General features: G+C 30.1%; 5 protein-coding genes and 1 pseudogene across 9 annotated transcripts; 2 read left to right on the top strand and 4 right to left on the bottom strand.

The window, feature by feature from the left end:
- Positions 1-220: 220 nt before the first annotated feature.
- On the bottom strand, positions 221-58,222 carry Cdc5 (cell division cycle protein 21). Its single transcript, XM_075360735.1, has 16 exons — positions 58,072-58,222; positions 53,020-53,285; positions 43,938-44,068; positions 43,427-43,542; positions 40,787-40,999; positions 38,508-38,642; positions 34,581-34,757; positions 30,481-30,649; positions 21,892-22,040; positions 20,389-20,563; positions 12,971-13,089; positions 7,302-7,475; positions 5,751-5,858; positions 3,350-3,523; positions 2,367-2,495; positions 221-394 (listed from the first exon to the last, which is right to left on the bottom strand). The coding sequence occupies exons 1-16, from the start codon at positions 58,114-58,116 to the stop codon at positions 299-301; spliced, it is 2,376 nt and encodes a 791-aa protein (XP_075216850.1). The 5' UTR covers positions 58,117-58,222; the 3' UTR covers positions 221-298.
- A 20,271-nt stretch (positions 58,223-78,493) lies between these two features.
- Positions 78,494-242,380, bottom strand: LOC142322079 (uncharacterized). 5 transcript variants are annotated; one of them, XM_075360731.1, is made up of 7 exons: positions 242,229-242,380; positions 189,894-190,022; positions 148,030-148,124; positions 128,236-128,400; positions 88,631-88,710; positions 87,607-87,868; positions 78,494-79,432 (listed from the first exon to the last, which is right to left on the bottom strand). In XM_075360731.1, exons 2-7 carry the CDS (start codon positions 190,001-190,003, stop codon positions 79,293-79,295), a joined length of 852 nt encoding a protein of 283 aa, XP_075216846.1. In that variant the 5' UTR covers positions 190,004-190,022; positions 242,229-242,380; the 3' UTR covers positions 78,494-79,292. The 5 variants fall into 5 exon arrangements, with proteins under 5 accessions (XP_075216846.1, XP_075216847.1, XP_075216845.1 ...); XM_075360732.1 differs by having other exon boundaries at positions 189,894-190,017; positions 242,229-242,365; XM_075360730.1 differs by lacking the exon at positions 242,229-242,380 and adding an exon at positions 214,562-214,598 and having other exon boundaries at positions 189,894-190,017.
- On the top strand, positions 199,290-203,937 carry LOC142320761 (putative tricarboxylate transport protein, mitochondrial). Its single transcript, XM_075358752.1, has 2 exons — positions 199,290-199,312; positions 202,983-203,937. Exons 1-2 carry the CDS (start codon positions 199,290-199,292, stop codon positions 203,935-203,937), a joined length of 978 nt encoding a protein of 325 aa, XP_075214867.1.
- A 31,943-nt stretch (positions 242,381-274,323) lies between the features above and the next one.
- On the bottom strand, positions 274,324-275,569 carry LOC142321222 (uncharacterized; annotated as a pseudogene).
- Positions 275,570-277,667: 2,098 nt separating this feature from the next.
- LOC142322078 (lipase maturation factor 2-like) lies at positions 277,668-351,619 on the top strand. Its single transcript, XM_075360729.1, has 13 exons — positions 277,668-277,875; positions 292,002-292,185; positions 297,899-298,000; positions 304,802-305,007; positions 310,144-310,322; positions 316,970-317,075; positions 320,829-320,972; positions 323,634-323,839; positions 328,501-328,741; positions 332,240-332,456; positions 333,928-334,076; positions 336,472-336,643; positions 347,288-351,619. Exons 1-12 carry the CDS (start codon positions 277,782-277,784, stop codon positions 336,621-336,623), a joined length of 1,980 nt encoding a protein of 659 aa, XP_075216844.1. The 5' UTR covers positions 277,668-277,781; the 3' UTR covers positions 336,624-336,643; positions 347,288-351,619.
- Positions 351,620-360,081: 8,462 nt separating this feature from the next.
- LOC142322077 (peroxiredoxin 2-like) lies at positions 360,082-395,265 on the bottom strand. Its single transcript, XM_075360728.1, has 5 exons — positions 395,026-395,265; positions 387,063-387,180; positions 381,196-381,435; positions 372,075-372,240; positions 360,082-361,742 (listed from the first exon to the last, which is right to left on the bottom strand). The coding sequence occupies exons 1-5, from the start codon at positions 395,183-395,185 to the stop codon at positions 361,671-361,673; spliced, it is 756 nt and encodes a 251-aa protein (XP_075216843.1). The 5' UTR covers positions 395,186-395,265; the 3' UTR covers positions 360,082-361,670.
- Positions 395,266-441,276: the final 46,011 nt, after the last annotated feature.

Raw genomic sequence — 441,276 nt, 5'->3', positions numbered from 1 at the left:
ACCACATTAAGGTTTTTTTAGTATTAACTCACGGCATAAACTGAGGGCATTTGCAAGGTAAATAATACTTGAAGCATAAAAATTATCAGGAAATCATCCCCTAAATTTTAGATGAAAAATTAAAAAAAAATTACACACCCCTTGCATTTTAATAAAATTATTTAATAGAAAAACTCTTAGAAAGAAGGTATGGTAAAAAAACACTTGCCAAGGATTTCTTTACAATATATTTTATTAAATACGTAAAATATGTTTTAAACTATGATACATTAATTTTTATATAATGGTCGTCTATTTATTACTTTTTCTCTGATACAGCTAACTGAAGCTCACCAAATTTCTTTTGAAGTTGTTTTTCACGTTCCATTTGTCTGTTAACATCTTCTGTCAGAGACTGTAAATAAAAAAAAAACCACAACTAGAGTAAAAATTATTAATTTTTTTTTATACATTTAAGTAATCAGTCAGAACAAAACAGGAGATATAATACTTACTTTAAGATATATAATTACTTTTGAAATGCATTTTTGGATAGACTGTTGTACAAAGAAAAAAAATAGCAGCGTTATAATAAAGAATTCTGAGGATTAAAGTAATACAATTTTCTTTTCTTATCTCCATCTTGAACCTTTATTATGAGCTCACTTTCTGTATTTTTGAAAATTGTTAATTTAATTCATAAAATAATACCCATTCTCTTTTCCCTGTACAATATTAATAATGAACTTATTTTCACATTATATTTTTAAATATTGAAACAGCTTATATGATAATAGCAATGGCTCAAAATCTGATATTTGATGATACTACATAAGTGTGTAATATACAATTTCCAAGATCTAGATCTAAATAATCATGAAAAAAATTATTCTCAAGTCTGTAAAGATGCGTTATATGCATATTGATATAGTTCTAAACAACCAAGATTAAAAAACAAATAATCAAATTTACGTTTTAGTTCAGAACTTGTCAGTCATTAATATTCTTGAAAAAACAAATGACAAAGTGGTGATGAAAAAGCCTAAGTTTATATGGCACAAGTGTTTCTGAATGAATCATGTTAGTGTTGATGATATAATCATAGTAGGTGTCCAATTACTGTGACAAAGAATGAACATATTGAGCGTATCTAAGAAATAGGAGGAGGTTGTTGATGAAATAACATTAGTTGCAAGAATATCAGTGAGAAGTAAACACACTTTTCTCCACAATAATGTGAAGGAACATTGATAATATCTAGTTCCAAAAATATTGTCGATAGATCATAAGCAAACATAAATGAAACTGACAAAATTTTGCGTGACTTTCGCACAAATCAGCTTGAATTTCTATCAATATGGTTGAACCACATAAACATTTTCTGAACAATTTGCAAAACACATTTTTTTAGAAGTAATAATTAAATTATCTATCCTTGTCAAAACAACAACTCAAGGGACATTTGACTACATGTTTTTTATTCATTGATTTTTTACTTCATAAGTGAGCACTAACAAAAAATTAAGCACAGCCTAGTTAGTGGCTTCCTGTGAGAAACTGAGCAGTCATTAGCAAATTCCTAACTTACTCTTAAATAGAAACAATTTGATATGAAACTGACAAAACTTAATTAATGGTCTGCTGAAAAACTTTAATTTCTGTTATGTCAACCTTATACAGTACAAAACATCTTTAAAATAAATCACATGATTAAAATAACTATCCATATAAATTAAAAATTAGTATTAAATTGTTCTCAACTGGTTAATTATTAACATAAGAAAGAACTATGGAGTACTGAAAGCATAGAGTCTTTAATTTTCAGCAGAAAACGTAAAATTGCAATAAAACAAAAAGTATGTGTAATACCAACCAATTTTTTTTTTTTGTTGAAACTTATACCATTACATTATATTAAAAAAAAACAATATCATTCATATTGCCTCTATGGCTTTGCTTGACATGCCAAGTCTATCAACAAAATTTTGCGTGACTTTTTCGTACAAATAAACTTGAATTCCATTAGTAATGTGTTAAATATTTCCTTTCTCAAGTCATCAATTGTTCGTGTTCTGTTGCTACATACTTGTGACTGAACATAACCATGGAGAAAAAAATCTAAGGAAGTCAAATCACATGATCTTGGCGGCAATAGATGGTTCCAGTTGCCATCATCCTGTTGAAACTACATCTCATTCAAATTAGAATTTTTCAAATTTGCAAACAAAAAATCACAAATCATAGTGTGATAGTATTCACCATTTACTGAAACAGCAAATCCTTGCTCATTTTCATTACATAGTTTGTAATATATACATATATGTTCTGTAAACCTTTTAAAGTTCCCTCATAAACAAAATTAGGTGTAAAGACACAAATGAACTTACTTCAATTCTTCGAGGTATAGCTGCTTCTTCTTGTTGTTGCAAGAATTTAAATGTTGAAAGTTCCATATGAGCTTGTTCAATCTGATCCATTAAGTCTTGCAGTTGTTTAACAAGTGCCTGTGCTCGGGTCTACAAAAAAATAGATTTTGCATTATTACAAAAACATTATTAATCATAAAACAATATTTCCATAAAATAATCCATGTAAAAATATAAAATAAACATCACAATAATTTACTTTTTTGACTCAAATATATGTGACATAACATAAGTTAATAAAATAATTAAGATATTTATTAATTATCTTAACATATTTATTATTACATGTGGAAGTGACGATGTTACTGATTCTACTGACTTACAAGGGACAGCAAATTTGAAGTGCTTTTTTTGTAAGAAATGCACCTGGAATTATTAACAATAGATTATAGATCAATCCAATACTATTTAGTTATATATTTTTGGTAGATCCAACGACTTAACTATCCGGCTTGGAGTACCATGGAACGTGGTAGATTTTAGAGTGAGTATGGACTGTATTTGATGATGAAGAAATGAATCAACTCCTTGTTGCTTTCAATTGTTATGTTTAATATGCTGTTACTCTTGACATGATAACTAACATGACAAACTAAATTAACAATAATAAATGCTAACATAACTAGACTTGAACATTATCAAGTATACATACTACTAGTAAAACTAATTGTCCATCCGGACGAAATGAAAAATACGACTGCTCTTTGCAGGATTTGGGCACCGAATGAAATGTATGAAACAGACTTGCTAGCGAGCACTAGTACATACTAGAGTTCAGCACCAGACAACACATCATGGAATGAAACAATTTTTTTATTCTATGAATTTATTGTTTGGTCAACAGTTCTCTACCAGGTTAAGTGTTTTCTGAATTATTTCTTGATTATTTAAGATTTACATTTAACATTAATTAATATTTAATGATACAATAAATTACAAAATACCTGATAACCTCCAGTGACAATTTTAATCTTTTTTTCCATTTTCGCAGCTCTTCTGGCTTCTCTAGTCATATGAACTCTGTTTTGTTCTAATCTTTTTTCTAGTGATTCCAAACGATCTTTTTTGCTAGCTAAACTGGCTCTCGTGTATCGATTTTGGTTGGCTAAAAACAATACCTTTAAAAACAAAGGGGAAAACAATTATATATTTATTTATAAAAATACTCTTGAAATAAAAGTTTAAGAAGTGATAGTTTCTTAAAAATGGAAAAATGATATTAACACACACACACACACACAATCTTAAATAATTAATTCTGAGTGAAAAAAATACCAGTGGAGGAAACTGACAAGAATTTTAACAGAAAAAATTGTAAAAAATAAATAAATAACAAGTAATTTTCAGCTATCCATGATTTCTGTTTTATTCATACTAAATACTTATACAGGTTTTCTATTCAACTGCACAGTATTTGAAATAACATTCAGATTCTTTTAACTTTCACCAATCCAGAAGTGTAAGTAGATCATTAGTGAAATAAAAATGTGGTACACTTATTTCCCATCCACTTTGATTAGTGACCTTTGATTTATGAAGTACAAACAAATGTAACATACACATTTCACACATATACAAAACATAATGATGAATTATAAACTTGTTTTTTTTTTTTAAATGTTTTATCAAATAATATTAGAGCTGGATTATATAATAATGTATAAAACTGATTTCATAAATAATAACTACCTCTGAGTAGTCATTAAATCATACGGTACGACTATGATGAACTTGCATACATTTATATGTACAAGATAGATTCAAAAAGTTTCTGGAATTAGTTTACTTTTCAAAAACTGCTTACATGAAAAAACTGTAAATTTCCTTCAAAGTAGTTTCCTTTAGCAATTACACAGTTTTGCTAAAATCTATATAGTTGTTGAAAATATTCCAGAACTCATTTCTAATATAATCCTCAGCTGCTCTGTTGTATTGATTGATCATCAGTAACATTTTTCCCTTAAGAGCATTTTTCAAGGGAGGAGACAAGTAAAAATCAGCTGGTACCAAGCTGGGAGAGTATAGTGGGTGCACCAGAATTGTTACATTGTTGTGCCAGGTACTTTTTAACAAATGCAGATTGTGTGTGCATTGTCATGCAATCCACCAAACATTAAAATAAACACTGCAAAGAATTCAATTTTTTTTTCAGGACACTTCCTTTAAAAAAAAGGAAATCAACAAACATTTTCTTGTTCATTGTTCAGCCATTAGGAATAAATTCATAATGAACTATGAACTTTTTTCACTATGAATTAATCCTGTGAAACAAAATCGACTTCTAACATAACATCTCCTTTGCCCCTATATTATCAGAACAAAACTTCTGTGATGATGAAGGAAATGATTTCTACTCCGAAAACAGGCATTTTTTCTTCAGATTATACAAAAATCATCACATCTCTTTTCTTGTTATGATCTACAGAAAATTACATCTTGATCAGATGTGATGAGATCTCCTGCCTGCATCAGTGAGTTTTTCTGATATGGAGACAAGGTTTGTGGAACAATGTGTTGAAAATGCAATGGATATTCAGATCTTTATGGAAAATACTGGAGGAACTTTAGACTGATTTCCCAATTACTGATACTATTTCCTTGAGAGTTTTTTTCTGTCACTAGTCAGAATATTGTGTCTTCTATCTTTGAACATTTTCAATGAGCTGGATATTTTTTTCATTTCTCAAGGTAGATAACCATTCACTACAAACATCATCTTCAATACTAAAACAGAGATCACTAAAACCCTTCTACCAATCGCAAGCTGTTGTGTTTTTCATTACTAATTCTTCATATGCTTGTTTAATCAGCATTAATGTCTCGGATGGTAAACTTGATCAAAATTCAACATTTTATATATGTGCAATGTTCAATTCTGATATTTTTCACTGCAACATACACAGTACAAAAAAACAGCTTTTGTGTTGTAAATAAAACAGGAAAAATGTGATATAGTTTCAATGTGATATGAATTCTGCCAACATAAAAACCAAAAATTCTCTCATTATGATTGCTATTTTGTACTGTATAAGATAACTTTAGGAACTTTTTCAATTACCTTCAACTTAAATATATATGTTGGTAACACTGGATGCAACTTAGCAGATGCAATAAACCCAAAATTGCCATTTATTACGCAAGTCGTTCCTCCCTGGCTACTGAAAGCATGTACTATCAACTAATGATATTGCATCACCTAAATAAAAAACATGACTAACAAAATTAACATTTTGAATAAAAATTAGTCAGCTTTTAAATGTTTATGAAGGAACATAACTATATAGCGACAATAATTACTATATGAATTACAACTCTTACAACTCTATCTGAATTACAACTCATTACCTGGCCTAGACATTCATCCCAAACTTGAGAAAAGGCCTCTAGTGACAGCTCACCATGTCCCATTCCTAATTTAACAACATCCATTTCTTTAGTAAGAAGTTCTTTAGCCTGAAACAATTTTAAGATAATAATATTTACAAATAAAATTTATACTATAACAATAAATAGAAAATATAACAGTTTCAAAGTAACTTCTAAAATTACATAGTAATGCTTTATGTTAATTATTGTTATTACAATTATTTTCTTCTGTAATATAGTCTTTTTCAAACTGGCTGTTGGATGCTATTTGTGGTGGCAGGTATAATGTCATCAACTTCTAAATTAAGCTACATTTATCACCCCAGCTCAGAATTTCCGATTATGATTTTAGAATTAAGATATTTTATAATAAATAAAAAATCTTCTAGTGATGAACTGTGCACTTTACACTGTTGATTTCCAAACATTCATAACATAAATTATATGAAAAACTGGTTTATCAATAGAGAGAATGATTTTTTGTGAATTAAATTTAAATAAGTTAAATGTATAATTAACACTAATACTTTCAAATAAAAAAATTGAAACGTAACAATTATTTTTACATAACTATTTTTATATATTCATCTTTAATTTATTACTTCTTAATCAACATTTACACTTTAGCAAAGGTAGGTTTTTAAGAAGATATGTTAAAACTTCATAAATAATGAAGAAAAAAACTATCACTGATAAACCAATCATTAATAAATTAAAATCAAACTGATCACTGATATAAATTTAATGGCTCTTTATCACTCAATAAGCATATTTATTTTTACTCAGTCAGATTCTTGACTGATTCATTGTTACTTGTTTGCTTAATCGTTATTCTTGTCTATCTTTTTTTAATAAGTTCTTTTTAATTCTGTTCCTTTTTTATTTCAAAACATTAATGTGAGTATAAACTGAACATCACAATTTTTCACAAGTAATTTCTGGTTTTGATCAATATTTCCATGAAACCAATTTTAGTTTATTTAACCAAATCCTGATTAATTCAGTCACAGAATTTATGGTGTTAAAACAGTTTTAGCGCACGGGTCCTGTTAATACCTTCAATTTACTGCTCAGTTAATTACAACCTGCAAAAATCTGCAGCTGATGACAGAAACATTTGTTATATCACTATAACGACTTGCATGAAAAACATTAGAAATAAAAATATAGATAAAGTTTAAGTCTTAGATAAAGTCCTAAATATTTTAAATTAAAAAAAATATTCAGATCCAAATCCATACAAGCCTGTAACACTACAAGCTCTACACAAAGATGATCTGACCCACAGACTCGATTTCATTTCTCTGAAAAGTATACAATTGATTCCTTGAAATCCTTAAATGTAATTATTAAATTAACTGAAAATATATCACATTAAACACAGTAAGCTAATTCATGAACTAGTAGTATAGATTTAATGATAATTCAGACTTAAGTGTTGCTGCTTTCTAACAAATTCTGGCACCAAAGGAATGCAAATATTCAAAATTTAAATATTCACTTTAGAAACAGCATCAAAAAATGTCCAACCTTTTCAATTTCTTGAGAATCATAGTTTTCATATGGATGTTGTTCAAGATATGCCAAATGTTGAGCCTGGCTAACCACACTTATTTGTTTTTTACCTTTTTCACCAATATCAGGTGAATGTACTGCATCATAATGTAACATAGTTATCATTTCCTGTTTTATTAATTCTTCTGCCTGTAAAAAAAGTACATGTGTTAAAATTTTGCTTAAATATAAAATAATAATATATGCATACATATATTGTCAAGATTCATATTATATAATAAAAAATAATAATAATTAAAAAACAACTGTGTCCAGATGTTCACCATGAGTATTCACATAGTTCAAAGTATGAATATATACGCAGTTTACTAGTATAACAATTTACACCAGTTGTTACAAACTTCCATTATATATAAAACTATTTGCTACTTAATTTTTTATCAAAATTTAAATGACTAAGATTTATTTTTTTACCAACATAATAAGTCCAGAAATGAGGGATTACAATGTTTCATTACTTCCAGAAGAATTTCCATTTACACCATGTAATTAGAATGACATGTGCTTCCTACCTTGATGGTTGCTTATATAAAAGTTAAAGAATTAAAACTAATAATAAAACTATTCTTTTGTTTAAATATAATAATGAAAATATGTCCTAAAATCTTTATGGTTTCTTAGAGTGAAGCTCATTGATTTATCAGTGGTTCCTGTTCAATTGTAAATAAAAAAAGTAAATGAAAATAAGGTAAAAGTATGCTTACCAGTTTAATTTAAAGAAAAAATTTGTTGAAATTAATCACCTTATCATGGATAATATAAAATAAAATAAAAAATCTTTATAATATGTTATTACATTTAAAGTTTGTATTACCTATTTAAAATTTGATTTAGGAGCAAAAGGCAGGAGGAAATGCTCCAGAAAACTTTAAGATGTAATTTTATTTCTTTCAAATTATAAAAAAAAAATATGAAATTTTCTTATATAGACATTTTGGATAATCTAGGGAATATTAAACTTGGGGTATTCCATTTTAATCTGACAAATGATCAGTAGATCACTATTTTTGATTTTGATGAACTTTGGTATATGATAACTACCACCTTGTAGTGGCCAAAAAATACTATTTTATATTTAAAAGTTTTTTCTCTTGAGTAATAGACTACTTTCTAACTGGCCAACAGGAAAAACAGCCATTTTCATCACTTTTTCTATGAGCTGTAGCATTCTTATTTTACATCATGTAGAGGATCAAAAAGGCCTTTTTGGAAAGAGTAAACATGGAACTTCATCTTAGTGTACTCAAAATTCATTTTATTACATAAACAAATCTTGTAATGTTAACTGAAGTTACGTTTACAAATTGTTTTTTCAAATTTTGGGACCAAAATAAATAATGAAGGTGTAGGGTAACAAGCCTGTTTTTTACCTTTTAACTCTTAGGTACTAGTAGTATTATAAAAAAAAAAATTGGACTGTTATCGAGTGTCCTTCATTAAAAAAAAAAAAAATGACCACAAATCATATGACTTTGAAAATGTCTCGTTTTTGGGGCCCAAAAACCACATCTGGGACAGGTGGCAAAATCTGAAATGTTACAGCAAGTACTTTTTATGTACTTTAAAACTATAAAATTTATTTTGTTACTCAAAGTGGTTGATGAGTAACGAAGCCAACAAATCTGCTAAAATCACTGTTCCTTTTAACTGTAAACATCATCTAAAAATACTTATGTTATGTATTTTTTTCGGATTGTAAAAATTAAAACTAAACTCATTAGAATGAATCAATTCATAATTAACAGTCAATTACAAAATGATTAATAGTCAATTACAGAATTATAAATAATAATTACATAATGATAATTCAAATACATTAACAAGTTCAATTCACTTTTACCTTATTTTACTCCTACTAATGGAAGTTATGAATAAATCTTGGACTATTTGATAACAAACTTAACACACACATATACAGAGTGTCCCATATAAAATGCAACCTATCAATCAGTCATCCATGAAATTTCAAAAGTCAAGCTTACTCCCCTACTTGTTACTGAAATGGACTCGTCCAACATCTGAACATCGCGGTGACGTCAGTAGAGACTATCAGTAGAACACTACCGATAGTAACAACAATGCAATCATAATGTTCAGTGTATTGCTAAAGACAAGATGGTGTTTTTGCTAGATGAATGTGTTTTCATTGTTGAGTCGTACTTCAGTACGAAATCAGTGGTTGCAGTGCAAGATTTGTTTCGCCATAAGTACTCAGATAAACCAGCTCCTAACAAAACGTCAGTATTAAGGTTAGTTGCAAAATTTAGAGAGACTGGTTCTGTTAATAACAAGGAACACCAAAAGATCTGCGTCAGTGTTGAATACAGATACAGTCACTGAAATCAAAGACCGATTACTCGCCTCGCCAAATAAATTGATCAGACGTTTGTCTGCTGAAATTAATTTGTCTAAATCAACTGTTCATCGAGCGACCAAACAATTACAATTACGACCTTATCGCATTCAAACGGTTCATCAACTTCTTGAGCCCGACAAAGAAAAACGGCTACAATATTGTCAATGGTTCCGTCGATTTCTGCGTGAGGGAATTAATGTTATGGATTCGTTGTTTTTCACAGATGAAGTATGGTTTCATTTGGATGGCTACGTAAACAGCCAAAACAGTAGAATTTGGACTGCTGAAAATCCCCATGTTTATCATGAAAAACAATTACACCCGCAGAAGTTGGGAGTGTGATGCGCGATATTGTGGAAGAAAATAATCGGTCCTATTTTTTTCGAGTACCCCATTAATGCAGAACGATATCAGGATATTTTATTTCAGTTCATTGCACTCTTGGAAGAGGAAGACAGACACTGCTGGCTACAACATGACGGTGCGACATCACACTACGCAGGTTCAACTTCTGATTTCGTTGAGGAATTCTTTGGTAATCGTGTTATCGGTCGAGGCTTGTGGCCACCAAGATCTCCAGATTTGACTGCGGCGGATCTTTTTCTATGGGGTTACCTCAAAGAAAAAGCCTACAGCAACAAACCACGAACACTTGAACAATTGAAAGTCAATATTGAACAAGCTGTATTAAATATCCAGCCACTAACTTTGAAAAAAGTTGCAAGAAACACTGTAAAAAGAATTGAAGCTTGTATTCAAGAAGATGGTGGCCGCTTCCAACATTTACTCTAAATGTAAGGTAATGGATGGTAATAATAAAAATTATATTTACATTTACACATGCCTTTTTATTATTTCAATACCTACCTATATAAGGTTGGGTTGCGTTTTATATGAGACACCCTATATATATATATATATATATATATATATAGAGAGAGAGAGAGAGAGAGAGAGAGAATATTAATTTTCTTCCCATCAGCTTGACTTACAGAGACGCAATCCTTCTTGCCTGGCATCATTCGGCTGTGCTCATCATTCTGGTAAAAATCTTGGGACACATTTAACAACATTTTCACCAATTACATGACAGGTTTCAATTGTTTTAACTAATTGTTTGGACTGACAGGCTAAATACTGAATAACACTAAACTCATTTTGAATTATTTGAATGCTCCAGCTGCTTGATAATAAACTTAATGTATTAGTTTTTCCTGGATTGATGTGTAACTGTTTTCATTTTATCCTTTATTTTAATGATTAATTCTTCATATTCCCTACATAAATCAGCATAATTTTGTGGTACTAAACTGGTTTCTTCTGTAGAAATATTTAAATCAAAGGAATTGTTTGAATTACTGGTAGCTGACTCAGCTATTTTTGTAACTTTAATTTTTTTAATTGGTTTCTTTGTGCTGCTTGATAATTTTTGAATCTTAACGGTGGAAATGCCAAGTGCTGAACAAGCTTTATTTACCGACATGACTATAACACATTGAGGCTAAAATATATTTTGGCATTTTGGTTCGCTTCCTATATCATCTTGTGGTTTTTGTATTTTGTACACAGTACTCTGCCTGGAACTAATTTTAAATTTGGATTGCTTGTTGAAAGTGTTAAAGATATTTCTTGAAGAGATTTCTTAACCGGTTTAGTGTGACAGCTAATGAGTCAGAGCAGCTTTTCCCATTAATATGAAAATATTTATCTAAATATTTAGTTTTATGAAATGAACAGATATTTTTTGTTTCAGTACATCTACTTCTTAAATATATCAATGTTATTTGCTATTAAGTAAACTCTAAAATGTTGTGCAATACTGAAGATCTATTGTAAGTCAATTTGTGACATATTGTTTCAGTGTTAATACCAACTGAACACTCCAAAATCTGTTTTTATAAAATACACAGGTTCTTACAATAACAATGCAGTTAGTATAAATTAATAAACTACCAATTGCACCACACTTTATCTTAACCCAGTTTCTCTACAGCTAAAATAAAAATTTCTCTAATTAATAAAATTAAAAATAAAAGATATCGCATAAAAGAGAAGTTCACTGCTAATAAAACTACTTTATAAACAAGTGTACATTACCTAACGACAGTATTAACACTAGCAACAATACAACATATCACATTGAAATCAAAACAGTAACTGAGTCTTCTGCAATGTTAACATTCAGGATTACACACACATTCATCCATGCATGTTTATTCACTTTTGTGTTTAAACATGAGTTTGTAACATGAGTTTGTTACTTTAAGTAACAAACTACCTAGAAAATAAGTTATCTCATTATAGACATATCAAAATATTTTGTATAGTAAGCTTACATTATTATCTGAAAAAATATATACTGAAAATCTTTTGGATATATTGTTCATGGTTAGAAGGAATGGTGTTTTAGCAGTTTTGATGGCTTCATTACTTGTCAACCCTTTTGAGTAATAAAATAAATTTTATATGGTTTTAAAGTACATAAAAGTACTTGCTGCTGTAAAAATTTCAGATTTTTGCCACCTGTCTCACATGTGGTTTTTGGGCCCCAAAAATAAGACATTTTCAAAATCGAACGATTTGGTGGCCATTGATTTTAATGAAGGACACTCGGTAACAGTTCAATTTTTTGGTAAGTACTAATAGTACCTAAGAGTTAAAAGGTAAAAAACAGGCCTGTTACAATCTGTAAACATAACTTCAGTAAAAATTACAAGATTTGGTTATGTAACAAAATGAATTTTGAGTACACTAAGATGAAGAAGTTCCATCTTTACTCTTTCCAAAAAGCACTTTTTGACCTCTGTAGGATGTAAAATAAGAATGCTACAGCTCATGGAAAAAGTGATGAAAATGGCTGTTTTTACCTGTTGGCCAGTTAGAAAATAGTCTATTACTCAAAAAAAGATTTTGTTAAAAACATTAAAAAAAAATAATTTTTGGCCACTACAAAGTGGGTAGTTATCATATACCAAATATCATCAAAATAAAAAAGTGATGAAATAATATTTTTGAAAATTTATTGAATTAAAATGGAACACCCCCAATTCCTAAATAAATATCGAGTGGCTGAACACCTAGAAATAAATTAGTGTGCAAGAACTGTCAAGCAACAGAATTCAATTTTTGTTCATCCACTAATGATTTGAAATTATTTTTGAACTTAACTACTAAAATATGAACATTAAAATTAAAATTGCAATAATTAAATCTTCTATTCAGCAGATAAATCATCAAAATTTATTTTACTTAGAAAAATGTAAATTACCCTTTGAAGATCAGTCAAAGGAGGATCAGTGTTGGGAGGTCTTAATACAATGTTAATATCTGGAGGTCTAGGCAGATTCCTTTGAACAACTTGGGAGCGACTTTTCATCTCTTTCTCTCCTATTTTAAGACATATAACAAATATTAATTTAATTATAATAAAATAAAGCACAAATTGAAATTTGATCAATATGAAATGTAAATACATAGTGATACATACTCAAATGTAAAAGAACGTAATGATGTTCACAAATAACACACCAAATCATACACTCAAAGAATTACAAATTATTTCATGTTAGTCTCTCATTATTAAATACCAATTATGTAATCAGCTAGCTACTATTTTCCAAAACAATTCCATAAAAAAAGTACAATCTCTACATTGGAAATCAATACTAACAAGGTACATCCAAAATTTAACTTAAAATTCTATTAATGCCAAAATCTATTAGATTAGATTGAAGTAGTTTTTTTTTTGTAAAATAACAAATTTTCTAGAATCTACTTTCTACAGGGTCCGGCATATAAACCTGACGATTTTTGAGGGAAAATAATTAAACTGTGTTTCGTACTATTAAAACATTTATATATCAAATTAAGATCAATTTTTGCAATTTATAGTGAATTACTTAAATAGATTTTTTTTTATTTGAATATTATGTCATCCAAATGCTTTCCATTACTCCTCACACACTCACTTAACCTCAATCTAAAATTTGACATTGCTCGCTGAATCATCACTTGTGGAACTGCTTCAATTTCTCATTGAATGGCCTCCTTGAGTTCTGCAATTGACTGTGGTCGACTACTGAAGACTTAGATACCCCACAGAAAAAAATTACAAACAGCCAGATCAGGTGAACAGGCCAACAAATGTCGCCAAATCGGGAAATCAAACGTCCAGGGAAGGTTTCTTGCAAAACATCCATTGCGATTCTTGCCGTATGGGCACCATCCTGTTGAAACCAATTTCATGTCCATGAAAGTCATTCAGTTTCGGTTGCAGAAATTCATTCAACATGTTTACGTATCGATGAGATGTTACTGTTACTCTGCGATTTAACTCCTCAAAAAAATATGGGACAATTATGTCCATATAACTTTGAAACCTCACACCACACAGTAACATTTTGACTGTGAAGTGGTTTTTCAAGAATTTGCCGTGGATTATGCGAAGTCCAATAATGGTAATTTTGTTTATTCACAAATCCTGACAGATGAAAATGTGCCACGTCACTTAAAAGAATAATGGCATTCTGGTGGACATTTTGGAGGATGACCTCGCAAGCTGATTTGCGAGACGCCCAATCATTTGCATTAAGTTGCTGCACTAACATCATCTTGTACGGATGGAATTTCAGGTCGACATGAAGAATTCATCGTACACTTCCATCAGAAATGGCTAGCGCAGCAGCATGAACGTCGTGGAGACTGCGTAACAGCTAACCTTACAGCGTTACTGTTTTCAGGCGTTCTCACAGTCTGTTTTCGTCCTGTTTGTTTCATTTTTAAAGCAGATGATGTGTTCCTAAAATTCTTAACCCACAAAAATATTGTATTCCTACTAGAAACAGATGCGTGTCAATTTAAATTGAAATGTTTGTGAAATAAACATTGTGTTACAATAACCAAGTCATTATTTTTAAAATAGGCTTCAATCAAAAACGCTCATTGTTCACCCAACCACGACATACTGGCTACTGAAATAGCATGAATAGATCTGTCGATGTACAACACTCACGCCTTCTCATTGACAGTGGTGCCAATTTAACAATTACTACAAAATCGTCAAATTTATATGCTAGACCCTATACATATTATAAATATGCTTCCAAAAGATCTTTCAGAATGATAATGTACTTCCTTCCTCAATGATGTTTGAGGAATGATGAGGAATGGTGTATGTACTGATAACATCACTGCTGCAGCAGCAAAAGATTTTTCAGGAGAATATTATAAAAAGCAAGAGTAAGCAAACCATAATAAATTTATTGTTTTATAAAAATTTAAATCTAATTTTATTTTAACAAATAAACAAAAATATCAACAAATAAACAAGAATATTTTCTGTAATTATTTTCTCAAAGTTTATTTAAATATTTTAAATTCTATATTTCAATTTAGTTGAATGTCAACTTACTATATTTGACTAGTCACTAAGAGTTGCATTTCTTAACTGTACTGCTTGATTTTAATCTGATAATATCTATTTTTTAATCTAAACGAATCTTCCAATTTTTCCACATTTCATAGAGGAAAAAGCTATTTTAATTATATAGCAAAAGAATTAAAACAAAAAAAAGAAGTGTGGTTATCTAAATTTAAATTATAAACTTCAGTTATATAATCAATAATCTGTTAAATTGTATAAGGTCATGTTTCCTACACAATAAATTCATTTAAAATCTGAATTTGAAATCACAGAAATTGTTTTGGATGTTGAATAATTAAATTTATCTCAAGATGTATTAATGGGTTACTTTGGAATAATTTGTTAGAATATAGTCAAAAGATAACCTTGAAAAAATATTAAGTAATTATAAACTATTCTTTGTGTTAAGAAAATTTCATTAGCATTTGTGTATGCTCTTTTTTCAAAGAAATTAAAAAATGTTTAGATAAAAATTAATTTTCTTGTAATTAGTTTTCACTGTTAAAATGAACCTTCCTACATTTATACTTAATTGAAGACAATTAAACTTAACAATCAAAAAATTTCAGTAATTTTAGAAGTTAATACATGAATGATCTGGAATTAACAATATTAAACTGTATTTTCAATGACTGTAATATATTATTACATATAAATTATCAATTACCAATTAATGCGTAAAGTTGTTTTATTCCAATAAATTCAAGGTTATGGTTGAGTCTTATAGTTTACAGGCTTGGTATAATATAGGTTGTTTGGGTTTGTTTTCGATATCAATTTCTCTCAGGCTCCAGTTTGACTTACTGTTGCATCATCATATTGGTGTCAGCTTATTTCTATCACGCATTATTTATTGCTGTTTAGTCTTAATATATATATTATTCTTAAGTGTTTTTTATTCTCACCAATTTCAATATTGTCATAGTTCCTAGAAGTCTATTTTCTTTGTCTGCGATCACGTCATTTCCTCTACTTGTTCGTTTTCAGCTATTATTTTATCAGTCTTACGTAACTCTTTTAATGGTCTGCTTGCTTATAAACTTAATCGTTGATATGTTCTTTCGTACCCAAACTTCCCGTTTATGCTAATTTCTTTATCTTACCAATACCAGCACACAACCTCTTGTTGCCCACACACTCTCTTCGGTCTATTGCCTACTCCCTCTTCTCATCACGCCACTATTTCTTCAGTCCAGAATAGACTTTCATAGTGTGTGGACCTAGGAGTTGGTCACTTCTCTATCTCGTACAGTTTTAGTTGAGATCTGACTTTCATTTTGTGAAGATCGTTCTATCTCTCTCTCTCTCTCTCGTTCAGTGTAGTCCAGAATAGACTTTCATGGTGTGTGGACCTAGGACTCGGCCACTTCTCTTTGGTTAGTTCAGATATGACTTTCACTAGGTGTGGATCGTTCTCCTTTCTCTCTCTCTCTCATACAGAGTAGTCTCTGATGTGTAAGACTTTCGTAAGACTCTCATGGTGTGTGGACCTGTGACTCGGTCACGTCTCTCTCTCTCTCTCTCTCTCTCTCTCTCGTATAGCTTGGCTATTCTCGTCTCCTTCGTGCACTCTTAACTGTGGTAATACTCCGTCTCCATATCATCTTGTACTCTGTTAAAAGTGGTTCTGTTAAAAAACAAACCAGCCAAAATAATCGATGCAGTATTTTCTCCAAACTCATTACTACAAATCTGAGACGCCACGTCTTGTTCAACTTCTAAACAACGTTTCACCTCTGTGTTCTTGATACGCCATTGTAGACTACGCCAAGGATAAACTGTATGTATTTATGTGTACTTCATTTTCATGAGTTCATTTTTTACAAATATTCATGTGTAATTAAGGCAAGTACAAATTAGTCATTATATTAAACAGTTATGTTATTAATAAAATCAGTGAAATACACTACTAATTGTACTTTATGAATTTGAAATTCAAGATTGACTTATACAACCATTGCTTCATTCAAGTATAGTCATGCAAGGTGGCTTAGATAAAGGTTATGTCATTATTTTTCATGTGTAACATATTCTACGTGCTATCAATGCCAACTTTCGTTATTATCAAATCGACTTGTAATTAAATAGTAGCTCAGAATTTACAAGAAACTTAAATATTTTCAAGATAGCTTACTTACTAAAATGAACTCTATTTATGATTACTTATTTCAATTTGATTATATTGTGATTAACTCTTTTTTATACTGGAATATTATCATGACCTTTTTTCTACAACTAACTGAATGCCAGTTTTAATTATTTAATGATAAGTTTCATGTTGTTCATAAATCAGAAAAGGCTAGTGCCATTGATAAGAATTATTGTAATTTATTTTTCTAAGTTAATGATGTTTGTTCATTGCTAATTTTCATTATTACAGAATTTGTCAGTAATGCTACAGTTTTCCAGTTACACTATGTTTATTGATGTTGTGTTCATAAGTATATAATTGTAACAAAAGGTGTTTTTTGTTCTTTCGTTTTCAGACTTTGTTAATTGTAGATTTTCAAAATTATTATTTGAAAAATGTATGTTTATATATTTTCTCATTTAATATTATAATTTGATATGTTAATTTTAGTTGATATTCCTTGTATAAATTCTGTATAGAATTAAGTTATGTTTACTCTGTAATTTCATTTAATTTTTTAAGGTTATGATTTAAGAAAAGGTTAAGTTGTTTTTGCTCTAATTAAAGTCCAATTTCTTTTGGCAAATACGAGCTGTGTGTCATTTTATTTTTGTGAACTTTCCCCAACATAGTCGTTGTGTTTGGTCCTCCGAGCCGAATGTATAATTCCGGATTAAAAGTCTGGGCTATATTTCTTAAAGTAATAAATATTTGTCATAAAATCTCTTTCAAATAATATTATTCTGATCTAAACTTTTCTATTATAAATAATTAAATTGTTCTGTCAAATTTAGAATATCTTTATTTTGGATTGTTTTTAAGCATGTTGTTACTGAAAGTAGTGATGTTTTGAAAGTTGTAATTGACAACTACGAGTTACAGTAATTATATAATTACTTATTGTTGATGATAGTTGAATATAACAAATATCTTATGTATTAATTTTCTGATAAAAGATTCTTTTAGATTTTATATTATTATTGTTGCATAAATTAAGTTGTTATTTAAAAGTAGTACTTGAAATCATATAGCATCTAATCTTATACTATTTGAATATTAATTGTAATTTTAATTCAAAAAAATGACAACTCGTAAGACAGCTTCAAGCAAGTTAATTCTTGATTTTTGTGACGCTTCATCAATTGGATTTGCCGCAGCTTTGTATCTGCACACGTCTACTCCAGAAAAGTTTATTTCTCTTCAGCTTGTTGCCACATTCTTCTTCAGTCCAGTTCAGATCTGACTTTCACGATATGTGGACAGCCCTCGTCTCTCTCTCTCTCTCTCTCTCTTGTATAGGTTCAATTGTCACGATGTGTGGATGCTTGCGACTCACTCTTGTCTCTCTCTCTCGCCTTTGTGCATTCTCATTTGTCGCCCATGACCATTCTCTCTCTCGCCTTTGTGCATTCTCATTTGTCGCCTTTGTGCTGAAACTATTCGTCAGACCTATTCTTTCCACTCCGCATCTTCATCTCTGGAAAACTCTCCTTTTGACACAAATCACTCCTCTCCCAACTCTTTATTGTCTAATTCTCCTCCTGCTGGATCGAAATCCATGTTTTTCTCTTGTCCTTGATAAATTTTCATCCTTACTTCTTCTGTTAATTGTCATTGTTCATATTTTCAAATTCCTTTCTGAAATTTACAAAAAGACCCTTTTCCCTTGACACTTTCTCATTGGGTCTCCAATCCTTGAACTTCCCGAAAACCCTTTGATTCAAATCTCTCTCTCTCTTTGTGTTTGCTGGACTCTTCTACAGCAAAATTCAACATTTCTGGAATCGATAGTCCAAAGAATACCTACATAAGCTCACTTCTTGTTCAAAATGGAACAAATCCCAACCCAACCTTGCTGTTGGTGATCTAGTCTTGTTGAAATCTTCTAGTACTCTTCCACTTTGTTGGCCCATTGGTGTTTTCTCTGAAACTTTTCCTGGTATAAATGGTATTTGTCATGTTGTTCACATCAAACTTTCTTCTGGTTTTGTCACTCGTCCTGTGAATAAGATTCACCCTCTGGTCTTCTCTGCTTGATTTTGCTCGCTCGCCCCCCAGATAATATTGCAGATAATGAAAGATGGGCACCACATGTCTTCACAAAATGAATGTCAGTAATTGAAGCAAATCAGTCTTTACTACATTCAACCATTGCTTTTGAAATCCCATTCTGAAGGTAAAATTTGTTATTTTCTTAGAACCAAGGTAACATTGTCTTTAACCTTTATGTAAATTATTCTAGCACAATATTTTGATGTTTTTAATCCTTTTGATATTTATGTGATCAAAGGTAATGTTATTTTGTACCTGTGCCCTTATATTCATAAGATGGATAAAATTTTCATCAGATGGATGAATTCAATGATTGTGCAATTAAATAAAACTGATGAAGCTAATTGATTAAACAACGTAGGAGAGTTTGATTTGAAAAGTCTGAGTCCAAACAAAAGTGATGAAGAAGGAAAGTGTAGGAATAACTTAACAAGTGGATATGGAATGTTGAAATTAATAATAATAATATTATTAAAAATAATCAAACTTTTCCTTTTACATACAATATCTAATGTATTATGTAATATGAATTTAAATAATTATTTTATTTCTGTAATTTTTCTTCAAAATTAGTATATTTAATCTAATATTGTGTGATAATTTTTTTGTCACAAGATTACAGATAAATGTTTCATGCACAAAATACAGTTGTACGAAACTTGAAACTAAATTAATATATATGAAACCAAAAATAAACTGCTTATTATTAACTATGGTTAATCTATGGTAAATCTGGTAACTTATTATCTTCAAATACTGGAGTAACACTCAAGAGCACAACATCTGACACCAAGCAACAGAGCTAATAATTTTTTTTATCATTACACCATTCATATGAAATTACAATGAAAAAACCTGTATGAAATTCACACGGAATAAATTTATGTATATGAATTTATTTGTTTTCAATACAAAAAGCTGTCAGAGCATACTTCATACATTCTTCTCAGTATTAGAGTTTAAAAGATATTATAAAAAAAACTTTCTTCAAGAAAAAATAGTTGTACAAAATAGAAAGTAATTTTACATTACCAAATTATTATAATTATTATTATTACTAAAATGTAATATTAAAACATACTTTGTGCGACCACAGCGGCTACAGCACGTGCATCAACATCAGCTTGGTCTTCAACACTCAACTGATCTGCTTGTTTATTATCAGATGAATCCATTTCCTCTTCCGGAACAACAATTTCATAATCATTTCGAGGTAGGGGTAGTGCACTCAATCCAACTCTGAGCTGCTCTTTTACCTAACAGAGATTAAAATATAAAATTAAATAAAAATTAAAAGAATTAAATAAAAAATAAAACAACATTAAAAAAATTATCTCGTGCCAATAAAAAAAAAAAAATTAAAAAAACAAGATAATGAATTTATCTTTAAATAATGAGTATCAAAACCTCAGCTTGCAAACATCAAGAACTTAATAACCAATGAATCAGTTAGGGCTTGCTTTGCTCATCCTTCCTGTCTATCAAGAGGGCAACATCTCCTGGATCCCACTGTGTTCGTAATGCTCATGGTTGTACGAATAATACTGATAAATAAGATTAAAGCTTTAAAAGCTATCTTTCCCCCATTCTTTACATAGAATCTCTGACAACCCCCCGAGGGAACTAGGACCTTAATCTATGGTTTAAAACTTCCCTGGGATAATACAAATGTGTCCTGAAAATCTGAAAGCTACCAGTGAGTTGGTTCTTGCGTAATGCAATGATATCCCTTCATAACCCCCAAGGGCTAGGGCCTTAATCTATGGCTTAAAACCTTTCCTAGGATAACATGAATATATCCTGAAAATCTGAAATCACACAGTTCGTTGGTTCTAGCATGATGCTTTGATACCCTCTCATACTCACCCCCCTCCACAAATTACCTAAAAAACTATCAAGTGTGATGCAAAGTGCCAATTGGTATCATCAGGTCATTTTTGAATCTCTATTAAAATATAACATTCATTTTGCTCAATTTCATATTAACATTACATGCATGTGCAGACACACACACACACTCACTCACTCTCTCTATTTTAATTAGTTTAATTTTAAGATAAAGAAAGATTACATAATGTTATTAGTAATAACATTTATAAAATTAGTAATTCACAAATAAATAAGAAACCACTTTTCAACAAAAATGTGCCTATAACTAATGTTATACTACTATTAATATTTATTTTTTAATTATAATCTTCAAGAATGAATAAGTATTTTACTATCAGCCAATCCAAGTAAAATGAAATGACTTGTTGAGTTTTTATAAAATTTTATTTTATTCTTGGGTAGCTGACTAAGTCATACGAAGAACAGCAGCTTTTAACAGTGCTAACATAATAATTCTCATCAATTTACTTAAGTTTATTGATCTTTATTTTCAGTATACAGTACTCTTAAGACAAATAAATAATCATGTTTAAGATCTTCTAAATTATCACTATGGTGTAAATCTGTTTACAGCAATTATGAAATTACACATCTTTTTATCTGTTTAATCAGTTGTTATACAAATTTAATTTTAACTTAACACATTGAAGACAACTTTTTGACATATTTATTGAATGAAAGAACAATAACAAACCTGATGTTGGTAGTTACGCATTGCTAAAGGTGTATCTGGCACATCAAGCATATTATCTTCAGGATTTATATTCAATTTATCCCTTAATGGAGTTGGATTAGCACCAGATGTTGCATCTCCTTTAGGTGTCTGAAATCCTGGTGTACGTCCTAATAAACACAGTAAAGAAAAATAGATTTATTAAACAATTCTTCTAACACAGAAAATGTAATTTTAATACTTAGGGCATTTGAGGCATAATTTATAATTCTTTTACCACAAAACGTTAATGTATGTTATGCAGTCTTAATAACCAACCACACATTTGTAAACCTTCCTGCATGATTTTTTTCTCAATTCCCACTGTTACTTCTTCATTTTTAGTATGTCTGAATAATTATTCTGTTAAATATGAAGAGATAAAGTTATTTTAATAAGATCAAGAAAATCATCGGACAGAAAAAAATCATTACCTTAATCATTTTTGCCTGTCATATTTTAAAAGTTTGGTCAAACTGTATGTTGTCAATAATTATACAAGGAATCTGCCAATCAAGTGTATTTAAGATATATGAAGGTATAAATTTAAAACACTGTTTTACTTTACAATTTAAGCTTACAATGGATTTTCAAACATACATTTCCAACTTTAATTGATATACTTCAATGTATGTTTTTTTAAGTAAGTACTGTTCTGATATATGTCCACTGGAGCATGGATTTCACCATTTTGCAGATATGTACTCAAGTAACTACATCTACTAGCTTGCTGCAGACATGATTACATTATTGTTAATCTTTGTAAACAATTTCCTGTGTGTGTTTAAAATGGCAATGACTGTAGACAGTACTGTTGACTGTGAAATGCATAGTGTTATTGTTTCTTAAATGCAAGAGATACGAAGTGGCTGAAATTCATCAACAGATTAGTGCATTTAAACACTGTACAAACATACAAAATGTGGCACAGAGTGGATGACCACCTGTCATTATTTATGATCTGGTACAGAGTTAATGGAAAAGTCTGAGAAAATAGACGGTTTATGATTTCATCATTATCTAATGAATTTCCTTTAATTTCTTGAAAGGTTCTCTAAAAAACTGTCTCTTATCTGCTAAAACACTGCCCAACAATGAAAATGTTTCAGACTCAAAAATAACTCATTCTTATGTACTTCTACTGGCTGAATTTAAAAATTACCATAAAAATTGCCGATTACTTCTTGGTTTTGAGATATAATAACATGTCATTTTTTTACTAAATCTTTATTTTTAGTTTGGGGTTAATTTTTTTTGGAGTTGTCACACCTGTTAAATGATAAAACACAACGTTCTCCAGCTGTTTGTGTAGGTTATAAACATTATTACTGTTGCTGTGACTGTGAGTTTCAAATTGTTTGTGTTGTAATTAGTGCAGAATTTCTGGTTTTCGAGTGCTTTTGATGTGAAAAATTTGTTAAATCAAAATTTCACAAAAATGTGTAAATTTAGTGAATAATTTTTGTTACATTTGTGGTGAAATAACATTTTCGTAACAGAAACGCAATCTGACACCTCTTGTGAAGACTGCCTATCAGCATTATTTTGGTATGAAGGTAGGGGACCAGGATAAGTCATGGGCTCCACATATACGTACCAACTCTTGTTCAGTTATACTATGAGAATGGCTGAAAAATAAAAAAAAATCGATCTATGGCTTTTGCTGTGCCTATGGTTTAGTGGGGGAGCCTACAAATGATACAGATAACTGCTATTTCTGTTTGACTCCACCTATAAAGGCAGGATTGTCAATGAAGAAAAGAGGAACAGTTCAGTACCATAATCTTCCATCTCCTATTAGACTTATTTCACATTCAGATAGTTTATCAGTTCCTACTCCACCCCAAAATTATGAGCTTGAAGTAGAAATGAAGATAGTGGGGAAGAAGAACCCAACAAGCCTTCCACATCTCATGACTCTGATTTTGAAAAAGATGATAAACTGCACAAAGTCAAGTGGAATTGAGTGATCTCATTCGAGACCTTGATTTGTCGAAGAAGACAGAACTTCTAGGCTCAAGACTACAGCAATTCTATCTTCTTCAACGTAATGTCAGGGTCTAACAATACAGACATCGTCATAGGGATCTGCTTTCTTCTTTTGAGAAAAAAACAATCTTGTGGTTTGCTGCGACATTAATTGCTTGATGAAATGTTTGAATTTGAATCATGATCCAACTGATTGGAGGCTACTCTTAGACTCTTCCAAGCTTAGTTTGAAACCTGTATTACTTCACAACAGCAACCGTCTGCCTTCCTTCTATTCCTGCTGGTCATACAGTTCACATAAAGGAATGCCAACATAGCAGTCTTCCTAGACTGACATCAAATATGTCAATCAAATCTGCTGAACACAAGTGGAAAATATGTGGCGATCTAAAGTCATCACTGTACTCTTAGAAATACAACTGGGATACACTAAATACTGCTGCTTTTTATGTACATGGGACAGTAGGGATAGGAAATCACATTATATTCAAGCAGACTGATGTGCAAGAAATCTTAACTCTAGTGAGAAAAATGTCATTGTCAAACCTCTTGTGAACCCAACGACGTTCTTTTTCCACCTCTTCATATAAAGCTGGGTTTGAAGAAAAATTCTGTCAAAATTATGAACCAAGAAAGACAGGCCTTTAAGTACTAAAGACACAAATTTCCTACATTAAGTGATGTAAAAGTTAAGAAAGTTATTTTTGTTGGGCCACAAATTTGATAACTTGTAAAGGATGCTGCATTTGGAAAAATTTTGGAGGAGAAAGAAAGGCTCGGGAAGTCTTAAAGGGAGTCATTCATGGCTTTTTAGGCAACAAAAGAGATGTAAACTACAGTCAGTTGGTGACAGTACTTCTGCAAAAATACCATCAACTGGGATGCAACTTTCCCTTAAAATCCATTTTTTCCGCTCACAAACTTTTTCCCTCCTAGTTGTGGAGCTGTCAGTGATGAACACAGAGAAAGATTACATCAGGATATTTCTATAATGGAACAAAGATATCAGGGCCAATCGAATAAACCAATGTTTCTGTATTACAGAAACATGGCTGGTCTTTGTGTAGGGATGCTCTGAAACTCACAAGAGGAAAGCCAAAAGACAATGATCTCATGAAGCCAGCATATGATTCTTTTCAGGCTCAACCAACTGCCAGGTAATCTTCCATCAATTAAGAACTCTTAGAATATAACTGTCAATAAAAAAATGTCAAATGGACTTTCTAAGTTGTTGGAATATGTAATTTAAATGCAATGTTTTCTCTTAATCCGTTAAAATAAAATACTTCCACCTATTAAATACCACAGAAACTAGTGCTATTAAAAAATTTCTTAATCATATTCATTTTTCTCAACCTAAAATTAATAATATTTGATTTATGAAGGGAAGGAAACATTAAAAACAAATTCTTTGTTGAGTAGTTATCAGAAATTGTGCACATGCTGAGTACCGAAAATGCTGACCAAGTTACACAAAAACAAACATTTAGCCAGTGCTTTGAATTTTTTCACGAGATACAGCAATGAAGGTAATTTGTATTTAAGCCAAATTGTTACTGGTGACGATACATAAATTGTTTCATATTATACCAGAACCAAAATAACAATCCATGGAAATGAAACAATCAATACCTCAAAAGGAAGTGAAGTTCAAGCAAACAATGTCAGCCCAGAAAATCATGTGCACTGTTTTGGGATAGACAAGGGCTGTTTGATGACTTTTGTCTTGGGGTGAAACAACAAATGCCGAGTCATATTGTTAGACTTGACTAAACTGCAATCAGGCATGTGCAATTTAGATTAATGAAACTACTTCAAAAGTATACATTAGAAAGTGAAAATGTTTGTTTCTTTATAAGCAAAAGGATGTCTTGCAAAGAATGTTAAAAAGAAAATTCTTCTTGTTTGTAGTGAGAAATGTTTATTTCAAAAAAGTAGAAAACTGGATAAATAAACTGGCAAGGCTGTGATGAAGACAACCTAGAAACCTTGTTCAGATTACCAAATCTACAAGAGGAGATGTTGCAAGCCAACAATCAAATAATCATAACATAAAAACTTCAATAGTGTTTACATAGTTTAGCTATACTACATTTGCATCATTTATTGTAACATTTAAATTTCAAATAATGTGGTTAATGTGGTTATTTCAAAAAATGTGGTATTCAGATAACTGACAGAAATATTAAAGAATCGAATAAGCCTATGTGACAGCACATCTCTCTCAAAGATGAACATGATAGCTTGTTGCTGAGAATGAATCATGGTGCATCAATATCAACAATTAAAACTAAATTCAATGCAATGATATCTCTCCTCACCTCTACAGAAGAAATAGAAAATCTCAAGGCATGTTATTATCCCATTTCCATAAGCACATTGATAATGTGAATGATGATTTGGGCTGCAATTCAAAGAAACATATGGAGCAATACAGTCTTTGGCAGTATTGCTCCATCATGATAATGCTGGATGGTTTGACCAGAAGAAAATTGGTCTTATTACCTACATAACTGAAGATTATAGAAATTAAAAATTATAAATTTATATTTTATTTATTTCTACACTTAATATAAAATACTGCAAGGGGTTTTAAAATTAAAATTAAAAATGACAAAACTAAAATTTATAAATTTAACCTTTTTTTTAATTTTAGCATTAACATCTATCTCTATACTGTAATTAACTTGCATTGTAAAGAAAAAAAGTAGTCTTCTGTAAAAGCAGAGCCCATGCATAGGTGTGGAAGATCAAAGTGGAAATGACAAAATGTAATATAACATAGATGAATTAATATTACTAATTTAATTTACATTTGAATTTTGTATATAATTATAAATACAAAATATAACGCTTTTTGAGATTTTGCAATTATTACCACTACCTGGACATTCCTTTATACAAATTTTACTTTATTGCATAAATTTTCTTTATGTTTGATATAAATAAGCCAGCCATTCATGATTTTATCTTCTGTTGAGTCTGTACATGAGGATATGGTATGTGTGGAAGAATGTATATGATTTTGAGAAGTATCAATAAATGTATTAACATCCAAGATACTCAGTGTACCAGCAGTACCCTTTTCAAGATTTTGGATTTATTTATAATAATTGAACAATTCTTTAAGAGTTGTTCACTAATTTGATTTGAAATTGGAATATTAGTATCAAGTATTATACTACACTACAGTTAAAGACCAATTATTTACAAACAACAAAGATCACATCCTGGAGACTTTGATATAACCTCACAGAAAGACATGACCAAAACAAATTTCCTTCAAATTAAAGTTCCCATAGATTACCTAAGTTACGAACATTGGGTGTAGTTTACTGCATACTAGCATTTATTACTGGATAATGACCACAGCAGTTCACGGTATGACACTTTTGGATCATTCTTGATTAATAGTTTTGAATAGATATGTAATAACTCCCAAATTACATTCCATCAACTATTTAAGACAATCTGAAAGAATTCTAAAAGCAATTAAGTTCTAAAAATAGGTATAAAAATAAATTATCTGTAGATTTTATATGGTGACAAATTTTTTTTTTATTCTGTGCGAAAAATGCTTTCATGTTACCATCACTCGGACATTAAATATTTATTGTAATAAACAAACATATATCACATTTTATATATGAATTAAAATAACAATATTTCCAACTGCTATATAGCAATTGGCATGAATAATTGAAACAAACTACAGTAATTTAAATGTTTGAGTATTAACAGATGCCCCTAAGAAACCGTAAAATATAAGATAAAAAGATTTAATTATTTTTGAATAGTTCAAATGTTAGCACCTAGTTTAAACTTGCAACGCAGTCACAGCGAGCACAAACTGGTGGATCTGTTTGAGTCATCATCCATGAGTGAGCCTAGTGTTTCCTATTTGCAAACAGTAGATAACCTCCTCTCAAAAATTATTTCTGCATGAGGAGCTTCACAGTGAGACACTGTTCTTAACTGAGTTCATGGTAGCATTCCAATCACTTTGCACTTATCATGAAGCACCCTCTTCAGGAAACAGTTCGAAGCAATGTGATCAGACAAAGTAGGCTGAAAACAAACCTTCTTTGCCACAATATCAGCATACTCATTGCCTGAAATCCCAATATGACTGGGGATTCAGCAGAAGCTCACAGTTGTATTATAGTGGTTCATTTGTGAAATAACATGCTGAATCTTACAGATAACAGGATGTCTGGAGTATATATCACTAATTGCCTATAAGTACTCATGGAATCAGAGCAAACAAGTCAAAATGTTGAGTTAATAATATTTAAGGCCTTATTAACAACAATGAGCTCGGCGATATAAATGCTGGTGATGCTGGGGAGGCCAAACATGTATGTTTGTTGACAACCACAAAAGCACAATCCACAGAGTTAATATTTTTAGAGCCATACATATAAACTGTAGCAACAGGATTAAGGATATTTAAAATTTGTTTTGCAAAATAACCAGATTTGGGCTCTGTTTATTACATTGACAAAGATCAAAGCAGAAATTAAGGAGAGAAGGCTGCGAAGAGGTGTAATAATATGGAACAACAGTAAGGACTGGAGGTAATTATATATTTAGAGCTGAGTTTCGATGCCTAGCAAAGCAGTACATCTAGGCTGTTCTTGGTAACAATTAACATGCTGGTTAGAGAATACTGCATCAAAGGTTAGATGAGTAGGTTGCACTTTCATCCAGCCAACAAGGAGCATAAGAGGTCTGTAAATAAAGTAATGAGACTGGTTCAGAAAAATTTTTATTTACTATTCAATTATACATGGATCACCTTTAAAATAGTTCCCTTGGGAAGCCACGCAATAGTTTCAAACGGTTTTCCTACTCTTCATAGCAGTGTTGGAACTCAGAAACCAGAGTATCCTTCAGATGGTCAGTTACATTTTTTTAAATGTTTTCTACTGTTCCAAAATGGTGTCCTTTTAAGGTTGGGAACAGGAAAAAGTCGCAGGTACTCAAGTCAGGTGAATAAGTTGGTTGAGGAACTATAGGAATGTTTTTCTTTGGCAAAATTCATTAACTGAGAGTGCAGTGTGACAAGGTGCACTGTCATGATGCAACATCCAGTTGTCTTTGATAGCTGGTCTCACACAGGCAACTCTTTTCCGCAGCCTTTTAAGAATCTCTTGGTAAACATACTGATTTACAGTCTATTCTGAACACAAAAACTCCTTATGGAAAATGTCATTAATATCGAAGAAACAAATTAGCATGGTTTTGATTTGCTCATTTTTGCTTTTTTGAGACATGGTGAGTTTGAAGTATGCCACTCCTTGCTTTGGCGTTTTGTTTCTGGGTCGTACTCAAATATCCAAGATTCATCACCAGTAATAACATTTTTTTAGAAAGTCAGGATCAGTTTTAATTCACCCTAGAAGATCGTGGCACACTTCCTCCTTGTTGTTTTTCTGTTCATTAAGGTTTTTTGAGACTAATTTTGCATAAACTTTTTTCATGTCCAATTCGTTTGCTAAAATTTGATGGACAACCAACTTGATGAACAATTCAATTATTCTGCAATCATTCTTACAGTTAATCACCAGTTGTACTATATCAAGTCTCTGATTCGCTTAACATTGTTGTCACGTTTTGACGTTAATAGTCTTCCAGAACATGGATTGTCCGCAACTGATTCCTGGCCGTCTGAAAATGCTTTAAACCACCTAAAAACTTGGGCTCATGACAAAGCGCCATCTCCATATGCCCTTTTCAATTTTAAAAAAGTTTCCGTAGCATTCTCACTGAATTTAACACAAAACTTGATTGCACAACATTGCTCATAATTAGCATCACTCATTTTAAAAAAATTAGATAATGTATAACAAAACCTCATTTCATGAAAAGTTTGTTTATGTCTCACATGGCAACAATAGACTAAAAATATTAATACCTTATAAAATCAGCTACTCATTTAACCATGTGTTTACTAGTAACTTTATAGTGTTGCCACTTTGGCTGTCAAAAAACTAATCTCATTACTTTATTTACAAACCTCACATCATTTCCTTCTGTCTAATCCAAAGAGATGGCTCACCACTGTCTATCAACAAACCTACCACAGAGCTTGAGCGAAAAGCACCTGCGGCAAGATGGATGAATGAATGATGGACTGCTTTCAGTATCTTTACAGTGGTGGCCTGTGCCAAGGAATAAGCCATGCAGCTGCAGTCTAAATGGGAACGGATTAGAGTTCGGTAGAAGTGCAACATGCACATATGATTGGCTCCCCAACAGATATTAGATAGAACTCTCAGCATGTCTAAGATGGTGAACTGGTCCAGTCTCTATTTTTAAAATCTAAAATTACATACGTCCATGTTCCAATCCAAAACACTTGTAAATATATATATATATATATATATATATTAGTGTTGGTAGAATTCATGGGAAATGAACTGAGGGAAAAATAGTAGCTTACAAATTTTGTGATCAATAAAAAATCTTAATTCATTTTATAAATTAATTCTTTGATAAAAGAACACATTGAATGAAATTTTTTGATTAAAAAAAAAAAAAGAAGGTATTAGAATAGGAAAATTAATTAATACAACTTACCATCTTGAATGCTGCGTTGAGAGAATGGTGTTGAGAGCACTGTATTAGGAGTTTGTATTACTTCTCTTTGTGGTGTGATTCCACTAAAATCTGAATTATGTAATGGTGTATTCAGACCTCCTTTTAAAGGTGTGTCTACGTGACTCAAAGCCATCATATTTTGTGCTTCCTAAAACAATTTTAGAAAAAGCATTTATAAAAATTAAGTAGAAGAGGGGGCCGAAATGTAATGTAGACTATAAAGTAATGGAAGAATAAAATTTTGAATAATGGGTAATGCAATCTTCAGTTTTTATTTCCCTAGTACTAACATTCCAAAACTTGACTCTCATCCAATCATTTTCTGTCAGTAGCCATTGTTTTGGAGTCGAGTATACCTGCTGTCAATGCATCTATAAAAACATGCAATGATTGAATTTTTAATAGTGGAAAAAGTGAACTGTCTGCTGACAGTCATCACTGTCTAAAAGCTGTTTATGGTGATGAAACTGTTGATTGAAGTACTGTGCATGGACAGGCAATAAAATTTGGTGCAACAGAAGCTTGTAAAGTGAATACTGAGGATGAACTTTGTAGTAGTTCTTTGTTACTGATGAGAACCACCAAATAGAGGTGAATAAATTTATTTAAAATAAACATTACATCACACAACAATGCATTCTCATCCACATTTTCATCGACAGTTGCATAGTACTGTCGCATATCAAAAGAACAAGTATAACAGATTATTGGACAACTGGGCTGCTATCACAAAATCTGTTCACAGTGGGTACCATGCAAACTCACAGAAAAGAACAAAGGGAATGTTGTGAACATTCTGAAATATTATAGTTACAAGTAAAATGAATTCATTTTCAATATTGTGATGGGAGATGAAACTTGGGTGTATCATTAAGACTCAGAAGAAGAATAGTGAGTGTGGAATACTGGCACACTATGGATCACTACAATAAAAAATATTTTGTATTTTTCTGATTGAAAAACAAAATTTTGAAAATTATACTTAATTCTTAGCAAAAACAATTCTCTTGACAGTGTTCTAGGATTCCAAATACACGCACATAACTGAAAACAGGGTCAACTGTAAATTTTATGCAATGCAATACAATACAGGTTGTTAAAATACCTAAGAAAGTGTGTGTGTGTGTGTGTGTGTGTGTGTGTGTGTGTGTGTGTGTGTGTGTGTGTGTACATGTTAGAAACACTACAAACTAATTCAATTAATTACAATATGCTGGAAAAAATTACTTCTTAAGAAACAGATTTGCCTTAAGAAAAATCCTTGTACAACCCAGATTCCATTTAACAGAACTATAAACTGTTCACCCAGATCTCCACTGTTAGATAAAAGCCTTTTTTAATGCTTAATCATATAATATTTAAATAATAATTTACTCATTGTTTTTCAGGCAGAAGGTAGTATTGAATTAGCATTTTGTTAGAAGAAAAATGTTTTGCCTACTAAGCAATAAAATATTACATAATACCTATTCACTAATTTCTACATTGTAAGAGTGACATGTCAGTGATTCTGTGACCATATTTTCTCTGTTAATACATGTAAGTTATATATGAGGGTAAGTCAATTATTATCTGCAATTTAGTTATATTTTTGTTTATGTTGGTAGTACTGTCGTGTTGAATAGATTAATTGTTGTTATTTAATTAATAATATTAATAAGTTAGTTCTATTATCGTTGCCGTGCTGTTAACCATGCCTGCTCCGCTTTCTGTTTGCACCAAAGAAGAGCAACGTTCAGTGATCCATTTTTTTGTGATTAGAAGGTGTATCAGGGGCCAAAATTCATCAAAGACTTTCGGTACAGTATGGGAACAGTGTGTTGCTGCAACGGTGTGTCTATAAATGGATTGAAAAATTAAAAAATGATCGCACAAGTGTTAAGCACGACGAAGAAGGCAGACGACTGTTTACCGCCACAAATGAGGAAAACCTCTGACGAAACAATGCATTCCTGGCTCGCAGCTCAACCGAAAACCTTCTTTTATGAGGGCATCAGGAAGCTTGTGCAAGGATGACCAACTGCGTTGAAATGCAAGGGGACTATGCTGAAAAATGATGTACATGTAAGTTTCCTATTTGTATTACAATAAAATTTATAACTACATTGCGGATAATAATTGACTTACCCTCGTATAATCAAAAACAAAGTTTAAATCAAAGTTCAGAGAAAAAATTTTGGTATGTTTTAAACTTTTACTTTTCCTTTTTTGCCTTTCCTACTAAAATCTTTCATAAGCATTTATTACAGACATGTTTTAACAAAGAATATCAAATGAATGGAATGATTAATGAAAAAAATTCCAGTCCTCGCAAAAGACTAAAATCAAAACCAGCTAAATTAGAAGTCAGTATTGATCATTAGATCAACTGGCTGGTGTAAGATAAAAAGTAATATATTGCCAAATAAAAATAGCTTTCATAATCTGATAACATTTATTGTTGAACTATAAAGTGAAATATGTGTGTGTCATGTTTGAACACAATAATTCTCAGCCACACACATCATGTGTAACCACCAACACTCTTGTGAAATTGAAATTTAAACCTATTCCACACATTCCATTCTTAGCAGATTTGGTTTTCTGCAATTTCCACTTCTTTCTGCAATTAAACAAGGATAATATGGGTTAGAAAGCCCACCAGCATTCTTTACTGGCAGAATGAGAAAACTAGTTCACTCTTGGAAGAGATATGTAGCTTTAAATGATTACTGCATGGAAAAATAAATGAAAGTTTTAACCGCAAATAAAATGTACTTTTGTGACATATTTGTTTCATTTGCCTGTCTCTTTTCATTTGTGAGTTATGAGTGACTGTGCATTACATTTCAGCTATTCATTGCATTTTCATAATCTTGTCATTAAGAAAACAAAAGTAAAATTCTTTACAAATCTTGACTGTGTGTATTGTTTTTCATGACTTCATGTTAATAATTAAAATCTTAGAATTAAATTTTATGCTTTGTTTAGCATCTTAAATTCATAATTTATCTTATACATATACTTGATCTTAAGTTCATTTCTCATTGAAAAATATTAATAAACTGTTAATGTTTACAAAAATAAATTTACAGAATATTACAAAAATCAGTCCAGGAAAACCTATACAATTTAAAGAATTCTCCCATTTTAAATAAGCTTATTTCAGCATTTGTTAACCAAATACTGATACTACATACCAAATAAAAAGAGAATTATTAAAATTTCAGAAGGACTAGTTAGATGTCTACACGTAATCTCATGCAGTCCTTACATTTAGACTACAAGAAAATGACAACTACACAGTAAAAGGCCTTTTTGCATGCTGAAGTTCTGCAAGATGATCTGATAGCAACCATGTAGTTTTTGTTTTATGTTTTTTTTTTTATGTTTCCACACTGTGGAACTGATCTACTGAGTGCTCGAATTATCTGGTAGTGAAATAGGAAGTTGAAGGAAACATAATGTTTCCTAACAGAATGCCATTACTGATGTTTTGAGTAATGGTAAAAACAGAGGATGGTGAAACATTCTAAGAATAATATAAGAATTACAATTTTGCATAGCCACTGTGAGTTATTGACTTATGAAGGCTACATTTTAACTGTTGCATCAACTACAAGAGCACTAGTTAAAATGAGTCAATTTTGTCCTTTATATGAGCAATAATGCTCATATCATTTCAATAACATTTTTCAAAAATATGGGGCGTCATCTCACTTATCCTCTTATTATAAAGGAGAATATTCATATTACATCCTTTATTGGACTGATTACAGCATATCCTATGACTTGGTGCACTAGAACTGGTCTACCATCAGCAGATCTTCTTATTAACTACTTTTCTTGTTCCATATTAAGTATGCTACGTAGCTACCAAAGTTGCCCACAACTCCGTACTAGCTTAATAAGCATTTAGTATTATGATCAAAACAGGGGATATAAATACATTAATGATTAAATAAATAGATCTAAAAAAAAGAAAATAGTACTATAACGAATGTTGCAAAATAAAGTGGAAATCACAATAAATTTACGGAAAAAATAAATCAAAGAATTTAAAGTGTAAAAATATTTAATAAAAGAATAATTCCAAATACCTGTAATATCCTATCAGTAGTTGGTGCAGGTGTACGAGGTGTTCTCCCAGCTCCAACTGCTGGAGTTACAGTATAATCTGATAGTAATGCATCAGATGCACCAGGTGTACCACTTTCAGTTACAGCCCCTCGCGCTGCCTCACTTGCTCTACCAAGCTTAACTACTTGTTGAAGCTCCTAAAAATAATATTCTTAAATATATTAAATGCTGCATAGAAAAATTATTTATAACATTTAATCAGTGAAACGCATAAAAAGGTTCTAAACAAAATAGAAAAAGTACAATTTCAAATCGAAAAGTACAATTTCAGATATATAGAAATAGTATAGCTTAATAAAGAAATAGCTTCAGCTTCCTAATGCATCTCAAACAATTTTTAAACCATCAATAATCAAGACTTTTTACTTAAGGCTTCTTCTAATTAATGAATTCATTCCTTAGTTTTATCTTCTCTGAAATTAAAAAAAAGAAAAAAAATTGTAAAGAGAATTCCTTGACACATTCCAGTTTGGAATCTCAATCCCACACCCAACTTTCTCTAACAATAATATGCAAAGGCTATGATTAAAAAGCCTGACTTTACCTAATAGTAGTTTACATTCCCAGGTTGTTTTTCTGTACAATGAACAAAGTCAAAGTTCTCAGACAAACCCTATTACTGTTACTAATAGGTAGATAGTTATCTATTGTACCTATAGATAAGTACAAAATTCATGAAGGTCCCATGTATCTAAGAACTCAATCTGACAAAAGCAGAGCTCCTTTGCGAGCTTACTTCCAAATTAAAAAAAAAAGAAAATTTAATTTGAAAAGCTCATTGTAGAATCAATATAAAATAAAAACTCACATCACAAAACAATTCAAATTAAGGGGAGAACAACGAAAAAATGTTCTAGGGCTATGTTGTCTGATCACATGTATATTATTAAAATTAAAAAAAATAATTAACATTAACAATACGAAAAATAATTTTTAACATAAATTGAACATATTAAGCATATCAAAATTATTTTGAATCATATATATGGAGTCATAGAAAACACATTTCCACACTACTCGTCTGTCATATTTAAAAAAAAAATAAAATAAAGTAATTAACGTTAACAATACAAGAAGATATTTTTTTAACATTAGTTAAACATATTATTTATATCAGAATTATTTTTTTTTTTTTTGTCTTCAGTCATTTGACTGGTTTGATGCAGCTCTCCAAGATTCCCTATCTAGTGCTAGTCGTTTCATTTCAGTATACCCTTTACATCCTACATCCCTAACAATTTGTTTTACATATTCCAAACGTGGCCTGCCTACACAATTTTTCCCTTCTACCTGTCCTTCCAAAATTAAAGCGACTATTCCAGGATGCCTTAGTATGTGGCCTATAAGTCTGTCTCTTCTTTTAACTATATTTTTCCAAATGCTTCTTTCTTCATCTATTTGCCGCAATACCTCCTCATTTGTCACTTTATCCACCCATCTGATTTTTAACATTCTCCTATAGCACCACATTTCAAAAGCTTCTAACCTTTTCTTCTCAGATACTCCGATTGTCCAAGTTTCACTTCCATATAAAGCGACACTCCAAACATACACTTTCAAAAATCTTTTCCTGACATTTAAATTAATTTTTGATGTAAACAACTTATATTTCTTACTGAAGGCTCGTTTAGCTTGTGCTATTCGGCATTTTATATCGCTCCTGCTTCGTCCATCTTTAGTAATTCTACTTCCCAAATAACAAAATTCTTCTACCTCCATAATCTTTTCTCCTCCTATTTTCACATTCAGTGGTCCATCTTTGTTATTTCTACTACATTTCATTACTTTTGTTTTGTTCTTGTTTATTTTCATGCGATAGTTCTTGCGTAGGACTTCATCTATGCCGTTCATTGTTTCTTCTAAATCCTTTTTATTCTCGGCTAGAATTACTATATCATCAGCAAATCGTAGCATCTTTATCTTTTCACCTTGTACTGTTACTCCGAATCTAAATTGTTCTTTAACATCATTAACTGCTAGTTCCATGTAAAGATTAAAAAGTAACGGAGATAGAGAACATCCTTGTCGGACTCCCTTTCTTATTATGGCTTCTTTCTTATGTTCTTCAATTGCTACTGTTGCTGTTTGGTTCCTGTACATGTTAGCAATTGTTCTTCTATCTCTGTATTTGAACCCTAATTTTTTTAAAATGCTGAACATTTTATTCCAGTCTACGTTATCGAATGCCTTTTCTAGGTCTATAAACGCCAAGTATGTTGGTTTGTTTTTCTTTAATCTTCCTTCTACTATCAGAATTATATGGAATCATATATTTTTGAATCATATCATTAATTTTTCTCTTCATATACATAAGGATACTTTCCTGCACATATAAAAATAATGATGACCTCGCATCGAATACACCTATTTACCCAGTCTCACTGTCCTGTCTCATTGAACAAAGAACACATCACCACTTCCGTGCGAGCCAACTCAAAACACGTCTCCACTCCATGACTGCTAAATTCACACTAGCCCCGAAACAAAGAATGTCAGTCTGGCTGCCCCCGCCAGACGCCCGTTCGTATTTATGCACGTACACACTTTTTTCTGAGAATGTATATGCTCACACCAGTCCACGATGACATCACCGTCTGGCTATCCAGACCATGTCAGACATCAAAAAACAAAGTTATGTAATACAATTTCTTATCAAACTAATTACGTTTTTTTAACTATTAAAATAATATAATACTATTGCCTATTTTCTGTTTTTAATATCAGCTAAGCCAAATGAATATTAACTACCTTTCAAAATATTGAAACTTTTTTCTTTATGACAGAATATATATTGTTCGTAACCAACAAAATTTAGAATGGTTACACCTTCCAACAAACCTGACATGTTCAAAGAATGCATCACTCTAAATATCCAATCGGCAGTATGGATGTAGCAGGTATGTAACCAGTAGAACACTACTGAGAAGATATCAAGAATGATACAGAATAATAGATAGTGAGATGAACAAACTACACACAAAAGGATAAAGAAACTAGAAAAAGAACCCCACCTGAAGAAGTGATGAAGGAAATTCCCAAAAAATTACTAGATACAGAAGCACAAATTACTGATCAATTTTGCATTGACTGGGAAAACAATATTATAAAATAATTCAACTAATTACAATATGCTGGAAAAACTTACTTCTTAAGATAAAGATTTACCTTAAGAAAAATCCTTGTCCAACCCAGATTCCATTTAACAGAACTATAAACTGTTCACCCAGATCTCCACTGTTAGATAAAAGCCTTTTTTAATTCTTAATCATATAATATTTAAATAATAATTTACTCATTTTTTTCAGGCAGAAAGTAGTTTTGAATTAGCATTTTGTTAAAAATTTTACCTACTAAGCAATAAAATATTACTTAATATTATTCTTTAATTTCTACATTGTAAGAGTGACATGTCAGTCATTCTGTGACCATTTTTTTCTCTGTACATATTTGTAAGTTATATATAATCAAAAACAAAGTTTAAATCAAAGTTCACAGAGAAAAAACTTTGGATTTTTAAAATTTTTACTTTTCTTTTTTACCTTTCCTACTCAATATCAATCATTAGTCTAACTGGTTGGTGCAAAATAGAAAGTAATATATTGTCAAATAAAAATAGCTCTCATAAACTGATAACATTTATTGTTAAACTATATTTTATCTAGATATTTTTTTAATACCTAACTATTCCTCATAATTATCCTATACATTTTTACATGAGTTACATAAAATCAGCTCTAACAGCTATATATTCATGGCTGTACAACAGTCACTAGCAGTGATATTTCACTTTTAGACTAACTGAAAACAATTTAATTGATTCTCACTGAAAAAAATCACAACACAAAAATTTATTTATAAAATTAAAAAAAAACGATAAATTATCTTACAGTATCTGATATTTGAGGTTCTGGAAGGACAAGTTTACTCCTTTTCTTTGCTGGTTCTTGATTTTGTAACATCGCCATTGGAACATCATTCTCTTTTCTTTGCTTTAATTTTTGTTTATCTTTTCTTCTCTCTTTCTGTGATAAAATAACAATAAATTAAATGTTAATAAATTTTAAATAGTTTCAAACAATTCAACTTCTAAAAATTTAAAAGTAGAGCTACTTCTGAGGTTAACCTATTTCAGAATTCTCCAGAACGTGCACCTTGAGTATGCTGAATGATAATAACTGCAACATCTAGAAATTTTCCATTAAATTACCAACATCTAAAAAGCAGAAGCACAAGTATGGGTAAATAAAAGAATTAATTAAACATTTTTTTCTAAATTCACTAATGGTGCTGTGTACAATTTTATAAGAAAATAACATATTTGCTAAAATGCCCAAAAAACTGTGAGGGTAATTATTTAGTTTAAAATGTTTTAGTTTTTATCAACTCAAATTAACTCAACTCAAATCAACTCAAATTAGCAAGTTTTGAAAGCTTTGTTTTAAAAAAAAAATTACTCAAGACCATTTTTAGAGTAAAATTTCTCTCTGGTTTTCTTTCATTACATGTTTTTTTAAAGGTTCTGATTTTAGTTAATATTTCTTTAACATTTAAGTCTGTTTTTATAATTCTAAAAATCTTATAATTAAATTAGATTATCTTTAATTAAATATTGTGAAATTTTTAATTCTAAAACAAAATTCAACTACATTTGTGGATTTATTCTTGATAAATGCTTTATCTTTACATTTTCAACTACTTTGTAAATGAAGAGAAAAAGTTCTGTAAATACTCATACATTACAAAAACATTTACTTACTTTTTTCAAAAGATAACATAATAATACAATTGAAAAATTAAATCTCAATAATAATTATGGATATATGTATATATTACTTACAGCCAAAATAAATTTTTGATAGCCTACATAGATTTGTACATAAACTCTTCTTTTTTTTTTTTTAAATAAAGTTACCACTTATCCATCTATATTATAATTCTTGTTATTTACATGCAGCAATGAAATCTTATAAATGGTATCATATACTGTTCTATTTTAAAATGAATCCTGGTGAGTGCATTGGTTATTGTTATTTTTTAATAATATCTATAAAAACATTTACATCTTTGCTTAATTTCAAAAGTGGGTCAAAATAATTTTGAATAAGTAGGGTGAAATAAGGAACATCTCATATTTGTTTACTTCATTAGGATAAGTGATTTTTCAATAGAAATGTTTATTGATATCAATTTTTACTGAAAAAATTATTTTACTGTTTTATATATTATGATTATTGTTAGGCTATTTTGGAATTTTTTCTTCATTTGACAAGAAAGCACTAACTTGCTCTTAATAAGAATAAGGGATGTAGGTGAAGGTCATTAAAGTATTAACGTTTTTTCTTCCAATTTGATAACCTGTGTGATATGATTTTTATTATTAGTTTTATGAAATAAATAATCTAATATTTCAGCATTTACAGAAATTCAAAAAAGTATAGTAGATACCGATTTTTGAAAATATAGACATTTTTAAAATGAAGGAAAACTGATGTTTACTAACTTGGAATTCAAAATAATACGAACTGCTTGCTATAAAAAAAATGTTAATTTGTTATGATATAAAATTGATAAAAACAAAAATATTATGAAATTGATTGCAAAAACTATGCTACAAAAAAAATTCTTAAGTCCATGAACACCTCATCAATTCATATATTGCAAAACAGAAAACTAAATTTTTGTATATTTGTACTAAGAAATTCACAATTTTTTGTATTATTTCAAAGATTACATTACTGGTAGCCATTTTAAAAAGATTTATTGGAGAGTTTATATAAATATAATGTTGACTTTTTACTTTAATCCAATAAAAAAAATTATTCATTAGTTTTTGTCTGTAGACATATATTATAAAAAGGTATGTTAGGATATCATTATTACAAGAGAGAGTATTGTATATCATTCACACACATATACATAAACTTTCCTTAGCCTATCAGAGGAAGGTTCTGAATTAGTTGTTATTGTATTTTTATTTTTTTAATCTGTACTGGCCATTGTCAAATATGCTCTACTCTGTATTTGCTGTTTATGCTCATTATTTTGGTGGAAAAGCACACTTGGGCAAGCATTCCAAATAAGTTAATTATAAAAATAAATTAAATGGAAATTACATATTACACTAAAAATTACAATAAAATGAATAGAGAAAAAGGTTTTAGCACACCTCTTCTTTTTCACTACGAAGTTCTCCATCTAAATGCTGTTGTCTAAGTCGCCCAAAGTCTGGAGCAAGAGGATCAATTGTTTCATTTGATGTATCATAAAATCCAGCCATTGGTCTTTTTTCAAATGGTATTTCAGCATTATAATCAACACCCCTTTTCTTCTTTTGTCTAGGTGCTATTTCAATTCCTGCTGCTCGTAATTCCCGCCTTTTCTACAAAATTACAAAACATTACTAAACCAACTAAAAATTTAAAAAAGTATGAAAATAAACAAACATATTTTTAAAATTAAATCTTTAATTATTTTTTTAAAATTAAGGTCCATTTTGAATTTGCTCCCTATATACACAATGTGAACAGATGGCACTACTGTAGCTAAATTATTTCAATGAATATTGAAATATTAGCTGTTAACAACAACAGTTAAATCATTTTGTTGTTTATATATTCATCCATTTATAATGAGTGACCCAATAAATGAAAGTATGAGAAGTAATCAGATTTCTGATGGCAAAAAACAATTTTGCAGCTGAAACTCACAGGAAAATTTGTAATGTTTACAAGCCGAATATTATGAGTGACACTAAACTAACACAGTGGTATTGTTCATTTCAAGGATGAATGTTCATGATGAAGAACATACTGGCTCGCCATCAGTGATAACAGATGATTTGACTGAAAAATCTGGGAAAAAAACCAACATTTCAATATGTTGCAATTGTCTGTGATGTTTCCTGATATCTTTTGATCTTTAATTTATGAGGTTTTGGCTGAAAAATTGGGCTATAAAAAATTATATGCCAGATGGATGCCAAAGAAGTTAACCATCATACACAAGGAAAATGTATGGCTGCAGCACATGAATTTTTGCAGCATTACAAAACTGAAGATGATGAATTATTTGATCACATTGTTACCAGAGATGAAATTGGATTTCTTACTCAAACATCAAGAAAAAGCAGTAGTCGATACAATGTCAACATTTATCATCTCTTAGACCAAAGAAGTTTAAACAAGAACATTCAGTAAAGAAGCTTTGGCTAGTGTTTTTTGGGACAAAAAGGGTCTTGCTAGTCAAATTTAGTGATATAAAACTACTGTGAATGCCGATATGTATTGTAAAACATTACAAAATTTCAGAAGAGCTATAAAAACCAAACAATGTGGGATACTACTACTCATGGGATTTTGGTTTTGTACAGCAATACCTGGCCATACATGTCAAATTCAGAGTTTCTTGAAGAGGGTATGAAAAAGCTAATGAAACATTAAGAAAAATGTGCTCAAGTTGAAGGTAATATATAAGCTATATATAAAAGTAGTAAATAAAAATAGTTTTTATGGTAATAAAGTTTGTTCATAATATTTTTTTTAGTATTGTTTTTATTTAAAACAGACTTTTTATAAGAGCACACTTTGTATTATTAATCAGTGTTTTTTGTCTATAAATCATGATAAAAATTAACTAAAATGTTAGATCAAATGTAATAGAAAAAGGTGCCCAAAAATAGCAGCATGCATATTTGGTATGAATATTCATTCAACTTAAAAAAGGAAATAATATATAATACGTGGTAAAAAACGATTTTAAAACAAATTTTACCAAAAAGAATCAGTATGCAATTAATCAGATGTTAAAAACACTGATTTTCTTCTTCTTTTTTTTCAATCAATATTAGTAGGCCATTTAAGTCTTTAAAAGATAATTGGCAGGTACCACTAGTTCTGTGGCAAATAGTATTTGTAGCGTCAATTTCTATTTACCGTTTTGTTTATTTTGTAATTTTTTTTGCAGCTAGAAGTGGGCAGTAAGAATTGTCTTATAATGCTTTAATTTCCATTTTTTTTAAATATAGCATTAAATTTTCATGAGACAAATAAGTAATTTTAACATATATTTTAAATCTATAAATATTTTATTGTTGAGTGCTGTTCACATTCATGCATATTATTATAATTTTTATAAATCAATTACTCATAGATAGTTTAAGTTAACATACAAATAAAAAACAATGGCACAATAAAATCTAATAAATGCTTCTTTTAAAATAAAATATTGTGCATTTGGTTAAAATTTAGTGCTCTTCTCAGTTATATCTAACTTATCAATCTAAATATAATTATTTTTTTAAACTTAAACCTATGGTATAATTTAAAGACCTTTTTTCAAATAATTAAATGTCATTAATCATATTAATATATAAAAACAAAAACTTGTAATGTTTAAAATTAAATGCATTTAATGATATAATGAACAAAATTCATTTTCTTTTCAATGAAATAGAATAAATAAGCAAAATGTCCAGTAGCGTTTAAATATGATTTTTTTTCAATGTAAACTTAGAAAATCTCACTACTACTAGATCCTGAAGGCTAAAGCAAACATGTCTGCAATTTCCCAAAAAAGTTAAAAACAGAATGAGTACCAAATAAGAATCTTGAACAACAGTCCACATTATAAGCCAGACATATTTTTGAAATCTACGTATAATAAATCATAATAATCTGTAAATTCAAATAATACTAATAAATAAGCAAAAAAGGAAAGAAATTGTAATTTTATACATACAAAAAACAGGCAAAGAAATTAGAAAATTTAATGGTTTACTTAATTATAATTAGATAAAAATAATATGAACCTGTAATGCCGCTAATCGTCTTGCTTCTTCTAACTGTTTTTCTCTTGCTTTACGCTTTGCTTTTTTTCCTTGTGTATTTGCAAGACGTGCTCTAGCTTCAGATAACATCTCAAGTTCTGAAAGTGAAAAAAGTGAGACGTTATAACCAACAATTTACCAAAACTATAAAAGTTTTACTAATTTCACAGCACACTACACTAATAGAACAACCCACATATTTAGAGTAGCTGTAATTTAGAACTAACTTACAAGAACCATGTTTTATACATTTATTTATTATTTATTTTTTTTAATCTGAAATATACTTACAATGGGCTGCAAACCAGTTACAATTTAGTAATTTGTATAGTCTAGTCACATACCAATTACTGAGATAGTGATCTTGATTTAATCACAATAACCAAAGTAGTGTGTATGTTGTATTACACACATTACTTCAACATTTTGAATCTATTCTAGTTAAGTTAAATAACTTTTTTAAATTTTAAATAACATCCAGTACAATACATACCATCTTCATCCATATCTTTTGGATCGGGACGAGCTGGTTTTGTTTCTGGATTTGGATCAATTTCTCCAGGTTTAAGTTTACGAGGATCATCAGCAGCATCTTCACCTTCTTCTTTTTTTTGTGCCTGATCTCTACAAAAAAAGAAATGGAATTGCTTATCAAAAATTAACAAAGAGAATCTGTGGACATGAGTAAATAAGTGTAAAATATCAAATACAGTTGAGGAATCTGAAAAGGAAAAGAAAGTAGAAATGACCTCCAAGAAGACTAGTAACTTTGTGAGGAAAATTATAATCTATGTATAATGTTTTATAAAAATTATATCCATTTACTACTTAATACCAAACAAAATTTGATAAAACTTTCACATTTTATAATTAACTATATCAACTTACTTACCCATAATAAAAACTTTTAAAATAAAACTTTTAAACATTAAAACATTTCCTCATAATAAAAGGCTTAAGAGTTGTTCTTAAATAGTTTTAAAAGGTACTTACGTATTAACGACACCGCAGCTACAGCTTTATTTAAAATTGAGTATTTATTTTATTGAGTCTCTTTATTAATTTTAAGAAATGGTTATTTATTTTATAAACATAATTTAACCAAACTTAACCTACGCTCGCTAACCTTGATTAATTAACACCGTAATTTTTTGAGTATTTATTTAATAATTACTGAAGTTATTAAATAAATACTCAAAAAATTATGGTATTAATTAGTCAAGGTTAGCGAGCGAAGCGAGTATAGGTTAAATTTGGTTAAATTATATTTATAAAATAAATAAAAGTTATTTTTATTGAATCTATGTTAAACTCTATATCGACCCATTTTCCACCGAAATCCGATTGACTACTTTGTTTTTAAATAAAGCTGTAGCTGCGGTGGCGTTAATACGTAAGTACCTTTTAAAATGTTTTAATAATATATATAACACTATCTGCCAACATAATTTATTTCACATTTTAAATAAATACAGTAGAACCAGCTTGTATAATTGGAGGCCAGAAAATATGTTGATAACATTTTATTACAGTTCTAGTTAATGACACACTGAATTTGGATCATATTTATTATAATGTTATACTTTCTGCAAATTCATAAATATGATGAATCAGACCAAATAGTATGTATATTTATGGATAATATACAGTTCTGCTATACAGTACAACAAAATTGTCTACTTACTGTGAATTTCATATAAATATCAGCTCCAACTATATTATTTAAAATAATAAAATTTTGTGAATAAAGTCAATAATGTGAATAAAAAGTTTAAAAGTTAAAATGGTTAACAAAACACAAATTAAAAACATATTAATTGTATTACATACATTCAATAAATATTTTAAAAAATTAAAAAAAAAAGAAATAACAAAGTAGTTGTAAAAAAAAAATTAAACAATGTATCACCCCAAAATTGATTTTTTTCAAATCTCAGAAATTAAATTAAATTCTTTACTTAAATGACAATTTCAGAACATGATGTAATCTTTGTTGGATATTTTTCTACCATGCAATATTATTCAAGCTTTTTTATTTAATTAAAAAAAAATTTAATTAGTGAATTCATAAGCAATTTATTCCTTTCTTTCACATGTTTGTTATAACAGGTGAATTCAATTTTTATGTAAAACTTATAGGTAAACAGTAAAAAAGAACCTTTACAGACTGACCAACATCTGAGTACAAATGATAGTATAATTAGTTTTAAAGAACTGTTTTAGCAGTTTATAACAACCAAAAGCCAATAAAATTGAGCCTTCATCTTTGTAATATATTTTCAAATTAGGTTATGAATGTATTTATACTCTTTAGTCAATTTGGTTCTACAACTGATCATTAGGCAAGGCTCAACTATAGTACCTAAAACTAACATTCTTCTATTAATTTTACTAATAAAAATTTATTTCTACTAAACAGTAAAGGTTTAGAAGTATTTCTCAACATACAGCTGCAATATAAAGTTTACAAAATGGTAATTCACTTCTACTAAACCCTCCTTCTACAAACATTGATCATCAAGAGATCACAAAAAAATTATTATTTATTTATTAACATATGATGTTTATTAACTACAAAACTGAAATATAATTTTTTTTAAAGTGCTTTGCTAGTATTTTCACATACAGAATAATATTAAAGTATGGAAACGACTTAATATTTCAAAATTGAGATAGTAGGAGATAGAAACAAGTGTGGGTCTACATAAGTTACAAAATAACTATCTTATGGTGTGAAATTTTTGTCCGCTATCTTAGATCTGCCATATTAAATCAAGTATTTTTTTTAAGTAGGAAAGTGAACATGTAATACATGATTTTAATGTAAAGTTTTATTTGGAAAACAATGATGAAAGCCATTTCTTGATAAATTAATTAATTTTTCAGGTATAAGAAAAACTCAAAAAAGTTGCAAAAACAGAAAAATCATGATTCTAATAAAATGAGGTAAAACGTCCTGCAATAACTTTTTTATTTTGTATTATTTTCAGAATTACATCCAGTAACAAACTTTGTACAGTTAATGTTGGAATTATGGAATTAATGGCCCAAACTGTAATAATAACAGCATTCGTACTAATAACATTAATACACAATAGCTAACAATTTGGAATATTACTACAAATTAAATGGATAGGTCAACTGATATTATTTACTTTAATTATCCACAACATTTAATTTTAAAATTTAGTAATGTTTTCTAAAAACGTACTTGACTGAAGACTTCAAGAGCATTTAGACTTATTTAAATGCTCTTAAACGTAATTCGGTTGAGTTTCTTCCATGTTTTATTACAATAACTGAAACACGGATTCACCATTACAAATAAAGACCAAGAGCAGTCCAAACAGTTGATGGAAGCAAGTGAAATGTACCATAGATAGTGAAGAGGTTCCATCTGCAAGAAAAGTCATGGTTACAGTTTTTCTGTGATTCTTGTGGTGGGGTGTTTATAGATTACCTAGAAAAGGTAGGGCCATCACCAGAGAGTATTATGGTTCACTATTGGACCAACTGAAGAGTGCTATTCAGGCTAAATGTCTACATCTGGCCAAAAATAAAGTGCTCTTTCACCACAATAATACACCTGTCTCAGGTAGTTGCAGCAAAACTCTATAACCTAAACTTTGAAGTATTTTCATATGCACCATATTCACTGGATTTGGCTTCCAGTGATTATTACTTCATCTTCCCAAACCTGAAGAAACGGCTCTCTGGACAAACATTCATTTCAAATGATTAGGTCAAAGCTGAAATAACCACTTATTTTGAAAGAGTTGGACAGATTACATTATACTGAGGGTATTAAATATTTGAAAGTGGCTGGTCTAAATGTATCAAATTGCAAAGTGACTACTTTGAAAAGAAGGAAAATTTATGGAAAATCTTGTGTTTTCTTTTACTGGCCAAAAACTTTTCAAACAACCCTCATATTATATAACTTAACTAAATATGTTTATCTTTAACACATGATCAATTTATTTAGCTTATTTGTAATTGATGAATAAAGTCACTTGATGAAAAACCATCATAATAAAAATAAAGAATAATAAACAATTATTTATTACTAAAATTAACAAAGAAATGATTAAAATTAAAAAATTTTGTGAAAATTATTTGATTTTTTTGGTAGTTTTGAATTTGGTTGTTAGAATTTTGGTAGTTTTTTTTTGTTGATTTGAATTTGGTAGTTTTATAACTTTCCTGCATTCATTGGTATAAACTAGTTTCAATAATTTATTTCAATTTATTCTAGACTATACTAGAATAGATACCATAAAATGACATTAACTTTATTTTGAAATGTTAAATATAAAGATAAATGATCATAACATTTATTGAGAATGAATGTCAGATGCTTAAAGGTACATTACAGCATTGGTATAAAGAAAGGCTAATAAAATGACAGAATTTTGAAAATTATGTGACTTAATATAGTAAATAAGTAGAATTGATAAATTTTGAAAGAGACAATTTTACAGAAGTATTTAATAACAAAAAACAAAAGTAATAAAAGAATGGGGAAAAAACATGAAAAAAATTGGAGCGCAGTACATAATAAAACTGGGTCCAAAATTGAAAGGAATTTGAATTAACTGCCAAGTTTTTGTTAATGTTATTGCAATTTTTTTGGATACTCTCAAAATGGTAGTGGTACAAGTAAATCACATAAATGAAATCAAAAGAAAAAGTAGGGCTAAAAATTTCCTCCAAAAAGACAGAATTCATTACAAACATCATCCCTAAATACAAAAAATCAAAAAAAAATCAATAAACTTAAATATCTGGAAGAAATAATCCAAATGAATGGTTTAGATAAAGAAGCCAATATAAAAAAATGAGAAAAATGGAACTGGCTCACAAACTAACAAAAATATTTATAACAAAAACAAAAAAAAAAAAACATTTCAATAAATCCCAAAATCAGTCATTACAATAGAGTTAACAAACTAAGAATGTATCTTCAGCTTGAAATTGGGTGAAATAATTATAATATAAAAAAAGAAAGGAAAATCTTGAGACAATCCAAACCAATAAAGATAGATGAAAATGAATACAAATTCAAAAAATAGTAAAGATTTTCACCAATACTATGAAAATGAGAAAATAAATTATCATTAATCAGAAAAAGAAGAGCCAAATTCTTCGACCAACTTATGAAAATGAATGATAACAACATCGTCACAAAACAAATCTTCAACCACATTTACAACAAAAATTACAGAAATCAACAGTCCTCAGTGGTTCAAAAAGACCTAAAAGAAATAGCTGAAGACATAGTACAAGGCACAACAATATTCAGAAAGCAGATACAAAATTTACGCGTTTCAAAGGGAAGAAGAAAAAACCAACATCTGGTCAGAAGACAAAGGCAAAAAACAAAGCAAAAGAATAAACTATTGGAACACCAGGAAAGAAAACACCCAGAAGAAAAAAAAATAAATAAAAAATTCTGCTTCACATGCTCCTCAATCAGCAAATTCAAAAAAATAAAAACCAGAACCAAGTTGATATATTAAGTTACAGAAAACAAAAAAATTGAGGATTTAAAATTCTGTGAAAAATATTTTCAGATTAAAAAAAATGAAGATTTTTTAAATAAAATGATGACAAATGAAAAGTTATTAAAATTAGCTTGAAATCATTCATTTCAATGTAGTAAAAATTAGAATAAAACTTATTTTCTTTGAAAAATGTATAGTACAAAAACTGAGAAATAAAATAATGTATTTTTCTGAAAATTTCTGTAATAAAAAAAGAACAGTATTAGGTTAAGTCATACTGGCATATATAAGTGTTCAGTCTATTAGGTCATATGATCAGATTCACATTTACATATTCTACTTATTTAATGTTTTCATCATTAAATATCACTTTTTATTTTTGAAGTAGATATATGACAGTTCTTATACAAAACATAAATAAATAATAATAATACTGAAATCAATTGACCTACCACTTTTTACTTTAATGAATGAACCAACAGAAATATTATAATCACCCAAACAGACAAAAATATGCAGCAAAGGTTGCATATAACTTTCCTGTGTTTGCGCCCAACAGATTTTTATTTCAAACATGCGATAGGGTTTAAGTATTAATGACTTAACGATGCACTATTTAGAGTACAATTGAGAAAAATATCAAAATTTTCAATAAAAAGTTTTGGGTACCATTTGACGCACTTGCCTGACAGCTATCTCATCAATTAATAACAGCCAAGTTCAACCAATTATGTTCCAGCAAAGTTCCTTGTTAAAAAAAAAAATTGTCTTTTACATTTGTACATGTCTTCTATATTTCTAAATTTATACTAGATGCAGTTGAATTTTCAATCATGAAAATTAAAGTTTAAAATTTCAAGTATGTTTTTCAGTTCTCGTTTTTAGAGACCTAAAAGGCTATTTATTGGAGTAATTATCTGCTTCAATAAGTCAGCCCAATTTAGTTCAATGTTTTTTAATAAGACTAAAAAAAAAATTATAGTATATTAAAAAATATAAATGTGGGTATCAAGATGTCCCCTTGTCTGATGGGATCGAACATTCGGCCAAAGGTAAGATTGTTATTTATACATATATAAATAAAAATATATATGTGTGTGTGTGTGTGTGTGTGTGTGGTGTGTGTGTGTGTGTGTGTGCACATGTGCCAAATTTTATCTGTTTTTTCAATGAGTTTTCCAGATGAGGTAAAAACTGTTGAATATTGCTGCCTTAATATGATCAACTTAAAAGTTTGGAATTTAAATGGACTTTCTTCGAACTAAAGTTTAATTTTTTACAACCACTATAAAAAAATGAAAATTCAAAATGACAAAAATTCCCCTCTCCTATTTTAATTATATTCAAAATTTAATTTCCCTTAGCTAGAAATTTTTTAGGCCATTTTCAAATAATTTATGTAGAGCCAGTGGGGAGATATTAATCAAAATTCATGCCAACACACACATAGTATACATGTATGTCTACTGGAAATTTCTATTAATTTTGTTTGTGTTTTTTTCAGTTAAGGAAATACCCAAAATGCCTAAAATTGTGGCTGATTGCTATACTTCTCCCTAATAGCTATCCTGCTATAGCAGCGACAGAACTATAAAAATGCTGCTATGTTGATTAACTAACATAGATAATTAATTCTGAAAAATTATCAAAAATGAAATTTGTAAAAAAAAAATACAGATATAAACAGTGTAAGAAGTAGCATAACAGGGTAACTCAGAAACAGCAAAGGGAAATAATTTGGGAACTGATTATAGAGCTTAAAATAAAGAAAAACATTTATATAAACATATACTCAAAAACACTTTGTTATTGAAATACAGCTAACAAAACATTTTGCCCAGATTTCAATTACTTTGATGAAAGTGGTTATACTGAAATTTGTAATGCATTATATGTCTCGGGTAAACTAGTTGGTTTCTTATGTTTTTTTATCTAAAAATCGAAAAAAAACAGGTCCCACAAGTATCTCCTTAGTTTTCATGATATCCCATATAAAACAGAAAAATTCACTGACAAAAATATGTTTTTTTTTTAGGTTTAAAGTACAATAACTTTGTTACATGATTAACAAATGCATAAATTTTATTATCAAAACTTGTACAGAATTTAATTCTAAGAAGATTGTTGTAATAAAGTCTATGAAAAACAAAAAACTCATTTTTTATTGTTAAAATAAAACAAAAAACGTTTAGTTACATTTCAACATTTTGAGAATGCTGAAATTCATATTACATTGTCTGAAGTTATTACATCAAGAGCCTTAAACTTTTTTGCACCCCCAGGCCAATATTTCTAATTCGAAATTGCTTAGGGATGTAATTCAATACAAACAATATTTTAATCGAATATAAAAATATTTATGTTTATTTACAGGCCTATATTGCCACTCTAATAAAAAAAAGGCATACCGTAATATACAAATACTTTTAAGTACATTATCGAAAATGTTTGTACAGCATTTTTTCTTAGGTTGTTAAAAGTTTTATTTAAGAAGAAAACAGAGATACAACCATTTGATTTACAAACATCCTAAAACTGTTATGTATTGACTAAATTCAGTACTATGGCATTTACTACTGTAGTTTATTGATTACAAATTCAAGAAATTATGAATAAAATTAAATACGACCTGACATTCAACATTTTTTTAATACTTTAATTATTTCACATTAATTATAAGTATTTAATAAAATAAGATAAATCTTTATAATTATTTTTCTTTAAGTCTGTAGGCTACAAAACATCTTTGAGGCAGGCCGCACATTTAGGATTTGAGTATTACATCAATTAACAGTACTGGTTTCTTCAAATCACTATATATTGTCTTGGTCATAGTTAATTAACTTATTGGTTCTTTATTTTGAAATCTATTATTAAATAAATCACATCCCTCTTATAAAGCGATTCTTTCAGTTTTACTTAAAGGATGCATTATTATTTGACAGAACTAAATGAATAAACAAAAGTAATAATAATAATAATAATAATAAAATCTGTATTAAAGGTTTGCATTAATGATTTTAAATGTTTTGAGCTATTATAACTTAATTCACAGATACGTAATTAATTTAAAGACAATCGAATACTATATTTGTATGTTGAAGTAAGATGCCAAAATGAGAATTTAATAACTTGTAATATAATACAAATTTCCTTACTGTAAAGTTACAGCTGATTTACTACACTAAATTTCCAAATTTTTTGTTTAAATTATGAATTTTTTTTCCAAAAATTATTGTATTATGTAATTTAGGAACAAAAACATTTAACTACATCATAAAATTAAATAATGTAATAATTAAAGTATATAGTATCAGTTGACCAAACCATTAATTTGTAGTAATGTTCCAAATCATTAGTTATTGTGTATTATGGTTATTAATTATTAGTGTTATTTAGTATTTTGAAGGCTGTTATTATATGTGTTTGGGTCATTAATTAAATTCCAACATCAACTGCTTAAAGTTTGTTATTGGATGTACTTCAGAAGATAATGCAACATTTAAAGTTAATATGGAGTGTTTTACCTTGTTTTATTACTACTGTGATTTCTCCATTTTTGAAACTTCTTTTAAGCTTTTCTTATAATTTTAAACAAAGGCATTTATCAAGAAATAGTTTTTGCAATCATTTTTATCGTAAATTTTACTTTAAACTCATGCACATCATATCTCCAACTTCCTATTTAAAAAAAAAAGAAGGTTTTATTCAATGTGGGAGATCCAAGATGGCAGACAAAAATTTCAGAATAATATTAAATCAAACTACCATACAGTAATAATTTTGTAACAATGTAGATCCACTCTTATTTCTACCACCTAGTAACCCTCAATTTTTAAATATGAACCCATTTTCAAACTTTAAATCAAACTGTATGTAATAAATAATAAAAAAGAGCTCTCCTAAATAATTATTGAAATAAAATAATAAGAAAATGCTCAAAAATATTCATAGGAAAAATTTTACTTAAAATCTAAAACTAGATGACCATTTTGATTTTTGAACAATCACCTTAGTAGATGCTAATAATAAAAATAATAATGAGCTGAATTTTAATTTTGTAATACTTACAATAAATATTCATATCTTTCAAGACATTGTGCTGCAGTTCGCCCAATAATAGGTGCAATAGTACGCCACTGAGTTGGCATTAACTTTGCTAAATGAAGCAACTTTTCATCTTCTTCACGGCTCCATTCCGTTTTCTTTATACTAGGATCAAGCCATTCAAACCACCTTGCTTTACACTGTTTAGCTGACTTCCTATGAAGCAATGAAGCAATACGAGACCATTGGTTTTTCCCATATTTCATCACAGCTGCTTTAAGGATTTCATCCTAAAAATTAAAAATACAAATTAAGGGATATAAATGATATAAATAGTCAACATGTAATTCTTTTTTTGGTAATTGTGAGCCTTTCTTTCTTTTTCCTGTTTAGCCTCCGGTAACTACCGTTTAGATAATTCTTCAGAGGATGAATGAGGATGATATGTATGAGTGTAAATGAAGTGTAGTCTTGTACATTCTCAGTTCGACCGTACCTGAGATGTGTGGTTAATTGAAACCCAACCACCAAAGAACACCGGTATCCACGATCTAGTATTCAAATCCATGTAAAAATATCTGGCTTTACTAGGACTTGAACGCTGTAACTCTCGACTTCCAAATCAGCTGATTTGAGAAGACGCGTTAACCACTAGACCAACCAGGTGGGTTGGTAATTGTGAGCCTGAACATCCTCAACCTTAATCTTTTCCAAATTGAAGTATGTTGAAAAATATGTTATATAATTAATAAAAGTAAAAGTTTCAAAAGTCAGAAGAGTGAAATTACCTTAGTATTCTTCCTCAGAATCTGTAATGGCAGTAGCGTTGTTAGCTGTTTTTGGCAACTCCAGCATATAGTCAGAATACAATGAACCAAGACAGATCACAAATGATGAACTTCGGTCTTCTAGTCCCTGTATTTTCTTTTGAAAAAGAACTCCGTGCGATGCCTGTGAAAATGGTGCTTACAATATCCAGGAATATTTGAATGTACTTCTCGCCACATACGCTAGATTGTTTCTGTATGGGCTCCCGTGTCTGGATGTATGAAATTATATTTAACCTAACCTAACCTCTCTTTTTCTGTTTAGCCTCCAAAATCACTGTAAGGTAATACTTCAGAGGATGATATGTATGAATGTAAATGAAGTGTAGTTTTGTACTATCTCAGGTCGACAGTTCCTGAGATGTGTGGTTAATTAAAACCCAACCACCAAAGAACACCGCTATCCATGATCTACTATTCAAATCTGTATAAAGGTAACTGCCTTTACTAGGGTTTGAAACTTAGAACTCTCGACTTCAAAATCAGCTGAAAATCTAAACCAACCTATTAGGTTAACTGACTAACAACCTTTGAGAGCTTTATCAGCTATGATGCCTACATAGATAAAGACTACTTTCCAACAACTAATATATGTTTTTCTGTTTTGTATTAGTTTGATTGCCCATCATATTCCAATAAAAGAGATACTTAATTGAGGATGTTCAGGCTCACAATACCCTTTTTTATTCTGAGTTATACTACCACAGTTCAGCAACCTATCTTCTCCAACAAGACAAGTGCTACAACCACTTGTCTGGTGCTCCAAGTCCAACCAAACAGTGTTGGTGAAACTTAAAACCTATTAACAAGAATAAATCAGCCCTGCTTTATATCAGAGTACAACACTGTACAGACCTGATGTACTGCTGATGAGCGATGTGAAGTTTTACATAGCAAATCACAATCATATTAGTAGGCTGAATAACAGTTTACATTCAAATTTATCTTAAACCTACAAAATATTTTTGGTAATTGGTTTACATTAATATAGCTTTAGTTTTCCCAGCAACAAACTTTTTGCCTTGTTTGAGAAAGAAATAATTTTTTTTAATTTAGATTGAGAAAGAAACAATTCATCACAGAAGAAGCTGTATAAATGAGGGCAAGTAAAAAATTATCTACACTTTCAATATAACACACCTTCAAGGTTGTCATACCACCTACACAAGTGTGCTTAGAGTACGACTGCAGTCACATGTGCAAAATTTGATCCCGATCACATCATTTGCCTTCCAAATATTGCAGTGTAAACACATCTGTTTCACTAGCAGTTTGCACCAAGCACTGATCTGATTTGTGTGGTTTGAGGGAGTGAAAGGGGATGAAAATCACTGTAGACATTTATCACAATACGGGGTCAGTGCTTTATCATACAAAAGTGTTTTTTTGTGGATCAAGAAACTTACAAGTAGGTGGATGAGTATGACAACCATTAACCTTCACCACGGATGACAAGATTCAGCAAATTTAAGAGATGGTTCTGGTGAATAAGCAAATTAATGAGATAGTGTCTTTTCTGAACTTCAGTCATGATTCTCAGCAAATCATCCACAAGTTCAGCTTTCATGACATCTATGGTTGAAGAAAGAATTGTTATTACATGAAAATGCCTGCCCACACACAGCTTACCATATCGCTCAAACCATCAACAAGTTGAATTTTGTGGTACTCCAAGACCCTCCCACAGATCTATCCTCTTACAGCCTAGATCTTGTTCCCTCTGACTTTCATCTGTTTGGGCTAATCAAGGATGCTTTGTGAGGTCATTGACTTTCCACAGACTTAGATATGCAGGAAGTGGTGCAAAGTGGCTTCATGACGAATCAAAAATCTTCTTCATGGAAGGAATATGCAATATTGTAGACCACTGGACCAAATGCAATGACAAAGGAGTAACAAAGTAGAAAAATAATGTGCAGTTTTTATTTACGCATTTACCTTTGCGTAAATAAATCGTAGAACAAAAAGTGTACATAATTTTTGATTATCCCTCATATAACTTGCATAAATAAACCTCAAATTCTCATCAGTTACAAATAGAAAAATGAACAAACTGAAACAATGTAAAATGTAATCTTTTGTGTATAATTTTCATACGTTATTAGTTAAAAAGGGCATACATTATTAAAATAAAAAAGGGAAAGGGCATACATTATTAAAATAAAAAAGGGAAAGGGCAGAATATCAGGCTAGTTACTATGTTCATATATGGGCATATATGTACAGTTTTTTCTGCAGCAGAAGTTCATAAAGACTTAAAAGAGTTTTGTAGTACATGCTACAAATGTTAAAATCCAATCATATGTACCAGCATGTTTAATTTAGTTACACACTTGGTCTTTGGATTAAAAATGATTGATTGAAATTAAATGGAAAATATTTTAGAATTAAGCACCCACCTACAAATATGTATATTTGCTGATTTCATCTTTGATAAGGGATACTTTCAAAAAGCTGTCTAAATACAGCCATCTAACAACTTAAGAAGAAATGAGGAAGTTGTAAATAAAATGGCAAAAAGAGAAATTTTGTTTTACAATAAAGAGAATTAAAATAACAAATAAGATCCCTTCATCTTAAATTACCACAAACGTTAAAAATATAGTATGTAATAATTTTAGACTATCTAAATTGATATTTCAAATGATTTGAAAATTTAAGAATATGGCTAAACATAATATTAATATTTTTTTAACAATTTGGGTGTTATTGATCTATTCAATAGAAATTGCACAGTAGAATTTCTGTAAAAATATATAAAATTTGGTAGTATCACAACCTGATTGAACAGATGTGAAATGACCACATCTGAACTACTGGAGTTGGTTTTATATAAAAGATTCAACAACACTATCAACAAAAGGTTCTTTCAGCAGGTAGTAAATGACATTTTCAATGCAAGAAAACTTCTAAATACACACTTAAGAACCTATTCAAAAATATTCTAGTGTACAAAACTGAATATCTTAACCATGAATAAAATAGAAAAAGTGAAGTCATATACTTCTTTAACTGTGCTCAAATTAATTCTTTTTATTTAAATCCATTTGACATGACAATACACTTAATAGTGCTGGGGCAAATTACTGTCTCTAGATATAAAAATTTTTATCTGTTCTGCTCCTTCACATATAAATTAACTCATACGGTTTATCATTAAAAATTATTCTATTTAAACCTAACCTTAAAGCAAAATTATCATATAATAGCGATAAAATGGGAATAAACACTAGAAAACACTTAAATGTACATATTAGAGATTATGGAAACTAAACTGCAAAAAGTAACATTAAATTTACAGAATTAATAAAGAAAATTTAGCAATAAATAACACTTTAGTAACTGTACAATAAATTTAACAATTAGTTTTAAAAGTAAAGCAAAAAAATACATTTGAATAATTACATATTCACAATAGGAAAATAGACATTACCAGCTGCTAGCCTAAAGGACTTTATCCTAATTATATGAAAATATTTTTATTTTATTTTTTACTGTTAATGTTTTTGTGATTTATTTAGGCCTATACCTATTTAATTAATTAATGATTTCATTAAGTAACTGAGTAAGTAATGTAAAATAAATGAACAGAAGGTAAATCATACAATGCAAGTGAATCATACATTTAAAGTAAAATAAAGGGCCTATTACTATGGCATCACACAACCATCTCCATGTTCTTGTTTTCTCAAATTCATATGTCCTTTAAAAGAAAATTACACCTATATTTAAATGAAATAAGGAGTGTTGAGTATTAGCCTTTGTATAGATGAACTCAAAATCTACTGAATGCAATACAATGATATGGATCTGACAAACACTAATACTTCATACACCAGCCACATTATCTAAAGCAATAAAAAAAATCAACTTATTCGACAGGAAATGTAGGTTAAAAGGATCTTGTTAAGAAATGAGGTAGCAATTTATAAACAAAAATATATAAGGCTGCATATTTTACGACTATAATAATCCCAGATATTCAATCTTTTTCTATCTAATATCAGATTCCCATAAACTTTTACTGAGAGCTACAATCATCTAGTAGATGTACGATGTAGAAACAGTACAAACGGTTTTAAATTAAAATGAAGAAATGGAAATTTTTTTAAAAAACTAAAACAGAAAATAACATAATTCTCAGTGGAATTGGGAAGGGTAATGGATTAAAACTTCGTAACTATAAACAATTCACACTAACATAACCTAATAAAATTAAAAAAAACATCAATAAGAGTAAAACTATTACCTCTGTATTTCTCCAAACGCCACCTTTTATCATAATTCGCGGCATCTTGACGATTTATAATCACACTTAACAACGTAAATATAAAAAAACCTATCAATTAAACGAAACTCCCATTACAACAATACAGCTACTTAAAAAACCAATACAGTAGACACAGTGTTACCAATAGAAAAACAAAAATGTATGGGCTGGAATTACTACTAAAAATGTTAAATTACTTGCAAGTTTCTCATTCTTTAAACAATAAATTCACCAAATATACATGTAAGTGAATTTTATAAGTTTAATTATGTGATAAACGGATATGTATTGATGGTAAGAGTAATTATTTGAATTTCATGCGAGAGCAAGATAAGATGTATCAAGAAAAGGAACCGTGAGGAAGGGTAAATAAGATAGTTCTTTAATATTTTTCGATAAACAAGTAATAAAACATGTAAAAAGGTATCCGAGAGGAATAAAACTACATAGTAGTTTTGGAAATTTTCGAGCCACTAGATTCTATAAATAGGTATATACATATATATATTATTTATATAAATAAGGAAACCCTATTTTAAGTGAATGGTATTTTCGTATTTCTCCTACCTTGTCAGAAACTTAGATTTTAAAAGTAAGTTTGACACGTCACATGAAATATTAAAAAAACTAAATATTTTACCCATAACAATTTTATTTATATGTATACAAATTTCTTAATAATTAATTGTGAATTAATTTCTTCAACCACAATGGCCAGTTTCACATTCTTAGTATTTATATACTAAGGCTATTTTTCAATGGTTGTAAAGATCTCAAAGTAAATAATACATATTATACAAAACGTACGGAAGCAGAAAATACACAAATCCCGACAGTATTTAGTGAGTTATTTAGAAAGTCCTATGCTTATATGGGACTTAAAGTTATATAAAATATTTGATAAAAAAAAAAATGAAACTTAAACTATTGAAAGGAGATTCATTAAGGAAATGAAGAAATGGAATAACTATCAATATTTTCTCAAAATTAGTATAAATCAATTAAATTTATAGATCAATCAATTAAACCAAAACAAATCAATGTTAAAAGAAAAATTAAATTCAAAATCTTATTCTATTAGGCCGATTCATATCTTTACACCATACAATGCTGCAAATGTATAAAATTTGTCACATAGAACTAGATAAGACTCAACAGGATAAGCATTAGATTAGTAAAATTAGAGTAGATAATAAAGTGTAATTAATTATTGTATTAATAATTCAGAAACTAGAGCACTGATATTGTTCTAGGTATTCCAGAGAATAAGAATATGAAAGTTTATTTCTAAAAATATTATTGAAAATAAGTTTATTATTGTTATTAAAATTAATCAGAAGCTTCATGAAAGTTGTCTAAGAACAAGTATCCTCCATGACAAAATCAGCTAGTTCATTAAGTAGTGAAGGTAGCTTACTTGGCTAAGAAACCAGCAGAAGGTTTCTTAGCCAAGAAGGTTAGAAAGTTTCTTTCATGGAATTGAACTCTATGTATTACCAAGAATAGAATCATACGCATGTATGTTCTATATTGTAGAATCTGTAGTCAACATATTATATAATGATAATGCTCTTTTATCCAGTCACAGTCATCTTTTTACATTATGTGAATCTATGTACTCAAAAGATTAACTTAAAATGAATGTATTATAGCTGTTTTTCATGGAAGGTAATTTGGTTAACTGGCATTTCTCCCACCACCACCCCATTCGGTCGCCCTAGAGCATAGACCAAATGTTCCGTGCCAAGAACGGCTACTGTGCCTCAAATCGGTTTAGCGACCCAATATCCTAAAAGCTCCTAGTGAGCTACCTAACATGCGTGAGCGAATCAAGCAAGGTGCCGTACAGCACCCGCTTAAGTGTCCCAATCGCTCACTTGTCCAACATAAAACTAGATCGGGGAGGCGCACCCCTTGTAACAATTTAAAACTATATATCTATCAATAAAAAGACAAAAATTTTGGCTGCCACGCCTCGGTCGCTGTATGCCAGCTATTACCTGTCCACCATTTAACAGCGCTTGGAGCTGATTTGGCTGATGGCCAGCCCTATTCCCAAGGTTGGTTTCCAGCAGCAGAGCTATAGGAGTCCAATTGCATTTACATTTAATAATCCCTTAAAGTTACCGATGATGGTTGAACATAGCAACCTCATCGAGGAACTCTCACACGGTCCGACAGTGCGGCTCTCCCCACACTGCCTCGCCGCTTGTGAGCGGCCAGGTTTCCCCCTGACCTCTAAGTTCCAGGGTGGCTCGGTCTCTGGCCCCCCCAAGAGCAGGGCAGTCGTACATCATATGTGCATTTGACTGGACCTCCCCGCAGGCGCACAACTCATCAGCCACCAGGCGAAACGGAAACAGATATTGGTTTAGATTCACATGGTTGGTGAGCACCTGGGCACCCGACGCCCTTAAAAAAGAACTCGAGGCATACCATCCCCCCAAATCCTGTATAAAACTATACAAGGATATAGTTATAGGATATAGGACCCTTAGTCGTGGTGTGCCATTCAAGCTGCCATGCCTCCATCGCGAGGCTTTGTAGCCTTTTCCGCAGACGGGAGATGGGCAACTGGACAAAATTTTGCTCCGGTCCATTGTGATCACCGTTCCGCTCCAGTTCTGGCCCGGCTCGAAACCACATCCCAAATGCCTCCGCCTCCCGACCTCTTCGCAACTTCCACATGACTGCCCGAATTTTCACCACTAAATCGATTGGGAGAGCCTTTCCCAATACAGTAGTAGCCTCGTAGGAGGTTGTTTTAAATACACCAGTGCATACTATCATGGCTCTGCGCTGGGCACTCCTTAAATTTTGAAGTAGTGCTCTATTCATATCCAACCTATGCGCCCAAACTGGCGCCGCGTATGACACCATACTTTCGAAGACGCCTCGGTACACCAAGTACATTTGGCGGCCCGACAGCCCGTAATCTTTCCGAGCAATCCTTCTAAGTTTGTGCATCACAGAGACAACGTCCGCCGCAACTTGTTTAATATGGTTACTAAAAAGCAACTTGTCATCAAACAAAACACCTAGGTACTTATAAACCCTTACTCGGCTGATTACACAGCCTTTATACTTAGTGTGGGGGTTTCGACTGCATGATAATTTGTCTGCGCCCTTTAGAAGCATAAACTTCGTTTTGGGCACAGAAATCTTTAAATTTTGCATGTCCATCCAGCCTTCGGCGGTTGACAAGACCGCCTGCGCTCTGCTTTCTAGCTGTGGTCGTGAATCTCCACGAACTAAAAGGAGACAGTCATCGGCGAAAGCCTGGGCCGTGACTCCTTCTGGGAAAGTTCACACCAGGTTCCACAGCAGGGGAACGGATCCCTGCGGGCTTCCCCTGGTGACGGATTTTTCCACAACTAGGTGCGCATCTTTAAACAGAGCCGTACGGTCAGACAAATAGTCTCTTACCACGGCCTGTGTGGCTTCGGGAACATTGCGGCGTTCCAAAGCATAGAGGACAGAACTCCAACACAAGGAAGGAAATTCTGCCTCTATATCAATAAAAATAGCCAAAACGTATTTGCAGTCGGCGCTTTCCACCTCGGTAAGAGCATTTAAGATGCAATCCTCGGTGCCAACCCCTTTCATGAAGCCGTACTGGCCTCGATTTAGAATACAGTTCATATCGATGCTTTCTTCGAGCCGTTCCACAACCAGCCTTTCAAGCAACTTGCCGATAACCGGCAAGAGGCTGATGGGTCGATAACTGCCGACCTCACCAGGATCCTTTCCACGTTTCAGGAGTACCCTTACCAAAGCCACCTTCCAGCAACCCGGAAAGCAGCCCCAGCTTAGGCATCCCGTGAACAGTCTGCCGAGAGGCTCCCTTATGACAGGCAATAAATGATGGAAAATATCCGGGTCAAGTTGGTCAATCCCTGGTGCCTTCTTTAATGCCATTCGAGAAACCACTCGATCTATATCTTCGGGTTCCACGGTCCGAACGCCAGGGAATGGTGTTTTACCCGCCCTAACGCCGATTTCCGCTTCACCCTCCGGAGCATCTGGAAACAGAGTATCCAGGAACGCCCGGTAAGTCGCCACAGATATTAATGTGTGGTCACGACCACCTAACCCGCACCGAACACTGGACAACACGTGCAATGGCTTTGACTTGTAACAAGTCTTTGCGGGCTGCCAGGGATCGCGCTGCAATTCGCGCATGGAGTCTCTCCAAAACTTGAGTTTGGCTTCCTTGATGGCGTGAAAATATGTATTACGGGCACGCCGGTAGATCCGAAGATGCTCAGCGTGCACGTGGTTAACGATAATCCCCGTTGGGGGGCAACGCTGGTACCTTATTCGCGCGGACCTCACTCTTGCGCGCAGTACGCTAAGGTCAGAGGACCACCATTTCTTGCCGGGCCACCGTCTGCCTTCCACAGACGACCCCCCGGAAAATGGGGTCATGACGGCTCCAGGCACGCTCAGATCAGCGGACTGGCTGCTTGTGACGGGTCCGTCCATTGGCCTAGGCCGCCGTAGGACCGCGTCGCAGCCAGTCTTGATGGCCCGGCCGATTAGCTCCGCCATCAATTCCACCTCCTCCCTAGACTCCATGCTCCACTGCAATCCCTGCAATGCAGCATCGCATACCCGCCTCAGCCTGCGCTGATCCAGGCCCCTTAGGTTGTAGCGACCTGGATTTGGTGCCCTTAGACCGCCTCCGTAAGCAATATCATAGGTTATAAGCCTATGATCGCTCACACTAGCCTCGGGCCAGACAGTCCAACTACCTATCCTCTGAAGCAAGTCACCCGTCACCAAAGTGACGTCGATGTAACTTTCTCCCAGTTCGCTGGAGAAAGTTGGTGGCTGCTCCGCATCATTAATAAGGTAGAGGTTCCTGGCTTCTGCGAACTGTTCGAGACCAGCGCCTCTGGGGTCTGTGAGTGGTGAACCCCAGGCGGTAGACTTGGCGTTAGCATCCAGGGCAACCAATACTCTGGTGCCCAGGAGACTGTCCAGAATCCCGCCCAACTTCGCCAGCAAGTCATCGATACTCCATCCAAGCTGGAAGTATCCCGACACGAGTACGACATCGAGTGTACCCCTCGTGATTCGCACCACGGTGAATCGCTCATCAGACCACTGGGGCATCCAGAACACACCCAGAGCGTCTGAGCCCACCACGACCGCAGAGAGCGGCCGTCCCCCACGAGAATGAATAACTTTCACCCCGTGGAAGCCGACCACCCTATCCGCGACCGTGTATGGCTCCTGGACCAAAAGGACCTCGAGGTCGTACTCCTCAAGGAGCCTCATGGCCTCGCTCGTGGCCGCCCGGGAATGGTGCAGATTAATCTGCCCCAGGCGCAGGCGTTCGAGTGGGTGGAGGCCGTCCCCAAGGGTTTCTTGCCGTTCAGGCGTCGCCATAGGCTGTGTTCTTTACAGCTCTAGCCCGTGCCATCTCGTACGCCCTACACTGCCTACTCCCGACCCGGTGTCCAGCATCACTGCCTTTCACCTGGGCACAGGCGGCGCACTTAGCCGGGGACGATTTGTGAGGGCAGCTGGCTGCCCTGTGCCCCGGAGCGGCACAGTGGCCACACATCTCCTTTTGCGCTCTGCAACGGAGAGAGGTGTGTCCATAGCCCTGACACTTAAAGCAACGGGCTACCTCAATATGGTCGACTACCCTACAGGCAGTCCACCCTAAAAACAGCCTTCCACCGGCCACTAAGACCTGCCGGATCTTAGGCGAGGTCTCGAGTACCGAGTGACTACTCCGGGAGTCCTTTCTCCCCAACTGCCGGACAACCTTGGCTTCCCTAAGGAAGTCCTCGACAGCCATATCCAACACAGGATTTTGGCTGTGAATCGCCTTGAGGATTTCGGGCTCCTCTACCCTTGTTGCCCTCGGCATATCGTAGACCAATATCTGCGGTCTACGCTCGGCCAGCAGCTGAGCCTTTAGCCCGTTCTTTGCAAGAACAGTGGCCTCCAGCAGTTGTTGAGCCTGCTGCCCATTTACCACCTCCAGGACCACTCCATGATCCCTTGTTTTGGTGACCCGGGAAATTTTGAACTTTTCTTTCCGCGGGTCCATGATCTTTTTAAGGGTTAGCTCCGTCATTGCTGACGAAGCCCCATGATCAGGCTTTATTGGGACCACCTTAACAGTGGCCCGCTTAATTTTATTTGCCGGCGCCTGGGCTGGCGGCGGCGGACCTACTCGCCTAGGCGCAGGCGCGGCCGTTACTGCGGCGAAGGATGCAGGTTTCTTAACCTTCTCCTCCACCCTATTAATAGATTTCTGGAGTTCACCCAGAATTTGGCCGTTGACCGGTTTAAAGCTCCGGACTCCCTCCACAACCTGATTTACCTTGCCCGATAGTCGTGTGACGACTTTGTCTAGGGCAAGGTTAGCACCCTGGAGGCCTTCACACTTAATCGCCAGTCCCGTAACCAATAATCCACATTCACCTAAATATGCATCGACGAGCTGCCTCAACTCGAGAGCAACTCTCGACTCCTTTTTAGAGGAAATCTTGGACCATTCGGCTCTCATTTCCTCGATCCTCCCTAAGCCTTCCGCCCCGGAGGTCACCTGCTTTGACACAGGCTTTCCCCCAGTGACTTCCCGCTCAGGGACAGAATCCGCCCTGCTGCCTTCTGCCTTTCCTTGCTTCGCAAGTCGGCGTCCTTCAGACTTGGCGCCCCCCTCTACGCCGTGCTCTCGCTGTACGGTTCCAGCCTTAGCTTTCTCCGCACAGCTCGAAACAGAGGTATCCCGTAGGGTTTTGGTGCAAACCGCTACGCTCGGGCGCTCCACTACCCGAGGGGCTTCCGAGACCTCCTTATCGGAGGACCGGGGCCGCGGCGGTGACCTACCGATTGACCTCCTCGGCATGAAGGGGTCACCGGCTACCAGGTCCTTGGCCAAACCGACCAAGTCCTCCAGACAACCTCCTCCGGGTTGCTCCATCGCTTGAATACCTGACACTACACCAGCTGTGTTGCCAGGCACTACAAACCACAGCTTGTTCAATCTATCACCTACCACAAAACTAAGGTGAGTGTCTAAACCTCTTATACCTCGACGGACCGTCTGTTCGGCAGCCCAGTCGAGGAGTTGAAGAATAAAGCACTCCTACCACCGGCTAGGTTGGAGCGGAAAACCGCTTCTTGAACCTGCCAGAGGATCTGAAAAAGTTTATGGCCTCACCAACTACGAACGGGGACACGTTGTATACAAAGGAAACGTCCTTATTTAGCCGACAGCAGCACTCCTGCAACACACTACGCCGCCGCTCGGTTAAAACTTCACAGCAACGCAGGTTGACTAACCGCTGCTGATCGTTGTCAACCCCGATGACGAGAACGTAGAACGCTGTACTTGCAGAATCAAATTATGCACCGGTTGCAAAAAACACAAGCTTTACAGCACGGGGCCAGAGGCCGAGAAGCGATTCATGGAAGGTAATTGTTGGTTAGCTGGCATTTCTCCCACCACCACCCCATTCGGTCGCCCTAGAGCATAGACCAAATGTACCGTGCCAAGAAACGGCTACTGAGCCTCGTTTACCTAATTGCTCCTAATGAACTCCTATCTTGCGTGAGCGGTTAAGCTGAGCGCCATACAGCACCCGCCTATGTGTCCCTACCGCTCACTTGTCACATTAAAACTAAATCGGGGAGGCGCACCCCTTGTTACAATTAAAACTATAAAAGTTACACAATAAAAGACGGTAATTTAAACCGCCACGCCTCGGTCGCTGTTTGCCAGCTAATGTCTGTCCACCATTTCAAGCGCTTGGAGCTTTATTGGCTGATGGCAGCCATTATTTCCAGAAAGGTTTTCCACCGACACGCCACAGGAATCAGTAAATCCCCATTAAAATTAAACTACCGATGACGGTTGAACATCGCAACCTCATCGAGGAACTCCCACACGGTCCGACAATGCGGCTCACGCCACATTGACTCGCCGTTTATGAGCGGCCAGTTTTCCCCCTGACCTCTAAGTTCCAGGGTGGCCCGGTCTCTGGCCCCCCCAAGAGCAGGGCAGTCGAACATTAGATGTTCGTTCGACTGGACCTCCCCACAGACGCACAACTCATCAGCCGCTAGGCGAAACCTGAACAGATATTGCATCAAATTCACGTGGTTGGTGAGCACTTGGGCACCCGCCGCCCTTAAAAATGAACTTGAGGCATACCATCCCCCCAGATCCTGTATAAATCTATACAGAGATCTTCCCTTAGACGTGGTGTGCCATTCATGCTGCCATGCCTCCATCGCGAGGCCCCAAAGCCTCTTCCGCAGGCGGGAAATGGGCAACTGTTCGAAATTTAGACCCGGTGCATTGTGATAGCCGTTCCGTTCCGGTTCTAGCCCGGCCCGAAACCGCATCCCAAATACCTCGGTTTCCCGACCTCTTCGCAACTTCCACATGGCTGCTCGAACTTTCACCACTAAATCGATTGGGAGAGCCTTTCCCAATACGGTAGTAGCCTCATAGGAGGTTGTTTTAAAAACACCAGTGCATACAATTAAGGCTCTGCGCAGGGCACTCCTTAAATTTAGAAGCAGTGCTCTATTTCTGTCCAACCTATGCGCCCAAACTGGCGCCGCGTATGCGATCATACTCTCGAAGACACCTCGGTACACCAAGTACATTTGGCGACCAGACAGCCCGTAGTCTTACTACGGGCTGTCTGGTCGCCAAGTAGCAGCGTCCACCGCAACTTGTTTGATGTGGTTGCTAAAAAGCAACTTATCATCAAACAAAACACCTAGGTACTTATGAACCCTTACTCGGCTGATTACACAGCCTTTATACTTAATGTGGGGGTTTCGACTGCATGATAATTTGTCTGCGCCCTTTAGAAGCATAAACTTCGTCTTGGGCACAGAAATCTTTAAATTTTGCATGTCCATCCAGCCTTCGGCGGTTGACAAGGCCGCCTGCGCTCTACTTTCCAGCTGTGGTCGTGAATTTCCACGAACTAAAAGGAGACAGTCATCGGCGAAAGCCTGGGCCGTGACTCCTTCTGGGAATGTCAACCCCAGAAATCCATCGAACACCAGGTTCCACAGCAGGGGACCGAGAACGGAACCCTGCGGGCTTCCCCTGGTGACGGATTTTTCCACAACTAGGTGCGTATCTTTAAACAGGGCCGTACGGTTAGACAAATAGTCTCGTACCACGGCCTGTATGGCTTCGGGAACATCGCGGCGTTCCAAAGCATAGAGGACAGAACTCCAACACAAGGAAGGAAATGCTGCCTCTATATCAATAAAAATAGCCAAAACATATTTGCAGTCGGCTATATTTTTATATGTCGGCAGTTGCATATATGCAATGAGCTTGCATAGCATACGAGTTACGTGGTCAGCATGACAACAAAATGGTCATGAAACCCAATATTAAAAAAAAAAAATTTTAAACAATGTTGAGGTTGCATTTTTTTGTTAGACAAATGTAGATCAGTATAAGCTAATCTTTCTGTTACTAGTAGCAGTTGTGAAAAGTACCCAACATCCTAAGAATTGTTCTTCTGGCAGAAGAGTTAACAAAAGATTTTGAGATATCAAAAACAATCTAATCAAGTTATCGTTAATTAATGCCTTGTAGAATGTTCCTAAGCATGTTAAATCTGCACCAAAATAACATACATAAAACACAATGTATCTAAAATTTAAACAAATTTTGACTTTTTTAAATACTTCTTCATACACATCATCCAAGTGAAGACCTAACACTAGTTTAATAATATAAGGTGATTCAAGTTTCAAATATAACAGATTTTGAGTATATGAATTTCAATGGAGACATCAGTCCAAATCTGAAAAAAGAAAAATGGAATGAAAATTAAAATATAATAAAGATACTGATTACTTTTATTCTTTGAAGTGGGTGATCAAAAAGGATTCAGCTGGAATTTTAGAATCTTACTGTCAGAAACAAATTAGAAAATAATAACAAAATGAGTTGTGATCAAAAATTTGATTAATAACTAAACAATTTTCTTAACTTTTTCAGAAAACTTTCTTTTGTGTTCGTATATTTATTATTAAAGGAATTGTAAAATATATTGCTGCTCTAAAAATTTATGTGAAATGGTGAAATATAATTGTCTTAACTAAAAGAATTATTTGAAAAATCACAAGAAATATATACAAATGTTATTGATTTTCCCAAAATATTCTATAATGATAATTTAATATGTAATTCAAACAATAAGTAAAAACTACCTGGGAAGTTGTTAAAAGTATTGAAGTAGATTTGGAAATAAAACATGTCAGATATCATCACCAAAAATATAAAAGGACTCAAATTTCATTATCTTTCACACCCCCCCCCCCCACCCCACCATTCTTGTTAAAGAGAAATTTAATAAATTTTTTTCTAATATTTCAAACAACAATTTTGTTGATTGATTTCAAATAAAGTGATTCACTTTGAGTAGTTTTGTTAACGAATCAGTATTCTTATTTCCCATTGATACCAAGGAAGTTAAAAATATAGTTTACTTATAGAGTAAGTATACAGTAGGTATTAATGTTACTCCAGTACTTTAAGAGAAATCTTAGATGATATTATTATCTTGCTTAAGATTTAATTAATGAACATTTTAACAGTGGCATGTTTCCCAACTTTCTTAAGATTTCTATAGTTATTTCCCTCATCAAGGAAGTTTCTGCAGTTAATTTACAAAACTTAATTTACACATTTTGTTGCCGTTTGTATTTCTAATTTGAAAATGATTATGAAAAAAAAATGATTTTTTAAATTTCTCAAAAATTTTTTTTTAGGAAAGAATTGACTACTGACATGGTCATTTTTCACTTTTTAAAAAATAGTTAACTATTTAAAAAATAGATTTTCTGATTAGTATAGCATCAAAAGAGCTATTTACAGTGGTAAACTCATACTTCACCCACTGAACAGTTGAAATTTTATCTATCCATTAGAATAAATGAGTGTTAAGTAACATATTAATGGTTATAATCATTATACCTGTTCTAAATACTGGGACGTATAAGCAACCAGCAGACCTGAAGGAATGTGATCTTCAGTTCCACTCCTGAAGAGATTGTATCATACTCTTAAAATTATTTTCTGTTAGCATTTTTCCCAGGTTTAGGAAAGTGAGTTGGCTTTTTATTACTATGCAAGTGATTTTATAAGTAACATCATTTCATTAAGATTATCTATGAACCTGAATGTCCTATGTTCCTCTTTCTTAATCAGTAGATTAGCCTACATCTTTTGTCACTCTTTCCAAACAGCCACTTACTTTTCTTGGTATTCAACACTAATCACAGGTATCTAATTTTTTTATACAATTTCTGTTCTATTTCTTTTAAAATTTTAAACATTTCTTTCAGCTCATCAACAATATTGAGAATGTCTTCTCAAGATATAAAAATGATGTACAATAGTTTTGCTTTTCCAAGATTTATGTGGCTCAAAAGATTTTTTTTTTGTACCCATGTTCTATCTAATGCTCAGTTGGCCTTCACTGAGAATGTTTTCTATATGTCTATTTATTTATTAAAAATTAATTTAATTAATATTTTGAAGGGGATGACCCCTATGCATCATGGAATAATAATATTATTTAGTAGTATGGAAAACAAAAAACAAGTGTAACTGCAAGAGAATGCTAATAATGAAGATAAATCATGGATTTGATTGGGAAATTAATGTAAATGGATATTCATTTTTATATTAATGTTGTTTTTGATTGTAGTGATTTTTTTATACAGTATGTATGTGAATTTTGGATTGGAGAAAACATTAGCATTGAGGAGATTCTCAAACAATAATATTATGGCTACATGAGTTTCAAACTGTTAGCAGAACATACGTTGTCCATCATTCATCTATTCCTGCTGTGCTTAGGATTCCAAGTATTATATTTTTATTAAAAATACTTCCCAATTATCATATATTTCTACCCACAACAGAACGGAGATGGTATGTGCGTTTGGGGTAAGAGGTTGTGAATGTGTATGTCTGTTACCATTTTCCTCGAAAACTACTGGAACGATTTCATTGCAGTTTTTTGCATTACATAGGTATCACTTCAGAACAGGTTCTTAGACATGTTTTATAGTTATAGGCCCACCAGGGGGCGCTGCAGTAGATGTATTTATCTAAAACAGTTGGACCGATTTTGATGCGGTTTTTTGCATTACATAGGTATCACCTCAGAGCAGGTTCTTAGATTAGTTTTATCATTATAAGCTGCCAGGGGGCGCTGGAGTAGATATTTTTCTTCAAAACGGCTTTGTGGGTTTTTTAACATTTTTAATTTTATCTCTTTTGCATACTAATATGAACAGCTTTATCAGTTGTTCTTTTTCCTCAATCCTGCTTCGTTTGAACAGAGTAGCAATTCTGAAAATATAGAAGTATTTTTACTGATATTGTTCCATTTTTACGTAAATCATTCAAAGATCTAGAAATTGTTATCTTCATGAATAATTTCTTCTGAGCTCAGTGATATCTTTCTCTTCTTGTAACTCATCATCAGATAGATTTACTCTTGGTATAGTTTTTTTTTTTTTGGTTACCAGTTGCCCCTTTCTTTATTTTCCAACAATATTGTTAAGTTTTCCATTATCCACACTTCAGATAATACTTTTTGGTAAAAAAACAGAAAGTATCATCTTACTGAAAAAAACTTTTGACCTTTTGTTACAAATTGTAAATTTTTTTGTCACTATATGAGGTTAATTTATTTCTTTTTTTAATTATTTTATCAAGAAATTCTTGAAAAAACAAGAAACCTGAAACTTTGAGAACGATTTGGAAAAATACAATTTTATGTTGTTTTTATGTGTGATTTCTAAATTCTATAACTTTAATAAAATATCTCCAAAAAAATCTTACTAAAATGCATTAAGATATATACTAGTAATTTAATCTACAGCTGAACAATTTTCAGGATTTTTCATCTGTTATTCATCAGAACAGTTAGTTATTTATCTAGCAATGGAAGGGCTTTTAAAATAGTTCATATCTATTTCCAGTTGTATCAAAATATCATTTCATAGTAATAAAAAGTTTTGATTCTTTATAGAAACTTGGAACTTGAAATGCCAAAACTTTGTTACAGTGAAGAAAGTTGAGAATCTCAAGATGGAAATGAAGATAAATAAAATGGATAAATTAGGACTAAATGAAGTAATGTGGAAAGGACAGGGGGAAATGAAGAGTGGAGAAGTTACTTATTCTATTCTGAAAGAAATAAAGTAAAACCATTGTGGGGGTTAGTAATTATGAGGAATGAAGTTGCAAAATAAAAAAAAGTATATTATATAAGTGATAGATTATAAAGGATATCACTCATTAAGGATTGTGATTTTACCAAAAGATTTAATTATAGTGCAAGTATTTGTTCTAACATCAAATTATGGAAAAGAAGATATTGAAGAAACGCATGAGAGTTTTGAAGATGTAATAAAATCAGAAAAGGACAGCTGTAATGTACTGATGGGAGACTGGAATGCTGTAGTTGGAGAGGGTGAGGAAGAAAGTGTGGTAGAAATTTAGCTTAGAAATAAGCTAAATTTTGCTTAGCTTAGTAGAATTGGTTAGTAGAATTTGTCAAGAGAGAAAATTATTCGTAATCAACATTTTGTTCAAAAACCGTAGAAGAAGGAGATATACTTGGGTATCCTCTGGGGACAAAGCAAATAGACCATATCTTAGTAGATGAAAGATATGGAAATACTGTTAAGCAAGTCAGTAGATTACGAGGTATAAATATCAATGGTGATCATGTGCAAATTGTGATAGAAATGAGAATAGCTTAAAAGAAGGTTGAAAAAGTGAAGGTTTTTCAGTTTAAAAAAGTTGAAGATATTGGTTGATGAAACAATGGAAGAAAAATTAGTTCAGAGAATTAAAAAAAGTAAAGAGGAAAATGATAACAGTGAGGAGAACAGAATTAAAAATAAAAAGTCCTATAGTAAGAACAGCAGAGGAAAAATATGCTCTTGTAAGGGAAATACAGCCAAGAAAGCATTGGTAACAACAAAAATTCTAAAGAAAATGTAAGAAAGAAGACAGTAAAGAATAAGGTAGGAGAAAATGAAGGAGTGATGAATCATAAATTAAATAATGAGTTAAGGAGGGAAGTACAAAATGCTAGGGATAAGTGAGTGAAGGAAGGATACAATAATATTGAGGAGCTAGAAAAGAAAGGAAAATATGATATGATGTTTAGGAAGGTGAAGAGCTTTACTTATAATAAATGGAAAGGGAATGATAAAATGAAAGGAAACTGAGGGTAAGGTTGGTACAAGTGGCACAACCAATCTTGATGCTTGGTGCCATTATGACAACAGCAGCATTTGAAATCATTCTATTTTCTTTTTAGCATAACATGCTACCTTTTCATTACCTTTTATATATATAAAAGAGAGTGTCCTGACTGACTGACTCATAGTCAACATACAGCCAAAACTATTATAGGTAGAGACTTGAAATTTTTAGGGTACCTTTGTATCTTTAAGTAGGCATGCACTAAGGAAGGAGTTTGCAAAATTTTGTTTTTAAGGGGTTAAAATGAATAATCTATAGTATTTTCAGTATCAATTTATTAGTGTCAAAAATATTTGTGTTTTAAGATCAATCGATATTGAATAAATGGATTACAGTAGTAAAATTTATTAATAATTTAATTTAAATTTATTATTAATGTTGTTATTTATTGTTTATAAACATTTAAGAAAAAAATCTTATGATTTTTTGACAGGCATCATCATGTAAGCATATTCTCTCTTCTGGCTCTTATTTGTTGGTGCTGCTTCTTCCTACCGATCGTTTATAAACATTTAAGAAAAAAGAAGTCATATGATTTTTTATGAGTCAACAGGTTAGTGTAGTGTTTCAAAAAGTGAATAAACATGTCAATTGAAAAGATAACTGTCATCAACGCATTAATAACCCAAACAGTTAAACCTTTCAAAGGAGATGGTGCATACGTGTTCTGAGCACTTGCTTTTCACTTATTCGTTGATGAAGAATGATGCCAGGAGGTACAAAACACAATTGTTTTGTACGTGGCTGATCATTGGATTGACTTTGCTCATATTTAACAAATCTTCAAATGGTGACAACTTTCCAACTTGTGAGGAATATGTACGCGAAATGTCACATTTCGCGTACATATTCCTCCTAAAAAAGGTAAAGACCTATAAGGAGAACTTTTTGGAAGTGTGAAATGCTTTATGCATTTAATTGAATGGCAGAAACGAGGTCTGCCACATTTTCATATACTATTCTGGTTACAAAATAAAATTACAGCAGATATGATAGATAAATTCATGTGTGCTGAAATTCCAAATCCAGATACGGATCCACTACTACATGAGATAGTGAAAGCCAACATGATGCATGGACCATGTGGGCTTTTGTATAAAAATTCGCCTTGCATGAAAGATGGTGTCTGTACCAAGCGTTATCCAGCAAAGCTACTTCAGGAAACTCAGAAAGGCGAGGATGGTTATCCAAAATATAGAAGACGATCAACAGATGACAAAGGTTTTAAAGTAAATATTAATTCATTGGATTTAGACAACAGATGGGTTGTCCCATACAACCCTCTATTATTACAAACTTCTAACGCACACATCAATGTTGAAATAACCAGTTCAGTTAAATAAAGTACAGTACATATGTAAGTACATCAATAAGGGCAGTGATCAAGCAGCTTTTGGTGTGGAGAAAAATACTGACATTGATGAAATAAAAATATACGAATGTGTTCGATACATCAGTAGTTCAGAAGCAGTCTGGAGAATTTTAGGATTTCCAATTCATGATAGTTATCCAACCATAACTCACCTAGACGTTCACCTGGAAAATGGACAATGTGTGTACTTTACAACAGATAACATGATGCAGCGGCTATCTAATCCACCTAAAACAACTCTTCAGGTGTTTGTTGAATTATGTGAAACAGATAATTTTGTGAAAACCCTTCTTTATTCTCAAGTACCTTCTTACTATACTTGGCAGAACAATAAATTTGTTCACTGTAAATGGGGAGAGGATGTAGAAGGTTGGCAAGGAATCAAAAAGGACCCAGCTTTGGGAAGAGTATATACTTTTCACCCTAATAATGTAGAATGTTGTCATTTTCATCAACTCCTATATCACGAGGACCAACATCGTACAAACACTTAAAAACTGTAAATAATATTGAGTATCCAACATTTAAAGCTGCATGCAAGGCACATTCCTTATTAGAAGATGACTGACAATAGGACTTTACCTTAGCAGAAGCTGCACTGTGCCGTTCACCTTACAAAATGTGAGAACTGTTTTGTGTAATGTTGATATTTTGTCATTTATCAGATGCATTAAGTATTTGGAATAAGTACAATCTTTCAGAGGATATTAAGCACCAGTACTTTAGACAGCATATGGAAAATAATGTAACAGAAGATGAAATATATAATAATAAATGTTTAATATTACTTGAAAATTTTGTTTTAAATTTAGGTGGTCAAAGTTTAAAAGAATATAGTTTACCAGTACCATTAAGACTTGGTGGAATTTTGACAAACAAAGAATATTTGAGGGAAACCAATAATGATGTTGTTTGCTTTCAACTCCTCTCCTATAAAACCATGAAGCCATAAAAATTAAATCGACACTTGAAAACTAAACATCCAGATCATAAAAGAAACCTTCAAATTTTTTGAAAGAAAATTATGTACTTTGAGAAATCAACAAGCTATTTTGTAAATTCTATTTGTAAATCAAGCCATACTGATAAAAGTACACTTGAAGTATTTTATCTGTAGCTTTAAGAGTAGCTAAGTTGTCCAAACCCCATACAATCACAGAAAACCTCATATTGCTTGCTGCAATTGATGTAGCCAGTGTTTTAATAGTAGTGGAAGAAGAAAAAAATTGAAAAAAATTCTGCTTCCTAATGATACAGTATCAAGTCAGTGATATGGCTGCCAATGTTTGCGATCAAATAATTAAGCAAATGGGTGCAAGTGATTTTTTTATTATTCAATTTGATGAATCAGCAGATGTAGCAAATATTTTTCACTTATGATTTTTGAGATATGAATGCATTAGGGACAGATCAGTCAAAGAAAATACGTTGGTTTGCAAATCAATATATGGTCATGCAACAAGACAATGTCTTTTTGATGGTTTTTATGAAGCTACTAAAACCCATAACATAGGCTGGACAAATGTATTGTACTATGAAGTAAGTGATGGTGTAATGGCAATAACAGAAAAGAACAGTGGAATTCTGAAAAAATTAAAAGATCATCTTATACCAAGGACAGAATGGACATATATCACTTTCTTCACAGACATGCTCTTGCCATAGAAAGATTGCCAGAAAATCTCAAAAAAATTCTTTGTAAAGCTGTAAAAATGGTTAATTTTAGTAAAAGTCGATCATTACAGAATAGGCTGTTTGCTAACTATGCTGTGAATTGGTGAAAAGAAAAAAATTTCTACTTTTCCATACAGAAGTCAGATGGTTATGGTGAAGGAAAGTGTTAACCAGGTTATTGGAATTGCGAGTTGAATTAATAATATTTTTCCAGGATAAACAAATGCCATTCTTAATGGCATATATGTATAGAATAATAGAATAATGTGTATATGTATGTTGCTGTTGACTTACTTAGCTGATGTGTTTTTGCATTTAAACAACTTGGATTTGAATTTTCAAGGACATAATAAAAACATTTTGTTAATGATAGACAGAGTTCATGCTTTCATTAAGAAGCTTGATAGCTGGATTATTTACCTTCAAATCAAAAATTTTTATATGTTTCTGCTCACATCTGATCATATTGAGAAAAATTTGGATAAAGAAGAGACTATTATTCAGTATGGATAGCATGAAGATGCATTTGTGTGAATTAAAAATTTACTTGGCAAAGTATTGCCCGGAAGATAAAAATGACTTCTTGAAGGGTACTTAATCCAGTTAGTGAAAAGATTGTCGCAGCTGCTAAGTTACCAATTGAGATTCATGACTTAACTCATTGAAATGTCTACCAACAAAATGTTACATCTACAATTCACATCTGAAGATTTATATGTTTTGGCTTGCTCGTCGAACTAATATAGAAATTTAGTCATAGAAGTATTGAAAATATTAATCCCTTTCACACGTCTTACTTCTGTGAAAAGGTTTTTTTTCTATGGTTGTGCTAAAAAGTAAATATAGGAATAGTCTTTTTTCGCTTGAAAAAAATTTGCTTTTATGTGTTTCTAACATAGGTCTATGAAACTTTTAAATGGAAAACAAACCCAACTACCTTATTAATTTATTTTCTTTATATGTGTACTTATAAATGAAAGTAAAATGCTAATGATAAATGATTTTTTTTCTCATAAAGTGATTTCATTATTGTTTACATGTAAAGTTGCAGGCTAATTTCACAACCCCTTTCTAATCACCCCTTTCCAATCACCCCTTTCCAATCACCATGACCCTCATTGGGGTCACAATCTCCAGGTTAAGAAACACTGTATTAGAAGAAAGGGAAGAAGGAATATGTACAGGAGGATGAAAATTCAGATGCATAATGTTTGCTGATGATATCGTAATTCTAGCTGATGACACATATGCACTTCAAAGATTAAAATAATTGAAGTAAACAATGAAGATGGTTTAGTGGTAAGGACAAGAAAGGAAGAATAGAAAAAGTAAAAAAAATATAAATGTTTGAGTATTATGGAAACAGAACACTGGAAGAGTGCAATTGAAGTAAAAGGGAAGATAGTATTGATAAAGGAAGCCTTCAGTAACAAGAGGTTATTTCTTTGTAGTAAAAGTCTGCATTTAAGTTAGGAAGAGCTTAGGCTAATGCTATGTATGGTATGGAGTATCTTGTATGGGAATGAAGCATGAATAATAAGGGAGAGACTGAGGGACTGAATTGAGGCTTTTGAGATGTCTCTATGTAGAAGGATGGAGAAAATAAGGTGGATGGATAAAGTAGGGAATGAGAAGGTTTAAAGAAGAAAGAGCACTTATACAGCAAGTACATGAAAGAAAAGGAAACTGATTAAGACATGTAAATAGAGGAACTGGAATCTTGACAGCTGCATTGGAAGGATCAGCAGAAGAAAGGAAGAAAAGAAAGAAAGGAAGGATCAGTAGAGAAAGAAGAAGGACGTACCTAATAGATTAAGTGAAGTTTGGAAACTACAAGGGGATGAAGGAGAAGGCTTGGAACAGAAATAGATGGAGACAGTGGTGGCATAAGGGACCTGTTGTAAAGCAGAACATGATGATGATAAAAAGGTTTTACACAGAAGCTATAATGATCTTTAATATAATAATGTAGAAAAGAACAGGTTTTAATTTGGTATGATCTTGATCTTTGATACAATGGTAAAAAAATTGTTCAAATGTGGGTGTTTTTTTTAATTTTTCCAAAATGTTCTCTTATAGCACTCCAGCCTTCCATTATTATTATTAATATATCATCTCTTCTTGCATAGTATAAACCAAATTTGTGATAATCTTTAGAATATTTTATCTAGGAAGTTACCATTTTATTTTAATAGGAGTAAGAAGAATCAGGAAAGACATTTTCTTAGAATTTATACATAAAGTTTTCCATTACTTTCACTTGTTTTGTAATTGACCATTAGTCAGTTTACACTCTCAGACCTACTGAAAATTTCAGAGCTCCCTTATTAGAACCATTTATAAAGCATCGTAATTCCTACAGTAAGTTATCATATCTGACAGGCACTTCTATAAAATGAAAGATTATAACTGACAATAAACACAAAAAAAAATTCCATTAACCAATACACTGTTGGGCTATTCATATTTATTATTTGCTTTGTTAAAATATGGCTATGTTTATGGTCAGGAATAAATAAAGTATATTTATTTAATTGAAGTAGATGAGTAAATTTTTAACTAAGGAGTTGATAAAGGAGATGCTATACCCATGGAAATGTTTTACATGAGTTAAAGTATACTCCTATTCCCTTTCTCTGCTGCTACTAAAACTAGTCAACTCAAAACAATAACAATTTTTTGTTTTATGATAGTGATATTCAATATGGAAATTTTAAGTATAAATTTTCAAACTTTCACATCTCATTTTTCCTGATTTGTTTAATGACTGGCTATTTATCTGAGAATTTTCCACAAAAATTATGAACTTTTCTTTTATCTTTTATGAAAAATTGTTTAGTTCAATAACAAAAGAAAGATACATATTGTCAAATTTGAACTTATCTGATATTTGCTACTTTGAAAGCAGGCCATCTGTCATTATATCATTTGTCATCTTAGGCCATTTACTTTTGATCTATCATTATGTGTAGGATAACTGTTAAATAGAGAGATTTCTGGATACCTGCAAAAAATTGCTATGTTTGTGTACTATAATAAAAACATCTGTGAGATTACTTTATTAAGCATTTATTTATTTATAACATGTACAAAAGCATTGCATTATATTACTCCTAAAGCATGGCAAATTAAATTATATATTTATATATTATTTTAAAACATAATATTTAGTCTTTAATTTCATTTTATCTTAATAAAATACTCCAACCTGAGAATTTATTGGTTTTATAATAAATTTATTTTATGATGGAATAGCACTACATATCTTGTATTACATATCTTGTATACATATGAAAAGAAATAAAAACAATAATAGATATTTAAATTAAAGTTACTGATTTTGGTTACTTAATGAATAATGCACTATGATAATGTCATGAAATAAAGTACTGTTTCAGATGTTGTAGCTGACTGGTACATAATTGCAAAATTTGAGCATTTTTAATCTAAGTTGGACTTATTTATTTTTACATTAAATTAATATACAGTACATACAAATATCACACATTAAATAACTATTCTAACATTTTAATGATGATTTATATTTACAATTTATTACTTTGTTGTCATTATTTTTATCACTTACTTTTTAATATCATTTCTACTTGTTATGTTTTATGTGTGTATTTGCTTATGTAGTTTTTCTTGTTAAAATATATATATATATTTTTTTTATGATTTACTTATAAGTAGTGTAAATGCTCTTTGTATTTTATGTACTATTAAACTTTTACACAATCTCATTGTAATTACATTATTATAATATTATATATATATATATATTTTTAATATTACATATATAATTATTTCTTGCAAAAGATTTATTCATGAATTTTTATTGGTTAAAAGTGATCAAAGATTCGATGTTCCTTCTTCTATGTAATGCTGTGTGCCAGGTGGTGCTCTGTATCCAGGATATGTTGAATTAAGGGCATTTTGAGCAAAAAATGATGAGTAATCCTTTTGTATTTTTCTTGGCCTAAAGGCTGGACCTGAAAAAATAATAAATATTCACAATTACTCTTTATTTTTACTCGTAATGTATTAAAAAGTTAAATTGTCTCAAAATTGCTTATCAATGCCAGAAATTTCTCATCTATCAACCAGAAAGTGGGCTAATGAGATACTTTATTAATAATGTTTGAGCAGATACTCATCTTACGTGCCTCCCAACTCCAAATAATGCGTAGAAAATATAAATATAAAAGTAATTAAGATATTTTTTTTTCACTCTCCTGAGTAAAAGATATATTTCATCAAAATGACATAAACTGCATTATTAGTAGTAGCAAACACTTCTCCAATGACTTCCTCTGAGTATATTACACTTGTAATTTTCTGTAAAAAAAATTACAAAAAAACTTATTTTTGTAAATCTTTAAGAAATGTTCATGCTATAACTCATTCTTTTCATAATGTGTGTGCTCTTTCATGATCATTTTTATGTTGTAATCCATATCTAGAATTTTAATTAAAGTCATAGTTTCACCAGTAATATATTTCTTTTCCTGATAGTAACCTAATTCTTATTTAGCATATTTTATGTAATCTATGATCATGTGATAAATTTTATAATTTATTTTCTTTTTATAAGTTTAAATGAACCATGTATATAATATTGCTGTAATGTAAACTGTTAAATTGTTGTTATGCCTATGGATCTACTTTAGAAGATATTTGTAATAAATATAGCAATAAATGATTTATTAGAATGGAAACCCTTCTTTTTTCTATATATGAACCAAATAATTGGTGTCTTCCCCAAAATATAGGGGTCTTACCACATTTATGAGAGGTGTGCTTGTCACTTTCACTATGACCTACCAGAGTGGTATGGGTGGCACTGAATGTATGTATTTTAAATTAGGATGCTACTTTTCTAAATAAGTATTATATATCAATAATATAATGTAAAAATATTTCTTTTCTTTAGAAAAAAAATTCTTACGCAGTCCTGTGCAAAAAAATGACTTTTTGTTATTTTATTTTGTATAATTTTTTATGCAAGAAATATACAAAACATAAATCAAATGAGAAAACTAAAATAGGTTAATTTTTTTATTATTTAGTACTAAAATATATTTTGTGTTTATAAGAAAATTAAATTATTATAGCCATAATTTGATGAAATAATTAAAGATAATGAGCAAACCCTACACACAAGTGTCAAGTTTAAACTCATTCACTGCTGTGACTCATTACACAATCGCATAAGAAAAGTATAACAAAAAAGTAAATTTGAGATAAAATTTTATACATGAATGGTTTTTTCGTAATCCTCTTATAAAAACTTAAAGAAAATTGATTTTCACCCACCGGTTCCACTGTGCGACCAAAGAACTACTCAAATTGAGGGTTATGATGTCTGTTGTCTACCTTAAATTGGGCGTAACTCAGGAATGAATCAATCAATCTTAATAAAATTTTTACATGCACAACTTAAGACCTCTGAAATACTCTGATAGTTACACTACAGCATATTTGATTTGAATCTCAATGAATTTAATTTAGTAGTTTTGGATATTTTCAAGCCAAAAATTTTATACATAGGTCTACATATATAAAAGGAAAGTACATTTTAAGTGAAAGGTACTCCTCCTCCTCTTTACTCCTCTTTTCTCAAAATGTAAAGCAAATTCAATTTCACCTTGCAATCCCACCGTGCAACTGAAAGTAATACTGTACTTTTCTTTGAAAAGTTGGTAAAAACTTTGTACTTTATATATGTGGGTGAATTACATACAGTATGTCCAATAAGAAATTAGTTTTCCTTAATGAAAGAATTTTTTGATCATATAATTTTATCATTAATAATAGTATAAAGGATTATTTCAATTATAAAGTTTGATTAAAATTGTCAACAAAGCAATTCAGTACAGCATTAGCAAAATCTTTTTAATATGCATTTTTTTTAATTTTTGACAATATACAGTAAATACAAATATTGAGAATATTTTTAATGGATATTGATAATGGATATTGATATGAGAATAATGAATTAATATCACTTGTGTGGAGTGAAAATCACCTGTAAAAGAGTAAAAAAAAAAAATGTATCTGTTTTATTCTGATTGCTGTTATTTATTTGTTTATATTTTATTATTATAATTATTAACCAACAGAAGTTAATTCATTAGGATTTTACCACTTTTATAGATGTTTTATTAAACTGATTTTAAATTCCTTTCATAAAATTTATATGAAATTTTGTGAGAGAATGATTAGGATGTAACTACTACCTTTACACCACAAGTTAATTTTCAATTATATAAAAGTTTAAATAATAAGATATTAATATATTTATTGCTGAAATTAGAGCTTAAGTTTTCTATTGATGATTACTTTCATGTAAATAATATTCTCAGAAATTTATTTGTATAACTAAACATTTATCTGATTTCAGTATATTTAATATTACTACACGAGTAGTATACATTAGAATAGATAGAATTTCATTAATAATTCATACAGGTACTGTATTATAGATTTATATACGTGTATTTATTCTTTACAGTGTATTCAGAAAATCCCTGTGAACTTGATTTTATAGTGATATTTATTAAAAGATTAGTTACATTTATTTTAGAACAGAAGTAATAAAAGATATAAACCCTTTGTATGGATTTATATTCGTGGACATGACTCAGTTTATTTTCTAATTTAATTTAATTTTGATTTTTTGGGTTGCTATCATGCTTTGTATCTAATAATTTATTTATTTCAGCCTGCTAGGTCAGTTGAGATTTGCTGATCCAGAAAGTGATCAGAAAGTAATCTGGTCATCATTGGGGCTAAAAGGCATCTTTGGGAATATTATTGGAATCATGCATAAGTCATCTCTAGTTGTCAGTAAATCAGTGAAGTTGATCACAAAGTAAAAAAAAGCACTGATCACTTAGTTTAGATTGAATAGAATCTTATATGCACACCATAACACATTTGAGACAATTACATTTTGAAAATTCACACATTCTTCAAATGAATCAATATTATAAAATAAAAGACATCTCCGATATCTTATAAAATAAAAAAACAAAATACTATCAGTTTTCTAAAAATAAACACTGCGTTATTGGTATTTAAAATAATGTACAATTATTTTTAAAATGAACTTCATTAGAAAACAATTTTATTTGCAGAATTTGTTTTTGTTATAGGCAGCACAGTGCCTTTGTGTTATATTCTTTTTATTCATTTAAGGCAATTAAAATATGTGATGGTAACTCCCATACAGGTTTTTTCCCAGGAGTACCTAATTTCTCTTCCCTTAAAAATAAACTTTAACAACAAAATTGTGTCAGAAATAGATATATTGACAACTTTAATAATACTAATAGTTTTTAAGTACAATTAAGTTGATATAAAAATTTTTTGTGTAATAGTATAATGTAGCTCTCTCTTTTCTGTTTAGTTTCCAGAACCACTGTAAGGTGGTTCATCCTCATTCATCCTTCAGAGGATAATGAGGATGAAATGTATGAATGTAAATGAAGTGTAGTTTTGTACAGTCTCAGGTCAACCATTTCTGAGATGCGTGGTTAATTTATAAAATTATTTAAAAAAGAGGAGAGGAGAAATAATGAATAAGATAAATAAATAAATTTTAGTTAAATTAATGAACTTTAAATACTCAGTTATTAAATTATATAACAAAAAAATAGTAGAAAATACTGAACATTTTTTTTTTTTTGTTTTAAAAAACTAAAAAAATATTTCAAGTTATAAAATTTGGACATGAAGTAATAGTGAGGTTGAAAAGAACATAACCTATGAAGGTCTTCCTTTATACTCCATTATTCTTTATTTTTCCTTTATACCCTACATAATTCTAATATACGGTTGTCCAGTGTTTCTTACTTGTTTGTCCAGCAACCACAGATGTAAGTAGAACTAAATGTTCAAAAAGTTGCATTCATTACACTGGCCCTGTTATGGTAAGTAATGGAGAATTTTTAATTAAGACTAAGAGTGAGTATATTGTAATGGAGCCCACCTATAAAGAATTATTTAAAAAAAATAAATTGGCAGGTCTTACTTAACAAAATACTGTATAAACATTCACGTTAAAGTAAAAACGTATTTAAATTTACCTGCTCAGTTAAATGTAGCCCCCATTTACTTTTTTCCTTACCCCTTGGAGCTGGATTCACGACCAAGTATAATCTCAACTCCAAGGGGTGCCATCATCTCAATCTACCACAGAAGGGCACAAGGCCCCACCCTTGACTTGACCCTTGGTAGCCGGGACTTGATCCTCCTTGCTTGCCATGCCTCAAATGAGGGGATCCCAAAGGGTTCCCTCACCAGGACTCCAGTCTTAACACCTTGCCTCTAATGAGGAACCCCAAAGGGATTCCCCGCCGGGACTACGGTCTTACTTTCCCCCAATGGCACTGCAAGAGAGTTCCCACCCGATCATCGAAGATGAGACGCCGGAGCCTCCCACCCCTTCTGGATGAGGCTGTCCCTTGCAGATACCACAGTGCTTCTGTATGTATATTCATGGTGCTGGCACAGATGGGTCCACCTTACATCCTCAACCTTCAGATGCGTGTTCGTGCGATCCACATGACAGATAGCGAGGTTCCTGTGTACAGTCCCTCCTTACGTGGCCGGCCATACCGCAGACCGCAAGCAAACAATGACTACTTCGGTCTGGACCAAGACAAAACTTGGCCCTATGTCCCATACCCCAACACCGAAAACAAAGGTCATCTGAGGCACGTCGAGTCACCCAGCCAGTGCATATGCACCCATTGGATAGTAATTTCTCCGCAAGAAGAGGTGGCACGGCCAAAGTGACCACCTGTGTTGATCCGTAGGCCGGCCGCATAGACAGAATTTCCACAGACACTGACTCCCCATGACCTTACAAAGCTTCTTCATGAACTCATCCCTCATTGAAGTACTTCTGTCCTTGACAACAACATGAGTGCTCCTGTCAACCTTTCCAGTTTGCCGCAGTGGTGCCCTCGACCTTCTCCACAATGTCTCTGCTGAGTTGTTCTGCAACACCACTGTCAGCATGCACCCGTAGATGCAAGTCTTCTCCCTGACCCTGCCTTGTGGATAAAACTCCTGGTGACACAGCACACTTTATGGCGTGGAGGAGGTCCGATAGATTTTACTCTCTTAACTACAACCGATAGATTTTACTTCCCAGAACTGTGGTGGTCGGTGGACCTGGGGGTATCTTCTTGCCTTTAGATGGCTACGCTGATGTCAAACTGAAGAGATGAACAAAGTGCTTCGTCCCCATCCGCCTGGACATGTACTCTACAGTGCACCGTAAAATCTAACTGGAACATCCCGAAGATCCAGAAAAGCAAACCGAGTGATCTTGAACTTCCTGCAGTAGACGTGGAACTGATCTGCATAGGACCGAAGCTACTCCATGATCACCAACTGCCGTATCAATCATAATAGTGTAGTCCGTCTGGTCACGATCAATTGTACCGCCGCTGTCTTCTCCAGATATATCACGGGCAGAAGACTGCACAGCTAGGACCTGCCCTGCCTTCAGTCTTCCCGCGCGAGCCAAGTTCTAGATCCACGGGGCCTTGCGATAAATCGGCACATGTGACGAATGATCGACGCCAGCAGCTACATTCATTTGGATGTAGCTGCTGGCGTCGATCCATTCCCTCTCTGCTGGCGGGACCCCATTCCCTCCTCCAAATCAGTAATGTCCTATATTAGCGTACAGAATTGGAAAACGTGTTCCGGCTAGCCTCTCAAGACTAGCCGCTCAATATCCGCGTCCACCACCCCACTGTCAACCGCCCGGCAAAGTTCATCATCAGACCAGGACAGGGACGCTTCAAGCCTCCGTCCGGGGTCTGTGATGCCATATCACTGATTATATGGTACACTTGAGTAGCCTTCTCGTCAGACGGGCAAAAAGTCCTGCCTGTGATTCCCGAGGTACCGCATCCAAAACACCCTCAAATAGTTCAACATACGAGCACTCTTCTTTCTTTTTCCTGTCCTGTTTAGCCTGTAATTACCGTTCAGATAATACTTCAGAGGATGAATGAGGATGATATGTATGAGTGTAAATGAAGTGTAATCTTGTACAGTCTCAGGTCGACCATTCCTGAGATGTCCGGTTAATTGAAACTCAACCACTTAAGAACACCAGTGTCCACAATCTAGTATTCAAATTCGTGTAAAAATAATACAAGCACTCCTGTCCATTTGGTAAGAGCACTCTTTTATTTCTGCCTGGGTAGTTGTATGTTGCTTAACCAAAGTACTCAACTCTTTAACATCATGCAAGAGAAGCATCAGATTATGTTGTTCCGTGACGAAAGCGTTCCTGCGGGTCGTACAGTACCAATTTCCTTTTCTGTTACATCCTCCTCCATGTGAGAGAGGTCCATGAAGGATTCACACCCTTCCAAGTCAAAGGGTCACCCCAACAAACAAAGATCACTCCAACACCAGGCTTAGATTTTTTTCATCTCTTCACCAGTAGGCAGGGAGCCACGCAGCTGTCGCTTCCCTGAAGTTGTAAAGGAACGTCGCTGTTCATCCATACTATAGCATCATATGTAGTTGGAAGAAATGGAAAACCTTCCCCAAGGTCTCCAATGGTCGAGACTACTGGATTGACAGTCTTCCACCGCCACTGACATCCCCCACCTTCTTCCCAGAACACCTGAGAATAAACAATCGACATGTCATAACTCTTCCACAACTATGTCAGCAAAACTCTCAGCTCCACTGCTATCAGAGATAGCAGTGAACCCCTCTTCTTCTGGTGGTGCCATCTCCTTGGACCCATGGGGGCCGGCCAAGTTGACAACAGTAAAATTTTCTGTGTACAAATATAAATAAACCCATGTAAATAAACCTACAAATTTTAACAGACTTACGATCCCCCCTTCACTTAGTGCAATTCTCACTGTAAAATTTAATCAATGACAGTAGTTTTGTTCAAAAAATGAAAACAAATCAGCAACTGAAACCTATTATGTTGATGAGAAAACTTACTTATTTTTACAAAACCAAAATACAAATGCGTTTCAAATGAGATAACTATATTTTATAGTCATCAGTTACATTTTTTAGTTGATTTTGTCAGAGAGTAATTTTTTTTTTTGTTAATATGCTTGTTTATTTGCACCTCTGTAACTTGAAAAGTTGTACAGTTTTTCATGAAATATATTTATGTAACAATTTATGTAAGTATCAATAAATTGTACATAAAACTGCATATACAGTAATTTAAAAAAAAAACAATTGGTATATTATGATGCTATTTTCCTCAAAATTAATAACCATAACTGTTTGAAATTTATCCAGTGAGATATCAAATAAAAGCATATGCAATTAGAATTTCTTAACCTACATTATAGAGTTTTATAAACAAATGCATGCAAAATTATTAAAAATAACATATAGTTTCATCCACAATCAAGTTTTTTGTTAATATTGACATTAAATTTGTTTGTTAGCTTGAATAGTAAGTATTTAATGCTGGGTATTAAAAAGCTTTAATTAAATTTAAATCTTGTAAGTGCAGAAATCTCTTACAGGTAATAAACAAAATAAATATATCTGCATTGCTTATTTTTCAAAAGATTTTGTTCTGATAAGGGCAAACATTTTAAAATAAACTAAATAATTTTAGTAATAATCAACACACAAATAATACTGGTGATTTTATTTTATTTTATTTATTCTTACAGCAACAACAGGTTGAAGCCTAATAACAGTTACTATGGTGGATCATAATGAACTGGGGTAGCAGAGATGCTATCGCTCTACTACTAAAATTGACTGAGTAGTGATTTATTTTTTAATAAAAATAAATTTTAATTAAGAATAAAAGTTTGTTTTAAATATTTTTTCTTGGTATAATAATTTTATAACTGGTCTTTAAAATGATATAATTCAACAAAATCCAAAATATTTTGTAAAGACAGAAGATGTTTGTGTTTTCTGTCCAGAAAGAATGGTGAATAATATTTTATAAAAAAACAATGACAAACTATCCTACTGAATCATCACTAATTACCACTTAATTTTCAGGGTTCTTTTCAGTCTGTTAGGTAAAAATATATTAATAATTTATAAATGTTAGGTTTTCTTTGTAGCTTTAGCCAATATATAACTATTTTGACTTAATTTTTATTCAGAGAAATTCAATGTGTATCTTTACCTTTTGCTATTGCCAGCCTTGCTTCATTTTCTGCTGCTGCTTGTTGTTTATAGTCTTCTGGAGGCCATTTGTCATCTCCGCGCATTCTGTGCCCTCCCTGGTGAGTTGCTGTGGCTGGTTGTGACATGAAGACTGGTGGTGGTGCTTGATTAAATGGTGCTGAAGATCGAAGTGTTATTGTTGATGGAGGAGGCTCAAACTGATGAGGTGGATGATATTGACTTGGTCGAGCAAGTGTTTGCCCTTGGCCTCTTGGTGGTCCCTAGAAAATGTTGAAATTACTTAGATAAAAAGACAGTTTTTTAAACTTTGTTTATCAGTGTTGCTGTTACTGTTTTTTTTTTTTTTTTATTTAGTTATATTGTCAGTTATGCACTTATTTTACAGTAATTATAATCATGCATGTTTGATTGAAGTTGATTCATATTCTGATTTCAGTTCTTCATTTTAAATGCATTGTTATTTTTGTAAGATAAGATTATTTATAGCATTAAATTAAGCATTTTTAACACTGATTGATTTATTATTATTTTTCTTTCATAGTAAATAGGCTCAAAATTTAAAAATGTTTTTTAAATTGTATTACAAATTTTCACACTTAAATACATGTAAATCAATAATTTAAACAATGAAATAGTTGCCATGAGTAAATATGTATTGCTGTCGCATTAAAATTTATAATCCAAATGACACAATTAAGTCAAGAAAATAGAAAAAAAAATTTTTTCTGTCTATTAATGTATATATTAATGTTGAAGTAGCCCTCTTTATGCATTATTAACGCATTGCTTCAAATAAATAAAGATTACATTGATCTTATGTGAGCATAAAAATTTTATTAAAAGAATATATTTTAAGAGGAGTAAGTAGATGGTGCAGGATGCAATTTTCATTTTTAATGATATTTAGTACTGTTATTCAATAAATATTAATAATAATTCTTACTCTTATTGAAGTAATTTTTTCATACAGTAATTTGAAGAATAAAGTGTGTTATTTGTTAAATGTTATATTAAAAACTCACTTGAGAATATACAGGTCCTTCCTCTGTGATTACCTCTGAATCTTCAGGAGGTGGAGGTGGCCACGCTACTAATTTCACGCCTGAAACAATAAAAATATAATTTAAATGGTTTATTTTGTTTTATTATTCTAAATTACTTTATAAAGTACTGTTTGTATGAGTATTTCAGAATGTGGAATTCAGAATAATCTAATTTTTCTTTTTTTTTCTCAATAACCTCAAACATGAATCTTCAGAATCTTGCAAAGTATTTTACTTTTATCTTTTGAGTTAAGTTTTCAAATTAATATATTCTTTCTAATCTATCATACGCTGATTTCTGTTTCTCATTTTATAAAAAGAAAGAACATTATTCAAATTCATAGAAAATAGTTTGCAGTTTTTCTGTGTCTTTTTCCTGTTGTCAAAGATAAATTTTGGATTGGAATGAAGATTAAAAACTTTAATGACTCTCTGTCAAAAGACAGAGATTGACTATTGTTTTTCTATATAGAATTTTTGCTAAAATATTTTTTAAACGTTTCATTTTTCTCTTTAGGTATACCTTTAGTAATTTGGCCTCCTCTTATTCTTGATTATGTTTTTTTTATCTTAAAACCAAATACTACATTATTTATCTATATAAACTGCCACCCTTCTACCCTCAGCGGATGGCTGAAACATTCTTTATATACAATTTTCATGTATTTTTGTTTTCTTCTTCTTTCTTGATTTCTTTCTTATATCACATAATTTTATAGCTCAACATACCGTATTCTTCAGTACCATTTCTTAAGGAATTTATTTTATACATTTACTGCATATTAAGAATATAAAATTAAAATCATGTATTTATTTTTATGGTTGAATCATCATGTTTTGCATGTTTTATGCTGTTTTAGGTTTTCTTAATTTTTTCTTAGTTATTTAACAAAAAAAATCCCTTTTAGAGTTGGAAGAATAAAATATTCTTTCAAATTATAAAAAAAAAGAATTATCTGTAATTTTATTCTGTAAGTTATAGCTTATTACTCAAGGCTCATTACTAAACATGTAATTCATTTCAATCCAAATTTTTAATGAATAAAGGGTGATTTTTTATGTTGATATGCACAATATTTTAAGAGATATTAAAAAAAAAATCATTGGTCAATGTTGTTTAACTCTATAAGTGAACTATCATTTTTATATTAATTATTTTTGTAGCAAACATTATTGGAAGGTGACTTTTGGACAGTGGACTTTAGAGTAATTAACTCAGCGTCAAATTATGGGCAGGCAGGAGTAGGTTTCGTGATGAACAAGAAGATAGGGAGGAGAGTGGAGTATTTCAAAACGCATAGCGATAGAATCATTGTAATAAGGATAAAATCAAAACCTAAACCGACAACGATTGTTAACATCTATATGCCTACAAGCGCCCATGATGATGATGAGGTAGAGTGTGTATACGAAGAGATTGATGAAGCAATTAAACACGTAAAAGGAGATGAAAATTTAATAATAGTTGGAGATTGGAATGCAAGCATTGGAAAAGGCAAGGAAGGAAATATAGTGGGTGAATACGGGCTGGGCAAAAGGAATGAAAGAGGGGACCGACTTATAGAATTTTGCACGAAGTATAATTTAGTAATTGCCAACACCCAATTTAAAAATCATAATAGAAGAATATACACTTGGAAAAAGCCAGGCGATAATCAGAAGGATTATATCATGGTTAAGCAAAGATTTAGAAATCAACTCGTTGACTGCAAAACTTATCCTGCAGCAGACATTGATAGCGACCATAATTTGGTGATAATGAAATGTAGATTGGGGTTTAAAAACCTGAAGAAAAGGTGTCAGATGAGTCGGTGGAATTTAGAGAAGCTTGAGGAAGAGGAGGTAAAGAAGATTTTTGAGGAGGACATCGCAAGAGGTCTGAGTAAAAAAGATAAGGTATTAAATGTAGAAGAGGAATGGGAGAATGTTAAAAAGGAAATTCTTAAATCAGCAGAAGTAAACTTAGGCGGAATAAAGAGAACTGGTAGAAAACCTTGGGTTTCAGACGATATATTGCAGCTGATAGATGAACGTAGAAAATATAAGAATGCTAGTGATGAAGAAAGTAAAAGGAACTATCGGCAATTAAGAAATACTATAAACAGGAAATGCAAACTGGCGAAAAAAGAGTGGATTAAAGAAAAGTGTTCAGAAGTGGAAAGAGAAATGAACATTGGTAAAATAGACGGAGAATACAGGAAAGTTAAGGAAAATTTTGGGGTACATAAATTAAAATCTAATAATGTGTTAAACAAGATGGTACACCAATATATAATACGAAAGGTAAAGTCGATAGATGGGTGGAATATATTGAAGAGTTATACGGAGGAAATGAATTAGAAAATGGTGTTATAGAGGAAGAAGAGGAACTTGAGGAGGATGAAATGGGAGAAACAATACTGAGATCTGAATTTAAGAGAGCATTAAAAGATCTAAATGGCAGAAAGGGTCCTGGAATAGACGGAATACCTGTAAAATTACTGCGCAGTGCAGGTGAGGAAGCGATTGATAGATTATACAAACTGGTGTGTAATATTTATGAAAAAGGGGAATTTCCGTCAGACTTCAAAAAAAGTGTTATAGTAATGATACCAAAGAAAGCAGGGGCAGATAAATGTGAAGAATACAGAACAATTAGTTTAACTAGTCATGCATCAAAAATCTTAACTAGAATTCTATACAGAAGAATTGAGAGGAGAGTGGAGGAAGTGTTAGGAGAAGACCAATTTGGTTTCAGGAAAAGTATAGGGACAAGGGAAGCAATTTTAGGCCTCAGATTAATAGTAGAAGGAAGATTAAAGAAAAACAAACCAACATACTTGGCGTTTATAGACCTAGAAAAGGCATTCGATAACGTAGAGTGGAATAAAATGTTCAGCATTTAAAAAAAAATAAAGGTTCAAATACAGAGATAGAAGAACAATTGCTAACATGTACAGGAACCAAACAGCAACAGTAACAATTGAAGAACATAAGAAAGAAGCCGTAATAAGAAAGGGAGTCCGACAAGAATGTTCCCTATCTCCGTTACATTTTAATCTTTACATGGAACTAGCAGTTAATGATGTTAAAGAACAATTTAGATTCGGAGTAACAGTACAAGGTGAAAAGATAAAGATGCTACGATTTGCTGATGATATAGTAATTCTAACCGAGAGTAAAAAGGATTTAGAAGAAACAATGAATGGCATAGATGAAGTCCTACGCAAGAACTATCGCATGAAAATAAACAAGAACAAAACAAAAGTAATGAAATGTAGTAGAAATAATAAAGATGGACCACTGAATGTGAAAATAGGAGGAGAAAAGATTATGGAGGTAGAAGAATTTTGTTATTTGGGAAGTAGAATTACTAAAGATGGACGAAGCAGGAGCGATATAAAATGCTGAATAGCACAAGCGAAATGAGCCTTCAGTCAGAAATATAATTTGTTTACATCAAAAATTAATTTAAATGTCAGGAAAAGATTTTTGAAAGTGTATGTTTGGAGTGTCGCTTTATATGGAAGTGAAACTTAGACAATCGGAGTGTCTGAGAAGAAAAGGTTAGAAGCTTTTGAAATGTGGTGCTATAGGAGAATGTTAAAAATCAAATGGGTGGATAAAGTGACAAATGAAGAGGTATTGCGGCAAATAGATGAATTAAGAAGCATTTGGAAAAATATAGTTAAAAGAAGAGACAGACTTATAGGCCACATACTAAGGCATCCTGAAATAGTCGCTTTAGTATTGGAAGGACAGGTAGAAGGGAAAAATTGTGTAGGCAGGCCACGTTTGGAATATGTAAAACAAATTGTTAGGGATGTAGGATGTAGAGGGTATACTGAAATGAAACGACTAGCACTAGGTAGGGAATCTTGGAGAGCTGCATCAAACCAGTCAAATGACTGAAGACAACAAAAAAAAAAGCAAACATATTTGCTGAATATATATTATTTAATACTTTTGTTTACATGCTATTAAATTAAAAATTAAGTGTATTTTGTTCGTTGTCTGAGCTGGTTTTTGGTCTTGAATGTATTACAAATTTTACATTTTTCTAATGTCTTGTTTTTAGTAGGTTTGTACTTCAAAATGCTTTGAAGAATGATTAATGGTAATTGTCAATGTACATCTGTATTAATTAACATCACAAAAATACTCAAAATGCTTTGGATGGTTTTTAATGCTTTGAAAAATAATTAATGGTAATAATTGTCAATGTGCAACTGTATTAATTAGTATCACAAACATACTCAACCAGCCAACTGGTTTAAGGGTCAGAATTTATCACCCTTATGATGGTATCTAATCATTAGATTTTTTTTAAATTACTATTAATTGACAAATGGAATTTGGTTAGATTTACTGAATGAATTAACTGAAAAATCAGATGAAATTGGAAGTCCCCTAGATAAACTTTTATGTTATTAAATATGGATAAAAATTTTCATAGAAACTCATAAATAAAAAGATGTCTGTTCACAATTAGATCTGATTCTAGCTAATCACCCTGTCATCTTCAACAACGTCATCACTTAACATTTTTAGGTAAGGAATTACACTTCTGAGTGCACTGTATTCATTTAATGTTCTAATAAAGAAAATCTTCTTGAAAGCTTTGAAAATGATACTGAAAAATACAAAGTAATTTTCAACAAAAAAATATTTTTAAATAAAACTATTCTGTTTTTAAAAAACAAATTTGAACAACTCATTTTTTAAGTGTGGGAAAATTGTTTCTAGAAGATAAACAGTGCAGTGAATAGTGCTGTTATTCAGTAAATTTACTAAATGAATTAATTGACAAATAAGACAAAAGCTCATTTATTTATTTGAAAGCTCATTTATGATACTTAGAATAAAAATTATAGATATCAACTATAATATTTTATTTTTTAATAATAATTATTGTTATTTATTGTCTTAGAGATGGTTTAGTCTAAATATTCATAAGACCAATTACCAATTGCATTCAGGCTTTCCAATTTGTTTAGAGATAGTAATTCACATAAAAATAAATTACCATTAAATGGTAGCAGCAGTAAAAATGAAAAATTTACTTCTCAGTACTTAATTTGTTTGCATAATAGTGGAATTTGAAAATATCAATAAACAGATTGTTACACTAATATTTTTATAAGTAAGATTGGTTAAACTAATTAATTATTTATTTTAAAATATAAATAATTGATATAGATTATACTGATTATGAAAGGTATTAGCTGCAGCAATTATTGATTGTATTTAAGTGGATATCCACAATTTTTACATGCATAAATATTTGTGCAATTTTTACATTTTATTTACAAATAATATAATTTACATTTATTAAAATTAATAAATGAATTGCCTGTTACAGTAATAAAACAGCTAGCAAAAAGATTTATTTTAGTTCATAGACCATCTTCAGTCTTGAAAACCTTAATTATAAATTAAAGAAAAATTAAATGATTAAAGTAGTAATCAAACATAATGTAAAAAAAAATGTGAAATAACTAAACACAGTTTAAGGCTAAACAATATCTTAATTAATTGATGAGTTCTGTTTTTATTGAATTAGGAGATTAATTTATTAATATTGATACTGATAACCAATAAAAGAGTAAGATTCTTTTTTATAAATTATGTCTAAATTTTGTATGATAGCAAAGAAGTCTGCCATCAGGTTCTGTTGTACAGAACCTGATGGCATTTATATTACAACAAAAATGATATACTTTAGTAAAATTTTATTTCAATTTATGTTGTAATTTTTTACATTTTTGGTTGTTTAATAGCCATTGTATATAACTCTATTTAGATACGTAAATTTCCCTTTCATTTCTACCCAACTGTGAAAGACAGAATATGCATAGAAATCCATACTTGTTAACCGTAATTCTAAAAGAAAGTAGCACTGATTTAAAAAAATTATATTCCAAACTCTTTGTCTCAGTTTTACACTTGAGACTGAATATGTGCCAGTTTAAAAAACATAAAAGGGTTGATTTTAGTCATCATATAAGCAATTTCTTTAAAAACTCTCTCCATTAGTAATCATAAAATTTCTTTCTTTTCTTTTATAAGTTTTTCCTTATGTTCAGTTAGTAAATAATAATTGTAGGAGAATTCCTAAGCCTTTAATAAAGATTAACTACAATGTAAGTTTTTTCTGTAGTCAAGTACTTAAAAAGTCTCAAATCAGAAAGAAGAAATCAAAAGAAAAGGTGTTGAAAGTTACAAAAAATTTGCAGCTAAATTTTCATTATTTTAAAAATTAGTCTTCTTCTTCCATCACGGTATAGGCGATTCACCTGTTCTGGTTTCAAAGGGTTACCAGTGCTTTCTTGGCTGTCCCACACTTCTTTTGCCTTTCGGTCGATAGTGTATTATTTCCTTGGGGAACCTTCTGTCTACCATCCTATTAACATAGTCCTTTCACCTCTCCTTGTTCTCTTCTATTGTGTCACACAAGGGTAGAACATGTAACTCCTTTCTGATATCCTTGTTCCTAAAACGATCTTGTCTAGTGCATCCCTTATTGAACTCAGGTATCTCATATCCTATATTCTGTATATTCAAAATTAGTTTTTTGCATTAATATATTTTTAGCAAGAGTGTTTTAAAACTATTCAATGATTTATTTAATATGATATATACATGAATATAATGTTGTCTAATAAAGAGATAATGTTCAATTTTTAATGACCAAACAAACCAAATATTTGTGTGCATATGTTAAATCCACGCACATTCCACTGTATTGTAATACTAGCAATTTTTATTACAGTTGTAGGTATTTCTTTTATATTTTTGATTTTAATTTCTCTATTTCACTTTCTTTAATGTATATTCAGACAGAATATTAAAATAGTACTTGGTATAATCATATGTACAGTGAATATACACAGTGAATTTTACTACGGGATTGGATTATTTTAAATTGTATAATGTCTTTTAATCCTGATGTGATTGTTTTCTGTATACTTTATACTTAAAAAATTGGATTCAGTTAGTTATACCATTTTAAAACAAATCTTATCTATATGCATTTTGATTTTTTGTTTGTTTAAGACAATATATATCTAAATATTGTACACACACACACACACGCACGCGTGCGCGCGCGCGCGCGCACACACACACACACACACACACACACACAGACAATGAGTATATTTAAAAACAAAAAAATAACAACTTAACCACCAAAACACAGTAACAGAAAAACCTAAAAAAAAAACTAATATCAATAATTAATTTTCACAGGATCCCGATTCATCTAAAATTAAATAAAAAAAAAATGTTTTCTGTAATTTTAGTTTTCCTTTTTTTCTAAAAATTTTAGATTTTATTTACTTATTTATTGTTTGTAATTTGTTTGCTGTAATTGTAGATTTGTGTACCGACTGATGATGCAAGAAAAGTCGACTTCTGGTATTAGTTTTCTTTAAGTTTTTCTGTTATTATGTTTTGGTGGTCAAGTTGCTATTTTTAGTTCCTTGTACAAAGTAAAGGAATTATTGTAATCGCGAAAAATTTCTGTTTTCAGTTTCAACAAAAATATCCATTTTGACCATCCCTGAATCCATTTTGACTAGCTTTGGCGTGACGTCTGTACATATGTATCTTGCATAACTCGAAAATGATTAGCCATAGAATGTTGAACTTTCGTATTTAGAACTGTTGTAACATCTAGTTGTGCACCTCCCCTTTTGATTGCGATCGACTGGACCAAAAGTGTCCAAAAAAGCCCAAAATCCAAAGTAAATTGGATTTTTGATTTTTTGTTAACTGTAATAATAAGCCCTCATTGAGAGCTTTTCAACAATATATCATAAGTGGCATATATTTTCAGAGGCTCCAGAGTTGTAGCCAAATAAAATTTTAATTAATGAAATATTTGGATCTTACAAGGGGATGGCACATTGGCTCGAATTCAGCTTCATATACATATATTTTTTTTAAATTTCTTTTTTTTAAATTTAAATATATTGATTTATTAATAATTATTAACCGATGTAAAATAATCTTTAACAATAAATAATAATTCAATAATAACAATACAAAAAAAAATATATGAAAACAAATCAGATTATTAGTGAAATAAAATTTTACTTAATTAAAAATTTTAACAATCAAAGGCTAATAATTATTAATAAATCAATATATTTAAATTAAAAAAGTATTTAAAAAGAAGTTAAAAATATATATATATATATATATATATATATAATATTACAATATTACAATAAAGTAATGAGACTGATTTTTCTTTGCAAGATGTGGCAACCCTGCAGCTTGTGTAGGCACACCATCTTTGACCTTGGTCTATAAGCTACTTCTAGTCCAAGCGGCACATTGATGCAACTGCTCAGTCGTGAGTTGTGCTGTAATAAGTGAACACGTGTTTGTGTCTCTCGTTACAGAAATGTAACCGCAAAATATTGCGCAACGGTATGCCATTTCTTTTTGCGTTAAATTGGGTGAAAACGTGACGACAACTTATGGTAAGCTTCAGAAGGCTTTTGGAGAGTAGGTTATGTCAAGAGCTCAAGTTTTTCGGTGGCATAAAATTTTTAGTGAAGGCAGAACGAATGTTGAAGATGAAGACCGCAGTGGACACCATCAACCTCACGGACAGATGTCAACTTGACCAAGGTGCGTGAAATCGTACGATTTGATCGAAGATTATCCGTGAGAATGATTGCAGAAGAACTCAACATCAATCGAGAAGCGGTTCGTCTAATATTAACTGAAGATCTTGGTATGAGAAAGATTTGTGCAAAAATGATCCCCAAAAATCTCACATAACAGCGAGAAACACGGAAAATGTGGCAGCCAATCTATTAGAGCAAACGGAAATCAATCCAGATTTGTTGAGCCGTGTTATCACTGGTGATGAAGGTTGTTTTTTTCAATACGTTCCAGAGACAAAACGCCAGAGTTCGCAATGGTGCTCAAAGGGATCACCCAGACCAAAGAAAGCTCGCATGTCAAAGTCAAAAGTGAAATGCATGCTTGTGTGCTTCTTCGATTCCAAGGGAATTGTTCATAAAGAGTGGGTGCCTCCTGGACAAACAGTTAACCAATATTTCTACAAAGAAATTTTAGAAAGACTTCGTAAACGAGTCCGTGTCAACATTGCTGATAATTGGATTCTGCATCACGATAATGCGCCATCCCATACTGCTCTGTCAGTACAGCAATTTTTAACCTCAAAACAAATTTCAGTACTACCACAGCCACCTTATTCACCAGATATCGCTTCGTACGACTTTTTTCTATTTCCAAGAGTCAAAATGGCGGTCAAGGGACACCATTTTGAAACAACACAAGATGTCCAAAAAGCTGTGACGGGGGTCTTGGAGGATATTACAGAAGATGAGTTCCAGAAATTTTACCATCAATGGCAGAAGCGCTAGAATAAGTGTGTGCAATCAGAGGGGAACTACTTTGAAGGAGACAACACTAAACATGACTAAAACGGTAAGCAACTTTTTTTTTCACATCAGTCTCATTACTTTATTGTCGCACCTCGTATGAAATCGGATTTGAACCGATTTGTGCATGGTTACAGATCTGACACCTTCTCACTTAGACCAGATATCAAATTGACCAATGGAAACAAAATTAATATATAAACTAATATAAATGCTAAGGAAATTTTTAGCAGCAAAATAATGTATATATGTAATTTAATACAAGGAATATATGGGTTTTAATACAAGGAAGTCATGTGGAACACATCAGATTGTTTGAATTTAATTAGCAGAGTCGTCAATATGTTGATGAATTATTTGAATTTCAAAATAATTATATATATTTAATATTATATGGAATATAAACGATCAAAACACAGTAATTAAATAAGTTAAACTTACCATATTAATTTCCAGTTATTAGTTTTCATTGTATCCTGTATCTTCAGTTTGTATTAAATTCTCCATCTATTATACTAAAACATATATTTTTAATGGTTTGTCATTTAATTTGAAATTATGTTTTATAATTTAAAATTTTGAATAATATTATCATTGTACTTGTAAATTTTGCTGTCCACTACAGGAATAAAATCTATTAATGTAATAGATATAGAATTTTATACCATCTGAAGATAAGGGAGGGATCTGCGAAAACTAGTTATTGGAAATTAATATGGTAAGTTTAACTATATAATTACTGTGTTTTGGTGGTTTTACTTTATAAAATATTAAATTTTATTAAAGCAGTGTTCAATATGTTAATGAATTATTTGTGTATATATATATATATATATATATATATATATATATATATATATATATATATATAAAATATTGAATAAATATCTATAGCATATTACAGTTACATATTACAATTATTTTTGCAGTATATTACAATTATATTTTTTTTATTAATAAAATTTATTTTGGTCACTTAAAAAATATTAAGGTATAGAGCAAAGAATGAATTCCAGACCTGAAGGAATGTTTGTATGCACATTTAGAACTTTTTGCTTTTACTATTTTTAGGCCTACACCTGTATCAGTATCATGCTTGCTAGCTTTAGTTTTGGTTAAATGCCAAGGATTATTTACAATAATTATTCTCACTGTAATAAATAGTACAGTTTGTTCGTATTTGTTGGCATTTGATTTAGATTTTTCCATGTAAATTAATCTGTTGTAATTAATTTAACTTAACTATTTTCTATTAAGTGTTTTTTTTATTTATTATTTATTTCTGTAATACTTTCTTTTTTATTGTGTGTGTGTGTATATATATATATATATATGTATATATATATATATATATATACACACACACACACACACACACAATATATATAAAATAATAATATAGAATAATAAATAAAAATAATAAATGTAGTATAGAATAAATAAATATATACATAAAAAATAAAGTATAACTTTATAAATATATTATTAATGTTTAAAAAAATTAATAGAAAATAGTAACGTTAATTAATTGCAATGGAATAATTTACAGGGAAAATGTAAATTATTTTACATAGAGAATATATATATATATATATATATATAATAAATATATATTTATTATATAATAAATTATATATAATTTATAGTGATTAACTGATAAATAACCATAGTTAATAACTAGTTTTCTACGAATGATTCCAAGAAATAAATTATGATTTTTCAGTATGCTCATTATTTTTATTTTAACCATATTAAAAAGAATAACTGATTATGTTGTTTTTGCCTTAAAGGTAACACTGATAAACATAATTTTTGTTTCCTAACATGCGATACATAATTTTTTTAACCTGTTTTCGGACACTGAAAATGAATATGACCTCAGAATCTTTCTATCACCCACCATTTTTGAAAAAAATTGAGTTCCTTTTTCAAAAATGAAATGAGTCAATTCAAAAATTGAATTCATTTTCCAATGTATAGTTAACATTTTAAGCTCCTATATTGTATTTTGTTAGCTCATTCTTTATTGTGTAACTTTGTTAACATAATTTGTAAGCTACAAATAAACAATACTAGACAAAGAATTAAATCATATCATAGTCACATATTATGGCATCATATCTAATAATGAAGAGAGCCTTCATGGACAAGATTAATCATGTCTCTGCAGGTCAAAACATGTAGCCAAAAACACAGCTGTCATTTGTATTAAGCACTGGATTTAGGAATGAATTAATTTTGTTCAGTCTTATTGCTGCCTTAAGTTTGTTAACAGTGCAGTGTCATAATGACTCAAAATTGTGTAAATTATGTGAATGCCTTTTGTTATGTATGTGATGAGTTTACTGTAAAATCAAATAGAAAAAACATTACACCTTTAATTAAAAAAGCATCATTTGTACTTAAGTGTAAAATTGGTGATCAGGATAAGATGTGGGCTCCTCATATGGTATGCACTAATTATTCTGTATATTTAAGAGGATGGCTGAAAGGTACATGGAAGGCCATGTAGCGTACCTATGGTTGGGCATGACCCAAAGGATCATGTAACAGATTGTTACTTTTGTTTAACAAGTGTATCTGGAATTTCTAAAAAATCTAAGCATACTGTAAAATATCCTTCATTGCAATCTGCAATCGGGCCTGTACCTCACAGTGAAATTATTCTAGTTCCCGAGCCAGCTGTGAATGAATGTTTCGAAAGCAGCGATGAAAAATCAGGCAGTACTGACAATGATTTTGATTTTGAATTATCTTCCAATAAGCCACATCTTATATCACAAGGTGAATTAAATGACTTGGTTAGGGATTTAAATTTATCAAAAAATCAAGCTGAACTGTTACGATCAAGACTGCAAGGTTGAAATTTTCTTTAAAAAAAATACAAAATTTTGGGCTTTTGAACCTGGCAAGAAGAACTTTCTCAGTACTTTATTGATGAAAATAACTTGGTTTTTGCACAAATATTGGTGAGCTTATGTTGCACTTAGGACAAGTTCATAAACCTGAGGACTGGTGCCTTTTCATAGATTCGTCCAAATATAGTTTAAAAGTGGTTCTGCTACATAATGGTAACAAATGTCCTTCAATACCAATCGCTTATGGTATTAATTTGAAAGAGACATACGATGTGATGAAAGACGTTCTTGAAAAAATAAATTGTAAAAAACAGTTGAAACGTATGTGGCGATTTGAAAGTTACAGCTATTTTGTTAGGTATGCAGTTAGGCTATAATAAGTACATGTGTTTTCTTTGTGAATGGGATAGCCAGGCTAGGGATAAACATTATATTACCAAAGGTGGAACAAAGAAGACAACTATACCAAATGGAAAAAAATATTATTCATGAGCTCTTAGTTGAACCCAAAAAAATATTTTTACTTCCTCACCATATCAAGCTAGGAATAATGAAAAATGTTATAAAAGCAATGAAGAAGGATAGTCCTGGATTTTTGTACATCAGGCAGAAATTTCTGAATGTAAGTGAAGGAAAAATTAAAGAAGGAATATTTGTTGGTCCTCAAATAAGAGAATTGGTCAAAGATGATGTATTTAACTCAATGTTAAATATTATAGAAAGTGCAGCTTGGGCTTCATTTAAAGATGTTTACAAAAGTTTTCTCAGCAAACAAAATTCCAACAATTACCACAATATTGTTAATCAACTTCTTACTTCAGACAGAGCGTTAGGATCTAATTTGTCTTTGAAAATACATTTCCTCCACTCACATCTGGATTTTTTCCCAGACAACCTCGGAGACATAAGTGACGAACACAGTTAATGTTTCCAACAAGACATTTCAGTGATGGAAAGCCGTTATAAAGGGAAATGGAATACTAACATGCTAGCTGATTACTGTTGGGCATTAATTTGGGATGTGCCTGAGACTATTTATAAAAGAAAAGCATCAGTGAAATCATTCTAACACAGGTATGTCCATGCAAAATTATAAATTTTACAGATTTTAACCATGTTTTCCCTTAATTTTTTTTTAAGCATAATTTATTTAAAACTAAGGGTGATAGAAAAATTGTATTTACAGATCATTAATGTACGTAAAAAAGTAACTGAAGAAATGGTTATCACACTTGGAGAAACATAAAAAAATTTTTTTTTGTGTATCAGTGTAATTTGTTATATTTGTCATATTTGTTATCTTTTGGTTGTTGCTTTTTAAGAACTTTTCTCCTAAAATACTCATGTTGAATGACTTAAGTTGTAAATTTAAATAATCCAACTGCATTAAGCATTGGTTAAATTTATAAGTTGAAAGATATTTGTACATGTGTACAAATATCAGCCCATAAATTTATCATTATTAATAAATTATGGCTGTCAGATTATAAGTAATATTAGTTCTAAAATGTTCATTTATAAAGAAGTGCTTTTGTGAGTTGCTTTCATCATCTTTTTCATCTTTTTTATCTATCCTTTACTTACTTTACTGCATCACATTATCAATAAACTTCTTAATTTATTACCCGTGTATGTTAACTATTGCCAGTAATTTATATTTTTTCTTCCTACACTACCCATCTGTTTATCCTCCTCCATCCTTAGCTACATCTGGTCTTACTTCAAAGATATGCTTCAAATTGTCTTCATTATCCCTTCTGATCAAATATCCAAATCATATCTTTGTTTTTTTTTTTTAATAATTGGATCTGATCTATTCTTCTTATTTTTATAGTTCTGTATGTTCCATAAAACAATGTTTCATTATTATTTTTATTAGATTTTTTTCAAACTGATTGTTTTTATTTTTATTAGAAGAAAAACTTTAACAAACAATTAATAATTGCTACATTTTCTTTTCAGTATATTAAAATTATTTATTTAAATATTATATATTATCATTTATATTAAATTATTTATTTTCATTGTTAACATATAATGTGATATGTTTAAAATATTCTACTGGAAATATTATTGTATCATTTGAAATGAGAATAAATAAATAGTTTAACAAAATATAAAACTGGGTGATTCTTTATCACACTTCTACATCAATATTACAGCAGGGATTATTGTATTCTTAACATAGATGTTTGTTTATTAATAATGTACATGCAGTTCTACAAATGATATCTGTTATTTTTTTGGTTGATACTTATACTGATTTTCACCAGTTAATAAATAAAAAGTACATTTTCAGAGTTACAGATATATTATGTTAAGAATTATTAAATAGTTTGGCCAATTCCTTTTCTTATTAAAAGTTTGCATTATTTTAATAATTATCTGTTGCTACTGCAAAAATTACTTTTGTTTTGGTAGTATAATTGATTATTGAAGTAACTTTTAAAAATCATCTGGTTATTCATAAAAAACTGACAGTGGAACATCCACTCTGACACTAATGTAGTACATGACATGGATGGTATGTAAGTTTAGTTGTGCGATAAAAAAGTAGAGATGCGGAAGTAATTACATCTGAAGTGAAGTAATTTGTTTTTAGTATTCTTAAGAATGTTTTTGAGTAGGAGTATCAGATGCTATAGTAGAGAGAAGAATATTTATAAAAATTTTATAAGGAATAAGTTGAATAAAGTGATTGAAGCCTGTAATAAAATTCAAACATGGCTTTTCTGTATATGTATTTATTTATCAATGAGCATCAGAAATGGCTTCTTTATTCCTTTAACTAGAATATTTTTTATAGTGGACTTCATAATTTTAAACTTATTATTTGACATTGATATTTAAACAAAAAAAAGAAGATTTTTAAATAAAGTACAAAATTTGGTAAAATTTTTTAAGATTAAAAATAGCTTATTTTTTATTACTTTTTTTTGTATTTAAAAAGGAACAATTTGTTTTGATTAGTATTTGTTAGAAAGGTGAAATAATTTTTCAACATGAATTATTTTAAATATATAATTAAGGTTTTTGTTTAATTTTAATTTTTCTTTATTTTGGTAGAAAATATTGCATCTCACTACAGAATCTTTCATAATAAACTTACAAAATAAAGTGGAAAAAACTTTAAATTGTTCTTATATAACAAGAAAATATCTCTTTTTAAAAATGATTTGCAGTATAAAATTAAGCAAAATTAAAATGAATTACTGAATTTATTTAACTTATAAACAACCTTTGTTCACTGCCTTCAACTTTTTTTTTTGAAAGTAACTTTATTTTATGGTAAATAGACATTTAAATTTTGTCTTCACTAATCTCAAATGGAGTAGCCTTTTATCCGGAGGTCCTGGGTTCAAATCCTGGTCAGGTATGGCATTTTTTATTTTATAAAAATCTCCATTTCATATTCCCATGCACAAGTTTCAATCTTTAATTGTCTACATTTATAAGTTATTAATTATAAAAATAACTTGGTGATTTTTTGCGAAACATTTTTCTATTTTAAACTTAAGAAGTCATTCATATGTTATTGTATTTTCTGAATAAGTTAATATAAAGAAAATAATAATATAGTGTCTTTTGAGCCATATTAAACAAAGAAACCAACTATATGAATTGAAATCTTTGATTCTTTGCCAGTTAAAAAAAAAATAATGTGACTCAGCTTAGACAGACATACACTAATGACTAGCTATTAAGATATGAACAGTCCACAAATGGGTGTGAATAAATGATGAAGAGGTGTAAGCTAGCGAAAAATAGATATATTATTGTGCATTAATGTTATAATCTTGTAACCTAATGCACTTTTTTTAACAGTTGAAAAGCCAAGAATGTTTGCATTACCTTGAGTTATATTTCCAAGTCATGTGATGTTTATTATTTACAGATGTCATCTTTTTATGTTTATATGAATATTTTTCATAGCAAGTAAATGAAATTATGTTCTTATGTATCATTTAAAAACTACACACATAAAGGATTTATTGGTAATAAATTCACAGTGATTGTAGAATTTATTACTACGTTGTTTAATTTATATATAATTTTGATCAAAATTAACAAAATCTGAGAAGACACTGAATATTCACACTAGTCTCTCTTAAATTTAAACTACTTTACTGTATAAGTAATAAGTGCTAAACAGTTGAATTATGGTTTTTACTGGATGCTAACTGTACTTGCTGAGCTTTAGATTATGAATACAAGAATGTTAGTCTTGAAAATGAATGTTAAATCTTAATGAAAACTGTTCTTTTTTTTGATAAAGAAGTATTTTATGTTTATCTTATTAAAAAAAAATTGTATAATAATCTGATATGATATTTACTTGTCTTAGTTATTTTGGTATAAAAAGGTGGTGTCACTAACACACTCGTACGTGTGCTGGTATATTATTTTGTAAGCATGTTTGTTGCTGGCGATATTTATGTTTTGTCTACACTGCAGAAAAATTTCTTCTATGATGATTGAGATAGGGATGTTATAAAAAGGCCATTAGATTGCATTATTTGTTATGGAATGTTAAGCAACAATGCTGTTTTTTAATCATTTTTAGTATGTTTATTCTTTACTGGGATATTTTCTTCTGATTTTTTAAGTATTTTTTAAGAATGGAGAGTGTTTTTGATATTAGGATGTCAGTTTATAAGTTTGTTTTTCAAATGATGCTAATGCTGAGTTATGAGGTGTGTTGATGTTTTTTATTTCTATTTATGAACTCTGTATTGTTTTTTTATAAATGTGTTAGAATTTATTTTAAATAATTTTTTGAAAACCTTGTTTTTGTATCAAGTAAGTTTATTGGCAGGTGTTTTAATAATTTATAACAAAAATGCTAAATTGTCAAACTAAACTGTCAAATATAAAAAAATCTTTTATAAAAATAAAATTTCTTGATATGGTTGTTTTACTGAATGAAATTAGTTACTTGGTGTAGATTTCTGTATGGGGATGTTTGTTCAGTCTTCTTGCAATAAAGTAGTGATCTAATTTATTCTTAATCTCTCATTTTCAATGCATTTCAATAGATTGAAATTCAAATGGAAATCCCTTTGTGAGGACATCCAATTTATACAATTTTGCAATTTATACAGTTGGTCATTAAAAAAAATATATTTGGGGTAATACATCTAATTTTTCTCTTTTTTTACAAATGTACTTCACATATCAATACAATGATATTAAGACTGTATTGTTAGTTCCTTCTGAAAATGATTTCTTATAGTCAGTCTTGCTATAAGTTTGTCTGTTGTGTCATAATTACAGTAATTGCAAGTTTGGTTTAATTAATATTTTCATTAATTAAGATTCTAATAAGAAACATTATCAGAAACCACTAACCATTGCCAAATTCATTTTCTTTCTGGCAATCATTACATTTAGAGATGATTTCAATTATCCTCATTTAGTTTAGCAGAAAACTTTATGATAAAAATTTTGTTAACTTTACGTCATTATTTACATGACCAGCTTTGGCTATCAATAATGTTATTAATTATTAAACCAGAGAATAGATTCGATTCCTATTAAAGGTTCTAGTGAACCTTTTTTAATGATTAAAAAAAAAATCATTAAAAGCCTGAAACACTGGATAAATCTAACTTTATAGATAAAAACTATAATGTGAGGTTTTTCTTCAATTTGAGCACTATCAATAAGCTTCTAATGTTTTAAGAGGGTTAACAATGGCGCATGTGATAGATGGAGATTTTTTTCTATTGATAACTTAATTTTAATACCATTTCATTTTAATAATATATAAGATGAAATACATTTATTTTAATGCAGAAAATGAAATGGATGAAATGACAATATATTATACATTCCTTACCAGGAATAGAACCCAGCCAGTCTTGAAGACTGCATGTTAATTATTGCACCAAATGGCCAGTGGTTGTGATGTTTATAAATAATATTTTATATATATATATATAATATATTTTTTCAGCCTCCGCAAAGTACAGAATTAGAGAATGCTCTTACCTTTACTTTTTCATGTTCAAAACGTTTTTGGGACTAAGCCTTCAGTGATGTTTTTTTAATAATTCTTATTTTTTATATTTACCTATTAATTTATAGCTTTTTACTTTTATTTTGTAAAAATTGTTTATTGATAAAAAAATTTAAAAACAATTTTTAAAATTTTTTAAATCAGAACAAATGTTTGTTTAATCAAGAGAATGAAAACATATTACACTAACTATTAATTTATCAATATCTTATCTTTGTATGCCAACTTAAATAATTTTAATAAGAATGTCCCCATAAAATTCTGTTTGCAGATTTACAAGGCTGAATTTATGTTTATATCTATATATATATTATTTATTTCTATTTTTTATTACTATTTTCATGTTCAATATTTCTAAATTAGTTATATTATGATTATTATTTATTAAGTGATCAGCTACATTTCAGAAACACATTTTTTTATTTTTAAATGATCTAAAATGTTCATTAATTCTGTCTTTAAAGGATCTATTTGTTTTACCAATATATATTTTTTCGCAATTGTTCATTTTATTTTATAAATACTGGAAGAATCATATTAATTTACTTTTTTGTCATTATAATGTTTTAAATGTTTTATTATACGATTATCAGGTTTACAATCATAATTATGGGTCAGATACGTGGATGATATTTTAGATATATATGATCCAGTTATAAATAATGAGTATGAAGTAATTTTAAATAAATTAAATTCGTACTATAAAGCATTAAAATTTACATATGAAATGGAACATAATAGAAAAATAAATTATTTATACGTAAATATTAAAATAAATAAAAACAATCAAATAATAAATGGAATATATAAAAAACCTACCTCAAATGCAATTATAAACAAGAATTCTAGTCATCTTTGGGCCAAAAAATTAATATTTTTAAGAACATGATAAATAGAGCAATAAAATACATAAACAATAAACAGGAATTGTATAATGAAATAAATAAATGCAATAATTGAGAAAAAGTACATATTGATAAAACGAATAGATCCTTTAAAGATAGATTTAATGAACATTTTAGATCATTTAAAAATACAAAAAATAGGTTTCTCAAATGTAGCTTTTTTTTGTTTTTGTTATAGATGAGTCTGAGAAATGCCATTTACTCAACCCCCCCCCCCCCCCGGTCAAAAGTAAATCCAAGAATAACAATCCAATGATCTATTTACAAGGAATTTAAGTATTTTCCTTGTAAATAGATCATTGTCTTCATGAAATTTTTGTTTTTAAATATAATACTGATACTGATCCCTAATAAAATATACAGGACAAAAACATATACAAATATAATTAAATCATACTCTAGCTGTAACAACAGCTGACCAACAGTCACAATCAACCAACCAAATGGTTTTGGAAATTAAAACACTTTGGTATGGAAAAATGAATATTATTAACTATACTTAATAATAAATATGGTTTCAAAGCAATCGAAAGGGTAATGGCTAACATACTATTTTGATTTTGTTAGAGGGAGAATTTACAGAAAAGTTTGTATCCAAATTTAACTCTGGAAGAACACACATGATATACAGTGTTCATTAACAGAGAAATATTTAAAAATTGGTGAGATTTCATACATTAACTGTTGAAATGATGATGTAATCAACTACATACCTGCATCATTATTTGTAGGTATGTAGTTGAAACTGATTTTATTAGTGAGGTCTATGAAAGGAGGCCTGATTACTGAACGTAATGAATTTATTTATTGATTCGATTTTTTCAAGTGCCGATTAGAAATTCTATTGAGGTTTCAATTGCCTCCATTGCTATTCTTTCTGCCTAATAGTGGCAATGAATTTTATGGTTTACCTAGTTATGGGGTCAGGGAATATCTATAATCAGTATATGTGAGTCAGCGTTTTAATGATAACAAATTTTTTATGAATAAAAGATGATGAATAAAAGAACTGTGCATTGTTGCCAGTAAACTAGCAGTTGACATTTAATTGAAACTATTGCCTACAATGGAATTTTTCTAATTTTTGGTCATAGATAGACAGTGAAGTACATCTGTCTTTTATTCATTGTTATCTATAGTACAGTTTTCATCTCATTTTCAAGATTATGAAATTAATAATTGTAAAACATTAAACTTTTTTGAGAAAATTGATCTGACTGTAGCTAGTCAGCTCAGAAATTTATTATCAAAAAACAGATGACCTCTTGTTATTATTTTTAAACCTATATTTTATAATTTTTTTTTCATACAAATTTCACTATATATAATAATTTTATTTTAGTCTTATAATTTCATTCGTTAATAATAATTTCATCCATTAGTAAAAATCTTTCCATTATTAGATCCATTCGCACATGTATCTGTATCACATAACTTATTATGTATTTCAACCACAACTGTTAACAGAAATTTTATATAGAGGTTACTTTTTTTATTAGAAATTACTGTAAACAAATTTATATGTGGGTGTTTTTATGAATATCTTACTAATAAAGTCTCTTCTAGAGCATATGTCTTGAGAATAATTGCTAGGTCAATAAAATATAAAATACAGCAGTTAATTTTGGTTTCATAAATTTATTTTGTTAAATATAAACTCTCTGCATAGACAGACAGTCCAAATTTGAGTTTAAGCATTTTGGACTGTTTTTAAGCTTTCTGTTTTGAACTTGAACTTGAACTGTCTAAAACATATTGTATAGATTTTAGTAAAGGATTTTTTTAAATTTTATTTTATAATCATAGATAGAAGTACTGTTTTTGTAGTGCTTCATACAAAAACAGTATTTTCTGATTAATTATTATCGTTAATTTTTCTTTTATATGATTTGTTTTTTGTATTTATATTTACATTTACTATGGGTAATTGCTATCAACTTATTGTTGTTTAACAATCAAAATCCGTTACTTCAATTTAAAAAAATCTTTTATCGTAGTTTTGATCTTTTTTCTATTAATTTCATTAGTTGTTCTCTCTTAATTTTTTGTTCTTTCTTTGTTCAGTCTCATTATGGCTTACTTTTTATTTTGATATGGGATTTTCATTACATACTAGTTGAGAAAGATTTTTAAAATTCAGAAAATTTTCATTTGATTCCAGTTAAATATGAAATAAATAAGAATCATTATTATGGAGAATTTTGTACTGCTAAGTTTACTGACAGTTCTAAGTTTTTGCTTATATGAAAATTTAAATGCATGTAATCTATGAAAAAAAAAATTGATCACAATATAAGAAATAAGGGCAATATTAACATTAAATAACATTATTTAAAATTTATTTTTTCAAAATACCCTATTATACATGGATGAATGAATACTAATGCTTTCAGAGTAAATGGTTTTAGAAATGAAAAATCATCAAAAGAACGTTAAAGATATTTTTCATTTATAATTTTTTTATTCAACTAATAAATTCCTTTCCTCATAAAAAGGACGTTTGCTTTTATTATTAATCATTTATTATAGTAATAATAACAATAGTAATCTTTGTTGAATTATGTGTTAAATATTTATGACTCTTGCTTTTTTGAAGCCCCCAGAATTTTCTTTTGTATAAAACATTCCTGGTTTTTTGTAACTGGGATTTAAATATCCATATTCTATAAAGAGGAACATCTCTCAAAAGTAAAGAAAGCGCAATTCATCAAAATTTATTTAATCAATTTAAGTTTTTTTGAAATTTAGTAAATTATTAGTTAGTAGAATTTTAAAATATTTATCTGATGATATATTTTAATTAATAAACATAGCTTATTTATTCTCTTTTTCTTTAAATACATTTTTTATAATATGAATACTTGTGAGAAAATATAATAAATGTTTAAATAATTTGAAGTTATTCATTCCAATAATAAATCTAATTAAAAAAAAAAAAAAAAAAAAATAGGTACTTCACTAAGAACTAATGATTTAAAAATAGTTGAGGTTTAAAAAAAGTGTCATCTTGTCAACATAAATATTGCTCTCAATTTAATAATAAAAATTACATTTAAAAGAAAAAAATAATTTTTAATTTATTTATTTTTATTTTTTTTATTTCATAGTTAAAATATATATTTTCGTTTAAAACCATTTTGTTAAAAGTATTGTAATAGATTATTCAAAACAAAACTCATGGATTGCTTTTAGTTCATGTCAATTAAATATGTATTAGTTTTAATATTAATGACAATGATTCAGCAAATAAAATTTAAAAGAAATAATAATAACAGCAACAAGAATAATGATCAAAAATGAATCGTCGATTAAAATCAAAATAATAGAAAACTAATAAAATAACACGATAGAAAGAACATTGTACTTAACGCTTCATTAGACGCTATAATATTTACCTTTAGGAAGATTAAATAACAATCAGCGATTGTTAAAGTTATCCGGGCGTGCAGTACTAAGTACTTACTGGTGATCGTTACATAAAACTAAACTGGCACGATCTTGTATATTCACTGTTCTGCAAATAATCCAAAAAATAAATTTCTCGCCTTTGAGGATGTTCCAAAAAAGAAATAAAACTTTGCTTATTTTAAATAAAGGTTCTATATGAGGTGGGGATAATTAGGCTCCGCCTATTACTGTACCCTCTCCATTTCAGCCTTGAGATTAAACCTAAAATATAAATAAAATATATTCATCCCCTCCGTAAATGATACAATTTTACGTTGTAGGCCAAAATTACTAATATTTTAACCGTTTAATAGTATTAAGCTAGTTTTATATTTCAGAAAATCATGTTGTTCTAAATACCGTAACTTCGTCACCAATTATTATTACTACCGTGTAATTTAGTTAAAAGTTATTTCGTTAGTCAGTATTGAAATTAAATTTATTTGGTAATTTAAATTAAAATTATATGACTGTCGTCGAATTTACTTCAGAATTTACTGTTTCGGTTCGATTCCTAAAATGAATCTGGCACTATAACATTATATAATATGTAATAATAGAAACTAAAATTAGCCGAACAAAACATGCGAAGTTCCAATTTAATGGGCTGAATTATTTAGTTTAAAAAATATTTACTTTAGTTGAGAAATATAAAATCTTATTTTGTTTTCCAGGAAAAACATTTTAAGGAGTTTTTTTTTCAAAAAAAATATTTCTTAATTTTATCTAATTTGTTAAAAATATAGTGGGAAAAAAGCACTTCCAAAACCTTTATTTGTAAAGTAAAATTAAATTCTTTATTTTCTCTTTCAAAAAAGAAAACATTGTGAAATAAGTGCTCTGTGAAAATTTTTTAGTATTACTAAAAAGATAATTTAAAAACTGCGATAAAGATATCTTATCATGAATAAAGATTCATGATAGTTCAACATTCTGACTTCAAATATCACAAAACATGTAGCTCAGTGGTATTTGTCAGTGACATATGTTTACTTATTTAAGTGAAAGAAATTTTCATAATGCCACCAACCTGCTACTGCTGTACCAGTTTGCTATAGAATAAGAATTATGGCAATGTTCTTGTGCACGATAAAGTACAAGTCGATTGGTGCAGGAGGTGAACGGACAGTATGTATGACTTTTAATGCTTTAATACCGCAATTAATGTGTTAAAACCTCCATTCTTGATAAGAGATATCTGATGGCTTCATCCATTTGTGAATAGAACGTCCACAAAGCCATGGAACCATTTTGTTTCCAGTAGGAATAGAACGGATTGTAAAGATTTCAAGGTCGAAGTAATTAACTACAAGTGCTCTTTGTTCTTTATAACCGGTTCCAGGGAAACAATTCTAATCTTTATCTGATTCGGTTAGTGGGTGTTTGAGGAAGGTGCTATTTTTTATTACTGCACCCGGTAATTCCAAAAGCACCTCTGTATTGTAGATACTAATCAGTATTATTTATACCTGTTTACTTAAGGAACAGTTTTTCAACAATGCAAATTTTCTTCGAGTTCTCTATTACATGTTCTTTTGCAAACTCTTTTATATTTAATTTGTGATTGTTATTATGGTTTTAGCAGAAGGTTATCGATTATAGTGAAATATATTTAATCTCTACAAATTAACTCAAAATGTAAGAATATCAATTTAAACTGCGAATGAAATAAAAAAAAGACCGAGCAGAAAGAGAGTAAAATATGATAAAAAACTAAAAAAAAAGAAAAGATATTAAGGAAGTAGAAGTACAACAATAGCAATGCCTTAATCTTGATGTCTTCATTTTGATCTTCATATAACTAGAAAATGATTTTTAACCAGAAAATTGATTCCCTTGCAAGCCTGGCACGATAGCTTATTATTCTTGTTATTTAAGATTTTTAGGAGTGACTGATGATTTATGATAGGTCATCTACTACCGTAGTTCTAAAATAGAATAAGAACTACGGTAAAATACACATAGTTCTAAAATACACATTGTACAAAGATCTTTTTCAGATATATTGGGACCAATCTGCCTTAGAATGCAATTCTATTCATACATTAAATCATAGAATTAATTATTAGAAAAATATTACGGATTGTTTGCCATAAACTTTCTGCTATAGGCAGCCTGACTTGAAGAATCACTCCCGAAGATGGCTTATTATTTTCAGTTATTAGAAGAATCTAAGACTTAATATGAATGGGATCTCTCAACGAGTGAAATTTATAGCAGCTCATCAGTCTGAGTTCAACACACAACGTCGAAGCAATAAGTTCGCTTTGTGTGAGCTCCGGAGTATGGAATTTTAGTATTGGTATATTATTTTATACCAATATTTTTGTTTGTTGGATAGACTGTATAAGTGTTTGTTGTTTGTTTTCTCGTTCTGTTTACTGAGTATATTACCATTTTATTAGTTATTTATAAATTTTGTTGCTTGGGTGCCCAATAGGCTATCTAGGCCATGTTTTTAGGTGGGTAGTTTATTTATTTAGACTGCCCTACTGGGTTGGTAATTTATCAGGACTGACTTCCTGGTTCTTGTTTATTGTTTACGAGATAATTAATTTAATTATTCTAGTTTATTTAGTTTAATTTTGTAATAGCTGTTTGTTTTAGCCAGTTGTTTGTAATAGCTGCTTTTGATTGGCAGATGAGATCCCGTAGCATACGGCTGTTTCTCCTCTCGTTCTGATTTGCACTGCCGTGTTTGTTGCTTTTCTTTACTTGTTTTGTTTCGTTAGTGTTTGTTCGTTATTTTAGTTGTGATCGGTTTCGTTTATGTTTGTTTCGTTTTATTTAGTTAGCTTTATAGTTTTATAGTGTCGTTTTATCTAGTTTTAGCTATTTAGATTCCAGCCACTGGTCATGACCGGACTACGTCCGGTTTGGTCCATCTAGTCAGATGCAGAGCTCCGTCGAATGATTGATGATGTTGTTGACGAAGACCTTGGAAGACTGGTCGTTCGGGACTGACCTGAGGATGTTTTCCAATCTTCAGTCCTGGTGGAGGACACCGCTGGGGTAGAACAAGGTACTGGATTTGCATGGATAATTGATCTGGCGGATGGGGTTCGACCACCCAAATCATACTCCGTTATTTCGTAAAGCACCATGAACTGGCTACTTGGCTCGTTCGGGTAAATTGACGGCGGGCAATTTAGCCGATTTATAAAAATAAATTTATTTTTAGCTGCTAAGCCGGCTGAGACTCGGGAGTCTCAGCCGGCTTTATATTAAGGAAACAAAGTAGGGGTTAGTCGTCATTGCTGACGACAAAGAAACCATTAAGGTTATTTATGAATTTCTAAAGGTCGGTGAGTCTGATATGAAAGTCTACCCTAAGAACAAAAGGCGCCCAAGAACCATAGTGTATGATAGAGATCGGCGACTATCTGAGGATGAGTTGATGATTCTCATCAGATGAACGAGGCTTCTTTCAAGTATGAATGTCGGTTATTCTTTAAATTGGGTTTCTACCTCGGGCGCAAGGTAGAGCGCTATCACGGTATCTCCGAAGTAAGTAATACTTTATTTAACAGCTTCACTAAGGAGGGAAGGTTGTTTATAGATTTATCTTTTAGTCGAGTTAAGGAATATTTAGATGTCCAGGGTTGTTTTAAGTGCTGCATGTATGCTCATAGGGCTAAGTTCTGAAATCATCCTGCAGTATATGCTCATTTGAAGACGAGGGGCACAAGCATGACAAGGCTCCTAAGACGTCAGAAAATTCTACTTGTATTAATTGCAAGCGTTCTCGAAAATATCACAAGCACCCTGTCAACAATAAAGAATGTGAACATTTTCTAAGAGCAATTGAAATGTATTACAACTCGATATTTAATGGTTAGATTTGGTCAGTTAAATGCACAGGATGCCTAAGTTGTTCAACTTGAGTTTGGTGAGGTAACGCTACGTCGAGGGTTGGATGTTGTTCTGTTACAGCATCTATACATTGTATCTGGTGAATTTCCAGATTTTTTCGTTGGAAGAGGTTTTATTTTGGGTCAGATAGTATGTCCGCTATTTTGTGCAGAAGAGAGATTGATTGCGTCTTTATTTGACAGCTCTCAAATAATCATCACGTTGTGGTCCGTGTGGATGTTCTGAACTTGCATTTGTATGTTGCAAGTTCATATTTTCAATATAAAGATCCTGCTGGTCGTTATCTTGAGTTCTGAGATAGTATCCTTCGATTCTCTGGTACTAGTTCTATCCTTACCGGTGCGGATGTAAACGCTAAGTCACTTTTGTGACATAGCTGTTTCACCGATGATGGTGGCGAATTAGATTAGGCTTCTTAGCCCAGCATGGTCTTTAGATATTTAATGTACCTGGGGAGTTGCCCACCTACAGAGGTAATGTAGATGAGCGACGGTTGTTTGGAGGAACGAACATCGACGTTACCGTTGGTAGGTATATCCCTGCCAATGTTTGTTTGGAAGGTAGTTGATTGCTCAAGCGATCATCGATTGATTCTTTAAGAGATTGCTAGTGGTTTGGGTGAGCGCTACCAATGTAACGTTCCGGTTCAGCCGGGTCGTTTCTGCACAGGACTGTAAAAAGTTTGTTGATTTTCTTTCGGCCAGGCTTCGAGTTTTGGATCGGAGTCTGGAGGTTCTGGATACGAAGGACCTGGCAGTGAGTCTGTCAGCGGCCAAAAATTCAAATTTTGACGCCGCCAAAAATTCAATTCCTTGCAGTTATGGTTGAGAGAGGCTTGCTCAATTGTGGAGCAGGAAATTATTAGCTTTGAAACAGGCCGTCAGTCGTTTGCAGAGAGCTTCTCTATGTAAGGGAGATCCGGAACGGCGGGCAGTTCTTGTGACTGATTACAAAGATGATAGATTACAATATTTTCACAAAGTTCGAACGGCCAAAAAAGAATTCCTAGAGTTCCTTTGTGCATGAGCAGAGGAAAAAGGATCCCTGGGGAGTTGTTTATAGGGTATTGGGACATAAACGACATTCCTCTGTCTGCCCTCTCGACCTGGTTACTGTCGAGAGTTGAGTTCAGTTCAAGAAGCACCTTAATTACTTTACAGGGCTTCCCCTGTAAGTAGGTCTGTCGTGCCTTCTTTGGTATTCGACGAGTGATCATTCCTGATTGGGGTCTTAATTTTAACACTATGCGTATCCTGTATAAGGGCGTGTGCTCGGCAATTATGCTATATGCGGCACCTATTTGGGCGGATAGGCTAACATTTAAAAACTATAGGGATATATTATTTTAAGAGCTCTACGCCTTATATTATAAATGGTAACGGGAGGTTACCGTACTATTTCACGGGAGGTAATCTTGGTGATTGCAGGAGTGAAAAATTCGCGAGATAGAACGGCATGGTAATGCTTTATGGCAGGCCAGATGGGTGAGGCAGAAGGTAGGCGTTGTACGGATGATCTCTTCCCCAAACATTGTTGGTTTGCGGTGCGCCCCTTGGATTCACCCTAACAAGTATGTGGCGCAATTTCTTTCTGGTTATGGCACCTTCCGAGACAGACTCCAGCGATTTGATCCTGTGGATTCAGGCGTGTGTCCAGGTTGTGAACAACTAGTTGACGCATTCCATGTAATTTACGAATGCGCTAAATACGAACCTTCGCACACGGAGACTATTTGTCGGTTCGAAATTATATCGGGTCAACATTAGATTTCCGTGAGAATTGGAAAAACCGGACCGAATGGGTAATCGTTCAAAATTTCATCAAGTACCTGGCAAGAGAACGGATTGCCGAGGGAATTTAGGGTTCCGTCTGGTCTTTCCTGTGTCCTGGTATTGTTGTTCTTGTGTTATAAGGTTTGATATTTTTGTAGTTTTTTGTTAATTTAGTTTTTTTTTAAGTTTATTTTTATTTCTTGTTTTGTATTGTGTTATGTTATGGTTGCGTGTTGAACTCTACTTCTAACCTATCGGGTAGGTAGTTTCGTTTTTAATTTCAGTTCCTTCATATCACTCAGTCTTGTTAACGACTCGACATAGATGTGTTTTGCTTTACATTTCCTAGTAATACACCAATGGGAATATCACATGTGGTATTCGCATCGATGGCATTCTGACTGAGGCAAGAACAAGTCTGAGAGATGCCTTTTGCCGGGGTTCTGAAGATGACCTCCGATAAATCCCATAAGGGCTAGGTATCGGCGTGGGATAGGGCTAGAAGGGTGGCGTGGCGATCGAAACTGCCACATGTCTTCCCCTATGGGTCAGCTCATCAGTCTAGCACAACTGGCTGGTCTGGTGATTAATTCTTCATTGCAAATCAGCTGATGTTGACAGTTCTAAGGTTAAAATCCTAGTAAAGGCAGTTACTTATATACGTATTTCATTACTATATTGTGGTTACCGGTGTTCTTTGGTGGTTGGGTTTCAATTAATCACACATCTTAGGAACGGTAGACCTGAAATTGTACAAGACTTCACTTCATTTACATTCGTACGTATCATCCTTATTCATCCTCTGAAGTAATAGCTTATTGTTATTCCGGAGGCTAAACAGAAAAAAAGAGAGCTCATCAGTATTTTAATTTATTTAGAAATAGGTGATATTCAGTTCTACAAATGACACCTTCACTTTGCATATCACAGGGACTGCTTTTTAAGGCACACAAGGCTCTTCGAAAAAAGAACACTGATTGCTCATCAAAGATTCGGACAGATAGTGGAAAGCAACACACTAATGTACTTTTTTCTATTTGAAAACAGCTTTGTAATTCGCTGCCACTCTTCACTTAAAAAAATTGAAATTTATTCCAAAACGATCATGGTTTATCTATTACGATTTATATTGGAAAAAGACAATTAGTAAATGTTTATTTATAAAGCTTTGTTTTATTTTAAGAAATAAATTTCATTTACAAAAATAAAAAAACAAAATGATAAAATTCCTTCTCTACAAATTAAAAAAAATGAAATTATACAATTTACTTTTCTTAATAAATGAATATTTTACGCTCTAACTATTCATGAAAGAATTTTTTTTGTTTTCTTCTGTGTAATAAATAACTTAAACATAATACTGGAAGTTTCGTAAAAAGTTTGCAAAAAGATAAATGGAAAGAATTAAAAATATATTATTATAAGAAATAGTTATAGAGATTACAGTCAGATTAATTACAGAGTGTATCATTAAAATATTTAACTATTTTAAATATTTAAAAATCTTTTAATAATCTAATTTATTAAAATTAGCAACTAATAACAGTGTACTCAGAAAATAAAACATATCTGCCTTGTCAAATTTATTTTACCCTCTCATGTGAAGAAGCTATAGGACATTAAAATTAGAATATTGAGAAACCGTGATTTTTTTTACCGGTCGTTGAATACGGATGCCAGAAGTGGTCATTCACATTTACCGATAAAAATAGATTTACAGTCTTTGAAAATATATTACTTCTAAAAATATTCTTATAAAAGAAGCGATTCGAAGTGCAGGTTACACAATAACAAATATCTCACAACAGCTTTTTCTTAGGTTATCGAGAGCATTGTAAAGTAAAACTATTATTCGCAGTTTGCTTGTAATATAAAATAACTTTTTTCTTAAGGTTTTTAGTGAGATAAACCAGATTTATCTTATTTTCTTCCGGTAAATGTAAACGGATGATTAGTTTTTCATGTAGAACTCTACCGAATGCATAAAGGTGTTGATCATGGGAAAATGTTTAAATATAATTAAGTTTATATTTTAATCAATTGGGATGTACAGGAAGAAAATTATTACTTCATTTTTAATTTGCACATTTTATCTTTGAAACTAAATACTTCTTCCTTTGAATGCATTATGATTTTAAATGTATGATACGATATCAAATATTTAAAAAATGTGCACTAGATAAAATCAGTTAAGGGTTGTGTGGCTACGTTTTTAAACATTTTTTAATTAAATACATCAATGATTGTATTTTTGAATTGAATTAAAAAATGCTATAAATATAAAATTGATTTATCTTGTCATCAAAAGTTTCTTTATCATTTCTAAGAAATCTATTAAGCAGATTTCATACGAAAGCTACTTATTGTATTGGGTACCATTATTCGACTTCCGGAAATTTTTTTTGATAACGCGATTATATATCTTCGCGTTATCAGCGTCCAGAACCCAAAACCACCGTCAGTTTTAAAGTTTATATATGTATATATATATATATATATATATATATATATATATATATATACACATCACTTTCTTGTGGACATGATAACTATCGTAATTTTTCGCCAATCACTTTCAAATTGAATTGATTTTTGATTGAACTGACCCAAAATCTCGGTCGAGTTTGTTAATGGGCAAAATTGGACCATGGGGTGGTAATGGGGGGGGGGGCTTTTTAAAAAAAAATGTATCGCCATAATTTTCTTATTAAGTTAAATATCGAATTCGTTTAAAGTTCTTACTATTCTTTGGATAAGGACCTAAAACCTATCTTTTGAAAGTTTTTTGATATCACCAACCACTGGCCCAGGGGATGGAAAAAAAATGGGGTCGCGAAGACAAAATATATCATATCTCCTTTAATAGGTATAGAATGGAATCGGTTAAAAGTGATCGTTAGTCCTCTAAACATTACCTAAAAGTTTCGTCCGAAACAATTTTTGATATGACCAACCCTTAGGGCAAGGGATGACCAAAATATTGCTGGAATTGTAAGATGGGGCTTGTCGTATGCTAAACATGTGAAACATTTTTTCACATGCAACCATTTTTGTATTGAGTACATTTGTAGTTTATCTTAACTTTAAGGTCGAAATCTTTTTCATCCCCTACTTAGCACCGGTGAAATCTACCTCCGCCTACCAAGGTGCCGAAAGGGATTTTTTTTTTAAATCATAAGTTTAAGCACGCTCCATTAAAATGATCATGAAAAATGTTGTTAGTAATGAGTTAATTTTTAATATTTTCTTAATAAATCTATATTATGTGAGATTGAGGTTCGATTTAAATGAAAAATTTATATATGTTTCATTTGTTATAAAAAAAAGTGAATCCGATTGATTGGGAAATCTCTTTTTGTATATTTCATCTACAAAAATCACAGTTATAACAATCAAGTATTTCAACTATTTTTTTAAGTTGTTTGTTTAAAGCGATCAGCGATTGATTAAAAAAAAAAAAAACATTTTAGGTGTCAACTGATAAGATTAAAGTAGTAGGTTTTGTACCAACATCGATAGCGTAGATTAAAGGATTTATATTTATCAACTGATCTTGATTTATCCCTCTACAGTAACTCACGATTAAAATATAGTTTATAAAGGAAAGTAGGAGGACAAAACTTTATTTTTTTTTCCTGTTTAGCCTCCGGTAACTACCGTTTAGATAATACTTCAGAGGATGAATGAGGATGATATGTATGAGTGTGAATGAAGTGTAGTCTTGTACATTCTCAGTTCGACCATTCCTGAGATGTGTGGTTAATTGAAACCCAACCACCAAAGAACACCGGGTATCCACGATCTAGTATTCAAGTCCGTGTAAAAATAGCTGGCTCTACTAGGACTTGAACGCTGGAAATCTCGACTTCCAAATCAGCTGATTTGGGAAGACGCGTTCACCACTAGACCAACCCGGTGGGTTAGGAGGACAAAACTAATTTTATTTATATATATATATATACCATATACCATTTATATATATATATACCATACATATATATATATATATATATAATATTATATATATAATATATACATAAACATGTATATATATACATGTATGTATATATATATATATATATATATATATTGGTGACATAATATTTTTGAATTAATAAATACTGTATAAATAAAATTAGAGGATTCCAGTCACAATTAAAAATTTACCAGACACATAATTGATATTTAAACTCAAACTACCAAACAAAATAAAATTATGTCGAATTTAATTAAATAAAAAAACATTTCTTTTACATTTTTTTCTTACTTAAAATGATTAATTTGTCAATACGAATGAATTTAATAAGCTGAAACCAGAACATAAGTGTCTGATACCATTGAAAACCTGGCAATTTTCTCGACAATTCTGTCTATCGAAGAGACGGAGATGGTTAGCACTTATTTTCTTGTACAGGAGATAGAAAGTTCCAGGCCCAGTTTTATTTCAAGACTCTCAAATCTTCGATAAATCGTCTGGGCACCATTCTGTCGTTAAATTCTAGTAAACAACAGATCTGGCAAGGCAATTACGATTAACTAGCTTGGCAAACCATGAATGCAGCAAACTGTAGATAAACTCATTTACATTACGGAAAATGGTGGGATGGTCTCTATTTCGTATCAGTCAATTATTCAATGAATAAAAAACGATATAGAATTTAATTACACACGATTATTAGATCGATTTTTACGTATAAGTCATCTACATATATTGTACGAATTATTTATAGATATATTTATTTACATCTTTGCTCACGTATTAATAGTCAAAAGATTCCGCAAATCCAATGATATTTTTACGATTAAACAAATATTAATCTTATCTACATAAGCTACATCTAAATTAGTAGATAAATAAATACATAAGGTTGATTTGAATGAAAATTTTAATTAGGCTGGTATTTCTTACCAGAAAGGTATTGGGTAAATTGAATCTTTAAGCTTCGTTTAAAGGTGCTACAATGAAGTTATTGAATAAATTTTTTAAATTGTTTTACTTAACCGATTATTACTAATTAAATCAGTTACTGAAAAATAAGAAAAAACTAAAACATTTTTACAGAAAATAAGTTACTGGAGATTGTAATTTAAAAAAAAAAAAAAAAACTAGAAAATTTTGTAGGATTTGTCCCGTGCTGCTGAAACATTCAATCAAACCGTTTTGGAACGACTTTAAGTTAAAAATAAAGTAAATTATGATAGAAACATATAAAATAACAAATTCCTGATTAAACATTTAAAAAAAAATAATAATATAAATCTTTTAAACAATAATTTACTGACTGTTTCGAAGAAAAGTACGGTACCACTTTCGATCGGACGGTGGGATTGCGGGTTGAAATTGAATTTTTTTACATTTTGAGGTTTGAGGAAAAGAAAATACCGTTCACTTAAAATGTAATTTCCTCATATATAAATAGGCCTATATATAAAATTTATGGCTCGAAAATTTCCAGAACTACTAGATCAATTTCACTAAAAATTAATTATGCAGTAGTAGTGATCTGAAGTTGGTGGGTGTAAAATTTGATCAAGATTGGTTGAGTCGTTTTTCAGTTTGCTCAATTTAACGTCAATAACAGACAACTTAACCTCAATCTGAGGTTATGCTTTACATTTTTATATAATATAATATATGGGTGTGTTTTTCATACCCATTTTAGCAGTGAGTCACAGTAGTGAGCGAATTTAAACTTGATGCTTTTGTGAAGGATCTACTCGTTATTTTTAATTATTTCATGAAATTACGGTAATAATAATTTAGTTTTCTATAAACTAAAAATATATTTCAATACTAAATAAAAATAAAAATTATATCTCTTTTACTTTACTTATTTAATTTATGTTTTGTGCATTTCTTACGTCAAAAATTATACAAAAAAAAGAAACGAAAAGTCGGTCTTCTTGTGCGGAACTGCTCAAGAACCTTTTACGTTGTTATTGAAATAATAATTACTACTATCTTTTCTGCTAAGATCACTATAGTTTCTATATTGAGTACTGTTTACCTCTCTTAGCTTCATGGTTTTATGACACGTTGACGCGTTTCGGAACCACTTCACTGTCAAAACTTATTGTAGTACTTTGATAAAAGAATGAAGTTAAGATAGGAAAACAGTACTCAACATAAAAACTTTTTATGTTTTTACATGACTTATAAATTCTCCAAATGTCGAAATTATGTTCTAATATACGAGAGAACTGTCAATAGAGCAACCATTTAAACAACGCTTAAATCATCTGATTTGTACACCACATGACTTCCTTGTAAGCCTATTAAATTATATATACACTTTTTCTTTTAAATGAAAAGTACATAAAATTTTATTTCATTAATAACTTCTGATTATTTATTGTTATTAACTTTATTTTTTTATTATTATTGATTTATTATTAATCGTAAATTGTTCTTACTATCAGAGGTTAATAATTATTAATAGATCAATATATTTAAATTAAAAAAAAGATGAAGTCTGATTTGAACCGATGTGCCTTTCCCTTGTAAGATCCAAATATTTCATTAATTAAAATTTTATTTAGCTATAACTCTAGAACCAATGAAAATAAGTACCACTTATGATAGCGTTGAAAAGCTCCCAATGAGAGCTTATTACCGCAGTTAAGAAAAATACCAAAATTAAAATGTTTCTGGATTTTGGGCTTTTTTGGATACTTTTGGTTCAGTCGATTGAAATCAAAATGAGAGCTGCACAATTAAATGTTACAACAGACCAAAATTCAAAATTTCAACATCCTTGGCTAATCGTATTTGAGCTATGCAAGATACATACGTACAGACTGCACACCGAAACTAATCAAAATGGATTCAGAGATGGTCAAAATGGATATTTCTGTTTAAATCTCAAAACCGAAATTTTTAGCGATCACAATACTTCCTTTACTTCGTACAAGAAAGTAATAAAAGTCACCAATTAATATTGTATATTTTTATATTCAGTCAGCAATTTTGTATTGTGCCATTATCAAATACTGTCAGAGATATTGAAAAGGAAGTTAGAAAATGAAAATTTTTATCTTAGTTACTTGTTCAGAGGCTTGCGCTAAAATCTTCTTGCTTATAACACAATCGTGTTAAAATATTTAGTAAAAAAACAAAAAAAATATCTTTGCCAAAATAGTTTTAAATAATTGTACTAGTATAAAAGTTTAACGTGACAATATTCTAAGTGAGTTTATGATAAATGAATGGAAAGTTAAGGACAGGGTTGTTGAACCAAACTTTTCTCTACAAAGATATATTCAAGTATTTTACTTGACCTATTGATAGATTGATTTATTATATTTGACTGTAGTATATGAATTGAAATGCTACTGTATTTTCGGTGTTTTTTCATAAGATTTATTTTTGTTTTAAAGTAAAATACTGTTTAAACAAAACATACACGAAACAAAAAAGTTCAGTACTTTGACACAAAAGACTTATCGATACATAGATAATAAATAGACTAATATAATAAATTTAATAAATAGACAAATAAACTTATTGATATATATTATAGACATATAGACTGAAATGCAGTATTAAAAAATGTTTCTCAATTTTTAATTTTTAACCAGTAATTCGATTAAGAATTTCATTTAACTTTAATACAATTTAATTACCAGGTTATATAATGGAACATACCAACAAGAAAATTTCACTCAAATTTAAATTTTAACGTGAAGATATATACGATTTAGAAAACCCTCATATTATATTATGCCATATATTTGTTCTGTCTTTATTAGTATATAGATCTAATTGTATTTATGAAATATATTTGGAAAATTATTTTGGTTAAATTATGGTTTAGAGTTTTAAACGAAATTTCGTTTAAAACCGGATTTACCTCATAGTTTAATATACTGATTACTTATGCGTTTTATATTTATGCAACCAAAGAATGGATATTAGTAAAGGTTATTATTTGTTATTTATCATATAGATTAATTTTTTCAACCCCTAATATCCAATTTTATAAAAAAAAAGTAATTACAAGAGAAAATTAGTTATTTTAAGGATGTATAGTTTATGGAGGTTACTGTAGGTATATAAAACGGGATCTCGTGAAAACCTTAGAAGTTCGAGATCTTTCACTTTGATTAGAACGGTTTGGTCCAATGATATATATAAAATTACAACCGCTTTTAAAATTATAAAATAAAAGTGCATATATTCTATTAAAATGTAGAACACGTAGGTATCATCATTGGTTATGAGAAAAAAACTAGCAAGTTAAAGGTTCACTTAATATAACTTCTTACTTTAAAAATATATATTTTTCCAGTTCATCAGTTCAGACTGAATTGCATTTTTTTTTGTACGTTTAATCTACATATTAAAATAAAACAATATTTGCTAAATACTATAATTTGTGTCACTCATAAAAAAATTAATAAAATTTAAACGAATATAACCTACATTTGTGTAAACATTTTTACAAAATTGGGTAACAAACTAATTGTGAAATTTGTTTGGTAGGGTTGTAAAACACAAATTTTAATATAGTTTACGACCTTGCAAACATTCAATTCCTCTTGTTGAGTCATGCGTTAAAAATAGTGGGTTAACATTAATTATTACAGTCTTAATTTAACATGACCAAAGCACCTGTTTTATTATGGATCTTTTTTTTTAAGTGACCTCTTCTTTACACATAAAATTTTTTGTAGCTCTTTATATACTTTTAATTAGGGTATCGCAATTTTTAAATAATGAGGTGGTAATTTTGGGATTTATAAAAATAAAATGTTACTTTAAAGTTTGGGTATAAAATGATAAGTATATAACATCCTGTTTGTGTCATATTTATTTGTTTTTTCTTACATTTTATTTTATTTTTCTAGTAATTACTTGTTTTCTACGACGTAATGAAACCTTCGTGTGTCTTAAAAAAAACATTCTGAGATCATTTATACAATTTATACAGTTTTTAACCGACAAGATTTTCTAGTAATACATAAAATAATTTTAATTTTTAATTATTGTCTATAATCATATTCTTATTTATTTTAATAATTAACTACATAACTTTGATGTAAACTTAATTCTTAAATTTCTTTAGAATAAGACACTTTTCAATGTCTTAGGGAAATAAAAAAATTATATTCATAATATTATAATTGTGAGGAAATTTGATTTATTGTTCAAAATAGAAAAAACGATATTATACTGAATCGTACAAAAGGTATTCAAAAATATCAGAAGATTCGAAAATTCTTAAACCCATGCTAAAATATTTTTAAAAATGAGGAATTGCTGAGAATAAATTAATTTAATCTAATAAGTTGTATTTTAATTGATTGTAATGTTCTGAATTATCCGAAGCTAATTACAGTCTGGGAGTTTTTTTATTACATAAGAATAATACGGGATTGAAAACTTGCCCGAACTCAGATAATTCCTGTTTAACATTTAAGTCACACCGACATCCAAATCTTATTAAAGTAACGACAAGCAAATTTTCATTGGGATTTGAATATTTCAATCCTAAAGGATAAAAACGTACATCTGTTATTATAACTGATTTGTGAAAACGCTAATCGCTTATCCAGTGGGTGAGTTAAAATCAGATTTATTTTTAAGAGAGAATGTTTCTACACCATTTGTTTGTTTATTCTACTTTTTTTAAATATCTATTTATATTAGTTTATACACAATGAAAGATATTCTTGGCAAAATATATATCAGACGTTCAGACGTTATAACACAGAACACAAAGTTCTAATTTTAATTAAGAAAGCAAAAACTCTTTTGACCTTTTCGATCAGATTATAATAGAATTAAAATTATGTTTCTTTGTTAATAAAATTTCCTATAAATTTAAATATTTTTTAATAATATGATGACATATTTGTATTTTTATTTATTCTTATTTTTACTTGGTTTATTTTAATTTCTTCATCCATTCTTAGTTTTCTTTACTAATATTCTAATAGATTTGTTAAATGGCGTATTTTTTTCTATTTCCTATGTTGTTGATTGTTTTATTTCTTCTTATGAAAAAGAATAATTTTATGGTTTTATTTATTTTCATTCCATTTGATATATATTTTTCTTAATAATGACTTACTATAGCAGTAACAGTATTCTATAAACTGTGTTTCCTCTTAATTATTGTACTTTACCTTAGGTAATATATTATATAAAACATCCCTAAATTAGCAAAATATTGCTAGAGGATGTAGCGTAATTGCTATTGAGTACTGTATTTTGTAATTAATCTTAGTTGAATAAATAAATTTACATTAAGTGAGCTGAAGGTTTGTCCCTGTCTTTGTCGACCGAAATGTAGGCTGGCTTTGGCGGGACGATCGAGCGGGGTTTGTTGTACTATCTAACCGGATGACATCAACCAATTACCAATAACATGACACATTTGTACATAAAATGTAAACACAGCAGACTAGTACAATATAGTACTGGTTCAATAGACACAGCAGTTGGCGAGGGGCAAACTTTCAGCTAACTAATTGTACTTTTAGTTAAAAACGTATTAATTATCTGTGTATTTGAGAAAAATTTAATTATTTATTAATTAGACTTATCAAAACTTTCATTACATTTTCATCTGATTGTACACATATTTTGTTTCTTCTTCATTGAATTAATTGATTAATAATAAATTTCACTTAGCGGGAAATGTCTAACTTCATAAATTATATGCAAACAGGAGATTTTTTGCTGTGGAATACGCATTTATACAAATAAATAAATATAATTAAAATACGTTAATTAAAATTCAAAATGTAAATTCTTTCTTACTTTATTACGTAATACAATGCAGATAAAAAAATGTGTGCAAAAATACACTTAAAACAACTGTGCAACTTTTCAACCTAAAATTTTATAAATAATGAAAATAGACATACCTGTTATAAATAAGTATATTTTCAACAAATTACAGTGGGAAAATATAATGTAATTTACTGTGACTACGAATTACTGTACGATACAAAAATAAAACATCTCGTACCAAAATTGTGCGTATTTAAATAATAACGTTGGAACATAACATTATTTATTACAAAAATAAATTAATAGAATTAGCATTTAATATATATATATATATATATATACGTATATACGTACTTATGTAATGTTAGATACTTTATACATTTTTACACTACGAGTTTGGAATAAATTTCAGTACCCCAAGACAATGTTCCAACGTCATTTTTACGGACAAATACCTCACATGCAGTGCTAAAAAGTGAACTATACAATTAGAGTAGTATAATTTCGTGCATCGTGCTCCGAGCCTCGTGCCATAGGTGATTCATTCTTTATATAACTTAAAAACTACCTGGTTTCATAATACATTCTGTCTTGTAGATAGTTTTTCTTTGACTGTAATTATGTTCAGCGTCAGGTGGTGGCCACTTAAATTTCCCTTTTGGTTTCCGTCGTAGTTCTCGTAGATCGAAATTCAGTTCGTCGATAGAATTGAGCACATCGTATATTCTTTTATCTAATTTATTAACATTTTATATTAGTGATGTAAATAATTTATTACTAAAAAGAAGTTGTAAGCTTATGCAATTAAATCTTAATTTATTACGTTTAGTTACTAAATTCTTGTAATAAGAGTCGATCATTGATCTATAGAGTTCATGAAATTATTTATTAAAACCTCTGATTAATTAAAGTAGATATAAATTGATTTCTATCTAATTTGGTTTGGATGAATTTATGTTAAATTAGTTCATCGATAAAACGATGATTGTCGTTTTGTATACTTACCTTTTAAATAACACAACTATATGTTGTGTACTTTCCAAGCTACATTTTAAACTACTTAAAAACATTTTGCTCGACTCCAGTGTATTTTTTTTTTTTTACTGCTTGCAAAATATATAAACGTAACGTTTAGATTTAAAGAAATAATAATAAATATTTAAGACATTTCGTATGTGAGTGTAATAAATTATATTTAGAAATAAATAATTTTAATTAACAGAATATTTATTTTATTTTGAGGTATATTATAATTTTTTTTTTTTATTTACGTGTTATTCTGGTAATAAAGACTGATCGTGATAAATCTTAATATCACAATCATTAATGATATTGCTTCTTCTAACAATTGGTATAAATAAAATTATACTCCTTGCCTATGTGACAATGAGCCAGGCTCAATGAGTCACGTAGGCTTTACGATACAGCCGTAATAACCAATTCCGTTCTTTTTATTCCTTTAATCTTATTTTTTTATGATTTCTGTTCAGTATAGTTAAAATTACGATATAACAATTTATTATTATTGTTGTATAAATTCTTCTTAACAATTTATTATTAATTATAATTATACGCTCTCAGTCTTATATTTACTTCTTAAAACTCCACCGTTTCTTTGGCATAAAAGAGCGGATAGCTCAAAACATAAAATTTTAAATGTTAAATATATTCAGGAAAATATAAAAAAGAATATTAGAGCACGGCGAAACATAAAAGATATCTAAAAAAATACTTAGAACCCATGCAGCCTTATTTAAATACAACATTTTTTATACTGATGATAATAATCACGATTCTAATCTTGACGAATGAACGAATAGATTAAATAGATCAGATTTGAACATTTTTCGTTAATTTTTTAAGACTACCTTTATAATTTATTGAGAGATATTCTCATCATTTTAATGAAATTAATATTTTTTTTTACAATTTCTAATAAACCTAATTAGGGTTTTGACATTTTATAATTATATAATAGATGCTTTCAAATTTTGTTTTGCATATAGATCCTGCAAATTTAAAAATAAATTATTGTACTTATAATATTACAATTTTATTTACAGGTGTATTGCTTTAAATAATCTGAAAAAATTATTTTATGTAAGTACAACAAAAATAAGCAACATTGGAAGGAAAAAGTAGACTTTATTTAATTAGAAGTAGCACAAAAGATTCACATAAATTAATAAGCAAAGATTTATATGATTTTTATGTACAATAATAAGCCAGTTCCTATTTGCGTCTTTTGCTAAACATATAACATTTCCTATATATTTCGGGTGTTATAAAATATTCTAAATAATCGCTGAACCGTACGATTCAGTTTTAATATAGTTATTTGAACAATCATTAATAAAACTAAATAGATAACTAAACGGGAACAATTCAACCGTTGAAAACAGAAAGGGTAATATTCAATTAACTAGGCATTCTTTATAGAAGCTATCGATGCAGTACATATGTTACTTCCATAACATCAATATGAAAACTACAAAAATGAAATTTACCTATTATAACCAGAAGATAAATTCAGGACGTGTTTTAATATAATGATTAATGCTTCTAAAAAAGATAGTCTAATATTATATAATTGCCTGGCTAAAAATTAACATTACTCGTTTAATATTATGGTAGCAGTAGGGATAATAATAATAGTTATAATAGTGACATCAATGTAAGATAACGGTATAATATTTAATCAAAGGAGGAGTATGACTTGAAAATTAGATTGATATGTTTGTTTACATCTAGTTTAACTATTACGGGTATTATTTCAAACATCAAATAATATTTAATACGATTGTTTGATTAAAAACCGCCTTGGTGCCATACCTTGGCTACGTGTATTTATTCTGTTTATTAATCTTGGTGGTTCATATTTAGTAGTAAATAAAATACATTGTTCAGTTACGTTTAAAGAATATATTTTCATAAGTTATATCATTATATGTTTCACATTTTAATTTAATTTTTATTACGTTATTGAAGAATGTATGTAATTTACTGTATGTAAATGTTAACTGCATGATGTGTAAATTTGGACTAAACAATATTAGAATTAGGTACATTGTTACATTATTAATATAAAATACAATGGTGGATCGCGTATAGACACTGTGGAACTCTGAACACTGTGCACTGTGGCACCCTGCTTCCAGTTGATATTATCGGTAACATTTAATATGAGTAATTTTTTCTTTAATTCTTCTTTATACTTGTACAATACATGATCCTTAAGCTTAATATCAGTAGCTTATGAAAAAGATTATAAAAAAGATACAAAACTGTTTGTATGAAACTGTGAGCTTCACAGTTTTTAGCTGTTGTGGGCATCCGTACATAGGAAGCTGCACGCGAGGCTGCGAGGGAGAGAGAGCACTGTCACTCCCGCAGTGCCGACCCTGGCGTGCTGGTGTAAGGTAGTTTTTTTTACTCCGCGTGTGTTTGGAACGTTCCTTGTTCGTTCCCTTTTCTAGTTTAGTAGGTGGAAGGAATATGAAAGTGGTTTAGTTATTTTTTCAGTAGCGGTCAGAAAATGGCGGAAAGGAAGGGCTCTTTGATTGCCAAATCTGTCCAAAAACACGCTGAAAGGGCGAAAGAGAAGGTAACTAATAAAAACTAAATTATGTACTTGTTTCTGTGTACATAGAAATTTAAATTAAGAACCATGGGACTATAGTGTTTTTAAGCAGACATTTTCCGAAATGAAACTACTAGCACTTGATAGGGAATCTTGGAGAACTGCATCAAACCGGTCAATGACTGAAGAAAAAAAGCAGACATTTTATTAAGTTATTATCTAATAATACTAAAAAATATTATCTGTATTGACACTTTATTATTTATTCGGTTAAACCGAATACCGTGTACCATATTTTTGAATGTGATAAAGTATATAATTAAATTATTACCCTGCTTCAAGCTATTCTATTTGATTCATTCTTTTTTCGGTTCTATTATTTTACAGAAAACTTTAACCACGGCCTTGAAAAGGCTCAGAAAAAATTTTCTGGAGCAGCACCTCCACTAATTTTAGCTACGAGCCGCCACTGATAAAATATCAGCTATTAACAAGGCCAACTGAACTGTAACAACTTACATACTTTTCATAAATAAGAGGGCAGTTAGTTACTTTCCTTATTTATAGAATAATAAGGAGAAAATAGTGCATGAATTTGAACAACGATAGCTTCTTATTAAAAAAAATCTGCCTCATATTATAAAATATTTCGGTGATTTGTGTAGGTATAGATTGTTTAATATTTTTTAAACTTTATTTTTTTATGCTTTTTAGATGTAAAAAGTACCGATAGAAATATTAAAAATAACGGGTTTTTTTTGCCTTTACATGAATTAACACCAGGCAATTACAGAATTATTTTCATATTATTAAATTTGAAATAATCTAGAATTTTTCATTTAAAAATAAATTCCATTTTTATTTTAATAAATGTAATAATGCAAGTGTAATTACAGTTAACTAATAAACCGTCATAAAAGTAATCTCTGTTTACCAAAATTACTATTAAACTGAATTTGTAAATGATAATAAACATCACCTAATTAAATAATTTAGGAACTACATCTTTTATCAAAATATTTTTATAACTTTTCGGTTATTGTAAGTTTTTTTTTTTATTATTAGAATAGCATCTGGGATATAAATATTCCTATTATCATACATCCTAATGTGAGTTATAATGAAAATGTTCTTAATTTTTTAAACAAATGTATTATTTTTATTTAATTACACTTTTTGACGTAACACAGGTAGATTAATTGATACACATACATTTATGTATTTACAAATTTAAAAGTACAATTATTTGTCCTACCGTAATTAGGAAAAAATAAATTAAGGACCTAAAAGTATAAATAAAATCTACTTTGAACCTAATTAAGCTTATAGATGTGAAACAAAGATCCTAAGATAGGAGGAAAGTTAAGGTGATGAATTTGTGAAGAAAAATAAAATTTCGTTGGCAAGTTAATTTAAAAGGATAAATGTTAATTAAAAACATTTCCGTGTCGGGTTGATAGCGTCTCTGCCTTTTATCTTGAGTTCCGGGTTTGAGTCTTGGATAGGTTGGGTATTTTTCACTCACAACAAAAAAAAAAATAATTTCATTATCATCCACCCGCAGTTGTTACAGAATGCTAACCAGAATAAACGGAATAGAGTTAAGTTAATCGCTGTTGAGTTTTCTCTCTCCTTCAAGTAATTATAGACATTCAACCCATCTCCCCTCAATCCGAGAGAAACAGATTGTAGATAAATAATTGTTTCAAAAAAAGAATAACTATACGGAAAGATCAGCGGCGTTCGAAAGTAAAAACATCGAAATTACTCATATATTATTTAAAAATAAATAAATGTAAAATTAAGTAAAATTTTATAAAAATTATAAGGAACAGAAGAATAGATTTAATTACCGGTGTTTACACTTATACAGAATGTTGCAGAATGAATATCGGGGTTTTAAAGCTATGTAATATTTCTAAATTTTCACGTGGATTCATTAATTATACATGGAATAAAAGAGCAACTCAAACAGTTTTAGTTGCAAGCTCATAAACTGTTTAATGAACCTTTGCTTGAAAGCGCTAGTAGCAAAGATGGTGATCCCCCAACAGAAAACGTTCTGTGTTTTGCAGTTTGCAAAGTGTGAATCTGTAATTATCGTTCAAGTTTCGTTGTGATCCCCGAGTGATAATAACATTCGTAGATTATATAAACAATTTGAAACCGCTGGTGATATTTGTAAAGGGAAGAGTATAGGACAACAGAATGTATCCGAAGACAATGTTGAACGTGTAAGAGAGTCTTCTGTCCGTAATCCTAGGAGATTCATTAGGAAGGCTAACAGCGAATTTTTCTCAACTGCAGTACAAACCGCAGGACTTTATTTGGCAATAAGATGAGTGCGCCTCCTCACTGGCATAATGCCGTATGTGATCGGGTCAATGAAATACTCCCCGACCGCTGGATCGGTCGTCAGGGACCAGATGACAGAGCATGTTTGCTATAGCCTCCATATTCGCCCGATCTGACCCCGCGTAATTTTTTTTTCTTTGGGGTTTATAAAGGATCGTGTATGTATCACCGTTACCAGCTGACATACCCGACTTCAGACGCAAGATTGTAGTAGTTGTCGCATCAATTACTCTAGACTTGCTGGTTAAAGTAGGGGGTGAACTCTCCTATCGGCTGGATGTGTGCCGTGTGTCGAATGGTGCTCACATTAAACACTTACAGGTGAAACTGTTTGAAGTGCTCTTTCATTTCATGTATAATTTATCAATATAAGTAAAACTTAATAAATATTGCAAAACTTTAAAATCCCATTTTAACACATTTCATTTTGAAACACGAGGTACGACTTTAAACGTACACTTAGCTAGGAGTAAATTAATTACTTTTAACTAAAAGAGCCTAAGTAGTGAGAAAACGAATTTTACGGACTTCCTTAATCATTCGGTGATGATAATGAATAAATAGAATTCGTTAAATATTATAATTTTTGTTTATATATGTGCATTTTTAACCAAATCATAAACGAGTACATACTTCTTAACGAGGTTCATTCCTCCGTAAATATTTATGGCAATTATCAGATTGGCAGACTTAAAAACTTTTACGAGTTTAAAGAGATCGATGTCTGGTTTTAAATTATGACTTTTTAAATTAAATGTAATTTATGTTGAAATTGTAAACAGTATTTCACAATAAGCTTCCTGTTATTTTCTATTATTATTATTATTTTTTTTTTTTACTTTAAATTCGTTGCAATAACGTCTTCATATTAAAATCTGATTAGAAAACTTTTGACTTAAATATAAAGAATACCAGTTTTTAAACACAGATGTTTTAAGCAAAAGAAAAAGAAAAACGTTAACTGGACTGGAAAAAAGCCAACAGTCTATATTTTAACGGGAGTGTAACAGTAATCATCCAATTTGATTTATATTTTTAAGTTTTTAAATAAATTTGGCTACTACTGGGAAAATAGAAGACCTTGGAAATTAAATCAAATTAAATTAATAAATAAATTAACGCATCCGTGAAAATGACCTTCCTGAAATGATATAAAAATTATTTGTTTTAATTTAAGTAAGTTATTTATATTTATTTTTTTAAATTGTAATGATATATATCGGATATTAAAAAATGGTACATAAATATACATTTTTTTACATAAATTTATTTTTTATTTATTTGTTTGTTTTACAATAATAATATGTGTATATTTATATATTTTTTATTCATGTTTTTCTACAGAAAATTAAAAGTATAAAGGAGTTGTTACCGTTTGTAAGATCAATACTTATATAACCACTGACTACTAGCGAATTCTTATTCACTCCATCAAAATACCGAAAACAAAATGTAAGGATAAATTTTTACTTGTAAGGAAATATTAAATTTTATAATGAATAACGGCCTATCTGTCTGTTCTATTATACATTTCATGGATTACGAGCTCTGAAAGAGAATATACTATTCAGCCGGTTTACCGTTGTCAAACGTTTACTTACCATGTTGTCAATACTTCTGCTTCGTTCCTCAGTTTTGTATCAAGTTTCTCTATTCTTTTTCCTTGACTGCTCCAAGAGATTATTCATTATTAATAAACTTAATACGTAAAGTTATATTAGGTATAAAAAAGGATTAAAAAAAAATTACATATGAAATGAAAGTATAAAACCTAATGCATAGTTTGTAATAAGAAATACTATAATATTTTTAATTATTAATATTACTACTACTACTACTACTACTACTACTACTACTATTATTATTATTATTATTATTATTATATTATTATATTTTGTTTGCATTTTGCAATGGTAAAGAAATTTAAGTACAAATTATTTGTTTAGATTTTTTTTATCGACTTTTTATTTAGAATGAAGATTATGGATTATTGTTTGTTTTAAAGAAATTAAATTTAAAAAATGACTGCTGTTATAGCTACTAATTATTTTTCATCGATAAAATTTATAACTTTTATTAGAGTAGAAATTTGCTACACTATAAAAAAAAATCAACAAATCGAAATTGGTATAAAAAATTGTAATTCATAAAAATGAAAATACCACATAATAAGAATGAATAATTGAGTACATAAAGAGAATAAAAATATAAGTTCAACAAAAAAATATCCAGACCCAAAAATGTAAATTTTTTAATGTAATTTTTTAAATAATTTTTAAACTTTCATTGATTTTTGATACAAAATTAAGTAATTGTTAAAGATTGCATAAAGATTCTTAAATTCTTAAATTCTAATGCTGCCTAGGCAAAATGAAATTGCTGTTATAAAACAAGCGCCATTGGACAACACGCATAAATAGGAATACTGTTTTGTAGCTTTAACCTTTTCTTTTTTTATAACTTTCTTTTTCCTGTTTAGCCTCCGGTAACTACCGTTTAGATAATTCTTCAGAGGATGAATGAGGATGATATGTATGAGTGTAAATGAAGTGTAGTCTTGTACATTCTCAGTTCGACCATTCCTGAGATGTGTGGTTAATTGAAACCCAACCACCAAAGAACACCGGTATCCACGATCTAGGATTCAAATCTGTGTAAAAATAACTGGCTTTACTAGAACTTGAACGCTGAAACTCTCGACTTCCAAATTAGCTGATTTGGGAAGACGCGTTAACCACTAGACCAACCCGGTGGGTTATAGCTTTAACCTTAATTCAGTCTAACTGCACTGGGATCGTTTTTTACTTAATGGACTAATTTATTATTACAAGCGAATTAGACTTTTTTATCCTATTTTTTTATTTATTTTATTTATTCTTTTTTTATTTTTCAGATTTGCATGGTTATTATGTAACAATAATATCTTAATAAATATCAGTACAGAAAAATAAGTGAAACATAAGAAAACTACACTAGTTACGTTAACTACATAGCTAAACCCACCCGGTCGGTCTAGTGGTGAACTCGTCACCACAAATCAGCTTAGAAGTCGAGAGTTCTAAGGTTCATATCCTAGTAAAGGCAGTTAACTACTTTTACACGGATTTGAATTCTAGATCGTGGTTACCGGTGTTCTTTGATGGTCGGTTTTCAATTAACCACACATATACATCTCAAGAAAGGTCGACCTGAGACTGCACAAGACTACACTTCATTTACATTCATACATATCAACGTCATTCATCCTGTGAAGTACTTTACGGTGGTTCAGGAGGCTAAAACAGAAAAAGAGAGCTACGTAACTAATCAAGTCATTTATATTCAGTAATTGAAGTGAGAAAGAATAATTTACTTTGTCGTATCCTACGACGACATAATATTATCTGTATCCCAAACCCAACTCAATAAAAAAGTTGTTTCATTAGTTCTAGAGACCGTGTTTACTTAGCCAAGGAAAAATGATTAAAAAGTTTATTTTAGTTTCGATACCAACATATACCAGGTCATAAGTAATATATATGATCTCGTTTTAACATTGGGAAATAAACAATTTATCATACTTTTATTGTTGATCCCTTAATTTTACCGAGAAGGATGCTTGATTAAATTTACATTAACTACAAAACATATCCAATTTTAATTTGGAATCTACCTCAATAAAATAATAACAATAATTTAACATCCGGTGTTAGATTTCACAATTTCAGTTATATTACTTTTTTTGGCAATGATTGAAACAGGTTAAAACTAAATACTGAACTAAAGATTATTTCAGTTTAGGTATTTTATAACCAAAATAAAGAGCAAATAAGGTCGTTATGGTCAACAATATAGATGTGTGTTATAATAGAGATTAAATAAAAAGTAGTAAGCTGACCTATCTGGCTAAAGAACCACAAAGCCATATTTTATATAATGTCAGTGACCGTTTTTATCTTAAAAAAAGAGTTACCAAAACTTTACCAGTTGGAATAAACAAAGGTAATTTTTAAATACAATGAAAGAGGTTGGAGATTTATAGTGAGATTTATTTTGGTCAGCTTAGTTTTGTATTCTGTTTTTTGTTTAAGTTAAATAAAGACGATTTTGTTACACACAATTTGGCAATGTTCGTTTGTTTTTATAGTAACCTTTTTATCCTACTAATTTTTTACATTAATGAATGTTTTTGTATTTCTTAATTTAAAATCTGCATTCGAAAGTATTTAGTACAAAAAGTTTAACTTTTGACCTACAAAAAAAAAAAAGAAAAGAGTAACCGTATATAATTTTTGGAATACGCTCAGACAATTATTTCTCACCTTCTAAAAAATGTTTCTACAATTCTAAAATTTCTTAAATAAGTTAGTAATAATTCAATTTTATTAATTTTTATTCTTTATCGTTACTCTTTCATGACCATTTTATTAATAACTAGCAGACCCGGCAATGCTTCGCTATTGCTAAATTTGAGTATATATATATATAGATTAAATGAACACAATCATTATCCTTTCCCATTATCATTTTTACCAATTCTCCTTTCCTTTTTTCCATTTTCCCCTTCTTCCCTTTGTACCTTCTTTTCTTTTAGCTTTTTTTGATTTTTCCCTTTCTCCCCTTTTCCCCGCGAGTAAATCGGTCCAGTAGCTTTTTAGTCTATAGCGGACACACATATCGGAAATACTGAAATGCAATCGCAAAATATTTAATATAGCGTGTGTTGCTTTTACGTCCAACAGATAGCGCTGTTTTTAAAAAAAAGCATTTTCTTCTACCTGTCACAGGTGTGAAATCTTAGGTATATAAAAACACGCGCGTATTCGAATGCAACGTTGTGTCAAAATTGCAAAGTAATCGGTAAAGATCTAACGGAGATTTAAGATTTTTAACAAACGAACATTTAAAATTTTATTTATATAGATAAAGTATAAATAAATAAATAAATTATTTTTAAACTATTCTGTAATACATTATATGTTAAAATAATATTAATAAGTCAAAATTAGTTTAATGCAATAATTAATTAGTTGAATTACAGTAAGGATTATTAATCATAAATCTATTAATGCTTAATCTATACAATCTATTATAAGGTTGAGAATCCAAAGTAACTACCTACTGGTAGTTAACGGAGTTATACTGGGTACCTATTGGATGTCCAGGAAAATATCTAGTTGAATTATCTTTTTTATACAGTATATATTCAACCGAAAAATAATTCTCGGGTAATGGGAGATAGGTAAAGAATTTTTAAGAAAAGATAATGGAGGAGATTGTGCCAAGAATGTATATTTGGCGATGTAAAAGAAATTCACTTAAGTGCTGTTGTTAAACTACGTTTTAAGTAAATGAAAAAAAATATTTAAACATTTATTAAACATGTGTCACGTCTTTGTGACATAATTAGCACAAAAAATGGACGCTGGACTGAACGAAATAAGGTATCATTTAAAATAGTTATATAATATTAATATTTTCATTTTAACAATTTCTGTTTCGTGGTCATTTTTTGCTAACGTTAATTTTAATTAATTTTCAAACTCAATTATAAATAGTATTTAAATACAAATATTACTCGTTATTTTACTAGTTAGAATTTATATTTTCTTCCTACTTGTCAAAATAAAAAAAATGTATATATATATATATATTTATTACTGCACACAAAATTTACTGCAACTTACTTAGTAAACGTTAGAATACAAATAGGAATACAACCATTTGGTTAATTAATCTAATGATTAAGTAAATAAATTTGATAATTTAAATAATTACAATGTATTTTAAATTTAAAGCTTTAAAATTACACTTATTAATGCAAATACAATTTAAATCTGCATGTTATCATGGCAGTAATGAATCTATTAACTATGACTATTAATTTTTTAGTTGAAGAGCAACCTTTCCATTATTAAGTGTGTTAATGGTAATGATATTTTTGTTACAAACTTTGTTTAAGACAATGATACTTCTCCTCGTGCCAGAGGAGAAAGGAACGAAAGGAGTTCCTTTTGTAATTAAACTTTTGACATTTCTTCTGTTTATGTGTTTGTGGCACTTGCGACCAAATACAGTTTTCAAATTTTATAAAATTTTGTAGTAAGTTTTTTTTCTATAGGAGAAATGACATACGTATAAAAAATGTTGGATAAATTTTCCCTCTTCGAAATGGTAATATATATTTTTTGTAGACGGTTAATGAAAAGGTGTATTGGAGAAAAGTTTCCATCTTCGGCTCACCAACTGATCACCTCTCTACTCCTGATATCACCAAAAATTTCCAGACTTCCAGACTAGTTCTTAACCACTTCGTGATAGATACTTTACTATTTACGTTTTTCTCAAATCTTAAATATAACCTTTGTCTCTTTTATACCGTTCTTCTACCACTGCACAGCACACTGCCTTTCTTAGTACATTATTAAATACTTAATATGTTCTTTGATAAACTTATTTTTTATCGTTTTCTCCTAGAACTTAAAAAAAAAAATTAAAAAAAGAACAAAAGTATTTAAATTCATTTCGAGGAAGTACCTTCTCAACAGTCATCTATTAATGATGTCACTAGTCTCTACTTTAAAATACACCAGTCTCTGGAAAATAATTCTTGTTTTGTATCTAATACATTAAAATATCTTTGTACTGATTAACTCTTCCATATTCAATTACGATCGATAATATGGCTCTGTACCTTATCTAAATTTCCACTTTATTAATTGAATTTCGTTGTGGAGTTCAACTTGCTAAATTCAGTATGAAATGAGTGAGACATACCGTTCACATTACTACTTGTGCGTAATTCCTGAGCGTGATATATTGAATAGTTTTTTCACATTCATATGTTTTTTGAAAAATATTAATCTTCTTGCACGTGAACGTGATGGTATTGCACAAAGCCTGACTATAATTTCCTCACTGATAAACGTGAATACTTATTAATGTCGCACGTCATTAGATTATGTATTCTCAATAGATTCGTACCTACATCTTTATATAGAAAACAGAATGCTTCTGTAACTTTAAAAAATTAATCTCTAAAACTATTTTAAATAAATTTTAATGTTTGTATTCGAGTTTTTCTTTCTAAAAACAATCAATTGTTTATAAAAAAAAATATTTGTTATCTTGGTATTACTACGTTTTAACTTCAAAATAGCTGCTTTTCTTAATTCTATCATGTTCCAAAGAACAAGAATAAACATGATATTTCACAGTGTGATACTTTGTTGCTACTTTGAAACTTTCTTGTTATCCTTTAAGGTAAATTTATAAACAAACAAATGAACTCAAATTGAAATGTTAATGCAATTGAATTAAATGTAAGCAAAATCCCATATCTATTTCTTTGATCTGAAAACTTTTCAAACACTGTTATTTAAGTCACCTATAATCTAGTAATACATTCGCCTAAAAATAACTTACAAAAAGTTTATATGTACAAATTAGCTTACATGTATTATTTGGTTTCATCTTTATTTATTATTTTTTTAATGTAGAAAATTTAGAAATAAAAACATATTTTTATAATATGAAGGAACATATATATATATATATATATATATATATATATATATATATTTTTTTTTTTTAGATTATATAATTAGTAGTATTTTTATCATGGAAATTATTATTATAATTATTTCTATTTTAAATAGCAGGTTAGAAAGTTTCGGTTGATAGGCACAGACGCTACCATTTCACCTTAAAGACATTATTGAAATAATCTAAAAATTAATCTGATTATTCCACAGAGAAGGTCAGTTGGTATTTGTTTATATACTTATTATGCCAGAATGAATAAAGTAACTTTTATGAAATAGGAAAGAGATAATCTGTTTGAATATCTTGAGTGATATCGCGTATTAACGATTTGAAATAAATAACATTTTTCCCAAATTGAAAAACCAAAGTAGTTTGAAACTCAACAAGTGAAGTTTAATTTTTGGTTATTTTGCAATCATAATTATTACAAATATAATTTTTTATTGCTTAACAGGAATAGAAAATATTTTTAATATTGAAAGAAATTCTCGCATATTCTCAGACCACGCTCACAGTTGCAAAAATATAACTGATTCACAGCGCATCTTATTCGTGTTAAATTAGAACTTATTAATCTGTGTATAATTTATTTAAGTTAAAGTTGTAAAAACAGTAACTTATATCTTTCAGATTACTGGTAAAAATTATTTAAAATTAATTTTTTTCTGTTTTTCTTTACTATTAATAATATAAGCGTTTGTAAATTAATAAACCTATATTTAAAAGATAAAAAATATTAAATGACTCTTTTTAGGGTAGTGGTACTCATATGTATCACTTTTCTTTTCCTGTTCACTATTGTGTTTCTTGGTAAATTCATATATATCTTGTTCACAGCAATTCGGCAATTCATTCCCCATAAAGCACACTTCACAATACTGTCACTAACTGAGACACCTCCTGCCATCTACCAGCTAACTTTCCAACTAAAAATAAACTCTGAACCATTGGTCATTCGGGTTCTGCCGTTATAATGCCGTTTTGCCGTTTATCATGCAGAAAGAAAAGAGGTAACGTTTTTGTAATTATAGAGTAGAAGCACATACTAAAAATTTCAATGGAATGTTAATATTTTTAAGCATATAAATTAAGTTTAACTTATTTTGTATGTTTTAAAAATGTTATTTAAAAAAATATAGCGTAGATTGAACTTCCGAGTAACATCAGTTTACAAGCAATTCTTTAACATAATGTAATTTTTTTTAAATTATTGTGTTTTATTTTAGGAAAACGGGATTATATTCAATTTTTTTTTTAAAGTAACTGTCAGCATAATTGTGTGTATGTTGAGGCATATTTATGTTGCAGTAAGATGATATCCCCAGAGAATATTGTTAATTTTATACAAGATTTCTTATTTCATTATTCTACTCATATATATATATATATATATATATATTTCTCCTACCAGTTTTCTAGCTACTGCTGGGTGTGTATAGGCAACAGCAATTATTGCTACTGGCTTTCCAGGCCAATTGTAGTTGCAGACACAGTGCAATATAAGTGTAAATATACCGGTTAACATGTAGTATTGAATAGACTCAGGTTGATCACTCCTGAGAAGTATGATTAACTGAAACCCAACCACCAAAGAACACTAGTATCCATAGTCTAGCATTCATATCCATATAAAAGCAACTGCCTTTACAAGGACTCAAACCTTAGAATTCTCTACTTCAAAATCAGTTGATTTTGAAATTTAAATGTGATAGTCATGTTATTTTGGAACAAATATTACATTCCATAATCAATTTCACTTATTTCATAAACTTACTGGAAGTGTTAGAAAAAACTTTAGTTGAAAATATTCATTTTCAGTGACATAAAAAAAATTTTGGCTTACAATGGTAGTGTACTTAACCTGTTTTAAGATTATCAAGAAGTTGAGTGATAAAATAATAATATTTCATTTCTTTTGCTGAAAATTAAGTTTTTATGATACAGAGCAGTTGATGATGATAGTAATGATGGAGCAGATGATTTAAATTTAAGAATAACAGTTCCTATCATTCAAAATACTATCATTTCAGTCTGAAGATGACCATAATTCATTAAACTATTAGCAACTTATTCTTGTATAAATTTATTTCAAATCCAACTTAACAATCCAATCTAATCTGAGGAAATAATTAAGGTTTTTTTAATGATGACTACAGAAAACCAAATTATTGCCAGATTGTTGGACTTAGTTATGTTGTCTATAATTCACCCCAACCAGCAACCATTGTTTCTCCTGCCAGCAGCTCTGATTCAGAAAATGAATCTGATAGTAATTTAGCATTACATGATATTACTAAATATCTGCTACGGTAAAACAACAAGTATTAATGCTTAGAGAACAAGGAACGAGGTAAGTTAATCAGTATATCAAAATTTCAGTAAAACTGTAATTCTTAAGCAGGTGGAAGTAATAAATTTCTATCAGGAATATTCACATTGTTTTTCTCTAATATAGTATTGCAGTGTATTGCTAAAACAATCTGTATTTCGAAAGAGCTTTCAGTAAATTTTGATAAACTGTTTTAATAGTGTTTACATTTTACTACAATAGAAGAACGTTTGTGTTGGTTTTAGTTTCCTGGTATCATAGCCCTAAAGCTACACTGCAATGGTAATCAGTCAAAAACCGGGGTATAGAATTTTTCATTTTTTGATGTTTCATGACCCAGGGACCCTAAAAAACATAAAAAAGGGGATATTATTTGCCCCCAAATTTTCCCCCTTCTTTCAAAAAAACGATCTTTTTATTTATTGCACATCTTTTAAGTGAATTTTTTTATATCTTCCAAGGCATAGCAATAGTAAAAATAACCCACAAAAAATACTTTTGAGTTAATTTTGAGGCTAGAAGAGCCGATCAAAGTTTGAAATCATTGATTTTGAATTTTTAAAAAGTTTTTTTACTTTATTAAACTTTTAATAATAATATTACAATAAAATTTCACCATAATTCACCCCCATTCTAGAAAAAGAAATCTTAGGTAACTTTATAATGGTGAACATTTTTTAGTAGAATTTGTTTTTAGGTTCTTCCATTTAACATAGTCAATATAGACTAATTAAAAAATTTTCTTTGGAGTTCGTTTTGGTGATGGGGGAGCAGAAAAAAGTGATTTTTTTTGGATTTTCTTAAACTCTTTTCATATATCATTATCTTTCCATTATATAAGAATAAACAATTGATTCCAGGAAACTTAACAGTGGGTAATGATTATATGTACAAATATATTATGTACTTGTGTTTGCTGTTTGAAGCCTAATAACTTTTGACTGGATAAACTGATTTTTGACAAAATTTTGTATAGATACTTATGTGTATGGGTCAATAGCTCCAGGGGTTGGATAGATTTTTTTGGACTTAATTTTCTCAAAATTTTGGAAACATAACCCACTTTATATTAAGCTCAGTGAATATGTGCCTTATCTTACCATTTTTTAAAAACTTTTGTCCCAAACACAACTTAGTTCTTACAAAGTATTAGTATTATAATGAGGCTAAATGGATATCTTTCATTTTATAAAATTGAATGTATTTTATTTTTATTATATTACTGTGATTTATTATAATAACAATTATTATTGTTTAATAAATTTGTAATTGATAAATCATCTTTTAAGAATAATTTTTTTCAAATATGTAAACATTTGTTTAACATTTATGTTTATGTTAATATTTTCTTTTTATAAAATATCCCTGCTTTATTAAAACACCCTTTACTTTAGTGAAACTTATCGCAACATAAATGCGAATTGTAAATGAAGCAAATTTGTTTACAAATTATAATACCTATTTGTACCACTGCCAAATTATAAAAATCTGCTTATGTTATAGATATTTGGTACAGCTGTATACCATCACATATGAAGGTCTCAAAAGTATAAAAAAAGATTTTCAAAACCCCTGTTTTAAAATTAAAAAAAAACCTCTTTTGAGTAGAGATAATGTAAAACTGAGAAGAAATTAAGGTTTGAATTTACCACTGCGTAAAGAGTAAGTATTAATTTATTTTATTATAATCTTTTACTTAATAAACAATATAATTAGAAATATCTATCCTAAACAATAAGCATGTTCAAGAAGAGAGATGTGTAGACAAGTTAAATGCAAAAACATTAGGAAGATACATCTACATGTTTAAATAACTAGAGAAACGAGCAATTTAGTACAAATAGACTCAGAAAAAAAGGAATATTATGTGGAAGGGGTGAAATGGGATTCATAGTACTGAAAACAATTGAAATAATACCACAGACTTATTCAAGATAATTTTGTTGATTTAAAAAAAAAAGCAAATAATAATAACCACATTATATAAAGTTAATATTAAGTTAACATTTTATGGAGATTAATTTTACTGAATGATTACTCAACGACTTTAAATAAGCATTAACAAGTAGGGGATAAAGCCTGAATGGAATTTCTCATCTGATATGAACCCAACAATAAAACAATACAGTAGATATAATTTGTGCATCTAAATCGACCATTAACTACTTATAAATCTAAAGATAAATTATGATTTGTTAAAGTTGCAAACGTTATTAAATTTGTATAGCCTCTAATGAATGTATTCAGCTAGATAGATTCTCCTTTAACCCATTGTTAAATATTCTCTTGCATGTAGCTACATATTCAGCTAAGCAAGTCGTGCAATAATTGATAAAAAAAAGGAAGTGGAAGAAGTATATTAAAAAAAAAAAATAATAATTAACGGTAGTTATAAAATTACTTTGGTGAAAACAACACTCTTAAAATAATTGCATGAAAACAATAAAATTTTCTTTGCCAAGTAATTCAGGAAAGCTAATTGGCATGCATATATAAATTTATGATATTTTTAAATAAGCTCAATGTTAAAATTAGAATGGTCATTTTAATATTAATTATTTCTTTTCTTGTGAAATCACTCAGCATAAATATGTGTATATGCACGTGTGTCAAGCGAGTGATCTTTTTAAAAAATATGTTTTTAATAAATGAATTATAATTTATGTTTAATTCATAAATACCTCTCTCATTATGTTCTATTTCTGTTTATTAGAAAAATAATTTCAGATTAAATGTTTCAAGAATAAAATATTATATTACATATTTCCCCTTAGATCCTTGAAATTAGTTGTGTAGGATATTATTTTGACTTTAAAAAGATATAAAAAAACCTGTCAAAAAATTAAACAGACAAGATAATGATCAATTTAGTAAGCTTATATTAGATCAATATCTTAGTGTATCCCCAACCTTATCACCTGTGTTTTTGTTTAAGCACTGAAACTTAAGGTTTTTTTTCCTTTTTGTACAGATGATCTTTTAACCAGACTATTTTTTTCTGTACAAATAATTAAATTTTACAAGGATACTGAATGATATTACAATTCCTATTTAATTAGATCTATATATATATATATGTATATTTTTTTTTTTAGTACTTCAATTTTAGGTTAGAAAATGTTTATGAACTAATTTTTTATTCTCCTGGGATCATAGCTCTAGAGGTTTGATACAAGAAGAAAAGTATGACAATCAGTCAAAAAATGGGGTATAAGTTATTTGTATTTCTTGATGTTTAATGACTAGGGAACTCCAAAAGAAAAATAGTGGTAAGTAATTATTATACGTACATACATGTTATGTACGTATGTTTGCTGTTTAAAGCTGTTTAAACTTTTAACCAATTTTGATGAAATATTGTATAGATACTTGTGTGTATTGGTGAATAGCTTCAGTGGGTTGGATAGATATTTTTTTGGAGTCAATTTTCTCAAAATTATGCAAGCATAAACAAACTTTATATTAAGCTCAGTACATGCGTGTCTTATCTTACCATTTTTTTTTAATTTTGCCCCAAAATTCTCTTCTTCAAAAATAAAAAAATCTGTCTTTTTATTTACTACTTATTTTTTAAATATATTTTTTGTCTTCTTAGAAATAGTAGTAGTACAAGTGACTCCCAAAAAATACTTTTGGGGTAATACTGTGGGTGAGGGAGCCGATAAAAGTTTACAAATATAATTTTTTTTCTTTTTTTAAAAACTTTTTTGGTTTATTTTCATGTACATTATTTTACCGTTACATAAATATAAATAGTCAATCCCAGAAAATTTTACAACTTTATTTTTCACTTTTTTTATTGTCAATTAGACTTGTCAAATATGGCGATGTTGTCCATTTTTCGTTTACTTTTATTTGTGAAATAAAATGTTATTATTTTTATTATTGTTTTTTTTTATTTTTATTTTTACTAGTGGATGATATGAATGTGTTATTTAAATTTAATAAATTAAATATTTTAGAAAGTTAAAATTTTCACGACTATGTCATGAGTTGATTTTTGTACGAAGCAGATTACAGTACAAATATCTTAAAAAGTAAAAAATTCACAAGGAATTTTTAGGTTCTTCTTATCTTTTTAACCAAAAAATAATAAAGTGGTAAGTAAGTTACTTTATTATGCGTAACGGAATATTTATGTTATATCACCGATACCCATAATACAAATTAAAAATTGAGTTAAGCAATATTAAATAAAAACCTAATTTTATGGCTACAATTGAGCCCTATTTTTCATTGATTGAGTGTAGCCCAAAATATATTTATAATTTTTTCAGAATTAGGAATGTATAAAAATGAAATCAATTTCTTTTTCGATTTCAATGATAGTATTATATCATATATAAAATGTAAATAATATATTACAGTAAATAAATGTAAAAAAATTAAAGTTGCGTAATTTGATGCAATACATTATTTAAATAAGTTAAGAGGTTATTAAAAGAAAGAATCAAATTTGAATAAGATTACTATTTGTAATCTTTGTGATGAGAATTCTTTAAAAACAATAATTGATGAGTCTAATTTGTGCTTGATCACGTATTGTAAAAAAAATAAATTATGACGTAACTTACCGGAGCCCCTCCCGCTCCGCTCCTCCTCCTCAAGCATCCTTAACACAGCCGAGTTCGCCAGGTTGGTTGGTTTCGCTAACTGGTGAAAATCAATTCTGTAACACATTAAAAAATTATAATTTATTTTCTATAATTTACGTAAATTACCATGTAGATTAAATTTATAACTTTTTTGTTCGACTATAGGTTATTTCTCATTGCGTGAAATATAATGAGGAAACAGCATTTGTGTGAATTAAATCTAATAAGTAAAATTAAAGTGATATATTTAGTCATATAAACTAAATATATATTTAGTCGAAATTTCGTCTGATCAGTCCTGAAAAAACGTTAAATAAATCCTTCGACAAAAGTATACCTGTAACATATTCGAGTAGAGCTAATTAAAATAAATGTCTGGTTGAATTTGAACAAAAATGTTATAAAAGCCAAAACTGTTAAACCGACCGGAAAATACTGCGTATCTTGATTACTTTATTATCGTCGATTATTCTAAAATAGTTTCTAAAATAATAGAATCTGTCAGGAAAAATATTTTTCTTTGAAGAATACGATCTAGTATATGAAACAATTGAATTAATACGGCATTTATATCTGTTGTTTTTACTTGTTTTTATTGTTGATAATATTTGTTTGAAGAAAATCGGCAAAAATTATGAAAAATTATGCATAATAAATTTTCCGCTTTTCTCAGTAGTTTACTCAGCAGTGTTCCATAACTTCATTAAGAAATGGTATCAAGAAGTTCGTTAGAACTTCGCCGGTAAGAGTCCGCAGAACTGGACGGCACGGTGAAGTCGACGAGCTATGTTTACAGTTCTAAACGTGACCAAACCTAAAAGTAAAATGAAAATGAGAAAAAAAATTAAAAAAATAAGCGTGAAAACATTATACTTCAGTTCAATTAGATTTGTAATAAAGAATACTTTCAAAAAATACCTCGAATTTTGTTAGACAATGATTTTTTCTTCCATTTGATGAACCACGGGACTTGAATATGTAACTTTTTCCTCAAAAAGGTGGGTTTACGAATCGCGCCGCTAGGTAGCAGTACCTAATAGTACTAGGTAGCGTACAAAAGCTTGATAATGTACTTGAAATAATAAAATTTAAAAGAAAATATACTACAACTGTAATGCTTTTACGTAAATGAAAGTACTGAAGATGAAACTATTTTTTTAATTCTTGAGCGGAAGAAATGATATCTGCGAGACTCTTACTGTAGGTTTACAATTTCATTGTAATTTTTTTTTTGGATTAAAATATTAATATTTAAGAGCACAGCTTTAGCTATATTTTAAAAGTTAAAAAAAATTATTATCTTTTTTTTTTTAATTTTACCTCGAGTTTTAATTGTGATATTACGTTAGTACATATTGTTAATGATCCCATTTGACGGCAATGTGGAAAAAGGTTAGTGAAGAAAATATGATTTCATTTATATCAAAGTGAATCATCTCTGCCGACTATTAAAAATGAGACATCTGTGGATGAAAAATGACGTGTGTTGGAAAAAGTTTTACAGTTGCTTTACGTAAGCGTTGAATAAATCACAGTCTTGGTACTTCTTCAACTATTTAGTTTTTCTTGAAGTGAAAAGTATAGTAGATTATTATGAATAATAAAGTTTATATGCTCTTATAAAAAGGAACATCTGTCATTTTCAAGAATGTAACTTAGTCGACTGCAGTTTTTACTCTCCCTTGGCTCTTCTATCCATTGCACGCATTCTACAACTACTCTAACAAAAATAAATAAAATTGATTATAAAGTAATATATTTCTTTGAAATATATAAACCTTTAAAAAATATATATATATCTTAAAAAGTAACTGCTAAAAAAAAATGTCAGTTATGTTTACAAGTTTTTCGTTAAAGGAATGTTCTAGGATGAAAACTGTGTTCTTTTTAAATGTAAACCTACATCGCTAAAAAAATTGTGCACAAAGTTTAAAATCTATGATTTCTATTTATCTAAATAAAATTAGATGTAATCTCGATTACCATCGAGATTACGTTTACACAAAGAAAAGAGCTGTAGTTATAAAACGTAACACGAGTAATTAGAAATATGTACTGATATGTTTGAGACTACTCACCAGGTGTAGTGCTCTAGTATTACTGCAGTCATGGATTCGTAACTTCCTTTTACAAAGCACAAAGAAAGGTTTATGCTAAACGGTTATTGAAATAAAAACAGCAAAGAGAAACGCTTAGGGACCGTTTACAGGTTCTATTAAGCAGCTGCGCATTTCGATTACTCAACAGTCATTATCAGTTGACGGAAAGAATTAATCTTTGTTTTAAATACAAAAAAAAAATATAAAAAAAAATTACATTAATAAAAGAAAATATTTTAGGAAGTGCCACAAAAAAAAGGTATTTGTATTTATGAAATAAAATAAATTAGATGATCGATTCATAAATAATAGAAAAAACCTATATACGGAAGTGCGTATTTTGTTCTGTGCAGAAATGCGTATTTTGTTCTACATATTTAAATGTATGTATATATATATATATATATATATATATATATATATATATATATATATATATATATAAATAACCTATTGGTATGTATATATATATATATATATATATATATATACATACATACAGGTGGTTTTACTTTTTTATTTTATTATTTTTATAGATTTATTATTTTCCTAATGTGTACGTTGCGATCATTTCAACTAGTGAATAATAAGCAACCCCCTCCCACTATCCAATGAAATAAGGGAGATGATATATAAGACATGTAAATGAGCTTTACACAGAATCAAGCGAAAATCCCTGAGACGTGTAATTAATTGAACCCTAACCACCAAAGTATATCGGTATCCACTCTCTAGTATTCAAATCCGTATAAAAGTAACTACTTCTACTAGGATTTGAACCTCGGAACCTTCGACTTTGAAAATCAGCTGTTAAACAACTGATTTGCGACAATGAGCTGACCATTAGATCTGCGCGATAGGCTAATTTCTATAAATTTTGTATTAATTTTTAGTTACTCTTTTACAGCTGATCACATTATTTACCGGTCGAAAGGCTTATCTAACTATTTTTACTTGCCATAGCTCTAGAGCTATACTGCAAGAAGATAAGCGTAGTAATCAGTAGAAAAATTGAGTATGGCTTTTATTTGCATTTCTTGATGCTTCATGACCCAGGGATCCAAAACATACCAAAAAATTGGGGGTAATATTCGTACGTATATACGTATGTATGTATGGCGTGTTTGATGCTTAATTACTTTTAACAAGATAAACCGATTTTATGAAATTTTGCACAGAGAATCGTATAAATGGGGCAAATTGTTGGTATAGTTTTGGGGTAAATATATTTGGAGGGAGTGGAGGGGATTTCTTCGGGCCAATTTTTTCAAAAGTTTGCAAATTAACCATACTTTAATTAAGTTCAGTACATGGGTACATTCCCATCTTCCCATTTAAAAAAAAATTGCCCCAGAATTTCCCATTCTCCAAAAATCGAAAAAGCTATCTTTTTATTTATTGCATACATATTTTTAACAGAATTTTTTTATGTTTTCCTAGGGATTATAGAGGTGCAAGAGACACAAAAAAAATACTTTGGCAACTCATTAGGGTGGGGGAGCCGATCAAAGTTTAAAAATATAAATTGTTTGAATTTTTTCAAATCTATTTTTTAGATTTATTTTTTTATAAATTTTTGAGTCTATTTAAACTTTCAATAGTATTAAAAGTTTAAATAACAAAACTGTTAGTAATAATACTACTATAAAATCTCATCGTAATTCACCTCTAAAAAAGAAATCTTAGGTAACTTTTTATTGGTTGTACATTTTTTAGTAGATTTTTTTTTAGTTTGTTCGTTTAAAATAGTATATGTAAAAAGATTAAAAAGTTTTATTGAAAGGTGACTTTGAGGGAGGGGGGAGCAGATAGAATTAAAAATAAGGATTTTTTCCAATTTATAGGGTTTTAAACATTCGAGTATAATAATAATAATTTTACAATAAAACTTCATCGTAAATTACACCCCATCGTAAAAAAACAATCTTAGGTAACTTCTTTCATTTAAAATCATTTTTCCAGTACATAAGAATAAATAACCAATGACAGGAAAGTATTACAACTTTGTTTTCAGATTTTTTTTCCAACTCGATCATATTGTAAGAGATAAGGAATGTAGTTTTCTCAAACAGTTTTAATGGACAACTTCGTTTCTTTAATATTTTAATTAGACTTTTTCATAAAATTTGAAAGTATGGTTTTTTTTGATAACGATTTTCTGTCATCTTTTAGCTTTAATGTAATTTAGATAAAATAAAAATTAATAACCAAGAATTTAGAAAATTTTGGCCACTATTTTATACAATAGTGGCTTAAGGAAAAATCTTTGATAAATTTTCTTCAAATATTTTTCATGAAATTTGAAAAAAATATAAAATATAAGTTTGCTTTACTTAAATGATTCATTTGGCTTTCTAAACGTATTTCTAAACGATTCGTTATACGTGAAGAACACTTAAGATTATCTGAATAGAGATAATTTTACTTTTTATGTGACTTTTTTTCCGGTAAACTTAATTGCGTATGTTTCCTAAACTTCCGTATACGCTTCTTTAAAATTTTAAGTTTTACACAATTTAGTTTTGACTATACAGTCAATTAGTCAATTCTTAACCATACATACAGGTTCATAGATTAAATACATTAAAAAAATGACTAGAATCAGATGATAAAAACTTATAACACTTAAAAAATCTTTACCGGTTGAAGAAAATGTATAAATTAATTTTTTTCTTGACATTTACAAATTAAAATTTCATATGAGCAAATGCGTTCATATTACGTTTATTAAACATTTATAATACAAATTGTGTTCACCCACCCTTGTTACTTTCAGGGTGGCTTATGGGAAAAACCATGGACTCGAGTTAACAATAATTTCTTCAATTTTGACATTATCTTATCATTAATATTATATTCAGTTATCAAAAACTAAGCAAAAATTCTTTTTTTTCAGATCAGATTATTTTAACTTTTTAGCTCAAATTGTACATATATCCAACCTGCGGTGCAAATAAATTTTTATTTAAAAATATATACTACTTGATAAATTTGCAAAAACAGCTACTTTGATAACGCTAAATACTACTATGATAACCGTTAATAATTAAAGCGCTTAAATTAAGTTTTTGTAGTGTTTTTTTTTAATAAAAATGTAGGTAAGTACATGCAAAAGATTTATGAAACAGATTGATATAAAGTATTTTTGAATTAAGGTTTCTTGAGAAGCCATGTATCCATATCTGGCCCAGTTCGGATACTTGTAGTTAAATATACTGAATAATTTTACCTTAAATTGTTTGATTTTAGATTTCTATATTCTTTTTAGATATAAAAAACTAAACAATCACTGATTTAGACGAGTGAAATATGACATTTCTAACACTCACTGTACGTGAACAGAATTAATAACTCACCTTGTTATGTTATTCAATAAACAACAATGTAAAATAATTATTATAACCTTTATCTGAACATTTTTCTTCATCGTATATTTCTAGCTATTTTATCAATTCTTCACTTCCCTCAACCCACTGTAACTATTTTTAAAATTTTAGTTGTAGTAGTATTTCAAAATTGATCTATATTTTGAAGATTCATTTTTAATTCTAGAAAAATAAATATGGAGATGCTATAAACAAAACTTCAAAAAGATTTCATTTTGTATACAAAAATACAATTTGAAGTTTTATATTGGTGCAATATATTTATTGCTACATTATATATATATATATGTTAAAAATTAATAAAAACAATATTACGTAGTTTTGCGCAAGAAAACCGACTTTTCGTTAATTTAATTAGGTTTTAATATTTTACTATCTTTTTAATTTGGCTTAATATTCCTAACAATAGATACTCTATTTTTCTGTTTAGCCTCCAAAACCACCGCAAGGTATTACTTCAAAGGATGAATGAGAATGATAAATATGAATGTAAATGAAGTGTAGTTTTGCACATTCTCAGGACGACCGTTCCGGAGATTGTGGTTAATTAAAACCCAACCACCAAAGAACACCGGTATCCACGATCTAGTATTCAAATCCGTATAAAAGCCTTTACTACACTTTGAACCTTAGACTCTCGTGCGATGCGAGTTCACCACTAGACCGACCCGTTGAGTTTAACAATAGATACTGCAGATAAAGAAATGACAACGTTCCAACTTGCAGGATCATATCGAATTACGCTTCTAACTTGTCCCGTTTAAATTTTTCAAAATTAAATTGAGCGCAACTCAAGAACAACTCACCAATGTTTATCAAATTTTTACATGCACAACTTCAGATATATTACTACAGCGTATCTAAATTTCAATGAAATTGATTTAGTAGTTTAGGAGATTATCAAGCCACAAAATATTTTATGCCTATAGATAAATAAATATATAAGGAAACCACAATTTAAGTGAATGATATTTTTGTACCCCTCATACCTCAAAATGTAAAGAAAATTAATTTTCACTCTTCCCATTCCCACCACGTGATTGAAGTAATAGCGTACTTCGAAGAGTCAGTAAATAAAAAGGTATATATATAAATTTAATTATACTGATGTACCAATTTACTTATATCTTTTTTTTTTTAATTTCGTTTATTTTTTAGAATTTCTTTGTAATAAAGTATGAATGTAAGTTTTACTTAAAAAATTTACTCCAGTGATGTTACATTTTTCTACAATAAATCAACACATATTTTCTGTTTTTAATGGATCTATATATATTTATCTGATAATTCAAATTAATATTGTTAGTTCTTTTTATTGCAGGGAAATTTAAGTTCATAAGAATAAGTAATAATTATATTTATGTTATATATTATAACTAAACAAATATTAAATGAAATTAAGAAATAAACGAATATAAAAAAAGTTTAAATATAAGGAATCATATAAGTTATGAATAAATAAATTTCTAAATAATCCTTTCTTTCATCAATCACTTGATATTTTTTTTCTAAATCCAGTACTTATGATGTTAATTCTAAATGAAATAAACATTTTTCTGAAAGTTAGATATAATTAAGTTTAATCTTTTTAAATATATATATATATATATATATATATATATATATATATATATATATATATATATATATATATATATATATATATATTATTCACCAAAGGATTGCAATTTTAGTTCATTGGGTAAGATTTTAAACTTAGAACGTCTTTAAAACACGACATGTTTCACTGGAAATAATTTAAAAAATTTCAAACGGGATTGCTTTCCCGTCTGGTGAAAATAACTTTTTGTGATTTACCCACTTTACTGACTGGATATTCATTTTAGCAAAACATTAAAGTAAATAAAGATTGAAATTACTATCTTATGATTTTTTAAGAAATTTTAACCCAGCGGTTCTATTCTGGATAACAGGTAAGATAAAATATTCAACATAACGGTCAGTAATTCAGGAATTTTCTGGCTATAACATAGTTATAGCCAGAAAGTTATAATGTTAACCCATCCCTATTTATCCTATATTATAGTTGTTTATTTATTTTAAAAACTAATTTAAATTACAACTCATTTTCCACACAACGTCTACTTTCTATACATAAAATTACGCTACGGAAGAACTTTCTTTAACTACTATCCATTTCCGTATTTCCATTTATATATTTTCCAACTTTAATTTAAAATGTATAATAATTCCTGTTAATATTACTCGTAACTGATTATTTACCGAAACTTTCCTTTAAAATAAGACAGTCTGTAATTAAAAATAGATTCTTTATCAACAGCGCACTAGAAAAGCTTGATTTTAATTAGAGCTATCTACTTGGACATAAAAATATTGGCTATAGAAATATAAATATTCTTTTTTTTTAATTCTTAATATAAATCGCAATAATGAAATATCAGTCTACTAAAAAAATGTTTCATCGATATTATCTCAGAATAAAAAATAAAAACAAATAAAAAAAAATGTATTTATTTATTAAACTCATAAATAATAATTGCATTTAACAATCTAATTTCTTCAAGACTTAATAATACATTAGTAATCTAAAACGTAAGGTGAGAAGGGTATATTTAACAAAAACAGAATCTCTTCTCGGAACTTATCTAAGAGGAACAAGGAAAAATCGTGATAAAAACTTATTTTGAAAACCCAACAGTGATCTATAATTACAATAATAAAAAGGTGTAAAACTAATATATTTATAAAATCAAACAAATTAATAATGAAATTAAATCAAAGTTAAAGGATATTAAAATATTTCAATAGGTCTTATTGAATTTATGTACAGAATTAATCATTTCAAAAGTTTAAAAGAATCTTTTACGAGAAAAAATATTTTTGATTGAACTTCAGGATTTACGGGTAAGTAGTTCATGAATGTTCTATGAGGTAATTTTGCTGAAAACTATACATTGAAATGAAAATGATTAAAATATATAAATAAAAACAGTAGACTCACCCTGGTCTTTCGAACTGCATGATTAAATATCAACTGAACAAATGAGCGTCTAACTGGACAGGTGAAAGTCTAATACACTTCTGGCTTTTGCTTTCTTTCCAGAGTAGACGCGTCGGTAACAAAGAAGGTAAAAGTTTTAAAGCGAGGGACCTGTGTGAATTGCGCACTGAATGAAGCGTGCTCGGGAACACACTCCGGAGTATATTTAGCCTATATCCTCCCAACAGTTTAACTATGAGTGCTTCACATCACTTCCATTCCACGCACTCCCTTTTTTATTCGCTTATCCTCTCATTACTCTCTTTCTTTCTAACACTCTTTCACACTCAATTTCTAAATCTATCTTATTCTATATGTTTCTTTCCTTTTTTTACTGTTGACTCAACTCGCATACTTCGTATGTTTGGCATCCTTTAATAAAAACTACTAATTTTCTTTGCACCTCTTGACAGATAGATATTCATTTGTGATTAAAAAAAAATTCTCAAATGAATTCCTTCACACCATTTAATTTCTTGAACCCATATTAATAATTTTTTTGCTTAAGTGTTTATACATAAAAAACCATATGCTATAATAATTTTTAGTAATCAAAAACAGTAAAAATGGAATGTACAAATACGGTATACAAGTATATTTACACATTTCTATTTTTATTTAAATGGATTAAAAACTCAAGGCTTAATATTATAAAGTGTAAAATATTTAATTTTAGAGCTAAATAATAATTATTCTGTTTTAACTTATTTATTGAACTGGAACTGGATGTAACTGATACTTATTTTATGTAAACATCTCATTTATAATAATGATTTCAACTAGACCATGTTTTTAATGTAATTATTAATTATATATATCATGGAAGTAGATAAAAAAAACATACTTTTATACACTTTTCAACAATTAATATTTCACATCTTATGCTACAGTGTACTCTCTTTAGACACAATTGAACAGTAGACGAAACATATACATAGTTTACTGCCCAGACATTTAAACAAAAATGGACGAAATGATTATTTACTCATTAATTAAAAAGAAGAAATTAATTGTACGGTAGTGTTATAAATATTCTAATCAGTTAAAATTTCAATTCGTTTATTATAACCTATAAATTTAATGTAGGATGTAGGGGGTATACCGAAATGAAACGACTGGCACTAGATAGGGAATCTTGGAGAGCTACATCAAACCAGTCAAATGACAAGACAAAAAAATAAATAAATTTGATTTACTACAGGAACAAGAATATTTTGTGAAGAAATGAACGGCCTTGTCTATTTAAATTTTAAAGTAAAAGACACAATATTTTATAAAATTTATAAATAGCAAACAAGGGAACAAATTTTATACATTCATGTTCTACTCCTACATTCTTGAAAAATGGTTAAGAAAAAAATTATAAAAAACATTTTGTAACTTATACTGAAAAAATTTATTTCCCAAATTTGAAATTAAAGTCATTTTTCAAGTAAGACTCATTATTCATAAACTTATAATAATTAATTATAATTCAAAATCCTTTTTTTTACAATAAAAATATGTTTAAATTATTTTCCTTCGAAATTCCAATTGATAATCAAACATTTTTGAGATCGGGAGACGAGCTTGAAGATCTCCTCGTTTAAGAATTCTGCTACTTGTTCCTTACAGTTTTGTTTTGTTCCTTATGCAGTTTTCGTTTAGAAATTATTCTAATTTTGTGGAAAGATGAAAATCCGGACGTACGGAGGTTGGTTCAACAACTGTCATAGAATCTTTCGATGTCTGCTATATTTTGAAAAACTTGACGCGCACTATCGTGGAGCAGACATATCGTTATTAAACAGGTTTCTTCAACCGTTTTGTATAACTCTTTGTAAATCTTATAATATTTCGCATTACTTATATGCATAGATAATTTTTTTCCCGGATAATCGGTTAGAAGAATACTTTCTAATCCCCAGAAATGTCAGTGAAAACAGGTAGGCTCGCCGATCTTACTTTAGAAAATTGAATCATTTATAGGTATAATGCAACGATCCTCCTAAATGTGACTATTACGCTGGCAACCACTTAAGAGGTACGAATTCAAAAAAACTTCCTGCAACGAGTGTTCTCTCGTTTCAGCTTCACACAGCTCCATATTGTGGGTACACAGCATACGAGGTCTGTAAATAAAGTAATGATACTGGTTCAGAAAAACTTTTTATTTACAATCCAATTATACATGGACTCTACCACCTTCCAAATAGTTCCCTTGGAAAGCCACGTAACGCTTCAAACGGTTTTCGCACTCTTCATAGCAGTGTTGGAACTCAGAAATCGGAATATCCTTCAGATGGTCGGTTACATTTTTTATGTTTTCTACTGTCCCAAAGTAGTATCCTTTGTGTTTTTTTTTTTAAAGTTGGCAACAGGAAAAGGTTGCAGGGACTCAAATCAGGTGAATAAACTGGTTGAGGAACTACATGAATAATTTTCTTTGCCAAAAACTCATTAATTGAGAGTGCAGTGTGACAAGGTGCATTGTCATGATGCAGCATCCAGTTGTCTTTGATAGCTGGTCTCACACAGGCAACTCTTTTCCGCAGTCTTTCAAGAATTTCTCGGTAAACATATTGATTTACAGTCAGTCCTGTAGGCAAAAACTCCTAATGGACAATGCCATTACTATCGTAGAAATAAATTAACATGGTTTTAATTTTTGATTTGCTCATTTTTGCTTTTTTGGACGTAGTGAGGTTGAAGTGTACCGCTCCTTCCTCTGGTGTTTTATTTCTGGGTCGTACTCAAATACCAAAGATTCATCGCCAGTAACAACATTTTTTAGAAAATCAAGATCTGTTTCAATTCACTCTAGAAGATCTCGGCACACTTCCACCTTGTTTTTCTGTTCAATAATGAGGTTTTTCGGACCAATTTTGCACAAACTTTTTTCATGTTCAATTCGTTTGTCAAAATTTGATGGACTGTGTTAGAGTTCAAATTCAGTTGTTCTGCAATCATTCTGACAGCTAATTGCCGGTCGTACCGTATCAAGTCTCTGATTCGCTCAACTTGGTCGTCACTTTTTGACGTTAACGGTCTTCCAGAACGTGGATCGTTCGCAACTGATTCCCAGCCATTTGAAAATGCTTTAAATCACCTAAAACCTTGAGCTTGTGATAAATCGTCATCTCCATACGGCCTTTTCCAAATTTTGAAAAACCTTCAGTAGCATTTTCACCGAATTTAACACAAAACTTTATTGTACAACGTTGCTCGTAATTAGTATCACTCAGTTTTGTAACACACAACAAAAACTCGTTTCACGAAGTTTGTTTACGTCTCACGTAGCAACAATAGACTAAAAATATTAATATCTAATAAAAATCAGCTGTTCATGTTTACTAGTAACTTTACATTGTTGCCACTTTGGCTGCCAAAAAAAAAAAAACTAGTTTTATTACTTTATTTACAGGCCTCATATAAAGATTTTCAAAGATAGCCTACTCATTCAAATCTACAACTGGTAACCTCCTGAAATCGGATGCAACTGCAGCAATGTATGACACACAATAATTTCTACCTTTGCAGTCTTCAAATTCACAAAATAATACTAATAAATCTTTCGAAATAAGCAGAGACCATAATATTAAAAATAGTAAATCTACTGATGTCTTTAACGAAGAAAATATTGTAAATAAGCTAACTTAATTAACAGTGATTAATAATTTGATAATCACATTTCAGATCATTCACGATTCATTCGTTTCTAAAATACGATAAGAACAATCGTCTCTCGTTGGTGCCAGTAACTCGCTGTTCACGTTATTCAAAATTTCTTAAACAATATTAAAAATACAATAATGTCAATGTTTAATAAAAAATGGACCTTAAGCAACTTCTACTTCATTCCTTATTGATAGTTCAATTTAATACATTTTAAACGATAGATGTAATTTTCCTTTCTGAAACACACTTTATTCACAACACAGGTTTTTCCTTCATTGCAACACAATTTATCGTTCGTATCACCTAATCACTGCTAACGGTAGTCCAATTATTTCATTTGTTCTTGTATTTTTCAAAAACTGCCTCTTGATCACCATAACTATTTATAGGTCACTGTTGTGCACCAGTTTTCTCCTTTTTTAATTAATTTAGCGTCTGTATAATGTCCTCCTAATTTTGCCGTGTCTTCTCAAACTTTTTATCGTTCTTTCTTTTTCTTGGTTCTAAATTTGTAGCAGAAGGAGATTTCAATTCCAAACATCTCCAATTGGGCTCTCGATTAAACAATCCTAAGGGCAGAAATTTATTTAATTCAATGACTTCTAATAATTATGTTTTAATTTCTTCTCCTAAAACAGAATACTGAACGACTATTCTGAATGAATGACCGGACATTCTAGATTTTTTTGTTTAATACGTAAGTATTAGTTAATACTCTCACTTCTATGACTTGAAAAATTACTCTCAGATCATTCCTTTTTACTGCTCATTTTTTTGCACCTATTCATGTTCAGAGGTCGAATTTTTGAAATGTCTTCACGAATATATGTTTATAACAGCATTGCTTTAAATCTTTTAAAATCAGTTTCTGATACTGAAGCTAGAGTGGAAATTTTACCAAATCTATTCAACAATACTTATTTGACTGCTTGTTCTGAAAGCCTTGGGACTTTTTACACTACTCGATTTCCATACTATCCGATTTTATCCGATCACTCATTCGTGAAAAGAGGATGGTACGCCGACTATCAAGACGAGCTGCTGATAAAACGAAATGCAATAGCCTTAAGACAAATTACAATAGATTAAAACTTGTACTTTTAATAATGAAGTATTCTCTTTAACTACTGACAAGACCCTATGAATGAAAACAAAAAGCCTTCCTGAATATCATTTTTCTGCTTTCTTCTTCTCTTTTCGAATGTTATGTCAATGGTTTCAGATGAGGATGAAGTTTCTGGATTTGGCTCACACTTTCTATCGTTTTCTCACCTCCATTCTAATACTCTTAATCTAATTATTCTCTCCCAACTCGAATCACTATTAGTTTCACCATTTAGGAGATTTACCTACTAAATTCTTTACTTTTTATAAAGTCCAGGTCCAAATTCTAACCTTCTCTTCCAAACAGAAATTCCCCAGGATACGATCTTATTACAGCAGAGATTCTACAAACCTTCCTAAGAAACCAATAGCCCTGCTCAATTATATATTTAATATTCTTCAAACAAAGTATCGATTCATTGGAAGTCCACTATTATAGAAATGGTCCGTAAGCATGAAAAATCAGTTCAAGTCTATATAATCCTATAAGCCTCCTTCTTTTATGCCCTAAAGTTTTTGAAAAACTTTACTTCACAGACTTCTCCATCAATTCATAACTCAGGCATTCTCCCAAACTAGCAATTTGGCTTCCATTCTGGGAATCTTACCGTCCACCAACTTCATCGTGTTGTTGACATTCTTGTCACTGCTTTTGAAAAAATGTACTCTGCTACCGGCATTTTTGTAGACTGACATTTTACGTTAAGACTAAAAGTTTTTTATTAAATTTTTTCCTTTTTCTCTTTTGATAAGACGAACTATCTACAAATAAAAACAAGTTTCAATGAAGTTGTAGACTTTATATCTTATAATTATATTTTTTTGATTGTTTCCTACAAAGATTTAAATCTTTGTATGAAACAATTTAAACAAATTTAAAATGAATTTTATTAAAAAAAATGAAAAATAAAACTTAATAAAATGGGCATTCTTATCTTAGATTATTCTTATGACTCGAATTACTCAAAGTATTATCTTTTAATAAAAAAATAATAAATTAGTAAAACTTTATAAAAGGGGGTTTCTTCAGAATTAAATTATTTCATACAGTTAAAACAACCGCACGCATTACAGGAACACTCAAGTCATTACTCTACCGTAGTGCTTTAATTAAATTTCAGTTCTAAATAATAATTATAAAAATAAAAGTATTTTTATAATCTACGGGTGAAGATTCTCATACCTTGATGTAAACAGGAATCTTTAAGTCTAATCCGACTCAGATAAAATTTATGAATAATAAAATTTATAATACAGGGAAAAATACGTTTTTCCACTATTCCGTAAGGCTATTCGACTCTAGCCTTCTTTGATCTCTATTCCCTTCAAACAGCCTAAAAATGTCTTTGGTCTAAAGAGACTTTTTTGCATCAAAATTACAAGCTAAATAACATCAAATGGTATCAACATTTTTTTATAAATATTTGGCCCATCGTACCACTAAAACAAACAGATTTGCTGACAGGTGTTGGTATTCATGAAATATGTTTATAGATTTAACGAGAAAATATTAACAATATTTACGTGTATTATTTACGTTCATGTTTCTATCTCATGTAAAATAAAGAATAATAATTTATGTAAGAAACAAACACATGCTATTGAAATATGTTTAAACATTAGTTTCTAAGGAAAGAGTTATAAAAATTAGTTGATTTTTTCTTGTTAATGCGACTATAAAATAAAACATATTTACTCTTTGTAAATCGAATACTTTCAGGTTTATTTTTTTTTTTTGTAGTAATTTTAAATATATTTAAAGAAACGTAATTTTTTTAAATTATGTACGTAAATTTCTGAATATTTTGTGTTTTTTTAATCTATTAATTACTTTATGTTGAAGTTTTTAACTTAAAATTTTAATGTTACTAGTGTTTACCGGCTGTTGTTCTTAGATTATTTTATAGGTTAGTTTCAGTAATACTCGTACGTACAATTTACGTATTTTTTAATAATCTAATCAATCAATAATTTACGCAATAGAATTAAAATTAATTATTAATATTAAAGTTTATTAACTAAAAATGAAAGCTATTTGAGATGTTATTTAATATAACAACTACTATTGTGGAAAAATAATTCTAGAAATATTGATGACTTTAACATGATTCCCAGCTGGAATTCTTAAGAATTAAAGAGATGTAGCTGAAATTTTGACGGGTGGTAAGAAAGTAACTGCACATAATTGTGAAGAAGAAATTAAATGATTTTTCTTTAACTATTTCAAAAAAATTCATGTGGACACTACATGATTTCCTTGTACACCTATTAAATTACATATACACTTTTTTTAAAATGAAAAGTACATAAAATTTTGTTTCATAACATCTGATATTTTTTCATATTTCTTTTTAATTGTTATTATTGAATTATTATTTATCGTAAATTTTTTTACAATCAGAGGTTAATAATTATTAATAAATAAATAAGTATAATTAAATTTAAAAAAAAGAGTTAAAAAAAAATAAAAAAGGAGATGAAATCTGATTCGAACCTATATGTCTTCCTCGTCTTATTTCAGGGGAGGAAAGATCCAAATATTTCATTAACATTTTATTTGGGTATAACTCTGGAACCAATGAAAATAAGTACCACTTATGATATATCGTTGAAAAGCTTTCAATTAGAGCTTATTACTGCAGTTAAGAAAAAGTTCAAAATTAAAATGTTTTGGAGTTTGGGCCTTTTTGGACACTTTTGGTCCAATCGATTTCAATCGAAAGAGGAGGTGAACTAGTAGATGTTTCAACAATTTTGAATCCAAAATTTCAATATCCTATATCATTTTTAATGATATATCAAACGCGATACTTATTTTCATTGGTTCCAGAGTTATAGCCAAATAAAATATTAATTAATGAAATATTGGATCTTACAAGGGGAAGGCACATCGGTTCGAATCCGACTTCTTCTTCTTTTTTTTTAACTTTCTCTTTAAATAAATATATTGATTTATTAATAATTATTAACCTTTGATTGTAAAAATATTTTTAACAATAAATAATAATTCAATAATAACAATACAAAAATAATATGGAAAAAATAAGAAGTTATTAATGAAATAAAGTTCTATGTTCTTTTCTTTTTTTGTTATTTAATAGGCTATGTGGTATCCTTATCAGATTTTTTTCACTAGACTTTACAGACAATCATAAATAGAATTCAAATGAAACTTATTACACAACTAAAAACTTATATAAAAGCTTTGAGGAGACTATTGTCCAATGACAATACTCCAGTGGAGTGTTAAGTTTAATACTTAATGGAAATTAAGTTTAATTAAGAGTATTATGTTAAAGATTAAGTTAATTTAGATAAATGAACATATATTTTAATTACGCAGGGGTTAATAATATCTCTCCTCCAATATTTTAGTCTTCGTACTGTATTAGCTGATGATAAGTTTGAAAATTCTAGTCGATAATTAGCCGGTTTTGATTGCGATTTGATTTATCCTTAATAAGTAAGTTTGTATAGTTAAATTCATCGTTTGGCGTAAGTATGAATATAGTGTTGTATTTCTTACTAAGGTGAATTATTTTACTTGTCTTAATAGTTTCAATCGAAAATATTATATTTTAGATATGGCAAATTGTTTTGAATAAAAGGATGGGCAAACGTATTCACAAATGGGTTTTTAAAAAATTTATAAATATGGAGTTTCAGATAAGGTGGAAGTTCTGAGGATTTGAAAATCAAGAAGTGGAGTGCCTTCCATCTAGTGCCCAAAGTTTTACGTTTCGTTGAATATATTGATTCATCGGTTGTCTTTATGGATGTAGAGTCCGAGATGTAACAGTTACAAATAAACTATGTTACGTTCAACTAAACAGGCAAACAATCTTGAAGTCGTAAAGTAAAACAAGCAGTAATGTTTTTAATTAGCTCCCAGTAATTAACAGTATTAATTTTTCTACGCTCCTATAAAAATCAGGTTTCAAGATAATTATTTTGTTAATTGAGGCAAAATCATGCTGTGTTTCGGAAGCAGATAAAAAGGCCGCATCGTCTGCGTAAGAGGATGTAGGCGGTGACGTAGAGTGACATAGAGGGGAAAAAATTAATTTTTAAAAGTATTATTTAGTAAAAATTTGCGAAGCGCTAATAAATATTTTTCAGTTAGAAAATCCAGCATCAGAAACCATACGATTTTTCTTCTTACCACTTTTTTAAAATAAAACGGTTTGTTTATTCTTTCGGTGATTTGTATTCCCATTTTATTTTAGTTCGATTGTAATGAAGTTTTTTTTTTAGTCGGTTATCTTTAAATTTTTAATTAACTAATAGTTAGCAATTATTGTAAAAAATATAAATTGTTCTTTTTAATAACAACACGTGTGAGGTATGCTACTATAAGAACGTATATATTTATTTAAATTTTTTTAGGTTTCTTTATTTTTAGATAAAAGAATTTTCAATAACCTCGTTAGAAATTTCTTTTCATGTTTTTAAGTGCTGAAATTCAGTAAAAGAAATAAACACCGAGAAGAAAAACAAAAGCTAATGGTATTATCTACGAAAAACATAACAAATTTACACACACACGTTGTAAATGCATATAAAAGCTGTTTTATGAGTCACACATTTGGCACAACTTAACTAACTGTATTTCTGTCTTATTCTAAGAAGCGATAGGTATAATGATTAAATGTTCTTCGTTTACACATGATGATGACAAAGGTTCTATAATAATATTATTAGTAAATAAAAAATTAAAATAAATAAATAAAATAAAACTCTTAAAAAATATTACATTTAGTTATTATTAAGAAATTTATTTTGATTCGAGAAGATGTTTAGTTTTAAATTTGAATCTGAATGTAGGATCTGAATTCATTTTTAGTAATTTGATTCATTGTATAATATATCAGCTGACTAATGGAGAATTATGATACAATTAGTCAAAATTGTTTAATGAACAAAATATCGGTAGAATAAGGTTCTGCGACTGTTTTGAACACTGAAATTTCAGTGGTTTTTGAAGCAACTAGAACCCTATAAAAAATAATAATATATTTTTATAAATATTAAACTGGAAATAACTGCAAACAGTAAACTTCAATTGAAAAGAGTACAATGACAGTAAAAAGGTTGGTTTATACTCGTATATAGTTCGGATAATTTTTATCTTTACATATAAGTTACGGCTAAATCTAAAAATTGAGGTATGTTTTCTACATCATAACTTCGAAAACTACTAGTTGAAGGAATTTTTATTGTTAATATATTTTTTAAATATATCTGAATTTGATTTTTTCTTTGGAAAAATTATATTTTAATCACCAAACCTCTTAATTATAATGAGTATTTTCTCTGAAGTGGTAAAATTAAATATATTTGTGTGAGATGACAGCTATATCACCCCCATACGTTTTGGCGTATGCTTACCACCCTTTTCTCTTCCATTCTAATTTCTCCCTATAGTTTAGTGTGAGGTATTTTTAATTTGTGATTCATTTTATCTATGAAAATTTTGTAATAATCTTTTACTTTTTAAATAATGTTCCCACTCATACTCTTTTTGTGGTTTTCGCCTACATTATAAAATTTCATAAACTATTTCAGAGGTGGTTTTAATAAAGTACATATATTACGTAAGTGAAGTCAAAGTTAATAATCTGAAACTCTAGAACCTTAGTTTATATTTTTTTTAATTTTGAAGTTATACATATTTCATAATTTCAGATAAACAAACAATTTGGTTGTTGTTAATTTTCAAATATCGAATGGTGTATTAATAATGATGATGTATTAATAATAATTTGTTTAACACAAATTGTTAAATATTTGTAGCGTGTAGTTTTTTATGCAAAAAGTAGGTGTATTTTCTGTAATTTAGATTAGATGATCTATGATAACCACTCTCTTATATTGACTTTTGAACTTTCCTTAATTCATATCTTTTTTATTTTGTAAAATTCTACTTTTTCTAAATTCTTAACTACTGTGAAACAACCTGGTCATAAAGAGTTCTTTTTTGAAAACCCAAATCTTTTTTCAAATGGTTTAAATTTTTAAACGTTTAAAATAACAGAAAATATTTTAATTTTATTCTTATTTATTACTTTGATATATTTGTTAATTAGAAGTAAATATACAAGTTTAATTTTTTAATTAAACATTTTTTCACTCATTGGTAATTTATTGTAACTTCAAATTCCTCGTTTTTACGATGAAAATATGATTAAATTATTTACTTCCTTGTATGAGGTAAATATAGTATTGTGATTGCGAAAAATTTCAGATTTCAACGGAAATCAATTTTGGACGTATTTTAATTACGCGAGATACATACGTACCTCGCGTAATTAAAAAATTATCAGCCATAGGATTTTGTAATTTTGGATTTAGGGCTGTTGTAACATCTAGTTGTGCACCTCCCCTTTTGATTGCAATCGACTGAACCAAAAGTATCCAAAAAAGCCCAAAATCCAAAAACATTCGATTTTGGACTTTTTCTTAACTGCAGTAATAAAACCCTTATTGAGAGATTTTCAAGGATATATCGTAAGTGGTACTTATTTTCATTGGTTCCAGAGTTAAAGCCAAATAAAATGTTAATTAATTAAATATTTGGATCTTATAAAAGGAAGGCACATAGGTGCGAATCAGACTTCACCTCCTTTTTTATTTTTTAACACTTTTTTTAATTTAAATATATTGATTTATTAATAATAAATCAAATAATAAAATTATTAACCTCTGATTGTAAAATAATTTTTACAATAAATAATAATTCAATAATAACAATAAAAAAATTGAAAAAAATCAGAAGTTATTAATGAAATAATATTTTATGTACTTTTCATTTTAAAAATTGTGTATGTGTAATTTAATAGGCGTATAAGGAAGTCATGTGATGTCCACATCAGATTTTTTTTTATTTAATCCTCATTAACATTCAAACATTTTTGAATTTGAAAGATGATTCTCTCTTTCAAGATCCCTGTTCCTTGCGTTAATTGAAGGATTCTTGGATTAAAATTAAAATTAATACATACGCATAAAAATGTTATTTTCTACGAAATTGAGAAGTTTCATTTCTTGTATAGAGAGAAAGTAGAAGATATGGAAGTAATTTTTCTTTTAATATAAAAACCAGAATTCAATTTATATTTTTGTAGAAAATAAATATATAATTTTTTTTATTTTCTATTCTTTAAAACCTTAAATCTTATCTTTAATCTAATAAAAGTTTCAGAATAAGTAACGTAAAATTTTGAAAATCAAAATAGTGTTGTTTTTCTTATAATGTAATTAAATTATTCTAAATCAGCTAGCAGTAATAATAATAATAATAAAATAATAACAATAAAAATAATATCAATAACAACAATAATAAAAGGAATAAGTTCTAAACTGATTCATAAAGTAATAAAATAAATTATTATTAATTATTTGTTTAGAATATTAATATAAATTACTATATTTTATTATGGAACAAGAAGACATATGATTCAAAGTATGAATTGAGTAATTTTTTTTATTTTATATAAAGAAAAAAAGTTATCCCTAAATATCAGTGACTTGATTCAAAATAAAATGCTAAAAATTGAAAGGATTAAAAATTAGTGATCATCAAAGGAACAACTAAGACCTAAGTAATGATTCCATTGCTCCCTCTTTAATATCTAATTCATTTGCATTACTAAAAGGATATCATAGCCTGTGAACTTGTTTATTTAAAAAAATTGAAGAACAACATCAAATTATTATAATTCAAACAAGAATTTCACTGCCCAAGCTCTAATATACGCATCAATATTGTTGATCCAGGAATAAGAGCTCTCGAAAAAGTCATTTAAGTTATAAAATAATATTATGTATCATTGTGCAGCAATAGCTTATATAAATATTTCAATTATAAATCTATGTCCTAATACTACAGCTTAACTTACCTATCGTAATCTTTTGAAATTAGAGAAGTCAATGTCACATACTTATTAGTATTTTACCAAGCCGCTCTACAAAGATATTAATGAAAAACAGAATATTACTATGTTAACGTGACTCGTGACAAAGCATAGATAAGTATGTATGTAAATACTTATTTATAAAACACGCCGTAGAAATATTATTAAGTATTACAATCTAAACGTGTTAAGGCATCACGTTGGCACGGATCAGAAAATTATATTTTATGTGGTTTTATTTTGTTTTGTTTACGAAATATTTATTTTACAAAGTATTTTTTAAAGAGTTTTATTCATTGTGTAACATTCATTTTTAGATAAAGTTGTATATTATTTTCTTTACCCTGATATAATTTAAGCCTATAATAATATCACCCAATTAATGGTCCGTCTGTCGATGCCAATTTTGTTCTGAATGTAATATTAATATTCTGTTCCGATTTTAAGAAAGACGTTAAAATCTGGCTTACTGGGGCACAGCAAAATAAATTTCAAATCTGATCTCACATGAGATTACCTCAAACATGATGAACCATGTTTGGCAAGCAGATTTAGGGGAATGATAGATCTCTATAATTTATATAATTTGAAAGGTTATTTATTTGAACTGTCTGATCGTAGTAACTTCGCTTTTTACTTAAGAGGTGTACAATGGATGGTTTTATTTTCAATTGTGTAGCTGCAAAGAACGAGGAAAATTGATATTTGATATTTACTATTTTTGACGTTATACACCATACTGTTCTGAAACTGAAACTGGCCTATTGGAAATTTTCTTGTTAATGGAAAAAATTTATGAAATCGATCCGCATTGGGCTAAAAGTCACTCACTGAGGTTATGTTTAGTCTCCATTTTTTAAATGCTAAGAGAAGATTTTCGAACTAAGAGACGGGCTTGTAATCATACTTATAGACGGGCATAGATCATACTTATCTTTCTCTCATCTATATTTTTCATCAATATTTTAGATTTTGTAGTTGTTACAAATTTTAGAAGTACTAGTTGAACTGGTGCAGGTTTGACACGGCGATTGTAGGAAGCACATTTGATTTAGCCAAGATACATAATCAGTGAAGTCGCTATTCTCGAATTAAACTTGTTTTGAGATAATAAACAAAGGTTTATTGCATCCAAACTTAATAAACTTTATTAGATGAATAAATTTTGCGCATTTACAGTAATACGCAAAGTATTTTTTTGGAAAATAGTACGATCTATTAAGAGAAAGAAGGCTGCGGCTAATATAGTAGTAAACTGAATCATTAATCATTAATAATTGCCAATACAAAAAGATAAAAATGTTTAAGAAGAAAAGACCCTTAAAAATCTGCTTCAAAACACGCGTTAAAAGTAAAATGGAATATATTTTTAATTCTGTAAATTTTGAATCGTTCCTAAATTAAAAAACAATCAACAACCAAGAAACTCTTCATTTTGTGCAGATTCAAAATGCCCGATATTTAAAGAACTGAAAAAGTTTTATTTATTATTATTTTCACTGAATTTTATAAGTCGGATTTCACTTTTTTTTGTTAAGATCATTTTACTTTATATTTTTTAATTTTATTTTAAATGTGATCAATTTTTCAAATGAATTCAGAAAATCGATGTAAAAAGATTACAATCGGTCATAAAATAAGACTATCTGGAATGCAAGATAATCTATTATTTTTAGCCAAACCTTTTCAAACCATCTTTTTTTTTAATCTTTGAGTGAAAAATTTGAATATCAGGATTAAATTAGTTTATATATAATATTATTATAAATATGAGAATTGTTTATAACTTAAGCTGAAAAGTAATCAAAATAACAAAATAAATTGAAAAAATTACTATAAACAAAAGTTACACACATATTTATAATACTTCTCGACATCTCCGCCCAAATTCAAGACTTGTGTCGTGACTACAGCTTGTGTATTCCCTCTTTAAGGACAGCGCAGCAAAAGTACCCATCCATTCGTTGATTCCATCCATAATTTCATCATTACTTTTGAAGTACTGAGTAGCCAGCTATTTCTTCAGCTTTGGAAACAGACTGTTATACCAAATCAAGGCTTTACAGTGGATGGTACAAAATCTGCCACTTAAAACTCAACCTATCTTTTTTATTTTCGTCTGTAATCTCCCCGCTCCCCGGAGCCGGAATAGCAATTAGGCGTAAACTCAGTTCCGAGTGGTACCGTCGGTAGGGCGCTAGGCCCCACCCTGGTAGCCTGGACTCAGTCTTGTTGTATATGCCCTGCCTCTCGCGGGGGGAACCCCAAGGGATTCCCCGACGGGACTCCACTCTTGACGCCCTGCCTCTAATGGAGAACCCCGAAGGGATCCCCCCACCGGGAATACGGACTTGCATTCTCCTCCAATGGCGTCTGCAAGGAAGTTCTCAACCGATCATTGGTAGTGGGACGCCGGAGCCTTCCACCCCTCGTTAATGGGGCTGTCCCCTACAGACACCGCAGCTTTGTTGTGCAAACTCCAGCGGATTCATGACGTGGGCGATCCAACCTATCCTAACCTAACCCAACCTTTTTTTTTGTTTGTTTAACCTCCGGGATCACCGTGTTAGGTATTGCTTCAGAGGATGAGATGAATAATTTGTAGCGTGTGTGAATATGCCATGCCTGACCGGAATTCGTATCCGGGAACTCCGGATGAAAGACCGAGAAGCTACCTAATCCAACCCAATCTAAATCTTTTTTTGTACATAGGCAGTGTACTAACGGCGGTATGAAGCCGCATTTATCTGCATTTATGCAAATAAATTTTCATTTGCATTTATGTTTATCTGCATGAAAATGAAGATAATCATCCCCTACTTTAGCATCCCTCGTCGTTTATTCTGTATTTTTCTCCTAAGCTTAATCAATGTTTTACAATAAATGTCTGCGATTATTGCCGTACGAGCGGCTTCATAAAGTTTGCCAATAAAATTCCTTTACGTTTCCAAAGCACATTAACCATCATTTTTTTTGTTCGAATTGGTCTGTTTGAATTTCTAGGTTTCTTTAGCGAATGCGTCCGCTGGTTGGACTGTTCTTTTGTCACATTATTGTACCGCGTCTTGTCCCTAGTAAAATACTGTCAAAAAATTCACTATCTTTATTATAGTACAGCTGAAGAAAAGTCGCTACCATTCTTTTTGTTTTGTGAGAATCTGTAAGTTGTTTCAATATCCATCATGCACAGTACTTACGAAAATCTCTGTTTGTTACAATTCAGTAAAGAGTTGATCTTGAAATCTAAGGAAAATTTCCACTAAGCTCAATAATTGTGAACATTTTCTACAGTTTCAAGAAGTTCATCACTTACAATGAAATATTACCTTCTTCTTTCCTCATCGTGCACTTTAGTTCGTCCTTCCCTGAATTTCTTGCACCATTTTCTCACAAAACTATCATTTATTACATTATTATCGTAAACTATGCACACCTGACGGTGAATCTCGTGTGCAAATGTTCCTTTTGCTTCCAAAATACGAATCGCGTTACATATATATATATATACACACACACATGATAAATTTTATATGCATATATAAAATATACCATTAAACTATAACAATCTAATAGGAAGAATAAGAAACATTCAGGGTCAGTCTTGGTAGAAAAATGAGGAGTGTAGTAGTTTTCAATTTCTTTCTTCATAGAGCTAAGTATGCCTCATGTATTAGTAGCCAAGCTCACCGAATTGCAGGATATTTACACTGTAAAAGTGATACATTCACTATAGAGAATAGCTGTATAATGAATCATCACTCTCAGACAAAAAACTCTGGTACTTCCACACCCCAGGCACATTAAATATTTTACAGTCATAAAGAATAAATAGTGTAAACCAACAAATTATCATACCCTTCTATGTTGTAAAATTCAAAATTAAGCAATGAAAATCGTAAAAAATACCTTCAATTATTTATGTAGATATTGTATTTTTTCATTGAAACGAAATCTTTCATTAATATGAAAAACTTAAAACAGGCCTGTCAGAACAATTTCCTTTACAAAATAAGAAAAGAATCCTCAAAATTTTGTAAAATTTAAGCCTTTATGTAGAAAAGTGTTTGGTAAGATTTAAGCCATGATAAAAAACATATAGATCAAAATGAGAACCTCTACCTTTTTGCATTTTGGTTAAAAATCTTACAAAAAATGATAAGTTTTAAACTATGCTCAGATTATAGTATTTCTCAGGTGTGTGTAAGAAATTAGGTCACTTCAATGGGCTGGCTTAAATTCAATATACAAAAATACTTTTAAATGTTAGTGAAATAGATTAAAGGAATACCTTACCGTTTCATTTACCTTTTTTTTTAAAGATATTCTTGAATTGTTTTCTTAACAATAAGTACCATATTTTATATTATGATTATTATTAATCTTATTTGTTAATTTTTACAAAAACTATTTATTTTTTAAAATTAGACAACATAATGCACACTGGCATAAAATTTAATCTGTTGTTCATAAAGCGTGCCAGTTACAAGTAATACTTGGCAAGCGTTCTATTTGAATACTATACACCTGTTCTTCATTTGTGTTGTCATATCTATCATAAAAGATAATGGCAATTGCTGTTACCTACCAACCTTAATGTATTTAAAAAAAAAAATCCATTACATTTATGAAAGGTTTATTACTTTTTTTTGTTTGTATTTGCTATAAATGTAAAATAAATTTACTATCTTAATGCTGAAAAAAAGAATTGTATATATTTTTTCTAAATTAAAATTTATTTTTTATAAATTTTAACAAAAATAATTTTTTATAGATTTGATAAAGAAAGAATAATACATACATACATTTTACCTGGGCCAATGTTATTCACCAGGTAAATGATTTTATAAGTCATCCTTGTGAAGGGAAAAAATCCTATTTTCTTGTAAAAAAAATTATGAAATTAAGTGTTTTTTTAACCAACTAATAACCATTACTGCTAATAACTAACATAATTATGAGCGTGATAATTCCTATGAGAGGGTAAAATATCAGATAAAGACAGTTAGTGACTTTCTTTGTAGCATTAAAAAACTAATAAGCTTAAAAACTTGTTTATATTTTTCTCCTTGTTTTTTCATACAATTATTTCTTATAAATTTCTTTAACATTTATTCCCTTCAGTAGTTATCAAATCTAGAAATACATTCATTAATCATATAAAAACTTGACTTAAGTAACTAGACCAAAGTCATCTATGTAAAATTTTACTGTAGTGAACCTTTCATATTTTAATGTGACAATTAATATACAAATATAATATGAGTATAATCCCACTTCTTTTACTGGAGTACAAACCATCAGCAGATAAACTTAGGTTTGTCACAAATTTTTCATATTAAAATGCATGCACATAAATTACATTGTTATAATCACGACCATTTTATGTATAAGGTAACAAAAATAATACAATCACTATATTAATCAGGTATGTGGGAAATAATATATGTTATAAAACTGTTAAGTGAAAAAATGAAAACATTGTACAAAATAGTAATTATTCACTTTGTAACTATAGTACAAAGAAGAGAAAATGCCTCTAATTAACTTTAAAAAATTACAGCATAAACATACACTGGATCAGTAAATTTCCATCAGAAATTTACGAAGCTCTTAAAAAGAGCCTATGGTTCATCTAAGTACAAAAACAAAAATTTTAATTTAATATTTATTACTTTTAGCCCATTGAACTGATCTAGTGATTAACTTATTGTTGTAAATCAGTTATTTAACAGCTGATTTTCAAAGTCGTAGGTTCTGATGTTCAAATTCTAGTAAAAGTTTTTGTATAGATTTGAATACTAGACAGTGGATTCTGGTGTACTTTGATGAGTGGGGTTAAATTACCAACATATTTCAGGAATGGTTGGCCTGAGTCAGTACAAGACTACACCTCATTTACATGTCATACATACCTCATCTCATTGAGTCATAGGGGGGCTGCTTATTATTTATTTGTTGAACAGCTTGCACATACACGTTAGGAAAATAAAAAAAATATTACTTTAAATTAAATTCAATCTATTTTAAACTTTACAATGAATTGTTTACTTATGAATTGTTTTTATGAAATATATTCTTTTAAGATTTTATACATTCATTTATTGTTGTCTAGTTTATTGAGCTTTTTAATTTTTGTAAATACTGGTACTATTTTACATTTTTCCCCTACCAAAAATCTATTAAAACAGTTTATACTTAAGCTAGATTCTTAGCTCTTGCCACAAAGTCACATATAGGGATGACGTTCTTTTATATAGCCTATAAATAATTAATGATGGCTCTTTAATTTCTAGTGAAAAACAATTTATATTGCTACATATAAATCTATAAATACCCATTAGTTAGTCTACACAAACATTTTATTATCATTAGTCTACTTCTCCTACCCTGCATTAAAATTATCTCTTAATTTACGGTGGGGAAGATGGCTGCCTAGCAAAGGATTTTCCTCTACTCTCTATTACCTTAATCTATCCACTAATTGAATTATCTAATTTATCAAATCATATCGTATCTAACTTATCAATCCTCTTTTACCTATATATAGATCTCAGGAGGATCCTCTTATGAGTGGATTTTTTGTTTTGTACTCCAGTTACTCCCTGAATAGATCATTAATTCTCACTATCCTTTCTATTTCCTTTTCCTTGATCTCTTACTCCCCATTTTCAGTTCTGTGCAGGATTCTCTTAGGTAGTCCACATTAAGGATGTTGGGACCTGTACAGACAGTGTAATTTTGATGATAAACCAAGGAGGGAATGCCATGTTGGTGACCTTGTTTCTTATTGGGTGGCTTCACAATAAGCCTAATGGCTGAATTGCCTATAAGATAAAGTCATATCTACTAATTTTTTATGTGTTTATAATTTGATATTTGTGTATTTAGCACAATAAAAACATGTTTGGTGGTTAAAAGTTAAGATGGAAGTTGTGTTAGAGAAAAATGATCACTATCAAAGACTATTAGAATGAAAAATGAAAACTTCAATGGATACAAATTCAACATTAAAAATTATAAGAAGAATAGTAATCAAAGGAAAGAATAACAGAGAAATAAAAATAATGAATATTTTCAACAGTCACTATCAATGACATAAAAAAGATACTGAAATGAATAGACAAGCTATTAATAAAAAGCAGTAGAGAACACTGATAAATTTGGCTAATGGTTGTAATTTTTGTTTGTTAGTTTTAATATTATAGTCAAAAAAAATGGAATTGACTTTGTGTGATAATTGGATCCCATGCCTAGACAATTGCAAAGAATTTTTTGGCTACACTATAAATATTTGAAACACAGATTAACAGTACTGTTTTCCAAGATATTTTTAGTCAGATTATCTTACACCAGCTTTTGATATTTTGTTCACTGTATTTTTGATACTGAATTGAAATTGTTGATCTGATGTTGGCAACATTTTCTAGTCAATATTTAAAATCTAAACAAGTTTTACCTTTGGTAGAAATAATTATTATTCACTTAACATTTTTTCAAATTGAAATTTTTTTTACAAGCTATCATTTTCATGAATTTAGTATCGTATAATATGCCCAGGTTTTTAAGTATGGAAAGGACATACAAAGGTTATCTGTAAACATTTTTGAAAGGATTAAGAAATTTAAAGCGATATTAGGTGGTTCACTGTTTCATTATTATAGATTAGAATATGGATATTTCTTACTCTGAGTACTACTTCAGCTGACATAAAATATTTTACCATTACAGTAGATTTATCTTGGCAGGGTTTACATTTGGCCTGTAGAATAACTTAGATAGAAATATAAAAGTAATAATACTGGATATCTTATGTGATGCGCTAAAATACAGCAGTAAACCTTTTACTACAGTAAGAATTATAGAAAAATTATGTGGTAAATATAACAAGTGATCATTAAACAAAGTATGTTGTTTAAGACAGTACATTTGCCAACAATTTAGTCTGGTATGACACTGCATTCTATACATATTTTTGTCAGAGGTAAATGTTCTCTCAGTCTAACAATAAACAATTCAATTTATAATCAACAATGACAACAATCATCATAGAAGAAAAAATAGGTTTATTTTTTCATTAATTGATTCTCTACAATTAAATTTTTTTGATAAGGGATTTCATCATCTCTTTAAAATAAAAGGGGATCTATCTCTAAAATATATAACAAAGTGAAATAAAAATAATTTTAAATGAATTATGATCCTATATTTCCACTTCAGTACAAAAAACTATGAAATAAATCATATTTCTAAAGAAAAAAAATTATTAGCAGCTAATGTGAATGAGGCTGAGAATACGAAACAGGTATTTGTAAATGAGTTATCTCATCATATCAAAAAGACTAGCACATATGATATTATATTTAACTTGTGCTGCAGTGTAATTGGTATGATTGATTTATATAAAATTTACTCTTTGTAAATATGAATTATAGTATTTTTTTTTTCATTATATTTACCTTGAAATTTTGTATAAACTACGTCCCTGAAAGATTAACTGATTTAATTAATAATTCCTGTATTATCTGCACTAATTTTCCAAAATTAGTTACATCCTGTATTCTCAGTTGTCTACGAGCATTTAAATATCCTAATCTTTCCATACACGTTTCTAAATTTAAATTTCTTTGTTTATATATATATATCTGTGTGTGTATGTGTTCATGTGTGTTTTACAATGCATGTTTATAACTGATAGATAACTTAGTTATTAATATTATTATCATACTTATTTATTATTCCATACAAAATATTTTATTACATCTTTAAGTTAGTTCAAAATTAGGAAAAGTCTTCAGGATACAAAAATGAGCTAAAAAATCCTTAATGATGACAATTATTAATCATGTTGACCAATATTATTTAGTAAATTAGAAATTTTAATATTATTATGAAAAAAAGGTCATTTAATCCTGGAAAAGACAACAATAGTCGCTTTCATCAAAGCAGACCAAAACAAGTTCTTTTACACTACACAGCATTTTTCAGTTTCCCAAAAAAAGAAAAAGGAAAAAGCATTAATTCCATTGCTATTTTTAATAAAATAACCTAAATATCAGAAGTATCTTCTTTTAAAATTAAACTAAAAAATTTCCTTTTATAAAAACCAATATTATTCTGTCGATTTTTAAACAAAATTACTAACAAACTAGAATTTTCTGCATAATTTTAGTTAAATTAAAATTTAATAAATTTTCTGCACCAAATTTTTATTATTCTGCACCAATTATATCTATATTATTGTCATTATTGTACTGCCATATTATTTTATATAGTGCATTAATATGGGTCACAATTACTTCTGATTTTTAATTACAAATTTGTACTTCCTTTTGTTTTCCATGAGACAATTATATCAAGAGTAGTAGCCCAATCATTATTCCTGACATGGGTGTTCATTCTTTATTAATATTTTTTAAGATGCTCTATTTACTTTATTTATTTATTAGATTTGTTGGTTTTTTAATTATTTATGATTTATAATTAATTTACGAGTTTTATTAATATTTTTGTTTTATATATACACATATATATTTTACTTTAAAAATTTTATTTATTTGTATCATTTTCTGATCGTTTTGAAAATAATAAATCTATTATTCTTATTATTATAATGGTTTTATTGTAAAAAAAATCTTTCATTTTATTCACATAGTATAAAAAAAACCTCCTCTATGAATCATGAGACCTTGCCGTTGGTGAGGGGGCTTGGGTGCTCAGGGATACAGAGTAGCTGGACCGAAGGTGCAACCATATCGGAGAGGTATCTGTTGAGAGCCAGACTAAGGAATGATTCCTGAAAGAGGGCAGCAGCTCTTTCAGTAGTTATTAGGGGCGTGAGTCAGGACGACTTAAACGGCCGTATCAACATCACTCAGTCCTCTGAGTACTGCGCAGCTGAAAGCAATGGAAAACTACAGCTGCTTTTTTTCCAAGAAAATGTGGCTCTCTGCATTTTCACATAGCAATAATGGAGGCGTCTTCCTTGGTAAAATATTCCGGAGGTAAAATAGTCCCCCGTTCGGATCTCCGGGTGGGGACTACTAAGGAAGGGGTCACCAGAAAATTAAAAAATAACATTCTACTAGTCGGAGCGTGGAATGTTAGAAGCTTGAAAAAGGTTGGTAGGCTAGAAAATTTAAAAAGGGAAATGGGTAGGACAAATGTGGATATAGTAGGAATTAGTGAGGTTCGGTGGGAAGAGGAAGGCGACTTTTGGTCAGGTGATTTTAGAGTAACTAACTCAGCGTCAAATAATGGGCAGGCAGGAGTAGGTTTCGTGATGAACAAGAAGATAGGGAGGAGAGTGGAGTATTTCAAAACGCATAGCGATAGAATCATTGTAATAAGGATAAAATCAAAACCTAAACCGACAACGATTGTTAACGTCTATATGCCTACAAGCGCCCATGATGATGATGAGGTAGAGTGTGTATACGAAGAGATTGATGAAGCAATTAAACACGTAAAGGAGATGAAAATTTAATAATAGTTGGAGATTGGAATGCAAGCATTGGAAAAGGCAAGGAAGGAAATATAGTGGGTGAATACGGGCTGGGCAAAAGGAATGAAAGAGGGGACCGACTTATAGAATTTTGCACGAAGTATAATTTAGTAATTGCCAACACCCAATTTAAAAATCATAATAGAAGAATATACACTTGGAAAAAGCCAGGCGATACTGGAAGGTATCAGATAGATTATATCATGGTTAAGCAAAGATTTAGAAATCAACTCGTTGACTGCAAAACTTACCCTGGAGCAGACATTGATAGCGACCATAATTTGGTGATAATGAAATGTAGATTGGGGTTTAAAAAACTGAAGAAAAGGTGTCAGATGAATCGGTGGAATTTAGAGAAGCTTGAGGAAGAGGAGGTAAAGAAGATTTTTGAGGAGGACATCGCAAGAGGTCTGAGTAAAAAAGATAAGGTAGAAAATGTAGAAGAAGAATGGGAGAATGTTAAAAAGGAAATTCTTAAATCAGCAGAAGCAAACTTAGGCGGAATAAAGAGAACCGGTAGAAAACCTTGGGTTTCAGACGATATATTGCAGCTGATGGATGAACGTAGAAAATATAAGAATGCTAGTGATGAAGAAAGTAAAAGGAACTATCGGAAATTAAGAAATGCTATAAACAGGAAGTGCAAACTGGCGAAAGAAGAGTGGATTAAAGAAAAGTGTTCAGAAGTGGAAAGAGAAATGAACATTGGTAAAATAGACGGAGCATACAGGAAAGTTAAGGAAAATTTTGGGGTACATAAATTAAAATCTAATAATGTGTTAAACAAAGATGGTACACCAATATATAATACGAAAGGTAAAGTCGATAGATGGGTGGAATATATTGAAGAGTTATACGGAGGAAATGAATTAGAAAATGGTGTTATAGAGGAAGAAGAGGAAGTTGAGGAGGATGAAATGGGAGAAACAATACTGAGATCTGAATTTAAGAGAGCATTAAAAGATTTAAATGGCAGAAAGGCTCCTGGAATAGACGGAATACCTGTAGAATTACTGCGCAGTGCAGGTGAGGAAACGATTGATAGATTATACAAACTGGTGTGTAATATTTATGAAAATGGGGAATTTCCATCAGACTTCAAAGAAAGTGTTATAGTTATGATACCAAAGAAAGCAGGGGCAGATAAATGTGAAGAATACAGAACAATTAGCTTAACTAGTCATGGATCAAAAATCTTAACTAGAATTTTATACAGAAGAATTGAGAGGAGAGTGGAAGAAGTGTTAGGAGAAGACCAATTTGGTTTCAGGAAAAGTATAGGGACAAGGGAAGCAATTTTAGGCCTCAGATTAATAGTAGAAGGAAGATTAAAGAAAAACAAACCAACATACTTGGCGTTTATAGACCTAGAAAAGGCTTTCGATAACGTAGACTGGAATAAAATGTTCAGCATTTTAAAAAAATTAGGGTTCAAATACAGAGATAGAAGAACAATTGCTAACATGTACAGGAACCAAACAGCAACAATAACAATTGAAGAACATAAGAAAGAAGCCCTAATAAGAAAGGGAGTCCGACAAGGATGTTCCCTATCTCCGTTACTTTTTAATCTTTACATGGAACTAGCAGTTAATGATGTTAAAGAACAATTTAAATTCGGAGTAACAGTACAAGGTGAAAAGATAAAGATGCTACGATTTGCTGATGATATAGTAATTCTAGCCGAGAGTAAAAAGGATTTAGAAGAAACAATGAACGGCATAGATGAAGTCCTACGCAAGAACTATCGCATGAAAATAAACAAGAACAAAACAAAAGTAATGAAATGTAGTAGAAATAACAAAGATGGACCGCTGAATGTGAAAATAGGAGGAGAAAAGATTATGGAAGTAGAAGAATTTTGTTATTTGGGAAGTAAAATTACAAAAGATGGACGAAGCAGGAGCGATATAAAATGCCGAATAGCACAAGCTAAACGAGCCTTCAGTAAGAAATATAATTTGTTTACATCAAAAATTAATTTAAATGTCAGGAAAAGATTTTTGAAAGTGTATGTTTGGAGTGTCGCTTTATATGAAACTTGGACAATCGGAGTATCTGAGAAGAAAAGATTAGAAGCTTTTGAAATGTGGTGCTATAGGAGAATGTTAAAAATCAGATGGGTGGATAAAGTGACAAATGAAGAGGTATTGCGGCAAATAGATGAAGAAAGAAGCATTTGGAAAAATATAGTTAAAAGAAGAGACAGACTTATAGACCACATACTAAGGCATCCTGGAATAGTCGCTTTAATATTGGAAGGACAGGTAGAAGGGAAAAATTGTGTAGGCAGGCCACGTTTGGAGTATGTAAAACAAATTGTTGGGGATGTAGGATGTAGAGGGTATACTGAAATGAAACGACTAGCACTAGATAGGGAATCTTGGAGAGCTGCATCAAACCAGTCAAATGACTGAAGACAAAAAAAAAAGTATAATAAAAATCGCTGGGCTGTAGATTAAATAGTTTCATTAATGTATGATCATTAGTTTTTAACATAATTCAAGAATATTTTTTTCCTTAGGTTAATATTTTAAGATAAAAAATAATTCAATTTTTATGTAGGAAACGTGCAATATATAAATAATAATAGCACGGTTTGTTAAAAAAACAACACGTTTAAAAAGTAACGGAAACTGATTTTATCCAAATCTGATCACGGACTCTGGAAAGAAATCACCTTGTGTTTAATAATTATATTTATTTTTTTTTAACAATCAGTTTTAATATTCCGTATTAAAAGTGAAATTCATAAGTACACCGTAGGTTTCTTTTGGAAGCATTATAGTTCTTTTTATCACAGGCTTCTTATCTGAAGCACCATCAATAATTTTAAAAAAATATATAATAACAATACCAAAGGAGAAAGTGACGCCTCATTTTCATTCAACCGTATTGAAGAAAACTGTAATGAATAAAGCTTATAATATACAAAATCAAAATTAATTTATAAAACTTTCCCACTATTGTTGATGGGAAGTCATATAAAAGAATATCATGTAATTACAAATATTAATAATAACAGGCCTATTATAGATGTGTAAATTTTATCGTATGTGAATGAAACCTAATTAGTCTGGTTTATATTTTATTCCTTTATTTTTATTATTTTATTATGAAGGAGAAACTACAGAATAACCTCTGATAAATGATTACTAGTTCCGTATTAATGTTTTTTTTTTTTTTATTTTACTGCAGGTTGTTCAACCAAAAGTAGACTTTTAACTTACTAAGGTTAAAACTCTATTAAAGTTTATACGTGGGGCTACGAATTAAAAAGGCCAGAACAAAAATAATAAACCCATGAAAAAAATGTTTTTTTTTTAACTCTTCTTTAAATTTTTACTATTAAAGTCGGTACCAAATTAAAAACAAACAACTAATGAAAATTGCTTTCAAAAAGTAGAAATTTAAAGAAAATCTGAAAACAATTTTACTTTCAGGTTTTTTTACTGTTTTTACAGTTTTACTTTAAACAATTTTAATTTTTATTTTCAATGATTTTTTTAATTTATTTATTAGTATTTTCCTTTAAAGTTCATTTTCGTTGCATGATTTTTTTTTTTGAATTATGGGTAGGTATATAATAAATTCTAATCGAATTAAATAGTCTTTCGTAAGAAACGCAAAAGGAAAGAAAAAGTTTTTATTATAAAAAAATTAGAAAAGAAATTATAATGAGAATACCGTCGAGCGTAATTCAGGATCTTTGGAATGCGTAAATTTATTTTATTACTGCAATCATTTTTTTAAAGTTTTTTTTATTTAAATATTCTGATTATCAGGAAGGATGTCATCTGGCTATATTATCACTCCCTACATCAGTGCTACAAAATTTAAAACGTAATATTTTAAAAGTAATTATGTCGTCAAATAAAAAATGTTTTCAGATTGTAATTATACTAGTTGTTGAACAAAAGAAAAAAAATCGTTTATGGAAACTATTAAATTTTTATTTAAATAATTTTTAGTTTAAATAGCCTCCTATTTAAATTATTTAGGTGAAATTTATTATGGTACTATCACAAGATTTTCTTCTACAGAATAAAAAATAATAATCGAAATTGATGCTTTTAATAACGAGTAAACTGTAAACATATACAAAAAATAGGTCCCAGTCCAATTGATAACCTTAAACTCTGCGATAAAATTTGGAAAAAGATAATAGCACTGATAAATTTATCTATAAAAAAATTACGGTTCTAGATCTAAGTTGATGACCGAACCTGGTAGGAAATATTTTAAAGATTTAAAAAAATAAAGTTTCCCATTTCAATATGTTACCTCTATAATAATAATAAAAAAAAATTGTAATTCGTACTAAAGAGTTCCATACTTTTTTATTTAGTTATACATTATTTTAACCGGCTGGAAGAAGATAAACAGACCTTATTTAATATTAATAATATATATTTTTTTATAATTGATATCTGCAATAACTCTTCCTAATTTATTAAACGGATAATCGAATGGGTATAGATTGTATGCGATTTTTATATATTTATTATTTTCTTAGTAATTGTATTATTAAGATCAATGTGGTATTGTAAAGAATGACTCGTAACCTTTGTTTAGAGTTTTAAGGAAATATTTCATTAATTAATTCAATAATATTTTTGATAATAATTATTTTTGCAAAACAATTATTTCGACTAAATTTATTTAGTCATAATTAAAATTGTGTCTGATTCAGAGAAGTACAAACACCTCCTAATACCTGCCAGATTATCTGTGAAGCTTAAAAATGACGTCAGCAGACTGTTGGGCACTAGTTAAATATTTTTGCTTGAGTCATTAGAACGTTTAACTAAAGCCAACATTTAAAACTAAGGTACAGTCATCGCTGCAATTAAACAAAAGATAATAATAAAACTGTTATGCTGTAGTTCTTTTACAAAGATAATCCATTGTTGTTTATTATCACAACGTACTGTAATTTTTTTACAAATAGCAGAACAGCCAAAAATATAACTTATGTTTTGTACCAGATTTAAATTTTAAATTACTTAATAAAATTATGTATTGTTAAACAATTTCATTTTTTATGATTATTTCGCTACATACGATCAAAGCTTATAAGTGCAAATATAGAATAAAAATGTTATAGCGTATGAAAAATTCACAACCGGGATTCTAACCCGGTATTAATTGGTTCTAATTGTGTAGGTTTAATTTTACCTAAGTTTAGGTGCAAATTGTCCAGTTAACACCTGTAAATATTCTTATGAATAAAATAAATCTAAAATAAAGTAAAATTTCTACCTAAAAAGTAAGTAATATTTTTTCAATTTTTTAAATTTCGATTTAATTTTTAAATGATTAAAACCCAACTAAATAGTTAGTACCCTTAATAATTCAGCAAATAATTACGGAATCTAGAACAGTGGTAATAAGATAATTATCAAAATATTTTAATTCGTTGATGAATAAGGCTTGAAGAACTTTACAGTTCTCAATAAAAAAACACCTCAATTTTTTTAAGTCGGCCAGAAAATGATTAAATCTAAATAAATCTTTATATCAAACAATATGTGAAATTTTCCTAGCAAAATTAAAAAAAAAATTTCCTGCAGAGGTTTTTTATTTATTTCTTTTTTGAATTGTTTTCATCAATTTTTTATCAATAGGGGCCATTCATAAATACTTCAGTCAGAACATAATTTATACTTAAATCAAGGAAACGGGAGACTTCATTCTGCAAATTTCTTTCAAATTATTCTGCCACACTTTTGTTATCCCCAAAAAGAATGACAGAATGCAGAAAAAAAATCGGTATAATTGATTAATTTACTTTCTTTTAGTATTAAATATAATTGTGAAAAGAGACATATGGAAAATATTACAGTTATATATTTAGTCTAAAAATTTATAATTAAACTTTTTTATAAGTTATTTTTCATTGATAAGTATAAAATTTAATTTCAATCCCAGATAGTGAAAATTATATGAGTTTTAGAAATTTCTCCCAACTACTGATTTCCTAAATTTGTAGGAGTTTGCTCTAAAATTTTGTTGTAGGTTTGGCTCCACATATGTTTATGAACAGTTATTCACAATTATGAATATGATAAAAATAAATTCCGATCAAAGCTCAATCTCATTTTAAAAAAAACTTGTTATTGGTGGCTTCTTCAAATATCAACCCGCACATGGATGAAATTGTAAAGACCTTGCAAATTCAAAAACCTCATTAGAGACAGTTATTGACATAGTGTGACCCTTAAAAACAATTTCATAGAAAATTTAATTTTTTGTAGAATGTTATTATTTCTGAACAATTCTCATTATTAGTTTTATTGTAATTTACATATGTAATAATTGGGCATTTTGAATTATTTTTTTACAATTTATAATTATATTTTGTGATACAGTAACAATGTTAATATTCGACAGTCAATAATTCATTGTAAAATTAAATATTTTGACTCATTATTGTTAAATCAACATATCTATATATATATTTTTATTAATATTACATTATCATCATAAACCTGTACAGTACCTAATTAAATTAAAAAATATCTAATATAAAATATGTTTCTTTAGTATCCGTAACTATCTGAATAAAAGTTATTTTGAACGGAGAAGTATTATGTTTAATCTTTGCTGTCTGATGTGATATTAAGGGTAATTTTTAAAAAATAAGTCTGCTAAGAAAATTTATAACGTAAGTGAAGTCATAATCTTAAAGATAAAGGAAAGATAGAGGATAGAAAGAACTTGGTCATGAAAGTGGCACTCTTAAGATTCAACATTCAAAAAGTACCTTATTGAAAAAGGTTGACCACGAATGCTCTAGAATAATTCAAATTCATAAATATTGCTCTCCGTCTGGATAAACTGTTTTGAACTGTCTTTGAATATCATCTATCTATGTTGGGCCCATCATTAACTGACCATTTTCTCATGTTCAACGAAGCCTTACTCTTAAAATTAAACTAGAAATGAAAACATATATATTTAAATTATATATAGCTTGAAAAAAAATAAATAAAAAATGGATCATTAATAATATTATGATGTGTGTATTTCTTTTGGCAAACTTTTTCTGAGTAATTTAATTTAAACGATCTGGAACATTTTATTTGCAATAATTAACTACTTACCAGTGTATACTAAGTAGTTTTTGTTAAATAATTGTAAATATTGCAATATAACTTAAAAAAAGAAAAATTAAATAACTTATAAATCAAAGTAAATTATTAGATTATTTCTAGTAGGATAAACTAAAATAAATATTTAGTTTTATAATTTTATTTAAGAATGTGAATTTATTTAATGTCTAATATTTTACAAATAAATAGTTTTTTTTAATTTTTATTCTGTTTTGCTTCTTTAATATTTAGTTAAGATATATCGTGGGTACAAATTTCTTCACTATATAAAAATGTTTAATTACATATTACAAGTAATTACTATTATTTTTATTATTATTAAATAAACAAAATATAAATTTATTGTACGCCCCGATTCAATCAGGGGTATGAACTCTCCATGGAGTATTTGGTTCGTTATCAACAAACTCAAATTACTTTTTTACATAGTTAAATTATTTACGTAAATATAATTTATATATATTATTTATACATTACAATTTAATGCTTAATTATTTTTAATTAATCATTTACAAGAATGTTTGTAGTAAGACATCATTATGTAGCATTCTTCTTACGTATACATAGCATGGTGGTCGTTTCGAAACTTATTAATATTAACATATTCAAATTCAGTAATGGATGAAAATAATAAATAAGAAAAAACTAGGAAAACATATCTTCTTTCCGTGATTGTAAACGGACATAAAAAAGGGAAAGTTATCAATTTAACTAGTATGTTTTTTATTTGTAAAATCAATATTTACTTTTTTATGATTGTTTTGTAATTTTTAAAGACATGGCCTTTGGTGTTTCCTTAGAATGTTTTTCAGATATTTTAACTGAAAAATTTTAAAGTAAAAAATTTACATGTTTACACTAATAACTTTTTTCTCTCCTGCTCTCCTGGGCCGGATCGGCATTCAAGCATCTCTCGCTTGAATCGGGGTAAATATTCAACAAATTCTCCATGACCGGGGAGAAGCTGTGCAGTGCAACATAATAACACATCACCGTTGCCTCTCCCCAGCCACGGCTCTAATCGCGGTATCATACACTAATAACTATGGAGATTTATCTCCATAGTTACACACACACGCGCACGCGCGCAAACACAGTCTGATATCATTCTGATACTCATAGTATTTTCCCGGGAAATCTTCAAGAAAATTGATAGGAAAACTTAAAATAAAAAATAATACATATTCCTGTAACTTCAAAATTTTAGCCAGTAGGCTATAGGCCTTCATATTTCCTTAACCAGAATCTGTAATTGTTTCTTTACATCGATATTTTGCATACTTTTCTTATTTTTATTAAAACGCCGGTTTTTATCTTTACCTTTCTTGATTCTTATAGCTGGTCATATAAGCAGTTTTTTTGTGAAGATATTTATGTTTTAAAAAAAATTTTGATAAAAAAATCTTTAAAAAAGTTTAATTATTTTTTAAAATTTCTAATTTTAAGTCAACACCGAATCAACATTTTTAAATTTGTTTTTAATTTAGTGCCTATTTCAATATATCAACATTTAAAGAATAATTGGGTTATTTAATTTTTTTATTTCTTTTTTTTAATAGAATTTTAGAATGAAAATAAAGACATTCATAGCTCAGTTAAAAGAAAAAAGGTTTAATCTCATCTGAAGAAAATATTAACCCCCTTTATTCTTGAAAATAGTATTTTTTTTTATAAATAGATATTTATTATTTTATTATACCTGAATTCTCTATTGTAATAGGGACTAGAGAGCCGAGTAAAAAATAAAACTATTCCGATTCATTTATAAACCATGAAATTCCATACCAAAGAAAACATCTTTTCTATAACACGAATTTATAAAAATTAAATTTAGTTTAGAACTAGATACAGAAATTGTCTTGTCATGGTAATCTACTAATCATGTTTATGCATTATATATTCATAGCGAGAGAAAGAGTGCTAAATGTAGTCTTAGCAATAAATTTTAAATAAACTATTTTTAGATTTAGAAAAATGGCGAATTACAAAGCAAAATGTGGTATGTACTCTATTAGAGATATATTTAATTCCTGCAGTAAAATATTATGAAGAAATTTTATTTGTTGTTAACTGTTAAAATTAAATTCTTACAAAGCACAATATCATAAATTTTAAATTATTTTAATTCGAAATTTTCTCTTTACTCTTCGGTTTCTTTCCTAGCTTTGAAAAATTTTCTTTAAAAATTTGGGTTTTATCTTTGAAAAATAGATTAGGTCACTATAGTTGAAAGATAATTCTTTATTCGTAATTTTACTCATTAGAAACCATAAATTCTATGAATTACAAAAAAAAAGATTTCATCATTATGTGAGTCATACTGCCTCAGAATAGACTTAATTACAATTCCACAAAAAACCCTTCTGTGACATTTTTTGTAACTGACCCCTAACTAAAAAAATTTCCGTTAAATAAGTTGGTTAACAACTTAGGTTAAATAAGTTGGTATGCACTAGATCGCTTTACCGCAGTAAATAAAGTAAGCGTTGAGAAGAAGTTGTAATGATCTACCGACGAAGTTACCTTAACCTTTAAATTCGAGTTAACTCCTCAGATATGATTGAAGAATTGAACCAAATAAATATTAATTTATAAATAAATTTAAAAAAAAAATTAATTTATAAATTAGTTAAAAAAGTTCCTTAAATAGATTAAAAAAAATTTATTTGTAAAACTACAGGTTGCAATTTTATTTTTATAGATCTAATTCAGAAAAATAAAATTACTATTGAATGTATTTCAGAACGAAATTTTCAGTAACCGTATCCTTGACCCAGTTTCGAAAAACTGGAATATTTTGTAATTTTATTTTAATATCAATAAACACTGTTTCTGTAATTTTAATAAACAATGTACTTCTAACTAGAGTAATGTTTTTCAATTTACCATAACCCAAAAACAAATTTCCAAAACTTTACACGATAATCTTATACTTTAATCGCAACGTATATATATATTTTTTTAATTTTATTTATTAATACAGTGGCAATAAAAATTACTTAAATTTAATTCAAATAACTTCTAAAAAAATATGTTTTCTACTTACCCCACAGCTCCGTTTCTCAGTTTACGCGTCTGCTTGTTAAGCGCTTCGGAAACGTTCTCCGGTGAATAAAGCCGCACAGGAGAATTGTATTGCGTGGGTCGAAACGACATGTTTTCAAAATAGCCTGCACTGACCCAAAAAAATAAATTACTTTTAGTGTTAATTTTTTTTTTAATTCATGTCATCAAATATTTTACTAATTTGTTAACACAATTTGCTATTTTAAAACAAGATTTAAGATAACGTAGAATATACTTGAAAGTTGATTTAATTTATTTATCCCTCATTATTATTTCATCATAGAACTAGTTAAATATGAATAAATTACTTTGTTAAAATATGTGTTATTAAATAAAATAACCTGTATCGGATGTTAGCTTACCATTTCTTCGTAAAATTAGTAACTAAAAAATATTCTTGCGCATTTCTGCGCAACAAGTTCTACTTTTTGTTATTTTATTCTGTGTAATATTTTTTTGTAATTATTTTGTATAATTTTTTATGCAAGAAATATACAAAAAATAAATAAAAGGGAAAAACTAGAAGAGATGTATAATCTTTATCTTTATTTAATATTAATATATTTTTTTCTGTTTATAAGAAAATTAAATTATTATAACCGTAATTTGATGAAATAATTAAAACCCCTACACAAAATTATCAAGTTTAAACTCGCCCACCATTGTGAGTCATTGCATTGAAAAATACACCAATACAAAGTCAACATAACCTCAAATTTAGGTTATGTTTTCTATTATCGACCATAAATTGATCGTAACTGAGGAACGACTCCACCAATCTTGATCAAATTATCTCACATGTTCAACCTCATATACATTACTACAGCATATCTAAATTTAAGTGAAATTGATCTAGTAATTTTCAAGCGACAAATTTTATATATATATATATATATATATATACAATGACATTTTAATTGAATAGTATTTTTGAATTTCACATACCAAAAAACGTAAAGAAAATTCAATTTAACCCCTCAATCCCACTGTGCGACCTAAAGTAATACCGTAATTTTCTTCATAAAATCCGTAAAAAGTATTAGGTTGATATAAACATCAAGCATCATTTCCTTTTTCTCATTTACTTTAAAAAATACCTTTTATAGTGATATGAAATACGTGAAAAAGATAGTAATTTGTTTTTATTTTGTAGCAGTTTATTTTAGTTTTAATTCCTTATTGCTTATAATTATTTACTCATTCAAAATGATTACACGCTTAAATTTTTAATAAATGATGTAATTTCACTATATAGAAAAAGGTAAACAGAATGTTTAACATTTGCAATAAACTTACATTATGTTTAGTTGAAATCAGCTGCAAAATAAATGTAATATAAATTACTCTCATTCAGCATAATTTACTGGCTGCTGCATATAGACTGCTGTTCGTGCTGATGTTTACATATTACTTCAGTGGTTAATGGTGTTCTATAACTATATGTGAGAATTAATGTAGAATTAGAGAGAACTGGCTTATGAATACCGGGATAATAAAACAGAAATAAGATATTTGAATTATTATTAAAAAGATCATTTAATTATCAAATTACATTTTCTAAGTAGAATATCGAACGTTGTGTTTAACTTGTGCGTTAAAGTCGTATGAGTGCGTTGTGTCTAAAATAAAGTATATTAAATGTTTATACTCTCATATTTCATGCCTTAGAATGTGTTTATTTTTTTATTTTTTATAAAATGTGTAGTGTTTCTAAATCTGTTGTTTGTATGAAATGATTGGTTGTTATTGGGTCATTAGAGAAATACAAATATTATGGTGAAAATAACCTTTATCAATTTAATAATTATTGTATCTATTTAACAGAAAGATTCTTAACCCCATATAACCAAAGTTTTGATTAAAATAATATGAACATATGTTTTTTTTTATATTAGTATTTTCAATTTAGTTTTATTTATTTAAATAATGTATTTAATTATTTCTATCTAAATTAGTCTACATCAGTACACGAGGATCGTTCAAAAACTTCTCGGCCTGACGAATAAAACACAAGATTTTTCAGAATGTTTTTTTATTTTATTATTTAACTTAGTCACTTGCAATTTAACACATTTAAATTGATGACTTTTCAACTTTTAATACCCTCAGTATAATACGAATTCTCCACCTTTGTAAAATAAGCAGTTGTTTCAGCTTTGACCTCATCATTTGAAATGAATCTTCGACTAGCAAGCCATTTCTTGAAAGAAGTTTATTGATGGAAATTATATAATTATATTGTCTTTATGTTATAAGAATTAAAATAAATAAATTTGGTTCATTTTTTTCGATTAGAGTTTAACGGATCATAATTTTAACATAATTGCTTTTATTGATTTTAAGTACATGAATAATTTTATAAAACAAACCAGTTTGTTTCATCATAATATCTGACTCAACTTTCATATGGCTCTGACGAAACCTGCCAAGGAAGCAGACTGACTTCATATGGCGTGAAGTCAGTCGGCTAAAAGAAGTAGGCTAAAAGAAGCACTAGTCAAAGTTATTTTCTCTAAGAAAAATGATATTCACTATTATCTCTGTGGTGAACAAACTTGAAGGGGTCGCTTTTATAGAGTGAATATTAACCTCCGTTTCGATTTTCCCGGTAAGTTTATGTGCTGGGATCCCTTTTATGGTGTACAGTGTACGATGAAGTACTGAGACTGAATTACCCAGAAGCTGTAACACCACTGATATTTGCAGATGACTTGGCCTTAGTTGTTAGAGCCAGGAAAGAAGAAGAGGTGGCAGTTGCCACCTCTAATACAGCTGCAAACTGTGTTTAGCAGATGATTAAACTGTGTTTAGGATGATTAGCGAATAGATGGCCGAGAAAGGATTACAATTATCAGCCGGAAATTCACGAATGATATTGATGACGGCTAACGAAGAATAAGACCAGTGCTGATTAATTTCCAATGCCACAGGTGGACGGTTCAGAGGAGAAAGATAGAAGGCATAATGGGCCTGATAGATGCAGACAATGTTGTGGACAGGATTGTGACCGGTGAAAAAGAGTTCCAGGCAATAACCAAATACATCTCGGCGGTATTTCGGAGAAAGAGAAGAGGGTGAGGGGGTGAGGGATAGCCCCTTATGGAGTCGTGGTCCGTCTGGGCTTGCTTTGGGGGTGAAGGTGAGGAAGTAGGAGAACTCCGGATCCTTTCTCGTCCTAAAACTTCGGAGAAACAACACCTGGGTAGAAATAAAATGACCCGTACCGGCAGGGGGCCAGAAATGGTAACCCCTGTTATAGAGGGCTATGAAAAGACCCTAACCGGCGAGGGGGGGGGGCATATATATTATAAATGTAAATATATAAATAATAAAAATAATATATTAAAATGCGTCCATCTGAATATATATTTATATCTGTATTTACTTAACGTAGAAAACTGTGAAAAATTAATTTATTTTGATAGGCTGTTCGCATAATATTGCGAAAAAATTATTTTGTACAGTGATTTTAAATTTAAATGTATATTATTGGAAACTTATCTATTTTATACATCCTAAATTAACATTTTAACAAAAAAAATTACAATTTAAACCTTGAATAAATTTTTATTTTTTATTTTTTTTAAATGATTTTTTTTAAAATACATTTGACAAAACAAATTAATAGAACAAAGCAATAAACTAACAGTACTATGCACAACAAAATGATAAACATTCTTCATAAGGGTGAAGGTCCAATTTGGCTGCAATCACAGACTTGCTAATGAGTGTTCCAAGATTTGTAAAATTTGCTTGACAGTTGAAACTGACGCTTGACAGACCACTAATCAACTAATCAAAGAAAGCCAGCCAATCAAGCTGCTTTTTTTACGCGGTAGTTATTAGTTTGTGTTTTTTACTGATGTAAGTTGTTTTGACTTGAATTTTTTTATTTTGTAAACAAACACCAATTTACATGTTATCCATTAGCAAAAAAAATTACTGTATTTTTTATTAATTATATACGCAATCTTTTCAAAGTGAGGAAAGCTTTTGATAAAAGAACATTTAATATTGAGAAGAAAAGATTATTTTAAGAATTAGTTGCAAAAAGCGAAATTTATCCCGTGCATACATATATATATATATATATGCACGGGATAAATTTTGCGCTTTATTCATTTATATATATATATATATATATATATATATATATATATATATATATATATATAAAAGAATGTTTGTTTTTCCCGTATGCATTCCTATACCATTCATCCGATTGCGATGAAACTTTGGTGAGTTGCTCACGACCGCGAAGGTTTCTGAATTAGTTTGGACCCGCTAACTGGCGCTGGGGTTGAGATATTTAGAAAATTTGTATTTATGGACCGATTTGTCTCATATTCAAAATATATATTAGTTACGCGAAATGAAAAACTTTTGCAAAAATTATATCCGCGAGGTGGTGCTGGTATCGAGATATTTACGAAATAAATATACAAACAGACTTTCTTCTTCTACATATGCAAAACGCAATGTTCGTGTGTGTGTCCGGTATAGACCAAAAATCTATTGGACCGATTTACGGGCGGGAAAAGGGGATAAAGTGAAAGGTTAAATTTTGTGAAGTTCCGTAATGTTTGGTTTTTTAATTCGGCCAGAATAGTGAGAGACTAACAAACTAAAATTTCTTACTAATACAATTTATTATGCTATAGACATATAAACAAAATAAATAAAAATAATAATAACAATTACAATAATAATAATAATTAATATATGACATACAAAATAGTAATTCAAATAAGGAAAAGATTTGTTTAAGGCAGTTAAATTATAAAAATCAGAATACAGTCCAGTTTACTAAAAACCGCCAATTTATAATGTCCGTTAATATTAATAATATCTAATATTGCATTAACGACAAGATAACGCTAGAAAGTCTATAGTTTATGCAATTCAATTTCTATGAATATTGAATAATACTATTCTAATATTGTTATTGTATACTAATATTGTTTACAAAAGAACTACCCTACACTTCATGAACGAATATAATACTGTCACTTTCACTACTGTTTACTAATAACTCATCGAACAACTTCCTGCATCCACCCACTGCCCACAATGGAAAACTCTTGTCGTAGTCTCCACTCGATGTTACCGCACGCTTACTGATATTGATGTTACCGCAACCGTGTCGGCTTGCAAAACTACTTTGTCATCGCTTATTATCACGACTACGCCGAGCACGACCTCGCTGAACTACTGACTCTCTCTGCTGGTTACTGGCAGTATTATATCACCTGACCTGCAAAACCAGTACCCACCTTACCCCTTTAATTGTTGAAGCGAAATAACGTTCATTATCCTTGCTGTTGTGTTTTTCTATAAGTTCTTATTCCGGCCCGGTAACCCTCCTAGTAGAACAACAGCTTTTGGAAGTGCCATTGTTTGTATTACAAACAACAGACTGTTAAACAAACCTGTTACTCTAAGAAAAGAATCCATTTTAATTCAGATTATTCTTTTCATTATTATTTTCTCACCCTTTCTTCTTAATTGAAAGAAATCCTTTATACTGGTCCTGTTACAATTTATTGATAAATATTATATAAGATATTGCGGGAAGATATCACATCTTAGTGCAATATCAGGATGCACTGATAACAATTAAGGATTTGAATTAAGGAAGGAATTAAGGATGATGATCAAGAATTTTCAAGCACAAGCTTTATAAGCTTACGTGCCAAATTAATGATTTACTTCTATATTCTTAAAAAAATTCCACTGTTATTTGAAGACTGGTTCAGTAGTAATCACGATTAAACTGAAAATTCTTTCGGTTTTTAACAAAACAAAAACGCTTATAAATTTTCAAAATATGTTTATCGATTAAATTTATATTCATTTTATTGTACTTTAGAAATGAAAACTGAAAGAAGGGTTTCCAGTTTAATAAGTTTTAAGGAAATTACAGATAAATTAAAAAAAAAAAAATTTTAATATTTGTTAAAATGGTAATACAGATAGATTTATCGCACTACCGTGCACTTTGATTCTCCCAGAAGCACTAGGTCTACCAGTTTGTTTTTTTTTAAACTAATATTTCAATAGAGAGAGGTACTATAGTAAAATTTGGAAAGATGACATCAATACAACCTACAAAAGTACATAGTTGCGGAAACATTATGTTTTTTTAAAATTGGCAATGTGAATTCTTAAATCTCTGATATATCTCATTAATTATCATTTAAAAAAATTATATAGTTTAAGTTAATACCTTAAGGATTTTATTTTGATAAAAATTTTAATTTATAGCTTTTTCAAATATAATTTCAAACAATGGAGTTTCGGCGGAAATTACCTTAGTTTAAACAGAATTGGAGCATTTATCTCTACTTAAAATAAGGATATTAGATTACACATTCCGACATGCATTAATTCCCTAAGTGGAATGAATTCTTCCTTAATAAAGTTTTTTTTTTTATTAAAAAGGTAAACTGAATTTAGAATAGAAAGCGTGAAAATAAAAGTACAAAGAGGGAGAGAGAAGAGATTTACTATTCTACCTCTAGGTATATTGAGGAGTAGCCCGAGGAAAATCTTCGTGCATCGGTTGCGTGTCGAATAGCCAATACTTTTTAAGTTTTAAAATTTCTGCCTGTTTACGGAAAAGAACCAATTCTTTATTTTAGAATTAATTGCACTATGTATATAAGTTACAGACTTAACCTAAAGCATTTTTGCTTATAAGTACTAACACTTTAACTGAGGTCAACACTAATTATTATGAAGAGATTGGCTCTGTTATTACTGCGTTAGAATTGTAGTTTAAAGTTATCTCATTTATTAATTAGCCCAGAACTATCAAGTTGTCTAGAATTTAGTACAAAATTTATTAAGAATTCTTTCTTATGTACATTTAAAATTATACAGAATAGCATATCAGAATGAGAGCATCACAATAACTTGCAACTGTTAATTATTTATTATTGTGTAATAATTTGGGAATATTATGTAGATTCTATATATTTCACAATTTCCGAACCGTTTATTTAGGTTAAAGAAACGATAGTTGGACAAATAAATGAATACTTGTATGCCTGCTTCGAATTATATATGTAAAATATTTGTTCCAGTTTTAGTCCCTCGAGTAATTTTATTAAGCACTGAAAAATTAAAAAAAATTATGCAATATCAATAAATTTTGTTCACAGAAATTTAAAATAAAAAAAAATAAAAGATTATAAACAATAAGTAATTATATTGCGATACAGGAAACACGTGAACATAAAAATAACTCATTTTACTCGCATCGAAGTATTTGCAAATGGCTCCCGCAACAAATCACTCATGGCTAAAATGACTAGATCACACACACACAAAACACTAAGAAATATATATATTATTACGAATACCTAAATACGCTTCCACTTTTCATTTGTTTGTATGTTATATATATACATAGTGTATATGTGTAAATAAGTGCTTGTGTATCCATCTTTTACGTAAAATTATGGTCATATGTCTAACCAGAGAATCATCATTTCTTTGATGGACAAATGCACAACAGCTGTTCTCTTTTTAAAAGTATATTTTATAGAAACCAAATGTTTTCGGTGTAAAGTATTTCAGTATTAAATTTAGTTTTTTTTAAGAATTCGGAGGAAATTATTCTTAAAAGAGACAGTGGTAGATCTACACTCTTAATTAACTGTCATCTTTAAAAAAAGAATCTGTGAATCAGAAGCAGCATTTATTTCAAATACTAGACGAAAGTTTTTATTCGGTGTACTGTTTACATGAATTGACAATAGGTATTCAACTTTTATTATTAAATAATAACATTCGCTGTTCTTTCGAATAATTAAAGCTATACAGTTTCAGAATAAATAAGATGTATTTGATTTATATCAACAAAATAATTAGAGAAAAGTCATGAATTTACAACGAACAGTAATTTTATATTGTAGAAATTTTTTATGGCAAAGTGCCATAACAAACCTGTGTTTTACGCAATGGCATGTAACTGATGGTGGTATGACTAACTGTAAGGCGTCATTTTTTTCCGTTAAGCAAGGACAAAAGGCCTACTCCGGCCTCAGTAAGTCGTCTTTAGCAACATTTGGATTCATGTACTGCATCTACTTGGATGATATTCTGGGTTGATTTGGATACTACCTACATTCTGCAATACAACTTTTGAATGCGTTCCTAATGCCAACCTTATATTCTAAACCCCAGTCATTCCAGTCCTGTTTCCACTTTGTCCCCGCCGGACATTTTTTCACTGGCTTAGAAAATTCACTTCAGATTCCTTCATCCTTGATGATCCCCTTTTCTTACACCACCAGATTTTTAAATCATTCAATGATACCGAAACAACAACTTCATAAAATATCAACTGAGTTGAAATAAGTTTTAGCGTGCATTTCTTACATGATAGTTCTCCACAAATGGTTTGAAAATTAACCCAAGTTAATTTTTTTTTTTTTTTTATCTTGTAAAAGCTGTCTTTTATGCTAAAACGAGAGGATTTCATGCACCACACTTTGCAATCTGTGATATAGAATACTACTTTGGAATGATTTGCATTTGAATGTGTTCATGTTTTCTGTGTCAGAGTTTTATAATCCTCTAAATATTTCGGAACCGTATGCGTAACTTCCTGGCAACCTTTTAAAAATAACAAAACATTATCGTTAACATGTTTCTATATAATAAAGAAAAAAAAAGAAAAAAGTAAAGATATTGCAGCACAAGTAAAAGAGGCAATTATAAAAACTTGCTAAAGGACCCCCCCCCCCTTCACCACAATAGGTAATTATAACACCGGAGGTAAATGTTTCAATCGTTTGTAGAATCACATCACATTTAGTGTTTCTACAAACCCTATGCATCTCAAAATTTTGCTGGTATAAATATCTCTAAAATTTATCCGCAGGGATTAGAATTGAAAAGAGTTAATTAAAAAATAAACTTTTACGAATGATTTGAAATCAAATTGTTTTTATAATTTTGATAAAATTCTAAAATATTGTAAAGATCCTAATATCTAAGTGTTAAGTAGTATCTAAGTACTTACTTGTGTAGATGTTTAAACATTTATTTTTCAAGTATAAATTTTATGTAATGTAAATCATTTTTACTTGTTAAGATTGAAATTTGATGTAAATATATGTACAATGAACATTAATAATGCATTCAATTCAGGAAATAAATTTCAACAAGAGCTCGGTATATTTTTCACAGATAATGATTCACTTGGCATCTGTTATGTTATGTTTGGCAGAAAGTCTCATTTTAATGCATTTACAAGTGTAATTTGGCTAAATTTTTATTGTTGCCTAAATTATAAAATTTTTTAACTGCAGTTTTTATAATTCATTATAATACTGATGAAGTATTGTCGCCTGTTCGCGGTTCGAAAATGAGATTAAGAGATTATGAGACGTAAAGATTTCTTATAAATACAATTTATTACTCTAAAGACATATAATGGACGTACGAGCTCATCGGAGATATCAGAAGTTGGGCAGAGAGGAGCCATGGAGACACGAACTTCGAGTTTACCCAATTCCTGTCTGGCCATGGTGTTTTCGTGATTACTTACAACGGATGGGTAGGAGAATCAGCAACCAATGCCATGATTGCGGGGAACAGGACACCGCGGAACATGTGGTGTTCTCCTTCCCAAGATGAACGAGATTTGAGAGTCGGACTGGTGGAACAAGGAATAGTGGACGCGAGAAATATAATAAGAGTAATGCTTAGCGGCAAGGACAAGTGGGATAAACTAATGACAGTGGTCTCCACCATGGTACCTGGAAAGACGCATGAGGAGAGAATCGACAGGATATGGCTCAACGGATGAACCGAAGCACGGAATCCGAAGATGAATGATCGTGGGGCCAGCCTCTGGGGGTGGGCGGCGGAAGCTCCCCGCAATCGCCCTCATGGGATGCCACGGGGTCGTTTCGAATCGGATAGAAGAGGGCCCGAGTGAACATGCGGGGGCTAAGTACATGCCATAGGGATTGGTTCCGGCCCCTGCGTGACTAGAAAGGGAGGTTTTTTAGCGGGTGAGAGCCCCAAACTGCCATCAGATCGGGCCTGGGGGCGGCTGGAAGAGCTTTTTCCTCCCCCTATGGAAAACAAAAAAAAGACATAAACAAATAAATAAAAACAATAATAATAAAATAATAATGAAAATATGATATACAAAATAGTAATTCAAATAAAAAGACCATGATTTGTTTAATGACAGTTAAATTATAAAAACCAGATACAGTCCAATTTACTAAAAATGTTATAATGACCGCTAGATTTTAATATTGCATTAACAAGATAACACTAGAAAAGTTTTAAGTTCATACTACTCAATTTTTGCAAGGTATTATTTATTACATTTACTGTTTACAAAATAACTACCGTTTACGAATGAATATGATACTGTCACTTTCACTAGTGTTTATTAATAATTCACCGAACAACTTCTTGCATTCACCCAGTGCCCACGATGGAAAGTTCTTGTCGTACTCTCCACTCGATGTTACCACACGCTTACTGATATTGATGTCACCACAACCGCGTCGAATTCGGGCTTGCAAAACTACTTTGTCATCGCTTATTATCACGACTACGTCGAGCACGACCTCACTGAACTACTGAGTCTTTCTGCTGGTTACTGGTAGTATTTCCATCCCCCTGACATGCAGAACCAGTACCCACATCACCCCTTTAATTGTTGAAGCGTACTAATTTTCATTATCCGCGCCGTTACGTTTTTCTATAAGTTCTTATTCCGGTCCGGTAACCCTTCTCATCGAACAACAGCTTTTAGAGTTGCCATTGTTTGTATTACAAACAACAGACTGTTAAACGAACCCGTTACTCTAAGAAAAGAATCCCTTTTAGTTCGGATTCTTCTTTTCAATATCATTTTCTCTTTCTTTCTTCTTAATTGTAAGAAATCCTTATCCTGGTCCGTTATACTGGTCTTGTTACAATATTTTCCCAATAAAATCGACAAATTTAATGGTGTCATGGAAAATAATTTAGAATGCGGTACTTAACGTTTAAAAATATTCTAATGCATATCTGTTTATGACCTTTTTAAATTCGTGATAGCTTTTTGTGGTAACTTCACTAAAACTTTGTAGTTCTCATACTCTAAATAAAACTGCAGTTAAATTCATTTTTACACAAATGGTAGATTTATTATAGACGACATAATTTAGTATTAGGGTTTAGTTTCAATAAGAATTACTTCATTTTGGATTTTTAACGTTCAAATATTAGTAAAGATAGTTTACAAACTTTACTAGGACAGCAAGTTGTGTGCTTGCAACGAGAATAGCAGTTGTGAGCTACTTTTATACGAATTTGGTTACTAGACCGTGGTATTTTTGGAGTTCTTTGGTGGTTGGGTTTAAATTACCTGGTGTAACAGATTATATATTTTATGCATTGTTACTATTTATTTAGTTTGATGGATATTTCCATTATTTTTCTAGCTGATATTTCAACCGACAAATATTAACTAACATTACGTTAGTATTAATTTTATTTTAAATAATTTTTTATAAAAACCACAACGTCAAAAGAAAAGAATAGAACAGCATAACGAAGGTGTCTGTCGATCGGGTTTAATGTTTCTTTTGGCTGGTTTGCCTTATTTTCGTATTCATTTTTAGTTTCGAGTTTGATATTTTATAAACATCTGCATGATGAACTATTATTACTCATTAATTTCTTAAATTAAAAGTCAATAACAGTAATAAAACGAATTGCTCTTCAAATATTATTTTTATAATTGCATTTAACTATAAATGAAAAAGTAAATAAATTAAATAAATAAGAAACGGTTCATTTATTTAATACTTACTACTCAGTTGATCACGATTACTTGTTCTGTGAAATATTAAGCTACTATTCGTTTATTATAAGAATAATATAATACTTATTTTTCATCTTAAATATTTCGCTGATGCTGCATTTTTAGAAAACGTTCGTTAGATTTATATTTTAAAACTTAGATTTATTTAAACATGAAAGAAACATGAAACATTTTTATTCAAATAGATTAGAAAAAAGTAAATTTTTAGAAACCCACTGGATTATTCTAGTGATGAACTCGTCATCGCAAATCAGCTGATTTCGAAGTGGAGATTTTTAAGGTTCAAATGTTATTAAAGATAGTTTATAAACTTTACTAGGACAGCAAGTTGTGTGCTTGCAACGAGAATAGCAATTGTGAGCTACTTTTATACAAATTTGATTACAAGATCGTGGATATTTTCGGAGTTCTTTGGTGGTTGGGTTTTAATTAAACACACATCACAGGAACGGTCGCCTTTTTTTCTGTTTAGCCTCCAGAAGCACCATAAGGTATTACTTCAGAGGATAAATGAGGATGATATGTATGCATGTAAATAAAGTGTAGTCTTGTACAGTTTCAGTTTCACAAGACTACAACCCATTTACATTTACACATATCATCCTAATTCATCCGCTGAAGTAATATCTTACGGTGGTTTCGGAGGTTAAAAAGAAAAAGAGTAGATTTTTTGATTAACGGGTTATCTCTAAGCAAACATTTAAATAAAAATAATATACAGGTTGATTTAAAAACCTCCCTTTTCTTAAAAATATAAATTGTTAAAAAATTGTTAAGCAGATAATATTTTCTTATTGTATATTATTTTGAATAATAGTACATAGTAATTTTGAATAATATAAATTTGTTAAAATAATTAATTAACGTAAAAATTTGTTTTATTATATTTGTTTGAATGAAAGGTTTTTTTTTAATTTTAGAATTAAAACCCGGTAACATTATAAAATGTTATTACATTTATTTACCATATGATTTAATTATAAATATTGTAACGAGTAACAGTATGTAATGTTAAAAATTAAACACTGTATGATGTAACTTCCTTTAAGATATACTCAAGGAAGAATTTTCAACATAAAATGGAATATGTTTACAAATAATACGTAACATTACGTAAGCAACAAAATGCTTGTAAGTATATAAATTAATAAATGCTGTTTGTTTTACGTTAGCGTTGAATAATATAGGTTATGATTCTTGAATTGTGAAATATTTTAAAAACAGAAACAAAATGGTAAATTCGGAATCCAAAAACCCATTTATTCGACCATGGATGTATAATAATTGTGCTGCTGCAGAAGGTAGTAAAACCGGAGGACCGTTAAGGGGTATTGTAGCAGGTGCAATAACTGGTGGTACAGAAGTGTGTATTTCGTATCCCACAGAGTTTGTAAAGACTCAATTACAGTTAGATGAAAAAACCGGTAAAGCAAGGCAGTATACTGGTTTTATGGATGTAGTAAAACAAACAGTAAAAAATAAAGGTGTACTCGGTTTATATCGCGGTCTCAGTGTTCTTATTACGTTTTCAATGCCAAAAACCGGTATAAGATTCGGCACGTTTGAAACTTTAAAATCATATGCTATCGACGAGAAAGGGAATCTAAACGCAAAAAACAGAGTACTTTGTGGTCTTGGAGCCGGAATAAGCGAAGCGATATTTGCTGTAACACCGATGGAAACTATTAAAGTTAAATTTATTCACGATCAACGACAACCGAATCCGAAGTACAAAGGATTGATCAATGGAATCTCAACCATTTTGAAAGAAGAAGGGTTTAAAGGGGTTTACCAAGGTGTATCTGCAACTATAATAAAACAAGGTAGCAATCAAGCTATAAGATTTTACGTTGTTGAGACGTGCAAAAACGCTTACAGAGGTGGAGATCCTACTGTTCCTATTCCGAAATTATTCGTCGGCTTGTTTGGTTTCGCAGCGGCTATCGCATCAGTTTATGGTAATAATCCCGTAGACGTTGTTAAAACACGAATGCAAAGTCTTGAAGCGGCTCAATATACAAGTACATGGGACTGTTTTAAAAAAATATTTAAAAATGAAGGTGTAACTGCATTTTACAAAGGATGTACCGCTCGATTAGCAAGGGTAGGTGTCGATGTTGCTTATACATTTATGGCTTATGATACTATTATGGATATATTTAAAAAAGCGTGGCCGTAATGTTATCGCCTAATTATTATGAGACCAGTTTTGTTACACTTTGTATTGTAATATTTTCGTTTAATAAAAATAAATCGCAGTACGTCTAATTAACACACCTGTTTTATTTATTTTTTTATTCAACATCTAAGTATTTATTTTAAAATGATGATTCTTTCTATACATAGTAAATATTTAGAAAATGTTAAACAATCTCCTGGTTGTAATAAATGTTTCTTGGACATAGTTGTTACGGAAAAAAAAATTGCTTACCCATGATGTCATGTTTTCTGGAATGTAATGAGCCCTGATCCTCCATTATACCCTTAGCCTCCATTAGACAAAATTAGGACTCAATCAGACGCATTCCTGCAAGACCAAAAGATAATAGCACCGGTCTACAGTAGTCGGACTGAAGGGGAATCTCGTCTGGAGAAGAACGCAAATCTTGCTAATCTCCCAAAGAATAACCCGAGTAAAAATAATTTTACAACACAATCTACGAAAACACGTAATCCCAGTAATTTGTTATTTCTATATTTTTTTATGACTCTCATAAAAAAATTAAATATCTGCCAGATAAATAGAAAGAACCAACAACAAAGGACTGATTTCCAGACTCTGCAATAAATAGAATAAATCACCCTCTAGATTGCGTTTCACTTTTTGAGCAACTTAACATTAATACAAGCTCCTGACCACTAGTTACTAAAACAGAAAGCGAAATAAAATATATGTTATAATTTCAGAACATTTTTTTAATTTTATAAAATAAAAAATAAATCGTAATAATCCATAAAAAATATTAATGAAAAATGTTAGAGATTTACAGCCCATAATGCTAGATAAATTTGACAGTTTGAAAATAAATAACGGTAAACTATTGTTTCATTCTAGTTTATTCTATAACCTATTCTGTAACATTTAATTTTTTTTTTAAATTTATCCCTAGGTATATTATTCATCCATCAATGTACAAGTTTTATACTCTTCAATTAAGAATTCTTTAACCTGAAGTCTAAGTCGGTTTTTTGAATTTGCATTTACATCTTTGTTGATACAAAAGTTTACGTACAATTATTCCTCGAGAAACTGAACCAAAAAAAAATCTCTGATGAACAGCGAGGTATAATATAACTAGAATGTAGTAAAATCTCTCAGCTTAATTTGTCTTTGATCTAAACAATTTATTGTATACACTACCGACGAACATCATTCTAAAGAATCATTTTTAAATTCTATAAACTCATTTTTTTTGCGATATTGTAGGCTTGTCTATTTTCAAGCATATCTTTATAGTAATGAGTATTACGTCTCATTAAATATATATACACACATACACACAGAAAGTCGAACTTCAACTGATGGTTGGTTATTGAATTTTTTCTTGACAAGAGAATTCTTCTGATTTCTGCTCATTTCTTTGCCGCTTAGATCCGGCTCATAACAATCGATCCAGGTCTCATAAGAACTATTATTTTCCGAAATACCCAATTGAATAGTGTTGTTTGAGGTTGCTACACGTGCGAAGTTTAATTTCTTTAAAATGAGCAGTAAGCAGTCTAGAAATCCATCCTGCACATGTTTTAGAATAATTCAGTTTTCGGAATGAATGTTTGTGATGATTTGTGAAAGGCTGAATGAATTGAACCAGTAATTATGTTATAACTTTTGGCAATTCTTTTCTTAACTTTTTGTGTCCTTAATTAATGAGAAATTCGAAAGCTTTAGATAAAACTTTATTTTTCGGCTTTTCCATTAATTATAAGTAACTCTTTTTTGACCAATTTCGACTTACACGTATACTATTCATTTTCATCGCATTATTTCAACAATAAATTCATTTAAAAGGTCAATTTCCAATTAATGTAACTTTTGTAAGTAAAATACCTGAATCTATATAATTATTACAAAGGATCTGAAGGATGTACTTAAAACTGAACTGTCCGTTATTGGAAAATCATAACTATGAGAGGAACTAGTTTTTGAGGCAAGACAAAACCATTTGGTTCAAGAGTTTATTTTTAGCGGGTGAATAATGTTATCCTATAAGTGTCATTCTTCCAAAACATAAGTGACATAAGCGCAATACGCTTATGTCACGCTTATGTCCTGTAGTATAACAGATTATTTTTATTCTTTGTTATTATTAATTTGGTTTCATGGATATTTCCATTTTTGTTTTTTCCTAATATTTCAACCAAAAAATATTAACTACCATTACGTTTAATATTAATTTTATTTTAAATAAAGTTTTTTATAAAAATATTTTAGTTTTGCTTTTATTTAAAATTAGAATCTTTTTATTTTAAATCAAGTCACATCTCTTTGGCCACAAAGTGCAAAAACAGATTCTTCGTATTCAAGTGGCGTAGGAACTAAAAGTAAAATATTTATGTTTTTACATTCATTATTACAAGCAATCTGACGCAGACGCTGAAATAAATATCATATAACAACAACATTAGTTCAAAATACGGCAATAATCCTTCATCAATTAATTCAAAACATTTCATGAAATTGCATCACAACTTTAGAAGAAAAGAATAGAACAGCATAACGAAAGTGTCTGTCGATCGGAGTTTCTTTTGACTGGTTTGTCTTGATCCTTATTTTCGTATTCATTTTTAATTTCGAGTTTCATATTTTATAAACGTCTGAATGATGAACTATTATTACTCATTAATTTCTTAAATTAAAAGACAATAACAGTAATAAGCCGAATTGCTCTTCAAATATTATTTTTATAACTACATTAAACAATAAATGAAAAAGTAAATAAATAAAAAATGGTCCATTTATTTAATACCTACCACTCAATTGATCACGGTTACTTGTTCTAACTAATTTTAAGCTATTATTCGTTTATTATAAGAATAATATAATATGTATTTTTCATCTTAAATATTTCGTTGATGCTACACTTTCAGAAGACAATTGTTTGATTTATAATTTTAAAATATAGATTTATTTCGCATGAAACATTTTTATTAAAATAGATAGAGTAGATTTTTAAATTAAGGGTAATCTCTTAAGCATAGATATAAATAAAAATAATATACAGGCCAATTTAATAACCTCCCTTTTCTTAAAAAATTCTTTGCTGGTAATATTTTCTTATTGTTTATTATTTTGAATAATAGTATATAGAAATATTGAATACTGAAAAATTTGTTAAAATAATTAATTCAATTAAAGAATCTTTTTTATTGTATTTGTTTGTATGAAAGGATTTTAAAATTTTGGAATTAAAACCCGGTAACAATATAAAATATTATTACATTTATTTACCAGATGATTTCATAATAAATATTGTAAATGAATGACAGTTTGTAGTTAAAAATAAATCACTGTATAATTTAAAATTATTAAGATATACTCAAGGAAGAATTTTCAACATAAAATGATACCCAAATAATATGCTTACAAATAATACGTTAGATTATATAAGCAATAATATACTTGTAAGTATGTAAATTATTAGATTCTGTTTATTTTTTTTTAGTGTTGATAATATAACTTATGATTCTTGAATAGTAAAATACTTTAAGAAACAAAATTAATATTGTAAATTTGGTATCTAAAACCCCATTTATTTGATCATGGATGTATAATAATTATGCTGCTGCAGAAGATAGTAAAACCGGAGGACCGTTAGGGGTATTGTAGCAGGTGTAATAACTGGTGGTACAGAAGTGTGTATTTCGTATCCCACAGAGTTTGTAAAAACTCAATTACAGTTAGATGAAAAAACCGGTAAAGTAAGGCAGTATACTGGTTTTATGGATGTAGTAAAACAAACAGTAAAAAATAAAGGTGTACTCGGTTTATATCGCGGTCTCAGTGTTCTTATTACGTTTTCAATGCCAAAAACCGGAATAAGATTCGGCACGTTCGAAACTTTAAAATCATATGCTATCGACGAGAAAGGGAATCTAAACGCAAAAAACAGAGTACTTTGTGGTCTTGGAGCCGGAATAAGCGAAGCGATATTTGCTGTAACACCGATGGAAACTATTAAAGTTAAATTTATTCACGATCAACGACAACCGAATCCGAAGTACAAAGGAATGATCAGAGGAATCGCTACCATTTTTAACTTAACATTAATAAAAGCTCCTGACAAATAGTTACTAAAAAAGAAAGCAAAATAAAATATATGTTATAATTTTAGAACATTTTTTTAATTTTATAAAATAAAAAATTAAATCCTAATAATCCATAAAAAATATTCAGAGATCCACAGTCCGTAATGCCAGATAAATTTGACAGTTTGTAAATAAATAGCAGTAAATTATTTTCATTCTAGTTTATTCAATAGGTTTAACCAATTAGTTTTTTTTTTTTTTTAATGTATGCCTAGCTACAGTTATATTATTCATCCATCAATGTACTTGTTTTTATTTGCTTTAATTAAGACTTTAAAAACAGAGTCGGTTTTTTAAATCTGCTTTTACATATTTGTTGATACAAATGTTGGAATTTTTACAATTATTTCTCGAGAAGCCGAAATACGGCTTCTGGATGTCAAAACATACGATTCATTTACAACACGTTATTTCAACAAGAAATTCATTCAAAAGGTTAATTTGCAATTAATATCGCCCTTTATAAGTAAAATAACTGAGTTTATATAATTATTACAAAGCATCTGAAAGATGTACCTAAAACTGAACCGTTCGTTATTGGTAAATCTAACTAAGAAAGGAATTCGTTTTTGTGGCTGTACAAAAGCACTTTGTTTGAGAGTTTATTTTTAACGGATTTTGTAAGTCTTATTCTTCCAAAATATGGTTTTTATGCTAAAACATGTAGAGATACCAAGATGAAAATTCTTTTTCATCTTTAAGTACATTAACGTGTTTTTTTAGGGGGAATGAAAATACAAAAATTCAACGTTGTGGAAGAATGACTTATAAAATAACACTCTTCATCCACATAAAATAAACTCTCAAAGTGCTCTTGTATAGCCTCAAAAACGAGTTCCTCTCATATTTATGTTTTTTCCTATAAAGAAACCCTCAGTTTTAATTATTTTCATCCTTCATATGCTTTGTAATATTTAATATATATTCAGTTATTTTACTTATAAAACCAGGTTCTGCTAACACAATCAAAATTATAGGTATTTTGGCATTGAATCCTGTATCAAATACTTGAGGTTTTAGTTATTAACACTATTCAGAACCGATCAGCGTAGTCTGTGAACAAGCATCTATCTTAAAGTAGATGGAATGTTTTTTTTTTATTTTTTGTGAAAGAGTATTATAGCAATGAAAAAGGAATAATGAATAAAATCAATTTCTGTTAAATTCCTCCTGCAACATTTTTGACGTTCTTCGAACTGCATTTAATAAAATACTCTTATAAATATGTAATTAAAGAAAGCAAACTAAATAAGAATGTAGCCTATTTTTAATTATTTAAATTTAAAAAAATAAATAATAGTTTTGAATATAAGTGGTAAGGAAGTAAAATAAATTGATCTTTGAATTTTTGGCTTAAGTAAAACATTTATGACGTCAGCTCTATTTCGAGTAGCGTGACTCCCACGCGACTATGTACATGTCCACTGCCCCCTTCTGTTCGAGACATTCTTCACAAGACATAGTTCCTGTTCTAGTCTACATTTCTAATAAAACAGCTTTGAAAATATTTAAAATAGAAAATAAATTTACAAACTGATAAAATACATAAGAATATATTATAGTGCAAAGCTAAACAATATAATTTTACTGCACTTGCTTTAAAATTAAAATTAAAAAGGTGTTATATTATTTTATTTTTATTACTAAAAATAATACATTTTTCCATTTTTTTTATAGTATAAAATAATCTTTCATATAAACGTTTTAATTTATATAAAATTTTATTTATAAATAAACTTACTGTAAAGTATAAAATTTCAAAATTATTACTACAGGAACTGAACACAATTCCTTCATAAGAGTAAATAATTTATATTTGATTATTTAATTTGTCAATGAGGGACCTGATTATTTATAACTACAGTAATTTTAGTGATATTCTTGTTTGAGGTTGTACGATCTCACAGTAAGCTGAAAACCATACTACAGTTTAGCAGTTGCAATTAACTGCTGAAATTAGTGGTATTTAATTCTGTATTACAAGTATTAGGCTCATAATTTGTGAGACATTATTTATAATATAATTCCAACTACGAAGATAATGAACGTAATCACAAGCACTCAAATTGACTCATATGTAAACAATATCCCACACTCATACATGTTTTTTTGTGATCTAAAACCGGCTAAAATGTTAATTTAGTATGAGTCTGTGTTCTCTGTCTCCAATGAAGAAAACTATATCGACGACTACACTCTTTAGACTAAACTTTTTATTTCTCAGCTCTCCTGAGTTGGTCCTGCAATCAAGTATGTGGATGATAACTCAACCCAGGGAAGTGTCCTGTGACTCTAATGAGCCTTCCCTCCGCCGGCAGCATGTCCGGCACGGCAGATCGGCCTACCAACTCCGGATCTTTTACTACGTCTTGCCTGCCTCTAACTGGCAGGACAGGGGGAAACCTAGCCCGGCTATGATGTTCGGGGCCTCCACCCCGGCAGCCAGGACTCGGTCTTTAATTAACTTTATTTGCCTGACTTAAGCTTTGAGACGGGAGGGCCGGGCCCGGCTATACCGTTCCCGGATCCCGCCCCAATCACCGGATCTTACTATTTTTTTTCAGACCATTCGCCATGGTCGGTATTCAATTTCCTTCTTCTCCATTATTTCTGTTACCAGTGATTCAATTGTTTCCCATTCTTCGATACCTTGTATCATGTATTCCACAGTGGTTTCAGGCATAATCCACCCCAGGCCGTGGCTTTGCTTGATTCTTTCCCATCTGTGGCACTCATAATAGATATGGTGAGGCGAGATTATCAATCCACGATGTATACAATTGGGCAGTTCTCGTCGCCCAAATCGATGCAGATACACTCCGTATTTCCCATGACCAGAGAGAAGCTGCGGGTAACGTAATAACCCGTGGCCTCTCTCCAACCATTTTCTAATCTGGGAATTACCCGGCGCGTCCATCCTCCTGAGCATGCTGCGTCCCATGCCTCCTGCTATTCTTGATAAAAAATTGTCTTTGCATCCTCCTTCATTATTCCTTCGTTTTCTTTGTCAATCCATCAGTCGGATAGGAGGAATTCTCGCCAATACCTCCGCCGCCACCGCCGACACCGTTTTGTATGCCGCCGTAATCTTTATAGCAATCCGACGCTGTAATGAGGTCAACCATCGCTAATTTTTTTCTTTTCAAAAGCGGAGTACCATGTTGGCACCGCATACAGAATCACAGCTATGGCAGCTGCCATCAATAGTCTACGTTTTTCTGCTCTTGACCCCCATTCGGAGACCATCAAACGACTGAGGGAGTTGACAGCCTTCTCTGCTTTACTTGTAACTTCTTGAAAGTGTTTAATGAACAGACCATTCTGCGCAAACCAAACGCCTAAATACTTAACACGCATCATGCTCACTTTGACTTCATCCACGTTGATATTAATACAGCGTATTTTCCTTCGGCCCACCACTGCCATCACTTGAGTTTTTTTAGGAGAAAGCTGGTCCCCTGGATCGGAGCCAGATTCTTCAAATCGATAAGTTGGCAGCTGTTTCAACTTCTTCCTCTGTCGATCCAGAGGTCAAAAGAGCCAAATCGTCAGCTTACCCGATTAAGGATACGTTGCCCGGAAGTCCAAGTCTCAACATCAAATGTGATTTTCCAGAGCAAGGGGCGTAACACGAAACCTTGGGGTACGCCCCCTTGCATTAGGAACCGTACCTCTCCATCTTCAGTTTCTGTCAATACCTCCCTCTCACGCAAATAACTATTTATCGCAGCTCTGAGATAGGGACTAATGTCTCTTCTTTTTGATTCATTAATAATGGCCACTCCAGGAATCTTCCTGGTCCTACTTGTGCTGGCCCTACACGAGTCAATCCAGTTTTTTATCTTGCATAGTGCATCAATCGTTGATTTACCTTTAACAAAACCGAATTGCAAAGGGAAAGGCCACCGGATGTCTCTAGCTCCATCAATACTCTTTTCAGCAAGGGTCGTTCCTATAATCTGCCAAGTGTAGATAACAAACATATCGATCGATAAGTCTTAGCTTGGCCGGCCGGAATCGGCTTCGGAATTAGTAGAAGCCGTCCTTGTTTCCAATAAAACCGGTAAATCGCCACTCCCCAGGGCCTTGTTGAGAGCTGTCAAGACGAGCCAGGGGTGCGTCACAGTCAGTCTCTTTAGGAAGCTTCCCGGAACTATATCAGGTCCCAGGCTTTTATTAATGCTCATCCGAGAGATCGCCCATAGGAGTTTACTCATACTAAATCGTCTCATTACTTACGATGTTCACCTAATTGACTTTTTCAGTTATAAAGAGCTCCTGGATGGCTCTTTGCGTCTGCCCTCTAGTTAGCAGAGGAAGGGGCGCACCAAATCTTTTCTTCAACACCCAGTACGCTCTTCTCCAAGGGCTATCATTTAACTCTTTAATCAATTTTTTTCATGCTTCGCGCTTGGCGGTTTTAATCGTTGAGCAAAGAGTGTTTCTGGCATTTTTATATGCGAGTTCCGCTTCTTTCACATCTTCTGGCCTTCGTCTTTTCACTCGCTGTAGTTTACGCCGGGCCGAAAGTGTTGCTTTTCGTAAGTCTGCGATATCACGAGACCACCAATATACTTTTCGCCGTCTTGGATTAAGTTGCGGCCGTAGTTTATCGTTTTCTTCTTTTAGACTACATAAAAAGTCTTCTGGGCTCCAGTCTTGTCTAGTCAACTTGATTTTCACTGCTTTCGAGAAGGCTGCAATCTGTGTCTACGTTGGCTTCCAATTATATCATTTTATCTGCCATATAGGGTCTCCAAGACGGATACTAAACTGAATCGCACAATGGTCACTGGAAAAATCCTCCTCAAGCACCTTCCAGTAGATCAGTCTTGGCAGGAGCCTCTCTGGTATCGCCGTTATGTCCACCGTTGAACCCGCTCTTCTACCGACAAATGTCATAATGCCCAGTGTATTTATAATAACCATGTCCAATGTGCCCAGCATCGCTGCCATCTTCAGACTAAACTAGTAAAATTTTTCTGTTATAGCTTTGAACTTTCCTTTGAATTTTATTTCATTGTATTTTCTTTATTGTAGCACTTATATATTCATAACATGAGTAAAGAACTAATATTTTCTAATGGAACTACTTTTTGTGCAACTGGGACAATAGGGAAAAAACTAATTATTATATAAAGAAGAAATGGCCAAAGATAAGTTAGTGGCCTGCCTGCATGTAGGAAATTCTCACTTTCCTTCATAGATTACCCTTTTTATCACAAAAAAATTGTGGTTGATGGAGAAAATCTATTCACATATTTGAATTCAGCATGAAAAGTTCTAGTAAGATCATATAGTTTGTTCTTTGTACAAAAAATAAGTTTGTTCTCATTCTTCAATGTTACTATTTATTATTAACTGCAAACTTTCCTCGAAATAATTGTTGTATTAAGATGTTTCTATAGATTATTGCAATACCACTGCTTCTGAGGCAGTTTATACAGACACTTGAACTCTTACAAATTTTTGGGAATAAATGGAATACTTATCCGTATTTTTTAAGTTATAACTAATCAATTCAGTAATGTTAATCTATGTTTATTTCACCAATCAATAATCTTAGAATTCAGTTTAAGGTACTGTCCAAAGAAATGGGTTAACTTAAAAAGATTCCCATGCCTTATAAAATTTCATTTATAATTTTCTAACTCATCACTTAATAAAGTGGTTAAAATTTAAAAATATATCAAATATTTAGTAAAAATATCATGTACATGCTTTCAAAATATATGAAAATCATGGTTCCAGATGTTATTTTCAGAATTAATTTTGTAGTTTATGATTAACAGTGAAGTTTATGATGACACTATTGTCTTTATTTATTTAATAAATAAACAAGCAGATAAAGAAACTTGCTGATTTAAGAAATTCAATGTTTCATCTTCCTTAAAATTTTAATACAAAATATTATAAATATTTTTAATATTAAGTCGCATTATGGTGCTTGTTGTCTTCTTCAAAATAATATTTCTTGGAACAATTTCTCTATCAAAGAGCTTGTTCAGTAAGAATTTTTTCATTTTTTATTGGGAAGTAGCTAGAACCAAAAGGTGAAGTTAAGCATAATGCAGTAGTTAAACTTACTGAAGGTACTTGAGTTATTTTTTGGCCATATCATAAATTTAGCTATTGCCAAACTACCTCACATTCAAAAGCTATCTTTGAAATTATTCTGTATATAATGGCTGAATATGTTGAACATCGCCACCATTGAATTAATTTTCTCCGAAAGATGAAGTTACTTGAGTTGATATAAGTCTGATTCAAGCCTTTGCTAATGCTGCTTTGTGCAATCTCATACAAATAAAACTAGTATTTAAAATGAATACACTACAAAGACCTTACCTTAAAGCAAAATGGTGAATTTTTTTTCTACTAGTACATTTTATATCATACCTTGCCAATATATCAATACCTTATAAAAGAAAATTGTTAGTAGTCTTTATGATTGTGTTCACAGCAAAACACTTTTAGAAATCCTGCTGGAAACTTACTCTTGGCAACACTCCAGTCCATTCCTTTCAACTAGAAGAAAAAGTTTTTTAATAAACTTGTGATTTCCCAGTTACTAGTACTTCCCCATATTTGACTCCTTGTAATTTTTTATTACAGCCTAAACAGAAAATGCTGTTTAACATGTTGCAATTAGAGAGCTGAGAGAATATTATAATAAATAATGACAATACTGAATGTAATTAACATGTTGCAATTAGAGAGCTGAGAGAATATTATAATAAATAATGACAATACTGAATGTAATATACAGTAACAAGACTTAAGAAAGTTGGAAGAAAGGCTGATTTTTAATATGTTGAATAAAAAAGTGTAGTGTCTTAAAAATGACTGGAGATACTATTACTGATACTTGTAAAGGTCAATCTTTATATCAGACCTCATGCTTTAGTTGCTATCTGCAAATTGTAATTTTTTAAGGTTTATAAAATATAAAGATAATACATCTCATAAAAACTCAATTAAAAATGTGTAGTTTACACATGAATTGCCTACTCAATAAATATGCAGCCTACTTAAGTGAATTTTAAAAAACAATTATTTCAAATTCAATCGAAACAACTCTTTCAAGAAATTATTCTTTAACGACATTTTGTTTAAAAACATTCATTTTGAAAAATTTTAGGTATCATCTAAGTATGTATTTAAACTTAAGTCATAAAAACTGGTGTGTAGGGCTACTTTAAAGATAATAAGAACATTTTATGAAATCTCCCTTTAAAAAAAAAATTTAAGCAGATATATAGAATTTTTTTGTATTTGATTTTCTAGGTAAGTTCTTTTTAAATTTGCATTTTAAAAAAAGGAAATGTTTTTTTAATAATTAAAGTAGAATCCTACTTCTTTCACTAAGTAACCATTACAGAAAAAAAATTATTTTTGTACAGTGAATGTATACATTTTAATGGCAACATTAATCAAGGAGGATAAAATAAAGTAAAATTACTTAATATAAATTCTGAATAATTCTGTATAAAATTTAAAATATTGAATTAAATTTAAATTAAATTGACTGATTGACAATGAATATAAAAGTATTTCTTAAATATTATTTGATGTTTATTAGGTAGGGAGAAATTAAAAATTTCATCACCCAGATCGTGTAAGTATTTTTCTTACATTGTAAAACTTCTTAAAAATCTCATTATTCAAGAAATGAATTTTGTGTAGAGATTAAATGCTTTATTTTAAGATTACTTTTAAAATGTTTTTTGAATTACATATAATATGATACAGTGAACCAGAGGAGATAGTAGAGCAGGTTCTCTACTAATATTGTGCTAGAGATAAGCAGTCTATTTTAAGAATAATGCAGCACTGTTGCTGAATGCATACAATAATGTTACGTCCTCCTAATCGTTAATATATACTACAAATTACCAAAATTATTACTGTAAGTGAAATATTTTTCTTCTAAATTGACTTATATGCTTATAAATATATAGTATATAATTGACTTATATACTCTATTTATTCTCACTGATAATTACAAGGTTATGGTTCCACATCCTAATATAACTAACTATCCCCATCCTATATTTTATGATAAGAAGTGAATTTCATAGTATATGAAAAATGCCATGTCTGATCATATTTGAATCCAGAACCTTTTGGATGAAAAGCAGATGTTTTCACTCCACCTCAAAGTATTAATAGTAGGTATCTACACTAGATTATATAAGTGATAGCTAATTAACATTCAACATAAAATAGCAGTATATATATATATATATATTAAAAATATCAATAAATATTCAATAATAGATAATATTTAGACAATAATATTCTGTAAAAAAAATAAACAATAATATAAAAGTTCCTCAATAAGTAATTAAACTTGTATGACTGGTAGTATTAAAAAATATCATGTGCAAAATATTTTGTAATATTCTATTTATAAATTGAAGACAGTGTACTAGTATAGTCAGGTGCATGCAAATAAATTTAGTTGAGTAAACAATTACGTTATCACTTGAATGTATCACATAATAGCAGGGTCAAATATTGTTAGATTTGTAACTATTAACATAAGGAAAAGTAAAATACTAAAAAACTATAAAGGCCATTTTCATTGGAAACATTTACTACTAATAAATTTAAACCCATTGTTACTTTGCCTGCTAATTTGTAATATGTATCATAAGATAAACGTTATTACTTCATCATTTTTTATAAAATACTAGCTCTACCCGCCACGCTTCGCTGTGGCACATTGTGGTTGCATGAATGAGAAATGAGAAACAAAACAAAGCATACGTTTCATAGAAGTTTAATTTTGCAATACTTGTGGATATACAATATTTTTTTATTTTTCCACTGTCAGCGTAGATATAAAGGCTATCTGGTTTGCCGACTCGGGAACACGCAACATACAGTTGCCCATATGAGAAGCAATCCGCATCTAAATCTAAACACACAGATCTAAAGATTGACCTTGAGCTTTATTGATTGTGATTGCAAATGCCAATCGAATTGGGAATTGCAATCTTTTAAATTAAACTGGTGTATCGGTCGGGATTATGGGTATTCGAGGAATGAGGACATCTTCACATTTGAAAGGCTCCGTTAAAATCGTTGCTTCCACTACGTTATTTATCAATTTCTTAACTGCAAGTCGCGTGCCGTTGCAGAGTTTTGGCTGATTAATATTCCGCAACAGGATAATTGTCATTATTTGATCGAACCGTTGCTAGAATCAATCTAATGAGGAATGTTTTCCCAGTTCCTCCTGGCGCATCCAAGAAGAAGGTCCCCCCAACAGCGTCATTTATCATTTGCATTATGGGATCATAAATGCCTTTCTGTTCACGCGTTAATTTGGGAATGTTTGATTGGACATATGACTGAAGATCACCAATGTTGTAACTCTGTTCACGGCGTAAATCCACATCAAATGAAGCAATCGAAGCTCGGGTGGGTGCTGGGATTCCCAATTCACTAAGAACATTATTTGCAATAGCTAAACACTTGTCTTCAACATTTATCAATGCTTCGTTGTAAATGCCTTCTGTAAATTCCATGGTCATATTGGTATTTTCTAGGCGTACTCTATGCAAAATATCCTCAACCATATGCGATCGATATCTTTCCCATAACTCTGTGGGCGATGAAGGGAAGCAAGCGGTCAATATAATTGCGAATAATGCGCGAATTTGGTTTGGATGTGCAGTGTTGCACGCGTCATTAATACAAATATCCCACTGTTGGTCGTTTTCTAATAAATTCAGAGCTTGGTGAAAGGCGCAGCTCAATCACGACACGATCACACAAACGTACCTCGATTAAAGTGAATATTTAATTCCGATTGTATAATAATCTGAATCAGATGCAAGTGGATACGTTTTTTGTTTTTTTTTTTTTTTTTTTTTTTTTTGTTAATAAACAATGTAATTGGGAGCAGGTATTGTTTCACATGTGACTGCGGTTGTCGTTAGCTAGTATGGCGAGTGTTCCCCTCGCTTCCGGCAGATGGCGCGGTCACTGGTACACAGCTGACCGTTAAAAAACTGTTTTTTCGCGGTCGCGGGTATGTGACTGATGCGAAAAATAGATAAAAACAATCTTTGATACGGGTTATATAACGTGCTAAAATTTGAGCTCAATCGGTGCAGAACATTTTGAGTTCTTGAAGCGTACACAAACGAACTTAAAACATTATTATATATAAAGATTTGTGGGCTGCGAAAAAAAGGCCTTAAGTCGTGTGAAAAAACATCATTTTAAATGCTTACAAAAGCAGAGTAATGCTTACAAATTACAGAATAATCAAACGGCGTTGATTTCAGATGTTAATAAACTGCTAACGTAAGTAGAAGTTGTGCTGCTTCAGTGTACAACGTGATTCTCGAGTATGAATCTACTAATGAGTTACGGTCTCCAAAGAAAACAAAACCCCGCAGGTCAATTGAAAAAAGATGAGATTTTGATAAAAACGCGATTCGTAAAAAAATTACACGAATTTGAATTATTTCGAAATAGTTTTGCGGTGTATTATGTCCTTTGGAAGAGAATTCGGTTATTGTCTTCGACACACAACGCCAAATTGGTAAGTCGTGTTTTTATTCGGCTCCTAACGAATATGTTTGCCGGCCTCCGTGGCGCGAGTGGTAACGTCTCGGACTTTAATCCGGTGGTTCCGAGTTGGAATCCCGGTCAGGCATGGCATTTTCATACGCTATAAATCATTCATATCATCAAACAAAAAAAAAAACGAATACTTAGTTGTGTGGTTTCAGTGTTACTATTTGTGAATTTTGTTCTTTGCTTTTACATAGCAAAGAACGCTAAATGACCAAAAAACGATTGTTTGGTCATATATATGTAAAAAAATAACCTAATATGGATTTTTTGGTCATTATGTAGGGATATTATTTTCTGTGTATTTGGTTATTTCGACTTTTCTTGTTTGCATAGTCTTAAGTCTATCTGGGCTATAAGAAAGTTGGGTATTTTAATTTGTTTACTGGAAGTCATCCTTCTTGGTGGCTTTTCTTTTTGTTTTGGTGTTTTTTTAATAAAATACAGATGTTTTAGCTGTTAAATATAATTCAAAGAAATTTGTTACTTAATGAGTTGTGATTTTGTTTACATTGGCAACGGCCATACGGGCTCTTTGTGATTGGTCGTTGTGTTTGACAGTGACCATCTTGCATTGATCTGATTGGTTTTCCTTTGTTTACATTTCCATCTGATTTATTAGCCTCTTATTTATTAAAAAAACTGTACAAATTAAAAATAGATAGATAGATTTATTAAAAATAGATGAAAACAATCTTTGATGCGGGTTATATATCATGCTTAAATTTTTTTTTCGTGTTTTTTTTTTTTTTAATAAATTACAAATGTTTTAGCTATTAAATATAATTCAAAGAAATTTGGTCGTTGTGTTTGACAGCGGCCATCTTGCATTGATCTGATTGGTTTTCCTTTGTTTAAATTTCCAAATTAAAAATGTACAAATTAAAAATGGATAGATAGATTTATTAAAAATAGATGAAAACAATCTTTGATGCGGGTTATATATCGTGCTAAAATTTGAGCTCAATCGGTGCAGAACATTTTGATTTTTTGAAGCCGTACACAAACGAACTTAACATTTTTATATATATAGATAAATTGATAAAAGTAAACTTCATCAAATGTTAACATTGAATTTTTTGTTACTCAAACTCCTGATATTTATCTTACATCAGGGTTATTTGGAATTAATTAATCCTATGTTAGCAACTGTAATGCAAACATTATAAATACTTTTGTTTTCTCTTAATCGTTCCAAACATTTAAAAGAAAATGAGGTGGAACAACATTTTTTTTCTCCCTCTGGCATATCTCCATAATTATCATTTTTAACATTACATCAAAGAAGACTTTATAACAATATGATAGAGTAACTCCTTAGTTTTAAATTTTGTTATTGATGTGAGTTATTGTAACATAAACGTTTAAATCTTTAAGAATATGTAAAAAAAATAAAATTATACTGTTTACAGAAATTAGCAGTTAAAACAAAATTCATTTGAATTGTCGAATAACTTTTTATTTATGAAATATGAAGATACAACATATTTATAACTTTAACAAATGATTAGTGTTTAAAACTAAACTTAAAACTTTGTCAAAAGATAACCAAAACATTTGATTAGATACAATGTGGTACTGTTTTAAATTGCATATAAATGAATTGATTATAGCTTCGGCCTCTGACAATATTAATGTTATTGTTTTTTAATTAAAAAATAAAATAACTATAAATATCCATAATTTAATTTGTATTTCTTTAATTTCATATCAATATTTCAAATAAAGTGGCTGCTAGTACCGCCACACCCCGTTGAATGAAATACAATATGCACTCGCGCTTTAGTTAGAACCATTGAATTAAATAAACAAAAAATATTATATTTAAATAAAATGATAAATATTTTAAATTAAGTTGTGTGTGTAAAAGCTGTGCATCAGAAAAAAGCCACAGGACGGGAAAGTCCTACAACTGTGTTGTCAGCTTCGTTAGTTGGATCACGTAGGCATGCAATTAATAAATAAAATATTTTACATTGCATAAATTTTAAAATCAGTTTAACTTAAAATGTAAATTCTTACTTCGACAGTAACAGCGTCTGTTAAACATGATTTCAAGGGTTCCTATTTTTTTTTTTTTTTTTTATCACAAAACTTATTAATAGTATATATATATATATATATATATATATATATATATATATATATATATATATATTAGTTTTTTTAAAAATTATTTTAAAACTTTCATCTAATTTATTAATTTCCATATTTTAATCAATATCAACATTCCAAATAATTTACTAATAATTTGTCAATTATGGACAATTTTTTTAAATGAGAAATAATTACATGTTTTATGTAAACAATTTGAATTTCCTTGTATAAATTTCTATTGTAGTACACTGAAGCATAAAGATAAACAGCATGAAGTCATTCTGGCATTTTCAAATTATTTTAACATGAAACTTAGACAACTATTTGAAAAGCATGAGATAAAAAATAATACACATGCTGGCATTTCAAACAGTTTAGTTCTTGTTTGATAGTCGTTACTTAATATCGTCCCTTTTCATACCTTTCTTAAATTTATAAAGATTCAGGTTTCTCTCAGATGTGTTTCTTGTGTATGCTTTTTTGCTGGTTTACCAATAAAAATTACATTTTATAAATTATGTAAACTGAAATGTAATAACAAAACCAGCTTTAAAAACATACTAAAAAGGAAAAAAATTATTTGAATTTTATTTTAATTTCAACTTTTTGAAGTTGTCACCAAATTAAAAAAGTAAGCCAGATGTTGACTGTTTTTGTTTTTAAATTAACTCTGATTTAAAAAAAAATTGTAATTTAAAGACGCATTGAATAATAGACCTGTTGTTTTTTAGTGAGTTTCTACAAGTGTTTAATTTGTTTAAGTTTATCTTCTATCTTATGAATAGTGATAAGCCTGGGCTCAACATTTAATCTCCCGGATGTAAGACGAAGAGTCTACCTCTCTGCCAAGGAAGTTAGTGAATTTAGGCCTAAGTATTATTAGTTTTTTTATTCAGTTTAATTGCTTGAACACATAAACATTTTCATTTTCTTATTAATTTTTTCTTCTTAATTAGTTTACTTTTATCAATAAATATAAGATAGATACTGTTTACAGTTCTAGTTCCTTCCCAAATGATTATGGAGACCAGCTTAGCTAAGAAGTCTGTCTTGGAAAATAACAAATTCCCAGTTTCTGATAATTTCAACAATCAGTCGTGAAAAACAAAAAGATACTGGGCCTGTGAAGATATAAGGAAGAAAAGTACAATGGTAAATGCATAAGAATGTAATAAGGAAAATGTCAGTCTTGTAAGGCAAAAAGAAAAGCATTGTTCAGCATCCACTTTGCCTCACAGTTCATATTCACATTATTGTGATTCACAGAGAATCTGGCAAACATCTAAAGAAACAATTATTAAAATTAAGTTTAAAAGTTTCTACAATGCTCTTAAAATTTGTTACTTATAAAACAGGCCAGTATTATCTAATACAATTTTGTTAGGCTGAGACATCTAAGCAGTGGTGCAATCACCATAATTTTAATAATTTAAAATATTAAAATTATAATTTCTAACATCATGCCCATGTGCTCTCAGACCACTGTTCATAAATATAATGCTATCGCTACCCAAAAGATTTTGAAAAATTATAACTTCATTAAAACATTCTTCACTTTTACCTCCAGATCTACCAGGTCACATTTTCTTTCTAGGGAGGTATTTGTAAACTCAAATATTCAGGCACTGTAATGTTGACTTAAAAAGAAATTAAATGAATTACTGTGGTTATGCTGCAAAGGGTGATGTGTTAACAATTCAACAGACTTAGTGCGTAAGCAAAATGATCAACTAAAGAATGTTTTTTTTATGAAATTGGATGTTGCCTGCATAATTTAGATACTTTTGTATATAAAATTTGTTTATATTCTGTTTTTCAAAAGTTCATGAGTATAATATTCATTAAGTTTTTTTTTAAATTACCCATTTCACTGACATACTAATTATAACATTACAACATTACTAATTATAGTACAAATAATAAAAGTCAAGTTATTAAACAAATGATTTTTTATTTATTTTTAGTACATATAACTTAAATAGAAAATTTAGTATTCAATCTCATTAGTTTATTTTTTTACCATTTAAAATGTTTAAATAAAAAATATCCAAAAGTACAACCAATTTTTAGAATGGGGGCCTCCACCCCAACCCACTCCACTTATCCCTCCCCACCCATATTGTTATGGGTCTGCCATTTTTTCTGTTTTCTCTTTTATTTACTTATATTATGTTAGCATCTTTTAGTTTATAAATATTTCTTAAAATTATAGTTCTTGTTGTTGCTTTAAATTTATTGTGATCTTTCCCTTTTGTTTAGTTTCTTCTAGATGATAAAGTTAAATTTTCTCTCGCTTTTGGTTTTTATTTAAGATTTTTTCTTCTGAAATTTCTTTTTTTCTGTAAAAATAAAGTCTTTCACAGTTTTCTTCTTAGAAGTCTTTGTTTATAGGAAAAGTGCACTTGTTTATCTGCAATCTTTATTTGACTGAGTCTTGATAGAAATGATTTAAAAATATTGTACAGTATTTAATAATATTGACAGTTGTTACTGAATAAGCATAATATTTTGTTACTGATTAAGCATTATTACTTTTTATTTGTTAAATTTCTTTAATTTAATCCTTACCACATCAACACCAAATATTTAATATGTATATTTTTATTTACATATGCAATACAATATTGTATATACATTATTGTAATACAATTATTCAAACTGGTAATTATAGGAAACTGCTTGCCCACTTATTTCAATATATAGATTACTTCACTATACAAATTACTTTAACACTTGTTTACACTCCTAGGGTTCAAACATAAGGAAGCAGCACATGGAGTGTAGCTCATTGGATTGAAACAATTAAAAAACAAAAAAAAGACATGTTTGATACTTGGATTCACTAATTGTAAACTGTGCTACATGCTTAAGTGCTCTTATTATGTTTTGACCCATTACTATTAACATGTTTTAGTATTAACCTTGATCACATGAAAAGATACTCTGTTTTTAGGTAACAAAGCATGTGAATATGTGTTAGTTTTTATGTTGCTGTTTCATTATCTATTTACAAGTGTTTATAAATAAACATTAAAAATCATCTTTTATGCCATCTGTCAATTAACTTTATTGATAGATACTCTTTACGTGTTGAAACTCACTTAATTTTAATACTACTTTTCTCTCTGTTCTGTACTGATATTTTAATCTCAACATATATTAACTACCACATACATCTGTTGAAGTGTATAAAAAAGGTTTTCTTGACACATTTTAAGTCAGTGTTTACTAAGGTTTACAAACTCTAGTGAATATGATGCTACAACAGAAGCCACAGAATGGCAGAGGCCACAGAAGTCAAGGAAATAAGTTGACATTTTGGGCATTATTTACCATATTAAATCATTTCTATGCCATAAAAGCTAGCATATTGCACAGACAATCCTACTAGACATATTTCATTTAAGAATAACAAGTGTACTAAAGAAAAAAAAAATTCATTACTAAGTATTTGAAGAACTTGTCATAACTTGTTAAGAACAAGTTATGTTTCAAACCATCTGCTGAAAATGAATACCAGAAGTACGATATAAAATAAAATGAAATTTTCATAATTGAAAGGTATCACTAAAAAGGAGTTTCATTTGTGAAAAGTTAGTTTTAAGTTCAATGAACAAAGATAAATTTCAATTTGATTAGAACTTGTTTGTTTTCATAATCAATTTGCAAAAGATACTTATTTCAGTTATTCTATAGCTTATTATAAAACAAACATAAAAGTTTGTAATTTTGGGTGTCAGTTTTAATATTAATACTTCTACATATGATGAAGCACAAAGCTCACAAGGATCCCTATTAGATTTCTTTACCATTTTCACTTGAGATAAAATTCAGTTAATCACAGATCAATAGTATCTGATAATATTTTATTGTTTATTACTGTGTATTCATAAAATCTTATACTGTAAAATCATATGCTTTCAAACAATTTAATTATTTCTTTCCATTAAAATGTAATGAAAAATGTTTTATAAAATGTAATAATTTACTGGTAAAAATGAACTTAATAGTAAATAAATTTAAATTTTAAAAATTACGAATAAAGGAAATATTAGCGGACAAAAAGGTAATCATAATTTTTTACTTGGATACAAGTTTAATAATAATTTTATATTTTCATTTACTATATTTGAGAACATAAAACATAAATTTTGTTTTTATGTAGTTACTTAGAGATTATCTCATAGAAATTCTAATTACAACAACACCACGCCTTATAAGACTACATCTCTATAACATAATGTAAATAGAACAAGTACTAATTTTACTTTTGATTAAACAATAATCTTTGTCTTATAAATACGTATACGAGTAGAATTATAAATAAAAATAAAAATTATAAAGAAAGGAAAGAAGAAAAGAATGTAGAATTAGTTTTAAACCTTTTCTAGGAAGATCGGCTGATAAATGTTGCACACTAGCGTCCTACACGGAGACAAAAGGTACTATTTAGTTGGGCGTGGGAACTCATTATAGCTAAAATCCCCCTCTATAAACATGTAATAACGCGTTGAAATCCGTTTACCGGTTTGTTTTCAGTAGCAGATAAAATAGAGTCGAGTACGGTCAATATGTTAACACGGTTAAAACAGCGCGCAATGATCGAATTTTAACAACAAAAAATGTGAATCTTACGAATATTTTTCATCGTTTAAAAGCGGTTTACGGTAGTGAAACCGTTGACAGAATTACTGTGAATAGGTGAGCGTTGAAATTTCGCAAATGTGAAACTGGTAAAGCGACAATTGAGGACGCACCTCGCAGCGGACTACCAATTTTTTGTGACTGACGAAAAACATCGAAAGGAGATAGACGATTTGCTTCGAAGTGACCGGCGAATCACAGCAAGACATCGCTATTCAGTTGAGGCATATCTAAAGAACGATTAGGCCATATTATAGAGCAAATGGGTTATCGTAAAATCTGTGCACGATGGGTACCGCGCAAACTGACGGACGAACACAAGCAGCATCGTGTCGAATGTTTTGAGAACTTTTACAGCGCTATCGTGCCGAAGTGTACGACTTTCTTTTCAATATTGTGACCGGGGTATATCATAACGACCCAGAAGTAGAAAGGGAAAGCACGGAATACAGACGTTACGAATCGCTAAAACCCAAAAAATTTAAAACTCAAGCCTCAACGAAAAAACTCCTGTTGACGGTATTTTGGGACGCCAAACACGTTTATATGACTGAGTATCTGGAACATGGGACGACTATGAACTCCGAACGGTACATTGAGATGTTAAGACACCTCAGACGACAAGTATGTCGCGTTCAAAAGACCACCATGCCTATAATCTTGCAACATAACAATGCGCGGCCTCACACATCGCACGCCACTACAGAGGCTCTTCGCAAGATGAAATTTGAGCTTATTCCGCATCCGCCATACTCGTCAGATTTGGCTCCGTGCGACTTCCACTTCTTCCCTCATCACAAGAGAGATCTCAAAGGTGATCATTACACCACTGACGATGAGGTGAAGAAAGCTGTGGCCACTTGGATCCGAGAAAAACCGCCAGAACGTTTCAGTGATGGAATGCAAAAACTTGTCAAACGTTGGGAAAAGTCTAGCAATGTAAACTGAGATTATATTGAAAAATAAGTTCTGCATTTTGTAGCTAAGGTATTGTACAAAATGAATAAATGAAATTTATTCATTTCTTATTTCATTCCCTACTTATATATGTGCAAACTTTTTCAGCCAATTCTCGTATAAAATGGCTTTTGAGCCTTTCCTATTTACGATTTTATTTCAGTAATCGTTTGATAGCTGTTTCTTCGAATGAAAAATTTAATCGCGCTGACTTTGTAGTAAGTCAGCATAAATACTTAATAGTTTGCTAATAATATATGAATATATTATGTACATAATACATACATTTTTCAATTGTTTTGTCATTAATTATTTGTTTTATTAATGACACGTGTTATACGTTGTTACAGTTTTCTTAGTACATTGTCAGTGCTTAGCTATGTTTTTAGATTAAAAATATAATCTTATAATCGAAATTTAAATTTAAAAAAATGTTAAACTTAAAACCATTAAAAAACATTATTTAAAAATAATTAACTGACTTTATTTTTACTGTTTCATTTTCACAATTCACAGTTTGATAGGTATCGCACCGGCATGAAATAATGTAAATTTCTTTTTAGTGAGCAAATGGCGTAACATTCATACATCCCAACCCCTTAGGGGAAGACACCTTCCTTGTGTCGCTTCCGGTCGCCCTCCCCCCTTGTTGCTAGCCCTGATGGGCTTTAACGGGAACATGATCGGGGTAAACCTGCTTTAATTAACAGATTTGCATGAACTGCCTAAAAATATTTTTAAATTTTGTATTTAATGACGCCGACAGAGGCTGATTGTAATTAAAATTAGATCCGATTTAATTACTTTACTTAAATACATTAAAGTGGTCGAATGATTTGTCAAAAATAAAAATATTTTATACGTAAAAGTTTAAGTACATTTTTCTACTGTGTTTAACAAATTAACATCTATTATATTTGAACCCAAAATTTAATATCAAATCGAAAAATTCTCTCATATTAAGTTATTTTATCTTTAGCCCTTTATACTCTGACTATAACCATCAGTAAATGTCATAATAGCATTAAGTTAAAATGAACAAAGATTATCTAATAAGAATTTTTTTATTCTCATCGGTACATAGTAGTACTGTAATGAATAGAGAAGCTTCCAGAAAAAGGAAGAGAGAGAAAATGAACAAATAACACAGAAGAAACAACAAACAAATCCTTTGTAGAACAAATATGTAGAAAAGCGACAACAGAAAACGTTACGTTTGAACAAGTAAAAGGATGGGTCGGCTGCTGTTACTATCATTCACAAACAGTTCGAGTAACTTGTATATGTATAAATACAATCAGGTCAAGCCCTAGGAACGGAGATATAAATACAGTGAATTACAGTTCAGAATGTATGCGATAAATACGAGTTAACGATATGCGATAAACACAATCGCACTATGCGAAAGCATTCGGAGTGAGTGTGCGGTATCAAACGAGAGAAGAGTGAGTCACGTGTATTCCAATTTTGGACAGTGGTTAAGTATGAGAAGCTGCTCGATGAGTTTCTTTTTTGTGAACAGAGGTCAAAGTGGCATTATTCATTTAAAAAAGTGTAAGCTTGTTTCCTTTTGTAAACAAAAGGTTAATTTTTGCAACAAGTGAATTGTTGATTTTGTGATTATTATCTTACTGTTAGCTATTGTAAGGTGTATAATAAAATCGGAATTATGTTTTGCTAGTTGTAACTGACCTATTTTATACATTTTTGAGAGTAAATAAATTATATTTGTAACAATTCTTTACATGTGTATCTCTCAATATCCTTGTCTAACTGCGAACACGCGATGATACAACACATAGATTATGTCAAGAATTAATACAATTAATTATAAGGAAAAAGTAGATGTGATTAAAATCCAAATAGACCAGTAAAAATATATATCGCGTGAAATAATGTTAAGGTAAAAATAGATTAAATGTAAAAAAATTTACAAAATAATTCACAATTGAGAAGGCGTAATTGGAAACATTTATTTATGTACACTTTGAATCGCATGCAGAAAATTCAGTTTTTTTATGTTTTAATTTGTATTATTTAAAAACTCATCAACAGAGTAATATTTTTTCTACAAAAGAAAATTTATTAATTGCATTTTAAATAAATTGGGGAAGATTTTTTAAATGGTTCAGTAATTTATTAAAAATGGCAACGGAAGCATAACAATATCCTTTCTCGTAAGCTGACGTATCATGTTGAGTTAGTAGAGCTTGTTGCAAACCACAATAACTAAGAGGAAGTAATTGACATAGGAGAAGGAAGAAAGAATAAAGAAGAAGTGGCGCGAGAAGTACTATACTATGTACGAACATTGATCTGAACTGCTATTTACTAAATCAAGTCATAATGTTCCAATAACTCATCATCACTTATAACGCACCTCTAATATTTAAATTATAGTCATCATTTAAATCAATTCCTTCGCTACCCCCATTTTTAGCTGCCGCAATGAATCTCGAAACATGGACTACGACGGCTAGCACGGTGCTTGTTATCCAAATTGAAAACATTCAGCTCAGTTTTCACGCGCAAAAGCAAATTGTTTTCTTGTAAATAAACTTATTTTTTTATGTTATTGGGTGGTATTATGAATTACTTTTAAATATTTTCTAATTCTGCTGTTTATACTTTATAAATGATTTTATCTTTAAATGTAATAAAAATGTTTGCATATTCTCAACAAGTATAATTGCGACAGCAGGCAAACACCAAATGATAAATAATATTTATTATACTACTTTTATATTATAGTCGTATTGTCATGACTAACATAAGTTATCTGACATATATAAATGTAGTTTATAATCTATCGTGATTTTATTTATTGTAAAAATAAACACGGATAAGCTAAGTATTACAACTCAGGAAATAAGTCACCTTTCTTAGAATTATATCAAGAAACCATATAGCTAGGAGCGGAGAATAAGGAGGCAATCTCAAAACATTGCGACCTTTCTATTTTTTTTTTTTTTTTGCGAAAAACGCTTTCGCATTATCATCACCCGATATAAAACTATAATAAAAATATCCCCTTCTCGGATATCAAAGATATTAATAATATAAGCTGAAAACTATGATAATAACAAGATTAACTAAAATAATATAAAAGAAACGTAATCAGTAGGATAAAATATAGTGGACGAATTAAAAAATACCAACTTTAATGATTGGTTAAGATTAAATTTTATGAAGTAGGAGATATATTGATACTTCTTAGAAGTAATAATACTCGGTTTAGCACACACTTATCATTGCCTAGGTTGTGGCGAATGTCCCTCGGTAATTTAAATTTAGAAGGTAAGGCTGCATATCGTATGCAATCTACAAGAATGTGGCCCCCAGTCAAGCGGCAGTTGCATTGCAAGCATAGCGGTGAGTTTTCTGCTGATATCAGGTACCCGTGAGTATCTGTGGTACGTCCTAATCGCAATTGGCAGAGGGACCATTTCCTCTCGGCGAATTTTTCTACATGAAGAGTCCCAAGGCAACACAGTATCTTTGATGTGTCTGAGTTTATTATCCACTGTAGCAATCCAGTCACCTTGCCACCTTCTTTGAAGAATATGTTTAATAGAATTAGTAAAATTAATAGAAGTAACACGAGTGATGAAAGACGGTTGTCTACATGTTTGTTTAGCAGCATCTTTCTCGGCTAAACCTGATTCGATTTTACATAATGTAACACGGTTTATGCAGTTTCATTAAACTGTACAGTTCTGGTTTCAACATTGTACTCTTAAATGACAGATCATTTTGTATAAGTCAATCGATAATGTCTGCTTTTTGCGTGTTCGAATTCGGAGCGCGGTTCAGATGCACATTATGGTACGAAGCATTATCTATAACGATAAACTGAGTTAGAGGGAAGATAGGAATTAATTGTTGTTTTACCCACCGCTCGTAATTAACACAATTCATATCTTTATAGTAATCACCTGTTTTTACACCAGATTTAAATATATGAAGCGTGTTCTTGACAAAACATTTTCGGAACCGGCGTGAAAGATGTATGTACGCTTGCCTTTATCCGAAGGTCCCGGGTTAGGCATGGTATTTTCACACACGCATTCCCTAATGGTGGTCCCGGAGGTTAAAAACAAAAAAAAATTGTTAAAAAATACGCTTGCCTTTAGAAATCGGAGCAGCAAGGTTGCGGTTAGAGCCGTTACTCCACGATATTGAATGAAATGACTGGCATGTACACAGGATTCGTTCGTCTAAATTATTGGTCTGTTTTAGTAACGATACTCTTTAATAGCTCTTGAGTAACGTAGCCTCAGTTCCCGATTTTCCAATTTTTCTATTAAAATTTGTCTTATGTATAGTTTATTCCATTTGAACCATATGTCTTCGATAATCCGCCGTAAATACCAAAGGCTCCTTAAAAATTGACGAAGCCTTAAAAACTGATCCTCTTTTAGGATTGGTATTAGCGATAGAAGAGTAACGCATTCACCTTTATCAGTGTGAAAATTATAAATTGTTTCACGAATGATACTTTTATCGAAGTTATCCACGGACGTTTTAGTTTTATAGTGTTAAATGTTTTTTTAAGAGTGCTAAAATCGTTATTGAGATTAGTTGAAAGTGGAATTATAATTCTATGCTACGTTACACTTATTGTAATCTAAAGAAGCAATATTCGTTAACAACACAAAATGTAAAAATTAAAAAGTTGTTACAACGCGGATAATTTTCGTAAACAAACCACAACACCATGTTTTCACAAAACTAATAATACACTCACATAGACACATACTCGTACAGATAAAGTAACAAACACACTACGACAGCGAAGAAGCAACAGGACAAATGCACACCCCCACCGTCGAAAATATACTGTCTGGAGATGTTTCAAGGACAAACTTATTGTAATTTACAACAAGCTTACAACAGTTTTTTTGTAATGTTTTTACAGAAGTGGATATTTTTATTTTTTAAGCATAAGTTTTTTTTTCAAAAATTGCACATTCATTGACAGTCGCAAGATATATATAATTTAATTTTCTAAATATAAGTCTATACGATTCATATTCAAGGACAGTAAATAATAATCTGACAGCCCATTTTTTTTTTTATCTTGAGAATTCGTTTTGATTCTTTAAGGGAGCTCCAAGATGACAATATGCTTTAGACGGAAATATACGATTTAATAAATGATAAGATTAGAGTTTTATTAAAGCGCTTCAAAGCAAAACAGTGTAGTTTGATTTTATTGCAAACGAAGTAAATTTGATCATCTTAAGAGAATTTGTTATTTACTAGTTATTAAATACTCACAAATTTCGTTTTATAGGCTACAAAAATATTATTGTTATCATTAATGGTAATTCTTCCCAGCGATCAGCAATGTTACGACTACCTGAGAAACACAATGTAGCCGTTTTATCCAAAATTTTCAATTCCTTTTAAATAATTATCTTCAAATGTAGACACAGTTGTAACATCTGCGAAGAGGGTAACAATTACTAGTTCAGGACTTTGATGCTAGTAATTAATAAACAATAAGAAGAGCAAGGGATCAAGGATAATTTTCTGACACTACGCGTTCTACAGCTTGGAGAGAAGTCATACCTTTTGTTTCTTTTCAAAAGATTTAATTTCATCTTTTTGGGTTAGCTATGTATGACTTAAACCAATTGTAAGCATCTCTTCTTTGATATCATAACTATTTTTTCATCAGTAAAAAATATAGAAAAAATCGGATGCTTTTAATGAGGTCACAAAAAATTGGAAATGGAATTTTTTTTTATCTATGGAATTTTAAATATTTTCTAAAATCAGAAATGATCTGGTCATTAAACAATTTTTTCCTAAAACCATGCTAGAAATATGATAAAATTATGTTTTCAAGAATTGTTAAAGGTAGATTTTTCACCATTTTTGTAATTTTTTTAGAAAAATACAGACGGTAAAAAACTTTTCCTATAATTTTGTAAATTATGTGTTATTATATATACATTATTTATATTAAGAATCTGTTATAGATTATGAATGTTTACACAGTCAACGTTTTTAAACGTTTTGAATTTTAGCTAACATTTCTTTCCATTTGTCTTTAGTTAGACCTAATTCTCGGATTTTTCATAGACCGATATAGGTTAAAAGACGTATTTTTTTTAAATGTTGACTTTCTAATACATCAATAATGATCCATTCTAGCTTGAAACAAGCAACTTCTTATAACTAGCCAATAAAATGAATCTTAATCTTATGGAATAATTACAGAAATCTTTTTAATAACGGTTCTAAAAGGTAGTATTAAATGAGTCCTGATACAATTACATATAATTAATTGCAACAAATATCTAAATGAAGAACAAACGAATCGATGATTTTATTTCATATAGTATAAAGTTTGTTTGAAATGAAGCCAGATTACATCACTAGTAGCGTTCATTAACCCCAATAAAGGATGGGGTTTCCCCTTTTTCTTATCTTCTCGTCCATTTTTCTAATATAATAATCTAATCTAATACAACTTATAAATTAGGCTGAAGTAAAACGCCTGTTCCGTTTTCAAAAAGCAAACTAAATAGTACAAATGGTTTATATTTGTACTATAGTAAAAATCAAATATTTGAATATGAACGGACGGCCCTAAGAAATCGTAAAACATTCGATAATGTCGCCTCATTGTTTCCTAAAACTAGAAAGTGAAATATTTCCCTTTCGTATTTATTAACAATTAATGCCTGCCTATCTTTTTTAAATACTGTTATTTTTCTTTTATTATGGTAAAATAATTTTCATTTTACAATCTTACAACAGTGGTAAGATTTATATTATTTAAAAGAAGAATAATAGAATGCAAATAAATTTAAATGATTGATCGGGTACAACCAGATGAAAACTTAATTTGACTTTCAATTAATAAATGGAATAAGTTTTAAATCTAATAAGAATTTTAAAAAAACATGACTGCCAAAAAAAAAAAAGAAATAGAATGTCCGACCAGTGCAGATCATTACACAACAGTGTAATCTAGAAGTGCGGAGCCCCTAAATTTCGGACCATTGCCATTAGATCATCCGTGAAGCTTTAAATCAATATGACTTATTTAAAATATTTAACTTTGTTAAAATACTCACGTACTATGAATTTCCCGTTGCTATATCTTGGAAATGACATGTTCATTTCGTTCGACGTATTGATTTTGCTGCGTTGTTTATGTAGCATAATTTTTTTTTGTATATATATACAAAAACGTAACAAAACATAATATTATATTATTATTACATTATATTAAACATAATGTCATACCTTTCCCGGTAACGTAAGGATTCGAAAGTGGAATCATACATCTAAATCGGTTCAGCTGTTGAGCTGCTACAGAGGAACAAACATACATGCACCCTAAATTAATTACACTTGCATTGATTTTGTTGTGTTATTTTTATATAGTGTAATTTTTATCAATTTTTTTAAAATTTATTTAAAGATATATATGTATGTATGTATATATTCATATAGCCTACCACACTTCGGGTAACATAAGGATTTCATACATCTTAATCGATTCAGCCGTTGTACTGCTACGGTGGAACAATGTTACATATAAACACCCTAAATACATTACACTTCTTTTTGTGCAATCATGTAAAAACATTTTTGAAAATAATTTAAAAATATAGTTATCTACAAAAAATTAAAATTAACAAAAAATATGTCAATTTTGAAAACTGAAAATATTTTTTCGCGATTATTGCAGCTGATAAAATTTAATTTCCACAATATTCTGTATAAACCCTTTTATATATATATATATATATATATACTAGCTCTACCCACCACGCTTCGCTGTGGCACATTGTGGTTGTATAGATGAGAAATGAGAATACGGTGTTCTTTGGTGGTTGGGTTTCAATTAACCACACATCTCAGGAATGGTCGAAGTGAGAATCTACAAGACTACACTTCATTTACACTCATACATATCATCCTCACTCATCCTATGAAGAATCATCTAAACGGTAGTTACCGGAGGCTAAACAGGAAAAAGAAAAAGATGAGAAATGAGAAACAAAACAAAGCATACGTTTCATAGAAGTTTAATTTTGTAATACTTGTGGATATACAATATTTTTTATTTTTCCACTGTCAGCGTAGATATAAAGGCTATCTGGTTTGCCGACTCGGGAATACGCAACATACAGTTGCCCATGTGAGAAGCAATCCGCATCTAAATCTAAACACCACACAATTCTAAAGATTGACCTTGAGCTTTATTGATTGTGATTGCAAATGCCAATCGAATTGGGAATTGCAATCTTTTAAATTAAACTGGTGTATCGGTCGGGATTATGGGTATTCGAGGAATGAGGACATCTTCACATTTGAAAGGCCCCGTTAAAATCGTTGCTTCCACAACGTTATTCATCAATTTCTTAACTGCAAGTCGCGTGCCGTTGCAGAGTTTTGGCTGATTAATATTCCGCAACAGGATAATTGTCATTTTTTGATCGAACCGTTGCCAGAATCAATCTAATGAGGAATGTTTTCCCAGTTCCTCCTGGCGCATCCAAGAAGAAGGTCCCCCCAACTCCGTCATTTATCATTTGCATTATGCGATCATAAATGCATTTCTGTTCACTCGTTAATTTGGGAATGTTTGATTGGACATATGACTGAAGATCACCAATGTTGTAACTCTGTTCACGGCGTAAATCCACATCAAATACAGCAATCGAAGCTCGGGTGGGTGCTGGCATTCCCAATTGACTAAGAACATTATTTGCAATAGCTAAGCACTTGTCTTCAACATTTATCAATGCTTCGTTGTAAATGCCTTCTGTAAATTCCATGGTCATATTGGTATTTTCTAGGCGTACTCTATGCAAAATATCCTCAGCCATACGCGATCGATATCTTTCCCATAACTCTGTGGGCGATGAAGGGAAGCAAGCGGTCAATATAATTGCGAATAATGCGCGAATTTGGTTTGGATGTGCAGTGTTGCACGCGTCATTAATACATATATCCCATTGTATACATATATCCCACTGGGATACATATATCCCACTGTTGGTCGTTTTCTAATAAATTTAGAGCTTGGTGAAAGGCGCAGCTCAATCACGATACGATCACACAAACGTACCTCGGTTAAAGTGAATATATAATTCCGATGGTATAATAATCTGAATCAGATGCAAGTAGATACGTTTTTTTTTTTTTTTTGTTAATAAACAATGTAATTGGGAACTTTTCCTAATTACATTGTTTCACAAGTGACTGCGGTTGTCGTTAGCTAGTATGGCGAGTGTTCCCCTCGTTTCCGGCAGATGGCGCGGTCACAGGTACACAGCTGACCGTTAAAAAAACAGTTTTCTCGCGGTCGCGGGAATGTGACTGATGCGAAAAATAGATAAAAATAATCTTTGATGCGGGTTATATATCGTGCTAAAATTTTAGCTCAATCGGTGCAGAACATTTTGAGTTTTTGAAGCGTACACAAACGAACTTAAAACATTTTTATATATAAAGATTTATGGGCTGCGAAAAAAAGGCCTTAAGTCGTGCGAAAAAACACATCATTTTAAATGCTTACAAAAGCAGAGTAATGCTTAAAATTACAGAATAATCAAACGGCGTTGATTTCAGATGTTAATAAACTGCTAACGTAAGTAGAAGTTGTGCTGCTTCAGTATACAACGTGATTCTCGAGTATGAATCTACTAATGAATTACGGTCTCCAAAGAAAACAAAACCCCGCAGGTCAATTGAAAAAAGATGAGATTTTGATAAAAACGCGATTCGTAAAAAAATTACACGAATTTGAATTATTTAGAAATAGTTTAGCGGTGTATTATGTCCTTTGAAAGAGAATTCGGTTATTGTCTTCGACAACGCTTCTTATCATTAAACGAAAAGAATTCCAGCCGTGTTATAGAAAAGCAATGATATCAAAATGTGGCTTAGTTCAAAAGGAATAATTTTTGAAGAGGTTTAAGTTAATGTTCAATCATTGCAAAGGGGTTCGCGTATTAAAAGTAATTATAGTCCGTATAAAATTGGTTTGACACTCAACACCATATTGGTAAGTCGTGTTTTTATTCGGCTCCTAACGAATATGTTTGCCGGCCTCCGTGGAGCGAGTGGTAACGTCTTGGACTTTAATCCGGTGGTTCCGAGTTGGAATCCCGGTCAGGCATGGCATTTTCATACGCTATAAATCATTCATATCATCATCTGAAGCAATACATAACGGTGGTTCCGGAGGTTAGAAAAAACAAAAAAAAAACGAATACTTAGTTGTGTGGTTTCAGTGTTCCTATTTGTGAATTTTGTTCTTTGCTTTTACATAGCAAAGAACGCTTAATGACCAAAAAAACGATTGTTTGGGCATATATATGTAAAAAAATAACCTAACAAAGGATTTGTTGGTCATTATGTAGGGATATTTTCTGTGAATTTGGTTATTTCGACTTCTTTTGTTTTCATAGTCTTAAGTCTATATGAGCTATAAGAAAGTTGGGTGTTTTAATTTATTTACTGTAAGTCATCCTTCTTGGTGGCTTTTCTTTTTGTTTTTTTTTTTAATAAAATACATATGTTTTAGCTGTTAAATATAATTCAAAGAAATTTGTTACTTAATCAGTTGTGATTTTGTTTACATTTTTATTTCTTTCTTTTTCCTGTTCAGCCTCCGGTAACTACCGTTTAGATAATTCTTCAGAGGATGAATGAGGATGATATGTATGAGTGTAAATGAAGTGTAGTCTTGTACATTCTCAGTTCGACCATTCTTGAGATGTGTGGTTAATTGAAACCCAACGACCAAAGAACACCGGTATCCACGATCTAGTATTCGATTTTGTTTACATTGGCAACGGCCATACGGGCTCTTTGTGATTGGTCGTTGTGTTTGACAGCGGCCATCTTGCTTTGATCTGATTGGTTTTCCTTTGTTTACATTTCCAAATTAAAAATGTACAAATTAAAAAGAGATAGATATATTTATTAAAAATAGATGAAAACAATCTTTGATGAGGGTTATAGTTATTGTTAAAATTTGAGCTCAATCGGTGCAGAGCATTTTTCAGTTTTTGAAGCCGTACACAAACGAACTTAACATTTTTATATATATAGATATAGCGACTTAGTCCGCTCTATATGGTTTCTTGCTTTTCCCGCCAAAATCATTATTTTTTATTTTTGTTTTTTAGTCAAGTAACGGGAGGCAGGTGCAGTCAGTCGCGTCGCTTATACAGTACCAGTGGCAGTAGCTATTTTAGTTGAGCCGCTGCGCTGTACACCGTCGCACTCCTTAAAAAAAAAATCGAAATTCAAAAAATCCCAAAAATTATTTTTACATATCGATGAATATTTGCAAGCTCAATTCTACTGAATATCTCGTTTCATATAGATGGAAATGGGAAAAATTTGCAATCATTGTTAAAAAGTTTTTACTTTTCTTTCAAGATCGAATTTCAGAAAATCTAGAAATTGATTTTTACATATTCATATGAAGATTACATACATAAAAATTCAAGCTGATATTACATCTGTTCACGAGAAATTCAAAAAATAATAAATTTCATTGTTACTCCATTTTAACTCTTTAAACTTGGAATTTAAAAAAATACTTTTTTAGTATATACTACAACGTAAGAAGAACGTGTATAAAAATTTTCATCGATTTATTTTCGGTAGCTTTGGCTGGGCGTTGATTATGAATGACTCGCGACATGTTATTTTATATAAATAGATAATAGATATATATATAAAATAAATTTTTTAATCTAACCCTCATTTATTATTTTATGGCAAATAATATGTACGTACTGAAACATAACATGCTTCTACATTGATTTTTTTTTCAAGTTCATTCGAGAATAGTAAACAAAATTCGAAGTAGTATAGAAAACAGTATTACGAGAAGAGATGCCGGTGACAGTGGTGACAAAGTAGAATGACCAAATCACGAAGCAGTCCTAAGGTCGAGGCGTCGAAAACGATCAAAATCGAAAACATTGAAAATCCTTCCTAAAATGTACCAAAATTAGAAGAATAGTTTATGAAAGAATTGTAATATTTAGTTTTTAAAAAATTAATATTTCTAGAGATCTGCTGATCCCATTCGTCTAGCTAGACGGAAATACAAATACGGTTGGTTTGACTAAATAAATTTTAAAAATTCAATTTTTGTAATTGTAAATAATACTGTACTTTTTGAGTATTATTTACAATTATTCAGTATGTTACTGGAGATAAAGATAGATTTATACGAAAAAAGAAACTGTAATTCAGTGAAATACATACAACAAAGCTGGAATGATTTTATTTTTTTGAGAAATTATTTTTTTATTTTAACGAAATAGTAATTACGATTATTAAAATGTGTACTATAATATTGTATCTATAAAAATTAAGCTTTTCATAAATCTTCTAGTCCCTTATCGACTCATAATATTTATTAACTTTTACACAAAATGCAATATACAATTAAATATAAAAAAACATAATAAAGCCGTCTTCCAAAATCGCGATAAAAATTAACATTAACAATCCTTCTTTAAATTTTGACTTTTTGAAGTCAGGCCAAATTAAAACAAACACTATCCCTCCGACTTACCAACTTTTAATTTGGACAGACTTCAAAAAAAGTCGACATTAAAATACTGTAATTGAATTGAATAATAGACTTATTACATTTTAAAATAACAGGCATATAACATTTTACTTCATATTACGTTTTGTAAAGTCGGTTTTGATACGAATATTTTTAATCTTTATTTCATTAAATAATATTTTACCTTCATTTTTATCTAAAATATAGATAAAAAATCTGATTTGAACGCCTATTAAATTACATTCACACGTTTTTTAAAAATGAAAAGTATATAAAATTATATTTCACTTATAACTTAACTTCTGATTTTTTTCATATTTTTTTTTATACTTTTATTGTTATTATTGTATTATTATTTATTGAAAAGATTTTTTACAATCAGAGGTTAATAAATCAATATATTTAAATTTAAAAAAAAAGTTAAAAAAGGAAATGAAGTATGATTCAAACCGATGTGCCTTCCTCTTGTAAGATCCAGATGTTTCATTATTAAAAATTTTATTTAACTCTAATTCTGAAACCAATGAAAATAAGTACCACTTATGATATATCGTTGAAAAACTCTAAATGAGAGCTTATTACTGGAGATAAGAAAAAGTCCAAAATCCAAATGTTTTGGATTTTGGGATTTAAGGAAATGGATTCAGGGATGGTCAAAATGGATATTTCCGTTGAAATCTGAAAACCGAAATTATTCGCGATTACAATACTTCTTTTACTTCGTATATGGAAGTAAAAAGGTTTGTCATATGGAAATATCTTTACAAGAAAACAATAAACGCCGTTTTGATGAGAATTAAAAAAAAAAATTATGTTAAATAACTATTACTGAATTTGGGCTGACTCTTTGTTATGAGAGGATATACTACTGCATATCCTATAGGCCTATAATAAATCCTATATATCCCTTTATATCCTGTAATATAGGCCTACCATACTTGTTAGGTCTATATTTTTAAATCACGCTTTCCCATTTAATTTTTCTAAATTGAATCAATTGAGAATAACTTCAAATTATATATTATTAAATTAATAATAATAATAATAATAATTTATAATTATTATTATAAATTCAGTTCCACGTAATGAAGATAAATAAAACCAACTTTAAACGGTGTACATGATCATATAATTTTCTCATTTAAAAAGTATTTCGCAACTGCATAATCTGGAACGATTTTATTACAGTTCAATCAGAGGGATTTATACAAACTGAAAAATTATCTTCAAAATCGTATTAGGTAAATAGGAAAGTTTGAACGTGTATACGGCTTGAACTGAGTACTTCCTCCTTCTTAAAGCGGGTTAAGAATAGATATTTTATTGAAATTAAAAATTCGATCCCTGTAAATAAAAATAAAAATAAGAATCTGCTTACCGAAAGATTTGAAATCTGCTTGATTTTCTTACTATTTAACTTATAGAATTCTAAATGGATGATTCTAAGAAGTTAAAAATTGTTCAAACCCTAAAAATTAAACTAGTCATTGCAGTTTTACGGATAGGTTGAATTCATCTGTTACGCAAGATTTCGTTAAATGAGCCAATGTTTAACAAATTGAATCCATGAACTACTTCAAAAAGTAGATTAACAGCAAGTGTATAATATACAGACTATCTTCAAAACTTATGATCCTAGAAAACTGAACAAGTGATTTCATTTAAGTTCTAACCACTTTTAAACAAACGTTTTGTAAGATTCCACCATTAAATGGTGAGATCTGATGGTCAACCAATTTAAACACAGTCTAATTAAAGATTCTACGACTTTAGATATTAGTTTTATTTTCTAATTACAATATTAATTATATGCTAGAAAAACACATCGTATACTATAGTTTATTTATAATGCAATAATTAAATGTTTTATCTAATTTATTTTGATTTTGTCTTATCGTTTACCGGAATCATTTTAATGTTACTTGAATAAATTAGAAAACTAAAGGTTTTTTTAGAAATAATCTTTGCCTAATTTAAATATTATGATATATAATATATGACTTAAATATTATAAAATTGATATATTATTATATTTAATTAGAATTGCAAATTTATTTAATATTATTATTCTGTACATAGTACTGTACTTTTAAAGTATTAAAAAAAATTTTCACTTTAGAAAGAGCGGTTGGATTTAAATTACTGAAGGCCGTCTTCTTCGGGTAAATTGTAAAGAACTTCAGCAAAGTTTAAAACTTATTTTTTTCTTGTCACCGTAAAGATACTAAAAATCTTTTTTTTAGATTAAATACTATAATTACTTAATTTTTAAACTGAATAGTCATAGTAAATCAACTTAAGTTAAATATTACAATTCGTCATAATTTTTGTGATCTTTTATTTATTAATTTTAAGATTACAGTTTATAAGAATAAGCGTGATTCTATTTTTAATCTTGTTCCTTTTCCTGCTACTCCTGAAACAGTTTTATTAATTTACTCTTAACAATAAGGATATTCGTAATTAAATGAAGGTAACTTAAACTACATAATAGATTTAAAACCAACAGTATCAAAGCAGTTAAAATACTAGTTGATCGATTGGATGTTATGATGTTGCTTACGATTCATCCAATCAATCTGTTGGATAATTAAATCTTATTATTACAAAAATATAGTTCCTAATTAATTAGTTTAAGACAGAATAATATTTTAGCGTGCGATCTTTCTCCGTAAAAATTATATTTATGAGTAATTCATTTAATACTAGAATTTACTCTTTCAGAAAAAAATACGAGTCCACTCTGAATTGCGTACATTTTAATAAAACTAAAAATTAATTAAATAATTATTTTAATTATAAAAAAATAAATTCATTAATCTCAAGAATCATTTGTCTAACATTTTTCAGACTTGTTACTGTTTTAGAGATGCTTCTTTTCCTAGATTTAATTTTATTATTTCCCCAATTATATCAAGTAAAAAATTGATCGGTTAAAATTATTTACTTGTTCGAAATATGTTAATCGGTTTCATTAAAATGCTGTAGTTTGATTATTTATGTAATTAATTTTTGCCAGGAAAATTGGTTTATTCGTGGTAATTGTATATTTTGTAAAATCAAATAAATCCAAAAATGTATGTTTCGGTGAAGAAAAAAAGATTTAACAGTATTGTTGTGTTTATCATCTTTGATTTATAGTAGTTATTCATTCATACAAGATTGTTTGCTGTAAAACATGTGCGCATGCAATAAAAATTATAATCTAATTGTGTTTATTTGACGGTGTTATTGTTTTGTTTTTATGAAGAATTAATCTACTTGATTATGATATAAATACAACACTACAATATTGTACTTACAAAATACTGAAGTGTCGTGTTTTGATAAGTTAGTTGTTTGAGTCGAGTTGCGGTAGTGAGGTTTAAGCTGAAGTGTTCTCTATTTCTGGCTAGGTCTCGCATTTCCCAGCATATAATTTTTTTTAACTGTTCTTGGCACTGTGTACTTTAATTTATATAATAAATATTATTTAAATATTAAATCGCTTATGTTTGTATAAATATTTTAATCTAATTTAAATCATTTTATAAATGGTGAATGGAGTCAAAATTAATTTCTAACATTATTACTTAGTTGTTGCTTTTCTTAATTAACAGAAATAAATTAATTTTACTTATATTATGGGCTCCAATCTTTCCTCTAAATTACTTCAAATGACATTCCTTTAAATTACTTAAAGGACGTTTAAGTAATTACTTCATATTTAATTTCATAAACTATAAAACCATACCGTTATAGAATAAAACCCTGGTTAAAATTAAAAAATGGAAGTTTTTTTTATGTAAACTGTAAATGCTGATTATCCTTATTATTTTGAAGAAAAATATGAAAACCAATTTTTTTTAAATATGATTTTCTGGTAAACACTTTGCAAAATGTTTTTATTATTTCTTTTGGGCCATCTATGGATTGTATTTATCTTTACTTTCCATTTGGTTTCCTTTTATGCCATTACTCATTCATCTTTAACTATCTTCGTCTCTCTTTATTAGGGAAAATTTTCTTTCCTTTTTTGCTTAATAGTTTTCCTGAAAATTCTTTAAGCTTTTTATACTATTTCTGAAATTATTTCGATCCAAAATTTCTTCTTCTTCTTCTTCAGTATTTAATAACTTTAAATCTTTTTCGATTTCTCGAAACCTATTACTTTTAGTTTTTAATTTAGAAAGATAATGAAAAATTCTTTTTATCTGTAAAAATTCTTTAGTGTCTGTAAAAACCTGATATTTTTTTTACTCTGTTTTTTTCTCGATAAATGTCTCCATTTCATCTTAAGATATTTCGATTATTTTTACATTTTCGTAGTATGAGGGTAAGTCAATTATTATCCGCAATTTAATTTTTTTTTGTTTATGTCGGTAGTACTGTCGTGTTGCGTAGATGACGCATGCGTGATTTAATTGTTGTTATGTCTGTGCAGGATTGATGCTGCTAGGTTAGTTCCATTATCGCTGCCCTGCCGTTCACCGTAGCTGCTCCGCTTTCTGTTTACACCAAAGAAGAGCAACGTTCAACGATCCGTTTTTTGTGGTCGGAAGGTGTATCAGGGGCCGAAATTCATCGAAGACTTTCGGTACAGTACGAAAACAGTGTTACCGCAACGCAGCGTCTACGAATGGATTGAAAAATTCAAAAACGGTCGCACAAGTGTTACGCACGGCAAAGGAGCCAGATGACCGTTTACCGCCACAAATGAGGAAAACATTGAGCGTGCATGTGACATGGTTTTCTTAGACAGACGAATAACTATCGATGAAGTGGCACATCGTCTGCAAATTAGTCACGGTTCTGCCTACGAAATCATCCACAACAGACTTGGGTTTCATAAAGTCTGTGCAAGATGGGTCCCAGAACAACTTACACAGTTATATAAACAAACGCGCTTGGACATCTGCCAAAAACATTTGGATCGCTATGGTAAAAAATACAACGGGACATCTTCTTAAACAGAATCATCACTGGTGACAAAACGTGGATCCACATTACGAGCCGGAGAATAAATAGTATGGAATGGAAACATCCAAATTCACCCTGCAAAAAAAGACCCAACCGTCCGCAAGAAAACTGATGCTTACGGTATTTTGGGACTCACAAGGCCCAGTACTGGAACATTATGAGGAAAGAGGCATGACAATAAATAGTGCGCGTTACAGTGAGATGCTTACTGCCAAGCTGAAGCCTGCAATTCGAAGCAAACGCCGAGGACTGCTGTCGAAAGATGTGGTGTTATTGCACGACAATGCCCGTCCACATACTGCTGCCCACACTGCCGAAACGCTCCAGAAACTCAACTTTGAAGTACTGGCTCATCCTCCGTATAGTCCTGATCTTGCCTCTTCTGACTACTACTTGTTTGGTCCACTCAAAGAGGCATTAAGAGGCCGTTGATTTACCTCTGACGAAACAGTGAAAGAAGCAGCGCATTCCTTTACTTTTCCCTTTATTTTTTTAATTACTTTTTCCAATTTCGATTCGTTGACTGTTATCGTTTCTGCAGCATTTGATTGTGCGAGGCTAGGCTGATAAATTTTGCATATTAGCGTGCTGCACGGAGACAAAAGGTACTATCGAGTTGGACGTGGCAGCACTTGCGATAATGCGTTGAAATCCGTTTACCTGTTGGTTTTCAGTAACAGTTAAAATGGAATCGAGTACGGCCAATATGTCAATAGGGTTAAAACAACGCGCAGTGATCGAATTTTTAACAGCAGGAAATGTGAAACCTATGAATATTTTTCATCGTTTGAAAGCGGTTTCAGGTAGTGAAACTGTTGACAGAAGTACTGTGAATAGCCACCTATTCACAGTACTCCTGTCAACAGGAAATTTCAACGCCTAAATGTTGAAATTTCGTGAATGTGAAGCTGGTAAAGCGACAATTGAAGACGCACCCCGCAGCGGACGACCAGTTTCTGTGTCTGACGAGAAACATCGAAAGGAGGTGGACGATTTGCTTCAAAGTGACCGGCGAATCACCCAGCAACGCATCACTATTCAGTTAGGTATATCTATATAACGAGTAGACCATATTATCAAGCAATTGGGTTACCGTAAAATCTGTGCACGATGGGTACCGCGCAAACTCTCTGACGGCTCTCCGCAAGGTGAAGTTTGAGCCTATTCCGTATTCGCCATACATGCCGGATTTGACTCTGTGTGACTTCAACTTTTCTCATCTCAAGAGGAAAATCAAAGATAATCACTACACCACCGCCGATGAGGTGAAGGAAGCTGTGGCCACTTGATCCGAGAAAGACCGCCAGAATTTTTTAGTGACGGAATGCAAAAATCGTCACACTTTAGGAAAAGTGTATCAGTATAAACGGGGATTATATTGAAAAATAAATACTGCATTTTGTAGCTAAGGTATATTTACTTTTATTAATTTTTTATTTCATTCCAATATCTCTTTTAATTCCCATGCTACGCATACATGGACAAAAATTTATCAGCCGATCCTCGTATATATTATATAAATTTTACGTTAGAAGAAAGGAATAGTTTGTTATACACATTTTTTGTAAGTTAATAAACTAATTCCATTTTATTTGCTTTCATTTCTGAGTTGGATCTTTTTAGGATGTTATACTTGTATTAATACTCAGAGGTATTTAAATTTTTCAACCATTTTAATTTTACCGTAATTAATTTTTAGAGATTTTAATTTATTTTTAATATTAGTCATAAATTTCGGTGTTTTTCATAGAAAATTTTGTAATCAAATATTTGTACTATGTGTTTTGTAGACTTCAAACTATTATTGTAGATTTTTTTATTTCAATTCAATCTGATGTAGAAAATAAAAATCTACTAACCGAACAGTAGAGCGTCTGGTAATTTTATTTTAAAACCTTGAGATAAAATTCTATAAGTTTAAACTTTGTTCTAATGACTTTTTTAAATTTATTCTGAGTAAGAAAATATAAGTAAATAATTTTGTTACCGACAGGCTCATAAAGCCCTACAAGAAGACTGTTCAGAATGTATTTCAAAGCATTACAATTAAAATATATTATTTATTATAGTCATTGTAAATATAAACGCAAATAAGATGAGGTGAGTAAATGTAGTACAAATAAGGCAAAGCTTGGCTAATATTACTACAATTAAAATCGAGCTTAACGACGACATTTCAGAGGTAATTCAAAAGATATCATTAGTTCACTTATTTTGATTTGATCGTTAGAAATTTCTTTTTTGATAATAATGTAACGTAATTTCTGTTTAGATATTTTCTTCGTTTTTTTTTTTAATTTTCTACGAAAAATGACCTCTAAATTATTAATGTAAACATATTTTTTATAGTCAATTTTTTAATAGATGAATAGGTATATTAAAAAAAAAACATAAAAAAAATTATTGCTTTTTCAATTCTTTAAATTATGACTTTTTGTAGTGGGGATCAAATTGAGGATTAGGAAGTTGCTAGTAGCCGTTTTTAATTTGGAGCAGAGTTCAAAAATTTAAATTTAAAGAAAAATTGAAAAAGTTTTTGTAATATTTAGTATAGTTTATTTTTAGAACAGTTTTATTTTTACATTCCCGGTTATAGTAATATACAGAGTATTCCGAGACGTATTCGCCGAACTTCAGGAACTGATTCAGGACACCAAAATGAGCAAAATGTTCATGTCGACCTAAATCCTATTTTGGTTTGTTTTCCTTCTGGACGCCATTTTGTGATTTTCAACAAAAAAATTATTTCTCAGGAATGGGTAAACCTACTTTAATTAAATTTGGTGAATCTAAGACTAGTGTTTTGTTCTACAAAATAAAAAATTTTTAAAACGTCACCTTAAAAAAATTTAAAATAGCGGTCATTTTAATTTTTTAATCTTCAATATCTTTGTAATTATTTGTTTGATCATATTTCTTTTTTTACAAAATTTATTAAGCATTCTATTTTGAACAAAATGACACCTAATTTGTAAAAAACCGTTGGCAAACAATCGAGTTATTGCAGACAATAAACTCGGCAGTACGCTTGCGCATCGTAATGAGTGAGAGTAGATAATTTTTATTAATTTACTATTAATAATTTTTATTACATTTAGTGGAGGAAATAAAAACAGGCAAAAAATTATCAGCTTGCATTACGGTGCGCAAGCGAACTGCCGGGTTAATTATCTGCAATAACTCGGATTGTTTGTCAACTGACTTTTACAAATGAGGTCATTTTATTCAAAATAAAATGCTTCATACATTTTTTAGAAGTAAAAATTTCAAACAAATTATTATAAACATATATGAAGATTAAAAAATTAATATGGCCGCCATTTTGAGATTTTTAAAGGTGACGTTTTCAAATTTTTTTATTTTGTACAAGACACTACACTTAGATAAGAACAAGAAACCACTAGACCAACCCGGTGGGTTTCCAGTGATCATCATACATCCCTTCAACCATACCTGTATAACTACTCATATGTTTTGGAGTCCATCATATCTTCAAACACGATAATCTGTTATTAGTTATATTAATTTGTTGACTTCTTCATTTTTATTAATGCAGAAATAAAATTAAAAAGATTATTTACACCGTGTAAAAGAGAAAATCTGTTTGATAAAGTTTTACTCACATCTTACACATCTTAACCATGATGAAACTCAAAGATAAATTTATTCGAATCTGACTCAAATTTAAATGTAGCGCTTTAAGAATATGCTAAGGACACTTATAACTGATAGTAATAGCTCAAGTTAAACAATAAATTTCAAAATGTATTCAAACAAAAAGTTGAAATATGAATTTTTTTAATGAAATTACAATTTTCTTGGTTTAAACTTTTGCTAAGTTTTATCAGAAAATTTTGAAAAAACAGTCCTCTTGCAGGTATGTTGCATGAACCAGATAAAAACAGATAGTAAAAATAAAATTTAAAAAAATCTGATGTGAACACTATATGAGACTACCTTGTATGCCTATTAAATTTCATATACACATATTTGCTGCACTTCACTTTAACTTATTTCATTTGAAAGTGAGATATGATCTTCCAATTCTTTAATAAAGTGGACAGTTACACAATTACTAAAATATTAGTTATTAACATCAAATATTCATACAATTATTAATTCAACAATTTTACCTGAAATATTAGAGTAGAGTAAAACTCCTTTTATTACTTTTTAAATAAATTATGTTTTATATCTATCTAATATTATGTTTTTTTAGATTATTATGATTTAACCATCAACAAAATGAAAACGAAAACGAATAATCAGATGTTTCACCAAAACTGATGTGGGCACCACATAACTTATTTGTATGCCTATTAAATTACATACGCACATTTTTTTTTTACATGAAAACTACATAAAATTTTATTTCATTAATAACTTGATATTTTTTTATTCTTATTATTTATTGTAAAAATCTTTTTACAATCAAAGGTTAATAATTATTAAAAAATCAATATATTTAAATTTAAAAAAAAGGAGATGAAGTGTGATTCGAACTGATGTGCATTCCCTGTATAAGATCCAAATATTTTATTAATTAAAATTTCATTTGGGTATAACTCTGCAGTTAAGAAAAGTCCAAAATTAAAATTCTTTTGGATTTTGGGCCTTTTTGGACACTTTTGGTTCAGTTGAATACAATCAAAAGGAAAGATGCACAACTAGATATTGCAACAGTCCTAAATTCTAAATTTCAACATCCTATGGCTATAGTTTTTGAGTTATGCGAGATATGTACATGCGTACATACAGACATCACACTGAAACTAATTGAAATGGATCCAGGAATGGTCAAAATTGATACTTTCGAGTTGAAATCTGAAAACCAAAATTTTTGCAGTCACAATGCTTCATTTACTTTGTACAAGAAAGTAAAAATAATAATATTAAATAAATAAATTTTATGAAAATTCAGTTTATTTTAAACTAAGTTTTGCTTACATAAATAAACGTAGTTGAATCATTTTATTGTAACTAAAAATACTTCTTTACATATGTTATTTACATTTCAAAAAATTAAGCAATGAAATAATTAGTTAACATTTTGTCAGGACTTGCTGTTGCTGGCAAGTACCATTATGTTTATAATTATAGCACACATAACATTTCATTAATGTTATGTATAAAACAAAATATTTAGATTGGTTTTATTTTCTACGTACTCATACTATAAATAATTTTATCTTTTATGAAGTTTATCATGGCAGTGAAAATAGTACAAAATGATTTATTTACATAGTATTCTAATATTAAGTAATTTCAAAATTATTTATAACATTTAGAAAAATACTTTTAAATTGATATCCCACTGAGTAAAAATGGTATATATTTGATTTCATTACTTCCTAAAGAAAGGGTAATTAATTTATTTTTATCACTTACATTCTTTCTATGGTTATCACACATAAAGTATCTAGGACACAAGCAGCACTAACCAGACCTGCTTTCTCTAAGAGTAATGGTGTTCACTATTCAGCCAGTGGTGAACAGAAGGAGATATCTTACAATAACTATAATAATAAAAATTAAATTAGTTTTGCCAATTAATTTACTTAATAAATAATTGTTATTAATGATTTATTTAATTATTGAAAAACCACTAAGTGTTATTTAATTATCTTGCTGATAATCCAAATAATCAATTTTTATGGCATAATTTTTGCCTACTTAAGTGGGCATGACATACTTATATGCAACAATACATCCAACTTGATGAAAAAGGCAAACCTCACATAATTAGGACAATAAGGAGGATGATAAGCACTTCACTTTCTAATCAGCTTCGCTTGGTAACTTGTTATTCTTGAAAATTGTTTTCCCAATTTTGGGAATGAACAGTGTCATAATGAACATTGTTCATTCTATAATGGATTTATAAGATTTAAATTCGATAATTAAGGTAGGACTTCTCTTTTTCTGTTTAGCCTCCGGAACCACTGAAAGGTATTACTTCAGAGGATGAATGAGGATGATATGTATGAATGTAAATGAAGTGTAGTCTTGTACAGTCTCAGGTTGACCATTCCTACCCATCGGGTTGGTCTAGTGGTTAATGCGTCTTCCCAAATCAGCTGATTTAGAAAGTCGAGAGTTACAGCGTTCAAGTCCTAGTAAAGCCAGTTATTTTTACACAGATTTGAATACTAGATCGTGGATACCGATGTTCTTTGGTGGTTGGGTTTCAATTAACCACACATCTCAGGAATGGTCGAACTGAGAAAGTACAAGACTACACTTCATTTACACTCATAATATATCCTCATTCATCCTCTGAAGAATTATCTAAACGGTAGTTACCGGAGGCTAAACAGGAAAAAGAGAGAGGTTGACCATTCCTGAGATGTGTGGTTAATTGAAACCCAACCACCAAAGAATACCAGTATCCACGATCTAATATTAAAATCCTAATAAAAGTAACTACCTTCACTAGGATTTGAACCTTTGCAATGACATGTTAACCACTAGACCAGCTCGGTGGCTGGGGGTAGGAACTACATCCATTATAGCTCTGATGTTTAGTATACAAAATAATTAAAATAAAGGTATAAAATATTTTTGTAAATCATACAATATTATAATTATATGTAATAAAATATTTCAAATCAAGGGTAGCAAAGATTTTAAGTCAACACTGATTGTAATGGACTTATTTATTTTTTATTTTTTTCTATAATCACAGAATTGAGAGAGGAGCAGTTAAATAAAGCATTTTAACAAAATAGTTTAATTTTGTGATACAAAAAGTGTTAAATTATGGTAAACTGAAATATAAGCCAAAAAGCTAATGACTGAAGGTAAGAGTGGTCCAAAAATTAAATAAAAGAATTAAGATTGTCACCATGCTAAATTTTTAATTTATTTTAAACAGTCCTTAATTTTTAAGATTTAAATTCACTATATAAATATAAAATAATAATATTTTTAAATAGATTAATTGTTAAATTTTTGATAAACAAGAGCAGATTAAAAATAATAATTTTAAAAATGTACTAATTAAAATTAGTGATACTCCAAAATATATTTATTATTACACAATATTAAATTGTAATATAAACTTAAATAAAATGATAAAAACTTATTTTTTTTTAAATTATTGAATAAATCATGTACTTTACTTCGCGGTAAGATTAAAAAAAATGTACAAAAGTAATTCAAATCAAAATATGACAGTAAAATGTTACAATTTTTTGTTTTTTAATTTTTTATTTAAAGTCGCATCAACAATTAAAGTCATTAGCGACTTATCACTGTATCGTAAGTGTATAGGTAAATGTGTAGCTTGAACAAACTCAGGCCAATCATTCTTGAGATGTGTGGTTAATTGAAACCCAACCACCAAAGAACACCATTATCACAGTCTAGTGTTCAATGATTGATTCTGAGTTAAAACAACTACCTCTATTAGGATTTGAACTTGAGAACTCTTCACTTCAACATTAGCTGATTTATGACAACAAGTTTATTATTAGACCAACTCGGTAGGTTTTTATAATTTTAAACAGAACAAAAATCTAAATAATAATAAATAACAACAAAAAATTATAATTTCTAAAACAAATTAAATTGAAAAATGTTTTTATTTCTTGAGTAAGCTATTTCATAACAGTTGATCAACAATTATTTTTTTTGTTTTGTATGTAAATAATTTTATGAGTAACTTTATGTTGCTTTCATCATCAGTCATTGGTATTGTAAGGTAACAAAAATCTCTTTACATCTGGAGTTGAACATGCCTTAATTTATGTTGAAGTAATGGTTTGGCTGCACTTCAAGAATACCGTGTCAAATATTCAGATTGAAGCAAAGTTTTCATTATTACAAATTTTAATATTCCAGTATAATTATTAATTTTATATATACAAGACTTTGTTATAACTGTTTCATAAGATATTTTATATTTTAAGTTCTAAATAATTTGTAAATAATAATAATAATAATAATACACTAAAAATATGTTAAAAGCCAACAACAAACTTGCTAACCCTGTTTAGACAAATGCAACTGGCATTTTAGAGTGGTTAAATATAGAAATTAAAAGAATAAATAGGAAGATTAGAAACAAACTTACATATAATAGACTGCATCATCCCAAGAGCTGTTTAGAGTTAATTACAGTTACATTACATGAGATGGAAGTGATCTTGTAAACATATAATTGATGAAAAGAATCAAACTCAATCACTGAAAGAATTTTTCTACTGTAAATAGGTAACATACCATTTACACAAATCATGATAGTAATAGATTAAAAGCTTTCGCCTTTAAACCTGGGTGATAGGAATCTCATAATAGTGCGAATCAATATTGCAGTACAGAAATAGGCTAAAAAGAAACTCTACAGTTGATATAGGATGACATCAATCAAGAAAAATGCATCAAACAAATGATGTTGGGAGATCTCTATGAAGAGACTGCTAAGGGCTTCGTCTGCAATTCAGGATCATTTCATTCTTACTAGGAGCTACAGGAAATACGAGTTTATAATAAAGAATTTAACAATAAACAGACACTTATTGTAGATGCCATTCAAAACCTGAAACCATGCAACATATTTTGACATTGTTTCATAACATTGTAATTATAATATTTGATTTAAATATTTCATTTGATGTAATTCTTTATCAGTGATGGGCTGGAAAATATCAGAGAATTTGACTAAACTGTTCTTTTTATCAGAAAATAAACGAACTGTTGTTTTTCTTCAGTACAAACAGTTTTTTTCCACCCAATAGTAATATAGCATAGCAAACATGTTAATCATCTGACACATGTTAGCTGTCAGCTCACACTAATGAATGATAAGTAATAAAAATAGATAAAGTGAATTAATTGTTTGTTGTTTGCTGAGAACAGGTCATTTGCCCAGCAAATTGTTATTTTACAATATCAAATTTATTATAAACTAATGGCTAAGATAACAATTTCAAAAACCAAAACCCTAGTCATGAAAATACTGTAATATTAGCACTAATAGTATTAATATTAATACTAATGCTAATAATAATATTAATACTAATTATAATTGTACATACAAATGTTGACTGATTGTTCTTTCTTTTAAAATTTTGTTTATACTGATAAGCAAATTTGTTTGTTAATGATGAATGATTTAAACACAAATTTTAAAAACAATTTACCTACTAGATCATTGATTCTCAAACTTTTTTGCCCACCGCCCACATTGAGAATCAAAACTTTTCTAGCGCCACCCCAAAATTTTTAAACTTAGCATTTGTTAAAAATAACTGCAATTGGTGTTTCTAAGATGCACTTTTAAAAACAGTTATGCAATTATTGTTTTTAAATGTGTCGTATTCTATTGCTGAATTACATTTACTTAATGTTTACTTTACATTTTGGTTTGAAATATCAGGAAAACATCATTTTTGCCTTTTTTTTTTTTTTTTATCAGCCATTACCTTTCTAAACCGCCTGAACGCCCCCAGTTTTCTGTAGGCCTTCAACCACCACCCCTGAAGGCCTACAGCTCACAAGGCAGCTGAAGGCTCACGGGGGCGTTATCGCCCACTTTGAGAATGAATGCTTTAGAGCCACTGAAACTAATAATTTTTAAATTTGAAAATGTACTTTGATGTATACTTTTTATTACACATTATTAAGTTATAAACATAAAAAATATAAAAAATTATAAACATATTTATCTTTATTTAAGGTTCCCTTTTTAAAGTGTTGATATGAAGATGAAAATAAAAGATTAGTGAATTTTCCCAATGTTTATTTAAGGCAATTCGATGACCTTCAGTACACCATTTTGAAGAGATATTTCCGTTCTGTATGTTCTGAACTTTTTTCAGTATCAGTATACATAACGGCCGTCATCAGTGAACATAACATAGTCTTCACATGATCCACAAAATTAACTTTTGTAGATATGTGAGTTACAGCTTGTTTGTTCAATGATGGCGGATAGAAAATGGATGCACCATAGCATCTCGGCAATGGTTTGTGGTGGGAGTAAACAACTTGTCAGTTAATACCAGAACTCCAAGGGTAAAACATTGTGTTTGCGTAATTTTCAGAAAACGTTGTATACGTATTTTATAACCAATAACTGGATTTAACACTTACATAATCGACCTTTATTCGCAGATGTGATTTCATAGTAACTTTTTATTAATAGTCTTGCTGTCGTTAAAGAAAAGTTATTTTTTAATTAACTTTATTTGAATTGTTTGTAAATTTAATTTATTGTAGTTAAACATAACCCAATAACGACAGCAAAAACCGGTAAAACTGGGGAGAAGAGGATAATGAAAAGTCATCTAAAACAAAATCAAATTCGTGTTTTTAAGGCGACCGGTAGATTTTTTTCAGCGCATTTTAAAGCAACAAAACCAACACGAAACAAGTGGAAGTGAATTCAGTACTCCTCGTAAAAAACGTCCAGGAAGAAGTTGAAAACTGACCTAGACCTGGAGGTGTTATTCAGAGGACGGTGAATAAGTTTCATTTACTGTATGGAGATCGCCCCTCTCTGAGGAAACTTTGACATTAGTAAAAAAACAAATATGGGCTCTTCGAGTAGTCATGAAAAATTTAGGCTTCCGGTGGAAAAAAGCTGAAAACAACAGAAAAATTTAGTCGAAAAGATATACGAGATAAAAGGTTACATTATCTGCACTTCAAACGCGGTACAGAGAAGAAAGAAAATCCTCCATTTATATACATAGATGAAACCTACATACATTCTTCCCACACGAAGGGTCATGGACCGATGATTCTTTATAAGGGTTGAACGTTTCCATTTCTAAAGGAAATCGAACAATATTAGTTAATTCGGGAGGAAAAGGTGGTTTTATCGAAAATGCTCTCCTAATACTTAATTCGGATCAAAAAACGGTCGATTACCATGACCATATGAATTTTAATCATTTTCAAAAATACGTTGTGTTTCAATTGCTACCGAATTTGTCACTGAGATCTGTAATAGTCTTGTACAACGCACCGTACCACAATGCTTAAATAAATCCAGCCCCTAATTCATATTCAGAAAAACAAGGCATGATCGACTGGCTAACTAAAAACAAGATACCATTTTTACAAACGTTTAAACCTGAACGTAAATGTTCAAACCTGAATTGTACGAGGGTATTTTTTTTTCAATGTCCGATTGGTCGCGAAATAAAAACCCGCGTAAAAATCGGATGAACCTTTGCGCATATGTATTGCGCAGCTTCTCTAGTATGGCCTTCAATCACGCCGCGTCACTTCGTTTAGTTCTGAACATGCAGCTAGCACGTAAACATGTCTACAACAATAGCATCTCCCACCAAGTGTGAAATGCGTGCGGTAATTCGATTTCTTCAGGCTGAGAGGTGTAATGCAGCTGAAATTCATCGACGAATAAGTAATGTGTACGGTGAAACTTCAATGAGTGACAGCAAAGTGCGACAATGGTGCAGGAACTTTAAAGCAGGACATGCAGGCTGTCAGGAAAGGAAGCAAGTGTCAACCGATGATCTCGTTGAGCGAGTGGATGAGGCAATTCGAGAAAATCGTCGGTTCACAATTTCTACGAAGGGCAATTCAGAATAAGTGGAGAGGAATGTTGTCATCAGGCATTGTCTTTCTCCATGACAATGTTCGGCCGCACACTGCAGTTGTAACAAAGAAGCTCCTGCAGCGTTTTCGTTGGGAAGTGTTTGATCACCCACCATACAGCTCGGACTTGGCTCCATCAGATTTTCACCTCTTTGCTCACATGAAACGCTGGCTAGAAGGACAAAATTTTGGCACAGACATCGAGCTGCCAAACAGCGTAGAAACATGGCTAAAACACAGGCGGCTACGTTCTATGACGAGGGTATAGGAAAGTTGGTAACGCTACGACAAATGTCTAAATCGGAGTGGCGACTATGTAGAGCAATAGCGTAACTATGTAAGTACTTGTTACAAATAAAAAAATTTTTATTTTCACTGTGGTTTTAATTTCGTGACTGATCGGACCTTGAAAAAAAAATAACCCTCGTATACGCTGATAAAACTACATAAACCGCGACTTAAATCGTACAAAATAGATTCTGTGTTTACTGAAAAAGGATATATTATTGTCAGATTACCACCTTATTATCCCGACATAAATGCTACTAAAAACTTCTGGGCATGTGTTAAAAATTGCATTGCCCAAAATTATGTAACATTCGATTTAGAAGACACAATAGAATTGAAATGTTTTTGCGGGAAAAAAATTTAGAGAAATAAATGTAAACTTCTGGAAGGCAGTTTGTAAAACTGTCGAAAATTGTACGTACACAAATTATTTAAAACCTGAACCGACGTTAGACGAAATTTCGTAGCGTTTTACTGTAAAATTACATGAAACTGATTTCAGTTCCGACAGTTTCATAGACGACAATGATGAACGAGTGGAGTTGAAGAAATAAGGTAACCTAGAAAGAAATTAAATATGTTTTGCGTTAAGTAATGTATTAATTTAGTGAATTTAGTAAAAATTATTTATGGAACCAACTTGGAAATGGTCTAATTATATGGTAATATAATGTGATTAATTTTGGAATTAGTTGAATCGTTGATTTTTTAATAATTGAATTTTTTATGTTATTATTAGCATTATGATCATAATATTTTGTAGTTATTATTTTATTGACAGATTAGATTCTATCGAAATCAAATGAATTAACATTTATGAGGTAATTTACAGCGTATTTAATATGTTTGATTTGGGTATAGTGTTGTTAATTGTGTACGTTGTACATATGGTAATGATTCTTTGGAATAAAAATAATCATAAATTAATGTCACCATTCACGATCACATAGAACTAAAACTATGCATAGATAATACAAGATCAAAGACAAGCTTTGTTTTACTGGCGTAGATTTATAATTAGCTACTGAAGTGTAATATATTAGAGACATAAGGAACTTTGACGAAGGCGTAATTATGGAGCCGAGTGTTCGTAACTACGATTGTAAATGATGATTTGCTCCTTGTATTCCTGTCTGCCAAACATTCTGTACATTTAGTTAAACAATGACAGCCATCTTATAATCACATAGCTCCTGATCAAACGAACTACTGAAACATGCTTTTTTCCCCTTCACCCCTGGGCCGGACATACATACTGAAACAAATTGCTAATAAAGTTAATTCTACACACAAAAAAAAATGCATAGAACATCCAGACTAACAATTTTTGGTCGTAAGGTTAGCATATTTACGATAATCAGAAAATTAATTGATAAAAATAAAGAAATCGCTGCTTAAAAGAAAAAAATGTCTTTCACGGGTATCACGGTGGATAACGGCCAGGCCAGTCTACTAACTTAGTGATGCCAAATAGTTTATAAATATAATTTCAGTTTGACTACTTCGATTCTGAGTCAGCAGAAATTCATTTCACACAATCTAAAAAAAAAAATCTCCTTGGTCGGTTTGGTATGTAATACCAAAAATACCATATAACAAAAGTCCCAATCGGTGCTTTTTGGTAATACTAGGCTGAAGACAAGCAAATTCTGTCTCTCATTTATAAATCAATCGCTTTCATCTCTTAGTAAACACTCTACGGAGCAACCACTGGGTTTTAACAATTTCATTTTGTATACTTTATTCTTTATGTTATCATGTAACGTGTGTTATTATTGACAATACTCTAATTTTCTCATTTTGTCGTATGGATACTAAACAACGTAAATAAGTTTCCCCAGTGCACTTTTTCAGTTTCAGCTGTCGATGTTGTTTAACCCACCGGGTTGGTCTAGTGGTGAACGCGTTTTCCCAAATCAGACATATCATCCTCATTCATCCTCTGAAGTATTATCTGGAAACGTAATTACCGGAGGCTACACAGAAAAAAGAAAGAAAAGCTGTCGATGTTGACCCTTCGGGTTGGTCTAGTGGTGAAGTCGTCATCGCAAATCAGCTGATTTCGAAGTTAAGAGTTCTAAGGTTCAAATCCTAGTAAAGGCATACAGATAACTTTTATAAAGATTTGAATAGAAGATCGTGGGTAGCGGTGTTCTTTGGTGGTTGGATTTCAATTAACCACAGATTAGGAACGGTCGATCTGAGAATGAACAATACTATATTTCATTTACATTCATACATATCTTCCTTATTCATCCTCTTAAGTAATACCTTACGGTGGTTCCGGAAGCTAAACAGAAAAATAAACGAAGTGTCGATGTCGATGGCAATGATTTTGCAAAACAAAAGGATTTTAACAGACATCATTCATGTTACGCTAATGTAATTTTGGAGCATTCTTCAACAAATAAAAACAAGCATTTGCACCATGTGCAAACGCTTTACTATCTGTAAACAGATATATAAAATTATTATTAAATTCGATATTAGGTATTTCTTGAATTTTTTTTTTTTTAATTTTACAGTGAGCAAAAAGGAACAGGGATGTGATTTTATCAAAGATTTTTCTTCATAAAAGTTGTAAACTAGTACAGCACCTGCAACAACTGTCGAAAAATCAAGATGGAACTGTCGGAATCTAACGATAAAAAAATAAGTTAAATTTCTATTTAATTTCATAATTATATTGATTAAACATTAAAGGAATACAGTAATATCTTAACTTTTTAACAAAAAAACCTTCATCTCATTATAGTTTAATCCAAATAACGTAGTTTTATGAATTGATAGCTAGACATATTTTCCGTTACCGAAAGCAGTAACTTTCGTTTTCGAAATCATCAATCAGAACAAAAATAATAGTTTCCAAAAAATAGTAAAAAAAAATAGTTTTCAATAACTAAAATTTTTTGTATAATCCTGGATCTCCTTTTACATTCAATGAGCAGTAAATGTTATAAAGAAGATAAATAAATACACACACACACACACACATATATATATATATATATAAAATGTGTTTTGTCCATGTATACCAAAAGAAGTATCTGTTAGATACGATGCAATGAAATGTAGATATAATGAAGCCTAAGTAATTTAATAATGTAAGATAATTACAGATGTTGACTAGAAAGAATGCATATAACTATACCCTTAACATTTTTCTGAACAGATGGAAAAATGAAGAACTGAAACAAAAACATGTCTTTTGTACCACCTGCTGGGTCAAAAATCATGTCAGTTTTCTTTCATAATCCTCAGATATGTTGTAACAACCCACAAAAATTACTAGTAAATAAATTAATAAAGATATTTTTAATGTTAATATTTTATGAAACTGAGTATTAGAAGCTTCAAAATTTCAAGAAATTATAAACTAAACTAAACATTAAAAAATACAATATTTCATTTATTTAACTTCTAACTTCAAATAAATAGTTTACAATATTGAACAACTTAATTAATTTACAATCATTTCAAACTAACTGAAATTTCTTCAAAAAAAAAATGAAAGATAAGTTAAAATTGTGAGTAAATAACAAAAATATGAAAAATGAATAAAAGCCGATCAAATTAATTTGTCTGTGTAGTTAACTTCTGTCATTCAACTTTTTTTTACAGAAAATTACTTCTTGGAAAAAAAGAAGAATGTGGATGGAAGTTGGAAATGTATTAAAGATTATCTAAAATGCATAATTTTATCAGTAATTTTTAGTACAAGCTGGGACCTAGATGCAAAATTAAATTTCGTAACTAATTTACCTAATGTATATAATTATCAAAATTACCATAATATTGAAAGCTGATGGTAGTATTGAAAAGTGAAACAGTAACAATTTTGACATGAGGCAAGAGACAATTGAATAAAACGCAAAAGAGACAAGAAAAAACTAATTAATATTTAAAAAAGCAATAAATTACAATGGAATACATCCAATAGAAATGAAGAACATAATACTATTGTTGGTAGAATGAGACTTAGATAATTAATAGAATCCTAAATAATTTTTCCATTGTAAAGTCAGTTGACCCTGTGACAATATAAACACTGATAATTTTTGCTTAGTAATTATTTTAGCTGACATTAGGTAGCGTACAACCTTTAAGGTAATGTTACTTCTTTCTTTCTTTTTGTGTTTAACCTCCAGAACCACCATAAGGTATTGCTTCAGGGGATGATATGTATGAATGTGAATGAAATGCAGTTTTGTATAGTCTCAGATTGATCATAATTGAAACTCAACCACCAAAGAACACAGGTATCCACAATCTAGTATTCAAATCTGTATAAAAGTAACTGTCTTTACTAGGATTTGAACCTTAGAACTCTCGACTTGGAAATCAGCTAATTTGTGATGAGGAGTTCACCACTAGACCAACACGGTGGGTCAAATGTTACTTAATATACATTCATCTCCACAACAGCATCTCAGCATTTCGTGCAGAGGTCCTGAGTTTGAATCCGGGTTAGGCATGACATCTTCACCACAATCATCTTCATCTTCAATTTCCACCAGTATTAAAAAACACATCATTAATAAATGATTAATTCTTAATAAATTTACATGAAAATTATTAATAAATTATAGTGAATAGTATTCAAATGATTGTATATCTGTTTTTATTAATCTTTATTGATAATTTTATTATTTATAGACATCAACATGTTTTACAAGGAAGATTACAGAGTATTACAGTTTCTTCATCCTGCAAATATATAATTCACTCAGACTTTCATTAATAATTGAGGTAAGTTTATTTATAATAAAATTGTTGACTGTGTACAGTTGAAGTATAACAGTTTTGTTAGCGTCAAAGCATTTTAATAACTACTGTCATGTGTAATACTAAAATATTCCAAGATTTGATGATTTGGGCTGTTGTGAAATTGGTTATCTTAATTCAATGTTTTATTTTCTCCTAACACCATCTTGTTCTAACATTCTTTTCATTCTCATTCTCTATATTCTAACTAAATATCGTTTAATTATAGTTGAACAATGTTACAAAGATTATATTATATCATGAAAAGTGCATTATAATTACATTCAATGATAGGCTGAATTTTTATATATTTTAAATTCACTTTCTCTGTTTTAGAGACGTAAGCATCTCATGCTTACATACATTATACTACACATTATAAAATGGTTAGGATTTTTCATTTTCAAAAGTACCAACAATTAGATCAATTTAAGGTTTCTGATTTTCACACTATTCTTAAGTGAGTGTACAATAAATTATTTCTGCAAATTTACAATATTGAAGTAATACTAATTGTAGCAAACTCATGATACAAAACAATTCAACTTGAATTATGTGTATTTTACCAATTTTACTCATTGGTCTCGCACTACGATTAAAAACAGAAAACATTGTACGATAATTCAGTTAAACTGTATATTAGCCTTTAGTCATTTTGATATTTATTATCAAGTAATTTTTAGAACTTTTGAGCATTATAGATTTTTTTTTCCTGACATTTTTAATTTACAGTTCAAGGAAGTGTGTTTTTTACGCATGCGTTTGCTTCTTTTTGATGTCATACATCACAAATGATTTAATCTAATATCATGAAATTTGATCTGGTATTTTGTGTCTTAGAGAGATTAATTTTATTACATTTCTGAATAAAATATAATAATGAGAAAATATTGAAGGGCTACTGTAACCTGCAGGATATTAGAATTTATGAAAATTTTACTCGTACTTATATTTTTCACATATTGTAAAATAATATCCGAAATATACTAAAACTAATAGTATTCATACATTTTTTTTTATTTGTTTCAGCCTGTTGATGGAAATTTTTTTAGTATTTTGTTTTTCTAAAAGAGTCATTAAAAGATCTGAAATAGTTTTAATCCTTACCAGATTGTTCGATGTTTTTAATCCTTACAAATATGAGTTACATAAAATTTTTTTTAATCCTATAAATTGTAAATGCTTTTTTATCTTATTGACTTAAAAACATTTAAATTATTTTTCTAAATTAGGCATTATCAGACGAGAAATAATTCTTTACATTTACCTTAACCCTACATCTCTGACTATTTTAATTGTGGCCGTAAAAATAATATCTTAGTTGAAATGTTAGCTGCAATCTTGATTCAACAGATTATTTTTTTTAACTCGCTGCAGTCTACAGCTAATGGCAGCTCTAGCACAAAATACTAAGCAAATCGTATCAATATTTATAAAAATATAGTTAGAAAATTATCTTCTTTAACTTATCGTATTGTAAAACAAATCTTCCTGTTTAATGACAATACAAATATGAGTTACATAAAATTTTTTTTAATCCTATAAATTGTAAATGCTTTTTTATCTTATTGACTTAAAAACATTTAAATTATTTTTCTAAATTAGGCATTATCAGACGAGAAATAATTCTTTACATTTACCTTAACCCTACATCTCTGACTATTTTAATTGTGGCCGTAAAAATAATATCTTAGTTGAAATGTTAGCTGCAATCTTGATTCAACAGATTATTTTTTTTAACTCGCTGCAGTCTACAGCTAATGGCAGCTCTAGCACAAAATACTAAGCAAATCGTATCAATATTTATAAAAATATAGTTAGAAAATTATCTTCTTTAACTTATCGTATTGTAAAACAAATCTTCCTGTTTAATGAAAAAAAATAATTTTGTCAGAATTGTTTAAAGTTAACTTTTTCCACTTTTTCTCAATTAATTTTTTCAAATTGAACAAAAAATGAAATTCACATTTAGACACATAATGTTTATACTCAATAATTGAAAATAAAGTTATAAATTTGTATAGCCTTTATTGCTGCTTTCTGTGATGGAGTGGTAGGATCTTTTCCTTTCATCCTGAGCTTCCAGTTTCAAGTCCCAGTCAGATATGGCATTTTTCACACCAAAATTCATCATCTATTGGCAGCTGTTAATGGGCATCAGCCTATGTTGGCTGACAAAACAAAAGTTTTTTGTTTGGTGTAATTTGATTTAATATGGAATCCATTAAAACATTCAATATTTCATCAGAATCACTGTTTATCTCTGAACCAGAATTATTTAGAATAGATTATAATTCTTTTAAATTTAGTAACATGGTATATTGCTTGTTCTATGTTAATAAACACACAATAAAAAAAGAAGTTCCAGAAATAGAATAAAAAATTCTAATGTGGACACCACATAACTTCCTTGTACGCCTATTAAATTACATAAACACATTTTTTGCTGCACTTCATTTAAACTTATTTCATTTGAAAGTGAGATATGTCCTCCAATTCTACATTAAAGTGGACAGTTACACAATTGCTGAAATATTAGTTTTTATTTATATCAAACATTTATATAGTTATTAATTCAACAATCTTACATGAAATATTAGGATGAAGTAAAAGTCCCTTTATTACTCATATTACTAGATCAGTATTACTCATATCTTCATGAGTTACTGACTAACAAAAGTTTCAGATTTCTGGTGCGTTGTATAAATAAAAGTTAATAATTAAACTATTCCGTTTAGTGAACTCTTGTATACTGGTTATAAATGTTAATTTCGACCTTAAGGTGTAAAATGTTCAGTTTTTATTATTGGATTATTTGGTGAATAATTAAAAATGAAAAAGAAACAATCATACAGGAAAAAGAAAGATAACATGAAGAAATATATTTTAAAAGAATGACAAGAAAATGAATATGAAGCAGAAGAAAATTTTAAGAACAAGGAAAGAATAAAAAAATTAAGAGAAGATGATAAATATAAAGAGGAAGAAAGTGTTAAACCAAAGAAAGTATAAAAATATTAAGAGATGATAAATATAAAAAGGAAGAAAATGTTAGGACCAAGGAAAGAATAAAAAGATTAAGAGAGGATCATGGATATAAAGAGAGAAAAAATTTGAAAACTAGAGAATGTGTACACAGATTAAGATCAGAAGAATTACATCAAACCAAAGAATGATTAAATGATTGGCAACAAAAAACAAATAAACAAAATTATGATCTACTCCGACTTAGGGAGAATATTGTCTGACGTTATCAGAGGCGTAATGAACTAAAAGATAAGAATTTTTTGCAATTTATTAAAGATCGGACATGTATGCCTTAGTGTATATGTTGTTCTTGTGAGGGTCTATTTTTCAGTCACTCTGTAGTTAACTTTAATGTAGATAAAATTAAACATAAATTTCAGAATAATTAAATAAAATTAAACTATAAAATCCAAAAATAATACAATTCTAAATTATAATTTTCAATTAATATTAAATAATCAGATGTTTCACCAAATCATCAACCAAAAGAACATAAAATTTTATTTCACTAATAACTTCTGATTTCTTCATATATTTATTATATATATATATATTTTTTTTTTATTGTTATGGAATTATTATTTATTGCAACTTTTGTTACTTTACATGTAATTATATTGCCTTCATTGAAACACCCAACAGCATCATATACACCATGTTTAAAACTTTCTATTCTAATGAATATTAGAATCTTTGGCAGCCTTGTCCACTCAATACTGTATACACTTTCATTAGAATATTGGTAAAATTAGTATAAATTTGTAAAATTCTATTTTAGTTTTGCTTTAATGTCAAATTAAAATTAATTATGTAGTAACTGTGATTAAGAAATAAAGAGTTTTTGGACACAGAAATCCATTGATGATTATGTTGCTTTAAGGTTCCTCAAAACCTTAAATTGTTGTTGCTCAAAAAACAAAAATTTCTGTAATATAAATAAAACAGTTTTTAACAAAATGATACTGATATCAAAAAAAGTAAGACACCACTTCTATTATCAAAATCAGTTATTAATTTAGAATTATGTTTTAAAAAAATACATTAAATAATGATGACTTATTGCACATTTAGTAACTTCTCGTATTTAACTAACTTGTATCTGTAATCTTATAGCAACTAGGATTTCTTTAAATATGTTGTGCGTGATGTAGTAGAAGATGTGTCCATTGGTCTGAATTACCATGATGCCAATAGATTTATAGTATAAATAATTATGACTTATTGCACATTTCGTGACTTATTGCATCTAACATATATACGATGTCTGTGTGTGTGTTTATGTTGTGTTATGTTATGTGTTGTCTGCATATGTGTTTGTGTGTAGAATATATGTACATGTAAATGTAGTATAATAATTAGTCTGTAGAGTAGAATATTAGAAGAGCATATGAGTAAGATATAAATATACAGAATATTACATTAATAATAAGTAACATTTATGACCATAACATAAATCACAATTTAAAGCACATTAATAAAATACAATAAATAAATTACAATAATAAGTATAATGTTAATTAACAAAATGATTTTAACAATGTTGTCAATTAGTAACAAGTGAAAGAATTTTTTTATTTTAAATAAATAATATTCAATTAATTATCAGACACTGGCAGCAAACAACTTATGCACAGGTCTTCAGAGCTGACCATCAGCAGTCTTTAAATCAACGGCTCAAACTTATTGGTCAGGCAGGACCTGGATAAACCTTAGTGGTAATTCTGAATTTCCATTGCATTGGTGAACAGTTTTCCTTACAGATTAATACCAAATCTCCAACAGATTATGCGAAAGGAAACGCTACTTATTTCTCTGCTGGAATGAAGATAGTCCTTAGACCATCCTTTCCACATGGATTGGATGAATTTTTGGAGTAAATACCAATGACCTTTTTTTTTATCCCTTACTGACCTGCTCCCCTGGGCCGGACATACAATCAAGTAAAGCTCAGCCCAGGAGATTGTCCTTCATCAGTACGTCCGTCATGACAGTTCAGCTCCCCCCACTCGGTGGATTTTTTTTTTGCCTGTGGCAATAAGTTAATTTGAATTTCCTTGTAATTGAGTTCAGGTAAAGACGTAAGTGGACAACCAATAAGAAAATGTCCAGGCGATAGTGGTTCTGGGTCCCTATGATTTGTAGAAACAGTAAAAATGGAATGAGAGAATTAAGACAGGCTTCAACCTATGTTAAAACCATATAAATTCTTCAAAGATTGTTTGTCCTACAACACGATGTAGATATTTCATACTTTTATATGCGCTCTCCCATAAGCCACCAAAATGGGGCAAAGAGGGTGGAATGAATAACCATGATATGTTTTGTTTGGATGACGATTTGAATGTTTGATTTTAGATTTTCCAAATTTAAATAGGTCATACAAAATATTCTTGGCAGAACGGAAGTTGGAACCATTATCGGAAAAGATTTGGGTAGAAATACCTCTTCATGAAATAAATCTCTTGAGTGTTGCTATGAATGACTGTAATCAAATCAGAGACTAATTCTAAATTAACTGCCTTAGTATGCTTAGAGGCATATAAAAAGTTGTGTTTTGAATATTTTCAAAACACGACATTTGCGTACTACATCAATTATTCGGACAAGAAGGTAGTTTTTTTTTTAAATCTGATACAAGATTTACTTATGGCTTTGGACCGCTGCTCACCATGATGAATTATAAATGAACCTTGATACTCTATTCTATTTCACAGATAGAATGGACGGGAAGCTACTACTCTGAAAGGTGGTAACTGGCCTAATTGTTGCACTTAAGTTTTTGCATTAAAATGAAAACAATTCAAACATTTTTTAATGATTGATTTAGCACTTAAGATCCAGTATTTTTGGCATAATGATTGATGTGTTAATTGTATACCAGAATGCTCAGACGTAAATGCTCAGCAATAATAATTAATTTAGTTATATTTGCCTTTGAGTGTAGGATAATAGGATTGAAAATATAATAAAGAGTGTTGTAATCTACCTCCAACTCATAATAATCCTGTCATCCAGAAATGGGTCAAGTGAAAAGATTTTACTTTGGTTTTCATTTGATATTTGGATTAGACATCTAGTGGCTAAGTATGGAGCAGAAGCGGTTCCATATGTTATAGTTCTCTTGCAAAATGTTGTTGTTGATCTGGAGATTCATGCCACAAAATGCGTTGTAAATTAATGTCACTCAGGTTTAACTAGTATTTGACGATACATTTTTCCTATATCAGATGTAATGACACAGTTATGGATTCTAAATCTAAGTATTATTGAGAATAAATCCTGTTGTCCAACAGGCCCAACTAATAGTGTATCATTAAGAGACAAACCATTAGAGGTTTTAGCTGAGCCATTGAAGACAACTCACATTTTAGTAATTAGACTTGTGGGCTTAAATATTGGATGGTGAGGTAAGTAATGTACATCTGATTCATTAGTTAATAAATCTTCAGAATTAAGTAATGACGTATGACCTAATCTTAAGTATTCTTGCATAAAGGCAGAATATTTCGCTTAAGATTAGAATTGCTGCATAATCTTCGTTAAGATAAAAGAACCTATTTTTAGCATTAATGAAATAATCACCTATCCGGAGTTTAAAGATTTATGTGGTAATGAGACAATAAATCTGCCTTGATTGTTCCTAGTGGTATGAAGTTGGAAGTGTGTTTCACATGTAGAAGTTTCATTAACTGAAACATCAGAATCAAGTATAGTTGAAAGATGTAAGTTACTTTTGCTTGTAAAAAGTAATGTAACAGCATTCTTATGTTTAAATTTAGCAGGAAGACAACCACTAAGAATATATCCTAGCTTAGTTTCTTGAATAATAGGATATTTTGAATCTCGAATAAGTTTACGAGGTAAGTAAAATTTAAATAAAATTGGACTCCAATTAAAATATCAATATTATTTGATATATTAAATTTGGGATCTGCAAAGAATAGATTTTGAGATAGATTAAGATGAGAAGTTTCAAATGTATGTAATGGAAGGTTATTAGTTATGTCTGGCAAAACAGCACAGTGCACTTTGAATGAAAAGTTTTTGTTTCGCGAATGCAATGTAAGTACTACACTACAATCAGATTTGACTAATGCATTATTTATGCCTGAAATAGGCAAATCTTCTTTATCAAGTTGAAGTCCCAATTTTCAAGCAAACTTATATGTGCAAAAATTTAATTGATTGCATGAGTGTAATAAGACTACACAAATGAGTGTGACCAAAAACATCATCTACATTACATACAAAGAGAAATTATACTTTTGTTTAATTGTGAACAATAGTCATTATTAAAAAGAATAAGTAGAAAGCTACCTATTATAATGTGTACCATGATTTGACTTTCGGAAAATTTTGACACGTCTTCGTGTTTCACATCCGTCAGACAAAATCACAGTCAGTTCAACAGTTTATATATATTTCACTTTTTGTGGACACAATAACTGCCGTAATTTTGCGCCACTCACCTTCAAATTAACAAAATATAACGACCCAAAATCTCGGTTGAGTTCATTAATGGGCAAAATCAGACCATAGGGTTGGAAATGGGGGGCTTTTTAAAAAAAAACACATTTTATTCATAATTTTACCGATCGAACTTATTTCTGTTTTATGTGACAAATCTTTGTTGCTGCATTTGCAACACTTTCCTACTGTTCGTGTATTTTGTGTTTTATTAGCATCTATAATCTCTTGTAAATTGATGTTTTTATTTATTTAATTTTATTTATTTTTTTATGAAGTGATAAGAATTAAAAAATAAGAGCATTTACTACTAAAATAAGCTGTAGTATATTTTCTTTCAAATTTTAATATTTCAAGTACATTATCAAGTTTACTTGATCTACTGATACCTCTCTCTCTTTTCCTGTTTAGCCTCCGGTAACTACCGTTAAGATAATTCTTCAGAGGATGAATGAGGATGATATGTAATGAGTGTAAATGAAGTGTAGTCTTGTACATTGATCTACTGATACCTAGCGGCACGATTCGTAAACCCACCTTTTTGAGAAAAAAGTGACATATTCGATTCCCCCGGTTCATCAAATGGAAGAAAAAAAAACGTTGCCTAACAAAATTCAAGGTTTTTAAAAAATTTTCTTTATTACAAATCAAATTCGACTTATATATAATGTTTTCATGCTTATTATTTAATTGTTTTCCCCATTTTCATTTCACATTTTTTAGGTTAGGTCATATGTAGAACTGCTGTAAACGTAGTTCATTGACTTCGTCGTGCCGTCCAGTTCTGCGGACTCTTACTGGCGAAATTCTAACGACTCTTAACAGTGAAGTTCTTGATTCTGAAGAAGCTATGGAGCTATATTCCAAATAAACAATGCAGGATTCTTATTAAGGATGTTCTTATGTATGAAAAAGCATGGATACAGGTCATACTGAAAATTGAACAATTCAAACAAAAGATTTTCACCCAATCTCTATAGCTCAGGTTTGATGTCACAAGGAACTACTATCTCATTAGATGCGATTGACTAAAGTTGTAAATATTCAGGATAAGGAATTCTTTTTATACAGGTTCACAAGAGTTGATGTTGCCTTATATTTTGGTATTATGCTGGTTTAAGTGTTGTAACTTTAGTAGATGTGTAGGTAACATGTGTTTAATAAAATATTTTTCTTTTTTTTAACAGCTGAATGGAAGTCAGTTTTCAAATGGCTTGGCGTTTAAGTATATTGATTACTCAAATATAATGGAAGCTGCAAAATCACAAAGCCAAGAGACTGACAGGCAGACAGGTATAAGAACCTTATCCATAATGCACTGTTGAATATTTATTTCAAGTAGAATTTAAAGGTCGTCCTTTATTAATTTTTTTCTCATTTTTCAGAATATAGAACGAAGTGTTCTTCCAGATATAATTGGTGATCTGTTATTAGTTGTTGCAACTGATGAACAATTATCTAATTTTTTGAAAATTAATTTAGTTTGTTTTCTTTCTTCATTTCTAATTTTTTTTTATTTTTGTAAAAATATCTTTATTGGTCTATTATGTTTTTTTTTTTATTTTGTAATGTAGATATAGTATTATTAAAATACAACACTGCACTACTTCAAATTGAATATATATCTGAAAATTCAAAAATTACTTTTGAAGTTTTTTTTTATCACCGTTCATTTAATACAATTGTTAGTTTTTATGTTCTGGTTATTGTTATGTTACAAAGACTTAGCTAATTACTATTTTTTTCTGCCCTGAAATGATTATCACTTAAAATTTCTTTTACTTTTGGATCAAACAGAAATAAATGGCAACTGACAATAACATGTATTGTTTTTTGTAATCTTCCAATGGAACCTGTTAAGTACTTTCAAAGTAAGTCAGTGCATTTATTCTGCTTGACATAAAATCAATTAGAAACAACTCTTTCAGATTCACAAAATAATCATTCACTTATCGCATGCTAAGAATTTCCTTTTGTTTTGAAATATTTCTTAATTGATTCTAGATTTTTTTTTTGTCTTCAGTCATTTGACTGGTTTGATGCAGCTCTCCAAGATTCCCTATCTAGTGCTAGTTGTTTCATTTCAGTATACCCTCTACATCCTACATCCCTAACAATTTGTTTTACATATTCCAAACGTGGCCTGCCTACACAATTTTTTCCTTCTACCTGTCCTTCCAATATTAAAGCGACTATTCCAGGATGCCTTAGTATGTGGCCTATAAGTCTGTCTCTTCTTTTAACTATATTTTTCCAAATGCTTCTTTCTTCATCTATTTGCCGCAATACCTCTTCATTTGTCACTTTATCTACCCATTTGATTTTTAACATTCTCTTATAGCACCAAATTTCAAAAGCTTCTAATCTTTTCTTCTCAGATACTCCGATTGTCCAAGTTTCACTTCCATATAAAGTGACACTCTAAACATATACTTTCAAAAATCTTTTCCTGACATTTAAATTAATTTTTGACGTAAACAAATTATATTTCTTACTGAAGGCTCGTTTCGCTTGTGCTATTCGGCATTTTATATCGCTCCTGCTTCGTCCATCTTTAGTAATTCTACTTCCCAAATAACAAAATTCTTCTACCTCCATAATCTTTTCTCCTCCTATTTTCACATTCAGTGGTCCATCTTTGTTATTTCTACTACATTTCATTACTTTTGTTTTGTTCTTGTTTATTTTCATGCGATAGTTCTTGCGTAGGACTTCATCTATGCCGTTCATTGTTTCTTCTAAATCCTTTTTACTCTCGGCTAGAATTACTATATCATCAGCAAATCGTAGCATCTTTATCTTTTCACCTTGTACTGTTACTCCGAATCTAAATTGTTCTTTAACATCATTAACTGCTAGTTCCATGTAAAGATTAAAAAGTAACGGAGATAGGGAACATCCTTGTCAGACTCCCTTTCTTATTACAGCTTCTTTCTTATGTTCTTCAATTATTACTGTTGCTGTTTGGTTCCTGTACATGTTAGCTATTGTTCTTCTATCTCTGTATTTAAACCCTAATTTTTTTAAAATGCTGAACATTTTATTCCAGTCTACGTTATTGAATGCCTTTTCTAGGTCTATAAATGCCAAGTATGTTGGTTTGTTTTTCTTTAATCTTCCTTCTACTATTAATCTAAAGCCTAAAATTGCTTCCCTTGTCCCTATACTTTTCCTGAAACCAAATTGGTCTTCTCCTAACACTTCTTCCACTCTCTTCTCAATTCTTCTGTATAGAATTCTAGTTAAGATTTTTGATGCACGACTAGTTAAACTAATTGTTCTGTATTCTTCACATTTATCTGCCCCTGCTTTCTTTGGTATCATGACTATAACACTTTTTTTGAAGTCTGACAGAAATTCCCCTTTTTCATAAATATTACACACCAGTTTGTATAATCTATCAATCGCTTCCTCACCTGCACTGCTCAGTAATTCTACAGGTATTCCGTCTATTCCAGGAGCCTTTCTGCCATTTAAATCTTTTAATGCTCTCTTAAATTCAGATCTCAGTATTGTTTCTCCCATTTCATCCTACTCAACTTCCTCTTCTTCCTCTATAACACCATTTTCTAATTCATTTTCTCCGTATAACTCTTCAATACATTCCACCCATCTATCGACTTTACCTTTCGTATTATATATTGGTGTACCATCTTTGTTTGACACATTATTAGATTTTAATTTATTTACCCCAAAATTTTCCTTAACTTTCCTGTATGCTCCGTCTATTTCACCAATGTTCATTTCTCTTTCCACTTCTGAACACTTCTTTAATCCACTCTTCTTTCGCCAGTTTGCACTTCCTGTTTACAGCATTTCTTAATTTCCGATAGTTCCTTTTACTTTCTTCATCACTAGCATTCTTATATTTTCTACGTTCATCCATCAGCTGCAATATATCGTCTGAAACCCAAGGTTTTCTACCAGTTCTCTTTATTCCGCCTAAGTTTGCTTCTGCTGATTTAATAATTTCCTTTTTAACATTCTCCCATTCTTCTTCTACATTTTCTACCTTATCTTTTTTACTCAGACCTCTTGCGATGTCCTCCTCAAAAATCTTCTTTACCTCCTCTTCCTCAAGCTTCTCTAAATTCCACCAATTCATCTGACACCTTTTCTTCAGGTTTTTAAACCCCAATCTACATTTCATTATCACCAAATTATGGTCGCTATCAATGTCTGCTCCAGGGTAAGTTTTGCAGTCAACGAGTTGATTTCTAAATCTTTGCTTAACCATGATATAATCTATCTGATACCTTGCAGTATCGCCTGGCTTTTTCCAAGTGTATATTCTTCTATTATGATTTTTAAATTGGGTGTTGGCAATTACTAAATTATTTCGTGCAAAACTCTATAAGTCGGTCCCCTCTTTCATTCCTTTTGCCCAGCCCATATTCACCCACTATATTTCCTTCCTTGCCTTTTCCAATGCTTGCATTCCAATCTCCAACTATTATTAAATTTTCATCTCCTTTTACGTGTTTAATTGCTTCATCAATCTCTTCGTATGCACACTCTACCTCATCATCATCATGGGCGCTTGTAGGCATATAGACGTTAACAATCGTTGTCGGTTTAGGTTTTGATTTTATCCTTATTACAATGATTCTATTACTATGCGTTTTGAAATACTCTACTCTCTTCCCTATCTTCTTGTTCATTATGAAACCTACTCCTGCCTGCCCATTATTTGAAGCTGAGTTAATTATTCTAAAGATCTACATTACAGATCGGAATTAATTTTAGTAGTTTTACAATAAACCCTTATTTCATTAGTTACAAAATAATAAAGAAATTGATTTACTTCTCGCTTACATTAGTCAAGAAATGTCAAGTCTATTTTCTTGTCTTCACACAGTAATAAAAAAACCCATCTGGCACAAACCTTTTTTTTTACCCAAATTATTCACTGAAAATTTCATTTAGGATATTCTATGAAAACTACTGAAATGTGCTACATTATTCATAAGTAAAGAATTATTTTATTCTTATGAATTTCATTGTCAACATTTTTCTCTCTCCAATAAAAAAAGAGTGTCGCTTTGGGTACAAATCACATTTTTTTTTGTGAATAAAATTTTCCATCATAGAAGGATTATTATTTTCTTGAATCTGATTTATTCATAACCTTCACCACCATATATTTACATTATCTGCATATAAATTATTATCGGCCGAAAATTTTCTTGAATTAAAAAACCATACCACACTTAGAATTACAAATTCAAAGTAATACTACAGAGAAATAACCGACTATCATCGATGATAGAAAATCGACTGTGTGAGTATTACATTAACATACCGTATCATTGACAAATTTGATTAAAAGGTTTTAAAATTTTTAAGCATATTAAATCAAATAATAAAATAAAAATAAACAGAAACATACAGTACCTTATTGGTGAAAGGTTTTACACTTAACTTGTTTCATCATTTATATGGTTTATCAGTAGTAATGGTTTTATTTTTGTTTTACTCTTTGTTAAGTTTTACCCATTCCATGACTTATGAAAATAGACTGTTATATTTATGGAATTTTTTTATTTATTTTAATATACATCAAATTAATATGTGAATTATTATATACAAGTTTATCAGATGTTTCTGAAGATGGAAAAATAACTTCCGAAAGCGCTAAAACATAATTACATTGGTTGGTAAGTGGGATTATAATTTATATATTTTTATAAGGTTTAGTTAGTTAATAACTTTGCCTCTTGTTTCAGACTTAGGTTTTATTTTGTTTTGGGGTTTTTCTTATTTTTTATCAATTTTTACTTTGTTTCCATGGACTTTTCTTCAGAAGATATGTTCTCTTTTTTTTGTTTCCAGTTGTTTGGAAGGTCTGTTGCTGTTCTCCATTACATTCTGTTACATCGTACACTCTAGTTCTAGAGCTCTAGTACATTCCAGTTGTCTTTATGTATTGTTCTTATTCTGTTAATTAAATAAATCTAGATGTCCTGGCCTAGTTTTCTTTTACTAGGTTCTGTCAAATACCTCTCCCCGACTGTTGTTTCTAAAATACCGATATGGCATTGTAAAAATTCCACTTTCATTGAAAGAGTGTTTAACTCTGGAACCCTACACTTATTTTCTAAGAACACTAACCCTACATTGGGCTAAAGAGTGCCCAAGAATAAAAAGACAAATCAATACATATAATATTACATATTTCAAATCAATATTTATTGAATATAAAAACTATTTAGTTGGTTTGCTTAAAGTTACTTAATAGTTATTTTACATCCCACTTTAACATTTTGTAGTAAAGAAAAAATAATACTGAAGAATTTACATATGTTTAAAAACTTTAACGATGTCTTACTTTTTAACATTTTTTTTACTAATTTTCATCTCTATAATTGATACTATAACTGATATAGTATGTCTTTTGCATACAAACATCTTACATTCAGCACACCGAATAGTGGTTTTCATGTCCTTGGATTGCGGACAGATGCAGCACCTTCCGGCCCTCCGATCCTGCTTCTGGCTGCATTAACAATTGGTGGCCAAGTAGTTTCTCTATGGCAAGGTGGATTCCTCTTTTAAGTGTAGGCATTTCTAATTGCTGAATCAACCAAGGTCCTCATTAGGTCCTCTATATGAGTAAAAATAAATTCCACTCTGGGTTCTGGAGTTTGTATAATAAACAAAAAATAATTGTCCTTGTAGATTATGTATGCAATCAGACAAGCACTGCTCAACATCTCATATAAAGGCACAGTGGCCATCTTCTTGTCTTTCTGCTACAAGAGTACTGAGCAGACATTTGGTCCAATAAATCAACTCCACCTTTTGATTTGATTATAGGAGTGGATGACCTCCGATAGCTTAGAATTCTTTTGAATGGAGTAACCCTGGTGCATGTTGGACAGGAGGATTATGTTCTTATTTTTCTTTGAATGCAAAAGATACTATTATCAAAAGCAAACATTGTTATGCATGCTGGTTTCAATTGTAACATTTCTGCTGGAATTTGAGGTTTGTTTTTTCGCAGTGTTCCAACCATTGTTAAGTTATGCTTACTGAGCATATTGTTGAAAAGTGGCTCAGAGCTGAACTACTGCAATATTTCTGTAACTGCCATGGATACGTTATGATAATTTCTAAAAAAAAAAAAATGGTTCTAGGTTGTCCTCCAATGTTGGAATATACATCTGAAATTAGCAGTTCCCTCGGAATGCCAGGAGCTGTTCATCAATACAACAGTAGGCACCAGGTATGTAATACACTTGGCAGTGTTTAATAAACTGATTCCAGATGTCACAAATCAGTGCTAGAGAATCAATGTCTTTTCAAGCAGCCACATTAACTTGTCATCAAATCTTAATGTACTAATCAAAAATTCAAACCTTGCTGACAACATTACAATTATGGTAAATTTTTTATCAGATGTATCTTTAGTAAAAGTCTGACCATTGTATTTTTCTTTTTGAAGTGCTGTTTCTTGATTTGTATAACTCACAGTAGCTTAAATTGTGGTATCATTTCTAAACAATCCAAAAAAATTTGCAGCATTTGTAACACCAATAATATCTCCAGCAGATTGGGACCTCATCAAAACTATGCTCTTGTATTAAGCTGGCTTTTTTTAAAGGTTTTGTTAATAATGTATTGTTGTTTTTAGTTAAATCAGCTGTTAGCTGATTCATAAGAGCTCTCAAAGAGAGCAAGTATAGTTAGCTAGGTAAAAGTAATCAGCACTGGCAGCTCATGTATGGACACTGTGGAACTGCTGCACCCCCTATTTCCACTTGATATTATCAATAACACAAAATGTAATGAGTCCTTTTTTCTTTAAATCTTTCTTTATACTTGTGCAATGTATAATCCTTAAGATTAATGTCATCCCCCAGATTATGAAAAAGATACAAAACTCTCTGTATGGAAATGTGCACTTCACAGTTCCAGCGGTATGGTGTTTGGTTGTTGTGCACATGCTCACATAGGAAGCTGTAGGTGAGGCTGCGAGGAAGAGAAAGCACTGTCACTCTCACAGTTCTAATCCTGGTGTGCTGGTGGAAGGTAGTTTTTTTTTACTCTGCATGTGTATGGAACATTCCTTGTTCGTTCCCTTTTCTAGTTTATTTGGTGGAAGGTATATGAAAGTGATTTAGTTGTTTTTTCAGTAGTGATCAGAAGGTGATGGAAAGCAAGGGCTGATTGCCAAATCTGTTCAAAAACAAACTGGAAGAGTGAAAGAGAAAGTAATTAGTAAAAAATAATTATGTATTTGTTTCTGTGTACATAAAAATTTTAATTAAGCACCATTGGACTATAGTATTTTTAAGCGGACATTTTATTAAGTTATCTGATAATACTAAAAAATATAAATCTTTCAAACTTTTCAGTCCCAACTTTATTTAGTCCTTTGTGATTGTTAATTGAAATCATTTTTCCTTACTTTTCACAGACACCTTCCTGGAAAAACTACATGAAAAAAACAACTTTATATCTGTACTGGAGGTAGAATCTATCTGCACTGGGTGAATTGTAATGACTGAATCAATGAGGGGCTTTCAAGAATACAAAAACTTTTACAAAAAATGATTTAGAACTTTTTTTATTAAATTTATTTATTTTTCTTGCAATTTTTTACATCCCCAACTAATTAAATAAAAAAAAAAAAAAAAAAAAATGATGTGAGACTGAAATACAGGTGGCTTCTAATCACAGTCAGTTTTGAAGTTTTTCTTTTGCTACAAAATTCACCTTCTATAAAAATAGTAGCAACTGTAATTAATTAGTGTCCTGTGATTGCCAAAATTTTCCAATAGCACCCTTTTCTCAGTATACCATTTGTTTTATTACTTTGGAGATAAAAACAGTTTTTATTGTGGTCATCTTTCTTGCATTAAAATGACATTGCTTCGAATAGATGGTGATGCCATCTATTTTAATATCACACTGGGATAAGATTATTTGAGCTAATAGTAAAATAACAAAGCTTTATGAATATTTTTGATAACTAGAGTACTGTTCAGATAAGAAATGCTTGTTTTAAAAGAATTACATCTTACTAGCAACTTGATACAAATAGAATCTTTACAATTTAAAGTTGCTGTTTATATAAAAACACCCACTGTTATTATGGTAAATAAAATATAAAAAGTAACTCATTTTTCACAGTGAAAATCTTAACTGTCCCCTACTTCGATAATGGATTACTATATGTAGAAAATTGTTTTTATTTATGTAAATATAATTCACAATATAGTTTTATCTTACGTTTAAATATTATTCCTTTTTTAATTCTTCCAATAATCGCCTGTAATATGGCGGATATTAAAAAAACGAATTTCTGGTTATAATAAAAGATTTCAGAGATGAAACCCGATTAAAAAAGATTATCTTTAATTCACAAAGACTTTTATACATCTGATGGATGCCTCCACCCATAAAACTAATTTTTTTATATTAATCTGTATTATGTTTAAAATAAATTTATATTACGTTGTTTATTTGTATAGTTTGCGCCAACAACCTTTTTCTGTATTCGGGATATAAAGAATAGAAGAAACAATTGTAATACAGAAAGAAAAATAATAATAACTGTAATACACATTGTTTTAAAGAATATAAGTTGTCAGTTTTGTTTACTAAATCGATTGATATTTATTTTAGGTGATTGTTGGTAGCCCTACCTTAGCGTGGGTCTAGTAGTGGGGGTGTTGCTTGTACGTGTGTGTTGCTTCTTGTTAATTTGTTAGTTGCGTCTATGTTATTTTTGCGATTGTGAAGTTATTTTGCTCTTATGTAATTCATTTTCTTTGAAAATGACGGACATAAGATATACGCGTAATTTATTTTTAAGGTGTATGAATATTGTTTACCTTTTTGCATTTACATCCCTGTACGTGCAAATTCCCGGTAAGTAAACTGTTTTAGGTGTGTTTTGAGTTTACTAGAATAATATATTTATGTCTAGAGTTTCTGTTTTTGACTACATTTTAGTTAGTACTAAAATTGTGAATATAATTATTATTTTTATGGCTTAATCTCTCGAGACAGTTGTGCAGTTATTCTTAAATGGAGCATCTAAGTATTACTGTAAAATTTATAATGGTGTGATTAATTTAATTGGAGTTCAATTTATTTGAACTTAATTTGTATTAACTGCTACATTCTTATTTAATCTGATGCCTTTCTTATTTTAAAATTAAAACTAGTAAATATTTAATTGTTGGTTATTGGTTTATTTGTCAGTTGTAAAATAACATCTTTTAACTAACCTGGATATTCAGTTAATATTTTGTTGGTGAATCTTGAGATATTTCACCGAGATCTAAAATGTTAATTCCTCATTATATCTGTTATAGAGATTTAGTTGAAAGAAATTCTTTTTATTGGAAATGTATTAGTTGATTTGATATTGGTTGGTTGGTTTTGAAATATATTTACAAATATTTTGAAAACAGCAGCAGGATTAGTGTGTGTACAGATGCCAGACCAATTTCAGGTTATAAACACCTAATTTATTTCAGTTGTCATTCATGATTTTAAAATTGCTTATATACTAAATTGTTTAACTAGTAGAGTTAGGTATGTAGGTAGTGGTATGCATTGTTTAACATTACATTGAAATGTTTATTATATTGTGCTCATCTTCTTGGTCTGTCATATTCTGTATGATATTCCTGGACAATATTTATATTATAAGTTGTATTAAAAATTTTCTTTAATTTGTCAATTTTTAAGTTAGAGTTATGCTGTATCAAATGCATATTACAGTTTCTTGTATTTTATGTTAATTTTATTCATACATATGGTCAAAATCCATTATGTGCCCACAACGCATATTAAAATGCTATATTGAAATAAGAAAATAAATAAAATTATAAATATCTAATCAAACTAACCTACGCTTGCTAATCTTGACCAGTGTAAAGTTTGTTTGGTTAAGTTAATTTTGGTTAGATTATATTTATTTTTATATTTCAATATAGTATTTTAGTACTGCCATCTAATGACCAACTACAGTTTGAACCTGTTGGAAAAGAAAAATATGTGGCAGGTGGATAACTGAAAAGTAAGAACTTGAAACATTTACTCCATAGTCATTTTTAGAGCAGTAACTAAAAAAACTTTGTTTAACAAACTATCTAGTCCACAGAAGAATGTTTAAGCATTGTGAGCATATAATGGATTTTGACCATAAATATTTCACTTTTAATGAATGAGTTGTAAATAGTGATTACTGGAATTTTTATTTTTTGCAAATAAAACATCAAAATATAATTTAACATCAAAATATAATTTAACATCAAAATATAAATAATTTTTTTAACAGTAAATTATGCTTATTGTATACCAAACTTAACAAATTGAACTGTATAATAAATGGTTTTAAGATTTTATTCTGTATCAGTTGTGGAAAATTGTTTAATTTTTTTTGTAAGATTTCTGATTTGGGTCTTATTTTTATATAGCTACCACGGTACTTACGTATTAACGCTACCGCAGCTACAGCTTTATTTAAAAATTATAATCTAACCAAACTTAACCTACATTTGCTTCACTCGCTAATCTTGACTAGCAAGTGTAGGTTAAGTTTGGTTAATTATATTTATTTATTATATAAATTTATATATATATATATATATATTTATTATACAGTGCACCTTCAACTTACACGGGTGTTGAACTTACACAGCATCAGGTGAAAGAAAATAGAGACTTTTGAATCTATGTTAAACTCTATATCGGCCCATTTTCCACCGAAATCCGATTGACGACTTTCTTTTTAAATAAAGCTGTAGCTGTGGTGTGTAGTTGCGATGTGACTAAAAACAACCCTGTTGTTTTTAGTCCTGCGAGTGAAGCGAATGTAGGTTAAGTTTGGTTTATTATTATCATTTTTAAATAAAGCTGTTGCTGCGGTGGCATTTATACGTAAGTACTGCTATCACTTCTGCTGCTATAACTTAAATTTTCACATATTTAAACTGATACATCGTGAATATACAGAATTTGCATATATGTATTTTAAAAAATGAACAAAATTTGTTACTTTCAAATTTATTAAGGTAAAGTATTAAGAAAAATATAAATATATGAAAATTAAAAAGAAAATGGAACAAAAATTATAATTTATTATAGCCCTTTTGAAACAAATGATAAAAGATGTATGGAAGTCAGTTGGTAAAAATTAACTGGAAGTAGTGGAGACAACTTCATAAAGGTGTGTACACTATTTCTTTGAATGTAAATTTAATTACAGTTCTATTAAAACACAAATAATATTAAATGAAGTGAATTGAGTGGGTCAATCAAAATATGCCCAGTGTACAGTCACTTAATAAATAGTTCACAATGTCTTTAGGAAAGAAAATCATAAAATATACTTTTTTTCATCAAGTATCGAGGATATCTAAACTTTTATTAAAATCAGGTGAAATATCAAAGATAAAGTTAAAGACCTTGCCTTACTCTGTCAAAAATTATTTATAAAAGGGAGGCTGTATAAATATACTTTACAGTTACAGTAGATTGCAAGGTAATCTTCATTGGTAATAAGAGAAATGAGAAATTTTTCAGTATCATGATTTTATGTATGATTTTTATCTAACCACGCTTAAAACTTCCTCATCTTTCTGCTAAGCTGAGGATGTAATACATATTATTAACAATGGTTGTCATTTTGAATAATGAGAAGTATCTATTGTTCAGGTTGCCACAACAGTCTTATTTTCTGTCCCATATACATAGATTAGATTAAATTTGTGTTACGTTTAAAAAACTCATTTCAAAATTGTATATCTTCTCTCTTCTTAATAGATGTAATAATTTATCTTATGGAACATGTTATCAATTTTACTTTAACCATGGTAACATTAACCATAAGATTTATAGATGGGCAATCCATTTGAAGTATCTCAAAAAACATAAGCTGGTCGCTTGACCAATTCGAAAAAAAATGCAACTTACCCACTTGTTAACTATATGTTTCAGGACCTTAAAACAATTTTTTTTTTTAAGCAGTTTACCTGTGGCGGTCATTTCGGTTACAGTGTGCACACCTATTTTTGTGATTGTAAGGTTTTACGTAAAAAATCATAACTAAAAAAACTATTGGTCCTAGAAGTATGAAACAAAAAGGCAATTTATTCATATTTTATCAGGGTAAAAGAATGGCCCAGTGATTTATTTTTCTTTCTATTAGAAAATTACCAAAGTTGAACATGAAATTTCACTTTTGGCAATTTTTTTAATAAGAGGCAGGGATGGCATGCACAGTTTGAATTATTTTTTTGTATTTAGGTATATGTTAGTAGTTTTACCATAAATAATATTAATGGTGATATACTTACCCCTAAATTATTAGAATTAAAAAAAATTCAAATATTGGCTTTAAATAACTCTGATGGGGCTGGTGATAAAAATCTAAAATTTGCACATCTTGCAATGTTTTTGTAGATGTTTATGGCAAATAAAAAAATTTCATCTGTATTGTATTAATAAAAAAGTTATAACCTCTCAAAAATCATGAAAAACCTGTTAAAAGCAATACCATTTTGACTCGCTAAATAAGAACTCCAAGGGGCGATTTCTTGTCTTCTTTGCGCCTTACATTTTTTTATATTTAGTCCCTATGTTGTTGAAGTTAACGTTTTCAATATTTTAAAAATTATTAATGATAGGTTGTAGTTTAATAACTTAACCAATACCAATACTCTAATACAATTTTGATTCAAAAATGCTTGTAAAACTTACCCAAACTGAGATTTCAATGAGTAGCTTACATCTTTTTTCAATTCATTTTTATTTTTATATTGGTTTATTTTTGTAAACACTTTAATTTAAAATGAGATCATCATATTCATGTGAAGATAAGATGGGCTGGATTTTAATTTTCAGAAACTTTTGAGTCAAAACACAATTCAAGACTCTTTTTTAATTTTTCAGATACCTCATTTATTTTAAATTTTAATGCTGATGATCTTTGATCCATGCCCAATTGTTCAGTATTGTGATGTGGAGTAATGTATTGCTCTTGATCTTCACATTCATATAGTTCTTTGTTCTGCTGAGAAAAAATACTTTGAAAACGGTTAATATAAAGAAAGAGACTTTCCAGGAACTAAATTTTAATTTGGAAAATTTTGTTAAAAAGAGCTTGCTCTAATGTTATTTGTCTTAAGTTTTTTGTAACTACTTTTTTATGAGTTCTCAAAGGGTCACAAAACTGCCCATACAGGTGACTGAATTTTGACAGAAACCTTTTTCCATGATGTTTACAAACACATAAAAAAGTAAGTTGTTGGTTTTATCACAAAATTGACAAATTTTAGTTAGTTCTTTTGTCACTGTAACATTCACTGTTTTATGACACTCTTCATTCACATAAATTCCTATGGAACATAGTTCTTCCATTGTTTTGTGTGAATTACTTGAAAATAATGTAAAAATTAACTGATTTAAAAATTTGCAAATATAATATTATTAACTAAAACTTAGTTATTCCAAACACGGATGAAATTTGAGACACTCAAGATGTGAACAGGTCACCGACTAATCTCATTCTGACCAGTCTAAAATAACTGACTTTACTAGGACTTGAATGCTAGAACTCTTGACTTGCAAATCAGCTGATTAGGAAAGACGCGTTCACCACTAGACCAACCTGGTGGGTTAAAGAAAGCTACTCTATCTAGAAATTTGTAATTTATGATGTAAGAAGTATAATATTATTGTAGGAAAAACATGTGCTTGTAAGAATTTACACAAAACAACTATTTTTTAACAGATAATAATATTAATTCACAGTTTATAAATATATAACAAAGTTTACAGTTACTCCTCTTCAGGCTGCTAGACTTAATTACATAAAGAAATTATATTACCTTCCCTCATTTTTCTTTATTGTTAGCCGTAGGAAAACCTCAGACTTTCCAACATTCCACACACCTTGGATACCAGCAAGGTGTTTGCTGATTGCACTTGCTGGGTTTAGTACTACTTTTGGGAGGGGTATGCATGTGATATTAATAATTATAAGCATTAATGGTGAGGTGGTGTGCAATTGGCTTGATGATTAAGTGAACCCTCAAGGTGCAAGCTCATCATTCATTCCATTCATTCATTCAACATGCTGTCGGTTAGAAGGATGAATGTTTTGGATAAAATGAAACCTTCTCTATTGAACTGTAGCAAGCTGTGGTGAAAAATAATTTGATCTGAAGAAATCATTTTGCAAGATCTCAGCTTCTTGCTTGAGGGAGAGGGATCTTTCTAATTGTAATTTTATTATTGTATCCTGAGATGTGCTTCTGCATGCAATTTAACAAGGAAGAAATGATTGATGAAAAAATATTAGGCCTATGTTGGGAATTGATCCTGAGACCTTTGATATAGAAACCAGCATGTTAATCACAACAGCCACTGGCCAGTGAGTTTAATAGGTAATCATGTTTAGTGTATGTTATTCTTTATTAGCTTATATGCTTAGAATTTCAATATTAACCAAATGTTACTGTATTACAAAATAAAAGTTAACGATAATTTAAAACAAATTAATTTAATAATGAAAATGAGCTATACCTTAATAATTGTGAAATGTAATCATATTATATAATGTACTCCTTCATTTCTATTTAATAAAGTTTCATAGTGAACTCGCACAAAAGTAAGGGTGTCTTTGTTGTAACCCAAGTCTTATTTCAGTTCAGTCAACACAACACCGGGTTGGTCTAGTGGTGAACGCGTCTTCCCAAATCAGCTGATTTGGAAGTCGAGAGTTCCAGTGTTCAAGTCCTAGTAAAGCCAGCTATTTTTACACGGACTTGAATACTAGATCGTGGATACCGGTGTTTTTGGTGGTTGGGTTTCAATTAACCACACATCTCAGGTATGGTCGAACTGAGAATGTACAAGACTACACTTCATTCACACTCATACATATCATCTTCTGAAGTATTATCTAAATGGTAGTTACCGGAGGCTAAACAGGAAAAAAAAGTTTTATTCCAGTTATCATAAGTGCTGCAGCTTGATTGATCTTGATTTGGTTTTCGTGAATAATATCCTACTTCCATTTTGGTGAAGTACTTTTACAATTTTTAAAACTTGGCTTTTGTATCAACCAAATTGAATTGGTTTGTTTAAATACACTACTTAAAAAAGTGCTCATTAATACTTACAAAAAAATTTTTAATTTATTTACTGGTAGTATTTATCAATGGTAGTTTGAATTGTAGAATGGAATTTGCTATGAAAATATACAATTTGATTATTGTTTGGTCTTATAACAACAGGTGGTAGGGGTTATCATGAAAGTTATTCACCTACTTATCAATGGTAGTTTGAATTGTAGAATGGAATTTGCTATGAAAATATACAATTTGATTATTGTTTGGTCTTATAACAACAGGTGGTAGGGGTTATCATGAAAATTATTCACCTATTATTTCACCCATCTCATCTTCCTTAAAATATGTAAAATGAGGAAAAGCCTCAATAACACAACCACTTAAATTTAATTCAAGATATTAATTAGTACCCCTTACCTAAAAAGATTTAAATTTTGTTAAAAATATATCATTTTTCTTAATTCTTTTGTTAAGAACATTATTTTGTAACTTTGTTTTCAATGAAAAGTATTGATTCTTTTTTTAAATAATAAATCCCAAACCAAATGAACAATAATTTAACTTTTAAAAATTATTTTCAAACTAATGAAATATTTATTTTCTTAAATCCTATTTTTTGTTTTCCCCTTTTTGAGAGTCCGCATTTTAAGTTCTAGATAAATTTTACTTGACAAAATAAATTTTAAATCTTTATATTAAATCGTTATTCATTATATGTTAATTATAAAACTATTATGAATAATTTCCTTATTCTATTCATAATAGTTTTAAATATATGAACTTTTCATATCACAATAAATATTATAAAAATTATTTGGGTAGTGTGAGTTAACCATTGTGTTTCCAAATGTTCAATTTAATTTTACTTTTTATTTACTTTTGATATTTTAGAAGTTGTCTTATTAACCTTTGTATTGGTTTGATTAATTTAATTCTTGAGTAATCTCTGAACTTGTTTAATCTCATATATATTGTTTCTAATGCTTGTACTTTTAACTCTTTTTGAACTCTATCAAAGTTTATCATTTTATAAAGTATTTTTCATTAACTTGGAATGCCTAGAATTTTTTATCCTATTTCTTGAACATTTTTTTTTATAATGTACACTGATTGTATTGTGCAGTTTGTTTTGTTATTTCAATTGTACTCTTAATAATATTTATTTTGTGTTTTATTTTTTTGGTTCGTTTTGTTCTTTTTATAGATATATTATCTAATAATGATAATGTATCTTCCTCTTTTAATGTTATTAAATGTTGTGAATGGATTGTATATAGATACTTTTACAGAATAATCTGCTGTAGACCTTAGTTATTAACATGTCATCACATGGTTTTATTTAATACATGTGATACTGGGAGTTATTACTATAATCTGATACTGATTATTATATTATTTATTGATTGGTGGTGATACGAATTATTGTTTTTTTATTCTGTTTCACAAAGTGTTTTACATTGCACGAAATCTGTATATATTTTTTTACACTGACTGCTATAGCTATTTGAATCAAAATGTCAACAGTGTGCAGAGATTGTATGCAGTGCTCATAAAACCAAAATTTAAGAGAAACATTTCATTGAACATGGCTTGACCCATTTTTAATTTACACCCTTCAGTATCCTTAGGATACCGGAAAAAGGATGTTTAAAGGATTCCTTTAACAATCAGAACCACCAGATATTTTAATTCATTTTTATTTCTGAGAGATAGAATCAGTATTATTTGTGCAAGTGGAGTTTCACCTCTAAGATTAGTTTGAACAAAATTGTGTTTGTGGTAATAATGACATGGATGACTGTGCTGTGAGAGATTGAGATCAGATATGTTAAAAAGCATGGAGATATGAATGACAAGATTGGTAAAAATTCAAACAGATACTATTGAACTACAAATGGTAATTAGAGTTTAATAGGCATGGTTTTAATTGCAATCAAATTTTGAATTATAGTGACAATGTTAATGCAAATTCTAATTTTCTAAGTAACATACTTTTTAACAATGAGGCTGTGTTCATATTAAATTGCAAGGTAAGACAACACAAACTATTTGTCATCATATTGGTCAGATTTAAATCCAAATTGGATCATTAAATCCATACTCAGTATCTGCCAAAGTTAGTGAATGTGAACAGCTATGTTTGTCCATAAGTGATTGGGCCTGTTTTCTTTAATGGAATTTGCAGCCAAATATGAAATTATGCTATAACTTACCATTCTAGAAATTCAAAACATTTTTAACAGTGATTTTCTAATGTGTGGTTTCAACATGATTGGACTTCATCTAATTTTGCCCTCCAAGTGCACCGTATTTTAACAGTGGAGTGTTATCCTTTTATACTTAGTTGGCACACAGTAGAAAGAATACATTTTGGACATTTGTAAGATTTTAAATAAAATAAACTTTTCTAAAATCATTTACACCTTTGGAAGAAAATTTTGGTACAGACTACATTCTATATAATCTCTCATTAGATGAATCCCAACCTTTCCATAACTCTTGGATTGGAACATCATAGTGACTATTCTTGCCAGTTTTTCTCATCTTGATGAGGCTTTTAAATGAGGTGTCATAAAGGGTGCTGCTGCTTAAAAATTTTTGATTTTCCCTCTGGAGCCTTTCAAGGATATACAGTTCCACCTCTATTAGGAAAAGTTAATTGACTCTTACAATATGTTGTAAGTTTTACCTTCCTACCTGAAACAGTTTTAATATTAACAGGGGTTACAGTACTTAGATTCCACACTGTTTGTCACCAATGCAGAATTATTGATTATTACAAATAACTGAACCAAAGTAATAAATAAATATTTTTAATATTGCTTTTATTAACAAACAACCAGTTTCAAACAATAGGTAAAGATTCCTTCTCTTCAAATTACAAATGATTTGATTATGAATCACCCTGCTTGAACAATATATAAATGTGAATTAATTAGAAATGCTGTTCATTAAAGATTTAAATTGCTATCTTATTGACAATATCTATAAAGTGGTTTAAAATAAATTTAATATTTCCAACAAACAATTTATTACAAAATTATAAACTAAAAATCGATGCTTGCTTGTTTTTTATCACATAACTATTATTATATTATGCATTATTACAAGTGCATTATTGTACTTTCCTGAACTTAAAAAGAAACATAAAACTAAACAAGTTTAAAATTTTACTATTAAAATATGATTAATTTTTTTAAGTTAAAAAATATTTACCTTATGTATTGGGCCACAAAAAGCTGATGAAACAGATCAAAACTGAAGTTGATACATTAATTCAAGTCTTTAAATAATTAAAACTGTTTTCAGTTGTCTTCTGACCCAACCAAAAATGTTGCATAGCAGCATTTTCAAGACCAGTGAAATGCAGGTGATATTTCATGTTGTTTAAAATATGCACATGCTGTATAGTGAACGTCATTAAAGCATCCTGGAGCACCATTAATTGGACCATGTGATGTTCACAAGCATCCCTGCCTTAAAACTGTTTGGGACAAATAATGTAAAGTATCAGATTAATCTAGTTTGAACTTAAAACTACATTAATCTTATAAAACTACATTAATCTTATTTTATGAAAATAATGCATTAAATACTGCTTTATCTCCTTCTATGAATCATTAGACCTTGCCATTGGTGAGGGGGCTTAATTGCTCAGTAATACAGAATAACTGGATTGAAGGTGCAACCATATCGGAGAGGTATCTGTTGAGAGCCAGGCTAAGGAATGATTCCTGAAAAAGAGCAGCAGCTCTTTCAGTAGTTGTTAAGGGTGAACGTGAGGACGACTTAAAATTACATCACTCAATCCTCTGGTTACTGCACTGCTGAAAGCAATGGAAAACAACTGCTTTTTTTCCAAGAAAATATGGCTCTGCATTTTCATATAAAAATGATGGAGATGCCTTCCTTGATAAAATATTTCGGAGGTATAGTCCCCATTCGGATATCCGGGTGGGGACTACTAAGGAAGAGGTCACCAGAAAATTAAAAAATAACATTCTACGAGTCGGAGCGTGGAATGTTAGAAGTCTAAAAAAGGTTGGTAGGATAGAAAATTGAAAGAGGGGAATGGATAGGATAAATGTAGATGTAGTAGGAATTAGCAAGGTTCGGTGGGAAGAGGAAAACGACTTTTGGTTAGGTGATTTTAGAATAATTAACTCAGCTTCAAATAATGGGCAGGCAGGAGTAGGTTTTGTAATGAACAAGAAGATAGGGAAGAGAGTATAGTATTTCAAAATGGATAGTGATAGAATCATTGTAATAAGGATCAAATCGAAACCTAAACCGACGATTGTTAATGTCTAAATACCTACAAGCACCCATGGTGATGATGAGGTAGAGTGTATATTCGAAGAAATTGATGAAGCAATTAAACACATAAAAGGAGATGAAAATTTAATAATAACTGGAGATTGGAATTCAAGGAAGGGAAATATAGTGGGTGAATACAGGCTGGGCAAAAGGATTGAAAGAGGGGGCCGACTTACAGAGTTTTGCAAGAAGTATAATTTAGTAATGGCCAACACCCAGATTGAAAATCATAATAGAAGAATAATATACACATGGAAAAAGCCAGGTGATACTGCAAGTTATCATATAGATTATATCATGGTTAAGCAAAGATTTAGAAATCAACTCGTCAACTGCAAAACTTACCCTGGAGCAGACATTGATAGTGACCATAATTTAGTGTTAATGAAATGTAGATTGGGGTTTAAAAACCTAAAGAAAAGGTGTCGGATGAATCAGTGGAATTTCAAGAAACTTGAGGAAAAGGAGGTAAAGAAGATTTTTGAAGAGGTCTGAGTAAAAACGATAAGTAGAAAATGTAGAAGAAGAATGGGAGAATGTTAAAAAGGAAATTCTCAAATCAGCAGAAGCAAACTTAGGTGGAACAAGAACTGGTAGAAAACCTTGGATTTCAAACGATATACTGCAGGTGATGGATGAGCTTAGAAAATATAAGAATGCTAGTGATGAAGAAAGTAAAAGGAACTATCGACAATTATGAAATACTGTAAACAGGAAGTGCAAACTAGCGAAAGAAAAATAGATTAAAGAAAAGTTTCAGAAGTAAAAAGAGAAATGAACATTAGTAAAATAGACAGAGCATACAGGAAAGTTAAGGAAAATTTTGGGGTACATAAATTAGATCTAATAATGTGTTAAACAAAGATGGTACACCGATATGTAATACCAAAGGCAAAGTCGATAGGTGGGTGGATATATTGAAGAGTTATACAGAGGAAATGAATTAGAAAATGGTGTTATAGAGGAAGAAGAGGATGAAAGGGGAGAAACAATACTGAGATCTGAATTTAAGAGAGCATTAAAAGATTTGAATGGCAGAAAGACTTCTGGAATACACGGAATACCTGTAGAATTACTGCACAATGCAGGTGAGGAAGCGATTGATAGATTATATAAATTGGTGTGTAATATTTATGAAAAAGGGGAAATTCCATCTGACTTCAAAAAGAGTGTTTTAGTCATGATACCAAAGAAAGCAGGAGCAGATAAATGGGAAGAATACAGAACAATTAGCTTAACTAGCCATGCATCAAAATTCTTAACTAGAATTCTGCACCGAAGAATTGAGAGGAGAGTGGAAGAAGTGTTAGGAGAAAACCAATTTGGTTTCAGGAAAAGTATAGGGGCAAAGGAAGCAATTTTAGTGCTCTTTAATGTTTTTCTTTAATCTTCCTTCTAATAGTAGAAGGAATAGTAGTAGTAATAGGGAATCTTAGAGAGTTGCATCAAACCAGTCAAATGACAACAAAAAAAAACTGCTTTAAATCAATATGAGAACCTTAGGTAAAAATAAATAAATAAATATACAGTATATTGATACTCTTTTCTATCAGTAATTTGTAATAATTAATTTTATCATCTCAACTGCCCCTCAGGACGCCGTTTTAATCGTAATTATCAATTTTAATTGGTTATTTCCTGTTTATCTATTAATATTCATAATTTATTGTCTGCAAAATGGGATGCAGTATAAAATATTTATCTTAAAGAAAAAAATCATAAAATGTTTAATAAAAAGAAAAAAATATTGAAAATTTTTTCATAACTAAATTTGATGATAACTTGTTTCTTTTTTTATCATATAACTTGGTAGTTTTATTAATATAATTATAAGGAGTGAAAGAACGTATATTTTAATAATGAATGATATCATCTAATAATATACATATGTGAACTCTTGTAAAATTATTCATTTTAAAAGTTCCTTTTCCCAGAAAGTCCACTTGTCATTTAACAAATACATTGCTAGAAATAAATTATGTAATCAAGGTATTGCAAAGTAAATATGAAAAATATGCTGATAGAATTGTTTTTTAACATTTGTGGTTATTTAGAACCCCATGAAAATAAAAATTTTTCTAAGCCAGTCACAGTGTAATTGTTGATCCATTGTGCAGAGTAAAAATAGTAGCTAAAAATAAATTTTATTTTTATCCTTGAAATCAAAATTCTGTTCTGTCTAATAAGCAGCCATTTTCAAATATATATACATCTTTGCAGAAGATATTTTGATTCAACTATGAATTTTTCTATTGTACAAGATTTTTTCCTTTTTTTTTTAATTGACAAAAAAAATTGTACTCAGTTTGAAGTGAATATTTTATTTTGTTGTGAATTTTTACGCTTTAATTCTTACTAAATACATGTTTGATGACAACTTTTTTTTTCTGTTGAGGAATCTCCTTTGATGGTCCTGTTGTAAATTTCTTCCAGAGACTGAATTGAAAGACTGGCAGGATTTTTTTTAGTAAAAAAAAAACCTGTACAACTACATTGTTCGTATAAATAATTTGAATTTTTTTTTTAATGTTATAGTGATATGATGTAAGGCTTATTACTGATATTCCCATAAATATATGGCCTGTTGTGTATATTTTTTTATGAAAAAAAAATTGTTTTAACAATTTTAATAAAAAAGTAATGCCCATTTTAAATTCCTTATTTCATGCTTGTTTTATTTCATTTTCAATTACTTGTGGGTGGTGTTCCTTTTTACCAGCATTATTTTTGTAGATCTTTCTATATTTTAAATAAAACTAAAAGATTTAAACTAAAATTAATGTTTTACAAATTAAATGAACAGAAAACTAAAAAAAAAAATAGTACTCTTACTCTTTAAATTTTGTTTTCAGAAATCACCGCCAAATTAAAAACAGTCTTGGTAAACTTTAATCTGTCAATCACAAAGGTTAGATTTTAAAGAAATGGAAAAGTATGACTTTTTGAAAACTTTTTGTTGTCTTTTTTTATAAGCATTTTAATTTTTAGAAGTGTGTATTTGATTTTTTTTTTTTTTTAATAAAAAGGGTCATAAGTAAGAATCTTACCTGGTATAATAATAAAATCACTTCCAAGAAATGCGAAGGCAATAAACCTTATAATAAAGATGCAGTGAAATAGCATGAGCAGATTGCTAATGAACATGAACAGCTAAAACTGGAAGCAGGAATATTATTTATTATTTTTATTCAAGGTTTTCCATTAAATTGTTATTATAAAATAGTTTGAATAACAGAATAATTTAAAATTATACATTATTTTGCATAAAAATTCAGTATAAAGTAAATGATTATAAAAAAAATGAAATTATTTTTTGCTAAAAAAATTTTTTGAGTTATTGAACTCTGTTGCAATTTAAGTTTTTGTGTTTACTTAAGAAACTCAAAATTTAAAGAACTAATTAAAATTTTCACTTTAAAGTCATATTTTTTAAATTTCATTTATCTGGAGAATTTTCAGACCATGTAGATCATATCATTGGAGTATTTTTGTTTTTCATACTGTCTCTGTCTCAGAGGGTAGGAGAGTGGCCTAATAATCAAATTTAATTTACATGTTATAGATTTAATAATGTTGTTTGTGCTTTTGCAGGCCTTTATGGCAATAATGGAGTATTACCTGCTCGAACTCAGTTGGATGCTAAGGAAGGAACAACTTTAGCTGCAAAAATGCATATGAAACCAACATTATTATGGTTGGCTCCATATATAGGTCTTGATACTGAGTACATGATGGATGTTTTATCACTTATTGGAATTTTTCTGTCATTTACAGGGTATGAATGAGATAAATCATTACAGCTTAAAATGTGATATTTTTTATTTTATGTAAACATGTTTAATGTTGTAATCCTCTTTTAAGCCCTCTATTTTATTTAATAAAATCAAAAATTTCACTTTATTTTATTTTTAAGTCAAAAAAGTTAAGATCTTTGAGATGTGTCTTTACTTTCTCAGAGATTCCTAGAAATTTTATTTTACACTCGTACTTCAGTATGCAGCAGACAAAATCTGGAGCAGCTGACTCGATTTAAAAGTCTCACGCGCTATGGTTGGAGCTGTTGCAACACTGGGCCTGAGCTGCTGCTTCGAAAACTGACCACTAGTTGGCAGGCAGTTGCGTTGTTTTCATCAGTGTAACAACATGGTAGCTCATTGCTCCATGAATTTTGCCCCTTTTTTTAATGTACTCTGAATTATAATTTTCTATAACGCTGTCTGGAGGAAAAGGGTGAATTTAACAGTAGCACAGAAGCTTAGTTGATAAAAAAATTAGAAAGTTGGGTGTGTGAGGAATATGGTGTAAAATAAAAGTTTCAGATGTTCATGCTATGAAGTATTTTGTTTATGGATATTCAAGTAAGTCTGGTTCTGTAGCAGCCAACAAGCATATGAAGGTTGATAATCAGAAGGAGTTAGATGAAGCTGTGTATAAGTAATTTGTGCAGCAAAATGTATTGGCTGTGGCATTTCTGTAACAGGTGTGGACTGCCTAATGTACAGGTGAGGGGTGAGGCTGACAGTGCAGATTCAGCAGGTGCGTAGGTTTAATGAATTAAACTTAATGAACTGATTAAGAAAGGTCTTCAAATGTGACATTTATGCAATGCTGATGAAACTTGCCTTATTTTGATGCTCCCTGCCTAATAATACTCAGGCGTGTAAGGGAAAGAGAATTTGTAAGGAAAGGATTTTGACACTGTTGTGCTCACACTATGTACCAACATAAGTTGGTAGTTGATAAATCAACTTGCTCCCATGCATTAAAAGATCATTATTTTCACACCAAGAAAGCTTAGTTTAATGCTTCCATTATCTCTTGAGTGGTTTTATAAGCATTTTGTACTAGAAGTGTGAAGGTACCAGGTGGAATTGTTGTAAGTTTCACTCGTGATACAAAAGCTCTTCTCCTTTTAGATAATGCACCTGCTCATTCCAATGCTGACAAGTTTGTAAGTGCTGATGGCAGAATTCTTGTTATGTATTTGCCTGTAGATAACACATCATTCATCCAACCAATTGATCAAGGCAACATCATCAGTGCCTATAAAAGAAGATATAAACGATGCTGATTAAATGAAGTTTTAATTGTTACTGAGGAGAATGAGTGAGATGTAGAAAACGACACCAAGAAACTAGGCACATTTCAAATATATGAAATTACACCATTAAGTCTGTCATATTTAACTTTGCTAATTCATGGAAAAATCTGAAAATATCTACCTTAGTAAATAACTGGAAGAAACTCCTAATTGATGCTGAGCCTGATTATGACCTCAAGGGTTTTGAAGCCACTGACTTTCACAGTGTGCTACAGCATGCAGGTGGAAAACATATAACCTTGGACAGGATGTTCAAGATTACTTGGATGAAAATGAGAGTGATCGGGATACTAGATACTTTCAGATAAGAGATTGTTGTGGAGGTGGTTGGTACCCAGGAGAGTAGCAGCAGTGACACGGAAGACGAGATGCTGGTGACATTGCCAAAACTATCAGAGGTGCGTAGCTGTATGGACACTGTGTTACAGTTTGTCGAATACATCAGGAATAGAGATATTAGTGTTCATTATGGAAAACTCAAAATTCTTAGAGAAGCCATAATTAAAAAACAATTTCAAAGTGGTACACAGTTAAAATTAGCTTTTTCAAACTACCCAGCACAGCCTACAACCAGTAGTATATCTTGAGCAGCTGCAAAGCTTCGGTGACTAACAATAAATTTTTGAGGCCCCACTATATGAAAACAACATATCAACACCTCCTCTTTACCATCCTTGGTAAATATGATTTTAAATAAAAAATAAATGTTGAATTTACTGTATTATAGTGTATATTTAAAAGTGTACAGGTACTTTACATTGTTGGATTGAATAGTGTGCTTGATTAAAAGTACAGTACTGTATTTTTGCCTCCATCTTTCGTAATGTAATTGTTGATACTGTATTATAGACATTCGGCTTTATTGGACCGATGTTTCCCCTGTTTAGTCCATAGTACCAACGTTATGAGTGTACTTGCAAAATTATTTTACTGTAGGTGTAATAAAGATAATCTTGCAGGATTATATAATTACAGAGTGTGTAAAAGAAGGCCTTTATTACATTCTTTTACACAATTTTTATTTTCTAATTTTAGTAAAACAAGTAATGAATTAATATGTCATTAAAGCCATTCTTATATATATATTTTACTTTCCTAATAAAATGAATCTTAACTTTGTTGTTGTTCCTAATAATTTGTTCAGTTTTTACTCTTGTCTCTTCATTTTCTCCTACCTCTTCATGTTTTTCCTTCAAATGGCTCCAACCTTTCTTTTTCCCATTTTTTTTAGTGCTCATGTTCCGTATCCACGCAGATGTACACTAGTTTTTATTTCATTTTTACTTATACAGTTTTTTGTTAACATCATGCCTAACTATCTAAACTATTTTGCTTGTTCAATTATTCTTACTTTTGTAGAGCTATTGGCTTATTGTCTCTCCTATTCTTATCTTCATTACTGTATTTGCTTAACATTCATTCTCATTCCATATGCTTATGAGTAATCTAATTTTGAAATCATCTATTGAATATCAACTTCATCTCAACCTATCAACCATAACTTCTCCTAGGTCAAACCATTCATTTTGTGGATTCCTTGTTTTCTATTTTCCGATTCAGATATAATTGTTTAATTAATCTTTTGTCTTTCCATTCTATCTAGTTTTGTAATATTTGCATTTGTTTAACCATTATGATATGATCAAATAATTTTCTAATTTATATATTTATTTTTTTAACACTTTGTATACATCATGCGCCAATATTCCTTATTACATTCCGATGCTTGTTTTTTCTTTCTAAATCCATTTTATTTTTCTTAAATATTTGCTAATTTTTTTATTCATTCTTTTGAAGAATCTTTGCTGATTGCATAATCAATCATTTTTCTGTAACCTGGGCACTTGCTGCATCACCAATCTCTTTGGGGATTAGAATAATTTTTTTAAAAAAATCTTAGTTCAACATCCCACTATTGTAGATTGTATTGGTATTTCAGTGTCTTATAATTCTTCTTCACCACAACATTTAATCAATTCTGTTGGCAGCACATTTCTGTTCTCACAGCTTTTTGATTTTTGCTGTTTTACTTTGTCTTCTTTTTCAATCATAATTTCATTTAGACTATCATATATTGGAAATACTACTTAATATAATGCTGACAAATTTTACTCTTGTATCTAATAGATAAAATTTTATTTGAATTTTTCGCTTGGAAAAATGTTGATTAATTTTCATTTTTATGTATTCACTGTATGTAAACATCCAAAACATACTAATAGAATAACTAATAGAATATATTTTCTATTCATTATTTATTTTTATGAAAAAATATATTTATGTATTTTTTTTATGAAGATATGCATCATAACTCACCACATTTTTATGATAATGATTTTTATAAGTAGCACTCTTGTCAGAAGTTAAAATCAATAATTAGTGTTGACAAAAGAACATTGCTATTTTTAAATAATCAATTATTCATTTCAGTTCCTGATACATGTAATTTTTAAAATTAATTATTATAAAAAACAGAAACTGATTGCAAAGCTTCCTCAGAAAATAAATTCTATTTAAAAATATGAATTAAGTGTAATAACATCTATTTTATATTTTACTGCTTAAATGTTTTTTTATCAATTTAAATATTAAAACGTAAATGTACACATTCACGCACAGAGTGTTCAAACTAAAAGAGGCTCCATCCATTAATTTAGTCTGTAAATAATTGTTTATTAACACTTACTTAATAATTTACAGAAGTTTTTGAGAATGATGTCTCCACTTTTGTGCACTTGTCAACATGTTTGACCATGTTCTTGCCTTCTTTGATGTCTATACCCTATTTCCTGAATGGTATTGGTAATGTTTGTCATCAGTTTCTGCAGAGTGTGTGGATTGCTCCTATTGACAATTTCTTTGGTAACTCCAGAGAAAGAAGTTTGGACTAGTCAGATCAGGAGATCTTCGTGGCCACAATCCGTTAAGAATGATTCTTCCACTAAAAATAATCCTGTAGCATCTCCATAGTAAAGCAAGCTGTAAGGAAACTGGTACTGTCCTGTAATAACAAAAAGTCATGATCATCCTCTTGCAGTAAGGTTATGAGCTGCTGGATAATTTCTTGGTAGGAAGCAGCATCCCAGTTTTTTTTTTTTTAAAAGGGCCTGTTATTTGTCGCCTTGAAACTACACACCAAACACTGTTTTTTGTGGGTGTAGGGGAAATCCAAAGAAAATGTGCAGGTCTGGTATTTCTGATTAGCATACCCACTGGCTTTACTAGGACTTGAACGCTGTAACTCTCGACTTTCCAAATCAGCTGATTTGGGAAGACGCGTTAACCACTAGACCAACCCAATGGGTGTTGATTAACATACCCAACCCAGGTGAAACCACACTTCATCTGTGAAAAGTACTTGATCTAAAATGCCAATGTTGTCTCTAATGAAGTTCTTGAACCTTTTACAGTAGTGAACCCTTTTAGCATAATCAGCAGTAGTTAGTTCATAGAAAACCTCCATTCAGTATGGATAACATTTCAGAATTCTCACTGCAGTGTTGGCTGAATGTAGTCAAATGTCCATTTTTCAGCTTAGTCTTTGTAAAGATTTATGAAGAGATATGTAACTGCCGCTTTAATATCCTGTACAACCTGCATCGTTAAAATTGACTTGATTGTGCATGTTTTTGATCTAACACAGAATCTGTTTCACAAAATGTTTTAACTAACCTCTGAATGACACTTTTTACTGATGCTACCTTATCAGGTTCACCCTGAATGTTTGCCAACACATAAACATGAGATTTCATCTCTTAAGTTTCCATCATGAATATACATTCAACAGTTGATTGCATTTTAACAAACAACAACACATGATTATGCAACTTTGTTCAAAAACCAATGCTAGACACGTACTGGTAGTACTGAAATGTGCAGGCACACTTCTCCCCATTCCAGTTCCAGTTGTACCAACATCTTTCAGATTATTTTACCCATCTCACACCAGTATATGCAAACAAAAATATGCATTTAATATAAACTGCTGAGTGATGGGGCTTCTTCTAAGATGAACACCTTTTATTTATATATAATTAGTTATTATTCATAATCATTTCATGTAATAATTTTTTTTTTTGCAAAATTAAAACCATTTAAATGTGTGTTGTGAGATATTGATAATTTTCAGTATTTATATTTTTTGTTAATTCAACCATTGATTTGTATTACTAAAGTAGTTAACTCAGCTTATTCAGATCATTGTTAAAGGAGTAGGTACTATTTGTAAATGGTTATTCACAAACTGTCTTAACTGAATGGTTAAAAATAGTAATACAGTATATCTTTTTTTTTATGGAACAGTTACTGCCGGTTTTTTTTTATGTACTATTAGTATGTATTTTTAAACTGTAGTCTATTTCTTATTTTCATGTATAATTTTTTCCAGGTTTATTTCACAAAAATTTTGTTGTAAACCTATTTTTGCTGCTTTATGGTCTTTATATTATTCACTTTATCAAGTAGGACAAACCTTCATGTGGTTTCAGTGGTAAGGAAGTACTACTATTTTTATAAAATTTTATCTTGTATTATTTTACTTAGTTATATTGAGTTATTAATATATATGTATGTATACTTTTTTATATATTGAAGTAGATTAAGTGATATTAAATTACATTTTATTTTTATTACTTTTCATTATACATTTATTTTTTCTAATCCGGGTTTATATTTATTTTATATTCTTATTGTTAATTATATACATCACTTTAAATTTTAAATATTTTTATGGAGGTAATGTTTGAAATATTTTTTATTTTTATATTTTTAGTTCATTTATATAAAATGAAATGTTCTTTTGAATTTTATTGCATTGCTAACCTTTATTTTGTTGTATCCTTTTTTAAAGTATTACAGCTTTCCATTATATTTATTCTAATATTTTGAATAAATACTTAAGAATTAATTTATTTTGATAAATTAAACCATTTTTTTTTTAATTATTAAAATCAAACTTAGCATTTAAAAGTATACTTCTTTCAATTACAGTTGCAATCCACAGTCACTGTAGAAATATAATTTCATGATAAATTTATCCAAGAATTTGCCATTCTAACAAAAAAAAACATTTTATAGTTACTACTCCATACATTAGTAAAATATTTAATAGAAATATTGTTGTACTTTTCCGTTTTTCATGATTTTCATACCATCTGATTTTTCCATATCTTCTTGATGTGCACAATCATCTATTCTAATTCTTTCCAATGTGTAATGTTTATTTTCTGTTCAATCCATGCTGATTTTATTAACTGGGGATTCCAGTGAAAAATGTAATTTTTGTTCTTATTGTGTAGGACCAAATGTATAAGTTACACCTTAAATTTTGATCAGCAAAAATATTAAATTATTAATGTGGTTACACTAATTTTTCAGTGACTATTATGTTATTTAAACCCATTTCACTAGTAAAATTAGTGTTTGTAATTATTAGTAATTCAGTTAAATTATCATATTTTCATTATCATTTAGTTAGTATTTGGTCAGCTGTTTTGTCTCTGTCTAGTTTAATTTGTTGACAATTACTGTAATTAATTTGATTAATATATATATATATATATATATATATATATATATATATATATATATATTTTTTTTTTACAGTGTTTATTACTGTAATTAAGTGGGTTTTTTAGCTGTGGTTGAAATTCTTTTAGAAGTTTACATTTTTTTATTCATGCACTCATGTTATTAGGGCTGCACACAGTTCTGACTCAGGAATGGAGGACCTCAGCTCGGACTAGACCAATTATTGAATTGTGTCTGGGTTTTTTTTTTGTTTTAAGAGACAATAAATTTTCAGTTTTGTAAATTTTCTTTTAATCTCATAATTAATCATTTTAGTAGTAAAAATTGATTTGTTATATAAAACAGACTGAAACTGAAACATAATATTTATTACCAAGGTCTGGTTTGTTGAGTAATAAAATGATATATAAAGCTGTTTTTTTACTTGACATACTCAGTTTACACTTGTTTAACTGGTTGTTTCCTTTTTTTATTCTATTGAAATAGCATAAAAATTCTTTATTTATACTTCTCTCCTACCTTTCTTCATTATCTCCCCCTCTCATGTGTGTTTCTTCAGATTGTTTTGTATTTTTTGCTATTTTTGGTAATTTTTCAGTATTTTCTGTTAAAAAGTTAAGTTTTGTGCTTAAGAACATTGAATACTGTTTCTAATATAATATTATAAACTGTGCTAGTTTTATACAATAAATTCCAAACATAACTCAGCCCAACATTTTTCTCTTCTATTTAAAAAGCACCAGTATCATTATATAAAAATAAGACACAAATATATAGGTGCTTAACTTTTTCTTATTTTAGATTAACTATTTTTCATTTAAAAAAAATTCATGAAGGAATATTACATTTTTTGCAGCATTTTGAAGAGTTCCCTTAGTTCATTGTCATAATCAGTATTTGTAAGACACACCTTTCATTTTAGCATCTGTGTCCGACCAAGACATTTTTTTGAACATTACTTGTTTATTAGGATTTCTTGCCAATTTTTTGAGGTTGACACAAAATCTGATGCAAACTTGCTACTTTTTTTTTATACAGACGCTATTTGGAAAGTAACTTCCAATTTCTTATTAAAAAGACAATTGTTATATACGTCTTTTAGCTACTTTTCTACATAATTACCATCCAAATTAAGGCACTTGTCATATCTGTAAACAAATTTTTGAATATTTTCATAATAAAACTCTGCCACCTGTGAATTAAGCTAGGTAGTAACACAGTTTTTCAACTCCTCATTTTCAAAACACTATGTCGCTAACCATTTCTTCATTTTTGGGAAAAAATGATAGTCATTGGAAGCCAAATTAGGGCTGTATAGAGGATGGTTAAACTACTCCCATTTGAAACTGTCAATTTGGCATTGAGTGCATACTGCAGTATGCAGAGGAGTTTTGTCATGAAGAAAAACAATACTTGAACTCAGCATGCCACATTGACTGTTTTTTGTGACCTTGTCAATTTCTTCAATGTCTCGCAGTAAGCTTCAGCGTTAATTATTGTGCCTCTTTCCATAAAATCAACCATTTCCATAAAATCAACCTTTACGGTCCCAAAAAACTGATGCCAACAGTTTTTCTGAAGAAAGTATTTGATGGGTTTTGAGGTGAATTGGTTTGACTCCACTGCATTGTTTGAGCTTTTGTTTCCACTTTAACAAATTTAACCCATGTGTCATTACATCTTACAATATAGTCAAGGAATTCATCCTTCTTGTTATGGTTACAGTGAAGGAAGGTTAGTGCTGACGCATCCTCTTTTTTGTGTGTTCATCAGAAAAAAGCTTAGGCACCTAGTGAGCACAAAGTTTATTGAAGCCTAACCTATCGGTTACTATTTCATTCAGAACTATTCGCATGTGAAGAAAAAGATTTGGATAATTCTGTTATCGTTAATCAATTATTTTCTCAAATTTTCACATTAATACTTGCAACAAATGACAATTGAAGGTCGACCACTTCTTTCGTTGTCATGAATGTTTGTTTGACCTTCCTGAAGCATATGGCACCATTTGCACTGTCACTGATAATGATAGTACAGTATATGGAGGGCCATATACTGTACAAAGTACTTAATGAATTTCAGCAGCTGACATATTTTTTATGTGAAGGAAACTGATGATTCCGCACACTTCACAGACTGCAGAATTTTCTATGACATCAGCCATTTTAAATGAGTTTTACAGGAACAAACAAACGAGTGATATTTGCAGTAACACTATTAGAATCGCACTGGACCGGGCTATTTAATTCAACTGTGCAAAGATAGAATTGTTACCCGCCGCTCCTTTCATGTACAGAAGTCTGGAAGTTAATTTCTGAATAGCCCTCATATTTACCTAAAAATTAAAAACCAAATTTTAGATAACTGTACATTGAACAATAACCTACAGCTGTAAGACATATTGCATAAAAGTTTTTAACATACTACTTCTATCATTCCTAAAATCTAGTATTACAACTTTTTTAAGTCACACAATTCTTATTTTTTGTGATTTTGGACATCACATTCATTATACGATACTTAATGTAATATGATGGTATAATGTGATGCAATATTGTAAATAACAATAAGTATGTAAGAATTATGTATGTTTATACTTATTGTAATATTTTTTCATTACCTCAGTAGATGAAATTGATGTTAATGTCTTTATATTGTTACCATTTTCTAATTTAAAAAAAGTTGTAATTTTCAGCTTTAAGTGTATAAAATTTGGAGAAATTTTCATATAAACCTTTTTTTATTTTCTTATTGAGATTTGTCCCTCTCCTGGTGAAGAAAAATTTCCTTACAGTTGCAATAAGAATGATTTCAGTTAGGTTGGTCATTAACAATAATAATGAACTCTTAACTTATTTCAAGAAGCAAAACCTTTACACAAACATTATCTTGTCTCTTCTCCTAGCCAAATCTGTTTGTCATATATGAAATTTAATTGATTAGTTCTAAAATAACCAATTTTTCTTTTCATGATAATTTCTTTTTTTAGTTAGGTGAATTAAATAACTTTTTAATAAAAATTATACTCATAATTTTCTGCTTGCTAAAACATTTCCTTTGAACAGGTTTTGATTAAGGACTCTGCTTTGCTATTTTTATTGTATTTTATTCTTAATAGTCTGAAATATGCATAATCTAAGTTATTACAACATTTTAATGAGAGTTATTAAAATAAGATTCAGCCTGATCCAAAGCTCTTTAGTTTTTTAATTATTTATCATGCCTTTGTGAAGAAATGTGTAATATGGTCATTGTATTCATCAACCAGGAGAATATTGTTACAACTAGTACTTTAACAATTTGAATTCAAATAACCTTCATTACTTGTTTGATGGGAAAATAATGACAAATCACATCTGCTGTATTCAATCTTTTTTCCATCAAAATGAAGAGTTTTCACTTCAATTTAATTGCGCTTAATTTTTATTTAGGTAATTACTTTCATTATTATGTAAATATAACTCTTTTTCTTTGTTTTTATTTTATAAACTGTTTTATGTCTAAAATAATATACATGCATTTTTTACTTTTAACCAATATACCTTTTGTTTTGCAGTTTTTGCCTTATGTATTGTAATTTAAACATAATTTTACTTCACAAATTTTTTTTAATGTACTAATTTTGAACAGAAATCACAAATACCCAAAAAATAATTCAATGAGCAGTGTAAAACATTAGCTTATTACAGCACTTATTTTTGAAGATACTTAATAAAGAAATATAATAAATATCGGATTTAACATATTTTTCATTTTGACATTTAAAAGATTTTGCATTTTTAGTGCCTTTTACTATTAGTACATTGTGAAGGTAAACAAAAATTTTTACATGTTATTGTTTCTATATTAAGATATCAGAGTTATGATCAATCATACTTGTTGGTTCGTTGTGGTATTTGTAATGCATTTAATTTAGGTTTGGAACTGACGTTAACAAACAATATCAGTGCAAGGTTGGGTTGCAACCTTGGCTGGTTAGACTTTAGTATATATCGTCTTCTGTTACAACCAGTTTTCAACAGTTATAATAAAAATAAACCAATTTATAGACAGTTTAATATTATACATTATTTTAATATTACATGCATAATTTAAAAATATTTTCTTGAGCCACACTAAGCATTTTCTGTGAACAATGAACATAAGTGTAGTATGGCAATAAACAAATTGAATAAAAATGTTAATAGTTTGGACTGAGGGTGTATGTTATGTTTAGTAAACAATCAAAATGACAGAGGGGAAGTTTTGTAGGACAGGGTTGTTGAATTACCATAAATATTCAGTTACAGTAATTAAAAAATGTAAGTATTTGGCCAAGTTGGAAGACAATGTTGTAGAGGTGAAGCTTGCATTCTTCGAATAACTTCCTGTGTAGTGAATTGGGTTTTGTAGTATAGGTCTTATTGAAAAACAAAATCTGTATCTTAAAATTATATCTGATTCTGATTAATGCTGAATAAAGTATGCTTATGCCAAGTTATGCTGTTTATACATTTGTGCTCAACTTTATAGTTTAAAAAAAAAAATTGTATTTACAATAATTTTAAAAGCTAATAAATAGATGTGGAGGAAATTAAAAATATATTGCCAGCTAAGACACATCTACCACTGTGGTCTAAAAGTGGTCTTTAGTTATGAATACTTATATTTTTGTTAAACTGTTTTTTTTTTTCTTTTAAAGCCTGCAATGTTAATTTGAAAGAAAAGTGGTATGAATGTTTAAATGATTCCTTGACCTCACCACATTCAAAATAAATAACACACTTAAAGTTTATAGTAAACCCCCTACACTTATCTATGACACATTTAATCATCTGCATTTACCAGAAATATGGAGCTGTTCTACCCATGTTACATCACCCTTGAAAAGTGGACATACATACATACATGTTTAGCTAACTACCCTGAGGAATTCTTAATATAAAACACGTAACGCTTGTTTAGAAAGCCTACTTAAAATACATACTAAAGAAAAGTTATAACAAAAATAATGACAGAAAATGCATAACACAGACATTTAACAATCATTCATTATTGAACATTTTCAGAAAAGAAAGCTTTTTATTTTCCTTTCAAAACTATAAACAGAATACACAATAGCAGGCTGATAAAACACATGCTATTAAACACAGTAACCCTAGCATATTCAATTTAAACTACTATGATTCTGCCAAATACTTATCTCCCAGTCTGAATGCACATTCACTCATAGATACAAAGAACACATTAAAGTAGAATCAGCCTTGTTAATAGCTCATGAATACAGAACACGCTGAAGCATTAGCTGTAATGTGCTAATTATATACATACCATATTGAAATTGGATCACAATTCTGTTTGACTAATATAAATTTTTTAAAAACTACAAAATTTGACAAAAACAACATAGTTAAGTACAACATATATTGGATATATTATTTGATAAATTAGTAAATTTGTTTCCTTTGAAAATTGACCCAATTGTGCTACTAGTAACTCTGATGAAAAAGTTGGCGCTAAATTACTCTAAAAGACCCATTAGATGGATAACTTCCTTGTGATTTGAAAGTGATTAATTTATCATTTTTCATTAAACCTAAACTGTTAACTGTTTAATGAAGAAGTAATAATTTGAAAATGAACTAGTGGTGCATATATAATTTTACGATCGCTCTGTATTGATTTTGTGATTTGTTAGATAAGTTTTTTTTTAAATTGAATTTTTACTTTTATTTGGTACAGGAAATCAAGATTTAAAATAAATTGTGTTAATTGTTTAAAGGGATGTACTCCTACTTGAAGCTGGATTTCTGTGCATTTTGGTAGCACCTTTCAGATACCGCCCAGGAACTAGAAGACGTCCAACACCTTCAGCACCTAGTGAAAAAGTATCATTTTGGTTGGTCCGTTGGTTGTTATTTAGATTGATATTTTCTTCTGGTATAATTAAATTAATTAGTGGATGTCCTTCATGGTGGGGCCTTACTGGTCAGTAAATCTGTTATTTTACTTCTAATTAAAAATACAAGTCCTTGTGATCTCTAAAATCACAAGGAAGACTATTTTCCTTACAATGAAAAAAAACCTGTTTGTTTAATCATTTTAATCTTACTTGTTTAAGATGCTACTGAAAAATTGACTGTTAACTAAGAATTTTAAAAATACTTTATTTACAATACATATACAATGATTTTAAAATAGTATAAAAAAAATATTTAGTTCCAAAGTTGTTGTAATTCATAACTTTAATTTTTTTAGATATTACCTTCAGTATTTGCTGAAATATGTTCTGGACATAAAGTAAATTATATTTTGTGCAGATTGTATTTTTTTTTTAATTTGATAATTGAAAAACAGATATGTTAATTAAGTTTGCACTAACTTTCAAAGAGTGCAAATTACCAAAACATCTGTCCAAATAGCACTTGAAAAAAAAATGAAGCATCTGATAAATAATATAACCACTGTTTTCAACTCTATGAATGCGATAAAATTGTTAAAGAAAAAATAACAATAAAAAGCTTTACCAGTAACATTTGAATTTTATATTGGGTAATTTGGTATAGTTTGAATCAAAATATATTTACATATACAGTCAAATTCCTATAACTCGAAAATTTCTAAACTCAAAATTTATTCTAATTCCTGGCATATTACATTATACAGAAATATAATTCCTTTAATTCAAACTAAAAAATTTGATTAGTTTATTACAAAAAATCAAAAAAATCTGATGTTGACACTACATGACGTCCTTGTACAGCTATTAAATTACATTTACATATTTTTTTAAAACGAAGGTACATAAAATTTTATTTCATTAAAACTTCTGATATTTTTTCATATTTTTTTTTGTTTTAAATGTTACTGAGTTATTATTTATTGTAATTTTTTTATAATCGGAGGTTAATAATTATTAATAAATCAATATATTTAAAGTAAAAAAAAGATGATGAAGTCTGATTCAAACCAGTGTGCCTTCCCCTTATAAGATCCAAATATTTCATTAATTAAAATTCTATTTGGTTATAACTCTGGAACCAATGAAAATGTTCCACTTATGATATCGTTGAAAAGATCTTGATGAGGGCTTATTACTGAAGTTAAGAAAGAGTCCAAAATCCAAATTTTTTTGATTTTTGGACACTGGACACTTTTGGTCCAGTCCAGTTGATTGCAATCAAAAGGTGATGTCTACAAGTAGATATTACAACAGTCATAAATCCAAAATTTCACCATCCTGCGGCTAATTGTTTTTGAGTTATGCGAGATACATGTGTACAAACGTCATGCTGAAACTAGTAAAAATGAATATTTCCGTTGAAATTTGAAACCAAAAGTTCTCACAATCACAATACTTCCTTTACTTCGTACAAGGAAGTAAAAAACTTAAATTTAACATTAGGCCTATAATACTGATCATTTTTTCAGTTCAGAAATATGAAACAATCATGATTCACTTCCTGTATTGTGCGATAACAAAAAAGAAAGACTCAACATACAGTTAAAGAAGGAAGCAAAATCTTATACATCAGGCGTCAGTATTCACCAGAACTTGTTTGTCGTAAGAAGTTTCAGTCAATGTGTCTTTATAACCATCTCAGCTCGTATGCATAGTTTTCGTGTGTCTGTTTTGAGTTTATTTGCTACTGAAAACAAGGGCGTTCTTATTCTGTTTTAGAGAGGTTTAAAAACAGTCGTAATCAAGATTTATCTATCTGTGGACCAAATTTACATGAAAAAGCTGAGTACTTTGTGAGACTGTTTAATTGTATGGATTTCAAAGCTAGTGTGGGTTGGCTTAATAAGTTTAGTTAGGCATGGAATAATTTTTTAAATGTGTGGTGAAAGTGCTAGTGTAATTGAAGAAGTTTGTTATACGTGGATAAACAGTATGCTAAAAGAAAAATTATGAGCACATACAACGAATCAGACATTTTTAACACTGATGAAACTGGACTGCGATAAATTCTGTGGTGGGAAACGAAGTAAAGACCGCATCACAGTTCTTTTAGATGCAAAGTTGTTGGGGACAGAAAATTTGAAAACTCTCTTAATTGGTAAATCGAAAATTCCATGTTATTTTGCTAACTTTAAATCTTTGCCTATTCAGTACGAACCCAATAAAAAATTGTGGGTTTTAGAGTGAAATCTTTGAAAAATGGTTATTCAAATCAGATCATTATTAATATCATTCGAAAAATAGAAAGATTGTTCTATTTATTGACAACTGCCTGGCACATCTAAAATCATTTCCTCAGGAATTGTTATCGATAAAATGAGTTTTCTTTCCACTAAATGTTACCTCTAAACTCTAATCAAATGGTTCAGGACATCATACAAAATTTTAAACAAATTTATTGAAAAAGGATTATAATGAAAATGTTACCAGAAATTAATCTTCTTCATTGTCTATGGGAAGTTAAAAAATCTTGGAATGATGTAACTGAACTAACAATTTTTAACTTTTAAAAAAGCTGGATTTAAAAGCCCATAACAACCCGTTATTTTGTCAGAAAGTGAACAAACTAGTTGTGAAAACCTTTGGTATAAGCAACAATAATAGTGATGACTGTGATAATGAATGGCAGTCAGTTAGCAATGTTTTCCAAGTACCCATTGACATAACTTTTCAGGATTATGTTTACTATTGAAGATTTGGTAGTAGCCGAATACTCTGTTGACAAAGATATTGTAATCAATACGATTAACGCAAAGGCAAATGAAAATGACACCATACAGACTGATTCGGATAACGACAATGATGAAACTATCCTGCATACCACCTCAGATTTAATGGGAGTTACAGATAACGGTGATTCTGTTGAATAATTTGTTGTGTCAAAAGATGACCAGAATCAGTTTTTGCCACGGTGGCAGATATAGAAAAATGGTTGGCTACACTGCATCAGAATAAACATCAGACAACTATCAACAATTTTTTTAATCAGTTCTTCAGTTTTTATTTTATTTTTTATAATTTTAATTTTGATTTTATTTTAACTGAAAAACTTGAAAACACAATCCTTGAACTTAAAACTGAACCATGTTTTATATACAACAATTATATATTTTACTCTTCATAATAAGTTATAGCCTTTTGTATTCTTCATTCATTAGTAATTTTTGTGCAATAAATTGATTATCAGTGAGAAAAAATGTGGTTAATGGTACATTATTTTTGTGTACATTTATTAGCCTACATTTTGTTTAGTGTGTGTCTTCTGTGGTAATGAATACTCTTCAGGTAAGTTAACTAACTACAGACATACTATATATAAGTACTAACCAGTAGTACGTACTGTATACTGTATTTATAATGTTGAATCATTTTCTATGACAATATTGCTGTGATATAATAAGACTATATGGAAAAAATGTAATATTTTCTTAAATAGTGCCATACATTTTATGTGAGTGAATTTACAGTGGGTAGTAATTTCAAAACATGTATGTTTCTCTAACTCATATTTTCCCAAGTTTTTTTTTTTTACTCCCTTGAATATTTGAGTTATGGGAATTCCCCTGTATGTATAAATGGTTATAAAAGTTTCTTCAAGGTACATATTATTTCAAATAACTTCATCTCTTGTAATTGGATTATTATTGTCAAATATAAAATAATGTTTGTTTTCATGTTTGCTATATATATATATATATATACGTAAATCTATGCTAGTTTTAAAATATATCTTATTATGTGATTTTTGTTTTTATCTTGTTTTTATTCAGGGTATTGACTTTTGCAACTTTTTTTCCTGTTTTTTGACTCCAGGAGTCACTGTCAGGTATTACTTCAGAAGATAATAGGTATGAGTGTAAGTGAAATGTCTTGTACAGTCTCAGGTTGACCATTTATGAGATATGTGGTTAATTGAAACGCAACCACCAAAGAACACCAGCATCCATGAGCTAGTATTCAAATCCATATAAAAGTAACTGCCTTTACTTTGAATGTTGGAACTCTTGACTTTGAAATCAGCTGATCTGCGAACACGCATTCTCCACTAGACCAACCCAGTGGGTTGACTTGTGCAGCTTAGTTGAACTTAGGTGTCTGCAGTGTGTCCCTTATTCATATAATATTGTTACCTAGAACTTGTTTCATCACATGTTATAATATTCTGTCAGATTTTTAAATTTGTTAAAATTTTAATTAACTACTACCTAGAAGTAAGTACTACCTAGAAGTTTTACATAAAATACATTAGGCAATCCAGAGAAAGTGACCTGAACTTTGGAGAGACAACTGGTGAATTTTACACCACAATATAGCAGCGCACACCGCTTTGCTTATCTATCAAACTGTTCTTGGTGAAACATAACACCATTGTGATGCCACAACCACCCTATTCTCCAGACATGGCTCCCTGTGACTTTTTCTTATTTCCCAAACTTAAAAGGACTCTCAAGGGACAATGTTTTTCAACAATAAATGAGATAAAGGTGAAATCGCAAATTGATCTCAAGGCGGTATCAAAGAGGCATTTCAGCAGTAGTTTTCAATCTGGAAACTGCTAGAAAAAGTATATAAATTTATCCTTTTTGTTCAAACATTTGTGTGTGTGTGTGTGTGTATATATATTATTATCAAATAAGCGTAATAAAAATAGCACATACTGCTAATTACTTCAAAAATTCCACTTGATGATTTCATGGTACATAAATACTAAAGAAAAACATTTTTCTTTAAAATTTAGAAAAGAAGGATGTTACTCCTTCCTGGTCAGATTGTTAACTACCTGTTAGTCAAATTTAACTATCAGATTAAGGATAAAAAAGATTAATCCTTTTATAAATTTTAAAGAAAAATATTTTATATATCTGATGAAGCAGTACACTGTGAACACTAATGTAAGAGAATTTTAAAAATAATAAGTAGTAGCGATATTTTATATTTTATTTGATAATCATTCTATACTGCTAAGATGCTAAATTACAAATTTTATGATGTGTATATGAATATCTCAATCAGAACATGAAGTAATATCCAAAATATAACTGCATATGTGTTTTCTATATTAAATTATTTTATTTATTGTTTGGCAATTTTACTTGTGAAATTTTTTTAGTTAAATAATTATTATTTTTTTATAAAATGTATATTATTTTCTTTTTTTTCAGCATTAAATATTCATTTTGAGTCTATGGTTCTTCCGAGTCCTTTGGCATATTATTGTCACTATTTACCACCTTGGTTCTTGAAACTAAATACAGTATTTGCAAATTTCGCTGAGCTATTTCTTCCAGTATTATTCTTTTTCCCTCTACAATCTATTAAAACAATAGCATTTTATATTCAGGTAATTTGAGCAATATTTAATTATTACAGAAATAAAAATATTTTTATTTGATGTATATGTGCATGAAGGCATCACACACGTACCAGAAGTAAGTGGTATATTATGGTAATGGTATTACCATGGTTAATGATACTGTTGCATTGTTGTCATATTTTTATATCGTACCCTACTAAAGGGCATTTGTATGTGTGTGCATCTTCCTTAGCTTAGCACTGGAATACATTAATAGCAGAAAATCCTGATTCGTTAGTACATATCTCGTGGTGGTCAGGTGTATACTTGTATTATTATATATCGATATATATGCGAAATATATATTAATAATATATATTATCATTCGAATATTAACTCGTTCTTTGACTATGTATATGAGATGGACTAAGTTGCTAAGTGAAAAAAATGCCCCTTGAACTTATGCAACCTTGTTTACATTCATATTTTCATAGTGAAAGATAACCTAGCCTGTTTCGGTAAGTTTGGCTCTAAAATTTGCGCATGTTTGAAATACATAGTTTTACCAAAGTGTAGGGTCTACCTACTATAACAATGGACTGGAACTAAATGATAACACACTATTAGTTTTATAAACAAGTGAGATACATATTCGAGTATACAGTTGCTCCTAGAAGTTCTGTACAAGTAGCAACCAAAGTTTTGGGAAAATTTAGTACTTCTTAACCGGATCTGAATTTTCAGATGAAAATTGCAAATATCTCAGAATGGATTTCACAACAAGCTTTGGTGGTGATATGTAAGAATGTCAAAGCCATAACTTCAAATCGTTATATCAATTTTCATCATTAAAAAAAAGAAATTTTTACACAAGAGGTAATCAGTTTTGGACACCTAGTAATCCCATTCCAAGATACCACCCGCCAGGGCAACCTGCCCGGAGTGCCTAGGTGCGGAGGTGTGCCACCTTGTAGCTAGTTAATTTTTAATCTGTTTAGGCATTATTGTGGTTCATTAACAGTTATGTAGACTAAACAGTTAAACGTCCACTGATGGTCACTTAGTAGGTATTATATGACAATCTTTTATGTACTTGTATTTACTATAATATATAACTATAATATTCATAGTATCAGTATTATTCTTCTACAATAAAGATGTCTTCACAACAAATAATATATAGAATATTGGCTCATCCTCTTCATTTAAAAGAAAAAAAATAATTATAACATTTAAAATAATTACAATTTTGAAAACTTACTTACTGGAAATGAACAAAGAAACTGTGATGGTGTTTTATCCCTTTTCATTACAGTCGGTGAATAATTAATGTATAAAATAATGTGAGTGATATTAGCAATAATTAGAAATAATAAAAATTAGGAAAATACTTTTTAGTTGGTAGTAATTAGCATGGTCTATTATTTGCATGTTTGTATTATATTTTAAATATGAGGCACATTCATAAAGTAAGGGCTGTCTGTTTATATTTAAATATTAATGTGATGGTGTTTTATCCCTTTTCATTACAGTCGGTGAATAATTAATGTATAAAATAATGTGAGTGATATTAGCAATAATTAGAAATAATAAAAATTAGGAAAATACTTTTTAGTTGGTGGTAATTAGCATGGTCTATTATTTGCATGTTTGTATTATATTTTAAATATGAGGCACATTCATAAAGTAAGGGCTGTCTGTTTATATTTAAATATTAATGTGTCTGAATGCAGTTTCACGCATGCAGGGCCATCGGTTATTTACAAAGCCACTGCAGTTGTTTTGATTCAGTAGTCATTGCCTGTTGGTGAATGCAGATTGCAATATAAGTGACAGTCATTTCTCCCACCAGTTGTGAAGTGCGCACTGATTTGATATTTTTATGCAAAAGGATCTTCAACTGTTGAAATTCATCAGGAGTTGTGCCTAATGTATGGACTTACAGTAATGAGTGAAGGAAAGGTTAGACAATGGTGTCGAGACTAAAAATGGCCGCACAGATGGGCATGACGAAGAACGAAGTGCCAGGCCCAGTTTTCAGACTAATGAAATCGTTGAAGAAGTGAACCGAAAACTGCAGTGTGATTGGAGATTGTTGATTAATGCTCTGGCTGATGAATTTCTTCATGTTGGACACACCTCCATCTACACGATTGTCGCAGGAAAGCTCAGATATAACAAACTATGTGCAAGATGAGTACCAAAAATACTCACCGACTGCCACAAAGAGCAAAGAATTTGCAGTGGACGAGCATTTTTGGATTGCTATTGACAAGATGGAAATGAGTTGTTTTCCCACATTGTTATGGGTTACAAGATGTGGATTTCCTACATCAACACAGAATTGAAACAACAGTCAATGCAGTGGCGCCATTCAAGTTCCCTAAACCAAAAAAGTTTAAGCAATCTCTGTACTCACATCGAAAAATGTTGGCTAATGTTTTTTGGGATGAAAAGGGTGTCATTTTGGTTGATGTCATGGAATGTGGATCAACAATTACAGCTGACGTGTACTGTAAAATGCTCACCAAACTGAGACATTTGATCTAAAATCAACAATGCGGGAAACTGTTGTTCGGCGTAAACCTCCTTCATGACAATGCGTGTCCCCACACTGCTACCTTAACCAAGAAGAAGATTCAAGATGTTCGTTGGGAACTTTTTAACCACCCTCCATATAGGTTATTTTTTAATGAATATTATTAGTTTACAATCTAAATTATTATTATTATTACTTTAGAAAAAAAAAACATTTTTCAAAGGTAAATGTTCGTTACAACAATAGTGAAATTTTAGAAACTTAATGTTTGAAAAATGTTAGTGTTTTCACAAGATTATATTCTTAGATGAAATTGTCTTTATACACTATCAAAAAACACAATAAAATAAAAATATTTCTTCAATCAAGAACTAAAAAATATACTCAGTTAGGCCTATATAGGTTGTGAAATTAAGTCATTTTTTCTCTTGAATCAGTTAGAATAGAGAATGAATCCTGACAATCGTTCAGATAAATCAGAAATTGGCCGGTGGATGTGTTGAGGATGGTCAGTACGATCTTCAAAATGAAAATGCGATAATAAATTTTCAAATCTGTTTACACTCATAACGCAACAAAAAATATCATATCCTCTTCCATCAGTAGCCCACATTGCTCGTGTGCCTTCATGATTAGATTTAAAAATTGTGTAGTAAAAAAGCAAACCAACAGAGGCCTTCATTTCAGTAAGGTCTATATTGTGCTTATCTGCAACGTTTGGGTTTTTTTGAGAATTCTTTAACTATTTGAAGTTATACATTAGTAAGGTCTATGATTCTGCATAATAGGTCATTGTCAATAATTAGACCCCAAGTTTCAATTTGTTCTGGTTTCGAACCTAAAGCATTGTTTTAGTCCTGGAAGCTTCACCATGATATTGTGCTGTTGAGTTCTGGTATTTCCTTTGTGAAGACATTCAGCTGACCATTTTAAGCCCATTTTTACAGTAATAAAAACAATGTAGTGTCCCAAAGATCAGAAGTTATTTCACCATCCGAATTATCTTTACTTTGTTCAGATGAAATGTTGTGATCACTTTCAATAACATAGTCTTTACGTCTGGATCATCTACATTACCAAGGTTTTCATAAAATAAATTTTCAGTCAAACTATTTATGACTTCAGGATCATCAGTTGAAATATTACTAACACTAGAATCGCTATTCATCATATACAGTTCAGATAGTTCCAAAATACATAACGAAAAATGTAATTACCTTTAACAGAATAATAAAGTTTTTTACCTCTAAGAAAATGTATAACAATTATATCGAAAAAAGACTCGTAACTTAAAAATAATGAAAAAAGAATGAATTAATTAAAAAATAGACTACAAAAAGAAGTACACTCACTACGAGGTGCAGCACACAAAACCGACAAACATTAGAATATAGCAGCGTACAACAACTACTGTTACAAAGGACCGCATTATGACAACATTATACTAACAAGCACTGAAGGTCACAACTTAGAATGGTGATTGAAAGAAGAGAACATGTGCGAAAGGTACTTGTGTGGTGAGGGTGTTGAGAGACTTTCTTCATGTGTGAGGGACACCATTTCAAAATATTCGAGCAATATGATATAACTCAGTTAGTGAGTTAAGGGTTAATAGAATTTAAAATATAATTTAACTGTACAGAAGAATAATATGAATCTTAAAAAGAATAATTCCAGTAAAATAATATATATATATATACATCAAGCAGAAAGAAATAGGGTTCTATATATTTTTAAAAGATCAGCATTATGGTAGGTTTTTCATTTTTATCCGTCATATTGAATCTTAATAATTTTTTTAAATAGGAAGGTGGACATATGATGTATGATTTCTATTAAATATTTTAAAGAAAAACAACGGTGAAATCGGTTTTTCTGTTAATGTCTTTGTTATAAAGTTATAAGAATTCAAATTTGCAATGACAGAAAAATCATGTTAACAATAAAATGAGGTAAAATGCACTGCATGAACAATTTTATTGCATTTTACATTCATAATGCATACAATAACGAACTTCAAAGACTGCTAATGTATTGATGATAATAAACATTGGGCATGATAATAGCAAAATCATGTTGTAAGATACTTACCCTTATAAATATGTTGAAATAAAAAGGTGAAATAGAGTTAATAAGTTGCATTGTTGTAAATTAACAGTCTGATTTGTTTCATTTATGATAAGTAACAAATATCAGCTGATATTAATGCTGGGAGTTAATTTTATTTATAAAATAATATAATTTTCTATAGCTACTTAATTTGTTGTTGTGTTGTTAGTTATTATCATTTATAATTATCAGTATTATAGTACTGTTTAAAATTCATTATTATATGCTTTATGTTTTTTATTATTATTATTATACATTGTCAAGTTACTGATAAAGTATTGCATAAAGTACTGATAAAGTATTTACCAGAAGTATCATTCCCTAAATAACTAACTACAAAGCAGAGTGATCAAGAGCTAAAGATATTTCTGATAAATTTATAAATAAAGAGTAAGGAAAATTAACATTTAAATTAAAATTTTACCCAAATAAACTTTGAGAGTGTCTTTTCTGTTATTCTTTCCTATTATAAGTATGAAACTAATAGACTTAGCCAACATAGAGTTGCATGAAACCAGTTATGCAATTCTTGTCTCTATTACTTTGGTGGAAAATTAAGTGGAAGATTTAAGTATATAGGTGTGCAAGTAAAGAAGTATTTTAAAAAAATGTTGATATTCGCTCCAACCCTAAACTTTTTATATTAAAAGTTTGTACTAATATTTAGAAGTCATACAAAATTTTTAAATTTAGTTCGGTTATCAAGCAGATAACAGACAGCAAAAAAAAAAAAAAGTTATTATATTCCTCATGAATGAAATTGCCCAAATACATAATAAGTAACATACTAATGTAGTGGAATCATCTAATGGAGGATAAGAATGTAACCTCTCTACCTGCTCCCCTTAATCAATTTTTGCCAAAAATATATGTTATCAGTATTTTGTTCGCAGAAATCATTGTGCCATGTTTCATCCAAATTGGCTCATCCAGTTTGGAGATATCAAGTAAAAAACAGGCCAGTACTAAAATTGTGCTTTTTTCCCCCTTTCAAGATCAACCCTTATACTTTGAAATACTTTTCTTTACTTTACTTTAAATACTTTTATTTAAAAACTCACTAATCCTGATGAAACAAACAAGAAAATAAAAATTCATGTCATAGAAAGGGAAAACCCTGTATTTCAAAGTTAACAAACGTAGATATAAAAATTGTCATGAATACACCCAAGAACCATTATTTTTTCTTATGCCATCTAATTTTAAAAGTCTTCAAGTTATAATATGTAATAATAGAGAATCCCTATGACAATATTTCAGTGATGTCACTTATTTCATTAAGAGAATTTAGCATTGTCAATAAATTGTGGGAGAAGGAAATACATCTAATGTGAATAATTAAACAGATATGACATTAAATTTAACTGCTAAATAATTAAAAATTATTTTTAATAAAACTACTCCAATAATTTAGCAGTGCCTGCATTCGTCGCCAAGATGAAAAAACGCTGCATAAAAACTGTGCTATACTGAAATTGGGGCTTTCAGAACACTATCTGTACTATAATGGTGAATGCACTAACTTGCTCTACTCTACCAGAGTAAAGTGAAAAGCCTTACCTTGTGGATTGTAGCCTTACCTGAGGATTGTTAATAAAATTATAATAAAACCTAACCTTTCAAAATTGTGTTTTCTAATTGGGAAACCTGGTTTGATATTTTTCACTCTTTATGTAACATAGAAGAAATACTTTATTATACATAGGGCATTGCAAAGGGTGCTATGAAAATTTCTTCGGTGTTACAGTGTCGTGACCGATCATAAGTTTATCTTTTCATTAGTAGCATGTATTACAAGGTAATTATCTAGTTATTGCCTAATTATGTATACCATTCAACAGGTTTGCTGAAAAATTGAAGTGCTTGTCTACCACTAATTGTACTGTCTACCAATAAATAGGAGAGTAACTAGTTGAAATTACTTCTTATAAGTATGGAAATCTAATAATATATACACATTGAACATATGCAGTTTTAGTATGTGTTTTATTTTAACAGTATTTTTATTCAATATTGAATTTATTCGATTTGTTTTATTCTTTTGCAGTTATTCCTACAGATATGCATTATTATCACTGGTAATTTCAATTTCTTTAACTTCCTTACTATCACATTACTTATTTCATTATTAGATGACAGAGTATTTTATAAATGTAAGTATAAATTTTAAATTAATTCAGTAGTTAACGTTTATATTTCTTTCTATTGCATTCTTGAAATGTTCTATTTAATTGTTAAATGTTAAGTGTTTGCAATATTATTATGATATGCAATTTATTTATAAATGCTTAATATTATTTACATTTACCAGTTAAATATAAATAAAGTATGTATAAATATTATAATGATATAATTGTTTATATAATGTACCGTATTTACTAAACATCCATCTACCACGACATTTGTTGTTAGGACACGTTTGAACTGTTTGCTTTTACCCAAATAGGAAATGATAATAACATTTATCAGAGTGGTATTTTTTTTTGTATTAAAACTCTGTTCATAATTTTCTCAATGAGAAATTATCCCAATGATAGGTAGTGGTAAACAGAGACCTTTACAGACCCTTGACTTACTTCTTTAATTTTATGTCTGGAATTTTGTGAAGCATAACTCCAGCAAACGTGCACCATACCTGTCAGTAACATGATGTATGATGAAACAGCACACAATGAAGCTAATTGGAGCTGTTGTTTCTGATGTATTTGGCGTAGTATATCAGGAATTGGATTACCTCATTGATCTGTATAGGGTAACTTGCAAAACTCAAAATGAACTTCATTGACCATAAGTTACAATCATTTAATGTTAGTTTATCTTTGTAAAAATTTGGTATGTTCTTCTCCATTATTTTTACTTTCAAAGTTACAATAATTTAAAACTACACAATGACTTTATAGACACGCTATTAGTTTGTTAACTAAGAAGATATTAAAAAAACTTGAAGTATATATGTGAATGTTATCAACTAACAATTTTTTCATTATTTCCTTAAAAGAAATCTTTGTTTAAAAAATATATTTTAATATGCACATTTTCAAAATCAGAAAATTGTGAGAAAAATTTCTGATATACATTTTGTTTTTCATTAATTCTATACAGTCCTATTTTACAGACACCTAGGCACCAAGTTACACCTAGGCACCAAGTTTGTAACAGTAACTTGTACAGTCATTATCTCATGTGAAGGTTCTTCAAACCTTCTCCTGTGAAGGTTTATAATAAATATTACCTCTTCACTGTGATACAAAAACACTAAAATAAATTTAATTTAAGTAATCATGCAACTGTAAAAAAATAATAAAAACAATTGTAAAAATTAAAAAAACACGACCCAAAAAATAAATAAATTGAACTAAAAAAACAAGGTATGGAAATAAAGGACTAAACATCATTTTGCAATATTTAATTAAATAAAATAATGGGAGACTGATCAACTTTCAAATAGTTTTAATTTGTTTAAATATATTTTTCATGTTGTATAAATAGTTGGCATTTAAGGTTGTATAAGTTCTCACCAGGTTTTACATCGATTTGAATGCTAGATCGTGAATATCGGTGTTCTTTGGTGGTTGGGTTTCAATTAACCACACATCTCAGGAATGGTCGAACTGAGACTGTACAAGGCTAAACTTCATTTACACTCATACATATCATCCTCATTCATCCTATGAAGAAATACCTGATCAGTAATTCCCGAAGGCTAAACAGGAAAAGGAAAGAAAGGTTTTATATCGATAAGAAAATCTTCTCCTTAAATGAAAATATATAAATGCAGTCGGGGGACTCTAATGTAGAATAATTACTATTTAATATAGGACAATTACTATTCAGGACCCCCTAACTTCATTTAAATATTTTCTTTAAAGGAAAAAATTTTCTTAACAGTATAAGATCTTTTGAGAATTTAATCATTAGACAAATTTCTAGAATTTATTTCTACGACATGAAAAATATATTTAAACAAATTAAAACTGTCTGAAAGTTGATTGATCGCCCATTTTATTTAATTAAATACTGCATAACAACGTTTTTATACCATTTTCCATACCTTTTCTTTTTTTAGTTCTTTTTTTTTATTTTTTGGGAGTCGTTTTTTAATTTTTATAATTGTTTTTATTACTTAATACTTCTTAGTCATCATTGAGCAAAATTCACAATTCGAAAATTTATGATATAACATATTTAATATACTGAGCTAAATGAGGAAACTAAACATTTCAATTTATTTATTTAGTTAGCACAAACCAATCTAAACTTACAGATATCTCCGATTGAATTCCTTGAGAGAATTTTTATCGTGCGGATTGTACAGCAATTTTCTGGGATCAAAACAACTAATGGCTAAACTCCCTGTTGTCTCACATGACTTATTGCTCTGTAGGCCTGGCCATTGGCAAAGATGTGACTGCTCAGATTTATGACAGCTCTATCTATCTAGGATGGTCCCTTGCAGTTTACGCACAGCCTAACACAATATTAATGGCAGCATACACCATTCCACTTTGCTGCCCTGTCCCCCTAAAGCATCAAATTCAGCAATAGTGGACTCAATCCCCCATCCAATGTGGACAGCATTACCTCTAATCATACTGTCATCAAACTCTACAAAGTCAGTTTGTGGGAGCTAGCCAGGCTCAAGGTGGTCTCGGCATAGCTCAGGTCACATGATTTTTCTGAGTATATCAGTTAATTTTTTTTCTGGTTTGATTCCATCATGATTTTGTATTATACTAGCAAATACTCCATTTGAATTTTTAAAATCGGAAGATTAGTTGCGAAGATATAACATTTCTGAATAACCGTGATCTGTTAGATTAAGAGTGGTGTACCTGATGCATGAAAAAGTTAGCCTTCAATCTGCTAACAAATACACCGTTTGAATTTTGAAAATCAGATGATTGTTTGCAGAGATTTATAAGATCCCCACTTGTACCTTCCAAAACAGTGCCCCAGGGGCACCCCGCTTGTTACCAGTGGCTGATGACAATTGGTCTAGCCTCGCATGACGTGCTCACATCACCTCACCATTCTAGCTTCATACACAGTACCCATGGGAAGCCCATTATTATTATTAAACAGACATTGTTTAAATTTATTTGATGTTATTTTATTTAACCTGAATTTATTCTGTTATTTTTGTAATAATATTCATTCAACTGATTTGAATCGTTCAGTTCAAACCCAGCTAACACAATGATAGAGGCTCATAATTCACACAGTTCATTAAAGTTTATGCTTCCGCTGGCAAATCTCCACTACTACATATATATTTATACGACACTCCCAATAACGTAAGGATTCCAACGCAGGGTCATATATCTAAATCGGTTCAGCCATAGTGCTGCTACGGTGGAACAAACATACATACATTCACCCTAAATACATTACACTCCTTTTTGGGCATTCTTGTAATAATCACAATGTAAAAGAACTTAACTTTTAATAAAAATCTGTATAAAATTACAGACACATGGTCAGAGCTTTTCTTAATTTTACGTTAATTTTTCTGTTGTGATTTTTATTTTCTAGAGTACATTTTAATTGTAAATAAAACAACAGATTTTACTTTTTATAAAACTTTTAATTTTTTAAATGATGATGGACATATACAATTGTCTTAGAATTTTTTTTTTTCTGAAGCTGATAACTACAGACTTATACCCAGTATAAGTCGTTATACTTAGTATAAGCATTTATGTATATGCTTCTTTTTTGTGAATAAAAGTAAATTTTACAGTATATAAAACCTTGACCAAGATTTAAGCTTAGAATTTTGAGGTTGAAAGGTAGAGTCACTATCATGCCATGTAATTAGCCGAAGTGGTGGGTTTATTGTGTCACATTTCTTTATAGATATTTAATGATTAGATGGATTTTAATTATCTACATTTATTTTATTTCAGCTGTTACAAAAACAAGTTCAAGTAAGCTTTTCACAATATTTAATTTTATAACAACGACTGCTGTTTATGGAATACTATTTTATGCTGTTTATGAACTATATACTTTAAGAATCCTACCTGGTGGTATTATAGATTCAAAAATAGGTATGTGTAATAATAATAATTATATTGTTTTACTTTCATTGTTTCACTGTTTTATGTATGTAACTCAATCGTCATTTGTACATCTTTATATCAAAAACATAACTGTTGAATCATGTTGCAGTATCTGCTAATATCTTAATTCATCTTTATTGAAGGTTTTACCTTGTCTGAAAATAGATAATTTTTATGTATTTCAGATATAAATATATATTGTTATTTCATTTTTATATATATTTCAACTATATTGTTTGTATACAAACAATACAGTCACTGAATTCATTGAATCAAGTATAGTGTTTCGTAAAATTTATTTTTTTAATATTACTTTTTACTTTTATCCTAATATGTTTTTTTTCTTATTATTTTCATTAATGGTATGTATGTATAGCTATGACCTCCATTATTTTTAATTTTATAGGAGGGGAAAAATTGAGGTATCTTCTATAGATTTCTGATTAATTAGCATTTCCTGTTGTAAATTCTACTTTAAAAATTATTAATATCCCATACACATGCATTTTATACAGTTAAAAATAATCAGTTAGAATTTTGTGAATTTATTTTTTTATACCATGTTAGTAACTAGCTTCTGAAATTAAAATTCAACTTTGAAATTAGACAGTTACTTTTAAGAAATGTTTAAAAAAGCATAAGATTCTTTAAAACATAATTTTTGGATACACAAGGACTGAATATAGGGTAGAAATAAAGATTGTTAAATAGCAAACTAACCCATGGATGACACAACAGGAGCTGGTTTGAAGCTCTTGCTTAAAGGGTTAAAGTTATGTAATTAAAAATGTTTTCAGAACTTTAACTTATCATATATATGTATTAAATTAATAATAAACTTCCTTTATGAGGGTAAGTCAAAAGGAAAGTGAAATTTTAAGATAATTTTTTTATGTGCCCTTACATAAATAAGACATGCTTATTTTTCAACCCCCTCCTCATTAAGTTGGTGCACTTAATCCATCTTTTAACTAGCTTGTGAATTTCTTTCTGCAAGAAGCATTTTGGTCTAGTTCTTAGCTAATTTTACACTTCTTTCTGACCTCTTCATCAGAATAAAAATGATTCCCGGAAGCTCTTCTTTTAGCAAGTCTGTTCAGTCCCAACTTCATTTCCTCTTTATTTGTAATATCAAGGTGTTTATTTCTTTCTATTGATGTAAACAAACTTTTTATTTTGTTACTGACATGGTTACTAGCTGTTTGTACTTATTATGTTAATATCCATTATTAAAAGTAGTATTTCTTTATATATCAAACAAAACACATCACACTCACAATAACACTTATACATATAAAGTTTAATAAAGAATTTACTCAAAATATAGCTACTTGCGAATTTAATTGATATCCGTGAATTAGTGCTATGGTGAAAAATAATGTAAAGAAATTCTGTTATGTGAATCTAGAGTCAAAAAGATGAAAATTGCTGAGAGTCAAATCAGTATTGTGTAGTGGGTCCCAAGTCTCATAAACAGTTATTTTACACTTCGGAAATTAGTCTCCTTCATCTTCATTATGTTTCAATAACTTCTAGAAATTTAAAAAAACTCATATATATCAGACAGTTGTCATGGAACTCAGAGAGGATAGACATTAAAAAGTTTTAAATAATTAAAAATGCCAAGCCATTGCTTATATTCAACTCACTTACAACTTTAATCTATTGATTATTGCGAATCAGTTGTTTAATCACTGATATTGTCATTATTCTTTAAGTTGAAAGGTTACCATTATTCATCATTAAGAGAAATCTTACCTTTTCTAAAACAATCCATTCATACACCTCTCTCCATATTGCTGCCGCATTCTACAAATAATCTCTTGTTAGTATTTTACCCCTTCTGAATTGAGAAAACATTACTGCTGACATTTCTTCCTTTGTGCAGTCCGACAAAGAAGCACTCATTTTTAATTGACTTTTAAACACAATCAAAAACAGTTAAAAATGAAACAATGTTCCAATGAGCATATGATATGATTTTATGATTTGTAACAGAACAGTCAATGTTGTGAGAAATGCTATTGGCAGGGAATATATCATGCTTTCTTTATTTTTTGTTTTCCTTCACATAATATAGTATATTGCATTGAAAGAATAAGAGTTAAGTTTAATTACAAATTTGAATCTTGTTTATGAAATTATTATCATTAAGCCATATTCCTCTGTAATGATATAAATGTGAACATAGTTAAAATAACAACAAAACATAAATGGGATCTGAAACTACAATGTTTGTGTAAGTATGAATCATATGATAAATTAATTTTATTTTGTATTTATTTATTTGACATATTTTGTTGAAGAAAAAGTTAGAATATTGAACATAATAATAATTTTATTTTTATTTATGACATATACAAAAAAAATACGGTAAGATGAATTAGGTTAATTTCAAAGTTGAATTTAGAAATATAACAAAAGTTGATTCAAACTAATTTATTTTATTTATTACTTTTTTGCAAGACAAATTTGATAATTTTTTATTTTATGCTAAACTTTAATTGTCACTTTTTGCTAGTGCCAGCTGTAAGAAAAAATGCTCTTAAAAGTTTAGATATTTTTATTTTATCTAACCCTAAAATGCCTAGAGATGAAAATGAAATTAGACCAAAATTTTAATATATTTATTGTGTTTTTCTGTTACAGCATTTAGCAAAAAGGAATTTGATAATACTCTGGGTAAAGCATTCCCTATACTTGTTTCTATAGGATTAATTTCATTGGTTTTAACTTCATTAAAGGCTTTTTTTAATTCTTTTACACAACCATCAACTACACTCAACAAAGTCACTGCCTTTATTTCAACTTTGCTGTATACTGTAGCTGCTTTTTTTATATTTGCTGACAGTTTGGTATGTATAACAACTATTTCTATTTATAATTTTCATCTATATTGTTAATTTTGTAAATATTTGATGATGTGAGCAATTGCTGAAAAAGTAAGAAAGTGATTAAACAAAAGCAAGTTATTAAACATTCATGCTCTTATACATACATATACTCTCATAATTTAATTTATTTAGAATATTGTATTTTAATTTCTGTAATGTTTTCTGGAAAAAAACTGGTATCTAATCACTGAAATATTGCTTTTCTGATATTATTTCCATGAATTTTAACATATCGTGAACAATTTTTAATCATTAAAAGCATTTCCTCTCTTTCATAAGTTCTTTTGAGGTTTAAAAATTGGATGTAGATGGAGCAAGACCTTGTTATGAAGGTTGGTGCATATGTAATCAAACCTTTAAATCTTTAGAATATTCATTGCCATACAGCTTTGTGTACAATGTGTAGTTCTGCAGATGTACATCTTTCTATAGCCTCTTACCATTTTTTTTCTAACCTTTAATCATCAATTTGAATTAACAGTTATATCCCAATTAGTATGGCGTTTCTTACTAGTCTTAAGATCTGGAATTTACAGAGAACCCTAAGTGCCATCCCTGAAAGGAAATTTCTTTTGTGTGTAAATTGTAGTAACGTTTTTTTCCAGCAACAGTTATAATTCACTCCAAAAAAATTAACTCCAGATCACTTTTGAAAAGATTTGTAAAAACCATTGGGAATTTTCCACCATCATCATTTAAACGTTTCACCATTGGTGACAAGTTTGCCTACTTTCCAAAAATTATAAAACAAATTTATTTCCTGAATCCTAGTTTTTCATCCTTGGTTCTAACTAAGGTTCTTCAATTTCTCAAATAGTAACTGTATTCAACTTTGGTCTCCCAAATCTAGCTGCCTATTTTGTTACAAAATCTGTATGCTGAAATTTAATGTATTTCTTAAATTAACACACTAGAAAAAGACACACTTTCTGTTATAATAGTCATTTGAAAAACCTGAAATACATGCAAAAATAGCACCCTGAAAATTTTATTTTTAATAAAATCTTTTTAACTAGAAAACACATTGGATCAAAACAAAAATTATTCAGCTCCATGTATTTGATTTTGATCTTTTTATAATTTTTTCCAAGTTATTTACTAAATTCTTGATAAGAAATATTTTCATGATTTCTATGTTTATTAACTTCCATTATAATTTTAACTTTTAATTAGTGTAATATGTCATCAACTTGATGTCAAAAAATCGTAATTAGTCTTAAATAGCAGATACAGTAATTGTATTTTTAAAGAAAATATAACATAAATAGTCTTATATACATTATTCTAAACTTCTTTTCTTTTTTTTCTTTTTATCTTTGATTTTTTTAATTAATGATTTACAGTGTGAAAAGCTTACTATGTTTGAAAAACTGATTAAACAGCCAAATAATATATACAACAAAAAATTATTAATTTCCATAAACTGTTAAAACTATATAAATAAAGTTGTAAAATTCCAACAGCATTTGTGATGCTGTTGCACATTGTTAGAATTACAAATCACAATTTGCGATTACTGCTAATATAATAAAGATTTTATAACCAGTAAGTAATTCATAGTGTTTATTTTCTGCTGTTGTAGTTTGTACTTTTTATAAATTTGCCAGAATTTTTTTTATACTGAATTTCACCAGAAATTTTGAATTTTTTTTAATTTAAATAAAGTGTTTCCTCTGAGGTTTATATATTTTTTTAATAATTCTCAAATGTTTTTGACTAATGGAATCATTAGGTTGGAAGAGATTCATCTAATTGTCTTATCTGATAACTGCTATTACTTATTAGGTATTCCTTTAATAATATATGAAAAAACTATATCCCAAATGAAATAAAATTCATATTCAATTATCATATTGTGTTCAATAAAAAAAAAAAAATGAAGCACTTGTTCACTTTTTTAAGTTGTAAGTATGAAGGGATCCCATTTTCATGCTCCAAAATTTCTTTTTGATGTAATTCCTAATATAAGAAAAAGATTACAACAAAATAACTTCTTCTTTTCTGCTGAAATAGTTTCAAAATTATGTTCATTGAAAAAAAAACCAACAGTCAAATCTATCAAGGGTTAGCATCAAGTTTGTAGCTACGTTTTGTTAATCACTAAGCTTTTTATTTTTAAAAATTGAAAGCTAAGATAAACTGACAGTTATTTAGTATAATTTTTATGTGCATCCATGAAAGTATTTCTTGCAGTAAAGAATTTTTTTAAATCAGTCTAATAGATGAACAAGAAGATAGGGAGGAGAGTGGAGTATTTCAAGACGCATAGCGATAGAGTCATTGTAATGATAAAATCAAAACTTAAACCGACAACGATTGTTAACGTCTATATGCCTACAAGCGCCCATGATGATGATGAGGTAGAGCGTGTATACGAAGAGATTGATGAAGCAATTAAACACGTAAAAGGAGATGAAAATTTAATAATAGTTACAGATTGGAATGCAAGCATTGGAAAAGGCAAGGAAGGAAATATAGTGGGTGAATACAGGCTGGGCAAAAGGAATGAAAGAGGGGACCGACTTATAGAGTTTTGCAAGAAGTATAATTTAGTAATTGCCAACACCCAATTTAAAAATCATAATAGAAGAATATACACTTGGAAAAAGCCAGGCGATACTGCAAGGTATCAGATAGATTATATCATGGTTAAGCAAAGATTTAGAAATCAACTCGTTGACTGCAAAACTTACCCTGGAGCAGACATTGATAGCAACCATAATTTGGTGATAATGAAATGTAGATTGGGGTTTAAAAACCTGAAGAAAAGGTGTCAGATGAATCGGTGGAATTTAGAGAAGCTTGAGGAAGAGCAGGTAAAGAAGATTTTTGAGGAGGACATCGCAAGAGGTCTGAGTAAAAAAGATAAGGTAGAAAATGTAGAAGAAGAATGGGAGAATGTTAATAAGGAAATTATTAAATCAGCAGAAGCAAACTTAGGCGGAATAAAGGGAACTGGTAGAAAACCTTGGGTTTCAGACGATATATTGCAGCTGATGGATGAACGTAGAAAATATAAGAATGCTAGTGATGAAGAAAGTAAAAGGAACTATCGGAAATTAAGAAATGCTATAAACAGGAAGTGCAAACTGGCGAAAGAAGAGTGGATTAAAGAAGTGTTCAGAAGTGGAAAGAGAAATGAACATTGGTAAAATAGACGGAGCATACAGGAAAGTTAAGGAAAATTTTGGGGTACATAAATTAAAATCTAATAATGTGTCAAACAAAGATGGTACACCAATATATAATACGAAAGGTAAAGTCGATAGATGGGTGGAATATATTGAAGAGTTATACGGAGGAAACGAATTAGAAAATGGTGTTATATAGGAAGAAGAGGAAGTTGAGGAGGATGAAATGGGAGAAACAATACTGAGATCTGAATTTAAGAGAGCATTAAAAGATTTAAATGGCAGAAAGGCTCCTGGAATAGACGGAATACCTGTAGAATTACTGTGCAGTGCAGGTGAGGAAGCGATTGATAGATTATACAAACTGGTGTGTAATATTTATGAAAAAGGGGAATTTCAGTCAGACTTCAAAAAAAGTGTTATAGTAATGATACCAAAGAAAGCAGGGACAGATAAATGTGAAGAATACAGAACAATTAGTTTAACTAGTCATGCATCAAAAATCTTAACTAGAATTCTATACAGAAGAATTGAGAGGAGAGTGGAGGAAGTGTTAGGAGAAGACCAATTTGGTTTCAGGAAAAGTATAGGGACATGTGAAAATAGGAGGAGAAAAGATTATGGAGGTAGAAGAATTTTGTTATTTGTGAAGTAGAATTACTAAAGATGGACGAAGCAGGAGCGATATAAAATGCCGAATAGCACAAGCTAAACGAGCCTTCAGTAAGAAATATAATTTGTTTACATCAAAAATTAATCTAAATGTCAGGAAAAGATTTTTGAAAGTGTATGTTTGGAGTGTCACTTTATATGGAAGTGAAACTTGGACAATCGGAGTATCTGAGAAGAAAGATTAGAAGCTTTTGAAATGTGGTGCTATAGGAGAATGTTAAAAATCAGATGGGTGGATAAAGTGACAAATGAAGAGGTATTGTGGCAAACAGATGAAGAAACAAGCATTTGGAAAAATATAGTTAAAAGAAGTGACAGACTTATAGGCCACATACTAAGGCATCCTGGAATAGTCGCTTTAATATTGGAAGGACAGGTAGAAGGGAAAAATTGTGTAGGCAGGCCACGTTTGGAACAAATTGTTAGGGATGTAGGATGTAGAGGGTATACTGAAATGAAACGACTAGCACTAGATAGGGAATCTTGGAGAGCTGCATCAAACCAGTCAAATGACTGAAGACAACAAAAAAAAAACAGTCTAATAGAAAGCCAGATTTGAAATATGTATTGAAATGTAGTAGCTTTGAAATCTGTAGATTGTATTAACATTGTAGTTTGTTATTGTATGAATCTTATCTTATAAAAGAAATAGATATAGAAGTGGAGTATGATTTGAATTGTTTAGTTTACATACCTGTACAATGTATCTGTAATGGAAACCTGAATTTTTAAGGTTATGAGTTATAATAAGCTTTGATATTTTGGCAGTTTGTTGTATTGTTATATTTTTTTTATGTAGAAAAATGATTTTTTTTATAGGTCCCATTTTCATCTCTTCACCCAGCTGGAAATTCAACAGTTTTACCACCTATCAGACAGTTCCATGCAAAGTTATCTCATCTGCATTTAACTAATAGCTATGGCTTATTCCGCCGAATGACAGGTGTTGGTGGTAGACCAGAAGTAATTATTGAAGGTGCAAATAATTTAGAGGGACCCTGGCAAGAATATTATTTCCTTTATAAACCAGGAAATGTAAATACTAGTCTTCCTTTTGTTGGTTAGTATCAGATTTAATTTTATTGATTATAAATTTAAGACTTTGAAGACCAAAGAATATTTTCTCTTATTTTATTCGTTAAATAAAAAATATTTTAGAAACTAAATTTTTTCAGTCAGTTTGATGATTGATATCTTATGAATCAACCCTCTTTACACTTCTAATGTCAATATAGTACCAGATATTCCATCATTGCTTTATGTAATGTAATTTTCACTTAGATGGTAGCAAATTGTGTCTAGCTCTTATTTTATACATTTTTTTCATTTCGTAGTACAGGTCATATTTTTTCATACAGTAAATAAAATGATTTTACAACTATGCATGAAAATCGTTTTTTTTAAATGTTACAGTGATCAGGATAGAATCTACTTTATTTTACTGAATAAATATTGTATAATTCAGTTTTTCATATACTATCTTATACACATACAAAACGTATTCCCTTTGTTATTACATTCAGCATGGTCACAGTCACATACAACCTGACGCCATGAAGCTATACTTTTATAAATTAACATCATAGTGAAGACAGCATGACATAATTTATGTCAACCATCCCTACCAAATTATGTTGTTTTGAGAAAAATCAAATTTGATCAAAAGTAATGCCACTTACTTTACTTAACCCTTCCAAAGGGTTTCCAAATTTTAACCCTTCCAAATATAGTAGCTGTCTTTCTCCACAAAATAGGCGTTTATGTATGCAATAACCTCCTCGTCCAATGAAAATCTCTTTCCTCCAAGTGAAACTTTAAGGTTAGGAAACAAGAAAAAGTCGCTTGGGGCCTGATCTGGTGAATACAGTGAGTGGTTATCCAATTCAAAGTGCAATTTGTGAATTTTAGCCATGGCGATTGTCAAAGTGTGCAAAGCAGGTGCATTGTCCTGATGGAAAAGCACTTCTTCAAATGTGGTCATTTTTTTGCAATTTCTGCCTTCAGCTTGTCAAGCAATGATGCGTAATACTGTCCCATTATTGTTTTATCTTTCTGAAGATAATCACGAATCAAAACTATTTTTGTAGTAACTTGGTTGTATTCCACTAACATGTAACAGTACATTAATTATTATGGATTAAAGTGAAATATTCCTAATAAGGTTTTTTCAATAGATTATATAAAGTTCCTAATTTCAACCTTTGAACAATTAATTTATAACATAAAACATTTTCCCATGTAAATGCATCTGTATTGAGAAAATATATTTTTCATAAGGTGGGAAATGGAACCTTCCAAATTAAAAATTAAGTTTTGCCGTAATATATAGTAATCCATCATCGCATCAATTTTTAAGTATAATTCAAGTGATATCAGACCTGTACACTTTTTCCATTGGCACATTGTGACAAAGTGAATTTCTTTACACCACTGGCTCATCTACAATGAGTTGCATATAGGAATTATAATTGAGATATTACGTTTTGATTTTCATCGTAAATTACTTCTGATACTGATTTTATTCATTTTTTTCATGGCAAATATAGTGAGATCATTTTATCGTGCAGATGATACTATAATTCCGTTATGGACCATAATACAGAGATACTTACATTTGATTTGATTCATGGAATGTGGTTATGTCTTAGTGTTGAAATGTCAATATTTCTTGAAGCCAGGTCTGAACCCGTTGTACCAAATTTTTTTTGATGAATTCCATTAGCCCTGATGTTCCTACAAAGGCTGTCAAAAAATATAGTGTATATTATCATAATGTGCACAATAAAATGATCTCGCTGTAGATATTAGATGAATGTCGAGTAAAGGAAATTGACTGGTAAGCAGTATGTTTTCATGTACAGGTGAAAAGTAAGTCATGGACTCTAGTACTTCACATTTATTATAAAAATAAAAAATTATCTATAAGTAAATCATTGTTGGTAAGTTATTATAAGTTTAAAATTAAAGAGTGCTATAGTAAGGAAGATTTATTTTACTGGTACTATTAAATATGTTTGAACTGTGTTTTGTTAACCTCTACATAAATGGTTTTTACTGCCTATTTGAAGAATGAAGAAGTTTTATTTTAGGTCATTACAATAAATTAATGTTGAATTGGAACAAAATAATGTTTTGTATTGCCTGTATTAGTTATTTTGATTTAGAAACTGTAATTACAAACAACTAAACAAACCTAGCAGAAAAAATGCTTCTACTAAAATAGCAAAGGTCTCTGAGCATACATGCACCTGGCTAATTTATACTTCTCTGACAAGGTCTTAAATTATTAATGGAGCAACCTAGCAGTATGTTACATACTATTTTTCCTTTGAATTTTATAAAGTATATATTTGCATGTAAATTTTTATTTTTATTTTGTTTTTTCCTTAAATTTAATTTCTTGACATTTTTAAATTTTCCTTAACATTTTTATTTTACTAATACTGAAAAGAGTAGCACTTGCAGGTAAGTCTATAATCTTAGTGTCTCGGATGTAATTGCTACTCATTTATTATAGACTGTAATAACCAAGAAAGACTTTTCCGAATAAAATATTTTCATCTTAAATTTGATTTTCTTGATTAATTACTGAAAATTACTTTAGATTTTTATAATCCAGGAAATAACTTGTGTATGCGCACGCGCTCATATACACATACATATATAGTATAGGTCGAGGTTAGTGAAAATTTATGATGAATCAAATTTAGTAATTCTTTTATTTATTTTGTGATAAGCTATTTAATATTGATTATAATATACTACATCATAGACCAACCTCATTTGTTTTTCTACTTTAGTGTCTGTTTATATTGGAGAAATTAAAAAAAATAATAAATTACATTATTATATCCATATTAAATATGAACTTGCTAATTTAAGGGTCATTTATTTGATCCTAGATCCTCTTCTCCCTTAAATTTTAATTAAAACTTTAATACTTAATGATAAAAATATACTCTGGTGTATCAAAAAATGTGTACATGACTATTCATTTTTGGATTCTACATCTAAAAATTAACAAATGATATCCTATAAAAAAATGGTGATGAAGGAAAATCACTGTTTTTTTTTTTTTTGTTCATCCTGTTAAGTATAAATATTGGAGAATGAAAAGTTGATAAACTTTTGAAAATTTCTCTAAATATTGCACCATTTTAAATAAATTGCCTGTTGCAATCACTTTGATATTTCATTTTATGTTTAAATTGAAACTTGCGATTATAATATTTTATTTAATTCTTAATAATATATTATTTTTATTATCATTATTGCTAGCAATATCAAATATTTTAAAATTATTTTTTAGTTTTGTTGTTTTGTGTAAAAGATTGCCAAAATTTCTAATTCAATTTTTTTGTGTTAATCTGATAGATTACTTGAATAAACATAACATTTTTTTGTCTGTTTTACAGCTTGTTTATTTTTTCTTAGTTCATTATTCAGAGTTAAAATAACAGTAACTGTTCATTTCTTTGAATGTTTAGAAGAAAAAAAAATAATTATTCTTCATTGTTTTGTTTTTATGCTGAGTGTTTTGTTAATTTTATTTTTTCAGCTCCTCATCAACCAAGACTGGATTGGCAAATGTGGTTTGCAGCTCTTGGAACTTATCATCAAAACCCATGGTTGATGTCACTTGCTTACCGCTTGCTGACCAATCAACCAGAAGTATTATCTTTATTAGATAAAGCTCACAATCCATTTGCTGATAAACCACCAAAATATGTTCGTGCCAACTTATTTCACTATCACTATGTTCCATGGTCCCAAAGGTAATATAAGGTTTATATTTTACTATAATTATTTTTTTTTTTTTATATTAACTGAAATTGCATAATTAAAAGCTGGAAATAATAAACATTAAAAATTTGCACTGTTTACAAATAATTATTTAAATGTATTACTTTTACAATAATTTCTTTATTTGAATAACTGTAAAAAAAAAAAAAAAACACTTCACAAAATAATAGCCAAAAACAATTACATTTTTATAAGTAACCATATGATATGATTAACTTGGTTAAGCAAAGTTATGCATGAGTAGTTTGGTTAAAAATGATTATTTCATTTCAACTTCATTTTTGATGGATTGAACTATACTGAAAATATAATTTTTATTAAATGTTACCATTTTTTAAGCTTTTGATGTGGTGTACTATTAGTTCAGCAGTATAATGTGCTATTCAATTATTCTATTAAGAGTTCATAAGATTTCCAGGTGTTGCATAGTTTGAACTATTTTTACTATAAACATTAATTAAAGCGATTTCTGTATAAAATTAAAAAAGAGAGAAAAAAATGAAAAAATTTGTGACAATTGTATCAGTGTAAAAATAAGTTAGTGATAGTAAAAATTGTGAATGGCAAGGTACAAAGTAAATTAAATATTAAATCAATGTACAAATAGCTTATCAAATAGCATCTTGAAGAAGAATATAATTATTTTGTGGAAACTAATTAACCACTCCGCTTACTGGGTATTCTTTCCATTTAGAGCTTTATTATTTTATACCAAAGTATCTTTTCTGAAGAAGGAAGTTTCTCAATTATAAAGAGATTTAAACAAGATGGTGATTACTTTTTACATTGGTTTCAACAAAACATGATCACCTTTTCGTTGTAGAAAGAAGTAGTTGTAGGACCATAAATAGGTAATATTGAGAAAGAATTGGAGAAAATTGTTCTGAATGTTTATTATTATGTTCAAATTAAGATTAGATTAGAGTACAAGCAGTGTAGATGCCTGTAACAGGAAAGATGAATAATAGTAACATTGAGTTAAACTTACTGACTGTTAAGAATAGAATTGTTTATTATAAATACATTTATTAGATTTTTTTAAATTAAAAAACCTTTGGAACTAAGTTGATTAAAAGAAAACACTGTAGATTGGTTAATGATGAAAAATTTGTGAATTGAGTAAGTAATGGAATTAGTAACCATTTCAAAATTGTCTTTTTAATTAAATGAAAGATTATGTCAAATTAATTGGTTTGAAATTCCTTAAATTGAACAGAAAATATTGACAAAATTGCTTTGGACAGTTATGGTGATGTTCTTGTAAAACCAATCGCTTTTTAGTTAGCTTTTTACTGATATAAGTTTTGAAGATGACAATTATATAAACTCAAATATTTATGTAATTTACCTATATAAAACATAATTATACATTAGAGAACATTTTCACCAATAAAAAGGTGATTTCAGGTCTTAATTTTTTTATGTTTTTATTAAAATTTTTAGGTGGTCTAAAACATGGTGGAAACGTGAAAAAGTTGGTGAATATTTTCCAGTGTTCTCCAAGGGTCATCCACCTTTATTAGATTATTTGCGTAATTTGAATATCATTGCTCCAGATCAAAAAGAGCCTCCAGTTACACCATGGATTAAGGGTTGGTATAATGTATATCTTGTTTCCAATTAAAAGAATAAAGGTTTGGTGCAGATAGTTAGCATTTACCTTCTTGTATAGGATATTTTGGTTCACGTTAATGATTCATTTTGGCCAGGAGTCCAGGCTTGTTTCAACTTATGTACGCACCAACTGCTTAAACATTTAACAAAGCTTCAACTGTTAACCTAAGATTTTTGAGTATTATATGAATCTGTTAAATTGAATGTAAACTGTTATGACTTAAAATTTGTGTTCCATTTATTGCAGCATAGTTTTAATTACATTATGTCTATTAATGGTAAATAATTATTAAACAGCATGATTACAAATGAAATAGACACTTGCGATAGTTTATGAACAACTAACTTTTACACCTAAAGACAGTAACTAATATGGTTTTACAGGGAATGTTTTTAAATAGGTACTGCTGTACCTATCTCAACACAAACTGCTGTTGTGTTGATATCAATATTAACTATTACATCATTTAAGCAGTATGGTAAATGGGCACTACTTCCATGGAGGAAGCTTTTTGTACACTCAAATTAGCCAAAACAAGCTCTCTTACTATCTAGCACATCACGTGCAGTGATGTCTTAGAACAAAATATGGTAAATGACCATCGACAACTGGAAAAAGCAATTAGAAAACATGGGTGTCTGTAAAAAGAAAATTTCTTGAAGACCTTTTATGTCAAAGAACAAGTTGATTGTGTTCAGGTTATGAATCAACCTAGTCCAGGTAAATCAATTAGATCAGCAAATTTAGAACTACAAATACTATAACTAATTTTATAGAAAATTTAATAATGCCTTAAAAATGACAGTTAATGATAAAGTTTTACATTAAGATTTCTGTGTGGATATGCAGGAATGTGTTGATGAAGAAGATAGTTTTTCATTTTCTAATTTTTTTGACAAGTGTACACTTTACATTACTTAAAAAGTCAGTAGACACAACATATAAAAATAAAAAAACAGAAACCTCCTAGAGATACTACAGAATAAATGTGATTCACCTAAAATTAAGATGTTTTGCGCTATTTCCTGTGAAAGGTATACAGACTTACTTTGACAACCATATAGTAACAGTAGGAATCTATGCTGGCATGTTAAGTGAATGTCTAATAGTTCTACTCAAAGAATACCCTGAAAACTTCATTTTCATGTAAGATGGGAAATGATGCACCTCACTGGCACATAGAGGTTAAAATTATCTGGAGAACACCTTCCAAGATTGGATTTAGCGGTGCAGTGAGAAAAACATGATGTTGATACATTAGCTAAAAGAAGTTCAGACTTGCTGACTCCTTTTTGTGGAGTTTTATAAAAGATCCCTTCCCTGCTTGTTGGTATTTATGACTAAGAAATAAAAACTTTAAGAAATTTCATATAAGACCATGTAAGTAACCTCTATATTTGGAAAATATTTTTTTTATAAATCATCAAAAGTATCTATTCAATTTGCAATGATTCTGTATTACTTGGTTACTTTATTCATAAACATGTCAGAAGCCAGACAGCTGAGGTTAGTTAGTAGATCAAAATAATTAAGGTGGAAAGAAAGCTTTGCTGTATCTTTAAATTCTTACAAAGAATCTTACATACCTTCTGAACTTCTACCTCATGTCAGCTCCAGCAACAGAGATTGTTGTTCAGTCAGCAGAATTTGGGATTTAAAAAAATTTACTATTTGATATTTATCTACATTTATATTTTATCTTGGTGGGATATGTGTTGAGTTGTCAACCTGAACTGCTGTTTGACTTGCTCAACATGACCATCAGCTGCTATATGTGTATCAACTATTTTACAGAATAGTTGTTCTCATCTAAGAGCCCAAGGATGTAGTACACTTCCTTTTATCCTCAAACTGTAAATAACCAGCTAATGGTACTTGTTAACCTTGAGTAACTATAAAACTGATTTATCCACCTTCTTTAACAACTATCTGAAAATCTGGTTTATAACTGAGGAAATAATCTAATAAACTGATGACCCAGCTGCATACAGTAGTAAACTTATTCCTGAAAATAAGATAGTTCAGTAATCCTTGAATGTCTCAAGAAGTAGCAGCCTTAAAGAAAGATATGAATGAACAATGCACAGAATTTCTATAGTCAATGCCTCATTTAATAGACTAAACTTCAAATGGTTAACCAAATGTCAATATTGCTAGAGTTTATCCTTTCAACCAAATAACATTTTATACTTTTAGTGAATTTGGTTTTTTAACCATAGTAGTCAGTGTCTTGATTTGATAAAATTCATCCAGCTAGCCTTATTTACTGGTTATAAAGTAGTAATAAATATAGTCCTCTTATTTATATGAAATTCTATGATGTAATCAGTTTTTAAGATGCATTTTAATGAATAAATCAAATTTTTTTTCAGCAATTTTGGATCAGTTGAGATCAGTATTCAGTACCATAGAATCTGGTCTGTTATTATGGTCTGTATTTACGGCAGGATTCGCTATTACTATTTTACAGGGATCGTTTTCACCTCTGCACAGCTCTACACCTACTCCTCGGCCTAAGAAATAAATGAAAATTTATTAATTCTGGTAATTCATTGTGTTTTAATTCTCAGTTATTTTTTATATAATATTTAAAAGTTTAATATTAAAGTAAATTCATGAATAGTGCTTATATCCTAATTTAAAATTTTATTTCTGTTTACTAAGCACTATATATGTTTTTATTTACACATTACTTATTGTTATGTGAATTTCTTGTTTTATGTAAATTGTTAACAAAAAATTTAAATTAGCAAATTATAAGTGAAATGAACTTTGTGAATATGGTAGTTCTAATTGATGAATTCTATTTTGTAGTAGTTTATGACCAACAGTAATAATCATTATGAATATGTAAATATTTACAAATATAACTTGCTCTTAAAGGGTTGAATTCTTTAGTATGTAATATACAGTATGAATAAAATTAATTAAAACATCACTGTTCAGTAGAGAATAAAATTACAGACTTGCTAGTATATGATGTAATGTTCATAGTCTTTTTTATATATGTATATCTTTCTTCTTGGTTGGTTGTGGTATTCTTTTAGTTTTATATTACTTTGGTGTAAAACATTTTAGATCACAGCAGTGTAAATATCATCTTTAATCGCATTAAGTATTCATGGAAATTGGCAAAAATCCTTCATATGAATTTACTATTTGTCCTGTGAAATAACTTTGCACCAATAAAAACTATTCATTTCCCTAAAAAAAAAGGTGATATTTGTGTTCTAATATGTAAAATTAATACAGTTTTTTAAATTTTAAAACTTGCTGGCTAAACAAGCAATTTGTTAACATCAGTGTATGATGCCCAAGTTATATCTTATTATATGATCTAGGCTAGATAATATCTAGTTTGGTGCTTGGAGGTATAGAGTTGTACAGCTTTATAAACGTAAATATAGAAATATTATAATAAAATGTTTATTGAAATAATATTTTATTATAGTTCAGATCTCGCTTCATCCTAAAACTATTGAAATTTCAGTGCATTCAGTATCATGGTTGTTTATTCTCAAGTACTGGAAATTTTTATTCAATTTTCAAATATATTTAGAAAATAATTCCATGAACACCATAAAAGTAAATACAATATAATCATTAAGTGGTTTATATGAGAGGAAAGTGTAGATGAATTTAACCTTACATTACAAGTGCAGACTGCTATGTTAAGATAAAATATTGTAATTTCCTTTAAAATAAACATTTTATTTATATTCTTGTATTCCCTATATTTTGTGGATTCCTAGAAAGCACTTATTTTGAGAAATCATGTTCATAATTGAACAATTTTGTGTGTTAGAAGAAATTGAAAAAGAACAAATTGCAATGTAGTTTTATATCAATTTAGTTCTAAAGATCATCAAGAAAATACAATAACTCATATAAATTACTCCTTACATTAAAATGATTACATTATTGATTTTGAATAAATACATTTAGTTTATTGGGAAATAGAAGTGTAGGAAATTATACATTGTACAATGGAGTGTACTTGAATTTTTTTCCTAATGTGTACATTGCAATCTGTTCAATTAGTGAGCAATAAGCAACCCTCTCCCACAGCCCATTGAGTTGAGGATGTGTATGTATGACATGTAAATGAGGTGTAGTCTTGTGCTGATCAGGCCGACCATTCCTTAGATGTCTAGTTAACTGAACCCCAACCACCAAAGTACACCAGTATATGTTCTTGATTGTGATGTGAAAAGTGTTAAAAAAGCATGTTTGTTTTTTTGGCAGCACTAGCATATACCAGATGTTTTACATCTTTAATGAAGCTCTTATAAAACTTATAATCTTATTTTATCCATGACAATTTTTCCTTTCATTTTTTTTAATTATTTGAATTTATCATATGCTCTCTTTTCCTTTTAAATGTCGTAATCTTTTTGACAATCAAGCTATAGAAATGTAACATCAGTGGATGCCTCATTTTAGGACATTCCCTTATTTTTATTTTTTATATGTATTATTTCATTTTTGTAATATGACTTCAACTGAAATGCTCATGGTTTCCTAAATGAATTGTAACACTACTATACTTTATAAAAATCATCAGTTAAAATATTTTTAGCTTATATATATCAATTTCATCTTGAATTTTTTTTTATTATAAGATTTTTCCCAGATTCATCATGTCATTATTACAGTTCATTAATTGCTTACAAAACAATATAATTACAGTAAGTTTAAGTTTTATATGCTTAGTTTTTGTGCAGGTTGGAATTGGGATTTATTGGTTGTATGTTAGAGTTCCAGTTGAAGGAACTGTTGTACTGTTGCAACACCAGGGTGGGGCAAAGTGCACATGTGCTGACCTGAGTGTATGCATATGTCTTTCTGCAGGCTGTCTATCAGTCAGTGCAGGCCTTTAAATGAACAGTTCATTTCCCTCCCCACCTATTACTTCCATTTCACCAAACAACACCAACATACAACACATACCTCTGGATGTGTTTTATATTTTTGTAGAGAAAGTCACTTATATAAAATTACTTTATTTTATTAGTTTTATGTTTTAATTAAATCTGTAAAAGGTAATTCTTTATTTACTTTGAAGTCTGATTAGGTTAGAGAATCTTGAATGGTAAAATATATAAAATAAAATAGAATTTTTCTTTTATTTTGTTCCAGTTTCAAAGTTGTCAGTGGAATGAGGTTTTTTATTATTTGCAGTCTGAATTTTTTGATGAGTTTTTCATCCTTATTAATTCTTTCAGTACCAGACCTTTTTTGGAGATGGTTTAATTGCATGCTTATATTACTGTTGCTTAAAAAACTGTACAGTGCCTTATGGTGACTATTTATAAGATTGTGCTAAAAAATTTATAAAATTTATGCAATATCAACTAGAAATGTTTCTGTGATCATATCTTATTCAAAACCTTTTTCTAAATATTAAAGAACCCAAAAACAGGAATAAAAAAGCAAAAAAACTGAGTTTAAAAAACTTAATTTAAACTTGCATAATAAAATTAAATACTTACATCAGTTTAGCAGAACCTTCCATAAAAGCAACAGGAACATTAAAGAACAGTTCATGTTTACACATTTAACACTTTTAGGTACACTTTTTACACATTTTCTAATTTACTACTTGCACATCCTGACCCCCATAGGGGAAGACACCCTCCATGTGAGAGTTTCGGTCGCCACACCATCCCCTTCATACCTAACCCTTATGGGCTTTACTGGAAAGCTCTCCTGTATCTTCTTCTTTTACCTTTAGTGGAACAAACAATACAAGTTTTTTCTTGATTTCATGGTAATCTTATTGTTTTAGCCTCGCCACAGTTATCTTAATCATCTCCTATAGGCAGAGTAAAAGTTACTCTGCACATAGCTGTTCTTGAAACCAACATGTTGCCACTTCCTCAACTATAGATACAATAAACTGTTATCTTGACATAGATTTTAAATTTTCTTTGGCACAATTTTCATTGTATAAAGTATTTAAAACATCATTCTTACAAATACATTAAAAGTAACTTTTTTCCAATATTTGACAGTTCTACACTCTTCCAGGTAGCAGTACAGCATCATATCAAACTGATCTATACCATGCATATATTTGTTGTACTCTAACTTAGTGCAGGGTTTTTATGGTCTCCTTTCTATATCTTCTGGATTTAACTACTTCATCCTCAAGTTTTGTATTAGTGGATAATAGCAGGACAGGCTGTTTCTGCAACATTTTCTGTTTATATGCCATACCAACAATATTATTTTTTGTGTATTAAATTTTGCTTGCTTTAACTCCTGGGATAAACTTTTTTCGTTCCTTCTAATGATTCTGATAAAAAACATTTTCCTTGCATATAGAAATTCTACTAAGGAATATTAGAAAAAAAGTTATCATAAAACAAATGATACCTTTTTCAGTAAATTACAAAAAGACAGCACTTTTTTATTACGTGAAAATTAAGGTGATTTTCTTAATTTCACTTTACTGCCTTCAATTTTAGATCCTTTGTAAGAAAAAATGCTCATGCAATATTAAGAAATGAAATCGCAAATCACCCAGAGCTTGATCCTCTACCTGTGATGATACTTGTTTGGTAGGTATTGCATCAACTATGAGTCATTCTTAGTACCAGTTAAACTCTCACCTATAGACATCTGCTGTGGAATGCACAAATTTTTTGAAGTATTATTAGCATGGTCCAGTACATAATGAAATTTTTGACAAGAATCATATCAATTTGAAACAAATTGAGAATTGATTCAAAAAGTGTTTGAACAAACATTTTACAGAACCATGGTGTGCTGCAAGAAGACCGTAGGATTTTAATGTTGGGTTTTTGTTTTGTTTATGAGACCCATGTTTAGAGTAACAACAATAAAGGCAAGGATTTCATTAGCTGTCACTGGTTTCCAAGAACCAGTGTATATAGTATCTAGTATAATTATACTAGAAGGGGAGATAATCTCTTTCTTCTTTTGATTTTTAGTATCATGCATTAAGATTTAGCAAAGGGACAGTAAAAAAAAGTTTGAAATAGTCTTATCGACTTAGCGCCTGTTGGAAGGCAATTTTTAGGACCAGATCTTTCATCAAAACTAATATGGTCAAATGTGAAGTTATCTTCAACTTTCTTCCACACATTTGGTACGTTATTAGTACCATCAAAATTAGGTTAGAACTGTCTATACACAAATCACTATCAAATTAAACATTCCTAAGTTTCCGATCAATTTCACTCTGTTTGAATACATCTCTCATTTTGTTTATTATAGCAACTTGGAGATAAAATAAGTGTAGTGTTACAATCCAAACATCACAAACTAAAAACAATGATACACACAATGTTCTCAGCTAATCTATGTATTGTGAAAAACACACAAATTGATACAGTATTGTAAAAAAACTAAATGAATAAAATAAACCATTTCTTTTTACTCCAAATGAGCTATTATTTCATAGTCAACTCAAACCAATAACAAACAAAATGATATTTAGGTATTATGCAAAGAATACGATTAATTGTTCTGTAAAAATAAAAAAATATTCATTAAGTTCAAAATAATAATTATTTTTGTTTGTCATCCGAATATTAATAACAGTGTCATGTATGACTTTAAAAAATAGTAAACATAACCTCTATCATAAGCGGACTCCCATGACAACCAAACATTTGATCAGTACCAACCTCATTTTGACACTGATGAAATTTCACCAAATCGTCTTTCTTGCATAAAATGAAAGTGACGAAAAATCGTCAGTTTGTCTTTAGCATAAAACTGAACCTGATGAAAATCACCAAGTGGTTAAAAAGTTAATGGTTCATTGTTTTATAATCTTGCTTTATTTTATATTGTTTTGTCATGCTACTTTATTTTTATTTTTTTAGTCTCCAAAAGTCATATTTCTTATCTATTTTCCTCTAAGAACTCTTGACTATTTCTTTACTGTCTGATTCTTATCAATACCTCTTATCTTTTCTATGCTTAGTTCATCTCATAGTTTTTTTCTTAAACATTTATTGTCAATAATTTTACTAGTTGAAATCTTTCTTATTTTGTCAGCTACCTACAGATTATCTAAATTTTAGTTAAGAACTAATGTTTTTGTATAGTTTCCCTGTAATAGTATATTATGGTTTATAAATATTGTTAATGTTATTTTCAGCATTGATAGAAGTGTATGATAATATACTCACCAGATATTAGAAAGCACATTTGTTGTTTTCAGGTAACATATTAATAATAATAACAATAAAAAAATAAATACATACATTCATGTGTATATTTAAATAAATATAAGTATGGCCTGATACAGATCAAATTATTTCCAGATAAACCAATTTTGCACTAAATGGTTCAGTATTGTTCAACCAATTCATTTATATTTTGATGCGATAATGGGAAAAATTATTTCTTTTTTTTCTAATTTTTAAATTTGATTGAATTTATTAAAAGAAAATATCAAAAGTGTTTTCTGATATATCATAAACAAAGCATCCAGGTTACTGTTGTGGTGATATTAATATATGGTTAATTAAGATATATTGAGAATATAAATTTGAAAAAAGCTGAATGTGTTAATGTAAATAAAATAGTAAGTTGATTAGTTTGTAACTTCTGTAATGTTAATAAATTTTATTCAATGGTAATATATCACAATTTTTATATAAAGTAATATTAATGAATTTGATAGTTTTATGAATAAATGATTGTTTATTATTACTTAATGAAAAATTTCATCCATATTATATATATTAATGATTTATGAAGTTATTAAAGAGTATCAAAAATATATTTTATTTAATAACAGTATGTTGTTAAAAGACATACATTAATTTCAGAAATATCTTGCTTAGATTAATAGAATTCATCAATGCAATTTTAAAAATTGACAGTTTTTTATCCATTTTAGAAAATTCAAATACTAGATGGAGTTATAATCTAATAGTGCTAAATATTTTTAAGAATCTATTTCTTCAACCCCATTTGGATGATGTAAATTATAATTATAATTTGAAGATTTTGAAAAATCTTGAAATTATAAAATTAAATATACTTATTAAAACTAAATTGTTAGAAATTATGATCTCCGCCTTTCTTGTAATATGAAATATGTAATTATTTTATACATATTTTTTTGTAACATCTTTAGCAGAATATATGTAATGTATTATTTTTTATGTAATAGAAATGTTTAACAAAAAGTCTTTTTACTGCCAAGTGTCATCCATCTTTTATATAAAATATTATTTTTTAAATAATGTAGAATTTTTAAAAATATATCCAAACCTTTTTTTTGTTACATAATTATAAAAGAGGATGAATTTATTTATTTTATAAAAACCAATTAAAGCAGGTTTTGATGAATTATTAGACAAGATAAACTTACATATTATAATTATTAATACTTAAATATAACATTTTTCCCATTTCATATTGTTTTCTGTATTCAGGGATTTTAATAATCATGTAGAAATTTTTATTTTACATATTTATATTTTATTAAAGCTGCTTATAAATTTCTTTTCCTTCTTTTCTTTTTATTCACTGGATTTTTAAAGTAAATTAATAAAGCTTGAGCAAAGGGTGCCAGTGACAAAAATAAAGTGTATTTTGCTACTATTAAATAATTTTTTCCATTCACTTAACTGATTTGTTACAATCCTTCATCCTTTAAATCATAAATTGAAGTCTTTCTTTATATATATATTTATATCTTTAACCCATTTAGTGACCAGAATTTTTTCCCAATTTAGTATTGTTATAATTTTTTCTTTCCTTATATTTTACATTTACATTTCATTATCAGGTTATTAAATGTTAAATCTCTAGTTTTCAGTCCATCTTATTTCTGCATATTCTTTTTGCTTCATAATTTAAATATTTGTATTTTTTTGTTATTTCATTAATCATTGCTTGTTGTTTCACTGCCATCTTCAATTACATTTTTTTTATTTTTCATTGTTTAAAAATAAGTACTTATGAATAGTATAATATAAATTTGAGTGTATTGATAAAAAAAGAAAGCCTTTGTGTAGGCAGGCCTAGTTCACTAAAACATTAATATCGTGTTGGATGTTTATGAAAGTTATATTTTCTAAAAATAGATCTGAATCTCATGTAGTTAATTTTATTTGAATATACAGTTTTTCCTCACTATTAATATCTGTTATTAAATAGTTGGTGATATATGTGTGACTCTTTTTAGTGTCATTTTTTTATACGTTGTAATTTACTATGAATAAAATTTATTTCATACTACATTCATAAAACAAACTTTTTTCTCCTTTCTGTTTTAATGTACACTACTTGCTAATCGATATGAACTGCTGTTTTTCTGTGTATTTTATATTTTTAAAATATGTCCTTTTGTTATTTTATGGAGAAAATAGCTATAAAAAATTATGCAACCTATGAATTTTTATTGCTTGATTAATTTAATTAGCCACAATGTTTTAAAATAAAATTCCCTTGGACTTAGTAGTGTTTTTAAATTTATACATTTATTTTTAATAGTGTACATTGGTGGTAATGTGATTTTTGATCCCTTTGTACTCATAATTAATTTAATGTAATTTGATCACTTTATGTACTCAGAATGGATTTGAAAAAAGGGATATTCTTAACTTATTTTGCATGTATCTATAATTTATATTTATTTATAATCAATCCAGCTATTGTTATTTTATTATTCTTATTTCTATCTTTATTTAATTGAATATTTTCTATTAAAATAAGTGTGGATTTTTTCTATCCAGGATATTTGAATTATTGTAATATATCACTATTATTAAATCTTGCTCTGTCAAAATGTTATTTTTATAATTCTCTATTATGTAGTTTACTTAGCTAATAAATAGCAAAATATTTTGAAACTGTTCATTTGTTATCCATTATTAATTATTTGAATAAATTGTCATTATTAAGATAATTTTTGTGATGCTCAGTTCTTTTTTATAAAAGGAAAAATTGATTGTTAGTTCTTACATACAATTTTAAAATATTTATTTGAAGATAAATTTGAATGAATACTAAAAATTAATTAGTAGTATTAATTTTTATATATTTATATAAGTACCTAGTTTCAGCTCTACGATACACATCTTGCTTATTGTTATTCATAAAAATAATCATTTGAAAGACTAAATATTATAGTTTTTTTTTTTTTTAAAGTGGCATTTATTATTACAACCATTTTCTGGTGAAGAGTACTTATTTGTTAATTTTGATAACTGCAGACTAAAGCCAAATTATAGTTACTTTTATATGTGATGATAAATGAGTTTTGGACAGTGTATGGTGTGAAGGGATTTGAAGCCAAAGCCTTCAGACACTACCAGGTCAGAAGCAGATATATAGGATGCAGGTAATGAGGATGTTTTGAGAGTAATTGAAAGAAGAGCATTATTTAAAATTATAAACAAGAAAGTATAATGATTGTGGATACCTGTTATACCATTCAGTTTGGTTCATTGCCGTGCAGGATGGAAATTTTGTAAAGAAAGATGAGATTGTCTGGACAGTATTAAGATGGTAGGACTTGCTAAGAAGTAATAATATTGGCTACAGAAAGTATGAAATTGTAAGGCCACCACCAACCTTCGAGTTTGAGAAGATGTTGAGAAATTAATAATTAAATATATTATTAATTGCTTATCCTAAGGGAAATACCCATGTTAGCTGATGTACTAGATGCTTAAAACATTGGCAGTTAAAAACAATGTTTTCTGTTGGAAAATATATTACTGTAAACAGTGACAGATTAGTAAACATAAGTAAAATAACCTAAGTATAGTAACATAAGTATACCATTAGTAACATAAGTATAGATCGTGGATACCGGTGTTCTTTGGTGGTTGGGTTTCAATTAACCACACATCTCAGGAATGGTCGAACTGAGAATGTACAAGACTACACTTCATTTACACTCATACATATCATCCTCTGAAGAATTATCTAAATGGTAGTTACCAGAGGCTAAACAGGAAAAAGAGAGAGAAGTAAAGTAACTAAACATAATGTATTAGAATTAATGCATATATGTAAAATCACCAAGGTATATAGAAAATATATTAAAGAAGATGGCTTAATGTGTTAAGGTAAAGTTTATTTTTTAAATAAATGTCATTTGGTTGCATGTGACCATGATCATAGCGAGATCCCAATTTATGGATCACTATGAAAAATTAAACTACCTTTTTAGTGTAATTGTTATTTGTTATTTTATTAATTTAATATGCAAAAATAAATTCTTGTTTCTTGAAGTATTATTATTTATGGACAGTAATTCATTTATTCGTATTAGATAGTTGACATTAAATATCTTAAATAAATTAAATTAAATATCTATCTACAATTTAGAAACTGTTTTCATTTGTTATATTACCTCACAGTATTATTTATAATTATTGTATAATTTATACAATAATTATTATATTATATAATTATTATTTGTATTATTTATTATTATTAAACCAAGGATTTGGAAGTTTGGCAACAGTTGAAATAAATTTTTGTTCTGCTGACAGGAAGAAGACACTTTCATACTGCTGTCATGGTATTTTGAATTGTGTTCAATTTAATTTTCAGCACAGAAGATAGACATTTATTTAAGCTTCTATATATGTTTGGGTTTAAAATGTATTTAATTAGTGTATGCTGCTGCTACTATATTGGCGTACCTGGTGAAAATTATTGGTTTTTTTTTTTAAATAATGGGGTAATATTTCCTAGATGATGAAGTTTTAATGTAGACTGTCAGAATGGTGATACAAGAATGCATTTTTTACATAGGAGATGAATTTACAAACATTTTTGTGAAAATATCAGGCACTATACAGTGCTTTTTCTTTATTTTTTTTATTTTAACCAAACCATGGCATGTATTTCTGAATTTTTAAATATGCATGTTGAGTAATTTTAGTGATTAATAAAATTAAATAACTCTTCAAATAACACAGATCAGAATACATAAAAACAATGCAGTTTGATCTTAATGTGTGCTTGTTTAACAATTCATAACGTTGTTATGTTTTGACATATGTAAGATATATGTAAGTAATAGTTTTTAGTTGCATATTTCATTCATGTAATAGTTACACAATTAATTTTCATATAATTTCCTACTACCAATTGTGTAGATTTTTACAGCAGGTACACTACAACTTTGTAACTAATTAATAATGATGCAGTATAAGTAAATTGTTGCTTTTTTTCTAGGATGAATGGAGTTACACAACAAACATTTTAAGATTAATCCTTTCTACCCAATGAGAGTGCTTGTTGTTCGTTTACATCTACTTTATTTACGTATTTATACTGGTAATGGATATTATAAAACTACTAACAGGTTTTTTTTAATGAAAATATAACACAAAAAGTAACTTATTGAATAGAATTTGTAGAATTGTTAAGATTATTGTATATAAAATACATAAAATGTTTTTCAAGGTTAAGAGCTGAAACTAGTTTTGAGTTTTATATTTAGTGGTATAAGGAACTACAAATTACACATCACTGATAAATAACCCATTGCACTATTAATTGGTAATATTATGTTTTTTATGTAACATTCAGTGTTTTTGATTTTTTTTAAATTAAGTATGTAAGAATTAATTTTTTTAAGTAAATAGTTGTGGCATTTTAAATAGTGATTCAACATTTTAATTACTTTTACTCTTTTTTTTGTGTATTTACTAGTTTTAAAAGAATGATAATATTAATTACACTAACTATAAATTTTGCTTTTATATTAAATTGTAATATTCATTTTATATGATTGATTTATCAGTCAGGATTAAAAAGTAATTTCTTTAAGTTGTTCCTCTCACTCATTAGTTTTTTAATCATTTAACAATATCCCCCTTTTTTAGACATGAATAAATATATCACTGTAAATGAAGGCAGCAATTAGTACTTAAAAATGTTGTATGCTGTACCAGTTGCGTTCTTGAGTGAAGGTAAGAAATTATTTCAACTCTTCAATAATACATATTTTATTTTAGATTGTATTAAATCACTCTAGAATAAAAATCAAATTACATTGTCTAGTTAAAACAATTGCAAAAAATATTTACTGAAATTTTAAGAACATTGTTATCCCAAAGTCGGAGTATGATCTAAATATTTAAAAGTTTTATTTAAGTTGAATATAAATTTTTAGTAGTAATTAAACATACATTAGTACTTTGAATGCCGAAGAATTCTGTCTAGTAATAAAGCATAAAAAAAGTATTTTTATTGAATATTTATGTTCTATTAAGAACTTTGAAAGAATGAAAATTCCAACCATTCTTTATAACATTTATCTCCCATAATCCAGTTCTTAGTTAAACAATTATTTTTTTGAGTAAAACAGTTTCTACCGTATTAAAAAAGATGAGTCTTTAAAATAGAACATACTCCTCTTACATACACAAGATAGGTACAGTTAGTTATTTAATATAACCAAACAACTTATTATGAAAGCTTTAGATTTAATTATTTATGTATTAATAATAATCCTTTATTCTTAGTGTATGATAGATTTAATAAAATTTTATTTATAAACTATTAAACTTGTGCTAAATTGTTAACACCAATATTAACAAAAGGAGGTTGTATAAATAAGAAAAAGACAGCTATGAAATGAGTATTTATTTTGGATAATGATTTAATGAAAAATTACATAAGCTGATGCAGTTGAAAATTTTGCCTACATAAAGTGTCTTTAAAAATGCCAGTTAAATAAAATCTATAAGTAAATAAATAAAAGAATCTATTTTCAAATGTACAGGAAAAATCCCATTAACTAAAACAACAAAACTAACAATGCAAAATAAACCATACATATCGCAAAACATTTTTTGAAATTAAATGTAGAATGTAGGTGATAATTAGAAATATCTAATGATAGACTGCTAATAGTGAGTGCCAAATTACATCCCTAAACAAGGTAAGATAATAATTATTACCTCATAATAAACGACCAGTTACGTAAAAACTGAACAATCGTAGCAATTCAGGACAATTATAACAATTTATTAGTAAATTTATACATAAAGAAGATTAATTATTTTCAGTTTTAATGCTAGGTATCTTTAATAAATTAGAAATTTTAGTAAAATCTTTGATCAGAATAATGCTTCGGAGAATCAAATCTAAATGCCGAGTAACATAAAAAAGAATCGCAAGGTTTTTCAAGTAGTTTTTTTGGACTGCACTCTGTAGACACCATATAACAAAACAATAACTAAAAATGGGATAAACTAAATAAAAATAAAGTGTCTAAATGTATCGATGTTTTTAAAATTTCATTTTTATTTTATTAAAAATATAATTTATGGGTTAAAATGTTGAGGAACCAAAATAAGTTTGACCAAATAAATGTGATTGTTATCAATTGTGATTTTTTCATAAATGCACAAATAATTATCTTACTTTAATTATTTGAAAGACTGTAACTTTTTTATTTGCTTGTTCTATTTTGATTTTTTAATGTATGTATTTTTTTAACATTACAATTTTGTATTTTTATATTGTTAATTATGAATAATTTAAGTGAAGAAACATTAATTAAGATTATGTTTAAGCAATTTAGTAATTTTTAAGTGTTGTTAAAATAATATTAGGATATATATTTATGTATTGTTTTTATTTTACCAAACATAAATTAAATTTCATCATACAAATGTTTAAATTTAAATATTTTATCATAATGTTCATGTTAAATTCGTTAAAATTATTTGTATTTGACTCTGTAAGAGTACTGCACTCTTACAGAGTGCTAATGAAATTTATATTCTCATTAAAATTTCAAAAAATTAAAAACTGAAGCTTGGTTATAACTGCTACTGACAAACTAGATTTGAGAACTGTTACATCTAAAAATTTTATGTAATTGGCAAAGCATGTATGATTTATCTGAAACTGTTTAATTTACAAATTAATTTAATTCTTTTGATGCTGTGACAATAAAATTATTTAAAATTTTGATATCAGTTAAAGGTTCTTAATGATGTACTTCTACAGTGATCATTTTAATATAATACATTTACTTTTAATCTTTTCTCAAAAAAAAAGGCTGTTAGGCTTGTATACTCGCCAAAAGGGAAACAGACTCAACAAGTCAGTCACCAATGGTAACTCCCTCTTACCAAATACTAAGAATGCATTGCCTTTTCAGATCCTGCCATCCTCAGCATTAAAAAGTTCCAGTAGGATCATTCTTGCAGTAGCCGCAAAATCAGTAACAGAAAAGAAGGAATCACGGATTTAGAAATGAAATGGATGGTGAAAAGGGCATTGCAAGGTAAAATATTTTTTTTACTCTGCAATGCCCTGATGAATGAATAAAAGTTATAATTAGTGCATGATGCTTCTAAAAGGAAGGAGAAACTGTCCTCATCCATTTGATTGTCTTAAACCTCATTGGACCTTCATAACCTTTATAGCTGACTACCAATAATGATTCTAAACTCATTATAATATAATACCATATAAGTAGTTTATTTTTACTATGAAACTGTATAAAATCATTAATATAGAACATCAGTAAATAGAATAATTGCATACCAAACACGCTATTTCACTATTCATTAATGAAAAAAAAAAAAGTAGTGAAGTATAAAGCATTTTCTTTTTGTAAAAAACTCTAAGTGTTGGATGCTGTGTTATAGAAACATCACATTTACTGATTTATTATTCTCAGTAAAAATTGTTTATAATTTGTTGTAACCAAGTTTAAACATTCAAAAAGAAGTATATTAGTAACTATTTGGTATAATGTATGATGATAAAATTTTCTTATCACTAATTTTGATTCTGTTTTTAACATTTTTATAAAAGAATGTTCTTAACTTTTTTTGTTCTATAATTATATTTTAATTTAGGTCTTGTATTTAAACATAGCTTGTATGAAAATAAAGTGTGGAGTCACAATTTCTACTTTTATGATTGGTTTCTAAGATGAATTTCCATGAATCTTATATTTTTTTCTGAATTACATACAGAAATCCCATACGTATGTATATTACAGTAGAAGTTTTAGTAGGACACTTCACCAGCAACTGGTAAAATCAGCACTTTTTATTGTGTTTTTCCAATAATCCAAATAAACTAATAAGGACAAAGTTTCTAATACTGCAGTCTTGATAATCAAACTGATCATCCACCATGCAAGTGCAGACCTGAAACCTGTTGCATATTGATGTCTCTCCCCTTCCCACTAAGATATATCCTTTAGGACAGAGTTATCTGGTGTTTTGACATGTAATTCTGTCATTTAGATATGTTTCTATGATTTGTATATTTCCTAAGGTATGGGTGCAATAATAGTTAGCATTGAGGTAACTTAAAATTAATGACTGTAAGAACTCCATATTTATAAATGAGTTCAGTATAATTCTGATAAAGTTATATTTTTTTGATTTCAGATAGCAGTTTCTACCTGAAATTGATTACATGAAAGTAAAGTTAAGAATTCTAAATCAAATTCTATGTAAAGTTATTTTAATAATTATACAGCTGAAAACTGTTGTAATAGTTAATAAATCACTTGTCACAGAAACTTTATTTAATAAGTTTAGTCATGTTTGGTTTAGATTTTGTTTTGGAATATCACAGCACATGTTATAAGAAAATTGATGCTATCCTAGAACATAAGAAAAAAGATGTAATATCTGCAAAAGCTTGGAAATATAACCCCATCACAGCAAAAATCCCAGATACTGAAAGTATTCCAATAATTTTCTTCTAGTAACTGTTTTTTTACAGTTGAGTGTACTATTTTCAAAACTGATTTGTTGTTAAATATATTGCTCTTCTAATGGCTTGCTGGCCTTCAAAAATTGCTATTGTAAGTTTCAATGCAATCAAATTCACATCTGATTGATAAAAAAGGATATTGAAAAAATTCCAAAACTTTATCATTAGTTGGTAATTTATTACTTCAGATTACACTATTTGACTGTGGATTTCACTCATAATGCCTTATTTTCATCAAATCTTAATAATGAAATCACTTTCTTCAATCAGCTGCTCAAGAGGTAGTTTGCTGATAGGTCTCTTAACATAATATGTTTCCTGCCTTATCTTTTCTAAGTACTTAGTAAGTATTCTGCAAATCAAGAAAACAGCTTCAGTCATGGTAAGTATACCAGTCAGTAAACTATTTCTTCAGAAATAGTGGCTTATATGCAGTAGATACAATTCAAGTTAGTCAAACTTTGACATTTTGTACTAATCACCATGAAAACCCTTCACTCTTGACTCACCTTTGTTTCTTGACAAAAGCATCACTGCAATATACATCTAACTAATGCATGGGCTCAACAGATGACTTGTTCTTCCATATCAGTTATCAAATTATGTTTGTCTCAATTTTGTTGTGCTATGTTTGTCAGTCTGTAACTTTCTGTGTAGCTAAATTTAAGTACACCCAATGATAAGTTTGCAGTTTGTGTTCCAATTTCATGCCCATATTCCTGTATTTTTGTTCCGAAATCTTACGTTAATATTCAAAACTTATATTGTTTGTACATAGACGTAATAAATTAAAATTATTTGCACAACTTGAAAGAGAATCAGCACAACAGAAAAACATTAAAACTCCTTGGAGTTTTAGTAATAATATTGTTAAATGTTTGTTTTCTGATTTTTTTTTTTAAGTAATGATAATCGACGGCATGAATTACATTTATCTACATAGTTCAGTTAAATGTTCCACAGCTAAAGTGATAATTATTTTAAAAACAATATTATTTTTCAACAAACTTATAGCAAATCAACAAATCAACTCTACATAAAAATCAGTCCTACATTCTATTAAATTATGAATATTTTGCCCATAAAAATTTAAGAACTGCTTATAAAATTAACAGTGATAGAATTCTAAAATGTACATTTTTATTTTCCTAATTGTAAATTTAAGCCTTCGGGTTTAACTTTACCATCATTAGTATCATATCACAGTGACTATATTTTTTTTTATCTATTTACTTTCACTTCTGTGGTTAATCAAGGAACTTTATTTACTAACTTTTCCAGGACTCTTAGTTTAAAAACATTGTTTATCAATTACCCGCCTTTAATGACTACCATTCAACCTTTTTTAAATATATTTAAAAGAAAAAAAAAACATTTTTTTAATTTTAATTGCTGTAAAATCCATTGATTACTGTAAAATCTATTTCTGTAAATGATCCTGATTAACCCAGGCCTTATCGAGATTAAAAGTAAGATATCTGGTTTCTGCTTGCCTAAATGCATGCATTTGGCAAGTACACATGAAAATGAATACAAGATCAGATTTCTCCCACAGAAATTTTCTATCATTAGTTTGTGGACAGTATGTTTTTTACCACATCAAACTTTAGAATCTGGCAACCCTGTTTTCTTGCCAACTTTTTTTATATACATAGAAATTCTTGTTTGGGCAATTTTTCTAACATATTTTGGATATGCTTTAGCATCATTGCAAATTTTAACATTTGATTCACTACAGTCATTGATGTTAATTTACAATTTAATTAAAATTTATTTTATCCTAAAATTACAGTGAAAAAATTATACATATCTGGTAGACAAATAATAAAGAGCTTAAGGTGTAGTATTTTTTTTTGGTGCTGAAAATTGGGAAAATATTAAAATAAATTCCATCAAAAGGTTTTTTCACAATTTGTAGTTTTTTTGTTCTAATCCATAGATGTTATCCTGCAAATGATCCATAGATGGATCATTTTTTTAAAACCGTTGTTTCAATCAAATTTACATATGAAAATGCAAGAAGTTGATATTCTGGAAAAAATATAATGGATTTATAATAAAGATGTTACAAACAGTAAACAATCTACAACATAACTGTACATACAGCAAATTTTGTGTTTCTACATGTCAGATCATTTTCTTGTTACTGTATATCTGCTTTCCCACCACCACCACCATCTGCTATTCTAAATAAAAAATTAATTTTTTAGTACCTTTGTTATGACTAGTATGTATTTATGCTATTAGTTTGACAACTTCATTCATTTAACTTTTTGTTATTATTATTGTTTGATTTTTTAACTTTGCAAGTAATTTATGTATCTTGTATTTCACAAGTTTTTACTAAATTAAATTTCAGTGGTGTCAAGAGGCTGTATCAATGCACCTGACTTTTTGTTATATTCCTGGAAACTTTACTGTCAAAAAACATTACAAAATTCTTTTAAAAAAAGTACATTTTGGTGTGAAATTTTTTAGACCAAAACAAATCTTTGGCTCCACATAAGGTTTGTCGAGTGTCTGGAAGAGCTTCACCAATGGTCTTTTAAAAAAAAAAAAAATTTTCTGCTTTGGAGAGAACCAACCAACCATAGTGATGATTGTTACTTTGTTCATGTATAATATAAGGATTCAATTTATAACACAGAAAGGGCACTTTTTACCCAAACTTCGATCAGCAATATGCCCTGTAACTCATTGACCAAAAATACCTGTTCCTTCACCACCAAATGAATTAGATCTATTAGATGAAGAAATTGTATCATAGACCTTTCTTAATGAACTGGATGATGAAAATGATTATGAATCTGAAAGTGATGAATCAAAACTCTTCGAACAATCTGAATTAAGTGATTTGGTGAGGGACTTAAACCTTCCTAAGGACTCCACTGAATCTTTAGGCTCAAGGTTGTAGGAAAAAAATTGTTAGCTCCTGGCACTACTTTTTATTGGTTTAGAAACAGAGAAAAAACTTTGTTCAATATTTTTTTCAAGAAGATGGATTAGTTTACTGTAATAATGTACCTGAACTTAAGGAGTCTTAAGGCAGTTCTGCACAATGGAGTTTGGTTCTTTACTATTGGGACATTCTGTTCATTTGAAAGAGTGTTATGAAAATCTTAAGTTACTTTTGATTAAACTTCATTATAATGATCAAGGTTAGACAGTGTGTGGCAGTTTAAAAGTATTTTGTTTCTTGGACATCAAAGCAGTTTTACCAAATATTCATGTTATTTGTGCAAGTGGGATAGTCATGATAGAAAGCAGCACTATAGTAAAAAGAATAACCATCAAGACAAACCTTAAAAAATGGTATTAAAAACATTGAAAGAGAAAGTTTACTAGAGCTAAGCAAAAGTTTAGTAGAGCCGTTACATATTAAAGTAGGGTTAATAAAGTCATTAAAAAAAGATGGAGTGTTTCAAGTATCTTGCATTCAGTTTCCAGGTTTATCAGAAACAAAGATAAGGAAGGTATTTTTGTTTGGTTAGATATAAGGAAGCTTATGAAAGATGAAATATTTTAAGAAATGAAGGAAACGGAAAAACAAGCTTGAAAAGCTTTCAAGAATATAGTTACAAAGTTTCTTAGCAATAAAAAACATACAGATTATAAAAATATGTAAAAAAATCAAGGCTGTAAAATGAGCCTAAATGTACATTTTTTTAATTTTTGCACCTAGACTACTTATCCAAAAATCGTGATGCAGTGAGGGCAGGGAAAAAGATTCCACAAAGATGTGGAATAGATAGAAGATACCAAGAAAGATAGATCATGAGCACGATTGCTGACTACTGTTGGATGTTAAAAAGTGACGACCCACTGCGAGATCACAGAAGAAAAAGCACCAAAATAAACATAATAAGAAGAAAAAGATTTTATAAAAACATAAGTACACAAATAGTATTTTACTGTGTTTTCAAAGTTTTAATGATATTTTAAAATATTTTTTTTTCATATCACTTGTAAATAAAATTCTAAACTTAATTAACAATTGGTTTTTATATTTTAAAAAAAATTCTGAAGTCTTTTTTATAAATTCTTATGCGATTGAGAAAAATTGAGGTCAATACTCAGAAATATAAGAATCGGCTATCAAATTGAAAACAATTTTTTGTTTTTTATCATTAAAAAATGCGGGTCCTATATTGCTTTATGGCAGTACTACAATAATTTTGTTCTTGTATTTCATTGTCGTAATATAACCATTATTAATTAGTTATAAAACTGCCCTGAATGTCATGAAAAAAATAATTTGACTATATTTTTTTGTTGAAAGCTAGTAAGTAAAAATCAATTAATGATTGAAGTAAAGATTTATTTAGCACTTAATAACATTGTATACAAATGATTTGATTGCAATAAAATGGTAAGTCCTATTTCCAGAGCTCAATAAAAGAAAAGTTTAACACATATAAGGTATGAGATGTACTCGTTGAAGCAAGATGCTCTTGTATCATGAATAACTTTGATGGTTGTAAAACGTGTTGACACAAAAAATTGTTTGATTTTGCTTGTAGTTGGTTATAAAAGAAGCACATTTGAAGACAATTGGGAATAACATTAATCTCAAATTGCTGATAAGTGTTAGAAACTGCTGCAGCAGACATATAGAGATGTTATATTATATGCACAAGTGATTGAATGGTACAAATGTTTTACTGAAAATTGAGAAACTAGGCTGCCATGTGTCACAGCAGCAACTGAATAAAAGTTGTGAAAATTAATGTCATTGTATACAATAATGATTGAATAAGCATTAATAAAATAGCAAACATGGTGCATTTATAAGGAGACTATGACCAAAGTCTGTTACAAATTAATCCCCTAAACCTTTAGTCTTTTGGAGTAGAAAAACATCTGGAGATAAATTCGTACTGATATCTGGAACAACTAGTCAATTAGAGCCACAGTTTTGCAATAAGAATTCTATCTTTCAACACAATCCAGAAACAGAGACAACTGATGTACTGAAGAGTGGACAAGGCAGTACTGACAGTTTTATGTTAACGGTTACATAGGTCCCTTAGGATCAAACAGTTAATATCATACCCTGATGTTCTGAGAATTAGTGAGTAAGAATAACCCCCAATCTGTGGGAGAATGACAACTGGATGCTCCCAGTATCCTGGAGTATCAAGCTGGATAAGATCCCAGTATTGTACACCCATCTTGCTCACCAAAATTAATTCCTTGCAACTTTCTTTATTTTCTAAAGCTGAAATTCACATTGAAGAAATCCAGTTTCTGATAGTGGCTGGGTTAAAGAAAAAATAGAGCTACTGAAGCACGTAACACCTGATGACTTGCAGTGCTGCTTTAAGTAATGTAAGATTTGTATGGAGGGGAAGATATTGGAGCCAGCAGAGTCTCGTAGAATTTTTCCTGCTTAGGTTCTGAAGAATCATGATCCCTGTTAAATATTCAGGTTCTGAGCAGTTGCTTTAACATGTTGCCCTAAACTTACTGCATACTGTAATGACTTGTGTATTACTAACTAGGTCTTCATCCAGCAATTTTTTTAGTGCTTCAGATTATAGTAATTTATACACTGCACATTTATCCATACCCCCTTTTATGATTTCCTTTCATTGATCAAATTCTGTTAATATAGTTTTAATTTATATGTTCATACAAGCCTCTACAGACCTATTTCAACAGTTACATTGTTGTGTATGCTAATAAACCTTTGAGGTTTTCATTTTCCAAAATCAGTGCTAAGACAACCATTTGGATGTCAAAATAACAGAAAAACTTAAACTGTGCCTCTTTCCTGGATGATGACACCTTATTTTCATCTCTCTTCTATTCTAAAGGTATCTGTCTTCAGTTAAGATTAAGAGGCGTCTCCTGTTAAGATTAACAAGTATTTGCCTGGGCATTTATCTTATGCTGCTAGTACCAACTTTGAATCATTATGTTTGATATTTGTTCTTCAGATCATCCATTTCAATCTTGATTCAGTCTTCTGAACTAGAAAGTTCTATAGCTTATCAGGATGTTCAATTATTTAATGGTTACTTAGTCAATATATTTGGACCATTCAAGAGATTATTTCTAAAGAAGCTCACAATGTTGCTTTTTGTGTTAACAGTGTATAAGAACTACCTATCTCATGAAGACAATGTGATAATTAAATGAATAAAAGTATAAAATTTAAACCAGTATGCAAGGTCTGGTTATAAAGTTCTGAGATTGGGCATGTAAAATACCATAAAGTAAAAATCTATCCTTCAATGTACTCTTTGCCAACATACCACTGCTTCCAGATCTTACATTGTTTGAAACTTAGTTTTTGATTTTGCATCTTCTTCGGGCAAACTTTTTATTTTTTGTAATGAATAAAATTTGCAGGTGTTTGATTTGGTAAAGAATTCAATACTTAGTTTTTAGCAAACACAAACATTTTCTTATCACTTTTGTGAAGTCTTACTAGCACCTAAAGATAATACTGTTGTCATGAGATAACAAGAGTATTATTTTTACCATGAGGTTCTGAAGCAGTCATGATCATAACTTTGGTAAGAAGAAAAATTTTGGACTATTCAAATTATCTATTGGCACATAAGTTCTTGATTACATTGAAATGCCTTATCACATAAGACTTTTTTTTTCAAGAGGTTCACTTGCTGTTACACTCATTTCTGGTGTCAGAAAAAATATACTTTTGATCCACCTCAAAGGTGTTCACTATTTTTCTGCACCCCTTAGATTCTATTTTAAGCGAATAACACTTGAGCATTGAAATAAATTTTACATAGTAATTGAGAATCTAAGGTGTGCAGAAGATTACTATGTAAAATTTGTTTCAATGTCTCCTTGTTTTTTACTATATCTGTTACTATTCTAATGCTCAGATGTTATTCGCTTAAATTAATTTCATCAATTTATTTAACTGTTTTTGAAGTGATAAAATATATGAAGGAACATTTGTTCCTTATTTTCTTTTTAGCTCTTAATAAGATCTGTGTGTTTGTCCATCACTAAAACACAAATTGTGTGACTGCCACCACCATAATTTTTAAGAGATCTCATGTTTAGTGAGAAACTGAAATCTATGCATTGTACGGTTGCAAACTAGTAATGAATTTAATTGTAATCTGAAAATTAATTATGAAAATACTACCAAAGTTAGTATGTCAAAATAAGACAAATCTAGTCATTCATTAAGAATATCCTTATAAAATTTAATGAGACTTAAGTTACCCAGTCAATTCAGATGAGTCAGTTTCAAAAAGCTCTGAACTACTGTTTAATTCAAGGGATGTTTACTCAAATCTGCTAGACTAGGTAGAAATATATGTTTTTTTTGTAAATATGGATACTTTAAATATGTTCTGTCTGATTAATTGTACCATAAATAGCCATCTGCAACTCTATATAACACTGATGGCTTAGTAGAAACAGAAAAATTGATCCTTACAGTCTTGTGTGTAACTCATAATCAAAAAGATGTGCAGTTCCTAGTAAACTGCATAGAACCAGTGACAGAATCAGTTGAAAATTTTAGCTTTTTTCTTTAAAATACAAATTAGTTTTGCAGGGTTGGTGGAATATTAACTTTTTAGGGAATTTTTTTTAAAATGTGCAAATCAGCTTTTAAGCCTAAAATTACAATATATGTTCAATTTTCAAAATGCTTAATTAAATTGTGCATATTATTATAAGAACGAGTGCTAGTAGCAAAATGTATAGTTAAATTAACATATGAATAAAAATTTTATGTAAAAATTTGCACATGCATTGAAATGTCACTGTAATAAATAGCTTAATTATATGAACACAGGATGTGTAGTTTTTATAACTCCAATTCACTTCAATACAATGGTTTGTGCTTATTTGTAATATTTTCAAAGATAATGCAGCAATTAAAAGGAAAGGAAAGACCCCGAGGGTTTAATTAATAAAATCAATGATAAATAACCAAGGGACATTATCCATCAAACAGAAAGCTTCTTGTTGGTAAGAAGAACTGGATAAATGCACATTAATGCAATCTAAGCATAAGTTTGTGTAATGTATTAAAAACAATAAATTTCAAAGTAGTATCTGTATTACCAAAGAAAACAAAAAAGTATCAAATGTTAGTAATCAAAGCAAAATAAAGATGTAGTGGATGTGAGAACACAAGAAAAATAATCATTTTACTGAATAAATTCAGTCTTGGAACATAATCATCATTTTCAGAGGTTAAATGAAGCAATCAATTTTGACATTCTCTATTTAGCAATTACAATGATAAAAAAATGAATGAAAATAATTAACACATATAATGTCTGAATTATTTATTCATGCTGATCAGTAAATAAAACAATCTTATCTTACAATTTCAATTAAAAAATAAATATGATTTGGCTAAATATACAGTATTTAATTAACACACTCTTACTTTCTACTCTTCACATCAATTAACTGGTTTTTCTTCTTTAATGATCTTCAACTAATGAAATTATTTATAATTTCATAAATGTAAAGAGTACACATACGTTTAATTTACTCTTTCTGGAATTTGTTTCTTGACAGAGTCGGTAATTAAAACGGTCATTAATTATACATTATTAATAATATTATTTAACAGCATCAAGTATGTTAAACTAAAATGAAATTAACTCAATGATTATTACAGATCGAGAAACATCAACTGTGTAACGGAAAATAAATCAAAAAATTCAAAAGAGTATACAATTTAAGTTCACTTACACAGAAGGTGCCGTCAGTGACAGCATGAAAATTTCAAACAGTGGTGTGAATGTAAAATGAATAAGTATATGTAAAATGGCTTTTCAGCAGTTTAACAGACTAACTTTCAATCTAACTAAGAATAACAAAGATGGGTTAAAACAAGAAAGTTAAAAAGTCTTTTAAAGAAATTTTTACATTAAATTACCATATCATCATAAATTGAAAATCTTTATAATAATTTACCAGACAAAATCAAATGGAATTTCAAATTTCTAAGCAAATAATATAAGTAGCTAGTAATAAATACACAATCCCTGGCGTTGAAAGTGTTAAAGAAAATATTTCTAAAAATGTGTGATGTCATTTGAATAATACTACCAGTCTTTTTAAACTTAAGAAAAGGTTTTAACAGGCTGTGCATAAAACTGTTTACAAATGAGAATGTTCACAAAAAGTAAACAGAAGAAAACATCTTTCATTAACTTTATAATAACTTGTTTATACTTGCAATTTTAATGCTAATTTCTGAATAATTTAATTATGAATAAAAAAACTATACAAAATTCAAATTGAAGTTAGTTTTTTTACAATGCTTATTCCAACTGGACAACAAAAGAGGTAATTATTTTTAATACAAAATATAAAAAAAACAGTTCCATGTGAATGTAATCACAAATACACTTACTTCTCACACTTTTTAAGTTATAAATCTGAAACAAGTAACTAAAACTTAGTGACAAACAAAAAGCAAAAGCCAGAGCAATAGAAATTAAATAGAATGAATGAATAAAAATTTTCACTATCTACTGTTTTAATAAATTATCACTAATCTCTCATCATTATTTTTTAATAAATGAAAACTTATTTTCTAACAAAATATAGGCATATAAAAATTCAAAATGTTTGCATAAGAAAAAATATAAATATTGTAGATTTATATATAAATATATATACACTTATACAAATGAATAACTTAAAAAATTACTTTAAAATAAGTTAAATATCAGTCTTAGAATTTGAATATAAAAAGTGATGTTAATATAGTACTACTTATAAAATGTTCATGAAAATAATCACATAAAAGTTGTTCTAATACATAAAAAAAAATCATTCCATTTTTAAATTAATTTGTTAAACAAGTAATGGGAAATTTTATAGAGGAAATGCAATTTGTTCATTATTCTTCATGTGCAGTTGTAGTTGTGGTCTTTTCAAAGAAATCCTTCTTTTTTATAGGATCTGGAACTATCTGTAAAAACAAAAAAATTTAGTCAAGAACAAATAAATAATATAAAAAATGTTTACTATTAAAACTGAATCTGGAATTAGTTGGTAAAACCTATCAAAAATTAGCAGATGTAATTTTCAGCTATAAAAATTGTACTTTGATATACAACAAACTTATCAATGTTAATAACTTATTCAGAGTTACCAACTAACTCCCATAAATTTAGGCTAGTTAGGAATGAACCTGACCCAATTTACACGCTTTAACGTATCAGAATATCAGTTAATTAATCTTACTTAAAATTAAATTTAAATCTTTAAAAATTAAATTCAGTTTATCTCCAGAAAAAATAACTCAAGATTTTGGGAAAAATAAATTATAAACTATAAAAACTACTTCAATTAATTTGAAATAAAAGTATTAATGAGAAATGGTCAGGAGTTCATAAAAAATAAAAATTTAAAACTAAATGCCACTTTCATTGTTAAATAATCATTATCTGTAGATTCAAAGGAATTAAGTAATTTTAATAACAAGATATTCAATATTTTCATTTCACTTACATCCATGTAACCAAGGTACACTCTGTCAAATAGGTTTGTGGTTTAAGATATCAAAAGCATCTTTTTGTTTTATATGAAGATATACAAATTAACTATCATCTGTCACTACTTACCACTTGTAAGTAGTACTTTAAAATAATTAGTGAAACCACGAAACCACTAATTGGTTTCACAAACAAACCATAACAGAGTTACAATCATATTCAGCTGATGAAGATAACATGATACATAATTCATCACAGTGTAGAAAATCTCTACTAAGAAGATAAAAAAATGTAGTCTGAGCTGTAGCATGAAAGCAAATATCAAAGTTCTTACAATTTTCAAATGTTAACTGAAGTGGAGAGCATTCAAACACATAATCAATTCAATGAGACTGCTAATTATCGTTTACTAGAATATGAGGGAGGAGCTTCAGTATAAAAATAATTTTATTTTTGGAACTACCTTCCTTTCAGGTGAAGGATCCAAGCTACTACGTCAAATTCTATATTTTTCTAAAAAACTCAAACATTTTTACAACAAATTTTTAATTTGGTTTTTCAATTTAATAATTAATATCCAAAAAATAAACTTCAGAATGTTAGAACATAAATTATCATAACTCCCAATAAAGAATAATATGTTGTTTTTAATTTTTTAATATATTAATATAGTTTTAATCGTGCTGAAACTTTTTAATGTTGATGTACGAGGTGTGATCAAAAAATACGGTCAATAATTTTTTATTAAAAAAAGTAATAATCTCCTTCAAAGTACTGCTCTTGGCTAGCAATGCACTTATTCCAACGTAGACTCCATGACTGGAGGCGTCTTTCGGAAGAGCTTTCAGATGCTCGGTCATGGCCCTCTCAATGTCAGTAATGGTGTCAAAACGTTTTCCTTTATGCACAGTTTTAATTTTTGAGAAGAGCCAAAAGTCACATGGTGCTAAATCCGGTGAGTGTGGTGGATGTGGACAGACAGGAACACTTTTTTCGGCCAAAAACTCACGAATGAGAAGCGAGATATGACACGGCGCGTTGTCGTGGTGAAGAAGGAAGCCATTGGTTCATTTTGCACTCACTTGTCTCATTTGCAATTCATTAGTTAAAATGCTTTGAACGGATCCGTACGAGATGTTAAGGTCTTCCAATAGCTCTCAAATAGTCATTCGCCTGTTTGAACGAACCATTGTTTCCACTTTTTGCACATTTTCAACTGTTTTTGAGGTTACTGGACGTCCCACATACTGCTCGTCTTCAACAGGCTCATTTCCGTTTTTAAATCGGTCATACCACTTGTACACAGTCTTCAAAGTTACCTCATTATCGCCGTACACTGATTCTAAAATTTCATGAGCTTCTTTGGCACTCTTTTGCAACTTAAAACAAAATTTAATGTTAATGCATTGTTCAAAATCCATGTTGCACGACAGACACGATAAATACAACCTCACTCTAGCGGCTCTGGCAGCTGACTGGCAAGCTTGAACATGTTACAACTTGTCCCTGCCTGTCTCAGTTGATCACGCTATTGGACAAATTACAGCATATGGATGTAGTGTCGGCAGTTGCCGCTATAAAAATTCATTCACCGTATTTTTTGATCACACCTCATATTATGTAAGAACAAATTGATCCAGTTATGGAAAATTATTATAGTATCTGATTGTTTACTTTCCAAGATATGCTTTGCACAGGTATTTTGAATTAACAGTCTAAAGTATTTATTTTTATTAAAACCTACCAAAAGGTTTATAAATTTGAGGTTATAATTAATATACCTAATATTTAATTTAGGACATTTTATGTCAAAAAAACTATAAAATGTACTCTGAAGTAATATTACTTCTTTATGCTGATGGCATATAAGACAAGACAAGAAGCACACCAACTTCAATATCAAGTTAACAGAGTTTTTTGACAGTCGATTATAATATAAATTTTTAAATTATAATATAACAGTCGAAACAATATATAAATTTTTATAACATACATTTATACGTTCATTAATTATAAACAATTCAATGTTTCCAGACTATCTTTGGAAACCCACTGGGTTGGTCTAGTGATGAACTCATCATCACAAATCGGCTGATTTTGAAGTCGAGTTCTAAGGTTCAAATCCCAATAAAAGCAATTACTGTTACATGGATTTGAATAATTGGTTTATTAAAACAATGTTCTTTAACACCAAAGAACAGTGTTCTTCGGTGGTTGGGTTTCAATTAACCACACATTTCAGGAATGGTCAATGTGAGATTGTACAAGACTACACTTAATTTACATTTATACATATCATCCTCTGAAGTAATACCTTATGGTGGTTTCGGAGGCTAAACAGAAAAAAGAAAGATTATCGTTGACTGCATTTAAACTGCATTTTAATGGTGAAGAATTTTTTAACATAAATTTGGGTGCTAAACTAAGTTTACTTTAACAAACAAATATGAATTTTGTATTACATTAGATGGCCAAAAATAATTACAATACTAAGGTAATGATTAAAACAACCACATTATATTTAATCTAAAGATTACTAAAAAAAAATAATACAAATATTAAGCTCTATTCCTCTTTTATAGCATAAACATTTTTTTTAAATTTTAAGCATATAAAATTATTTAAGATCTTAACATAGATAAAACAGTCTGATTTTTATCTTTAAAAAACTCTTATTATATATTATTAAAACAAAACATACCTGAATTATACACCATTTATATGTTATATATTATTACATATATATATATATATATATATATATATTATAAAACTGTAAAAACAAAATTTTGACCTCCAAATCTTATCAACAATTATTTTATAAAGATCACTTACATACCAGGGAAAAGAATTCTTTTGCAGTTTTTTTTTTTTGTTAGATCATTTTACTGGTTTGATGCAGCTCTCCAAGATTCCCTATCCAGGGCCAGTCGTTTCATTTCTGTATACTCCCTACATTCTACGTCCCGAACAATTTGTTTACATATTCCAAATGTTACCTTCCTGCACAATTTATCCCATCTACCTGTCCTTCCAATAACAAAGTGACTATTCCAGGATACCTTAAGATGTGACCTATAATTCTCTCCTCTTCTTTTAGCTATATTTTTTCAAATGCTTCTTTCTTCATCGACTTGCCACGACACCTCTCCATTTGACACTTTTTCCACCCATCTGACTTTTAACATTCTCCTATAGCACCACATTTAAAAAGCTTCTAATCTTTTCTTCTCAGGTACTCTGATCGTCCAAGTTTTATTTCCATATAAAGCTGCGCTCAAAACATTGTAACCATTCTAAATTTTGTTGGTTACGAACGATATATATATATATTATGTCATAAAGAAAAAAGTTTCAATATTTTCAAAAGTAGTTAATATTCATTTGGCTTAGCTGATATTAAAAACAGAAAATAGGCAATAGTATTATATGATTTTAATAGTTAAATAAACGTAATTAGTTTGATAAGAAATTGTATTACATAACTTTGTTTTTTGATGTATGACATGGTCTGGACAGCCAGACGGTGATGTCATCGTGGACTGGTGTGAGCATATACATTCTGAGAAAAAAGTGTGTACGTGTACGAACGGGCGTCTGGCGGGGGAAGCGAGACTGACATTCTTTGTTTTCGGGGCTAGTGTGAATTTAGCAATCATGGAGTGGAGACGTGATTTGAATTGGCTTGCACAGAAGTGGTGATGTGTTCTTTGTTCGATGAGACAGGACAGTGAGACTGGGTAAATAGGTGTATTCGATGCGAGGTCATCATTATTTTTATATGTGCACGAAAGTATCCGTATGTATATGAAGAGAAAAATTAATAATATTATTCCATACAACTCTTATATAAATAATATGTTTAACGTTAATTACGTTATTATATATATATTTTTTAAATATGACAGATGAGTAGTGTGGAAATGTGTTTTCTATGATTCCATATATATGATTCAAAATAATTTTGATATGCTTAATATGTTCAATTTATGTTAAAAAATTATTTTTCGTATTGTTAATGTTAATATTTTTTTTAATTTTAATAATATACATGTGATCAGACTACATAGCCCTAGTACATTTTTTCGTTCTTCCCCCCTTAATTTGAATTGTTTTGTAATTGAGCTTTTATTTGATATTGATTCTACAATGAGCTTTTCAAATTAAATTTTCTTTTTTTTTTAATTTGGAAGTAAGCTCGCAACATATACTTTCAAAAACGCTTTCCTGATGTTTAAATTAATTTTTGATGTAAACAAATTATATTTCTGACTGAAAGCTCGTTTTGCCTGTGCTATTCAGCACTTCATCGCTCTTGCTTCATCCATCTTTAGTAATTCTACTTCCCAAATAAAAAAAATTCTCCTACCTCCATAATCTTTTCTCGTCCTACTTTTATATTCAGTGGTACATCTACTTTATTTCTACTTTCATTTTCTTGTTTATTTTCATATTGTAGTTCTTGCATAGGACTTCATCTATGCCATTCATTGTTTCTTCTAAATCTTTTTTACTCTCAGCTCAAATTACTATATCATCAGCAAATCATAACATCTTTATCTTTTCACCTTGCACTGTTACTCTGGATATAAACAGTTCTTTAACATCATCAACTGGTAGTTCCAAGTAGATTAAAAAGTAATGGGGATAGGGAACATCCTTATCTGACTCCCTTTTTTATTACTGCTTCTTTCTTATGCTCTTCTATTACTGTTGTAGTTTAGTTCCTGTAGGTGTCAGCAATTGTTCTCCCTATACTTGAACCCTAATTTTTTTTAAATGTTGAACATTTATTCCAGTCCACATTATCAAATGCCTTTTCTAAGTCTATAAATGCCATGTATGTTGTTTCTTTTTCTTTAATCTTCCTTCTATTAATCTGAGTGCTAAACTTGCTTCCCTCATCCCTATAAGTTTCCTGAAACCAAATTGGTCTTCTTGTAACACTTCTTCCACTCTTTTCTCAATTCTTCTGAAGAGAATTCTAGTTAAGATTTTTGATGTATGAGTAGTTAAGCTAACTGTTCTGAATTCTTCACATTTATTTGCTCCTGCTTTCTTTATCATCTTGACAATAACACTCTTTTTGAAGTCTGACAGAACTTCACCTTTTTTGTAAATAATACACACCAGTTTGTACAATCTACTTATTGCCTCCTCACCTGCTGAACAGTAATTCTGCAGGTATCCTGTCTATCCCAGGAGCCTTTCTGCCAATCAGATCTTTTAATGCTATCTTAAGTTCAGACCTCAGTATTGTATCTCCCTTTTCATCCTCTTCAACTTCCTCTTCTTCCTCTATAACACCATTTTCTAATTCATTTCCTCTGTATAATTTTTCAATATATTCCACCCACCTATCAATCTTCTCTTTCATATTATAAATTGGTGTATCATCTTTATTTAACAGATTATTAGAGTTTAACTTTCCTTATGCTCCATCTATTTTACCAATGATCATTTTTCTTTCCACTTTTCTTTAATCCACTCTTATTTTGCTAATTTGCACTTCCTGTTTACAGTATTGCTTAATTGTCTATAAGCCCTTTTACCTTCTTCATCATTAGCATCACTTTCTACACTCATCCATCAGCTGCAATATATCCTTTGAGATCCAAGATTTTCTACCAGTTCTCTTTACTTCCCCTAAGTTCACTCCTGCTGATTTAAGAATTTCCTTTTTAACATTCTCCCATTCTTCTTCTATATTTTCTATCTTATCTTTTTTCTCAGACCTCTTGCAATGTTCTCCTCAAAAATCTTCTTTACCACTCCTCCCTCAAGCTTCTCTAAATTCCAAAGATTCATCTGGCACCTTTACTAAAGGTTTTTAAACCCCAATCTACATTCATTATCACTAAATTATGGTCGCTATTGATGTCTGCTCCTTTGATATGCTTTGCAGTCGATGAGTTGATTTCTAAATCTTTGCTTAACCATGATATAATTTATCTGATACCTTCCAGTATCGCCCGGCTTTTTCCATTTGTATATTATTCTATTATCATTTTTAAAATTGGAATAGGCAATTACTAAATTATACTTCATGCAAACTCAATAAGCCTGTATTCACCCACAATATTTCCTTCCTTGCCTTTTCCCATTCTTGCATTCCAACCTAACTATTCTCATTGCCTTTTATGTGTTTAATTGCTTTGTCAATTTCTTCATATACATACTTACCTCATCATCATCATCATGGGCACTTGTAAGCATATAGACGTTAACAATCATTGTCGGCTTAGGTTTTGATTTTATCCTGATTACAATGATTCTATCCCTGTGCTTTTTGAAATACTCTACTCTTTCCTATCTTCTTGTTCATTACAAAACCTACTTCTGCCTGCCCTTTATTTGACGCTGAGTTAATTATTCTAAAATCACCTGACCAAAAGTTATTTTCCTTTTTCCACCGAACCTTCGCTAATTCCTACTATATCTACATTTAATCTACCCATTTCCCTCTTTAAAATTTTCTAAACTACCAACCAATTTAGGCTTCTAACATTCCACGCTCTGACTTGTAGAATATTATGTTTTAATTTTCTGGTGACCTTAATTTTCCTTAGTAGTCCCCACCTGGAGATTTGAATGGGGGGACTAGTTTACCTCAGAATATTTTACAAAGGCAGGTGCCTCCATCTTTATTACATGAAAATGGAAAGAGAGCTACATTTTCATGAAAAAAAAAATAGCTGTAGTTTTCCACTGCTTTCAGCTGCGCAGTACTGAGAAGATTGAGTGATGCTGATGTGGCCATTTAAGTCTTTCTGACCTACGCCCTTAACAGCCCTCTTTCAGTAATCATTCTTTATTCTGGCTCTCAACAGATACCACTCTGATATGGTTGCACCTTAGGTCCAGATACTCTGTATCACTGAGCACTCGATCCTCCTCACAATCGCCAAGGTTTCATAATTCATAGCAGTCTTTTGCAGTAAAAAAAATATATATATATTCATAAAATATAATTCATATATAAAATAAATTGATTATTATCAATGATAAATCAAGTTAGCATATTAGAGTAGATATTATGTTATTAAACATATTTTTCTTTAAGTATTGAAAAAAATTATGAAATACTGATTTTTAACCTTTCTTGAAAAACACATGGATAATCTATCTTTCAGCATAGTTTTAGGGAAAAAAATTGTCTAGTGACATACCCAATACTAATGTTTTGGAAAATATTTTGAAGTCTATAGAAAAGAAAAGGATTCCATTTTCAATTTTTTACAATCTAGTTTTTTCAATTTAGTTTAAACTTTTTACTGATGAAAATTCTTACTACCTGGTTACAACTGGTTAAAGACAAAACTTTTCACCATAAACATTAGTTGAAATTTTATCTTTTAATAAAAACAGCCACAAAAAATTTAGATCCACACTTCAAGATGTAGAAAATAGAGTGCCTCAGAGAAATGTTCTCACTCTTGCTTTTTTTAATTTTATTAATGACATTTATTAAGATCTTGAGACATTCATTGTACCCCTTTTTACAAACGACATAAATGTGTCTACATCTGAAGACAATAATTTAAAAGGAATTGAAAATTATACATAGCAAGTCAAAGAATTATTCATATTCATACTCAATAGTTATATCAAAAGGAAATGGGTTTAATATTTTGTCATATATATATATAGATTTAAAGTACACCCTGAGTAAATAATGCAAAAAATATATTTTTTGGTGTAGTTACTTTCCTATCTTTTTGTTCATTACAAAACCTACTCCTGCCTGCCCTTTATTTGACGCTGAGATAAAATTAAGACATAAGGGTTAAGCAATAGCAAATATTGGCAAAATTTTAATCTGATAAACTACTGTATATGGTTAAAATTTGTTAATTATTCACATTTTGTTAAAATGGCTAAAATTGTTCATATGTAATCATAAACAAATAATATAACAACTCACAGAAAGAGGTAATGGGCACAAATAAAAATAAATCCATCTTAACCAAATCTTTTTGTTTAGTTTTGTAAGGAAATCAATGATGAAAATAAAAAATATAATAAATGTATGAAGATAAAAAAATTCATCTTATGAATTTATACAAGATGTAGCTGAAATGTAATGGAAGAACAAAATTTCACACAAAACAACAGGTGAAGCCACCTTGTAGTTTTATTCCCCTACTACTAGCATCAAAAAACCTTTTGAACCATGCCCTATCGTTTTCCATCAGTCACTATTTTATGCAGTTGAGTATGCTACACATCTCAAACAACAGCGAGTGAATTTTTAACAATGGAAAGTGGTAGTGACATTCATCATTGTCTAAAAGCCATTTATGGTGATGAAACTATTGTTGAAGTGCTGTTATGTAGTGGACATAAAACGTTGTGCATCAGAAGCTAATAAAGCAAATATTGAGGATGAACCCTGCAGAGCATCACACCATAAATGAACCACCAGATCACACCACCACCCGGTAGGTATATTGAAAGAACATGTAGGACATATTATTACACAACTAGAATATAAAATCTGTTAGTGGAAGGGGTGTCAAAAAATCACAAACAACAACAGAGGAATGTTGTGAACAGCTTTTGAAACCTATCATGATGAGAGATGAGGGAAATGATTTCCTTTTCAATATTGTGACAAGAAGCAAAACTTGGGTGCATCATTACTACCCAGAAGAAAAATGGCAGATCATGGAATACCACTATAGTTTATAGTGGTTTGCCAAGATCAAAAAAATTCAATAAACAACCCTCTGCAAATAATTCTCATGACAATGTTCTGGGATTCCAAAAACTGTATGTGACTGGAACCTGGATCCACTGTAAAGCCAGTATGATACATAAAAACATTAAAACACCTTACAAGACGTGTGTGTCATGTTTGACAACCTACAGAGCTTATAATTCTGCAACACAATATTGCTCAGCTAAACACATAAAGTATAACCACCAAGTCTCCTGTGAAGTTGAAATATGAACCTATTCCACACCCTCCATACTCACCAGACTGTAATAAATAATATTCACCAGATGATGTAATTTTAATTGATAACACTCCTATGAAACATTACATCAAACTCCAATAATCATGGACGATAAAATTTTCTACTAAATAATTGATATTTCAAAAATTGTTTATCCAATTTTGATAAATCACCAAAACAAAATTCAGCTTATTTTAAAAATTTTATTCAAAAAAGTGCTCTGACCTAGCTCTAGTGTATCATTTATTTACCAAAATGAAAGACTTTTTGGGTGGAAAGTGATTTAAGAGAGAAGATTTGAAGAAAAAGTCACTATCTCAATGTAAATATAAGAAATAGGAATACAAAAACTCATCAGGTACATGCTTAAAAGTACGCTGTGGCTATGTGGAAAAGAAGCTTAAGTTTAATTTATATTAAATAAAAAGATCTGTTCAGAAATTTTTGTCAGTTATTTTTTTATTGCAAGATGGGTACTACTTTCTAAACATACTTTGTATTATTAGACCATGAAAAACAATTTTACATTGCAACATGCTCTCTAAGCTTTACTGCTTACTAAATAATGGGATTATCTGGAAAAATCTGTGCCTAAAACTCTTCTCAAATTTCAATAATTGGTAAAAGAATTCAGATTGGCCTTGTTGTTTTAAATGATCATACAAACATACAAATACATAATAAATACAAACATTCTGATTACGGTTGTTTAGTGGCTGAAATGAATAAAATTATAAATGTAATAACAGGTAAATGAAGCTAAAGGAAGTTTATTTTTACAGTTACTGTTTTAGAACAAATTAAATAACTAACAATTATAGGAAAATTAGACATAAATATACTTACTGTAGCCTGACCAGGTTTCCATTCAGCTGGACATACTTCACCATGTGAATCTGTATATTGGAATGCTTGAACCAGCCGTAAAGTTTCATCAACACTACGACCAACAGGTAAATCATTCATTGTTATCTGTCTCAAGATACCTTTACTATCAATAATGAAAAGGCCCCTGAAAAAAATAAAACTATAAGATGAAAAAAAAATAAAAAAGAAGAATATGATTGGTAAAAAATATTAACGATTAAAATTTAAATTAAAAAAAAAAAATTCTTATTTAGAAATGATATTCAGTAAATATCCTTTGTTTTTTCTAGTTTTATTCAGTGGTGATATTACACCATCAATTATTAACCTTTAACTGCAGAATCTAAAGATATCCAAATCTGTGCATCTGACTATACCCACCACTAGTTCTTTAAAATTACTTTGTTCCCACCAACTGTTTTCTGTCATTCGATACTTATGTTAGCAGTTTTATTAATGATATTTGAAATCAATGCCTTTTATTAATATTTGAAATCAACACTGTTGGATTAAATTGTAATACACTTTTGTAAGCACTTAAAGTGATGTGTTTTTCCGCGCAGCTTAAAGAATAATAAAAGCATGGCTAAAGGGATAAATAATCATGCACTATTTATCAGCTGAATCTGTATCAGACATGGTGTCAAAATAATGGTATAACCAAGTTGTACAGACACAAGTCTAGGAATACACTCACATTATAGTAAATTTAAAAAAATTTAAATAACATTAAAGTACATAAATAACAGAAACTCAAAAACTGAACACAAGAACAAAAGAATGATTATATGAAAACATCAAGGGTTTTAATAGAACTGAGAAAACATATTATGTTTTCTCAGTTCTATTAAATCAATGCATATTTATTGGAAATCAATGTATAACTAAAGTATATTACGGATCTGAGCAGACTGACAGTTTTGTTGGTAGAGAGACTAGGTACAACAAATGGAAAGGTGCCATTTTTCCAGAGACCCTATCCATCAATGTGGTGCTTGAAAATTTTTACAATGAATGTTAATAATACTAAACCTAAGTTCAAAAGGACTTGTCAGGTACATTGTGACAAAGGGGTTGGCAGACAGGAGTAAAGTTGGCCGAAATTTCTGCAAAAAATTTCATTGCGGATATGTCTGCCAATTGATCCACTTTTTTCTTAACATTTAACAATGCATGTGTCAAAATGGCTGACAGCTTGGTTGATACATAAGCTGTAAGCAGTAAAACAGTGTTATATTGCTGCATGCCCATGTATGCACTATGCACACAGATACGCACTGTATGTTGCAAATAACTTAAGGAAATGCATATTTTATGCTTTATTTGTTCATTAATGTTTAACAATTTAATTTTGTGAAAAATTTATATCTTAAACAATAATTTAGAGCCCTATCTATATCTCATTTTACAAGAGAATACTCACCGTGCAAGGAAATGTTGTATGGTTTACTATTTATATATGAAAATAGTACATACACAGTAGGTCTAAAAAGTTCCTAAATTTCTGTAGTTGATACAAGTAGCGCCATCTCTTGGACAACCAAAGAACTATGTAGTACGATGTCTGACAAATGTGTGTACTAAATTTCAACACGTTTCATCACTCCAGTCTCAAGTTATATTTGGCTGCGTACATTGTGTTCACGTAACCTAGTGCAAGCTCGTGACATGGAACAGAGAAGGGCGATAAAATTTTATGTTTGACTTCAAACATTTTTTGTTGAAACTTATTCTGATACAGCAAGCAATCAGTGATGAAGCCGCATCTCATACTAATTTATACGTGTGGTGGAAGTGGTTTAAAGGCGATAGAGAGTTGTTAGATGATGGCAAAGAAAGCGGGAGGCTGTGAACAGCTGTTCATAATGAAAACATTGCGAAAGTGCATGTGCTCCTGCTCTAAAAACCTCTTCTTACCCTTTGGGCTATAGCAGAAGAGCTAAACATCGGTAAAGAAACAGTATGTATAATTCTAACAGAAAAAAACAAACCGCCAAAAGGTGTTCTCTCATTTTGTTCCACACTTCTTGATCAAAGAACAAAAACAGATCTGTCTTTCTTGTGCTCAAGATTTGTGGAAACTGCCAAATAGCAACCTGAATTTTTTGCAAACTATTCTAACTGGGGATGAAAGTTGGTGCTTCATGTATGAACTGCAAATGACGCATCAATATGCTGCTTGGTTGAGTCCTGGAGCACAAAGCCCAATAAAAGTCAAGCAGCAAAAATCAAGAGTGAAAACGATGATTTCATTCTTCAACTCAAAGAGCCTGCTGATTCATCATGAATTTGTCCCAACTGGTCAAACCGTGAATATTAAATTCCACTTGGAAGTAATGAAATGCCTGATGCATTGCATTAGTTGAATCCGGCGCAAGTACTGGGATCTGGCACGAGTACCGGGATCCAGGCAGTTGGACTCTCTCTTGCACGACAATGTCCCAGCACACATGGTAACAGTTACTCTAATTACTCGACTTGGTTCCAGCAGACTATGTTGTGTTCCCAAAACTCAAGTTGAAGATGAAGGCTGCTTTTTCAACATTCCGGCCTTCCAAAGGGCTTGTACTGAGCAGTTGAAGGTGATCCCACAAAGTGATTTCTCCAAAGCATTTGACAGGCTCTACCAGCACTGCAACGAGTGTATAACTAGAGAAGGGTTCTATGTAGATGGCTGATTGAATAAATTCATTTATCTTTAAATCTGTATTTTTATTTAATTTAGTTCAGGAACTTTTCAGACATACTGTGTAATGAGCTATTTAGTTAGCAACAATCCATGAACTAAACAAATCAACAAATAAACAGATTTTTGATTTGTTTATATTTAAATTAATTTTTTTTCAATAAGACAATTTTGGCTTATACAATTTTGATACTTCTATATGTTACAGTATAGGATACACATACAGTTAGTTATACAAGTATATAGTTTCAATGAATCACAAGCATTATTTGAAAGAGAATGAGAAGATAAATTTGGTGACTTTCTTTTGATCCCCAACAAAACATTTGCTATTTATCACCGATCAATCTTTTTCCTAGACAAATCAGTAGTTTAAGCCACACTGGTACAAACATTAGAAATAGCTAAAGAATGTGGGAAAATTTAAATACAATCAGCATATGAATTGGCTATACAATCAGCATATGAAGTGGCTTTACAAAGAAAGTTTGAAGAATAGCCACTTTTTGATCGCATTTCTATTCATCTAGGCAAATTTCATTTGTTTATGGCTTTAAAGAAGGCCCACAGGAAATATATTGATGGCTGCAGCCTTTCTACTCTTATGGTTTTGTCTGGGCTTTTGGCCAGTAGCTTGTTAAAAAGATTTCTTTCTGGTAAACATTATAACAGATGCAAGTGTCTATATGCAATAATATTTGCAACCCTACAAATTCTGCGTTTCAAGCAATCTTTAATAGATAATCAACTTTTAATAATAATAAAATACAGCAAATAATTCACAAACTGCAAACTGAAAAGGTATCGCCAGAAACATTTGAAAATACATAATTAGCAGACCTTTGTTTAAATATTCAGCCTATAAATGCATACTTTAGATGGCAAATGCGATACTTTATCACAAACATGATACTTCAGATGGCAAACATGCAAGTCTGCAAAGTTTTATTTGACTTTGGGGAATTGATAAAAAACTATTTAATATTTTCTCTAGGCATTCGCATGAGTGATTTTGATACTTATAAATTTATAATACCAAAACTAACTAATTTGTTCTTTATATTCATTCAGCAAAATTGGGCTTGATGATTTGCACGATATCAGAATAATTTATTGAAAATGGAAATTTCGCATCTACAACTCTACAGAGAATTCGAGAGAGGGATGTTTGGTATTAAAAGAACAGTAACTGCAGATGTCGAAAAATATTTAACTGTTATTACCCACATTACCAACTCAATTTCAGCTTGTTAACGATGACCAAAAGTAGCAGTATTCGTACCATATTTTCCCAAGTAAATGACGTAGCTGGCCTAAAAAAACATCAAGACAAAACTGTAGATTTAGAAAAAAATAGTATAATTATGTCAAACAAATAAATAGAAACTTTGAAAAATATTATAAATCAGAACATGAGCCCTTTTAAGCATAATGAAGTCAATCATAATCAATTGTATAATGTAGCCACTAGTAAAGCCACTTTAGATGCTGTGGCTGATTTCCTTTTGAACATTGAAAATAAAGGAAATAATTTGAGAGAATCATTAATTAATAAATGTGCTAAATCTGTGAATCGTTTTGAAAACCCAATTTACCAAAATACTTAATTTTGCATCAACAAAAGCCAAAAAAATTTTTGTACATGATAAAGTACAGGAAGTTCGGCTGCAAAGAATCTTTTTGGGTGTTTACTTGCTATCTCAATGACAGACAATCCAGATATCACAAAAATTCTAGCTTATTCCATTACATCTGTAACATCTTAATGGAGCCATTTTCACTACCCCAAAATGAAAATTAATTGAATGTTTACGAATAGAAAACAGTACAATATAACCACGTTTTACTACCTTACATACCAACCAAGCCTGTCAGCCATTTTTATACATGCATTGTTAAATGTTAAGAAACAAGTGGATCAATTGGCACACATATCCACGATCAAATTTTTTGCAGAAATTTTGGCCAACTTTACCCCAGTCTGCTAACCTTCTTTGCCCCAACGTACCTGCCAGTCCTTTCAAACTTAGGTTTAGTTTTTTAACATTCATTGTACAAATTTTCAAGCAGCACATCAATGGATTGGGTTTCCGGAAAAATGGCACCTTTGCATCTGTCCTACCTGGTACCACCAACAAAACTGTCAGCCCGCTCAGATCCGTAGCATGCCATAGTAATACACTGATTTCCAATAAATTTTGTTCACCGCCAAAATCAAACCACTTTTTCAGCTCTAGCTCTTGAACTAATAGGTAACATATCTTTTTGTGTATATTTGTTATTAATTCAAAATAATTTTGTTGACATATATTTCTAATAATAGTGATGACATCTTTAATAAATTTTGGATCTTCTAGGTTACTTAGAAATATTTTTTTTTACTATTTTTATAGTATAGTCTGCAGGTATGCTAAGATACATGTTAGTTATGTCATAACTAAAGCCATTCCAGTGTTTTTATTTACATTAAAGCTATTTAATTTATTTACTAATTCATAACCATTTTTTATATTAAATGTATTAGGTTACATTTTTTAATTTAATGTATTCAATTTCTTCATCGTTATTTTTAATATCGACTAAATTATAGTGTTTGGTTTCATGACTATTTTATTATTTTAAACATAGTATAACAGAGAGCAGATTTAAAATTATTAAAGGTTACATTGGGATGTTTAATTTATGAATTTTTGGTAGTCTAGTTAATTTAGGAGCAATTGGTTCAAAAGGATATAACCTAGAATGGTATTTCAAATTATTATTATAATTAAAGATTGATCTGAATTTTGTTATTAAACTTTTTGTTACTTTTAGAAATTTCTTAATTGGGTCATAATCTCCTCAAATTTATTATCAACAAGATATTGTTTCAATATGTTATATTTTCCAACAGTCATGATAATAACAAATGTATCAGATTTTACTATTAAAACACTGTTTCTATTTAATTTTTCTCTTAACTGGTAAATTATCTGTATATTGATAAATGGTTTATTAATAATTTTTGTATTTTTAATTTTTGGGTATTGCAGCTGATAACTGCTTTGATATAGTAGCTACAATTGTAGCTGATACGATTCATTTTGTAGGAATTTATTTCAGAATCTATAACAATGTTCTTAATAAAATTAATTTTATTATCTATTAAGTTTATTAATTTAAATACATTAGTGATTATTAATTTTTCATTATCATTAAAATTAATACTTATTACTTTTAAAAATTTATTACATATTATTATCCATATTTTTTTGAGAATGTTTAAATTAGGTTTAATTTATTTGAATTATTATTAACATACTGTTTCTGATTAAAAAATCTGTTATCATAATTACTTTTATTATTTTTAATATCGATTAAATTATAAATTTTGGTTTCATGAATCTTTTTTACATTATATTTATGTTTTTCTATATTACTTTCAACTAAATTTTTATATGGTCAAAAATGAATGGTCCTAAGCTTTTTGTAATTTTAAATGTTTATTATATAATTCAATATTTATACAATTTCTATTATGGCATCCTTGTTTAATCTATTATTTTATTTGGAAACATATTCTCTCTCTGTGTGTGTGCGCATGCACGCGTGTACATGAGGACTGTTTTTTCAACCTCCGATGGGCTATAAAAAGAAGGCACACTGACATAACAAAATGATTTTATTACTAAAAGTTAAGTAGTATCTAACTTATCTTTCTACATAATCACCAAAATGATTGAGCCATTTGTTGTATCATCACATCAGGTTTCCGATGCCATCTTCAAAGATATTTGCCACCAGTGAAGCGTCCTGAAGATTTACATCTTGACAGCGTCCTGAAGTTCTTCGTTGGTGGCAAAGTGTTGTCTGCCCAACCATGCCTTCAATTCTTGAAAGAGGTGAAAATCGCTAGGTGCTAAGTCTGAACTATACAGTGGATGGTCAAAAACTTCCCATTTGAATTGTTTGAGAAGGTCTTGTGTCATATTGGCAGAGTGCGATCATGCATTGTCTTGGATCAAAACCATACCATATGAGAGCATGCCTCTTCATTTGTTCTGGATCGTTCTGTGAAGGTGACGTAAAGATTTACAATAAATTTTCTTTGTTATTGTTGTCCTCTGCTCCAAAACTTCACTAACAAGACACCTTTATGGTCTCAAAAAACTGTAGCTGTAGCCATTATCTTTCTGTTGCTCAGTGTGTGCTTGAACTTTTTCAGCTTGTTTAGAGAAGTGTGCATCCACTGCTTAGACTGTTCTTTGGTTTCTAGATTGTCTTACTAGATCCAAGTCTCATCGCCGTTAATGATAGACTTTAAAAACTCTTCCCCCCTCATTATCTTAACGCATGAGAAATATTAAGGCTGATGCCATTCGCTGTATTTTGTGATTGACACTCAACAGTTTCGGGTATCCTTGGCCCTTAGTCACAAATGTGTAAAGAGAAGTGAAAAAAGCAGAAATTTCTGGGTTTTCTGCAGAAAGTTCACTTAAGGTAAACCTCTGTTTGTCAAACAAAATCATCAACATGCTCAACCAGGCGTACAGTAACAACAGTCTTGCATCCTTGCCCAGCTTCATCATGAATGTCCATTTGCCCTTAAAATTTCCTACACCACTCCCATCACTCATAAAGTTTTCACCATATACTAGGCTCATTCTGCGATGGATTTCAGCAGTGCTACATCCTTCTGCTTGCAGAAAACGTATCACACTTCGTAACTTACACTTGGCGACAGCATCAATTGTAGCAGCCATGTTCAAGTGCCCGTAGCTTGGCTCAGACAATGCAGTGGAGCCAGCAATCACAGTGATTGTGATTTTTGGTGGGGGGGGGGGGCGACTCAATTGCACAACGCACAGACCTGGCTCCATTTCTTCCATTTCATCTCTTGTTTACTTAAATGCAGATCAAAAAAAAAAACAGTTCTTGTATATATACATATAAAAATAATAGCAAATAAATTATTCACACTAAATGTTGACTCTTTAATGTAATTCATTCTTGTGATATTAAAATTTCAATATAAAACAAACAAAAAACAGACCAATTAACAGAAACAAGATATTTCTGGAGAGGAGTTTTTATTTACTTTATCCATTCCTACAGTTTTGCACTGTACTATGAGGTATAGTAGGGATTCTTTTAACTGAGATTTCAAAAACCAATATCACCTTTAACTGAACTATCAATCTTGTAGAGTGCATTTTTCCTTTTTTTAAAGTTATTAAAAGATGAAAATAATATGCTGTGAACTGCATCCAGCACTCTCAATTTAATGATTTATGTAAACCGATTCACTGAAAATGGCTTTGGTCACTGTCATTTTATTCTTCATATCCTTCAATTTCCAGGAAAAGCTATCCCTAAGACATTTCAAATTTTGTGGGTTCATCAGATTGTAAGGGGATATATGTTATATTGTGAACAAGATGAATGAGATCAGTGCTAAGTAGACAAAACCAGTCACTACTTACAAGATTCAGTAATTTTTTTAAATTACTAACATACATGCAAATAATAATTAATAATCATTGAATAATCCATATATTATTTGAAGTCAATTAATTACAAAGAGAATAGATTTAATACTTTAACATTTTGAGTTTTAAGTTTTCTTATATCTCTTTAACGTTTTACACTTGTAAATACTTCTGACACTTGTCAAACCATTACAAAACCTCAATCACCCATTTAAAAGTAGCAAAAGTAATATTTATGAAAGCAGAGCCTACCAAGGAACAGACATATTTGAATGCTACAAGGTACTGATGTGAGAGTCCTGGAGCTGATCATCACAAAGAAATATTTACTAGCGTTTACTACCTTAAAAAAAACATTCAAAAAGTAAATTACTATTAAGCATAATTGTGCAATAATGTAACTGTATTTTAACTCTATGAACTGTATTTTAATTATTTAACTGTATTTTCAAGAAGTGTTTAAATAAAATAAAAAATAAAAAAAAATTATGCAATATAAAACATAACTCTTTTATTAATAATATAGTTTAATTGAAATTGGCGCGTTTTAATGTTAGAACTCCCCTATTCTGACTTTTTTTTCTAGTTCAATAAAGAACTGTTGCAGAATAGGGTTGAAGATCTCTTAGAATAACATATTTCCAGTTAGCCTGGCTGAGAGAATCCCTAATGTATTGCACTTTTTTAAAGAAGCAACATATCCAAAATGAAGAGAAAGTATGTATGCTAAATTGCAAATTATTTATTAAAAATGTTTTTCAATATTTCTATACATTAAAAATATTTTAAAAAGTGTTTTACAATATATACATACTTAAAATTATAAAACATGAATTACACACATTACAGTTGCATATATTTTATAAACAAGTAGTTACATCTGAGAATTAACACGTTAAGTATAATAGATAATACTAAATTACAATTTTCATAAAAGAAATAATACCTGAGAGTGTGACCCATATCATCAAGATACACACCATAATCTTTAGCTATTTTATGAGTCAGATCTGATAAGAGAGGAATTTTTAATGGACCCAATCCTCCATCCTTACGCGGCGTATTCATCCATGCAAGATGAGAAAAGTGTGAATCAACAGAGCACCCAACAACTTCAGTATTTAATTTATGAAACTCCTTAATTCTATCATTAAATGCCAAAATCTCCGTAGGACAAACAAATGTACTGAAAAATAGAATAATTCTTGTATGTTACTAAAAGGCAGATATTAACAAACATTTCAAGGTGAAATTTTACGACGTTTTCCTAATGATTATGTGAATAAAAAAATAAAAATTTGTACTTGAAAATCTAAAACTCATGCTTAAAATTCAATAACAAGAGAAACTTACTTCTGACATAATGTAACTATATCAGCCAACAGAAACAACTATTTTATACTCATGATATAGAACTTGTTTAAAGAGCATAAAATTCATAATAAAATTATTATTAATCATATTTTAATAATTGACACCTTTCTGTTTTTCAATTAATTTATTATGTATGTTCATAAAAAATTTCATAATGATCATTACTACATCAGTTGTATGTTTATTAAAATAACATTTACTTTGAAATACAGGAAACTGTCATCTTTTTCCTGTAATTTGATATTATTGAACTTGAGAAATTTTATCAACTGCTTAGAATCAAATAGATACCTCTTTCTGAAATTTTAAAGTTAATCTTTTAATAATTTTTAATACACATATAACTTATCTGATGAAGTAAAAATCACTACAAAAGCATGCATACGAAATTAAAAAGCAATAAGATGAGTGAAAAAATCTAATAATTTTAATATTACTCTACTGGAATTAAGCTTCACTACATTAATAAAACGTTATTCATAAATAATATTTTAAATCACTTATTTCAGAACCGACTGATGTTTCTTTTAAAATCCTGAAAAATCATCCAAGAATTCACAAACTACTTTCATAAAATTTCTATTATGACTGAAATTTAAGTATCAAGAGGACGTCCTGTTGCAACCAGATATCACTAAAAATAATTGCACTAATTAAAAAATAAATAAGAAATATTTATTATCTTTATTTTTAGAACAGCAAGTAATGCAACTATTATGGGCACATCTGAAAAAAATTCTAACATATCTTAACTTTTATTTGTTAATTATTGTTTAACAATATTAATAAACCACCAAAACAGAATGTATATGTTCAATTTAGCAAATTACCACAGACAATAGAACAGTGCATTCGAAGGTAACATTGTCTTTAGCTGTGTAAATGAACAGCTAATACACAGCTGTGTAAATAAAATTAGAAAACAAAGTTATTGAAAACTACAAGTAATATACATGTAACTTATTAACAACTGTTTCATGTTTCTTAAAACAGTTGTATGGGTAAGTTGTTCCAGAAGACAACTAATATTGTCATTTTCAGAGATTCGTCAATTACTATTCCACTTGACAGTTCATTAACTAATTTTCTTTTTATATTCATTCATACTGTAAAGTAATAAAAATGAGTAATCTATTTTTATAATCTCAACCTTATAGTATTTCTGCATTATTGTTTTTATTTGCATAGGTGTGGGAATTTTTAATAAAATAGTTTTCCACATTTATAAGTTTTATTGGAACTATTTTTTAATGCTTTATTCATTGAGTAAATAAATTATTGGAGCCCCTTAAATAAATTTCCAACAATTTAACATAGAAAATTAAATTTACCAATTGTTCCTATTTTGAAACATTCTATTTTTCACTATAAAACCACCACATCACCATGAGAGGATGAACTCTTTTTTTTTGTCTTCAGTCATTTGACTGGTTTGATGCAGCTCTCCAAGATTCCCTATCTAGTGCTAGTCGTTTCATTTCAGTATACCCTCTACATCCTACATCCCTAACAATTTGTTCCAAACGTGGCCTGCCTACACAATTTTTCCCTTCTACCTGTCCTTCCAATATTAAAGCAACTATTCCAGGATGCCTTAGTATGTGGCCTATAAGTCTGTCACTTCTTTTAACTATATTTTTCCAAATGCTTGTTTCTTCATCTGTTTGCCACAATACCTCTTCATTTGTCACTTTATCCACCCATCTGATTTTTAACATTCTCCTATAGCACCACATTTCAAAAGCTTCTAATCTTTCTTCTCAGATACTCCGATTGTCCAAGTTTCACTTCCATATAAAGTGACACTCCAAACATACACTTTCAAAAATCTTTTCCTGACATTTAGATTAATTTTTGATGTAAACAAATTATATTTCTTACTGAAGGCTCGTTTAGCTTGTGCTATTCGGCATTTTATATCGCTCCTGCTTCGTCCATCTTTAGTAATTTTACTTCACAAATAACAAAATTCTTCTACCTCCATAATCTTTTCTCCTCCTATTTTCACATGTCCCTATACTTTTCCTGAAACCAAATTGGTCTTCTCCTAACACTTCCTCCACTCTCCTCTCAATTCTTCTGTATAGAATTCTAGTTAAGATTTTTGATGCATGACTAGTTAAACTAATTGTTCTGTATTATTCACATTTTTCTGTCCCTGCTTTCTTTGGTATCATTACTATAACACTTTTTTTGAAGTCTGACTGAAATTCCCCTTTTTCATAAATATTACACACCAGTTTGTATAATCTATCAATCGCTTCCTCACCTGCACTGCACAGTAATTCTACAGGTATTCCGTCTATTCCAGGAGCCTTTCTGCCATTTAAATCTTTTAATGCTCTCTTAAATTCAGATCTCAGTATTGTTTCTCCCATTTCATCCTCCTCAACTTCCTCTTCTTCCTATATAACACCATTTTCTAATTCATTTCCGCCATATAACTCTTCAATATATTCCACCCATCTATCGACTTTACCTTTCGTATTATATATTGGTGTACCATCTTTGTTTGACACATTATTAGATTTTAATTTATGTACCCCAAAATTTTCCTTAACTTTCCTGTATGCTCCGTCTATTTTACCAATGTTCATTTCTCTTTCCACTTCTGAACACTTCTTTAATCCACTCTTCTTTCGCCAGTTTGCACTTCCTGTTTATAGCATTTCTTAATTGCTGATAGTTCCTTTTACTTTCTTCATCACTAGCATTCTTATATTTTCTACGTTCATCCATCAGCTGCAATATATCGTCTGAAACCCAAGGTTTTCTACCAGTTCTCTTTATTCCGCCTAAGTTTGCTTCTGCTGATTTAATAATTTCCTTATTAACATTCTCCCATTCTTCTTCTACATTTTCTACCTTATCTTTTTTACTCAGACCTCTTGCGATGTCCTCCTCAAAAATCTTCTTTACCTCCTCTTCCTCAAGCTTCTCTAAATTCCACCGATTCATCTGACACCTTTTCTTCAGGTTTTTAAACCCAAATCTACATTTCATTATCACCAAATTATGGTTGCTATCAATGTCTGCTCCAGGGTAAGTTTTGCAGTCAACGAGTTGATTTCTAAATCTTTGCTTAACCATGATATAATCTATCTGATACCTTGCAGTATCGCCTGGCTTTTTCCAAGTGTATATTCTTCTATTATGATTTTTAAATTGGGTGTTGGCAATTACTAAATTATACTTCTTGCAAAACTCTATAAGTCGGTCCCCTCTTTCATTCGTTTTGCCCAGCCTGTATTCACCCACTATATTTCCTTCCTTGCCTTTTCCAATGCTTGCATTCCAATCTCCAACTATTATTAAATTTTCATCTCCTTTTACGTGTTTAATTGCTTCATCAATCTCTTCGTATACACGCTCTACCTCATCATCATCATGGGCGCTTGTAGGCATATATACGTTAACAATTGTTGTCGGTTTAGGTTTTGATTTTATCCTTATTACAATGATTCTATCGCTATGCGTCTTGAAATACTCCACTCTCCTCCCTATCTTCTTTTTCATCACGAAACCTACTCCTGCCTGCCCATTATTTGACGCTGAGTTAATTACTCTAAAATCACCTGGATGAACTCAAAACTTTGAAATGGAGAAGATGAAACTGTAAGACATAATTTAAAGGGCATTGAAATTCAGAAATTCATAAAATTTATATTGTATTTTACATTTCCATGAATACTACTAATATTAGAGATACACAATCCAAAAAATTTCTATTCTTTTCTGTGCATTGATGTTAGTTGTAGTGTAATTGGGATAATGTATTTAATTATCAGCAGATTTTTGTTAGAAATGTCTGCTAATATCTATTAAATATATCTCTCTCTACTAATTTTTAATTTAGTTTTTTCTAGGTCTTGTATATTATATACGTATATTATTAACTAATAATTTTACAAATCTGAGACTTCAATATAAAAAAAAAAGCTGTAGGACTTTCCTGTCACATGGCACACAAAACTTAATTTAAAATATTTATAATTTTATTTAAATACAATATTTTTTGTTTATTTAATTCAATGATTATAATTAAAGCACGCACACCATATTTCATTCGCTCAGGTGTGGCGGTACTAGCAGCCACTTCAAATAAATTTTTGCAAATTAAATATTATTCATTTATTTAATTCTACTGCTCACCTGCGACGTCACAACATAGCAGGCGACTACAGCAGTAGTCCGGCTGCTAAGTGAGATGTGGGATGAGTAAGAGGGGGGTTGCTGGGTTAAAACCCCACTTTGATGGGGAACAAATTTGTGATCCAATGCTAATACAAAAAACTGCAATGAAATACTCACAGTACTGCCTTCTACTTTTTTTAAAGTAAAAATTTTTTTTTTCCAAAAATTGTAATTAACGTTCACAAAATTATCAAAAAATATATAACCTTCATTATGCAAAATCTGGAGGCAATTTTGTTTCTCCCTGAATCCCCCACCCCCTGACCTTCAGAATTGAAAATTTAATACCATCAATGCTCATACTATAGAAATATTATAGCCAAGTTTGGTGAAAATAGGTAAAATAGTTCTAGAAATATAAGGCGATTTACACGCCAACTAAAATACGCACATTTTGTCACAGAAATTTTGATGTGATTTTTCGGTTTTCTGGGGTTGTTAGGGGTCAATTCATCAAGATTTGGTGAAAACCAGATATGCCCAATTTTGATTATCATCATACTTTCCCTTCTGTATAGCTAACGCTGCTATATAGATGGGAAGTAAAAGTACCTTGTACGTTTTTGCTTTAAGCTACACCAACCGAACCAAAATAGTAACCATTTAATATTTTTCATAGCTAGTTTCAAAAATTGCATGCAATACACTGTAAGTAGTAGTCTAATACAAAAAATATATCATTTTAGGTGGGACATTTGCTAAATTTTAATTTTTTTAATGTTACATTATAGAACAACTATTTAAAAGTTACATTGAGGCATAAATACACTGTGCTAATTTTGTGTATTTATGTATAATAGTAAATATATTATAGTCCAAAAACTTACTACATTCTTTTTTTGTACTGAGGTCCCAAATTTATAAAATGATTATTTAGTAATATATAGCATCAACAATCAGAAAAATCTAAAGATTACTAGAGATATGTAATGGATATTAACAAGTATTTCTAAGACAAAAATCTACTGGCAGTATGAAATCTGCTGATAACAAGATACATTATCCCAATTACATTAAAACTGACATCAACACATACAAAAGAATAGAAATTTTATGGAATGCATATCTCTAACATCACTAGTTTCATCACTATGTATTCATGGGAATACAAAATAAAATAGTACAACAGTAACACATTGTATCAACTTACAGAAAGCTGTAATCTCAAAAATAAAAAAATTATTGAAAAATATAAACGCATTAAAAAACAAAAACCAGTCACTGAATACCATCCACTACACTTACAAATCCAATGGATAAAAAAATAAAACTAGATATTTTCCTTTAAAATCAGTAAGTTTTAGGTCTTTTAACTCTCCATTAACAACTGCTGTTCCTTCCCAATAAGGTGCAAGCTTTGAAACTGAAACACAAATATTTATAAATAAATTAATTGAATGCATAAACACATTTTATTTTTATATATATAGTATCTATGTGCTCATATACTTAATTATGTACTTATTGACTGTATGCCTGAATATCATTTGCTTTCAATGAACTTAGCTAGTTGATGTGCTACAATACATTTAACTTGATAAAAAAGGTAATAAAACTCCACATCAAACCTCACTTACTGTAATAAGTCTGGCAAGGAATTCTTTTTCACAAGATCACAAACAATAAGCTATACTAATGGTGTTTTGTTTAAATTTACCAAGTGCTGTAGAACTTCATTCCAAAACTGGTCACTGTCTCGGTGAGAGAATGGGTCAACATTTCTAAGAAAATCCTGATCTAGATATAATACCAGGATACAAACAAATTTAAATAATATTACTTAATTTTTTACTACGTATCATTAAGATCAAAATGGATGTTCACCTTTTATACGTAAGAACTGAATGTATTAGATTTTTTTAATAATAACTTACAAATCACTTCATTACTTCTCAAGTCACTTCTCCATCATTTCTTATGTTGTGCTATTCTTGTATTTTCAACATAGTCAAATCCTAAATCTCCAATTATTTATTTATGTACTCTAATTTGTGGCTCTCCTATAGGTTATAGGTTCTAGTCTTCCCTCAATTATACCTACTTAATCCCTCAATTACTCAAGATTATTTACCTTGAATGCCAAACTCAATAACTTGTTTTTCTTTGTGAGAATGTGGTATAAACTTCTTTCTTCATTATTTTTTTTTATTAAATCTCATTTGAAACTTTAAAAACTAAATTTTTAAATTGCGCCAGTATAACTACATTTCAAACACTACACTACTTTCCGACTTTTTTTCCACCCTAACTCCCGGGCTGGATCCACAACAAAGCAAAGCACAGCCCAGGGAGTTGTCTACTCAAACAGGCCTCCCCCCCTCCATCCGCGATCGCCGGCCATAAGTCTAGTATAATAGGTCTGCCCACCGGTTAGATCCTTTCAACTATGCCGTCTGGCCGAGGATCTACTGATAGACGTGATACTGTTGTCTGAGACGTGGTTGAACCCAACCAAGCAACTGACCCTTCGGAACTATTTTACATATAGGACGGATAGGCCAGTTCGACCCGGATCTCGCACCTCTGGTGGAACTGCGGTTTTAGTCCACAGACGCCACATGCATACGCGCGTTGTTCTTCATACAAACGTGATGGAGCAAACGTGTGTGCATGTGGAGCATCTGGGCACGGTGTATCGGCTGGTTTCGGCTTATAGCAAGCCGAACGACGCGGTAACCGGCGCAGATCTGGATGCCGTGCTGGAAAATTGGGATGGGCCCATGATACTCATGGGCGACCTCAATGCCAAACACGTGTCATGGAACAGCATTCTGACAAATCCGAATGGCAGATTGCTGTACGAAAGGGCGAGAGCCCGCCGCTTGGTCGTCGTAGGCCCTGAGGTGCCCACGTTCGTGCATCGCTCAGGCAGATCTAGGCCTGACGTGCTGGATATCGCAGTCATGAAGGGGGGTACCCTCCCATTCATGATTGAAACGATAGAAGACCTCAGCTCGGACCATTCCCCTGTCCTGTTGGAACTAGGTCAGGCAGGGGGTGGCCGAGATCCCCCGCCTATACCCCGAAGGTCAGTCAACTGGAAAAGGTTCTACGAGACCCTCCAGCGGGAGTACAGGCCGGTAAATCCTGAGCTCCTGAACACCCCGGAGGAAATCGACGACACTGTCGGGCGCGTCACGTCGTCAATGACTGAGGCCCTGGCAGGCAGCTCATCGGCCAAAACTCGAGCAGTTGTTCGAAACGACCTCCCTCCTCATATCTCCGAAGCCATAACGGAGAAACGACGACTGAGGAGGAGATATCGAATCACCCTGTCCCCCGCTGATAAGCGGGCCTTTTATAATCAAACGGACAGGGTAAAACAACTGCTGACAAGCCATCGAGAGGATTCGTGGAACGAATACCTCGCCTCGGTCTCTGACGACATCTCCTCGGTGTTCAGGTTGAACAGGAGACTGCGAGAAGGGAAGAAGCCTCGCCATCCGGTTGTGGGGCAGCGAGGTTTTCTTGCATACTCGGAGGCGGAGAGGGCCGAGGTATTCGCCGATACCTTGGAGGAGCAGTTCACTCCAAACCCCCCTCCCTCCCCGAACGACGAGCACACAACCGAGGTGGAATCCTTTCTTGTAGATTATTTCTCACAGGTGGAGGATGCCCCTCAAGAGATTGACCAAGTCACTGAAGCGGAAGTTTCCGCAGCCATTAAGGCCACAAGCCCCGACAAGGCCCCGGGTGTCGACGGGATCAGCGCCCGTGCATTCCGGAACATACCGGCCTCCGTGATTACAGCAATTTCGGTGATATTCACGTCCATTTTGTACGTTGGATATTTCCCGAATTGTTGGAAAACGGCCAAAGTCGTATGTTTACCCAAACCGGGGAAAAGTTTACTTTTCCCACGGAATTATAGGCCAATCTCCCTGTTACCGGTATTGTCTAAGTTGTTCGAGAGGATTTTTCTTGAAAAACTGAGGCGATACATGGAGGGAGAAGTGCGGCCCGAGCAATTTGGGTTCAGGGAGGGTCACTCAACCACCCTCCAACTGGTAAAAATAATAGACGACCTTGTCGGAGGCCTGAACAGGAAACGGGTGACTGCAGCCGTTTTTCTGGATGTGGCCAAGGCCTTTGACAAAGTTTGGCATAGCGGGCTGCTTTATAAGCTAGCGCGATCGGCGATCCCCTACCGCTATGTCAGACTGATGCGGTCATATCTGCTAGACCGACATTTTGTCGTGCGCGTAGGGGAAACGATTTCCTCCACCAGAGAAATAGCCGCTGGGGTTCCCCAAGGAGCAGTACTTTCCCCGTTCTTGTACACTTTGTACGTGAACGATATGCCGCTGTCGGAAGGGGTCAAAACGGCCCTTTACGCAGACGACACGGCATATTTCTACGAATCCGCAAATGTGGATTACGCGGTCCGGAGGCTCCAAAGGCAGCTGGACTTAGTGGAACCGTGGCTCGACATGTGGAGAATCAGGGTCAACGGTGAAAAATCGGTGGCCGTGATGTTCACATGCAAGACACGAAAACCGACCAGAGAGCTGGAAATCTCAGGGGAGAAAATCCCTTTTGAGAAAACAGTTAAGTACCTGGGGGTGGTGTTGGACAGGCGGCTTACCTTCGGCGAACATGTAAATTATGCGACCCGGAGGGCTAAGGCCGCCAGAGCCTCACTATACCCAGTGCTGAACAGTGCCAGCCCATACCCACTGGCAACTAAGCTTCTCATTTTTCGGCTGTACGTACTGCCGATTCTAACATATGCTTACCCGGCATGGGGGGCAATGTTGAGCTCCTCGCTTCAAAAGAAGATCGAGGCCGTCCAAAACATCGCGTTGCGGACGATCTTTGGAGCTCCGTGGTTCGTCAGGAACGCCACTCTCCGATCTGATGCGAGATTTCAATCCGTGTCCGAGGTGGGGGTGGCGCAGGCGCGCAGACTGTTCGGGAGAGCGGCTGTGTCCGAACACAGTCATCTTCGGGACATCTGCAGAGAGGACCCAACTCCGACAGTTGTAAGGAAGCGGCCTCACGCCGTACTGGACGAACCACCGTGATGGTGCGGTGCGGTAGCCGAAAATCGACAAACCAGGCTTAGGGGCCTCCATATCGCATGAGCCATAAACGGAATAGTGCGTCAGACGCGTTTCCGGGGTCGCGAGTGAATAGTTTTTTTTTTTTTTTTTTTTTTCGCGAGTTATATAGTTTGAAGACTTCAAATACGGTAAGTCGCGCACAAAACAAAAACGCGGTCTAAAAAGGAAAAAAAAGGGGAAAAAACGCGGTTTTTTTTTTTTTTTTTTTTTTTCTTTTTCTCGCGTGTGTTTTGTTCTGTTTCTCTAGTTTCAGAAACGGGAGAAACGTGGATGTGGAACGACGCGTCGTGCCGTCTCATCCTGCCAGTCGAAAGGAAAGTAAAAATTAAATTTTTTTTTTTTTTTTTTTTTTTTTTTTTTTTTTTTTTTTCTTTTTCTCGCGTGTGTTTTGTTCTGTTACTCTAGTTTCAGAAACGGGAGAAACGTGGATGTGGAACGACGCGTCGTGCCGTCTCATCCTGCCAGTCGAAAGGAAAGTAAAAATTAAATTTTTTTTTTTTTTTTTTTTTTTTTTTTTTTTTTTTTTTTTTTTTTTTTTTTTTTTCTCGTGTAGGTGTTCTGCTTCTTTTGTTGCAGATGCCAACAGCCACCACAAAAACAAATGGTTTCTTCACTGCAGCCACGCGGCCCCCCCAACCCCTTCTCAGACACACGCGTGTCTGAAGGTTAATAAATTACGTGGAAAGAATAATTACTGTTTACTTCTTTCCAGAAAATCGCCGCCCCAAAACCGCGATCGCGAATAGGTATCATCATCTGTAAGTTACACTTACAGTAAGATAAAATAACCCAGCAATTGCGACTCCTCCGGAAAAGGGGACACATTGCTCCCTCCTTATAGCTAGTGCCCCGTTGTGGCGTATTCCTGCTAGCCTATTAAAGAGTTAGCACCGAAAGGACTTCAGTGGACGGTCTGAAGGGGAATTACGTCGGGAGGACAGGCTTTATAAGCCTAGCCTTCCGCGGTCGGCCCATGAAATGGGTTCGATAACGCTGGTTTAACAACGGATTGGAATGCAATTAAATCCGTCTTAAATTCACTAAAATAATAATAGACAAAACTTGAAAAATTAGATCCGAGATTAAAAAAAATAACCCTTTTAAAAACAAGCCCGATTAGAAAGATCCAGCAGCAAGGGACTCTGTCCAGGTTCTGCGATAAAGTAGGGAGTAATAGACTCCTGCCAACTTTGCATTCCATTCCAGATCCTTTCAATGCCTGCCTCTAACCCCTACTTTCTGACTTCAGCTTGTTTTACTCTCATTAAGTACTATGTCCTACATAGATAATTTGAATTATTTCTTCAAAAGTTTTTCTTCAGTATTATACAGCCAACAACTGATTAGCATCAAATTATTAGTAGTAAATATAGTCTTCATGTACAGAACAGGCTTTCTTATTATTCAATATGCTTCATTACACATGACAAAAAAATCTTAACCTACTTTTTTATGTCACTGATGCCAATGTAGTAAACACTATAAAAAAATGTTAGTATTAAACTGATGTAAAAGAGGCACTTGGTGAAAGTGATTAGTTTTTATATACTTGAACAAGTTTTTACATACTTGTATAACACTAATAATGGACATAAGTATGATCCTATAATGACTATTATTAGTAAATAAAGGCTGAAGGAATTAACAAGTAAAAATTATTAGTAAGTAAAAAAAGTAGAAACCCTATTTATGGTAATAATGCCAAATCAAACAAAAATCAGTATTGCAATAACATGCTATATTAGAAATATAAAGAAAGAAAGAAAAATAAACACTAAGTACAATCAACAATCCAGTTTTGTTTTATCAAATAATTAAAAATGACATAGTTAATGTTATGTCTAGTATTAATTTTATAATGTATGGTCTTTCTGTATACAGAAATGAATATGAATTGTTTGTTAGTAGTATATTTAATACCTTTACGTATAAAACCAACTATAAATTACACTTACATATGTTCCTTTATTGTCCGCACATAGTTTTATCAGTTGCCAAGTGCATTTAGACATTCTCTTCCATGTTGAAAGATAAAAATTGTAAAACCAGTCTCGTAAGGGCAGTTTACAATCCATCAACATTCCTTAAGTCACAAATGAGAGGTTTTTTCTTTGATTATGCCCGAAAGGGAATTGTCACAGTTTGTCTAAATTTCTAGATGGCCTATAAATTTTGGAGTGCCTGCTGATCCACTGACCTTTAAAATGTTCATTTAAAAAGTCCCTTACTGACTAAGCATAATGAGCTGGAACACCATCTTGCTGTAAAATGGCAATTACTTCCACATCAAACAGTCAAAGATGAGAAATAAAATAATTTTCAAGATTGTTAAGGTACAAAATATTAACACTTTTTTTTAAAAAGTAAGGTTTTATCAAATTCAATTCATCACTAATGTGGTGAATGATCTATGATTTCCTCATAAAAGTGAGAATATTCTTTTCACTAAAAATACACACTCCAAAGTTTATTACTCAGATAAATGATGCACTCATCAGAGAAGAAACCTGAACAAAATAAGAACTAGAATATTGGTGAGTGAATAGTGGAAAATTCCTTAGAAGATTTCTTCAAGTTTCCCTTAAAGCCATCTCCTGATCAGAAAGCTCATTAACAAAAGCAAACTTACAGTTTAATTCCACAATTCTTTTTCATTACTGAAGGGTATAATAGGGAATATTTGCCAGGTTAACTTAAGAGATCATAAAGATGATTCCTCAACAACATCAGAGCTTTTAAATCGACTAAAAGGATATTCAGGTTGTTTTAAATCAAAAGCTGACATTAGTGGAAATGGTTTTTTCCCCACTTTCAGAGGCTGATTACTGATGAAACTTCCTTACCAAAACACTGAATGAATCTGTCTCTTATATTTTCATTTGCATTTATAGTCATGCTCCCAGAACTTAGCAATAAGTCTTTCTTCAATTAAATACTTGCTTGTTTCTGCCACTTTAATTTAACGCTGCACAATTCAAAATTCTCAAAGAATACGTGAAAATAACAACTTCAACCAAACCTGGCACTTTGTTAAATAAATGAAAGCATCTGATCAACATTTAGAATCACCTGATTACATACAGTATTATCAAACTCTATATTATGTCATGGAAAAGGACTTTGTGGCCATTCAACAGATGCATGCCACTGATTTTAAGTTTTTGATTATTTATAAATATAAACAATTATTTTATCACAATAAAGTACAGTAAAATGATTTAGTTTGTTTATAGTTTTTATACCAGAGTATGCTGTTAATAAATAAATAAATAAACATCATTTCGTCTTATAGTTTCAGTATGGTTATTTACTGATATATTATATACCATTTTAACAACAAAAAAAAAGTAAGAAAGTCCTAGCTAAGATGATAAAACAAATCTTACAGAAACTGATTATTCTACAGCAACAGAAGAGTGTCAGAAAATTGGTACGCTCATAATTAAGAGGTATCAAGTAATAGAAATATGCTACTGGTTAAACACATTTAATAAACTAATTTCCACACAGCACCAATGAGAGATACAATTATCTTGCATGTTGTTTGAAACTGTCAGTGGCTATTGTCCATTATATTCAACTTCACTTACAATGCATTTACATATAATTTTAACAGTGAATGCTAGCTAGGTTTTTATCTTCTTAGTCTTTGTCTTTAAGTACTTTATAATTAAAAATAATGCCGGTAAATATACGTAATATAGAATTTAACAAGAAAAAACTTAAAGCTGTTCACATCCTCATCAACAATACTATAAACTGCTACGTGCATCAGTATGGAGGTATCCTTATTAATGAACTGTTTAGAAGTCAATTTCTTTATCATATGATAATTATTTTTATAAATCTATTCCATTACTCACATAATGGTACAATTCTGGCACATATTGTGCACAATATAATCTTTACAGAAATAAATCCAGCTGCATGTACTTTATTTGAACACAGTGCAATCTAAATTTGGCAGCATAAATTTAGAGTTCTATGTTTACTGGTTTAATATGTGATATCTTTCGAGACAAAAGATACGAATCAAAGAAATTTTATTACATAAACATTAAAATACTGTTTATAGAATAACAGTCAGACACATTAAAATAAAAAAAACACAGTTTTGTAAAGATAAATTAATAAAAATAACTTACTAACTGCTTTCGTCCACTGTAATTTATGATCAACATCTTTTCCTGCTCCATGGGGATAAACGTTTCCTCCTGCAAATGAATAGCAACTTTCTTCTCCCAAAGAACTTAAAATTTTACTACAAAATGATGTAAATACGAATAAAAATAATGAAATTTCCATGGTGTCTTTAGGGTTAACCAACAAATCTACATAAAAACTCAAGCGCTCTGGCGGCGCTCGTTAATACTGCAACGCTGTGGACGCGCGTCGCTGCTGAATGTGAAGTAGAACTATGATTAGAATTGAAAAAGCAGCTGTTCGTTGCCATGACAACGTAGAAGTAGCTTATACACTTTCGTGTTTTTACTTATAATTTAAGTTTTTACTTTGTTTTAATATTTATAGGTATTTGCTAAATTTATTGTCATCTGCAATTGGTTTGTATCTATTGAAATATTATTTTTAATTTACTTAAAATACCTAGTTGTTTATTTTATTAAATTGTTGAAAAGTTACAATTTAGAATGATTTATTTATCTTTTGGTCAAATCAGTTTTTATCAATAAAAAGTTGATCAAAGTTTTTTAAATTTCTATATTAAAAAACTTTCATCCTTTTTATTTATTTGTTAAAAAAAAGAGTGTAAAGAAACAGTTTAATAAAACTGAGAGTAATTTATAATGTATGAAAATTATTTTTTTAATTTTATCTAGAGTAATATTACACAAAAACTATACATTTAATTCATTATAACACTTAACAGCATTTAGAGAACAATTTTATCCTGCTAAATTGAACTATGGATTCAGCTTTAAAATATTGATATCTATGATGTTTCAGTTTCAAATATTTGAAGGTATTTTACATTTGAAATTCTTTACACTTTAAAATGAGGTGTAGTCAATTTTGAAAACTTTTAAGTAGAGAAATAATTTAAAAAATCTATTTTAACTAATATACTTAATAAATAGTTTTTAACATATTTTTTTTTTTATGTCTAGCGACTAACTTGTATGGTTAAGCAGAATATTATAACCATAATTCATGTGATTAATTACTTTTATTAAAGTGTTACAATTCTACTACAATTTTTTTTAATTTTTTTAATGTTGATTGTTAGGTGTACTCCTTAATCACAATTTATTTTACATATGTATATACTTAATAATAAAAAAAGCTTGAGTTTATTTAATATTAATGTTTTTATACAAAATATTCAAAACAAAATAAATTAGTAATAGATCAGAAGTAGCAAATCACATGATAATAAGAAAAGAATTTTGATAGCTTGTTATTGCAAGGAAAATCCAATTTGACTTCTGAGATCCATGTGGTTTTTATACAAGTGCATTGTTTATGGTGAATAGTCCTGTTTGTTGATGTGTAATTTACACAGAGAAGAGTCCTTTTTAAGGAGATTTGTGAGATTTGATTTGATCTTTTTTTTCTTAATGAATCTTTTTTTATATTCTGAAATTACATTCAGTAGTTTTGTACTCTAGAAAGTATGTGTATCCTTGATTTTCACCTAGTACTAAAACCATTTACTGCCCATTTCATTTATATAATTGCTTTTATAAATACTAAATAAGACTTCCAAGTTTTCATTATAATCTATTTTTCAATGCCTGTAATTTTATATGTAAATACCTTTTACTGTTTGGGATTTTATTATTAAATTATAGTAAGAGTTTATGATTTTTTTATATATACTCTTTAACAAATTTTTAACTTTGATTTACTCATTGATATTATGAACCTACATAAGCAACATACATAATAATAAAATCAACCTTTACAAATTCCCTCATACACACTTATATAAAGATTTTAACCACATTATACCTTTTACCAAATTTTGTATAGATATGCAACATCTGTTGCTTAAATAAAATTAAACAAAGTTGCTTATGTAATGTCACCAATTTACATCAGATTCACAGTCTGTACCAGTGAAAAAAGAGAAATTTAAAAGCACAGTATAAATTAAAAAATCAACATTTAAAATTAACAATTAAGCAAACAGATAAATAAGTACATTAATACATTATTAATTTAAATACATTAAATTAATAAACATAATTGTATTAAAGGTGTTTCATAATTAATTGGATGGTCATCATTATAACCAGTACAACTACAGCACCATTGAAGAAGAGGCTACTTTATAGGTCTGACAAGGCTTCTGGAAGCATAATTCACTTATTTAGAAAATAATTTTTTAGCCTCTGAAACAGTCAGTTTAGCTTCTATTATTCTTATTGAGTGAAAAGTTTACTTATCAATCAGTCTAAAAATTTCAATATCTAATTAAATGTATCAATTTTAAAATTACCAAGATCATTGTTGAGTCTGTATACTGATGCTATATTTGTTTAAATTCTAGCAAATACTATACTTTTGATGTTTGAACAAGAAGACTATAGCAATAAACCAGATGATGAAAATGTAATAAGAATAAGTGATCAAATTAAAAGGACATTAGTCATAAACAGAATTAAGCTTATTCATGAATAATATATTAAAAAATAATACATTTATTAATAGATACAGTGATTTAGTAATACAGTGTCAATGACAGAACTAAGATGTGAAGGGTCAATCATGATGTACTTAATTCTTAAAACAGGGTATCTTAGTAGAAAAAGTATAGAAAATAATTGTCCTAAATCCACAACTCATCATTTTAACACAGTCTGACTCCATCTGAAGATTTAGTTGAATGAAAAATCTTTTATCAGTATAACAACTCTGAAGAAGCACATATTTTCATAATTATAGCGCATAATCCTAAGAAATATAGTATATCTGCAGTGTCAAGTCTCCAGATGAACTATAATTGGAGGAGAATTTGGATCCCCATTCATTGTTCAATACTAGGCATAAATTTTGGCTACATATGTAAAGAGGATTATATTTAAAAATTACTGTTACAGGATAGTAATTAATTTAAGACTCTCTTTTGCAAGTCATTTTTGTAATTTCTCCCCTGCTTCTTTTTTCTCATTTTACCAGTCGTGTACATCAAAGGTTGAAGAACTGAGTGGTGTATATTATGGGCGCTGCTGGTAATCAAAAAAGAATTTGTGAAAATAAACAAACATATCCAAAGCAAAGAAGCAAAATTATAATAAAAAAATTATATTACATTGAACTTTAGCTGTCTTCACAGAATTGCAAATTGTAACTATATTCAGCAGTAGGATTACAGATTTTTTTTAATTCAGAAAAAAGTAAGAACAATCTTTTAATTAAGAGAGAAAGGAATAGAAGAGAATAAAACAGGAAATAGAAATTCTGGAGTTATAAAATCAGGAATTTATCAAGAAAAGATTAAAAAGAAGGTCTTCTGTGAAGAAGAAACTGTAAAACAAAAAAGAGTAGTGACAGAAGATTTCAGAAAAAAGCCCAGTGAGAGACTTAAAATGTACTGGCAGAAAAAACTGTGAGGGATACTATAAAAAAATTTAAAATTGCTCCTTAGTTGGCCAAAACTAAAAAACATGATTGTTTTTTTTAAAGAGAAAAAATAATTCTATTAATTCTCTTAATAAAATTAAGTTAAGTAGTACTTTGTAGAATGAATAATTGCACTTATATGTTTGTTACTTTGTTTTCAACAATTCTGTTGTCATTCATAATATTGTTATTATAATAAAAAAAATTCTATTTATGAACAAAATCTGCTTATTGTACATAAACTAATCATCACTTAAATTGTGTGGCTGTGTTGTGAATATATACCATGTTTTACTTAATTTTATTATCCACACTTAAAACAATTTTGTATATTTTTGATTTTTGGTTCAATTTTACTAGTCAACACTTACATTAGAAAGGCTGATTTGTAAATCGTTTAATGATTTAAAAGTATTATCATTGAAATAACAATGGATGCGTTAGAGGTGTTACTTTAGAATTTTTTTATTAATGTATTGATAGTATTAAGTATGAGTGTATGAATATTATTATTATTTTATAATTGGGTGAAGCATTATGTGTGCATACTAATGATACCAAATTTCTGTTGGCCACAATAGAGGAAATGTGATAGTTAAGAGAGAGAGAGAGAAATGAAGGAATGTCTTATTAGAAATATCAACATGCTCAAAAATTGTTACAGATTTGTTTAATTATAGTTGTTATTATTGTTTAATTTCACCCTGTAAAGTGAAACAGTTAGTCTTCATGTAATATTTGGCTAATTTAATATTAAACTTCTCCAATTCAGATTCTTCTCAAACCTGAACTGGTTTCATTCTGTTGCTGTACTCAAAATGCATGATGAAATTTCAAATTATCAATGCAGTTTTTTCTTTTATAAATATTACTTTCTTAATTAAAATCAAAGGGTACATCTCCAGTTTTACTTACAATTTACTTATAATTTAAAATATATACAAAATTCAGGTGATAATACTGTCTAAAAATATTCAGATTTATGGTTAATGTTACTTATAATTGCACAGAAGAATTTGAAAAATGTGGCTTAAAGCCTTAAATTAAATTAATAACAAAAAATGTGGTTTTTGTAAAATATTTGCCTATAAAGAGATTAATTTTATTAATTAACCTAATGAAATATTTTATAAATTCTTATGATCCTTAAATAGTAAACATATATATGGTGTTAATACTTTGCAGTTACATGGACATTTATTACTAACCATTTATTTTTTGTAGTTTTTGTTATGGCTGAAAGAAAATCGAATAAAATAAAAATAATAGTGGAAAGAAATGAAACAACAACTTCTACTGAATCAATTCAAGTGGGTGTAGCTACTGACAGTAGTAATACTACTGCATTAGATCACTCACTGACAGAAAGCAACAGTGATAGAAGCCTTTTAAATCGTACACCATTAGGCAAAGAAATAGAATTAACTGATATAAATAAACCTTCCTCATCAGCATCACCCACTTTATCTAATCCACGTCATTTAATAACATCTAAAAGAGGAAGGTATGAACTGCTGAAACATAAGCAAAAACAAAAATCTTACCCACAGAAAAAAAAAGAACAAGCAGTTAGTCGTGATGATGATGGTGATGACGATGATGATGATGATGATGATGTTGTTGATGATGATGACAATGATGATCATAAAGCCAATGATGGTAATGATAATCATAAAGCCAATGATGATAATGATGATCATAAAGCCAATAATGATAATGATGTTCATAAAGCTAACAATGATATTGATGATCGTAAAGCCAATCATGATAATGATGATCATAAAGCCAGTGATGATAATGTTGATCATAAAGCCAATGATGGAGAAGATCATAATACTAAAGAAAAAAAATTTGTTTATTTAAAGGAAGCAGGTATACAGGCTTCTCCTGACATTTTAACAGATTCGGATCAGGAATATTATAAGGAAGAGGATGATGATTTTGATGAAATGTCAGATGTTTACAGTAAGTACTATGTAAACAATTTATTAATAGTAGTAGTAGTTAATAATAATATTTTCTTGATGTATGAAAGAAAAATTATAAAATAATGAAAGACCTCAATTTTCTGGGAAACTGGATTTTGAAGTCCAAAATACTAGAAAAAAAATATTAAATTCCAAATTATTTGTGTTATTTTACTCAATTTGTTTAAGATTATTGTTTCTTTAGATTTGGATTATTTTTGTGTTTCTATATTGCAGTTTAGGATTGCACAGGAGTACAATATGTACAGAATGTAGAAAAAAGTTTGCCTAACATATTTTGGTTGAATTTTCTTAACATTAGTAAGAAGTTCCCTCAACATTAGTATTAGAAAAGAAGTTCCTATAAACAAAGGTCAAGAAGTACTGTTTTACAAACATTTCTGTACACAATTTTGAGGTTTTTAAATAGAAATTTGTATAAAAAAAATAGTTAAATGGATTTAGCTATTTTAATTAAATTTGAAATATCTTTCTAAACTAATATTTTCTATGAAATAAATAAATGGAAGTTTCAAAATGGAGGCCTTTTTAATTTGCTGCTTACAATATTTCGGGAAATAACTATGTTAATGATTTGATTTTTTTTTACTTTTTTTTACAGTGTTTTAGCTAAAATTTTAAATATTTCATTGTGAACAAAATGACACCATGTTTTTTTTTTAAATCAGACTTCAAGCAGCTAAGTTTTAATGGAAAATGTTAGCATGATTCTATCAACTAATAAAACAGCATTATTTTGCTACTCTCAAATAAAAATACCTCAATATTTTAATCTTCTTCACTACAAAATATTATTAGTTAATACTACTCAGGTAGTTTGTATTGCTCAAATGCCACTAAACAGTAATGGTTCCTTCTTCAGGTTTTTTCTCTTCCGCTTTATCAAAAATCTTCAATTAGCTATTTTACAAATTTTAAAAATTAAAACTATAATTGATTCTAGTGTTTTAAACAAGGTCCTACACACATATGTGTAGGACATGGTCCACGGTGTCATCGACCCTACAGTCCGGACAGAAGCCGGAATCAACCAACCTGATCCTAGCCAATTTATCCCTAAAGGCACCATGTCCGGAGAGGAACTGCGTCGTGTGCCGATTGGGGGATACCCAGTTAACCGCTCGCAACTCTCTAACATTGGGGAATATACCATGCGTATAATGACCTGTTAAAGAATCGTTCCACCTATCTTGCCAAGAGTCAAAACCTTGGTCTTCGATCTCACGCATACGCCCTTAAGTAAGAAGGCTTCTTTGCAACATACCGCTGGCTACGTTCCGTAGCCGAAATATCCACAGGTTTGATGCCTGCGATCACAGTTACTGCCTCTCGCGAGACAGTCCTGTAACCGCCGACAACCGCTAATAAAAGAAGACGCTGGGCTCGTAATAGAATGTCCCTATAACATTGGTACCGCAAACGATGAGCCCAGACGGGCGCAGCGTACAACATAATGGCCTCACAAACACCTTTGTAAAGAATCCGCATGGTACGGAAATTCAACCCCCAATCGGGATGGACTACTCTACGGACGCCGAAGAAAGCATCAACTGCCTTCTTCGACACATACTGCAGGTGCTCATTGAAGAGAAACCTCTCATCAAGGATAACACCCAGATACTTCTGAAGAGTGACATACCTAATTGAACGGCCGTCCATCACAACCCGCGGGTGGCGAGTTGCAGCTAGCCGGCCCTTCAAAAACATCATAGTGGTTTTCTCCGCACTGAAAACCATCTTATTATGAAGACTCCACAACCGCAAAACCCTACATGCCTGTGCCGCTCTAAGCTCAATCTCACAATCCACAACGCGACAGCCACCGGGCAAACGCAGCCGCATGAGAGAGTCGAACTCGATAGTCCAGACGAGTGGACCTAATACACTGCCCTGTGGACAACCTTTAGACAGGGTCTTTCCTACTTGCGAACTGCCGTCACGAAGGACAACAGTTCTATCGCTGAAGTAGCTCGAGAGAGTGCTAATTTCATTCCGCGTGCAACCACGCTTCTGCAATTGGAACAAGGCAGAGGGCCACCACAAGTTATTAAATGCCCCGGATACGTCCAAGAAGACACCGAGTACATATTTGCACTCACTGCCTGAAGCCAGATCTAGGACCCTAAGAATTGCGTCCTCTGTACTCTTGCCGGGTCTAAAGCCATACTGGTCGTCCATTAGCATGTGATTTGAAGTCAACCTACTATTAATGCGGAGGTAGAGTACCTTCTCGAAAACCTTTCCAACTACTGGCAAGAGCGTCAGAGGACGGTAAGAAGAACTGACGGTGGGGTCCTGGTCGCCACCTTTGAATAACAGCTTTAAAATACCACGCTTCCAGCAAGCCGGGAAATACCCGGCGAATAAACACCTATTGAACACCCTAGTCAATGGGCTGAGAATCACAGGCAGGGTGCGAACAAGGAGCTCCACCGTAATACCATCATATCCGGGGGCTTTGTTCCTAGCAAGGCTACAGATTACTTGGCGGACTTCCGCCTCAGTAATCTCCGAAGACACAGAGTCTGTGTTAAAACCTACAACCGCCGCTCGAACTCTCCGATGATATGGGGTCTCACCAACCTCAGTATCATCGGGGAGCATATCGTCCATCAGAAGAGATAGAACACGATCTTTCTCAACTACAACGCCGTCTTGGGTCGAGAGAGCCTTTTTCCTCTTGTGTCCAAGTACTCGATAAACAACACCCCAAGGGTCTTTATTCCCCTGCTCTTGAACAAAAGAGCGCTAGGAATCTCGCTTCGAAGTCCTAATACTATGAAAATACTCGTTCCTTTTCTGACAAACAGAACCTCACGCCGGTCAGGATCACGCGCACGCTGTGCGGCTCTCCTGAGCCGGCCCACGGCCTGCTTTATCGCAGTCAAGTCCCGAGTCCACCAACCAGCTACTCTCTCTCGACCAGTACTTCGGGGGATTGAGAGTTCTGCGGCTTCAACCACCGCAGAAGAGAAATTCTCTGCCAGGTTATCTAGAGGGATCTCGTCCAGGGTACGAGTGAACACCCGCATCCTGGCCGCAAGAATGTTAGAAAATTTGGGCCAATCCGCCCGCCTGTGCAAGAAGCGCCCCTGCTGAACAGGGGCGTCCGCCCTAAAGACATCGCACAGCCCTCCTATCCAATCAAAAACTATGAGCCTATGATCGCTTTCGCAATCATGGACTACCGACCAATTCAGAATCCTACCAGGGATATCCTTACCAATGGTAACATCGCTGTTGGTACCATGGAAGGCCCTCCACAATCCTACTGCGCTGGCGAAAGTAGCAAGCTCGCCGGCGACACTGAATACTTCAAATCGGTGCTGCGCGATGAAGCCTTCTAGAAGTTCACTGCCGTCATCTGTGATCCCACTGTGCCAAAGAAGCGATTTGGCGTTCGCATCATCTCCTATAAGAATAGGATGACCCGCTATCAGCCTGATAATTCTATCCCATCTTTCCAAATGTAAGTCAGTGGGATCTCTGTACTGAAAGTACGAACTAACCCAACTAGGTCAAAACCATCCACAGCAAGCTTAACAACGACGTGACCCTACCCTCGGACAAAAACTTCTGGTGGAAACCAGGACCTAATTCAAAAACTCCGTGATACCGAGAGGCATCACGCTTTCCAGTCTTGGAGACTAGCCTGCACTGCTCTTTGAACGAGGCCTCGTCCAAATCAGTATTCAGCTCCCGAATGAACGACAGAACTTCTTCATCAGAGAGACTCCGCTCGATGTCATATATAATGACCCGGGGCTTCCTCAACCGCTTGGGATCCACCTTAACCTAAAGCTTCTGTACCGCAGGAGAGTCCTTGATGACTTGGACCGTCTCCTTATTGTCCGCAACAACAACTAACCCTCTACTGGTCTCCTTTATATCACGAATTCTAAGCTGATTCCGATCACCACGAAGGGCTTCCCGGAAATCGCGCTTTAAGTCCTGACTCGTGGTCTTCGAGCCCCCTGCCTTATTCACGAAGATTACCTCCGGCTTCTTAACCGCCTTGCTGGCCTCGCGTTTGGTTTTCAGGACCTCAGCGTAGCGCCTGGGCTGTACTGGAGCCTGGACAACCACCTTGGGAGCCTTGACCTCGTGGGGCTTGGAGGCCAAGGCCTCGAAACCCTCACTAATCGCCTTAAAAGCTTCCCTCAACTTGCCAAGTCGAGGGAGTTTTCCTCGCTCCCAAACTGACTCCGCCGGGAAGTGTCAGAAAATCCACTAAGTAGTCCAGGTCCTCCTGGACTACTTTCAACAACAGGGCAGAACTGCCAGGTCTGCCCTTAGAATTCTTGAAGGCCTCTACTACAGGGGAGGACCGCACCTGGGTGGGTGCCCCTGTATCCATCGCTTCGCTTACCTCGTCCTCTGAGGAGCTAGTCGATGGAACCGGCGCAGGTTTCCTCTTACGCCTGGACTTCTTCACCTCTTGGAACTCCGACATGGCCGAAGATTCCCTAAGTCCTACTGAATCAACTAGAATCTCGCTGTCTACCTACTACTGTCAAGTTTGGGCAAGCCCACAAAGTGACAACTACCCGCAGCGAGTACGGGCAGCCGGAGACACTTGCGTTCTCCTGTCACACTTCGTACCTCTTCGCCGCTGCTGGAACGATTGATTGGTGCACTAGACGTACAACAATGAACCACTGATTACGGCCCTCGCGCCTTCTGCGCTCTGACAAGAGCGCAGAAGGATTAAAAGGCACGGCCTTTTTTCTGTCACGGGGACTAACGACCAGCAGTCGTTGCCACCCTTTTGCCACCCTTTTGCCACGTTGAGGCGAGTACGCGCCGCACAAGTCCACGCCAAGTACACTGCAGCAAAGCTACAAATGTCTAGTTTGTATTAAAATGCATAAATCGTGAATACAGCCTTAAGACCAGCTAACCTCGATACTGTCGGAAGGTACACACACGACCGATAGCCAAAAGAACACTGGTAATAAGATATACCACGGTGATACTCTGAGACGCACTAGGGACCAGAGTAATCTCTAGCCTTCAGCAAAATTAAGACTGTGGTTCTAACAAAGAAGCGTATCGACACCCTTCTCTTCTTTCGGGTCAGGGTGGAGGTTGTCGAGACCAAGCCGGCCGCAAAATACCTCGGTTTGATGAATGACCGGAAACTCAGCTTTGCTGAGCAGCTTCGGGGAGCCACCGACAAAGATGCGAGATCCGTAACTACCCTCAGCCGGCTCATGGCAAATGTTGGCGGACCGAAGGCCAGCAGACGGCGATTGCTGATGTCCACGATGGATTACATCCCGTTATATGGGTCGAAAGTGTGGGCCCAGGCATCGAGCTGCAAGAAATTGGAAGCGGCTCGCGCAGATGCAACCCACCGCAGCCATGCGAGTCGCTTCCGCGTATCGGTCGGTTTTCGAGTCTGCAGTACTGGTTGTCGCTGGCGTCGTCATACCCATTGCTATTTTGGCAAGGAAGCGCCAGGTGACCTACAGGAGGCGACGAGCATGCGAAGACCAAGAGACCATTGCCAACGAGGAACACACTCGCACGTTTCTCGCATGGCAAGAGACCTGGAACCACGAGACCAGAGGACGATGGACCGCAAGGCTTATCCCTCTGGTCAAACCGTGGACGGAGCGGCGGCATTGCCCCGGTATACGGGACGACGCTGAACACACCTTTTTTGGCAAATCGAAGGACACTAGAGGCGGATCTCGGAGCACTGACCCACCACAATGTGGTTGCGATGATGCTCTGTAACCTGAGCAGCTGGGAGAGTATAGCCCGAACCGTCCGCAACATTCTCAGTACCAAAAAGGTGACCTGGATAGTCCTGAAAATTAGATAGCGCCTTCTCAGGCTAGTATAGAAGGACTTGACCAGAAGTAATGTGTTAAACAGTTCCTGGTCAAATCCGGTAGAAGGGGGGGGGGGTGGTTTTAGTCGGTAGTCTGCTGATAGTGATTGGATAATACCATCAGTGGAGCCCAACACTCCGTGCCTAAATGCATTTCCACCTCCCTCCGCAAAAAAAATTATTTCTTATTATTATTATCAATTAATAATGTACAATGATTTTCAAAATGTTTTATTTTGCAGCAAACCCATCAGGTTCAGTTTTAAGACCAAGCTCCAATCCATACAATAAACAAGAAAAAATTCGTGAAGCAAACATAGCATTGTTTAAAGACTCCATATCAGAAAGTAATGCTTCAAGAATCAAATTCAATGAAAATATTTGTTTATTGGAAGCAAACTCATCATTTGGAGTCCAAGGTACTGTATGATGATTACAAGTACTTAACACATGAATAGTACTTAATAGTACAATACTTTTTAAAGTTAATTTATGTATAGATTTTTTATTATGTATAATTATGTTGTTGTATATAAAAGGTGATTTTATGTATGTCTGTATTTAAAAAAAAAAGCAACAATTAACAAAAGAAAATAAATGTTAACTTGATTTTCACAAAATTATCTATTAAAAAATCATAGCAACTATTTCACTGTATAGTACTTTCTTCAGGTGTTACAAACAGAATACTAAATCTAAAAGTATATAGAACAAAAAAGCTAAACACAAAAACCAAAAGAGATAAATTCACAAAGATAAAGAGCACTAGCAGAATGTGTAAGCATCAATAAGTTTTCATATAGCATCTCACATCCATAAGTTCAACAATACATACTGAACTATTCAAGTATAATTTGGTCATTTAAAAGTAAATTAGAATTTTTAAGTAGAATTATTTCCAGTAACTCTTAAAAAGTTTAGTTTCAAACCTTTGTTCTCAACATGAAGTTGTTTGAAATTACCATTAAAAACATCATTTTCATCAATTAAATGAGAAGCATAATTATAAACCCTCTTATTATTGGAAAAAACAACATTTGTGGTCCCTTATATGTTTTTCAAAAGATCTACCAGTCTGGCAAATATAAATTTTATCACAAGAACCACACTCAAATTTGTAAATTCTTGATTTTTGGTTTACCAGAAGTTTATGAGAAAGAAATTATTATTAGACAAATAGCGGTGAATAATAGTTACAAAACAATTCTAATTGATCAACTGCTTTGGAATAAACTATACAAAATTACCATTAGTAAAGTTTTTCTTTCAAGTAATTCATTCCAATAAAAGAAATTTCACACCTTGCTTAATATAGATAAACCCACAGAGAAAATTAGAAAATTTTTTAGAAACAGAACTGTTGATATATTGCTTTCAGATCTGATAATTCTCTAATTAAATTTATTAAGATAACAAAAGTAAAACTGATTTTTAAGTTTATCAAACTTAAAAATCAGAAGTTTACAAACTCGAATGTAGTTCTTGGGATAAAGTTTATTTTGGTCAGATTGGTAGATATTTTGAAAAACATATAAGGTAACCACAAAGCTTGATTTTTCCAGTAATAAGAGTGCTTCTAATTATGCTTGTCATTTAATTGATGTGTCTTGTTTTTAATGATAATTTCAAAAAACTTCATGTTGAGAACAAAGGTTTAAAACTGAATCTTTTAGAATCATTGGAAATAATTAAACTTAAATCAATTAGAAGAGCTGGCCATTGTTGAACTTATGGATGTGAGTTTGGTCTCTTATATTTTTGTAAGTACTGCACCGTTTTATGAATTGACTAATAATATTTTTTGTTAAATTTTTGTATTACTGATACATGTATACATTCCCTACTGTTGCTCTTTATCCTTCTGCATTTTATCTCTTTTGGTTTTTCATTGTACAAACCTTTAGTTCTCTGTTTGTAACCCCTGAGGAGGGTACTGTATACTGAAACAGATGTTGTTTTTTTAAGATAATTTTGTGAAAATCAAATAACATATTTATTTTCTTTTGTAAATCTTGATTTTCATCAAGTAATGTCTTCATTCATAGATTGCAATTAATATAATTTAGATATTATTCATCCAGATTAATTCATCGTAAAGTTTAATATCTGACTCGTGGATCATTGAGTCCATTGTTTAAACAATTGTCATATTTATGTTTCATAACATTATACCCAAGAGTTAGGTACAGAACAAAGATATTTGTTAAAATTTCATAAAGTTTAGGAGATATTTCATCTGGATTGTAACTTGTTTACTGTCGTGTGAGATGAATAACTCTAAAGGCATAAGATATCACTTTCCCATATATCAGCAACAAGTGATTTTTTCTTGTAACAAGTATTTCAGTAGTGATGAAGCTTCTTTTTGGTAATGAAGGGATTGGTTAATGATGGCTTATGTAGGTTGAATAAGGATTCAATCTCACTATACTATGTGTAAACTTGCTTAACCCTTTGAAGACCACTTCACGATTTTTTGCCAGTCTCAGTTTTATGTTAAAAATACCATCTGATTTTATGCGAGAAAGACCATTTAACAAAATTTCATGTATAAATGACGATTTTACTGATCACACGTTTGGTCTTCATAGCAAACATGATGCTTGATAGGGGTTATGTTTGATTTTGTTTAAAGTTAACACGGGACATTGTAACTAATATTCGGATATTAAACAAAAATAATTACTATTTTGAACTTAACGACTGTGTGTTTTTATTTTTAGAGAACATATATTCGTGTTAGTCACGTAATACATAAATATCGTTCATATGTTATCGTTTTGAGTAAGCCGTGAAATCATAGTTCGATCGGAGTGAAAAGGAGTGCTTTATTTTATTTATTTAATCTTTCTTACAATACTGTATTTACTGAAGTGTTGCATAGTACGTAGGTGGGCCGGCAACATTGTGCGTTTATCATTGTTTTCAGTTTGTGACATTCGGATCGTAATATTATACATATTTCATCTTATTGTTTTGTTTTCTGTTTTCCTGCTATACTTATTAGTGAGTTGCTATAATATGCAACATGTGCGATCTATTTCAAACTCCGAGGGAAATTAATCGGGACTTTAGATTCAGTGTATTCCACGGTTCAGTGGATTAGTGATTTGCGTACTGACAGTTTTAAAAACTTAATTTGACTCAAATTTATCAACTTCTTTGCAAAAAATAAAAAACAAGACAAAATTCTAAAAATAATGTTTCCCATTATAGAACTGTTTTTTGATTTTGAGTTACGCGACTTAAAACTCATTTTATTTTCGGTTCCTTAATCTTTAGAAAAATTTTCTAATAAGATATGACCATAAAAAACATTTCTAGTTGATAGTACATTGGTTTTCCTACAATTAAAAAAAAAAAACCGCCAAAAAATATTGGTAATAAAAGATTTAAATATTTCTTAACACAAGTTTAAAATAGTTACCATAAGGCACTGTAGTTCTTTAACAAATAGAAATATAAGAATGCAATATTTTTTAACCATCTCTAAAAAAAGGTTTGGTCCTTAAAGAGATAAGGAATGAGTTTTGAGGCCCCGTTTTATTGACTTCCATTGTGCTTCTGACGACCAGCCCACGCTAAAATACTTAACACAGTCGCTTCAGGGTTTCATGGCAGCGCAGTCTGCCCTCTCTAGCTCGTCCGAACTCGGACATCCCATCGGGGTTTCCCGTGCCTCCTCGAAAACATACTAATCACCTCTTCCGGTGATCAGAATTTTTCTCCGCTGGAGAGCACCCTTCCAGTCCCTATTGTACCTGATCAAGACACACATTTCATTTGCCCTTCACAGTTACGCGTCCCCCCATGCTCACCTCGAGGGTCCCCCATGCCATCATCGGGGAGCTCCGACCCATCCACTCTTACGCGTGAGTAGGCCCGAACACCCTAGGCATAGAGGCTATCTCCCTGGCCCCTACACGCATCAAGATGGACTTGTACTTGTCTTCGATCCCCCACGCATTCTCATGACCCCTCATTACTTGTTGCGCCATGTCTCCCTCGGCGTCAACGGTAGAGCACCACACACAATATTCCCCCACTCCATGTCCATCGGTATATCCAGCAGCATAATCCAAAAACAACGTGAGCAAAGACACTTAATACAATCATAAATTCCTAACCTAGCAAAGTACATTAACAACTACAAAAATAAAACACATTTCGACGTCTCTTTTGACATCGAGGGTCGTGTGCACGTCAAGGGGGTTCCTCCTTCCTCTTCGCTGTTAGTACGAGACGAGTCACTCTCTCTACCGCCCTCCATCCATTCTCACTCTGGAGCATGTGTCTGACGACGTTATCTGGTGTTACGGCCACCGGAATCTGACGTCTCTCGTTCTCCCACCTGACACAGTCGAACCAGGTGTGTTCGACTGTGTCAGCTGTCGCACAGTACCTGCAACCCGCCGTTCTCCTCCTCTTGAAGCGATGCAGATAGCTATCAAAGTTCCCATGGCCCGAAAGTAGTTGAGTGAGGCAGTATCCAACTTCACCATGCTTAAGTCCCACCCAAGCACTCATGTCCAGAATCAGACGCATAGTCCACCGTCCTACCTGGCTCGCCTCCCACCCATTGTGCTTCTTATGGATTTTGAAGTGCAGCAAGCATTTTCTTTTCTTAAATTCAAATTACTGTAAATGCTGTTTGTTAATATAATTTTCTTCACTGATAACTTCAACTTTTGAGAGCATAATAGAGCAAGGAGCCCAAGCTGTTGCAGTTTTTATTCTCTTTATATACAGGATACAATTGCACTTATACTAAACAATCTACTCTTCGTACAAAAACATGTAATAATTTTTTCATACTTTTCAATCAGTCGTGGCCATTTTTTAACAGCAAGCATAATCCAAATGTGTTATCATACTTTTAGGTAGATAACTCCATCTACTGAGTCTTGAATGAATCTGGACACTAGATTCGTCCAATTGAATGAATCAATTGAAAGCCAGTTTCAGGTGGGTTGTGGTCTGGTCCTAGCTGTAGTATGCACACAGCCTATTGGATTACATCTTTTATTTATTGAAGTCATAAGCTAAAATTTCCAGTTCATATGTAATTTCTTCTATGTTTGGTGGTCCTCATTAATCCACTGAAAAAAGAAAACAAAAAAATATGTGGAAGAACCCTAGAGGAAGGCCAGTTATTAAAAAACTGTCTCTGAACTTGATTAAAAAGTCCACTGAGAACTGTTGCAAAACACCAAAGTCTATTAGAAACATAATCTTGGAATTATTCTAATCGAGGTTGAAGACTACATACAAGCTTCCAAAACATATTAATACTGATCTGAATCTAGTAGCTATTGAGCCTCATAAAACTTAATTCTAGATGAGATAATTTTTTGTGCATCGTTTTGATTTTTGATGTGAAAAATCTATGTTGATCATAAGCCCAGCATGTAAAGGCTGTACACTGAATCATTAAGAGCATAATTATGTAAATTAGACAACACGCTGGGTGTGGAAAAGCTGAGTATCCCCTTTACTGCCAGGACAAATGTATATTCCAGTTAAAATGTTGTCTTATATTTTAAGAGTAGAAAGAAATATTTTAGTTACAAATAAAGGAGAAACTGGTTTTTACATAAAAATATTATTTTTTTACATGAGGCCTGTGTGTTCTTGAAATTGTTTTTTTTCTTATCTGTTTGAAAGAAGTAAATTTTTAATCACAGTTTCACTAATTGTTTTTTGGACGAAATATAGAATCTTTTGAAACCAATATTAGTGAGGTCACTTAAGGCTCTGGTACCATGTTCTCAGTGGGCATAACTATAGAAAAAACTACCTGATTGTTTCCCCCAGTTTTCCAGATAGAGGTTTCCCAGTTATTCTACAAATAAATTATTAATGAAAATTACAATGGGATATTCTAATATATAGTCTCAAATAAAGGATTTTAAAGATATTCATGATTTAAATTTTATAATCTCAGAAGCCATATTTCCAAAGTTTAAAATAAATGTATTTTTAAAAATTATTATACTTTAAAAGAGATCTTCAGATTTGGTAGAAACCACAAAGAGCCATATTTTTGCCCATTACATTATTCATAAGTAGTTTGTGGAGTTCCACAGCAGAATAAATAATTTGTAATAGAGTTACCTAATGCAGTAGCTTGTATCCCCTAAATTTTTGTATTTTTAATTTGATTTTTGTAATTTATTATACAAAGTTCCATTTTTGATTCTTAAAAGTAGATGAGTTAATAGACATCACCTGTCCTGGCCCCCAAATTCCTGTTATCTGCAGGCATGATATTGAGAGAATGAAAAAGGATTTAGACCTGAATGTTCTTAATGACTACATAAAGTAGTAGTAGTAGTAGTAGTATATATATATATATATATATATATATAAAATATTTAAAATAAATAATATTAATCGACAAATAAACAGTACATAACTAATATTACAAGTAAGTATTTTCAGCCAGGTTAAGAAGAATAAAAAATAAAAGTAAAAGAAATGTATACTTCCAATTAGCCCGCCACAACTTAGTGCATGTTTTTTATGGTTGGCTAAATAGAATTTATCTCAGGAAGGATACATCAGCATGAATCTTGTATAGCTAGCAGCATGAACCTTATTATACCACCAGGAACAAAATTTTAAGGAAAAGGACAACAATTTAATATTTTTGAGATTAGAAACTTTCACAAAGGATTTTTTTCAAAAATTTAAACAGACTGTAAGATATTTGTGTCCTATAGTTGTGTTCAGCAATAAAGTTTCTATTTTAAACCTTAATGATAAATTAAGTAGTTTTCCAAGTATTTAATTCTTGTTTATTGTGAAAGTTTTTTAAAAATTATTTTTTCTAATAAATTAATTTTGTGATCAGATCAGCAATCCTGGGATACAACCCATTTATCTGATATTCTATTTTTAAAATGATTCAAATAATAAAAAAAGTGTGAATTTGTTTCATTCTGCTTAACATGTATGTAAAGATGTACTCAATTATTTAAAATCAGAATAAAAGATTTATTTATAAAAGAAATTTATAAATAATTATTAATTATTGTTCCTATACAACGGGTAGAGAAAGGACCACTCAGGTTACAAGTATCGAACGTCATGTTAATGTAAAAGATTTTGAGAGCAATAGGCTAACAACAGTTTACTGTCTGCCAAGTGACCTTTAATCGGCTGCCATCTTGGCTATTGTGATGTCATCTTGGTGCTACTGTTGTATACAGTTTGACTACAGTTCACAACTGATGCATCAGAATGTAATTTTTTTGTGGTTGTTCAAATGCACAGTTTTATATCAGATGGCTGTGGTTGCAAACTTTTAAAATGAATCTTTTGCACTGGTAAAGCAATAGTTACACAAAATATGTTCGATTAGTCATATTGAACAAATAAACATTTCAATCATCTAAACTGTCCATTAGTTATAGAGATAAAATGGAGAAGGTATCATCAAAGAGGGATTTTATCTTTAAAAAATAAAGTTTGGAATTTCTCAAGAATGGTTAACCAATAAATTCTTAGTAAAATAATGTTTGAACTGATATCCTGAATATGAATTATCAAAATTATTGTCACAGACCCAGAAAATTATTGCAATGAAAATTAAATTTGAAGAAGTTTCCTTTGTTATTTTTGAATTGGGTGTACCATTTAACACTGAGATTTCTGATGCCATTTTGTGATTCTCCAACACACTTGTAGATACTGTTGTTGTACATTTACTCATTAAATTCTTCTTGTTAGTGTATATTATATGACATTATACAATTTCAAATTAACAAGCTCTCTATATTTATGATTTGGCTAAAATATAAAAATTGCATATTACGTTTTTTGTTTCAATTAATTGGTTTATTTTTAAACATTTATAATAAGTGGCATATTTCTCATCTTCACCACCTTTAGTACGATTATAGAAAGTATTTACTTCAGGTTTTCCAGTTTTTTTGCTGCTCTCTGGTATATTGTGATTTGTAGAAAGAAAAATTACACCTTTATGTATTTTGGAAAGTAAGATAAAATTGTTTTTTTAGCTGTGAATCCATATATTGAACTTCCTACAGGACAACATCTTTGAGGTTTGAACTCAGGTGGAATTTCCTGCATGTTTTGACACATTGCCTCAGCAAATGTTAGCCCCCTAACATACAGTACATTAGCAATTTCTATTGATGAATACCAGTTGTTAGTTGTGATGTTCCTATTGCTGTACATTATATTTGATGCTAAATGGATGATTGACTGGATCATTTTGGAATAATTGTCTTCAGTTTCATCAAGTGTATCACCGTTGCTGCCTTTACCAACATAAATGTAACTGTTGAATCAACTAGAGCTTGAATATTTATAGGCTTTTTAGGCATAACTCTAAATCTACACCGACCTCTAAAGCCCACAAGTATTTCATCTACTATAGCATAAGCACTAATAGAGTATGAATCCTGACAGCTGTTCAAAAATCGTTCAGATATTTCAGAAATTGCGGCTGCTGGATTTTCTTGGATGCATTGAGGATGGTCAGATTGATCATCAAAGCGAAGGTGCGATAATAAATTTTCAAATCTGTTTCTCCTCATAACCCAATGAAAAATATCACGTCCTGTTCCATCAGTAGCCCACATCGCTCCTGTGTCTTCATGATTAGATTTAAAATTTCTGAGTAAAAAAGCAAACCAAATAAAGGCCTTCATTTCATTAAGATCTACATCACACATATCTGTAGCATTTGGATGTCTTACGAATTTCGAACTATTTGAAGTTTTACATTAGTAAAGTGTAAGATTCTGTGTAATAGATCATCGTCAATAATTAGATCCCATGTTTAAATTGGTATCTGGAACCTGGATCATGATATTGTGCCATTGAGTTCTGGTGTTTCTCACGTGGAAAAGCTCAGCTGACCATTGAAGCCCATTTTTGGTATAATAAAACTGACCGATATTGTCCCAGGGATCAGAAGTTATTTCACCATCCGAAATATCTTCACTTTGTTTAGATGAAGTGCTGTGATCACTTTCAGTAATATACTCTTTATCAATGTCCGGATCATCTACATTACTAAGGTCTTCATAGAACAAATTGTCAGTCAAATTATTTATGACTTCTGCATAATCATATGAAGCATTACTAACACTAGGATCACTATTCAATATAAAGTTAAAATAGTTCCAAAATACACAGTGTAAAATGTAATTACCTTTTTTTTATGAAATAATAAGGTGTTTTTACCACTATGAAAACATACAACAACTTATAACAAAAAAAAGACTCATAACTTAAAAGTAACAAAAAAAATTAATTAATTAAAAAGTATACTGTACAAAAAGAGGTACACCCACTACAAGGTGCAGTGCACAGAACTGACAAACATTAGAATATAGCATCATACAACACAATGACCAGTACAAGGGACCGGATGACAACAACACTACACTAACAAGCACTGAAGGTCACAACTAACAGTGGCGACTGAAAGAAGAGAACATGAGCGAAAGGTACTTGGGTGGTGGGGGCGCTGAAACAGTTTATGCATGAGGGACACCATTTCAAAATATTCGAACGGTATGACATACCTCAGCTTGTGAGTTAGGATTAATGATTTACATCAACTGACAGATTTAATAAAACGTAATACCTGTAATATTAAATAAAGGGGACCGTTACTGTTGTAACTGTAGTGCACGCAACTGTACTGCTCGCAACCTGTGGTATTTTTATTACTTGGGTAATTAGCCTAAATTATCAGAATAATTTCTCATTAGAATGAATAAGCAATGATAAAATTGGTTGAAGTCTACATAAAAGAAAACATTAATAGAATACTGCAGAAAATATTTATAAAAGTAAAGAAGCATGATAGGAGCATAGTAAGAAATTGATGAAATAAAGGTAATGAAATGGTCTAAATTATCTGAAATAAAAATATGCAAACCTTTCAAACAATCAGGAGTAGAGTTCAACAACGTTTACATGCCCACTGTTAAATAATTCAATGTAAAAGATGAATTTTTACATTATTGAGATAAAAACAAAAGAGTAGCCCAAGATAATTTTTCTTTTAACTATATGCACTAGAATCTGACTAATGAAAAAACCCTGAATTTGAGATATATAATTCAGCAACAAAGATCTAAAAAATTGTAATATACATAAAATCAAAGCTTCTTCATAATTTTACTCTTTTTTTACAATACACTTTCTGAGTTTAACAACTTCTATAAAATAAGTTTGAAAAATATGTTAAAATTGGATATTTTATTTTGACTGTTTTATTTTACTGTTAGTCAACCTTAAAAAATAATAAATCTCCAGCATTTATGTCTTCAGCAATTTATTGTATCAAAATAGTTTTTTAACAGTAGCAATTATTTCATAGCAAATTAATAAAAGGACACCAAACATTAATTTGGTGGATAGTAGAAAAGAAAGAGTGAAATTAATAAAAATAATAAATTTACTCAACTACTATCTTCACCATAATAGTACATCACCTTTTGCAGAAGAAATATTCGCTCTCCAGTTATGAACGTATTTGGTACTGCTTTTATGTGTCTATTATCCACATTTTTTTTTATTATACTGTAATATTGCATAAATAATTTTAATTTTCTATTAAGGAATAATTTTTATTAAATATACTGTTTAACAGCTTGTGGAGACATATGTCCATTACTTTATATATATGTATAATTAATATATTTAATACATATATAATTTATAAATAAATAGTGGATGGTATTTAGTATTATGAACATATACTTTAACTTATTTTAAATTCTTTTGTTACAGAAGATTTTATATTTACAATTCAAGTAGTAAATTGATATAAACGGCTAGTAAATAAATCTTGCAAATAATAATTAAAAAATTTCCTATTTTCAATATGAATAGGAAAGAGAGAAATTTCTGGCACAACATTACTAGATCATATGTTGAAGACATATGGTCAAATTTAGTTAATTTGGTAATAGCCCGCTGGGCTGGTCTATTCATTGATAACTCGTCAATTCATGGATATGGTGTTTAGGTTTCAATTAACCACACTTGTCAGGAATGGTTGACCTGAGACTGTACAAGACTACTTCACTTACATTCATACATATCATCCTTATTCATCTTCTGAAGTAATACCTTACAGTGGTTCCGAAGGCTAAACAGAAAAAGAGAGAGTTAATTTAGTAACAGGGAGGTGTGTAGAGGATAAAAAATTTAAAGGAAAAAGACTTTAGAGGAAGAGATAAACTGTTGAACACATTGGAGTTTATAAAATAGTTAAGAGAAGATGTGAGAAGAGCAGAAAGTAATGAAAATAGCATCAAACCATCAGATGACTGATATCACCCAAGAAAAAAATAACATGAGCTATTTTTTTAATTATATGCTTATAATTCATCTAATAGAATATACAAATATATATATATTAAAATAGAGAATATTGCTCTTTTTTGATTTATAAATGTTTTGTATTTATTGTAAGATATTAACATAATACATATCCCAAAAACTGAAAAAGGAAATTAACTTCTACTAGAGTGCCAACCCAGTAAAAAATAATTTCATAGCAGAAATCCAGTATGCCTCATTTGATAGTAAACTATATTCTGGGGTCTATTTCAAAGCATTTTGTGTTAATGATTTGAGTATTTCTCTTAAATTTTTAATTTCTGTAAAACAGTTTTTGTTAAGTCACTACAGGATTTGGTAAGTAAGCACTGGAAAGTAATTAAGATTTGGTTATTAAATTTACAAATCTGCAAAAATAAACATATCTCTATCTGTAGCATTTTGTTAGTTTTGCCTGTAAAATGTTTCACTTAAAAATGTCTGAGTATGTTACCTAAATGATTTCTTATGAAAAGTAAAAGGTAGTATTTACAGCTTCCAATGAAATTCTTTTTCATTGTTCACTTGATGAATTTTGAATTAAACCTTGTAAATCTTTGTGTATTGCTAAATAAAATATTCAATGTATTTTTATTGTTGTTAACCCAGTTGAAAGAGAATAAAAACTTGCACATGTTTTTTAATTTTTTTTCTTTTAACGCCCATGACTTTTTTATGTTACCAGAATAAATAAAGGATTAAAACTATGACCTAATTATTTTATTTTATTAATACATTATTTATGAAAATGTTTTTGGTTTTAATGAAAATAACTATAACTTTTTATTGTTTTTTCTTTTTTCCAGAAAGCAGCTCTGAAAGTGAAGAAAGGATTACACATGTGCATGATCTTTCAAATGAAATAGAGTCTAGCCAAAATTCAACACAAGAGATGTCAGATGAACCACTACTATCAATTGAAAATGACATTCATGAAGGACATGAGATTAAAGGTATTGATACAAAAGTACTCTTAGTTATGGTACCCAATACAAATACAATTCAGGATTCAATCAGTTTACAGTCTGATAATTCATCATCTTCTGAAAATGAAGACGTTTGTGTTGGCCATTACAGAGTCGAGAGAAATCAGCAATTTGAAGCTATCAGGCAGAAGGTTGTTCAGATAAACTATGATTCAAGTAATGATGTAGGAGAGGCAGTAGAAGAGGAGGAAGAAGAAGAAGAAGAAGAAGAAGAAGAAGAAGAAGAAGAAGAAGAAGAAGAAGAAGAAAAAGAAGAAGAAGAAGAAGAAGAAGAAGAAGAGGAAGAAGAAGAGGAAGTAGAAAAAGAAGAGGAGGAAAAGAAAGAAGAAAATGGATTAACTTTAACTGATAATTTTAATGATTTGAGTGAATATTTAGAAATTAGAGAACTAAACCAAGAAGAAAACTTAAATATTTCTAATCAATCTAATGAACTTTCCATTAAAAATTGTGGAGATGATATTGTTATTGATCCAGAAAACAGTACTGGGATTAAGATAAAAATTACCTGTCCTGATTGTACTGATATTTTAGACTACGTTGAATTTTGTACTTATGAAAATGATTCAGAAGATTCAAATGCAGAAAATTTTTCTTTATCTGAAAATAAATCTCACAAAGATTTGTGCAGTATTGATAATTCAAAAGAGGAAACTATGAATTTTCCGTTAATATCAGACAATAATCTAAAAAATGTATATCAGTTATCAATGTTAAACACACAAACAGTGAAAGGTGTCAAAAATATCCAATCTAAAAATACATCCATCGTTAAAAATTTGGTGAATAATACACCAGCAAATATAAATACAACAAATAATAGTAGTCATTCTTATAAAATTAAATTTTCTAATAAAACAAATGACTATATACAAATAAGAAGAAATTGTAACAGTAATAATAAAATTGTAAAAAATTCTGATACAGATGACAATATATCAGAACGAAGTTCAGTAAGAAAAAAAAATAAACATTCTAAGAATAAATCCAATATTAACTCTGGATTTGTTATAAACAATAAAGGCACTAAAAAACAAAATGATAAAACTGATAATAACATTAATAAAAACTTGAAATCACTGGAACAAAGAGATATAATGTTCAATTCAAAAAACACTGATATGATAAAAAAAAAAACTGTCTCTAACAGTAAACACAACAGAAGACCTAAAAGTTGTATTGAACAAAGAAGTAAACCACTATTTATGAAACGTCCTGTAACAGCTCCAGTACCAATAAGAAGAGATTGTTGTGGTTTAGATCAAACACGATTACCAGAATATAATGGTTTCAGATCTGAATACGGTTTATCTGAAGAACAGCTAAAAGAAAGAAAAAGGTAAGTAAATATATCCACATTTTAATTTTTCTTGTCGACATTAATTTTTAAACATTAGTATGAAATTTCATCTTATTATACAGTATCCTCCCTTTTTAACATGTTTGCATTTTACCAGTCTTCAATTTAACCAACATCCTTTTATTACATATATCATGTTAAACTATGGTGTTACTTATATCATAAACATTCTCAATAAAAATGATTAATGAAAAATAAAGAATGCAAGAAAATCTATAAAAAAAATTCACTTAAAAGAATTTGATTCCATTTTGTCATTATAGAACAATATGGAACGCTGTATAATAATATTGATAATGGCTCATGTGATTATTATTGTTGTTGTTACTATGCAGACAGCTTTTTGATATGTCTGTAGTCAAACAATGCAATTCCATAATAAATAATTATCTTCTAACATAAAGAAGATAATTCATTTTAGATTATTGGATAAATTAGTTCATGAATAAAATATCCTTCATTGAATTCAGAATGAGGTGATATAACCAGTAATTCACTGATTGTACAGTAAATTATCTCTTCAATAGAAGTTGGATGTTAAACTTTACATTCAACCAAAACATTTTTGGACCAATAATGTACTAAGCTTTAACAACCTTAAGGTTGTATTTACAACCGGTTGAAATTAATTGGAAATGAGAACAACAATAATTTATTATGTTGTTTTGTTGTGGATAGACTATTTTTATGTATTAAATGCATTCATAAGTGGGAGAATACTGTAACATTAATATATTAACTATTAAAAACTACCATTTATATTGTATCCTAGTTACCTATTTATGTAAACAGGGTGCAAATTAACTTTTTAATACTATGAAATCAATTTATTTGTGTTAAATGAATCTATTTTATTATTGGATAATTATGATGTATATTTTGATTGTTTTCAAAAGATAGATGATGTTATATAGGATCTAGCAAATATTTTAAAAAGGTAGACATTTTTTAACTGACTTACAAAGGAAAAAATTTTAATTCCACATAGTCATTTTTTCAAAACCTGTAGTTCATATTCATTAATAATTAATTGTACCCTGTCTGTTAAACATAAAGTAATTATACTCATGTAAACTGATTGAATTATTTTTGAGTATTGTAGTTATAAACTATAATTTAAAATTTTTGTAAATTTAAACAATTTTTACGTTATACTTACTTTCTAGAATAAGCTATACCAGCATAAATTTAATGAAATTTTATATGTAACAGATCTCTTGTACATTCTATTCAAAATTAAATGTTGAAATGTTAAATTCACATTTAAATGCTATGTTGGGGTGCAGCATACATGAATTGTTGGATCATGAAGGGACTTCATGATGCTATTGTTTGCAATAATGATCTTCCCACCTGTAGTAGGTGGGTAGGATGAATATGCTACACTTTGCTGTCATAACTGAGCACCTCCCTCTGATCTGTTGTATGACTTGCATAAAAAATTTTCACCATCATTTAACTACTTATTCAAAATCTTTTGGCTGGAAACAGAACTTTTTCCTCTTTGTTTAATCACTGTCACAGATTTTGCCGTAATATTATGCATATTCAGTTTTCAGTCAAAATCAAGGTACACAAATTTTTATATATCCCTTCTAGGATTTAACATACAATTAACATATGTTAATTATATCAGTTAAAACCATTCTTTTTCTGATGATAATATCATTAACATTTTCAATAGATTTATTGGCAGTTGATGATCACAAAAATGTTCTTTTTTTATTATTTTATGTTTTAAACTATTAAACCACTCAAATAGCTGTTTACCACTTAACTATGTTATAACATTTAAAAAGTCGTTGTGAAAGTTTCTCAATTTAAAATAAAACTTAATTTACACATGCACATGAGTATATCATACAGGATGACTAATAAAAAACCCATTGCATATCACCAATGCATGTTAATGGTATCATGCAATTGAATTTGATCTTTTTTGTTAAATGAGCTCTTTTGTGGGCATTTGTTGTGATTTATGGGCATCTTTATTGCTAAACTTTAATAAATTAAAAAATACTTCTATTGTAGTAGTGAAGTTTTGTTAAAAAACTAATAATATACAGTAATTCAGGAGGAAAGGGAAATAATTTGGGATCTGATTTTAGAGCTCTTAAAATAAAGAAAAAGGTTCCTGCAAACATATGTCTGAAAATGCTTTGTAATAGAGTTACAGGTAGCAAAACCTTTGTCTGGATTTCAGTCCCCCAGTGAAAAGAGAGTAAACTGAAAATTTTAAGATATAAAATGTATATAAGTGATCTCAGAATTATATCTTCTGTAGTTTTCATGATCCAACATGAAACAGAAAAAATTGGTAACAAAAAACAAGTTTATTTTGGTTTGAAGTTCAATAATTTTGTTAAATGACTAATAAATGCTTATATTTTATTGTGAAAAGTTGTAGAGAATCTAATTCTGAGAAAATTGATATAATAAAATCTGTTAAAAACAAAAAAAATAAACTTTTATTATTAAAAACCAAACTTAACAGAAAAAATGTTTTGAATTTGTAAAAATTAAAGAACAGTTGTTTTTAGTACAATAAATTTATGGACCTTTGAAAAAAAAATTGGTAACACCTATTTTGAATAATGCCACATCTCTTCACTCATGCAGAACAAGCTGATATTATTTTTTGTATGAGAGTGCTCCAACTACGGTCGAAGAATATCGATGTAGATATCTTGAACGAATAATAACAAACTAAAATATTCTGTAGGATTTTTAATAATCTTTATGAGAATGGTACACTTTCCAGCCCTTATGTTTCATCTGAATGTCAACCAGTACATGGTGATGAAAGGAAAACATTCTTCAGAAGGTATAGCTTAGTCCTACAACGAGCACACGAAGAAGAATTTCTACATAACTCAATATTTCAAGTACAGTATGGAGAAGATTATTTGAATGTTAATTACTGTTAATTCATTGGCAAAACTGCTGCCATCTGGCATGGTCACCAAGCTGGAGATATTGAACTTTCTGAACATGATTAGGATGCAGTTCATGATCATGTAATGTCATCCATACTGTACTTTGTGGAATATTGGAGTCTTGTAGAAATTCCTTGCTCTTTGTGTGATTTGAAACTACTTGACTAGGATAACTACGTTTGTATTCTTCCACTGCAGCTGGAGCACTTCAAAACCATACCAGCATATTCTGCATGAGTGAAGAGACGCAGCATTTTTCAAAGCAAAGAATTCAGTATGGAATCTTGTTTTTCTTAAATTCAGATTCAGTTGGAAAATGTTGAACACTTTAGAGAACAACAAACACAAAAACACTACATAACTTTTTCTCAAAAATAATTACAATAAAAATTATGTCAAAAACAACTAAACCGCCTAACGTTTAATATTAATAAGTAACCACAACTTAATGATGAGTTGTATTCAAATTAATTTTGAAGCATACAGTTGGTGTTGCCAAACTAATTTTTCAAAGGTCCAAATTTATTGTTCTAAAAACAGCTGTTATTATTTTTTTTTTCAAATTCATAAAATTTTAGTTTACTTTTATTATTAAAAGTTATCTTTTTTTTTGTTTTTGATAGACCTTTATTACATCAATTTTCTGAGAATTAAATTCTCTAGAAGCTTTTATAATATAATTTATGGATTTATCAATCGTTTATCAAAGTTATTGTTCTTCAAACCTAAAACAGTGTATGTTGTAATTGAAGTTTTCTATTTTACATTGTATATCATGAAAATTATGGAAAAAACAGTTCTAGGACTTGTTTTATTCGATTTTTCAAATCAAAAACATAAGAAACCAGCAAGTTTATCCCTTACATAACACCTTAAAAACCAAAACCCAGTTTAAACCTCAGTATGGGGAAATCCACCAATGATTTCATATGGATTTCACATAGTGTTTCATACAATATTTTGAAATAAAAAGACCACTCAGAATGTTTTAAATTGTTTTATCCTGAATGACAAAAAGGTAAAAATGAAAGCTTAAAAAATTAAACTTTTATACTAAGTTTTGAATCTGACAAGTTTTGAAGAGGTACTGTACAATCAGTTCCATTATAAAAGAAAAAATTAAAAATTATTACTATCTAAAATCCTTATCTAAACTGCATTAAAATCATTTCATTTATTTACAAAATTTAAATTATTTATAAAATTATTTTATTATAAATACAGACAAAATTTTCTTTAAGTGAAAATTGTGTTTATCTAGAAAGATTTCACACAGCTAAAAATTTTGAGCACCAAAAATTATGAAAGAAGAAAAATATTTTAATTTGATATTTTTTCCAATAAAACATTTTTTTGTATAATTATTTTTAATTCCCTTATTTGTATTTGTAAATAAAAATAATTGAATATAAGCTAATTTAATGAAATTTAATTAACAATAATAATTAACCAGAAATAATGTAATTATGTACATTTCAGGATAAAGACTAATAATTATGTAAATACCAAATCTTATTGCTCACAGGATAATCCCCATTAAAATACAAAGACATTTGTTATGCAGCAATATGTTTAAAGTTTGTTATTATTATGTTTTACTTGTTTAATAGTATTTTTATTAACACAAGAAACTTCTGCTGCTTAAGAAGAAGTCAATCATTGTGAGAATATATTAAAATTATAAAATTATCTATTTCATTAGTTTTCTATTTAATTTATTTTACTTAATATTTTTATTATAAATTATAGTAATTCAGTTAGTTTCAGTATTTAGTAATTTAGTTTCAGTACTTATGGATTTAATGGTTTTTTTTTTTTTTTAGTGTAGTTCTGTATTAGAGAAATTTTTATTATGTATAGCTTTTTTTATATGTAAGCATATTTTTTATATTATTTAGTCTCAGATTTCAGATTTGCAAGTAACGTACTTATTTTTCTTTGTTTTAATTGAAATTGCTTTTTGCATATTTTTATGCTGCATGTAGACTATTTTTTTTTTTTTTTATAACTGATAGTTTAATAAAAAATGTATGATTTTTATTATTTTTGTAAAACAATTCTTTGAAACTATTAATAAGTAAAATGACATCATTATTTGAACCTTATAATATAATGTAGGTCATCTATTCCCTTGTATTTTAACATTCAAACATGCATTTTAAATGATTATGGATTTGTAGAAAATATTCATAAAATATTTTAACAATATTTTTCAGTGTGTTGTTTTAATTAACTTTCCTTAGAACAAATAAAAAATAGTATAGTTTATTATTATTTTGATTTTCTTAAATTTTACATGACTGCAGTTCTAGGTTGCTTGAACTTGTAATAAGAATGGACATTTATTATTGATGTAAGTATAAAATTGTGATGGCAAACAGTATTGTTTTAAATTGTCAATTAAAAAAATACATTTAGGTGATACTTTAGAAGAATTTATGATGATAATTCATCATTAATATTATATTTGTTTAATATATGAATGGTAATTACACCTTTTTGGGATTTTTAACAGATTGGAGATATAGTACTGCCTTGTAATTTCTTTTACATGAATATATTAAAATTATCTGTTTTTATAAATGCTTTTCTACATATTAGGAATTAAAATTTATACTATTAAACTACACTACACAGCACCTATAGATATGTAACAAACAGTAGAAAATGGAATTTTTCAGTAAATTACAGTAACGCATTAATGCTTTTCCCCTTCACTGGAAATGAATTGTGTTGAACATTTTCCTGTGGGCAGATTCAAATGCAATTTTTTACACAAACCCTCCACCCTTGAAAAACTGAATAATGTGGTAGGTATTGTTCTTGCTCCCAATATATCCTTGATGAAAAATCATCAATACTTATCTTCCATCACCAGTGAATTAATATTCCAGTGTTCATCAATAAACAATAAAAAGTAAATAATAAACAATAAAAATAAATAAATAAAAACTGTGAACACTTTAGATTGTCTTCAATAGTAGTTTAGGAATAATACCTAGTGAATAAAGAAGTGGAACCAGATTTCTTCACAGACGCATCTTGCTGAAAGTATGTACATTAGGACATTACATGTAGATGAACAAATGAAGTTACAGTAAGGAGAGCAGCCAGGTTTGTTAATAGTGAATAACTAGTAACATGAGGTAGGTTGTTCTCATGTTTCATTGACTAATCATGCAGGCTCTGATATTACCGTACCCTGTGCAAAGCTATCACATTTGTATGAGACTAACATCAGTTTTGCATTGTATGCAATTATAAAGTGAAGTGCATTGTCCATCCATGCAACAATTGTACTTAAAATTATTGGTTGTCTTTGCTTCCCTACTTAGGCTCAAGCTTTCTACCAGCATAATTAAGGTTTTCTTGAAAAGGTTATTATTTGCCGTTTGTGAGTAGGGCACGGCACATAAGGCTCATTCATGAATATCTGATTACTCAGACAGATGCACATGTTTGTGTTTGCCATTACCAACTAACAGTGCATCACATGATTGTGAACTGTGTTGGTTATGAGGCATTGCATCAGAAGTTTAAATTAGCATTCCTCATGTGCATTATCAAATGTTTTAATTTTTTAAGTAAATTTTAGTTTTTAATTATTAATCAATTACTTAGATAATTTTGTGTCTGGGCACTGATAACAAACCTTGTTGTGCGCCCATGAAAAAAGTACACAGACCTCTTCACCTGAATTATTTACTTGTCAAAAGTTATTTTGGAAATGAGAAAGCTCTATCATCCATTCTTTCAAGGTTTTCCTTCTATCTCTTTCTGTATACAGATTGTGTTACAAAGTTCTCCTGGGATTTTAATAACCTATTCAACTCATGAAAATAATGGACCCGAAAAATTGAATAAAATAGATCCCAGACTATATATGCGGTAGTTTTTGAGAAATCTGGGGTGAAAACCAATAAATTGGGGTAAAAAACCCTGTTTTTTTATGTTTGACATAAAACAGCTTAAACTTGTAGAGAGTTCAATTTTGAACAAAATTGTAAGGTAAGTTGAATAACAAAGAAAAGTTAGAAAATTTGAGTTCTATTTAGAAATAATATACTACATTTGTCAAAAAAGTACTTTTACTTTAATATAAACAAAAACAAGTTTCTTTTTGGTGTTTGAAAAATTTATAAAAACAAAATTTACTGTTAAAAATTGCTGTTTTTTATTTTTACTCTTACTTACTTTTTAATTTTACTATTTTTATTTTACAGTTGTTCCAACTGCAAAATAAAAATTACTTGCATAACAATTTTTTTATTAATGACAGAAATACAATAAATTACTTGAAAAATTATTATTTCAAAGTTGACAATAAAATAACAGCAACTGATCAACACTGCCCAATATGTACAGTGTTAAATCATTCTGTAAGGTACATTAAGTATATCAGGTATTATGAACTGTGTTGTAAGCAAAGGTTTTCTGTGAATTTTACTTTGAATGTTATCGGTTTGCCTTAGAAGTAATGCTGTACTTATTTACAACAGAGGAATCTGCTGATATGGTATTATTCATTTTGGGTATGTGTAATAATAGTGCTACAGATGCTGCAGTAGAATATGAAATATGTTTTCTGAATCACAAGATTCCAGATCCCAAAACAATTACCCCGACTTTTTGCAATCTTTGGAAAATAGGTTCACTACATAGTATTCAGACCAGCTATGATCTGTCCAGCACATTGCTGTTATTGATGAAATTGATGAAATTATTATCAATGCGGTCCAGGCTTCAGTATGCAATGTCTTTCTAAGCAGATCGGAGTTTTGCATTTGATGGTTTGGAGAACACTTAAATAAAACAAGTTTTATCCTTACCATAAATAGCCAGTTCAACATCTATACTCAGGAGATTGACGGTCCACTTTCCTTTTCTACAGCTCTTTGAATATAAATCGACAATTCTACAAATATGTTTTATTTACCAACGACAAGGCAAATTTCACTTAAGGTGGTGTCAACAACTTATGCAGTGAGCATACATCTGCATAATTAAATTCTCATGAAATGATGGAAGACAATTTTCAACATCAATAGCATCAGCATGTGGTAGGTACGGCTTGTTTCAACCGTATGTATTCTTCTTGTTTCTCCAAGAAGAATTTCTGCAGCTACTTGAAGATATTCCTCTAGCATTGAGACACAAAGTGTACTATCATGGTGGCGCACCTCCCCACTTTTATTGTGCTGTCTCCACTTTTACTCACCCACCATTTACTCACTTAAATCATCATTTCCCTGAGAAATGGATTGGTTGTAGAAGTCCATATTCCTGGCCACCAAGATTGCCTCATCTAACATCTTTACTTTTTTGTGTCTATGGATGGATGAAAAATATTTTATGAAAACAAAAATAAATTCTCATGATGAATTAATTGTCCACATTATGGATGCAACTGAGCAACTTAAGGACAGCACTGAAGAATTAAAAAGCACAACAAAACTATTATAGAAGCATGCCAAGAAATGTGTTGTAAAAGGCAGGCTCATTTTCGAACATTTATTATAAACTAGTACGTATAATACACTTTGGTTTAGTGTACTTTTCTAAATAAAATTCAAATTTTTCCTGTGTTTCTTTGTTTTATTCAAATTATCTTATATCATTTTGTTCAGAATTAAATTCTTTGTAAGTTTTGTTTTAAGGTTTTATGTGTTTATTATCCATTTAACAAAGTTATTGTACATCAAACATAAAAAAACAGGGTTTATTACCCCAAATTTCTAAAAACTACTGCAGTTCTTGGATCTATTTTATTCAATTTTTCAAATTAAAAACCATAATAAACCACTAATTTGGCTCTTAATTATTATTCTAAAAATCTCAGTACCACCTCATCTCACTGGAGTAGCTGAAATCCGAGTGAAATCTTTCACTAGCCGTAACTTGCAAACAAAGACTTCAGGACATTTGTTTATAATGAACTATTTCCATTATATTCATGAGTAGAATAGGTTATGAAAATCCCCGGTGAACTTTGTGATATACTCTGTATATTAATTCTATTCTGGATATCAATAATTTTCAAATCAGCTCTTGTCTACATTACTTAATTGGTCTGTTCTTGTGCATCCATTGATCACTCTTAAAAACCTTATTTCTGTGTTCTCTATACCTTTATGTATTTTACTTATCACCGTGCTTTGCTTCTATAAAATAGTGCTGTGAGATAGCTATGAAATTAAGGTTTTAAATTAGTATTTTCATAGTTTTATTCCAAAGAACTCATCTTACTATTCCATAAATACTTGATAAAATCATCTGCCTTTCATCATCATTGAATCACATCCCAGATAATTAAACATATTAATTTGTTCTATTTATTCCATCTAATGTAATCTTTGAGCTGGAAAGATTTTTCCTCAGAAATCTAGTACTTTTATTTTTTCTCCAGGTATTTTGAAGTTGTGACATATCAAATGAAGTTAATAAGATAATCTTTGCAAAGTCTACAGGTTTCACTAAGATGTTTTAATAATCTGCAAGTAAGTTTTTATTTACATTTTTTCCTACTTTTTAACCCCAGTAGCCTTTATTTCCACACTTTAAAAATATAACTTATAAAAGAACTGGTGACAAATATATCCTTGTCTTCTTCACTGGTTTATTTTAAATTTCATTTAAGAATTTTTTATCTATATCTATGACAATAGTTGTATCTTTATACATGGTCTGAATTTCCAGTATCAGTTGTTTTAGGATTTCGTTTTTTAAACCTTGCATAACAGAACTCTTAATTACCTTAGCAAAGTATAGGCAAGCTATGTGGGTTTCTAATTAAATGTCCACTTTTTACAATTAAAATTTTCATTGAGAAAAAGTTATAGATCTACCTGATTTAAAATCACTTTACTCATCATCTAGAACAAACTAAAATGTTCTTAATGCATTAATGTTCTTAATGTACTTAGTATTTCAGAATAAATTTGACACCAGATGTTTAAAATATGTATTCATCAATTATCTTAATAGTTTTATTCCAGCCCTTTGGGATCACCTGCTTTTATCAGCACTGGTTGAAAAATGTTCAATCTATGAATAAATATGGGTCTGTTATACTTAAACATTTCCATTAATTTATAATTTCCTGCTGCTTTGCTATTTTTTCATGGAGACCACTATATGTCTTTTAATTTCCTCTACAGTTAGCCTCAGAATCTTTTAGAGTCTCAAAAAGTTTTCATTTCATTATACATAATGAAATGGATAATAATAAATACATAATAAAACCACAAAAGGCTTCTTTAAGTAGATTAACAAAACAGTCCCAGCTCTACTGGTGTCCTTTCAGTGTAGTAGATTTTGTAGAATTTCTTTGCCAAACATTTCCACCCTATTTTCACCAGTACCACTCTGCAGAAATTTAAGATAAGCTTCTTTTTCATTTTCAACCAGAGACCATTTTTTCAACCAAAGACCCTACACTATCTAAACTTCACTTTTGTTAGAGTCCCTCCTGCCATTCTTCCTTTATATCCTTTATAAGTGGTGTATACATCATCTTTGTTGCTAATCTGCTTTGGTAGAGAGCTCTCTTTAATACTGCAGGAAATATAGCTTTACTCCATATAATGGACACAGATTTCTGTCCATTAGTATACTTCTTTTCTTAATATTTTTCCTCCATCTGCAAAAATGTTAGACTTTACCTAAGAGAAATCAATAATTGATTATTTTGAATTAATATAAAAAAATTTAATTTTGATTATTATTAATCTTCTCTACATGCACTCCATGTGTACCATCATTGAATCTCCATTTTCCTATAAAAAAATTGACACCTCACAGACCATTTGTTGAATAAATTCCACTAAATCATTTACAAATTCATTATTAACTGGCTCTTCAAAGGGCCTCATTACATTAACGATTAATCGATTTCTGATTGGCATTCAGATATCCTACTGTAATTAGACTGGCTTTCCCCCTTGTCAACTTCTTTTTTTTTAGATAACTGTAAAACTTTTCATTTTCATATTTTCTTTCTCCTCTAGCACACATACCAGTGACTGTAAAGATAGTCCTGTGTGTTTGTAGTCCTGTATTTTAAATCTGTCTATTTTCTAATGATAATTCTGTATGTCTTTTTTTTAGTGATAGTCCTGTCTATTTTAAATCTGTCTATTTCTCTCTCATTTACTAAGTCATTTTACTAAGTTATTAATCATGATTCTCATGTTGATGATCACTACTATCCCAAATTGTGTTCTCTTATTCTGAAAAACTCAGTAATACACACTATCAGTACCTTTTTTTTTACTTCCAATTTGTTTCTTTTTAGTTTATGTTTTAGGAATGTAAACTTCATTTCTTCAAGAAGTTTGCATTCCTTTTGAAAAAATTCTCTGATATTCCAAGTTCCTATGATTAAATTAACCAAAATGTCAAAGTATTTTTTCTCAGGTAAGTATAGGGCTTTATCTAAAGCCCTATACTTACCCGAGACTAAACAGTGATACTAATAATAAAAGAATCTTCAAGCAGTAATACAGATGCTAAATAAATTAATCCTGGTGGTGAAGCTGCTGCCTGCTTTCAAACCTGCATGTATGTTCACTTTCAGGATTGTAACATTTAGGCTCTTGCAAGTTTTCTGCAACTAGGAACTTCTCTTCTTCACTATTTAGAGGCCAGCTGTCATCTGTAACTTTAAGCAGGGGTCTTTAATGAGTGCTATCATTCAGAACCAGATGGATACATAATTATTCAACTAGTATGTTACTCATGTTACTCCTTTTCTTCTACACCTTCCTATCTACTTACAAAAATGGACTTACACGTGTTAATTTGTATTGGTGTTATTATGTGATAGTAATTATTTAATTAATCTTATTGTTTCCCTTAATCACCTACATTATAGTATTAGTTAAGTAGGTTTAATATAATTAATAAATCACAAGGATTATTAAGATTAGTATTATTTAATTTGATTACTGTTATGTTAATTAAAATGAATAATTTAATTATAATAACCTCCTCTATGAATCATGAGACCTTGCCGTTGGTGAGGGGGCTTGAGTGCTCAGGGATACAGAGTAGCTGGACCGAAGGTGCAACCATATCGGAGAGGTATCTGTTGAGAGCCAGACTAAGGAATGATTCCTGAAAGAGGGCAGCAGCTCTTTCAGTAGTTGTTAGGGGCGTGAGTCAGGACGACTTAAACGGCCGTATCAACATCACTCAGTCCTCTGAGTACTGCGCAGCTGAAAGCAATGGAAAACTACAGCTGCTTTTTTTCCAAGAAAATGTGGCTCTCTGCATTTTCACATAGCAATAATGGAGGCGCCTTCCTTGGTAAAATATTCCGGAGGTAAAATAGTCCCCCGTTCGGATCTCCGGGTGGGGACTACTAAGGAAGGGGTCACCAGAAAAGTAAAAAATAACATTCTACGAGTCGGAGCGTGGAATGTTAGAAACTTAAAAAAGGTTGGTAGGCTAGAGAATTTAAAAAGGGAAATGGATAGGGTAAACGTGGATATAGTAGGAATTAGTGAGGTTCGGTGGGAAGAGGAAGGCGACTTTTGGTCGGGTGAGTTTAGAGTAATTAACTCAGCGTCAAATAATGGGCAGGCAGGAGTAGGTTTCGTGATGAACAAGAAAATAGGGAGGAGAGTGGAGTATTTCAAGACGCATAGCGATAGAGTCATTGTAATAAGGATAAATTCAAAACCTAAACCGACAACGATTGTTAACGTCTATATGCCTACAAGCGCCCATGATGATGATGAGGTAGAATGTGTATACGAAGAGATTGATGAAGCAATTAAACACGTAAAAGGAGATGAAAATTTAATAATAGTTGGAGATTGGAATGCAAGCATTGGAAAAGGCAAGGAAGGAAATATAGTGGGTGAATACGGGCTGGGCAAAAGGAATGAAAGAGGGGACCGACTTATAGAATTTTGCACAAAGTATAATTTAGTAATTGCCAACACCCAATTTAAAAATCATAATAGAAGAATATACACTTGGAAAAAGCCAGGCGATACTGGAAGGTATCAGATAGATTATATCATGGTTAAGCAAAGATTTAGAAATCAACTCGTTGACTGCAAAACTTACCCTGGAGCAGACATTGATAGCGATCATAATTTGGTGATAATGAAATGTAGATTGGGGTTTAAAAACCTGAAGAAAAGGTGTCAGATGAATCGGTGGAATTTAGAGAAGCTTGAGGAAGAGGAGGTAAAGAAGATTTTTGAGGAGGACATTGCAAGAGGTCTGAGTAAAAAAGATAAGGTAGAAAATGTAGAAGAAGAATGGGAGAATGTTAAAAAGGAAATTCTTAAATCAGCAGAAGCAAACTTAGGCGGAATAAAGAGAACCGGTAGAAAACCTTGGGTTTCAGACGATATATTGCAGCTGATGGATGAACGTAGAAAATATAAGAATGCTAGTGATGAAGAAAGTAAAAGGAACTATCGGAAATTAAGAAATGCTATAAACAGGAAGTGCAAACTGGTGAAAGAAGAGTGGATTAAAGAAAAGTGTTCAGAAGTGGAAAGAGAAATGAACATTGGTAAAATAGACGGAGCATACAGGAAAGTTAAGGAAAATTTTGGGGTACATAAATTAAAATCTAATAATGTGTTAAACAAAGATGGTACACCAATATATAATACGAAAGGTAAAGTCGATAGATGGGTGGAATATATTGAAGAATTATACGGAGCAAATGAATTAGAAAATGGTGTTATAGAGGAAGAAGAGGAAGTTGAGGAGGATGAAATGGGAGAAACAATACTGAGATCTGAATTTAAGAGAGCATTAAAAGATTTAAATGGCAGAAAGGCTCCTGGAATAGACGGAATACCTGTAGAATTACTGCGCAGTGCAGGTGAGGAAGCGATTGATAAATTATACAAACTGGTGTGTAATATTTATGAAAATGGGGAATTTCCATCAGACTTCAAAAAAAGTGTTATAGTTATGATACCAAAGAAAGCAGGGGCAGATAAATGTGAAGAATACAGAACAATTAGTTTAACTAGTCATGCATCAAAAATCTTAACTAGAATTTTATACAGAAGAATTGAGAGGAGAGTGGAAGAAGTGTTAGGAGAAGACCAATTTGGTTTCAGGAAAAGTATAGGGACAAGGGAAGCAATTTTAGGCCTCAGATTAATAGTAGAAGGAAGATTAAAGAAAAACAAACCAACATACTTGGCGTTTATAGACCTAGAAAAGGCTTTCGATAACGTAGACTGGAATAAAATGTTCAGCATTTTAAAAAAATTAGGGTTCAAATACAGAGATAGAAGAACAATTGCTAACATGTACAGGAACCAAACAGCAACAATAACAATTGAAGAACATAAGAAAGAAGCCCTAATAAGAAAGGGAGTCCGACAAGGATGTTCCCTATCTCCGTTACTTTTTAATCTTTACATGGAACTAGCAGTTAATGATGTTAAAGAACAATTTAGATTCGGAGTAACAGTACAAGGTGAAAAGATAAAGATGCTACGATTTGCTGATGATATAGTAATTCTAGCCCAGAGTAAAAAGGATTTAGAAGAAACAATGAACGGCATAGATGAAGTCCTACGCAAGAACTATCTCATGAAAATAAACAAGAAGAAAACAAAAGTAATGAAATGTAGTAGAAATAACAAAGATGGACCGCTGAATGTGAAAATAGGAGGAGAAAAGATTATGGAGGTAGAAGAATTTTGTTATTTGGGAAGTAAAATTACTAAAGATGGACGAAGCAGGAGCGATATAAAATGCCGAATAGCACAAGCTAAACTAGCCTTCAGTAAGAAATATAATTTGTTTACATCAAAAATTAATTTAAATGTCAGGAAAAGATTTTTGAAAGTGTATGTTTGGAGTGTCGCTTTATATGGAAGTGAAACTTGGACAATCGGAGTATCTGAGAAGAAAAGATTAGAAGCTTTTGAAATGTGGTGCTATAGGAGAATGTTAAAAATCAGATGGGTGGATAAAGTGACAAATGAAGAGGTATTGCGGCAAATAGATGAAGAAAGAAGCATTTGGAAAAATATAGTTAAAAGAAGAGACAGACTTATAGGCCACATACTAAGGCATCCTGGAATAGTCGCTTTAATATTAGAAGGACAGGTAGAAGGAAAAAATTGTGTAGGCAGGCCACGTTTGGAGTATGTAAAACAAATTGTTGGGGATGTAGGATGTAGAGGGTATACTGAAATGAAACGACTAGCACTAGATAGGGAATCTTGGAGAGCTGCATCAAACCAGTCAAATGACTGAAGACAAAAAAAAATTATAATAATTAAATTCGACTAAAATATATATGTATATTTAAAAAAAAAGTAACTGACTTCAATTAAAACACAGAATTTAGTTTTATTTACTATATTTAGTTGAATTTCTATAAATATGATAATATAACATGACAATAAGAATTAATTCATTATATTTATGATCACAGCTTCCATTTACACAAGTTTCATTGAGTACAAAGTTAGATAAATGCCTTAACATTATCTAAGTGCACATTTTTTATAATAATATTAACCATGCAACAGTAAAATTCAGGTATTTCAAAAATCAGTTTCTTCAGTTATGTACTTTTTAAATATTTAAAACATAGTTTTTTTTTAATATTCTTTGATAAGACGAGACAAATTTTAATTCTTAAGTCTTAAATGATTTTTATTTTATTGTTGAGAAACTTATTTTCATAGTGTATATATAAACATGACATTAAAGTACATCCTTATTAAAATAAACTGGTCCAGAAATTTCTGAAACCATAGCCCAATTTTTATCTTTAATTGAAAATGAAGCATTTTCCTGAAATAGTACTTTTACTTCTTTGCAAATTCTACTCACTTAACAATATTACAAACCTTGGGATAAGCTATAAAACTTTTTGAAGAAGTTATAGAGGCTATTTTCATTTTCTGGCCCCATATAATGTAAAAATATTTACGTTAAAAATGTAGAATATATACATAAATAAAAGTATCACTTTGATTATTTGTACCTAAAGAGGATTTTGGGCTCATTAACCAGACTATTTCTTCTAGTATTGTGGCTACTTATTCATTTGGCAAATGAATACAATCTTCTTAAGATCCTTTAGTACTTTATCTAGCCATTTTAATATTGATCTTTCTTACAGCCTGGTTCCTTGTCTACTTCCCTCTAATATTATCTTCACTGAATTGTTTTTTGATGTATGATGTAAATTGTGTAAATGTGATACTGCCTTTATCTCCATTGTTGCTGTTTCACTGTTTATATATTTATTTCTTGGTTATTATTTCTAAATTCCAGATATTGGCTGTAATATTGGATGTAATTTGGTTGGATTATTATTAGAAGCCAAAATTTTTATTTTTTTTTAAATTAGTTTTCAAAAATTCATAAAAATTTAGGGGTAATTATATCATCATTAATATTATTTATCGTAAAACTATGAATATATCGTCTGTTATATATATATATATAAAATATATATATAAAACTATACATAAAAAATAATTTAGACTGTGTATGGCAATCCTGCCTCTTGAAAAAATTACCAAAAGTGAAATTTCATCGTTTTCAAGTTCAAATTTATTGGTAATTTTCTCATAGAAAAAAAAGAGATAGGTAAATAAACCACTGGACCAATCTTTTACCTTGAGAAAATATGATTAAATTGCTTTTTGTTTCATCCTTCCAGGACCAATAATTTTTTTAGTTATGATTTTTTCCATAAACCCTTAACAATCACAAAAATAGGTGTAAGCAACATAATAAAAATGGCCACCACAGGTCTGAGACATGAAGGAAACAAGTGGGTAAGTTTCAGTTTTTTTTAATTGGTCAAGCAACCACCCTTGGGTCACTTTAAATGGATTAATCCTAATACAGTTTGCGTACTACTACAATGTAGAGAAAACTGTAAAAAATAAATATGAATTTGAATTTTTATTTTTTAGCAAGTTTGGATATTTTGTTTGATTACTCTATAATAGCTTGTTTATACTTATAAACTACCACACTGTCGTATGCTATTAATAACTACAGAAAGTACTGTAGCTCAATAGAAATTTAATCTTAAATTTGTAACAGTTAATTGTTTTTAAAAATCCAATGTTACAGGATCTGTATGTTTTCTGTGCTACTTTGAAAACAGTATAAACGTTGATATGTTAACTTTATATTAATTATTCAGAAAGTAACTGTATCACCTTTCTTGTAATAAACTACTTGTAGTTTTAATAGAATTAAAATAAACATTTCTCCTACACTAAATGTTTTCTCCAGACAACCAAAAAGAGTACTTTTTTTTTCAAAAAATGTTATTATATCTCAATTTTGAATATTATGAAGTGTATGTGGGTTACATTAGATTTATTTTTTCAATTTCTTAAAAGTAAAAGTCTCAGGAGGTTAGCTTACCTGATATTTATTTGGTAGATATAATGTCAAGAACCCATAAATCAGTCCTGGCATAAATTTCCAGGCTGATAGATTATTCGTCATTTTTCAATAGTTGAGCTCTCATAAAGATTCTCATACAATTTAAAATCCTTGTACAGATTCTTCTTAAGATCAAGTTTCTCCTTTCACAAACAAAAAAATGTTATAGTTGCTGCATATTACATTATACCATTACTTAATATTGTAATAGTTGTTTTTCACAATATTCAATTTAAGATTAATCTTTTATTATACTTTCTTAATAGTATATATATATATATATATATATATATATATATATATATATAGAAACAATTAATACAAAATAATTAAGGATGGTTTGATTGTAAATGAAATTTTTTTCCCTCTTGCTTTAATACATCTTCTGTATTGTGATGTGTTTAAACTGGTTAATACCATGATGTCTAAACGAGTGCCAAGTAGTATTGTGACACAGATCTAATAAAAAGAAGTATAAAATAAAAGAGAAAAACATTTCTTTTAGAGATATATAAAATTAAAATTTCTCTCAAGGGAGGAAGTCAAGTAGTTTGAAGTTTTCATAGATTTTAAACACTGTTCAGAAATTAATCTTTACCTAAGACATAGAATATGATTAGGTAAAATCATTGCCTGAAAAAAAGAATATGTAGCAAATGATACTCTTACTTGGTAACTAAAAATAATTTTTACCCCTGACTCTGTATAAAAATATAAAGTAGCCAGGTTGGAATATAATCATTGTACATTTGTCTCAGACGTAAGAAATTAGAGTTGGGAGTGTTCACAGAGTACTACACTTGTAACTACATAAATAAGTATTAACAAGATGGAGTGCTTGTCTCTTTACTTTAGAAAAAAATTAGTGGAAGTTAAATTTTGTAGATTATGTCAATTTTTATGAGATTAGAGAAGTATCTAGATTTTTGAAATATTGTAACTCATAGCAAACCTAAAACTTAGAGAACGAAAACTGAATTATTTTAGAATGTGCACTATCAATCTAACAGGCAATAAAGTGAGTGTAGCAGGTGCATTATGAGGTAACTAGTTGAGTCTCAGAAACAGATATAAAGGACCCTAATTTTGGCTTCAAAACTAATCTTATGAAGCAGGTTTTAAAAGAATAAAGCCACCTGTGTGACATTACATCTGGAGAAGGTATGTAATGATGTAGAATGAAATAAAGTGTTGAAAATCTTAAATAAAACTGAATTGAAATGAAGAAAAAGAATACTTCTACACAATAAGGTAGCAGAGAACATGGAAAAATGTTCATTTATTAAAAAAATGAGACAGGAATGTAGCTTGTTTTTGTTGATGTTTTGCAAAACATATATAGATGAAAGAATACTGGAATTAAATTAAGAAAGGAGTTAAATTTTTAACTATGCAAAGAGAAAGAACAATGATTTTGAGATCCGATGACATTGTTCTTTGGTTAGAAACCAGGATTGAATGGCATGAATTTACTTCTAAGAGAGAAATTCTTAAAAAATAATTAAACGGTGGCAAATAAATGTGACAGAAATGAGGATTATCAGGACTTAAACATTCGTTTCACTATTATTTGAAGATTGTTGTTTAGCTAGTAAAATTACAAAGAATGGATTAAGTAAAGCAGACTGGCAAGAACATGGAGAGTTTTCATTAAAAAAAATAAGTCTGCTAGAATAAAATATTGATCTTAAGGATTAGAAAGAAACTTGGAAATATTCATATGGAGTGTATTGTTTTATGTAAGAAATATGGACCAGTAGGATCATTATTTTGATCAAATAGGTTGATGAAGTATGGAAAGAAATTATAAGATAAGTAAGAGAGAAGAGATATTTGTGACAGAATATTGTAGTTAGATGGACTCAGTTGGCTGGGCATATAACAAATCAAAGTTTAACTTGGATGTGTAGAGGATAAAAACTGTAGAGGAAAACTAAGATTTGAATATAAAAAAACAGATTACTGATGATGTTAAGATTTAGTTATCATTCTGAGGTAAAAATGTTAGCATAGAACAAAAAGAACTGGAAAATAACATTATAATTAGATGGCTGAAAAAAATATATTCATGGTATTAATGAAATATATGAAAAAAAATCTTGTTTATATATTTTACTTGTTTATAACCTTGTTAGTTCTTATTTATATTTTTACACAAATAATAATTGGTATGTGCACTGTAATTAAGAAAATATAATTTTTTTGTGTAGTGTATAAATGTTTTTTACTTAAATTTTTGATTGAAATGTTTGTAGACTTACATTTGAAAAAATGAAAATGAGAAGGATGAGAAGAGAAGAAAAAATGGCTGAGGAAGAAAAAAAACGTAAAGAGAATGAAGAGATGTTTTTAGCATGGCTTGCCAAGAAAAATGAACAAGCTAAGAAAAAGAGGTTAAGGACACAAATGTACCCTGGTTACACTTTCAGAAGATATTCTGCCCCAACAACTCATCTGTAAATTTTTACTTTTTTTTTTTTTTTAACTGAGATTTTAAAATATTTTTATGTATGCTGTTAAAATACTTTCATATTTGCTTTCATAGCTTGTTTTTTATAATACAGATGGAGATATACTCATAGATTTTAAAACTCTGTTTACATTTCAGGAATTCTGTTGTATTCATATCTATCTTAAACTAAAAATTAAAAACCATGTTTAATCAATAAAAACATTTATAGCTGTAATACTTAATTGTTCTTGATTAATGCTTTTCACCTGTTAGCATTTTCAAATGTATTTACATTGTACTGTATTGAAAGACTTTGATTTAAAAATCTGTTGTAGGGTGGCAATTTTCAGAGAACGTACAAAGGGTTTACATTTCTTAACATGCAAACAGTCACAAAATCACTACATTTTTGCATTTGTTAAAATTGTAAAATGTTTAATTTTATTTAAGCAATGAATAAAAAACCATTAAATCATACTAACAGAGAGAGAAAAAATGTTAAAGATCCCACCTCATATCACATAATGGATAAAAAATTCAACAGAAAATTTAAAAATAGAGAGACATAACTCATTTAGAAACAAAAGTACGTCCTTTACTAAATTAAAATCACATTTCTCTTAGATTCCATAATAGGATCACAAAATTTGAGAACTCCTTCTCTTCTAATATCTTATTAAATGTATGGCTAAAACCTGTAATTCTGTCAATTAAATTACCCCCTCCCCTCATTTTATGACTTAAGCAAAAGCTTATTACCAGATATAAATATAACAGAACTTCAAAAATACTTTATCAAATTGAATTGTAGCTGTTACCAAGAACAGAAATTAAAGTCTTTATCAAAATTAAAAAGCATTGTTATTAATAAAAATATTTTCATATTGTTTTTTACAACATACTTTATAAATATATTGTCCAGGAAACTCCACTTCATTAAATTACTGTTTTTCTTTTTTACTTTTTGAAGTATAACTTCTGAAAGATTGTAATAAATATCTAAATAACAGGAAAACACTAGTTTACAAAATAAACTTTTTAATATAAAGTAAGTTTTAAAATACACAAGCTATCAAATAAGCACTGAAAAAAAAAACTTTTGTGAAATACTTCATATTAAGTTTTGCTAAATCTAAGAAAAATCAAGGAAAGTATAGGAAAAGGAAAGAACTTGTAAAAACAATAAAAATGTACATACAGTGGAAGATAGTATTAAAAAGGAACTGATATCAGATCTATGAAAGTTCTATGAAGATTCATGAAGGTTTAGAAATAGAGAAAAGTTACATTAATTAAACTGATGATATTATCTTGTGACCTGTTAATTTTTTTCACAACAATTTAATTGAAATTTAACAATAGTTTAATTGAAATTGCAGAGGAAGACTAAAATTTTATTTTTATGTTAAGAACCTATTGAAAAATCAAAACCAAAGGGGGAGGAATAGTCAAATTACAATCTGAGAATA

Source organism: Lycorma delicatula, chromosome 3 (assembly GCF_047948215.1).
Source record: "Lycorma delicatula isolate Av1 chromosome 3, ASM4794821v1, whole genome shotgun sequence".
NCBI lineage: Eukaryota > Metazoa > Arthropoda > Insecta > Hemiptera > Fulgoridae > Lycorma > Lycorma delicatula.
The sequence above is the reverse complement of the archived record's forward strand: the minus strand, read 5'-3'. Positions and strand labels throughout refer to the sequence as shown.

Excerpts from the sequence above, each read along its gene's own strand:
- Cdc5 (XM_075360735.1), bottom strand. The coding sequence starts at position 58,116 with ATGCCGCGAATTATGATAAAAGGTGGCGTTTGGAGAAATACAGAG. Across the intron at positions 5,859-7,301 it reads ATTCTCAAGAAATTGAAAAG|GCTAAAGAACTTCTTACTAA; the intron begins GTTGGACATTTT and ends AAATTGTTTCAG. Across the intron at positions 395-2,366 it reads CTATACCTCGAAGAATTGAA|TCTCTGACAGAAGATGTTAA; the intron begins GTAAGTTCATTT and ends TTTTATTTACAG.
- LOC142320761 (XM_075358752.1), top strand. The coding sequence starts at position 199,290 with ATGAGATTAAGAGATTATGAGAC. Across the intron at positions 199,313-202,982 it reads AGATTAAGAGATTATGAGAC|AAACAAAATGGTAAATTCGG; the intron begins GTAAAGATTTCT and ends TTTTAAAAACAG.
- LOC142322079 (XM_075360730.1), bottom strand. The coding sequence starts at position 214,583 with ATGGACTGGAGTGTTGCCAAGA. Across the intron at positions 148,125-189,893 it reads CTGAGAAACGGAGCTGTGGG|AATTGATTTTCACCAGTTAG; the intron begins GTAAGTAGAAAA and ends AATGTGTTACAG. Across the intron at positions 88,711-128,235 it reads AGAATGTATTATGAAACCAG|GCGTGAAATTAGTAGCGTGG; the intron begins GTAGTTTTTAAG and ends TTATTGTTTCAG.
- LOC142322078 (XM_075360729.1), top strand. The coding sequence starts at position 277,782 with ATGACGGACATAAGATATACGCGTAATTTATTTTTAAGGTGTATGAAT. Across the intron at positions 332,457-333,927 it reads TATGTTCCATGGTCCCAAAG|GTGGTCTAAAACATGGTGGA; the intron begins GTAATATAAGGT and ends TAAAATTTTTAG. Across the intron at positions 334,077-336,471 it reads AGTTACACCATGGATTAAGG|CAATTTTGGATCAGTTGAGA; the intron begins GTTGGTATAATG and ends ATTTTTTTTCAG.
- LOC142322077 (XM_075360728.1), bottom strand. The coding sequence starts at position 395,185 with ATGGAAATTTCATTATTTTTATTCGTATTTACATCATTTTGTAGTAAA. Across the intron at positions 372,241-381,195 it reads GATATGGGTCACACTCTCAG|GGGCCTTTTCATTATTGATA; the intron begins GTATTATTTCTT and ends TATTTTTTTCAG. Across the intron at positions 361,743-372,074 it reads GGAAACCTGGTCAGGCTACA|ATAGTTCCAGATCCTATAAA; the intron begins GTAAGTATATTT and ends TTGTTTTTACAG.